This window comes from Plodia interpunctella, chromosome 28 (genome assembly GCF_027563975.2).
Source record: "Plodia interpunctella isolate USDA-ARS_2022_Savannah chromosome 28, ilPloInte3.2, whole genome shotgun sequence".
Lineage (NCBI taxonomy): Eukaryota > Metazoa > Arthropoda > Insecta > Lepidoptera > Pyralidae > Plodia > Plodia interpunctella.
In genome coordinates this window covers 236,235-691,857 of record NC_071321.1, presented here as the reverse complement: position 1 = coordinate 691,857, position 455,623 = coordinate 236,235, and the positions used below count along the sequence as shown (strand labels likewise).

Here is a 455,623-nt window from a genome sequence, read left to right as displayed (position 1 = left end):
ACACATCTCGTGAGAGTTTTCTTTCTTTCTTTCTTTCTTTCTTTCTTTCTTTCTTTCTTTCCTTTGTATAATGTTTTCTTGTCTGTGGAGTTATTTCCATCTCTCTCTATCTCCCTGTTGACTTGCTCTCTCTGTCTGGTCCATAGGAGTATATTTTTAGTTTTCCTTTACTTCTTTTCGCAACTATTTCCCCTTATAATTGACGACCTCGGCGGCGCAGTGGTATAGTTCTTGCCACTGAACCGAGAGGTCTCGGGTTCGATCCCCGGTCGGGTATCCCACAACACAAGTGAAGGATTTAGGGCAAAAGAAACCAGGATTGATAATATTGATAATATCAACAAGTCTCGAACTAACTTTGGGGCTATCTCAATCTGTGTGAATCAAATCAAAATCAAATCATTTATTCAGAAATTAGGCCTTCACAGGCACTTTTTCACGTCATATTCTAAATTAAATTATGTTTACCAAAGCTACAAACTACTAGCACTTCGGAACGACCACTGCTGAGAAGAAATGCCGAAAGAAACTCATTCAAACAGTGTTGGTCCCTATTATGCCAGCTTACCATTTTTTAAATATAAATTTATGTATAATTTTTTATCAGTAATATAACAATGAAGTACACAATAAAGTACATGGTCAAAAGGTATATTGAAACATATTATGATTGTGATCAAGTGCTGATGAAAGGAAAATATATATACCTATATATATATATGTATAATTAACCAAACAAAAAAAGCTATGTTACTTTCGGACACTTGAAGATCACAAATCACGTATATCTTTTACAAGTAAATGTCAAAATATATGTAATAAACATGTCACGAAAATATATAAATAATAATAAAAAAGTAAGATCAAGTGTGAGAGGTGGAAGTTTTAGGAAGGGTCCAAGGTTTTTTATCATTTAAATAGTCGCTAATTGTGTAATAAGCATTAGCCATTAAAGCATTTTTAATATATGATTTAAATTTTGGCATTGGCAAGTTAATAGCCTCTACAGGGAGTTTATTGAACAATTTTACACTTTGACCCACGAAAGACCGCCTAACCTTTTTAAGTCGGAATCTGTTCATACAAAGTTTATGCCTATTACGAGTGACTACACTGTTAACATCGCTCAATGTTTTATACAGGTGTGAGTTAGATTTAACAAAAATAAGTACGTCGAAGATGTACTGAGATGCAACAGTCATAATATTTATCGATTTGAATAATTCTCGCAAGGAATCCCGTGGCTTAAGCCCATAAATAAAACGAATTGCTCGTTTCTGTAAAACAATTTTTTTTCCTATATCAGCTGCATTACCCCATAACAATAATCCGTAAGATATTATGCTATGGAAGTAGCTGTAATACACGAGCCTAGCTGTTTCGATGTTTGTACACTGTCTGATCCTTCTCACTGCAAAAGCTGCCGAACTAAGTTTTTTGGCCGTGATTTCAATATGTGATTTGTCCCAATATATTTATATTAATATTATTAGGTTTTTAAGACTTATCATATCGTATTTAACAGATGGAGTCGACGAAATTCAAAGATAGATCGGAAGACGCGAAGACGCGCAACGTTCTCATATCGGAGGCATTTCTACGATTCTTTGTGGACGTGCTCGGCGACTTCTGGAAGTATTTCAGCGTTGGAGAAGTTGGGGAAGGCATGCTGGGGAAGAACGGGGTCGTTTTTGATGTAAGTATATAACCAAACTGGCTTTTTACCGTGGCATCGTAAATTACTTCGTGAATTAGACACGATTTTCATACAATATTTCACCCCCCATTTAGGGCGCAAAATGTTCTCAAAATGTCCTGTTCTCAAAATGTCCTGTTCTCAAAATGTCCTGTTCTCAAAATGTCCTGTTCTCAAAATGTCCTGTTCTCAAAATGTCCTGTTCTCAAAACGTCCTGTTCTCAAAATGTCATGTTCTCAAAATGTCCTGTTCTCAAAACGTCCTGTTCTCAAAACGTCCTTTTCTCAAAATGTCCTTTTCTCAAAATGTCCTTTTTTCAAAATGTCATTTTCTCAAAATGTCCTTTTCTCAAAATGTCCTGTTCTCAAAATGTCCTTTTCTCAAAATGTCCTTTTCTCAAAATGTCCTTTTCTCAAAATGTCCTTTTCTCAAATTGTCCTGTTCTCAAAATGTCCTTTTCTCAAAATGTCCTTTTCTCAAAATGTCCTGTTCTCAAAATGTCCTTTTCTCAAAATGTCCAACACCATATGTGCAACCTCTGTAAACACATGATTTTCAATAAATGATTTGAGTTTGAGTCGTATTATATTCATTCATATTATAATAATAATATCTTTATTTCAGACAACATACAGTCAATTTTTTGTTAGTAACAATCTATATATAAAAAACTCTTGCGTGAACTGACAGACTGACTGACAGACAACGCAGAGCCGAAACTATTGGGCGTAGAAAGCTGAAATTTGGTGTGTAGGTTCCTAGGACAGTGTAGGGGAGCACTAAGAAGGGATTTCACCAGAAAGTTCCACGGGAAACGGATATTTACATACGATGTTATGGGCAAAAGCCCAAAAGTGTTTACTTAAAAACTAAGTATATCTTATCTAATAGGTGGTAACAACTAACAGTAACCAAGAAAAAAAGTAACAAATATTTTCTTCACTTCACAGAAAGAGATGTTCATCAAAAACGCAAGTTCGAAACAAAACCAATACTTCTTGGAGTGGTTCACGGAGACCGCTATGTTCACACACTTCATACAAAACATGGCGCTGTGTTACCAACCCAAAAACACGCCCATAGACTACACAAGCATAGAGCTGGTCGACACCCCCCTCCCGGACTTTTACCGACTGTTCGAGGAGAGGGTGCGTTGTCGACACAAAAGTGACGTGAAAAGTGGCGAGAAGAATTACAAAAGCGCGGTAAATAAAAAAGTTAGATTGCTGAAGAGTAAACTGAGGGATCTTATAACGTAATTTGTGGTTTTTTTTCAATGGAAAATTATCTTTATTGCGACGTAGTAAGGTTGAGATTTTGTCTTAATGACAATAATGTACATCGATCAATCAATTGATTTGTCAATTGCATGGACAAACAAATGATGGCAAAGAATTAAGTAATATAAAATTCCGGGATATAATTTGTTTGACGCTCGATCACAGTCATAACATGGATTTTATATACTTTTTGATATGTACATATTTTATAATACTAGATGTCGCCCGGGGCTTCGCTCCCGTGGTAATTTTGAGATAAAATATATCCTATAGCAATCTCGGATAATGTACCTTTCTAGTGGTGATAGAATTTTTGAAATCGGTTGCCCGCCTCAAACATACAAACACACAAACGCTTACCTCTCTATAATAAGAGTATAGATTGTTAATGACAATAATGTGAACTAAATTTAGTTTTTTCCTACAAGTGTTATTGTGTAAACAATCGCACCATGCCTTTTTTTTTATAGATTCACAGCAATAATTAAAATTGACGTTTTAGGAAATTACTTTCGTGGCAATTAAATGTTTTACTTTAGAATGTACAGGTTTGTTACTGATATTCGATTTGTTTTCAATGAAATTCAGCAATCAGTACTGTGATGATTCTTTACACGTTAAGACTCGTAAGACTAGAGTGTGTGTATGTTATTAAAAATAACATATTTAAATTGAATATATGATTTTCTGTTTCTGGATACTTACCTGCATAGATTTTGTAATAGTACATTCCTTTTATATTAAAATAATTCATAGAATCTCATGGAAGGAAACCGTGTCAAATAGTTTTGTCATTAATCCTTATAATAGGTTTTTTATGATGTAAAAATACATCTTGATATCCGTAATGCACGAACTGTGTCCAAATTTAAACTATTTATCAAGTCACATTATCATTCCAGTATCTCCTAACTTGTACCTACTTTTTCTTATTTATTTGTATGTTTAGGTATTTTTTTTACAAATTTGCATACATATTTATATGTTATAATGTGTTAGTTTATTTTATTTACTGCGCCAACGCCTCTCTCCATAATCGTTTCCTCCCACCTCAAGGTTCACTGGAAGAGATCGCTTTAGCGATAAGTCCGCCTTTGTGACTTTTTATTTAATTTTTGTATTGTTCTTTTTTTTTTGTTAATTTCGCTTTTGGTGCAATAAAGTGTATTGTTATTGTATTGTATTCTTGTGTGTTTCCCAGTGAGTTTCCACCGCTGCGGTCATTACGATCCGTCAATTTTCTCGAGGCCTTACTCGAGAAATTCCTTAAACATTCCCAAATCAATGATCCCTTAATCATTCACAAAACCAGTAATTCATAAAATTAATATTACCGCAGTACAGATTGATTCAAAGTCAGATAGTAACTTTGTAGGTACTCCGTGAGTACTAATTCCATGGGTAGAACTAATTCTTGAATTTATTTAATATTTGAAATAATCGTAATGATATCACGTCGAAACGCTCTGAGTAACACCAATATGTGTTTGTACGTCATAAAAAATATTTTTAACAACAAAACACGACAATTTAATGTCATTAAATTAATAATTTAATGGCGAGTGGCCTCAGTGGCGCAGTGGTAAAGTACTTGCCACTGAACCGAGAGGTCCCGGGTTCGATCCCCGGTCGGGTCATGATGGAAAATGATCTTTTTCCTATTGGCCCGGGTCTTGGACGTTTATCTATATATGTATATGTTATAAAATATAGTATCGTTGAGTTAGTATCCCATAACACAAGTCTCGAACTTACTTTGGGGGCTAGCTCAATCTGTGTGATTTGTCCCGATATATTTATTTATTTTAATTTATCAGTTGTATTATAATAAAGTTCGATTTTAGCCTGTCATATATCAGTACCGGCTTTGCTCGTGTGAAACCGTAATAACCTAAACCGTCCTCAAAAAACATACCTAGTAACTACGTAATTTAGAAGATCTAAGCATACAAATAGACTGACAGGGGGCAGCGACTATTATACTATGTAGTGATTAAACTATCAAAGGGAACATGTAAGTTTTATTTTTTTTTACACTAACGCCGTGTTTCGTTGTGTCACCTTAGCCCTGCCGGCTGTGACCGGAATCATGCGAGGATGAGACATAACACAAGTGCGAAAACAATACATCGAAACTGTTTTCGATGTATTGTGTTCGCATTTACACACTTAACACAATTGCGAAATATAATATGTATCGCAGTTTCGATGTATCGTATTCGCACTTGTGTCATAGCAATGATATTACTAATACGGTTCGTAATTTTTTGTCAAATTACGAACCGTATAATACTTTGATAAATTGCCATTGTAGCCACTATCACAATTATATTATATAATTTACTTGTTTTATCTTTAATTTATAGGGATATTGTAAATTGTGATTATGTCACCTGTTATATTAACCCTATCTCATTCATACTTCAACTGCGTGTTAAATGTTTTTTAGCAAAAATGTGTTTTGTCCCTTTCTTGCAATGTCAAATATTTAAAAGTGAGTTACGGACAAAATATATTTCAACTAAAATTGGCTATATTCTGTCGAATATCTTTTATATGAATATATACTTAAATATTTCGAATAAAATAGTTTTAATAATTAATAGGAAAATACATGAGGCCTTTCAGTAAGTACCTGAGACCTTTCTAACCACTAAGCCACGGAGGCTTTTAAATTAGCCATCACATCACACAGATAGACTGACAGATATTAATTAACATTAGAAATTTTCGATTGAAATCGTTAGATCGAAAGTACGGAACATCGAAGGATACATCGAAAAAATGTTCTAGCATTCGCCCGTAGTTTCTCATGTGTGTACAATAAATATTTTATCAAATATTATATAATATGAGAAAATATGAGAATTGTTATCCTTAAAAAAAATACATTTTTCTTCACGCAGGTGAAAGCGCGAGTGAAAGCTAGATTAACATATATTTACGATCCCGAAAGCAGGTACTTAATAATATTTCTTTGGTTTATCCTTCAGGTAATGAGTTTAGTATTCTGCAAATAATTTTTGAGTAAGAAATATATATTTATTTAGAAGCGGTAATATCCGTGTAGTATTTTCATAGACCACTTGATTTTGGTGAAAGAAAACGTAAATAAACATAAACATTTGTAATTAAACATGTGTGATACAATTCAGTTCACTTGTGTATATGCGATTATTGCCACTATATGTTGGTAATCCCAAATAGCCAGATGTCTTCAGGCGACACGAATAGAATATTAATAATTATGTAATAACAGATAATGAATTTGTGAGTGTTATTCTTACATCAAATTTTCGGTCGAAAAATCAATATGGCTATATATTTCTTTTTCGATGTAACGTTCTTCGTTATTTAGTACTTTCGACCTAACGTGCTCAAGGTATTACACTAAATAAGTTAAGAAAACTGACATTCTGTATTTATTTGTGATATAAAGTATCGATAGTTTTCTTTTTATGATAAGTTTTAGTTTAAGTTTCTGGTATGTACTGTCGAATAAACATTTGTACATTAAAAAGATTATATTTTTGTATAGTTTGTCATTAACACAAATCCTTTATTGCAACAATAGACATCTGTTGAGCGTAGCCACAGAGATAGAACACACAAATCTTTCCGCGCTGTACTAAACTACGGAATAAACTTCCCTCAACGGTGTTCCCTAATAGTTTCGACGTTGGAGGAATCATGAAAAGTGTCAATCGCTTTCTCAATAAGTCGGCAACGCACCGGTGACTCGTATTCTGTTGCCGGTGTCCCTGGGCGGTATTTGCTTACCATCAGACAACACAAATGTGTCCACTATACTAGAAAAATATACAAAGGAGAATGCTAAAAACAAGTTTTGTCTGGGTTTCCATACCTTGATGTGCATTCTCCTTTTACGCGTGAGGGTTAAAAGATACAAGTGTTCTGTGCCATTTATTGTATGAGCGAAATGGAAGATCACTATGTTTTACACACTATGTCTACAGTTTTCTCTGTCTACTACAGGAATTTAAAAAAAAACGCAAGTATTTCCTGAATACATTAAACAATGAGATGTTTTTCCACAAAATATAACTGAAGGCCTACCACGAAACATGCAAACACGTGCCACGTTACTAACGTCCACGTGCTGTCTCTTTTCCCCATATCGTGTGCGCATCGTGTAAAAAAAAGAACGTGTGGACGCAATGACGTGTTTTGGGTGAATTTCTCGACTGTTTGAACGCGGCGTGTAGCGTTTCATTAGTGTCTCATATATTTTTTTAAATAAAGAATCATTTTTTAAAATTAAACATTTATAAAATCAACATTGTACCAGTACTTTACTTATTTATGAAATAGGATAATTAAATTGATTACCGTGTATGGTACAATTTAATTAAACACTAATGACAGCCCGCGGCGGAGTTCAAAGCGCTCGTGAAATTCACCAATTTGTTATTTATTAATTAAGCATTTTGTCCATAAGATTATGTGCCTGTAAAATAAATTGATTTTAACATAAGTTTATTATGAATGCAATAAAATTATCATCTTTTAATATTAACTCTTTTATTTCAACAACAACAATATGTGAAACTAAATGTGAAATTTTGTTTATAACCTCTTCACGCTTTCAAATGTGCAACCTATGTAATCATAATTATATGATTTGAGTTTGAGTATTTATTCATTCATATTATAATAAGAATCATCAATCAAAGACAAATACATATATAGATAAACATCCAAGACCCGGGCCAATCAGAAAAAGATCATTTTCCATCATGACCCGACCGGGGATCGAACCCGGGACCTCTCGGTTCAGAGGCAAGCACTTTACCACTGCGCCACCGAGATTGTCCTCGGTCCTACTAGATGTTGCCCGGGGCCTCGCTCTCGTGGGTCTTTTGAGATAAAATATAGCCTATAGCAATCTTGGATAATGTACCTTTCTAATGGTGAAAGAATTTTTGACATCAGTTCGGTAGTTACGGAGATTACCCGCCTCAAACATACAAACTCACAAACGCTTACCTCTTTATAATAATAGTATAGATGTATGTTTGTTTGTTACTCTTTCACGCAAAATCTACTGGACCGGATTGTCATGAAATTATACGTATAGAGTAGAATATAACATTGTATAACTCATAGGGTTTTTTTATCGAGAGGAGCCTCTGGGCGCAGCTAGTGTATAGATATGTATAGATTTTATATCTCCTGTGTACAGACATAGCCCACTTAAAGTTTTATTATATTAATAGATAAATTTAACGATTATATCAAAACCTTCTTGGCGCAAAATATCCTTTTCTCACAATGTCTTTTCTCACAATGTCCTTTCTCAGAATGTCCTGTACTTTTAATCAAAAAACTGTTTTAATCAGTTGCTTATCTAAATTATCATCAAAAACACACAAGGACATTTTGAGAACTGGACATTAGAAAAGGACATTTTGCTCCAAGACGATCAAAACCAATCGGACAAACGTCGTTTTTTATCATTGCTTCAAGTCCTGCGAAGTGGATGGTGTTTTAAAAATAACCGTATTTAATCTATACTATTATTATAAAGAGGTAAGTAAGCGTTTGTGAGTTTGTATGTTTGAGGCGGGAAATCTCCGAAACTACCAAAACGATTTCAAAAATTCTTTCACCATTAGAAAGGTACGTTATCCAAGATTGCTATAGGCTATAATTTATTTCGATTTGATATATTTTCCTTTCATCAGCACTTGATCACAATGATAATATGTTTCAGTATACCTTTTGACCATGTACTTTATTGTGTACTTACATTGTTATATTACTGATAAAAAATTATACATAAATTTATATTTAAAAATGGTAAGCCCTTCTGGCATGATAGGGACCAACACTGTTTGAATGAGTTTCTTTCGGCATTTCTTCTCAGCGATGGTCGTTCCGAAATGCTAGTAGTTTGTAGCTTTGGTAAACATAATTTAATTTAGAATATGACGTGAAAAAGTGCCTGTGAAGGCCTAATTTCTGAATAAATGATTTGATTTTGATTTCGAAATTTCCCCGGGGAGCAAGTAATATAGTATAATTCGATGGACTAACCTTATATATAAGTATTAGTGGGTTATTAACACACATCCGAGTGACACTATAACTACCTATTTCCCATCTCATTTAACTATTTTTGTACTAATTAGGTACAATCAAGACGCTAGACAATCGTAATACACAATAGGTAATTAAAATCTTTAATTGGTCTGATTGTATTGACGGATGTCTGTTTAGCTACTACCCATTCAGCGGTGTAGCGTGCCTTGGACGTGCCCTGTGTCAACACTAGGCTGTGGTGCCCACTACTATTAAGCGGTAGGCCCCACAGCCTGCGACACCAGGGTGTGTCACAGGCGCGTTGCCTACTTTGTGCCCAAGGATCTTTTGCCCTGTAACACCACCTCTCTCACCCTTCAAATCGGAACCCAATGCTAGCACTGATGAATGATTATTTATTGTTTACTAGCTTTCGTCCGCGTCTTTTTCTCTGCGAATGCGGAACAGACATGATTTAAATACAAATTTTCAACCCCCATTGCAGACATTTAAGTGTTGATTCTTGAAAAAAAAAAGTAAAACTATAAGTTTGATCGTGGCTCTTTAACTATATACATAACAAATTTTATGAAAATCGGTACTGGGACACAGGCTATCGTATTTATTTTATTAGAATTGGATAAGTCATCATTTCCTCCCAGAAATTGAGCTAGCCAAACAATTCCAAATTAATATACATGTATTTTGTTATATAATAAACAACATCAAAACTCTCCAAAGGTCCTGTACGTGTTGGATCCATATCCCCACGCAAGCCTCAAGCCTCTCAAAGGACCGGACTATGTGCCGTGAATCCCAAAAGGATATACAACTAATAATTAAAACCGTTTATTTATAGGAAACACACACTATACAGCTCAAACCACAGAGAACCACATAAAATAAAAATAATAAAAAAAAAAACAAAACAAGATAAACAGACACACAATAAGTTAAATACTCATTATATGTATGTGAGTACTGTTGTCGCCACTTTCGGTCAAATTGTGAAACGTCAACAAACGTCAACGGTCAAATTGTAAAACGTCACCGTTCCGCTCCTGCGAGGCTACGACGTCTGCTGCACTTCGCTTCATCATTCGACTACCTCAGAGTAAAAACGTGTTCTTTTTATATTCCTTAATTTTGTGAAGTGAAATAATTTAGTGTTCAGATTTTTGTGGATAGTTAACGAGTGAATTATAGAGTTGTTCCAGTATTTTAAATAATTATCTAATCTTATTAACTGCAGTAATTGTTCACCAATATGTTTTCTAATAGTTTAATTAAAGTTGTGCTAATATATTCTCGTGTTTATTAGTACACACATTACATAAATTAGGTGTCGTCCTACAAATACGTGACGTCTCAGAATTATGTCTCATTATTATATCTGAAGTAAACATGTTAAATTGTAAATTAATAATGAATATTCCCAATCCTATTCAAGTATGTAGTTTTTTAATAGAATTTTTTGGATAACACGTTGGGGGGCCCCTGTATCCCTGTAGCCCGCATCATCGATACGGCTGACACGGCGATAGCTACGCCGCTATACCCAATACTCATAACAAGTTGTTCTTGATAATCTAATTACCTTATGTCAGTTTTATAAATTATATTGTCCTGTCGCGAATTCGATTGTTCTTTGCGTTGTTATTGCGTGATCGAGTCTAGTTCAGCCAAGTTAGATATTATCACTGCGTGCTGATGGCACAGATAAATCTATATATATGTTACTGTAAAAGTCCGTAGTATACAGGTAAATCTTAGTTTTTTTCATAAAATCTTAGCATTTACCGGTATGGGTTGGTAAATGTAAGGATTTTTAAATAATTGATGATTTTTTTCGGGCTTTTGCCATTGGAATTTAGCATATGCTAGGTTTTGCTACTGACTGCTGGTAAATGTTGGTTTTGGGAATAAAACAATGATTCATTCTTATTAATAATTTATTTTTCAGTCAAACCCTTACATATTTTTATGTAGGTATCATAATTATGAGAGTAATTAATTAACTAAGTAATTAGTCAAATCCTTACCTATTTCAAATTATTTTCATTTGGTAAGTATTTGTTATTTATAAATGTTTTTAACTTTTAAATAATATACTTTAAAGGTAAGGTATAACCTTTAAAATACTTCTTAAATAGTAAAAAAATAACAAAAGTAAAATTATTTTCTCAACATTTACCGTGCCTTCGATGTAAATCTTAAGCTTTACCAAGTGAATGGTGGTAAAAGTTCGTATCGCAAAATTGTTCGGACTTTTACCATTAAGAGTTGGTAAATCTTAGCTTTTACTGGAATATCTTAGGATTTACGGTAGTTCGTGCTTTTACAGTTACATATGTAATATAAAACTCTTGCGTTACTGAGTGACTGACTGACTGACAGACAACGTACAGCCGAAACTACTGGGCGTAGGAAGCTGAAATTTGGCATGTAGGTTCCCTGGGGAGGGTAGGTGAGCACTAAGAGAGGTTTTTTGAAAATTCCACCCCGAAGGGGGTGAAAGTGGTTAACCTGGGACTTTTCGATCCACAGGCGGGCGTCTTTACCATAACACCACCACCGCTTCGGCACCGTGGACAATGGCTGTACTGAAACGACCTCATAAATATATAATGATTGGATGGAACGTACAGTCGCGTGGAATAGTGGTGTCGAATATATGCATAACTAGATGTTGCCCGGGGCTTCGCTCCCGTGGGAATTTTGAGATAAAATATAGCTTATAGCAATCTTGGATAATGTATCTTTCTCATGGTGAAAGATTTTTTTAAATCGGTTCGGTAGTTTCGGAGATTACCCGCCTCAAACATACAAATTCACAAACGCTTACCTCTGTAATAATAGTAGAGTAATAGTACAATTTTGTAAAATTTTAATTTTAACTTGCTACACCCTCACTGTACATTAACTGCATAATATTTTGTAATTCTTATACTGTACTGTATATGTTTGCAAATAAATAAATATATTAGGACAAATCACACAGATTGAGCTAGCCCCAAAGTAAGTTCGAGACTTGTGTTATGGATACTCATACGATATAATATGGAACTCAACGATACTATATTTTTATAACAAATACATATATAGATAAACATCCAAGACCCGGACCAATCAGAAAAAGATCATTTTCCATCATGACCCGACCGGGGATCGAACCCGGGACCTCTCGGTTCAGTGGCAAGAACTTTACCACTGCGCCACTGAGGTCGTCAACTAATATAAATTAATTATGTGCCTGTTACCTGAACAGCGCCGAGCCAACTAACATCTCTTAATGCGATCTAGTTCGACCTAAACTGATCTGCGTCGCAAATTCGTACCAACAAGTTAATCTTTAATACTAAAGCGATTAATTTCTAGTTCCTAAATATAGAAATGTGCTGCATTTGAATTATACCTTAAAAGTTAATAGTTAGGCATGCACATAGAGAAACACAATATTATCATCCTAAACACGTTGACTCACATTCATCAATCTCACATAACTGCAAACAATTCCTGACAAGCGTCTTCCATCCATCCACGAACACATCACACTCAGGTTATGCGTTATTTTTGATTTCATGATTTAAACTAAAAATGGTGACTAAAATGTACGGTGTAGGTACTTATGTATGTATTATCCTTGAGTCTGGGGTTGCACCACGCGATTGGCAAAAGTTCAGACGTAATAAGACCACCTTACAACAAATATAACATTACATATAAAAAACCTCCGATCCTTTTAATCAAAATTTAAATTTTTCTATTATAAGTTTGGGCCCTGAAATTTTAAACTATCGTTATTGAATGGTTATAATAATACTTACATAATTAGCATGAGGAATAGATCTACCATAGTTTACTGTTAAAGTATGTCACACACAACCTTCCCCAACTCTTGGCTTCGTGTGGGGAGGAGGACTTGTTGCTTGCCCTTATATACCGCGGGGTCCCCATGGCTGCCGCTCAGGATTCTGTTTTGCTGTTTGTTCCAACGCGATAAACTCAAAAACTACCGGACGGATTTTTGTATGGTTTTCACTAATAGATAGAGTGATTCCAGAGGAAGACTGTGTAGGTGTATCATTTAATATGGTTTCACCCGAGCGAAGCTGGGACGGGCCACTAGTGTAATGATAAATGTAGTTGATTACACTCAAGTATGGTTCTATATTGTGATTTGATGTAAATATTAATATGTATTTATATCTATTTTATGTATATTTTTTGTTATTGTTATATATATTTATGTATTTAGATTTTACTCTTCCCATGTACACCAGTTTATTTTCTTACAATTTATAGTCTTCTCTGTTCATGTTGTGCGTTATTACGTCTGCCTGGCCTGCTACTGTGTCCACGTCCTCTCGACCTATCGCCCGTTGACTGTAAGAGATCCCTACATGGGATGAGTCCGCCGTTGTACAATGTATCTTACTTGTATTAATTTTGTTTTGAAAGTACTTATTTTCGTGTAAAACAAACAAACGAACGAACGAACGAACGAACGAACGAACGAACAAACAAATATTCTGTTACAATTTTGCTATCGATTGTACAAAAAAATATACTGCTTAAATATATTAATCCATCAACTGTTATGGTCCTAAATGGTAATAAAGATTTGAATTTATTATAATGGAATAATTTTACATAAGATTATTTTGATAGATGACTGCTAGAATTGATAAAGATCCGAGTCTTTATTTCTTACGGGGTGTACAGAGGCTGAGCCCTAGAACAATCCTACTCACATTATACGAAAGTTTGAAGAATATATGTATTTGAGTGTGTCTGTGTGTAGTTTGTTACTCTTTCTACTGGACGGATTGTTATGAAATTTGGTACACGGGTAGAATATAACCTGTAATAACACATAAGGTACTTTTTATCCCATAATTCCCACGGGAGCGAAGCCGCGGGGCGCAGCTAGTCATATATAAATAATATCTTGCATTATTTTAATGAAAATCATTTTGTGGTATGAAAATTTGACATGAAAAATTCCCTGCGAATGTGTACTTTTAGAAATAAGTTGTTCTTTTTCTTATTTAAGAGCTATGCTCTTGTCGGTGGAGTATACGCCACGCCTCTCTATCCTCGGCTTTGCTTTCAAGGTCTCGATACGACACAACGCCTGCCTTCTCTTTCAGTTGCTCGCGTAGCTCTTCCTCGCTCTCCCTGGACCTCTTCTTCCATTCACCATTCCTTCAAAAATAGTTTTAAACAAGGCGTCGTGTTGAATCAAGTGACCAATTTAAAAAAAATAATTAAAAGTGGCTATTTAATTATTTATTTATTTTAGTAATAAATACTTTGAATTAATATTGGAATTCGATAATTCAGTGTGAGGATGTATGGTACTCAATCACGCAATGGTGGAATAAAATCTGGATGAACACATCCACTATATTTTCATAAATTTACGACGCTCTGTTCCGACTCAAAAAGGGCATTTTATAAAAAATAATTTTTCGCTAACCTCCCATTTATACCAGTGATTATTTGATTTGTTATCTCGGGTTTCACGGCGTCACAACCCCGAATGTAACAGGAATGAGAGGATGAGAGAGGTAGACAGGTTTTGTTATTCTCCTTGGGGTGTCAACAAGAACTCTAAAGGATTTCCCGAAGTTCCCATACAGAAATCCGAAAAATGATGAATTTTTTCACGCATAGGTACGAATACTTATAAGATTACAAGTCACTCATAAACATAATTTACTTCACATAATAAATAATATAAGATGGTTATCTACTTAGGGCATTGAACTCCCTTTTTTTAACAATAGCTTTTGCACGTGTGTGTATTTTCTTATCAGATTTACTGTATTCATATTCATACATAAAATAAAACTGTAAGTGAGCTACGTCTGTACATAGGTTATTTAAAAACTTTATACAAATCGTTGGAATAAAACATCGTACTATTAAAATAGCGACATAAGGTGTTCAATATAATAAAAATCACAGTATTAAGCTTCGAACACACATAGGGAACCTAATAGAAGAACCAAAACATTTATTTTTTAATTTTCGTCAGTCTGTAAACATTTGACACTTCGTCCAAATTCATAAATGTAACCTTGTAACGGAGGGCGTACAATATTTATTGTTACAAAATCAGAACTACAAAAATAAGGGAAGGGGTTTATCCAAAATCTTTGATATTAATAATACTAAACTAAAGAAGACATTTTTTGACAATTCTAGCTACAGGCTGACAGATGTCAAATGTGACATATTAAATTGGTCCTACTTGAGTTAAGTCACAGATTACATAATACCCCAGTAGTTAAGTATATTTTTGCGCATCATACGCACACGCAGACTACTAAATGGAATTTGATGCGGTCTTCGCTGTTGCATAGCGGATTTAATAATTTAATAAAAAATGTCGATGTCGTGAGTAATCCCTTAACAGGACCCTAGTTGCTCAGATTAGTTCTAAAAGGCACAATGGATTGAATTTCACTATTATGTGAAAGAAAGAAAGAAATCATTTATTCGGCAAACACATAAAATCCAAACATACAAAAGAGTAACGAATATCGATCGAATACAATATGTAAGCCGAAATGGCGACCAGCTCAGCATGGTGCCATGGTATCGAGCCAAGGCGCTGATTTTCAGCTGGAACCAAGTACAAAAGTAGGTATGGTGGCAAAATAAACAAGTTAATATGTACGGAAACAGAAACACACAACAGCAAACAATAGGATTAAACATTTACTGACTTAGGAAAAAATGTAAAAAAAGGAATAAAGATAAATTACATGGAAGCTATATATAAAGTATAAAAATGAAACTATTGGCGCCATTTTTTTTATAAGTCGCGCTTAAATATATTATTTGTTAACAGTGTTACATAATATATTGACTCAGTAATCCAATAAGCTGGCCATATATGAACAACGATTAGTTTGTTTTTAAGATTTCGACTGTATGATGTCAGTGGATACCTATATTTCTCGAGCGCGGCATTGCTCAAGTATCTTGAAAGTTTTTGATCGCCATTCTTATTGGGGACTAGCTTTCGCCAGCGGCTTCGCCCGCGTGAATTTCCTATTTATTTTTCCCGTATGACAGGTACCTTTCATGTTCTTCTCCATACTTCAAACGAGACTCCATACTCCAAGAGTTGAGCGATAGTGTGGAGCGTACATAAGGTTGATATATCTAAACATAGGCCCTCTTTTAAATTTTAAAGACTGTGTTTTCTTAAACCGCTTCCTGAAGTCAACGCTCCTTGGGAATGCCGTTGACAATGATGTGCTACGACGCCCCGATTGATTATACTTTAATGAAAACAAAAAATAGCGACACACGTAATTAAGAAAAGTGATCAATCAAATTGATATTTGATTAATGTTTGGTTATAAGTATTATAAACAGTTTTTATATTTCTGTTTTTACCCAATCATGTAGTAAAGTTTTTCGTCCATAATACGCTACTGGAATTCCCATAGACAAGTATAAACTTTTTTTACACCGGCTATTTGTTTTTATGCCATTTGTTTGTATATGTAAATTAGGCCAAACCGCGTCCGCCCCGAACGGTGGGCTTATGAGAAATCCCACACTATAAAATGTATTCATTTTAGACCTTGTGCGGACTGAATCATCACAATATTTGGTATTTCGTAGTGCAGTTCTGTACAACCGGATTTAGGTACATTTTTAACATTGATTTCTAGCGGTTACAATCTATCTTCTTGAAATTTTGCATAAGTACCTATATGTAGTTTTATTTAAGTGCGTAGAAGGATATCGACGGACCTTTCGTCTCGGAAAAATAACTGTCCCCGTGGGAAATCACGCGGGCGAAGCCGCGGGCATATGATAAATTTCAATATGTTGAAATTTCCGCACGCCTGGGCGATGTCTCCGCGGACACAAGGGCTGGTGACTATTTAGGCCAACGTTTGAGTTTGGCCATACAAAGAGCAAATGTCGCCAGCCTTCTGGGAACTTTACCGCGCGGCGACGGCGATTAAGGAGATTTTTTTTATTTAAACTAATTTAATATTTAGTTTTAATTTTAGGTCAATTCAGTTGTTCTATAATTGTGTACTTTCTAATTAGTTTAAGTTTAGTTATAGTTTAGTTTAGTTTTTAGTTTGACGACCTCGGTGTCGCAGTGGTAAAGTTCTTGCCACTGAACCGAGAGGTCCCGGGTTCGATCCCCGGTCGGGTCATGATGGAAAATGATCTTTTTCTGATTGGCCCGGGTCTTGGATGTTTATCTATATATGTATATGTTATAAAAATATAGTATCGTTGAGTTAGTATCCCATAACACAAGTCTCGAACTTACTTTGGGGCTAGCTCAATCTGTGTGATTTGTCCTAATATATTTATTTATTTAATAAAAAAATTGTAACACTATTTTTATGTTAAAATGTCACAAGGCATGTTGTTTGAGGCGACAATAGCAATCCCAAGGATGATGTCATGCCACAGCTCGTAAGATCACAGCTGAATATTTTTACGCTGACCTTCGGCTTCGTGGCTCCACAGCCCTGAACATAACCTCATGCGGAGATGAGAGAAACAAGTAAGAGAATCTCCCACTTCTGTTATTCAGTCAGATATTTGTCCGCGTTATTATGTTACACAAAACAAAGTACTTATTCGTGTCCATCCGACCCGCGATAATTAGAATGTTGAGATAAAACATAGACTATAGCAATCTTGGATAATGTACCTTTCTAATGGTGATAGAATTTTGGAAATCGGTTCGGGAAATCACCGAAGATTACTCTCCTCAAAACATACAAACTCACAAACCTCTATAATAATAATATAGAAGTAATTAATTATAAATGTTTTTACGTATTTAATTCTGGCATTTGACCTATGTGCCTGACCTCAACAATCGATTTTAAATTATGTATTTAGTCCGTCATTATCCCAATAACTATATTAACATATATAATTCGCTATTATTGTATCATAATCCTTGTGTTATATGTTTGCTAATTAACAAAAATAGTTTTTAACCCCCGACGCAAAAAGAGGAGTGTTATAAGTTTGACCGCTAAGTGCGTCTGTCTGTCTGTGTACGTGGCACCGAAGCTCATTAACGGGTGAACCGATTTGGATGCGGTTTTTTTTATTTGATAGCGAATTTTCATGCGGTGGTTCTTAGATATGTTTGATCAAAATCGGTTCAGCCGTTCGAAAGTTATAGTGAAATAAATATTGAAAGTCGGGGATTTATAATATATAATTTATCTAACAAATAAACTTGTAAGATATTTAGATGGAGATTTAACTGGTCTTCCTTTTTTCGAGTATGTCGCCTAAAGGTATCTGACATGACTTTTACGTTTACCTACCGCGTGTAGTGGCAAGTAATCGCGTGAACTTAAATTGTCAACCAGTGTGCAGGTTTCCTCACGATGTTTTCCTTCGCCGGAAGCAAGAGTATCTGAAAGCTATACAAAAATACAAACTCGTGTAGGGCTAGTAGGATCCGAACCTGGGACCTTTCGATCACAGGCGGATACAATGTCGAAATTTACAAATCATACTAATCACATCATATTCAGAACTTGAGATACCTATTGACAAAAGTTTTATGGGTGGACGCCCGAAAGAAACGTTAGCGCTGACGCGAACTGTAGGGTATAGTTTATAAAATTAGTTGAGATTAATGTTGAATGATGTCTTGTTGGATATGATAATTGATTATCAAAGTGACATAATTTCCTGTATATTTTGAAATAAATCGAGCCCTAGGCCCTTAAACTTTGAGATAACCTTTGTGTAATATGTGCCTTGTGTCAATTAGGAAAGCTGTTTTTATATTGCCAACTATAGAAAGTTTTATAAAATATTACCTAAATTTGGGTCAGTAGACTGTTAAGTTATTAAACTTGTAAGTAATAAAACAAACTCACACGCCGCGTCTGTCTGTATCTTAAGTCCAAAATCGTTCGCCGCGAACTTTGACATCGCGAACACAATATTTTTTTTTTTACAAAATTGTGAATATTTAAAAAACGACCGAACCGATTTTGATGCCGCACGAACTTAAAAATTCTATTGACACATCCTACATACGTTTTAAATTTCGTCAAAATTAGACCAACGTTTCAAAAGTTATTGCGTTGCAAACATTCAAACATACGTATAAAATAAGGTATTTGTGCTCCAAGTTGATTAACAAAAAACAATTTATCTTTAATCCGCTCTAGGGATTTTAATGCTGTTTTCACAGTTATTTAGACAATTTATTAACTAAAGTTTATACACACAAAACAGCCTATTAGACCAATCGAAGTCGAGTCGGGTAGCTTGTTCATTATGCTTTTTTAATTTATGTTTGAATTAACGTCTACGTGCGTTCTATTTTTATCTGTAGCTTTTTTTACAGCAATGAAAAACCGGCAATGTACGGCGACACCAGCAAATTTGGCGAATTTGTGTGGAGCCGGCATTAAATCGATGTGTTGTCCCACGCTGGTGTGTGGTTCCGGCTCGATGTTCCCACGATAATAGATCCACTCCACCTATATCTCGTGGTACAATGAAGCTGTGGTGATCTGTATCATTTTCACATTGATATGTATCTTTAATATTTATCTATATTTATATTAAAGAGGTCAGCGTTTGTGAGTTTGTATGTTTGAGGCGAGCACAGACCATTTAACCTTATGCTCTGTGGAGGCGGATAATCTTCGAAACCGATTTCAAAAATTCTTTCACCATTAGAAAGATACATTATCCAAGATCGCTATAGGGTATATTCTATATCTCAAAATTCTCACGGGAGAAACATCTACTCTATTATATGTATATGTTATAGAATATGGTATCGTTGAGTTAGTATCCCGTATCACAAGTCTCGAACTTACTTTGGGGCTAGCGCTGGATCTGTGTGAGTTGATATATTTATATTTATAAAGGTCAGCTACCCCAAAAGGGGTAAAGAAGATATGCAATTATTTGTTCCCCTCAAGGCTCAACATACAATCTGTTTTTGGACAACAATAGCGGGCAAACCGTGGGTGGAAATACCATACAATGTAATCATACAAATTTCATAATATTTCACACATTTTCAATCACATCGGTACACATTTGTTTAGGCCGTTACCATTTAACGTTTTGCCTCAAAAGTCGACGCAATTTATGTCCTACTATTATTATAAATGCGAAAGTTTGTGACGATGTTTGTCACTCTTTCACGCAAAATCTACTGGACGGATTGTTATGAAATTTGGTACACGGGTAGAATATAACCTGGAATAACACATACAATACCTTTTATTCTTGACGACCTCGGTGGCGCAGTGGTAAAGTGCTTGCCTCTGAACCGAGAGGTCCCGGGTTCGATCCCCGTTCGGGTCATGATGGAAAATTATCTTTTTCTGATTGGCCCGGGTCTTGGATGTTTATCTATATATGTATATATTATAAAATATAGTATCGTTGAGTTAGTATCCCATGACACAAGTCTCGAACTTACTTTGGGGCTAGCTCAATTTGTCCTAATATATTTATTTATTTATTCTGAAATTCCCACGGGGGCGAAGCCCCGGGACGCAGCTAGTATTTCACCGCGGAACAAAAAAAACCAATGGAAGAGTGATAAGAAAAATCAATGCTTTTTGATGCTTAGTAACAGGTGATAATTAATCAATTAATGGCTATAATAAAATCTGTCTGAGTTCAGTCACTCTATGAGACACAGGATGTCGTAACATCGCCGTTATTTTAAACTTGGTTATCCCCACTTTTTTATCCAAAAGACATACCTATACCTATGAGTTATCAGAAGTAGCATAGATTGTTTTTAGTTGTCCATATTTAAATTCCATTCACAATAAAGACTTGCTATATATAATTCACAACAAGGTTTGTCATTTTGAAATAGTATAATTGCTATATATAATTCACAACAAGGTTTGTCATTTTGAAATAGTATAATGCTAACTGCATATCCTGGCTTCCCTTGGGTAAAAATATACTAAATTACACACCTATTAAACCTTCCTCATCAGGATCTATTGATGGAAATCTCATGAAAATCCGTGCAGCAGTTTTTTTTAGTTTATTGCGAACAGACAAACAGACGCGGCAGAGAACTTTGTTTAATAACTAATTCGAGTAAAAACATAATTAAACCTTCCTCAGGAATCACACAATATATTGGTGAAAGTGGCATGGAAATTCATGTAATACCTTTTGAGTTTATCGCAAACAGACAGCAAATAACTTTGTTTTATAAAATATAGTAAAAACTAGGTTTACAACTAAGACAATGTAGGAATGTTCCTTACTTATAACGTCATAATTTATATTTAAACAAAAATTTAAGAAATGATTGAAAATTGTCACGTAATTATGACGTGAATTAATTAAAGCACATTCGTCAGAAATCGCTTTGCACTGCTCAGGAATCGAACCTCGGCCTGAGGTTGAAAAACGACTCCATATTACTCACAAGGCCGTGAGGTCTTTGAAAAAAATAATAACGTGAATTAATTAAAGCACATTCGTCAGAAATCGCTTTGCACTGCTCAGGAATCGAACCTCGGCCTGAGGTCTGTAAACGTTTCCATATTACTCACAAGGCCGTGACGTCTTTGAAAAAAATAATATGTTTATAAAATTTTCGCGTTGCGAAATCCATTAGTATAATCGGATTCTTATTCGATGGCCGTGATTGCTTTCTGTGGATATTATTGTTAACCTTTATAACATTACTAGATGTTTACCCGCGGCTTCGCCCGTTTAAATTCCCCCGGGAACGGATTTATCTTCGTATTAAAATGGGATTGGTGTAGTTTAATTCAAAATATCCATAGCGCAATACACGCAGCGCCATCTAGTGTTTTTATATTTGGCGCCATCTATAAATAATAAAACAGGTTTTCGCAATTGTTTTTCTGGGTTGAAAGATACCCTATGTCTATTTATATACTCTTAATGGACCGAGCCAGGGAAGCAAACGTGGTCTACAATTCTACTTGGGGCAAAAATACATTTTTTGTATGTATGCATGTTTGTAACGCGATAACTTTCGAGAACCGTTGGTCTGAATTTGATGAAATTTAAAAGGTATGTAGGATCTGTCAATAGAGTTTTTAAGTTTATGGGGTATCAGAATCGGTTAAGTCGTTTTTGAAATATTCACAATTTTGTAAAAAAAAAACTCATCAAATAATTATTGTGTTCGGGAGGTCTAAGTTCCAAAGGCGAACAACGAGAGGTGTATGCGGAATTTCAAGAAGATTGTTTGAGTAAATAAAAAAAGGTAACGAACATACTTTAGCATGTATAATATTAATTGAGATTGGGATGACACTAAAATGTTGGAACTGTAACTTGGACTAAAGTTTCCCTAGCCCATACTCATACACATTTAATACTTCTTAAATTCATAGCATTTCACGTGAAATTTTATCCAACTAATATTATAAATGCGAAAGTTTGTGAGGTATGAACGTGTGTGTGTTTTTTTACTCTTTCACGCGAAATCTACTGGACGGATTGTTATGAAATTCGGTACAGGGGTAGAATATAACCTGGAATAACACATAGGGTACTTTTTATTCCGAAATTCCCACGGGAGCGAAGCCTCGAGGCGCTCTCTAGCGCTTTCTCTTTATAATGTCAGTATGGATAGTGTAGATAGGTGCTATTTTTGAAACGGGACTTCTGTTGGCTAATATTTGGTCACTTGACCTCAGGTCACCATTTTTCTCTTATTAATAAAATAAATTAAAAAAGTAACACTCAATGGAATGCGACTCTGATGAAACATTTTGAATAATTAATAGAATTAGATTTACAAATTAATTAATGGCTTAATTTCAATTAATTAATATGGAGACAACATGATTTAATGGGTCGATTAAGTATATAGTATGTTGCGTTATATTCTCTGTTTCATTCGCAGCTTTGACGCCCTGAAGCGTGCAGTCTGTTAAATTTTTTATTTGTTTATTGATATAACAACTGTTACTAAACAAAATAACATATACAAATCGAGAATTTAAAACCAGGTTGCATTCCACAAAGATTTGTGAACATGAAAATTATATCATAGAGTTATCTAAACTAATAAATAAATAAATAAATATATTAGGACAAATCACACAGATTGAGCTAGTCCCAAAGTAAGTTCGAGACTTGTGTTATGGGATACTAACTTAACGATACTATATTTTATAACAAATACATGTATAGATGAACATCCAAGAGCCGGGCCAATCAGAAAAAGATCATTTTCCATCATGACAAGTAAACATCAAAACAAGCAACTTTTATTCTACGACTTTTCGTGATTCGTAGTTTTTTTTATATAAAAAAAATACTATCTAATTTGCGATTCTACACATGTTAACTGTATGTAATAGCCGAGCAACGTGAGACAGTACACGAGCGTTGTGTAGCGGAATCGAACATAGAGTTAACGTTTTATAGAAACGACATTAAAACTAAAAAAATGTTTTTTTTTTCTGTATTTATTACGTTTAGACAAAAGTCGTAGAACAGAAGATGTTAGTCTCTATGTACCTTATGCGCCTTTGGAAGGTTATGCGTTAGATACCAGTAACCCTGTATATGTAACCTAACCTAATAAATAACCATAAAATTTGAAGATTCAGCTGTGATTGTGTTTGCCTTTTTTATTAACACCTTGTTAGGAATGCTGTTGTTGCCTATCAGCTGTCAAGGCTATTTATCCCTTAATCGCCTTGTAATAAGTCCCCGGGAAGATATGGTATGGTCACGCCACGCTTTTACAAGTCTACATCTCATAGCAATATTATAAATGCAAATATTTGTGAACATTGTATGGTTGTATGTTTGTTACTCTTTCACGCAAAATCTACTGGACAGATTGTTATGAATTTTGGTACACGCGTAGAATATAACCTGGAATAACACATATACGGTACTTTTTACCCCGAAATTCCCACGGGAGCGAAGGCCCGAGGCGCAGCTAGTATTTCATATACTTCTATACTTTCATTATAAAGAAGAAAGCGTGTGTGACTTTGTATGTTTGAGGCGGGTAATCTCCGAAACTAAGGAACCGATTTCAAAAATTCTTTCACCATTAGAAAGATACATTATTCAAGATTGCTATAAGCTATATTTTATTTCAAAATTCCAACGGGAGCAAAGCCCCGGACAACATCTAGTTTTACATATAAGGTAGTATAATTAAAATGCGTCCTTACTAGCAATCAAGACTTTGTTTCCAATGACTCATTTTGAGGCCGTGAAGCAAGCATAACCTTTAAAAATTATTGTCTATGATTTCATCTTGCACCTGTGGAGTTGACAGTCATAGTGTATCAAGGATTTTAGTTTATGTGTGAATCACTTTCGATTTCTCTTGTCTCCTGACATTGCATTCTGGAATGTGCAGGGGCGGATCCAGCGTAGGGACCAACACTGTTTGAATGAGTATCTTTCGGCATTTCCTCTCAGCAGTGGTCGTTTCGAAATGCTAGTAGTTTGTAGCTTTGGTAAATATCATTTAATTTAGAATATGACGTGAAAAAGTGCCTGTGAAGGCCTAATTTCTGAATAAATGATTTGATTTTGGTGCCAGGGGGTCACAAATTCGTAGTCAAATCACAAGCTCCCTTTTTATTAATAACAACTTTATTCTCTGATTAGCCTCGGAATAATTATTCTTTGTATTGTCTTGTTCTTTCAATGTCAAATACTCAATAGAGAAAGGGACAAAACAAGATAAACTACTCCCAAGCCTAATCAGAGAATTAAATGTTTGTTAATAAAGCGGATAAAGTTATAATTTAATTTTGACAATAATAGATACAATTTTGAGTCCCAAAAGCTGGACAAAAGCCTGCCCTAACTTCTTCCAAGCATTCCAATCCTTTGTGTTCTCTTGGCATTCATTGTCTTGGCAACTTTGTGATGTCGTCCGACCATCTCGTCCTAGGCTTTCTTCGAGCGTCCTCTTTCCTGTATCCGTCAGTTGGAATCCATGAGGTCAATCTCTACGTGCATCTCACCGGATGCAGGCAGCACCGTGGGACTCAAACGGCTGTAAAAAAAAGATACAATTTTAATTATAGTCCATAGGTCTACCTAGACCCATTTTAGAAGGGTCATGACCTCCACGATCCCCCTGGATCTGAAGCACGCACATTACAAAGAAAACCCCGACTCCGAAGTTGCTGGTATTCTCTCACGTCTTGGCGCAAAATGTCTTTTTCTTACAATGTCCAAATTAAAATTCAAATTCAAATCATTTATTCAGAAATTAGACCTTCACAGGCACTTTTTCTCGTCAATCTTTATATTTATAGTTATTTCTCACAAGCTACAAACTACTGGCATTTCGGAACGACCACTGCTGAGAAGAAATGCCGAAAGAAACTAATTTGAACAGTGTTGGTCCCTATCATGCCAGATCGGCTTACCATTATTGTTTCTTACAATGTTTTTTTCTTTCTAATAATATATAAAAGTACATAATGTACATAGTCAAAAGGTATATCAAAACAGGTTATGATTGTGATCCGAGTGCTGATTATAATATATATATATATCGATTGTCCTTTCTCATAATGTCCTTTTAATAAAAACTGTTTTAATCAGTTGCTTATCTAAATTATCATCAAAAACACACAAGGACATTTTGAGAAAAGGACATTTTGCGCCAAGACGTTCTCTCATAAGCTAGGAAAGAGCTAATGACTAACGGTTTCCAAACACGCTGAACGCACATTTCCAAACATAGCTACGAACTCGATTAATTTTTTAAATAAAAAAGAACTAGATCAAAATCGGTTCAGCCCTTTGGTTGCTACGATGCCACGGACAGACATACAAATACAAAGAACACAGGTGTTAAACCTAAAACTCCTTCTATCGTCGGGCGTTGAAAATATAAATAAATACTTATATATAGACAAATCACACACATCGAGTTGGCCCCAAACCAAAGTAAGTTCGAGACTTGTGTTATGGGATACTAACTCAACGATACTATATTCTATAACATATATAGATAAACATCTAAAACCCAGGTCAATCTGAAAAGATAATTTTCCATGTTGAGCTGACCGGGGATCGAACCCACGACCTCCAGTGTAGCAGTCCAGCGTGACGACCATTAGGCCACGGAGCTCGTCAAATAAAATACATATTGACATTACAATTCAACCTTTTTAATTTTTGTTGATCTATACGCCAACTTCATATCAAGATATTTTTATCGGCATTTAAAACAAAGCGTTTGTTGGTCAAACTATGATCATTGCTAAACTATTTGATCTATAACTTAAAGTCGAGGTCATATTCTTTGTTGTATGTGACCTTTTACCGTAAAAATTGAAGAATATCGGCCTAATTTTATTTATGACATGATTATTGGACATCCGTGTTGCGAGCGAGTCAACGACGACTTGCGTAGACTGATTTTGAAAATAATAAAAGAACTTTAAGATAAAAGACTCTTTGTCTAATATGTCTTCTAGAGGTCGCGGATTCGATCCCCGGTCTGGTAGTAATGGAAAATAATCTATTTCAGAATGACCTGGGCCTTGGATGTTTATATATGAATTATAATTTGCTGTTTAAGATAATGTGACCGTTTATAGATTGTATACTTACTAGCACCACACTACAGTTCTACTTTATTGAAAATTTAGTACAGACATGATATCATGTCTGTACTAAATTTCCATACAAACTTTCACACCCCACTATAATCATTTGAGGGTTGAATTTTGAAAAAAGTAGCCTATGTTTTTACGGGAGTCTTTAATTATATGCATACCAAATGTCATCAAAATCGGTCTAGCGGTTTAGCCGTGAAAGCGGAACAGGCAGACAGGTAATATACCTCCCTCAGGCATAACATTTTCTATTGGTGAAAACCATATAAAAAATCCGTTTGGTAAGTTTTTTAGTTTATCGTATTTACAGACAGACAGACAGACATACAGACGGTTCAGTGGTTGTTCAAATGTTAAATTGTGAGGTACATACTTAAAACAGGCGTTTTAAATACTTACATCAATTATCGATATATTTTTTTAAATTCTGACCGATAAAGTTTTTAAATAAGTAATATAAAAGTAAAAAAAAAACAGGTATCAAATCAAATATATATCTTTAACATATCTACATATATGTACATCAAAATGAATGTACTGCTATATTCATATTAGTACATTTAAATTTAGGCGGCAATCTTCGAAATAACACAAGCGATATCCAAAATTCTTTCACCGCTTGCAAGATACATAATACCCGTATATTTTTATCCCAATAGACCCATGCGAGCGAAGCCCCGGGACGCAGCTAGTAACGATAATTTAGCAAAGAAGCTTATCATTCCAACTAAATACATAGTGTTGTTGTTACTTGCCACTAGATGGCCCTGTTCCAAGTTAAAACGCGCTATGGTTTCGCGACACGTGTCATTCAAATACTTTTTCCGAATTTTGGTATGTTAGATCATTTCCGGTTTCTAAAGAATATTATTTGTTAATTAGTTTGTAAGGACAGGAAATAATTGTAATTTAATTACAATCAAACCAGTTTTTGAAATCATAGTCGCCGCGTGATATTTTTTGTAAGTCGACTATGATAGAAATCCTCAAAGAGAATCCTGACCGATTTAGGTCTAAAAATGACGGGGTCAGAAAATTTTAAAATTTATAGACTGATAGACTTAAAAACAACTTTTATTAAGAAGTTATCCCCATAATACGCTGTAAGGTAGCTGTCGAAAGTAGTTTTTTTTTCGCTCAATCGTGACGTCAATTTGGAGTATCATTTAATATGGAGCGTTTGGAGTCCAATTCCCTTGTAATAAATGAAAGCTCATACAAGCAATGTAGCGGGCATAATGTTGGCTACATAAAAAAAATATAAAAAAAGCCTCTTTATTCCAAAATGATAATAAATACAAATACTTGCTTAACAAATACAAATATTTTCATTATTAGGAATTACATATTTGGATGTTTTATTTTAAATACTAGATGTTGTCTGGGGCTTCGCTCCCGTGGGAATTATGAGAGAAAATATCCTATAGCAATTTTGGATAATGTACCTTTCTAATGGTGAAATAATTTTTGAAATCAGTTCGGTTGTTGTTGAGATTACCCTCCTCAAACATACAAACTCACAAATGCTTACCTCTTTATAATAATATATAGATTTGCTTAAATAATAATATGTTGGCTACATACTATTGCCGCCGATTCGAGTGAATGAACATTGCGTGATTTGTGTGAGAGCTTTTATTTAACGCAATGAAAAACCAGCAATGTATACCTAATCCGCGAACTGTATGGTCGGCATCAGGACATCAGGATCAGGGTAGAAGAAACGATGGCAGGCGGAGTACAGCTGATACCACAGAAATGGAAGGAGCGCAGGACATCCGGCATCTGGATGGGTCGATGATGTAAAGGAAATTGCTGGCAACAACCGAATGGGGTTGACCCAGGACAGAGATGGTTGGCGGAGACGGAGGAAGGCCTATACCCAGGAGTGGGTCACTGAGGGCTGCGACGACGTTTCAATAATAGGCTGGACTGGATAAATAATAAAATATGTAGGTATATAAAGGCATATAGAAATCCAACACGATAATTAAGCGTTACTTTGATTTGTCAGTTTTAGTAATTGGCTATATGTTGGTTACTCGACGATCTAGGTGGCGCAGTAGTTAGGTTCTTGCCACTGAACCGAGAGGTCCTAGGTTCGAACCCCGGTCGGGTCACGATGGAAAATGATATTTTTCTGATAGATCCGCTTCTTGGATGTTTATATATGTATTTGTTATAAAATATAGTATCGTTGAGTTAGTATCCCATAACACAAGTCTTGAACTTACTTTGGGGCTTGCTCGATCTGTGTGATTTGTCCTAATATATTTATATTATTTATTTACTTTCAAACCAGTTAAATATATATATAAAAAGCTCTTGCGTTACTGACTGACTGACTGACTGACAACGCACAGCCGAAACTACTGGGCGTAGAAAGCTGAAATTTGGTGTGTAGGCTCCTAGGACAGTGTAGGGGAGCACTAAGAAGGGATTCCTGAAATTCCCGCGGGAAACGGATTTTTACTCGCATACGAAGTTGAAAGAAGTATTTTCTAATGTGAAAAACAAAATTTTATACCAAGTTTGCGTGACAGTGGTGTACTGTGACGTCACGGATTCAGGAGTCAAAAGCATTTCTTATTAAATCACGTAAATAATAAAACAGATCAGTTAAAGTGTCATTTAATTGAATCGTGTATTCATTACAAACAAAAAAAAAATTCTCTTCATAATATTAGTATGGAAGTATGGTTTAAGTTAAATTTTCGACTTTACATAACATGCCATATCAGCAAAACATTTTAGCTCTTTTTACAAGTTTCTTTGTATGCTGCTGTAAACTTTATTTATTGCTGTAATCCTATTTGCAAGAAAAATAAGTGAAAAATCCTTGCAAGATGATTCACAGTAGTTCCGCACCTCCCCGCTAGATGTCACCCAAAAGATGTTTCATCAACCTTCCATATATAAGCGCGCGCGCAGCCTCTTCATCTTTTGTTGTATCGATCGAACGCCGCAGATTTTAAAAGTGACGTCATAAAAACTTTTTAAATATTGAATTTCGAAACGAAAGACTATTTAGTGTGTTTCAGTGCCTATTGTGGAGTGCCCGTTTTTAAAAAGTGAGTCTCTTTTTTTTTAATTCCGCGTGCCTTTGGCCTGGATGCATAAAATTTGCGTATATTAATTATATACATTTTTGAGTTACGAATTCGAAGTTTGAAAATTTTATTAATTTTTAATATATCTATAGAAATGTACGTACGTACATACGATAATATTAAGTCATAATTATTTTTATGTGGTTTTAATCATGGAATTAGTAGGTGCTCGTACGAAGTACTTACTGAATCCATGGTTTTAATATATTGTTATAAACTTTGACTTTACAAGGTATAAAATTAAAATAATTTGAAATACCTGATTCTTTGTCATAAATAAATAGTTTCATTCATAAAAAAATATTAAATAGAAAATTTGAAACATACAGAAATTTTATCATAAAATAAACAAAATTTTATATTTCAACAATTTAAAAAAAAAAAAACTATAATACTATTAATATAATTAGTTAATATTAATTTAATTAGTTAACTTAATGATAACTTATTTATCAATCAGCTTATGGAAGTTTCGGGATAAGTAGATATTACTATTCATAAATTCATAAAAGAATATGTAAGTATTTCAACAAATTATAACTATTGTGACAGTAGCAAATACAGATTATACGAATCATAAACAAATATTTTATACATCTTCTTCACAGCCGTATTCCTCATGGCTGAGGGTCGTGGTTATTACGTGGAATGAAACACACACAACAACTTGGCATTATTAATGGATTGCCTTCTACACTTCACACACAAGTTAATAATAATCAATTAGTGTGCAGATTTCCTCACGATGTTTTCCTTCACCGGAAGCAAGTGGTGGTCGATGAAAACTACTATACATGAGTCAGATTGGTATAGAAACTCATGTGGCACGAGTAGGATTCGAACCTGGGACCTTTCGATCCACAGGCGGACATCTTAACCATTACACCACCGCCGCTTCGCTTCATTTCATTTTATACATAGGTAATTGTATAAATATTGTAAGTTGTACACGATTGTTTTGTTATAGACGTAAACTTTCCTCAGGAACCACACTATCTATTGGTGAAAACCGCATGAAAAAATCCGTGCAGTTAGTTTTAGAGTTTATCGCGAACAGACAGACGGACAGACGCGGCAGGGGACTTTGTTTTATATTATGTAAGGTTATAGTTGTAAGGAAAGGAAGATTTTTATATGATTAGATTCGATTAAGTTATACTTAACTGTTATTTGAACCTAGGTACATAGTAACTTTTATATATAGCTAAATGATATCTCATATCTGTGAAAACAAAAGTTCCGAATACTTACGTATTATAATAATTATGACACGATAACAATGGCTTTTTGACAAATTCAATTTTTTTTTTCATTCAATGTAACGGGGTTTTCACTAATAGGACCACAAAGTTGGAGCTGACCGTATGGTCAAATGGTTAAATAATAAAAAAAAACCACTTTTGCATTCACCACTTGCTTTATAAGAACAGTAAGTAGATTCTTTTAATGTCTTTTTTTACATAAAATAAAAGAAATTACATAAAATGTATTATAAACGTCAGTCACATTAAGTTTAAGTGATTTTTTTTTGACGAGCTCGGTGACGCAGTGGTAAAGTGCTTGCCTCTGAATCGAGAGGTTCTGGGTTCGAGCCCCGGTCGGGTCATGACGGAAAATGATCTTTTTCTGATTGGCCCGGGTCTTGGATGTTTATCTATATGTGTATTTGTTATAAAATATAGTATCGTTGAGTTCGTATCCCATAACACAAGTCTCGAACTCACTTTGGGGCCAGCTCAATCTGTGTGATTTGTCCTAATATATTGTCCTAATATATTTTTTTTATATCAGTTTTTGTTCACACATGCCATAATTAATTAATGAGATGATTGGTTTTTTTAATATAAATTTCCATCATAAACTCCTTTTTCTGAACCGTCGAGTTGTCGGCGATGTAAAGGACAGGCTTATAGGTGCTTACCATATGTTATCGTAAACACGTAAGCTGGGGGGTCACTTAAAAGTTTAGGCTACATGGCCGACAATACTCCATGAGGGGTTTTTTATACTCGCCTCGCTTGTAATCCTTGTTAATGAATGAATGAGTATAAGGAATGAATGAATGAATGAATGGATGGATGAATGAGTATAAGAAAGGAATGAATGTATGAATGGCTGAATGAACGAATGAATCAAATAAATGAATGAATGAATGAATGAATGGATGGATGAATGAGTATAAGAAAGGAATGAATGTATGAATGGCTGAATGAATGAATGAATAAAATAAATGAATGAATGAATGAACATTTATTGCCAAAAATTAAGTGGTGTGGTAACTAGCTTTTATTTACTTGTACAAGTAAATACAAACTACTGAACGAGCGCTGAACTAATTCATAATTGAATTAGTGTCAAAACGTTCACGTTTTGAGCGCCTCAAATATCCAATTAAAAAGCTAGACGTGTGATTGAATGGCGTTGTTCAGTCAAAGGGCTAGCTGTTTGATTGAACGGCTATAATAACCAGTTGACTGCGACATATATATGTACAAGTACACAACATTTCTGCAGTGTTAAAAATATATCCTGTATAAAGTCGACTAATTAAATTTAGATAATATCAGCGGTAAGTCAATCTAAAAATGAACCGTATTACACCGTAGTACACGATAAGTTACAATTTACTTCGATACCTATGGCTTTTACTTCGATAGCAAGCCTTCTGTACTTAGGTATAGTAAATACTTAATCTATGAACACAGTAAATACTAATGAATTCAAGATCTTCATATAAATTTACATATGAATATTCGATTGCGTAATCGAATAGTAAACTTCAACCTTACTGTTAACAGAATAATATACGTTTTTAAATAAAAATCAGTTATTTTACATTGAGAATAAGAATAATGTTAATTATTTAGTGGTTTTGCCTAAAATGTATTGGGTTTTTCGCGATTTTTTTAATAACAATATGATTGTCCCAATCTCTGATATACATGATTAATAATTCTTGATATTTGATATCTACAAAGATATTACACAATATGTTATAATAACCTGTTTCCATAAAAAAAACATTATTGTCTGTCTATATATAGAGTGGAACATAAAATGAAGGCGCTGTCTCCTGTTGGCTGGTAACACTGGGTGTTTATCAAACTATCTTGATCATAGACCATGACCATTTGGTGTTGCAATGGCAAAAAATATAATTCGTTTTAAATCCGTTTTCTACTTTTTTTAAACAGATTTTTTTAAAATTAAAATTGATACTTGTATTTATTATGACTGTACGTATATACAGTCAACAGAAATAATATTTTAAGAGCATACCTCATAGTCATTTATTTGCCCTTTTTAATTTTTAAAACAAACTATTTCTTTTTCTTTTCCGTTAGTTGATTTTTTTAAAAAGCAACACAATTTACAAAAACTTATGTAAGCAGAAATTAAACCGAAAGATTTCATTAGATAAAATTGTAATTTTTTTCTTGTACACATTTTTGTAGGTATATCTTCTGTAACATACGTGTAACATCAAAATAAAAGTGACTTTTCCAAATCAAATCATTTATTCAGAAATTAAACCTTAACAGGCACTTTTTCACGTAAAATTTTATATTACACAGTAATTTCTCAAAAAGCTACTAGTTACTGGCATTTTCAGACGACCACAGCATTCCGAAATGCTAGTAGTTTGTACAGTTATCAATCAATCAACTAGTCATTTAAATTACTAGGGTGGACGTATACCTTACGGATGTATAAAGAGTTTGGGTCATGACTAATCACGCGGGCCCATTGCGGATTGGCGGGTGTTAACGACTGTAAATGCATCCAAGACCAACAGCTTAACGTGCCTTCCGAAGCACGGAGAAGCTCAAGATAATTTTGGTCACCCATCCAATGACCGACCATTGTGAGAGTGTCTTAATCGCTACTATCACAGGCCGAGAACTCCTCCGCTGGTGGTATACAATAAAACTAGTTGAAACCACAAACAAAACCTGATGGCATCATTTATAAGCTACTGTTTGCTTTTATCAAAGCTGTTTAATCTGTCAGTCACGATTTTCGACTACTCTGCTCGAAACCGGTCAAGAGCGAGTCGGATTTACCGAAATACTCTTTAAACTAATTCTAAACTTTCGTGTTTCATGTTAGCTTGCCTGTTTTTAACACTAGTACCGATTACTTCCACTTGACAGCTGTCAATTGTCAGTTTGTTGACGATTCCTTCACTGCCATTCATTCATTACCTCAATTTTAAAAAAGTTACTGAGTACGCCGGCCGGCACATAATATTATCGGTTATCGGGATCCCTTTTTTTCGCATAAATGTTTTATCCTAATTTAATTTAGCATAACGAGTTAGGCATATATTTGTTTGTATTTTACTATAATTTTGATTTGCATAAAGCAATAGTGTAGGTTAGGTTACCATAAGCCGCCAATATGCTTTAGAATATTATGCTTAAAATTGTTCTGCTTGTGGTAGCTATGCGTAAAATATTGTGCCTAAAACATTATGTCAAATCAATATTGTGCGTAACTATTATTATGATTAGTAAAAGTATGCCATGTTAAATTATGACATAAAATTAATTGTATGCATAAAAATAGGGATCCAATATTATCTGTGTACAAGCGAGACGCCAATTTTTACGTTGTATTGTTGAAAGAGAAATAATTGTAATAAAAAAAACTAAGTAAATTACTCTGCTATTGATAATGTGATGTGAATACATGTTATTGAATGACACCGAATGGTTTTGATTTCCAATAATAATCTGATATTTTGATCCGATGATAAAATTAAAATATTTCTTTTACCTATGATCAAAATATATAATTTTTAATTCACCAAAAATTATTAATTTTTAGATCGAATTCCATTATAATTTCGTATCTAGGTTTTAACCTTATATATCCCTATGAATATAGATTAAATTATGATATTAATTATTTATTTATGCCTATAATTCTGTGAGCTTGGCATTGTTATAATTAATATAAATTTAATATTATACATGCCTACGTAATTCAACCTTGATTTTCCTCAAAATATATATTATAAACAAATATTTATATATGCAAGAATTCACATAAATTTTATGACGATCGTGGTCCGGCGTTGTCACAGACGGACAAAAGTAACAAAGCAAAGTTTAAAATAACCTCTTAGAAAATAAATTCTGTGTCACCGCTTGCTGTCTGTTTCATGAAATGGATGGAAATCAATGGTTACAATGTCTACCTATGTATGGACAAATTATATTATAGCTTTTATATTACAGACTAGCTGCACACCGGGGCTTCGCTCCCGTGGGAAAAAGTACCCTATGTGTTATTCCAGGTTATATTCTATACCAGTATATCAAATTTCATAGCAATTCGTCCAGTAGATTTTGATTTTGATACATAGCGTAACGTACATAACCTACACACACCCATACATCCTCACAAACTTTCGCAATTATAATATTAGTAGAATTTAAATGGGTTTGTCACACATGCTTATTAAATAATTTTGGTAGTAATAATGAGATGAAAAATTTCTGGAATCGAGTTGAATTTTTGCGCTCGATTTCAGAATGTTCTCATCTAATTGTTATTATCGATAACCAATATTGTTTAGAACGTATATTATACCTATGTGAATTGTTAGATTATAACTAACTTTGCATTCACAAAATAATAAAATTGAAAGTGACACATCTCGGAAATGGTATATTTAAATATTTTACAAAAAATGTGAATTTTTCTTCTTCATAGTCGTATTCCTCTTGATTGAGGGTCGTGGTGTTTACATGGAATGAAACACACGTAACAACTTTTTTGGCATTATTAATGGAGTGGTTTGCCATTGCCTTCTCCATTTCACACACAAGTTAATAATCAACCAGTGTGCAGGTTTCCTCACGATGTTTTTCCTTTCACCGGAAGCAAGTGGTGGTCTATGAAAACCACTATACATGTCAGTCAGATTGGTATACAAACTCGTGTGGCACGAGTAGGATTCCAAACTGGGACCTTTCGATCCTCAGTTCTTAATCATTACACCACCACCGCTTCGAATTGTTAGATTATAACTATGCATTCACAGAATAATAAAATTGAAAGTGACACATCTCGGAAATGGCGATATTTCATTTAAATCATTGTATCAACGGCAATAGGATACGGAGCCGGAACATTATTTCATAATCAACTAGAATTGTTCACAGACCGCGTCATTTTCCTCTATACGGCCTATTATAATGGCCATTAATTGTTTTTTCTACTAAAGGTTGTTAAGCTTCAATTAGTTCATGCCATTTAATGTGTCATAAATATTTTTTTCCTGTCTATTTAAGGGTGTAACTAGCTATGTGAAAAAGTAACTAATGTCGCTCTTTAACTTGGAACGCATCTATTATTGTTAAAAATGTGTTGCAAATGGAGCTTTGTCTATGCCCAGGTTCCGTCACCCACTCTTCACTTTAGACATTTGAGCTTGTCATTCGGTCTTAAACATATTTTATAACATTATGCTCTGTTTAACTAAAATAAAGACAGAAAACCTATTACCTACCATTATTAATTATTAATAAACATCATAAACTATCTCGACACCAAAAATAAACTCAATCCGTTGCTTCGTTTTGACGTGAAAGACCGACAAACAAACACATCTATATTAATATTATAAAGAGAAAAGTTTTGTGTTTCTTTTTTTTGGTTGGTAATGAATAAACTCAAAAATTATTAGACAGATTTTGTTGAAATTTGGCAAAACGACAGAAGAAACCTTCAACATTAACATGGCTACTTTTTTATGGTTTTACCCAAGCGAAGCAGGGACGAACCGCTAGATTATAATATTTTTATGGATTTTTTACAGTTTACTTACTTCATACGAAGACAATTTTCCGCTGTCACCACTCCCATGGATTTAGTAAGTAAGTGTACGAAGTACTTACTTACTAAATCCAAGGGCGCGTAGTACCTACCTACTAATTCCATGATTATGCCTCAGACCTATTATGCCAAAAAAAAATATACCAAAACCTTTATGTCAAAGAAGAATTAGAACAAAATAAATTGAGCGAAAAAAATTGTAATGGTTAAGATTGTAACTACTTCAGTAGCTTCATATGCTTATCAGGTCCTTGAGACCTTCATTCAGGTGATCTAAATCCGGCTCGAAGGACCAAACTGTAGGATCTTGTCTGAGTATATATTATAAATAATTATACTCGATATTTGACAAAGATTGTTTATTTAGGGCTGGTAAATCACGAGAGCAATACATTTAAAATGGTGGATGACAACAGCATTTGTTTTTAATCATCGCGCAGGCGCGAACTCGTCGTCACAGCGCATGCGCGTAGACAACTACCTATATTTTTATTATGTGCAGTAAAGGGTTACTTTATTGTATTGTTTAATTGTAATCATAATTGGTAGATAGATATCTCCTTGATAAGATGACAGAAGCTGAGATGGTCCGGTGTTTAAGACCGCTGCGAAAATTCGTCCTTAGTAACAACATAATAGAGGTCAGTGTGTAGCTTGATGTGCAGTGAGCTGTACATGGTAACTTTCAAAATTTGACCGCTTGCGAAACTGTACTGAACCGGATACGGAGGGATGGGCGTGTATCGATATACGTGTGGAATCGATTGCGTTTTCGATTTTGTAAAATTTACATAAGAAATGCAAATTTTTGAAATTCACTTATCGCATGTGCAAGTTGTGAAATGTTTTGTATTATTACGTTTATACGTTTATTTGCTTTCTCCTTGTGAAATAAAAACACATTTTTAAATCACAAAGTCACTAGAACAGGTTATAAAATAATAAACTCGCTTCCGTTGTCTGTCTTTATGCATTTAGCTTAGATCTTTAAAACTACACGAAAGATTTAGATGCATATTTTATTAATAGATGAAAAAACTGTAAGAAACAATAATGGTAAGCCCTTCTGGCATGATAGGCACCAATGACACTGTTCAAATGAGTTTCTTTCGGCATTTCTTCTCAGCAGTGGTCGTTCCGAAATGTCAGTAGTTTGTAGCTTGTGAGAAATTACTATTTAATATAAAATTTGACGTGAAAAAGTGCCTGTGCAGGTCTAATTTCTGAATAAATGATTTGATTTGATCCATTGAATTGGTGACCAGATTTATCTTAAACTCATCTGTGCTTCGGAAGGCACGTAAAGCCGTAGGTCTCTGTTGTATTTGCAGTTGTTAAAACCCGCCAATCCGCAATGGGCCCAAACTCCTTATCCATCCGTAAGGAAAGCCCACTGGCCTTCCTTACGAATACCCCAGCAGTGGGAACGTTCAAAAAGCTGTTGTTGATGATGATGAATATTTATTGTCAGCTAGACTGCTATATTATACCCGTTTCTCATAAACAATAATAAATTAGACAATAAGATGTAGAAAATATGTTAATTGACAAATATATATATAAAACTTGTTTGAAATTTGTATTTAAGATGCCTTCCTAACAATCTATCAGTGTGCCATGTTTTAAATTTTTCAATAGAAATATTCTTTTCTAGAAGAACTAATTATACATGAGTAGGATTCGAACCTGAGACTTTTCGATCACAGTCGTCATAACCGCTGATTCATTAAATACTTACTTTTATACTAATATAAACGTATCTGTCACGTTTTCACGGCTAAACCACTGGACATACTTCAATAAAATTTGAGCAAAGGCTAGTAAATAATAACACGGAACTGAAACACAAAGTTTAAAAAACAAACTGATTTAAAAATGCCATAAATCTATTTTATGATTTTATTTATATAACATAGTTGCCATTAACCTTTTAAATGTTTAACAAAAAGCGTGAATTGTGACATAAATATCGTAATTTTTACAAATTATAATTTTTAATAATACAGATTATAATTTTTTTACACTGCACAATTGTTATTTTTTTGTAGCTTTTTTAATTTTTTTCAATTGCCTTAGCTATGCTATAGGTATTTTTAATTATAGGAATAATCGGATACTAGTAAAAAATTTACGATAGTTTCAAAGTATATTTTCAGTCCATTTATGCACCTACTCGATTATCCAAAGGAATATAATAATATTTATCGTAAGTACATAAGCAAAGAAATGGACCAAACCAACGGAGCTCCCGGCAACATTCGCATTTATAATCTACAATCGCTTCACATTTTTACAAGATTTCTGTATTAAGTAAATGTTTATCAGTCAAAAACAAAAATGGCGCTAAAGTTTGACAGCTGTCAAATTTTTTTTTTCCGTTGAGTGGCCTGGCAGTGACCGCGCATGCGTGAATGTTGATCCACATAGTTTTGGTTAAGCAACACTCATCTTAGATTACGCATACATAAAATTTGAATATGTCTATAAACGGTACCTATTGGTCGGAATACCGCACCAAGGTCGGATTTTGCATAATTTTTATTTAAATCCGGGTTATACATAGTCCTAAGTCAGCGTCGTTGTGCTGCAAGACGCGATATAATGCCCAGGTGTCCCATCGACGATTTAATTGTTTGTATTTGTTGTTATATTGTTTGACGATTTTATTGTAGTGGTCGATAGAATTAGTTGATTTCACTGAAGGAAAACTTTGTGAAGGAATATGCACTATGCTGATAAAGATCGTTTTCCCTTACAAGTCTTCTTATGTAAACAATTATACTTAAGTAAATAAAACCCTATTATGATTTTACATTATTATAAATTGAAATAGACTTATTAGTAAATTACTTTCGGGGTTAATGTTTTAATTTAGAAGGGAAAGTGTTTTAAACTAATATTTGATTAATTTTCAACAAAACCAACATGAAGTACCGTGAAGATTGTTTCTCTTAAGAAAAAATAAGAATTTATGCGTGGGAGTCATAGTTTTGTCGCATTCCTAGGACGTCGCGTTAGAATACTAATGCAGTGTATATTTTTTACTGTCTCGATATTTTTTTTTTCTAATGTTAATTCTGCATCTGGCTACTCGATATTTTGACATTTTTTTTTTGCTTGCAATATTTCCAATTTAAACTACGATAGTAACAAAAACAAAATAAATTTGATTTATAAATTTAAAATAAATAAAAAAAATGTGTATGGAAAAAAAGGCGTAAGTAATTATACAAGAATTTTTTAAATTATATATTTTTAGGTTTGCATTGCAAGAAGTAGTTGATTTATAACTAGATTTTGCCCGCGGCTTGACCTGCGTAAATTTCCAACGGGAACAGTTACATTTCTTGGTCGGGCCTCTAGCCGGGTCTCTAGTTTTGTTATATAATAGACCAAAAAATCGCCTCAACCAATGCTCCGTTCTAACGACAAAGAAGGACAAACAAACACAGTTTCACATTTATAATTGATATTCGTCGTACGTAATTATTACGGAAAGTCGATATTTTATGTACCTACCTACTTCTTTCACTGTGAATATCAAAGTTCTCACAATATCAAAATATTATCGAGGATTCCGTCAACTGGGACAACGCTATAAACTAGGACCGCGGTCCCAGTCTCCGATGTGCTAAATTCGAGATAAAAAGTTCCATATGTGTTATTACAGTTTATACTTATATAAATATACCAAATTTCATAACAATCCATCAGATTTTGCGTGAAAGAGTAACAAACATACACACATACATCCCCACGAACTTTCGCATTTATAATATTAGTAGAAATAACAAGTTATACAACCACAAATCACAATCGTTAAGAATGTTTTCCTTATTTGCTTAGTGTAACCCTAATGCTAAACCGCTTCCAATGAATTCGTGGTAATTTTTAAGTGTTTATCTGTGGTAAATATTGATATACGTATGTATGAACATGATGCGGTCACCGGGTAAAAAGTTAACCGGTAAATATAAAGATATTTGTCTTGTTATTTTATTCTAGTGATAAAAAATAATTTAGTTAAATTTTTATCTATTTTATCTATACTTATAAGTATTTTATTTTATACTTTAGTACCTAGGTATATATGTGCCTAAAGGCTTTCTCCCTATTAAACTAAAATATACCTTTTTTAACCCCCGACGCAAAAATTGGTGTGTTATAAGTTTGACCGCTAAGTGTGTCTGTCTGTCTGTATACGTGGCACCGTAGCTCATCAACGGGTGAACCGATTTGAATGCGATTTTTTTATTTGATAGAATTTTTTTATGCGGTGGTTATTAGATATGTTTGATCAAAATCGGTTCCGCCGTCCAAAAGTTGTAGCGAAATGAATATTGAAAGTCGGGGGTTCTTTAATTTGTCTAACCAATATACTAGTTCATAATAAGATTGACCCACAATGATAGAAGGAAGGGAGTCATAAGTTTAACGTGTATATGTCTGTCTGTGGCATCGTAGCAGCCGAACGGCTGAACCTTTATTGATTTAATTTTTATTATTTGAAAGACAACTTGATCGAGAGTGTTCTTAGCTATGTTTGGAAAATTTGTGTTCAGTCATTATGGTCCAATACAAAGTGCCAGATTGGGCCGGGCACGAGAACACGGACAAAGATAATAAACGCTCTGTCTCGTTTCTTCTCACGTATTTCTAAAGTTTTATATGCACATCTCTTTCTTGAATTCATAATATAAGATATGATATGGTCTATAACTTTCTCTGTCGACGGATTAAACGGATTAAGACAGATTAAAATATGTTACGCAATGTCGTCGTTTTTAATACTGACCCACATAGATGTCGCCACTTTGTGTTGACCTCAGGGTCATAACCTATAACACTATCATACATATTACACATTCACAGTCGTATAAAATCCTAGATTTGGTACCAAGACCCAAATAACTATGGAAATTGGAGCTAAATCTGTTTATATTGTGTTAAATATTGATATTAATTTGAGGTTATTTTAGAATTATTGCTAATTTACGCCGCGTGGTATAATAATGTTTTATACATTATAATATTATATAAAAAGTAACTAAATTCTATTTCGTATAGGGGTGTATTATGTAAAATTAATGTTATTTTTCTCTTTTATACATATATTTTGGAGAAAAATAACTGTGTACAATTTCGTAAAGTATATATCTTTTTTGTCCTGTGTTCCCGCGAAGCTCAGCGTAAAATTATCTTTTACGCTTTTACCATAAAATTTTGAAAATTTAAGCATTTCGGCAACACGCCTTTATATTACGATATCGTTTCATTAAAATCGTTTACAATTATCATGATCTAACTTAATATTTTTGGATACAATCTTCAATGATCGAAGATCCGTTTTGGCGGTAAAAAAACTATGAGTAATGTATCTTTGTGATCTATGCTCAATGGTAATTCCGAATAAGGAGCCGGATTCCTTACGTAATTTTATGTTTACCCTGTGGTAAACCACAGACAAGTAGGCGGGAAAAATATTAAATTCGCGTTAGCAGGGCCAGGTTTAATTACATATTAATTGTCTAGTCTGTGGTCAACCACATACATATAACATGTCGGCGGGAAAAAGTGTTTTTTTTTTCAGGCAAAGCGGGATTTTGAAACCTAATGAGTAAAGTAGTGTGACTATTTAGTCAAACGCGGGACATAAAAACATGAGTATTTCGGGATAAAAGTACCCTATATGTTATTCCAGGTTATATTCTACCCGTGTACCAAATATCCAATTCATTTTGCGTGAAAGAGTAACTAACATATACACAAACTTTCGCATTTATAAGCTGCGCCCCGGGACTTCGCTCTCGTGGCAATTTCGGGATAAAAAGTACCCTATGTGTTTTTCCAGGTTATATTCTACCCGTGTACCAAATTTAATAATAATTCGTCCATTAGATTTTGTGCGAAAGGGTAACAAAAATATGTTACAAAGTTTCGCATTTATAATATTAACACGATAATTTAATATAATAATAATGCATCATTATATTATTAATAATTGATATTTATTCACGTCTTTATTTAAACAACACATGCCCAATATAGCTTACGCGTCGCGTGTGTAAACAATTTTGAAATTATCGACATTTTTGTCCAGCGTGTCGCGTCACTAGCATTGCGCAAAGGTGAGCCGGTGCATCACTATCGACCCGTTTCGGATACTGTCACACATACAGATAAACATGTGATATAATGTTATATATTTCAAGGAGATAAACTGCTTAAGTTCATACAAAACTAATGGAAATTTTAATTTTAATGTTTTGATGTACCCGAGTAGTCTTTAGGAGGTTTTGCGTTTGATGCCAGTAACCCTGTATAATATCTACATAGTATATAACAATCGCTTCCCGCTGTCAGTCCCTGTGTGTCCTTAGATCTTTAATAGTACCCACACAACGGATTTTGATGCGTTTTTTTTTAAATATAGTGTGATTTCTGAGGAAGCCGGGATGAGTCGTTATTCCTAAATTAATATTATAAATGCGAGTTTGTTTGTTACCTCTTCACGCTTTATCTACTCAAATCTTCTTAGAATTTTGCATACATATACAGTTAGAAGTATGGAGAAGGACATAGGGTACGTTTCATCCCGGAAAAATAACTGTTCCCGCGGAAAATTCGAAAAAAGCTTTGTTACCTCTATACTATCTACTCCAACAATTTACTTAAAATTCCTATCATACATTTAGTTAAGGCTACGGAAAAGGACATTTTACATGGAAAATTCACGAGTACGAAGACGCGGGTAAAATCTTGTTGCGAAAAAAATTGAATTCGTGGTGTGGTTCCAAGTTCTGAAATGAAGTTATATAATAGTGACCCTGTACCAATGTTAGTATGGATTACAATAATGTGGTGTGCCTATTGTATCACTATCACTATATACTATATAGTCGAAATAGTGAACTTTTTTTTATTGAAAATCGTATACTTTCATATTTAGGAACTAGAATTCATGTAGTTCTATAAAATCCGGTCTAGTGCGTGTTGAACTCTTATAGATTTTCCTACAATATATTGGCACTGGACTAAATTTTAGTATTTTTTCAAACCAACGCCATCTATTCATTTTTTCTTGAACTATTTAATAAATAATTGTCAATTTTCGTCTTTCCTCATGAGTGTTTCCCATAATGAGCCCTTTTTTGGCAAAAACCCTATTATTCATATCATATATAATTTATTCCGACTTTCACCAGGAAAATAAAAGAAATAAATTATTGTTGTTGAACAGTTCGCCGAGTTTTGGCCGATTCGGTGTACATTGCTCGTTTTTCATTGCGGTAAACAAAAGCGCTCATACTAACTGCGCAATGTTCGCGCATTCGCGTCGGCGTGTGTCCGAGTTCGGCGACAGCGTGGAGCTGGGATTACGTGATAGTTACAGCTTTATAATATAAATACTACTTGGCACAAAAATCATACTCATTCCTTTATTCGATAATAATATAATGAAAGCTTCTTTTACGTCAAAATGTTTTTTCGACGACCTCGGTGGCGCAGTGGTAAAGTGCTTGCCTCTGAACCGAGAGGTCCCGGGTTCGATCCCCGGTCGGGTCGTGATGGAAAATGATCTTTTTCTGATTGGCCCGGGTCTTGGATGTTTATCTATATATGTATATGTTATAAAATATATAGTATCGTTGAGTTAGTATCCCATGACACAAGTCTCGAACTTACTTTGGGGCTAGCTCAATCTGTGTGATTTGTCCTAATATATTTATTTATTTATTTTTTCTCTTGTTGACGACTCGTAAACACATCTAAGAACCACCGCATGAAAATTCGCTATCAAATAAAAAAAGCCGCATCCAAATCGGTTCACCCGTTGATGAGCTACGGTGCCACGTACACAGACAGACAGACACACTTAGCGGTCAAACTTATAACACCCCACATTTTGCGTCGGGGGGTTAAAAAAATAACTACTTTTAAATAAATAACGGTAACTAACTAAAAAAACGAAGCTTGAGAGCTTTATTTTCTGGACTCGTGGCGTAACAGACCAGAAAGCATAAAGATTAAAAAAGAAATGATAAGAGAGAGTTCGTCAGAGACTAAAAGATAATGTAATTGAAAATTTGTATATGCGCGTGCGACCGTCACCCGCCTTTTAGCTGTCGTCGCGTTCATGACTCAGAAACTGAGGTCACAAGTGGGTGTTGTTTGAACAATTAGATAATATTAGGCGTCTACATTCTTTGAACCTTGTAGACCATCGATATAGCAAGTCGTTTTGATAATTAATGCAGTTTAGGCGTTGTAAAGGGAGCTTCTGGTCACGGAGATGACAGAGTTCCGTTGGATGACGCGTATCACGCGCAACCGCGTGAGGAACCCGCGCATCCTGGGCCAGTATTCATGACAGTGATATATCACTAAGCGCTAAGACTATCTGACGATAGTATTTAGTACAATTTTTGAATATTGAACAATAAAAATAAAATCTAGCTTTATGGCCAGCATCTAATTTTAGATTAAATAGATAAATTTCAATACAGCAGCCTCAGCATTATCTCAAACGGACACGAAACAGACTATATAAAACCTCGGCAATCAATGCAATTTATTTCTGATCACATGACACGACCTCAGAAGATTACGCTCTAGATTCTTCCATCCCAGTCTTTTTCGTAACTGAGTTCTGCTATAGCAGAAAAACTAAAGGAGTGCCGCCACGTCTTAAACTCAAACTCAAATATCTTTATTGTAGTACAAGGTGTGGCACATACAATACAATAGAATCAATAGTTTATCCTTACAGGCGTGCAATATTAGCGTTATGTTACACTTATAACACATACTATGTTCTATATATGGGTACGTGCAGTACTTACAAATTAAACTGTTTGAACAACTTATAAGTAATTCGACGACCTCGGTGGCGCAGTGGTAAAGTTCTTGCCACTGAACCGAGATGTCCCGGATTCGATCCCCGGTCGGGTCATGATGGAAAATTATCTTTTCTGATGGGCCCGGGTCTTGGATGTTTATCTATATATGTATTTGTTATAAAATATAGTATCGTTGAGTTAGTCACTTATTCAAACTTAAGCTTAAGGCCTGGTTATTAGACCATGTGTTTTACAATTTGGATGAATACTATGAGCGTAATACTCATACCTTACGAGAGTAAATAGGTATGTATTCCATAAATAATTATATCGTGTGCCAAGACAAATAAATAAATAAATAAATATAAATATATTTCAGGACAAATCACACAGATTGAGCTAGCCCCAAAGTAAGTTCGAGACTTGTGTCATGGGATACTAACTCAACGATACTATACTTTATAACAAATACATATACTAGACAGGAACTAGTGAGAATGATCCGTACTGCGTAGACCGGCAAATTACGTAGGGTATAAATATCTTTGGGAAGTTGCATGCCTATCAGCTAAGACCATTAGTCGCCTCGTACAATATCCACGAGAGGATATGGAATGGCCCTATTCTAGGGCGCGGGCACACGCCTTTGGCGACCCTAATTTCGGCTTAACGTTATCAGAACCGACCCCGCGAAGCGCGAACCGGTTCCGACGAGACAAGACGACCTTGCGCACGTAATTTTTCAAAAAGAAATATTATTATAACAACAGATTTAAAATCTGGCCGTTTCGAGTAATCGCCAAAACATAAGTCTCGGATAAACGATAAATCAGACGGAATCCTCGATTGTTTCGCCCACGCCCACAAGTGGGCCTTGATGCCCACATTTGTTGTGTCTCACATTTTCTTATTATCAAACTTGTGCGATTATCAATGCAAATAAGTTACACTCATTCAAATTTCGATTGTCGATGATGTAACAAACTAAACAATTTTAAACTATTAAACTAGATTTTTAATTCCGAAATTCTTTACATTTAGGATGCAAATAAAGAATGTCGTCAGGCAAGCGGGTCCTAAAATCACAGCCAAATATAAATTGAATGATTTATATTATTCAGACCCTTGTGTTTTATATTGTTTAAAGGGGAGGCCTTTGCCCAGCAGTGGGACATATAATATAGGCTAGACAAAAATTAAGAGCTAACAACACACAGCTCAGGCGCAAAACATAATTCATAAATCAACCCCCAATGGGGGCTGAAAATGTGTATGAAAATCTGTTCCGCTTTCACAGATAAATACGCGCGGGCGAAAGTTATATAAGTAGTTTCTGAATAAATGTGATTTGATTTCGATTCTATATTTCCATGTGGTTAGTGCGTTACATTCACATTAACATTGGTTCGTTATCATTTAACGAGTTTACTGACAGTTTTAATTTGAAATTCAATTTTGAAAGAATTTCTTTGTGTTCTGATACCAGGTTAATTTAATACTCGCAACTTAAAACTTAAATCGTGTAATTCAACCTACTTTTAAATGTCATTTCGATATGAAACTTTGTATGATTTACTAATCGTAACTAGTACTGTATATATGGCTACTATCTGCGTCCCGAGGCTTCGCTCCCGTAGTAATTTTAGGATAAAACGTACCCTATGTGTTATTCCAGGTTATATTCTATCCGGATACCAAATTTCATAACAATCCGTCCAGTAGATTTCGCGTGGAAGAGTAACATACACACAATACATCCTCATAAACTTTCGCCTTTATAATATTGGTAGGATATGATTAATATGATAGTAACTGCAGTAAATTTTTGAAACAGTGATGAAATATAACCTAATTTGATTATATTATAATAAAACAAATAGCGACCCTTACGGGCGAATCAATTGAAGACGGCCTGACATCCGTAAATACTTAATATTGATGATATAGAGTGGTATTTATGGCCGAACCACATACAACTGGTATAAAACATCTGTTTTATATTTGTATGGTATTCTTCGTACCCACAGACACTTGTACCGAATACAAAAAAAAAATTGTTTACAATTCAAGGTTTTACATAATATTAACATATTGTAGAATAACAGAATGTAAATATACATTATGCATTTCGATTCTAAATAATTTTGACTCACGACAATTTTTGAGTACTTTTTAGAGATGAACATTGAACGAAACGGTTACAGGTTCGAATCGAAAACTACTGGACCTGTATTGATCAAATTTAGCACAGAGATGAACTACTAATATGCCAATGATATATTTTGAAAATTTATTATTTTTTTTTTTTGATAATATTAGTATGATTTAATTCGTATTTTTGCCTTTTGCTAATAAAACACTGGTGTTTAAAAAACATTTTTTTTTGTTTGCACTAAATGACTTAGGTATAGGTACCATCCTTACATATTACAAAAAGAAGTCTTCCTTGTCGCGTCTGTCTGTATGAACGCGTTCAACTCAAAAACTACCGGACGGATTTTTGTGATAGATTATGCGTTTTTGATTTGAAGCGAGCAGGTTCAAAGGTTGAATGAGAACACTAAAATGTATTCAACAAACAAATGAACAGTAATTAAAACTGAATCGATTTTTATGTATTTATATAGGTGTAAAAGAATGGAAAAAAAACTAAGAAAATGGTATTGAAAATTCCAATTTAAACTATATTGTCCTTAGTCATACGACATAAAAATATTTTGCCATTGAAATTTAAAATCCTAATTAATTTATATTCATCCTGTCATTCCTAAGTTATAAAAAGATACCCGTCAAATGTGAAACGGACCCGCGCGCGATAGGTTCCATAAAATGTAATTTTTTTTTTGTTATGTACTTATTTATTAAACAAATAAACTAACATATTTACGGTTTTAGGATTTTTCCTTTATTTATGTAATCCCTTAATTCTTAATTTGATTTTTTCATAGTTTTAAAATACCATAGAGACATGAATATCACTGAATTTGTATAAAAAATCCGTCATCCGCCTATCTATTTTTTGGCTGTTTTCTTTTAAACTACTCAACGGATTTGGATGCAGTTTTAACTGTTATTTAAACAATTTATTTCTGAAGGTTTATACTTACATAAATGACCCTGTGAGAAGCCAGTTCGCTTCTTCATCTTCATAGTCGTATTCCTCATGGCTGAGGGTCGTGGTCATTACGTGGAATTAAACACACACAACAACTTTCTTGGCATTAGTAATGGAGTGGTTTGCCATTGCCTTAATTTCTCCACACACAAGTTAATAAATATAATAGTTCGCTAGTTTGATATAAATATTTGTTTTTTAAATTGTTTTTTTTTTTCTAATGAATTTCAAATTAAATTTTCTATTGACATAAAAATTAAAAATATATTTATTACTAATTCAACTGTACCTTTACGCATTCTTAAAGAAAAGGTTCTTGACAGACTGACGACAAGTTGGATCCTACCTATTCGAGTTCCGCATTACCTTTTAAGAAAAGGAACCCTAAAAATAAGCTTGCAAGGTGGCTTCCTAAATTGACTTGACATTTAAATACTCAGCTCTGTGTTGTCTGTGCGAAGTTAATTTTTTTTTTTTTTAATTTGGTTAACGTCCCTGTATTTCATTGAAAATTAGTAATTAGTAAATCGAATAAAATATATTTACCTTATTATTTAGCCAATACACAATAAATAAATAAATAAATAACAAAACATATAAAAAGAATTATTCTTACTAATATTATAAATGCGATGGTCTGTTCACAGACACGCTCACAGTTAAACCGATGAACCGATTTTTACGAAATTTGGTATGCATCCTTACATATTACAAAACATCCCTAATAAAAAGTACCTATGAAGTAGTATAAAAAGTACCCTATGTGTTATTCCAGGTTATGTTCTACCCGTGTACCAAATTTCATAACAATCCGTCCAGTAGATTTCGCGTGAAAGAGTGACAAACATTCTCGATTATCCTTTACCGCGTCTATCTGTCTGTTCGGGACAAACTCAAAAACTACTGTACGGATTTTGATGCGGTTTTCACCCATCGATAGGAATCACCCAGATAGAGTGATTCCTTAGGAAGGTTTAGTGGTATTTATTATGTTTTATTTACATGTTGTCAGACCGTTGTCACGCATATCATGCATGACATCAAGCCTTCTTGGATCAATAGACGAAAAATTCAATAAAACAGACACGCAAATAGCTTTTATTATCAAATAATATATGACAAATGAATGAAGATCTATAAACTGACGGATTTCTAGTTTTTTTTTTTACTTCCTGCGCATATTGTAATGTGACGTCTAGTAAAGGTGACGGTAAAGGTCGCTGGTTCGATTCCCACAGAGCGAATAGAAAAATTCATAGTATAGCTTTTGATGTGAAAATAAAAATATTACAGAAGTATATCTTATTTTTAAATGGATTTGTTATACATGTCACACATGCTTTTATAGTTGTTTTTGAAAATAATGACAAGAAAAAAATGGTTGCCTGTAAAGTCGGTTTTACGGGCGAAGATTTTACGTGACAACGTCTATTTACGCGCGCGGCAGACCGATCATAGTTGAGTGGGAGAGAGACGCAAGGCATTCGGCGGGCCTCTCTCTCGTTCGGTGACTCATCGTAACGTTACCGGGCGTTACACTTTTTCATAAGTGACTCCCAGCCGCAACCTAATTTAAGACGTTGTCACGTCAAAAATCTTATTTTATTTAAGTTGTGTGGTAAAAATTAATTAAAACCTGGATCTTCGTATCGTCTCATTGTGTTCGATTCGTACCAACATTCCAAGATCTTTTCTCGTATAGGGGACCGTATCTGGATATATTTTCTTAATTCACCTTGAAATCTATCCTAAAAATATATGGGTAAATACGAAAGTAAGTTTTTTTGTTTGTAAGTTACCTCTGCACTACTTAATTACTCGAATCAAAATTCTCATATACATATAGTTAAGTATACGAAGAAAGGCATGTATTGCCTTTCATTTCGGGAAAAAGCCGTGTTCCGGTGGGAATTTCTCGCGGGCGAATACGCGGCCAAGAGCTATTATCTTTATATTTATAAAAAGAAAAGTGTGTATTCTGTAACATTTATATTTTACGTCCTAGGTGGCATTGTATGTGTTGAAGATTGATTTGTTTGCATTTATAGTATCTTCATTAAATTTAAGGGTCATTTGAATGTTAATATCGTGTAATGGGGTTACTTACATGTTAAGAATGTGATTAGGAAACATTTTGTTGTTGTGTTCTTTAAAAATTGTTTTTTAAATCGAATATACATTTATTTTTTATAAGCTTCTGCAAGCGGCGAAAAATACTTTTCTAGAGTGTGGTGTCAGATTGCATTAAAGTTACCTAAAGGAATCTGATATGACTTTTACGACTGCCTACCGCGTTTAGTGGCAAAAATAAATTTCGATTTGGAACACTTTCATATTGATATATAAATTATACTGAATTAATTCTGAAATAAGAATCCTTCGATAAATTACCCATAAACACTTATACAATTTATCTAATACAAAAAATATTTTTGTTCCAGAATAATGAAGCCACTACTTAGTGTGGTGGCATTATGCCTTCTGTCCGTCACCGCCTTACCAGAGAGCATAGAGGACGTCAAACAACTACCACAGAGTAAGGAGCCAATCGTAGAAGCAGAAGAAAGCGAGACCCAGACAAGGACAGAAAGATGTAGCACTTGCACTGCTAAACTGAACATCAAAAGTCCCAATGATGTTTTAGCAGCTATTCAAGCACTACCGGGAGCAGTGGGCGAAGTACACACTCAACAGTCTTTTGAAGGCTGCTCCAGTGACAAAGGCTGCGCTGGTCTCAAAGTAAAAGACGGTAAAGTCGTGGAAAGATTCGGCAATGTTGACGCTTTCAGGGCAGCCGCAGCCGCTGACGCAGGAAACGAATTCACCTTCCATGCTGCCGGCACTTTAGGCAGCAACGCCTTCGGAGCAGGCCAAGCGCCTTTCTGGTGGATGAACCAAGATTCCCCGTTCAAAAATGGCGGTGGAAACTTCGAGAAATTCGAAAAATCTAGCTCCAGCTTCTCGAGCAGCGGAAGTACGGGTGCCGGTGGAGATTTGGCTGCGAACGCCTTTTTGGCGGGAGGTTTAGCTGGAGCGCAAGGACAGGGTGTTGCTGGCAAGCCTGGAGCGACATACCAGTCATCCTCTTTCGAATCTTCGTCTTTTAGCAGCAGCAAAGACGGAGAGGTCGATATTGCGAATAACCCCTTCTTGAACGGAGGCATTAAGTTCGGACAAGGGGGTTTCCAGGCGCAAGGATCTTTTGGCGCTTCTGGACAGGGATCTAACCAGTTTTCTGGAGCACAAGGGGCTGGATTTAGTGCCCAAGGCGGCGCTATCGGCGCTGGACAGAACAAATACAGCGGAAGCAGTCAGAATACGGCATTTAGTGCTGGAAGTAGCCAAAGCGCTTTTGGCGCTCAGGGTGGCCAAGGATTTGGAAACCAAGCTAATTCTGGACAGGGTGCATTCGGCACTGGCTCTCAAAGCTTCGGAGCTCAGGGCACCTTCAGTGCTTCTTCGCAACAAAACGGACAATACCAGGGATCAGGCTCCAAGTTTGGAAACAGCGGGATTTCAGCTCAAGGCAACGGTTTCGGCAACAGTGCTTTCCAGGCAAGCAACTCAGCTTCTGCCAACAAATTCTCAGCTGGATTCTCCGGGTCTTCGCCCAGGCCTTTCGCGGCGTCCACAGCGGCTGGATCTAACGTGAATTTGATCCAGAACAGCCAGAAAACAAGTGAATTTGATTACGAACAGCAGCAACAGCAGAACATCGATGATGCCTTCCAAAGTACGGGGAACGTGAACAGCCAAGGGTCGTTGCACAGCGGAGGGGAGCTGCAGCAGACGTGCGCTGGCCAAGGCTACGTGTGCGTGCACAAGGCTCAATGTAACAACGGAGTTGTAAATACAAATGGTCAATCGATTCTGCAGGCGAAAACTTCGGTAAGTGTTTTTTTTTTTGTAACTAAAAAAACGTATCGATTTATTTTTTTATAAGAAATTGGTCACAAGGTTTTATTTGAATACTTATTAAAAGTATTTTTAATTAACTTTGTCGCGGCAAATTACTCAAAGTAAACAAAAAATTGCCAATATTTTAACATTTTTCCACAGTCGAACTTAATGATAAGAAATTTAAAGAATTCAATAAAAAACGTGGTAATCAACATAAATACACAATATATAAAATGTTACACATTTAACTCCAATGCATAATATTAAAAAGTAACCTCAAAAACATAAATTTATTTTTCTATTCATGGATCACAAAACAGTAAGGATGTAGAACAGGCAATAAAATTAAAAAAAAAAAGACTATCCCAATAATAAAAAATATAGCTTTGCAATACATAATATGGAATGAACAGGAAAGTTAGCAATCATTATACGAACGAAAAGAAATAAAGTGAAAAAAATTTGCAATGAAGATTGTCCTTTCTTAGTAAAAGTGGTTGGGTGAGATTCCATATCCTGGTTGAGGTATAGTTGGCAAAAACATTGTGTTAATTTGCCTTCTTGCCAAACCTTTTTGGACAGACTTTTTGAAATTTTTATTTTCACAGCTTACATTATATGGCAACCCAATTCGTTAGCGTAAAATAATATATAACATAAAATAAAACTCTTATAAAAACATTATGATTAGATGTAAGCTTCCTAAAATTAGATTTTTCACTTCTCATCCTCCTAAAGTTTGACATTATGGGTGGATATACACTGGCCCAAATTTATATTTTACAAATAGAAATAATAGAAATAAATTTATTCATGACATACTAATATACATAACAGAAAATGAACAAAAAATATGCTACAAAAGGGTACCACTCAGCTTGTGCCATGACGCTGATTTTCAGTGATACCAAACAAGATGGCGCTACCATAAAAGACTTTGCTAGATAAATCCGCGAAACATATGTCGAGATGGATGAACATTATTAATGACTGGGAGGAAAATACAACAATATTAACTAAAACAGCTTTAAAAAATGAAAGATGAAACGAATGAAAATAATAATATACTTATCTATTTGGACATTATCACAGTACAGCACGACTGTATGTATCTGATTGAACATTTATTAAACACATTTAAGATTTGACTAAGTGAAGTGACAGATTTAAGCTCTAGATCTGAAAGTTATTACTTTCTCTCTCTCTCTCTCTCTCTCTAATCTTCGTCTAATCCACATGTTTTTATATCTGTGGTATAAGCATATAAGTGGCCAGCAATTTTATTGGCCAAGATAAACAAGCGACTAAGCCTACATCAACAGATATTGAAATGCTTATTTAAGTTCGCGATTAACTAAAAAACTACTGCACGGATTTTCATGCGGTATTCGCCGACAAATAGTGTGGTTCCTGAGGTAGGTTTATGTGTATGATTTATTATGTTTTTACCCGAGCGAAGCCGGGATGGGTCGCTAGTTTATAATATTGTTGCCAATTTCCTCGCAAATGAAGTGACAAGCAGTGTATTACCTCGACAGTAGAGACATTTTGGAAAATGCTTCGCTTTACTATCGACGACCTCGGTGGCGCAGTGGTAAAGTCCTTGCCTCTGAACCGAGAGGTCCCGGGTTCGATCCCCGGTCGGGTCATGATGGAAAATGATCTTTTCCTGATTGGCCCGGGTCTTGGATGTTTATCTATATATGTATGCGTTATAAAATATAATATCTTTGAGTTAGTATCCCATAACACAAGTCTAAAACTTACTTTGGGTCTAGCTCAATCTGTGTGATTTGTCATAATATATTTATTTATTATTATTTATTTACTCTGTTTGTGTGTAAATCTACTATTTTTACTTAAGAGCGTAAAATAAAATCGATACTACCTACCCACCTACTATAATCATTTCGATTTGATAAATAAGCAATTAAATAAGTTGAACACATTTAAAATAGACATTTACATATTTAGCAAGCAAAACATTTTATTTTCCACGTGTAACTTCTGCAATTGCTCAAGTACATTGTGCACATTAATTAATTTATTTTGCGAACTGTACTTGTGGTTGCCTTGACATTACAATACTCAATGTTGCTATTACAATAAAAATATTTTTGAAAATTCCTCGAAAAGATGACCCTTGCAACGACCTTTGAATTTTTATTAATTGTTCGCAGCTGCGTCCGTATTTATTTCACGATCTTATTATTGTCTATAACTCGAGTACTAAGCCACGTATCGTGATGAAACTAGATACAAAGTTAGACCATCTACATCCAATTCTATCCAATGGTTTAAGCGTAAGATAGATAGGTATAGCGCGCGAATAGACAGACATACAGAAATTGTTCTGGATTCTATTAGTCCCGTAAAGACCCTTATAATTAATAGATAAATAATTTAATATATCCACTTATAGTTTTATTATATGTATAAAAAATTGTTTTGGAAACTAATAAGTTTCAATAAATAAATAAAAAATATATTAGGACAAATCACACAGATTGAGCCAGCCCTAAAGTAAGTTCGAGACTTGTGTTATGGGATACTAACTCAACGATACTATATTTTAACACAAATATATATATATATATAGATAAACATCCAAGACCCGGGCCAATCAGAAAAAGATCATTCTCCATCATGACCCGACCAGGGATCGATCCCGGGACCTCTCAGTTCAGAGGCAAGCACTTTACCAATGAGGTCGACCACCACCACCGAGGTCGCCAGTTAAGTTTTTATTTGTTATTAATTATATTACCCTTGTTTAAAAGTATATTCACTTATCAAATTTAATACGCTCAATATGTGAGGAATAAACAGAGAAAGCGCCAGTTTAGAAAGAGATAGTTAATGCAATGTTTAAATAATGTTTTACACGTATTTATGATATGATCTCATAAAGTTTCAAAGGCTTGTCATTGTACCATCAATATATATAAACTGCACAACCTTGACCGGTTAGAAATAGCCTGGAGACGCGAACAAAGAAATAGGATCTCATTAGTATAATAACATAAACGAATGCATTACCGTATGTCGTGATTTTATTTGTTTTAACATAGTTTAATGCGGTTATTAGTGATGAATACAGTAAAGACTTATGATGTTGTAATTATGGGATTATGTATTACTGGATGGGCCCTGAGGCTTCGCTCCCGTGGGAATTTCGGGATAAAAAGTATCCTATGTGTTATTCCAGGTTATGTTCTACCCGTGTACCAAATTTCATAACAATCCGTCCAGTAGATTTCGCGTGAAACAGTGACAAACATTCTCGATTATAATATTAGTAGGATAAAATTTGACGTGAAATGCAATGAATTTGAGAAGTATTAAATGTGTCCAGTCGATTTGGCGTGAAAGTGTAACAAACATACATACATCCTAGTATAAGTAGGATTTAGTAGGATATCTGAATCTGAATACATAATATAGGTATGGCTATTGTTATATTCGTACTAACCTTCACGCTAATAGCGCAGTAATAGATATTATAACCAAATGACTCATAATTTTCCCATAAACAAAACCAAACATGTCCAAAATCCAAGGTTAAAACGTCACAATTTTAAATAGTATTAACAAATGTAATCCTTTTAAAGCACAAAGGTTATATACAATCAAATGTCAGCCATCGTTTAGATATTATCTGTGGTTGTAGATAAGAATATGTGACAGTTGCGTAGACGCAACCCGGACTTGGAATGCGGATGGCTCATTGCTTATGATTTATAATATAGGTCATGGGTTCAAATCTCGATTAGATATACAGGGTGACTTTTTATACATTGGCAATATTTTGTCTACATGCTCAGTCCATGATTCTGAACAGCTTTTAGTATGGGAGTAACTCCGAAATCGCGGAAAAAAATCAGCTGTTCTATATAAAATTAAGTACCTAACTTGTGGAAAAAGTATGGATCAGCTGATTTCGACTGAGCATGTAGATAAAATAACGCCAATGTATAAGAAATCATCCTGTATAGGTGAATTATTTTTGTTTGAAGACCTTTTTCAACCGTTTTCGTTAATAAAACTTTCTGACAGTTTACCTATTTCTCTCTCTCAACTCTGTATGTTCCGGGTTGCGTTCGGGGTTGTGAAGCCTCGAAGCCGCGAAGCCGGATTTAAAATTATTCAAAATTTTTAAATAACACACAATTTTATCACTCCCCCATGGCCACCCATCCTAACACGGCCGTGTGTAACAAGCACTTAACCTGCATCATCAGGTCGCGTGTTTAGGCGGTGTTGCAAGTACAGTAAACATTGAAAGGACATCGAGATTCTATGTACCGTCAGCAAAAAAGGTACTTTCATTTTTTAATAAAACATAAATATACCTACTTCCGCTTGCCTTACAGAGTTGAAATTTTCCACGTCGCTTCAGTTTCCATGACAGCGCATTATTATAATAATCATGCTCTGATAGTGCACCCACGATCGGCTCCCAACGAGGGAACTACTTAACTGCACGAACATATTTTTTTTTGGCACGCGTTGAATGCAACAAAATACCTCAAGAGAATCAATGTTTTTAATAAAAATAACAGTGTAACTATAAAACACAAAACTATGTACAGTCAGCCCCGCATGAACCTCTATGTCGCGGCAATAGCGGCGAGTTTGCAATGAGTTTGGGTAGGTTGATGTGCTGTTGACTGTACACAACCTCTTCTTCTTGTACACGCCAGAGTTTTCTTTTTATTAATTTTTCTGTCGCGGCTCTACTGGAAGAAACTTCTATAGAAATAAGTAGTCATTTTGTACTTAGTTACCTATTTGGAAGTTATATATTTACACTGTTATAAATATATAGGTACTAATAAAGAATTTTCAAAGAAAAACTTATTAGTAATGAGTAAAAATTTTTATTTTTTTTTTTCACAATTTTTCTGCTAACCGTACTATCAAACACTCGTTAATATTTTCACGTCTGTTGCCTCACAACATCTCAACAACTCGACACCCTTATCTATATGTGCATAAAGTTCAATTCTCACGTTGTGTGTACAGTGAATATCATTACTGAGATTGTTTTACATAATTCCTTCACAAGTGCGTTTGTGAGAGTTGTTGTTCTATGGTCATAAAATATATTCAATAATAGATATCCAATCCCACAGTCGACTAACATATTAACTTTAAAGAAAAACTGATAATTAATTAAGTTTATTAGTGATAATAGAACCAGCACATTACAGACAGAGCAGCGCGGGAAGAGAGACGCAAAAGGCGGGAAAAAAATACACGATTTGACGTTTATCTATTGTCAGAATAGGGTGCGTTCTTAATTTCAACATCCTCCCATAGACGCACGGAGACCCATCTTCAGACTGCAGTGTTGTAGCTTAGGCTGTGGTGTACCCTTTGTCAACACATCAGCTACCATGTCACCAGTGCTCACATACTGAATGACGATCCTCCCAGACTGCACCTTGTCTCTAACGAAGTGATGACGGATGTCAATAGTTTACTGCGGTGCCTGTAACTAATAGATTCTGTGAGTTTGATTGCACTTTGATTGTCACAGAAAATCTAACCTTTGTTCAGTTGGACATTTAACGGCTGAGGAAGAAACCAATAAAACGATCAGATGAGAGAGAGAGAGAGAGAGTTGAATGCTTGAAATGGATATAGAAGAATGCAAACCGCAGAGCTATATGGAATCCCATTAGTACAATGAATGCGAAAATTTATGATGATGTATGTGTGTATGTTTGTTACTCTTCCACGCAAAATCTACAGGACGGATTGTTGTGAAATTTGGTACACGTATAGAATATGACCTGGAATAACTTACTACTACTTTTTACCCTGAAATTCCGACGGGAGCGAAGCCCCGGGACGTAGCTAGTTTTACTATAATTGTTCTTATACTACACTGATAATATGAGTGTACACTGTTGGTATATTAATAACTATAATTAAACATAATAATGATATCAATAATTGAATAATTTGACGACCTCGGTGGCGCAGTGGTAAAGTGAGTGCCCCTGAACCGAGAGGTCCCGGGTTCAATCCCCTGTCGGGTCACGATGGAAAATGATCTTTTTCTGATTGGCCCGGGTCTTGGATGTTTATCTATATATGTATTTGTTATAAAATATAGTATCGTTGAGTTAGTATCCCATAACACAAGTCTCGAACTTACTTTGGGGCCAGCTCAATCTGTGTGATTTGTTTATTTATTATTTATTTATATCAAACTAAACTTATAATAATCACTACATAGTACAGTGAACCATCTGAGAACCGAAAGGCCCCAGGTTCGAATCCTACTCGTGCCATACGAGTTTGTATACCAATCTGACTCGTGTATAGTAGAAGTTGCTTCCGATGAAGGAAAACTTCGTGAGGAAATCTGCACCGCGGTTGATTGACAACCTTTGTATGTAATGGAGAAGGCAATGGCAAAACAACCCATTAATAGTGCCAAGAAAATAGTTGTGCGTGTTTCATTCTACGTAACGACCCACAGCCATGAGGGACACGTCTATGAAGAGATACGTAATATTGAATAATGTTGCCTCCCGCTGTCTATCTGTCAATATGCTTAGATCTTTAAAACTACTCAGCGGATTTTGATGCTGGTTAATAGCACGCATAATACAAATTTATTATAAAATATGAACCCACATAGTCAAAACAAATTATTTAAATCCGTCATTAACATAGGTCAACCACTACGAACTAATGATACCCATTTATTAGTCACATAATTCAATGTAATTATCGATATTACGATGTAATTATACATTATATACTAATCTGTGATACACTGCTTATTTTTTATTACATACTAGATGTTGCCCGGGGCTTCGCTCCCGTGGGAATTTTGACATAAATTATAGCCTATAGCAATCTTGGATAATGTACCTTTCTAATGGTGAAATAATTTTTGAAATCGGTTCGGTAGTTTCGGAGATTACCCGCCAAAAACATTACAAACTCACAATCGCTTACCTCTTTATAATAATAGTATAGATTTTAAAAAGACTGTATGAACGCGGTTAACTCAAAAACTATCCGTCGGATTTTTGTACGGTTTTCACCAATAGATAGTGTGGTTCCTGAGGAAGGTTTAGGGGTATAATTTTTTATGGTTTTACCCGAGCGAAGCCGGGAGTGGCCGTTAGTAGACTATATATTACAAAATGACGTGTGTGAGGTTTGATACGCAATCATCAAAAATGTGTTTTGATGAGATTTGGTACATAATATTAAAACTTAGAATTAATTATTTTACGGTTAATAGATCTAAACAGTATATTTTAATTTACATTATCTTTCTACATATAAAATGCCTTATAGTTTAAAAATTAAACTTATATAAAAGCATATAATAACATAGGGTATTTATTACGAAAATTATTACCAAAATCGGTGAGCAAATAGTAAAGTAAATAAATAAATATATAAGGACAAATCACATAGATTGAGCTAGCCCCAAAGTAAGTTCGAGACTTGTGTTACGGGATACTAACTCAACGATACTATATTTTATAATAAATACATATATAGATAAACATCCAAGACCCGGGCCAATCAGAAAAAGATCATTTTCATTATGACCCGACCAGGGAATGAACCCGGGACCTCGGTTCAGAGGCAGAGTCTACTTTACCACTCTACCTAACCTACACTCTATTTTGCGCACCGAGACCCGGGCCAATCACAAAAAGATCATTTTCCATCATCGAACACGGGACCTCTCGGTTCAGAGGCAAGCACTTTACCACTGCGCCACCGAGGTCAAGTAAAGTAAATTTGGATATTACTCTGTAACAATTTAGGGCTAAACTATTCGCAGATAAATGAAAAAAAAAATTAACCGGAAATAGTCTATGACACGTGACGTTATAATAATGAATAAAAACGCCATTTAAAATACAATAGACAATGGAGTGATACAATGTGATTCTCATGTTTTTAAAAAAAAATTAATCATCCAATCATTGCTAGGTTATATTATGTTCTTTTCTTGTTAACATGAAAAACGACGAGAATTCTATTTACTAGTATGGTAATATATTTGCTATAATTAAAAAATATAATAGGTTAAACGATTTTTTTTATATTCATTTTGCATATCTAGTTAAATTCGTGTTAAAATCAAACACAATTTATTTTATTTACCACTGAGCAAGAAAACGGGCATGCGGTCCAACTGATGGCAAGTGGTTACCGCAGCCTATGGACGCCTGCAACTAGTTTTAATAACAAGTTAATTTGTTAGACATATTAAAAAAACACCCTTCAGTATTTACTTCGCTACAACTTTTGAACGGCTGTACCGATTTTAATCAAACATATCTAAGAACCACCGCATAAAAATTGAAAAAGCTGTCAGACAAAAATAACCGCTATCGAAAAAGGTTCACACGTTGATGAGCTACGGTGCCACGTACACAGACAGACAGACAGACCCACTTAGCGGTCAAACTCAGAACACCCCTCTTTTTGCGTCGGGGTTTAAAAATAGGGTATAATTTGCGTGGCTAAAAAAATGTATGTAAGAAGCGGTGGTGGTGTAATGGTTAAGACGCCCGCCTGTGGATCGTATCCTACTCGTGCCACATGAGTTTGTACACCAATCTGACTCATGTGTAATAGTTTTCATCGACCACCACTTGCTTCCGGTGAAGGAAAACATCGTGAGGAAACCTGCACACCGGTTGATTATTAACTTGTTTGTGAAATGGAGAAGGCAATGGCGCAAACCACCCCAATACTAATGACAGGAAAGTTACAACACACTTAACGTGTGTTTAATTCCACGTAATGACCACGAGCCTCAGCCATGAGGAATACCTACCACTATGAAGAATAAGAACATTGCAATAATGTCAGTGAGAATTACATGGAGTAGGTATAAAAATTGAAAACTTTTGAAATGTCAATTTCTTGTCAAACTTGACAATTTTATAGCCTGTTAGTCTGTAGCTATCGCTGCATACATAATATTATGACTCATACATCACACATCCTACACAAATTATCATACATATTACCTAACCTGTTTTACCCATTTTACGAATTGGTCACCATTATAAAGTTGTTGCTAGGTTAGGTATTTCACATTTTGGCGGGAATGGCACAGCTGCTTGCGCCATTGCGTCATTCCAATGTTCTTTTTTTAAATCACAGTGGATTAATGCTTATAACCTATAATTTAAAGTGTCAGTGTCATTTTGTTTTTTTTTTCTATGGAATGGCTACCGAGACTCAACTGTTGTATTTTATCATATTTTTTTTTCTAATACTTTTTTAAATGTTGCGAGATTTTTAATGAACGGCACGCGTAAAACGTTTTAAACATGTTATATGATAAATAGACATTCTATCAATTTACTGTCAAATAACTTTTAGCGGCAGTCCTTAAAAATATTCCCAATGGGAACATATCATAATTTTTGTTGCAATTATTGTTTATTTATATACTTAGATTTATTGTTTGTTCCTTATATTAATTATTTCAAGTCTCAGCAATATCTTATCTCTGCATAATTGTACTGTACAAATAAATAACTATTTTATAATTTCATATTCCGTGATTATATCACACTAAATGACGAGCAAATCAGTTTTTTTTTTATATTTAATTCTCTTAGTAATTAATCGGTTTCCTCTGTAGCGGTCATTGTGTTGGTTTTAATCATGTTTTAATTGTTATTAATCCATTTTGAGAACGTCACGGCGGCCTGAGAAACGTTGTTATTGTGTTGCTGACATGGAATATACATTCAGTAATACATATAGGTATTTAACTAGCTTTTGCTTGAAGCTTCGACCGCTTCAGTTTCCACTGAACCAGTTATTTTTCCGAGATCATCATCATATCGGTTGTTTTATTGCTAACACTGTTGTCAGATTTTATTCAAGTCGCCTAAAGGCACCTGACATGACTTTTACGGCTTTCTACCGCCATCTACTGGCAGTCGCATATACACTAGCGATTTAAAATGTCCACACCAATGTGCAGGTTTCCTCACGATGTTTTTCTATATACATACTTATAAGTCAGATTTTCCGGGATGAAATGTACCCCGTGTCTTTCTCTATATTTCATACCAAATGTAACAAACAAATACAACTATGCAGCTGATAGGTAACAATAGTATTCCCAGAGAGTTGAATCTTCAGAGTTGTAGGGTTTATTTCTTACGGTGCCCCTGGCTTCACGGTGTTGCAACCACAAACTCGTTTGGATGAGAGAATTTCAATACAAGATCTTTCATTAATAAAACACAGTTCCTCCCATACTAAAAGTTGTTCAGAATCATGGACTGAGCGTGTAGACAAAATATTGTAATTGTATAAAAAGTCACCCTGTAAGTATATATTTTCTATAAAAGGCTCGTTTGCCTTTTGATAGAAATCTCATAAAGCCGCATAAATTATTTGGAATATAATAAGATATTTTGTTATCTAACGTGACTTTCGAAATTGTCATTAAGCGATATTTGCTTGCGGCCTTGACGGTATTTGTCACATGTGCCAGTGAATATTGCAAGTTTGGACAAGACTCGTGACGTAACTCAGTCAGTTTTAAGCCTAATTGTTAAAATATTACAGCGAATATAAACGGTTATTTTTATTCAAAGCAACATTTTTTAACAAATACTTAAGTGACATAAATAAGTTTTGTACAAAAACGTCATGTCTGACACAAGCTTTTATTGATGTCAGAGAGATGTAATTCCATTCAGATAGTATATTTACATACTCTTATATTTTAGATTACACACTGAACCGTGTTTCATATATCATTATAACATATTATATTCCGTGTCAATCTCAATCTTGACGTTGGCATTATAATCGTTTTGGCGAACGATGGAGCTATAAAATTAAAAAATATATATATATCTTGTCCGTGCTGTAAACCGTTTTCTAAACGACTGTGATTAGTGGCCAGCAAACGTGAAAAATTGAGCGGCCGATTTCATAATTGGAACACAAATATTGTAGTAATAAATAAGTATGTGTAAATCGATTCGTTTATTCGTTCAGTGACATAACGATTAATCGGTATGTTTGTTTTTTTCTTAAGTATAATTATATTAGAAATGAGAAATTAAGAGATAAACTACCTACATCCTGTTATTGTATTTTTGTTTGTTATCAAAAAACTCTAAAACGATTGCACCGATTTCGTTGTAAATTTAAAATTATAAATACGTATGTGAGGATGTGTGTATGTTGTGTACATATTATGTCTGTTAACTCTTTCACGCACTATCTACTGGACGGATTGTTATGAAATTTTGTACACGGGCAGAATATAACCTGGAATAAGACACAGGGTACTTTTTATCCCGAAATCACCACTGAAGCGACGCCCCGGAGCGCACCAAGTGAATTATTATAATAAGCAGCGAGTCATACCGACGTTGATAATAAATGCCTAATCATAAAAAAAAAACAAATTGCAACTTGTAATGTAATATGTTAAGGTAATATGTCTTCCCAAGATATATATCTACATCAAAAGTAGTATTATAAATACATTTCTTACCGCTTGTATGTTTATCAGAAGGCGCCATTTATTTTGTTACGTCATATGTCAAAAGGCGCCATATTTATGCATCTGTCAGACACAGCCAACAGACCAAGAAAACTATATAGGTAGATGAGGGACGAGTGCAAAGAACATATCACTCTTCCGTTACTGAGTGACTGACTGACAGACAACGTACAGCCGAAACTACTGGGCGTAGGAAGCTGAAATTTGGCATGTAGGTTCCCTGGGGAGTGTAGGTTAGCACTAAGAGAGGATTTATGGCAATTCTACCCCGAAGGGGGGAAAGAGGTGAAAAAGTTTTATATGAAAGTTTTACACCGTTGAAGTTAGTGACTTGAAAATTTGGATTTTGGTTGTTTACAACAAATTAATGAATACTTGTTTCATATTTTTCTGAAAATTAATTCTCAACCCATTCAAAAGGGGGGGGGTGAGAAATTGTATGGAATATAGTACAAATTACAAAATAAAAAGCTTTTCAAAATAAAATTAATAAAAATCGCGTTTCTATTGTGTGAATGCATTTATACATATTGAGGTGATTATTTTTTATTTACATGTATTTATCAATATTACAAATAGAAGGGGATGAAAAGTCGCCCACTACTTAATCCCCTACATAGCATTTTATTAATTTATTTGACGACCTCGGTGGCGCAGTGGTAAAGTTCTTGCCACTGAACCGAGAGGTCCCGGGATCGATTCATGATCATACACCGGTCGGGTCATGATGGAAAACGATCTTTTTATGATTGTTGTCTGAATTTTGTTTGTATTTCTAACGAATGAACTTAAAAACCACTAGATCGATTTTGATGATTTTTGGCACGGATATAAACTAGACCTTCTAGAGTATATCTCTCTCTTTCCCTTACCTGATCTTTCTAAATCAACCACCAAAATTTGTCTGAAAGTAGTTTTTTTACAAATATCAAAATTTCGATATACAGCCCAGTACCCTCTTAAAGTCAGATATGATTAATTCGAAACCTCATTGAATCGTTCACGAGTGATTGAGAAACAGACATACCAACATTAATAGCATGCACAGTAGCTCCATCTTATCTCGAAACACAAAACCCCGCCTTGAGCAGTCGGTAAATACTACATGTAGTTTGCTATTGGAATTTGAGCTTTAAGTGTGTTTACTAAAGCTCAAATTTGTGTGGAGATTATATGATAAGATGCTTCGTTGACACACATTTCATTTAACATTGTGTGAGTACTGTTAACAACAAAAGTGAAAATTATTTTTACAAGCTGTACTTCCATTTGTCCTAAAGAATTGAAATATATTCCACGTGGCTTCAGTTTCCACAAGAATACATTATTATGGCTGATAGTGCACCCGGGATTGGCCACCCAATGATAGAGCTCCTTGACGATTTTTGTCATGTCTTGAATGTAACAATCTGACGATGAATATTGTTGCGAAAATGTTCCTTTGTAAAAATAGATTTATGAAATTGCTTGCTTGATACATTGTACCTTTTTTTTTACTAAAAAAGATTTGAATATATTTCCTATTCCGACTGTAGTTATCTTTGGTTGTGACATCAAGAACACATTATCTGCGATTGCACGACTAGTTGTGAATACCAGTTGGTCTATGAGGAAAACGTGAAATAAAATGCATATCTGTCAATATAATAGTAAATTAATTCTGATATTAGTATTTTGTAGTGATCAAACTAAACTAGATTCGTAATTAAGTGTTTTATTTTCAAACATTAAGAAACAATTCTTTTAAATTTTTATTCGCCGTCGTAAATGTGACTGGTTGCAAATACAGTTTCAGATTTCGAATATATTCAAATATCTTTTTGTTTTATAAACATTTTTTTTTATTTCGGTTAGAACCATTCTTTTTTTTATGTTTATTACAAATTCGACTGTTAATTTTGTCAGATTTCACGAGTCCATGCTTCGACTTCACGATATAACTGTCGATGATTATAGATTGACGTCTGCACGTGAATTTTTTGACGAAAATAACGTCACGATAATACCTAATAATGTAGTAGAAGCCTTCCTTTTTTCTCAAATGTCTCTGTTATGTAGCGACTCTTTCGATTCCGCTGGATGTTTTTTTGAGCAAGTAATAGATTTTAAGTTCCAACTAAGAAGTTCGACATTTAGGGCCTTTAAGAAAAGAGTCGGAAAACGCACCCGTTTCGGTTGCTGGTGTCCATGGACTGTGATGTTTACTTCAGCCAACACGCAAGCTCGTCTACGAACGAGTCTATAAAAAAAAATACATAAAATAAAATAAAAAATACAAAAAAAAAACCACATATTAAACAATTTTTCGCTCAACACTTGTGGCAGCGACTGTACTGTTGAGTGATGAGTGTAACGTGACCCGAATGTACTTGCACGGGTCGCAGGTTCGTAACCCGGCCTACGCACTTTTGTTATTAACGCCATTGATTTGATTGTCAGTGATTACAATAATAGTATACGACTTATTGATATTTTCATTATAATATACTGGCTTTCACCCGCGACTATGCCCGCGTGAATTTCTCACAGGAACAGTTATTTTTCCTGGATGATAGGTATATCCTTCAGAACCTTCTCCGTTTAAACTACATGTATGCAAAGCTTCAAGAAGATTGGTTGAATAGATAAAGCGTTAAGAGGGGACGTACAAACTATTTGCAACTATAGTATTTTATTGAAACAATTGTGCCAAAACTTAATGAGTACAACCATATTAACAATATTCCAATAATTAATTGTGCCCACTCCACATGAGTGGGATAAGGTCAAGAAGAAGAAGATTCCAATAATTAAATAAATATATAATTTAAAAAATATATATTTGAATTGAATAATTTCTAACTCAATTTAATTGCACAATTACGTTACATTTCATTTCATTCATAAAAATGTTAAAGTATATTTTAAGCTAAAATATGTTTTGTCTCATTTTGTCAATGCAAAATATTTTAAATGCAGCTTAGCTTTAAAATACGCTGACAATGCCCTTTTTACGAACAATTTCAATTATGATTTAAAATTTTCTCTTTTCCTGCATCTCATTGCCAAAACCTTTTTAAAAGTTTTCACTTTTCGCCACGACTGTACCCATGATTTTATTGTCTAATCTCAACCATCATTAATAATGACAATTACTGTCAATACAGACTGTATGTAACAATAAATCATATTGCATCAAAAATATTAAATGGCATTGTTGTATCTGATTTTACATGACAATGTATTTGTGGGCCTCAACTCTCTCTCTCTCTCTCTTCTGCCGCAAAGCCGTAAGGTCAGCATCAGGAATATTAAAACCGGCCGCTTGTCTATCGTCAACCCTCCTTGGGAATAGAATAGAATCTGTTTAGACGTATTTTCAGCTTTGCCTATCGTGTCTATGCCTTTAAAACGACAAAATTTGCATGTACCTACCTATACAGGGTTACTGGTATCAAACACAAAACCTCCTAAAGACTACTTGGGACACTATCTAACGCATAACCTTCCAAAAGCGCATAAGGTACATAGAGACGAACATCTTTTGTTCTACGACTTTTGTCTAAACGTAATAAATACATAAAAAATCTTTTTTTTAGTTTCAATGTCGTTTCTATAAAACGTTAACTCTATATTCGATTCCGCTACTGTACTGTCTCGTGTTGCTATTACATAGAGTAAAGATGTGTAGAATCGCAAATTAGATTGTATTTTTTTATATGAAAAAAAAAACTACGAAACACGAAAAGTCGTAGAATAAAAGTTGCTTGTTTTGATGTACCCTAGTATTCTTTAGTAACCCTCTATAGCTTTCTTGGTCTTTGGTAAATGGCTGTATTGGCTCAGATCCCATTGCCAGAAAATGGTGTTTAATAATTCGATTTCCGAACATATCTTCAGGAGCTTGACATTCTCTTCCCGCCATTAAATTCACACATCTCCTATTTTGTCTGTGACAAAATTTGCATGCGTGTACGTAGACGCGTGGTATTATAAATCTAAGCTACATTGGTGACATTTGAAATATAATTATGTAGCCCTTATAAGCTACGTAATTTAATCGCTTAAATCACCTTTGGAACAGCCGGATCTTTATATAGGGTTGTCACTATAAAAAAATTTCAATAAATAGTGGGAATTTTAATATTAGTAGGAATGTATACCTATTTATGCATTATAAAACGTAAAATTTATATAAATTTGACTCAATACTAGAATACTATACTTTTGACGACCTCTGTGGCGCAGTGGTAAAGTGCTTGCCCCTAAACCGAGAGGTCCCGGGTTCGATCCCCGGTCGGATCGTGATGGAAAATGATCTTTTTCTGATTGGCCCGGGTCTTGAATGTTTATCTATATATGTATTTGTTATAAAATTTAGTACCGTTGATTTAGCTTTCCATAACACAAGTCTCGAACTTACTTTGGGGCTAGCTCAATCTGTGTGATTTGTCCTAATATATTTATTTTATTTTTATTAATAGGTACGTATAATACAGACTTACTCGCAAAAAAATACCATTTCTAAAAGATATTTAACGTACAGACATATTATAAATGCATGCATGTATGTTTAAATGTCTGTGGTTTGGGTTTAACGCAAGTGATTGAATGATCTTCATAATGAAAATATTATCAAAAATCATCTAATATAGATGGCGCCATAGATATACCGCTATTAATTAAATTTTTAGGTACGAGGTATTTGTTAATTCCGACTATACACCACGGGTAGATAAGTAATTCGCCAAACTTGCCAGATTCCGATATACATTGCTGGTTTTTCGTCATTCAAAAGTAAGTCTTGGACTCCGACGCTTAACGGCTTAGGAGGAACGGTCAGATGGAAGAGAGGTGATTTGTAACTGTTAAAAAAATCGTTAGTAGTCGTATTTGACAGGGTGATCGATGAGTAACACATATTATGTGATTGAAATATCGTGTACAACCCTGTATAATACGATGCGATAGAAATCGATTCCAATAAAATGCCCACGCTTAAGATATCTGCATATTTTCATCATCTGTACATTGCAAAATTTAATAAATACAATTTAGCATTGATAATTCTCAATATTACAATTTCAATCAATATAATAATAATATGTAGGTATGGACAAATCACACACATGAAGTTGGCCCCAAAGTAAGTTTGAGACTTGTGTTATGGGTTACCAATAATCAACTCAACGATTCTGTATTTTATAACATATATAAATATATTGATAAAAATCCAAGACCCGGGCCAATCAGAAAAAGTTCATTTTTCATTTTGACCTGACCGGGGATCGAACCCGGGACCTCCAGTGTAGCAGTCCGGCATGATTACCATTATGCCACGCGCGGAGGTCGTCAAAATTATCGAAAAAAGTAACGAAAACTATCAATATATTTCTCATATTGTTTCAGAAACAATACTGCAACGTGAAGACTGAAATTTGCTGCAGAATTGAGCTCTCCAACCTAGCTGGTGCAGCAGGACAAGAATCTCTAGGAGTAGGCCTTGCTACGTACCAGGGCAATGGCGGGCTTTTCGCGTCCAGCTCCGGCCAATCAGGACAAGGCTCCTCCAGCTCTGGCCAATCAGGGCAAAGCGCGTTCGGCTCTAACCAATCAGGACAAAGCGCTTTCGGCTCCAGCCAATCAGGGCAAAGCGCCTTCGGCTCCAACCAATCAGGACAGTCCGGACAATCTGGCGCCGGATTCAATGGCCAAGCTGGAACGTCAACGTCATCTTTCGAGGCATCAAGCTTCAACAAAAATACTTTTACGTCTTCCGGACAAAATGGCGGCAACTTCGGAGCTTCAGGACAAAATGGTGTTGGATCCTACGGTGCAACAGGACAGGTCGGTTTGGGAACTAAATCTGGAACTAATCAATTCGGAGTTGGAACAAACACCAACAAATTCGGTTCAAGCTCAGGACAGTTTGGATCGTCATCATCTTTTGGGTCAATTTCTAATGCAAACTCTGGATCCGTTAACAGAGAAACGACAGCTTCCGGCTTCGGAAGCCAAGGAGGTTTCGCCAGCACCAATAAATACAATGGTAACGGTTTTGCCAGTTCCACTCCTGCACCAAACCGTTTCGGCTCCACCGGCGGTTACAACGAAGTTTTCAAAACGACCAGCCAATCTAACTTCATCGAAACAGACTCATTCTCAGCTGGAAGCGAAAACACTGGAGTATTCAGACCTGGAGCCAGCGGAACTGGCCTTAAACCTGGCATTCCTTATCTACCCCCAGTAGATTCGAACACCCAAGCGTCTGTTTTAGTAACATCAACAGTTAGACCCAGGCCGACGACAGTCAAGCCCACATATTTACCTCCCTCGACCAGCGCTCCAGGATATTTGCCCCCTGATCAATATAATGAGGGATCCTTGCTTCTGGACGTCACGAGGACGTCTCCGAGACCGCCCGCGCCACCACCGCAGCCAAGTAAGTGTTACCAAATGTCACATTTTCAAAAGAAAAGTTTAATTTGGCAAAAAAACAAGTTATAGGTAACAATATGATGAAATAACAGTATGAGAAAGTTTACGAAATGGTTACCAACTCAGCTTTATGTTGTGGCATAAACCACAGCGCTGATTTTCAGCTGCGTCTGGAAATAAAACAAAAAAAAACCCTACTAATCCTATCCTAGTAATATTATAAATGCGAAAGTTTGTGACGATGTATGTGTGTATGTTTAGTACTCTTTCACGCAAAATCCACTGGACAGATTTGTTATGATTTTTGTTACACGGGTATAATATAACCTGGAATAACACATGGGGTACTCTTTATCCCTAAATTCCCACGGGAGCGAAGCCCCAGGGCGCAGCTAGTAAAACATATAATAAAATAAAATAGAGAAAAAAATAAGTTTAAATTATGATACGGCTACAATATTTTATTTACAATGTTTGTTTACAGTTATTTACTTTGTTTTGGTTCTGTCGATTTAGGTAATTAATCTAGATGATTAGTAAATAGGTTATAATTAATACAGCAGTACTAATATTAGACCACATCGGAATATAATCGAAAAAGGATATAATTCTTAGCAAAAATATTGGCAGAGTCAACACGCCAAGTAGAAGCAAACATATTCTTAATAATAATTGTATCGTTTTTTGTGTAAAAGTTAAAATCTAATTCCATTCTTTTGGAATTTTCATTAAATTCCAAGCATAATTTCATAGAATTTCAAGAAGTGGGCCCTCAGACCACACGCACATACTAACGCTTCCGAAGACATAACGTAGGAACTGATGCACATGCGGAAAAATGGGACGTATCAAGGTTTATTATTATAGTGTCCCTTCAAATAGCTATCTTTAAAAACGTACAATTTGATTTATTTTCAGTCGCGCAGTATATGATATTCGCAAAACATCGTAAGAGCAAGAGATTACATTCTCAAAATAGCGAATTTTTGCAATATGATAAATAAATAAATACATTAGGTCAAATCACACAGATTGAGCTAGCCCCAAAGTAAGTTCGAGACTCGTGTTATGGGATACTAACTCAACGATACTATATATTATAACAAATACATATATAGATAAACATCCAAGACCCGGGTCAATCAGAACAAGATCATTTTCCATCATGACCCGACCGGGGATCGAACCGGAGACTTCACGGTTTAGAGGCAAGCATTTTCCCACTGTGCCACCGAGGTCGTCAAAAAAATTAATTATATAAAATTATATTCTCAATAGAATATAATAAAAATACCACATTCTTCATAGCATTTCTCCCAACAGATGACCAGATACCAGCTGGGTGCGCGGCAGCTCTGAAGTGTACTCCCATTGAGTACTGCACCGCTGAGGGAGTGATGTCCAATACTACTGTCGTGCTCACCAGGGATCAGGAAGCCTATAGGGTCCCCCTTACTGTATGTATTCCTCTGGTATTTCATTCACACACTAGCCGTCGGCTTCACTCCGATAAAACCATATTAAATCAACTTGAAAGAGGGTTTTTGAGTTTATCAACTAACGAGACACACAGATGTTTATAATTAAATTTATAAATAAATACATATATTAGGACAAACAGACAGATTGAGCTAGCCCCAAAGTAAGTTCGAGACTTGTGTTATGGGATACTAACTCAACGATACTATATTTTATAACAAGTACATATATAGATAAACATCCAAGACCCGGGCCAATCAGAAAGAGATCATTTTCATTATGACCAGACCAGGGAATGAACCCGGGACCTCGGTTCAGAGGCAGAGTCTATTTGTCTATTTTGCGCAACGAGGTTTTTATTCCTTTTATCATGGATCGACAAAAAGAAAAGAATGCTCTTGTGAATAAGTTGTAATTCGGGATATATTGTCAAGATATTTGACCGAAGATTTATTCAACGTATGATTAATATTTTTACTATAAAACGAATTAAAAAAATAAGGCTTCCATTTTTCAATTTTTTGGGCACGGAACCTTAAAAATGAACTATTAAACAAAAGAAAAAGAATCTATCTAAAATGATTCTCATTCTATACAGGACTGCAAAGACCTGGAGACTGGTCGCATAGGGAAATGCTGCAGAGATCCGAACTACTCAGATCCGTGGCCGACTAACCTGATCGGCAAGTGGGTGAACGGGGTCTTCGGAGGAGACGATGGCAAATACAACCCGACGAAGGACAGGCAGGTGACGGCACAGCCTCCCGTCAATGGTGGTCTCACGCAGACCACATTCGGCAGGTGCGTTTTTTAAATAAAATTTCATTTTACAACCACCTGTATGACCTGTTAGTGCACCCAGGATCGGCTCCCGACGGTAGAACGGTTAAAGGTTACACGAACGTGGTGTTGCAACAATGGCATTCTCAAAAGGTTGATGCTAGGCAAGCGGTTTTTAAGTTTAATGGTTTATTTTTGACGACGATCCCGAGATTCGCGGTGTCACAGCCCCGAATGCAAGGAGAATAATGAGATGAGAAACAGAAATGAAGGCATCGAACATGTTTTTTTTTAAGTTGTTGTTATTTTATACGTATTTTCAAGGCATGAATTGGCATTATTTGAGCTTGCGTGCAACATCTGAGACATCATCTCCGCTTCTCATCAGTCTATATTGAGGTCAAACGTACTTCGTCATTGTATGTTTCTCAGAGCGTTTCGAGCGCTGCGCTCGCGCTGTCATTACAATTTTTCAAATTTTAACAAAGACAAGAATTAGTTTTACTAGATATCCGATTTTAAAATAATTAATCTGTATTGTACTAATGTCAATTTTATGAATGACTAGATGTTGCCCGGGGCTTCGCTCCCGTTGGAATTTTGAGATAAAATATAGCCTATAGCAATCTTGCATAATGTACCTTTCTAATGGTGAAAGAATTTATGAAATCGGTTCGGTAGTTTCGGAGATTACTCGCCTCAAACGTACAAACTCACAATCGCTTACCTCTTTATAATAATAGTATAACAGATTGATTTTGGAAATGATTCCTTGCTCGAGAAAATTGACGGAACGTAATGACAGCGCGGCCGCAATGGCCGCAACGCTATGCGAACCAGTGTTATAGAAATTCGTTGGCAATTTCTTAAATTTCCATTTTGTCCCTAGCTCCCCAAGGCCAGGCGTGGGCAAAATCAATCAGAACCAATTTGGAGTAGCTTCTCAGGCCCAGACGGGACAGTTTGGCTTCGGGACCCAACAAACTCAAGGTCAGTCTTACGATAGATTTTTTCTTAATACCTATAAAATGTTCCCTTATTTTCGCATAAATTATTTTGTCGTTTCCTTTGACACATCGGTTTTGGCATAATAGATCAATGGCGATTTTTGGCATATGGGTAAATGTGGCATAATTAACTTTTAGGTTAGGGTTAGTTAATCTTCGAATAGTTATTCCTAAGACCGTTATGCTTAAAAATCATTATGCCATAATACAATAAAACTATGTTACATTATACGGGTTAAATTTTTATGCTTATAAACAGAGATCCAGCAACAACATACCCAACAACTGTTGGGCAAAAGCATCCCCACTCTTTTTCCATGTATCCTTATATCTGGTATTTTCCGTTGATCTCTAGTCAAAATCTCTGGTTTTCAACGTAAACATGCTCAATACTTGACTTTAAAGGTCACAAACATTCATAAACTTTATAGGCTAATTTCTCAAATCAACATACAATAAAACTGTTGAGAATTAGCGATAAGCCGATGAAATTTGCACCAACAGATATGTTTACATATAGCATGTATGAAGGAAGCTTGTTTATAGAAAAGAGCTGACGGCTTCCAAACGGGTAAACACATATTCTTCCAATCATAGCTAAGAAAAATCTCGATTAAATTATCTTTTAAATAAAAAAACTAGGGCAAAGTCGGTTGAGCCGTTTAGCTTCTATAACACACACATGTTATATATCAAAGAAAATAAAATAAAAATAAAATGTTAAACTTATACCCTCTTCGGGAGTTAAAAATACATTTCTGTAAAAAAAAAATATTTCTCCCAGGATCCCAAATATCAGCCACTACAACCCAGTTCAACCAGAACAAGAAGATTGGAGAGGCTGCGATCACGGGTCAAGGTCAGGGGGTCAGCTTCGGTCAAGGTCAGGGGGTCAGCTTCGGTCAAGGTCAGGGCGTCAGTCAAGGTCAGGGAGCCATCGGCATCAGAGGCGGCGGTCAACGAATCAATGAATTTTCTAGTCAAGTAAGTAATACATTTTATGGATTGTGTAGTCTAGATTTTTTTACGTTTACTTTGTGTCCCACTGTTGGACAAAAGCCCCACCTTTCTGCTTCCTTTGTGGTCTAAATTAAAATTTAATATTCTTTATAATACACATTAAAAATTCAAAATTCTTTATTCAATATAGGATGATATACATCACTTATTGACGTCAAAAAATACTTAACAAAGCGCTGGTGAAGAAGAAGCGGCGCAACAAACTTCACCGCAGCCTTTTCTCCAAGGACGTCAATAATCAATCAACAAATTAACTATTATTTCCTATAGGTATTAATATATTCTCTCATTTTTCCATTTGATACAAAAAAAGGGAAAAGTTATCTAAAAATATGAATGAAAGGATTGGTCAATGACGAGGCCAAGAACCAAGCAGGTCAGAGTTCCAACAATGTCCAAGAGTACCGCCTTCTTATTTATGCCTTAGTCGCCTTGTACGACATCTACGAGAAGATTACGAAATGTTCCTATTATAGGGCAGAACCACACGCCACATTTTATTGAAACCTATCATTCTATTTATCATTTTTGTCTACACAGAATACGAAAGAAGTTGCATTCACGGGACAGCAACAGGGTCAAGGTTTTGCCCAAGGTCAGGGTCAAGGGTTCATCCAAGGTCAAGGTCAAGGGTCGTACCAAGGTCAAGGAGCTATCACCACTCAAACTGGTGGTCAAAGATACAACGAATTCTCTAGTCAAGTAAGTATATTGCGTTTTAAATATGAGAAATTGTTGTCTTGTAACTTTCATTCTGTGTTCACGTAATTGTTTTCTCATTGTAAAGACTTATTTTTAACGTCGATTTTAATATGTCGTTGATATAATTTTGTTATTTTTAATGATTTTTGTCTCCAAAATTGTGACGTTACATACAAACTCCTTAAAAAATTTTGTTTTTGGCATTCGAAATAAACATCACAGTTTTCTGGTCATATTTAATAGCAGACATTTGGTTAAATCAAAAATTTGATTGAAAGGCTATTTCATTTTATAACACTCAATGACGTTCAGCCAAATCGTTGAACGTTTCATTCAACAACAACGCTAATTGTCCTTCATTCATTCAATTGAATCCCGGCGATTAATGCGCGGGATAACCTTCCAATTAAATGGTTGATTTAACCAGACATTTGGTAAATAAAGAAAATATGACTAAATAATAATGTTATGTCTCTTAACTACTTGAGAAAGACTTGAGTTTATTTACAGTCATTTTTTCCCTCAACAGTCAAACCAGGTCAATAGCTTCCAAAGTCAATCGAAACAAAACCAAATCGGTCAACAGAGCCAGAAGAACGGTTTCCAAGTCGGAGTAGGCCAAGGTGTACTGACAGGAGTCGGGCAGGGGGTGATTCAGGGTGGTGGCTCCATAGTCACCCAAGGTTCGAGATACGATGTGGAAAGCCAAAGCCAGTATTCAGAAAATATATACAGGGTGTTCCTGCAGCAGTATCAAGCAGGAGGCACGTGTGGAGTTTTGAATGTAAGTATTTTATTTTTACATGCTTTTATATTTATCTTGCGACCTTGGCTCGGCTGCGCAGGTCTGTGTGCTGCGAGGACAATACTAGCTTTTGCCCGCGGCGTCGCCCGCGTTACTTATGCGCTCATCTCATAAATTATTTCTGTCGATATCTCGTATCAATAGCAATGTATCGCGATGATACCTGTGCCAGATTTTAACTTAGACCATCCGCTATATAACTGTGAACCGCATCAAATTCTATGTAGTAGTTTTTGCGTGATTCGCGACCAAGATAAACAGACAGACAAAAATTCAAAATACTAGCTTCAGAGCTTCATAAAAAATAAAATTAAAGTCTTAAACTTCCATTCTTCGATTGGCCAATAAAAGAACCAATAAAAGGGCTATAAAAAGAGGAACAGGGAAGTAACTTCTGCATTTATGATCTCATGCAAAGTATTACACATGTCATATGAAGATATAAGGTTACACATATAAATCGAATATTTTATACGGCACTTTAAAACACATAAAATTTTGTAGCCTTGTTGATAATCAAGGTTCATGATCACGGCTTTAAATTACGTAGGGAACAAATGTCTCTGTCTATGCCGCTCCCGCCCGGCCCTGACAGAAGGCAAACCCAAGAAGTGCTGGCTTGATGTCGTCAAGGATGATATGCACGACAATGGTCTGACAACTAGAGATGTCGATAATCGTGGAAAGTTGAGGAGAAAAAGCGAATGGGCCCTGGGCTCCGTCGCTCAACAACAGCTGAAGAACAGGAAAAACTCATTACTCTTTTTCGAATAATAAAGTGGGATAGATTTTTTGAAAAACGTAAGAGTAACAGGAGGATAGGAAAACGCGGACATACTTTTTTCGGGCCAGAGATTGCTTCGGTTTCATAACCAAAATATCATATATAGAATTTTGTAAAGAATAAAAATTGTGCCAGAGTGTTTCAAAGGCGTTCCTTTTTACGACATATTTAAAATCCAGCAAATATTTTTTGGAAAAACTACAAACTATTGGACATTTAGGAACGACCACTGCTGAGAAGAAATGCCTATAGAAACTCATTTAAACAGTTTTGATCCCTATCATGCCAGAAGGGCTTACCATTGTGTTGTGTATCTTCTGTTTTTTATATATGAATCTAATAAACATACTAGATTTATTTTATAGCAATTATCTTATATTCATCTATGTCATAAAAAGCATTGTGCACTCAAGTCAATCAAATAATAAACTTAATTATGTAAATCAATTCAGTTTTTAATTAACACTTGATATTAAAATGATAATTTTGTAGTCTGGAGATTATGTTTTATGGATCTTATTACACAACAAAGTATATATATATAGATGTTTAATGTTATTTCAATGATTTATCATTGGAATTTATTTATACTAGTTACAAAATATATAATATATACGAAGTAGTTGAAATATGGTACCCTGGGTATGCGAAGTTTCAAATTTATATTAACACCAGATGTTGCCTGGTGCTTCACTACAGTGGGAATTTTGAGATCAAATAAAAATAACCTATAGCAATTTTGGATAATGTAACTTTCTAATGGGGAAAGAATTTTTGAAATCGGTTTGGTAGTTTCGGAGTTTACCCGTCTCAAACATACAAACTTACAAACGCTTAGGTACCTCTTTATAATGATAGAAGTAATTAATTATTGCAATAAAGATTTGATTAAGCTCAAAACAGTTTATGATTGGCGTTTCATCATATTTAAGGTCGTTTTTGCATTGAAAATAAAGCAGTAATCTTTAGAATATACGATTAGTTTCAAATTTATCTTGTAGACTTTAAATGTCAAGTGTCAAGTGCTTCTGGTATTGAGCGAAATTCAAATTTAATTACGGCAAACAAATTTAACCGTCCGCCATCTTTAATTGCGCTGGCTTTGAGTAATGATATTGATAGTTATTAAACGACCGTGTGTCTGAGTTGCGATCCAGTTTATGACAATGGTTACACGATAATTTTGGCGTCAGTTCAGTACAACATTGTGGTAAGAATTAGAGAATTATTTGTCAGTCGAGGTTACACAATTATTCTCTTGTCATTTTTCATTCTTCTTCAGTAATTCTAGCGTGTCTATGGCTAGTCTATTATCGTGTCCCAACTGCCTAGCGTCTTGCACGATGGAGGACCTAAAAGAGGCCAAAATGCGCCTTAACCGCAGTTATATATTGGTCTAATATTGTACATAGCCTTTCCGAATTACGATAACGATAGATTAGCGATATAATACTATGGTTAGATCCTTTTTAACCCCCGACGCAAAAAGAGGGGTGTTATAAGTTTAAGTTTGACCGCTAAGTGTCAGACATACTTAGCGTCTGTCTGTGTGCTTGGCACCGTAGCTCATCAACGGGTGAACCGATTTGGATGCGGTTTTTTTTAAGTTGGATACTATGATAATGAAGTATTTAGTACAGGCTTTAGCTCGCGCTTTCCCCGCGTGAATTTTCCACAGGAACATTTATTTTCCGGGATGAAAGGTACCCTATTTGATTATCCGTACTTCAAACTACATGTATGCAAAATTTCGAGAAAATTGCTTAAGTAGATTTAACGTGAATAGGTAATAAAACAAATTTACATTCTCTTCTAGGATTTAAAGTGACATCATTTATTTATTCAAAGTTATAATCACATAATACACTAATACATAAATATAAATGTTTATTTGTAACTGTTACACACAATTTATGGGAATTACAGAAAAAGCAATAGGTACACATAAAAAAATATATATATACATTAAAATTAAACGTAATTAATGCAATAGAATTGTCAGTTTACACAATTTTGAATCAACATTCTCTCCCACCCAGCCTCAAAACCCATACGGCAACCGGAACGAGTTGGAGGTAGACTTCGCAGAGATCCCCTGGCAAGCCATGGTGCTGCTGCAGACAAACAAGAGTTTGCTGTGTGGAGGTGTTATCACCAGACCCGATGTAGTTGTCACCTCTGCTGCTTGTGTCGATGGGTAAGTTGTGTGCTGAGATCACTTTTTATCGCATAGATAATTTTTTTATCCTAATTTAATTTAGCATAACGAGTTGGGCATATATTTTGACTCCTAAACGGATTAGTTAGGTTATAGATAATTTTGTCCCGAGTGTTCTTAGCCATGTTTCATGAAAATCTGTTCAGCCGTTCAAAAGTTGTTTCGAAATGAATATTGAAAGTCGGGGGGTTTTTAATTTGTCTAACAAATAAACTTGTGTACGTACGTCCAGTCGTGGCACAAAGCCAAACTAATAGTTTTCGGCGTAGATCCCTAGTTTGTAAACGAATTTAAAAACTGTTAATTTTTTTTGCCGAATATTTTTCATAGTCGGTATTCCTCACGGCTGAAAGTCGTGGTATTTACGTGGCATGAAACGCACACAGCAACTTTCTTGGCACTATTAATGGAGTGGTTTTCCATCGCTATTATATTGTTTGTTGTTTGTTCGTTCGTTCTTTCGTTCGTTCGTTCGTTCGTTCGTTCGTTCGTTCGTTCTTTCGTTCGTTCGTTCGTTCGTACGTTCGTTCGTTCCTCCGTTCGTTCGTTCATTCGTTCGTTCGTTCGTTCGTTCGTTCGTTCGTTTGTTTGTAATAACTTTATTGCACGAAAATAACCACATTAATCTAAATTAATACAAGAAAGATACATTGTACAACGGCGGACTTATCCCATGTAGGGATCTCTTACAGTCAACCAGCAATTATATGTGCTTCTTCTTCTTCTTCTTGACCATATCCCACTCATGTGGGGTCGGCACAGTATGTAAGTTCCTTCCATTTCGTTCTGTCATTCGACATATCCATTGATACTCCTTTCCTGTTCATACTATCCTTGACACACTCCATCCATTTCTTCTTAGATCTTCCTCTATTCCTGGAACCCTTTACTTCCATCTTTAATGCCCTTTGAGTGCATTGCCATTTTATGTGCATTCACACACATATAAATAATCAACCAATGTGCATTTTTCCTCACGATGTTCTCCTTCACCGGTAGCAAGTGATCTACGAAAACTACTATACATGAGTCAGATTGGTATACAAACTCATTTTCGAACCTGAGACCTTTCGATCTCACTGGCGCGCGTAACCATTACACCACCATCCATTATTGCCCGAATAAATTGTTAATTTCTTTCTTTGTTTTCAGCTTAACCGCTAACGTGCTCAAAGTAAAAGGGGGCGAATGGAAACTAGGAATTGACGATGAGCCATTACCCTTCCAAATCGTCGGTGTGAAGCATATTCTACGCCATCCGTTCTACAAACGCGGAAGCCTTGAATATGACGCCGCCATCTTGGTGTTGGACGAGAATCTGCGTTTAGCCAACAACATATATCCTATTTGTTTGCCTGGTGCGAGGGACACTGTGGACGCCTTCTATAACGGTGCAGGGGAGTGCATTGTGACGGGCTGGGGCAAGCAAGTGCTGCAGGGTGAGTATATAAATAAATAAATAAATAAATTAGGATATATAGGATAAATCACACAGATTGAGCTAGCCCCAAAGTAAGTTCTATACTTGTGTTATGGGAGTATCCCATATACAACAAGTATAGACTATATTTTATAACATATACATACATAGATAAACATACAAGACCTGGGCCAATCAGGAAAAGATCATTTCCCATCATGACCCGACCGGGGATCGAACCCGGGAGACCCCTCGGTTTAGAGGCAAGCACTTTACTACTGCGCCACCGAGGTCGCCAGATTTTCATACGGTTTTCTCCGATAGACAAGTCGGGACGGGCGGACAGTAATCTGTAATTGTCTTATTATAATATTTCGATTTTGATACAACGATGTTAAATAATCATCGCATTGGTGATCGATTCATCAATCATTTTTTCCCGAGGCTGTGACCTCGGTTGACCTCTGTCAGGTCACTAGTACCATTAGTGGAACTACTAGCATACCTACACCTCAAATTTTTAGGGTTCCACACCCAAAAGGTAAATCGGTATACTATTACTGATACCAGCTCCATATACTGTCGTCGAACAGTTTTGCCAGATTTAGCGGATTCTGTATACATTGCTGGTTTTCCATTGCGGTAAACAAAACCGCTCATACTAACTGCGCAATGTTCGCGCATTCGCGTCGGCGTGTGTCCGAGTTCGGCGACAGCGTGGAGCTAGGATAAGACGCCACTGTCCCGGGCATAGCTTGTTTGATGATTTTTTTTATATAGGCATAGTTAATAATTTTTTATGCTAATTTTCACCACTTTCCTACAATTTATATAAGGCGTTCCAATAGAAATTAATATTTTAGAAAAAATTTCAACGTTTATATGACTATTACTATTACTAAAACAAGTTAATTTGTTAGACAGACAAACCCCCGACTTTCAATATTCATTTCGCTACAACTTTTGAACGGCTGAACAGATTTTGATCAAACATTATCCAAACATATTACGAATCACCGCATCGAAATCAGCTAAGAAATAAATAATATGTTAGGACAAATCACACAGATTGAGCTAGCCCCAAAGTAAGTTCGAGACTTGTGTTATGGGATACTAACTCAACGATACTATATTTTATAACATATACATATATAGATAAACATCCAAGACCCGGGCCAATCAGAAAAAGATCATTTTCCAACATGACCCGACCGGGGATCGAACCCGGAGGCAAGCACTTTACCACTTCGCCACCGAGCTATCAAATGAAATATACCACATCAAAATCGGTTCAGCCGTTGATGAGCTACGGTGCCACGTACACAGACAGACAGACACACTTAGCAGTCAAAGTTATAACACCCGTCTTTTTGCGTCAGAGATTAAAAATTGGAGGTAAGATTAAGAAATCTGTTAATTTCTTACTAATGCGATGAACCGATAAATGACATTCTAACTGCGCCCCGGGGCTTCGCTCCCGTGGGAATTTCGGGATAAAAAATACCATATGTGTTATTCCAGGTTATATTCTAACCGTGTACCATTTATAATATTAGTAGAATTCGTAGAAAAGGTCATATGTCGTAAACTTACATCACTTTTCACAAGTTCGACATTTTCAAAAACTTGACTTAGTATTTTGTAATGAAAACATCGAGCGTCGTCAAGTTTGTGGTTTATTGACGACTAGCTTTCGCCCACAGCTATGCACACATTTTTTACAGACAGACAGATGATAATTCAAAAAAAAAAAAGTTATATAATAGGCTTTCGTTAGTCCCGTAAAGAAAAAATATTTTTCTTTAATATCTCCTTCGTACAGATATAGCCCACTTGCAGTTTTATTAAATGTTGCCCGGAGCTTCGCTCCTAGGGGAATTTTGAGATAAAATATAATCTATAACAATCTTGGATAATGTACCTTTCTAATGGTGAAAGAATTTTTGAAATCGGTTCAGTAGTTTCGGGGATTATAAGCTTCAAACATACAAACTCACAAACGCTTACCTCTTTATAATAATAGTATAGATTGAATGATGTTCTCTGATCTCAAGTATAATTATCTCCGTAAATAAATATTACAACATATTTTGGCATACATAACCGTTGCATGTCCAATTGAATCATATGTTTCGCGTGTAAGTCAGGCTTAACCGTCCAAATATAGACAAGTCGATTTTTTAATGATAATCCTATAGATTTATGATTTTAATCCAATTATATTCGGGTATACGTTTGAGTAACTGCAGTTAAGTAACTGTTTGTTACTTTTAACTTCGGGTCCTATCAAGTATGGACAAAATGGCGTGCTTTTCTGTGCAATTAACGGTTAAAATTAACGTCAAAGTTGACTGGTGCAACTCTACCAGTATTTTTTGATAAAAAATAAAATGAGAAAAAGTGAAGTTTTGTGGTTTACCTTTTTTTTTATTTCAAACTTTGCCCGCGGCTCTGTCCGCGTGAATTTTCCACGAAATCAGTTATTTTTTCCGGAATGATTGATTATCATCTCCGTAGCGTATTGCGTAATAAATCTCGTCTACTATTCGGAGGTCCTGGGGTTCGATTCCTAGCGCGATCGCCAGCGATATTTGAACTTGTGATCACAAATATTTGTCTGTGGCTTTTGCTAGGGTGTGCTGTAGGGTGTTGTCCAGTTTTTATTTATTTATTTAACTACATGTATGCAATTTCAGGTAGATTGCTTGAGTAGATAAAGCGTGATGGTGTAACAAATAAACAAACTTACTTTCACATATACATTATTACTTATTTTCACAGCTGTATATAGTCTAACTTATATAATATACTACTATAACGCGGATTTATGTGTCTTACACCAATATATAGCGTGATTCATTAGGAAGCTATAGATGTATATAGTTTATTATGTTTGTACACGAATGAAGCCGGGATGGGCCGCTAGTTTAAGTATAATTATTAACTTGGTATCAATGATACAAACAAATTTAGTTCATTAAAAAATACATTATTAACTAAGCATTGATAGATTCATAATATTTTTAGCACACGTTTCGAAAAATCTCAAAATCTCATCGATTGACAAGTTTCATATCACGTTACCGCAACGGCACATTTGGAAAATCATACATACATCTAATTTGTTCACATAACCATTCAAATTTCACTCGACGGTATGATAAAAATAGGTATTAATTTCGTTTGTCACTAAGTCTCAATTTTCTAATGTGCGTGTTAAGATATAGCCGTTATCATAGTGATGACTGCGGCGACGTGCGGTTAACTTTATTTAATTACCGTACCTAATTAACTTGCTTAAACTGTCAAAAAAATACCACAAATTATAGAACTTCGACCTTTGTGGTCGAGAGTCGTTTATTTAATATTTAATAATAAAAGTCATTGGTTATTAGTATTTGCATATTTCGTTTTCCTTGGTTACGTCATGTTTAATCTCTTGAGATCTATGTTTTAAATCAAGATAAGAACAGAAACTACATACAGACAGTCAGATAGTCCGTCTCTCTATTAGCATGTTCCTGTTTGCGGTCGGGGCTGTGTAGTCGCGAAACCCGTAGTCAGTGTAAAAGATAACACAACACATTTTGAAGATTGAGCTGTGTTTACAATCTGCCGCCTGCCCTCCTTGAGAATGCTTTTGTTGCCTTTTAGCTGCCTAGGCTATAAGTCTCTTAGTCTATTTTTCCCATATAGGAAGCATCAAGTTACGTGGTTTATGTCTCACGGTAAAGAAAGAAAGAAAATATTTATTTAATTAATAGAACTACCTAGTATAGGTATGCAAATATAAATAAATAAAGAGGAGCATGCTATCCACTACAAATAACAAAACAAAAAAAGAATTATAATGTACTTATACTAGCCCTAAATTCTATCCGAGTCTATCATTAAAGAAATCATTTAAAGTATAATAACATTTATCAGTTAATAAAGACTTGAGGTGCTTTTTAAATAGTTTTAAATTTAAGCTTTTATATTGATTTGGAATTTTGTTGTAAATTTTCGGTGCCATACATACTATGCTATTACCGAGTAAAGCAGTTCGCTTGTTATCATATCATATAAGTGAAAAAAATGGAAAGTTACAAACGTAAGTATGTCATTGTCGATTTTGCTACGAAACGCATGTGATATTTTTGACCACCGAAGACAGAAAGCTAGGAGTTATAAGGTTTAACGTGTCTGTGTATCTGTATGTCTGTCTGTGGCATCGTGGCAGCCAAACGATTTTGAGACCTATAGTATATATTTCCGAGAACAGGAGGCTTAACATTATCTCTTAATGCGATTCAGTTCAGGACCTAAATTGATCTGCGTCGCTAATTCGTACCATTAACTTAATGTTTTGTATGAATGCGATTCATTTTAGGCTCCCTAAATTGAACTGAGTTGCATTGGAATCGTTCTGTATAAGTTGATGCTACTAGGTCTGCAGTTATTTCTCCGGGATGAAAACTACCCTATGGCCATTTCCGTACTCCAAATTATATATTCTATTATGATTGCTTGAGTAGATAAAGCGAGAAGAGTTAACAAACAACTGTTAAAATCACAATAAATTATACAAATAAACTTTCCTCAGGAATCACATATATTGTCGACCCACACGTTTTGACGACCTCGGTGGCGCGGTGGTAAAGTGCTTGCCTCTGAACCGAGAGGTCCCGGTTTCGAGCCCCGGTCGGGTCATGATGGAAAATGATCTTTTTCTGATTGGCCCGGGTCTTGGACGTTTATCTATATATGTATTTGTTATAAAATATAGTATCGTTGAGTTAGTATGCCATAACACAAGTCTTGAACTTACTTTGGGGCTAGCTCAAGCTAGGCTAGCTCAACTCTGTGTGATTTGTCCTGATATATTTATTTATTATTTATATGTATTTCTTTTATATATGGGAATCACATTATATTAAAAACCCCGCATCAAAATCCGTTGCGTAATTTTAAAAATCTAAGTATACATACGGACAGACATATAGTGGTAAGCGACTTTGTTTTATACTATGTGGGGTTAGGAGAAGATAAATATAATAAATGTGTGATATGTTTATCTGTAATCATTAGTGTCCGTCCATACATCTATATATATATATATATATATATATATAAAAGAACAAGCGTTTTACTAATCAACAGCCAGCCTAAACCATAAAAGCTATAAACGCGAAATTTGGGCTTTAGCACAGATGTAAAAATAGTAAAAACACTAAAGGTGTAAAAATTGGGGGTAAAGTTTATATGAAAAATAACGAAAATCTTTACTAATCTACTTGAAACTTGGCACAAATGCTATGCAACAAAAATATGATATTAATATAATAATGAATATAGGATTTCTTAAAATTTTACCTTTAGGGTAGTTAAATGGGGGTGAAAAAAATAACGAATAATCCCATTAAAAATATGAGTAGACAGCTCAGCGGTAAACATTGATATATCTTGATGGAAATTAATAATTCAATCTGATTATCTATATAGGGTGATTTATGAGAAAGTTTTATTATGGTTTTACCAATGGTTTCAACCGAGCGAAGCCGGGACGGGCTGTTAGTTAGCAAATATATTACTGCTTTATACACGTTAAAATATTTATAGAAACATAAGAGTTAATCGTATTTAAACACGTCACGTGAAGGCCACAACTGGTAAACCACAAAAAGTTTCATCAATCCATCAGCATCATCAATGAGACCTTTCGACATTGGCCAGTGACATTTCGGCTGATAGAAATTAATTTGTCATTGACATTCCCCTGTGATCAAGTGTTTAAGATCGTCAGCCTGTGATCTGAAAGACCCAGTTGTTTCGTATCCCACACGTGCCACATAAGTTTGTGTACAGATCGCACAGGTGAAGGAAAACATCTTGAGGAAACCTGCACACTGGTTGAGTTTAAATTCACTAGTGTACGTGTAGTGAAAGTCATGTCAAATGCCTTTAAGAGATTTGAATAAAATCGGCCACCAGTTTTAACTATTAACACACTCGAAAGGACGAAAGGAATTAGATTTGAGCTCCACTTAGCGTCGGTTAAATTCTAAAAGGATATGTGTATATATATATATATATATATATATATATATAATTCTACCGTGGGAGTTTCGGGATAAAAAGAACCCTATGTGTTATTCCAGGTTATATTCTACCCGTGTACCAAATTTCATAACAATCTGTCCAGTAAATTTTGCGTGAAAAAGTAACCAACACACAAACATGTATAATATTAGTAGGATACTAGATTTAGCGGCTTCGTCCCCGTGAGCTTCTCTGCGCAAGCGGAACAGACGATTTTCATACAAATTTTCACCCCCTAGTATAGTCATTTGGGGGTTGATTTTAAAAAAAGTAGCTAGTAACTACATGTAGGTTCTTTGACTACATGCTTACCGAATTTCATCAAAATTTGTCCAGCGGTACAGCCGTGAAAGCGGAACAGACAGACAAATAGACAAACCGACTTTCGCATTTATAATATTAGTAATGTAATGTAACCTATTTTTGTCCACTGCGCCGTTGAGCTCCTCATACGTACAAATACATGTCGTAAAAATAGATATAATTCCGTTATTTTGTATAAATTTCGCGTAATATATATAATACTTAACTATTATTAACTGAAAATAAATACCGTGTAATTTGTTATCAATTATTTCGCATATAAAACATAAATGGTCAAGCGATAGTCGGAGTCGAATACAATGGTTCCGTACAATATTCGCATTAAAGTATTTAACCATAAACAATGCTTTTAGACAATGATATAGTGACCTACGTTACTCCGAATACAAAATACAAAATACAAAATTCATTTCCATACAAATTACGTTTAGAAAAAAGTGATTTAACACATAGTGGAATGGAGTTTCTTTCTGTCAATTTCAAATATTATAAAGTAACATATTTTTAGCTTTGTGTGTTTTAACTTTTTTGTGAATAATAGGAATAGAGTTTACACAGAGCGCTCCTATTTAATTTATTCCATTACAATACGATGAGTTTTTTAACATGTCTCATAAACTAGAGATGATTATAAAGAAGACAGATGTATTAGTGATATTGCCCGATCGATTCACACACTTAAATTATCATAATTTTTTTAAGAAAAATATATTCAGAAATGAATATTTGTCGAATCTTATTAGATTACTAGATGTTGCCCGGGGCTTCGCTCCCGTGGGAATTTTGAGATAAAATATAGCCTATACCAATCTTGGATAATGTACCTTTCTAATGTTGAAAGAATTTTTGAAATCGGTTCGGTAGTTTCGGAATTTACCCGCCTCAAACATGCGAGCTCACAAACGCTTACCTCTTTATAATAGTATACTTAGTATTATATGTATTAGTTCAAATAATCATAATAATTTGATTATGGACGTAATTTTTTTAAGAAAAATTGATTGAGAAATGTATAGTTGTCGAATTTTATTAGATTAAATTGTAGTCTTGTAGTTGTAGTCACTACAATCGAGTTTGTAAGAATCATTACATTTTATCGTGTGCCAAGTTCACTGCCGACATTCACGGCAGCTCTTCAGCTCATTCAAGCTCTTCAGTAACGATCTAATATTTGTTACCTGTAAATAGTTTTTTTTTTGTGCCGAATAAAGCTTTTCTTTCTTTCTATCAATATATATATATATATATATATATATATATATAAAACTCTTCCGTTACTGAGTGACTGATTGGCAGACAACGTGCAACCGAAACTACTAGGCGAAATTTGGCATGTAGGTTCCCTGGGGAGTGTATTCTCCCTTTCTCTCGTGAGTGTGTTCTTTGTTGTTAGTTTGTTTGTTGTTTAGGGTGAGCACTAAGAGAGAAAGGGAGAACACTGTAAAAGTTAGTGACTTGAAAATTTGGATTTTATTTGTTTACAACAAATTAAAAAATACGTGTTTCAGATTTTATTTTTTTTGTTTTAAATAAAATCTGAAACACTTATTTCTTAATTTGTTAACCCTCAACCTTTTCAAAAGGGGCGTGAAAGATTGTATGGGACTTAATACATTTTTCAAAATAAAATTCTTTAAAGAATGACCGATATTTTACTAGGAAATTCACGCGGGCGAAGCCGTGGGCAAAAACTAGTCCATTATATTTTCTTGTCACGCATTGAATCAAACAAGATCAGCTGTCTGACAACAATATTTTTTTTTTGTCTATATTTTTAATTCTGTTAAGTTTACTGCGCCCTCTTGTTCCTCTTTCCATCCAAAGGTTGGCTGGAAGAAATTGCATTAGCGATAAGTCCGCCTTTGCACTCATTATGTTTGAATATCTTGTTGTAACTTATAACTCCTTTGTGAATGGTGCAATAAAGAGTTTATCTATCTATCTATCAATAAAAGTTAGTGACAAAAATTACGTTTTTGCAAAGAAATAATATTGATTCTTGACCGCGTGATTGGTTTGCTTTTGACCGCGTGAATTTCCCACGGGAATTGTTCGAGTGGTGTTCTGGGACGAAAGTTACTATTGATTCAAACTACATGTATTCTAAATTTCACGAAGATTGATTGAGTAGATAGGGCGTGAAGAGGTGACCAATAAACAAACTTACATTCGCATTATTAATATTAGTCGGGATTAGGATATATTCACACTTAACATGACAATGTAGTTTTTTTTTTTTTTTTCTTTTAAAGCAAAATTTTGTATTTTATTAATGGGTCAAGAATGTATGTCAGTCTGCCCAATACAGATAATGCAGACTTCGGCAAAATAACTGTTGCATAACGCGCATGCGCAGTGGAGACCGGTCTTTGAGTGTTAAAAAAATTTCACTTTTGATGTGGAACCCATGGTTCTGATACTCGCTAGTTAATGCACGAAACTTGTTTTCATTTATACTTAACTAGCGACCCGGCCTGGCTTTGCTCGGGTAAATCCGTATCAATTATTCACCTAAACCTTGCTCACTCTATTAAAAAAACTCGCATCAAAATCCGTTGCGTAGTTTTAAAGATCTAAAATTGGTGTGAATCAATTTTCACAGTTGTAAAGCGTATGATTTAACTTAAAATTTGATATAGGTTTCATCACGATAAGTTTCTTAGAACCGGAGATATTGAAAATAATAATTTATGACGCGGGACGCACGAAATAAACGCGAACGAAGCCGCGGGCAAAATCTAGTTTATGATATTAGTGGGTTATTATTATTAATGTAAATTCGTCCTCCTAATTTTATAAGACCTATATTTGTTAATTGACGTCCTTGGAGAAAAGGCTGCGGTGAAGTTTGTTGCGCCGCTTCTTCTTCACCTGCGCTTTGGAAGCCGGCAGTAGACTTAGTTTAAGTAATTGTTTTACGTCAATAAGTGATGTATATGTATCCTAAATTGAATCAAGAATTTTGAATTTGAATTCGTGGGTCGGTTCGGGAGGTTCCCTCGTGGTTGAGCTTCGCGATGGCTGACTCACGCGTCAACTCGTGAACGGGTGCTGCCGGGGGTAACTGGTCAGCTCGATATTTTATTAAAAGTTTTTTGTTCTATTTAAATGATTTGATTCTGATTAGATTTAGTACTTATCATGGAATTAGTAAGTACACGGCTGTACGAAGTACTTATTAATTCCAAGAGACGAGAAAAGTTTTTTTAGGCGCACACTAGCGCCTCGAATAATAAAAAAAAATATATTTTGACTTATGACACTACATAAAGAATTTTATTTATATTTATATATATTTTATATAATTAGTTTCCCATTAAAAATGTGTAAATCGACAACGGTGGCCACAAAAATTAGTTTATTATCAGATTAATGTGTTTAGCAAGTGTAACACAATGTTTTTATTAAAACGTCTCCATTTAATTACCTAATACGTTTTAGTATAGTTTTCTTTGATATTAAAACACACCTTTTGTCCTCGGATAAATACAAATATTAATATTCGCGTCTACAATGTTAAATCGTATTTAAATAATAATGTACAAAATAAATATAGCGATTTATACAATACTTAAGGCGCCGTTTCATAGCGCATCCACTTTTTCAAATTAGTATATGATAACCCACTGCTGGGTAAAAGCATTCCAAATAAAAGAAAGTAAATTACTTCTATCAGCGATTAAGTATTTATTTAATTAACCAAAAAAAAATATGGTATAATAGGTATTCAGTTTCGTTATTATTAAAATTTATTGTTCATTCAAGTTTTAACATGCACTTTGTTCAAGTTAAATCTATACATAGAATCTACACATACAATAAAAACGGAGCTAAATGAAATTGAAAATATACTTTATAGACTTTTTTTTTTTATATATTAGGATAAATCACACAGATTGAGCTAGCCCCAAAGTAAGTTCGAGACTTGTGTTATGGGATACTAACTCAACGATACTATTATATTTTATAACATATACATATATAGATAAACATCCAAGACCCGGGCCAATCAGAAAAAGATCATTTTCCATCATGACCCGACCGGGGATCGAACCCGGGACCTCTCGGTTCAGAGGCAAGCACTTTACCACTGCGCCACCGAGGTCGTCTAAATTATTACTAGCAGCATTATAATACGTACATTGCAATTTGTTAATGTATTTTTACATATTTCATTTTTATTAGTAACAATATTCGTTTATCGAATAACCCCAACAACGCCCGGGTAAGACTTTAAAAAACCTTCCTCTTGATTCACTTTATCTTTTAAAAAAACCGCATCAAAATCCGTTGTGTAGTTTTAAAGATCTAAGCAAAGCATACATAAGGACAGACAGCGCGAAGCGACTTTCATTTAAACTATATAGTGATACTAACCACTAATATTATAAATGCGAAAGTTTGTGAGAATGTGTGTATGTATGTTAACTCTTTCACACACGGTTTACACGTCACACGGGTAATAACCTGGAATAACACATAGGGTACCTTTTATCCCGAAATACCCACGGGAGCGAAGGCTTGAGACGTGCCGTCGTTTTTGAGTTTATCGCGAACAGGTAGACAGACAGACAGACACGGCGGAGGACTTTGTTTCATAATATGTAATGATTCTGGACACTGCTACACTGGAGGTCCCGGGTTCGATCCCCGGTCAGGTCAACATGGAAAATGGTATTTTTCAGATTGACCTTGGTCTTGGATGTTTATCTATATATGTATATGTTATAAAATATAGTATCGTTGAGTTTGTATCCCATAACACAAGTCTCGAACTTACTTTGGGGCTAGCTCAATCTGTGTGATTTGTCCCTATATATTTATTTATTTATTCGTTTCCGTACGCAGCAACGAAATGGCGCCTTAAAGATCTGTTTATTTAACAATAGCCTAAAGTTCACGGTTACACGGGACGTTGAAAAAAAAAATTACGCAACTCATACAATATTTTTGTTTACTAATCACATACTTGTTTTGTTAGTTTTATGCTAACGGCAAACAGTGCGCTGAATTTTCGCGTTTACGACATACATTTCTGGGTTTCCTTGCGGTAAGAAAATAGCTCGCGTACAAACCACGCAATGTATGCGTCAGTATAGTGTATATATATTACAATATTCACAGCTCAACGAATCCATATACTAATATCATATTATAAATGCGAAAGTCAGTCTCTCTGTTCTGTTTTCACGGCTAAACCGCTGGACGGAATTTGATAAAATTTTGTATGCTTGTAGTTAAAAACCCCCGTTCAAACATAGGCTATTATTTTTTTCAAAAATCACCCCGTAAATTACTATAATGGGGGGTGACAATACACCGCGGGTATAGCCGCGGGGAAAAGCTGGTTTTGTTATTATTTGCATGTCAAAATCTTAGTAATCGGGATTCCTTTTCTTTATTTGTTTTATTCGATTTGTAGTTACTCGGTCGACGCGTGGTTCCGCCCTAAAATCGAGTTACACCTGGCTCTGACTTCAAGCCAATAGTGTCCCAATGCTGGACAAGGGCCTCCATGAATTCTTTCCAATGGCCGTCCAGTCCTGTGCTGTATTTGTCCATTTTTTTCGGATTATATATAAATAAGAAACTATACTTATATAAATATGAAAGTATGTTTGTTTCTCCTTCTTTCACGTCTAAGCGAAGCGTTCAATTGTGGTAATTTTTAATCTAGATAGTGAGATGAGCTTTTTTTAACCACGGTTAAAGCCGCAGGCAACGGCTAGCGTTATGCCAAAATATTCTTTACGTTAGTTGTATAACCTAAATACCAATATGATCGTTTCATTAACAAGTATATAATATGTTCGTGACCTCAAGATATGACATAACACGCTGCTGCGTCGCGCTTCAGTCCTATGACCTCCCAAGTATATAAAAAACTATGTAAATAACATATCATTGGTATATAATGTTCCGCGTTCCGGGTCATATTATTTTAATAAGCTTTTATTGAACTTGCAATGCAAATATACAGGGTTACTGGTATCAAACGCATAACCTCCTAAAGACAAACTTGGGTACATCAGAATAAGCAACTTTTATTCTACGTGATTCGAAGTTTTTTTTTCGTATATATAAAAAATACAATCTAATTAGCGATTTTTCACATCTTAAGTTTCTCTAAGAGTAACGTTATGTAGCGGAATCGATCATAGAGGTAACGTTTTATAGAAACGACATTAAAACTATAAAAAGGAAAAATTTTGTATTTATTACGTTTAGACAAAAGTCGTTAGAACAAAAGATGTTAGTCTCTATGTACCTTATGCGCCTTTGGAAGGTTATGCGTTAGATACCAGTAACCCTGTGTATGTCCCTATGTCTCAGGTGGAATCTTGCAACTCGGCTATCTTCAACCGATTGAACTAAAATTTCGTACACACGTTTAGCATGGATGATAATGCATTATTACAATAAGCACGCCTTGTCAGTGCATCCAGGAACGGCTCCATAACGGTTAACAGCACTGGCACGATATATTTTTTTAATTTTATGACGCCAAAATGATAATAAATAATAATAATAAATATATTAACACAAATCACACAGATCGAGCTAGCCCCAAAGTAAGTTCGAGACTTGTGTTATGGGATACTAACTCAACGATACTATATTTTATAACATATACATATATACATAAACATCCAAGACCCGGGCCAATCAAAAAAGATCATTTTCCGTCATGACCCGACCGGGGTTCGAACCCGGGACCTCTCGGTTCAGTGGCAAGAACCTTACCACTGCGCCACCGAGGTCGTCAACACGATGATTTTGCCAACGTCAAGGTTGAGATTGACACGGAATATAATATGTTATAATGATATATGAAACACGGTTCACTGTGTAACCTACAATATAAGAGTATATAAATATATTATCTGAATGGAATTACATCTCTCTGACATCAATAAAAGCTTGTGTCAAACATGACGTTTTTGTAAAAAACTTATTTATGTCACTTAAGTATTTGTTAAAAAATGTTGCTTTGAATAAAAATAACCGTTTATATTCGCTGTAATATTTTAACAATTAGACTTAAAACTAACCGAGTTACGTCACGAGTCTTGTCCAAACTTGCAATATTCACTGGCACAAGTGACAAATACCGTCAAGGCCGCAAGCAAATATCGCTTAATGACTTCAATTTCGAAAGTCACGTTAGATAACAAAATATCTTATTATATTCCAAATAATTTATGCGGCTTTATGAGATTTCTATCAAAAGGCAAACGAGTCTTTGATAGAAAATATATACTTACAGGGTGACTTTTTATACAATTACAATATTTTGTCTACACGCTCTGTCCATGATTCTGAACAACTTTTAGTATGGGTGTAACTCCGAAATCGCGAAAAAAAAATCAGCTGTTCTATACAAAATTAAACACCTAACTTGTGGGAAATGTATGGATCAGCTGACTTTTTCGCGATTTCAAGGTCGCTTCCATACGAAAAGTTGTTTAGTACCATCTGACTGAGCGTGTAGATAGAATAATGCCAATGTATAAGAAATCACCTGTATAAAGTAATTTTCTTTCTTATAGCTAATTTGTACGGCATATAAAATATCTTTTATCTTTTTACTGGGTAGACCTGGATACAAAAATCGTCGGCATGAGCACCTCACTCTCATTCTACTAATATTAAATTCACTCTGTCGTCGAACAGTTCGCCAAATTTTGGCGTATTCAGTACACAATGCCGGTTTTTCATTGCGGTAAATAAAAGCGCTCATACTAACTGCGCAATGTTCACGCATTCGCGTCGGCGTGTGTCCGAGTTCGGCGACAGCGTGGAGCTGGCGATATACGTGCAAAAGTTTGTGAGGTCTATTTAGGTTATTAGTTAGTCCGCGCTTTCTGACACTAGATGGCGATGACCATAAAATCCGTAACAGATGCCTTTAGACGGCTTGTGTAAAACCTGACACCAGTGTTAGTGAGAACACTCAAAAGGATTTCTATAAGTAGTTCCTTAAAATAGTTCGTTTGGTCGTAAATTGAAATCTGACACAAAATTTGTATGTAAAAGCGTATCGATAAAGGTTATCACAATTTTGTAACCCTGTAAAGATGATATTTTATTTAACGTTTCTCAAACCTATGTAAACTAGTACTGTTTAGATAGGTTTGCGAAAAGTCGTGATATTTCGCTTTATGCTACGTTTAATACCGGTTATTATGTACTTCAACAGTCATCCATTGGCGTAGATAAGTATCAAAATTCACTGAGTTAAATTAGCAATTATTAATCTAAATTTATAACCAAAAATATTAGAATCAGTTAACGATTTACAAAATTAGTAATTACAAATTTAAAACTCTTATAAAACAGTAAAATTGGAATAGTTATATGCGTTTTTGATTACCATATTAACGTGTTGTAAAGCTGTTTCGAAAATGGCGATGTGCTGTTTTAGTGTTTTATGAAATTAACTTGAAACTAAACTAAAAATATTATTTTTACCAAGATTTGCTAAAGATACTCAACCGATTTAAACATCAGCAAGTATAGATATTAAGATAGATGCTCTTGTATAGCTCAGCTTAGTTTTAACACCAATTGGCAATAGATTAAACTTCTCAGTGCTTGCAAGTATATTTTTCTGCTGAAAAATATAACTTACATAATGTAACAAGTAAGACTTGTGTTATGGGATACTAACTCAACGGTACTATATTTTTATAACAAATACACATATAGATAAACGTCCAAGACTCGGGCCAATCAGAAAAAGATCATTTTCCATCATGACACGACCGGGGATCGAACCCGGGCCGGGTTTCGGATCTCGATATATATTTTGATGATGTGATTATTTATCTAATGATTCAAGAATTGTGTGAATCTTCCAATAAACCAAAATCTAGTCCATTCGCTTACTATGTTAGTGCTTATCAGTCAAGTTAACACAAACACTTACTCCGCGTAAACGACACACGAGCAAAACTTGGATTCTTTATCTAATTGCACTGCGCGGCGCCGCGTTCAACAAGATGATATTCTAATGGTGTTTGGGTTACGAAATTATTATAATTTTGTCAGCGAACGCTTCGCTTTATGGAAATTTTGATACATACTTAGCATGTTGAATCATCATAGCGATTTTTGTAATTTTTCCACTTAAGTACAACTGTGTATATTAAGTTTTAATTACAAATTTTTGCGCCGCTTCTTATTCACTTGCGCTTTGAAGATGAATTAGAATTAGCTTCCTTGCTTATCTATACGTATCAACAAAGTCTTCTGCCGCGTGTGTCTGTCTGCACGGATTTTCATCGGTTTTCACCCATAGATAGTGTGATTCCTAAGGAAGGTTTCGGTGTATAATTTAACATGTTTTTACCCGATCGAGCAAGGACGGGTCGCTAATAAAGTATATTTTTGTTAATCGAGCTCTCAAACTCTCTTCACACCAAAAATCCTAATGCTCCGTTGTGACGTGAAAGACGGACAAACAAACATACTTACACCATTACATTTATAACATTAGCCATTAAATTCGTTTTTTCCGGCATTTCATCTCGGCAGTGGTCGTTCCGAAATGCCAGTACTTAGTTAGTTAGTTAATTAGGTATAATTAAAAATTTGACGTGAAAAAATGCCTGTGAAGGACTAATTTCCGAATAAATCAATACGTCTTTGATTTTATAGACGAACTGACAACACTGCCCGATCACACACTTCATCTTAATCTATATTTAACTTAACAGAAAATCCATGAAAATTGCGATTCCCGCCAAATATGGATTTAAAAATTTGAAAAATACATTATAAATAAATTTTCGAAAGTAAGGTACCTATCCGTGTACCTAGTTATAAAATCGATCTTTTCACAATTCTGTCCTCAGAACCAATGTAGCTGTGAATTAGTAAACATTATTTGGAATTCGGCCTTGCTGACATAACCTCAAAAACGTAGACGTCACCCGTCCTCAATAATAAGTATTCGATGATTTCTGAGACCTAGCTATCACACCGGATTTTATACAGAAATTTTGGATTTTCTAAATTATTTTTGTAATTTTTTAACTTAATTATGTATCTGGTGTCAGAATTTTTTATGCGATGAAGTTGGCGATTTCAATGTAAATTGGGTTTTACCTTGCGGTAAAAAAAACTTATATACTAACAACGCAATGTATGTTCATTCGCGCCGGCATCCGGACGCGTAAGAGCCGATAAAATAACAGATATAGCTAACGCCATCTAGTGGCGAAAAGCCGAACTAAGACTTTCTGAACGGTCACCACAGCGCGATTTATTTTCACGAATCACGAAGTGGTGGTTGATTGTCTTGAAAATATTTTATTAATTACTAGCTTTTGTCCGCGGCTTCACCTGCGTAAATTTCCTTCTTGTCCTTCCTGTACATGTCCTTCTCCATACTTCAAATTACATGTAAAGAAAAATTCAAGAATATTGGTCCAGTTATAAAGAGTGGTAACAAACAAAGAAATAAACAAACAAACAAACTTACTTTCGCATTTATAATATTAGTTAGGATAGGATTAGGATTTTGAAATAAAAGCTACTTCAACAATAATATTCGTATCAATACTAAATAATTCCCCAAACAACGCTAATGATTTAAAAATGTTATTTTCGTTTTTGTATGTATATTGTTTATTTACGAACGTGTGTACAAATCGACATTGTTGCTTATATATTGACTAATTTAAGCCTCGAGTTTTTAGCCTCTAATCTTTACACAGATTAAACAAATCCATGCCAGTGTTGACCTTCGACTTAGAGACGTTATAAAAAAAATTACATAACCTCAAACAAATATTCTTCATTACGAGTTGAATGCAATTTAAGTTTGAAGAAAAATATTACTTAATTATTTAATTGTGTATAGACTTACTTAATTATTCTTTGTTCCGATTTTAGTATTGTTTTTGAGTAGCCCTAGTTTTTGCCTGTTTGAGACAAAATTTATCAAAATTCGTTGAGGCTGTGGATAAACATTTTAATAAGCTTTATTATTTTTTGGCGTCATACGAATACAGCCTAAGTAATCTGTACATAGGAGAATTACATTTTACATCGTATTAATTTTCATCTCGAATATCCTAACATACCTTTCATATTATAAAAAAGTCCCATTGTTGCGTCTGGCTTTTACGAACGCGATAAACTTAAACTACCGGACGGATTTTTGTATGGTTTTCACTAATAGTGATTTCTGAGAAAGCTTTAAATGTTTTATTATAGATTTTACCGAGCGAAGCTAGGACGCCCGTCCTGGCTTCGCTCGGAAGGACGAATCCTTTCTTCATGAAATTGTGTAATCTGTAGTTAGCTCCAAAATCAATGTCTGTCTAGCTCCTCTGTCGCTAGCATGTAATATATTATACCTACATGGTAGTCGCGTAGTCCCCGCTGGTATATATAGGTTCCCGCTGGATATTCTAAAAAGACTACGTGGATTCTACGTGGATATCCGTTGGATATTCAGCTTGCATTCTTAAAACTAGATTTAAGAATGCAAGCTGTTGGTTCTCCTTGAACATGTTAAAATAAAATAAAATATCAATTTTATTGTAACTCAATCTGTAATTGATTTTTAACCGCAATTTCATTCACAAATTATATACTATATTTCTGGTTCCAGCTCACTTAGCCGGCAGCATTATGCACAGCGTCAACGTCTCCCTCATCAACCCTGGAGAATGTCAAGCCAAGCTGTCCCAAGACTACCCTCATTTACTGGAGCAATACAACCAAGACAGCTGCGTGTGCGGGCAACCCACCAACCCCACTAATAACATCTGCAGAGTGAGTAATAACACAGCAGATTATATTATACTTCCAGTAGTTATGACATATTGATTAAAGTGGTATATAAGTAACTCAATAGTCGGTTCGATAAACGTTATCGGTAAAACAGCGCTTTAGTGTGTAATACAACTTTTCGGCGCTAGATGGCGCAACTAGTTTCGTAATTCTGCCCATAGATATCAATAGTAATAACTATGTATCGCAAAACAACAGTATATAACAGTAGAAATATTATGTTTAAGATAGTTCATTAACAGGCATACTATGAATGGATTCCTCTGGTCTACTCTACTCACTTCTGTTTTTTTTCTCTTATCCGGCAAATACAAATTGGAATATATTTTATTTTCACTTCTACTAATTATTATCTGCCAGAACGAGATCATAAGGTAACCTCTTTACAGTATCTGTCCTGGTTCTCGTCATGTATTCAATAAAAAGAACAATTTTTTTTATAAACTGATGAATGTTTTGTTCTTCGTTCCAGGTTGACGTCGGCAGTGCTCTAGCCTGCACCACTGGAAACGGTCACTTCGTGCTGAGAGGAGTGTACTCTTGGGATTCTGGTTAGTACCTAACTTTATTATCATCATCATCGCTAAAACAAGTCAAATCAAGACACAACTTACCCCTCTTCAGAATTATATATTAGATTCAGAATTATAGATTATTCTTTTATATATATAATCATTAAATACTTGTGTACTTAATGATTATAAAAGAAAGTATAAAACTGTAATTACACAAATTGAAATAAAGGGAAGTCAAATATTGTTAAGATAAGAAGAGGTGAGAAAAGGTGGTTTTGTTTACCTAAAGATGTAAGCTCTTCTCATATCTTCTTAAAATATGTCCATTGCCATTTTAATTTGTTATTTTTCATGACAATGCATAAAATATACTGTACATGTAAGCGATTGCGAATGAAAAAATTAATTAAAGATCATATTTTTTTATGAACAAATGTTTAATCCAATAATTATTATTTTGTAAACAAAATAATCTCTTTACAGGCTGCCAACTCGGCAACCAGCTGGCCGCTTTCTACAAATTCGACTTGGAATGGTACGAATGGGCCATCGGCCTCATAGAGAGCGCTCGCTTCGCTCAGTTCGCAAACGGAGCCACCAACAACCGCTTCTCGGGCCAACTCAACTCTGGCATCAAATCATCTGGCCAAATCAACTCGGGCATCAAAGGATCTTCTGGCGTCAAAGGAAGCTTCAGCAACAAATACACAAGTGGCCAAGTTATTTTACCAAGCAACACAGCTGGTAAAGGTCAAGGACAAACAAACGAAGGGAACGGACAATTTACCAGCGGATTTTCCAGCGGCTTCAGCCAATTCGGATCAAGCAAGTACACGCAAGGATCTAGCGCTGGATCGTCTGGCGTTACATTCTCTTCGGCGCCAATTTCTAACAGCTTCTCTGCTACGTATTCGGAGAAGAAGGTCTTCAAATCTGAGCCTCAAATTATTACATACACAACGAAACCCGAAATTGTAACCTTCACCACGCCTCCAAAATATTTCACTTATACAACTAAACCTGAAATCATTACGTACACGACTAAACCGCAGATTATAACCTATGAAACGTCAGGCAGTGACACGAATTCTCAGTACGCTGTAGCGCCTAACGTTTCGTTCAACCCCTCTTTTACAGACGCGGTTAAAGGGCACACGCACAACGCACAGTGTAAGTGCTTGGAAAATGGCAAAAAGTGAATATAGGTTAGGAAATTTTGCAAAAAAAAAGTTTTAAAATTAAATGAATGGACAAACCGACTGCCAGAAACAAAATTGTATTTTTTTTTTAATTTCGGCATGCTTGCCCATTTAAATTAATATTGTTGTTTTATGTACAAATTTATCAAATGTGAAGAGGTAAGGTCAAATGATTATTATTGCAAGTATTATTTTATCAATTAATTGTGATTAGATGCAGTCGGGTAAAAGAATTTGGTTGGAATTACAATTTAGGTTACATTCTGTGCCATACAAATTTTATTTAAAAAAAAAACAGTAAAGATCAGAAACAGTTCCTAAATTTTCTGATGTTATTTCGAAAAATACCTACTGGAAATCTCCGAAATATAATATTAAAATCCGTATATCTATTTATAATTATTTTTTGTAAATAGATCAAGATTGTATTCGACATCAATTTTTTTAACGATAATGTAATTCTTGATTTGTTAGTTTTTTTTTTTAACTGCCAATTATCGATTTTACTTTTTTTTATGTATTCGTGTATTTATGTTTATTTTTTAAAGAATAGTTGAATATAATGTTAGGATACGAAAAATAATGAAAAATATTTATTAGATATTTGACCGTATTGGTACGTTAAACCAAGATGGTCGACTCTCTAATTCCGATCGGACTAGTTTAAAGAAATTAATTTTAAGATTTTTTTATTATGTATTAAACGAAAAAATTGATTGAATAGTATTTAGTCAATATATTTGTATCAATTATACGTATAATTTGTTACAATAAGTATTATAATTGAAATTAAATGGAGGTATAATAATAAAAAACATATATTTTATTTATCATAGGCCCGCGGCTTCACACGCTGTAAAATGTAGCCAATGACACTCTCCTATTTCCACACCAACAATTACCTTAATCTGTTGCTCCGTTTTGACGTGAAAAACGGACAAACAAACACATTTTCACATTTATAATATTTGCTATTGCACCTGTCTGTATGAACGCGATTAACTCAAAAATTACCGGACTGATCTGTGAAAGATAATGTCATTGTTGAGAAAGCTTATATATAGCTACAGTTTTACCCGAGCGAAGCCGGTATAAACCGGTATTCCTTATAAACAAAAACGATAGTTAAATATAACATTTTTTAAGATCAGTTAAGTATATGAATTGTTTTGGTTCTCATTTAAGCATTTTTAACCCCAAATTTTGACTTCATAGGATATCATTGATGTAATTTTACTATCATCGAAATATTATTACATAATAAAAACAAGTTATCTGATTTGAAGGCTTTTTATCAAATGATTGTAAAAAAAATAAACTAGTAGCGACATCTGCTAGCGAATAGTTTACAAACATTACCATGTACAGTACAAGCAGACAGAGTGACATCTATCGGATAGTAGCAAAACTAAAAACCACAAATAAAATATACGTTTTACGCAAGATGGCGCTATTTTCACAGATGAAAATATATTTTCTTTTAACCTATCCTGATTTGTAAAAGTTAACCTTTTGTCCAACAGTGGGATACTGATAGAAGCAAGATTAAATGTAATAATATAAATATGTTCATATCACAGAATAAATGCCGTTTAAGCGCAGAATAGTAATGTCATCATGTTTTAAAATTAACTTTTTGTGATTTTTTCCAAGATCTACAACCAGTTGCTGAAAAAATAACACCACAGTCTGTCACTCAAAATTATCCGTCAAAACATAGCACACAGAAGGGAAACCAGCCCATTTTTCATCAAACATAATACGCTACAACAGTCGCATTTCCATAAAAGAATACAAAATGGCTACGGAAAAAATTCAATCGGTGACGAAGACAGACCGAAAAAAGAATGAAAAAAGACCAAATAAATACAATCCCACAATCAATTCTAAGCCCAAGGTGCATGTATATACAGGTAAAACGTGCTTTTGTCTGTCTGTTTAACCTTCCAGCTCAGAAACTAAACCGATTTAGTTGAAATTTTATACACATAACCTATTTACGTACTGTCTCGGCCAAAGACACGAAAGTGACAGAAATAAATTAGTTTGTACAAAATATAAAGTTTCGCAAAATATATTTCGTGACATCAATTGAAAAGACTTGTGTTTGATGATCTCGAATATGTTTTGCCGCTTATTTGACGACCTCGGTGGCGAAGTGGTAAAGTGCTTGCCTCTGAACCGAGAGGTCCCGGGTTTGATCCCCGGTCGGGTCATATATGTATATGTTATTGATTGACGACCTCGGTGGCGCAGTGGTAAAGTTCTTGCCACTGAACCGAGAGGTCCCGGGTTCGATCCCCGGTCGGGTCATGATGGAAAACGATCTTTTTCTGATTGGCCCGGGTCTTGGATGTTTATCTATATATGTATTTGTTATAAAATATAGTATCGTTGAGTTAGTATCCCATAACACAAGTCTCGAACTTACTTTGGGGCTAGCTCAATATGTGTGGTTTGTCCTCATTTATTTATTTATTTATTTATTTATGTTATAAAATATGGTATCGTTGAGTTTGTATCCCATAACACAAGTATAGAACTTACTTTGGGGCTAGCTCAATCTGTGTGATTTGTCCTAATATATTTATTTTTACTTATAATAATATATATTAATACATTCGGGGGTTAATTTTTGGAAATGCATACCAAAATTCATCAAAATTGGTCGAGCGGTTTAGCCATGAAAGCGAAACAGGCACACAGACAGACTTATTTGCATTGAGAGAGAGAGAGAGAGAGAGAGATCTATGACTTGGTGTTTCGTTCTAACAGACACCTCATCCAGCAGCGAAGACTCACAGATAATGGGCCACCAGGAGCACGCCAGGGTGCGGCTACGAGATGGTTCCATCTCCTCATCTACTTCCACCACGTACTCTGGGACTTCCATCACGTCTTCCTTGACTAAGTTAGTAGATACCGTTACAGTTAAAAATCTTTTAGAACATATTTTTGAACGTACGTTCGTATTTCGTGACCAAGATAGTAGGTATATACCATAGACAAAGAAATCTATAGACCCCGTAGCTATCTTCTATTCCATTTCGCTCATATATAAGAAAGAGATGTGCGTATAAATACATAACACGTGATCGCACTCATCCCGAAAGCCTAACGTCAGGTGTCAGATTTTATTCAAGACTCCTCAAGGACTGATATGACTTTAACTTTTTTGTAATAACTCGATCCTTATTTGTCTATACTATTATTATAAAGAGGTAAGCGTTTGTGTGTTTGTATGTTTGAGGTGGGTAATCTCAGAAACTACCGAACCGATTTCAAAAATTATTTCACCATTAGAAAGGTGCATTATCCAAGATTACTGCAGGCTATATTTTATCTTAAAATTCCCACGGGAACGAAGCCCCGGGCGACATCTAGTCATTAATAAATGTCACACAGATTCCGCGGCGACTTCGAAGACCTGAAATGCAAGATGATCATCTTCGGAGAGTCACTCAACCTGTGCAATTGTATAGCTGAGGACTTCAACAACAAGCTGAGCATCATGGAGAAACGACTGGAGATTTTGGAGAAAAAACATAGGCTTCATAGAGTAAGATCTGATGCTCTTTTAGTATAACGACCTCGGTGGCGCAGTGGTAAAGTACCTCTGAACCGATGAGGTTCCGGGTTCGATCCCCGGCCGGGTCACGTTGAGTTAGTATCCCATAACACAAGTCTCGAACTTACTTACACTCAATCTGTGTCATTTATCCTATTATATTTATTAATTTTATTTATTTATAGAGTACAAACTCACACCTAAGCGTTTTCCCGATTTCTTTCGCAGCCATTGAGTCTTACGTTAGTCCAGAGTTTCCTACGTTTTCCCCTCCACTTCGCACGGTCGTCAGCAACCCTAGTTGTCAGACCATTGTCACGCATATCATCCTCGACGACATCAAGCCAGCACTTCTTGGGTTTGCCTTCTGCCAGGGCCGGGCGGGAGCGGCATAGCCAGACATTTGTTCCCTACGTAATTTGCCGGTCCTGCTTGATAAAATGGCAGAAACTTGGAGATACGCGAAATCTAATATGATGTTATCTTATCTGCTCATAGTTTGATATGATAGTGAAGAGCATTTACACAGGTAGGAAGGCAATGATCTAAGTAGGTATACTTAGATCATTGCCCCGATCCTACTAAATAATAATGAGTTAATTTCAACGGGCAGGAACCATGCGCTTAACAAAATTTATTTTTGTTTTTCAGAACGAAAGCAACTACTCGGCGATTATACAGAAAAACAAAAAACTTTCAAACAAAACCCTGCAAGATGCGAAGGTAGATATCCATATAATATGTATCAATAAGATAGATAGATAAACTCTTTATTGCACCATTCACAAAGCAGTACAGTTACAACAAGATATTCAAACATAATGAGTGCAAAGGCGGACTTATCGCTAACGCAATTTCTTCAGCCAACCTTTGGATGGAAAGAGACACAGGTAAACTAAGAGGGTGCAGTAAACTTAACAGTATTGAATAATTAGACAAAAAAAATATTAAAATAAAAAGATATAGAAGAAATATATAAACATACAGACAAGCGTAAATGTTGTTATAGAACAATAAATAAATATATATTAGATTAAAGAAGACTAATAAAATGAGACTTTACAAGAATTAACAATAAGATGCGTGGTACTATTATAAATTCGACATTATCTGTCAGTCATGCTTTTCTCGGCAAAACCGTGTGGACGATTTCGGAATTGATATAGTAAGTGCGAATTTGCTATTCGTTATCGACCAAATCACATTGCGATTGGTTGTCGTTGCGTCGATGGCGCACTGTGATTGGTTAGCTGCGCCTCACTGCGAATCGACTCGATAGTAGGGAATAGCTAAGTGAGGAAGTGAAGTGAAAGCGTGAAACGAGAGGGCTGATATGTTTCATCATCATTCATCACGTACCCGGCGCAATCTGCTAATTTGTATGAGATTAGCCGGAATACGCCAGGAATTTGTATGGAAATCTTCTATCTCATTTGGTTACACTCGTTGTGGTCTATAGTTTTCTTGGTCTTTGGTTTAAAATGGGCCACAACGGACACTGCTTTAATATAACCTCAAACACTCACTGATTCTTTTAAAAATATGTCAAAAATAGACGTTTGTTTTAGGTATTTATGTATGTACCTACTATAAATAAAATACCATTCATTAATATTAATCATTTCAGACAAAAAGACAGTGTTTCGCGTATGAATTTAATCATGGACACAAAATTATTAAAAGTTTTACATTGTGCAATATTGGGATTTTACTGTTTCGTACCCAAAGGGTAAAACTGGCCATTTGTACTAAGACTCCACTGCCCGTCTGTCTGTCTGTCTGTCACCAGTCTATTTTATGTATAGAGTGGAATGAATACATAAATGAATATTTGTGTTGTTGTGGTGGTATGATAACGATTCGGGCGGGAATACAAATTATTAAAATTCTCCCAATTTTCAGGGAAAATTTACAAGACCGTGAACTGCCATGATTTTAATTATAATTTCAGTACATAAAAAAATACTAGCAACACTTAATTCTTAAACAAATAGAATGTCATGTTTATCATATCACATTATTTTATGCGGCTGATATAAAGGATGTATATATATTATTTAATCTCATTAGTGTTACTATCTTTTGTGTATCTTTTTACGCAAACGTCAATATTTTGATTGCTGTCACGAATATCGTAAGTATATCTCGTTCCTTTTATAAAAGTAATAGTGCTAATAGGAGTGTATTTTCTGTGTTGTTTTTAATACAGAAATTTGCTAAATTTCGGAATGAAAATTACCATAATATCTGCTATTTAGATGAGATAAATTCATTAATTTTTTTCGCAGTCACACACATTCAAAAGATTCATATAAAATGAGAAACATTAAAAAGTTATAATATTCTAACGTTATGGAAGCAGAATCGAGGCCTTTGTCGTGACGTTCGATGAGAAATATTATATTCTAGGAAAAAAATTATATAGTTACCAATTTTTTATAAGAATTTTTGTGTGAAGCCCGAACAAACAGACCGATAGACAAAACAATCTAACAGTTTTCTATTTAAAGACAAAGTCTACTTACAATGCCCACACGCTGTGAGCCAAGGTACTTAAGCTAGACAAAAACAGCACAAAATACTAATAAAACATCTTCTCTTCAGACTTACTCAACCAAATTTTGGTGTAGGCCTCCAATTTTTAAGTTCCCGCCAATTTTTAAACCCTGACGCAAAAAGAGGGGTGTTATAAGTTTGACCGCTAAGTGTGTCTGTCTGTCTGTATACGTGGCACCGTTGCTCATCAACGGGTGAACCAATTTGGATTAGTTTTTTTATTTTATTTTATAGCTAATTTTTATGCGGTAGTTCTTAGATATTTTTGATCAAAATCGGTTCAGCCATTAAAGAGTTGTAGCGAAAAATATATATTGAAATTCGGGGGATTTTTAATTTGTCTAACAAATAAAATTGTCTAATTCAATAATAAACTAATTAACCTATTATAAAAAATGGTAACATTGTCAGTTGAGCAAGCAAGGCGTATATTTGTATAGATGTTATGCATTACGAGTATAATACTTATTTGTAGGATAAAATTTACTTCGAAAGTAAACCTGCATGGGTTTCGTTAAACATTCCATAATTTCGCTGTAACGTAACTTTCTTTTTGTATGAAAAAATCAATAGGTACGCGACGGCAAACTAGATTCCTAGGTATACTTAGCTTCGGTAAAGCATGGCTAATTGTTATGTTTTCACGTGTCAAGGTTATTTTTTTATTAATACGAACTCCATGTTCTAGATTTCGATCAAGACAACGTGACGTAAGAAAACAAGCTGTGCAGAAAAATCGTTTTTATTATAAGTTTTCGTCGTTTGCCTGTGAAGTTCAATATAATCTACAAGACGTGAAATTTATGCCTGTGTGTGATTGAAGAACTGTGAATCTATTTCCTCCCACTTTGTACAGAGTTGAAATCATTATAATAAGCAAAACATAATGGTGTACCTTGAGCATGATATGTTTGTCACGAGTTAAATGCTTGCTTGCGGAATCTCCCTGGCGACGAAATTATTATTTTTTTAAATACATCTCAACTTTTTTTTAACTCGAATGATTTCTCTAGTTCTCTACTTGCGTTACTGAAGCCTGGACTACGATGTGTTTTTTTATCATCAGATAACACACAAGTTCCATATGCTTACCTACGTAGTAAGTACGTACTGTGCAATAAATTAACACAACCTACTAAGGGCAAGCTTTATAAAAGCTTGTAAAAAATACTTAATTCTACAAAAAGTATGAGCTAAAGTCGTAAAAAACTTACTATAACCATTCCATAACTTCTATTTTGTAAGTAAATTGATATTTTTTTAATAGCCCGCATTTATACGCATACACAGCAAGATATTGATAAAATAAAACGTGACCAAACATGAATAATTTAACGAATATCTCAATGAATATTCACAATTACTTGCATATCGGTCTCAAGTCCATACATAACTTACAATGTTTGACTACAACTCAACCAGCTTTTTTTTAATAATCAAAAACAATATTTTTTAAAGAACTTGTATTCGACAGTGATGTCTGAGTAACGTCATTTATTTTCAGAGTAAAAAAGCAATGACATTTTTATGCGTATAAACGATTCTAATTAAAAATGTTAAATTAAACTGAAATATTTTGTTATTTACGTTATTATTAGACACCATTAATCGAATCATTTATAATTGTCGCTTCTAGCCGTCTGTCTGTCCTTAAGTACCTATCTAATGCATTCTTTAAAACTAAACAACAGTATGATTCGAGGCGAGATGAAGTGTTAGGTGTATAATTTATTATAGTTTTACTCGAGCGAAGCCAATATATAATAAACATTCAAGCGAAGCGTTTACAACTGTCACTAGTATTGGCAAAATAGGCAACGCAGACAGATAATTTAGTTATCACAATAGATACTTAGTAGTTATCCATTTTCAGCAGATAAAAAGCATTGTTACATAACCTTGAGGAAAAACCGAACTATATTCGTGTTGCTTTTCTTTTTTAGATTGGAAATATGTGAATTTCGGGATAAAATGTAGGAAGTACCTACCTAGTACGAAACCCGTAACACTATGACGTATAATCCGGATCCCATATCTATTAATCTACCCGAGTATTAACTTTCATAATAATCGGTTCAGTGGATTTTGCGTGAGAGTAACAAACATACCTACACACATAAATCCTCATAAACTTTCGTATTAATAATAATAGTGGATAATATACTAACGAGAAATAAGAAAAATAAAATAAAAATACCTAGTTATATGTGTAAATTTTATTTATTTATCTTAAAACATGAATTTACACACAAAATACCTACCTATTAGCGTTGTAAATAAACATAAATAGCCATTAAATTTTATTATACACAGAAACATACGTATAAGTTTTCTTATCTACTGTATCAGAAAACCAGTCGTCATTAATTCATGTTATTATACATCATATGCCAGCTCCACACTGTCGTGGAACAGTTCGCCAAACTTTGCGCGGATTCGGTGTCATTACGGTAAATAAAAGCGCTCATACTAACTGCGCAATGTTACATTTTGAAATACTAATTAAATAGGTATTTTTAATTACTGATCTGTGTAGGAATTTTTTCATATTTATCTGATGACGGTATTTATGATGCACGAGTAAATATGTGTCTAGCAGATAAAATGATAGTCAAACACGCTTATAAGGTTGTGTGCTACTGTTTCAATTCTACATATACAATAGGTAACATTTCATAAATAAACGTTAACAATAAACAAATGTAAACAAGCTGTTTACTAGTAATTTAATCTATGAAACATAATCGAGCCCACATGATCAACAAAACAATCTAAATCTTTGATAATTCTAGAAAATATATATTTTCACATTGATTTATAAAAAATACAAGCTTAACAAACGTAGATAATGACAATCTGTTTTGCTCTTGGTAGTTATCTAACAAGAGTAATCTATGCTGTTTTGTTTACATTGGTCTACCTATATGTTCTATTTGACGTTGATTTTTGCATATTAACCTAATTATTTGAGTGAATTACAGTGTCATTGGTCTAAACCAAAAGTATCGTACTTTTGAATATGGTCGCGTTATCTGACACGTTCAACAAGGAAGGATTATCTTCATGCGATTTCGTATCGGCTCGTGCAAAATCGGATCTTTTGTCTCTGTCACTCAGCATGAATTATCGAATGCGCTGGCCTATCGAATTTCTGTTCGCTGTGGACGTCACTCGAACGAGAATCAGCAGTACATAATTTTTATTTACAGTGTGCAGTCGTGTCATAAGCGATTTTTGTACGCAGCGGTGTGTTTTTATAACTCATTTGTTAAAAACAAACACATTTTGAGTTAACATTAGTGTGATTGTATATATATTAAATGGCCAAGGTAATAAATAACACATCTAACTTAATTATAAGAGAGTGCAACAAGGAAATATTTTTTTCTTCTTTGAGTTGTATCGTCTGGATTGTGCAGCACTGTAGTGACGTATGGTTAAAAGATAACTATTTGTTTTCCTTTGATGACTACTACAATAGGTATTTATTTAGATTTATCTACGTCACTTCAAAATTAACTTTAAAAATATAAAAATAGTTAAATATTTTTAAATAGGCTAATTTATCGTGTCTATTTTCACTACTTATATGGAAAATATAAATAATAAATTATTTTACAATGTGCTATAATTCCTATTCTTTGCCACTGTTTTAAATTCAGTATTTTCTCCTTCATTTATTAGGTTCATTACTCATTTGGGTTATGTGTGCGCAGTTAATACAAAAAGTCGGGCGTGCAAGGCTACATCTAATTAAACCGCGAATACCTACTAAAATTAAATACGCCAATGATACTGTAAAACAAAACTAAAGACATTTTTACTTTGGAAATAGGACTTTAGTTTTTCCCTAAAATCTGTTTTGTTACGTAAAAAATGTCTCCAAACATAAACAGTACACTAAAATAGTAAACAACCAAATAACTTTGCACAGTACCAAAAATATATTATCCTAAATCGGGAAATGTTTTCTTAATAACAGGCAACACTTGTCAAAAAAAATATCAATAAATTTCCGAAAAAGTAAACTGTCAAAAATCAAATGTCAATGTGTTCGTAATTTTTCACCTGATGTTATATATGAACGGCGCACATCGTATTTGGCGATTTTAATGTCTTTTTCAATTAGAAACCTTTTGTTACAAGCTCGCCATAGTTATAAAAGATTGGTGGAAATGAATCGAAACAATTGTTGGGTGAGTTTCCGCTATTTTACTCACATTACCACAGGATATAAGTGAACACTATCTTTCGGCTGAAATTATTTAAATTATCGTATAATTATCTATAGCAATGCCTGGGTAACTTCTGTAATGTTAAAAGCAACCTTTTATTTATATAATTAACAATGTAAAACATTAGTTAATGTGTGTTTTGTTAATTAAATATGAACAATATAATGATGTAAGTTTTCAAATTCTGACTATTGTGAGTGTGGTATTTTCCACCAAGTAGGTAATTAATCTTATAAGGCGTGAACATGAACCTTCATTCGTAACGTTTCTTTACACGCCTTGCTTGTATCATGTAACTGAAATGAAACTCATAATATCAAAAAGTATAGAAAAACTTTTTGAAATAGATTTGGTTTTAAGCATTTGTCTTTTGTGACTGTAAGCTACCTATTTATGTACATTTAACTTAAAGTTAATATACATAGTCTAAGTCGGGAGTGTTTATTCAGAAATTAGACCATCACAAGCACTTTTTCAGATCAAATTTTAAATGAAATAGGCTCTTTCTAAACTGGGTACAGGCATTTTAGAATGACCACTGCTGAGAAGAAATGTGGAAAGAAACTCATTTTAACATGTCCCTATTATGCCAGAAGGGATTACAGTTTCTTGTTATTGACGTGGTATTTCTCACATAGATATTGTTACATTTGATTATAAAATTCTTTTCATGTTTCTTTACATGTACATGTTTAAATTTAACTTAAAAATTTAACACCTCAAATATTTGTAACCACTCAGTAACCGCTTACCATCTATGAAGTTTATGCCTATCCCCCAATTTTTATGGTCTTTAAAACTTATTGATGTAAACTTCAATTGTCAACTTTCAACACTGACTGATATACCTGCAAAAGGTTGCTTGGGTATTATTCAATAAATAAACTAGGATAATCAATAGCCGACAACCAATGCTTAAGGGCTGAGGAAGAAACCAGGTGAACACTCAGATGAGAGAGAAACTGACTTACTGAATATATATACCATGTTTTTCTGTTATCCTAACTAATATTAAAAATGCGAAAGTAAGTTTGTTATCTCTTCAAGCTCTATCTACTCAACCAATCTTCTTGAAATTTTGCATACATGTACCTTTCATCCCAGGACATAACTGTTCCGGGAAATTCGCGCGGGCGAAGCCGTGGGCAAAAGATAAATGTCACATTTCAGATGAAAGATTAAAATCTCGTATTGTCTGCTTGTTTAACAATTAATTCCAATCAACTTACATTGGTGTAGTATTGCAATTAATTAATTGTAATTACAAGCACTAAGCTTGTACCACGGGTCTGACTGACACAAACACAGAAACGGGCACAATACACACAGAACTGCAGACAGATATTTGTGACCGGTACAAATATTCGCCCGATCGATGGAGGCCTTCAAGATTATATCTGCGATTCCTATGAATTAAATTAATATAATTGAAGTTACTCTATAAAGCGAACTGTTTATAGAACTTTCAACGCTACCTGATATAGATATACATAGACACATCAGCTACAGAAGCTACCTGTCTATTATTCAATTTATCTGTACTATTATTATAAAGAGGTAAGCGTTTGTGAGTTTGTATGTTTGAGGTGGCTAATCTCCGAAACTACCGAACCAATTTCATAAATTCTTTCACCATTAGAAAGGTACATTATCCAAGATTGCTATAGGCTATGTTTTATCTCAAAATTCCAACAGGGGCGAAGTCCCGGGCAATGTCTAGTTGTTCAATGAATAAAAAAAGCAACAAACCCGTTCCAGAAATTACAAATGTGCGGCACTGAGGAGGAGATGAGGGAAGTAGCAGCCAGGATATGCCGCAACTACCTGTACGGAGCGTGGAAGACTGTGGATCCTGAGCAGCTGGACTTCAGAAAGATGAGGTAGATTCATAATAAATAAATATATCAGGACAAATCACACAGATTGAGCTAGCCCCAAAGTAAGTTCGAGACTTGTGCTATGGGATACTAACTCAACGATACTATATTTTATAACAAATACATATATAGATAAACATCCAAGACCTGGACCAATCAGAAAAAGATCTTTTTTCATCATGACCCGACCGGGGATCGAACCCGGGGCCTCTCGGTTCCACTGCGCCACCGAGATCGCCACTAAATATTATAAATGCGAAAGTTTGCGCGAGGATGTTTGTTTGTATGTATGTATGTTTGTTTGTTTGTTACTCTTTTCTTGAAGCGGTGGTGGTGTAATGACTTTAGTTAAGACTCCTGTGGATCGAAAGGTCTCAGGTTCGTATCCTACTTGTGCCATATGAGTTTGTATACCAATCTGATTCATATGAAGTAGTTTTCATTGACCACCACATGCTTCCGGCGAAGGAAAACAGAAAATATCGTGAGTAAAACTGGACACTGGTGGATAGTTTAGTTCACTAGTGTGTATGCGACTACCTGCCATTAGATGGCATCACACGCCGCGTCGTGTCTGTTTTTACAACCTTTTACTGTTTGAACGTTGTGTTGTGTGTGTTTCATTACCACGTAATGACCACGACCCTCAGCCATGAGGAAATACGACTAAGAAATGATTTTATTGTTAACCAGCGGCTCAGGTTAAACCATGATGAAATGTAACCTCCTGAAGGTTTCGCCTATCTCAGTGCCAAATTTCGTCAAAATCGCCCCGGTAGTTCTCCAAGTTTTTTTCATTACAAACAAAAATATTAATCATTTTTCTTTGTAATATTAGTATGAATAATTATTTTTCTTTTAATATGTTTCGATTTGAAGTAATATGTGTATTTGATTTATGTCTGTGAAGATAGTTTATACTGGACAAAACCTGTTCGAAGTCCCTCTCCCACTCCAATGAATGAAAGCATTGGTACACTAATTATTTTATAACATTATGATAATATTAATCGTATATTTTCTTGTCATTGCTTATAGATAGATAAATTCATTGATTGTTTGAGTAATTTTGTAATCGGTTTTATCTGGTTTCGGCCAGATAAAGGAAACCGTTGACGAATTCCAATGGAATTTAATTGATTATGCAATAAATCGACACTGATATTATAAATGCGAATGTCAGTCTGTCCGTCTATCTGCATTTAGTAAGACCCTCTTTTAGAATAGAATAGTATAATTTATTTGCAAGGTTTACATAGATCTGAAGTCAACTGTAACCAGCCTGCACGCAGCCGCGCAAATATTAATAATAAATAATACATTAATTTAAAACAATACTATAGCAATAAAATATTTATATAAGTTCAATGTTTATCGTTCGTATACTCTTTAATACTATAAAGGATGATTCGCAGAGCGCTTCGACCGCTGCGTTCGCGCTGCACAACAACATTTATAAGAAAAATGCATACCACATGTGCATACATAATTGACACCTCGGTGGCGCAGTGGTAAAGTGCCAAGGGCGGACCCTGAACCGAGAGGTCCCGGGTTCGATCCCCGGTCGGGTCATGATGGAAAATGATCTTTTTCTGATTGGCCCGGGTCTTGGATGTCTCGAACTTACTTTGGGGCTAGCTCAATCTGTGTGATTTGTCCTAATATATTTATTTAATTTCTATGCTAAAGTGGAAGTTCTAGCTACATATCTGCTATAGTTTTGAGTTTATCCTTAACAAACAAAATAACAAAATTTTCTAGGACGAAGCCACATTTTTTCCGTCCGTCAGTCAGAGTTCCGTCAAAAGGTAAAAACGGAACTCTTATAGGATCACTTTGTTGTCCGACTGTCAAAGCACTTTTTCTCAGGAATGCGTACACGTACAAAGTTGAGATTTAACATGAAATGTCCAGGACGATGGCCCCTTGAAGCTGTGAAAAAACAAAACTTGCATGTCAACGCGATCAAAATACATATGATGTTTGAAAATTTGCAATTTCACAGGAAACTAGAAACCTATCACGTTCCAATTTATGTTAAGTGCCCGGCCACGCCGCAGACGATACAAAAAAAATGAAAATAAAGTTATCTGGCCTTGGATTATGGCCATTTGTATGTGTTTGTATGGCGTAATATCACAGGAGACAGCGGGAAATTGAATTGTTCAAATTAAAGTCTTATCATTTTTCAAAACTGTTTTATATTGAGTAATAACGTTAAATAAAAAGCTTTATTTTCTCACTAGCTGTTTATCCGCGGCTACGCCCGCTTGAACTAATACAAGACCTACCTACCTCGGGAACAATTTTTCTTCCTATTAAAATGGGATTGGGATAGCTGAATTAAAATATCCATACCGCATTTAAAATACACACAGCGCCATCTAGTGATTTTACATTTGCCGCCACCTATCATAGAATACAGGTTTACACCAAACACAACGCTTATCTTTATCATACTAGTGAGCATTACATGAAATAGTGTTTACCGATATTGAACTTTCCGCTTACATCTTAAAACTTGGACCACAAAGATAATCAACAAGTCACAAAAACCTTATCAAATAACGTCCATTATATTCACACAAATTGGCATGGATTTTTGCAAAAACATTGTCGTTTTCTTCAGAATCGAATCTAATTCTTTTGACGTGGTAAAAAGTTAATCTTTTGTTACATAAGTTGTGTTTTTGTTTGATGTTTACGTTTTTTGGGGTCCCTCGTGTGATGGTACGAAACTCGCATCAGTTTCCGGTTGTATTCTCGGCTACGTCGCTTTATTTATTTATTTCATAAGGTGTGCAAAACAGCTAACAGCCATTACATTACACAAAACAAAACATTATAATTAAGAACTGGGTGGTAGCCCAAAATATACACTCGGAAAGTTTATAAATTAGAAACGGAAACAAAGAAAATACAATATTAAGAAGCAACAGATATTAAAACAAACGACAAGAATGCAAAGCATACATTTACACTAAAAACGCTAAACACGCTTCTTCTTCATGTGCCTATTCGTGACTGCTGGCCGTATCATATTCAGTCCATACACTATTTTTAATGTTTTTGCCATATAATTTATAAGCAAGAGTTGAAATAGGCTACCCAGAGCTATCAGACTTTTGTTTTATTTTGGATTTACGAACCTTGTTTGTCTCGTGCGGTTGTTAGCTTGTGAAACACGCCTGGCGTGTTGGTATGTGTAGCACGCTAGGCGTGTTTTTATATAAATAAATATGTTTTGTTTGTAATATATTTATTGTACAAAGAACATATGTTAAAAGTATATAAAAATAAGAATAAATATAAATAAATATATCAGGACAAATCACACAGATTGAACTAACCCCAAAGTAAGTTCAAGACATGTGTTATGGGATAGGTACTAACTCAACGATACTATATTTTATAACATATACATATATAGATAAACATCCAAGACCCGGGCCAATCAGAAAAAGATCATTTTCCATCATGACCCGACCGGGGATCGAACCCGGGACCTCTCGGCTCAGTGGCAGGAACTTTACCACTGCGCCACCGAGGTCGTCAAAGAAGAAGTTAAATATTCAATATTTTATTTATCTCATTACCATTAAGTAATTATCGATCTACATTAATGTATCGAATTGTTTATTAGTCAGTTTAGATGACAATGCAATATTAAAAAAATATATATATATCACCTTTTCTTCACTTGCACTTTGTACGAGTCAGTAAATATTATGTGTGTAAACACTGATTAATACGCTTAATATTTATTCCATAGTTTTAACCATAAAACAGAATAATTCGATTTGAAGGACTATCATAATGGCGGGTGAATGGAATGTATAGAGACAAAAGCATAGATTAGTGATTACTTTATGGGTGCAATAAAGATATTGACTATGTGCAATAATATGCATACTGCCGATTAGTGATGTTAACAATTGGCTTAAGATTTTATAACTAGCTCTATTATTTACATCGTGATTCATTGAGAATAATGTGTTTTTTTTGTCTATGACTGTTTAAATTGTGGTTTTATGTGAACGAAAATCCATAATTCAGTCTTGTCACGCGTCACGCTTACAAATAGTTATTGTATGGTGATTTCTAAAGAAAAAATATGTTTTCCTTATGGCCAATGGCGATGCGCAAAAACTGTGGCGTTAAAAAAATATTTTTTTTTTTCCTTACTTGAACATTTTTATAGTTATTTATATTAAACAGAAAAGTTTTCCAGAATAAATGCTGCAAAAAACTCATTTAAACCGTATTGGTCATGCCGGAAGGAATTAGATATTAGGTTTCTTCAGGTTCTGTACCCCACCCACTTCATATCCTCCCGTGGATGTCGTACGAGGCGACTAAGGGACACACAGCCTAGGCGGCTGAAGAGCAACAATAGCATTCCCAAGGAGGGTTGACGTCAGCTGGTTTTAAAATCACAGCCGAGTGTTTTTTAAAATGTTTCTTGTTGAAATTCAATGGTCCCGCGGCTTCACAACTCCGAAATTGCGTACGGAATATGCAGAGATGAGAGAAATTAGTAGGAGATTGATATGAATACCAATTGTCCCAACTACTATTCGTACTCGCCCCGGGGCGCAGCTAGTCTTGTATAAAATGTTATTTATGTAAAACTAGCTGCGCCCAGGGTTTCGCTTCCGTGGGAATCTCGGGATAAAAAGACCACTCCATGTGTTAGTCCAGGTTATTTTCTACCCGTGTGCCAAATTTCACAACAATTGGTCCTGTAGATGATGCGTGAAGAGGGGTAACAAACACACAGTCGCATTTATAATATTAGTTGGGATATCATGGAATCGTCGATGAAGAGCTTGTTAAACAATGACAATGGTGTTATCAATCTATTTATAGCATTATCGCCCTTAAACAATCAGTACGATACATTAATGTAGGTCGAAGGAAAATTACTTAACGGTAATTATGTGATAAAAATATTTAATGGTCAATAAAGTAAACACCGCTTTTCAATGATATATTAGTCAACCTTTATCCGGTTGGTTTTGGCAACTTTACGATCGCTATTTTGAGATGTTGTTATAGCCTATATTACAAAACAAAGCCCCCTATGCCGCGTCTGTCTGTCTGTTCGCGATAAACTCAAAAATCACTACACAGATTTTCATGCGATTCAATAATAGATAGTATGATTCCTGAGGAAGGTTTAGGTATATTATTTATTACGTTTTCTGTACATATGATTTTGATTTGAATATCTTTTATCGAGTGGGCTATTTAGTAACACCAGTGTGAGAATTTATTCATGTCACCTAATGGCACCTTACAAGACTACCGAATACCGATTCTGAATTATGTTCGATAGTTTTCATCGTGACTATTTAGTTTACTACTAACGCTCCCACTAGATGGTGGTATCACTGCAATATCAGACCGAGACGAAACAGTGCAGAAGTGGTATTATTACACTCAATTTTTTTTTTATTGCTTTTCTTAATTTTAGCGGCGGTCTATCAAACTTCCTGTACTATGTGGCGTTACCCGACGACCTCACGAAGCTGGGACGGTATAAGGGGCGGGAGAACTCGCCGGAGAGCGAGAAGAAGCCCATGGCAAGAGTCAGCTCGTTCAATTTTGAAGAGCCCAGGAGGGTAAGACAATAAATACCAATATTACCAACTTTTTTTATATCCTTTTTATCATATTGTGCTATTCTCAGCAATAACGTTGGCAAAATCATCGGTTGGCGAACGATGGAGCCATAACATAAAAAAAAAACACTACGTTCTCATATTCAGTTACATTTGGAGCTGTCCCGAAGTCCAAGGTTCGTGTAAAAAATTTACCATTTTTTGAGAATTCGGTTGCAATTTTACAACCGCCCACCGCCTGCCTAATGTCAACCCTGCTCGCAATGCTATTGCAATCTGTAAAAGATAATTTTCCATGTTGCCCTGATTGGGGATCGAATCCGGGACCTCCAGTGTAGCAGTTCGGCGTGGTGACCCCGTGGTCACAGGTTGTCAAAGGATTTCATTGAATTGATGAGAATTTCTTAAGAAAATTTCCAGATTTTTTTATGGGAAGGTTTTATTCTTAGGTGCTGTTAAGAATATACGGCCAGGTGCATGGCGAGCGGGCGATGGACGCGATAGTGACAGAATCTGTTATATTCACATTGCTGTCAGAGAGGAGGTTGGGACCAAAATTGTATGGCGTATTCTCTGGAGGGAGGATAGAAGAGTTTATACCCGTAAGTACTTTATTTCAGTTTAAAATCAGCATATTTTTTTAATGTTTACAAAATGCACCGGGCGTGATCGGGCTTACACGCTAGGCGTACATAAATACGCCTGGCGTGTTATTTTCATTTCACAAAACTATAAAAGCCAAATTATCTTGAAACATGATTTTTTTTTGCGTACGTACTTTATGTGAATCCTTAGATATTATAAAAAGCCCTCTACCGCGTGTATCTGATCGCGATAAACTCAAAAACTACTGCACGGATTTTCATACGGTTTTCACCAATGGATAGAGTGATTCCTGAATGAAGCTGGGACGGGCCGCTAGTAAATTATAAAGTACGGTAAGATTATTAGACTAATCTAGTCCAGAAATTCGAATGAAAACGAAAATTCAATATATACTCTTTTCTAATGTGAAAAACAAAATTTTATATGGAGCTTGTATAACAGTGATGTATTGTGACGTCACGATTTTTACAGTCGAACCCGGGACCTCTCGGTTCAGTGGCAAGAACTTTACCACTGCGCCACCGAGGTCGTCAAAATTTAGAGGTCGTTTAAATTTAGTTATTTCAATACCTAAATTAAAATAAAAACATCATATTTCATTTATTCACGAATTAGGCCTTCCTTCACAGGCACTGTTTCACGTCATATTCCAAATTAAATAATATTCAGCAAAGCTACAAACTACTGGCATTTCGGTATTACCACTGCTGAGAAGAAATGCCGAAAAAACTCATTCAAACAGTGTTGGTCCCCATCATGCCACAAGGTCTTACCATTTTTTTTTTTAATATAAATAATTTGTATATGCATTTTATTTTAACCCAATCAAATAGCCAATTGAAGTATTCACATCGTAAACATTTGTCCAGGCTCGTCCCTTAGTTAACAAGGAGTTGGGGGAACCCGCGATTTCAATGAAGATCGCGGAAAAAATGGCCGCTATACATTCTATGGACGTGCCGCTGTCAAAGGTAATTCTACTTCCTATAATAATTTCATTAGTTTAAATCCTAATACTAACTAATATTATACATGCGAAAGTACGTTTGTTTGTTTGCTCTCCACGCTGTAATACACATAATAACCTTAATTTTACTTATTTTTTGTGTTCCTAACCTTTTACCCAATTTTCACTGTATCAACTACTTACCTACATATCATGAAAAAAGAAATTGATAATTACCCACATAATCATAAATATATTTTAATTACTTTACCTCTAGTGGCAACATCACTGCTAAATGGAACTTGTTAAGCGGATAAAAACGCTGTGGGTTGCACAATTATTATTATTATTACAACTATGTATATTATACTGAAGCTCAATTATGTAACTGTTTGTTTTTTCCGAAATGAAATGAAATAAATAATTGCTCATCCAATCTTTTTTAATTTTGCATACATGTAGTTTGAAGTATGGAGAAGGACATAGGGTAACTTTAATCCCGGAAAAATAACGGTTCCCGTGGGAAATTAACGCGGGTAAAGCCGCGGGTAAAAGATAAGTGTAGTAATAAAAGATGAGAAATATGAGAAAAATTATGAGTTTTGGCTCTTTCTGTCAATTCCAAATTTATAAAATACTATAATGAAAAAACATATTTTAGCTTAATTATATGTTTTAACTTGTTACTCACCCTTTTATTTATAAAAAAGTTAAATTTATTATTTAAGTTAGTGATTAGTTAAGCTATAATAAACTCAAAAAAGACTATACGTATGAAGTCAAATTCAATAAGGTTGGCCATAAAGTCCATTGACACCTGCGTACTGTGTTTTCCCAATTTCAAAAACGACAGTTTCGGAATATATGAAATGTATCGCAAAATTGTGTAAACTCGGTAACTTGGTATAGGGTTATACAAGTTCACAGTAGAAATCGTCAACATTTATTTAAAAGTACACGATATTAATTCTATCTTCCTAACTGTGTTGGTTTGTTACTCTTTACGTTTTAACTGCTGTAGTCTTGGCTTTTCCACATTAGAGGGCCGGGTTGTGGTTCCATTTCAAACAAAAAAATTAACAAAGAAAACAAATTTCAAATAAATATATTGTGCGGCTGTCAAACAAAATGGCAGCCGAATGTTGTCAATCTCTGTCATCGGTAAGTGGGTGCAATGGACTTTATGGGGCCGTTCTATATAAACAATACTTTAGTCAAAATGAGTTTATTCGTTGCAAATATGAACAATTTGTTTCAGGGGGCCAATTGGCTGTGGAAGACGACAGGGAAGTGGTGGAAGACAACTAAAGAAGAACGGTGGCCGAATTTACATGGCAAGGTGATATAGATTCCCTTTCTTCTTCATAGTCGTATTCCTCATGGCTGAGGGTCGTGGTCGTTACGTAGAATAAAACACACACAACAACTTTCTTGGCATTATTAATGGAATGGTTTGCCATTATCTTCTCCATTTCACACACAAGTTAATAATCAACCAGTGTGCAGGTTTCCTCACGATGTTTTCCTTCACCGGAAGCAAGTGGTGGTCGATGAAAACTACTATACACGAGTCAGATCGGTATACAAACTCATGTGGCACGAGTAGAATTCGAACCTGGGACCTTTCGATCCACAGGCGGGCGTCTTTACCATTACACACCACCACCGCTTCCCTTTAACTCTACGTAAAATGTTATTTTTCATTACGTATGTTATTCTAAACGGTTTTGTTTACATACCATACATGCTTTTTAACTAAGTTTATATACAGGGTTACTGGTATCTAACGCATAACCTTCCAAAGGCGCATAAGGTACATAGAGACTAACATCTTTTGTTCTACGACTTTTGTCTAAACGTAATAAATACGAAAATTTTCCTTGTTTTAGTTTTAATGTCGTTTCTGTAAAACGTTAACTCTATGTTCGATTCCGCTACATAACGCTACTGTACTGTCTCGTGTTGCTCGGCTATTACATATAATTAACATGTGTAGAATCGCAAATTAAATTGTTTTTTTTTTATATGAATTCTAACAAAAAAAATGTATGTTAAAAAAAATGAAATGTTGTCAATTGCTGACGATGGTGTCGAATTTTATTCAAGTCGCCTAAAGGCACTTTTTACCACTACCGCTTTTGGAGATTAGTCAGTTATTTATTTTTTATAATAATTTTTAATTATTCATAATTATTCTACTTGATGCGTGTTGAATAAAGAAGAGCGCGCAAAATGCGCCTGGCGTGTTGCTTACATAATGCGCCTGGCGTGTTGCTTACATAATGCGCCTGGCGTGTTGCTTACATAATGAACCTGGCGTGTAGAAATACACCAGTAATTTTAAGATATTGCGTTCGATTGTGTGATTACGTAAAAGCACGCCATGCGCGATATTTTTGCATGTAACTTCATATTTTTATTTCAGACTGAAGAAGAGAAACGTATACTAAAAATACTGAAAGCTGTAGATTTTGATAAAGAGATTGAATGGCTGAAGAAATTGACCGCTACAGTCGAGTCGCCCATTGTTTTCTGCCACAATGACATGCAGGAGGGTCAGTATATTTCTTGTTTCATTCTAATATTATAAATGCGAAAGTAAGTTTGTTTGTTACCTCTTCACGCTCTATCCACTCAACCAATTTTATTGAAATTTTGCATACATGTAATTTGAAATACGGAGTGGGTACCTTTCATCCCGGAAAAATATCTGTTCCCGTGGGAAGGTTTAAGGCGGGCGAAGCCGAGTGTAAAAGCTAGTGAAGGAACATTTTTTGTTCAACAGGCAACATTCTATATTTAGAAGACTCCGTAACAAACTCTGAGGAAGAAGAATTCGCGCCATTCTCAGACGCCAAGGACAAGGAGGGACGTAGTTCCAATTTCGAGGCGATATTCGACGAAAGCAACAACTCCGACGACAGAGTCAGTTACACATCGGACAACGGCGAGCCGAGATTGGTTTTAATCGATTTCGAATATTGCGCCTATAATTATAGAGCTTTCGACATCGCGAATCACTTCCAAGAATGGGCATACGAATACACGAATACCGAGTTCCCGTTCTATTTCGAGAACCAAGACAACGTACCCAGTTTGGAGCAGAAGGTGAGTTGTTTTTTTTTTTTTTTTGTTTATTTGCGGACTGACTTTTCAAAGTTATCAAAAAAGTTTTAAAAAGATCGTTAAATTCTTGAAACTATAGTATGTCTGTGAATACGGACGGTCGAAGAGGTCAGTGACCCGCTATGGCTTTTTTTTTTTTTCTCTGTCACTTATTTGTCCCTTTGTTTTCTGTTCAAAAAAAAATTAGTAGCGCGACAGCGGGACGAATATATTTCAGTAATAAAAAAAATGCCGTTTTCGAATTTGAAAGAATCGATTGGTTCTTTTTTTGGCGTATGTTAAATTTTTCAATGTTGCTTACGAAGTTTAGTAAGTTCTATATTATATAGCAAATACAAAAATATTACGACAAATAAAAATGCTATTCTGCTTGTGAACACATAAACATGCAGTACAAAATTATATTAGCACGTACATTTTTCAATAATATTTAGTTGTAAGATCATTGAACTATGACGAGAAATTTTGTCAGTGAAATACCATTTTTATTTTGTTTGTTTAATTTTTATCGTCTATATTTACGTTAAAATCTTTCAATTAATGCAATTAACATTATAATGTGTATTTCTGATTATTCCATTATAAAAAATATATTTATCCCCGCCCCCCCCCCTTTTTTTTTTTCGAAAACCGTTTTAAACAAAATTTCTCGTCGCCCCGCATTCATCATGTTCTTGAAGTTGCAGCAGTTACACGGAACTGTACCGTATTCCGTACGAGATAAGGTTCGTAATTCATTATCACCAAATGGCTTTTATAAACCTCTCTTAAGATGTTTTTTTTTTAGTTTTTTTTTTTTTTTTTAATATAAACGTCTTCGATATATTGACAGATAAAATTGTTTGGTTTAAATTTACATTGAACATGTAAATGTATTATATACTTACTTATGTTACAAATAAATTTATTTCTATTGTATTTGTAATTTAATTAAAAGTAAATTAATTTCTGTAGAGCGACATAAATTCAATTTAGACTATTTTATTTGCAATTTGTTGCTCCGAAACTACTGAACAGATAGACTTATTCTCATTTAAATATATAAATAATTTGTTGACATATATCATCCAAATATATATATGTATATAATTTTAAAATTCATTAATTCATAGCGTACATTTAAGAGAGGTTTTGTGTTTTAAAACTTTCATAACACACGTAAAGCTAAATAATATTTGAAGTGGTTTATGGCAACACCAGATTATATTAGCATCAAGTAATATTACCATTTTTTGTTATGCTTTGTAATATTTTTTATATAACCAAAAAAATATCAAATATGTGAAAATGAAACACTTAATTTTCTATAATCTTAACAATTTTTATCGAAGATATATTTATTGTTCTATTATATTTTATTCTATAATTCATAATTTCTTGAAATATAATTTGTTCTTAGTATAAAAAAATATTCGTAATATGTTGCCATAAACATGTAGTTATCGTGAAGAGGTATCGGGTAACACTGTCTGCCAATACGCAGCTTTTGTTTGTTATGCTTGGTTTTTAGCCCCAGCGACCATAGACCGTAGACCACGGCCGACCACGGGATTTTGTCTATGTCCAATGATGGCGGGCTAATGGCAGCGCGCAACAAAAAGTATACCGAATATAAGAGTTTAAAGTTTTTTTTTTTATTGAAAAAAAATAAATTGGTTTGTCAGATTTTATTTTATTTTTTAAGGCAATATTATATATTTTTTTTATTTAAAAAAAATATTTAAAAGTGGAATATATTAATATGCTATGTAAAATCTGACCAATCAAAATAAGTTTTTTGCGTAAAAACATTTTGTCAACCATTTTATTTTTATTTTTTTTTTATTCTGCCCTTAACCTTTTTTGATAAATTCCACATTTAAAATGTTTGACGATGTAAATACGCAAAAAATTAAATTTATATTCTATAGCAAATTAAAAGTACTTACTATATTTTCACAAGTTACAACAGGAAAATGTGTAAAATAGCTTATTCGCTAATATTTTTTTTTTTTATATTTTTCATTACAATATAATTTCGAATTAATAACGCAAATTTCTTTGACATTCTTCAAGCTTTTTTTATAACACTTTAACTTTTGTTATTAATATTCTTAAGTATGACTTCGTACATTGAATGTTCAATATATAGAAAAGATTTATAGTTAATTCTTATTGTTATTCTTCTGGGATATAGCTCCAATGTAAATAGTATTTTAATGCTTTTTTTTTTTCAATTGTGTCATTTATTTCATCAAAATTCAAATTATATATTGTGTGACAAAACTTTACAAATATATTATTTAACTGGAATTAACACAAATTATTCACTATATATAATTTAATTACATAATATTGTGTTACTTCCAACCTCGATAATACAAGTTTTTATATCTTGTATATAAAATTGTATGTAATATGTATTATTATTAACTAGCAGCGCCCCGGGGCTTCGCTCCCCTGGGAATTTCGGGATAAAAAATACTCTATGTGTTATTCCAGGTTATATTCTACCAAATTTCATAATAATCCGTCCAGTAGATGTTGCGTGAGAGAGTAACATGCATATACACATACAATATCATAAACTTTGGCATTTATAACATTAGTAGGATATACATACTGCACATCTTTATGGAAAATAGGCGTGAATATGTATACGTGTGTTTACGTAACGTATTTTCCGTTTTTTCCTAAAAATAATCTTAAAAATCACAAAATCAGCTGAAAATAACCAAAAACTAATGCGGAAATTCAGCTCAATCGGACGCCACGATGTGGAGTCACGTTTAAATTTCCATATTTTGATCAATTTGTGTCAAAAAATTACTTACTGTTTTTCACAAATTTAATTTGATCTTTTCAAAATTTCAAATTAATTCATGTAAATTATATAATCTAATTCAAACATTGAGGAACCCAAGTATATATATATATATATATATATATATATATAACTTTCCGGCTAACTCAGTATTGTAATATACACAAAATTATTTACCCTGCAATCGCTCCGGTCGCCTTCCAGGAGATATTCATAAAGGAATATCTGAAGCACTCCCACGCAAACCTGGACAAGGAGCCGCCAACGATAGACGATATTAACCAGCTGTTCACCGAGGTGGAGGCATTCGAGCTCGCCTCCCATCTGTTCTGGTGCCTCTGGACCACTAACTCCAGCACAAGTCAGATACCTTTCGGTTATTGGGTGAGTTTTTAATTATTACCACGGACCAACAACAGTGAGGACCCGGCATACGATACCCTCTTCATGGTCGTATTCCTCATGGCTGAGGGTCGTGGTCATTACGTGGATTCAAACACACACACAACAACTCTCTTGGCATTAGTAATGGACTGGTTTGCCATTGCCTTCTCCATTTCACACACAAGTTAATAATCACCCAGTGTGCAGGTTTCCTCACAATGTTTTCCTTCACAGGAAGCAAGTGGTGGTCGAAAAACTACTATACATGAGTCAGATTGGTATACAAACTCATGTGGCGCGAGTAGGATTCGAACCTGGGACCTTTCGAACCACAGGCGGGCGTCTTAACCATTACACCACCACCGCTTCTATGCGCATACGATATGATCTCTAACAAAATTTGTGTCACGATAAGGGGAAACTTAAACTCTGACAAAACTGGTAATAATTAAAACAGGTGGGGTGTGAATCACCACGGTGGCTCCGTCCCTCTTGTATAGCTTTCTCTTTCTAATTAATACAATTATCAACTACATCTATCAACAAGTAGCAGAACTAAGATGGAATTTATTAAATTCAAATTCAAAATTCTTTATTCAATTTAGGATGATATACATCACTTATTGACGTCAAAAATTACTTAAACTAAATCTACTGCCGGCTTCCAAAGCGCAGGTGAAGAAGAAGCGGCGCAACAAACTTCACCGCAGCCTTTTCTCCAAGGACGTCAATTAACAAATATAGGTCTTATACATACATATATTAAATAATGGTATCTATACTATTATTATAAAGAGGTTAGCGTTTGTGAGTTTGTATGTTTGACAATCTCAAAAACTACCGAACCGATTTCAAAAATTCTTTCACCGTTAGAAAGATACATTATCCAAGATTGCTTTGCTATAGGCTATATTTTATCTCAAAATTCCAAGACCCGGGCCAATCAGAAAAAGATCATTTTCCATCATGACCCGACCGGGGATCGAATCCGGGACCTCTCGGTTCAAAGGCAAGCACTTCACCACTGCGCCACCGAGGCCGTCAAATACCCGCTGTACACAATATGTATCAATCAAGTATTTGTAAAGAAACAATAGGCACGTACAATTTCTTGGAAAACTATTCAAAAATAATAACGATTATCCTAAACATTACGTTTATTTAATGCTATTTTTGTCGTAGCAATACGCCATGTCACGCTACGACAGATATCGTCAGCTGAAACAGGAAGTGATAAAAAAGGACAAAATGGGTTTACCACAAAAGAGAAAAATCTGCGAAGTGGACATCTGAGAGGGATGCTCGGCTATGACGTTGTAAAGATGGCGGCACGGACGTTATGCCCTCGCGTCGGTCGAGACTCGCGACTCGATTTAGCGCGCGAAATAATGAAAAATAAAAGACAAACACAAAAATATTATCAATTTTGTACATAAATCTCGATAGGATGTTTTATAAATGTGATGGGAATCAATCAACGTCTATATTTGCTATTTAAAAAAAAAGGTTCTCACTAGTTCCATCGGTATTTTTTTTCCATTGACGCTTCCAAGTCAATAGAACTACTGAGAAAAAAAAATAACATTTTTTTTTCTAAAAACGAATTCATTTGTGAATATGTCAGTATATAATTACATTATAAAACTTGCAAAAACAAGAAGAACAATTATTGTTATAAAATTAAATTATTTTATCCAAGTTTCAGATTTTGGAATTGACGTGTCACATGGATCTTGTAATGTTTTTTTTTATATTAAGGTAATTCATTAGGTAAATTAAGAGTACAAATTATATACACTACGCTAAGGATCGAGTCTGAGCAGAGTTGACGTTGAGGCAATCAGATTTCCAATCTCAAATTGCAAGATATTTTAACGATATATGTAAAGTTTGACAAAATTAATATTTTCAGTACATGCACAAGTTGTATAACTTAAAAACAAATACGTATATAAACGTAAAAGGTAAATATTTTGACGAAAATGAAAAGTTTAATTAAAAAATTATAATTTTATCAAATTATACAATTTATATAAATTGTTTTAGAAAGGTGCTGTTGTGGTGTGATATATGCATATATTATCAAATAATTTTGTTAAACTTTACATATATTTATTATGCATAAGTTAATATTTCGCACGCAGAGATGGAATACTTAATTTACCACGTTTTCCCAAGCACGCGAGCTATGGGGTGGCTTCCAAAAAAGTTACAGTACCAATATACGTAATATCATTCCATAATAATGAAAAAATAAAAACCAAAACGTGCGTCTTATTTACTTATGCAACTGTATATACCCCTCAGTGACATATAGCAACTTTTTTTTATTTATTTGTATATGTAAATTAAAGCTACATTATATTAATTATTTATAAATTCTCCAAGAAATGCACAAAAATCAAATTAAGCTAAAATATGTTAACGGATTTTAAAAATAGATATATTATGTATATATTATAAAAGACTAAAAATGTACTTATTTCTTTTTTTTTTGTAATGCGTAATTAAAAAAATTATTGCTAGCAAGCTTTGTATTAAATAAAAACATTATTTTCGCATAGCCTTTCGGAAAGAAAAAGGTCTACTATATGTAAGTTTCAGGGGGCGGTTCGCAGAGCGTTTCGAGCGCTGCGCCTGCGCGGTCATTACAATCCGTCAATTTTCTTGAGGAAGGAATCATTTCCAAAATCAATCATTCATAAAATTGACATTACTACAGTACAGAGTAATTAATATAAAGCCATATAGTAAAACTCATTCGTATTTGTTAAAATTTTAAAAATTTTAATGACAGCGCGAACGCAACGGTCGAAGCGCTCTGCGAACCACCCCAGGAAATTTTTATCTATACCAGGTTTCCAAGAAGTGGGGTGTGCGTACCACAGGGGTATATCACTATTGTCATAGGGGGGTACGTGATAATTACAATTATACAGGGTTACTGGTATCAAACGCAAAACCTCCTAAAGGCTACTTGGGTACATCAAAACGAGCAACTTTTATTCTAAGACTTTTCGTAGTATTTTTTTTTTCATGTAAAAAAAATACAATCTAATTTGCGATTCTACACATCTTATTCTTTATGTAATAGCCACGAGACAGTACAGTAGCGTTATGTAACGGAATCGAACATAGAGTTAACGTTTTATAGAAACGACATTAAAACTAAAATATTTTTAAAAATATTTAAAAATATTTTTTGTATTTATTACGTTTAGACAAAAGTCGTAGAACAAAAGATGTTAGTCTCTATGTACCTTATGCGCCTTTGGAAGGTTATGCGTTAGATACCAGTGACCCTGTATATGGGGGTACGTGGAATAACAGGCAATAAACCCTGGTCTAAATTTTTTTATTTTGGTAAAAAAGGTAAAAAACATATTTACAAAAGTATACATGAATTTTAACAAATTGTGTCCTTTTCGTGTATAATATGATTTATTTATTTACTGTGACTCGCGCAATATGTGAAATCTGGCATTTTAATTATATCATATTATATAAATTTAATCGAAATATAATTAACGCTTGTTATTTGAAAGTATTGTTCATCTGGCCAGATTAAAAAGAATGTGACATTCCATTTTATTTAAAAAATATTTTATTGCATTTTCATTTTTGTACTCTAGCTATAGATTAGAGTATGGAAAATTGGGCAGACTGCAAGCAGTGGACTGTTTAAATTTAAAAAAAAAGTCATTATATCAGTACTTACAGATTACTTAATATTTTAATTATTCCGCTGCTGAATGCCGCAACTTTTTTTATACATATTTTTTAAATATATTCACGATCGTATATATTATAATACCATGTATAAATTATATTTAGAAATTGTGATTTAGTTTTAAGAAACGTTACTCTAGCTAGGAATTGATTCAGGATTGTTAATAAAAATCGTAAAATTTATACAAAAAAAAATGTAAGCTCAAAATAAATGACGTGGTCCTTATTCGCCTTTTAATTTACAACATTATAACATATTTTTAATTACATCAGATTTAAAAATACCCTCCTCAAAATGACAGGTGTTATAAGTTTGACCGCTAAGTGCGTCTGTCTTTTTACGTGGCACCGTACCTCATCAACGGGTGAACCGATTTGGATGCGTTTTTTTTTTATTTGATAGCTAATTTTTATGCGGTGGTTCTTGATATTTGTGATCAAAATCGGTTCAGCCGTTTCGGAAGTTGTAGCGAAATGAATATTGAATTTGTATAACGAATAAACTTGTTTATTACGAATCCAAACACTTAACAGAAATAAACATAATGAAACAAGTGGATACTTGTACAACCAGCAATAATATTCCCAAATTACTTAAAATATATACCTACTAGAGATGTTGTCACGCAAAACAAATGTAACACACACTTTACGTAGAAAAGTAGATATAAAATCATGTTAATACAAATTGACGTGAATAAATATAAAAACTAAACTTGCAAAAACCCTATCACCCGTGCCTGTGGTCCGTAGTTAGATCGACTGGTAGAACTCGATGGTCCTACATCTGGCTATTTTGTGTCCTATTTATATATCCACAAAAGTGGATGGAAACATGTGTGTTTAGTTTATTACTCTTTAAGAATACAGGATATTTCCAATTACGATGATTTTTTGTACAGGGTACATTTTATTCCCTAAATGCCCACAGAAGTTCTGAAACATAACTAGTAAATACTTGGTGATGCTATAGCTTTTATTCATGTTTCCCAACTCGTTTGTCGAATTCTATACGGTCGTTTTGCTATGGATGGAACTCGATAAAAGAACTTCAGTAGATTTGAAAGTGAATTATGGCAACAATTGAAATATAATCGTTATGAATGTCAATCGATACAATCTGTCACTGTCAAAAACAGCAGCCTTGTGTTTTCATTTTTCAAGTGAATTTTATTTTGGTAACAAATTATTGCAAAAATAGCAAATATGTATACAGAAGTTGATGTTTTTGTTAGTAATTATACACTAATTGATCCTGAGATCTACCAGCTTTGGATTGAAGGATGTTCCTGTAAGTTGTTATGAATTTATCTTTTCTTAAAATATGAGATTACAATCGTGGAAATAAATCTTATAGGATATCCACAATAGGCAACTTTTGTAGATTCATCACGTTAAATAGACAGACATATTATTAACAATTTAATTTAGAAATAGGACCTCCACAGGCAGACCTCTTACAAAAATGTTGAATAAACATCTTGTCAAACCATTTTATCAGAAATTAGAACTTCACAGGCACTTTATCGCCTGTACTTTTAATTTGCGTAATATTCGTCAACGTTACAAGCTACTAGCACTATGTAACGATCATTACTGAGAACAATTACCGAAAGAAACTCATTTAAACACTGAATAAAGGTCTTCAAAAATGTGATATCTTTTAGCCAGCGAAGCTGTGTCCACACTTAACCAACGAGCTATCGCTAAGCAGACGGGTGCTTCAGTGGAGCTGATTGCTAGCGATGTATTGGACCACTACAGGTAATGTTAATCCCACTAATAAAAGAAACATATTTTTTTTTGTAAAAAAAAAGGAGTCACCTTATTGCATCTTCTCGCAACAAAAGTTCTGTGACAGTATGCCGGCCGGAGCTCACGAGTAGGGTACATGGATCCGGCCCTACATCTAGTCCATTGTAAATGGTGAACGCAAATTCATTAAATCCACTTATTGACAGCTGAGGAAATAACCCAGGAAACTCTCAGATAACAGAGATTGGATCTGTATATCTTACAGAACATTTGCGCTGCTGGAGCGCCTGCTCACGGTGCCGTCCAAGCTATCGGAGCAGATGATCTTCCAGATTGACGAGCCCACCAAACAGATGCTCATTGAGAAGTTAGTATTGTTTATAATCTTTGCAAAGGAAACCTTAGCAAAGTAAACCTATCTAATTTTCTATATTTTTTTATATATTTGAGCTAGCCCCAAAGTAAGCTGAGACTTGTGTTATGGGATACTAACTCAACAATACAATATTTTATAACAAATACACATTTAGATAAACATCCAAGATCCAGGTCAATCTCGACGACCTCGGTGGCGCATTGGTAAAGTGCTTGCCGCTGAACCAAGAGGTCCCGGGTTCGATCCCTGGTCGGGTCATGATGGAAAATGATCTTTTTCTGATTGGCCCAGGTCTTGGATGTTTATCTCTATGTGTATTTGTTATAAAATATAGTATCGTTAAGTTGGTATCCCATGACACAAGTCTCAAACTTTCTTTGGGGCTAGCTCAATCTGTGTGATTTGTCCTAATATATTTATTTATTAATCTGAAAAAGTTCACTTTTCATCATGACCTGATCGGGGATCGAACTCGGGACCTACAGTGTGACAGTCCGGTATGATGACCATTAGGTCACGGAGGTCGTCTAAAATGAATATACATATAAAATTAACTTTTCAGATACTATGAGTTAGACGACACGGTTATTCGGGAACTTTTGGGGAGAAAGCTTTCATCGAGACATAGGAAGGATTTGGACGAAGTAAGTATACATTTTTTAAAACATTATGTTCTAGAACTCTTCTGCAGATTATAAAATTAATAAAAAAATATATTTAAACTGGATATTATCGTGAAACACGATAGGTTAGCAACTGTATAAATGCGAAAGTTAATTTGTTTGTTTTTTGTTACCTCTTCACGCTCTATCTGCTCAACCAATCTTCTTGAAATTTTGCATACATGTAGTTTGAAGTATGGAGAAGGACATAGGGTACCTTTCCTCATCCCGGAAAAATTACTCATCAGGTGTCAGGGAATAAGAGTGATAATTAATTTTATACTTGTAATGTGACTATAATTATGTATTTGTATACCTTTAGTGATAATTTGATTTTTATTATAAGAATTATTAGATATTTAGGATGTTGCCCGGGGCTTCGCTCCCGTGCGAGTTTTGAGATAAAATATAGCCTATAGCAATCTTGGATAATGTACCTTTCTCATAGTGAAATATTTTTTGAAATCGGTTCGATAGTTTCGGAGATTACCCGCCTCAAAAATACAAACTCAAACGGTTACCTCTTTATAATATTATAGCAACATTGGTTGAGTAGATAGCTTGAAGAGGTAACTTTTATCATCGCGGAAAAATAACTGTCCCCGTTAAATTAAAGCTAGTGATATATATAGAATTTATATTATAAGGACTAATATTAGTAAAACTTGGGGAGGTCTACACCATAGAGACGACTTCCAATTAACGGATTCAATATTGAGTTAAAAGTGAATATTATTCATATGTAACTAGTATTTTATTTGGTAGAATAAAGACTTTATTATTAATATTATTATTTGTATCTCCTTTTGGGATTCACGGCACATAGTCCGGTCCTTTGAGAGGCTTGCGTGGGGATATGGATCCAACACGTGCAGGACCTTTGGAGAATTATGATGTTGTGTAGGTCTCCCGCCAAGACCCGCTCCCGGATATACCAATGAAATGATATGCCCATGAGCAGGTCTCGGCGGGAGTGCGAACTATTGCAGAATAATGGATAGAAGTACTGGTCTATAGAATGAAATTTGGATGGACTGAGAATGGGCTATTGCAGAAAGTTCGTTCACCTGCCATAATCATGATAACTGACTATTCAGTGGCAGGTGGTGACTCGCCGCTCACTGGATGGGCCCCTCAAATCAGTCGCCGCGATTGGCAAAGGGGCAACATTGAGAAGAGTCTGCGGGGCGCGAAATCGTGGTGACCCAGTCAGACGCCCCCGGCGTTATGACATTTTACACTTCCACCCTTCGAGCATATAGCTCTCGCGACTCCACTCTGGCCGGCCGATGAAGGCAAGCCAGAGGTTTCCACTCCGACCTTGGGGGAGGAAGGCGGAGGTGAGGAACAGGGGCCTCCCCTGGGAGCACTCAGGTCCGTGGGGTCGCTGCTCCCCAACAGCTCGCCACAAGCTGCCCTGCGGGATTTTTATTATTATTATTTAGTTGGGATAAAGAATTTCCCGTGACATTTGGTTGACAGGTGTCAGAGAGGTCGGGGGCGCCTCTCCGCTGCTGTCGCCGCCAGTTCGACAACGTCCGGCGTGTGTTTAAGACGGTGGAAGAAATGCCGGGAAATGTGGTCGCTAACATCAGAAGCACCTTCTTGCTGTCCGAACCATTGGCCAAGTTGGTATTTCTCTTCATTATTATCATATTAGCTGCCCGTCCCTCGTGTATAACATAGTAATAAATTATACGTCTAAATCTTGCTCTGGAATCACACTATTCATTGATGAAAACCGCGTGAAAATTCGTGCTTCGCTGCCGTGTTTATTCGCGGTAAATTTAAAAACTACTCGGCAGAGGACGTTTTATAATGTGTATGGATAATGTGGTCACGGTTGACTGCACAGATTTTGGTGACTACCGTTTTCGTTTTAGCCAATTTTAAAAATAAAAATATATTTTTTCCCGCTCGATTCCAGTATTTTTTCATGTCATTATTATTTTCAAAAATGAGTTAATAAGCATGTGTGACACGTATAACAGATCCATTTATATAATTTTATAGTTTTAGGTTTTTATAGTGTGCTAACGATTGCCCACGGCTTCGCCCGCGTTAATTTTCCCGAATGAAAGGTACCCTATGTCCTTCTCCATACTTCAAACTACATGTATGCAAAATTTCAAGAAGATTGGTCGAGCAGATAGAGCGTGAAGAGGCGACAAAGTTAGTTTTAGTATTAAAAAAACAATATTTTGTTTTAGAAAATACGGCGCTGTGGTTTTCATAGCGTGCATGCGTTTCGAGACCGCCAAGAGGAAACTCCAATATCTATCGTTCAACGACTTCTACCATTGTGCTCAGGTGAATAGGTTATTTTTTCTAAATACCATAGACCATAAAGAGATGACATAAAATGAGGACGCTAAATTCTTCGTAACTGTCACATTTTTGACGTAAAATGCTGAAGTATGGCAACAAACAATTTGACGACCTCGGTGGCGCAGTGGTAAAGTGCTTGCCTCTGAACCGAGAGGTCCCGGGTTCGATCCCCGGTCGGGTCATGATGGAAAATGATCTTTTTCTGATTGGCCCGGGTCTTGGATGTTTATCTATATATGTATATGTTATAAAATATAGTATCGTTGAGTTAGTATCCCATAACACAAGTCTCGAACTTACTTTGGGGCTAGCTCAATCTGTGTGATTTGTCCGTATATATATTTATTTATTTAACTTGTATGGAAAATTTTTAGTTCCACTTAATTTCTACTATTTATGGTCAAGCTATAGATACCCTTATACCTTGACGTATAAACGACTTATATTTTCTTAGGAGCGCGTAGAGATATTTTTGAGTGAAATCCGAAAACAAAAAAGAAAAAAACGATTTTTTAAAAAAATCATACAAATACGATAAATTTTTGACCAAACAAGTAATACCGGAATGCGTATTGTCGATTCCCGACCAATGTTAATTTTTTTAACACGACGAATATTTATTTTTACTATTCTCTCAACTTCGCTTTTCCGGGTGGTTTAATTCAGAGCTGTGACGCCCCAAAGCCCAGGGTTAGTGTAAAAAAAAATTGCCATTAAATTTGAAAGATTTGGCTATGATTTTTACAACCGGCCGCCCTGAAGACAACCAGTCTTTGGGAATGCTATTGTTGCCTATCAGCTGTATTACTGCTGTATTTTGGGTCCTTTAATCGCGTCGTACGACATCCACGGGTGGATGTCGAGTGGTGCTATTATATAAAACACATTTTTAAATTTATTTTGATCGTCCCGCAGGCTATAATGGGCAGTTGGACTTATAGTTGTACTGGACCGGAGTATTACGACACAGAGATGGACCGAGAGTTCCTACTGGAGCTGAGGGAACTCAGGATCCTGTTGGACAAGGAGAAGGAGCACAAACAGTGAGATTTTAGCGCCATTTTTAACCCGCGACTCAAATATGAGCGGTGTTATAAGTTTGACCGCTACTTGTGTCTGTGTACTGTGTGCTGAGCCGATTTGGATGCGGTTTTTTTTATTTTTATTTGATAGCTGATTTTTATGCGGTGGCTCTTGGATGCGTTTGATCAAAATCGGTCCGGCCGTTCGTAAGTTGTAGCGAAATTTGTATTGAAAGTCGTTGGTTTTTTTAATTTGTCTAACAAATTGACTTGTAAGTCTTTATAGAACACTAATTTATTTATTACACAAGAACATTTGAATAATATTTACAAAAAGAATATTTTACGAATGCTGGTCTTGGAGTGAAATGTTTTTCACCAGCATTCGTAAAACTGTCAAAGTTCTTATCCTCTTTATCATCTGAGCATATTCCCTGTTGCTTCCGCGGCTGTTGAGCGTCGGAGCCCAGCGTCCACTTTCCTACATATTCGTCTGCACTTCGCGCGGTCGTCGACATCGCTCGTTGTCAGACCGTTGTCACGCGTATCATCCTCGACGACATTTGCTTAATAACGAAAATTATGACAACAAAATGGCTGACAATGATATTATTACTTTTCAGTTTGATATGTATGCGACTAAAGCCGAAATTACTTGAAAAATCTTATCAAGAGCTTGAACTTAATTTTAGGTAAGCGTTTTTTACTATTTATTTCGATTGTTATCTCAAAAGTTTATCATTATATGCATAGTATAAATTTTAAGCTTAAATTTAAATCTATTTAAAAAGCACCTCAAGTCTTTATTAACTGATAAATGTTATTATACTTTTAAATGATTTCTTTAATGATAGACTCGGATAGAATTTAGGGCTAGTATAAGTACATTATAATTCTTTTTTTGTTTTGTTATTTGTAGTGGATAGCATGCTCCTCTTTATTTATTTATATTTGCATACCTATATTCGGTAAAACATGTAGGTTTAATTCATTTTGACATCAATTTGTATATTTGTACTCATGTTTTTGGCAAATAAATGTTTCCTTTCTTTCTTTAAGGTCATTTAATAGCTTTTATCTAAATTGCGCTGTATGTTCGGGTTTACAGAACGGACATGAAATTTTTTTTTTTGTTCACGCGTCGATATCAATAACGACGGTAAAAGCTTGCTGTGGCAAAAATGTCTTTTTTTTTTTTAATAATATTCTTTACAGATTATACACAAGGGCTTTGGTCGGATTGGCTTGTAATTTACACAGAGGGAGGGAACTGAGATCTTTGTTTATAGATCTACTTGAAAGGTACAATTATTGTTGTAATTAATAATCATTAACTAGCTCTTGCCCGCGCCTTCGTCTGCTACAGTACACCTATATGTGATGTTATGTGTATTTATTTATTTTATTTATGTAGCTTGTTTTAGGTTATTTAATTATTATTGCAATTATAATTATTATTATATACAGGGTTACTGGTATCAAACGCTAATATAGGGTTTAACGACGACCTCGGTGGCGCAGTGGTAAAGCGCTTGCCTCTGAACCGAGAGGTTCCGGGTTCGATCCCCGGTCGGGTCATGATGGAAAATGATCTTTTTCTGATTGGCCCGGGTCTTGGATGTTTATCTATATATGTATTTGTTATAAAATATAGTATCGTTGAGTTAGCATCCCATAACACAAGTCTCGAACTTACTTTGGGGCTAGCTCAATCTGTGTGATTTGTCCTAATATATTTATTTATTTATTTATTTATTTATTTATTTAACATAGATAGGGTTTAACATTTTAGCAAAAACCTCCCAAAGACAACTTGGGTACATCAGAACAAGCAACTTTTATTCTACGACTTTTCGTGATTCGTATTTTTTTTTTCATATTAAAAAAAATACAATCTAATTTGTGATTCTACACATATTATTCTCTATGTAACAGCCGAGCAACGCGAGACAGTACACGAGCGTTATGTAGCGGAATCGAACATCGAGTTAACGTTTTATAGAAACGACATTAAAACTAAAAAAAGGTTGTTTTTTGTATTTGTTACGTTTAGACAAAAGTCGTAGAACAAAATATGTTAGTCCCTATGTACCTTATGCGCCTTTGGAAGGTTATGCGTTAGATACCAGTGACCCTGCATATGTAAGCATGTTTATTATGTTAATTTTTTGCGCCGCACATTTTTTTTATCTGTTTGTGTAATCCCAACTAATATTATAAATGCGAAAGTAAGTCTGTTTGTTACCACTTCACTCATTATCTACTAGACCGATTATTATGAAATTTGGTACACGGGTACAATGTAACCTGGAATAACACATAAGGTACTATTTATCCCGAAATTCCCAAAATTTGAAAATTTTAGTTCAACTAGCTTTTGCCCGCGGCTTCGCCCGCGTTATGTCCTTCTCCATACTTCAAACTATATTATAGTATGCAAAATTTCAAGAAGATTGGTTGAGTAGATAGATCGTGAAGTGGTAACAAACACACTTACTTTCGCATTTGTAATATCAGTTAGGATGGTAACCCTATGTACGTATATCATACAGATGTATTGAGCCGTTGCGATTGGGCGGTTGGCCGCGCACGGATCTAGCGCAGTTTCTCACTGCGTACGAGCAATGCGCTTTGCAAATGGACGTGCTCAGGTAGCTAACTGTTTTTTGTTATTATCAAAATCAATATTCTTTATTCAATACTAGATGTTGCCCGGGGCTTCGCTCCCGTGGGAATTTTGAGATAAAATATAGCCTATAGCAATATATGATAATGTACCTTTCTAACGGTGAAAGAATTTTTGAAATCTGTCCGGTAGTTTCGGAGATTATCTGTCTCAAACATACAAACTCACAAACGCTTACCTCTTTATAATAATAGTATAGATATAGTTTGTATGTTTGAGGCGGGTAATCTGTGAAACTACGGAACCGATTTCAAAAATTCTTTCACCATTGGAAAGATACATTATCCAAGATTGCTATAGGCTATATTTTATTTTAAAAAAACCCCGCTCGCTTCGCTCCCGTGAGCGAAGCCCCGGGCAACATCTAGCGATTGATATGGATAAGATGTACCGAATTCTAAACATGTGTTGCAACCCTTATTTTCTTGCTTACAGAGAAGCCGACTTGAAAAGTGTATGGGAACGGTACATGCGCGTGATTGGACAATGTCTTATAACTATGTATCATTGCTAAATACATATATGTATAACGTCACTAAACACAATTTTATACCTATTTTATGACTTCGATCGATAACTAACAATATGGAAGCTAAGAAAAAACAATAATATTATAATAAATTAAGCGCTGTTGTGATAGCGGTGGTGGTGTAATGGTTAAGACGCCCGCCTGTGGATCGAAAGGTCCCAGGTTCGAATCCTACTCGTGCCACATGAGTTTTTATACCAATCTGATTCATGTATAGTAGTTTTAATAGACCACCACTTGCTTCCGGTGAAGAAAAACATCGTGAGGAAACCTGCACACTGGTTGATTATTATTAACTTGTGTGTGAAATGGAGAAGGCAATGGTAAACCGCTCCATTAATAATGCCAAGAAAGTTGTTGTGTGTGTTTAATTCCACGTAATGACCACGACCCTCAGCCATGAGGAATACGACTATGAAGAAGAAGAATTGTGATAGGCTAGTTGACAAATTTTTCTTTTAACGACTATTCGAAGGCCCTTATACCATTAGAAACACCAGTGAAGAAAATACTGTGACAATGACTATACTTTCAAAGATATGACAAAAATAAAATCACACATTTTTGGACTCGTCCAAACGCGCTCCGTACTAGACGACACGAACGTGTGACGTCACAACGTGCGAAAACGTTCGCTAAGGAAGATATGTTTGTTCGACAGCTGCATTAAATATTACGTTTACGGTGATGACTTCTTAATGAAAGTTGTTAAAAAATTTTAGTTTTTTTATGATGGCTGAGTTTTTTTTTTATAATTTCACACTTAAAAAAAATGGAATTACCAACCAACTTTGAATCTTCGTATATCCAGCTGCATTAATACAGTCTATGAATTATCACAATGATCTAAATATGTTTATTAAACCTATATTATACATTTTTTTTAATTTCTCTGACCTTGTCAACTACCCTTATATGAACAGGGCCTAAAACTTACACAAACAGAAATACACACACACACATATATACACACTAATCTTGACACTATTTGGTAATTCCATGCAATGATATTTTTATTTCAAATATGTTTCGCGTATTTTTCTTCCGCCTATAGATTGTTGAATTTATATTATCAGTTTTTATTTCAATTAGTAAATTTTTATTATAATAATATTTTCGGAAATGTATCGAAAATTAAACAAAGTTTGCTATAAGTATTCATATTAATGTAATAGATAATAATTTTATGAAATATAATAATGTTATATAAATATTTTGTTTTATTTATTTCCGAGATTTTGTGTTGAGTGCTTAATACGAGTCTAAAACGGTTCTCCGACAATTGCTTCATCTACGAACGATTCGCCGACAGAATGTCTCCTCTCTGTCGGCGAATCATTCGTAGATGAAGGGTTCTGCCGTTCAAACGTCACATTCTGTCGACGAAACGTCCGTAGACGAAGCAATTGTCGGAGAACAGTTTTAGACTCGCTTAACATGCTTCTACTCAGAAGATAGGGTTCAACATTTTAGCAAAAATATTTTTATATTGATTTCATACTCTTTCTCAATAATTTGTGATATGATTATTATTTGTCAGGGCTTTGACATAGTTAAGTAATTTACTTATGTTGATATTGTCAGAGTGGTGGCATAGAAACTGTGAACGGACGAAAACGCGTGTTAACAATTAGTATTCATATATAAGTTACTCCACTAAAAAAAAAATATTTGAATGAAAATGTTGATTGAATCTTTCTTACTCTGTGACGCTAAAGCTACTGAACAAATTTCGATGAAATTTGGTACACACACGGATAGTGAGCCTGTACGCAAACTGGACTAACACAGGATACTATAGAATTGTCGAATTGCGTAAGCGACATAAAAATAAATATTTCCAAATCAATTTACTACCATTCAACGTGGCAATGCTGTCAACCTTCTGGGCACGCTACCTCAAGCTAACGAATTGCAGGGACTGGCATTTTTGTAAATATATAATATAAATAATTCTTTTTTTTTATTTTACTAATTTGTTTTTATTAGTTTTATTATCTTTTGTTATACAATTGTAAACATTTTCATGATAAATATAGTGTACAGTCAACCGCATGTCAAGTTACTATTCATTGACCACAATGTCCCTTTAATAAAGGCCAATTTGCAAATGAGTTTGGGTTGATGCGCTGTCTGACTGTACATAAATGATTGAGGATAAAAAAATAAAGGAGACAAATATTTTTTAAATGGTTTTTGCATAGTTATTTATGTTGTTGAGATAAATTGAACCTTGACAATAACCATAAGACAGATATTAATGATAACCTCTGGCAATTTCCATCGTTTCCATCAGTATTTTATCTGGTGTTGTTTCAGTGTCCAGGGTTATTACATTTTGGTATGTACATCATCATTGACCGAGCGAGCGAGGTTTAACATTCTACTTGGCGCAAAAATACATTTTTTGTATGTATGTAGGTATGTAAGTATGAATGTTTGTAACGCGATAACTTTCGAACCGTTGTTGGTCCAATTTTGATGAAATTAAGGTTCGTGGGGCAACAAAATCGGCTAAGTCGTTATCTAAATATTTACAATTTTGTAAAATCTCATCAAAATTTATTGTGTTCGCGAGGTCTGCGTTCGCGGCGAACAACTAGTCATGTCGAGTGTGTTATTGTTAACACTGGTGTCAGATTTTATTCAAATCACCTAAACCCGTCTGACGTGTCCTTTACGACTACTTACCGCCATCTAGTGACAGGAAGTGGCGTACACGCTACTGAACTAAACTGTCCACCAGTGTTCACGATGTTTTCCTTCACCAGAAGCAAGTGGTGGTCTATGAAATACTATATATGAGTCAGATTGGTATACAAACTCATGTGGCACGAGTAGGATACGAACCTGGGACCTTTCGATCCACAGGCGGGCGTCTTAACCACTACACCACCACTGCTTCAATACTTCTACTTGTTTTTGTTTACGATTCAAAAGCGATACTTTTTTTTAAGGTGATGCGTTTCATTTTTAAACACCGACGCAAAAACAAGTTTATTTGTCTAAACAAATTTAAAAAACCCTGACTTTCAACATTCATTTCGCTACAACTTTTCAACGGCTGAACCGATTTTGACCAAACATATCTGAGAACCATCTAATAAAAACTAGCTACGTCAAATAATAAAGCCGCATCCAAATCGGTTCACCCATTGATTAGCTACGGTGCCACGTACACAGACAGAGACACTTGGCGGTCAAACTTATAACACCACTCTTTTTGCGTCGGGGGTTAAAAAGATGTGTGTAGATGGATTAATATCGAGAATCACCCTGTTGGATGGTGTTGTATCAGTAAATTCGTTTCGTAATTTATCTTGGTACATACACACTAACGGTGTGACCCTATAATTATTAATGTGTTATAACTAAGTACATATATCATACCATAACATAATTTATCATATGGCTGTTGCCTGTTAGACACGCGGTTTTGTGTAGTGTTACTGAATTTATTTAATAGTTAATCATGGCTACGAAAAAATTTGCCGGTCCGTCTCCTTACACCATGAAGACGACATATCCACCAGAAGATTATTTGCATGCAGAGTAAGTACCTCGCTTGTCTACTATTTTGATTGCCCGTGGTATAAAGTAGCTTATAGGTATCACTCTACAACTCTCGAATTATCTCCACACCAAAAAATCACCACGATCCAACGCAAATCAAATCATTTATTCAGAAATTAGACATTCACAGGCACTTTTTATCCTAATCCAAATTATTTAATATTCAACACTACTAAATGCGAAAGTAAGTTTCAACTCAACTCAGCAAACTTGAAATTTTGCATACATAAGTACATGTATGTTTGAAAAGCTAGTGGTATTATTTAGTAATTTTTTACGCTTCTTTTCGGTATAATGTTTAGCCGATTTTAATAAAAATAAAGATAAAGAAAAGACAAATCAAACTTTGTTGCATATCCAAAATCTTTACATTAATTGTAGTGTACGCGCGCATGCGTCAGACACGTCATTCGGCCATTGAGCGTACTTATCCGACATTGAATGAAAGAAAACATATTTATTTGGTATCTACATGCATAAAAATAAAACTTTACAATAATGTTTAAGAAAAAATCATTGTGTGTACCTACATTACCTGTGTATGTGGCATTGTAAAACTTATTTTATTAATAGTGCATATTACGCAAAGCTCAGCGCAGATGGCGCTACTGGTACAACTAAGGTAAGGTTGCAGATTTACGACCAAAAATACTTTCTACGCAATCGTGGTGCGAGTTTAAAGGAAAAAGGAAAGATTAAGTGGGTTATCTTGAAAATAATAATACTATTTTAGGTTATGTTCTGCATTATTTGGTCAACTGTGGTCATAAATACCTGTATGAAGTCCATATTTTAATAATATATAAAAGTCTACATATAAGTCTTAATATAATCTAAATAATACATAAAAGTCTTCACGTGTGAAGTGTTCTGAGCTTCTTTTCGATCGTTTAGTGGCTCGAGAGGTTTACAGCGTGAGGCGTAGGTATAGGAAGTTTTTTAATGGAAAACGATTTTTCCCAATATTTCGGCACCCGAATATGCTACATTGTTGTATATTTTCACAAACGAATGCTTACACAATGAAAGGGTTAATAAAGTACTCTAAAATAAACGTTTTAATCGGCAAAGCTTTTGTGTACCTAACATACAATGCTGTACTTTGCCGGGATAAATGTGCAGTAATATTCCCTATCTCTGAGCCCTATAATTACGTATGTTTTTTTTTTTAATAGGTACCTAAACTTCAGCACAATGAATCATGGTGCGAAGTCCGATGCCACACCAGTAATAGCCGCTTTATTCGGCCTCGGCAAAGCTGGCTCCATCCATATGTCCAACATCGTCGGGAACTCTCGCATCATATTGAAATATATAGTCGACGACCGCGTCGAGATATTTGACGATATCAGAAAATACTGGAATTTGGGCAATGACGTGGTTTTAATCACGTCGGCAGACGCGAAAAGGGTGTATGAGGACAAAAGGTGAGTTGTGTGATCTTACCCATAGGCCGCTAAGAGACACATATTTGATTTTTAGCTTCACGTTTAGTAGCTCTTTGTCGCCTTTGTGTACACTTTGAAGACTTCAGTTTTAGACGATAAGAAAACGGAAGGGCGGTTAACTGGTCCTGAAATAAAATAAATAATAATAACAACATTTTAGGTTATGTTCAGCATTATTCGGTCACTTGTGTTAATAAACAAATCAAGTTTATTTGTTTGTACTGAAAGCCTTACCTGTATGAAGTACATATTTTCATAAGTCATCAGGTGTGAAGTGTTCCGAGCATATTTTTGACCGAAAATTTTGCAGCGTGTGGCGGTTGCCCATAGTTTTCGAAGTTTTTTATCTTTTGGTAAACGATGTTTCCCAATATTTCGGCACCCGAATATGCAACACTATTTTATATTTTCACAAACGAATGCTTACAAAATGAAAATATGAATAAGTGCTTACTCTAAAATAAACATTTTCATCAACTTAGCAAAAGGCGGCAATGCTTTTGTTTACCAATCATACAGTGCTGCACTCTGGCGGGATAAATGCGCAGTAATACCCCGCATTATCTGACCTTGTCAACTACCCTATTAAATATATCTATGACTACTAGATGTTGCCCGGGGCTTCGCTCCCGTGGGAATTTTGAGATAAAATATAGCCTATAGCAATCTTGGATAATGTACCTTTGTAATGGTGAAATAATTTTTGAAATCGGTTCGGTAGTTTCGGTAGCCTCAAACATACAAACTCACAAACTCTTACCTCTTTATAATAAAAAAAATAATACTAATAACAGTTTTTTTTTATACGTCCATTATAATAAATCACTTTATTGCTACGCTTAGTATTACCATACTTTAACACATTATAATATTTATTATAGTTTTATTTTAATAACAAGGTGACAAAGGAATGTCTCAACTTCTGTTAACAATAATTTGTTGGAGACACAACGCTGATTTTCAGACATCGCTGTCCTTGAGATTTTGTGCGGGAGTTAATGTGTAAAGAGGGCAAAAAAATGTAACAAAAAGCCTAGACTTATTGACTAATATGCCTTATAAAGAAGCCCGAGACAGCCAAACTTTTTTCTGAAACTATAAGAACCTTATTTAAATACCTTTATTTAAAACACCCTCCTCACAGTAGGTTATAGGTGTACCTATGTATTAGGAACTAAATTTAAATCGAATTAACCTTGTCGAAATGAAGTGTGTCGTTGAAAAGTCTATTCGATATTCATTTCGTCGACTATCAGTCCAATCGAGCACCAGCGTATCGATTTACAATTATTTCGGTATTCAGTTCATTGCCTTACTTAGTACTTATAAAAATAAAAATTTTAAAAAATATAGATTATAATTCCCCTGAGTGAATTCACAGGTATATCATTTATTTTAATTTGTTATATAGGTTGTAAAGTTATTTATGTAAGCTACACTATCGATTGGGTTAGCCTGTAAGGTATATAAATAAATATATATTTTACAGTGTAAACATAGTACTGATTGCGTCTCCCACTTGGACCCACGGGGATATTGTTGTCAATTCTATCAGCAATAACAAAGATGTATTTTGCGAGAAACCTATAACGGAGAGCATTGAGAAAACTTCTCAATGTTACGAGGCAGCGAGAGCCAGAGGGCGCAAGTTGTATACGGCTTTCAATAGAAGGTAATAATATATTTTTTTACACACTTGGATTTTATTTAACTACCCACTAATTGTTCTAGATTTATATCAACTTTTAATAATTGGCATAAAATTTGCGATTTAGATATATTTCATGATACGCCTGAAATGATGAAGAACAAAATTTTACAAAATTGAAACTATACCTACTTACTTAAAAATAAAAATCTAAAATTTAATCACAAAAGTTGTTAAATCGTTGATTTTATTGATTATACTAGATATCTAAATAATAATAATAATTTGACGACCTCGGTGGCGCAGCGGTAAAGTTCTTGCCACTGAACCGAGAGGTCCCGGGTTCGATCCCCGGTCGGGTCATGATGGAAAATGATCTTTTTCTGATTGGCCCAGGTCTTGGATGTCTATTTATATATGTATCTATTTATAAAATATAGTATCGTTGAGTTAGTTTCCCATAACACAAGTCTCGAACTTACTTTGGGGCTAGCTCAATCTGTGTGATTTGTCCTAATATATTTATTTATTTATTTATTTATTATCTAAATAGGTATACTAGGTATATATTTTATTGCATGTGAAAGTACCAACGCAATCAAAGTAGTAGTGAATGCCGTGCACGTCTGTAAAGGATGTAAACATTAGAACTAGACTTAAGATTTAATGTAAAAATGTAATGCATATGTTTATATTGTTGATGTGCCAATAAATAAATAAATAAATTGTTAATTATTTGAAGCGGTGGTGGTGTAATGGTTAAGACTGTGCCTGTGGATCGAAAGGTCTCAGGTTCGTATCCTACTCGTGCCACATGAGTTTGTATACCAATCTGACTCATATATAGTAGTTTTCATAGACCATCACTTGCGCCCGGTGAAAGAAAACATCGTGAGGGAACCTGTACACTGGTCTTAGTCTTGACTTGATGCTCAGTCGATGGTACTGAACAACTTTTCGTAAAAAAAAAATAAGCCGATCCATACATTTTCCACAACTTAGGTACTTATTTAATTTTGTATAGAACATCTGATTTTTTTCGCAAATTTGGAGTTATACTCACTTACTAATAGCGATGCAACCCTCCAAAGCTTTGCAAGGGTACAATATTATGTATGTTACATATATTTAAACCTTCCTTTGGAATCACTCTATCTATTTAAAAAACCCGCATCAAAATCCGTTGCGTAGTTTCAAAGATCAGAGTCAGACAGCGGGAAGCGACTTTGTCTTATACTATGTAGTGATGATAAACTACTTAACAATATTGTATTTTTGGTTGAAGGTTTGACCCGGCCTACAGGGCTCTTAAGGAAAGGGTGAGGAAGGGAGAAGTGGGCCATGTACAGATATTAAAAGTGGTGGCGAGAGACTCGCCTATCCCTTCTATCGACTATTTGAAAGTTTCAGGTAAGGTTTTGAATGTTTATATCGCCGCACTATCTTTTATAGACTATTCAAATCAAATTCATCTGTTTAGGGCGCTTCCTTCTCACTGCCGTCGTCATATTTTTATTAATCTCTTTCAATTAATCGCCAAAACTTAAATGCCATCAAAAACATGTTGTAAAACATACCAAATCTCAGTTTTTCTACCGTAAAAAGTTGTGAGATCCATGTACTCGTGGGTATTACGAGTCGGTTAATTTATTTAGTCCCTACTTTAGGTAGCTTCTGTCTTAAGTTATTACGTACCGTAAAACGGGGCTATTTAAAATTCATGGGGCTAATTGAAATTATAAAAATAAAATATTTGGAACCTCATAACATTTTATTTTTCTACTAATTGGATATTTTGTTTTCGTCTGGCAACACTCACTCTAAAGCTGTCACCACGCAATGAAATTTTGAGGTTAGAAATGACATGTGTGTGCTGCAAAAGGGGCTTGCAAAAAATATTAAAAATATTGCTTAATTTATGGCTCTCATACTTTTATTTGGTAACTAGTTATTTTTTGAGGTAAGTTGAACATGATATTTGTATTATATCTTATGTTTCCTTGTGATTTTAATGGATTCTATAGGCTTTTTCTAACTACGTTGATTCGCCATATTTGTTTTGATTTATCAAACGGGGCTTTTTGGTACAGTTTTGGGGCTATTTAAAACATAATTCCAAATAGCCCCCTCTATGTCCGATGACAGATTTGTATACGATTTAAGGTGATGTGCCAAATAGCCCCAAACGTAACTTTCGAGTAATTAAGGCGAAGTTCTTCTGTTTTGTTCCAGTGCAATTGATCATGGTGCGTACATATACTAGGAAGTATACAAATTCCAGAAATGGCAAATCTTTTTTACCTTACCAAAATTACTCAGCGGAAAATTTACAAGTAGCAATAGAGAGTGTAAAAGAAGGAAGAATGAGTCTTACCGATGCCGCAGACACTTTTGGTGTGCCAAAGAGTACCTTAAGTAGAAAGACAAGAAATATTAACTGTACGCAAGAGACAGCAGGCCATCCAACATTATTTACGCCTGAAGAAGAGAAAGTCTTCATTAAATTTGTTTTAATAGTAGGGGAATGGGGGTTTCCGTTTGATACCACAGATCTTCGTGTATTTGCCAAGAAATATCTCGACAGACTTGGAAAAAATGTGTATAATCTAAAAGATAATATGCCAGGTTATGATTGGGCCAGAAACTTTCTTCAAAGACATAGATTACAAATTTCAAACCGTAAATCTGCACATATTTCCAGTGACCGAGCCAGATTTAGGTCAGATGATATTGATGCCTTTTTTGAGAATTATGTTAATACGGTTGAGGGTGTTCCTGCAGCGCACATCATTAACTATGATGAAACGAATTTAACAGATGATCCCGGCAATAAAAAATATATTTATAAAAGAGGATGCAAGTATCCAGAGCGGATCATAAATAGCTCGAAAACGGCAATTTCGCTCATGTTTTCGGGCACTGCATCAGGACATCTCTTACCTATTTACGTTGTCTACAAATCGGAAAATCTTTGGGATACGTGGATGGAGGGAGGACCAGAAGGGACGAGATATAATCGTTCCAAGAGCGGATGGTTTGATTCAACCTGCTTCGAAGATTGGTTTCATACCATTATAGTTCCCTATTTTCGTAATAAGCCTGGACGGAAGGTGTTGATAGGTGATAATTTATCATCACACTTTTCGGAAAGTGTAATAAAAACTTGTGAGACATTGAATTGTATGTCTGCCACCTAAAACAACACATTTATTACAACCTCTGGACGTCGCGTTTTTTGCTCCTTTGAAGGTATACTGGAGAGATATTCTTACCAAATGGAAAATTACCGAGGGAAGACATCACAAAACCTTAATTAAGAGTGCATTTCCTAAATTGTTGAAAAAACTTAAAAATAAATTAATCGAAAATGATGCCGAATCCAGAAATTTAATAGCAGGTTTTAATAAATCCGGACTTTACCCTGTTGATCCTAATCGTCCCAAATCTCGATTACCCCAATCTCATGTTCCAAGGTCCGAGGAAGAAATAGAGACAAGTAGTACTTCAGTTATAAAGGATATGTTGATGGAATTGCGATGTCCCGATGAGCCGACGGGAATGAGACGGAAAAAGAGATTTGTGGTTGAACCGGGAAAGAGCGTATCTTCCGACGATTTAGTACAAAATCAGTCAAAAACAAGTGCAAGATTAAAGGTGTCCGGAAAAAGAAAAGAATTAAAGAAGTCTACTTCAAACATCCTATCAGACCCATTTATTGATTCAGTTCCAGGTCCTTCTGGACTACATCAAATAAGGAGCAATAAAAATCATGATAGTGATAATTCCGATGATCAAATTGCGTCTGTTCTTATGCCTAAGTCAAAACTAACATCCTACAAGGGCATGGGAAAAGGGATCGGTAAAAAACAAAACCTTGTAAAATATTGATTAATAAGAAGCAACAAAGTGAGAATGTAACAGAAACAGCTCTAAATGATACATTAGTTAACTCTGGTTCATTATTACAGTCATCTCTCCAAAATCCCGAAAGCCTCAAAAATTTATGTATCAGATGGGTCAATACTCACTTAATTCAAAACAATGAACTATCCGGACAAAGATCATTTATTCAAAATTTGTACGAAACCAAAAACTATGAAGCTAACGTGCCATTTATAGGTGAATTACCAGAATGCCTACTAAATAGCAGACCCACTACTAGATCTAAACCTATAATTACATCAGAAGTTATTTTTGAAGCAGGATCTTCCCAAAATATTCGTAATCGTAAGAAAATAAACGCTATACTACAAAAAGAAAATGTTGAAATTACGCAGTTTGCTTTAAATATGAAATTAAATATAGAAAATAAAGAACAAGTAACTGAAAAAAGAAAAGTCGTAGAAGAAATTACACAAGAAAGTAAAGAATTAAAAGAAATAATAGATAATGTGAAACCTAAGAAAAAAATAAAAAGTGAGACAGCTACTAAAGTGAAAAAAAGGACGCAGAAACACATTTCTCGAAAACAAAAATGGAGGAGATCTAGTAGTGATTCCAGCTCATCTGAGATTATAATGTGTATGGCTGATTCTGATGATTCAGAATATGAAACAATGGATGATTTAATCACGGAATTTTACGAAGAAGAACAAGAAAATATAGAACCATCAATTCCCTTTGGCTTTTCTGAAATTGAATTTTTTACAGAGGATAATAATACATTAAAAATTGATTCCTGGATTTTAGCAAAATTTGCTACAAAAAAGAGCGTTAAACATTTCGTAGGAAAGATAATATTAATAAAAAACAACATTCCTGATGTCAAATTTGTGAGAAAAGTAAAGGAATCAAAATTTAATAGAGGATCGGTGTTTACTTATCCTACAGTAGATGACATTTGTACCATGAGACATTTGGATGATATTGTTCTAGTATTACCAGAGCCCAACATCTCTCGGCGAGGACAAATCATATTTGATATTGATTTGAGTAATTACAACGTACAATAGGTTTAACTGTTTTGACTTATGGTATTTTAAATTTTATTTTCGAAGTCTTTAGACTGACTATGATTAAGACTGATTTAATGTTATGATTATAATTAAGGAAGTATCAATGCCAAATATTGTGCCTTATTTTTTGTTAAATGTTTACCTACCGCAATGACATTCACCTTCTTACAAACTTTGATGAGAACTTTGATAGTTGATTAAGTATTTGTTTATGTTTGAATTAGACCGCTGATGTCTAGAAAATATTGTTGTTTTAATACATATTATAGTTACCGAGAGACCTGATTAGATAAATAAGTACAGACATTTGATACATATTTTTGAAAGTTTTAATTATATTACCTGGGTTAACTTTATTATCAGAATTCCTACCTACTGAATTTTTAATATGGTAAACTTCCAGTTCCAATGTTCTTATTTGTTTTTTTATGTACATTTTGGAATTTTGAGAATTGGTTTATTTTTGTAATGTTTATTTTAGTGATTGTTGTTGAGTTCTCAACATTGGTTCCATAGTATAATTAAGTTGTTTGAAATAATTGGGTGAGTTGCCCTTTTGCGACTGTGATTTTAGTTATTTTACACGTTGTTTAATAATATGCGTGCCTTATTACTAGTATAGTAAAAGTTAAATTGTTTTTAAATTGCTCAGACTGTTGATGATGATGAGTGAACTGATTAGATAAATAAGTACAGTTATTTGATACTTATGAAAGTTTAAGTGTTATTAACCGGGTCAATTTTATTATTAAAGTTCCTACCTACTTAATTAATATGGTAAACTTCCAGTGTTCTTATTTGATGTTTCTTTTTTGTATCACATTTTTCATTTAAATAAACATACTTAAAGTACATTCAACAATTTCATTTAAATAATGACTTCCCCTTAAATTGTTCCAAATATATCCTACATTCTCTCCTTTAGTCCAACTGATTAATCATCGTACTTCCAAATAACCCCAATATAGTGGCACTATAGTTTTATAGTGCAAGATTTTACAACAAAATTGAACAAGAGCACTATAGACATATAGCCAGGTACACACTATCAATGTTCTGATTATCGCCAAACTGATTCAAATTAAAACTGGCCTACATTTTACTGAAATATTAAACATTTTGTGTCGATTTCCAGATAGCCCCAAAATTGCAAAAATTGGAACAGCGCTTATAAAACAGGCTATCTTCGGAATTTTAATCAATATACGTTTGAAAATAATAGTTACGGAAACGCCACTTCAAAATCTGTCCAAATTAATCATCAAAACAGGATTATTTAAACATAAAGTCGTTAAAAAAATTGTTTTTTACCAAATCTTGTACCAAATAGCCCCATTTAACGGTAAGTTATTATCATATCAATATTTAAAATCTTTTGGGTTTTAAATAAATAGATTGACTTGTTTACAGTTTTATGATCGTCGCGCTGTGGCGTAGTTACAGGGCGTTGTGGTCACCACTACCACGCCTGCCCTCCTTCTGGTGGTTCTGAAGGCCTACCACGAAACATGCAAACACGTATCACGTTACTAACGTCTACTTTTTCCCATATCGTGTGCGCATCGTGTAAAAAAAAAGAAAACGCGTGGACCCAATGACGCGCCCATATTAGCCCGAATGTGTCAGTTTTCGCGCCATATTCGGAATTGAATATTTACCAAAACTACATAATTACTACTAGCGTTTCGGAACGACCACCGCTGAGCAGAAATGCCGAAGGAAACACGTTTAATCAGTGTTTATTTATCATTATCATGCCAGAAAATCCATTCCATTTTAGAAATCATTTATTCATAACATACCTTCTAATAAAGGTACCTACATGACAGAAAATTAACAAAATTTTAATATTACAAAGGCACTTACCATGTATTATATGCTACAAAAGGGTACCACTCTTGATTCTTCCCTTCGTCTTGGCGCAAAATGTCCTTTTCTCACAATGTCCTTTCACAAAATGTTATTTTAATAAACAAGGGTTTTGAGAAAAGGACATTTTTGTATCACCATTAATTAAGTAATATAGATCTACAACAAAGCATTTTCTTTTTCTTTTTGCTAATAATTAATTCTTCCTTCCATCCAGGGGGTTTCTGTCGAGACTCCTTAGTCCACGACATCGACATCACCTGCTGGGTGTTGGGAGAGCTACCCATTCGCGTCCAGGCTACTGCCTCAGCGCTCATCCCCGAAGTAAAGGCTATAGGGGACGTCGATACTGTGGCCTATATGTTTACTTTCCCGTCTGGAGCTGTGTCCTTGGGTGATAACAGCAGATATTCCGCGTATGGATACGATCAAAGACTTGAGGTGTTTGGTAATAAAGGTGAGTAGTCCAGTAAACCTGGGCTCCGACGCTCAACGGCCGGGGAAACAACAAGGAAAGTATGAATTCTCGAGTATTTTGATCGCCATTGCCATCCTTCAATATAAATAACCTTTTTTTTAAACTTAAAAATCAAATATTGATAAAATGTTACACTTCCCCCAATTTGAGGATGTGTGACTGGATTGATTGTTATATTTGATACACGGGTAGAATATAACCTGGAATAACACATAGGGTACTTTTTATCCCGAAGTTCCCACGGGAGTGAAGCCAACATCTAGTTATTCAAAAATTAGGGTACTAAAAAGGTAGTAATTCTTTTTATTGTTTTTGACGACTTCGGTGGCGCAGTGATAAAGTGCTTGCCACTGAACCGACAGGTCCCGGGATCTTTTTCTGATTGGCCCGGGTCTTGGATGTTTATCTATATATGTATTTGTTATAAAATATAGTATCGTTGAGTTAGTATCCCATTACACAAGTCTCGAACTTTGGGGCTAGCTCAATCTGTGTGATTTGTCCTAATATAACTATATATTTATTTATTTATATGTTGAAATTTGAAGGTCAAAATGACGGTGATCAAAATGCTCAAAGATCAAAAGCTCAGATGAGAGAAAGTTCTGTAACCAGACCCATTTTCGCGTATTCCTGGTTGCAATAAAGGCTGTGACGCCGCGAATCCTGGTGTTAAATGAACCTTGATAAATAAATTATATTTTTACGACTTTTTTTTAAAGATTTTATCTTTATTTATGTACTTACCCACTTACACGACAATCTTAATATGTTTTTACATTCAACTACAACAAAAAGAAAACAATACCAAATATATATTTAATATATATTATCGAAATATATTAAATATATATTTCGATATTTTTTCTTTTATATGTAGTGTCTTTGTCGAGTATTTGTAGTGTCTCTAATATTATTTGTAGTGCAAATAATATTATAACTAAAATTAAAACTTATTCAATATACAAATATATTTTATTTTTTAATAAAAATAAAATTTATGATGTCAGCTACCTATCTACCTACTTAGTCATGCAAGATCGATAGTATTTAAAAAAAACCTGTATATTTTATTGTATTTGAAGCGGTGGTGGTGTAATAGTTAAGACGCCCGCCTTTGGATCGAAAGGTCTTAAGTTCGTATCTTACTCGTGCCACATGAGTTTGTATACCAATCTGACTCATGTATAGTAGTTTTCATCGACCTCCACTTGCTTCCGGTAAAGGAAAACAGCGTGAGCAAAACCTGCACACCGGTTGACAGTTTAGCTCACTAGTGTGTATGCGATTACCTGCCAATAGATGGCGGTAAGTAGTCGTAAAAAAAGTCAGATGGCTTTAGGCGACTTGAATAAAATCTGACACCAGTGTTAGCGATAACACACTCGATATGATGATGATTGTATTTCAACCATAAATTTAACATAACTGAATCTAGATTTGTAAAATATCTTGTTTTTCGTTTCAGGCATGATAAAAGTTGAAAACGAAAGGCCGTGCCACTCGACGGAGGCTTATATAGGCCAAGATGGCGTCAAATTGACTCCGATATTCCATTGCTTCCCTTCACGATTCCGACTGGCTTACAAATACGAGTTGGAACATTTCCTGGATGTCGTTCAACGTTAGTTGTTTTCACAATATTTTATTTAACTTTAAGCGGTGGTGAGTGGTTAAAGATCGTCTGTGAGTGTCACAGGTTCGAATATTACTCGTGACACGTGAGTTTGGATTAAATAAAATATAGTATCGATGAGTTATATAACATAATAACACAAGTCTCGAACTTTGGGGCTAACTTTGCGTGTCGATGGCAAATCTACAACGCTCTATCGAGTGCTAAATATATTCATGCCAGAACCGAGCCACTTTGACGGCTCCAAAATCAAATCATTCAGAAATTAGGCCTTCACAGGCAATTTTTCACGTCTTATTCTAAATTAAATGATATTTACCAAACCTAGTCAGTGATGTCGGGTGGCCTGTCGATACACCATACCATCGATATAGAAACCTGTCGGTGTAGCGATCATCGACATGGCGCGCTTTCGATGGTGTGTTATCGATGTAGCGACAATCGATGTACTGATTGGCGATGTTATGCACTAGACCCATTATTAGTAGTTAATTTTCCCGCGGCTTCGCAGGCGTAAATTTTCCGGCATGAAAGGTAGAAAGGTACCCTATGTCCTTATTACGTTGTTCGCCGCAAACTTTGACCTCGAGTAGGTACACAATACTTACATTTTTACAAAATTGTGAATATTTCAAAAACAACTGCACCGATTTTGATGCCCCGCGAACTTAAAAATCCTATTGACATATCCTAAATACCTTTTAAATTTCATCAAAATCTGACCAACGCAACGGTTCGAAAGTTATCGCGTTACAAACACACAATACAAAAAATGTACGTTTCCCCAAGTAAGTAGAATGTTAAGACACATTACAATTATTATTTAATTAACAGACGATGTGCCCATGGACGTGACCAGCTGGCAGTCGTACGCTGTCCACAAGATATCAGCTGCCACAGCAGAAGCCGCTAAGACTGGACAAGCAGTCGACATTGACTGGTCCAAAGACAACATTCCCGCAGTTTACTCATAAATTGTATTCAAAATTAAGTAGTTGATTCCTAAAGCTTGTATATTTTAAAAAATTCGCCTGATTCGCCGGTCGTTTTGTTCGCACGTTCCGGCTTAAATAAATCCGGTTCCGGATAAAAGTCATAACAAATTATTAAATACCTAAACCTTTCTCGGGGATCTCACCGCGTGTTGTTTTTGAGTTTATCACGAAACATAAAACTTGTAGTTAGCACGTTATTGTGTCCACATCCAATCATTCGTTCGTCCTCCTAATTTTTAATATATGTATAAGACCTATATTTGTTAATTGACGTCCTTGGAGAAAAGGCTGCGGTGAAGTTTGTTGCGCCGCTTCTTCTTCACCTGCGCTTTGGAAGCCGGCAGTAGACTTAGTTTAAGTAATTTTTGACGTCAATAAGTGATGTATGTCATCCTAAATTGAATAAAGAATTTTGAATTTGAATTTTTAACCCCCGACGCAAAGAGGGGTGTTATTTTAGTTTGACAGCTAAATGTGTCTGTGTACGTGGCACCGTAGCACAACAACGTGTGAACCGATTTGGATGCGTTTTTTTTTATTTGATAGAAAATTTTTATGCGGTGGTTCTTAGATATATTTGATCAAAATCGGTTCAGCCGTTCAAAAGTTGTAGCGAAATGAATATTGAAAGTCGGGGGGTTTTTATTTGTCTAACAAATAAACGATCAGTACACTATATGGGCAAGAGGCAGCGTGTGGACGTTACGTCACGTGCTACGTGTGTACATTTGTTTCGTGGTAGGCCTTCGGTAAAGGACTTAAACTACTACATATTTTTTAAAACAAAGACGCTTGCTGACTCTCAAATGGATTTCGAAAATAAATGTTTCTGATTATTATTCTTGTGGTTTCATTTATCTAATTTTCTAAACTCTGTTTTTATCTTTAAAATCGTGTCTCTTTATGATAATACAGCAATATAGATTACTAGCTGCGCCCCGGGGCTTCGCCCCCGTGGGAATTTCGGGATAAAAAGTACCCTATCTGGCTATGTGTTATTCCAGGTCATTTTCTACACGTTTACCAAATTTCATTAACAATAGTTCCAGTAAATAATGAGTGAAAGGGTAATAGTAAACTTACTTTCATATTTATATTATTAGATGGTATTGGGATAATATACTTTTTAGGAATTTACTCTCGTGGTTAAACGTTTTAGTTTAAATTGTATTTTTTTAGGTTTAAACTATAACATTACATTTATTTTCAACAAAATTCGACAATAAGTATTGTCTACGCCAGTACACCACAACACTAGGCGCGTCCCGCCCGCGACCCCTCGCGCGGCAGCCAATGGCTATCGAACACGACTATTTCAATTTTATTCCTGCGCGCGCGCACTACAAATCTAGTTTTTTCTATTGTTTTGTTTCCTGTCATTCGATTCGATTTCTGTTTTTCATTATATCAATTTGTAAGAACTAAGAAAAATATAATTATCTAATTCTTAGCTCCAAGTATTTTATTTTAACTACCTATTAGTTCCGTAACGAACAAGTATTATGAAGATTGTTTAATCTCCTGTATTTCTTAGTTTTTGTCCTAAATTTAATAAAATAAAACAAAAGTGAATACATACCTTTGTTTTATTTCATTTTCAATCTAATTATTTTTAATTAGACGTTGCCCGGGGCTTCGCTCTCGTGGGAATTTTGAGACAAAATATAGGCTATAGCATAGCATCTTGGATCTTTTTAATAGTGAAGGAATTTTCGGTTCGCTAGTTTCGCAGAGATTAGGTACATACATCAAACATACAACCTCACAAGTATTACTAGTATAGATTATAACAGATAAACGAAGACGAAAAATCAAATCAAACATTTTTATTACATATATTATACAATTTAACTTTTGAATCCATATCTTTAAGTAAATAATACTTCAGTTAAGAAACCAGATTCTATACAACAAAAGCAATAACTTATTTTATAATTACACAAATAAACTTAATTTGCTAAAATGGTGGTTTTACAAAAATTTTACAAGAATTATATATTTTTTGCTAAAACCGTTATTTTTGTTTGTGTATACCAATTATTAATAAATAGTAGCAATATATATTTCTTCTTTATATAGGACACTTCAAAAAAAATTCACTATACGTTATGTATGCAAAAAAATGGTGACTAATTCGTTCAATAATTAGTTTAAGGCCATTTAAAATCATGATAAATAATTGCCTAAAATTGAACTGTTTAAATAACGTGAAAAACAAATCACACACATATGTTTCTCCCACGTTAACGGGTGCATAAATCTTATAATTAATATGAGGGCCTGTTTCACATATAGTTTACGTTACGTTTCATATCGTTTATAGAGCGTTAAAAATTGCGATTCACAAGTGTTGGAAAGGGCGTAGCTAACTAATCACATCCGTCAGATTTATCTAGCAGTTAGTTTATCTGTCACATTACAAAATGATTTTTTTATCTGAAAGTGGTTAAATTAGGCCTTAAGTGTACCAAAATGTCCAAATCCCAACAGAGAAACTTGATAAAAGACAAATTAATTCCCCACAAAGCGACCAATAAAAACTTCACTTTTATACACAACTTCTCAATGGTTTAAATGTCAGTATATATATATTTTTTTTATCTATTGAATTTGCGTGCGTTATATAAAACTTGTTAATTGTTATTTTCATCTTACAATATTATGAAAAGTCCAAAGATTCTCTGCTGACAGTGTTCATATTAGTTTCATGTTTCAACGATTCAATTTTACTCTCACTCACAACAACTACTGTATCTGTTACATAATTTTTATGATATCTCTTCATATGTTTATTCAATAGATAACTTCTCACACCTGTGTAATCACAATAATTACATTTAAACGGTTTAGCTCCAGTGTGTATCGTCTCGTGGCATAAAAGACTCTCTTTTCTAGTCGCTTTGTAATCACAATATTGGCATTTTAATCCGTTACCCATATGGGTTATCAAGTAATGTTTCTGCAATTCGTATTTACGCTTACAAGAGTAATCACAATCGGAACACTTGTTTTCATAATGCCGTTTCTGGTGTATCACATATTGACATTTATATGTTGTCGTGTATTCGCATAAAGTGCAATTTAAATTTATGTCCGATTTGCTTCTGCGGTTGTGCAAGGAAATTTTGTCTTTGGTTTTCGTTGAGAAACCACAGTGGATGCATTCGTATGGTCTGTTTTGTGTGCCGGTGTGGTGACGTTGATAATGTCTTTTCACTGCAGCTTTATAACGAGACATGTACGAACACATCAAACATTGAAAAGGCCTTTCTTTATCGTCCGATTCTAATACTTTGATATTTTTCCAATCGATGCAATTCGGATCAGTTATATATTCCTTTTGTCTATTTGTTTGTTGGTCGTCCATATAGCTATCAGTGTCATGAACCTCAGAGCTGAACAAGCCTGTAGTTGCATCAATTTGAGAGTTATGCGTGTCCATAGAATAATTATCTTTACTTTTCTGCGCGTATATGACATCGTAATGGGTTGCTTTATGCTTTTTACTCTCGCACATAAAGTACGTTTCAAAATCACAGTATGTACATGGCAATATGTTGTCTTGTTTACTTCTAGCTTTGTGAATGTTGAGCCTCCATTTGACTCTTGTGGAAAAATCACACAATTCACATTGGTGCGCTGTATCGGTGACCTCATTGTGTATTTTCGCCAAATGTCTGGTTATATGCCCCTCATATTTAGTTACAAACGGACATTTGTCACACTTGTAAAACGAAAACGGCTTGTCTTTGGACACGTGCGTTCTGCTGTGTTTCAAAAAATTATGCCTATACGCCGTTGCAAAATCACAGTGCTCGCATTTAAATTGCTTCTCAACGTTGTGTTTCCGCTTGTGAGCTTTTAAATTCCATTTAAAATGTGCCGTGTATTCGCATTCGTCGCATTTGTATACCTTCGTTGGTTCATTAGATTGCCCGCCAATGGTTTGGTGTTCTATTCTGATATGTCTAGTCAATGCGTTCCGATATTTAGACTTGTAATTGCATTCGGAACAGCAATATTTCTTCTCTGTGGTGTGTCCAATCATATGCATAATTAAGCCCGTTTTATATACGGTAGTGTAGTCACACACTTGGCATTTTAGTACTTTGGTTGGACATTTCCTTGGTTTCTTGTCGTTGGTCTGTACTTTTTGTTTTTTCTGTCTCTTTCTCTTCGCGTGCGACGGTTCGTAGTTTCTGAAATAGATAAGAGTAAATGAGAAATGTGACTTTTTTATTGGTGGTTTTGAGTAACTATATTACCAACACTTTGGTATCAGATTATTAACAGGACTAGATGTTGCCCAGGGCTTTGTTCCCTATGGAATTTTTAAAATATAGCCTATACCAATCTTAGATAATGTAACTTTCTAATGGTGAAAAAAATTTGGAAATCGGTTCGGTAGTTTCGGAGATTACTCGCTCAAACATTCAAACTCACAAAGTCGCAAATGCTTACCTCTTTATAATAATAGTATAGATTGTATAACTTCATAAAAACTATTTGTAATTCATGTTGACCTATGTTTTTTATCTCTCTCCCTGTCTGTCTATGTGCGCTTTCATGGCTAAACCGGACTAAACTGGACCTTTTTAATGGACTTTGCAATAGATAAAACAAATATTAAAAATTAATATCTCTCTATTGATTTATTTTAAAAATAAAAAAAAAAACAAAAGTATTTATTGCAATATTTGTGTACACTTTTGAACTCTATTGCCCTCGGCTCCGCTCGCGGCAGAAAGAGTCGTATGTATGTATAGTCGTTTTACACAAAAGTAATTTACACTACTTCAGGAATAATAATTAAGTCAATATTTGAATTTGAGTCTTGAGTCAACTTTTTCTGTTTTCAAATCGGTTTAGCCGTGAAAGCGTAACAGATTTTCGCATTTATAATATTATCACAGCTGACCTATAATCGAATTTTGAACGCCTCCACGCAGGGCAATCGTGGGGGCCTGGTAGATGGGCGCTCCCAAGGCGCACATAGCGCGTCACGTAGATGATTAAATTTTTATTTTTTATTTTTTTCTTTTATTGGACAAACAATATTACATAATTTTAACGTATAAAATGTAAGACAATAGTGCGAATTAAACGTAAAACCAGGCACGTTAACCACAGGCTAAATAAAGAATAAGCTGATAGAGTACAAACAAGTAAAATGAAATAAGTTTAAAGAATTACAAACATTGTTTAAGAATCACTAATAAGAGTGTAAATATCACAACATAATTTTGAATTAGTTTTTTTGACATTTTCGACAACACATTTTTTTAAAGCACCTATGCCCAGCCAAAATATATCTAAGCGGTTAAAATATTTATTGTACATGTCAAGCACTCAGAGGAGCGCGTTTGCCTGCTTTAGTGGGATATGTTTTAGTTGCAAATTTTTTTCAAATTTTGGAATTAAATTAAATATAGTATCATGTTTTTCATTTGTGACAACCCTGACAGCATCGTCGCCGCTGGCGGCTGTCTCGCCTTTACAGTAGTGTGAATCTCGATAAACTGTGATCTGGATACGTACATGTCATTAGCATCGTCTTCCGGCTCATCATTTTCGTCATCCATTTCAACCTTGACCCACACACTCGCGAACATATTGTTCATTGCATTGTCCTCTGCGTTTTTCTCATTTGAGCTACGTAAGTTATTTCTAGATGGCTCCTTTAACGCTGCTTGATCTAGAATAGAATATAATCAATGCAAATTTCCAGTGTTTAGTTCCCAATACATATTCTCCTGTGTATAGGCAACATATTTCCCTAGAGGTTTGATGTAAGGCAGATGATAATCAAATTGCAGTCGAACTTTCAAAATTAAAAATTTATTTCTTTTAAACGGCAATGTTTAATGTCGAACTTAATATATATCTAAATCAATGATAAATCATATGTTCTCCCTTTGATCAATTAAATAAAAATTAAATATATAAATTGCAAAATACCTGAATTTACAATAGACTCACCATTTTGACCCGATTCTGGTACGAAATTACTTGATACCTCATTTTGCTGGCATGCTTCTTGAGTGGAATGATTTGTTTCATCATTAACATTATTTGATTCTCTTGAGTTTTCTGATTCTACATCAGAGTGATCATCTCCCTCTTTTGATTCAGATTCTGATTGACTTTCATGATCTGATTCATCCATTGTGATAAGCTGAAATACAAAGTAGTATAATATATTATTTTATTATAAATTATTATAATTACTTAGGTATTTAAGATGTTGACAACATGAAGTAAAATACATGATTATCCAGCAAAAAATGCTGTTGCGAAAATATGAGAATCAGATTGGCTGTTCCTCTCTCTAGTGCTAACAAGAATATTAAAAAAAATAAAATATTTTTTTAACAAGAATATTAAAAAAAAAAAAAATTTTTTAATATTCTTGGCAGGCAGTGCCTATGGATTTATAATTTAAAAAAAACATGGGTCTAGTAATCTAGATAGTAATAGATTGAACTTAACAAAACGGTAAGGTTTTTCATTGCAGTTGTAGTTTTCCTTTATTTCCTTCTTTTACTTATGAGATATATTCAATACATTCTTCAACTGTTATTTTTTTTTCACAAAAAAATACCAATAACGTCACAAAATTGCATAGGTACAAAGATTCCTTCTACTTCTTCAATTTACACATCTGTTGACCATATTTAGACGAATAAAACTACTTACTATTATTTAACGATAGATGAATACTGCTTACGTTTCAAAATCCTGATACACAAACTGTTATACACGGAAAAATTACTGATAAAGAAAAAAGTGACGCCAATGCATTTTTTGTGAGCGGAAGGTTATTTTTGGTAAACAAATAACTACGTATTGCACTAATTGGCTTTGTTATATGAAAAACATACTTTTATATTTTGCACTTATCACTAAAATTAATTTCACAGATATAATTAATTTATGATCAAATATGATAAGGTACGAAAACACCACTGACAGAGCTATTGATTGACAACTTACTTTGATTGATTTGATAATATTTTGACAAGAGAGACAGAGTGTTACCTAATAATAATTAAATTTTGCTTAGTAATTTTTTTATCGATTAAAGAAATTGATTGAATCATTACTAACGTATTATGTAGTTTTAGTTTATTTTGAGTAAGTTTTGAGTTTAAAAAAAACCAAACCAACATTAATTTGTTTGGAAATAAAGATCTAGAGAAGAAAAGGGGAAAATCCTATTTAAAAAAGGCTGTCAAAAATGGGAACGTTCCGTATATAAAGTAAACTATTTTTTTCTGTTATGTTTTTTCCTTTTTCAACTAAAGTAAACTAAACATGCTTACATTTTATTTGAATAGCTAAAAAAGTAACAGTTTTAAATTTTAGATATAATTTGATATTCGTATGATATAAAAAAATAAATAAAACAAAAAGTAAAAAATAGAAAAAAGGAACATTTTATTTTTTTCTGTTTTTTATCTGTCAGATTGTCTCATTGATTTTTTCCTGCATTGAACAAAAAAAAATTGTTTATCTGGTGAATTTTTTATAAATAAATGCGTAAGTATACGGTTGTATTATATTTTCCCTTAGTCTACTGATACTCACAAAAACATATATTTCTTTATCAACTGTGTTATTTATCGACAGAACTTTTTAAAGACCAAGAATAGAATTGGGTATACAAAAAACAATACCAGTATCAAAATTACTTTATCAGTAGTTTTTTATCCGCTTTTTACTTTACAATTGATTGCATTAAAATGTTTTAAAAGTAAGCCGGCAAAATTATTAAACTCTTGAAAAACTTTATGATATTGTTCTTATGCTTTGTGTTTTTCAAAATTTGGACAATTTTAGATTGATTCGGTACATGTATAGTTTATTTATTTTATCATATGTCGTCTTTTTCATAGTACATGCTAACGCCTCTTTTATTTTTCTATTGTACTTAGGTTCCTATTAGTGAGTTTTATATTTCCACTGATATGTTGTGTACATAAATAAATAAAACATTATGATAATTTAATTTCATCTTTTGAAGCAGGCTTTTTTAATCATTATTATATTTAGTTATAACCTCACTGGTTATGCAAGTGGTGGTACATGAAAACTACTATACATGAGTCAGATTGATATACAAACTCATGTGGCACGAGTAGGATTCGAACCTGGGTCAAGGGCCTTAACATTACACCACCACACCTTCAAGTTTCTGTGTACATTTGCATAATGATCACTCAGACTCACTCTAGAAGATTCAAAGCTTTCACAATCTCTTCAGTAGTCCTTCTGAAATGCTAGTAGTTTGTAGCTTCAATAAAAATACATTAAAATTTGATATAAACAACTTATTATGTGATTATTTCTGTTTCTAGTCAATGATATTATTTCACACTTAAAACTTTTAAAATAAAATAACATTATTTCAGTATCCAACAATGACGGAGCAAACAGAACCCGATGCTGCGATGGCCGAAGCTGATTTTGATGACTCAATCAACTCCACAAAGAACTCTGACTCCAATTCCGATGATAATATGGAAGAATCTGCAACATCAAAACAACCACAGTATTCCAATCACGATTTAGATTTAAAACCAGATTCGAACAATTCAAATCTGGAGAAAATGGAAAATGTTGATTCGAAAAAGGGATCAATTGATTTAAATTCTGTATCAAATTTGAAAGAAGAGTCGAGTGTGAAATACGGTTTGCGTAATTTGAAACAGGAATCTGGAGAGCAAGGACATAATTTAAATGCAAAGATTGGTGTCAGAGACGATGATATGAATATGTTTGCAAGTGTTTGGGTTAAGGTGGAGGTTGAGGAAGAAGGAGGTGTGCAGCCAGATGACTTGACTGATGTGTGAGTATATTAATAAAATAGTAGACAACACTCAATGGCCCACACTAAGCACTGTAATTTTTTTTTTACTACTGAGGAAGCAAACAGTCAAGTGGCCCACCTGATGGGAAGTCACTGCTATGAACGCAACTCAATACGCCTTTTAATAAATCCTTTCACTCATAAATCTATGTATCATTATCATATCATCATACACAGGTCCTATGGATATTGTTTTTATTTAATATAGTTGCAGGGCCCAGAACCAGTAAGTTAGTCTTGGAACGATTTAGTTTAGTTTTGTCTATAACTATTTTGTCTTTGGTTTGATTCTCTCTCTCTCTCTCTGTGCTTCCATCTTGGTGAATACACTTACTTTCAACACCACCAGACCTTTTTTATTTGTTAGTCATTAGTTCTATTTACTATAGAGTAAATACAGTTCCACTAATATTTCGTACATTAACATGGTCCTTCGAGCCGGATATGGAACAGCGACCTATGGATTTATTATTATTTCTTACATTAACAGTTAGAATTCTTCTGTACAGAGGTTTGTAAGGATTGTAGACAACAAATGCCTGGATATGTCGTTTATGCCTGGCGTTGGCAGAAGATGAAACGTGAAGTGCTGGTTTGATGTCGTCAAGGATTATATGCGTGATGGGACAAAGAAAGCTGAAAGCGGAAATGTTCAGATGGGAGAGAGAGATTTGTAAGACTTGTAATATAATATAAATCTTTGGGTATAGTAATTAGAACTGGCATTTTGTATTAAAAGTATGTAGTGAAAAGTAAATAATTCCCAATTTGTGTATCAGTATAGAATATTTTATAAATCCGTGTTCCTAATTATACAATTACAGAAACTACGTACCGCCCAGCGAGAGAAAGCACCGTCCGCGGCGGCGGAGAGACAAGAAACCCAGACCTCGACCCACGAAAGTCCTAAAATGCCAACTTTGCAACTACACCACTGTGTACAAAACGGGACTAGTCATGCATATGATTGGACACACAACGGAAAAGCCTCACTGCTGCACCGAGTGTGACTATAAATCGAAATACCGCAACTCTCTTACACGCCACGTCAAGATTCAACATCAAAAAGACGACACACCTGAAACAGAGTCGGTCGAAGTGTTTACGTGCGACCAGTGCAACTACAAAACTCATTTCAAATGGAATCTCCGGGCTCATAACCGAAAACACAATTTGGTTAAGCAGTTCAAGTGTGTACATTGCGAATATGAAACGGCGTACAGACACAACTATTTGAAACACAGCAGGACACATGAAAACAAAGAGAAAACGCCAGTCTTTTATAAATGTGATAAGTGTACTTTTGTGACTAAATTTGAAGGGCATATCGCAAGGCATTTAGCAAAGATACACAATGAGGTTACAGACACGGCATATAAATGTGAAATGTGTGATTTTTCGACTAGAGTTAGATGGAGATTGAACATACATAGAACAAGGAGTAGACAAGAGAATATTTTAATGTGTGCATATTGTAGTTTTCAAACTTACTTTATGTGCGAGAGTAAAAAGCATAAAGTTGTTCACTATGACGTCATGTATGGGCATAAAAGTCATGATATTAGCAGCGAATCAGTTCATAATTCTCAAATTGATGCCACAACGGGTTTACCTACAACAAATGAGACAAAAGACAAACGCAGTGCAATAAGTAATGAATATATAGACAATTATATGGATCAAGATAGCATGAGAAATCAGAAGAAATATTTATTAGATCCGAATTGTATAGATTGGAATAACATACAAGTTTTGGAGTCTGATGATAAGGACAGGCCATTCCAATGCCATATGTGTACATACATGTCTCGTTTCAAAGCATCTGTGCAACGACATTTCCAACGACACCACACGGGCAGTCAAAACAGACCATATAAATGTGTCAACTGTGATTTCTCGACTAAAACCAAAGACCAAATCGCTTTGCACAACAAACGGAGCAAATCTGATGTTAATTTATACTGTGCCGTATGCAAGTTCACAACAAATTTCAAATGCCAGTATGTGATGCATCAAAAAAGACATTATGAGAACCGTTGCTCCGAATGTGAATATTCTTGCAAACACAAATACGAGTTACAGAAACATTACATGGCAATACATATGGGTAATGGTCACAAATGTCAATACTGTGATTACATAGCAGCTAGGAAGGAAAGTTTACTATGTCACGAGACAATTCATACTGGAATTAAGCCATATAAATGTAGTCACTGTGAATATATGTCTGTGCGGAGGTCATTGTTGAACAATCACGTTAGGAGATATCATAGTAATTTGTTAACGGACGTCGTTGTTGTGAGTGACAGTAAGATTGCTTCGTTGAAGCACGTTGGTAGTATTGATGAGGTCAACCAAGAAGTAGATTATGCATAAATGCTGGTTATTTAATAAAGTGTCATATGTAAAGAGTGTTGTTTGATTTGAAATTTGTGGGCTCATGACCTAGTTTATATATTTTTTTAATAAGAACGTTATTAATTCGTGTCCTTATATGAGCTAAGTAATCGATATCTCTTTGTATGTTGGTCATTTTCTTAGATTCCATTTCGTTTATACGCCAGTTTCGATAAATCGATAGTTTTAGGTACACTAAAATATCGATATAAATTTTCAATCGACTAAAGAACAATGCTTATTTGTAAAAACACACATATAGTAACAGCAGTGGTTCTAGAATAGGACTACCCCATCCTCCCATGGATGTCGCACGAGGCGAGTAAAGGACAATATAAATCCCAAGTGTTAGTTTTTACCTAGGAGCAATGCCATGTTGCAACAAGGCACGTTGCAGCTCTGTTGTTTTCTATAAATTTACGTTAATCGACACTCCATACAATGTCTGCGTTGATCCGTCATCGCGGCGGAGGTCGACGGAGCGCAACGGAGCAGTGGAGCATAGCTTAGGCTTCACGGCGACGCAGGAACGCGCAGATGAGAAAAAGAAGACAACATATTTTTTAATTTTTTTAAATTTAAATTCAAAATTATTCAATTTAGGATGATATAGTTACACATGTAATTAGTAGATACTCGTTAAAAATGACTACAGTCAAAGCGCAGGTGAAGAAGCGGCGCAACAATTCCGATAGATGGCGTTGTTCAATATTAAAACTCGCTATGGTTTGTCGCAATTTTTCCATTTATTGTTTTGTGTTTGTTTTGTTTTCATCGAAATAGTAATCCTTTATAATTATAGAGTAATTATAATTATAATATTATAGATTTTTTGTACCTCCCGACTGTAGCGATACAGTTTAGGGAGGAATCTTAATTTTGTCACAGACACAAGAACATTACATTTAAATGTTCTTATAATAGTAATAGAATTAGTAGGTACTTCGTACAAAGTACCTACAAACTCCATGATATTTGTATACCTTGTCAAACTTTCGTTTTTGTCTTTTTTTTTCAAAGTTGGCATTATATTATACTTTGTAGACATGATTTTAAGACTTTTATCTTTTTAGTCTGTAGTCGCCAAACTCAAGAAAAATAGGTTTTGTGAATCAAATAATGATATAAAAGGTTGGATCCCCACGCAAGCCTTTCAAAGGACCGGCCTAGGTGCCGTGTTAAGCAGAAAAATAAAAATAGTTTTTTTTCCTTCACAAAATAATTTGTTTATAACTAACTTTCATATATTATTAGAAAAAAAACATTGCAAGAAACAATAATGGTAAGCCGATCTGGCATGATAGGGACCAACACTGTTCAAATGAGTTTCTTTCGGCATTTCTTCTCAGCAGTGGTCGTTCCGAAATGCCAGTAGTTTGTAGCTTGTGTAAAATACCTATAAATATAAAAATTGACGAGAAAAAGTGCCTGTGAAGGTCTAATTTCAGAATAAATAATTTGAATTTAAGAAGTTTCAATGATGTATTGTTGAAGCTAGATGTGATTTTGCAAACGATACTGTATTGTTTGAATTTTTGACAAAATTCATAGATTCTGTTCATCTTCGTATTCGTGTATAAATTATGTCTCACAACATCCAGCATAATAGGTAACCATGGCATTCCCAAAAAGGGTTGACGTCAGTTGGCCAACGGTTGTAAAATCACAGGCGAATCTTCAAAATCGACGTTCTTAATCTAACCCCGAGCTTCGGGGCGTCACAGCCGCGAAATCAAAAAGAGAATGAAGAATGAGATACAGAAGAATAATAATAAAACTGCACTGTAAAGGACAAATACCTTTTATTTGAATTTCATTGTGCATATTTCTGTAGATATAAAAAAATATGGCAAAAAAAAAAAAAAAACAAACAGCGTGCGCCCTCAATCAATCGCACCGAACATAATAGTGGCTAAATAACAACATTATCATACATTTATTGACAAAAATAGTCTCAATCGTACTCTATATCAGAATAGAACGCCGCCGTCGTACGGAAAAATAGCGCAACTGACATTTCTTTGAAAATTATTTGCACGTCATAGACAATGTGACACAATTGACTTAATGCTCGCACATTATGAATGACAAGTTAATTAATATTTAAATTAATAATTAATAATTATTTCTTATTTATCATATTGCCTCGACATTATGAATGTTGTCATGCGGTTGACGGGCAAACTATGTGTTTTGGTTTATATTGGCTGTCGTTCACGCATCGCACCCTAATCTATCTAGCTTCTGTTAAACATTATCACTGAATATTAAAAAAAAAAAAATTAAATTGCCCTGTTAATATTTTTTATACTTACTTTGCCCAACAATCAAACCGCGCGGGCATTTTCTTGAGTGCCCTCTGATCCACGATACGTGAATATGTGGGAATCGGCAAAAACCATTTCGAAAATTAAAAAATGTCATTTTCATCGTTTTTCCGTATGACGATACAATAGGTGTACTATGCTATGAGATTTGAAACTTGTCATTTCCACACTTCATATTCGCTTGCAATAAATAAATATATATATTTACAAAAAGAAATTAACTGTTTACCTAAATATTTCAGGCGATCGAAAACAATTTTGGCTTTTTATTACTAGTAAGCGCAATATGGAGCATTCTTAAGACAAAAATACTGCTTAAAAGCGTCAATCTCGCGCATAGTACAGCCTCAAGCTGTATAATAGCATTTTTCGCTCATATAAAGAGTAAACTATACGAAATGCCTCAAGCTTAATCCTTATTCCGTGTAGAGGATTATTTTTACACCTATGGAGACGGAAGCAGTTCGACTAGAATAGGGACAACCGCCCAGCGCTTTATAGCCACAAAAACTTTATTTTTTTTACTTGTCCTATTTTTGTACTGTTCTGAGATAGCATCTTATGCGGACATTTTCACGATTTTTTAACAAATTTCTGATTAACTATATATGTATATGTTTGTAAACAATTATATTCGAAATCAAAATTACATTTTAAAACAATTATTTAAAAATTTAAAAAATGTGACAACTTTGTAGTGATTTTAATACTGAAAGAAAACACTGGCAACTTCCAAAATAAAGCCGAAACCAGACAAGTAAAAAAAAAAACAATGCCGCAGCTCCGCAGTTTTTTTATACAGCCTTTGGCGTTGATGTGGACGCGGTAAAAGCTTTTTTTTTACAACGCCCATATGTCAGCCCCGACAAAATGGCGGCACGTCAGACTCTCATTACATCCGTAACCGTAATACTTAAATCTATTCCGTGTACTATTAGAACTGCGAAGATTTCAAATGACACTTTACTCAATATCTAATAGTACACAGACTTTTGTATAATATTTTAATAATTAAACAAATTACATACAATTTTCTATATTCTACGTAGCGAGACTAGAATTTATGGCGCCTACGTAACGTATGTATATATATATATTATATATAATTGTTATATTATACATTTTTATAGACCAATCAAAACTTTGTTACGTTGCTAATGAAATTAATGCTCATCTATAATTATTATCTTAGAATATTATATACCCAAAGTTTAACAGCTATTACGACAGATCATGATAATAAAACATATTTGACATTCTCAAGTTTAAAAAAAAATTAAATTTAATTCTCAATAACAACGTAACAAAGCGTTTAAACTTTATTAATTTTTAATTTGTAAGTGCAACATTCAGATACGCGAAATTTAAAAAATATAAGTCTATCAAGAAAACGCCACAATTTTTATGTGATTATCACATCGAGAGAAAAAATAAACGTGATGTTTTTTTGTTAGACCATACAGGATAAACCTTCGGAAATTAATTCATATTTTTCCCCAATACTGCCCCTAGACTTATTTTTATTATATCAAAAAATGTCTTTGTGAAAAACGTGTTAAATTAAAAAAAAAACATTTGTTTCCTCAACAATATTACAAAATTAATTCTCAGACAAAATAAGACCAGAATAAATACAAGCAATAAATTTATAAGAATATACTTCTAGAAGCAGTTTTTTTTTTCTCAAATTTCTTTCCAGTAATTCACATTTTCAAAAGATGAAAAATACAATCTTCGCGTTTGTGACGAACTTTACCGCTGTACAATATTTATATAATTCACAATTTAATATTACAACATTTTACCAATAAAATCAATTTGAAATTGTGACTCCTTGAAGAATGAAAAACTAATTTGTGACTTATAAAACCACTAAAACTAATATTGACGATCAATTTTCCGACGGACCTGAGAAAAGAGGACGAATGCCTCGAAACTAAGTCATTTTCCAAGCACAAGGATAATAAATTTATAACAATTATCTTCTTTATTAAATAAATAATACTAATCAACAAAAATTACCATTGGAATTGATGTGTATATAAATTCCAGTATTGTTTCAATGTTAAAAAGCAATACACAGTCACTTTGTGACCAAGAAATAAATAAATTTGTAAACACAGTCAAACTGTTGCCACTGTTTTTTTTTTTATTAGTAAAATGTCATACGTTTGACGAAAAACTTTAACACAACATTAGTTTTTAAAATAAATAATTTTGTACATTTTTCTCGTATATTTTAGTATAATTAAGTATATATAAATCGCCAACACAATATATTATTTGAAAATAAATAAAATGTATTATTATATAAATTAAGAGAATCGCCGTTGGTCGAAACAATATTTAAAGCGCTATCTATTACCACATGCCTCCTGTATATTATACGTTATGTATAACATTAATATTGCGTATATAAAAGCAAAGTCATAAAATTATTTTCGTCAAATGCATTTAGATTATATAAGTGATTTCCACAAGATATATATTTTTTAATAATTCCCTAAACGGAAAATGCTTTTTTATATTATGCAAATCACTTTAATATATAATTATTATAGTAAAATTAATGAGCAGGTAAATATCAGATCGTATATATTCGTCTACTATGATCAGAAATAATAATGTATTATAATTAAAGCGTATTTTTCATCATTTGTTACTAAGAAATGTTAAATATTGACTCAGAAATAAAATTAAAAATATCATTTAAACATAATTATGTACCTAAAATTTTAAATATTAGACATGAGCACCTTTTAATACAATAATTAGTTTTTAATTTAAAAAACACAGTAGACGAACACGTTGGTTAAAAAGGATAATAAATTTAAAAACATCCATCCCTGTATGAACAGCGAAACCGTATCGAAAATGGCTTAGCATTGAATTGCATTATTGTCGGGCAGCAATACTCAGTTACTCAAAACGTCATATTTATTCAAAGAACACAATTTTTAATTTATTTTATTATATTTATTACAAGCTTTTGCCCACAACCTCGTATGTGAGTAAAAATCAGGAAATCCCTTCTTAGTGCTCCCCTACACTGTCCTAGGAAGCTACACACCAAATTTCAGCTTTCTGCTCCCAGTAGTTTCGGCTGTGCGCTGTCTGTCAGTCACTCAGTAACGGACGAGTGTTATATATATACATATATATATATATATATATATATATATATATATATATATATATAACTCTTCACTACACAAGTACAGTATGTCTATTAAAAATAGATACGAATTTTTAACGAACTAAATTTTTTGCCATTGCAACATTAATTTCTATACAAGATCTATTCAAGGTTGATAAACACCCAATATTGCCAGCTCAGAGGACACAGCGCCCTGATTTATTTTCCATTTCTATACTAACTGTATGAATAAGCGTAGTAGAATTATATAGAGCATTGGTTTGGGGCGATTTTTGGTGTGGAGATGAATTGGAAAGTGCATATGCTACTATAGGACAATAAATAATAATTAAATATATTTGGACAAATCACACAGATCGAGCTAGCCCCAAAGTAGGTTCGAGACTTGTGTTATGGGATACTAACTCAACGATACTATATTTTATAACATATACATATATAGATAAACATCCAAGACCCGGGCCAATCAGAAAAAGATCATTTTCCATCATGACCCGAGCGGGGATCGAACCCGGGACCTCGCGGTTCAGTGGCAAGAACTTTACCACTGCGCCACCGAGGTCGTCAGACAATTGTAGGACTGATGAGAAATTTAGATCGCTAAATGTAGTCACCGTGTTCATAAACAGTCAATTTTATTTTGTCATAAATATGATTGCTGCGAGAAAGACAAGGAAGACAAGGATACGTTTTGAATGTCCACACGTGAGCGAAGTCGAATTTAAAATTTGGTCGTTGAGTGTTGTCCATTTTATTTTATAAAAAAAAAATACGAAAAGGCAGGCGTTCGCCCAGCAATGGGACACATTAATAGGTTAAAGAAAAAAAATACTTGTGACATTTGATAAACTGAGTATTGCAACCCTATACGTCTAAAAAAAGCCGAAAGCCTATCTAAAGAGATCTAGACATTATTGAGGACCTTAACACGTCGACTTAAGGTGCAAAATGATATAGAGTATGTACTAGTCATGACACAGTACAATATGGACAGATTATTTGACTATCATGGACAGATCTCACAAAAATATTAAAATATATATAAATATATTTGGACAAATCACACAGATTGAGCTAGCCCCAAAGTAAGTTCGAGACTTGTGTTATGGGATACTAACTCAACGATACTATATTTTATAACAAATACACATATAGATAAACATCCAAGACCCGGGCCAATCAGAAAAAGATCATTTTCCATCATGACCCGACCGGGGTCGAACCCGGGACCTCTCGGTTCAGTGGCAAGAACTTTACCACTGCGCCACAATCGTCAAAATTAAATATATATTTTTTTTTATTTGTTATAATTGATTTCAAAAAGTTGAAAAATGTTTTTTTTTTCTGTGGATCATCTAATGTATAGACTAAGGTAATGATTTTGCAAAAAAAAAACATTCTGAGTTAACCCCAAAGTAAGTTAAACAAGAAATAAACATACAACATCCAAATCAATCTCAAAAATACTATTTTCCATCATGACTTGACCGGGGATCGAACCCGGTACCTATGGTGTAGCAGTCCGGCGTAATGACCATTATGCCACAGGGGTCGATAAAAGAAAAAAAAAAATATGATTTTTTTTTATTTATGAATTTTTAACCGATTTTTTGTTTAACTCAGATAAGCTTTGAAACCTGAAATATTAACACTAATATTAATAGCAAATTCCACGCGTACAAAGTCGCGGGTAATAGCCAGGTCAGGATGTTTTAAATGATTCTTTAGTCAAATTTTTTGTTCATATTGTGATTTAACAATGTCATTTCAAGTACCTTTTGTATCATACAACGCTATGAGCATTCTTATTGATAGCACAATAAGAACTAGAATAGCTTAACATATCCGTTTTTAACAACAAGGGGACACAAATATATTACAAACACATATTTATTCCGAAACTTGAAATACTTCTGTATTTTTTAAGTTAAATAAAGAAATTCTAACAAACAAAATTTTTTTCTTTTAAATTTATTTTAGTTACTTTAATTAATTAATCGATATATTTGCACCGTATATCATACTTGAAAAAAAAAACATGTATGTGGTTCTAATATATTTTTGCCTCAATAAAAATTCTATATAATATATGAATTTATAAGTAAGCGTGCGTTTGACTATATTTCGTTACAATATGTACATATTTCGAGTCCTAAAATCACACCGTTCATTATTATATTATTTGATTTGTACCACAGTCACAGAACATAATTAAAATATATATAGATATATATTACTGTCCCTTTCGAGTAAGAAATCGGCTGTAGAAATTATAATTTACTAGCTACGCCTCGCGGCTTCGCGATAAGGAAATGAATGAGTGACAAACATACATTTTCACAAACTTTTGGATTTATATTAAGTAGAATTATGAAATTAAAAAAGGTATAAACGATTTTTTTTATTTTTACTATAAGTTTAAAAGTTTGTATTAAATGCGACCCAAAACAATCGTTAGCTCTCAGACTAGTGTACAAAACAATTTGACACTTAGATATGTTTGTTCTGTGGTAGTAAATTGATAAATTCATACGTTATATAGTTAAGTAAGGCGAAGAATTAAATACTACTCATCAGATTGGTTTGAAAGCTGCGCCGGCGGCTCCTGTGGACAAAATAATATTTAAAATAATTCACTAGTAAATTTGTTTTCGCTCAGGAGACAGGGGATGAATTATGTTTCTATTATGTCGGAAGTCCTAATCAGATGTTTGCCAATCTTTGTCCCAGATTATATTCAATCCTTTAACCATTGTTTACGATTTTAGAACACATAGTTTTAACTCTATAATGACGTCGATAATATTTCACAAAAATATCCAGCCATAGCCACCTTAGATTCTAAATACTTCGCTAAAAGTATTATAATATTAAAATTAATCCCTTAATATTTCTTCAATCCCTTAACCATTATTTATGATTTTTTTGTAAACACTTGTTTGAATCCTATAGAACAAGACGCCATTAATATTTTCAAAAAATATCAAACACACACAGACCTATGGCAACATTAATCCATTTGTATCTTCTCAATCATTGAACGTTTTACATCGAATTTTCATACAGAAGTAATATCAACCCCATAGAACAAGACGCCATTAATATTTTCAAAAAATATCAAACAGATCTATGGCAAAATTAATCCATTTATATCCCCTCAATCTTGTACTTTTTAAAATCAAACTTTTTCACACAAATAACCTAGAATCTATAGAACAAGATGGCATTGATATTTTAAAAAAATACGAAACCCACACGCACCTACGGCGCAATCTCGACGGGGCGGAAGCGTCGCGCGCGCGCCGCGTTGGCGGGCTGCAGCGCGGCGGGCGCGGGCGGCGCGGCGGGTGCGGCGGGTGCGGCGGGTGCGGCGGCTGCGGCGGCTGCGGCGGGCGGCGGGGAGCCCGACGACGAGGACGAGCACGGCGGCGACGACAGCAGCAGCGCCGGGACGCCGCGCGAACCGCTCCTGACACAACGGAGATCACTTTTTTACACTGTGTCCTGCATACTTCAATCAAGAAGATTGGTTGAGTATATAGAGCGTGAAGAGGTAACAAACAAACAAACAAACAAACAAACAAACAAACAAACAAACAAACAAACAAACAAACAAACTTTCGTATTTATAACATCAGTTAGGATTCGATTTTATTTATATCTATACTTCTTTGCGTGTCGATGGCAAATCAACGCTCTATTGTGTGCTACCTAAATATATTCCTGCCAGAACCGAGCCACTTCGACGGCTTCATCGGAAGCTGCCATCAAGTCAGCGCGAGCCATCGATTGTGGGGAGAAGCCACAATCGCACATGTTCTGAGACTGGTCAAGCATACCCCATCTAACCAGATTGTCATTGCACCGGCCCACTTGAGTGCGCAATCTGTACTATATATAAACTGTATATCTATACGATTATATAAAGAGGTAAGCAATTGTGAGTTTGTATGTTTGAGGTGGTTAATCTCTGAAACTACCGAACCGATTTAAAAAAATATTTCACCATTAGAAAGGTACATTATTCAAGATTACTGTAGGCTATATTTTATTTCAAAATTCCCACGGGAGCGAAGCCCCGGGCAACATCTATTTATATTTAAAAAAATGGCAAGACCTGTCATGATAGGGACCGACGCTGTTTAAACGAGTTTCTTTCGGCATTTCTTCTCAGCGGTGGTCGTTCCGAAATGCAACTAGTTCGTAGTATTGGTAAATATTATTTATTTTTGAATATTAAGTAAAAAAGCGCCTGTGAAGATCTAGATTCTGAATAAATAATTTAATTCGAAATTAAAATATAGTAGACTAGATGTTGCCCGGGCTTCGCTATCGTGCGAATTTTGAGATAAAATATAGCCTATAGCAATCTTGGATAATGTACCTTTGTAATGGTGAACAAATTTTTGAAATCGGTTCGGTAGTTTCGGATGTTACCCGCCTCAAACATACAAAGTCACAAACTCACAAACGCTTATCTCTTTATAATAATAGTATAGATTATATATTTTAGATTTGGCATAAAGTAAAGTTTTTTTTTTTTTAAGAAATAGAATGCAAACGTGCATAGCTAAACATGCCGCGGACGCTATTCGCTAATTCGATTCCCGTGTCGGATACATGAAATATTTTACTGGAATATTATGTGGGTAGTCTTATATAAGGTTCAAGCTACGCGAATGCGAGAATTCGTAAAAGACGGTCAAAGGATTGAATAGATATCAACGGATTAATTTTAACAAAAAAAAAAAAAAGAGGAGAGTGTTTCTTTATAGAAAATAGAATACAAACCTCGAGTGATGTTGTGGCGGTTGCCGATGCCGCGGCCGCGCGAATCGCAGGTTCAGTTCCCGTGCCGGGTCCATTGAATATTTCTCGTTAGCGTTTTGACGACGGCGACGGAGCGCTGGAGACGAGATAATAGTAGAAGATACGTCAAAAATATATTTTTATTACATGCTAGCTGCGCCCCGGGGCTTCGCTCCCGTGGGAATTTGTGGTAAACAAATAGTACCCTATGTGCTATTCCAGGTTATATTCTACCCGTGTACCAATTTTCGTAATAATCCGTCCAGTAGATTTGGAGTGAAAGGGCACAAACATACACATATACATATACATCAACACAAACTTTCGCATTTATAATATTAATAGGATATTTACAAAATCGTGACGCCATAGAGTATGACCACTCCTTATCATAACGCAGACGTCGTACGAGGCGACTAAAGGACACGCAACAACAGCATTCCTAAAATGAGTTGACGTCGGACAGGCGATAATAAAATCAGAGCCGAATATTCGAAAGTGGAATATCTTCTCTTCCCTGGCTTCGGGAACACGCGGATACTAGAGAGAGAGAGAGAGATGCAGACAGAGAGAAAGAGACAGAAAACGTAGTCACCTGGCGTGAGGTCCTGCTCAGTAGACAAGGGCCCGTCTCCACTCCAAGACAAGCATTTAGCTAGCCGCGACTCTCCCAATGCCACAGGAATACGAGAGGTACTTGTGGACGACCTCTGTAATATAAATAAAAAAAAACAATTTCACAGTTTTTTGTTTTTCAAACGGTATTACGTTTCGATTATTTTTTAACCGCCGACGCAAAATGAGGGGTGTTATAAGTTTGACCGCTAAGTGTGTCTGTCTGTCTGTGTGCGTGGCACCGTAGCTCATCAACGGGTGAACCGATTTGGTAGCGGTTTTTTTTTTATTCGATAGCTAATTTTTATGCGGTGATTCAATGCCGATTTTGATCAAACATATCTAAATATGTTTGATCAAAATCGGCTCGGCCGTTCAAAAGTTGTACCGAAATGAATATTGAAAATCGGGACTTTTTTAATTTGTATAATAAATAAACTTGTTACTTAATGTAGCAATCATACACTCATTCTTTTCGAGTGTGTTAAATGCTATATAACTTACATCTCGTAAACTTTGTGATCCGTCGCCGGCGCCTGCGCCTGCGCCGCTGACCGGCTCCCGTTTCACCACAGCGGCACTGCTGCAAAAAAAAAAACATAACATGAATTTACAACAGTGTCAAAATTCACCTGTCCCAATGTTTGTCTGTCTGTAATCAAATCTTGCAAGTTAAATTTCACCTTGTCGTATAGAGTTGAAATTTCCCAAATCGCTTCGGTTTCCATGACTATGATAATAATGAAGATAGCGCACTAAAGATTGACTCCCGTCGAAAGAACTCCTCAAACGGTTTACAGCTCGCGGACAAAATCTCTCGACAAGACGACAATAAAAACTTGTGGCAAAAATTATTATATTTTTTTTAAAAATACCGAACACTAACCTGTCTGGGATGGCGTCTAGCCTCGTTTTGTCCACGGCTGGACTTTGACTTTTGTCACCACCACTGCGGGTCGATGACCTGACAACAAACAGACACACATACATGTATAGTTATACTGGAAAAGGTTTATTTGTGTCGTGTAAACGTTAAAATATAGTGCTGCAGACACTGTAACACTGAAACCACCTAACCATTCACTCTTGATAATGGAACGAATGAATGAGTAAAATTTACCGTACGCCTCTTCGGTGCTACAGACATTGTAATACACTTAAACGTCTTCAATCTGTCTAGTAACTTATTACGTAATTGAACGAATGAGTGAATGAATGTTACCGTTTGTCACTTCGATGGAATTTCTATTCTGTCTAGTAATTTATTGTATCAATTCGTGAGTGAATGAGACTTACCGCTTGCCGCTTCGATGCTACAGACATAAAACACTTAAACACTTAAACAACAAACATTATATCTAGTAATTTATTTTATTTATAATTGAACGAATGAGTGAATGAAACTCACCGTTTGTCCCTTTGGTGCTCCGTCGCGTCGTAATAAACCGACGTCTCCTCATTCAGTCTCACTGGCTCGCCCCCGCTCACAACCGAATGGATTTTCACTGGAAAACACATTATTTTGTCAGTTATTGATCCCGAACTAGCTTTTATTAACCTGTGACTTCGTACGCGTAAATCCCCCACGGATACAGTTGTATTTCCGGGATGAAAGGTAGCCTATGTCCTTCCTCATATTTTAATCTACATGTATGCAAAATTTCAAGAAGATTAGTTGAGTAGATAGAGCGCGAAGACGCAACAAACTTATTTTCGCATCCTAACTAATATTATAAATGCGAAAGTAATTTTTTATGTTTCTTGAAATTTTGCTGCATACATACAGTTTGAAGTACGGAGAAGGACATAGGGCACCTTTCGTCCCGGAAAAACAAAGGGTTCCGTGGGAAATCACGCGGGCTAAGCCGCGGTTAAACAGCTAGGAAACCATAACATATAATGGTACATAAGTATAGTCACCAGAATGTCCCTGTGAAGCGCTATCCGGCAGCCGCACGCGGATCTCCAGTCGGCTGGACACCGTGGCCTCCGGGGGCGCCGGGGGCGCCGGGGGCGCGCGCGCCGGGGGCGCCCGCCGCCCGGACGACGACGATATGCTCTGGGAGCAAACCGTCGCTTTTGTATTTGCAAAGAATTTATACAAATATTATGCCAGCTCCACACTGTCGCGTGAACATTGCGTAGTTAGTAATGAGAGCTTTTAATTGCCGCAATTTAAAATCAGCAATGTATACTGAATCAGCCAAAGTTTGGCGAACTGTTCGACGACATTGTGGAGCTGGACAAATCACACTGAGTAGAACCAAAGAAAAAGGTCTTTTTCCATCTTGCCCTGACCGGGCATCGAATATCATTCGCCGCGTCTTTATGATGAAGGCAAGCAATGTTTAAACAATAATATGTTAGTAATCTCATATTCACTTTATTTATATTTGACGATATCGCGTCTACCCACCCACGCGCGTGGTTGAGCTACATCTTCTACGACGCTTCTATCGGCTACGACAATGCTACGAGATCTGGGGGCCTACCATCAACTATTACAAAACGATTCAATTGTAGGGCAGTTCAGTTTAGGAACCTAAAATGAATCGCGTTATTTGATACCACCAATTAATCTTAACAAAGTCGCATTTGAATCGTAAGGAGTGAAGGAAATCAATTAAAAAAATAAAAATTGTCTCTGAATCGTAAACCCCAGTGACAGCAGCCAAATGTAAGAAAGAGATAACGCTATACGATGTCGATATATTTTATCTCATGTCAAGAGTTGCATTCCGATATCAAATTCTTAACATTTTGAGCAAACAATACGCACTTTTTTGTTACTTAAAATTAAAATGTATATTATTATCTTGCTGCTACATGATTATAGTAAATACAAAACACAAAAAAATAAAATATTTAAATTAAAATAAATGCAATATTATGCAGACTAAAAATTTGTCGGTCATAACATCTAAACACAAAGTTCGGAACATAAAAACCACGAAAGAGTTTCCGTGGTAAAATTAGGAACTATCAATAACAGATAGACCACATCGTTGTTTTCAGCGACACTAGCGCCACGTCTGTGGGACTTCTATCGTGGAAACCTATCTGAAATAGTAACTTTTTTTGAATCGCCAATTTTGACAGCTAAGCGATCCAGTTTACATCCTCAATGCACATCATGGTACGGAATTGTAAGCAAAATGAGTGAATGAAATCGAATTGGCGTATTGTTTTGGTGACTACCTATAATGGATCGTTATATCATCTTGATGGTACGAATTAGCGACGCAGATCAGTTTAGGTCCTGGATTGAATCGTATTAAGAGATGATGGTAAGCCCCCTGCGCTACGAGATCTGCGCTACGATAAGATTTCTATCGTCTACGACCGGGCTATAGGAGCTACGAGTTTTATGCGTGTAGTATAATCGCGTATAATGCTACGACTTTTATATCGGCTACGAACATACCATATACTACAAGTTTTATGTGTCGAGTGTGATCTGACAGCTACAACATTTAAATCGGCAACGGATATACAGTGAAACCTTAATATAACGTACCTCAATATAACGACTTCTTTGATTTAACAAATTCTTTGTAATCCCCTTGAATTGTCCATAAGAGTTAATGTAAAATATTACCTTTACATTACAAACACTTTTTGCGAACAACCACTTTATAACGAATTTTTAACTATCAAGAAAAAGTATAAATACCACTAATTAACGAATTTCTTCAACCCAAAACCTTTATATAAAGTTGCAACCAATGTATGATTCTTAATCTCATTGTATGTGATTCATGTCGCGACAGGTTTCGACATGCTTTTGTTCGTGAAACAATCATTGTTGTTCGATGGAAATTAATGTAAACACTGCTGCTGCTAAGTACGTAAACTTTTTACCTCTTTATAACGAATTCTAGACCAACCTAACCTCAACATAACGAACCTCAGTTCAACGAATTACATGATATAAATTTATTTGTTCCCTTCCGATTTGTTATATCGAAGTTGCACTGTATTATATGCTACGAGTTTTATGTGTCAAGTGTGATCTGACTGCGACGACATTTATATCGGCTACGAACATATCAAATCATTTATTCAGAAATTAGACCTTCACAGGCACTTTTTCTCGTCATTTTTTATATTTATAGTTATTTCCCACGAGCTACAAACTACTGGCATTTCGGAACGACCGCTGCTGAGAAGAAATGCCGAAAGAAACTCATATTATAAGCTACGAGTTTTATGCGTGTAATATAATCTAACTGATCACACTTATATCCGCTACGAACTTATTATATGCCAAGAGTTTTATGCGTCAAGTGTGATCTGACTACTCCATTTAAAATTCTTCATACATTGACTACGGACACATTATAAGCACACACACACACTGTCACACATAAGCTACGACTTTTCTCTGTATCGGCTAAGTTAGTACAGTCAACAGCACATCAAGTTCATGTATTAAAGGCATCATCAACCTCTATGTATTAAAGGCGAATTTGCAATGAATTTGGATTGGTTGATTTGCTGTTGACTGTACGTGTTGTACAACCACATACTTTTGAGACATTTTATTACGCACTTATGATAAACGCAACGATTTCTTTGACCCTTTTATGTATATAAATTAATATTAGCTTGACGATATCGTCTGTCACGTAATACACAGTACCTCATATTGCGAATATTATATAAAATAACTCACAGGCAAGCTATTAGCACGCGTTGGTTTCTCGTTACTCTTGTTGTCCTCCACCACGGCCCTGGCAGCCACTCCTCGCATGACGTCCACCCTGTACCGCAGACTGCCGCCCGCGTGGTCGAAAGACGCCTGTTGGAGAAGCGGCGGACGGAGATTGCGGACGTGGGAGCCTAGAGAGAGAGAGAGGGAGGGAGTTTGTACACTTCGTATCTCGAGCGTTATTGCTAACACTCATGTCAGATTTTATACAAGTCGCCTAAATTTTAAGTCATCCCACTTCTGACACAGTGTTTTATTATATACTAGCTGCGCACCGGGGCCCAATTTACCTGTAACCAAATTTCATAACAATCGGTCCATTAGATAATGCGTGAAGAAGTATCAAACAAACAAACGTACTTACGCATTTATAATATCATACTTGACATTTTCAATTAAACACGTTCAAAATTCACTATATTATGTTATTTTATTAGAATCACATGTCGTATTGTAAAAGTGAAGTCCAGCCTAACATAGAACATCCATAGACTCTACAAACCTTATACCGTAACACATCTGACATAACTTAAGTCTGCCTACCGCCATCTAGTGGCCAGTGGTCGTGAAATTATACAAAATAATCAACCAGTGTGCATGTCTCGTGCACGCCTGCATACTGTAACATAGCTATTAAGTTATTTGAATAAAGATTTAATTAATTAATTTATTTAAAACATTTATTTTTTCCTCACGATGCTTGTTGATTAAATATTTATTTTTTGATATATACACATACAAGTATTCTATAAATGGCAAGTGAGATATTAGCCGAACGTAATATATTAGTTGAGAACATAAAAAGATTAGTTTGGACTAGATTTGTTTTTCAAAATATATCTCGTCATAATAACCCCCCGTTTTTATTATTTCAGTGTATAGATACGTCCAAGGGACAGCAAATTTTGCATGGAACACCTTTTCAGGAAGTCATCCCTTAAGCACTTTTTACTTTCGTACATGTTACCATTTCAATATGAGTAATTAGCTTCCTGAATATGTAAACACTTTTCCTGTGCTAATAAAATTATAATTGTACATTCAACAGCACATCAAGTTACCCCGCATGAACCTCTATGACGTGTTAATAGCGCCAAGTTTGCAATGAGTTTGGATAGATCGATGTTCTGTTGACTGCACATGAAATTATAATTATTTCAACATAAAACGATACTCACCGATAGCGGGCAGCGTCCAACACCTGGGCAACGTAGGTCTGAGCTCGGGATAAGCCTCTATTCCTGGGATGTAGAGGCACTGAGTGCGCCGCGCGCTACGCCCGCCCCCCGCCGCGGGCGCCGCGGGGGGCGAGGGCGGGGTGGGGGGAGAGGGGGCAGAGGGCGGCGAGGGGGGAGAGGGGGCCGCGGCCGCGGGCGACGCGCCCGGCGACTGGAAAGGTAACACGTATTTTAAACGCTCATGTTTCTTGAGATTTTTAACGTGCTAGCTGTTGGCCGCGGTATCACTCGCGCGAATTCTTGTACGAAAGCTGAACAGACATTACTTTCATACAAACTTCCACAGCCACAATAATTTTGGGGAATGATTTTTGAAAAATGCAACCCATGTTTGAACAGGGGGTGCATGCATGTATCAAATTGTATATAAGATACATATTAAATCTTCTTTAATATATTATTTACGCAATCGTACCATAAGAATGATAAAGATAGCTGAATATAAAAACCAATTTCTCTCTTTGTCCCGCGGGAATTTTGTTATAAAATATAGCCTATAGCAATCTCGATCGATTTAACTTTCTAACTATGAAATAATTTTTGAAATCGGTTCGATAGTTTCCGAGATTACCCGCCTCAAACATAAAAACTCACAAACGCTCACCTCTTTATAAAAATAGTACCTATAGATTTACGTAATATTAATATTAGTACCGTCAGGATAATTAAGAAAATTGATTACAAAAACCAATTTGATCAAAATATTAAAAAGACACCTGTTGTTAACCTGTTTTTACATAATTTTTTTTTAATCACTACATTATTAGGATTATAGCAACGACAATTTAAATTCACAAAGTTTTTTATTTACAGAAGAACGTATATATTTTATAATATCACAAATATAACACAGTTTTAGGACCATCAAGAAACATCAAGAAATTTCAATTTTATTAGGTACGAGGGCTGTTATTTATGTATCCGGAACTGGCCAATAATTCTAGAATATTTAAAAAGTAATTACAACATTTGAAAATAGAACTCTTCGGCTAGAGAATAAATATTTTTCATGTCCCTGTCATTTGTTTTTTTCAATTGGCGCCAATTTTGAAAATAGCTTGTCTTCATTGCCATGGATTTAACTCGTGAACATTTTCGCGCGATGATTTATTATGATTTTCGGCGTGGATTAACTCAAAAACAGTGCATCGAACAACTGATTTTAACTTTTGGAGATGAAGCACCATCGAAAACCACTGTGTATTATTGGTTTAAGGAATTTCAACGTGGACGGTCTATGCTCACGGATGAAATTAAGGAGGGTCGTCCTAAATCGGTAGTGGTATAACAAAATATTGATGCTGTGCGACAATTAGTAATGCAAGATCGTCATGTTACATACCGCGAGATAGAGGCGTCTCTGGGCATTAGTATGACGAGTATACACGCGATAGTACACGAACATTTAATTGTTAAAAAAATTTGTTCGCGTTGGATTCCGCACAACTTGAGCGTAGATCAAAAACAGGCTCGTGTCGACTGGTGTAAGAAAATGATAAAAAAATACAACCGTGGCACGTCAAAAACTGTTTATAATATCTACACAGGTGACGAAACGTGGATCTATGCTTATGACCCTGAAACTAAACAGCAGTCAACGGTGTGGGTCTTTCAAGATGAACCGAATCCAACAAAAGTTGTTCGTGCGAGAAGCACTTTAAAGCAAATGGTCGCTTGTTTTTTTGGTATCAACGGACATGTAGCTACAGTGCCACTAGAGAATAGTAGGACGGTTAATTCTGAATGGTACACCACCATTTGTTTGCCAGAAGTCTTTGAAAAAATACGAAAGAACAACCCACAACGCAGAATCATACTTCATCACGACAATGCTAGCTGCCACAAGTCGGCTGAAACAAATAATTTTTTGGAGGGTCAAAAGATTGAATTGACGGGTCATCCGCCGTACAGCCCCGACCTGGCACCCAATGATTTTTATTTATTTCCAAACATTAAAAATAAATTACGTGGTCAACGTTTTTCGAGCCGCGAAGAGGCCGTTGATGCGTTCAAAACACACGTTTTGGACATACCTCAATCAGAATGGAAAAAGTGCTTTGAAAATTGGTTTCATCGTATGCAGAAGTGCATAGATCATCGCGGAGAATACTTCGAGAAACAATAAAACCATATGTAATAATATATGTTTGTTTAATTTTGTTATTCCGGATACATAAATAGTAGCCCTCGTAATATATTAAAATAATTAAGTTAAGTTGTTTTGTAAACTTTTTAGTGGTTATGGTGAGACAATAAAGAATTATTATTATTATTATTATTGAAAACAAGTTAATCGCAAAATCTATAAGACATACCTGTTGTTTAATCACTTTGGTGTCATTCTGTGCAATCTGTGTGTTGGCTAGCTGTGTTCGCGGCGCGTGCGAACAGCTGGACACTGCCGACTGGCCTGTTTGCGGGTTGCGGCTGCAGCGGTGTTCTGGAGACTGGACCAATATTAAATAAATATATTAGGGCAAATCACACAGATCGAGCTAGCCCCAAAGTAAGTTCGAGACTTGTGTTACGGGATACTAACTCAACGATACTATATTCTATAACAAATACGTATATAGATAAACATCCAAGACCCGGGCCAATCAGAAAAAGATCATTTTCCATCATGACCCGACCGGGGATCGAACCCGGGACCTCTCGGTTCAGAGGCAAGCACTTTACCACTGCGCCACCGAGCACGTCGAAAAAAACATCAATTCACATTTTTTTTCTTCAATAGACGATGTGAAAGTACACCGATCGTACGCTAATACATCAATATAAAGGTAAGAATTTAAATTTATTAAAAAAGCACCTCAGGTCCCTTTTTTTTTAATCTAGCCTGTAGGTGTTGTGTCCCACTGCTGGGCAAAGGCGTCCCCCTCATTTTTGCACTCATCTCCATGGCAAGTTCTGGTCATCCAGGTAGAAATTAGTCAACGTCGTCCCGCCATCTCAAATTCGTACATTTTATTGCATTTCATAACATTACAGATAATTAATACAATTGTGGGTAAAAACATTTTACAGTGTAATATTATGGGCCTAGTATAGGCACAATCCCGTTCTGGTTCGGCCACTTCCTCTGCGGCCATCTGGTGTCCAGAAGGTAGCCAGTTCCTTACTGATTGATTACGGACCTCAGGTCCTTAGTGATTGATAAATGTTATTATAATTTAAACGATGTTTTTAATAACAGACTCGGATAAAAAATTATTCGATTTTGTTTTGTGGGACGATAGCATGCTCTCCATTTAAATTTGCATACCCGCGGACGGTGAAACATGTAGGATTAAGTTTTTCTTTTAACACCACAATTTGTGAAAATATGTAAACACATGTTTTTGCAAATACATAATCTTTCGTGTCTCGGTCGCTCATCTGAAAGTTGTAGCAAAATTACCTGTAATTGTTCCTGTTTCCACTCGTTGTCTGTGGTCTCCTCGGAATCGTCAAACTGCGACTTCCACAATGAGACCAGCGTCAGAGCACCGCCCTTCGTCACCTGAAAATAAATTAACCCATTCAACCAATCTTCTTAATATTTTTCATACATATAGTTTGAAGTGTGGAGAAGGACATACGGGTACAGTCAACAGCACATCGAGTTATCCTGCATGAACATCTATAACGCGATAATAGCGGCGAGTTTGCAATGAATTTAATTTGATGTTTGGGATTTTTAATTTGGGTAGGTTGATGAGGTGATGATGAAGCGGCGGTGGTGTAATGGTTAAGACGCCCGCCTGTGAATCGAAAGGTCCCAGGTTCGTATCTCATGCCACATGAGTTTGTATACCAATCTGACTCATGTATCCATCGACCACCACTTGCTTCCGGTGAAGGAAAACATCGTGAGGAAACCTGCACACTGGTTGATTATAAACTTGTGTGTGAAATAGAGAAAGCAATGCTAACCACTACATTAATAATGCCAAGGACCACGACCCTCAGCCGTGAGGAATACGACTATGAAGAAGAAGGTTGATGTGCTGTAGAGCTCGTGTCGTATAGGCAGGTGAAAACGATGGCCGAAGACAGAATCAGATGGAAAATGCTCCACCGACAAGAACAAAGTTGTTAAATTAATTGTTGATGTGCTGTTGACTGTACCTTTCTGTAGGGTTCACTTATTTATTTCACCAAACTTAACCTACCATTACAGAAAACATATTCTAATACGACAGGTTAACCTTTTACATTATCTATGTATAATGATATGATATTAACTAATAAATGTATAATAATAATAAGTTTCTCCAAATTGACGAAAACGGACAGACTGACCTATCAGGAACATAAAATAGATAAAATCTTATCATTTACTTGGTTTACGCCCGTAAATGATATGATAATACCAGCTCATGCTGAGAAAAAGAAACAAAAAAATAATAATAATAAGACAGGTGACCGAACTCTCTGCAATAGCCCATTCTCAGTCCATCCAAATTTCATTCTATAGACCAGTACTTCTATCCATTATTCTGCAATAGTTCGCACTCCCACCGAGAACTGCTCATGGGCATATCATTTCATTGGTATATCCGGGAGCGGGTCTTGGCGGGAGACCTACACAACATCAAAATTCTCCAAAGGGCCTCTATGTGTTGGATCCATATCCCCACGCAAGCCTCTCAAAGGACCGGACTATGTGCCGTGAATCCCAAAAGGAGATACAAATAATAATAATATATTAACTAACTCTTATTTAATAAACAGTCAACTTCCAATCTCGTTGTGTCATCGACGCTCCACTTTAATTTCGGAACAATAACTGTTCCCGTAGAAAATTTTGAAGTCTAATAAAACTTTATTAATATATTTCTTTTCGAGCGTGTTAAACTTGTCAAGTAGCATACTACTGTGTTAGTTGCAATGGAATTCGAATACAAAATGACATAGTTAAAGTATAAACGAATGAGAGAAAAACACTATTGGGTGAATTTCACGAGCGTTTTGACCTCCGCCGCGGATTCTCATTAGTGTTTATCAAATTGTACCATACAAAGTGATCAATTTAATCATATCCCATTTTGGTACAATGTTGATTTTATAAAGGTTTAATTTTAAAAAAAATATGATGACACTAATGAAACTCTTCACGCCGCGTTCAAACAGTCGTGTGATTCCCCCCCTGTCCTAGTGTGTCAGACCTGCTGCAGCGCGGACACGTTCTCGTCGTCGCAGACCGCGAACTGAGTGTAGCTCTGGTCTGCGCGCGCGCGGCCGCGGCGGCCGGCTGCGCAAGCGGAGATAAAATAACTTATTAAAAAAAAAAAAACTGCCAAGTGCGAGTCGGACTCGCCCATGAAGGGTTCCATAGCAGCAAATAACATAAAATTGCCATTTACGATTTATGACGTGTAAAAAAAATATCATTTCTACCTATCTATATATATATATATTATAATCAGCACTCGGACCACAATCATAACCTGTTTTGATATACCTTTTGACTATGTACATTATGTACTTTTATATATTATTATTAGAAAAAAACATTGTAAGAAACAATAATGGTAAGCCGATCTGGCATGATAGGGACAAGAACACTGTTCAAATGAGTTTCTTTCGGCATTTCTTCTCAGCAGTGGTCGTTCCGAAATGCCAGTAGTTTGTAGCTCGTGAGAAATAACTATAAATATAAAAATTGACGAGAAAAAGTGCCTGTGAAGGTCTAATTACTGAATAAATGATTTGAATTTGAATTTTGAAGACCTATGCATAGACATCAATACACATAGTATTTTTCATTATATAATGTACTACATTACTTAGTCATAAATTGTTTAAATAAATACGTAAAGGTTAAATAAAGGAAGGCGCAAGAATGATGTCGGACAGAGAGGTCAAAACAATGGCTGTGGACAGAGAGAGATGGAAGCAAATCCATCGAAAAGAACAATTTAAATGTATTTGTTATACATGTCACTTGCTTTTTAACTTAGGTTAGCGATGTGCGGGCACTTCTCACCAATCGCTTCGACACGAGACACAGGGAACCAATGACACTGAGCCATTGTGACGCAACGACAGCCACACCGCAATGTGATTGGTTCGCTGCGTCTCACTAACCCTTCTCGCACGGTCTCGATAGCTCAGTGGTCACGTGCACTGTTCCGGATAGACGGGGGGCGAGGGTTCAATTCCCGCTCGATAACAGAACTTTTTGATTAATAATAATTATTATCAAAGACAAGAACGATGTTCTAAAATATTTAACGAATTAACCAAGACATTTTACCTCTTTTGAAATGCGTGTCTGAATGTACGCTGTCTACGTCGGCCACTATCCGCGGACTCACGGCTTCGCCTGTATGGGGAAATGAAACGAGATTTGAGACAAATTTGTAGAAGGATTAGCTGCCCGCGGCTTCGCCCGCGTTAATATTTCCACGGGAACAGTTTTTTTTTTTTTGAGACGAATGGTACCCTATGTCCTTCTCCATATTTCCAAATACATGTATGTAAAATTTCAAGAAGATTGGTTGAGTAGATAGAGCGTGAAGAGGTAACAAACAAACACACTCACGCCTTTATAATATTATAGTTAGGTTAAATAGTTTTGAAGACTATTCAAAGGCGATAACAGAAACACCAGTGAAAAAATACTATCACATTAACAATGTTTTCAACATATGACAAAAATAAAATTACATTTTTGAACCTTAGTTATTAACAATGAGTTATGAGCGGGCGAAGTCGCAGGCAGAGGCCAGTCCATACTAATATTATAAAGAAAAATAATATATATATTTTTTTGTTTGATGTAATTTGGCACCAAGGTAGACGAAACCTTCACGAGTGACATAGGCGATGCCGGGGCCGGCGGCTAGTATTTATCCCAACTACTATTATAAATGTGAAAGTAAGTTTGTTTGTTTGTTACCTCTTCACGCGTTATCTTCTCAAGCAATCAATCTTGAAATTTCGCATATAATTAAGAGTATGGAAGAAGGACATAGGGTACCTTTCAACCAGGAAAAAATATTGTTCCCGTGGGATTTGCGAAAACCTGTATTCTATCACAGGTGTCGCCAAATAAAAAAACACTAGATGGCGCTGCGTGCATTTTTAGATGGCGCTAAATGCTGATAAAAAAAACTTTGCAATAAAAACACTAGATGGCGCTATGGACATTTTAATTCAACTATCCCAATGCTTTATTTGCTTATGCAAACAATTAGTGCACACATTACATTACACATTTATATGTGATTACATCAGTTGTCACATCATATTGTCCATAGCACAATCCCATTTTAATACCAAGAAAGACTTGTTCCCGAGCGAGTTTAAGCGGATAAACGGTTAGTTGAACATATAACCTGGTGTGGCGGGTGCGGCGGCCGCCAGGTCCTGCACACACGTGGGCGGCGCCGTGACCACGCGCAGCCGCGCCAGCGTGGCTCCGCCGCCTGACACAACACAACACAACGCAACACATACAACGCATTGTTCACAGAGACCTAAGTCGCAGATTCTAAAGCCGCTGTCCGCTGAGACATGTTCTGAACATCTGAACATTGTTCACAAACATAATTTTGTCGTCGTAAAACACGTTCGGCCACGCCCCTATGTTTTTGAACAATAACGTGAAAAGGGCCTTGGCCGGACGTGTTTCATCGAGCAAAATACACGCGAACTTGTTCGCCGGAGTTTGTGGGAAACGTCCCCAGCGTCTGCGGGCGGGGAATCGTTCAGTTGATGTATGTTTTTTGTCACAGGAAGAACTTTCGCACGGAATAATTGATAGTGTTTTAAATTTTTAAATCTGTTTCGATGTGACTACGTGACCCAAGTAGTCGATGGAGCGCATTGTGGAATGGAATATAGAGACAGCACTGGAATTAATCGTGTTGATACGTGAAATTCGTTCGCGGAAGTTTAAATTTAAAAAAAGTATTAATTTTTTTTAAAACCAAATTTGTCTTGCAATTTGTAATTCTTGATATACATCGAAAGTGCATTGCTTCAAATAAGGTAGACCTCACTTATACGAAATCTGTTTCTTTTTCTTCTTCCAAAACATTGTTCTTGAGCATAGTTGATTGCATGTTCAAAACATTTCCCGTCCGCTGCAACCTAGCAATGTTCAGTAAATAAAGTATATTTTGTAAAAAAGACTTCACATTTGCAAAAATGTGCAGTGACGAGGATGATAAATAAACCTTTATTACTTTTGCAAGTTTTCCTGTTATAGTGGGTTATAGGTAAAATAAGAAAATCACATATATATAAATAACTAGTGTTACACATACAAATTATTTTATGTAAATATCTTGAATCCATAAAGTATTTATTTTACTCATTTATTATGAACAAAAACGAATTTGTTACAATTACTTTTTCGATATTTTTGAAATATACAATTTAATACATACAGATACAATATAACTTCTTTTTTCATTATGGAGTAGACAGAACCAAGAGTTGCGAAATACGAAAGCCATGTTTAGCTGTATGGCGTGCTTCTGGTTGTTTCAGCTGTGGTAAATAGAAAAAGTAACAGACTTCGTGTCAGAACTTACTTGAAGCAACGCACTTTGAACATATATCTAGAAGTAGAAATTGAAGACAGATTTGGCTTAAAAGGTTTTTTTAAACATCAAAACAGATAAAAAGCGAAAGTTCTTCTTGTGTTAAGTGTTTATCGAACAAAACACTCCAAACCTTTTATGTTTTTGAACAATGTTCTGTTCAAAACATGGCGCAGCGGGCACGGCTTTAACGAGGTTGTATGCAAGAGACGAGGGATAAAGGAAACTGACCCTTATGACTAGGAGAAAGATATGAGTCTTGTCTTTATAGATATTGTTAATTTCGTCAGATTGTTGCGTGGAGAGGTGGCGAAGCGGGGAAATGCACGCCTGCTGTTCCAAAGTCCCCAGGTTCGAATCACACCGGTTGTAAGAATTTTAACCTTTCTTAAAATTTTAAATTACGTAGGTATTTACAATATGTTAATTTGGTATTGTATTGTATAGGAGACTAATTTGTAATAAGGGGGGTACATTATTCATCGAGAAATGAAAGTCTCATACATTTAAACTATGTTGAGCCCCCGAGACGTTAGTCGAGGGTTTGCGGACATAACGAGTTGTGAACGTACTTTTTTCGGTAAATTTATCATTATACAATGATTTATATACTCAGTTGATGGTACTGAACAACTTTTCGTATGGAAGCAACTTTGAAATCGCGAAAAAAAAATCTGATAATCTATACATTTTTCATAATTTTGTATGGAACAGCTGATATTTTTTTCGCTATTTCGGGAGAGTTGTTCAGAATCATGGACTAAGCGTGTAGACAAAATATTGCGAATGTATTAAAAGTAATCCTGTATGTTACTTTACAGTAACCCAGGGTCACTGGTATCTAACGCATAACCTTCCAAAGGCGCATAAGGTACATAGAGACTAACATCTTTTGTTCTACGACTTTTGTTTAAACGTAATCAATACAAAAATCTTCCTTTTGACGTGACAACGTCTTAAATTAGGTTGCGGCTGGGAGTCACTTATGAAAAAGTGTAACGCCCGGTAACGTTACGATGAGTCACCGAACGAGAGAGAGGCCCGCCGAATGCCTTGCGTCTCTCTCCCACTCAACTATGATCGGTCTGCCGCGCGCGTAAAAAGACGTTGTCACGTAAAATCTTCGCCCGTAAAACCGACTTTACAGGCAACCATTTTTTTTTAAGTTTTAATGTCATTTCTAGAAAACGTTAACTTTACGCTACGGTACTTCTCAAGCAGTCTTTAGGAGGTTTAGCGTGAGATGTGAGTAAGTATGTATGACGTGCACGTACCCGAGTGCGGCTGCGGAGCGCGCGCGCGCGCCGGCGGCACGCTCTGCCGCGCCGCCGCCGGCTCCTGATCGTCACGGTACAAGCAATTCATCGGTTCACAAATATGTATATTAGGACAATAAAATATTTTATATATTATTAGAAAGAACAAAAAAAAAACATTGTAAGAAACAATAATGATAAGCCGATCTGGCATGATAGGGACCGACACTGTTCAAATGAGTTTCTTTCGGCATTTCTTCTCAGCAGTGGTCGTTCCGAAATGCCAGTAGTTTGTAGCTTGTGAGAAATAACTATAAATATAAAGATTGACGAGAAAAAGTGCCTGTGAAGGTTTAATTTCTGAATAAATGATTTGAATTTGAATTTGAACAAATCACACAGATCGAGCTAGCCCCAAAGTAACTTCGAAACTTGTGTTATGGGATACTAACTCGACGATGTTTTATAACAAATACATATATAGATAAACATCCACATTCAAGACCCGGATCGATCAGGAAAAGATCATTTTCCATCATGACCCGACCGGGAATCGAACCCGGGCCCTCTCGGTTCAGAGGCGAACACTAAACCACTGCGCCACAAAGGTCGCCAAAATTTGAGACAGGTTAACAAGGTCAAATCAGTCATTACAAAAAATATGTATAATTTAAATAAAACATGCTATAATAATGTAGCTGAAATACGAAGATAGACGATTCAAATTTGGTTGGAAAGTCCTTATGAAAACAACAGTCCTTACAAACTCAACCGTCATAAAAAAAAAACTAAAATTTTGTATACAACTGTTGTTCAGAAATCATTGCTTTAGTTGACGAGTTCCACGATCGTGACCCGAGCCTGGGTACACCATCAGGTCAGGCAGGAAAAACCCCAAATATATATATATATATATATATATATATATATGTCGGAGTGATAATCATATGGACGCTGCAAACCCCAAGTAATACGTATTGCTAAAGATACGTGTTGCTTAGCAGAGTATCGATGAAACAGGAAAGCTTCAGTCACCATTCAAGGCGAGCTTGGATAGACTGATAAACTGCTGTTTTCGTGGTGTTCAGATTGTGTAGTTATTTAATGATAAATTAGATTTGTAACAGATAGACTTAGTATAGAACTAAAGAACAATTTATGTGTTAGTAGTAATAACGTGTAGTGTACGACAATATTTGTGATTTTACTTAACAATTCAACTTATAATTATGGCAAATGAACAAAATCGGCGTCTTGATCCGACATATATATATATATTGTGTTTAACACACGAAAAAGTATCTAATTTGATTTGATGACAACTATCCTATTATATAAACTAACCTTCGCGTGTCTGTCGGGAGAGGGCGCTGGCGTCGTTCTAGCTTCAGTGTCCTTTTCCGTCGTAGGCTTGTCTGTTGTTGACTGCAACAATGAAATAATTGCTAGTACTTTATTTGTACCACTTTAAGAAACATGTAACTATACTGTTGTCGACTGTAATAATGAAATAATTGCTAGTAGTTTGTACAATTTTAAGAAACATGTAATTATATATATACAATCGTATAAATATGAGAAAGCGTCTGGAAAGGCCAATATCTAGATATATGGTTTGTTGACAGATGATAGATATTTTTTTTCTACATTTCCTTTTTCATTTTACACTTTTTTCTTATTCATGACCTTTATAAGGCTTTCCCAATTCTCCCTAAACACAAATACGGTTTCCAAATACATATCTAATAAGCTGGTGTGTGTGTTTCGTTTCAGCGGGCGCGTGGCACACGCGGCGTGATCGCTGTGACCGCTGTGTTCGCTTCAGTGTCCACGTAACGCCGGCTGTACGTTGTCACTAATATGGTAACATATCCATTATATTGCTGCATGTTTTTTACTTCAGCGTTGGTGAAACGCGGACGCGGTCGCTGTGGTCGCTGTGTTCGCTTCGCTAATATGGTATATACTTACATATCCATTATGCTGCTGCGTGTGTCTAACTTCAGCGGGGGTGGGCCTCACGCGGCGGGCGTCGGAGACGGGGAGGGCGGGCGCGGGCGCGGTCGCTGTGGCCGCAGTGGCCGCTGTGTTCGCTTCCGTGTCCAAGCGGCGACGGCTCTGGGGGACAAGTGTGGTTTACTAGCTGCGCCCCGGAGCTACGCTCGCGTGGAAATTTCGGGATAAAAAGTACCAGGTTATATTCTACCCGTGTACAAAATTTCACAACAATCTACCTGGTAGATTTTGTGAAAGACTAACAAACATACATCCTCACAAAATTTATAATATTAGTAGTGTGTTATAGTAGATTGGGTTTATGAATTCTATAATATATATATATCACTCAATATATATATATATATCACTTTAATCGATCAGTTTTAGTATTTATGTGATTTACTATATTTTTTATCCCGATGAAAGAATATTAGGGATGCTTTTTAACTCCACAATTGTGTTGTCACAGAACATCACTGTCATACAAGATCCATCAAAATTTTGTTTGTAACACTTATAAAAAAAAGTATTCGATTTGACTAGTTGAAAAGTAGCCTGTTGTCGTATGGAGCATTCTGCGATTCCTCTATGCTTGTTACTCTTTCCACGCGTCAACTCGTGAACGGATGCTGCCGGTTATATTACTGATCAAAAATGATACATAAATTTATATTTAAAAAATGGTAAGCCCTTCTGGCATAATAGGGACCAACACTGTTTGAATGAGTTTCTTTCGGCATTTCTTCTCAGCAGTGGTCGTTCCGAAATGCTAGTAGTTTGTAGCTTTGGTAAATATTATTTAATTTAGATAGTGACGTGAAAAAGTGCCTGTGAAGGCCTAATTTCTGAATAAACCTCTCTCTTAGTCTACTTGTTTCTCTTTCCATCCAAAGGTTGTCTGGAAGAAATTGCATTAGCGATAAGTCCGCCTTTGCACTCATTATGTTTGAATATCTTGTTGTAACTTATAACTCCTTTGTGAATGGTGCAATAAAGAGTTTATCTATCTATCTATCTAAACTATTTGATTTTGAATTACGGTAAGATTTAAAAAAAAATCTAGACTTTTTCGTCGAGTCGACGGTTCTAATTGCAAATTGCAACATTACATATGTTGCTTGAATTTCAATTATTTAACTTCTATACTATATATGATAAACTTACATTGTCAGGCTGTGTGTCTGTGGGCAGCGCGTGCTCCGGAACCGGATGCACCGAGGCGCGCGTGCGCGACACCACCGCCTGTGGGCAATATTTTTGTGTTTAAGACCGCATGAGTAAGCCCCCAAAGTAAGTTCGAGACTTGTATTATGCGATACAAACTCAATGACGCTATATTTCATAACATATAGATATACAGATAAAAATCTAAGATCCAGGTCAATCTGAAAAAGATTTCTATCTTGATCTGACAGGGGATCGATCCCAGTGTTATAGTCAGGCATGATTACCATTAGTCTATAAAGGTCAGATTACATAAATATAACTAGCTATATTAACTAGCGGTCCGTCCCGGCTTCGCCCGAGTAAAACCATTAAAATTATATAAATAAACCTTCTTCAGGAATCACACCATCCATTAAAAAAATCGCATCAAAATCCGTTGCGTACTTTTAAAGATCTTAATGCTTTTACATCTTTCATTTCAAGTGAAAATGAAAGACATCAACCAGCTCGTCATCAGCTAAACGTGCCTTTCGAGTTTCGCAAATCTTGGCTCTGTCTACCCCGTAAGGGGGGGGGGGGGGGGGTACAGACGTGATATTGTATCCGTATTACTATTATAATTGATCGTGTAGGGGCCACACGATCAATTATATTGAGCAATATGAATGAACTAAAAGGATATCTGGCCCGGTGATAGGGTCAGTGTATCTGTGTAAGTTCGACAAGAAAAAAGTATTTTTCAATTTTGACACATATACTTGTCATTCGTTCATGTTGCACAATATAATTGAAGTATCCGTAGACGATTTAAATATCAAAAAAACCCTTTTCCATACTACACTTCGATTAAAAAATAAAAAAAAAAACCTTTACCATAATATAAAACCAAAACAAAATACAAACAGACAGACACAAAGACAACACAAAACAATGATTTTACATCCCGAAATGTCTATGGTCTATTATACAAAATGTGACATATATAAAAAAAAACCAAATCCACCCGACAAAAGTTCTCTCACCAAAATATAAATATGCTGTTGCCATAATTTTAATAGATATACGCCTGAAAACCATTTTAATTTATTAATTTTCATACAGATTATATATTTCCAATTTATATGTATATTTCCATATATTTTTTTAATATACGAACTCTACTATATATATATATATATATATATATATATATATATATCCGCAACACGCTTCATCAAAAAAATCAACCAACATTAAATTATCACTATTTATATATTTCTACCTACTCATTTATATTATACATTTTCTTTTACATTGCACAAATTTTGAGATCAGACACTGGTGACGAATCCGGCTCAATATCGACAGAGATCGATGTCAAAAAATTTGGTCTCCCATACATTGGCTGATCAGCTGATCGGACCTAGTATGAAGAATCTTATATCACTATTTCTTATGGATCGTGTATGTAATTTGTGCAGTGAATAAAAAAATACCCTGTATAAGTTAGTATACGTATCGCCACACACGAAAAAAAGACAATTGTGGTTGACTTTGTTACCTATATGTATAGAATCCATAGATTCATTCGTCTTTGTAGTCAATATGGCTTTGAGCCAACCGTCTCATATTGTATTAAATTTTGATTTCTAAAATTACAAAAATAAATGTAATTATTTACGAATGCAGACACATTGGAAATGAGTACTGTCCCTTTCTCTCCCTCTATTTGTACTAATTAGAGAAGGACATCAGACTCAAGGCTTTCTCAATTTCCCCACTTCCCTATCATTTGAAAATGAATCTTATTTATTGTAAACTTAAGGTTGGTTTTTATTTTAAGTAGTTCGGTGTTAAATTACCTGTGAATATAGAGGCTAAGCTTTGGAAAATAGCGTAAAGGATACAAGCATATTCGGCATATTATATTCCAGCTGCTTGTATATTCTAGGAAATAACATTTTTGGCCTCTGTGTAATATATAGGTGGTGTTACCTTCTTTTATTTTGAAATTTGTTTTTTTCCTACATTTTCTTAACCAAATTCTACAATATTTTGTTTACAAATTATTCTCATCTTCTATACAATCCATTAAAGAACATTTATCCATTGATAATACATAATTATTACTAGTGGATAGATAACATACCTAATTCTTCTAATGATTAGCGGGGGGGTAATGCTTATAGCATAATTCGCCATTTGTTTATTAAGTATATTTTACTTGGAAGATTCAAGTTTAATAAATATTTTAAAGAAAGGAAAATATTTCTTATAGTCCGGTGTTGGGGTTCGTTTTATGTTCCCTCTACCTAATATCTCTCTGGAATTCATATTTTGGAGTTTGTAACAATTCAACTTCAGTGGAATTCAACATGTGGTAAATACAACATTCGTGGAATCAAACATTTCTGGAATTCAACATTTCTGGTCCGGATGCGGGGATTCGAACCTGGGGACTTCCGAACAGCAGGCGTGCGTTTACCCGCCGCACCAATTCCGGATACACTACGCTGACGAAATTAACAATATCTATAATCTAAGACATAACAATAGTACATATGTATACAAAACTCACATCTTTCTCCCAGTCTCTATACAATCCATTAAAGAACATTTATCCATTGATATACATAATTATACTATTATTATATACTAGTGATAACATACCTAAATTCTTCTGTTGTTCTAATGATTAGCGCGGGAGGCAATGCTTATAGCATAATTCGCCATTTGTTTATTAAGTATATTTTACTTGGAAGATTCAAGTTTAATAAATATTTTAAAGAAAGGAAAATATTTCTTATAGTCGGTGTTGGGTACGTTTTATGTTCCCTAATATCTCTAGAATTCATATTTTGGAAGTTTGTGACAATTCAACTTTAGTGGAATTCAACATGTGGTAAATACAACATTCGTGGAATCAAACATTTCTGGAATTCAACATTTCTGGGTCCGGATGCGGGGATTCGAACCTGGGGACCTTCCGAACAGCAGGCGTGCGTTTTCCCGCCGCGCCAATTCCGGATACACTTAGCTGACGAAATTAACAATAGCTATAATCTAAGACATAACAATACTACGTATGTATACAAAACTCACATCTTTCTCCCAGTCATAAGGGTCAGTATCCCTTATCCCTCGTCTCTTGCAGCATCTCTCGAGTAGAGACGCCAGCATGGAGTAGTCAGGCGTGTCGGCGTACTCCAGCTGCTGGACATGCTCCAAGAACTGTCGTAGTTCTGAAGGCAGGTGTTTGAGGAGCAGGCGATGGTCATATTTCTCCTTCATTAGTCCGACCTGGGGATTGAACATATACATTTTTGTTTGTTATACTACACTAAGAAAATACAAGTTTATTTGTTGGACAAATTAAAAAAAAAACCGAGACTTGCAATATTCATTTACTAGTTACAGCTTTTGAACGGTTAAACAGATTTTGATCAAACAGCGCCATCAAATAAAAAAAAACGCATCCAAATCGGTCCACCCGTTGATGAGCTAAGGTGCCACGTACACAGACAGACAGACAGACAATTGCGGCGTGGCTATCGTCGCGTCACAATGGCGCACTGTGATTGGATAGCTGCGTCTCGCTGTAAATCTATTCTGTGGTGAGATGTAGACTCCATATCACGAAAGAAGTCCCGCAAACGTGGCGCTACTGTCGCTGTAAAGATCAATGCGGCCTATATGTTAATTATAGTTCCTAAAATTGCCACGGGCCTTATTTCTTTCACACAAGTTAATGGATCGTTATAATAAAAATAAGTACAATAAAATACTATTGTATTATATTATTATGAAGTACTAGCTGCGCTCCGGGGCTTCGCTCCCGTGGGAATTTCGGCATAAAAAGTACTCTATGTGTTATCCGAGGTTACATTCTACCCGTGTACCAAATTTCATAACAATCGGTCCAGTAGATTTTGCGTTAAAGATCAAACATACATCCTCACAAACTTTCGCATTTATAATATTAATGGGACACAACTAATATTATAAACGCGAAAGTAAGTTTGTTACCTCTTTTTGAAATTTGGTACACAGGTAGAATATAACCTGGAATAACACATAGGGTATTTACACTTTTTATCCCAAAATTCCCACAGGAGTGAAGCCCCGGGGCGCAGCTAGTAGGACATAAATTCACCTGTTCCTTGTCTTTAATCTTCCTCCACGGCAGCTGTCCGTTGACAAACTCCACCAGCATGTAGAACAACGACCAGAGATCGTCGTGGCGACCCATCTCTTTGTTTTTGTGGGCGTTGATCGATGCGTAGCGGACGGTACCTGTTGAGAATGGCTTTACAATAAAACCCGTTTCCGTACCATCCATCAGTGTACAAGATTTGAGCTCAATCGGTTGAAGATATCTGCTTCAAAAAATTCATTAAATACCTAAATGGGATCCTTTGGATACCAAAAAATTGTTGCGGTTTCCACAGATATTATTCATTAAATACCTAAATGGGATCCTTTGGATACCAAAATTTGACCCTTTGGATACCTAAATGGAATCCTTAAGATACCCAAGTGGGACCCTTTTAATACTAAAATTTGACCCTTTGGATACCTAAACGGGACCCTTGACATACCCAAGTGGGACCCTTTTAATACTAAAATTTGACCCTTTGGATACCTAAACGGGACCCTTGACATACCCAAGTGGGACCCTTTGGATACCTAAACGGGACCTTTTGGACACCTAAAGGGGACCCTGACATACCCCGGAAGCCGGCGGCAGCTCTGGGCGGCCGCACTTGCCCGTTGCTGGTGGTGTACTGCCGAGCCAATCCGAAGTCCAACATGTATACTTTACGACAATTCGACGGATGGCGGCCTATGCTAAAGTTGCTCTGAAAAAGATAAAGCGAAACATAACAACACAACCCATATTAATATTATAAATGCTTACACGGCTAAATCGCTGGACCGATTTTGATGAAATTTATAATGCGCGTAGATCTCCCGCTCAAACATAGGGTGTACTTCTTTTTCCATAAATCAACCACCAAAGGACTATAATGGGGGTTGAATGTATGTATGAACGGAATGGAACTTGGGCGAAAGCTGGTACAGACAGTATCACATCTCCATATGTCACGGTGTAGACAGAGCCTAGAGCCGCGAAAATTTAAAGCCACGTGTAGCCGGACGGGCGTATGCTAGGCTGGATAATTCTTAAGTATTTTAAAAGTCCCTCCCCATACCCTGTCGCGTCTGTCTGTATGAAAGGGATAAACTCAATAACTATCGGACGGATTTTTGTACGATTTTCACCAATAGATAGTGTGTATCCTGAGGAAAGTGTGTATTATGGGTTTACCCGAGCGTAAGCGTGATTAATTTGTATACCCATACATAAATTACATCATTTTAGTACTAATAGTTTTTGACCTAGACCGGACGGACATAGTGAAACTATTATAACTAATGGAATACATTGCTGGTGACAAATTGATTCTACAGTATTAATGAATATCTTAGTTTTTAGTTTTGACATGTAGCGCCCACAAATAATAATTTTTCAAATAGTTTTTCATTATGATGCAGGTACCTATTTAAATTTTAGCTATCGACATACATCTATCATTTTATTTAAATTTTGTTTCATTAAGCTTATAATATTTTGTAATTATTACTACAAGCACGGACTCTGAATATTTGCATGCCGATTGTTGGCGCAACACGCTTGGTCAATTCAAACAGACATTTTGTCCGAATATGTATTTTTACCGTGCAAATAAATGTATTTCATTTCACAAGGGTTCCTTGTCTATAGGACTATGGAACCCTAAAAAGACGAATTGCAAACAAACATCAAAGACCCAGGTCAATCTGAAAAAGATTATCACAACTATGTATTGTAAAAACTTACAGGTTTAATATCTCTATGAAGGAAGCCGACAGAGTGTATCGAGTCTATGGCTTTGAGTATCTGTAGTCCCAGTCTGAAACAAAAAAAAACAAACAAAAAATAAATATCTAGACTTAATAATCTTGTTATATTCTAATTACAGTCTATAAATAGAAGAAATGAAAAGACAGCAACACTGGGTGTTCATAAACTAATCTTGACCGTTATATATAATATATAGACCGTAGAATATTAAATCATTTATTCCAAAGAATATGGTTATATAAATAGGTGACAACAATCAAAAGTACAACATATTCTGAAAAGTATAACTGTAAAGTATTAATAAAATATTAATAATCCTAAAGGAAAGTCCCGTGTAAACATTTCAATTATAAATGACTCCGGAACAATTCCTAAATTTCATAAAAACATTTATTTAAGAGCCAGTTGAATAATTTACTTTTGGATTTAATAAATTTTTGTGTTTCTCTTATACGTGTTTCTCTACTGGGAGCGCATTATACAATTTAATCGCCATGCAGAAATGTCGCATTGTCAATCATATATATATATATATATATATATATATATATATATATATATATATATATCTTTTTTTTTTGGAATTTCTGCTATGACTTTTTTTTGTCATGTAAAGGAAGAGGTCTGGATATTTTCTGACAAATAGGCATATCTCAAATATGTAAAGGGAGAATCTTTGATCTTTGAAATAATTGCTTGCAATAATAAAGATAGTTTGCTCCGTGTAACACTCTTTTTTCAGTATGAATATGCTCTCGTCAAATATTAGTTCGTTAAAAAATAGTTTTCTTCACTTTCTGTACAGACTGTACCTGATCAAGATAACCAACGAAACTCTATGGATAAGAATAAATGACGAATTAGGTGCAAATGGATACCTAACTGAATGGGACCCAATGGAAATGTGTCCCTTATGGACGCCTAATTGAGATTATAGATAACTGTGACTTTTATAATGAGCTGAATTGAAAACTAAATTGGCTCTGACAAAATGGAACCCAATATCTATGATGAACATTGGCTGCCAATCTAGGTTCCCAACTATATAGGACCTAATGACCTCTAACGGCTACCTAGATAGATAACGGTAATGATAGGGGCCCAAAAGGTCTCATGTAGTGACATGGGACCCAATGGACACCTATGATGATCTCAACGGACCCTATACACATGCATGACCCTATACATAGCATGGGGCCTATGGAACCCTATGGGACCCAATGGGTACCTTAGCGTAGTGGAAAGTGAGAAGGCGCCCCTCGGCTGCGCGCGCCTCAGCTCCGCCAGATTCCTGCCCTGCAGCTGCATCACGACGTAGTTGAAGCGTGCGTTGCGACCACAGCCGATGAAGCGACATACGTGTTCTTTGCCTACAAATAAAAAACATAATCACTATCCAACCAGCAATGTATACCGAATCCGTCAAAGTTTTAATAGGATTGCATGCTAGGTTAAAGTACCTACCTCAGAATGTTTAAGATAATGTTTACATAAAACCTGTTGGTAATCCATTAATAAATAAATAAATTAATAAAGTTTGGCAAACTTTTCGACGACAGTGTGGATGCAGTAGACTAAAAACAAAGTACGCACTAACGCACTGGAAATGTGACCTCCGTGGTCTAAATGGTCATCACGCCGGCCTGCTACACTGGAGCACGAGTTTCCTCACGATGTCTTCCTTCGCCGGAAGCAAGTGGTGGTCTATGAAAACTACTATATGGGTGAATTTCACGACCGTTTGAACGCGGCGTGTAGAGTTTCATTAGTGTCGCAACTTTTTTATTTTAATACAGAATCTTTTTTTTTTTATTAAACATTTATAAAATTGAGTTTCTACCAGTACTTTACTTTTTTATAAAATAGGATAATTACATTGATTACTCAATTTAATAAACACTCATGACAGCCCGCGGAGGAGTTTAAAACGCTCGTGAAATTCAGCCATATACGAGTCAGATTGATATACAAACTCATGTGGCGCGAGTAGGATTCGAACCTGAGACCTTTCGATCTACAGGCGGGCGTCTTAACCATTACACCACCACCGCTTCTATCACTACATAATATAGAACAAAGAGGCTTCCCGTTGTCAGTCTGTAAGCTTAGATCTTCTTAGATTTTCGACGCGAGTTTTTTATGTGATTCCTGAAGGTATAATATATTTACCTGAACCAAGAGGTCCCGGGTTCGATCCCCGGTCGGGTCATGATGGAAAATGATCTTTTTCTGATTGGCCCAGGTATTGGATGTTTATCTATATATGTATTATGTTATAAAATATAGTATCGTTGAGTTAGTATCCCATAACACAAGTCTCGAACTTACTTTGGGGCTAGCTCGATCTGTGTGATTTGTCCTAATACTTATATTTGGATTGTTGATATCTTCGATGAAAACAACTATGTTTAGCTCTATTTGTTATGCCATGGCTATAAGAATTTTCAATAATTCACCACGAGACATGAAAAATTTATCAAATTTCAAATTATTTAAAACAACTTCGTACAGTTTGTTGGTAAGTAAATGCTATTATAGTTTCAAGGAATATTTGAGAAAATGACTTGGTATTTTTAATTTGTTAATGATAATTTAATTTCAATTCTTTTTTTAATATAATTATGACATTGTCTGTCGCACGTCCAGAAATGATTAAATTTGTGAAACACTACTGATTTCTTCCACCCATTGAACCTAATACATTTTATGTAATAAAAAAATATTTTATTTTATTCATAAGGCACACAAACACAATACAGACAAAAGAAGAACATAATTACAATTCAAATTATAAGCTGTACAGAGTATGAAGTGCTCTATCAAAATTTTATTAATCTAGAAATTATACATACACATGTATATAAAAATAAGATATATATATATATATATATATATATATATATATTAAGTGAGATATATTTATATATATACTAATATTACAACATTTTATATTTAGATATTAAGTTCATCAAGAATGGATATAACAATAAGTTTGAATTGGGACAAGTTGGAATTAAAAATGACCAGATCAGCGCCACGGTGTGTCTCAGTTCTTCGAAATCTCGACACATTCTAACGATCGGATCGAATGTGTGTTGTTTTTATAAACATTTAAACGGAAAAGGCGCTGAGGCGGGAAAATTATTCATTCATATATCTACCACAGCGAATCCGGCACGGGACGCTAGTAAAAAACAACAACAACAACAACAACAACAACAAATGTTTAACAAACCTTGTAACTTCTTGAGCACGGCCACCTCCATCTTAAGCACCTGCTTGGGCTGCCGCGAGGACTCCACCTTGAGCGCCACCTGCTCCTGCGTCACGAGGTCCAGGCCCTCGTATATCTCCCCGAACCCGCCGCCGCCTATCTTCTTCACCACCTGGTGGTGAACATGTGGTTGGTGCACTGATTTATTTTTATTATTATTTAGTTTTTATCACTTTAAGCTCTCAGCCGAGGCTGGCATTCTAATGATAGACACGGGCCATGACCAAGTGGCTATCATTTTTAGGGTAGATTAAGGGGGTCAGTCCGTGTGTCGTTGGTATTTATGTTGTAGGTGTCAGTGTCTGTAGAGTCCATAAACTTCCTAACTATTCGACAGGTATTAAGAATTGCTGCTTTCTGCATATTAATATATGTAAGGGGTTTGAGATTGAGTAGCTTGAGGGAATTATGCAAATGCTTGGGAATGACACCAGTTGTGGACAATACAATGGGAACTATGAAAACTTTATCTTGATTCCATATCCTATATATTTCATCTTTTAGGTCTGTGTATTTGTGATTTTTTTCTGTAATAGTTTTTGTGAGATTATGCGTATTCGGTTATTATTATTATGACATTAAGTGTAATGGCTGTGTGTACAGCTCAATCAGTCATCTATTATTGATAGATGACCGATTGATGGAATTTGGTACACGTGGATTATTTATCCCGAGTAGATTGGTACCCAAGGGCTGGAAGGCATGAAAAAAGTTGGGAATAGAAAATTCTTAATTTTGTTTGAATATTGTTTGTTTTTGGGATTTTTTTTTATAATTACGCGCTAATTAGTAAAAAACAATTCTTGTAATGCCGGTTTTTCTTTCTGCTTACCTCTTCAATTGCACACTCGAACTATAGCTAGCTCGGGCTGCAGTGATGCCCTACAGCCCTTGGCTACTAATGTAGTAATGATGGTATACCTTCCATCGCTCCTTGACGACGTGTCCGGGCTGCAGCAGGTCCTCGCTGGCCATGGTGATGTGGTGCAGGCGGCGCGAGGTGTCGCAGCGGGAGCCCGAGCGCGAGCGACGCCCGCCGAAGTTGGGGAGCGTGCGGGATCTGATCGGATTGCAATTTGTTATACACATTATGGAGCATTTAGAATTCATATATCGCATTAGGTATCTTGTATTGGTAGGGGTTGAAAGTTTGTATGAAAATCGGGTGTGTTCCTATCTACTATCCGTATGTGTAGATAAATACACGCGGGCGAAGCCGCGGGCAAGAGCTAGTGAATATTAAAAGTGTATTATTTACCTTAAAAGAGGGTTAGTTTGGACCCTCGGAGCACTGGCGGCTTTCTCTCGCCTCTCTTCTCTCTGTAAATAAGAATATGGCGTGAATTGTCTTTCTAGATAATCCATACATAACATTGTAAATGCAAAGGCTGTCTGTGCCGTATGTCTGTCTGTCTGTTCCACTTTCACGGCTAAACCGCTGGACCAATTTTGATGAAATTTATGTATGCATATAGTTAAATACCCACATGTAAACATAGTATACTTTTTTTAAAATCACTAATAAGGATGAAAGTTTGTATAAAATCCATTTTAATCTCATAAATGTAAAAAAAAATCATAGAGGCAGTTAATATACATAAGTTTTAAACATATTTGGCTTGCTGTACTGTTATATTACAAAACTGAAAGGGCAATCTGATGTGACGCTACCCGCACTTTAATGGTAATCATCACTCATACTAACTGCGCAATGTTCACGCATTCGCGTCGGCACATGTCCGAGTTCGGCGACAGCGTGGAGCTGGTATAAGATTCGTGTTAAAATAAATAATAATATATTACGACAAATAGCCCCAAAGTAAGTTCGAGCCTTGTGTTATGGGACACTAACTCAACGATACTATATTTTATAACAAATACATATATAGATAAACATCCAAGCCCCGGGCCATTCAGAAAAAGATCATTTTCCATTACGACCCGATCGGGGATCGAACCCGGGACCTCTCGGTTCAGAGGCAAGCACTTTACCACTGCGCCACCGAGATCGTCAAAAAACTCAACTTACAACGGAAAGACACTGCATAATCTGCAACACAGTTTGCTCCATCGATTTCATTCCACACAAAAACATCAAGGTCACACGGTTTCACAACTTACTGAGTTTTTGCACACACACACTTCCACACAATACAACAAAACATGTATACTATTTTAAGACTAACCAAAATAAAATTAAAAGTGGCAATTTCAAAGTAAGTAAAGTCACAATGGTATATTGTTAAACTTAAACTTTGAATATTAAAACATAATATTAACATGCTCACTTGAACTATTGGGGGGAACTATTCATTATTAGGGTCCCATAAATGAAAAGTTATAATTAAATAAATTGTGTTTATTTGAAATTAAATTGTAAAATGAATTATGGTTGACATAATGTAATCTTGGAAATTAACAATTTTAGAGTTTAATTGATATTTGTGTACCTACATTTGCATGCCATTGTTTGGCAAAATATGAGATACTATTTAATTTTAACATCTTTCTGTGCCATATTTTGTGCCAATAAATGATTCTTGATTCTAAAAAATAGCTTGTAATAGGATTACTTCGTGGTCTGTCAAGACCTTTTGGTCTAGACAGACCACGAAAAATCACAGGAACATGGTCGAGGAGTTGATTTAGAATTGACATCAAACTAGCGGCCCGTCCCGACTTCGCTTCGGTAAAAACATTATAAATTATACCCTTAAACCTTCCTCAACAATGACTCAATATATTGGTGAAAACTGCAAGAAAATCCGTGTTTTTTTTAGTTTTGAGTTTATCGCGAACAGACAGACAGACAGACGCGGTAGATGACTTTGTTTTATAATATGTAAGGATAAGGGTAGTTAGATCTCTTTTGAGCTATGAAAAAACAATCTTGCAAGTTAACACGGTCACAAGATATGGCCATTTATTGCGAATTCACATGAGAATCACAACCTTACTGTACTTGTGTATACTTTCCGTTGACCTAGAATCATAAAAGTTATCACCAAAGTTTTTACAACACATGTTAGGAACGAATCTGAAAACCGTAATATATAAATAACAATAAATAAATAAATATATTAGGACACGTCACACAGATTGAGCTAGCCCCAAAGTAAGTTCGAGACTTGTGTTATGGGATACTAACTCAACGATACTATATTTTATAATAAATACATATATAGATAAACATCCAAGACAGAAGGCAGAAAAAGATTATTTTCCATCATGACCCGACCGGGGATCGAACCCGGGACCTCTCGGTTCAGTGGCAAGAATCTTACCACTGCGCCACCGAGGTCGTCAAATAACAATAAAAGCGAAAATTACGGAACCCTCAGCGCGCGGGTCCGACTCGCACTTGGCCGGTTTTTTGTTGTTTTAAATGGATATAGTTTTTGTAAATGCTATAAACAGTAATGCATATTTGGTATTGTTATATTGCGCTAATAAGAGTGACAACGTCTGTCATACCGTGTACACACTGTCGCCGAACTCGGACAGATGAATGAAGTGAATGAATAAACATTGCGCAGTTAGTATGAGTGCTTTTATTTACCGCAATGAAAAACCAGCAATGTATACCGAACACGGTAGACTGTGTCTCGATAATGTATCAGTTATCATGTACCAAGATCTATCTATGATAATAATATGAAATGGAATATTTTGTTTTTTTATTTTTTTTTTACAAGTCTTATTATGTAAACAATGTTACCGTGTTTTTTTTAAAATGATTTTTACAGCAATGTAAATCGAAATAGACTTTTCAGGAAAATCTTTTCAGAAAAATAATAAAAAAAAATTTCAGGAAATCACTTTCGCTACCTAATAAGGAAACAAGTCTTTTATTTTATACAGGGTGACTGACTGACTGACTGACTGACTGACTGACAACGTACAGCCGAAAGTACTGGCCGTAGGAAGCTGAAATTTGGCATGTAGGTTCCCTGGGGAGTGTAGGGGAGCTCTATGAAGGGATTTTCTGAAATTCTACGGGAAACGGATTTTTACTCACATACGAAGTTTTATACACATACATACATACATACAGGGTTTTATACCAGTAACCCTGTATACATAACTCGCTTTTGCCCACAACTTCGTATGTGAGTAAAAATCCAGTACTTTCAGCTGTACGCTGTCTGTCAGTCAGGCAGTCAATCAGTCAGTCAGTCAGTCACTCAGTAACGGAAGTTTTATATACCTAATCCTAGTCTAGCCATAAATATTGTAAAAAAAAAAAGAAAAAAAATATTGTAACAGCATTTATGGCCAGACAAAAGTATATAGATTGATTTCCTGTTTTGTCTATAGGCAGTGGGGTGGGGGTGCTACCTGGGGCTCATGTCTCCTCGGCCGCGGCGCCGGGACGGCAGAGCCGGAGCCCTGCGACGCGGTATCCGCCGACGATGTCGACGATTCTGGAAACAGACAAACACACACACTTTAGTATTGTAATAGCTTTTGTTAGTAAACTGTATTTGTGTGTGTGTTTGTGTGTGTGTGTGTGTGTGTGTGTGTGTGTGTGTGTGTGTGTGTGTGTGTGTGTGTGTGTGTGTGTGTGTGTGTGTGTGTGTGTGTGTAATTAAGCCTATTCTGTTGTATTACAATTGTGATATAGGATGTTTAATAAGGTAAGGTTTAACATGAAGCATGAACATATGAAGCGGTGGTCGGTGTAATGGTTAAGACACTCGCCCCAAAAGGTCCCAGGTTCTAATCTTACTCGTGCCACATGAGTTTGTATACTAATCTGACTAGTGTATACTAGTCTTCATCAACCACCGCTTGCTTACGGTGAAGGAAAACATCGTGAGGAAACCTGCACACCGCTTGATAATAATCAATCTATCAAGTTAATAAACCACTCCATGAACAGTGCCAAGAAAGTTGTGTGTGTTTAATTTCACGACCACAACCGTCAGCCATGAGGAATACGACTATGAAGAGAAGGACATGAAGAATTGAAACAAGTTTTGTTAGACAAATTAAAAATAAACCCGACTTTCAATATTCATTTCGCTACAACTTTTGAACGGCCGAACCGATTTTCATGAAACATGGCTAAGAACACTCGCGATAAAATTATCTATGACACAAAAAAAAACTAAACGAAAACCGGCTCACCCGTTTGGGAGCTACGATGCCACAGACAGATACACAGACAGACAAGTTAAAATTATAACACTTTTTCCGTCGGGGTTTAAAAATATTTTTGATCCATATGCTAGACACTTGGTAATGACCTGATCTGTTGGACTGGTGTGGCGCCTGCTGCTCGAACGGCGACTCCCGTTCACACTTCGTCTCCTGTTTCCTGCAACAATACAAAGAGGTAAGTTTTGTTTTCTTTGTAATGGATAAACTCAAAAACTAATGGGTCAATTTTTATGAAACTCGGCACAGAGATAGGCGAAACCATCGGGAGTAACATAGGCTATGGTTTTTATTATGGTTTTACCCGAGCGTCAGTTTGACGGGAAGTTTGTTGCACCGCCCAGTCTGCTGTAAATTTAGTTTTAAATAAATTTTTGACGTCAATAAGCGATGTCCATCATAACTAATTCGAAAGTAAGTTTGTTACGTCTTCTTGAAATTTTGCATATAGTTTAAAGCACGGAGAAGGACATAGGATACCCTTCGTCCCGGAAAAATCACAGCTCCCGTGGGAAATCACGCGTGCGAAGCCGCGGGCGTAAGCTAGTAACAGTATAATCTTCGTCTAATTAATAGGTGAATGATAAATTAATTTCCGCGGCACACTTAGATAAAACTACATTGACAGATAATAGGATAATAGCTATCACGTTTTATGCATAAATAACGGGAGACATGATTTATTGGGTGTTATGGATATCAGAGTACCTACTCACTCTCCTATCAATGACCCTACTCAGGTAGGTCGTCAAATCAAAATCAAAATCAAATCATTTATTCAGAAATTAGGCCTTCACAGGCACTTTTTCACGTCATATTCTAAATTAAATGATGTTTACAAAAGCTACATACTACTAGCATTTCGGAACGACCATTGCTGAGAAGAAATGCCGAAAGAAACTCATTCAAACAGTGTTGGTCCCTATTATGCCGGAAGGGCTTACCATTTATTAAATATAAATTTTATATTATAATCGTAAACCATAAATATAGATATGTACTCTTTATTATTTACTAGTGGCCCGTCCGCTCGGATATAAACGTGACAAATTTTACACATTACCTTCCACAGGAACGACACTATTTATAGCATAAACTGTTTTGTCCTATTGTTCTTTGACATAACGATTTTGGCATAATAAGGTCTAAGCATAATTGATTTTTGGCATACGGGTAAATGTGGCATAATTAACTTTTAGGTTGGCTTTGGGGCTAACTCAATCTGTGTGATTTGTCCCTCTATATTTATTTACTAGATGTGGTCCGGGGCTTCGTTCCCGTGGGAATTTTGAGAGAAAATGTAGCCTATAACAATCTCGTATAATGTACCATTACAATGGCGAAAGAATTTTTTAAATCGGTTCGGTAGTTTCGGAGATTACCCGCCTCAAACACACAAACTCACAAACGCTTACCTCTTTACTATAATATAATAGTAGATTATGGCATGTCTCACTGCCATATCGCGGCCCTATGTTACTCCCCTACTTACAAATTAACATATTATAACTTATCGATTTTCTTGAGTTTTGTAACTAAGTAAACGCTTTGATTTTTATTTCATAGTCAATCTTATTTGCGGGCATTGCCCCGTACTATTATTCAGTGTCGTATTATCACGGCAAACGATTTGGGCATAATTTCTTCAGTGCCCCTATTTTGTTACTTTAGGGGGCATGTTTTGCAATCTACTTCGTGTATTGACACGATGTAGATTGCACTGTAGACATTGGTCTACAAAGTAAAGAGAGAATTTACTATTTAGTGAGAAATTATATTATATAAAAATTGACGTGAAAAAGTGCCTGTGAAGGTCTAATTTCTGAATAAATGATTTGATTTGATTCTGAAAACTAGAACGAAATAAGACCGACAAGCTATGGTAATCACGCGGCAGCCTGCTTTTAAAAAATACTTTCGTTTTTATTTTCATGCACAGTAGCGCCACAGATTTTATGAAACGCCATTGTCTATCAGACTTTTTTATCAGACAAAATCGTACGTGAATTGCGAACTTCGTGCATAAAAAGTACTCATTTCAATTTCCTAGAACTCCTATTTATCCTGGTGTCCGTGCGCTGCGGTGTTTGCTTACCATCCGGCAACCCGTATGCTTGTTTGCCCACTATACTAATAAAAAAATAAGTATTTTGCAGTTATACGTCCTGAATGTGTTAATTCATTCAAAGTATTACCTAAATGTCATAGTGGCATTTACAGGGGCACAAAGTAAGTCTATTCGAGCAACACAAATAATAATGAGGTCATGCATGTAACAATATATGGAAGATATAGTTGTCTATTGGTTAAATTATGATCTCCCACTTGCGATAGGAAGGTATCTTAAATAAATATCTATACACAAATCACACAGACTGAGTTTTTCATTATAATTATATTACATTTCCAAAGTAGTTTTCATATTTATTGAGTAATAGACAGGCAGCTTCAGCAGCTGATGTGTCTATATCAAATATTAAAATTTAAAAAAGGTTTTGGGGAAGCGAGTGAATTGATCCCAGAATCTAAGGACCTGCGGTGCTTGCACTGGCGTCCTCAACGAGGAAATAATAAAAACTTGCATACTTTGCGTTATGAGATACACAACAAGCTTCTTCATAGTCATATTCCTCATGGCCGAGGGTCGTGGTGGTGGTATTACGTGGAATGAAACATACACAACAACTTCCTTAGCATTATTAATGGAGTGGTTGGCCATTGCCTTCTCCATTTCACACACAAGTTAATAAGAATCAACCAGTGTGCAGGTTTCCTCACGATGTTTTCCTTCATCGGAAACAAGTGGTGGTCGATGAAAACTACTATACATGAGTCAGATTAGTATACAAACTCATATGGCACGAGTAGGTTTCGAACCTGGGACCTTTCGATCCACAGATGGGTGTCTTAACCATTACAACAACACCGCTTCAACACCGCAATACACAACAATACTATATTTTATAACATAAATAAAGTCACACACTGAAACCTTCCTCAAGTACTAACTATAAAAAAAACCCACATCAAAATCTGTTGCGTACTTTAAAAGATCTAAGCATACATAGGGACAGACAGCGGGAAACAACATAGTTTTATACCACGTAGTGAATTTCCATTTTGACCTGACTGGGGACTGACATTAGTAGGCTATAGAGGTCATCTTATACCAAAGCCACATGAGTTTGTTACCAATCTGATTCATGTGAAGTAGTTTTCATAGCCATTGTTTCTGCTGTCCCATTCGTCAACTTGTGAACGGGTGCTGCCAGAGGGAACTGGTCATCTCGTTTCTCATATATTTTCATGTAAGTTAATTGTGTTTCACATCGATATATATATATATTATAATCAGCACTCGGATCACAATCATAACCTGTTATGATATACCTTTTGACTATGTACATTATGTACTTTTATATATTAGAAAGAAAAAAAAAACAATAATGGTAAGCCAATCTGGCATGATAGGGACCAACACTGTTCAAATGAGTTTCTTTCGGCATTTCTTCTCAGTAGTGGTCGTTCCGAAATGCCAGTAGTTTGTACCTTGTGAGAAATAACTATAAATATAAAGATTGACGAGAAAAAGTGCCTGTGAAGGTCTAATTTCTGAACAAATGATTTGAATTTGAATTTGGTGAAGGAAAATATTGTGAAGAGACTTGCACATTGGTAGACTGTTTAATTTGCACTAGTGAAAGGAATAGTCAACTAGTGTGTTGGTTTTTCCACAATGTTTTCCAGGGACTGCTGCTACTACAGCATTCCCATGGAGGGTTGCAGCCATATCTGCGAAACTTTAGCTTTGTAGCTTCAGCTAAATGCATCAGGGTTCATGCAAAATGGAATGATATGTATATAACATATTAAAAGTGGGTTTAGGAGTTAGAAGTTTGAAATATGATTTTTTTTTATTAAAAACAAATCATTGAAATTTTATTCCCTCAGGCACTTTTTTACATTTATATTCTAAATTAAATCTTTTAGCAAAAAAATATTTAATTAATTAAAAATATCTAAGCAAACTACTAGCCACATTAGACTGTATCCCCTGTTTGGAACACTGATGTGATAACAATAATTACTGTAATGTTGTCCATTGTATGTATTCTATAGATTGTAGTAAACAGATGTTACCTACATTTGTATAATAAAGAAATGACTATTTTAAAATAAGAATGAGATAAAAAAACATAAGATTGTTCATTAAAAAATATTCGCAAAAATGTATTGATTTAATATCACATAAGTAACGATATAATTACAATTCAATCAAAACAAGTAATGGTTACGTGAAATCAAGAATTTAACGATGAATATTTTTACATGTTATCCCAATAAGATTCTATTTAGAAAATTATCAAATAAACCCGAAAAAAAATTACAAAATCAAAAGACATTAACGCTAAAAAGAGACACAGAGAGTTAACCGACTTTATTAAAATACACTACGACACGATGCGGCAACCCGTTGTTGCGTCACTACACAACGCTGTCGGGTTATAAAATCGCGAGACGGCTATATATCTCGGCAACCCACCCACCTAGAATCGATTTTCAACTATTCATAAGCTGAATTCTACCATTATTTTCTACTTTACAAGTAATAAAACACAAGGGACATCTCTTTCCGGGCACACCTACAACAAAATCACAATGAGAAAAAGATAAACTCACCAAGAAAAATTTCAAATGTCGACACGGGTGACAGGGAATAAATTTAGATGTGCTGCAAACTCACAGAAAAAACACTAAACTAGCGAACTTTTACACTTTATATAATTATTAAATTCTAAAGAACGCGAAATCGACGTCACAAACCGCATAGCGCCACATATTTTTTATGTTTTCACGAAGTTAAAAGCGGAGATCAAAAGCATCGATCGCGCAGCCATGACAGGTATATTTTTTACTGAGCGAAGTTAGCAGAGCTCGCAGCTCGCTCAGCTGACGGTCGAGTTTTTTTTTCCGGTTTCTCAGAGTGAAGTTGCATGCAACCTAACCGCGAGGTCGACAACCTTTGTTAAAAGCTTTTAAAAGTTAAAACAATATAATTTAATTTATTTTTATCATATTTTAGGCACTTTAAGAACATATTGCACTAAATACCTTACTTTTTTCAATAATATTTATTAGTGTGCATTACACTTTACCCTTTATTACTCTTAGACTTTTAATGGTTTAACCAACTAATAAAAAGGTGAGCTTTGGGCATTCGACAGACATTGGGTGGAGAAGACCAAAGAAAGGGATACGTGGAAAGCGAGTGGGGAGGCTTTTGCGCAGCAGTGGGACATGCTATAGCTAAGAAGAAAAAAAAAGGTAAAACTACTTGTGTTTGAATCATAGATTTAGAAGGGCCTATTTATTTTACAAAATTGAAAATTGATATGGATTTTATTAACCAGTCTAGAGTATAGTCAGCCTTAAGACCGCCTATTTTAGTCCTATTTCAGGGTTCTTAGATATTCAATGACCTAAAAAGTCAACTGGACCTTGATTGAAGTTCATCCTACCTACTTATAAATTAGATAAACATCAATTTAAGGCTTGTAATACAAGCTGTGCATACAGTAGTCCTGTGTATATGTGATTTCCTAGAAGCCGTGATGCCGTGAGGCAAGACCTTTATCTCTCATTCTGGCGTGTTCGGTACATTCGGAGCTGGACGCCCCAAAGCCAGTAAAAGGATCCTCGCGTATTCGGTACGGTCATCGATGGAGCATAAATCGAAATAAAATCATGAAATATGTTAACTATTTACAGCGCCATCTGTTATTTTAATGAAAGAGTTCTCAATCTTTAGTTTTAGCTATTCACTGCTAGGTGTCGCTAGTAGACACGTCCGTTGTAGTTTGTGGAGGAAATAAGGCAAAACTAAAAATGTCTGACGCCATTCCGGCTATAAGTACATAGGCGAAATAGTTCGCCAAACTTTGGCGGATTCGCCACACATGCCCGGTTTATCACTGCAGTAAATAAAAGCACTCATACCAACTGCGCGATGTTTCTGCATTCTCGTCAGCATCGTCAAAGTGCGGCGATAGTAATATAACTTATTAATACCTATATATGATTTTTAAATATATGATAAGTAAATTTTATTTTATTATTTTGATTGAAGACAAAATTGACCTTGAAATAACAGCAATGTATACCGACCGGATCTGACAAAGTTTGCTGTGAAGCTGGTATTAAATTTCTAATAGACTTACCATGGTATAGAATGGGCCCAGTCCAACTGGACCCGTCTTGGGGCGACTAAAGACATCCCTCTCGCTCGCACACACTGCTCAATATAGCCCTGTCTCTTTCGATATTCGTTAGCTCAGGCGTTTGAATTTGAATCGTACCCCCATTTATATTATTGGTTCTTCGGTTGATTTTTTTAATCAAAATCTAGTTATTGCGAGTTGTTTTTTGATTTTATTGTTGTCTGGACCTGAAACAAAGGAAAACTGATATGAATACCACAATTTTTGTTTGTTTATTTTGGGGCTTTTTTCTGGCGAATTAACACAATTGCTGACACAGTAAACAATTCAAATTTTGCCGCCCTTTTTTATCTTGGGGAGTTGTCGTTTCAGCATCGAAATATGCCTTCACAAATACGTAGTATTTAAAAGCTTTATATTCCTCAATTTCACGGGTTAAGTCGTACCTACTTACCTAAAATTAATGACATGAATTGCTCGAAACATTTAATAAGTATCAACCACTTCATATCCTCCCCTGTACGAGTATGTTATACAGAGCGACTAAAGAACAATAGCATTTGACGTGACCTTATGTAAGGTTGGCGTCAGTTAAAATCATAACCGAATCTGCAATATTTTAAGGTTACTTCTTACGTTGTCTCCAGACTTCATGGCGCCACAAGCCACAGCCGCGGACACCAAATTTCTCAATTTTGTAGTTTGTGGCTAAAACAAAGACTATTAGCGCAAACTATTAATATGTATTGTTAATGTTTAACTCTGCGTGGGAGTCACCTGGACATGTGAAAATAGATCGTCCCGAATTTTCAGTTTACACACGCCCCAGAAAGCGAACTGGTTCTCATTTCCGTTGTTTTTTTTATTAAATTTCATGTATGTTTGTATAAATAAGAAGAAATATGGATTAAAAATAGAGATTTAAACCTGTTATTCATAAAGTTTCGTGAAGGCCTACAAGTTATAGTAGGCCTATGGGGCTCCCCCGCACTTTCAGGACAGTGGACTCCCTTCCATAAATAGTGACGGACGTATGCTAAATTAGAAATTATTTCCTTGTGATAAATCATTAAATATTTGCTAGTACTTCTAAGACTATTTTATTGTTAACACAGAAAGTTCAAGCATGTTTTATTTATTTATTTATTTATTTATTTATTAGGTACACAAAACAGTTTTACAACAAAAGTTAATATAAAAATAGAAACAATAGAAACATGGCCAGTTTCTTTCTCAGTTTTGTTTCTTTCTGTCAATTTCTAATACTATAAAGTGCGATGTTGAAAAACTCACTTTATGCTTGCTTTAACCCTTTCTATACCTATCTTTCTCGAGTGGTCCCAGTTACATTCGGCGCTATGGCTGTGGCCTTGTAGCCTGGGAGCCTATAATAGGAGCGAAATAAACCATTAGCTCCCGTGGGAATTTCAGGATAAAAAGTACCCTATGTGTTATTCCAGGTTATATTCTACCCGTGTACAAAATGTCATAAAATTCCGTCCGGTAGAGTTTGCGCGAAAGTATAACACACATCCTCACAAACTTTCTCCTTTATAAAATTAGTAGGATTTCAATGTTTTGATGTAACTTCTAGTGGTATTTATTGTCAAACTTTCCTTAAAATAGTTTAGATAAAAAAACCTGTCATTATTCAGTGTAGTAAAAAGTTATTTTAAAATATTATCTTTGGCAATCCTTCAACATTCCAAAAGGAAAGGCAAACAATTCGTACATCATTCAATTTTATTGACTTACACCGATCAATGTTGTTCATTGTTGTTTGTTTACTCTGTTACACTTAGATCTTTCCTGTTGGCTAGAGCTTTTGTCTTAAAATACCAGCTTTTACTCGTAAACAAAACGAAATAACATTTTCAGCGTGATTTCAGCTCATTAGCAGTGTTGGTGTAATGATTAAGACGCTCGCCTGTAGATCTAAAGGTCTCAGGTTCATATCCTACTCGTGCCACATGAGTTTGTATACTAGTTTGTATAGTAGTTTTCATAGACCACCACTTGCTTCCGGTGAAGGAAAACATCGTGAGGAAACCTGCACACTGGTGGACAGTTTAGTTCACTAGTGTGTATGCGACTACTTGTCACTAGATGGCGGTAAGTAGTCGTAAAAGTCCTGACAGATGCCTTTAGGCGACTTGAATAAAATCTGACACTAGTGTCAGCAATAACACACTCGATATAATGATGATGACCTCATTAGCTAAGTACTTATTTAATATTCCAAAAAGACTGGTCGAGGTATCTCGTGACCTAAGGCACGGGACAACTCGCTTGTTGGGCTATATAATTTGTAATATATATCTCTCTCTCTCTCTTATCTGACCGTGTTCTCGGTTACTTCCTCAACCGTTGAGCGTCGGAGCCCAGGTGGCTTACCATCATCTCTTGACGCGATCCACTAAACTAAACTGCATCGCAAAATCGTACCATCGTCTTATTTTTAGTATGAATGCGATTCATTTTAGCTTCCTAAATTGAACTGAGTTGCATTCGAATCGTTCTGAAAAAGTTGATAGGCCTAGTGATCCAATTGTTATTAAATTTGTCATTGAGGTAGCTAATACCTTTTTGCGGTGAGGTGCTGATTAACTGTCCTATGGGAATCATTTACTTTTGGGATAAAAAGTACGCCCTTTGTGTTATTCCAGGTCATATTCGTGACGTGTACCAAATTTCAAAATACTACCACTAGATTTTACGTGAAAGATTAACAAACAAACGTACACACATGCATCCTCACAAACTTTCGCATTTATAATATTAACAGCACCCAGGGGTTTCGCTTCCGTAGGAATTCTGATATGTGTTATTCCAGGTTATTATCTACCCGTGTACCAAATTTCATAACAATCCGTCCAGTAGATTTTGCGTGAACGAGTAACAAACATACACACACACACATACATCCACACAAACTTTCGCATTTATAATATTAATAGTAAATATGGATTGTCAAAAAAATACCAAATATTCGATAGTGTAGTATTAAGATAAGACGAGTGTTGTTAAATGAGACACGAATATTTTTTAATCTGTGTCAAATGGATCGTTAATTCGGAGAGGAATTTAAGATGGCCGTTACGCTTCAGTAGGTATAGCTAGCTCGAAACAAGTAGAAGTGTAGAATTAAATTCTATTATAATGTGCAAGGTGTGCTTGTGTTTCGAAACTATTTTTATACTGGCAACCCATAAATAAATACGCAGTTTTCAATGAAGAAGCGCTCTCAAGAAATTGTAAAGATTTAGGTATATATTGTTAACTGAAATGTTTACTAATAATGATATTATTATAAATAAAATAATTAATAAGAAATAATGTATGTATTTCCAAAATGAAAAGAAATCCTATTTTATTTATTGAAAACTAGACCGATTTGCGTTATATATATATATATATAAATCAAAACAAATTATAGACGACAATTACATCTTTGAACTCAACCGGCGGCCGTTCAATCAAACAAATTGACGTAGACGGACGGACATGTAGACCATTTGTTCTTTATAAATAGAGAAATATTTTTACGAATGCACATCACATGTGATAGTACATTCAACTTTCACGTTTATTCACCTTGCAGAATGACGATTATATGCATAAATACTTACTTTTTGAACAATTGGAAAGCAGCGCATTTCATAAGGCAGTTCAGGTTTGTTTATTAAACTTTCAGATTTGAACTTTAAAAATTTGTTTTTTTGCTATTGTTTACTAAAAGGCGTTAGTTTACGTAAATTTCAATAATGCCAGCTCCACACTGTCGCCAAATAGTTTGCTGTACATTGCTGCTTTTTCAGTGCGGTAAATAAAAGCACTCGTACTAACTACGGAATGTTCACGCATTCGCGTCGACATGTGTATATTGGGACTAATCACACAGATTGAGATAGCCCCGATACTATATTTTATAACAAATACATATATATATAAACATCCAAGACTCGGGAATCAGAAAAATACCATTTTCCATCATGAAACCGAACCCGGGACCTCTCGGTTCAGTGGCAAGAACCACTGCGCCACCGAGGTCGTCAAATGTGTCGAGTTCTGCGACAGTATGGAGCTGGGATTACTTACATCGCCGATTATTCATTGCGGTAAATAAAATCGTAAATACAACCCGTGTGTCCAGTTTTAATATTACCACAAGTTTGCAAAATTAAATTCTTGCCCGTTAGATCACGTTGACAAATTGTACTAGAATAGTTTTTGCTAAACGCAATTTATCAACATTCCTCTTCCTATGAAATGTATTTAGGTACACTAGGACAGTTACACAAAGCCAACGGATATTTTTGATAAATATTTAATAAATAAAAGATTTAATTTATAGTTAACGATTGGTAATAAGTATTTTACTTTATTGAAGTGTTAAATTATTGATTATATTTTGTAAAACTACATACTTATCCAATTCTATTATCTTACTGTCAATTAGAGTTTCTTATAGTAATAACTAGTGGCTCGTCCCGGCTTCGCTCGGGTAAAACCATCATAAATTATACACCTAAACCTTCCTCAGGAATCGCACTATCTATTAAAAAAACCGGCATCAAAATCCGTTGCGTACTTTTAAAGATCAGAGTCGGACAGCGGGAAGCGACTTTGTTTTATACTATGTAAATGTATGTGTATGGTGCGAACATCGAATGTTTACAGTCATTACTTGTAACTAACCACAGACCATTTAAATAACTAACACTTGTGTCAGGTTTTATTCAAGTTGTCTAAAAGCATCTGACGTGACTTTTACGATTACCTACCGCCATCTAGTGGCAAGTAGTGCACATTAGTGAACTAAAATGCCTAATGCCCGCCAATGTGCAGGTTCCGCAAAATTTTCAAAATGCGATTATTGAAATGTCTGTGACGTAACCACATTGCATTATAGAAAACTATAATACAAAGTGGTTAGTACATAGTTTAGTAAATAATCTCACGTGTGTACCGCCTTAATATATCTAAAAATACATTGGTTGTTTGGTTTTTTGGCCTATTAGTCTGAAACGTAAACACTGAGCAAGGACGCGTTGCTAAGGAGTAATTTATTTGTTATTCTGTTGTAGGAAGTGAAAGATGAAAGATTTTACTCCATTTGTTAGAATGATTTCTGAGTAGTTATTCAATCAATCAATCATTCATTCATTAAGCAATTTACAATTGTGTTTGAATATAAAATACATAATAGAAATATTAAAACTTAAAATACATTAAATTTGCCATATTTATAATACCTAGTGATTCCCGATAAATGCAATAAACTATTTATGCACGGAAGAAATCTTCAAGTTATACCTACTAATATTATAAGGAGAAAAGATTGTCTTTTTATTCGTAACTAGCGGCCCGTCCCCGCTTCGCTCGGCTAAAACCATAATAAATTACACATATAAACCTTCCTCAGGAATTACGCTAGGTTAGGTACCTATTTAAAAAATCCGCATAAAAATCTGTTGCGTAGTTTTAAATATCTAAGCATACACAGGGACAGACAGCGGGAAGCGACTTTGTTTTTATACTATGTATTATAGTAATAGTGAAGTGATGAATAAACTCACAGATTTTGACACACAGACGAAACCTTCGGGAGTAACAGATTTTTTATTATGGTTTTATCACAAGTTTTTTGAGTAGAGTTTTTTCCAACTTAACGTGCTGATTTCCGCTTCTTGATTTGATTTCATGACTTATGACTTGAAAATCAAAATCAAAATCAAATCCAAAATTCAGAAATTAGGCCTTCACAGGCACTTTTTCACGTCATAATCTAAATTAAATGATGTTTACCAAAGCTACAAACTACTAGCATTTGGGAACGACCACTGCTGAGAAGAAATTGATTTACACACTATCACCGAAGTCAGACAGATGACAGCGCCAATACATGACCATTGCCGTTGATGGATTTTATTTGCCAAAATAAAAAACATGCAATATATGTCGAATCCGTAAGGGACTACCTGCTTATCAACCTCAAACGAAGAACTAGCTATTCTGAGCTGAGAACAAAACGAAACAAGATATATTTGCAAAATTTCGCGTTCCGCTAACGCTGCCTGAAAACCATTTGGGTATTAAAGCAATAGTTATTAAATGATAATAGATAGTTCCCACTTGCATATTCTTTATTTCGATCCGTTTGGCGTTTTGGACACCCGCCAGGGAGTCTGCTTCTTTTAAATCATTGAATCTTGTCATAAGTGGATCATATTATGCTATAGTCAGACATAAACCAAGGTATGAAACATTCTTAAGTAGTGAAGGGAGGTCTGTTAGTACAGACTGCGACCTGTTCACACTCCAGACTCAAGGGCATAGTTCGCTGCCCAAATGATGTTGTCAATTAGGTATAAACCTACATATTGTGTCCGTATCCTTGTGAGAAGTTAATAAACAAATTTATTATTTAGACGAACTCGGTGGCGCAGTGGTAAAGTGCTTGACTCTGAACCGAGAGCTCCCGGGTTCGATCCCCGGTCGGGTCATGATGGAAAATGGTCTTTTTCTGATTGGCCCGGGTCTTGGATGTTTATCTATATATCTATTTGTTATAAAATATAGTACCGTTGAGTTAGTATCCCATAACACAAGTCTCGAACTTACTTTGGGGATAGCTCAATATGTGCTCAATATTTTAATTATTTATTTATTATATAAAATAAAACTATTCTATAGTGTACGGATAATGATGACGAAATCTTATTATAATCACATTTTATTATTATTACTATTACTAGCTGTTTCTCACAGCGACGCCCGTGTCAGGTATGCGCTGTCACAATTTTTTAAATCGTGATACCGTGACAGACAGTAGGACAGACAGATTTTCGCATTTTATAGTATGAAGGATATATAACTATTCTTATCATGACGGTGTAGAAGCTGAAGGTGTAGGTGATGATTTCAAGAAAAAACAAAAACCTCGCGAAATAGTGAGATATTGCATAAACCCATGCACTTATAAGCCGGGTAATTTAGATACGCAGTTATTACTTCCAAACGAACCACTTTAGATAGTGCAATTCAATTTGTCAGCATTTAAAAGCCGTATGAGACTGTTATTGATACAATAACATTATTTAATGTCAGAGTTGAAGTTCATTGCTGTGTAATTATATTTTGTTGCATTATTTGAATATAACTTTAAGTACTTATAGTTTACCAAACTAAGGATGGATTTTGTGCCCTAGTGTCTTTTGCCATGCCAATAAAAAAAATATAATTCTCATATCTTGATGCCAGCAACTTCGGAGGGGGGCTTCTTAAATTTTTAATTTAGTTTTTATATCAGACAGTTTTTATATCGGACAAAGCCTTAATGTTGCCAGTTTTCAGGTAAGTAAGTATATACCTACTTAGTAGTTTTGCAACAAATAACCATAAAGTTTTCGCACGTTGGCGACTCCGTGAACACGTGCTGCGTGACGTACGGAATATTATTATTAGATAGTGAAAATGTTTTGTCTGTCTGTCGTTGTGTGACAAGAGACTTATTTTTTCATGATTTCACGATCTATTTGTTTTAGGTAGGCAATAAGCAAAGTTTGCAATGCGTTTTCCTAATTTTCATATTCAATGCTGTTATGTATGTATTTCTCAAATTAAAATAGGTAGTGCTATATTATACTAACACAGATATCAAAAAGTAAATGTGCTCTAAAGTGACGACAAAATTAACTGTTATTTAGCCGAGCAAATGAGACGAGCTCCGCCTATTTTCAGTGAAGCAATAAGGAATCCCACTCAAAATAATATACGACAACAGTCAAGTGATGCTAGTGAAATTCACTACAAAATCACGAAATCACATGAGCCAAAAGTCATCGTTTTCGCGCCAAATTGTGAAACGCTTGTCTACCAAGCAAACATTTATTTTTATCCTCAAAATAAACACTGAAGATTTTACATTGCACTGCTTGTGTATAAATCAAGATGTTGGATTTTAAATTCATTATCACTATTTGCGGATTCACAGAGATTTTTTTGACATTGAACTTCTCTTTTCCGCCATTTTGGTTTCTAAGAATACGCGCGAACGCGATTTTAATTTGGAGGTTATCTAATTGGAATGCTGTTTAAAGATATTTCCTAAAGACTTTAGCAACCGGTAAGATAGGGTAGGTAGCTTCCAAAATTGACATCTTTCTTATATCTGAGTGTTTTCCGGTTACTTTCTCCATCATTTAACGTCTGAATCCAGGGTCAGCTTTCCTACATTTTCTAAGTACTTCACTTCGCACGCTCTGTGACATTCTTAGTTGTTAGACTTTTGGACACGCATGTCATCCTTGTCGACATCAAGCCAACATTGTCTTTCCCCTTCTGTCAGGACCAGACGGAACCGCCGGACATTTGTTATTGTGATGATGGCGGCACTCCGATGAGTTTATATTGTCACATGCTTAAATACTGCATTGAATTCTTCAATTATTCAGTGGACAATCAATGAATAAGATATCTAGGCAAATTCTTTTAAAACATATAGCAAGTCATTGTGTCCACACGATCTGTTTTTTACACGATGTGTACACGATATGGGAAAAGAGACAGAATGGCGACGTTAGTGACGTGTTACGTGTTACTAACTTCTGAAATAATATACATAGGTACAATGCAATTTCCTTATTAATTTAAGTGGATCAATTGAAATAAAACTATGTAAGTAATGAACGTCTAGTAAATTCAGTTTATTTCATAGGTTTTCTATTTGGCTTAAATGTTTATGACAAAAGCCAGAGTAATATTAAAAATTAGATATTTTAATGAGAGCTCACGTGAGTGACTTCGCCGTTCTAGAGCATTGGTAGTCACCAATGCTCTAGAACGGCGTAGTCAACTAGTCATTTGACTACTGGTAACTAAGGAAAAAAATGGTAAGTCGTATTTAAAAAAACTTTTATTAAATACATTTCTAGAAAATATAAATACAGTCTTATGGCTTATTTCACAAGGATTTCATTAATATAACTTGTGATACTAGTGTTCATACAAAAGTTTTGAGATATCCGATAATTTCTGCCTCGCGGAATACCCGAAAAAATTTCCGGGAGCCATCGGACAGATGTCGGGGAACGCAAAAAAATGTAAAAAAACGACTGGACTGGATAAGGGATATAGGAAAGGGACATACAGCGGGAAACTAGTTTGTTTTATTCAATGTAGTGATGCTGATCCCACGCCCCACTGTCCCGAATGCAACACACGATAGAGAGAGAACTTACAAGGAAAATAAACACATAAACATCTTTTATTTTCTTCCCAAAATATTTTCGCTAAAAACACATTTCAAAATAAACATTTTTCAATTTCTCGTTACTCGTTAATGATTTTAAATCTGACACATTTCAGCAGGTAGGTACCCAATTTCCAGGTCATTGACACCAAATACAAGGAAATGACAAGCGTGAATCAGGAAATCTGAAATTTCGAAGAAACAAAAGACAATAGGTAGTCCAGAAATTCAGAAACAAAGAAAATAAAAAACTTTGCTTGTATTACTTTACATATATATATATATATATATATATATACTTTTTCTTTATTTATATATTTTTTTAAAACACAGACGTTCAACAAAAAAAAATTTTTTTGGCACAACGCAGAGGCAATATGTTTTTCGTCCAAAAACTTTAACATTGCCTATATTTGGTAACATAAAAAAATATATAAACCTGATATGCATTTCGTTTCTCACTATCGAATAGATTCGAAGTGAGTCGCAACGAACGTCGCACACACATTGTTTTGTCGTGTCGTCACAATGGCGCACTGTGATTGGTTAGATGCGTCCACAGATAATAGAACATGTTTGCGTCTCACTGCGAATCGACTCAATGGTGAGATGTATATAACAAACCCGCACTTCGCCTTCAGCTTATTATTTTCTGGTTTGGGACACCGCCGCAAGCGACAGACAAGTAAATGGCCCTCTTGATCTGGGACCAAAGAAAGGGTTCCGAATTGAGATCAAATCACACATTTCCACGGCAAATCATTTACCCAATCTGTCTCTTTCACATCCCTCGCGTGTTCCCGTTTACATTCAGAGCTGCGACGCCCCAAAACCCAGGAGGTGCGTACAAAATCAACCAATAAATTTTAAGACTGGCTATGCTTTTACAACCTAACGTATGGCCTTCTTTAGGGATACTATTATTGTTCTAAGGTATCGATATCTGTCCCTTAATCGCCTCGTACGACATCCGCGGGAGGATTTCGAAAGGTCCTATTCTAGGGCCACCAAATAGGACATCTGCAAGGCGAATCATTTTCCCGATCGGTCATAACTTCGAATTGACGTTTGACCTACAAAATGTCCTAATTATAAAATCTATTTCAGGCCGGCCGTCGACCTATCGGCAATCGACGCCAAACAAACATGGCGTTATGTCGAAGTAACGTAACACCTCAAGGTCTAAGGATAGTGTAGCTTATACAACAGTATAATATTTTAGTAAAAACATGTTTTTTACAAAAATGACATTTTTTTTCCCACAAGCTTTCATTTGTTGTCAGAGAGATCTTATGGCAATTGACGGTTGACAAAAAAGAATCATGTCCGTGGTGTAAACGGTTGAGGAGTTCCCACGTTTGGAGCCGATCCGGGGTGCTTATCATAACAATGCATTGTCATTGAAACTGAAGGGGCCCGGGGAAATTCCAACTCTGTAGGTCAACTGGAGTTTCAGAGATTTGATTACAAACACACAACGGGACAGGTGAAACTACATAAAATCTTGTAAAAATTGATTTACCGAATATAATATACTCTATATATGTCTACCATTAAAGTATCTCGACTTCGACGACCTCGGTGGCGCAGTGGTAAAGTGCTTGCTGAACCGAGTTCAACCGAGAGGTTCCGGGTTCGATCGCCGGTCGGGTCATGATGGAAAATGATATTCTTCTGATTGATACTGATCTATACATGTATTTGTTATAAAATATAGTATCGTTGAGTTAGTATCCCATAACACAAGTCTAGAACTTACTTTGGGGCCAGCTCAATCTGTGTGTTTTGTCCTAATATATACCTAATTCTAATTATCTAGTTATTCTACGAACTTGTTTTCTTTGGTCATATCCGTCGCTTTAGTTGCCAAGCGCATGCGCAGGTCAGATGACAGACAATGGAGGTCGAAGTCCCGGAAAATGGTAGATCTAGGTCATTTCCTAATTACCTAGATGTACAGTTTGTCCGGAAACGAATGTGCGAACTGTATCCTGGATATACATCTTATTCAGCCTGATCTAGAAAATACCTAGCGTATATTAAATAAACCGTACAAAAATCCATCCGATTCTTTTTGAGTTTATCGCATTCATACAAACTTGCGCGACTTCTTTTTAATAACTGAACACTAGCGCCACTATCACATTTTTACCGGATTCTTTTGTTTAAAAGCGAAAACTAAAAAATCCTCTTTCCAAATTATACTACACTAGACAAAGAAATTTATGTCAAAGTATTATAATTTTCCATTACACAATGTAGTCACAGTCCACTATGAAGATTTTGGTGGCCACCGTTTTCGGATTATCTTGTTCACATGGAATTAGTACGTACTCCGTCGAAGTACTTACTAAATCCATGCTTGTTCGTTCTATTTGGTGTTGCAATGACAAAAAATTTATTTCGTCAAAAATCAGTTTTCTTCTCTCTCTTGACAGACTGGCGGTACTATAGGGAGTATTACTGCACATTTATCCCGCCAGAGTACAGCACTCTATGTTAGGTATACACAAAAGCTTTGCCGCCTTTTGCTATGTCGATTAAAACGTTTATTTTAGAGTACTTTATTAATCCTTTCATTATGTAAGCACACGTTTGTGAAAATCTACAACAATGTAGTATATTCGGGTGCCGATATATTGGGAAAAATCGTTTTCCATAAGATAAAAAACTTCGAAAACCATGGGATACGCCTCACGCTGTGAAATTTTCGAGCCAGTAAACGGTCGAAAAGAAGCTCGGAACACTTCACACGTGAAGACTTATTAAAATATGGGCTTCATACAGGTGAGATCTTCAGTCAAAATCAAGTTCATATCAGTTTATGACCACAGTTGACCAAATAATGCAGAACAAAACCTAAAATAGTGTTATTGTTTTCGGGATAATCCACTAAATCCTTCCTTTTTCCTTTAAACTCGCACCACGATTGCGTAGAAGGTATTTTTGGTCGTAAATCTGTAACAATATTGAAAATTGGCGCTTTTCGCCCCCATTGGCAATGTTTGTGTACCTTAGTTGTACCAGTAGCGCCATCTGCGCTGAGCTTTGCGTAATATTAGTCGGTACTCCGGTTGTACAAAGTACTTAAGTACAAAATCCAAGGTTTTCTTCACTCTCTTAACAGACTGTAGGTACTATTGTAACGACATCGACTCTGAAGCCAAAACAAAAAAAAAACGGCCATCACGCCAAACAGTCAAGGCGCCCTTTCGATTTAAACTGATGACAGACACACAGATCCATTAGATTAGATGCCAAATATGTTTAAAAATGTCTATTAATGCTATTTTTAATTACAGTAATAGCCATAGGGTTATTATTATTACCGTGCCGAACGTTATAAGCAAGCGGCGAAACAAAATTTATGAAATCTTTATTTTTGAAAAAAGCAAGGTTATGCAAGATCATCGTAATATTTTCATGTCAAAACAAATAACTGTGAAATATTAACAGAAATGCCAGAACACAGTTGCAATCCATATAATATACAATGCGCATGCGCAATAACAAAACATTTATATGAAAACTACTACACACGACTAAGATTGATATATAAACTCATGTGGCACACCAGTAGGATTCGAAACTGGGACCTTTCGGTTTACAGGACCACCACCGCTTCGCGTATTAGCAATAACACAAGAGGTTTTCTTTGGTCACGTTCTGGCTGTTAGTATCTAGTTATTTGTTTAAAAATAAAAGAAATTTGAATTGATATATTTGACGGAGAAGAGAAAAAGCAGTGTGCGTTTTTTTGCTATATTTTACTCACAATCGATTCTTATAATCTCACCATCGATTCGACTCGCAGTGAGACGCAGCTAACCAATCACACTGCGCCATTGTGACGCAACGACAATCACACCGCAATGTGATTGGTTCGCTGCGTCTCACTATGAATCAATTCGATAGTGAGAAATTAAACGCAAAACAAACGACACTTCGTGAAGGAGGAATCCATTCTTATGTTTATGAAGTGAATTACCTTTAAAATACTACTGATCTGATCTGAACTGAACTGATCTGAAAGCGGAACAGACAGACAGACTTTCGCATCTATAATACTAGTATGGATTTCACCTACAAAAGAAGTTCAGACTAACAAAATTGTAAGATACTACTACTTCAACAACGTCAACATCTCCCAGAATAAACTCCGTTGATGGGTGTGTGGGCGTTGCATTTTACACAATCAGATTTAAAATGGCGGTTTTGCAGACAATAAACTTGCATAGGAATTCGTCTGGTTAACAAGATACGAGAATTTAAATGGTTTATTTTAAGTACTAGCTGCGCCCCGGGGCTTCGCTCCCGTGGGATTTTCGAGATAAAAAGTACCCTATGTGCTATTCTAGGTTATATTCTAGGCATGTACCAAATTTCATAACAATAGATCCAGTAGATATTGCGTAAAAGAGCAAACAAACATACATACACTCATAAAATTTCGCATTTATAATATTAGAAGGATAATACTTATAACAGCTATGCCCAGGATAATATAATCCCATTTTCGTCGGGCCTTGGCAGAAGGCAAACCCAAGAAGTGCTGGCTTGATGTCGTCAAGGATGATATGCGTGACAATGGTCTGACAAATAGGGATGTCGACGACTGTGTGGAGGCGAATAAGTAGGTAAGCGATCCCTGGGCTCCGACGCTCAATGACTGGGAAGAAACCGTTAATAACGTCCATTTGCTTTCTCCAATTCACGTCCTTTCCTAACTAATATTATTAATGCGAAAGTAAGTTTGTTTGTTTGTTGCCTCTTCACGCTTTACCTGCTCAACCAATCTTCTTGAAATTTTGCATACACGTTTGAAGTAGGTAGAAGGGCATAGGGTACTTTTTGTATGGCACCTAAATATTAAAACGAAATTTCCACAACAATATAAACATCACAATTTAAATTTATTTAAAAAGCACCTCAGGCCTATACTGATTGATAAATGTTATTATAATTTGAACGACTTTTTTAATGATAGACTCAGATAAAAATTTAATTAATTTAATTACTTTTATTTATTCGATTTTGTTTTGTGGGATGATAGCATGCTCTCCATTTAAATTTGCATACCCGCGGACGGTGAAACATGTAGGATTAAGTTTTTCTTTTAACACCACATTGTGAAAATATGTAAACTCATGTTTTTGCAAATAAATAATCTTTGTCTTTGCCCCGAAATTCCCACGGGAGCGAAGCCCCGGGGCGCAGCTAGTTTCCAAAATCGTGTGCGCATCGTATAAAGAAAGAGAGAATGTGTTTTATATTTCATGCACAGAATTGATAATAGTCATGGTACTTAGTTCAGAAACGAAAGTATAATATAATTCTATAAATAATATTCCCTATCAGATGGTGTTTTTGCCAGAACACCGGTGTTGCTATTAATCTTAATTGTTTTTGATGTGTGTTTCGTTTTGATTTATCATTGTGTCCGTCCCAACCCAAGGGAGTTACAGATTTATTTCACACTTCAGTTTTTCTCACTGCGTATAATTTTTGTTCATGGATTAATACTTATTACTAATATGTACTAATTCCATGTTTGTGTTACATTAACTCGCGGCCCGTCCGGGCTTCGCTCTTGTAAAACCATAATAAATTATACTCCTAAACCTTCCTCAGGAATCATACTATCTAATAAAATAAAACGCACCAAAATCCGTTGCGTAGTTTTAAAGATCTTAGCATACATAGGGACAGACAGCGGGAAGCGACTTTGTTTTATACTACCTAAGTATGTTGTGATAGTGACTGCGCCAAATTGCGTGTGGTTCCCGACCTAGAATAGGACTACTCCATAACATTGGAAGTCATACGAGGCGATTAAGAGACGCTTAGATTTGGCATCTGATACGCATCAATACAATTCTTAATTAATAATATTAATAGGTACCTATTTATTCAAAATTCTCGCTGCCCTTCAATTTGCGGCGTCACAGCATCGAATGTGTTCACGTCACAATAATAACAGTATCTATATAGAAAATAAGTATTTTCTAACTAAAAAATAATTTGCATATTACTTCTTCTTCTTCATAGTTTTATACCTCATGGCTGAGGGTCGTGGTTATTACATGGAATGAAACACACATAACAACTTTCTTGGCATTATTAATGGAGTGGTTTCCCATTGCCTTCTCCGTTTCACACACAAGTTAATAATCAATCAGTGTGCAGGTTTCCCCACGATGTTTTCCTTCACCGGAAGCAAGTGAAGACGTTGATGGTCGATGAAAACGACTATATACGAGTCAGATTGGTATACAAACTCATGTGGCACGAGTAGGATTCGAACCTGGGACCTTACGATCCTCAGGCGGGCGTCTTAACCACAACACCACCACCGCTTCATTACTTAACTATGTAAAATTGTTGTGAAATAAAAACACAAATATTTATAAATGAAATAAATAAACTAACAATATATAAAGCTATAATAAGGTTTTGAAAACAATTTAAGTCTTTTTTTCTAGGTACATAACATTTCTTCATAGAAAAAGCTAATAAAAAATTAAAATAAACAAAATTTTCATTACTAAATTGCACCAATAAAAAGAAAATACAACATTTACTTAAAAACCAGTACAAATAAATGCACGTGTTCCTCTATTATAGGAACGAACAACTAAAAAACAAACAACTCATGTAGAACGCCTATAGAAATCTAGAAATAGATATAGAATCTAGGTTAAGGTCTAGACTATTAGCTGAGAGCTGACAAATGAGATTTAACATAGATGTTTACCAGAAAACGTTACATTATTTGCAAGCCAACCGCCTATGAGAAGGAGCTCCAGTTTTTCGCCCTTTCCCTTGATTTACATCCACAATCCAATGCGCGGGAGAAGCAGCTGTATATTACATTATGTGTCTTTTCTTACGCTCGATGACCAGCATGGAATATTATAAAAGTTAAAATGTTTGTTTGTAGCGATATGGATCCTTGTCATGGAGCTCAGTCGGTCCCTTGTGTACCTTTGTAAAATTATTGTGTTCAAATTTATGATTTTATGCTATGTATAAATTTATTTCTATTTCAAATTGTACCTACAGCTAATAATATAGAAAACTAATCTAAACTAAACGAAAGCCGATCTTACCTTTGCAGTTTCAAGGCACAAGAATGACCAGCAAAAGTGGACGGGTCAATGCATTCACACGGACTGAAATTGGCAAACAAAATGTTTGTTCGTTGCTTATATGAATTAACCCTTTTGCCGCGACACTATATAGGGCGAAGTGCACGCTTGCATTTTGTACTTCTCTGAATCCAATCACATTTCTGTTATTTTTCACAATATTATATCCTAAATGATATTTTTGCTGATTGGCTCGGATCTTGTATGTTTATCTATACAATAAAATATAATATCGTTGAGTTAGTATCCCATAACACAAGTCTCGAACTTACTTTGGTGCAAGCTCAATCTGTGAGATTTGTCCCAATATATTTTATTTATATATTTATACAATTTTAAATCAGATTTATTTCATTTATTCACATATAATTATTGCTTTATTTTTCAGGGGGGGGGCTACTATGATACATAAATTACGTCCACACGTTTTCTCATTGTTTTACACGATGCGTACACGATATGGGAAAAAGGGACGTCTTGTGGAAGTTACAGTAACGTGCTACATCTTTGTATGTTTCGTGGTAGGCACTAAGTGACCATGTTTATCATAATTCATTGTCGTAGAAACTGAAGCGACGTGCAAACTTATTTTGCCAACCAACTGCCTTAGCCTCGTACGTCTACCACATGAGAATATAGACTTATCAACAGCCAGCGCGAAGCATACTGAATCGAAAAGAAATACCTACCTATAACAAACAATGTGTTAACAATGTGTAACACTTTGCAGTGCAATACACTACAAATTCAAATTCAAATTCAAAAATTCAAATCATTTATTCAGAAATTAGACCTTCACAGGCACTTTTTCTCGTCAATCTTTAAATTTATAGTTATTTCTCACAAGCTACAAACTACTGGCATTTCGGAACGACCACTGCTGAGAAGAAATGCCGAAAGAAACTCATTTGAACAGTGTTGGTCCCTATCATATATATCAAAACAGGTTATGATTGTGATCCGAGTGCTGATTATAATATATATATATATATCGATGTGAAACACAATTAACTTACATGAAAATATATGAGGAACGAGATGACCAGTTCCCTCTGGCAGCACCCGATCACGAGTTGACGCATGGGACAGCCATCGCGTAGCTCAACCATAATAGAGGGAACAGTGATTTTTGGTCGAATGTAACGTTTCTCGCGTAATGAGCACGAAAATTTTTGTCGGAATAATCCGACGTACGCAGTGAGAGTGTTAAAGAGGTTACGTGGTATAAACAGATTGTTAGGGATCTCATTTTATGGGGGGCATTGCCTTATAATCTTAGCTGGCCCGAAGCCGTAGACATAAATGACAAGAAAGTGTGTATTGGTTATAAATTTTAACAACGGTTGCACCGGTATAATTGTTTTGCTTTCCCAGACCAACGGACTGATCAGCTGATCAATGGCTAGTCTCAAGATTGGTGGTCAATAATGTGTTGTGTCGAACTCCTTCATGCTTCGGAAGGCGCGTTAAGTCACCAATCAATCCACATACTTTTACATACATATAGGGGCCGGGTGGTAGGTTATGGACCAACTTCCTTATAAGGAACACCAGCAGATTAAGAGTGAGGTCATTTCAATGACTATGATAATGTTACAAATAGTATCACGTTTTTAAACCTCACGGGGTAGACAGAGCCAAGAGTTGCGAAACTTGGATGGCACATTCAAATTGACTTTTACAAGTTGCGCGGGAAACAAAGCCGCTGACACATTCTACAGGGTGACTTTTTATACATTCGCAATATTTTGTCTACACGCTCAGTCCATGATTCTGAACAACTTTTAGTATGTAGTAACCCGACAAACTCCGAAATCGCGACAATAAAAAATAAATTACTTGTTCTATACAAAATTAAATACCTAACATGTGGAAAATGTACGGAAAAGCTGATCTTTTTTTCGCGATTTCAAGGTTGCTTCCATACGAAAAGTTGTTCAGTACCATCGACTGAGTATGTAGATAAAATAATGCCAATTTATAAGAAATCATTCTGTATATTCTTTCGCTTCAGACTGGCATAGATAAATTATGATGTGGTGAAAAGTACGGCTTGGTCCACACAGGAAACCTACGATAAAAGTAAATTTTAATGGTGGCAAAATTATTCAATGAGACGGCAAAAATAAACTGTTTTTAGACAGGTAAGTACCTAGGTTATGCGCTGGCCGAAACTCTCGATAGGTAGTCATTATCGTATAGTTTTAAAAACAACATATACATAATATTAAACTACTATATATGTATGTTGTCTTATCCAACAAATCCATTTTGTTCCAATTAGTTACTGATCAGCTTTAAATAAAATACAAATATAATATAATACTCGCGAATTAAATTCACATCCTACAAAATAAGATCAAAATTTCACACGGCACCAAAAATAAAGAAATATTCACTTACCCATACAAAATCATCACATCTCACATAAACAACACTGCACAAAAAATCCACCGAGCACAAAAATCATGGAGTTTGTATTTCGCGCTATTTTTAAATACAAAATGGCGGCCGGCCACGTCCTACCCGCGCTCCGACCGATGTACATCTGCCAGATTTATCCCAAGTTATTATTGCTTCGGGAAATATAAAATTACTGGTGCCGAACTGGACTAGAGATGGGAAAAACATTTATCGAGAAATCTATTATTCTCCTCCTAAAATTTATGAGTTTCAAATCTATGTACTCAAATATGTACCTAGTCCTTTGAAAACGTACAGATAGAAGAAAAAGAAGCCTTAGTCGACAAAGAACCTTTGAAAATAAAAAAGTCTTTTAGTACATTCTTCGCCAACTCGACATTTCAAATTCGCCGGTATTTTTATGGGAATAACCTAGGCAGGTAAGGTTGATAGATAAGATTGTTAATGATGAGATTTTTTAACACAATTGTGTTGTGTGTCTTGAAGATTGGAAATTAATCTAATGCACTTAATTAGATCTTAAGAATATTGACTGAAGGTGCAGTGACGATATTCTCACTACAGCGCTGCGCATTGGAATTCGAGACTTAGATTTAAGTAAACGTTTGACGTCTGTGATGTATAGGTATCATCCCAAGTTGAAAGAGTTTTGAATTTGAATCTTATGAATTTGTTTCAGCCTTTGCCGAAATAATAATTTAATAAAATACACAATTTTGATCATCATTAATATTAAATTCAACTGTTTATCGATAAACGAATCCCCCATCACTATGTTCTTCACCTGACGGTAACTCTTTCCAAGAATCTATTGTTTATTTTCGTGTTCAGATCAGTCTGTTTGTTGACCTCTGGCACAGTAATCGATTCTGCTTGGTAAGACCTAGTGACTGGTCAAATTTTGTCTATTCTTCCTCCTTCTGAGTTCGGTGCTGTGTTTAGGATAGCCGGGAACGTGACAACGTGACAAAATTTAAAGGTTAGGTTTAAAGATTAGGCATATTTGAAATTGTCAAATATTCCCGCGTTACAGAAGTGAAATATACTTACGTAGATTTACTTGAATTTTCTAATAACAAGTGTTATGTAATGAATAAGCGTGATGATAAACAATTATTAATTATAATAGAGATAAATTAAATAATAAAACGTACTTACATGTCAACAGCGTTAGACTCCTCTCTTTTTTAAACTTATAGAGGACTGATCGCTCACAAAAATAGCGGCTAAATGTATCACCGGTCATAACAACTACTTTAAAATATAATTACACGCCGATCAGTCCGAATAATCACATACAATATTATTAATTTATTTATTTATGTATTAATACAATATTTATTTATTGTTTCTAACATGTGGCACCGCAAAGTTTGAAGTGAACGCAAAATAATAGAAAGAAAGAAAAGCTTTATTCGGCGCAACAACATAAGCTATATGCAGTGATTTTATAACCGCCTGCCTGACGTTGGAGTGCCTTGTTGCCAAGGTTATGGTGTCCATAAGTCGCTTCGTACGATATCCTCAGGAGGATACGGAGTGCTCCTATTTTAGGGCCTATTTCCAAAATATTTGTTCTTCATAGTAGATAATTTTTACCTTTCTACTGCAATTTGAATTTATATAATTTAAATTTATATTTAAAAAATGCCCTTCTGGCATAATAGGGACCAACACTGTTTGAATGAGTTTCTTTCGGCATTTCTTCTCAGCAGTGGTCGTTTCGAAATGCTAGTAGATACTTTGTAGCTTTGGTAAACATCATTTAATTTAGAATATGACGTGAAAAAGTGACTGTGAAGGCCTAATTTCTGAATAAATTATTTGATTTTGATTGATTTTGCAATGGGTGGGATACTTAACCTCAAAATGTAAAATATCAACACGTAAATATGTCAACACCGTTTAATAAACAATTTAATATCTCAAGGAAACATAACACCATTGATGTACAAACACGAATAAGTAGTTCAAAATGTCAACAGTCAACATTGGCAACAAATCAGCTAATAAATAACTTAGAACATAAAAGCCATATTTGTCCAACAATGCATAATTACAATTTTTGAATAAATCAACGTTGAAAATAATCAACAATTTTGTATTTAACAATTTTGAAAAAAATGACAAGGAATAAAGTTTCAACATGACTAGGTATGTTTAGTATGTATAAAAATGTTGCTTGTCTACGAAGACATGTCTATCTCGCTCCCTCTGTCTATTCTGAGCGTTTTCTCGATTTCATCCGCAGCCATTGAGCGTCGGAGCTCAAGGTCCGCTATCCTACTTTTTCGTCTCCACATTGAGCCAGACATTTGTCCGCTATGTAATCTGTCACACGATGAAAAAGTCTTCCCGGAGAAAACTAGGACAAAAGGAGATTGTACATGCAGCGTCCGTGATTCAAACTTTTTGATGGATTTCTTGGACAAACTTTCGTGGATAAACTCTTAATGAATATAAAAATATATTTATTCACGTCAGGTTCATAAACTTAGGTAATATTTTATTCCTGCTCAATATAATTCTGTATTGTATGTAGTACTATTACCTAAGAACAGTGGTACATTCCATTTGAATTGTTATTAATGTCAATTGTTGATTGACATTCATAAATCTTTCTATCAATCTACGGTTCACAAGTTGAACCAAAATGGCGATCGTCAGCGCAGGTATACCTAATCAATATAACTCTTCCGTTACTGAGTGACTGACTGACTGATTGACTGACAGGCAACGTACAGCCGAAACTACTCGGCATAGAAAGCTGAAATTTGGTGTGTAGGCTTATAGGACAGTGTAGGGAAGCACTAAGAAGGGATTTCCTGAAATTTCCACGAGAAACGGATTTTAACACACCAAATAGTTAGATATATGATAACACAACCAGATTTAGGCAGGAATTATTTAAAATCCAAATAAAACGGCAGCAATTCCATAACAATCGGAGTTTATTCACTTTAACAATCTGTTCGAGAATGACTCAAAAATTATATCAACGCTCGCTTTTATGCTTGCGACGGTGGTGGGGCAACAATATTACCGGTATTTTATCATATTTTGAATTCAAACATCTTTCAATTAAATCAAGTTTGTAAATACATATTTTATGGTATAAAAATAAAGGTATATTACTTCATTTAATTAAAAAATCTATTTTATAAAAAATTAAAACGAAAACAATTGAGTGATTGTCACTATCAAATCAAATTCAAAAATACCTAATATCTTAAAATGTAAATATTTAAATTAAACAGTTTATTTGTAAATCATGTTTAGTATTTTAGGATACTTCTATATAACAATAATCAAAAGATAAATTACTACAATCAACTTGACAACCGTTAATGTTTGAACATTAAATGGTTGTCAAAAGCAAGTGTAAACAAATCACTATAGTTAGATTCTAACATATAAAAGCGTTATTTATGGGATTTTTCGTGGTTACCCGCGAAATTCATAATACTCGTATATTTTTTCATACATAATAACCACTAAAAATCCTTTCTAATACTTTCATCTGTAATTAAGCCTGCGCTGACGGCCGCCATTTTGGTTTCAACTTATGTAGGTACCGGGGATTGTTCCTAATTTTTCCTTGTCTCGTGACGTGGCTGCAGGCCTTAAATGACAGATATACATTTTATAGGGAAACAAGACAAAAAAAAACTTTATTTTTCTAGCTTTTTATAACGTCTGCAGTATTTTACAAGCCTTTATTATTGACAAGCCTTGCAATATTGACAAAAACTATGTCTCTGGTGGAATCTTGCAAAACTATCTCCAACCGATTGAGCTGAAATTTTGTACACACGTTTAGTTTGGATGACATTGCATTATTATGATACTGATGGTGCGCCCAGGAACGGTTCCCGACGTGGGAACTCAACGGATTACTGCACGGACATGATTTGTTTTGTCACGCATTGATTGCAGTAAGGTCTTTCCGACAACAATAAAAGTTTGTCTCAAAAAAAATATATTTTTGGTAAAAAAAAACTTCTTTTGTGTATATACTTAAGTCTTAAATTTTTAGATTTAAATCAATCTATTTATAACTTCAATTTCATAAAGCACTTAGATATGATATTTATGTAGACAACAAGATTTATCTTATCCTGAAATCTACTTATCAATAAGATTATAAATTATACCTATTACCTAAGTACTTACCTAAGACACACACAAAAGAAGTTTAGTTGTTAAAACGTCTGTAGACCTAGTGTCCTGCGATGGGTTAAATCGTAGGTATTGTCATGTTTGGTACTTACCTCAATAGGTAAAAACGAAATCTATGTCGGATTTATAATATCGTGGAACATTTCGGGAATATGTGTCATTCGGCATACATTGCTGGGTTTTCATTGCGGTATATAAAAGCTCTCATACATATTACGCAATGTTCAAGCATTCGCGTCGGAATGTGTCCGAGTTCGGCGATAGAGTTATCCCACCTGCACGCTGTCGCGGAACTCGGACACACGCCGACGCGAATGCGTGAACATTGCGCAGTTAGTATGAGCGCTTTTATTTATCGCAATGGAAACCCAGCAATGTATACCGAATCCGACAATTTCTACGACTAGTAGAATATTATTTTCTCTTTCTCTTTTTATAGTTACAAAAAATAATTAACTTGGAGTAAACGTAAACTGCAATCAATTTTCTTTCAGCTATACGTTAACTATGTTAAGTTAAATCATTAAAATAAATACCTACTTCCAATATAAATAAAATATATATAAGGTAAATACTCGGTTACGGTGTGTGTGTGCGTGTGTGTGTGTGTGTGTGTGTGTGTATTCAAGTAGCCATAACCATTTTGTATGAGGATTTGCGTGTGTCCAATCTCATACGTCGTGCGGCTAAATTTGCTGAGGTGCTGGGGCACTGGTAACTTACAACTAATTATTGAATATAGAATATTAATATATAAAACGCCGCCACTTGGCTCTGTCTACCTCGTAAGGGATAAAGTCGTGATATTTTATGTATGAAAGAAGCTGTAGACCCGTGTATTTTATATAAACTTGTGATGGATAGACGGACAAACAAGTGAACATAAATAGAGTCCCGTTTTCAACAACAACTTTTTTTTTAGAAATCTGCTGACATATACAGGGTTACTGGTATCTAACGCATAACCTTCCAAAGGCGCATAAGGTACATAGAGACTAACATCTTTTGTTCTACGACTTTTGTCTAAACGTAATAAATACAAACAATATCTTTTTTAGTTTTAATATCGTTTCTATAAAACGTTAACTCTATGTTTGATTCTGCTACACGACTGACTCGTGTTGCTTGGCTATTACATAGAGTTAAGATGTGTAGAATCGCAAATTAGATTTCAAATCAAATATATCATCATTTGCCAACAATTTCTACAAAAGAACAACTACTAACATTAGTAACATTTATCATTTAGTTGTAAAATTATGCGTCGTCCCGTCACCAACAGGAAGTCCACCTCCGAATTAGATATAATCTGTATCTCAGACGATGGAGATTGTATATTTTTTATAGGTATGAAAAAAAAAACTACGAATCACGAAAAGTCGTAGAACAAAAGTTGCTTGTTTTGATGTCCCAATAGGTTTTGCATTTGATACCAGTAACCATGTAAGAATATCCATTCCCAATAAGTACAGTAAAAAATAAAATAACCCAACATTTGGGTTAAAAATTATATGAGATTCCAGAAATTCTCGATTAAAAAAAAAAAAAAAACGTGGGTACCATGGAACCACACGATATCATGCATATCAATTACCACAATGGATCATATTGCAGTCTTCAAACACTTTATTACAATGTCTTAAAGATTATTTTGGAACATCAAAATTGTAACATACTATAATAAATTGTGTGTCGAAGATATTATATACTAAGATAAGAATCTTAGTCACCGACCTATTCAAATCTGCATTAGTAGTGTGTTTGTGTCCGGCGTCTTGTTATAAAAACAGTAAAATATGTGAGTTTTTTATTGTCATTACATAGTAATTAATAGGTACTAGGTATGTGGCTTTGTGTATTGAGAAATCTTTTTTAATTTACTTAGATTACCGTAAATAATAATTTTATGCGATCATGAAAATTGTACGGAACGAGTTAAAATGTATTTATTGTTCGCGGGTTCGCGGGATATCTTTATGATTTACAGAAAAATCAATATGTATGTATGTAGTGATCGATCTATATTTCATTATTATTTTTCCTTCGATCCTGGATATAGTATAAAAACAATTGCACGAAAATAGGATCGCAATCAGATCGGGCCGCGCGATAATTGATAGATTATTTTGTAATTGTTTTTTTGTTATAAACTTTGCAGTAAGTAGGTATATCTCAGGCGCCATTGTTACCTAACTTTAATACATTTATTGATTGTAAAACTTTACCATTTATTGAAATAAAGAAATGATTATTATTATTATTTATGTATTAAAAAACAATGACGCCCATCGCGTCTGTATGTTTTTAACGGATTTTGATGCAGTTTTCACTGTTATTAATCGATATTTTAAATTTATTCCCGATGGTTTTTAGACTTCATGCGAGGCCGGGCCGGGTCGCTAGCTGTTAATATAACCTAGTTAATAGGTATACCTAACATATACGACGACCTCGGTGGCGCAGTGGTAAAGTGCTTGCCGCTGAACCGAGAGGTCCCGGGTTCGATCCCCGGTCGGTCATGATGGAAAATGATCTTTTTCTGATTGACCCGGGTCTTGGATGTTTATCTATATATGTATTTGTTATAAAATATAGTATCGTTGAGTTAGTATCCCGTAACACAAGTCTCGAACTTACTTTGGGGCTAGCTCAATCTGTGTGATTTGTCCTAATTTATATTTATATATTTATATATATACGAAGCGATGAGGGATTCCAGAATGTAGGTGTGTAAAGCCGTACCGTAGGCCCGTACCGGCTTTGTTCGGATAAAACATTATAAATTGTATATGAACACCCAACAATCTGTGCTCTATATTTTGAGTTTATCGCGCGCAGACAGACTAACGCGGCAAGAACACTTTTATAATATGTAAGATGTTTTTATTATTTCAGACAAATAAGTACCATAACAAAAAAATACACAAATTTATATTAACCACAGATTAAATAATACCCCAGTATATTAACTAAACTAAAAACTATCTAATTTACAAAATCTTAGCTAATATTATAAATGCGGAAGTAAGTTTGTTTGTTACCTCTTCACATTTTAGGTGCTGCTGCTCAACCAATCTGCTTGAAATTTTGCATACACGTAGTTTGAAGTACGGAGAAGAACATAGGGTACTTTTTGTCCCGAAATTCTCACGGGAGTGAAGCCCCGGGGCTCAGCTAGTAACTTATATTTATAAGTATTTACATATAAATTAAAAATATCTAAATTAATACAAAAAGGAAGGATATACAGGGTACTTATTTCAAATATTCACAGTAAAATCAACAATGCCGTGGAAGAGACCAGACAGTGTTCCGACGGGGCAAGTGTGGAGTCGCTTCAAGGGGAGAGAGAGAGAAGGAAAACCAGCTAAAATGTGAGTAGAATGCACCATTTAACCTATTCCTAACTAATATTATAAATAAAAGTAAGTTTGTTATCTTTTCACGCTCTATCTAGACAACAATCAAAACAATCTTCTTGAAATTTTGCATACATGTAGTTTATAGTATGGAGAATTCATCCGGAAAAATAACTGATCCCATGGAAAATTTACGCGGGCGAAGACGAGGGCAACAGCTAGTTTGACATATCTATTGAAAGGGCTTGTGAATTTTGCGATACTTGGTATAAATATTCTAATTTACAGCAATGCAGTTGCCTAATCTAAGTTTTTTATAACTCAAGGTACCAGGTACGAGACCTGGACCCGAAGTACGAAGACCAGTGTCTGGAGCTGATGGTGGAAACCTTCCTTCGAGACGAGCCCCTCTGCAGGGTATTAGGTGAGCATAATTCATTATCACGCAGTTTTTCCCGCCTTTATTTCGCGCGTCCGCACATAACTTATTATCAATATTCTCAGTTTCTAAGCGACGTATCGCGATGAAATCTATACCAGATTTTAAGTTAGACAACTGTGAAAACCCACATCAAATTCCATCGAGTAGATTTTGCGTGTTGCGCGCCCAAAAATACATACAGTCATACCGACACAAATTATTTAAAAAATTGTTTAGGCCATTATTATAAATTTGTCTTCGTATCTCCTATATGTAATGGCATAGTCCTCTTGCAGTTTTATTATTAATATTTTTTTTATTAATTTCCAGGCATCCGATCGGATCCCACATCCATAAAGTCGATTAGGGCCAACTGGGAAGAGTTCATTGGTGAAAACATTAGTCTGGCATGCTTCACAGAGGAGGATGGACAGCCTGACGAGCTGGTGGGGTTCAATATCATCGTAATGAGGTGCAGGGAGGACGGGGAGGAATCTTTTGAACATGTAAGCAAACAAGATTTTTTGTCAAAAATATCTTTTGCCACAAGTTTTGTCGTTATTGAGATCTTGATGCATTCAAACGCGTGGCAAAAGCATTGTTGTGCATACTGAAGCGACGTGGGAAGCTATTTTATAAACCAACTGACTTAGTCGCCTCGTACCGACATTCACAGGAGAATAATGAATTGTGGAACCACACGCCACAAACATAAATCGATCCTTTGACAAAATTCCTTTTTCAGACAAGAGTTTCTGTGTTCTGAAGCCCTCCCGAATATGACGTTTCACGAGAAAACTATTATAACTATGGAGATATATCGCTTCACGTGTTCATTTCTATATTAGCTTATATTAGTTTTCGCTCGCGTGAATTTCCCACGGGATATATGACTTTTCCCAGAGTGAAGTATAGTCTGTGTCCCTTCTCCATACTGTTAACTATAAATATGAGAAATTTCAAGAAGATTGGTTTAGTAGTTAAAGCGTTAAGAGTGAACAAAACAAACTCACTTTGAATTTCGCATTCATGGGATGCGCATAGAATAAATTATTCGCCAGTAAATCATAAACATAACAACAAATTACACTGTTTTCTTAAAATTTAGTTTTAATTTTAACTTATAGTAAATATGTTGTAAATACTTTTATTCTTTTAGTAAGTATATATCGTTGTTTCTAATATCTGTCAAGTAGTTTGTATGTTGCTTTTCTTTAAAATAATATAGATTTAATAATAAAATAGAATAAATAAATAAATATATTAGGACAAATCATACACAAATTGAGCTAGCCCCAAGGTAAGTTCTAGACTTGTGTTATGTGATACTAACTCAACGGTACTATATTTTATAACAAATACAATCAGAAAAAAATCATTTTCCATCGTGACCCGACCGGGGATTGAACCCGGGACCTCTCGGTTCAGAGGTATAGTAGAATAGTTGGTGAATCAGGTCTCCGCTCATATGCCTTGAAGTATGAAATCGATACACCATGCCGCTGGTATGGACTGGTACCTACAATGCATTTACTAGAAGTATGGTTTGGTAACGTCGCATGCAACTGTCCTTCTTATGGAGCTCTTCACAAAATCTATTCCAGACAGAGGGAGAACCTTGGAAGAAGTTAGTCAAGATCCTGGACACGGCAGAGAGGCTCGTCAACGTCTTCGACCTCTACGGGGTGGACAGGTACTTGTCTTCAAGCGGCCTGACTGTGTTGCCAGCTCATCGGGGACAGAATATCGGCGCGAGGATGTTTGCAGCCAGGTATACTAAGATAATGAGTGATACCCAATATAAAATTACTAGTTTACGGTTAATTTTCCAGTAGTTTCGGCTTTACGTTATTACTGGTTAATATTTAACTCTTGCGTTACTGTTAACCAGTAATAATAACCGGAATATATATATTTCAAAATCAAATCATTTATTCAGAAATTAGGCCCTCACAGGCACTTTTTCACGTCATTTTAAAAATTAAAGTATATTTACCAAAGCTACAAACTACTAGCATTTCGGAACGACCACTTCTGAGAAGAAAGTCGAATGACTTTCTTTCTCTTTAGTGTTGTTTCCATTCCTAAATATACTTGTGTTATGAGATACTAACTCAAATTAATTATCGTAGCTCAAAGATAATTAATGAATATCATACTTACACTACACATACATCAAAAACCCAGATCAATTGCGTGACCTTTAGCAGTCCGCCATGATGGCTACAGAGGCCAAAAACCCATAAATATATGTTTCTTCTTTCAGAGAGCCCCTATGCAAAGCCCTAGGTGTCGAAGCGGTATGTACAGTATTCACAGCAACCACATCACAGGTTTTAGCAGCTAAGTGTGGCTACAAGACCTTGGCAGAACTTGAGTATAAAGACATGATGAAGTTTGGTATCGATTTGAGGGACGCGGAGTGCGTCCGAGCTAAGGTTATGGGTATCAAGTTTGATTTTTAATTGCTGTTTTCAATGTCTCCACTGTTTGGACACTATTATTTATTGATTTAGTAGCGGCCTTTGTTAGAAATGAAAGATTTGTGGACTTAGGTAGGTACAACAGCGTTTATTATCGTACAATGAGGAGCCTTAACACTTTACAATCGCGGAACATTTATCTTAGCACACACGACTGTTACAAGACGAACGACGACACAGACTGACTTGAGAGCGGGCGCGGGAAGCGGGAACGCGTGATGCTATCAACGGACTATAGCGACTGCGAGCGCCAATCACGATCGAGGACCGCGAACATTACCAAATAAGGCGTGTTATTTGCGCGTGTCCCAGTATAGTAAAAGCATACGCATTGCCGCCAGCCCACAGTATAAATTAATGCAGGGAACGACTTATGTATCGGTAACAGTCTTTCTAGTATTACAAAACAGAGTCCACTGCTGCGTCTGTCTGTGAATAAATAAAAATATTAGTGGGACTGTTTATTATATTGCGCTAATGAATTTATAAAAGTCCCGAAGGTGTTGAAATAGACGTGTGTGTATTCGTCCAGAAAGATGGAGGCTCAGAGAGAGAGAGAGAGAGAGAGAGAGAGAGAGAGAGAGAGAAAGAGAGAGAGAGAGCGCGGGAAATAAAACCAAAGACAAACGTCAAAGACAAAACTAAAATGTTGCTATTTCCAACATTGTCCATTCGCGGTAAACTCAAAAACTGACTGATTTTCATGCGGTTTCCACTAATAGATAGTGTGATTCCAGAGGTACTTATGTGTATAGTTTATTATGTTTTAACACGTGCAAATGCCCGCTTTTATTATAAACCTAACCATTCCTTAGGAATAACTAAAATATTGGTGAAAACCGTATAAAAATTCCGACAGACATACGTGACTCGACATGTTTTATATGTAAGGTATCTAATCCTTATGATTAGCACAAGCAAAAAAACTATAACATTCTCTGCCAGTAAAATCATGGGACCAAACCGATAGAGGCAAAAGGGTAGTGCTTTATAAATTAAAATGATACATAGAAAAGAAAAGAAAAGAAAAATATTTTATTTGACATCACAAACTTAAGTATTTATATACAGGATTTCACAATTTGTGCGCATTTGTGTATACCAAAAAGGCTTCCTCTCAGCATAATGTTGCGGTGATAACCACAACGCTGCTCTTCCGAGGACACCTTTACAAAATTAAAATTATATAACTACTTAAAAGTTTAAAACAAAAATATAAAACAAGCACACTAGGGAGGCGCTACACTGTGTCTAAGTACTTAATGCAATAAATACAAAATTTCACCTTCCGTTCAGTAGTTTCGCAGAAATTCTAACTTTATCTACCTAGGTCAAACAGACACCAATCCACGAAAAGGAAAAAATCCTAACCTAAAGTTTATAGTCAAGGTACGGAATCCTTCCTAAACTCAACTGGCACTTGACCGATTTTTTACAAGGTATATTTATGAAAATAATTATGAGATTTCTCTGGAATCGAGCGGGAATTGAACCCGCGACCGTTTATCCGAGACAGTGCTCTTAACCACTGAACTATCGACCACACCAGTTCAAATTCAAAATTCTCTAAATATAGGATGATATACATCATTTATTGACATCAAAAAACTACTTAAACTAAGTCTAGTGCCGGCTTCCAAAGCGCAGGTGAAGAAGAAGCGGCGCAACAAACTTCACCGCAGCCTTTTCTCCAAGGACGTCAATTAACAAATATAGGTATTTATTTTATGTAGTTCGGCGGATTCTCTCATTATTATTTAAAAAAAATAAGTTAAAAAGCGACATGTATAACGAATCCATTTAAAAAGGTATTTTTATAGTCCATCAAGTAAGTACCTACAAATTCATGTGATAAGATTTTTATATACTTAAGTGAACATTAATACTATTTATTATGGTTGAATAAATAAACGCTTTTTCTTCTTTCTTAAAATGTACAAAATGAAACATTTTTATGTTTATCAAGTCTTTTATTTGTCTTTTTACATTTTATATAATAAATGCTATGAAAAAAATCACTGTAAATACAAATTTTCAGAAAAATAAACTATAAATGCATCATAAGATTGTTTTTATTCACTTAACATATTTTCCGAACACTCTCTTTGTAGTAAATCAAAATACAATAACAAAAAATATTTCGTCTTATATCTATATCTAACAAACAGAATACGACATGTATGATCCACAGATATAAACGAATTACATTGTTCATATACCTGTGGTCTGATCTGAATTTCCAAACAGTTTTCTCAAATCGTGGTTGTGCTTTTTTTCTCAAATTAAACTTCATATTTTGTCGAGTGTGTTGCTAACACTGGTGTTAGATATTATTCAAATCGCCTTAAGTTGCACGCAGCTCCGCCTGCGGTAGCCTAAGTTTGACCTTGGATCATTGACTATATCTATGCCAAAAATTTTAAACATATCTATGTAATCAGACGCTTAAAAATTTTAAACATATCTATGTAAGACATAATTGAATAAATAAAAATTTATCAAAATCGGACCAGCTGTTTAGCCGTGAAGGCGTGGCAGATTTTCGCATTTATAATATATATTGCTATCGCATTCAAACATAGTGTTAGAGCGAGACAATAATAATTAACATTACAACAGACAAAATATACTAGTTCGATATTATTAGACACAGCACAATACAAAAAGCATTCTATATTTTTATTAATATTTTACCACACGGCCGCACGGGCGTTTAAAAAGCTACCGACAACGGCGTATTTTTATCGGTTTCGACACCAAAGGCAAATAAAACTACAGGCAACGAGCTAGCGTAGCCAAATGAGATAAAACATTTCCATACAACTTCTCGGGATTATTTCATACAAAGCGACAAGATATTAATGTTTTGTCCCGTTTCTTTTCGTGTACCTATTTCTAATAGGCGTCTCTTTTTTTGTGCGAAACGAAAAATATGACGACGATGCCTACAGTTCTATTTCTACGCATTCAACACTCAACCAACGAACAGCGTAATAATGTGATAAAAGAATCATCGCGTTAAAAATACACCCCTATTGTCAAAAGACTCAAACTGAAGCCATGAATACACTACGGAACATTTGACGCGACATATCGTTCTTTCCTTTTCATTACGATTTGTATGAGTGAGATCGACTATGTGCTATTTAATATGTTGCGCGTCAAATGTTGCCTAGTGTATTCGTAGCTTCTTTTACAACGTTTTTATTACGCGCGTTGAAAAAGCGCCCGTGGGGGCTAGGAGTTTACAATACTCTTTTGCTAACCACGTGTTTGCCGATTTTTTTACATTTCTTAAGAAATCTACAAAAATATCTCAAAATATACAAATAGTATATAAACTCTTATATTATATACATAAATTAATATAAGCTTTGGTGAAGTTTATTTGACGTTACACAAAGTTACAACTTCAATAATATTTTAAATTATAATGTTGTGGTAATTTTTCGAAATGGCTGGCAAGACGTAAAGTTTTTATCAATTTATTTATATATTATTTTATTTCTTTCAATTTGTACTTAAATTTATTTTTAAAACAGTTTTTTTTAGGTTAAGGTACATTTTTCATACAATTAGATTAACAATGACAGATGTACAGACGTCACGGTATACCTCCAAACTGCGTAAAAGTTAACGAATACTTTAAACATACCTATTTTTTAAAATAAAATTATTAGGTTCCTCTTTCTATTGCGAAGTGCTAAAATCTGAAATTCTCTCGCCGCTTCGATATTTCCCGAATCCTATAATTAATTATATATAACTAGCTCTTGCCCGTGGCTTCGCTCGCGTGAATTTATCTGCGAAAGCGGAACAAGACGATTTTCATACAAACTTTCACCTCCCATTATTGACGTTTGGGGCTTGATTTAAAAAGCAGCCTATATTTGGGGTCTTTAACTACATGCATACCAAATTTTATCAAAATTGGTCCAGCAGTTTAGCCGTGAATGCGGAACAGACAGACAGACAAACAGACTTATAATATATAACACATTTATAATATTAGTATGGATTTATTATTACAATTTAAAGATCAATAATCCCAGCTCCACGCTGTCGCCGAACTCGGACACACGCCGACGCGAATGCGTGAACATTGCGCAGTTAGTATGAGCGCTTTTGTTTACCGCAATGAAAAACCAGCAATGTATACAGAATCCGCCAAAGTTTGGCGAACTGTTTGGCCACGTTGTAAAGCAGGTTTTGATAGTGAGTAAATAAGTATTTTTTGAGCTCGTAATATTCTCATTACTGGTTCTCATCGTGTTAGATTTAGGTCAAACACGCTCAAATTAATTATAACTACTCAGTTCTCGCGCGGCCCGATAGGAATGCGATTCTGTTGTTCATTTGTCTTTATTATCCCCTGGCTCGATGAGTATACACCGCTCTTATGTCAAAATATACAAAAGAGAGAGAGACACACAATTTATACAGTGTAATTTCTTATACATTGGCATTATTCTATCTACACGCTCAGTCGATGGCACTGAACAACTTTTCGTATGGAAGCGACCTTGAAATTAGCTGATCCATACATTTTCCACAATTTAGGTATTTAATTTTGTATAGAAGTACAGTTACTCCCATACTAAAATTTGTCCAGAATCATGGACTGAGCGTGTAGGCAAAATATTGCCATTGTATAAAAAGTCACACTGTAATATTAAATTAAAATATACTATACATATTGACTCATTCTCTTCTCCTCAAACAGGTTTAAAGTTATCGTTAACTTCATAAATGTCTAAATAAGGGTCTATATGTAAAATGTTTACAAAATTTTCACTTTCGCAAAAATAAAGTATACGCAATCGGCCATATTCCTCACCACAGTAGCGCCCTCTGTTTACTTCCGCAGCTTCTCGTTGAGCCAGTCGTCTGTCAGTTCGTCTATCTCCCTCACTTCCAACATTTTCCCGCCAATTTCATTTGCTAAGGCGCGTTGCGTGCCCGCATACATTACCTGGAAATTTTCGTATTAATTAATGGTTGCTTAACTCATAAAAAAAATAGGTAAAGGTTTAGTGATCTATCTATACTATTATTATAAAGAGGTAAGCATTTGTGAGTTTGTATGTTTGAGGCGGGTAATCTCCGAAACTACTGAACCGATTTCAAAAATTCTTTCACCATATTAGAAAGGTACATTATCCAAGATTGCTATAGGCTATATTTTATCTCAAAATTCCCACGGGAGCGAAACCCCAGGCAACATCTATTGAGCAATAAAGAAAGAGTATAGTGATAATAGTTTCTTCCGCAGCCATTGAGTGTTGGGAGCCCAGGGCACGCTTTCCTACTTTTTTCCATCCACTTCACACAGTCATCTGCTCCAGTTGTCAGACCATTGTCACGCATATCGTCCTTGACGACACCAAGCCAGCACTCCTTGGGTTTGCCTTCTGCCAGGGTCTGAGGCCTTCCTTATGGTTAGATAAACAGATTGAGCCACGACCCACCACACGAGCCCATTGCGGATTGGCGGGTGTTAAGTACTTATGTGCCTTCAGAAGCACAATTTAATGTTATTGGATAATTTTTTTTTTACCAAATTTAGTTCTGGCTGTATAGTTTAAATTTTACATTAATTTTCGTATTAAACAAAATAAGTCATTTAACCTGTAACTCCATATGGGCATCCCGAGGAGTGTAGTAGATGAAGCAGAGAGGAAATGATGTCCGTCCGTCACTGTGTTCCATTTTGTAGCTGCAAACATATCAAAACATCATATGTATAAGCTAAACTATGTTTTGTCTCGTCTATTGGAGTTTCTGCCACGGTTAGTGTGTTTTAGATAAAACCGAATGCCCACCTATACGCGATGAACCGTGGCTGGTGTGACGGCAACACATCCTGCAGCTCCTCCAGCTGCACATCCTCCAGCTCCTCGTCCACCTCCAGCATCTGTTTTTCTCTGTTCACCTGGAACATCAATCGAGGAGTCCGTAATTTGAATAGATTACCCTGAACACGTGTGAGGTGATTGGAAACTAACTACTGTTTAATAAAGTTATTTACCACCAAAGTTAATGGCAAAGTGGGGAAAGCAGCGGGTGCCGGATGGTAAGTAAAACAGTAAACACCTTAACATATTGACAAACAAGCTAGGGTTCACTGATGCGCTGCTGCAGATTATTTTCAAGTCAAAACAATTTAAAATAAGGTAAACTTGGTAGTAATATATGTAAATTAGCACGTAATGCAGCGAGCTAGGAAACGTCATGCATACAGAAGTGATAATCATTCAATTTCCATGAATCAACACAAATATAAATTGATAATGATGATTCACTTAAAATGCAAATGATATCACATTTAAATTAAAAACTACAGATTTTAATATGGAATACACTAAATCTAAAATTCATGATTAATAATGAATTAGAAATAAAGATAGTTTTATTCATTCAAATAACCCATTTACCTTTAGTATCAGGGCACGGTTCGATGTGTGTTTTTGGAAACGAAATTTCTTCAATGTCTCCTTTACTGTTTCCCCGATATCACAGACATTAACATTTTGTGCGGCCATTATATTATAAGATTTATAATTTCAGTAATAAAAATTATTCACGAATTCACAAATAGGTACAAAATATTTATACAAAAGTAAAAAAAACAAGCAATGAAAATGAAGCCAACAAGAGTACGTAAACTAAATTGACGTTGACAGCTATGATAATGTTGCTATATCAAAAAAAGTGCGTGTATAACTTGTTGCAGTGCAGGATGCCGGCGGCGGCACTGTCGTCACTTCGTGACCGGAGAATTGATTCTGTACGCCAACGCCAAGTTAAGGATTTCATTACATATTTTTTGTTGTAGCCAGCTCCACCATCGCTGTTGCCGTACCGCGCCACCGCGCCGATGCCTCCGCCGCCGCCGTCACCGTTTGGTGCTTATTTCTTGTTTCCTGAAATTTCTGATTATCAATTGAAATCTATACGTCCAAGAAAGGTCTTTCTCTTTATTGATTTTTAATTTTTATAATAGGTTAGGCAAAAATCATCTTGCGCGTTGGCCTAATGCCCGTGCATCCTGCACTCTGCCCGGGCTTCTGCTCGGTCCTTAATGAAATCAAACAAAAGTTTGTAAACAAAAACAAAACGCAAGCTGTCAGTGTTATCAACACGTCAAAAACTTTGGCATGTGACATTTATGTTATGAAAAATTTGCACACCAATGAATGTTGAATGCGATACCTTTGTATTGGATTCCATTTAAATTTCCGCGAATTAGTCACTTGTGTTTAGAAAAAAACAAATAGTTACAACGTCGTAATGTTTCCCATTGTTATGCCGTGACTTGTGGAGAATGTGATAGACATTTTCTTGTGTAATTTCTTATAGAAAGTTGTGGCCCTGATTCCTGTTATTCTTTTATCTCCTATCGGTTTGTTAAATGAGAATGTTTAGGTGTCCTATATAAAGGTTATTAGCATATGGAGTGTCCAGATTAGTTGTAAGTATCACAATTAATTGATAAACTTAATAGTCACGTCAGTCTATCAATGCATGATATTGATGTATATTTAATTGTAATGATGAATCCACATCTCATCAATGACTAATTGAAAGCCTACAACAACAAACAAATTCAGTATAACTGTTTTACAACGATTATTTCATTGAAAACTGCTTCTGACATGATTATTAACACCCAATTTCTTTATTGCTATGTTAATAAATACAACTGATAAATGTGTCGATAGGGGCGTATTGATCAATATATATATATATATATATAATAAATTATATTTGTTAATCTCTTGTGATGTTGTCTATATTTATGTATAGCATAAAATATTTAAAATATAAATCGTTTTTAAATATATTGTTTACTCTTGTTTTTGTATTCTACTGTTCATTCAACTTAGCATGATCTCATTGACTTAAAAAAATTACTTAAAACTAAGTCTACAACTGACTTCCAAAGCACAGGTGTTGAAGAAGAAGAATTATGATTGAGTAACAAACTTCTTCACACATCCAAGTTGACCAATTTGTAGTATTAATAGGATTAAAAAGTGTGACTTCAAATATCGAAAAATTTGTTGCTCAAAACATTTTTATTAATAATTTTGAGTGCGCTTGACCTCAATCGAGCCAGTCTAGCGAGCAAAGATTAGGTCTAGGGTGTTACATGCAAAGTTCAAAAAATGCCTATTCACTCTCACATTGAAGATCCCTAAATTGTAAGATTTGGAAATAAAATTTTAATTCAAACTTCCATATTAGTCTGTAGGTAGTAGCCAGTAGTTTTGTTTTAGAAATTATTTAATATAAAATTTGATGTGAAAATGTGCCCGTGAAGGTCTAATATCCAAACAAATCTTTGACACTTGATATATCTACTTTAGTTATCAATACAATTCAATCTCATTAGTTATCATTATAATTCAATGGTTAATCAAAGTCATTAATCTATTTATATGCAACATAGAATTAATAATAATAATGCAAATGGAAGTCCAATCTGCTGTTTTATATGAAAATTAGCAGCACTTTTGAATAACCATAATAAATTACACACCTAAAATTATTACAACCTTAGTGATCACACTATCTATTGGTGAAAACTGCACAAAAATCCGTCCAATAGTTTTTGAGATTATTGCGTTCATACAGACAGACATGACAGGTGGACTACCCGTTATAATATAGGGTATTTGCAGTGACAAAGAAGCTTAAAATATTTGAAAATTCAAATTTTGAATGAATCCAATCCTTCTTGCCTTATTGTGTTCTTTCTCTCTCTCTCTCTCATCTTCACATAATAATCTTTTGCATTCTGGATTGTGAAGTTACATATCCTTATAATTTTGAAGTTGACGTCAATCCTACTTAGGAATACTATTATCGCCTATTTTCTGCTAAGGTTGTGTGTCGCCTTGTAAGCCAGAGAATATTGTAATAACTCTTCATATTCTTCAGTCTAGCTAGGGCAGAAACGTCACATTTATTTTATTTTAGCTAACATTAATGTAAGAATTTATGAGCACAAAAATTCAAACTAATAAGAAGTTTAAAGAATATTTTTTAAGCTATAGTATGTTTTGTCACTATCACACTTTACAAAATTTGGTATTTCCAGAAAGTGTCAAAAAACATAGTTTAGCTTTTTTTTATGAATAACAGGGAATGACGCTTCTGTCTTCTACCTACCTCTTTCTTTTATGCAATTCTAGGTCAGGTCTCAACAATAAAAAAAAATTACAGCAAGTACATAATGGCTTTCAAGTCTCAACCATGTGTGCCACTTCTGTGTGTGTTATAATATTCTAAATTCAAATTGAAATCTTATCATACAGATTACATAATTAAAGTCATATCTCAAGACACTGGCTAGCAACAGTTTTGTGTACAGGTAGCCTAATATTATGAAAACAAATTTTAGTCTGTCCATTGTTAGGTTATAAAGAGAATGTTGTCAATGAATTTTGAACTGTATTGCGTTGGTTGTAGGGTCCTATTTTGTAGAGATCAGGTTAATTGCATTGTATACTAATACAGATAATAATAGAGTAACTATGACTCTAGGCTTTGGTCTTGAAGGAATTTTAGGCAAGTACTTCTTTATATTTACATATAGTCCTGCTAGGTGTGTGGTTCCCGCCTCATAAACCAAAATAGTCTATTCTAGGTTGTGGTGGTTCCTACAAAGTTTCCTACCAAGTTCCTACCAAGTTATTAATCCATGTGGATTTATTTTAAAGCGACTAAGGGATATAAAGGTTGTGAGAGGCAACAACTGTATTCCCATAGACGGTTGACGTCAGGTAGGCGGCCGGTCATAAATCAGAGGCGTATCTTCAAAATTGAACGGTTCTTTTTTTTATGCAAATTAATAATTCGATAACGCAAAAACGTCACTCGAAAAGACAAGAGTTATTTTTATCGGGATTTTTTTTTAAAGATAACATTTCCTCGCAGGTTCAACGACCTGATAATGAAGCAGACAGACTGATATATTTAAGAAAAATCGAAATGATAAATACAGAGGCCACGCCAGTTGGTAAGTGTTTCAAATTTTCTCTATGATTTTATATGTTTGTATGTATTTAGTTTCATGTCTATAGTTAAATCATGCAAGTTAAACTTTTCCCTATTCTGCAGCAATAGTGGCACTATTGCTGCAAAGTTGAAAATTCACGTCGCTTCAGTATCTATGACAATGCATTATTATGATAGATATGAACCAATGGTAAAGTGCTTGCCACTGAACCGAGAGGTCCCGGGTTCGATCCCCGGTCGGGTCATGATGGAAAATGATCTTTTTCTGATTGGCCCGGGTCTTGGATGTTTATCTATATATGTATATGTTTTAAAAATATAGTATCGTTGAGTTAGTATCCCATAACACAAGTCTCGAACTTACTTTGGGGCTAGCTCAATCTGTGTGATTTGTCCTAATATATTTATATTTAATGGTGGCGCCCAGGATCTGCTCCCGATGAGGGAACTCCTCAACGATTTTCAGCATGGGCATGGTTTTTTTTTCTCACGCGTTAAATGGAACGTGATCTCTTTGACGACAATAAATGTTTGTGTGGCAAAAAAGACATTTTTGTAAAAAAAAAACTTGTTTTTTAAAATGTATTTACAATCTAATTTTTTTTTTCAGAGGAAAGTACAGAAATGGTGGAGCAAAACAAGTAAGTTCCTATCTTTTTTGTAAATATGAAGCTCTAGCTGCGCCCCGGGGCTTCGCTCGCATGGAAATTTCGGGACAAAAATTACTCTATATGTTATTCCAGGTTATATTCTACCCGTGTACCAAATTTCATAACAATCGATAGGTTTTGCGTGAAAGAGTAACAAACACACACGCACACATACACACATCCTCATTTACAATATTAAATAGGAATCATATGATCTTAAAATCATATCTTTCATTTATTAATTCACAATCGCTTACATTTCAGTATACAGGGTCACTAATATCTAACCCATAACCTTCCAAAGGCGCATAAGGTACATAGAGACTAACATCTTTTGTTCTACGACTTTTGTCTACAAATTTTTTCCTTTTTTTAGTTTCAATGTCGTTTCTATAAAACGTTAACTCTATGTTCGATTTCGTTACTGTACTGTCTCGTGTTCGTGTTGCTTGGCTATTACAAAGAGTTAAGATGTGTAGAATCGCAAATTAGATTGTGTTTTTATATGAAAAAAAAAACTACGAACCAGGAAAAGTCGTAGAATAAAAGTTGCTTGTTTTGATGTACCCAAGTAGTCTTTCCACCGTCCTTCACCATCCGGTGAACGAAAAACCTCGTGAGGAAATCTGCACACTGGTTGTATTAACTTGTGTGTGTGAAATGGAGAAGGCAATGGCAAACCACTCCATTAATAATGCCAAGAAAGTTGTTGTGTGCGTTTAATTCCGCGTAATAACCACGACCCTCAGCCATGAGGAATACGACTATGAAGAAGAAATAGTTTTTAGGAGGTTTTGTTTGATACCACAAACCCTATATATGTATAAATAGATATCTACAAAATTTAAATCCGGTATATGAACCGTAGTCGGGTATTGCGTAAACAATAGTAATATGGTAGTAGAAAGTTGATGAAATAAATAAATAAAACTTGTTGACTATCACATCCCAGGAGCCGTTATACATATAGGTGTACAGTCATAACCTACGTCGCGGTGATAGAGGCGAGTTTGCAATTAATTTGGCTAGTTTTGACGTGGTGTTGACTGTAGGCCTACCGTCAACTTTTTCAGAACGATTCGAATGCAACTCAGTACAATTTAGGCACCTAAAATGAATCGCATTCATACAAAAAATTAAGTCGATGGTACGAATTTGCGATGCAGTTCAGTTTAGGTCGTAAAGTGGATCGCGTTAAGAGATGATGGTAAACACTTGATTTATTATACAAATAATCGAAAATAATCCTTACATATTATAAAACAAAGTCCTCTGCTGCGTTTGTCAGTCTGTTCGCGATAAACTTCAAAAGGACGGCACGGATTTCGGTGTGGTTTTCACCAAGAACTGAAGAAGGTTTAGATGTATAATTATTTATTATATTATTACTCGAGCGAAGCCGGCACGGGACGCTAGTAATATTTATAAATGTAATCTTCAATTAATGATTAAAATAATATCGTCATCTGATAATATCTCATCTGGTAGAGAATACAAACATTTGCACATATTTCTTTGAGCGCGATAAAGGTTTTAAATAAATATTAATGTATTTTTTTAAATCTCCTATTTTTGATTTGAACTAGACTCTCAGACTACTGATATCTACTGTTTTGTATGTTTTGTAACTACATCTTATCCAGATTTCGTCAAAATCGATATAGTGGTTTAGCCGTGAAAGCGTGACAGACAGACATTTTTTAACAATAAAAGTATAGAAGTATGGATTTTAAATGACAGCTTACGAGAATTGTCTGAAAGAAAACTAGGAATGTCGACTAAGTGGAGACAAAAATGTAGGAAAGCGAATCCTGGGTTCCAACGCTCAAAGGCTGTGGAAGTAATCGGGAAAACACATGAGAGAGAGAGAGAAAAGGTATAGCTTCCATTGTCTTACCTGATGGTTTTCTATATTATGTAGTAATGCAAAACATTGCTCTTTAATTTTGTTAGGCGTTATAAAAAAATCTTATGCCCTATTGCGATGTTTGAAAAAGTTCGCCAGTCTTTAGCAGATTCGTATATATTGCTGGTTTTTCATTGTGGCAAATATAATCTCTCTGTATGAGAGAGAGCTATTCTTGTATGAATCTTTAAATTAAGCTTATATATGAAGTGTCTAGCCTGTGATCGGCTTATACGACATTGCTTAAAGCCCTTTTACGTCTAAGGGGAAACAATTTAATGCAAAAATTGTTTTCATATTAGGTACCAATGAAATGTCTTGAAATACCTATCCTTATCTTTTGTTTATCAATCAATTGCAGTTCTTATTTACTTACTCTTAAGATTGTTATTTGTTTGTCTGACTAATAGCGCGGTAAGTGATCAATCTGGGCCGTAATCTTGTTAGGGATGTTATTGTGTCGATAAAATATTGTCGATACAGTCCGAAAGTATTTTAATTTTGAAATCCAAAAATTCCGTTCCAGCCGTTTCGCCGTGAAAGCACAGGCTGACAGAGTGATTATCGCATTTATAATACTAACTGCGCCCTGGAGCTTCGTTCCCGTGTGAATTTCGGCATAAAAAGTACCCTATGTGTTATTTCAGGTTATATTACCCGTGTAACTAATTTTATAACAATCGGTCCAGTAGACTTTGCGTGAAAGAGTAGGTTTTGGTCGTCTTGTCACTAACTTTGGCATTCACAATATTAGTAGGATTTGTATCCAGGTGAGGTCTGATCCAAGTGGAACGGGGTTAGTTTATGTATTCTTTTTCCTTATTATTCATTACTAGATGTTGCCCGGGGCTTTGCTCCCGTTGGAATTTAGAAATAAAATAGTCTATAGCAATCTTGGATAATGTACCTTTCTAATGGTGAAAGAATTTTTGAAATCGGTTCGGTAGTTTCGGAGATTACCCGCCTGAAACATACAAACTCACAAACTAACAGACGTTTACCTCTTTATAATATTAGTATAGATATTTCCTATTTATTTGTACTTTTCCTACATCAAGAATTGGATACATTTTTGTTTGATATTTGTAGACATGCAGTCATTTAAAAATTAAACTAAATAAAAGCGGCTAATCGATGAAACGTCAGATAGAGAACCTGCTCTTTTTTGAAGTCGATTAAAAAGGGTTCTTGCTAAGTCCGGTTAAAATATATGTTCAAATAAGTAGCTAAATTTAGTAGAAGTACTCAATTTCGCTTGTGTTAGTAAAAACGAAAGTTTATCTCCGGTATCGATATCGACGTTGCACATCACTATTTCCTTCATTGCCCACCTCCGTTCTAGAGCCAGTCACCGCGTGTTATTTCGACATTGCCAACGTGCCGCGCTTTTGAAAGTTGAATTTCGAACTCGCGTTCCAAAAGTTTTGCGGTAAACGTCATTCGTAATACAAAATCATTTTTAATTTGAATTGAATAGAATTTTGTTGGTTTATTTTTTAATTGTGGCCAGTGTTGTGTTGTGCGACATTCTATGTTATCTGTTTAATATGTTTGTATATGACACGCTCATTTAGTATATGTATACACAGAGTGAGTGAGATAGCGTACAAGGATATTATTATATCTATTCTTAATCAAAACCAATGACTTTTAGACCATTTTATTAGCTACTAGATGTTGCCCGGGGCTTCGCTCTCGTGGGAATTTTGATGAATTTTTAAAGAAATAAAATATAGCCTATAGCAATCTTGGATAATGTACCTTTCTAATGCTGAAAGAATTTTTGAAATCGGTTTGGTAGTTTCGGAGATTACTCGCCTCAAACACACAAATGTACTTTACTCTTTATAATAATAGTATCGATATACTATAGATGAGTTTGTAAACTGTAGGTATATTTTATTTATTTTCGCAAACTTCAAACCAAGAGATTTATTCATGGGATAATTCCGCCATTTTCCTTTTTTACTATGTGCTAGCTGTCGCCCGTAACACCGCTCGCGGTGATGTTTAACATAGGGTCATGACTATATCTGTATACAAAATTTCATCAATATCGGCCCAGCGGTTTAAACGTGAAATCGTGACAGACTGACTTTCGCTTTTATAATGTTATTATGATGGATGTAATTTTTAGATATTATAAAGAGAAAATATTTGTATTTTTGTTTATGTAATGAATAACTCAAAATTACTGGACAGATTTTGATGAAATCTGTCATAGAGATAGACTAAACGTTCAATAGCAACATGTACAACGTACTCGGGAATATAACCTGAATTAACACATACGGTACTTTTTATCCCGAAATTCCCACAAGAGCGAAGCCCCGGGGCGCAGCTAGTTTACAATATCAATAGGATTAAGATTAGAAGGCGTAATTGGTGTCCGACTCGCACTTGGCCGGTTTATCTATCTTGAAAGTCACTCATAAAACATGACTGTCCTTTTTTGTCATCGTGTAAACATCTAACGATATTTTCAATTAGGGTTATTGACCGTTTATATAATAATTATTGTGACCTAAATACCAATATTTATTGTGATACAGCTGTTAAAACTCAAATCAAATCAAAAATCAAATCATCTATTCAGAAATTAGGCCTTCACAGGCACTTTTTCACGTCATATTCTAAATTAAATGATGTTTTTTACCAAAGCTACAAACCACTCGCATTTCGGAACGACCACTGCTGAGAAGAAATGCCGAAAGAAACTCATTCAAACAGTGTCGGTCCCTATCATGACAGAAGGGCTTACCATTTTTTAAATATAAATTTATGTATAATTTTTATCAGTAATGTAACAATATAAGTATATCACAATTGGTCATATTGCTAATGATACATCGTGTGGTTCCGCCCTAAAAGGACTACTCCATATCCTCCTGCGATTGTCGTATGAGACACAGCCTTGGCACTCATTATAATAACAATAGTATATAACCCTAGGAGAGACAGGCGGTCGGTCGTTTGTTAAATCGCAGAGGAAACTTCAAAATTTAAATTTCAAAGTTTATTTTTCACGCTGATCCCGGGCTTCACGGCGTCACAACCCCAAATGAAACCGGGGACATTCGGAATAGGATAAGATATACATATATAGATATATATAGTACCTATACTACAGTCTTGTTATAATGTAAAGATCAATCGCTATTTTATTATAAAACAAAGTCCCTTCCCGCTTCCCGTCTGTCCCTATAGGTATTCGAGGTCCCTATACTCGTGAACGGGTGCTGCCAGAGGGAACTGGTCATCTCGTTTCTCATATATTTTCATGTAAGTTAATTGTTCTTTCACATCGATATATATATATTATAATCAGCACTCGGATCACAATCATAACCTGTTTTGATATACCTTTTGACTATGTACATTATGTACTTTTATATATTATTAGAAAGAAAAAAAACATTGTAAGAAACAATAATGGTAAGCCGATCTGGCATGATAGGGACCAACACTGTTCAAATGAGTTTCTTTCGGCATTTCTTCTCAGCAGTGGTCGTTCCGAAATGCCAGTAGTTTGTGGCTTGTGAGAAATAACTATAATTATAAAGATTGACGAGAAAAAGTGCCTGTGAAGGTTTAATTTCTGAATAAATGATTTGAATTTGAATTTGAATTTATTATATCTTTGAAACTACGCAACAGATGACGATTTGTTTAATAAGTGTTAATAATTTTAGTGTGATTATTGTAGAAGGATGGAATATAATTTATTATGGTACCGAACGAAGCAGAGACGGGCCCCTAGTTAGAAATATACGAGGAGAAACGAGACAAAGCGCCCAATCTGTCACTTTGTATATTGATATAAATATAATATATTGAATAAGAACAATAAGATATTTAATCTTGGATAATGTACCTTTCTAATGGTGAAAGAATTTTTGAAATCGGTTCGGTAGTTTCCGTGATTACCCGCCTCAAACATACAAATTAACAAACGGTTACCTCTTTATAATATTAGTATAGATTAGCCTTTTGAATGATTAGGGATTTGTATGGAGATATTGTATCTCACTCGTCCATTGTATATATACATAGTTTTCTTCGTCTTAATAGTTTTAGGTTTTCCTCAAAGATCGTTTGAAGAATACTACAAAACAAGTTTTTTGTTGCGATTGAGGAAAATACTAGCAAAACAAAAATCTTTTTGTTTCAAATGTCGTTATTTCTTTTAGGAGCGGTGGTGCGAGGTTCGAGTCCTACTCGCGCCACATGAGTTTGTATATCAATCTGACTCATGTATAGTAGTTTTCATAGACCACCACTTGCTTCCGGTGAAGGAAAACATCGTGAGGAAACCTGCACTCTGGGTGATAATATAATTTATCATCTAATCCCCTTGAGAATTCTGTTCATGAGACTACTCCTCACGGAATTAAATGAATTTACGGACGGACACACTCAACGGCCCACACTAAGCAGTAAGCATGTATCGCGGCACCGACGAACACAAACACAGAATCTACCCCGATACACTCAAAACCGCAGAGAAATATTTCTGATCATAGTTACAAATATTTGTCCGGCCGGGATTCGAAGTTGGAACATTCGGTGAATAATAATTGACGTATCTATACTATCATTATAAAGAGGTAAGCGTTTGTGAGTTTGTATATTTGAGGCGGGTAATCTCCGAAACTACCGAACCGATTACAAAAATTCTTTCACCATTCGAAAGGTTGCTATAGGCTATGGCGGTATTCTATCTCAAAATTCCGACGGGAGCGAGGCCCCGGTCAACTTCTATATATATATATATATATATATATATATTCCTTTCATCAGCACTTGATCACAATCATAATATGTTTCAGTATACCTTTTGACCATGTACTTTATTGTGTAAGTACACAATAAAGTACAATGTTATATTACTGATAAAAAATTATACATAAATTTATATTTAAAAAATGGTAAGCCCTTCTGGCATAATAGGGACCAACACTGTTTGAATGAGTTTCTTTCGGCATTTCTTCTCAGCAGTGGTCGTTCCGAAATGCTAGTAGTTTGTAGGTTTGGTAAACATCATTTAATTTAGAATATGACGTGAAAAAGTGCCTGTGAAGGCCTAATTTCTGAATAAATGATTTGATTTTGATTTTGATTTTCTAGTGTATTGACATAGCGGTAGAAATATAATTTAGTTTATGTCCGTGAGGTTGATACAATTGTTGTTTTTCAATGATTAACTGATCACAATTAAAATATTTAATAAACATTATTGTAACACCGTTTGGAAGACCGACTTAGTTTTGTTTTGATATTGTAACGCTTGTTTTTGTAAAAATATTTTGATCGATCGTATCGTATATCCTTCTTTTGTTTTTTTTTGTACGTTTGAAAGCCCTTTGTTGTTAATCTATGGTCGTGCCTGTTGACAACGTCAGCTGTCAAGTATATCTGTCATTGTGACGTCCAATGGTCATGTTACCCTACGGGCGGTTTCCGAACTCAACGAAAAACAAAAGAAGGAACTCATTCGATCGATCGAAATATTTAAAAACAAAACAAGCGTTAAAGCAATATATATATATATAGGTATATATTTCGAAAACGTGCATGTCATTGGTTCAATTCTGTGATACAGATATTTATACAAATATCTATACAAAAGTTGCTGCTGATATGAAGTAACATACAAACTTTCGCGTTGTTAATGTTAGAAGGATTATTGATAACTAGCTTTTGTCCGCGGCTTCGCCCGCGTTAATTTTCCGTAATGAAAGGTATGTTCTTCTCCATACTTCAAACTATGTGTATGCAGAATTTCAAGAAGATTGGTCGAGTAGATAGAGCTTGAAGAGTAAACGTTTAAGAGAAACAAACTTACCTTCGCACATATAATATTAGTTAGAAATTAAACAGACTGAATTAAATATTAGATATTAGACAAACAAACTTACTTTCGCATTTGTAATATTAGCAAGGAGTAGCTTGTGCCCGCGACTTGGCCCGCGTGATTTTCCAATTTTCCCCTGTCATACTCTCCTTTTCTTATATTAGTTAAGATATATTTATTTTACTATCGGTTGACTGGGAGAAATCCCTTCATGGGATAATTCCGCCTTAATTATATATCATTCTGTATTCTGTCTTATGTACTCATATATCCTTACATAAAATAAAGTTCTCTTCCGCGTCTGTCTGTTCGCGATAAACTCAAAAACTACTGCACGGTTTTTCATGCGGTTACCACCAAACGATAGTGTGGTTCGTGGGGAAGGTTTAAGTGTGTAATTTATTATGTTTTTACCCGAGCGAAGCCGGGAGGGGCGGGTAGTTTTCTATATTCATCAAAGTTTAACTAAAAAATCTCTTCAAAAGTTGGTCAAACTCGAAGACGTAAGGTCGTACAGAAAACTGTATCGAATTGCGAAAGTGCTATTTTCCATCCTTTTCTCGCCCTTGCTGTCTCTCTCACACACTTTCTCTGTTACGGAGCAGTTGCGTTGTGAATAACGTAATGTAACGTTTCTGTTATGTTTACAAATATGTAGGTAGATACATAGACAAGGTAGGTATGTATTATTAAATGAAGTCCCCTGTCCCGACTGTCTGTCTTTATTAACGCGGCAAACTAAAAAAAACAATACTTTTACGATTTTTCACTAAGTGATAATATGATTTCTGAGGAAGGTTCATGTGTTAAATTTATTATTGTTTAACACGGGCGCAGCCGGAACGGGTCACTAGTTAAAATCAAATTAGTTACTATAATTACTAAACGACTAATTCGTTTTTGAAATGAATATTTCATCCTTATGCTAGCTTACATATTATAAAACAACGTTTGCTGCCTCGTCTGTCTGTCTGTACGCGACAAACTCAAAAACTATTGCACGGATTTTCATGAGGTTTTCGCCAATGGATAGTGTGGTTCCTGAGCAAGGTTAGGTGTATAATTGATTATGTTTTTACCCGAGCGAAGCCGGGACGGGCCGCTAGTAAGCGATAAAAGAATGGCTGAGATTTCAGTTTGATTATTTTCAAGGAAATAAATTCACGCGAGAGGTTCCAATGCAGACTATATAAAGCCTTTATTTTGATGGCTATATGTAAATTTAACTCACCCATTTATCGCCAAAATGAGGCGCTTGAGAGACGGTACAAAGTGTGTGTGATCACAATTTTCGAAACATTATATTAATTATGAAAAATCGTTAAGAAGATAATCATTTAAAAAATTGAACAACTTTTAGTGAGACACTAAACTCTTACACACAATTACAACGAGCACAACACAAAACCAACAATCATAAATTAGACATTCACACGCACTTAACGCCAATAAAGCTACAAACTACTATCATTGCAAATGACTGCCGAAATAAAATAATTTAACACTATTAAATTCTTAACCTGACAGATAATTTTAAATTCTATTTTATACGTCGCACAGGGAGTCAAACCCAATTTCCAAATGCTAAATCATATGATCACTATACCACAAGTATTATCCAATTAGCGTAGATTATATATATACATATATATATATTTTGCGCACATCTCCTTTGCACCCGGCCCCACTACGTAACATTATGTATGAAAATCATAGTATGTGTGAGTGGTTTTGTTAGCTCTTAACGTGATTTCTCTTCGATAGTAATAATATATTGTCAGTTTTAATACTAATATATTGACAAATATTATAAATAGTCGATATATAGGTTAAATATATATATAAAAAATGTTTTTTTGAATTGTGATAGTGGTCGTTTATGACATACGTGAAATATATAATAAAATTAGGAAAAAGCATTGTCTCGATTCGTCTAAAGCGTTTTTTTTTAGCTTTTTTTAAATTATATTTCTGTTTTTGTTAATAAATATCAGTGATTTAAATGATAAATTTCGCAAAAAAAAACAGTTCAGAAATCTAAACAGATATACTATACAAGATTAGTAGAATGAGACAGTGTTAGTGTTTAGTGTGTGAGTGAAAGAGACAACATGATTTCGAGGGGGGTGAAGTACCAGCGGCTCGACGACCTGGAGATTGGGTAAGGATATTATTATGATATAATATGTATTGTATTGGATGTTTATCTATATATGTATTTGTTATAAAATATAGTATCGTTGAGTTAGCATCCCATAACACAAGTCTCGAACTTACTTTGGGGCTAGCTCAATCTGTGTGATTTGTCCTAATATAAAATTTAAAAAAATTCTTAAATTCTTAAATTTAATATTAAATTCAGGAGAAAATGTTGCAAAGCTAAATTACGTTTATTTTTTATTTTTTGATACGTTAACATTTTACATAGGCAGGTATTGATTAGTTTATCCTTATAAGAGGAATAATAAAACCAAATAAATAAAATTAAAACTAATTACATTAAGGTTGGCTGGAAGAAATTGCATTAGCGATAAGTCCGCCTTTGCACTCATTATGTTTGAATATCTTGTTGCAACTGTACTCCTTTGTGAATGGTGCAATAAAGAGTTTATCTATCTATCTATCTAAATACTAACAAATTAAATATTTACAAAAAATGCAACTTTTAACTGTGCTATAATTTAGTATTTTAAAATATTTTCTGTGGATAAATTATATAAATTAGCGGCCCCGATGTATAATGAAAATACATTTCTGAAAAAGAATATGTATCCCACTAATACTATAAATGCTAAAATTGTTTGTGTACTCTTTCACGCAAAATCTACTGGACGTATTATAATGAAATTTAGTACACGTGCAGAATATAACCTGGAATAACAAATAGGGTACTTTTTGTCCCGAAATTCCCACAATGTCTGTGTGAAAGAAATTAGGAGATACCTTTGCCCAGCAGTGGAAAGCTTTTAATATGGGCTACTATGTTTGTTCGCGCAAAACGTAAAAACTACTGGTTGGAATTTGATGTGGTTTTAACAGTTGTGTAGCGGATGGTCTAACTTAAAATCTGGTATATAGGTTTCATCGCGACACGTTGCTTAGAACTCGAGTTATTTTGTTACGAGTATGTGCAAAAGCTAGTTACGTTACATAGTATAAAACATAGACGCTTCCAGCTGTTTGTCTCTATGTATGCTTAGATCTTTAAAACCACATTTGTTTGAAATAGATACTGTGATTCTTGAGGAAGTATTACGCGTATATTTTTTATGGTTTTACCCGTGTGAAGCCGGGACGCGCATCTAGTTAAATAATAAAGATTTCGTTCGCCAGGACCTCGCTTAAATATTCCTACTAGAACATATTATAACAAATATGATATTATTTATCTATACTACATAGATAACGACATATCGGCATCTCTTATCTATTGACAGGGCTCTGATAATTCGCCATCTCTTTCATTCACATGGAAACGACAAGGCACATTATATATATATGTAGTGGATGATTACAAAAGTGTTTATACCGTTAAAGTCGTCGTTGTTGAATCATAAAATATTAGCTTTTGCCTGCGGCTTCGCCCGTGTGAATTTCATAGTAAAGTCTCATCTCATTCCTTAGGGAAAATGATGAAGAGTATGTTTACCAATTTTCAGCTTTTTATCTTGAAAAAATGTATTAAGTCCCATATAATCTTTCATCCCCCTTTTGAAGGGGTTGAGGGTTAATTTTCCGAAAAATTGATCAATTCATTATTTTGTCGTAAACAACTATAAGATCCAAATATTTCAAGTCACTAACTTCCGATGTAGAACTTTCATATAAAAGTTTTTCACCCCTTTCACCCCCTTCGGGGTAGAATTTCCAAAAATCCCCTCTTAGTGCTCCACTTACACTCCTCAGGGAACCCACATGCCAAATTTCAGCTTCCTACGCCCAGTAGTTTCGGCTGTACGTTGTCTGTCAGTCAGTAACGGAAGAGCTTTATGTATATTGATGAATATCAAATCTTATCTATCGCGGTCACTGTAAATATTTGATTTTGAAAAAAATATAACCTTACAACCATACTAATATTATAAATGTGAAAGTCTGTCTGTCTGGTTAAACCGCTGGACCGATTTTGATGAAATTTGGTATGCATGCAGTTGAAGCACCCAGTTCAAACATAGGTTACTTATTTTTTCAACGATCTACCCCCCAAGTGACTATAATGGTGGTGAAACTTTGTATGAAAATTGTGTCTGTTCCCCTTTTGCAGAGAAATTCACACGGTACCGCTACCGCTAGTATTTTATAAAGATGTCCCCCATCGCGTTTGCCTGTAACGCGATAAACTCTATCTTAAACATTCTTATCTCAAAAGAACTGTGTAACTGTGTATCTGTCTGTGACATCGTAGCTACAAAACGGATAAACCGATTTTCGTTTAGTTTTTTTTTTGTGTCATAGATAATTTTGTAAATAAATAAATAAATAACATCCTTAATAAATGAATGAATGAATGAATGAATGAATGAATGAATGAATGAATGAATGAATGAATAAATAAATAAATAAATAAATAAATTTTGTCCCTAGTGTGCTTAGCCATGTTTCATGAAAATCAGTTCGGCCGTTCAAAAGTTGTAGCGAAATGAATATTAAAAGTCGGGGATTTTTAATTTGTGTAACAAATAAACTTGTTGCACAATATGCTAAACGCGTACGTACCTTATACTTATGTCTTTTAAATAGGGTTTGGTTTACAAAGGATTCTTTATACAGGGTTGCTGGTATCAAACACAAAGCCCCCTAAAGAATACTCGGGTTCATCAAAACTAGCAACTTTTATTCTACGACTTCTCGTGATTCATTGTTTATTTTTTTCATATAAAAACAAAAACAATCTAATTTGCGATTCTACACAATGCCTAATATATGTAATAGCCGAGCAACACGAGACAGTACAGTAGCGTTATGTAGCGGAATCGAATAGAGTTTTATAGAAACGACATAACTAAAAAAGAGGTCTCTATGTACCTTATGCGCCTTTGGAAGGTTATGCGTTAGATACCAGTGACCCTGTATAAGTGCTTCTAAAATAAGATCTTTTGAAACGGGTGCACCAAGACGAATGCCACTAAGATCGCGATGTCTTAATGAAAAATTCCTGTCATATTGAATGTGGGCGTGACTCGATAAAACCATGGATTCCTTCCGAGCTTAAGATGCCAGCTCCACGCAGTCGCCGAACTCGGACACGTGCCGACGTAAATGCGTGAACATTGCGTAGTTAATATGAGAGCTTTTATTTACCGCAGTGAAGAATCAGTAATGTATACCGAACCGCCAAAGTTTGGCGAACTGTTTGGCGACAATTTGGAGCTAGTGTGAGATATTGGCACAAACAATATTGTAATAGTTCGGTGTGGTGTCTCCATAATAAATAATTTAAATCTAGCTAGCCCCAAAGTAAGTTCGAGACTTGTGTTATTTGATACTAACTCAACGATGTATTGAAAAAAAAAATGCAAATAAAATTTTATTTCGCAAAAGTAGCTTTTCACCCGACTGCAAGGTTTCTTGTATGTAATAATCTTTATTGAAATTCAAATCATTTATTCAGAAATTAGACCTTCACAGGCACTTTTTCTCGTCAATTTTTATATTTATAGTTATTTCTTACAAGCTACAAACTACTGGCATTTCGGAACGACCACTGCTGAGAAGAATCATATCAATCATACCCTATCATGCCAGATCGGCTTACCATTATTGTTTCTTACAATGTTTTTTTTTTCTAATAATATATCAAAGTACATAATGTATATAGTCAAAAGTAGTAGTAGTATTATATTAAGTTATATATATATATATATGAATATATGTATATGTGTAGCGTTAGTAGGTGACGTTAAAACAAACATGGCGACATTGGACTTGGTGAAAATCTTTTTTTTTTCGTATACTACAATGTGGGAATCAAATTAAAGGGCTCATCGCAAGGAGTCCGGAGCAGGCAAGCTTTTTTTTTAATTTTGTTGTAATATTCCTTCAAATTTGACGTGAAAAAATGCCTGTGAAAATCTAAATTCTGAATAATTGACTTTAGAAAGAGCTATGATTTACAACAGCAGAAAACCACCGAAAATTGCTGTGCCCGTACCTACACATTCAATCCACCATGTAACCGATTCATTAAATCCCAAAACGTGACAACACTTCCGTTTTTCTTTCGTATCGTAAACAAAGCATTTGTTTTATAAACATTCCAAGATGGCTGCTCAATTGAGTTTTCTCGTGGGCTTATTATTGCGCGATTTACTAAAATAGATTTACTGACGATCTCGGTGGCGCAGTGGTAAAGCGTTTGCCTCTGAACCGAGAGGTCCCGGGTTCGATCCCCGGTCGGGTCATGACGGAAAATGATCTTTTTCTGATTGGCCCGGGTCTCGGATGTTTATCTATATATATATTTTTCATAAAATATAGTAGTTTTATGAAAAATATATATAGTATAGTATCCCATAGTGTAGTATCCCATAACACAAGTCGCGAACATACTTTGTAGCTAACTCAATCTGTGTGATTTGTCCTAATATCCTAATATATTTATTTAATGTTCGTTTTCACTTTACCAAATGAATCTCCATGTAGAGTGTGACTACACTGTGTAGTGGAAAACTGTAATACTTTACAATAAATTCCTTTATCTAGTGTAGAATAAATTGGAAACAGGATTTTTTAGTTTTCGCTGATAAACAAAAGCAATTGGCACAAATGTGATGGTGGCGCTAGTGTGCAGTCATGTATCAGCTTAAGGCGCACACTAGCGCCGCCATGACATTTTTACCAATTTATTTTGTACATTAACGAGAAATAAAAAAGATTTTAACAGATTTTGCCACACTATATACAAAATATCAGTAGAAACAATTACAGTTTTCTATAATACAATGTGATCACAGTTGACTAAACGGATTTTGGCGGACACCGTTTCCGATTCAGTCGACTGTGACTACGTTGTGTAATGGATAACTGTAATACTTTCTAGTAAAATTCTTAGTGTGTACAGACATAGATACTCCACGCCTTATGATATTCCTCGAAAGAGCCACGAGAGCGAGCATGGCGTGTAGGTTCTCTGTAGGGGTGTGTAGGGGAGCACTAAGAAGGGATTTCCCGAAATACCCACACGAAACGGATTTGTACACACATACGAAGTTGCGGGCAAAAGCTAGTATTACAACGCACATTTTTTATCTAATCTAATAGATTTTTCTGCACTTTTATAATTTAGCCCTGTAATTGTTAGCTAAAATTGTTTTAGACTCTCTATTGTAAGACATCCTAAAATCGTTTGGAATTTATTTCTTTAGACTTAACAGCAAACTAGTTTAATAATATTTGAGACAATATTCTCATATCAAATGTATGTATGTAATAATAATTTCGAAATGTACACACAACAACAGGTTAAAAACTCAAGCCGGTCAGGGGTTGCAGGGGGGCGGCAGCCCCCCGCAATAAAAAAACATTTAGATAACAAACCTAGCTGTGTCGGTTAGGTTAGGTTAGTATTGTGAACACACCAAGCGAAGCGAGCGGAGCTTCAAACTATGCCGACATAAGATACGATGGTTAGGTTTGGATATGTGTCCAAAAAGTTAGGTTAGGTTGGGAAGAGCCTATACTTATGCATGATGGCAGTTAAATAAATATCATTGCACAATAATTGACGACCTCGGTGGCGAAGTGGTAAAGTGCTTGCCTCTGAACCGAGAGGTCCCGGGTTCGATCCCCGGTCGGGTCATGATGGAAAATGATCTTTTTCTGATTGGCCCGGGTCTTGGATGTTTATCTATATATGTATTTGTTATAAAATATAGTATCGTTGAGTTAGTATCCCGTAACACAAGTCTCGAACTTACTTTGGGGCTAGCTCAATCGGTGTGATTTGTCTTAATATATTTATTTATTTATTATTTATTTATTTAATAAATATTAGGCGTTGTTATTTTTGTACTTAATTGTTTATTGAGAAACATAATTAAACCATTATGAATATTAGAAGTAATACGTTATTTTGGACTACTGACTAATTTGGGAAGTAAATGAACAGCGGTAAAATGTTAGGGGAATCAAAAACTGGCTGTACTAAATTAAGAATAATGAAAATATACGAAAAAATTTGAAGCAAAAAGTTTGTGTACCAACCTAGATTAGTGATACAAAAAATTAGAGGAACCAATAGAGACCCTAATACATATCTATACTATTGTTATAAAGAGGTAAGCATTTGTGAGTTCGGATGTTTGAGGCGGGTAATCTCGGAAATCACCGAAATGATTTCAAAAATTGAACGAATGAATGTTCATTGTCCTAGATTCCTATATTTTATCTCAAAATTCCCACGGGAACGACAACATCTAGTGTATTAAATACTTTATCACGATAAGGAAACTCAGTAGACGTTGCACTGCATTGACGCAAATAAAGGGGTGTTTTAAGTTTGACCGCTAAGTGTGTCTGCCTGTCTGTGTACGTGGCACCGTAGCTCATCAACGGGTGAGCCGATTTGGCTGCGGTTTTTTTTATTTGATAGCTAATTTTTATGCGGTGATTCTTAGATATGTTTGATCAAAATCTGTTCAGCCGTTCAATAGCTGTAGCGAAGTGAATATTGATAGTCAGGAATTTGTCTAACAAATAAACTTGTATAATCTATTTAGCGGTATACTTTCCCGAATCTTAAAATTTATGGATACGGTAGACAATGTCAATATGTCAAATAATGTGTCAGACAGAATAATAGGTATATGGAACACTAGCTGCGCCCCGGGGCTTCGCTCCCGTGGAAATTTCGAGATAAAATGTACCCTATATTATGTTATACCAGGTTACCTATATTCTATCCGTGTTACCAAATTTCACAACAATCCGTCAAGTAAATTTGGAGTGAAAGAGTAACAAACATACACACATCCTCACGCATTTATAGTATTAGTTGGATTGTCTACAAATTTGTGCTACCTAAACGAATGAAGTTGGGCGCTAATACATCTTTGACAAGAACATATCAACAAGTTAAATTGTTGATAAAAAACACGAGGTTACTCAAGGTCATTGCAATTTAACCTTTATCACCACCACATAGAGTTGGCGTTGTAACTTGACCATATCACTTAATTGCTCTGATAATGGTGGACACAGCACAAGGTCATTGCTTTCGCTTTTAAGCTCATTAAAAGCTCGCCATACAAGAAGTTACAAAGTACGGTGAGAAGTTGAAAAGAAATCCTGTAAAACAAGTTTATTTGTTAGAAAATTAAAAAATCCCTGACTATCAATATTCACTTCGCTACAACTTTTGTACACAGGAAGAAAAGGAAAATTCGCGCAGGAATAAAATTTAAATTGTCGTGTTCGATAGCCATTGGCTGCCGCGCGAGGGGTCGCGGGCGTGACGCGCCTAGTGTTGTGGTGTACTGGCGTAGACACCACTCATTTTAAAAAAATAAAAATTAGACTACTAAACTCTGGCTTCTCACCCACGGTGAAAAATAGTCACGGTAAAAATCGAGCTGATATCGCTACATTAGCATTTTACGGTAAAAATTTAGTTAATATTCATATTTAACCCTTTAAACGCTGGTATTAACCCTTTAAATACGTTAGGAAAGCTTACAATTTCAGAAGTCCTTGGCGTTTCGTGATTGTTTCCGACGGACACATTAGTTTAATTTTTACCGTGGGAAATTATCTTATTGTAAAAGGTACAATGTTTAGAGGCAAGTATAGTTGACTCATGGTGCATATGATAAGGATTCATGCGTGTCTGTTATAATTATCTATACTATAAGTCTATGGACATCGTCATATATCATCCAATGCCATAAAATGTAGCCATGCCATCATCCAATGCCATTAGATGTTGATAGAGTGGATTGTTTGAACAAATAAAGATTATTATTATTGTTGGAGCCTAGGTGTCTTGCGATCAGGTTAATAATGAAAAATATAACTTGCATACAGTACTTGAGATTTAATGTTTTACTAGATACAAATATATATATATAAGTGTTCTTCTTCTTATATATATATATATATAAATATATATATTTTATATATATATATATATATATATATATATATATATATATATATATATATATATATATATATAAACACTTATATATATATAAGTGTTCACCAAGTTTAGTTATGAGAAGAGAGAGAGGGTAATCGCGCGCGAGCTTATATACAACACTCGCGGGGATGTATGAAGCGGGGGGCGGCATCTCGGGGATAGTTAACTGGACGGCGCGAACAATTATTACGAGTATTATATTATAATTGCCTTTTTAATGGACAAAGATACTCGCAGGAGCTGATTAATTCATTAAGAATCGTTTGATATCCCATGTACCTACTTTCAAAATTCGAACCGACTGTGATCGAAAGGTCCCAGGTTCGAATCCTACTAGCATGTGGCAACATGAGTTTGTATATCAATTTAACTTATGTATAATTGTTTTCGTAGTGTTCACGATGGAAAACGTCGTGAGGAAACCGGCATACTGGTTGTACAGTTTCCACTCTAGTGTTTATGCGATCGTTTGACACTAGATGGCGATAGGTACTCGTAAAAGTTATGTCAGAAGAGTTACGACTTGAATAAATTCAAATTCAAATCATTTATTCAGAAATTAGACCTTCACAGGCACTTTTTCTCACAAGCTACAAACTATTGGCATTTCGGAACGACCACTGCTGAGAAGAAATGCCGAAAGAAACTCATTTAAACAGTGTCGGTCCCTATCATGCCAGATCGGCTTAAATCGGCGGAATAAAATCTGACACCAGTGTCAGTAATTAACCAATTAACAAATTTCAACAGTTCTTTTCGGAAACAGATGCAACGTGCTCTAATAAAGAATCTTATAATAAGGACATAAACGAAGCTATATCAGACATTGCGAAATGGCTGAAAGCTAATAATCTTAAGGTTAATACATCTAAAACGAAGTATCTGCAATTCCATAATAGAGGTGGTAAAGGACAAACTTTAACTTTGACTATTAATAATGAAGCAATTGACGAAGTAGATCATGCAGTATTTCTCGGGATAACTATGGACAAGTGTTGTACATGGAAACAGCACATAGATAAAATTTGCTTAAAATTAAATCGTTTTGTGTATGTCTTAAGACGTCTTACTATGATAACTGACCAAAAAACAGCACTGCATGCCTACCACGGATATGTTGCTTCCAATCTACGATATGGAATTCTGTTGTGGGGTAATTCGGTAGATATACAGAGGCTCTTTCTTATCCAGAGGAAGTGTGTTAGAGCAATTTGTAACGTTCCTCCTCTCACCAGTTGCAAAACACTCTTTAAAGAACTTAAACTTCTGACTCTTTCTGGCCTATATATCTATGAAACTTGCGTCTTTGTTAAAAACAATATGCACCTGTTCAGGAAACGAGGCGATCATTGTAATAATAACTGCAGATATCCGAACCGCTTATTGTTGCCCGCTAGTAGATCTATGATATGTTCTAGAGGTTGTTATGCTATGTGTGCTAAAATATACAATAACGTTCCTGATGAACTTAAAGAACTACCTCTAAGATTGTTTAAAAGAAAATTCCAGGATTGGCTAATAGAAAAAAGTTTTTATAACATTAATGAATTCCTAGAACCAAATTACAATTAGTCATTCAATTTATTCAAATAATATAATTTAATTTTGCTGTTTGTATTGATTATTGACATTTATATATTTTTTTTTGTTTGACATATGTTACGCTTAGACATCAGTTCTACATCCTGAAAAATTAAAATCATATTTAAATTGACTTTGTAATTGTAAGTAATAACTTTGACTCATGTAATGCATATAAATAATTTTACTTTTTGCATGCCAGAAACGGCTAAGTGTGCGAACTAAAATTTATGTATTTCACCTCATGTACCACATTTAAGCAAATAAATTTCATTCATTCATTCATTCATTCAACGGAAGTCAGTAATCGGTGGGCGAAGTGCGGGTTAACATTTCACTTCTCACCATCGAATCGATTCGAAGTGAGACGCGGCGAACCAATCACATTGCGTCATTGTGACGCAGCGACAACCACACTGCGATGTGATTGGTTCGCTACCTCACACCGAGGTCGTTAAATTCAATCAATAAATTAACGCGCAATGCCGCGGACTAAAAGATGTTATGCGGGTGTAGAATTATATAGATTGTTTTGAAGCTACCTTAGTAATAACATGTGAGTATTATAAGACATTACACAATACGTACAAGTTAAACAAACATCAATGTTATTGTAAAATATTGTAATGTTGTATAATCTAAGCAGTTTTTGAAAACACCGCCGCCATTTTGAAAGAGGGCGGCCATTTGAATGTGTGGAGATTTGAATTTAGAATAGTTGAGCGCGGTTCGCCTGCCAGTACTTTCGAATTTTAATTTCTTCGTGTAAGTATTTTTTTTTATTATTATTTTTTCATTATCTTTAGGAATAGTTTTTGGTGGTGAAGTTTAGTTATTATTTACTTTGAATAATTTTGAACTAAACACGATTGGTCCATTCGACAAAATGTCTGAAAGTTTTGGAAGGGATTAAAAAATATATCAATTAAAAAAATTTGGCACAAGGTCGCCTGAAGAAATCGCTGATAAATTTATTGTCCGTGATAATTTTAATTATTTATTTTTATTAATTCTTCGTTGCGTGTCGATGGCATTAGAAATAAAGTCAGATCATATCATCCCAAAAATGGGATAGTTAAATGGCGTCCTTTGTGGTTGCCGTCAGCTCAAGTGTTTGGGCAATCAGGACAAACGAACACAATAGTCATTTTTGGGGAGACATCACATTATGAACTTCATAATGAGTTATGTCTGTTGCATGCACCTAATAGAAGCCTTTTACAGAGCAATTGTCAACCACGAAAACTGTTCGCAACACCTCATACACGCACTGTATCCCATGCACAGTCTCCGCTGTGCCGCATGCGAGCGGATCTCAACGCATTCCTGAACCAGGAACCCGAGTGTGATGTGTTCGTGGATGGATGGAAGACGCTTGTCAGGAATTGTTTGAAGTTTTGTGAGATTGAGATTGACGAATGCGAGTCAACGTGTTTAGGATGATAATATTGTGTTTCTCTAAGAAATTATTGTAAGTGCCTATTTTTTCTTATTAAATACTTTAAAAGGATACATATTTGTGTACCGTTGTATATAGATAATAATATATAAAATAAATAGAATATGGTAGTTGCCATAAACTCAAATCAAATACTTTTTTTTCGTGGGCTTGTATGATTATTTCTTTTTTTTTTTGTAAATTTTCGCTTTTGGTGCAATAAAGAGTATTGTATTGTATTGTGTATGACAGTGGCCACAAGTAACGTCATAAATGTTAGAGTCAAAAAGCGATCTAATTACCTAAAGATCGGATTTTTTATTCCAATATGTACTTTTATGAGAACAAAAAATATATATTTATTAATAAATATAAATATATATTTATTTTTTTGTTCTCATAAAAGTACAAATAAAATTGATCGTGACGTTTGATTATCGTGTTTCATTGTGTGAATGCATTTTATACATTTTATTTTAACACAATACAACTATATGGCATTTAAAACAAGTTTATTTGTTAGATAAATTGAAAAACTCCCGACTTTCAATATTCATTTCGCTACAACTTTTGAACGGGTTTACCGATTTTGATCATACATATCTAAGAACCACCGCATAAAAATTATCTATCAAATAAAAAATACCGCATCCAAATCAGTTGACCCGTTGATGAGCTGCTGAGGGTCATGGTTATTACGTTTAATGAAACACACACAACAACTTTCTTGGCATTATTAATGAAGTGGTTTGCCATTGCCTTCTCCATTTCACACACAAATTAATAAGAATCAACCAGTGTGCAGGTTTCCTCACGATGTTTTCCTTCACCGGAAGCAAGTGGTGGTCGATGAAAACTACTATGCATGAGTCAGATTGGTATACAAACTCATGTGGCACGAGTAGGATTCGAACCTGGGACCTTTCGATCCACAGGCGGGCGTCTTAACCATTACACCACCACCGCTTTAAACACTGCCTGTGTTTAAAAATAAGTTTGACTATAACCATATTGCATTGTAAAAAAATAACAGGATAGAATTTGCATTATTTAGTTCTGTTGTAAAAAGTGATGTCATTATTATATAGTTCTTTCCATGACTAATTATAAACATAAAACCATAGCGCTTCACACGACACCATAGTTTATGAAGGCCTTATACAGCGGCTAAAGCGCTTAAAGAATTTTAATTTTTTACTTATATTAGTGGCCAGTATTGGCATTTATTTAGAAATAAGATTATTACAAGCACATTTTCTTGTTTGAATTGACCACATGACTGGGTAAAAAAAAGTACATATAAACGTATTTAAATGAACAAAAACAGTAATTAAATGTCACGTTTAATTGATCAATTTTATTAATTGCGTAACCCTAATTTACTATTTTTTTTATATTTTTGATTGACTGGTTAACTACACTGGTAGAGAATGCCACATAGCGTTAATTCCAACTGTTGTTCATAAAATTTGTAATTTGATGTAATAAAGTTTATAAATGAATTAGTTTGAAAGTAGCCAATTTTATTTATATTTATATCATGTTTTTAAAAACTACAAGTATTACTGTTTCTGTCGACATTTCTTCTCAGCAGTTATCGTTCTGAATTGCTAGTAGTTTGTAGCATTTTGAGAAATACTATATATTTTAAAAGTTCACATGAAAAAGTCCGCCGCTGCTGAATAGAATGGAATCATTCGTATCAAATATGGTATAAAGTTGTTTCTGTCACAATTTCTGTGTTTTGCACTGGTGCGTAATTTAGTTTCGAAAGTAATTGTTCGATTAATGAAGAGTCGAGTTTCGAGAGAGAACTTTTGTTCGAATTAGATTTTTTACGAAACAATCTTTCGCCGTCTATTTATCGAACACTTATTAATCGACGGAGTGCTCTTTTGAACAAGTTTTTCTTCGAGAACAATATAATGTACGAGATAACTACCACATTATTAAGGTTTACATATAAACGCAGATTTCTAATATGTGTAATTATATTATACCAAACAAACTAAATAAAAAGCGATGCAGCGGCTAAAAGCGACAACAATTTGCACTCCGCGCGCATCGTGTCCTTTCGTCAAGTGCATCATTGTTTCTATGTAATAAAGCGAAGACAGCGCTGCATTTCATTATAATATTGATAGTCGTTTGCACACAGCTCGCGTTGTGGTTACGTGATAGGGAACGCGGAACGCTATTTGAATATGGAACTTGTGTGTGGTATGCCTTTCTGGTATTTGTAAAAATATTCCGTGATAGTTTTTTTTTGTGTTTTATCGAGTGCCAGTTTTAAAGTTCTTTTTATTATTTTTCGAATGTAAAAGTGTGTTAAATGTTTTACGAAATATATTTGAACTTTTGAAAAGGTGTGCATGGTTTTTCTTATTTTTTTATTATATGCCAGTTTAATTTATAGGCGTAAAATAACTAAATTTTTTTATATGTGTAATTCTTTGTTTGAATTTAACTTAAAAAGTTAACAATACGTAAGTGGACTTCTGCAAGTATTTGTTTTACAAGTGTTTATTTTTTGTATTTAAATTTTTTGAGCGCTGCTATATCACTGTCTGCATTTATTTCATTTAATAATAAATTTATCATAATTTCGTCTTTTTATAAAGTTAGTTATGAGTAAAGTAAGGTTAGAAAAAATAGATATTTTTTTTCATTTGGAATATAAAATAAAATAAATCTTAGTTAATGACTAGTCATTTACCAATTTTTCCGCTTAACCGTTAAATTGGCTACTGCGAGCCAATTCAAGGTTTTGTTAGCAAAAAATTAGAATAGATAAGATAACGTTCTACGTAGAAGCACTATGGTTTTAAGTTCTTTTTTAGGTTTTAAGTTTGGAAAAATCTGGTAGTTTCATATTTTCAAAGTCTGTTTTTATATTATTAGGCCGATATTAATCGATGACGGCACAATCATTCTTACTCTATACCTATTTATTCTGTTTTACTTGTGTACATACGAACGATTGTTGGAGAAAATAAATGATTTTTTCACTTTTTTAAAATTAAGTTATTTTTATTTTGGTTTGTTCCGCATCTGTTGAGCGGCCGAGCTCAGATTCGGCTCTCCTGCTTTCAATGGTATCTACGCATATCTAAACGTAGTTTCCTATTGTCCACAGAGAGCCAGCGTCGGAGCTGGTGGCAGCAAGAGTGCCGATCAATGGCATGACATGTCAGTCCTGCGTGCGCAGCATAGAGGGCTCCGTGTCAGAGTTGCCTGGTGTTGAACACGTTAAGGTTTTCAATTTTATTTTCGTACGGTCTATTCAGTAGACCGTGATGGTTTTCTTAGTAGACCGTCGTGAAAATTGAAGTTTTTGTAGTGAAATTAATAGAACCAAATAGTTTTGGGTACAATTACTTAATTTTGGTAAGGTCTACTAAGTAGACCGAGATGATCTTCTGAAAATTGAAGATTTTGAAGTGCGACGATGAGAATATATTATTTATGGGTAGAATTACTCTAATTTCTGTACGGTCTACTCAACAGATTAAAGGTCTTCTAATTAGTAATTTATTTATGTTGAGTCTTTGTTTGGTATCTTGAGAGAGATTTTTGTGGTCTACTCCGTATACTAAGTAGTCCAGTTGACCAAGGGGAAATTTGGTTTTAAATGGCATAACATGCCAGTTCTGCTTGCTTTAATAGGTTAAATACAATTTCTGCTTTGTCTATGGCAAGGAAAATATAAGACGAATTGAAATAAATCAAACGTAAAATATTTCTTTTTACAGGTGGAGCTATCAGAAAACGCGGGTTACTTCAGATATGACCCGCGCGTGTCCTCGCTTGAGGCTATCCGCTCCCACATAGAGGATATGGGGTTCGAAGCCGCGTCCGAACAAGACGAGACTAAGTATGCTTAGCCCCCCCCCATGTTATACTATTATACTAAGTTGATATTTTCAGTACTTCTTCAGCAAGCGCTAACTTAACGTTTATTTTGTAGAAAATTCTTTTAAGATGACCACAAAATTCTTATTTTTTCTATATATTACTTATTTGCTGTGTTGAGTTATCAACATTTTAATCGTATCTACTCAGGTTCATACTTGTACAGTCAACAGCACGTCGACCTACCCAAATTCATTGTAAACTCGCCGCTATTACCGCGCCATAAAGGTTTATATCCTGTACAAACCTTTGCGCGGTAATAGCGGTGATATACTTAATCTTCTGTTGACTGTACTAAAGTTGTACTATACTAAATTGTAAACTTCAACTACCTAAGTATTATGTTTCATTTTTTTCCCAGACAACTACTTCCAAAAGAGATACCGACCGAGCTGCTGATAGACATGTCTGGCGGGGAGACGACCGAGGTGCTGCTGTCAGTCGTAGGGATGACATGTCAGTCCTGCGTCAACACTATACAGGGTAAGTTGTCCTCATCATTTTTGGCCTACTGCTTTTTACTCTTCCCACTCCATTTTCATTGTAATATAGGTCCATCAAGCAAATATGATTAATTTTATGCATTTTCATGTTGGTCTAGTTAGCAGACCAATGGTCTTCTGAGTAGACCTATGGTCTTCTGAGTAGACCTATGGTCTTCTGAGTAGACCAATGGTCTTCTGAAACCAATAAGTATTTTTATGATCTGAATAGTCAAGCATATTCCCAAGCACTTTTACTCTGGTCTACTGAATAGACCAAGTAATGTTCTGATAGAATGACAGTATATGTCACAGGTGCCAATGGAGCTATTATTAAACATATCTAGAGGGGAGAATACCGAATTGATGATGTCAGTCGTAGTCATGACGTGTCATGTCATGCGTCGACAATATACGTGGTTATTATTTTTAAATAAAAAAAGGACTTTATCAAATTGTTGCTATAATCTAAACAGTGTAGAATATTTCAACACCTTTTTGCTTTTACCAACTTAGTAGACTATAGTATTTGGTTGGTCTGATGATTTGATTGATTGATAGACTTATCAGTCTATCAATCAAATCATCAGACCAACCAAATCAAATCAGATCAGGCCAAAGGCGTGAGTAGATCAATAAAAAAATGTAAGACCTACAAGAAATTTTAAAACATTACTACTATTAAAAAATCACACAAAATCTATTTGGTTTGGCTTGGTTAATTTTAATACGGGCCTCTGAAGACTCTATGGGAATGCTGTAGCTGATTTTTTCCTTCTCAGATGCTTTAAGAGAACTACCGGGTGTGATAGAACCTGTGGTGGACCTGGCCCACGGCACGGCGACCGTGACGATATCGCGGTCGTTACACGCTGAGCAAGTCGCGGACACCATACACGACCTCGGCTTCGATGTCAGAATATTGTCCAAGGGTGACACAGGTAATTTATTTGTTACCAGCTTCGCCCGCGGCTTCGCCCGCGTTAATTTCTCTGCAAAATCGAAACAGACACGATTATCATACAAACTTTCACTCCCCATTATAGTAATTTATTGACTTTTGAAAAATTTACAGTAGACTATGTTTGAACTGGTTTCACTAACTACATGCATACCAATTTTCACCAAAATCGGTCCAGCGGTTTAACCGTGAAAGCGGAATAGACAGACTTTCGCATTTATAATTATTAGCGTGTACTCATGTATAGTAGTTTTCATCGACCACCACTTGCTTCCGGTGAAGGAAAACATCGTGAGGAAACCTGCACACTGGTTGATTATCAACTTGTGTGTGAAATGGAGAAGGCAATGGAAAACCACTCCATTAAGTGCCAAGAAATTTGTTATGTGTGTTCCATCCCACGTAATGACCACGACCCTTAGCCATGAGGAAATACGACTATGAAGAAGATATGAAAATATGTTTTGTTTCAGAAAACTCATCGCCGAGTAGAAGCGATCAAGGGTCAGGGGATGGTATCAAACCACCTACCCCTGCCAAGAGTAAAACTCAAGTTAATGTAAGTACCTTTCTCTCTCTTTCTCACTACTACACTACTAGATTACTACACTACTAGACTACTACACTACTACACTACTACACTACTACACTACTACACTACTACACTACTACACTACTACACTACTACACTACTACACTACTACACTACTACACTACTACACTACTAGACTACTACACTACTAGACTACTACACTACTAGACTACTAGACTACTACACTACTAGACTACTACACTACTACACTACTAGACTACTACACTACTACACTACTACACTACTACACTACTAGACTACTACACTACTAGACTACTACACTACTACACTACTAGACTACTACACTACTACACTACTACACCACTACACCACTACACCACTACACCACTACACCACTACACCACTACATCACTACACCACTACACCACTACACCACTACACCACTACACCACTACACCACTACACCACTACACCCATACACCACTACACCACTACACCACTATACCACTACACCCGTACACCACTACACCACTACACCACTACACCACTACACCACTACACCACTACACCACTACACCACTACACTACTACACAACTATCATTACAGGAAATCTTATGCGATAGTGAAGTCTTAAAAACGACTCTTATTAATTTTATTTAAAAATGCTCATTGTCCGACTTCAGTCAGTTCTTGACCAATGTATATTGCTCTCCGCCGCCAGGGGGTGACGTCACCTCCGGCCGCTCAGGACCAGATGTCGCGCTGCACGCTGGAGGTGAAGGGGATGACGTGCGCGTCCTGCGTGGCCGCAATTGAGAAACACTGCGCCAAGTTGTATGGTGAGAAACTTATGGCGGACTGCGCCGTCTGTTATCTCCTATAGGTCTACTAGATGTTGCCCGCGTATTTTCCACGGGAATAGTTATTTTCCTGAATGAAAGGTGCTCTATGTCCTTCTCCGTACTTCAAACTACGTGTATGCAAAATTTCAAGAAGATTGGTTGAGTAGATAGAGCGTGAAGGTCACCTCTTCACGCTGTGCCGTGGGCCTTAACAAACAAACTTACGCATTTATAATATTAGTTAGCATTAATTTGGTTGTAAATTGTTAAAATAACAGTGAAAACTTCATCAAAATGTGTTGCGTGGTTTTAAAGAAGAACGTTTAAAGTATTGTTCACGTAGAATGGCCATAAAGTTCATTGCTCCCACTTACCGATGACAGAGATTGACAACATTCGGCTGCCATTTTGTTTGACAGCCGCACAATATATTTATTTGAAATTTGTTTTCTTTGTTAATTTCTTTGTTTGAAATGGAACCACAACCCGGCCCTCTAATGTGGAAAAGCCAAGACTACAGCAGTTAAAACGTAAAGAGTAACAAACCAACACAGTTAGGAAGATAGAATTAATATCGTGTACTTTTAAATAAATGTTGACGATTTCTACTGTGAACTTGTATGACCCTATACCAAGTTACCGAGTTTACACAATTTTGCGATACATTTCATATATTCCGAAACTGTCGTTTTTGAAATTGGGAAAACGCAGTACGCAGGTGTCAATGGACTTTATGGCCAACCTTATTGAATTTGACTTTAGAAACAAACGTAACGTTTGTTATATAATCAAAGTCGCCTCCCGTCGTCTGTCCCCATGTATACCCATGTATCTTCAAAATTGAACGGATTTTGATACCAGATATTAATCATTATAGTTTTATCCCAGCGTAGCCTGGACGGGCGGACGGGTGGACGGACTAGTAAACAATATTATGATTAGTTGAAAAGAATTATAAGTGCGAAAAATCTGTGTAAAAAAAAACGTGTTGCACTCCGGGAGCGCCGGCTGAAGTGAAAACTTGAATATTAACGTTGTGCATTGTTGACGTGTTACGAATTTTCGATCAGGGTCACGTGTCCTGACGCGAGATCAACATTTTTTTTTTACCCATCAGAAAAAGTGCACGACGCCGCTGAAGAAGTATACCTGTATCACATCAAACATTTCTTTTTCAGGTGTCCACGAAATAAACATAGGATTATTAGCTGCAAAAGCGGAAGTCAGTTACAACCCGCGCAAGATATCCGCTGCGGATATCGCTAGGAGTATCACGGAGCTCGGGTTCCCGAGCGAGGTCGTTAGTGAGGACGACACTGGCGAGAGGGAGCTACTTGTCAAGGTTAGCGTTGAAATAAATTATAATAAATATGTATAGACCAATCACACAGATTGAGCTAGCCCCAAATTAAGTTCGAGACTTGTGTTGTGGGATACTAATTCAATGATATTATATTTTGTAACATATATAGATAAACATCCAAGACCCAGGTCAATCCGAACAAGATCATTTTCCATGTTGAGCTGATCGGGGATCGAACCCGGTGCCGCCAGTGTATCAGGCCGGCGTGACGACCACGGAGCTCGTCAAATGAGAATGGTTGAAAAAGGGTGGAGAAAAAATTATAGCATTTTTTTTTAAACATCTGTGAGGCCGGAGGGGGGCTGGCTTGTTTATAATAATTATTATTATTTATTTCTGACATAATTCATAAATAGCAATGTTATTAAGACGATGTTACTATATTGAAGTTTACCTTTGAAAAGTGGTAAAAAATTTTTTTGAATAATTTTTTAGATCCGTGTTGTTGACGCCGGAGAAGTGGAGCTACTTGTTAAGGTTAACGTTGAAAAATGGTAGAAAAAGAAATTATAGCATTTTCATTAACATCTGAGAGGCCGGCGCGAGAGAGCTGCTTGTCAAAGTTAACTTTTAATGGAAGAAAGTTTTTTAAAGCAATTATTATATACCTATGTCCGTAGTTACAAATTTCACACGAGTCTTTTCATACTACATTTAAAAAAAAAAGTTTTTTTTATTTCCCCAATAGGATATTTTGTAAAGTGAGTTACAGGATAGTTATTAAACTATGTTAGTCCATTACGATCCATTAATCTCGTGATGTGTTTTTAGTATTATTTTTGTCTTCATTCGGGGCTACGACGCCGCGAAGCCCAGCGTTAAGATAAACCTTAAAATTTTAAAGATTTGGCTATGATTTTACAACGGCCTGACGTTAACCCTCCTTGGGAATCATTTGTTGCCTATCAGTTGTGAAGGCTGTGTGTCCCTTAGTCGCTTCGTACGACATCCACGGGAGTATATGGGAGTGGTCCTATTCTAGAGCGGGACCGATAATATAAATAATTATCTTTTATCTTTGTCGACAGATATCGGGCATGACGTGCGCGTCGTGTGTCAACAAAATAGAGAAGAGTTTGCTTAAGCTCAGCGGGGTGTCGTCCTGTGCGGTCGCGTTACTCACTTCCAGGTTAGTTGGTCGTGTTTCTCGGCTGGTTTCTCGATTTCTCGCCGGGTTTCACCAGGTTTTGTGCACGTTTTCCTGACCGGGTTTCCAATATTTTCGGACTGCTATGTCACTTGATTTCTCACCTGGTTTCTCACTTGGATTTTCAAATTTACATATTGTACTCTCTCTCAGTCATACTATAAAACTATGTCTGACCTTTTTCATTATCATGTGTGACGTTTTCCAATCCTAAAAAGCGACAAGATCTCTCTGACAAAAATAAAAAAAAGACATTTTTGTAATAATACTTATTCTCGACGTCTGCCAAGGAGTTTTGGACTAAAATTTAATCGATAAAATTCGTTTCAGAGGTAAAATTAAATATGACGCAGAGGTGGTCGGTCCGAGGACAATATGTGAGAGTATCAACAAGCTGGGCTTCGAAGCGAGCGTCGTAAACAGCAATAAAGGGAGCACCGACTATTTGGAACACAAGTATGTTGGCACTCGTTGATCCTTCAATATTTTGCACATTATATATATATATATATATATATATATATATATATATATATATATATATATATATATATATATATATATATATATATATATATATAAATCAGCCATATGTTTGCATATATATAAGTAATGTGAAAAGTATGTATGGATAAAACGCGACAATGTTACTATTTCACCCCTGAACCGTAGAGGGGTGAATTTCACGAGCGTTTTGTTCATTAGTGTTTATTAAATTGTACCATACAAAGTGATCAATTTAATTATCCTATTTTATGAATAAGTAAAGTGCTGGTGCAATGTTAATTTCATAAACGTTTAATTTTAAAAATATGATTGTTTATTCGAAACAATGTGCGGCATTAATGAAACGCGTCACGCCGCGTTCAAACAGTCGTGAAATTCACCCAGAGAAAGAAAGTTATAGACATTATATTGTCTCAATGTAAGCAATAGATGCTTCTAATGCTTCTAAAAGCGACAATTCTTCCTTCTTTAATCTACAATTTTTCAAATTTTAACAAAGAGAAGAGTTTGTTTTTAATCTGTACTGTGATAATGTTTTGAACGGAAGCGTAGGATATCCGGCAGTTAGATGTGTCGACGATGTAAAGGAAATTGATGGCAACAACTGCATAAAGATGGCCCAGGACAGAGATGGTTGGCGGAGACGGAAGGAGGCCTATACCCAGCAGTGGGTCACGGAGGGCTGCAGATGATGATGTGATAATGTTTAATGAATGATTGATTTTGGAAATGATTCATGTCGAAACACTCTGAGATCCACCCAATAACATTATTAAAAAATCGTTATATCTTTCGTTTAACTAACGCACAAGAACACGGAAAAGTAACGACACATTGCGTTTATATCTTGTCCCTCATACTCTGTATTACAATTTTTTTTTTGTATGAGATGGACCGGAAAGTTGTATGGTATTGTTCTGTCTCATTTGGCTATGCTTGCTAATTTTTATGCGGTGTTTCTTAGATATGTTTGATCAAAATCGGTTCAGCCGTTCAGAAGTTGTAGCGAAATGAATATTGAAAGTCGGGAGTTTTCTAATTTGTGTCACAAATAAATTTGTATTTATACGCTTTACGTGTTTTTCGGACAAAATTATTCTAGAACTTTACCGCACGCACGACAACGGCGTTTTTGTATGTTTTTTTATTGTACATTTGTTTATCATGAAAATATATACAATTATATAACACAAGAAATTAAAACTAATAAAAATAAATTATTAAAATTAAAAAAAAAACACATAATTATTTGTAATATATATTTACAAAAATGCCAGGTCGTGCAATTCGTTATCTTGAGGAAGAATTAATTTTATTTAAATTAATTTAGTAGATATTTATAATAAACATAACAATTACGTTTTAACTTTTAATTTAATTTCTGTTTTTTTTTTAATTATCACAATTACTTCTAAGAGAATTTAATGAAACTTATTAGAGAATTAAGTGAATCTATGGGTCATTTGTCCACAGAGAAGAAATAAGAAAGTGGCGTAACACGTTTTTAATATCCTTGGTGTTCGGCGCGCCGTGCATGGCCGCAATGATATACTTCATGAGCCTGATGTCCCACCAACACAGCGCCAAAGACATGTGTTGCGTCGTGCCGGGACTGAGCGCGGAGAATCTTGTCATGTTCCTACTGTCTACTCCTGTACAGGTAAGTTTTTCGTTAGTTTGTGGGTTAGTTTGTGGCGCAGTGGCAAAGTGCTTGCCTCTGAACCGAGAGGGTTCGATCCCCGGTCGCGGTCGGGTCATGATGGAAAATGATCTTTTTCTGATTGGCCCGGGTCTTGGATGTTTATCTATATATGTATTTGTTATAGAATATAGTATCGTTACTATTTGGTCACCCATCTTGGAGCTGAACATAATTTAGGGTACTTAACTTAGAATTTTCTCATGTTATCAAGTTTAAAACAGAACAGAAAGTAACATTGCGGTCTGCTATGAGTTTTAATTGATGATGACAGTTCGGTCACCCATCATGACTATGGACATCATTGGGGGTAGTTAACTTTAGACTATTTTGTTATATACTTTTGTAAGGGTAGATAGATACCATGTACCCACCAATTGAAAAAGAAATACTTTACATTGAATTTTGGTAAAGTTTGAAAAAATTCTTTTCTGTATTTTTGTATTGCCAGAAATTAAAAAAAAAATCATTGTTACAGTTTATAGGTGGCTGGCATTTCTACAAGCAAGCGTACAAGGCTCTAAGACACGGGACAGCCAATATGGACGTTTTGATATCAATGACCACTACTATCAGGTAACTATAATTACGTTGCTTTACGTTGCTTTACGTTGCTTTACGTTGCTTTACGTTGCTTGACGTTGCTTGACGTTGCTTGACGTTGCTTTACGTTGCTTTACGTTGCTTTACGTTGCTTTACGTTGCTTTACGTTGCTTTACGTTGCTTTACGTTGCTTTACGTTGCTTTACGTTGCTTTACGTTGCTTTACGTTGCTTTACGTTGCTTTACGTTGCTTTACGTTGCTTTACGTTGCTTTACGTTGCTTGACGTTGCTTGACGTTGCTTGACGTTGCTTGACGTTGCTTGACGTTGCTTGACGTTGCTTTACGTTGCTTTACGTTGCTTTACGTTGCTTTACGTTGCTTTACGTTGCTTTACGTTGCTTTACGTTGCTTTACGTTGCTTTACGTTGCTTTACGTTGCTTTACGTTGCTTTACGTTGCTTTACGTTGCTTTACGTTGCTTGACGTTGCTTTACGTTGCTTTACGTTGCTTTACGTTGCTTGACGTTGCTTGACGTTGCTTGACGTTGCTTGACGTTGCTTTACGTTGCTTTACGTTGCTTTACGTTGCTTTACGTTGCTTTACGTTGCTTTACGTTGCTTTACGTTGCTTTACGTTGCTTTACGTTGCTTTACGTTGCTTGACGTTGCTTTACGTTGCTTTACGTTGCTCGACGTTGCTTTACGTTGCTTTACGTTGCTTTACGTTGCTTTACGTTGCTTTACGTTGCTTTACGTTGCTTGACGTTGCTTTACGTTGCTTTACGTTGCTTTACGTTGCTCGACGTTGCTTTACGTTGCTTTACGTTGCTTTACGTTGCTTTACGTTGCTTTACGTTGCTTTACGTTGCTTTACGTTGCTTTACGTTGCTTTACGTTGCTTTACGTTGCTTTACGTTGCTTTACGTTGCTTTACGTTGCTTTACGTTGCTTTACGTTGCTTTACGTTGCTTTACGTTACTTTAAGTTACTTTACGTTCCTTTACGTTACTATAATTACGTCATGTTAATTTCAGTTACGCGTATTCTTTAGCCGTGGTGATAGCATCGATGGCGATGCAGCAAGACACCAGTCCAATGACATTCTTCGACACCCCTCCTATGTTACTGGTTTTCGTCTCCTTGGGGAGATGGCTGGAACACATAGCTAAGGTAACCGCTTTCCATCAGTTTTCCCGTAAGTATCCATCATCGTTAACATGTCCTTTATTCAAAAGTCCACAATATAATGTCCTTAATAATATAGTTATAATAAGTGACTAATGAAATGTGATGGCTGCGGTAACCACTTTCCATCTGGTTGAATCATTTAAAATTACGCTACAGGTACTAGGACATCAGTAATCATTAGATGCATCGTGTTTCTCATATTTATGTCGTGAGAAACTTAGGCAGTGCCTATGAAAAGTACTATGACATTATAACTAACGTGGTGTGTGTGTGTGGTAACACCACACCAGTTGTTTCATAGCCATCGATGTTAATCGATGACTATAAAACAAGACACCAGTCCAATGACATTGTTCGACATTCTCCTCTATGTTTCTGGTATTCGTCTCCTTGGGAAGATGGCTGGAACACATAGCTAAGGTAACCGCTATCTATCAGGTTTTGAATTATAGCTACTAGTAAATATGCCCTTAGGTTACGATAATGTTACATTAGCTGTATGTAATTGGCTATGGTAACCGCTTGCCATTAGATAAAATACTGTGAATCTATAAATTAGGTACCAGGGTATTATATAGTTACTAGAACTAATATCATATTTTGGTGGGTTTCAGCATTTATGTATGTTTGGGTTATATATGGTAAGTTATGGTTGCGGTAACCGCTTTTCATCAGATGAATTTGATGAAAACTAGACTGGAGGGTACTAGGATATCATAAGTCATTAGATGTGTCATGTTTCTCGTATTTTATGTTGTGACTAATGATGCAGAGCAATCAGGTACGAACCTGCGTATCTATGAATATTTGAATGAGATGATTAGCTTGATTTTTTTTTCAATATCTCTGATTCTAAGCAACGTATCGCAATGAAACCTATACCAAATTTTAAGTTAGTCCATCTGCTATTCAACTGTGAAAACCGCATCAAATTCCATCCAGTAGTTTTCACGTGAAGCGCGATCAAACAACAAGACACAAAAATTATTAAAAAAATGTTTTGGCTTCTGTTTCCTATAAAGACCCCCACGATTGTCTCCTATGTACAGACATAGCCCAGTTACAGTTTTATTATATGTATAGATATAGATTTTTTTCGTGTTGTTCTCCTTCTTATATTAGTATTCTTCTCCAGGGCAAAACCTCCGAAGCTCTATCGAAGCTGCTATCACTAAAGCCGACGGAAGCGACACTAGTGACCTTGGACAAAGACCTGAATGTAGTCAACGAAGAGAACATACCTGTTGACTTGGTCGAGAGAGGAGATGCGCTGAAGGTATGTCTGTTTCACTCATTCTTCAGTACAGGTCGATGGAAACGCGCCTTGGGAACTAATTCAAAGTCTTTATTGTGAACACACACATACACATATAGAACTTAGGTACTAGATGCGTGTACTCTTCACAATGTCAATGAAAAACTTCCCTCAGACAATTTTTTTGATAGGGACAACTCACACCGATTGAGCTAGCCCGAAAGTAAGTTCGAGACTTGTGTTATGGGATGCTAACTCAACGATACTATATTTTATATAAAACATACATATATAGATAAATATAGAAGACCCAGGCTAATTCAAAAAAGATCATTTTCCATGAATAGTTCTTTCACTCGTCTTGGCGCAAAATGTCCTTTTCTCACAATGTCCTTTCTCATAATGTCCTTTCTCATAATGTCCTTTCTCATAATGTCCTTTCTCATAATGTCCTTTCTCATAATGTATTTTTCTAGAAATGTCCTTTCTCAGAATGTCCTTTCTCAAAATGTCCTTTTCTCATAATGTTCTTTTAATTAAAAAAAAACTGTTTCAAACATTTGCATATCTAACTTATCATCAAAAAACACACAAGGACATTTTGAGAAAAAGACATTATGAGAAAGAACATTGGTTGGACCAATAGGTTTTATTTAGTTCTTTATACATAATAAATTTATATAATATGAAAACTTCCCGTAAGTTTGAACTAGCGCTTTCTTTCGGGCATTATAAACGGAGGTAGTGAACCTCCTTGATATTCTTGGTGGCTAGTAGTTCCCATAGACTGTAAGGGGCAAATGTCACCAGTGTTTTTTTTTTGTTTTGCGACTGCCACGTGTTCTCTAATACGCAGTTCATATTTTTGGAGTTTTTCGTCTTGCCTCTATAAGAAAACCGTCTTAGTTTTTTCTAAGTTATTGGAGACTCTTGTCAATAAGTGCAGTGGTTTGTTTGCGACTCGCATTCAAGTAAAAATCGCTTCCGATAAAAAACGAACCAACCTAAGCACACGAGTACCTGGACATCAGGATCTGCTGGGTGCTGGGGGTGATAGTGGGTAAGTGCCTTCTTTATATTGTTTTGTAAGCAGTGCGGTTTTGACTTGCGGAAGTTTTCATATACAGAAGGTGGAGACATAAAAAAATATCATAATTTATTCGGTCTGAACTCGTAAACCTGAAGTTATCATCCCCGCTTGGAAGGCCTATTTACACGGCCAACCAGACAAGAGAAAGGACATTTCGAGAAAAGGCCATTATGAGAAAGTACATTGTGAGAAAAGGACATTTTGCGCGTAGACGCTTTCACTACAGCAATACACGCACACAAACTCAAGGCTCGCAGCTGACGATCGCGCGAGAGTAGTCATTGACACGAGTCGTAATGTTCCCTGTACATTAATTTTGATTATTTATTATAATAGTTATTTATATCGATTTTTTTTCCCGTCATATTTTTACTTTGAAGTAACTTCAATAGAACCATATGCATTACCTAAGGGCTATATCGGAGGTCTTATAAAACCTACGTTTGTTAATTGACGTCTTTGGAGAAAAGGCTGCGGTGAAGTTTGTTGCGCCGCTTCTTCTTCACCTGCGCTTTGGAAGTCGGCAGTAGACTTAGTTTAAGTAGTTTTTCGACGTCAATAAGTGATGTATATCATCCTATATTGAATAGAGAATTTATTTGACCTTGTGTATATGTTTTTACTGTAGGTGGTCCCAGGTGCAAAGATACCGGTGGACGGGCGTGTGATATCCGGACAGAGCACGTGTGACGAATCCCTTATTACTGGCGAGTCCATGCCCGTACCGAAGAACAAAGGTCAGTCAACTCTTAGACAAGTTTATTTGTTAGACAAATTAAAAAACCAACCGACATTCAATATTCATTTCACTACAAATTTTGAACAGCTTATCAATAGCTCAAACATATCTGAGAACTGCCGCATAAAAATTTGCTATCAAATAAAAAAAAACGCATCCAAATCGGTCCAGCCGTTGATGAGCTACGGTGCCACGTACACAGACAGACACACTTAGCGGTCAAACTTAAAACACCCCTCTTTTTGCGTCGGGCGATAAAAATAAGTTCTTTTTTTATCATAGGTTTCTGTCTTGGTTTGTTTGTGATATGAAAGATTGTTCACAATTTACCATTTAACTTCTAAACTAATATTTTATTAGATAGATGGCACTGTGACTATTCTTCAATTAGTTAAACTCGGTCAAATTCAGATACATTTTGCTAATGCCAAAAACAAAATTTTATATGGAGCTTGTGTAACTGTCTGTCAAATTCCCAATCCCGCTCGTCCCACAGAGTTGAAATTTCCCAAATCGCTTCAGTTTCCATGACTTTACATTATTATCATAAGCATCACCTGTTGCTCTTAGGATCGGCTCCTAACGAGGGAACTCCTCGACGGTTTACAGCATGGACGTGGGTTTTTTTTTTGTCACGCGTTGAATGCAACAAATTATCTCTGAGGACGATAAAAGCTTGCCGCAAAAATGAAATTTTTGTAAAATGTTTTGTTCCAGACTCGCTTGTAATAGGGGGAAGCATAAATCAACATGGCGCCCTATTGGTCCGAGCCACGCATACGGGCGAAGCGAGTACTTTGGCCCAAATAGTGCGATTGGTCGAAACTGCACAGAGCAGCAAGGCGCCCGTGCAACGATTGGCTGACACTATCGCTGGGTAAGTTTATCTTTTGACCCACTATTGGGTAAAATACAAAATAGTTTGGAAATAGGTAACCGCTTTCCTTCAATATACCTTGGAAACCTTTAAGATTTAGTCGAGGTAACCGCTTAAATAATTTACATTTAGTCGAGGTAACCGCTTATCGAGGTAATCTTTAAGATTGGCCGAAACAGCACAGATCAACAAGACGATTGGCTGATACTATCGCTGGGTAAGTTTATCTTTTGACCCACTAATGGGCAAAATACAAAAAGTAAAAGAAAGTGGTAATATAAAAAAGGTGCGGTAACCACTTTCCTTTAGTATCTAACTAAAACATTCGAGATCAGCAAGTCGAAGCAGCAAAATTTTGGTTGGGGTAACCGCTTCCCATCGGGTAGGTTGGTATGATATAGATATAAGATACCAGGATAACATATTCTTCAGAAGATGTTTTTAGAAATTACTTAAGGTAAACTGTGTTGTGTGGTGGAAAAAGTACTAGGCTGACATAAATTAGTAGGCAGTATATAGCACAGCTTCTAATTACGGATTGTCATAATATAAAGCGGGTTTCTCATAGCTTGCCGTAGAAGTTCTAAAGAAAGGGATGCACGTATTTAATAGAAAAGGACCAGCGTCCTCCTTCTCTTTCTTTTGTATATCTGCATCCCTTTATGATATCCCTAATCTAATCTTCTATTGTTTGTCGAAAGAACCATTATGTGCGAACGAAGATTTTTTTTTCATAAATAAAGTTTTATTATTTTTGACATTGGTGTCAGATTTTATTCAAGTCGCCTAAAGGCATCTGATATACCTTTTACGATTACCTACCGACATCTAGTAGCAAGTAGTCGCATACACACTAGTGAAGTAAACTGTCAACCGGTGTGCAGGTTTCCTCACGATGTTTTCCTTCACCGGAAGCTAGTGGTAGTATATACCTAAGTATGATTGAAGGAATATATAGGATTCGAACCTGGGTCTTAACCACTTTAGATGAGTCAGATTGCTATACGAACTCATGTGGCACGAGTAGGATTCGAACCTGGGACCTGTACAGGCAAAAATCACAGATAAAAAAGTACTAGGATCACATGACACAGTAGGAGGTAACACAAATCTTGTCCGCTTTGAAGGTACTTCGTCCCGTTGGTAGTGTTCCTGTCAGTCCTCACTCTCATCTGCTGGATCGTGACGGGAGCTATCAACGGGGACATTATCTTGCAGATTACACCCGTAAGTATACATTTTACAGTAAAAAACAAAAGTACCTATATTTGAAATTATACAAGAACCTTACAAAAGAATATTTTTCATAGTCGTATGCCTCATGGCTGAGGGTGGTGGTCATTACGTGGAATGAAACGTACACACACACAAGTTGATAATCAACCAGTGTGCAGGTTTCCTCACGATGTTTTCCTTCGCCGGAAGCAAGTGGTCGTTGATGAATTAGTAGTTACTAACACATGAGTCAAATTGGCATCAAACTCATTTGGCACGAGTAGGATTCGAATCTTGGACCGTTCGGTTCACTGGTGGGCGTCTTAACCATTACACCACCACCGCTACGAAAGAATTTAACGTAAGATTTTACATTATTAGTTCAAATATATTTTGTAATATTAATGAATTCGCTAAATAAATGTATTTGTTATTCATGATTTTTAACTTAATTTTGAAAATCGTATCAACCGAGAATCGCGCTCGATACTAGAATATTTTCATCTCAATTATTATTTAGAAATATATGTGAAATATTTGTTGATATATTGTACCGCTTCTTCACCTGCGCTTTGGATGTCGGCAGTAGTCTTAAAACTAAGTCTACGTTTAAAACAATTTTTTGACGTCAACAACTGATGTTTATAAATTTGATTGACGTCAAAATTTTGTTTATTATTAGCAAGTAATATCCCATTTAAATGCGTGTTTGTCACCACTTCACTCTTTATATAATGTATTTTTATTTACATTGCACATGAAAAAGAAATCGAAAAACATGACAAAAGTTTTTTGGCTAATCAATAGACTTCGTATAGAGAATCATAAATTTTGGTTCCTAATTAACTGTTTATTTTTGTTTTCGATGCTTTTGTATGCCATGTACTGAGTTTTATCAAAATTTTTGCAGTGTAACCAATCTTGAAATTTGTATAGGTTAAGACTAAGAATAAAATAAAGTTTTAATCTGTCGTCTAAAAAATTTACACGAGGTAATCCGAGGCCAAATAGATAATTAACACTTTTTAACCCCCGACGCAAAAAGAGGGTGTTATAAGTTTAACGTGTCTGGCTGTGTATCTGTCTGTGGCATCGTAGCTCCCAAACGGATGAACCGATTTTCGTTTAATTTGTTTTGTGTCATAGATAATTTTATCCCGAGTGTTCTTAGCCATGTTTCATGAAAATCGGTTCAGCCGTTCAAAAGTTGTAGCGAAATGAATATTGAAAGTAGTTTTTTTTTATTTGTCTAACAAATAAAGTTGTTTTTCAGGAAATCTTCCGCAACGCAGGTTACTCCAAATGGGAGTTGATAGTCCAAACTGCCTTTCACTTCGCCCTCTCAGTGTTAGCTATTGCCTGCCCCTGTGCCCTGGGGCTGGCTACCCCCACGGCGGTCATGGTGGCTAGCGGGGTGGGGGCGGAATTGGGGTTGTTAGTGAAAGGGGCGGAACCACTGGAAAACGCGCATAAAGTGAGTTTTTAGCCACGGTAACCTCTTGCCATCAAAATATCGTAGTGGTGATCGCTCATATTTTTTAATATAAAGGGTACTGAGCATAATATAAGGTCAGTTTTTGGTTACGGTAACCGCTTGCCATCAAATATGGTGATTACTTTAGTTTAAACGTACAAAAGTACTGGGATATCATAATCTTTGAAAGGTAGTCACTAATTTAAGTTATAAGATTTTAAAACTGTATAGGGTATGACGATTGTCTTAAAAAGTACTGGGCTAACATAAATTTGTAAGAGGTTTTAATTTTGCACTTTCATAACAGCAATTGTTTTTAAGCACGCTTTACCTGTTATAATATTTTCTTGTAATCTATAAATATAATAATCTATATCTATACATCTATCTATACATATAATAAAACTGTAAGTGGGCTACGTTTGTTCGCGCAAAACATAAAAACTACTTGATGGAATTTGATGAAGTTTACTCAGTTGTGTAACGGATGGTCTAACTTAAAATCTAGTATAGGTTTCATCGCCCCGTCATATTGACATTAATAAGTTATGCGCGGACGCACGATTTAAACGCGGGCGAAGGCGCGGGCAAATTTTAGTATGTATATAATATTTTCTATAATATATTCTTTATATAGCGTAGATTGTATCTAGTTTTACAAATATAAATCAATCTTACTTCTCAGGTGAAAACAGTGATATTCGACAAGACAGGCACGATCACACGCGGCCGGACAAGCGTGGCCAAATGTTCGCTGCTGACCGGCGACCCCAACATGTTGGCCGATGTGCTCGCCAGCATATTGGCAGCTGAGATCAACTCCGAGCATCCCGTCGCTTCAGGTAATTTATCCATGTTTACATGGTTTTGTTGCTCCGTATTTCCAGATTTTTTTTTATTTTATTATTAGTTTCAACATTTTTATATTTATTGTAGTGTACGGCATTGGTTTGTGCCTATCATTCGCACGTAACTGTACATCACAACCAAATCACTGATGTTCCACCTTATTCTTAATGGTTAGAACTGTGACTGTGTAGTGGGAAGGATGACGTGACATCACAAATTTATGCGTACATTACAGTTACGTAGACATAGATAATTATAGACATCGTCATATATAACAAGAAAGGGAAACAAAACAGTAGTTTGTAGCTTTTTTGCGAAATTACTGTATGGTATAAAAATTAACGCGAAAAAGCTGTGAGAACATCACAGCCACTTTTTCGCGTTAATTTAACCTTGTATGATCTACTAGCTTTTTTCTGCGGAAATTTCGCACGGGAACAATTACTATTCCGGCATGAAAGGTAACCTATGTCCTTCTCCACACTTCAAACTACATTGCAAAATTTCAAGAATATTAGTTGAGCAGATAGAGCGTGAAGAGGCAACAAACAAATACTTCTGCATTTCTAACGGTACATTTACACTCGGCCGCTGCCGGAAATATTTCCCTAAATACTTCTGCGGCGATAACGACGCGAGTGAGCGTTCACATTCAGCATTCATATTCTTATTCTCTCTGTCTCTCTTCTTCATTTATCAACTCGCAAAAATGACTGACGTCGATCTCGTCGAGGTTGCTGGTTCGACAGCATTATGTCTGATCATTACAAGCAATCCTATATTACCCGCTCATAAAGTTCTAAAAATATAATTGTTTTTTTCATTACTCCACTACTGTGTGCGCCGGACAACGGCAGTGACACGAGCAGTGACAGCGCGAGTGATCTATTTACATACTCGTGCTATCCACTTGGTGCTCACTTCCCTGCCCAATAGGGCTGAGTGTCAATGTGACATAATATTAGGATTTCAAATTGTCATTGCAAACGTTTATTCCACCGAGAAGCCATAGTCCGCTGGTGCACGTCAGTGCTGGGCGAGGCGGCGGGCGGCCGGTATCAGTGCGCGGAGTTCAGCGCAGTGCCGGGCTGCGGGCTCCGCGCCAAGCTGCGGCCCGCGCGCCCGCCGCTGTCTGCTGCGCTGGCGGCCAAGGGGAACCTTAAGGGGTGAGTTGTGTCTTCACGCTTACAAATGAGTAACTGTCGATTAAGTTCCTCGGTAGTTTCTCGCGGTTTCTCGGTAGATGGATATATGGGTAATTCGTTTCTTTGATTTGCCACACACACGTCTTATAATAAATAAGCATAAAATTAAACAAATTGGTATGCTTTCATCAAGGCAAAAAGGCCATAACTCAGCGAAACTTTCGGCACCTTAGTACAGTATTACCGATTTTCAGTTATGGCCAGCATTGTAGGTGCGAGTGCTTATCTTAAACTTAACAAGAAGATGTTATTGCGAGTTTGTAAAGTGAAAAGTAAAAATGTCTTAAACTAATAACTTACAAAATTAACATAGCCATAAGTAATCACCACTTAACTCTAGAACAATATCGTGCAGTAATTCCAAGGGGAAATCTACTACAGCTAACGCTTTGAAATACCAATTTTGTGTTTTTGCAGCAGAGACGATTTTAAATGAGATTTAAATGTGTACAGGGAACTTAGCTGCCTTATTGGCGGTGGTACGTCATTCCAACATTTCGTATGAGAACTATCAACTAATTCAGTCGTTTCTCGATAGTTTCTCGCTAGTTTATTGCCGTTTCGTGGTAGTTTCTCGCACAATATTTTTGCCATTTTTGCTTTAGCTATGTCGAGCGTGTGCAGACCACTCTGTCACTATAATTCTGAGTCTAAATATAGTGAATGACTCGAGGTCAAACATAGGCTACCGCGCACGCATCTGCACGCAACAGCCAGTTTAAAATATAATATTTCTCTCAAACCTACAAACTACTAGAGATAAAAAAGGTTTCCTCACGACGTTATCCTTCACCGGAAGCAAGTGGTGGTCGATGAAAACTACTGTACATGAGTCAGATTGGTATACAAACACATGTGACGCGAGTAGGATTCGAACCTGGGACGTTTCGGTACACCAGGCTTAACCATTACACCGTTTTAAACCTACTACCTGTTCAACAGAGTTGAAATTTACCTAGACACTTTAGTTCCCATGATAATATATATGTATTTATGTACTTTACAAAGACAAAGATTATTTATTAGCTAAAACATGAGTTTACATATTTTCACAATGTGGTGTTAAAAGAAAAACTTAATCCTACATGTTTCACCGTCCGCGGGTATGCAAATTTAAATGGAGAGCATGCTATCATCCCACAAAACAAAATCGAATAAATAAAAGTAACTAAATTTTATCTGAGTCTATCATTAAAAAAAAACTTTCAAATTATAATAACATTTATATAGCAAGGACCTGAGGTACTTTTTAAATATATTTAAATTCTGATCTTTAACTTGTTGTTCGCGTCTTTATTATGATAAGGCGTCTTTATTTGACGACCTCGGTGGCGCAGTGGTAAGGTTCTTGCCACTGAACCGAGAGGTCCCGGGTTCGATCCCCGGTCGGGTCATGATGGAAAATGATCTTTTTCTGATTGGCCCGGGTCTTGGATGTTTATCTATATATGTATTTGTTATAAAATATAGTATCGTTGAGTTAGCATCCCATAACACAAGTCTCGAACTTACTTTGGGGCTAGCTCAATCTGTGTGATTTGTCCTAATATATTTATATTTATATTTTATATTATTTATATTATAAGGAAACTCAACGGGATCCACAGCCGGTGTGTCAATGATTCGTTTGCACGCAGGGCTGGGGGTACGCTGCAGCTGTCGGGGGTGCCGGTGGAGCTGGTGGCGGGGGACGGGGACGCGGCGCTCAGCTCCGCGCAGGCCGCCAACCGGCTCAGCTGTCTCATTCCCACTGAGGGAGAGGTAAGCTTGTGTGTTAAGAATCTTGACTAATATTATTAATGTAAAAGTAATTTTATTTGTTACTTCTTCGACCTTTATCTACTCAACCAATCTTCTTGAAATTTAGCATTCATATAGTTTGAAGTAGGGAGAAGGATAGGAAAGATATTTAGGTTACCTTTCATCCCAGAAAAATAGCTGTTCCCGTGGAAAATGTACGCGGTAAAAGCTAGTCATACTAATATTACAAATGCGAAAGTTTGTGAGGATGTGTGTATGTGTATGTTACTGTATCACGTAAAATCTACTGGACACAGACATAAACTGGAATAACACATAGGGTACTTTTTATACCGAAATTCCCACGGGAGCGAAGCCCCGGGGCGCAGCTAGTTATACATATATATCATCATCATATCGAGTGTGTTATTGCTAACACTGATATCAGATTTAATTCAAGTCGCCTAAAGCCATCTGACATGACTTTTACGACTACTTACCGCCATCTAGTGGCAGGTAGTCGCATACACACTAGTGAACTAAACTGTCCACCTGTGTGCAGGTTTCCTCACGATGTTTTCCTTCACCGGAAGCAAGTGGTGGTCGATGAAAACTACTATATTTTGATTGATGATAGATTGATATACAAATTCATAAGGCACGAGTAAGATACGAACCTGAGACCTTTCGATCCACAGGCGGGCCAGTCTTAACCATTACACCACCACCGCTTCATATAGATAAAATTGTAAGATGTCTAACTCGTTTACAGGACGGGCAACAAATAGTTTTAATAGGTAACAGGGAATGGATGAACAGAAACGGTGTGACAGTGCCGAGGAGAGTCCTGGACACGCTGCAACAAGACGAGGAGTTGGGGAGGACCGCCGTCATAGCCGCTATTAATGGTAAGTGGTTATATTATAAAAGCTGTTGTTTAATCCTTTATATTTGTAATATGTATAAAATATATGCATCTCTGGAAGAGCCATACATATTTACGCCTTTTGCTGTAGAGACCCTGGGACCTTGGGGTGCGAATGCAAAAACCCTTTCCAAAGAAATTTCCACACGCCTGGTCGATGTCTCCGGGGACCCAAGGGCTGGTGACTATTTAGGCCAACGTTTGAGTTTGGCCATACAAAGAGCAAATGTCGCCAGCCTTCTGGGAACTTTACCGCGCGACGACGGCGATTTAGTGTCATTTTTTTTTAATTTAAATTAATTACAAGACAAGGACAAGGGTCGATGCTTGTTGTGACTTGCGTCAGCACGTTCGCCCCGTCACACCTTCGGGGTAGTGTAAGAGCCGCTGGGTCAGGCTGGCTGCCGCCAAACAAAAACACGTTAAGTATGCCTGCCTTAAACCGGCCTATATTTTTGTGCCGGTTGCATTGGAGAGCACGGGTGCCTGGGTTACTGAGGTCCAAACTTTCATTGGGGAGTTGGGTCGTCGTATTGCTGAGTCGAATAAGGACATCTGCTCAGTGTTGTATTTGGCTCAAAGGATTTCTGTAGCAATCCAAAGGGGAAACTCTGCAAGCATAATGGGTACCTTTGCATTTGGTACGATACGGGGTGGACTTGTGGATGTGTGAATGGGTATGTGTTTATTGATTTATTCATGTTTATTTACCTTTTAAACGAAGCTTGTTGTGGATGTATTGTATAAGTTAAATTAATTTTGTGAACACAGTGATTTAAATATTTAAATTAATTTAGTATTTATTATTTTAGTTTTAATTTTTATTTTTAATTTATAGTACGTATATAGGAAATACTTTTATTATTTCAGTATATAATACCGTTGCTTCTAAGGTGTAATATAATGTATTAATAATATATTAACATATATTACTTTTTATTGATTAAATATATTATTTTTATTGCTGAATCTATTTCTTCAAAACCTGATAGTAATAAAAAAACGAATGTGAAAACGCGTATGTATTTTTGTTCTTTCACGTGATGTTTATACAACCGAAAGTTGACAAACTCTTAATCTTGTTTCAGACCAACTGGTGTGCACTCTGGGTATATCAGACGAAGTGAAACCGGAAGCCCATTTAGCAGTGTACTGCCTCAAGAAGATGGGTCTCCAAGTGTGCCTGCTGACGGGAGACAACAGGAAAACCGCTGTGGCCATAGCTAGACAGGTAGCCATTTTTTTCATTGTCCATGAGACCGCGGGAACGACGTCATATTACAAAGAGAAGATCTTCCAGTCAGGCTAACTGTGAGCCTGGGGTATCTCTACTCCAACGGCGTCATGTCTAAGGTTATATATATATGTTGCATATGCAACTAATCGTAAACACACTGCCTGCGCGTTTTAGGCTTGTTCTTTTCTACCGTGACTCGACCGAAGCGCCATCTATCCGTGGTATTGTGGATCAGCTGTGCCGGTACCGGTACCGGTGTACCGTAGTCGTGTCTATTCGGCTTTTGTGTCTGCGGAGTTGTGCATGTGGCGTGGTAGATTTCGCCACAATACCGACGTGACCCTGCTCCTAAACGTAACTGTACATCACAGCCAGACTTCGATGTTCCACCGTATTAACTTTACCCGTTCGGGCATTGAGCACAACTATTTGTTTTTCTCCTCTCAGTTATCTATTACCTCTAGTTGGGACACACGTGGGGGGACTGAGAGCGGCCAAGTGAGCAATATATTCTTAATTTATCAGAAATTTACTTTCCGCTGGTGTTGTATGGTGCTCTAGAGTAGAACCATGATATCTTCCTATGAACGTCGGTGTCTAAGGCCTGCCACATAGCCTTGACAGCTGATAGGTAACAATAACATTCCAAGGGGTTGACAAATGACAGGCGAGCGCTGTTAAGATAACTATTTACGTTATCCCCGGACTTAGCGGTGTCATAGTCCCGAACGTAACCGCACGCGAATTTGAGAAAGAGAGAATTTTCAAATTCAAATTCAAATCATTTATTCAGAAGTTAGACCTTCACAGGCACTTTTTCTCGTCAATTTTTATATTTATAGTTATTTCTCACAAGCTACAAACTACTGGCATTTCGGAACGGCCACTGCTGAGAAGAAATGCCGAAAGAAACTCATTTGGACAGTGTTGGTCCCTATCATGCCAGATCGGTTTACCATTATTGTTTCTTACAATGTTTTTTTTCTAATAATATATAAAAGTACATAAGTCAAAAGGTATATCAAAACAGGTTATGATTGTGATCCGAGTGCTGATTATAATATATATATATATATCGATGTGAAACACAATTAACTTACATAAAAATATATGAGAAACAAGATGGCAGCACCCGTTCACGAGTTGACGCATGGGACAGCCATCGCGTAGCTCAACCATAATAGAGGGAACCTCACGACCCGAACGGAATATAATTACGATTCATTTTTGCACGTGTAGGTGGGGATAAATAAAGTGTACGCAGAAGTGCTGCCCTCGCACAAGGTGGCAAAAATACAGAAACTGCAGGAACAAGGACAGAAGGTTGCTATGGTGAGTACTGAGTATAATAGAAACTCTTCTGTGTAATTTTTGACCTTGTAGTCGCCGTGGTGGTGGTGTAGTGGTTAAGACGCCCGCCTGTGGATCGAAAGGTCCCAGGTTCGAATCCTACTCGTGCCACATGAGTTTGTATACCAATCTGACTCGTGTATAGTAGTTTTCATCGACCACCACTTGCTTCCGGTGAAGGAAAACCTCGTGAGGAAACCTGCACACTGGTTGATTATTATTAACTTGTGTGTGAAATGGAGAAGGCAATGGTAAACCACTCCATTACTAATGCCAAAAAAGTTGTTGTGTGTGTTTAATTCCACGTAATGACCACGACCCTCAGCCATGAGGAATACGACTATGAAGTCGCCGTGGTCGCAGCCAGACCGGCCTGAGCTTTTTCTGAGCTGAGCTTGTGGCTACAAGTTTGTTGAAATGTCAGCAACATTAAATAAAATTATGTAGTCATGTGTTCAAAGCGCGAAAGTTTAAAAAACACTAAATTTCATTCCACTTACATTATGAAAGTACCTGATAATTTCTCGAAGGAAAACATCTTGGACTTTCAATTTTTTAATATATTCAATATGTAAAAAACAAACCCCGATTTCAATATGTAAAATTGCCATACAAATTTATCAAACAAGCAAGCCTCCATAGAACAAACACAGATTGCACATTTGAAGTCGTAATTGTGGTCGTTTATCACGTTTTTTCAAGGTTGGCGATGGGGTGAACGATTCGCCTGCGCTTGCGCAAGCGGACGTGGGCATCGCTATAGCGAGCGGCACCGATGTCGCAGTCGAAGCTGCGGACTTAGTTTTAATGAGGGTGAGTTGTACTAATTCAATCCTACTAATATTATATAAATGCGAAAGTTTGTGTGTATGTTTGTTACTCTTTCACGCAAAATCTACTGGACCGATTGTTAGGAAATTTGGTACACGGGTAGAATATAACCTGGAATAACACATAGGGTACTTTTTATCCCGGAATTCCCACGAAAGCAAAGCCCCGGTGCGCAGCTAGTAATAAGTATAATACGCTAGCTATTTCACGCGGCTTCGCCCGCGTTAATTTACTTTCCAAAACAAGAATCGAAGTTAAATATCGAAGTCAAACGTTTAACCCCTATTTCAACTCTTTAGGGCTAGAATTTCCAAAAGTCAGTTAGCAAACATATCCTAGTCACAATCTTCAATCACCACTTTACCTTCCTGACAAATTTCATTATTATTCGCTTAGTAGTTTTCGAGATTTCGTGGAGAGTGAGCGTCGTATTATAAATGCCAAAGTAAGTTTGTTTTTTGTTTGTCACCTCTTCACGTTCTATCTGCTCAACCAATCTTGTTGAAATTTTGCGTACTATAATGTAGTTTGAAGTATGGAGAAGGACATAGGGTCTTTCCTTTCATCTCAGAAAAAATGCTCCCTTGGGAAATTACGTGGGCGAAGCCGCGGGCTAAGCTAGTAAATAACTAAATGTATGTACCACCTACACTCTGTAACGACACAAATAAATATAAAAATAAATATATTACACAGATTGAGCTAGCCCCAAAGTAAGTTCGAGACTTGTGTCATGGGATACTAACTCAACGATACTATATTATATAACAAATACATATATAGATAAACATCCAAGACCCGGGCCAATCAGAAAAAGATAATTTTCCATCATGACCCGACCGGGGATCGAACCCGGGACCTCTCGGTTCAGTGGCGAACACTTTACCACTGCGCCACCGATATCGTCATAAATACACAAACATATAATATTTTCTAGTTTTGAGTTTTAAAATGTTTTGTCAACAGAACGATCTGCTGGACGTGGTTGCGTGTTTGGAACTGTCTAGAACGACTGTGCGTCGCGTCCGCCTAAACTTTCTGTTTGCGTCTGTATATAACTTGCTTGGTATCCCGTTGGCGAGCGGCGCGTTTGCCATCTTTGGACTGCAGTTACAGGTAATAAAATAAGCTTGTTACCAAATGTTTTGATGACTATTCGAATACCCTTTTACTACAGGATTTCATGGTATTCATGTTATTATTGGAACTTTATTTTCATTAATCTGCCGCCATTTAAACTTTCGCTTTGCTAAAAATCATCATTTCAGCAGCTTGAAATTTCAAATTAAAATTTCTCTATTCAATTTAGGATGATATACATCAATTATTGACGTTAAAAAATTACTTAAACTAAGTCTACTGCCGGCTTCCAAAGCGCAGGTGAAGAAGAAGCGGCGCAACAAACTTCACCGCAGCCTTTTCTCCAAGGACGTCAATTAACAAATATAGGTCTTATACATATATTAAAAGTTAGGAGGACGAATTTACCTCATTATCATTATTATTATAGCTTAATATTGATTTTTTGTAGATCTAGTTTGATTTTTCCTTTATATTTTCATATATTGATGAAGAAATTAATTATATTATTATACCATTAGAAACACCAGTGAAAAAAATACTGTCACAATGACAATACTATCAAAGATATGGCAAAAATAAAATCACACATTTTTGGACTCGTCCAAACGCTCCGTACTAGAGGACGTGTAGGTGTGACGTCACAACGTGCGAAAATGTTCGCTAAGGAAGATATGCTTGTTCGACAGCTGCATTAAATATTACGTTTACGGTGATGACTTCTTAATAAAAGTGGTTACAAAATGTTTGTTATTTCTGATGGTTAAATTAATTTCTATAATTTGATATTTTTTAAAAATGGACTTTTTCCAACCAACTTTAAATCTTTGTATTCAGATCCAGCCGCATTGTTACAGTATATGAATTATCATATTGATCCTAAATATCCTAAATATATATATATTTTTTATCTAGATTATATATATGTAGGATACGAACCTGAGACCTTTCGATCCACAGGCGGGCGACTAATCATTACACCACCACCGCTTCACATATCAATAGTACAATGACCCATACGTCAGTAAAGTTTCCACAATTAATTAACTCTAATCTAGTGAGGTGGTAAACATTTTTTGTTTTATTATAATTTTATTTTAGCCGTGGATGGCGTCCGCTGCGATGGCAATGAGTTCGGTGTCGGTTGTGTGCTCAAGCTTGTTGCTCAAAACGTAAGTATTCTCTCTCTCTCTCTGTCTCTCTCTCTCTCCAATCCTTACATATTACACAAAGACTGGCAGACAGACAGACAGAAAGACAGACAGACAACGAAGTGATCCTATAAGTGTTCCGTTTTTACCTTTTGAGGTACGGAACCCTAAAAACGGATATGGATTATTGTTTATTTTCACCGATAGATAGTGTGGTTCCTGAGGAAAGTTCAGATGTATAATTTTATACAGTTTTATATTTACATACATTGTTATGTACTGTTGTGGTGCGACGACGCGTGACCTTAATAAATGTCAACCAAATGAATAGAATACCAAATGAATTCACTTCATTACATTGAGAACAATAATCTAGATCACGTACGACCTGGATAGCCTCCCACCATTATAAATAAATAAATAAATATATTAACACAAATCACACAGATTGAGCTAGCCCCAAAGTAAGTTCTAGACTTGTGTTATGGGATACTAACTCAACGATACTATACATACTTTGTTCTATTTGGATATGCATATAAACTATGTTTAATCAATAATAAAGAACAGTTAACAGTTACAGTTTATCATTTGACGACCTCGGTGGCGAAGTGGTAAAGTGCTTGCCTCTGAACCGAGAGGTCCCGGGTTCGATCCCCGGTCGGGTCATGATGGAAAATGATCTTTTTCTGATTGGCCCGGGTCTTGGATGTTTATCTATATATGTATATGTTATAAAATATAGTATCGTTGAGTTAGTATCCCATAACACAAGTCTCGAACTTACTTTGGGGCTAGCTCAATCTGTGTGATTTGTCCTAATATATTTGTCATCGAACCTATTACCAATTAGTATATTTATTGCGAACACCCTCGTATCACATAACAGTGTACATAAATAATAAATAAAATTATATTTGCAGCTTCAAGAAAGCAACTCCGGAACAATTGCGGACGCCGGAGTACCTCCAGTCCGTTCATCTGGAGAGGCTCGACAGCATATCGGTGCACAGGGCGCTGGACGACAGTGTTCCTGTCTCCGGCAACGCGTCTCCCCTTGCCAAGTATGTATATATGTCTCTTTCTTTCTCTATGTAATCTAACGGGATGGATGAAAATCGTAAACGAAATTTCGATCGCCTTTAAAATCAGATTAGATATTCATAAAATGTATATAAAGAACTGTCTATAAAACTGATTTTTAACTAAATTTTGAAGCGGTGGTGGTGTAATGGTTAAGACGCCCGCCTGTGGATCGAAAGGTCTCAGGTTCGTACCCTACTCGTGCCACATGAGTTTGTATACCAATCTGACTCATATTATAGTAGTTTTCATCGTCCACCACTTGCTTCCGGTGAAGGGAAACATCGTGAGGAAACCTGCACACTGGTGGACAGTTTAGTTCACTAGTGTGTATGCGACTACCCGTCACTAGATGGCGGTGAGTAGTCGTAATGTCATGTCAGATGCTTTGAATAAAATCTGACACCAGTGTTAGCGATAACACACTCGATATGATGAACAACATTATTCGCTATTGCAACACCGATAACAATTGTCAAGTTTGGATGCGAAAAACCACGTGTTTCCAGTTATTTTGTACTTGAAGTCGATAAGTGATGTATATCATCCTAAATTGAATAAAGAATTCTGAATTTGAATTATAGACTACTATATACGCTGTCTACGCGCATGCGCTGTGACGACGAGATCGCGCATGCGCGATGTTTTTTTTTCTAAAAAAAAAAAACAAATTCTGTCATCCACCATTTTTAGCTGTTGTTACTTTAAAATGAACAATCTTTGTCGAATACCGAGTATAATTATTTATAATATATACTCAGATAAGATCCCACAATACTCTTCATAGACCACAGTCCACAGTTTACAAAATAACTCTTCAACGAAAACGCGTTTCGTAGAAAAATTTTTTTTTGGTTTCTCGAAATCTAGATAAGGTTGAATTAAAATTATCGGCACGTTCAGTTCTGCTTGATATAATTAGGTTAGGTGAGAACATGATAATAAAGTTTAAGTAACTTTGTTAGGATCTTGTTTAATTCCAAAGACTGCTGTATAATAAAATGTATTTTATTTTTATATTAATTGGGACACACATATGACAAATTTCGTAGCCGAAAATTTTCTTTTTAGAACAAGGAACCTTGTAAAAAAAAAATCTACTTGTGTTGCCAGCAACAACTTATGAAAAGAAAAAAAAATCATTGAAACGTGCTTTCGATTTCGAGAGTGATTCTGTGAACTGTGGACACCCCTTCTAGATCGGTGTATGTAGTACCTAAAGTTATTATATATAAAATCGTTAAATAAAATTAATTGCAGCCTTTGTTAAAATTTGAAGGATGATTCTAAAACTAGTGACTTGATGTCATCATCCGAGCTGCCACTTGTAGTAAGAAGCGAACCGCTGAGTCGGGGCTCGGTTGATACGGACGGGTGAATTGAGTGCGGTGGAACATCAGTAATGTGGTTGCGATATACAGTTACGTGCGAGGATGGGGCACTTAACCTTGCCATACATTAATGTTCATATGAAAGAGTGCTATTGTATCACTATAATTATAATGACGGCATAGTAATCTAGCTAGAGACATTACAGCATAAGTATATTAGAATTTATTTTGCTAAACAACATTTCATTGTCGTTCGCAGGGGCATAATTTTTTTACGTTTTGTACACACATTTTGTAAAACCGCGTTGGGGAATTTCATCTTTGTCCTCATACAAATAAAGCTTGATATTGATTAAGCCCGTGCGAACCGTTATTGGTTAATTTAGCATTTATTTTGATATAATATAATTCGTACTCTTTTCGTGTGTTATATGCATTTCGTTTTTGTAGTATAAATATTTCGTATATGTAGTAGTATTTGTAAACATGTATACAATATAGATGTATTTATACATAAATTTTTATTTACTTAAAAATCACTGCACATTTATATATTCTCACAGCACTTTTATACATTCTAGCAAGAAGAGGGATTCGTGGAAGTCGGCTCTAATCAAGGTTTAGTTTTAATTGGTGTGTAGTTTGAGTATTTTTTTTTAGTTACGTGTGGAGGAGGGGAGGTAAAGGTTTTGTTGCGTAGACAGAGAAAATTATAGACCTCGTAATTATCTTTCCTTTTGCTCATAATATAAGAAAGAGAAATCCTTATACGTGTATCTACACGTGAAGAAACGGAAAGAGAATAGATATATTTTGTCTGTTATCATGTGTCCAGTTTAACAACGCCTATTTTGGCACTATGTAAGAAATATGCCGGGATATTGTATGGAAATCGTCTCATTTATTTACACGAGATCGTTGTCTATAGTTTTCCGTGTCTTTGTTTTTTTGTTTCTTTGTTTCTTTGTTTGAAAAAAAAAACATGTTATAATTATATAATTAAAACATTAATAGCCTTAGATGACTAGATCATTAGCATCATAAACAACAATGTTTGTTTTACTAGTTGGAGTGGTAGATTTACGTTTTACATTCATACCAAAAACTCCTCCGAGATTGGTTGATGTTTTACAAGTTACCCCTTTGACGATTGAAATAAAAAACATGTTTTTTTTGTTTGTAATGTTTGAGAGTGATTTTGTGTTTTCTTTATTTTGAGTTGTTTACTTATGCGTTTTGGTTGCTTTTACGAATATAATGTTATGGTTTCAAAAACTGGAGACTGGTGCCGCTTAAAATTTGAAAAGTCCTACTCCAGCAGTGGGCTTCAGGACTTGAAAATACTGCAAACGTTGGGATACAGAATTTTTACTTTTATTTTTGTTTCGCTTCAAAGCTTAATTTTGTGTGTAGTTATTAGAATTGCCTGCGTGGATTTTGCTCTCATGGAATATAGAGATAAAAAGAACTCTATGTCCTTCAGGAAAAATGTAATTTCCTATTTGTGAAAGAATTTTGTTATGAATGCCGAAAGAAACTCATTTGACAATGTTACATTTCAAAATATGTAATATTATAATCCGCTATACTATATATATAATAAAGCTCTACTATCGTCTTCTAATATTTCACTGCCATTTTTATTTATTTCACATATAGTGTATGTCTAAATGAATAACGTTTTACCTATTACTACGCTATATATCGGGGCTGGCTAAGCCAACGGACTGTTATTAGTCCTGTCTATTGTGACAATGTCATGTGAATATTCACTAATTAGTATAATAGTTACTCAATGTAGTGGAACATCAGTAAGTCTGGCTGTGACATACAGTTACGCACGGAGGATGGGCACCAACCTTTGTCGTACACTACATGACTGAAGCCGCGTCGCCGGGCGCACGCGTCCCGCGCGCCGCGCACCTTCCCTGAGCTGCGTTCAGTTTTGAGTTTGACACGCCGCGACATACACAATATAATGTAATTTTTTGCGTGTAGTTCCGCCCCGGAATAGGACCACTAAAGGACACCTTCAGTTGACAGCTGATAGGCAACAACCGCATTCCCAAAGAGGGTTGACATCAGGCATGCGGCCGGTCATAAAATCAGAGCAAAATGTTCTAATTTTAAAGGTTAATTTTTTACACCATGCAATCGGAAACACGACCATAGATAATATAACTTAAGAAATAATTGTAATCTATGAATTTTCATATTCAATAAAGTTGTATTAAATAAAAATATATATTTACAACTAGCTCTTGCACGCGGATTCGTCCGCGTGAATTTATCTGCGAAAGCGGAACAGACACGATTTTCATACAAACTTTCACCCCCCCAATTATAGTCATTTGGAGGGTTGATTTTTGGAAAAGATATTACATAGATAGCCTGTGTTTGAACGGAGATCTTTAACTACATGCATACCAGGTTTCATCAAAATCGGTCCAGCGGTTTAGCCGTGAAAGTGGAACAGACAGACAGACTTTCGCATCTATAATATTAGTATGGATAATCAGTTCAATTTTATTGTATTACAAGCTTTTGCCCACAACCTCGTATGTGAGTAAAAATCCGTTTCCCGCGGGAATTTCAGGAAATCCCTTCTTAGTGCTCCCCTACACTGTCCTACGAGTCTACACACCAAATTTCAGCTTTCTACGCCTAGTAGTTTCGGCTGTGCGTTGTCTGTCAGTCGGTCACTCAGTAACGCAAGAGTTTTGTATATATATATATATATATATATATAGATTGTTATTTATTACAGATTATTTCATAGAAGCAAACCTAACGACGCGTGTCTACTTCAAGATGAGGACGATCTTATCAACGTGTCATTCATACCGAAGCGGCCGCTCAGATCCGCGCCCAGCATCAACGGTTGACCGGTAAAGGTTAATTTTAACGTTATTAAGCCCACAAGGGCCATGCTTCATTGCTCAGTTGCGCCCCGTTGCGACGCAGCGTGTTGTAGCTCCGTTGTTTCTCATTGTGACACTGACGTGCGTTGACGTACGTCGAAAAACGCACAATTACTGGTATCACACGTGAAACACCTCCCATAAACTACTTGGGTATGTCAAAACAAGCAACTTTTATTCTACGACTTTTCGTGATTCGTAGTTTTTGTTTTCATAATAAAAAAAAACAATTAATTTGCGATTCTACACATGTTAACTGTATGTAATAGCCGAGCAACGCGAGACAGTACACGAGGAATCGAACATAGAGTTAACGTTTTATAGAAACGACATTAAAACTAAAAAAAAAGATTTTTTGTATTTACTACGTGTAGACAAAAGTCGTAGAACAAAAGATGTTAGTCTCTATGTACCTTATGCGCCTTTGGAAGGTTATGCGTTAGATACCAGTGACCCTGTATACATGAAGGAGGACGACGCGCCGCGACTCAGCAATGAGGCATGGCTCTAAAGGTCAATTTTACTGTTTCTAAGCCCACTTGCGTCAACGGTTAACGGTTAAAACTTAATATACGCTTATTAAGCCTAACAAGGTTACAGGAAAAACTTATCTGGTTGAAGTGTCGACTGTTTTAAATGGAATTTCCCTCCCAAAAAATAATTATTGTAATTATTTTATCAATTCAATGTTAATTGTACAGTTATTACAGTTGAAGATTTTGAAGTAATAATTTGCTGAACTATGCGAATTATCCAAAAATATATTTCAGTTACTATCTGAATTATAACAATGTTACAAACATTTCATAACAAATATGAAAATGTTACGTTTCATAGTTTTCAACTGATGTCACAAACTCGAATATGGATATAATATATTGCACAACTTTTGTGATATTAGAAAGGAGGAACGACAATTTTCTAACGCATAGCAAAAGTCGGAAAAATGTATTTTAGGTCTCCAATAATAGTGCGAGCATACGTATGTGTATAGGATGTTTCGACCGCAGCGGGCGCGCTGTCATTATAATTTTTCAAATTTTAACAAAGAAAATAACAACTTATTGTTACTGTCAGACTTTAAAATAATTAATCTCTACTGTGGTAATGTCAATTTTATGAATGACTAGATGTTGCCCGAGGCTTCGCACCCGTTGGAATTTTGAGTTAAAATATAGCCTATAGCAATCTTGGATAATGTACCTTTCTAATGGTGAAAGAATTTTTGAAATCGGTTCCGCAGTTTCGGAGATTACCCCCACAAACATACGAACTCACAAACGATTAATAATAGTATAGATTGATTTTGGAAATTATTCCTTGCTCAAGAAAATTGAAGGATCGTAATGACAGCGCGGCCGCAGCGGTCGAACCACTCTGAGATCCACCCACAATTCGATTTTGGTCGAAAGGTCACAATAAGATGCAGACGACTGCGCGCGGGCCAACCGCTCTGCTAAAGGAACATTTTGCAAAAGTAACATTGTGAGAAAGGGACGCTTTGGGAAAGGAAGATTCTGCGAGACATTCAGCGACGAAGCGGTATTTTTGGTGGCTCGGCGCCAAATGAAGTGCGTTCAGGAACTTATGAGGCGGCCTATGGGTTCCTTTTGCAAAATGTCCCTTTTATATATAGGCAATTTACGAAATTCGCGATCAAGCGGTTTTTTGTTATATCTTGGTATATACTTCGATCAGTTATATATTTTTTACTGAAGGTTTTATAATTAAAGAGATTCTTCAAAGTAAAATGTTATATGTCTTATAATATTGCTGTCTCGTTCGTGATAGTATGTGAAACGAAAGAGATGGCAATAGTATTGGACCAAGAATTTGAATACTTACGCATTAGCAATTGCTGTAAGACTTTTGTTTGGATGAGAAAAAATATGAATGATTATGTCTATATTTGCATAGTGTTGCCACATATCTCAGAAATGTTATCGTAACTTGCCAATAGTGTATAATTAACTTATATAAAGTATGTATTTTTCGTTAAAAAAAAAACAAATTCGTCCCGCTGTTAATTAACGTATAATAAGAAGCGTTGGTTCAGTGGTTAAGACGCCTGTAATAAAAAAAAAACTATTGCCTGGTGACAGACGGACAGCGGAGTCTTAGTAGGTAATAGGGTCCCGTTTTACCCTTAAAAGCGCAAAAAATCACCCTTAACTTTACCACAAATCGATTCATCTCAAGATATTGGTTTTCAATTTAAATTTCGCGAAGAAATACAGACAGACAGGTACATTTTCCTTTATAATTAATGGCTTTCTGTCTTTGATTTCCCGAATTGAAATGAATCTTATTATAGTAAGCATAGGGCTTTGACGACCTCGGTGGCGCAGTGGTAAAGTTCTTGCCACTGAACCGAGGGTTCGATCCCCGGTCGGGTCATGATGGAAAATGATCATTTTCTGATTGGCCCAGGTCTTGGATGTTTATCTATATATGTATATGTTATAAAATATAGTATCGTTATGTTAGTGTCCCATAACACAAGTCTAGAACTTACTTTGGGGCTAGCTCGATCTGTGTGATTTGTATTAATATATTTATTTATTTATTTATAAGGCTGGTTTTTATTTCCGCTTTTATAAAGTTTTTTCAAGTAAATACTTAGGTTATACTGTAAACATAAACGGTTAACATAACAACAACATTTTTAACTGAACAGACATTAAACATGATGCGGATTATATTTTAGAGAATTAAGAGCGGAACGAATTTTTTGAGGTTAAGTTTCTTTTTAATCGTGTTGCAAAAGACGACATTTTTTTTTTTTTTTTTAATATTTTTCGTCTGCCAAAAATCATATTTGGTAGAATAAATAACAATACAAGACTATTATATTTTACCAAAAATAATTAATATTCGTTTTGTCAGTTGTCAAAGATTATATAATTATGTTTGTACAGTATGAAAACTAACCCTAATTTTGGTACATGTCGAATATCAATATACTTATGATAAAAAAAACATTAATTTTAAATGTTTTACCTACTTTTTAGCAAGGTTGTTCGACCAACGTGTAGATAGATTTGTATTACATGTTTTACGCGTTAGCAATCTAAGTTTGCTAGCTTTATATTAAATTTGTTAATTTGCTTATTTTTTTGTCATATTATTGTAATTTATACTCTGTATTTTGTAAAATATTTTGTAGTATTTTTCGTCAGAGAAACATTGTTTCGCGACGTGAAAGAAGAAGTCATTGAAATAGTGTCATGTTTTTTAATATTTTTATCAGTTCTTCCTTTACAATTAATTAAATGCTAAATATACTTAACATTTTTCATTTATTGAAATATTTCTCTTAATTCTTCCATTTCATACATTTCCATTACGGGATAAATTACAAATCTGGGAAGTGGATTTCGGATTAAACTTTTTTTTCCAATGGTTATTTTCCCGTAATGACAACGGTTTCTCGTGGCAACTTTATTTTATATAATGTTGCCAGTGTAAATAATTTTTATGGCACATTTTTGCCAACTTAATTACTACGGAAAGAACTGAATTATATACTGAAATATAAAATTTAATTTTAAAATGTTACACCAGTGTTGATTGCCACGCATAATGTTGTGTGTGTGTGTGTGTATACCAACTTTGCTTATAGCCTAGTTAGTAATCATGTATCATACGGTTTAGATATCATGTATTAAATCATTTAGATATATACGAAACACGTGTACCTTTATTTTTTTAACTGAATAAATTATGTAAATTTTGATAATTTGTTTTATTTTTCTCCAAAATGTCCCTCGGCTTAAAATGTCCCTTTCTCATGATCAAAACCCAAGTCTCATTGTTGGTGACGTCTTAGAGGATCAAAATATCACAAAATATACATTTATCAATCTTCCCCTTGGAAAGGGAGATTCTGCGGACCTCAATACAAAAACTGAAAATCAAATTGATATGATAAGTGTTGTTGTCAGCACACAAGATATTCAACATATGCTGCTCATTGTTTCGTAATATGAGAAGTCAGGGTTCACAATTCCCTCCTAGACTCCTTCATATGTGAATCCGTCTCGCACCATATCATGCTATGTACTAAATATATGAGAAGTCAGGATTTTCAAAATTCCCTCTTAGGGGAATGCATATGTGAAACCGACTCGCACCTGACCAGTCTATCACAAAAAATACTAATTGAAAAGAAATCTCAGATTTGAACATCGTATTACATGTTTTATTTCAATATTCTCAACTGTGTTGGATGGCGAAGTGGACGAGGTATTTGCCCAACAGTGGGACACCATAAAAAAAAAAAAAAAAACAATTAAGAATTGTATGTATACGCCTTACCCACGCACTTATCTTGTATTTCCCGAATAATACCATCTTTGACGGTTTGAAATTTTTTCAAAAACGTTTGTATGTCTAGCTTCGTCTCCCTGGACAGTATGCCTATTAGCTGTATGAACTGCACCAAGCCGATCGGTTCCTTATTCGGACATAACCTTAAAATATTTTAATTTCGTGGTCTGAATGCTAAATTGGTAAACGAGCATGCGTGTTGTCTGATGGTAAGCAAACACCGCAAACCATGGACACCGGTAACCCGATACGGCTCACTGGTGTGTTGCCGACTTTTTGAGAAAGCTGAAATTCTGGTATGATAGGAAATTCAATCAGTGTCTATCTATATAGACACTGATTGAATTTCTTTCGGCATTTCTTAGCAGTGGTCAAAAATTCTAATAGGTAGTTTGTAGCTTTGAATATTTAATTTACAACATGACGCGAAAAGTGCCTGTGAAGGTCTAATTTCTGAATGAATTATTTGATTTCGATAGTCTCTTTTCTTGAAAAGCAACAATGTTGAATTAGGGAACAACGCTGAGGGAAGTTTATTCCATACTTTTAGCACAGGAACAAGTTACGTGAAGACTGTGCCTTGTTGAGCTCAACCGTCAAAATGATGAGGGTGGAATTCCTCCTTGCGGCGAGTGGTGCGGCGGTGAAAGAAAAGCAGCTGGTATATTGTATGTCTTCCTTCTTTCCGTGACCAAAACGAAGGATTAAAACAAGTTTTTTTCAAAAATGTTTTTTTTTTGTCACAAGCTTTCATTCTTTAGAGAGATCTTATGGCATTTAACGCCTGACAAAAAAACAACGTCCGTGCTGTAAACCGTTGAGTTCCCCTCATTTGGAGCCGATCCGGGCTGCACCATCAGATCATGCTCCTCATAATAATGCATTGTCATGGAAACTGAAGCGACGTAGGAAATTTCATCTTTGTAGGACAACTGGAGGTAGGAGTAATCTAATTTGTAATATTTGATTACAGACAACGGGACTGGTGGAACTAAATACCAGCTTGTAAAAAAGCTTGTCTTAAGCTGGGTCCGCAGCGCCGTGTTTGCTACCAAAAACCTAACCTAACCTGTGTTTACTAACCGATTACGGGCGTGCCCTAACATTTATGTTAGAAAAACAACAAATGTTTTCCAAATCGAATGGATTACATCCACCGCGTTCGCCTGCGGGGAGGGGAAGTGACTCATTTTGTGTTAGCGCTCACTGAAGAAAGACGTAGGGCAGCACAGCGCAATATGGAGACACAAACATAACAACAATAGGCGCAGCGGACGGCCGGTATTTCTAACTTGTTTTTATAACATGTTTTGTTAGAAAATTGGCGCTGCGGATCCGGCTTTGTAAATATTACCCACCTCAAATAACTGTGCTCAAATAACACGTCTCCTATGATTTTCCCATCAATAATGCCACACTCACGAAACCATTTCTGAACTATATCATACCGCGCCGCGTCCCTCTCGCTCGCTCCCCGTAGTACTTGATACATCTCCTCTAAATCCATTGGTTTCATAAACTATTCTATAGGACAACTATCAAAATGTCCGTACCTAGTACTTAGTGTTAATACGAAATAATATTACCTAAATCTAGTTGGTTACGATTATTAGACGATTTGGAAGGCCAAAGGCCGAGTGAAGTGGGGAAAAAGTACGAAAATCAACTCTGGGCTTTGTCGTTTAACGGCTTAGTAAAACACCTTACTTATTGGCCAAATAATTTAATATAACAAAGAATAGAAAAATCATTTTTTTGTTAGTACTTCTTGTGCTGCGCTGGCGCCAGCCGCCAACGCTTCTAGAATCTTGGGTCCTTGCGCAGCTAAATTACTGAAGAACGTGTCGACGGTTTTTTTCTGCTCCTCTGCGAGTTTGTTAACCGCTTTCCTGAAGCTCTCCAGCTCCACAGCCTGTTTGTTAGCCTCGTTTTCGAAAAGAGCGCGAAGTTTTTCGTCATTTGCTTTTGTGTCTTCAACTAGTTTCGCTGGAACAACGAGTACAAGATAATAATAATAATAATTCTTTATTTGTCAGACCATAAAATCCATAAATTGTTAGGAGAATTCTTAACCTATGTTAGTAAGCAACAGTCCATGAATTGAGTCACTGTATCGAGATTCATGTGCGTGGCACATGAATCTCGATCCAGCATCTCATTATTGGACAGTCAACCCTGTCAGACAACACATATAGAATGCCATTGGTGCTGTTCCGAATGCGTTGCATCAACGAAGCCACTCTTTTCCTAATGATTGCATGAAAGCCATCAGAAATTATATGGATCACAAGAAACGGAAGATTAAAAATCATTTTTATTAGCATATGCAAAATAATACCATGTTAACCATAAATTTTCCTACGTTTATTTCTTCATGGCTTCTTTGAAAGCCGTGGCGGCAGCGCTGGCCGCGCCCAACACCTTTTCCCCCTTGTTTTTTAAGTCCGCCAGAGATTTGCTGAATTCGTCCAAAGTTTTGTTCTGTTCCTGGGCGACCTTCGTTAAAACAGGTTTGAATTTCTCAAGCTCAATACTGTTCTTATTTGCCGCGTCTTTGAACAAATCTTTGACCTTTTGCTCTGTGACCTTCACCCCGTCGATTATTTTTGCTGGAAAAATTTAAAACATGTCAGTGCCGGATCTAAATATGATTGGTTCCAAAAATCTATTGATAATACTAGAGCCGGCACACGCTTTTTGATATTGCTATCTCGTTCATCTGTAGTCTGACCTCACTTTCTTATACTGTATAATCAAAATTTTGGTCAATAACATTTGGTAAGCAGAGTTCAACAGCTCCATTCCGTGTTCCGTTGGGTCGATATAAAAGTAGAACACCCAGGATCGGTTGTCAATTGAGGAACAGTCACCACAGCCTATAAGTTGACTAACTGACCAATTAGCTATTCGGCTGACCAAAATATTATTCTGCTTGTCAAAATGATATAAATTACAAATTTAAAACTATTTGTTGACCAATTTGCTATTTTAGTTGACCAAATTATATAATATTTTGACGAGCTCGGTGGCGCAGTGGTAAAGTTCTTGCCACTGAACCGAGAGGTCCCGGGTTCGATCCCCGGTCGCGTCATGATGGAAAACGATCTTTTTCTAATTGGCCCGGGTCTTGGATGTTTATCTATATATGTATTTGTTATAAAATATAGTATCGTTGAGTTAGTATCCCATAACACAAGTCTCGAACTTACTTTGGGGCCAGCTCAATCTGTGTGATTTGTCCTCATTTATTTATTGAAATATATTTTCTAGCTCGCCATAATACAAATACAGTACCTAAGAATATGATTTGTAATTATGAAGTCAGTGAGTGAGTTGTAATTAGTGGCGTCGTGGGCCGGGTCGTTAGGTTCCCTCTTATGGTTGAACTACGCGATGGTTAACCGTCAACTCGTGAACGGGTGCTGCCAGAGGGAACTGGTCATCTCTTTCTCATATATTTTTATGTAAGTTTATTATGTTTATGTTTACCTTTTGACTATGTACATTATGTACTTTTATATATTATTAGAAAAAAACATTGTAAGAAACCCTTCTGGCATGATAGGGACCAACACTGTTCAAATTACTTTCTTTCGGCATTTCTCCTCAGCAGTGGTCGTTCCGAAATGCCAGTAGTTTGTAGCTTGTGAGAAATAACTATAAATATAAAAATTGACGAGAAAAAGTGCCTGTGAAGGTCTAATTTCTGAATAAATGATTTGAATTTGAATATATTGCTAATGCGTTTAGATAACACCGGTAAAGTTATACGTATCACGGCGTAGGAAGGAGAGGTCGGGCTACAGATGAAAGAGAAAGAAATAAATGTAATTTGGATCAAACAGTTCGTGGGAGTACTGACCCCAGTGTTACATAAAGCTTCATAGTTTTGTGTGTTTAGTCGTTCAAATCGAATTTTAGAAAATTGAAGTTTACGTTCATATCTAGTAGGCCGTCGACTGCACATTTTTTTTGTTTTTGCCAGCTCCCTAGACCCGTGACTGAAACCACAGGATAACAGAACAAAAGCTTAACGACCAATCCATCTATGTTGCCCTATTTAAATTATTTACGCTAAAAAATATAAAAAAATGTTGGGTCCATTCTAATATATACAACCCAGCTGCCAGTCTCGGCTTCGATCGGGTAAAACCATAATAAATTTTACTCCTAAACTTTCCTCTTGAATCACTATTTATTTTAAAAAATCCGCATCCAAAATTCGTTGCACAGTTTTAAACATTATGATGCGAAAGGAAGTTTTTTTGTTTGTTGCCTCTTCACGCTCTACCTACTCAACCAATCTTCTTGAAATTTTGCATAGGTACATGGGTGAATTTCACGAGCGTTTTGAACGCCGCCGTGGGCTTTCATTAGTGTTTGTACCAACACAGTAATCAGTTTAATTATCCTATTTTATAAATAAGTACCTAAAGTACTGGTACAATGTAAATTTTATAAATGTTTAATTAAAAAATAATGATTATTAAAAAATATATGCGACACTAATGAAACGCTACACGCCTTTCACCCGCACATAGTTTGAATTACGGATAAGGACATAGGGTACCTTACCTCCCGGAAAAATAACTGCTCCCGTGAGAAATTCGAGAGGAGCCGCGAGAAATAACCAGTAAAATGAATTCTTACAATCCTTCATCCACTTCACCAGACTGTCCACGTCATTCTTCCCCTCTTTCTTCATCTTCTCAAATGCTTCATCCATGATTGGTTTGTTATATTGTGTATTTTTTCTAACAGTTTATTGATATTTAGACTTGTGTGATATCAAAAATTTTACGTATTACATAATGTAAATAAATAAGATATTATACGTAAAATTATTTGACAATTATAAAATAGGATGCGATGACTTCAGGCTTTTTTTTAATCTAATGCATTTTCAACAAAGAAATCAACGACAATATTTTATAAACAAAAAGTATGAATATAATATGCATGGATTTAATAAGCACTTACTAATTCCGTAATAATATGTATTGGACAAAAATACCACAGACTAGAAGATTTAATTTATCTTTATTTATGTGAAAAATAATTTTTCGCGATAAATTAAATCTCAGCTGTGATGCTTCAATGCCCAAAGGCCACTTGAGAAAACCTTGTTGTGAAAATTTGTATGTGTTTTTACGATCGGCCGCCTGCCTGACGAGTGACGACAAAACTCTTTGGAAATTATGTTTTTTACGCCTATTTTATCACTTTCACCTAAATAGGATATGGAGGCGGTCAGTAATAATATTTTAAGGTTATTTCTTAAGCTGACTCTGGGCTCCGCGGCGTCACAACCGCGAACGAAACCTGGAACATGCGGATATGAGAGAAAAGACAAAAGCGAAAATTGTATTGTAGTCAACTGTATAACACACTGAACTGTGTTTCATATATCATTATAACATATTATATTACGTGTCAATCCCGACCTTGACGTTGGCAAAATCGTCGTTTTGGCGAACGATGGAGCCATGAAATTAAAAAAAAAAACAGTATAACATAACTGTATTTAATTATTTTTATATAGTATATATATAACAGAGAATATGATGCATAAGTAAACTACCATTATTCGACATTTGTCTCATGGACAAGACTCCGGAGGGTGACGCAAAATGTTAAACGCCATTTTATGCCTTCGCCCGGATTCGGCTGAACTACTCACAGGAACTGTCTATGATTTTATTGACATTGTTATAATAAAGGATTTTAAAACATAGAAATGTAAGTATCAACATAATTGGACAAATACTTTAACAACATATAATTTAACATTCATCTGGAGTATGTGCAGTACACGGAAAAATAAACTTTATCAATCCGTGGTGCAGAAAGTCTTTTCCCTCAACGTTGTCACAGACGTCCCGATATTGGCGGGACGTCTCGAATTTTGACTACAGAATTTGGTGTCCCGCTTTTTTGGATTAGCGTCTTCATATCGCCGTTAAAACATTCCATCCATCTCTTTTTAGGACTTCCTCTCCCCTTATATGCATCAACGTTCAAGGCGCTATGCTTACCATAACATATTTATCTTAATTTTTTCATTACTCAGCGAAAAATACAATATTTTAACTGATTATGCTACAAATACTTTTAGCAGAAAGTTTTATAGTTTTCTTTGTCTATTTATAATAACAACGTGTCTGTCAAAAAAATTATGAACAATAAATAAGGATGCTGTCTCCTGTTGGCTGGGTGTGTGACCTTGGTTTTTTTTTATCTGGTGTATCGTGCACGTAGTTTTATTTCAATATAATTCTTTTTATATTATCACAAAGCTTGTGTTATTTAGTAATGTTTTTCTTGAAAATAATCTCAATTTGTTTCAGTTTAGCCGTCGACGTTCTCAGAATGTATCGATCCGCTTCTCTCACATATCCGTGCGCATCGACACATCTGTCTGTAATATGGAAGAGCGTCGTAAAATGCCCAGCCGATAAACAATCGTTAGAATTATTAACGTGTCAAATGTAATACAATTTTCGGGTTACAAATAAATCTGGAATCCAGAATACAATCATTCTAAAAAGATTTTTAAGGAACTTAATTTTTTTTGTCATTGCAATACCAGAGTGGTCAAGATTGTTTGATAAACAGCCAGTGTTTCCAGCTAAAAGGACAGAGCGCCTTCATTCATGAGACCGCCAACTTGCACACTAGCGTTAATTTCTGTTAATTATTTCTATTACACATTTTTTAAAAAGATATGCTACTAGATAATGTTACGGGATACTAACTCAACGATACTATATTTTATAACAAATACATAAATAGATAAACATCCTAGACCCGAGCTCAATCAGAAAAAGATCATTTTCCATCATGACCCGACCGGGGATTGAAACCGGGACCTATCAAAATCAAATCATTTATTCAGAAATTAGGCCTTCACAGGCACTTTTTCACGTCATATTCTAAATTAAATGATGTTTACCAAAGCTACGAACTCTCGGTCCACTTTACCACTGCGCCATCGAGGTCGTCAAATATGTGTAATGTCCTATACCGCGTTTGTCTGTCACTTTTAAATTATCAGTTTTCTATTGGATACCGTTGCCACAATTTACAAAACAGAAAACGGTGGCCACTAAAATGCATGTCGTAAATTGTTTATATCGTACTAGATGTTGCCCGGGGCTACACTCCCGTGGGAATTTTGAGATAAAATATAGCCTATAGCAATCTTGAATAATGTACCTTTCTAATGCTGAAAGATTTTTTGAAATCGGTTCGGTAGTTATTTATTTATCATAGAATCACGAGCACTTGAACAAAAATTACATTTTATCTTACAGGGTTAAACTTAATGCCAATTACAAATTCTTGTTTTGTAAATTAAAAAGTTATAAACAGCTTAGAACAGAAAGAAAAGAAAACAATAGACAAACATGCATGTTGCCTAGTGTGGGACCAATTGTATAAGCAATGTAGCAAAGTTTTTATTTATTTAATAAATTTCATTTCATTTTATTTCAAACAGGGACGCATCACGTTGTGTGTAATGGGGTTTACTAATCAATTAGACCAATGAAATTATCTGTTACGTAGGATGGAAGAAATAAGTTTTTTAAATGCCGCTTTGCAATGAAAGGAAATGTCAACAGACGATGATATATTATCATAATTATCAAGTCTCAAAGTCTAAAAGTAGTTTTGGAGATTACCCGCCTCAAACATACAAACTCACAAACGCTTACCTCAGAATACTATATACTAATAAAATCCTTGTGCCTTAGAACATTTCCTCTCACGAAGAAAGAAAAAATGGTTATCAAAACAAGGGTTTAATTAAAAAAACGTTTATGTAATATAATGGCCTTTTAATATATATATCTATAAGCTATAAAACAATGGTAAGTACATAATTAATTTATAAATACCGGGCGAATACTGCGATAGATGTGATGTCAAACTTTACAATCATAATAATAATATATTGCATTAAAAAAATTTACAAACATCGGAAAGTGGGAAACTGGACACCCACGAACAACGGGACAAAGTTAAATAGGTATATATATATTTTTTGTTATAAGTTGGAACAGAGTAATATAATATTGTAATGTTTATTAAAGCTGTATTGGTGCAAGTATATGGATTTTTGGGCTGTTTACTGAAATATATACATTCAAAAATCAACACAAACAATACACATTATTATGTAAATTACATAATAAAGCGTATATTTCAGTAAAAGACGTAATACGATTATTTAAATACCTAATCTTATTGATTTTCATTAAAATCATTTCAATATAATTATATAAACCAGCGGTCCTCAAAGTGTACTAAAAAATATTAGTCTTAAAAAAGTATAAAAAGAAGTAAGTACTAAAAAAAAAACATTTTTAATAATGATTTAATTTTGCAAATTCATTGTATATAAAATCAAATTTTAATTTTACATGTTCAAATTCAGATGCAAACGGGTTCCATTTACAGAACAGTTTGAGAACCGCTGATATAATCTATAATTATATTTAAATGGTTTTGTTATACACATCACACATAATTTTCAAACTAAATATTGTTGTTCATCCCACAACCCCCCACTCCGCTTAAATAGCCCAAATTTTTTTTATTATGACAAAAATGATGCAACTTATAACAAAAAAAAGCGTTTATATAAATTACTACATTATCTATTATCAGACATCTCGGTAAATATGTAGATATACTTTTAAATATTTATCTTTTGTACACTTCACGAATTGGTTTGTGAGGAATCAACAAATATATAAATTATGTAATTAATTTAAGCTTTACATTCTATATACATTTAATTATGCTGTTGTGTGGTGGTATATTTATATAAATTAATTATGGAATATTTAAAAAACTAATCAGAAATATTTCACACATAAAATATTGACAAAATATTCATAAAATATCATTTTTTTTATAATATTTTTTTTTATCGTATAATGTATATAACTTTGTTATGATTTTATTAAAAATTCGATCTTATATAGCAAAGCAATTATAGATTACAATTAGTTCAAACAACAAAATTAATATTGCATTAAAGTGATGTAGCATTCGGCAAAAATAGGATTTATCAAATATATATTATATGCAATATGCAATGAATTTAATTTTTATGATGGTGGCCACGTGCAAAATATAACACCACACGACACAGGACGAATTCTTTACCATCGCCCCATTCCCTATTTTATACTATATATATATATATATATATATATATATATATATATATATATATATATATATATATATATATATATATCATATATCATATATAATTTTCTGTATATCGAGTCATTAGATAATATTATTTAAGAGCTCGCCGCCGTGGACTGAGAATGGCGACAAAACCTTCATTGCAATAAGCTTATTTTAAATATATTAAAAATAAATAATTTTGTTTTATTTAAAACACGATAATTTAAGATTTATGAGAAAAAAATTCAGGAGAAAGTTTTTTTTTTTTTTTGTGTGTGTAACACCGAAATTTATAAATGCATTCGTTTCAATCTGGCCGTCGCGATTATGTAAAACGTTGTAAGTATAATTTGAACACTACATAAGCTTACTGCAATGTGTTATTTAACAACTAAATAACAATAACATTATTTTTAATTATATATTAATTTGTTCACTCCATAATTTAATTAATTCTACTAAATTAGTTGCTCCTTCGTGTTTATCGATTGAATTATTAATATCATGTTTCAGCACGTGTCACAACACAAGCGCTAACTAGAATCGGTGCGAGTGAAAAAAAAAATCTTTTGTTTTAAAAAAATCTCAACTTTTTTACATTTGTGAATAAAAATAATTTACGATTTAAATTCAAGCAAGAATCCTAGTAACTTCGTATTATTGCATACGATTGCTAGCATTCAGAACTGTTTGCTTGCGCTCGCGATATAATAAAAATATATCATAGTTTAAGATTATTCCCAATTGTTTTTCAAATGTTTCACAAAAGTCCCAAAGTCTGAAAATGTGACAAATAGGTAGAATTTACATTTTGATTGATTGATTTTCTTGAACTTTGTGATTTTCTTGAAATTTCTATAAAATTCTGCTTTATTTAACCAAGTTGATAGTTTCTATCGTATATATAAGATGGTAGATCTAGTTTGACATAAAAAAACATAACATATTTTTGGTAACACTATTATAATACCCATAAATGCCATACTTTCTCAATTCCACTCAATAAACACGAATTTAAAAATGGCGCAGGCAAGAAGGCTTATATACTAAACACCCTTGCTATCTAGTGTCCCTTTCTGTCGCCCCATGTGCAAAAGAGAAAGGTGTAATTGTAAGTATCATTTTCTGAACACCGCTTGCCCACATCGAAAAAAATTAAGCTGGATTTTTACATGAATACAAATTTAAGTAAACGAATTAATAAATAGGTTAGACAACTTTTATAGTTTTTATTTCATAACAAAAAAAAAAATTACTTGTTTTTTCCACAATATTTAGATGTGTTTGCGTGGAAATTGAAAAAGTCTAAAAGGAAATACCGCAAGCTAAACAAATCTTCAAAAAACAATCAATTTGACAAATCAATCTTACGCTACTCCAGTTTCCTGTTACACGTTTCCGTCCCATTTTCCAAATAACTTCCACAGATTACGGCATGCTTTAGACAATCCTTTTTTCATACCACAATAAATAATTTTTTGAAGATAAATATATTTACTAGATTAACTATATTTTATAGAAAAATATATTTACTAGATTTTTATTATTAGTTGCGATGCGCGAGCGATGTTAACAAAACGATAAGGTAACTCACGCAGCATACACCTTCATTATAATTAATAATAATTTAATAAATAACTCGCGTTTACAACAACTGTATTAAAATTTCATTCATTTTTAAAACAAATATGAAATTTAACGAACAAGTGGAGAATCGGTCCGCTTTGCGCTCTTTAAAAATTTTTAACATTTTATTTGAAAAAGTATCCAAATGAAATGTTAAAAATTTGAGTGTTGAAAGATTCGTACAAAATTTCAACCCCTTTTCATTCACGTAAACTTTTTTCATAAATTACAATAAGCATAAAATAATGGTCGAATGCTAAGATTATAACGTTTAGGTCATACAGAGATGACGTATGAGTGCAGCTAAAGATATATTTTGCCAATACTACAACCTCTTAAGGGTCGAATTTGTTATAATACCCCCTTAGTGGTCCCCTTCACCACCCAAGGAACCTACACACCCATTTTCAGCTTTTTACGGTCATATCCTGTCAGTTACAGAAAAGGTGTTTATATTTTGATTTTTACTTTTAAATATGTGTAGATTCGAATACAATTTTTTATTGAAAACCAAGTCAATTTGTCTTTCTAGATATGAACATTTATTTTGTTAAAAAAGCTAATTTATTAGGGGTAAAAATTAAGGGAAAGTGGACCGATGTCCCAATTAAATTTATTTATATATCCCAAAATAGTACTTGGTCATTGAAACTCCAAAGTACGTGACTAGATCTCCATTACCAATTCTTTAAAACGAAATCTCGAGTGAAATAATAAATTTAAATTGCACTTTAAAAAAAAAAAACAATTATTGCACGGGTAAGTTCGAAACTTTGATCTTAGTTTTAGCCAAAATCTTTTTAAAACTGGCAATTCCAAAGTATTGTATATAAAAGTATATGGGATATGTGGATGTATATAAAAATATTTTTATGAACACACGAAATTTGGCAAATTATTCTATCTATTGTTCACCTTGTAACAAAGCAAAAAACGTAATATTTTAATGAACGTGCGAAAGTGCCTTTTATATTCATTATTTTTCTCCAAAAATCTTCGCTTTAGACGAGGCAACATCGTCATTTATAAAAACAAATTGGTGTAAATTTTTAAATGGTTCGATTATTAATGATTTTGACACCAAATATTTAGCCAAATTTTGGCTTAGATCATTCATAAAATATTTAGCCTAGCACTTGGTTTTTATCCAAATTTGACAAGTTTTTGCTGATGTTATATTTTTTAATGTGAGATGATGCCTGGTCGTTAGTAAAATGAACAATGTATTAAACTCAATAAAATAATATTATAATACAATATTTTACAAACAAATTGATCACGACCAAATAATATTCAGAGATTTGCATAAAAAGAAATATATTAATTATTATTAATGAAATAAATAACCGCCATTCTGTACAGATCCTGAAAAGAAAAAAATGAATCGTTTACAAATTTGGCTTTATTTTTGGTATTATTTATTTCTTTTATAATTAATTATATACCAGTATGAAAAGGGAAGACTTCAAACTTTTTAAATGTGACCTATTGCTCATTTAGGCCTAAATTCATGGCTCATGCAAATATTTGAATTTCTAGTTGGGATTTCGTCTTTCTGATTATACTAATGACAAGTGAGAAAATTTAACCAGAAAGCATACAATATTTTGAAATTTTGGCCAATGTGAGCCTAACTTCATGTGGTTACGTCAAATTTCTCATTATGGTTATGATATTACGAAACGGGGAAATCTTCGCCAGAGCGTAGCAAATGTTGGCCTATTTTCTAATTCATATAAATTGCCTTCCTCATTTTATTAGTGTGCACAGTAAAAATCAATAAACAGCAGAGGTAATTTTATTCAAAATTTGGGCCTCCCTCTCTCATCTTGGAAGCCCCAAAGGCTTTTGGGCTTCATAGCCGGCATACGCCTTAGAACATAAAATTTTACAAGATTCTATACTCTATAAGTACAGTACTCTAATTTACAGTCCCTAGGACCACACGCCACTCTATAATTTGAGCTAATTTGAGCCTAATCTCACGTCACTCACCTAGTTCAATTCCACTCGCTACGAATGCGAGGTCCGCTGCAGCTCATAAAACAGCATATAGGCTTCCGACGACACCACGTTGCGGGCCGCTATGGGGGACACTCTGCGGAAGAGCATCACTCATCACTCATCACTGCATCACGGTTTTTTTTTTTTGCAAAAATCAACATATTTAACTCTAAGTTTACACTGTTTGTTAAAATATTAAAAAGCATATTATATCGCGCTCACGCGTCTGGCATGGATGCGAACGCGATACTTAGTAAAAAGTAATATTGAAAACCCCAAATTTTTGTTAATTCTTAGTTATTAAGATATCTGTCATGTCATGTCTGTTTATTATTATATACTTATGTTCTTTCTTAGTCTATCAAACTCCTTTGTACCTAATATTCTCTGTAAGCACATGTCTGGATTACAGCCTGTTTTCTTTGTATTTATCTTTATGAATATTTTATAATTGATGTAATCTGTTTTGTGCGTGAATAAATAAATAAATAAAAATGACATTCCTGACAACCTTTTATTGTCGTCAGAGAGATCTTGTTGCATCCTACTCGTGACAAATGATCCATGTCCGTGCTTTAAACCGTTGAGTTCTAGTGGGTGCACCATCATGTCTTTCTAATCATAACAACATGACGACCTCGGTGGCGCAGTGGTGAAGTGCTTGCCTCTGAACCGAGAGGTCCCGGGTTCGATCCCCGGTCGGGTCATGATGGAAAATGATCTTTTTCTGATCGGCCCGGGTCTTGGATGTTTATCTATATATGTATTTGTTATAAAATATAGTATCGTCGAGTTAGTATCCCATAACACAAGTCTCGAACTTACTTTGGGGCTAGCTCAATCTGTGTGATTTGTCCGTATATATTTATATATTTATAATGTATTGCCATCGGGACAGCTAAATAATTACGGAGGGTTTTTATGGAACTAATAGAAGCCAAAACATTTTTTTTTTTAAATTTTTGTCTATCTGTCTGTATGTGTGATCGCGCATAATGCAAACTTGTTGGAATTTGATGTGGTTCTCACACTTGTATAGCGGAAGGTCAACTTAAAAACTGGCATAGATTTAATCGCGATACGTTGCTTAGAACCCGAGATATTATGTATGTATGTTTGTTACTCTTTCATCCAAAATCTACTGGATTGTTATGTCATTTAGTACAAGGGTAGAATATAAAACACATTGTACACTTTTTATAGTTAAATTCCCACGGGAGCCGGAAGGACCGGACTATGTGCCGTGAATCCCAAAAGGAGATACAAATCCCAATAATAATAATAATAAATATATCAGGACGAATCACACAGATTGCGCTAGCCCCAAACTAAGTTCGAGACTTGTGTTATGGGATACTAACTCAACGATACTATATTTTTATAACAAATACATATATAGATAAACATCCAAGCCCCAATCGGTTCAGCGACAAGCCCTGTACCACTGCGACACTGAGCTCGTCAAATATAAAACATATATAACGCGTACCGAGAGTCGTTATACTCGTGCCAATCTCCTGTGTACGGATGTTTGCAGTACGCGGTGTAGTGTCCCGAATATGTTGTACCTGGAACATACATTAAACATTACACTGGGTCCAGAATGAAATACTAAACTAAATATCACTTTAATTCATCAAATACTAAACTAAATATCACTTTAATTCATCAAATACTAAACTAAATATCCAATATATATAATATAATTTTATTAATTGAATTTCCAGCTAGTCAAATCAGATTTTTTAATGTCAAAAATAAAATATGTTTTTCCCAGTCTTACAATGCATATGTGCATGAACACATGCAATACTTGTTATATATGACAGGGCTAATATATTTATGACAGGGCACTTTTGAAGTGCGGCGTCCCGCAGGGATGTATTTTGGGACCTCCAGATTTCTCGGACGCTGTGGTTGTGTAATGGTTAAGACCGTGCGAACAGAATCCTACACGCGCCACACGGGTTTGTATACCAATCTAATACATGTATAGTTTTCATAGACCGTCTGCATCCGGTGAAGGAAAACATCGCGAGGAAACTGGCACTCTAGTTACAATTAATTTTTCACGTCAAATTTTATATTACGTAGTAATCTCACAAGCTGCTGGAGAACGCTAAAACGGCCACTGCTGAGAAGAAATGCCGAAAGAAACTCATTTGAACAGTGTTGGTCCCTATCATGCCAGATCGGCTTACCATTATTGTTTCTTACAATGTTTTTTTCTAATAATAATATATAAAAGTACATAATGTACATAGTCAAAAGATATATCAAAACAGGTTATGATTGTGATTCGAGTGCTGATATGACGGTTGGTTAGGTTAGGCTTATAACATGAGACTTGGGGTATATTTATTACTAAATGTTGCCTGGGGCTTCGCTCCCGTGGGAATTTTGAGATAAAATATAGCCTATAGCAATCTTGAATAACGTACCTTTCTAGTGGTTAAAGATTTTTAAAATCGATTCGGTAGCTTCAGAGATTATCCGACTCAAACATACAAACTCTATTTTTATATCAATACTTTATAATAATAGTATTGATATAAAACTAAGACCTATTAGACTAAAAGAGCTCCACAGTTTCCTCACCAGAATGGTTGCTGACGGCGTAGAGGTTGTACACGGCGTTCTGTCTGTTGGCCGCGTAGGGGCCCATGTCCAGGTTGCTGAGCGGGAACTCCACCAGCACGTTCAGTTTGCCGCGGAACCGCTCCGTCGGGGAGAAGCTACATGTAATTAAATAAATAAATATCATATATATACGGATAAATCACACAAATTGAGCTAGCCCCAAAGTGAGTTCGAGACTTGTGTTATGTGATACTAACTCAACGATACTATATTTTATAACAAATACATATATAGATAAACATCCAAGCCCCGGGCCGATCAGAAAAAGATAATTTTCCATGTTGAGCTGAGCGGGGCTCGAGCGGGGCCGGCGGGACGACATTGGCACACGACACACATATTACAGTATCACGAGATTGCTTGTGTAACGCAGTGGACTTGTAACGTTAGAGAACGGATTTTGGTGCGGGCTTTTTTATTAGTTTGTGTGATTCCTGGGGAAATTTAGATGTGTAATTTAGCCACTAGTTTTCTATGTTACGATTTAGTAATGTTTCAAACACAACGCAAAAAATGTTCACGAATAATTTAATATATATTTAATTATTCGGGAATATTTTTTTATATTGTGTTTGAAATGTTACTAAATCCGGTGCGTAGTTTTAATGTCAGTAGATAAAATAATATATAATTAATAAATTCGAATTCAAATCATTTATCCAGAAATTAAGTCCTTCGCGGGCATTTTTTAATTTTTATATTAAATAGAGAAATAATCTCACAAGCTACAAACTACAGGCATTACGGAGCGGCATAATAAACTTCAATATAAAATGTATAACCGTTAAGTTCATTTAAAATTGTTATAAACTAAATAATATATTTTTTGCACTTGCTTCCAATGAAGGAGAACATCGCGAGGAAACATGCACACTGGTTGATTATCAACTTGTGTGTGAAATGGAGAAGGCAATGGTAAACCACTCCATTAATATTGCCAAGAAAGTCATTACTGTGTGTTTCATTCCACGTAATGACCACGACCCTCAGCCATGAGGAATACGACTATGAAGATTCTTATAACTACATATACAGGGTCACTGGTGTCTAACGCATAACCTTCCAAAGGCGCATAAGGTACATAGAGACTAACATCTTCTGTTCTACGACTTTTGTCTAAACGTAATAAATACAAAAAAATTCCTTCTTTTAGTTTTAATGTCGTTTCTGTAAAACGTTAACTCTATGTTCGATTCCGCTACATAACGCTACTGTACTGTCTCGCGTTGCTTGGCTGTTACATAGAGTTGGAGACGTATAGAATCGCAAATCAGATTGTTTTTTATATGAAAAAAAAAAAACTACGAAACACGAAAACTTGTAGAATAAAAGTTGCTTGTTTTGATGTACCCAAGGAGGTTTTCCGTTTGATACCAGCAACCCTGTATATTGCAGACTAATACAGGTTGATATGCCGCGAACGGAGCCGCGGACAACAGTCGGTGAACAACAAACTCACCGCTTGAGGTGTATGACCAGTATCTGCGGGAACTTCTGCACAGTGAACCACTTGAGGCACTTGCGCCGGACTCCGCACTTTGAACACGTCTGCGGAGTTGCGTTTAATTTCAAATTATTTCTTATTTCAGAGTTATTTTCACAATGACATTAACACAAATAGTTTTCATGATTATTAACACAATGGATTCATATTCAAATTCAAAATTCGTTTATTTTGTGAACATAGCTCTAACACAGATTGACATGGTATTGTGAATGTGTATATGTTCCGCCATTGGGCATACAAAATTAATTAAAATAACATATAGTTGAATGTAGACACGTATGCATTAACAAATTCTATTATGTCATATATTAAAAATAATTTATATTAATGTCAAATTGTATGAATTGAATAAATAACTACATATTGAATAAATAACTGCGCATAAAATTCCATTATTTATTGTCAATTTGACTGACAATAAATAATGAACTTTTATGTGCAAAGTTACAGTTAGTTAATATTGTGTTATAAGAAATTCGTTGATTGAATAGAAGGCTTTTCCTATAAGTAAATCTAACAATTATTTTCTTGAATATTTTAAAAACATGCAATATTTCTTATATCAATTAGGCAAAGAGTTAATATTATTTAGGTGCCATTGCAAATACACTTTTATGTAGAAAAGTAGCGGCCACTACTGTTTACTTGTTCAAACAGGTGAATATTATGTTTGACAAACAACTACTTCGTAGATGTACAGCGACGGTAGAGTTAATATTTTCAGTTCTTGGAAATGGCTCGTGTGCATTTCTTATGTATTCGTATGTACTGTCCGAAAATAAATATTTTTATTTAATTTTTTTATTTTTTATTGAAATATAATATGGACCAACAAGAGTCTGAAGAATGTGAAAAAAAAAATACAGTACAATATATATATAAATAAATAAATAAATATATGTGGGACGGAGGCTCAGAGTAAAAGTCCAATTGGGCAGCACGTTTTATTCAAAAATGTCCACACCGAAAAATTGGGTCCGAGCGCTTCCGCCCGAAATCCGCTATCATGCTATTTCTACTTCCGTCCCTTTCCCTCCTACATCCCTCTCTTTCACTCACTGCGTTCCATTTCCCACGTAAATATAAAGGGACAAATCACACAGATTGAGTTACTGCGGAGTTACGTTTCATTTCAACTTGTTTTTTTGATGTTTTTGACATCAATTGTTTATTTATAGCACATTTAAAATACACACAGCGCCATCTAGTGTTTTCGTTGCAAAGTTTGTTTTGTTAGCATTTAGCGCCACTTATAAGGGGGTGACTTTTTATACATTGACAATATTTTGTCTACACGCTCAGTCCATGATTCTGAACAACTTTTAGTATGGGGGTAACTCCGAAATCGCGAAAAAAAAATCAGCTGTTCCATACAAAATTAAATTAACTAACTTGTGGAAAATGTATGGATCTGCAGCTGATTTCGTTTTTCGCGATTTCAAGGTCGCTTCCATACGAAAAGTTGTTCAGTGCCATCGACTGAGCGTGTACATATTCTATGTATGCCAATGTATAAGAAATCACCTTGTACAGGTGACAAACCACACAGATCGAGTCAGCCCATCTAGAAATATGTGCGTTTAAAATAAACAAAGTTAATTTGATTAGCATTCAGCGCCATCTATATATACTTTTCGCAAATCCCAACAGAACAACACTTTGAACTTTTTATATGAGATTAAGAGCTTAGTGTGGGTTTGTATTTCACATCTCCCCATCGCGCCGACCGATCACATTACGCCATTGTGACGCAACGACAACCACACTGCAATGTTATTAGTTCGCTGCGTCTCACTTCGAATCGATTCGATGGTGATCGAAGCGGTGGTGGAACAATGGTTAAGACGCCCGCCTGTGGATCGTAAGGTCTCAGATTCGTATAATACTCGTGCCATATCAGTTTGTATACCAATCTGACTCATGTATAGTAGTTTTTCATCGTCCACCACTTGCTTCCGGCGAAGGGAAAACATCGTGAGGAAACCTGCACACTGCTGGACAGTTTAGTTCACTAGTGTGTATGCGACTACCCGTCACTAGATGGCGGTGAGTAGTCGTAATGTCATGTCAGATGCTTTGAATAAAATCTGACACCAGTGTTAGCAATAACACACCCGATATGATGATGATGAGAAGTGAATTGCAAACCCTGTTAGAAAAGTTATTGGCAATCTATATATATATAGAACTCTTGCGTTACTGAGTGACTGACTGACAGACAACGCAGAGCCGAAACTATTGGGCGTAGAAAGCTGAAATTTGGTGTGTAGCTTCCTAGGACAGTGTAGGGGAGCACTAAGAAGGGATTTCCTGAAATTCCCACGGGAAACGGATTTTTATACACCAAGTTGTGGGCAAAAGCTAGTCTAAAATAAAATAAACTAGTTGCTCGCTGCGATCTTAGACATCACGAACACAATAAATTTTTACAAAATTGTGAAAATTTCAAAAACGACTGAACCGATTTTGATGCCCCACGAACTTATATCTAATACGTTTTCGCTTACAATGAAAATATAATAATCTTGTGCAATCTCGGCCGATGTTTCATATATCACCAATTACTTTTCAATCAAATCATTTATTCAGAAATTAGGCCTTCACAGACACTTTTTCACGTCATATTCTAAATTAAATGATGTTTACCAAAGCTACAAACTACTAGCATTTCGGAACGACCACTGCTGAGAAGAAATGCCGAAAGAAACTCATTCAAACAGTGTTGGTCCCTATCATGGCAGAAGGGCTTACCATTTTTTAAATATAAATTTATGTATAATTTTTAATCAGTAATATAACAATGCAAGTACACCGCTTGTGTACTCACAGTATGTTATAGCATTCACTGACCGGTTTCTCGTCTCCGTCGAGCTCCTCCTGTTTGGTGAAGTGCTGCAGACACTGCTGCAGCTTCAGATTGCCCGTGCGCGACGGGATCGGCAAACTGCAACCAACATACAACCTGACTAGCTTTTGTCAGAGGCTCCGCCCGCGTTGTTTCCCACGGGAGCAGTATTTTTCCGGGACAAAAGGTACCCTATGTCCTTCTCCGTACTTCAAAATACATGTATGCAAAATTTCAAGAAGATTGGTCGAGTAGATAGAGCGGGGAGAGGTAACAAACTTACTTTCGCATTTATAATATTAGTAAAGATAAAAAACTGGTTATTCCCCGAAGATTCACCCCCGTAGCCTGTTTGATCGCGCGACAAATTTCATCAAAATCGGCCCAGTAGTCTTGAAAGCGTGACAGACACTGACCTTCGCATTTATGTGTATGGAAGTATGGATTTTTGAGACTATTATAAGATAATCTATTAGGGAATACGGTTACAATGGGCAAAAATTAACTTATTAAAAATACCTGATTTCATTCCAACATATATATTTATTTCCTTTTTTTTTGTACTTTTGAAAAACAATGTCCTATATAAAGTACAAACGATTTTCATGTCACACTCACCTGAGATCCCAAAAGGACGCTGTCGTATTTCCAATTCAACTCAAAGTGGACTTGAGTTGTCCCACGAGTATGTCCCCCACAAAAGACTGATCCATTTTAAATATTGCACAAACTGATTTATTAACAAGATTGCATATAAGCAAGTTAAAAAACACTAATCAGTACGATTCGCCAATGTGAAAACAATGTCCTATATATAGGACAAAATGTTTACAGTTCACTCACCTGAGGTCCCAGAAGGGGTCGAATGTGACACTGTCGTGGTTGCAGTGAGTGCAGCGCAGCGTGGACTTGAGCTGCCCCACGAATATGTCCCCCACGAGGGACTCCTCCACGCGCAAGTAGCGGGACCACGCTTCGTTCGCCTTCGCGGAGTCGCTGCGGACAAAACGTTCTACGTAAAGTACAAATTATTAAAAAGCATGTGTGTCATGTATAACAAATCCAATTAAATTGAAATCATCGGTCATCCGAATAAGATAATTAGTTGGTAGTTTGTAGCTTTTGAGAAATTAGCTATATAATATAAAATTTGACTTGGAAAAAGTGCCTGTGAAGGTTCTTCTGAATAAATGATTTAATTTTGTTTTTAGGTTGTAAATATAATGTTCACACACAAGGACAACAGATAGAACGAAATAAATCTCACCTCAGATTGTCGTCGATCTCTGTTAGTATCGGCTTTGGTTTCACTGTGACGCGGTTCACGTCCTCATGCAGACCTTCCAAAAGGTACCGGAGGAATTCCTGCAAACATTATCATGAAACTTAATCAGCGTTCGGGGCTGTGAAGCCCCGGGGACATCGTAGAAAATAACAAAAAAAATTTAGAGAAGTAGTTGCATACACACTGGGGCCACTTTTTATCGCATAAACTATTTTGTCCTATTGTTCTTTGGCATAATAGGTCTAAGGCATATTTGATTTTTGGCATACGGGTAAATGTGGTGGCATAATTAACTTTTATGTTGGGTTAGGTTAGTTATGGTTCAAATTGTTATGCGTATGAACGTTATGCTTAAAAGATGAAAAATGATTTTTAAGCATAACGTTCATACAAAAATTTAAGCCATAATGTTACTATACTATTATAGTTACACTATGGCTTAAATTTTTATGCTTAGAGAACCCCTTAATCTGTCAACCAGTGTGCAGGTTTCCTCACCATGTTTTCCATCACCGAAAGCAAGTGGTGGTCTATGAAAACTATTATATACAAACTCATATTGCATGACTAGGATTCGAACCTGGGACCTTTTGATCACAGCTTGACCACCACCGCCTCAGTGTATAACTTATTACTAACTAGCTAAGCCCGCAACTTTGTTGCGTGTATTTTATGTTTCCCGTGGAATTAACCAGCCTCTATTATCCTTCACAACGGACCACAACAAAGCTCGTTTGCCCACATTTCTTCAATGTAATCTGTAAATCCCACTGCGCCCAGCAGTGGCCTCTAAAGGCCTCCTCTGATTTGACGCCAGCGCCCTTCGGGAACCAAAGCCGTGGTAATCCGTGCCCGACTAGCTGACGGCCTTTAATGTCTACCTATGGTAACTCGTGTCGTGGTCGTTGAAACTGACCTGAGCATCCTGCTGGCTGTAGCCCATGAATCTGGGCGCGAACCTCTGCACCTGGGACTTGAGGCTGGTGGTGTTCACCACAGAGTCCTTCTCGCCGCTACGCCACAGCTCCTTGATCACGCTCGCGAACGCTGGAAGAGAAGGTCAAAGCTATACCGCACAATATCTTGCAAAATGGAGAAGAATGTTGAGTGTGTTTGAATTTTGCAATCAATCATCATCATCATGGGGTGCCATCTTCGAATTGAAGTTTGGAGGTCAGCATACGGAACCTCCTCGCGGCTTTGGGCCGCTATTTGCAGTTGGTTGTATCAAGTCCGGTCCAATGCTTTATGTCCTCGAATCACATTCGTCGAGGGCGGCCAGGAGGTCTTTTGCCAGGGATTTTGCCTTCAAGAACCAGTCATAGAAATTCAAACTAGGGTCCCCTTTGTATGTAGCCAAAGAAACCAACTTAACTTATTATAAATTTTGCAATAAACATTGTATAATACACTGTATAGCCCGGGTCGATTGCTCCGTCGTGTTGACTCCCGTCGACGGACAATGTACGTTCGACGTACGTCGACGTACGTCAATGCCAAAACCTATGGGAAAAAAAACGGAGCGCCATCGCGCTACGTCGACGCAATGGATCAGGGCCCTTACATGGGCTGACTTGATGGCAGTTTCTAACGAAGCCATGGAAGTGGCTCGGTTCTGGTGGTAAAAAAGGATTTAGTATCCAAGCGTGTAGCGTTTTTGCCATGAACACTTAAAGATCATTAACACCGTTTTCACACAAATCACTACAATAAGTACTACAAAAAATACAAAATTACTATTAAGATCATATTTCTAAATTAGCACTATAAAAAGTACAAATTATTATGTACTATAAAAAGTACAAAATATTATGTACTACAAAAAGGATAAATTACTAAATGTGTCCTATAAAAAGGACAAAATCTCACCCTTGATAAGCGCACCCTTCATACAAGACAGCGTGGTGTTGATCTCGCCCTGGTACTTCTCGTCCGAGAGGTACTCTAGGAGGGGTCTCGTGTTGGACAGACATTGTATCACGCTGTTCATAAAGCACGTGTTACCGATGTTACGGAGGCCATTCAAACCTATAATTGGAGAAAAAAATATTTATTTTCCTTAAATACCTTATGGTACTAATTCGACACGTCTGCCCGCCATTTTCAGGTCAAATCAAAATTTTAAATGATTTCTTTGCTTGATTTGTCTGGGATCGATTCCCAGCACGGGCAAATATTTGAACCTGTTTCCACAGATATTTGTCTATGGTTCTCGGAGTTAGACCTCGAGAACCGTTATCTGCTAAGTAGTGGTAATAAAACACTAAGCTTGTGTCGAGGACTCGCGACACAAGCTTAGCGCCGGCCGTGAATCAACAAAGATAAATGTCACAAAAATGGAAAGTATTTTGAAAATATAATAATAAAACTACATTAAGTTATTATTAATATAACAAAAAACAATCTAATGTCAATAAAATAAAAATACTAAAACAAATTAATGAACTGTCGCTATTAAAACTAGTAACAGACGACACAGTTCGAACGAGACGAAAACCGAAAGAAAAGGATGCAAGTATACAAGAGAAAGAGTTATTGTTAGTGATACTTGTTGTCCCTTTCTGTCGGCCTCGGGCAAATCGGAACGTCTCATCTAGTATAAATGAATACATTTACCGCGACGCTCCCCCTCGGCTAGATGACGTTAATTCAAAAGTGAGCTTTAAAACGCCCACTGTAGACATATTTTGCATTGACAACAAAATATCGAACTGCTCGCTGTCAGCTCTCGTCTTGTCAATATAAAATATGCCTACAGAGGACGCATTAAAACTCACTTTCCAATGAACGTCATCACGTCGGGTGGGGGAGATAATGCGTTTTTCTGAAATGGAAGATATGTCTATCTCTAGTTTTCTGTCTAAAGTTTATGTTAGCTAATTATCTTGCGTGAACATTGCCTATTTATCACATGAAGAGTATAATATGATAAAATCAAAGTATATACAAAAAGTACTTTAATATTTTGTATAACCTGAAGTGGCAGAAGGCTTGACAACGATAGCCTTGTTCGAATCTATACGAAGGTGGTGTAGAGTCGCTCTATAGCCATGCAGGTCTGTAACCAGGAGATGGTGTTCAGAACAGGCTGAGCAATAGACAAATCTGTCTACAATTTCTACAATATTTACAACCACAGATAGAATTGTCACTAAATAAATTGTATAGGACCCAGAATAGGTCCTTGTGGAACTCCGTTGAGTCAAGCTACTAGAATTGATTGTTATATCTCCTAGGCGCTTTATTGGTTTCTTCCTTAGACGTTAAGACCAGGGGATAATGACCTACTCTTTCTCCGTCTTTTCTAGTTGTCAGAACATTGGCACGCATATCATCCTTGACGACTTCAAGCCAGCAGTTTTTCAGGTTCAGTCCTTCTGCGAGGTCCATATTCATTACAGGGATGGGATTGTTTTGTGTATAAAAAACTTCATGGTCAAGACAACAGGGTACTGACGACAACGGGGTAAGAAAAAAAGGGGAAAAGCGAACGAAAGCGGAAGTAAACGGGAAAACGATCACATGTTACATTTATTATCATTAAAAGACTTTTTATTTGCATCACGCGGGGAAATCTAGTGTCTCCAACAAACATAATCTATAATTAGACAATCCACTTCTCATTTCACTGAAATATGAACTTTATACCCCAGTCGTAGATTTCAAATTGTAGCATCTTTCGAAAAAGATCTCCATCTCGCAAATTACCATCGAAATCTAAATCTTATACGCCTAGCAATAAAGTTCAAATTAGAAATATACGTACCACTAGTCTGGCTCTGTTGTTTCTCGACCCTGGGCTCTGATTCCGATCTCTCCGCGCTCCTTCTGATACCGCTTGGCCCACTCTTACCACCGGCCAGCTCCTGAAACCGGTTTGCACTGGTTATAATTGGTTTCAAGCAGTTTCAAGCGGTTTTCTAGTAACATTTTCTTTATTTTTGAACTTCGTAGAGTAAATTCGATGCGTCTCATCTTTCTCTAGTAATCATAGGTACACAACTTTTACTAATATCAGTTATTTGTATGACATTTACTAAAAAAACATAAATTTTTGATCGCAAACGTCGGAGTTTAGTCTATCGAAAAAAAAAATCATAAACTAAAATTCTGTTGTAAAGACAGAAAAGGACTTAATCTTGCATATATAAGACCCACGTTAAATTAGGAGACTTGCATCATTAAAAAATACCACTTAATTAAAAATATACGTCATTCTAGTAGGTATATCGTTACAAAACGTCGTGTGAATATCATAAAAATATTTTCTTAACGCAAGTCGCCCTTATACAATAAAATAAAAAAATGCATGCAAAATTAAACGTGACATGCGACAAATAAAACATAAGTCACAACACAGACAAGGCGACTGAAGCGCGACTGAACGGCAACTTTGTCGTACTTCAGTCGCCTTTGAAACTCACCAATGTTCACTCTGGCAACTATATATCTGGATGGGAAATCAGGTATCAAAAACAAAACAATAGAAGTAAGAATTCAGTTTTGTTAACAATCAAAACAACTAAAGACCAACTTTAAAATTATATCTTGCAATCACAATCGTCCAATACTACTTCATAGGAGTTTTGTCCTCATAGGAATCCCAATCAAACCCTGTTATTCATAAAAAGGTTAAAACATACTCTAAGCTAAAATATGTTTTGTCCCTTTCTATCAATTTCAAATACTATAAAATGCGATGGTGACAAAACATATTTTAGCTTAAGAATACTTTTAAATTTTTTATGAAAACAGGGTAAATCATTTAACCCTGAATAAGATTACAGTATCTAATCTCAATATACCATACATATCTACCTTTATTGACGTCGCAATTAAATTAAACGTACACATTAGAGATTGATTACATAAAACTGACGATTATAAAACCGACATTAACAATCACAAACTATTCATCCAAAACATCGTCTCAAGCCACACGATTACCATCCGCGCTAATGTCACCGCAGCCAGCGCGACAGCGAAGCGACTGTGCTCGCGCCCGGCGACGACGACGCGACGCGACAAGCGACTAGTCGCGGCGTTTTGCCGCGCAGTTTGCGCGCGGCCTAACGGGTTTCAAACGTGGAATTTATTTTTCTTTGGTTTTTTTTTAATAGATAATTTTTTTTATATGTTTGTCTTAGTAGGATATGGTCAATGTGTAGGAGGAAGTACATATAATGTACTAGATTAGAGAGATATATGAAGCAGTGATGGTGTAATGGTTAAAACGCCCGCCTGTGGATCTAAAGGTCCAAGGTTCGAATCCTACTCGTGCCATGTGAGTTTGTAACACCACTTCGACTCATATTTTCATAGACCACCTGTTTCCGGTGATGGTAATCATCGTGAGGAAACTTGCACACTGGTTGATTGTCGAGTGTGAAATGGAGAAGACAAGACAAGAGTTTTTGTGTAATGGAGCACGAATCTCAGCCATGAGGAAATACAACTATAATGCTTAAGGTGTTAACTACATAAAGATCAATAATATGATCATAATCAGTATATATCAGCGTAGTATTCGAGTGTAACCTCATAACCAAGCTAGGTTAAACAAAGCTTTAAAAAGGCTAAACTCTACTCTAAGATACGTTCAATTTAAGCTAAAACAGATATTTTTTTTTATAAAAAAGGCTAAAATCTACCACATTTACGAAAGATATTAACCTGATACGTATTGACGCCATACGTTCTTGCGACTGGCAGCCGTTGGGATCTCCGCTGAGGCAAGCGCGGCTCCAACCTCGTCTGAGGGGGCCGGGGTTCGAAACAGCGTCGACAGCCGCACCTCATGCCTTAGGGCCGCTAGCAAACTCGTAGTCACGCATAGTATAACCAACGCTTCGTAGTAAGTCAGCATTAGCCGGCTCGAGCCGGTTATTTCGTCGAATGCGGGCCTCGTTACGGTAAACCCCGGTAGTACTTAAGCTTTGTTTGGTTTTTGGCGGGATTCTGTTTTGCTATTTGTTTTGCGGATTTCGCTTTTGGTGATTGGAAATTGGAGTTTGGAACTCGGGATGTGGAAAAAGTATCTGGAAAAAGCTATTGTCTATTTAACACCGAAATTGTTTTGAACAGCACAACTCGAGGTCTCTTCTAACAGTTTACATTGCGACCTCTTTTACACAATTCAATTTCTCAATTATTTTAGCATCTTGAGGTCAACACTAGCGCAAAGGTCACAATTTAAAACACTGGCACAAAATAACACTGATGACGAAAGCTGGTTGTGTCACTGTCAAAATGACAGCTGAACGCGCGGGAATTTCCAAGATGGCAGCTAAGTAATTCCAGCCGGTAACATTCCGCTTTATTTACCGATTTTGACGGGAATTTGGTCTCAAAAACTATATTTCAAACAAATCTAAATGAAAAAGCGAAGATTTCGCGTGAAAGTTGGCTGAAAATTGTAAAAATTGAGGACCCGTCACTTGGTAAAGAACTTTCTAGAGGGTTCTCAATGGAACCAGGGCCTGTGACGTCACGGTGTGTACAAATCGAGCTCGTAACTAGTACTGGCCTAGCGCCGGACTCTGCCGGCGACATTGCCAAATTACACAATAGGTTATGAAGGTATGTGATTGGGCGTGACCTAAATCAGCCATGTGCGTTTGTTGGTAAACGCCGGTGCATTGACAAGGTAGGAGTCTCCAACTTTTCACTATAGATATCTTTTCGCAATGAGACGAAGACGACAACCACACCGCAAAGTTATTGGTCTCTGCAAAGATTCGATAGTGAAACGTGAATTGCATACAAGCATTAATAATTCACGGTACAGCGCGAGTTTTTGTAATGAAACATATAGATTAATGCCAATTTTTTTACGAAATCGAAGCAATTCTCCACTACTACTTGGCGTTGCTGAATCCTGAAAGACCACAAAGCCCGAGAGGGCCTTGTGCTATGACAGAGAAATTGATCGAAAAAAAAAATTCACTTGTTTTCAACTAGATGGCGTTGTTTCGATTCCTGTCTGGAGTTAGAGGCGTCACATACAAAAATATGACTGTTAAATCGCGAGGAGAAAGAGAGGTATATACAGATGTGTAATTTTTCTTACTCACATTGGCGAATTCGCTAGAGGTAATGTTGATATCCGAAACACGACATTCCAGATTGGTATAGGAGAAATTTTTGGGTTTTCTGATGTAACTCAGGTTATGTAACATATCACCAACTTTACGCACTGCACCAAAAACTATTGATAGCAAAAATATCAAGTTCGCAAAGTTTATATCACTTAATATTACTTTTTTTAAAGAATCTGCAAATAAACTGTACATAATATTCTCACTTGTACAATTTAGAGTCACTTCTGTTACCTTACGTTTACAAAAATTATAAAACACAATATTTTTTTAGAATTTTATAAAGTGCCCTAAGTACAAAAAAAAAGTTTAAAATCACTTGCTGTTCTCGCGAAAAATGCCTTTTTACAATCAAACACAAAACATGTAATTCAATAAGGCGGCATTCAACAAGGTTTTTTTTCAAATTTTCACAAAATCTATTACCACCGTGTTTCACATTTTGCGAGACAGTCGGCTCGCGTCATATTGCTCATGAAAATATGCCTGGACTGCTAGATAAGGTGGATGTTATCTAATTAATCTGATAGTATTATCAACAGCTTCCAAACGATAAAAAACAGCTGATTTTCGTCACCACCCACTCACGGATACGTGAACTAAGGGAAAAAATCTATAGTTTTTCTAAACATAATACTAATATTAGAAATGTTAAAGTAGAATTTTTAACACTATAATCACACGTCGAAATAACACTAAATGCCATTTGGCCCTACCTACAACAGCTATGACATTCACAGAATGTGTGGAGCTTCATAGCTTACGAGTGAAGAAGTTAAATATAAAAAAAAAAACATGTTATCTTTACCAACATTAAGAGGAAACAAAAATTGTATGTGACGAATATACACAAAAACTACTGGACCGATTTTGATGGAAATGGCACAGAGATAAGATTAGAACTTCATATGTGTGGGCAATGATTTTCACTCGGACGAAGGTGCTTGTAATGTTATAAATGCTATTATTTTTGAAATTTCGCATACGTATAGTTATGAATACAAAACATAACATTAAAATATACTGTTCCCGTAAAATCTCACGAGGGCAAAGCCGCGAGCAGAAACTATAAACTACATACATAGTACATTTACTTTTCTGTGTATAGTTAAGCAATAAAGAAACGCGACTTGCACTTTCAAAATTAACCTACGGAAAAACGCGCGGGGGAAGCCGCGGGCAACGCTAGTTCGGCAAACAAGCAAAAAAAAAAAGGAAAACCTCGAAACACAACCAGCTTTCTCCGAATTGAAGATGTAGACATAAACGGATGTTGGTTTTTTTTTCCAAAAAAATAATAACGTAATTTCAAAACTTCACTAAAATTATTTCGAAAATTATTGACAGCCCATTGACACGCGGAATTTCGAATGCGCGCCAACGTCAAAAAAATCTTAAGTGCCAGTATTTTGGAGAATCGAAAAAAGTCTCAGACCTTTTCTTTGAATATTATACAGCCTAGCAAATTAAGTGAGATGGATCGCCATCCATATATGATGATTATAATTATATTTTAGGTCCTGAACGTCCGCCTGAAAACCGTGTTTCAATATTTATTTGTTCCGACCCTAGACGTGATGTGTTAGAGGAAATAAAATAATTTATTGTCAGACCTATTTTAATGTAACGTTGTGTCAGCACATATGAGAAGAATCGCCAGTTTTGAGCCCATGAATAGCTTTTACACTCTGCGCGGGAGAAGTAACTGGTGTGTTTTTTCGCTTCCAGACTAGCATGAAAGACGAAAAAGAGAACTAAAAGAAAATTTAAAAGCGTAAACACAAGAATCATCATTCATTATTGTGATTTTTTTGACCGAATATTTCTTTTATAACATTCTATTATTAAATAAATAGATATACTAAGCATTAAGCAGTACTTTTATAGATTTAACATACGTTATGCCAGTTTTGTTGAAATTTATTTGATGAAAATCCAACGCGAGTGAGAATTCTCCCATATTTTTTGTCTGATCCACTCTAATTACCTATATGGAAGGATTTGTATTTTTCTAGAATATTCTTTTTAAAATATGTTGAATCATCAGAATGATTCAAAACTCTCACGCTCTATTTAGAACGACCTCACTTTTCTCTATGAACACACGTTCTATTTTTAAATGCCCTTCCCGAACAATTCCTTTTTCAAACAACCAAAGACAATCCCGCCAAAACTCAAACGACTTACGCTCAAGCACGCGGTGAAAATCAAAATGGCGGACGGGTTTCGTGAAAAATTCGCACGTGGCGGCAAATTTTTTTAGATAGGTGCGTTTCTCTTGCTATTTTAACTGTAGCCGTCACATTTAGGCTGGTTATTTTTAGTCCGCTGACGAGACTCGCTCGAGCATTGTCTCTGCCCGCTAATCTATGGAATGCTGTGACATTTTCTTTTTTTTCTAGTGGTCTTTGATCTCATTTATTCGCAAGCTTATGCATAAAAAAATATAACGCTTATTTCAGTTAAAATATTAATGAGATATCGATCTCACTTTAAAATGTTTATCATTTAAAGAAATGAATCATATATTTTTTTATTAGGTTTTAGAAGTTTTTTCATTTATTTTTTATATATTTCATTCTTAATTCGCGACGGCGATAATGAAACAATATTGATGGGAATAAATTACAAATAAAAAATATTTAATTTTTAGGGGAAATAAATCATGTGTGTTGGTCAACCACATTCATTTTGGATTTTAGCGTTTTTCTAGGAAACTAGCCACATCCTTTCCGATTTATCACTGTAGACAGACAGAAGCACCGGGCGCGTTTGGTCAAATCGTTAAATATTGTATTAGTTTGGTTGACAATGCATTATTATGATATGCATGACATGTTGCACCCAGGATCGGCTCCCAACGCGGGAGTTCCCTCGTATATCCCTCAAAGGCTTACTGCGCATGACTTTTTTATTTAACACGTTGTATTCAACAATATCTCGATCGATAACAATATATCGATAAAAGCTTGTATCAAAAATGTATTTTTTGTAAAAAACTTATTTTTAAATAAACCTTTGAATCTATGATCTTTCGCCCACTATACTAAATACACACACAAATACATGACCCAAATACTATAATGCCAACGAACTTCTGTTCGTATGCGCATACGCAAGTTTTTGGACTTATCTAGATATAGATTCGACTATTTTTAGAACATTTTTCATTGAAAATCTTCGAGATCGTGTTAATGACCGTCTGGGAGTCAAACTCTGTTCAAATAGTTAGGTTTCAGCTATTAGGGCGGCAGGGGTCTTCGATCGAGGATGAGAAATACTCGCTATATAGTACACAAAGAAAACTACACGTCCCGGCTTTGCTCGGGTAAAAAAAAACAATTGTACACCTAAACCTTCCCCTGGAATCACACTATCTATTGGTGAAAGCCGTACAAAAATTCACCTGGTATTTTTTGAGTTTTTTTTGCGTTCATACAGACAGACTCGACAGGGGGACTTTTTTTAAAACAATAAGTATGTACAGTAAAAAAGTAAACGTAAATTATATAATATATTATTATCTGTGTTCAGTGGTTACCTATCTTAAAACCGATATTCTATATTATAGTACGAATTTTGTCATACCGAAAAACGCTTCCTCGCGATGTTTTCCATCACCGGAAGCAAGTGGTCGTCAATGGAAACTAGACATGACTCAGATTGGTGTACAAACTCATGTGGTACGTGTTGTGAACCTGGGACCTTAAAGGACACAGGTGTTTTAACCATTGGATCACTATAGCTCGGCTGCTTTGGTTTGCAAACACACAAGCATATTATTTTTAACAAGTTTAGCACTCTCACCTACATCGACAGAAATCTCACAGAGTTAGAACCTATTTTTCTTTGTTTATTTCTGTGTTAACGTATGCAAAGCAAAGCAAATAAACGCCAAAATCTTCTACGTCTATGTTTGCAATTGCAAGATATAAAAGTAGGTCATTCCATTTATCGAATTTCTTTGATCAAGTATAACTGTATCTATTGTTTTATAAGAAAAAAATATTGTCCCAAATCTAAACCTTAACCAAAACTAAATTTTAAGGTCGAAACCTAAGCCGAATATCCAATACTATAATTTAAAAAAATCTACAAATTAAATAAACACGATAAGACGCCAAGAAATCAGGAATAATATTGCGTGAAACAAATTCACAACACAACACAGTTTGATCAATACAGCAGTGAACAAAATATAACCTCAAAACGGAACAAAAACGGTGCTAAAGAGCCAATAATGAGGTGCTTCTAAACCTGATACACTATCGATAGGCTGTGACACAGATGTAGACAAAAGTGCGGATACAATTAAGAATATTTTTTCGAAAGTTCTGGAAATAGGGATACATTGATACATCGTCTAAATAAGCTTTACAGCGAATGTAAGCGAATCATCAAATACAATTTTAATGACATTAAATCTGTTGCATTAATATTTTAATAGAAACTGGTAGATATTGCGACGTACTATGCGTTTCAAAAATATACAGCGAGAAATATATACAACGTCATATGTTTCGTTTCGCAGTACAGAAAAACGAAATGGTTATTAAAATATACGAGAAGAAACGGGACAGAGAGCCAAATATATTTTGATTTTGTCCCAGCGTAGCGTGTGCGTAGTTTACAAAGACAAACGAACGCGACCGGTCGGATTCTATCTCATTTACTCTTAACTCCGCATATATAATTTTTTTGTCTTTCGTATTTAATAAAAACACAAATTATACGGTTAATACGACTGCGATAAATATTGCAGTATATTCACAAACCACAGCAAAGTAGATGTTTTTTATATCAACACTTTTATCTACACTATCAAAACCCTTAATCAAAGGTACTCACCAATTTTATATCATCGTAGTCTTTAGTGTCCAAGACTCTTCGTCTAGCCGAAGGTGTTTCAGGACTGGAATCTTCTGTCGCTTCACTAAATGTACTTTCTGTGCTAGTTTCCATGGATTTAACGCCATCATCTTGCACTTTCTCCCCTTCAGATTTTTCAATGCGTTTCTTCAAAAAATTCTCATGTTCAAACGTTTTATTCTCAAAACCTGTGCCACTAGGAGATTCTATATCATTATCTAGAACTAAACTATCTTCCGCCGAATCTATATATTTAAGTTTTACTTTAGTTTTCCTCTCATCATTCTCTTCTCTTTTCGGAGTTGAAGTCCCCGTAGCTATTGGCTGTGAGATCTGTATATAAGAAGCGAAGTTAGATGTGTGTTTTGGTGTTTTAACTTGCTTTTCTATGTCAGTTTTGAGATCCTTTTTCGGTGTGATGTCTCGTTTATCTATATCACCGTTTTCTACTTGAATGACCGTGGATTTTTCTAGAATCTTTCCAATGGGGTTGTTAGGATCCAGCTGGCTCTTTATGCTGGCTAAGCGATCGGATGGCAGTTTAGTTGTTAGTGATGTTGACATGGAATTAGCTTTTTCGACTACAGGCTTGGATAGTGAAACTGGTTCAGATATAGTTTTGCTGATTGAGAGGTCTGAATTAGAATTCGATCGAGAACTCGAGGAGCCTAGTTCCCATTTATGATTGTAACCATTTTTGTCAGCATAAGGCATGTGTACCGGAACAGGTTTTTCGTCTTTCGCCAAGAGCTTCGTGTAGCCAACGGTACCATTTTCACAATCTTTCAATTGATTCAGATATTGTTCTACGGACGGCTTCGTATATCTAGTGTCGTTTGTTGGTAGTTTTGTCACTGTCATTTTACTATCGAATCTCTTTCTGATTTCTGATACCGATGGCACCTCATTGCCATTTGTGTCTTTAGAGCCATTTGTCATAGAGTTCCTTTTGCTATTATAACTCGGCGTCGGAGAACTGTCCTTGTGCGATCTTCTGCCTTCCGGTTTCTGGTGTTGTTGAAAATTCAAACTTATTCTCAATGGATTATGGATCAAGATGGGTAAAATTGCGACTTGTGGTTGTGTGTGTTAGTTTTACAGTCACGTATAACATCTACACCTATGGGTGTACATGCCTGTGTAAATGTCTGTTACTAATGCAATCACATGAAAGGCGTTGCCTCATTCTTGAAATATACAATTGAGACATGAAACCAAACTTAAAAACAGATAATATTCGCTAATAATATCAGAACAGTGCTAGGTGATTTTAAATTTTCGTAAATCAGAACTCAATGAATTTGTTATCAGACGTTTGACGCGAAAAGTTACCTGATGGAGGTAAGTCGCTAAGACGTTTTACTTGCTCTTTTTTATTATATCGAGTATATTAAATATACAAATATACATACATAGGAACAAATCACACAGATGCAGTTAGCCCCGAAGTAAGTTCGAAACTTATGTTATGGGATACCAACTCAACCATGCTATATTCTATTACATATACATATATAGATAAACATCCAAGACCCAGGTCAATCTGAAAAAGATCATTTTCCATGCTGAGCTGACCGGGGTTCGAACCCGGGACCTCCAGTGTGGCAGTCCGGCATGATGACCATTAGGCCACGGAGATCGTCAATTATAGACTAGATGTTGCCCGGGGGTTCACTCCCGTGGGAATTTTGAGATAAAATATAGCCTATAGCAATCTTGGATAACCTTTCTCATGGTGAAATAATTTTTGAAATCGGTAATACGTCGTAAGCGACTCCGCTCCATAAGAACCTTTCCTCGTGGAACGTCACGTGACGTTACATCACGTTAATCATTATAATTTTTTTGTTGTGATAAGAGAATATAACCAATGGAGATTCAAAATTGTGTATTAACTACATTGGTTAAAAGATCACTGCGTCCAAGTTTGGTTTCACAAGGTCATAGCCGACACCGCTTCCACCCACCTAAATCAGGTTCATTCTAATCTGAGCTTTAGAGAGTCCGCACAGGACATTCTTTACATTGACAAGTCAGCAAGATAGTATTGTCAATGAAAAGTATGCGTACAGAGGGTTCATTAGGCAACTGGGACCACAATAAACTGGGACCGCGGTCGCAATCTGCGGGCGCAATTTCTGAATTGGTCACTTTGGGATTTTGTTTCACCCGTGGTCCCAATCTACCCTGTCCAATAATACGTCGGCAACTGGGACCACTCCAACAACAGCGGTTTAAAGAAACCCATTCAAATACCTATAAAATAATAATAGGCTACCATGAAAACACGTTCTCTATTTTTTCACATGACGCGTGCACGTTATGGGAAATGGAAACAACATATGTACGTTAGTAACGCGCTACGAGTTTGTATGTTTCGTAGTAGGCGTTAACGGGACCGCGGTCCCAGTTTATTGTGGTCCCAGCCCGACGACCCCTACAGGGGACTCTTTAAAGTTCCTTAAAGTGTCAGGAGCGTCCTGCAAGTCAGCTAAAACCTATAGTCAGCTAGTTAAAGAGGGTCAGCCTCTCAAGCGATACTAACATGGCTGATTGGCTCTTAGTGCGATGTTATTGTAAGTACTTACACACACACTCACACGCACACAATAAATAAATAAATAAATAAATAAATAAATACGCGAGCATCTGCGAAATAATTCTGTTTATTTGATGTGTGTGTATTGTAATTAAAAAGAAAAAAGAAAGAAACTATGTCAGACCCGATTCCAATATTCAATATTCAAGATTTTTTCCCAATGGTACATCATTTATAGGCAACTATGGTAGGTAACTGATGAACACAATACATACAAAAGAACACCAGAGGTTCCCTCTATTATAGTTGACCTACGCGATGGCTGACCCATGCGTGAACTCGTGAACGAGTGCTGTCAGCGAACTGGTTTGCCCGATTGTTATATATTTTATTTGGTTTAGTGTTTTATATCTTTTATGTTTTTCCCATCAGCAATCGATCATAACAACTTGTTATACTATTAGGGAAAAAATATGTAAGAAACAATAATGGTAAGCCCTTCTGGCGTGATAACCTACACTGTTTAAGTGAGTTCTTTCAGAAGTTTTAAAAAATACTATATTATGAATTAAAATTTAACGTGAAAGTGTCTGTGAAGGTCTAATTACTAAAAAAAAAAAATTTATTAAATCTGCATACTTCTTTTTCGGTCTCTCGTGAGATAGCAATAGTATTGTATAACGACAGTTACAATAACTTGTCAGCTTACGTAGACGTCATCTTGTCTATGGTTAAAAAATTGAGCATGTGTCACGTTACAACAACGGTCATAGCAAATTCACCGTTATCTCAATGGCATAGGGGTCTATGTAGGGTAAAGTGACACGCGGTTGGCTGTATGAACTCACAATGCCTGCGTCACGGACCACTGAGCTGTTTAATGGATAATTGTATATCAAGGTCACAGAGAATTAGCGTACGAGATATTGCTATATTTTTTTTTAGATTTCGAATTGGGTTATACGATTTTACAGTTACGTTTTTTTTTTGTTTGATTTTATTTGTGCTATTTTTTTATTTGTATTTTCGACTGGCTCCGCTCGAGACATGTCTATGTTTAACTTTAGGTAACTGTACCAATCTAATCGAAATTTCATCAAAATCGCGCCAGCGGTTTGCGAGATATACATTCCCATTTAAAATATTAGTTTGAACGTTCCTGAAATACATGGCTATTGTGAGATTTTGTTAAGTAAGAGGCGTAAAGTAATGTTTTTTTTTTTATTAAATTTCTCTTTTTTATTTCCACGTAAAACTACACCCTGGGCACTGTCTCATAAAAATTACGCAATGCCTAACTTGACTATGAGTGTAAATAGTATTTAAATATATAATATATATATATGAAGAGGAACCTTTGAACCTTTGGAATTTACATATCTGAGATAAATAATTACCCAGACAACATCTATTTCGCAGACGCTCAATTAAAATATAAACGACCAAGTAAAAAGACTTATATGAAGTGGAAATATAATCATAATTCACACTCACTGACACGTTTGTGTTTAGACATATATACACATATATTTGTCAATCAGTGTATATTCCAGCTTCATTGAGCCTAATTCATTGGTCCACGATTTCCGAATAAAAAAAAAAACACAATTACCTCTGATATTGTTGCCGCGGAATTCCTCGCTTTTCTCAGTCTAGACGGATCAGCCGCTGGAGGTCGACCAATATCATTAGATATGGATTTGGACCTAGATATTTCGCCATAATTGTTCTGCTGTTCTTTAATTCTTTGTGTTAACGGCACGTAGTTCGCTGGACTATATTTATTGTACAATTCCGCTGTGGACATCGCCAGCGCAGCAGAACTTAATACATTACGCTTATTCCTCTGCACTGGTTCATTTGAAGTCTTACTACTCTCGCTTCTAGTTGTAGATATGTCCCTCGATCGCGACTCACTTCTTTCTGACCTATATCTAGTTGAAATTCCACTATCGCTGTCGGTTACACTTGGCGCCCTAGATGTTCTAGAGTATTCCACTAAAGATGTCTTCCGTTCTCTTTTACCGTCTACGTCTGAGTATTTGGATCTGTATTCTGTGGTTCTGTCGCCATAAGTGCTTCTTAGTGTTGAAGTGACGTAAGTTCCGCTACTGGTTCTGTAGTATGGTTTATCTAAACTCGAAGAAGATGTCAGAGTTGACCGATAAGATCCGGTCAGGCTTGAAGAGGAAGTATTGTAACGTGAAGGCGAAACGACAGGCATGTTTAATGTTGTTTAAGATCTATATCATAGTTTTACGCTTAATGTTATGATTAGTTAAATGTGGCTTTTTAGTCTGGACGGCCGACGCTTCCTTTGCATCTTTTTAGTCTGTAACAAAGAAAACATTATTAAGTTACATTGCAAGATTAGTTACATGTCAATTAATTAAAATGTCTGTTGTGGTACTAAAATAGGATCACTCCATATCCTTTCGTGGATGTCGTACGAGGAGGCCAATAAATGACACATATCCTTGGCAGCTAATAGATAACAACAGTATTCGCAAGTAGGATTAACATCAGACAGGCGGTTGGTTGAAAAATCACAGCAGAATTAAAAAAAAATACTTTTTACGACATTGCTTTCTCCGTTTCACTTTCTTCACCGGAACCAAGTGGTGGACGATGAAAACTGTCACATTGATTACAAACTCATGTGACACGAATAGGATTCGAACCTAGGTCTTTCGGTGCACAGGCATTAAGACAACAATAGGCTCAAAAATAAACCATTGCACAAAATTAATGCCTGTGATTAATCAATTTATTTATTTATTTTATTTATGTGGCGGAAAAGCAGCCCCTTGAAACTGTATCATATCATACATAATCCACGTGAAATTCCACAGTGACGTAATGCGCCCTTGACTGCATACTCTAATTGAATTTGTCAGTATAGGACTGTCACGCTTCGTTTGACCAATAGTAGATACCTAATACCAGCACACTATATTCACAAATCTTGGCGAATACAAGTGACCCGTAACCGTAGACCCATACGGTTAAATGAGTTTTTCCATCGCCCATCAAATGGAACTACGGAAAAGAAGGCAATTATACATACATTGCTGGCTACCATGAAACATAAAACACGTTGCGTCCAGACCTTATCTATTTCCTTTAAACGATGCGCACACGATATGGGATATAGAGACAGCACGTGGACGTTAGTGACGTGTTAAGCGTTTGCATGTTTCGTGGTAGGCCTTCTGGGTTTTCGTTACGGTAAATAAAAGCTATCATACAAAGTAAGCTATGTTCATTCATTCGCGTCGGCATACATCTGACTTCGGCGATATTTGGCAGTCGCCATTATATTTAAGGAGCCACACGCACTAGCGCTATCACACTGTTATTAATATGTTGTATTTTTTAAAGAAAAACTAAAAAAAAAATCATCTTGACAAATTGCGCAATACATTAAATAATATTAAACCGAAAATGGTGGCCACCAAAATCTGTGTAGTCAATTTGTCTTCATTGCGTAGTGGAAAAGTATAATACTTTCTAATAAAGTAAGTAACTAGTATGCATTATTTACTTTTTATTATTAAATAAATAAAATTGAGAAAAAAGTGTGGGCGGGCCTTGAGATATTTTTATTTGAGAACATTCCGACATTAAACTAATATTAAAAGTTATAAACATTATTTCCAAGTTGCTCCGATTTCATTTTCATTTACCCGCTTAAAAAATAACATGATGGTAAGCGGTCACTGCAGCCTATCAACACCGGCCACACCAGGTGTGTCACACGCGCGTTGTATACTCTGTGGCCTAGGATCTTTCGCTACAGTACCCTGTAACACTGCCTTTCTCGCCCTTCAAACTGAACACAACAATGCAAGCGCTGCTGTGTGGCGGTTGGAATGGGTGAGGTACCGAAGCAGAAGACCTCTATACTAAAGTCTGCCTCTGGTAAATACAGCTTAATTGCATCATAATACAGGAAAATTATGTGAGGTTATACTAGTTAAAATAAAGTGTTTGTTGTCGTGCAAATCAAAAAATAACAAATTTTCCACATTGTTTCAGTTTTCGTGACAATGCATTATTATGGTAAGCTTGACCTGATAGTGCAGCATCAGGTCACAACATGGGAACTCCACAATGGTTTATAGCATGGATATGATTTTTTGTCATGCGTTTAATGAAGACAAGATATATTTTTAATGACAACAAAAGCTTGTGTTAAAAGTGAAAAAAACTCTTAATTTATGTAATTCAGATTGGGTCGTCGATGCTCCCTTACATATTATAAAAAGTAGTCTCTCTGTTGTCGCTGTCTATCTGTATGAACACAAACTCAAAAGCAACCAGACAGATTTTTGTATGGTTTTCATCAACACATAGAGTGATTCCATAGAAGTTTGGGTGTATAAATTTTTATGGTTTTATCTGAGTGAAGCCAGGACAAGCCGCTAATTTCTATATGTTGTAAGTTATAAAATACATATAGTATTGTGTATAGTTAGTATCCCATAACACAAGTCTCGAACTTACTTTGGGGCTAACCCTGTGTGATTTAAATAAATATATTATATATATTTATTTAACTTTTCAGGTTTTTAAACATAATGCTAATGATGCTTGACCTAGACCATATGATAACAATGTTCTTTTATAAACACTTAAAGATGGTGCTACTTGCAAATAGGAAAAACACAAAACTGGCTCTTGTAAAAAAAGGCTTTACATATCCGCACGTTTTAGTGGCCAAAACGGGAACTAAGATAAGACACTGCGTATTTCAACAAAACAAAGATAGTGGCGCCATCAAAAACGAATAAACTGTGGCATTGGTGCAATAAGGTTGTGTTTCCAGTAACAGTCAAGGTCACTGAAGCCTTATTAGGAATTGAAATAAAAATGAAATTTTTCACAACACAGATGACGAATTGGCGGCAAAATTTGCGAGTCAGTCGGGCAGACTACGATAAGCTAACAATGTAACATGATACCATAGAAAAATTGATTCGCGCTTCAAGGCCAAACTATACGTACGATTTTCTCGTCACAAAAAAGGCGCAAATTTCACTTTCACACACTCATCGAGGCTGACACAAGAGGAATCACGAATTTTAACGCCGAAAATACACATTACGTGTATTTTTAGAACGTAACATCGAATATCGCAGTGCACTCACCCACCACTAATTAAATTCAATTTTTATAACGTAACATCACGTGTTGGTCTACGCTTACTTAATAAATCGATAGGGAAACACAAATACGACATAAATATGAGCAATACTCACAAAACGTACAAATTACTGGTAGTAACCAAGACGATGAAACAATATCACAAATTATGGCACTCTTTATAGGTTGAATTATTTTGTATCAATTATATTCACTCGCGTCGTACACGAATATCGTCACTTTCGTGTTTTAATTCGAAGAAAATGAAGCGTATACGGAGAAATAATAATTTGTTCTATTCTGTAATTTTAGATGCTCCATCTCCACTCCATCCATTGGTTGTGTGACGTCACTCAAGTTGTTGGCAATCCTATTTTTATGCCACTTCCTTACAAACGATAAAATGTCTTATTAACTGGAAAATTCCAATAATTGTAATCCTTCTCCACTTGCAATAAAGTTTATATTCGAATTGCTACAAGGATTTATAAAACCTGTGATTGAATTTAGCAGGTCAGTGTTGCTGTATCGAAAATATCAACATTAGTCATCATTGTATTATTTGTTCGTTTTTGCTTTTTGAAATAAATGTTTTTCTGGCGTTGGTTTATTTACTATTTGCATGTGTTATCTAATTTCATTGGTATTTTATTATTTTACTAAGATTCAGTAAAACAATTTGTTATTATGTATTTTTTTATAATATTATATCAATGTAGCTCACCGCTAGATGTCACTGTTTACAAGAAAAAAAAACCTTGCTTTTTTGGTTTTACTATTAGACAATAGATGGCGGACTGAACTTATCATTTCTAGATCTTGAAAATTTTCTTGTGATTTAGTATTTCTTATTTAACTTAGGTTTATTTGTGCTGCATCGCATAGAGGATATGTTATCGATGATCGAGAATCACCACCGTAATGTCGGCTACACTGCACAAATCATTTCGTAGTTTATATGAGAGCTTTTGTTTATTAGATATATAGTGTGTAACAAAGTCGCTTACCGCTGTCTGTAACCCGCATCAATATCCGTTGCGTAGTTTTAATGATGTGTGTGTATTTAGATACACAAAGAAGAATATACACATCGGAATACAAAACTATATAGTTCGGTGTACCACAGGGTGGAGTACTTTAATATTCCTCATTTATATAAATGAGTTCCCTAAAATTCTAAATCATCAGATGTCATTATATGCTGATGACAGTGCTGTAATATATAATAATTTAAATCTGAATAAAATTGAAAATTACATAAATTATAGTTTAATCTTAATCATAGAATGGCTCAATAATAATAATTTAAAAATAAATCTTAACATAAAACAATGACAATTAACTTTCAGCTTAGACAAAAGTACAATAATCTTTTACGTATAAACTATATGGATCAAACTATTAAAGAAACAAAGGAAACTAAATTTTTAAGGCTGTTTATCAATAACGACATGACTTGGAAAACCCATCTTGACCATGTTAGTAAAAATCCTAAACAATTTTCATTTGCTTTGTTCATGTTAGGTAAATTAGCAAACCAAAATGCCCTTCTTACGGCTTATCATGGATATGCTGCCTCCACCCTAAGATACGGTATTATTTTCCGGGGAAATGCCTCTAAAATTCAGGACGTTTTCCTAGCTCAAAAGAACTGTCTTCGAGCTATATGTAGTCTCAAACAGTCCTCTGACAGTTGCAAAATACACTTTCAGGAACTCAAAATATTAACTCTACAATCGTTATACATTTATGAAACAGTTTTATTTGTAAAAAATAATATTAACTTGTTTCGTCGAGTAGAGAGTCAACGTCGCTCAAACTACATTTATTGCCAAAGAACACTGTATTTCTCCATAAAAGTGTGTATGCAATGGCTCCTAAACTGTTGAATAAATTGCCTGGAAATCTTAATATAACTTACACACCTTTAAGAGATAACTATCAAAGCTACTTATCAAAAAAGCTTATTATTCTGTTACTGAATATCTAAATGACAATTTCAATTAATTTAATTAAGTATTTGATCTTTTAATGTATACCTACCTGACAATTAGATTAATTATGTAGACACTTTATAGAATAAATTATTGTATAAATATTATGTAACTTCAGTTTGTAAAACCTATGACAAAAATTTCGTATGCCTTATGGCGGGACATAGAGAAGCTCATTCCAATGTATTATACCTATGTAACCTGTGTTCACGAAATAAACGAATTGAATTGAATTAAAAAAAAAAATTTTAATAATAATAGATAACTATGGTTTCACCCGAGCGAACCCAGGACGGGTCGTTAGTGTATTAAATAGATATTTCTTTTTTGAGACGACTGAGTGCTGTCCAGTCAATGGTTGACTTACTATCGAACGCTAACGGTCCCATCAACCAACGAATTGAAGAGAATACAGGTACCTAGTTATTTTCATAGACCATCTCTTGCTTCCGGCGAAGGAAAACATCGTGAGGAAACCTGCACATTGGTTGACAATTTAGTTCACTAGTGTGTATGCGACTACAAACAACTAAACTTACAAAGAATCTGTCTGTTAAAAAAACCCGTATTGTATTTTTTAAAAAGCGGGAAATTTAACCCACTGTTTCCTTTTGTGAACTGTTGGGGTTAAAAAGTATGCTATTAACCAGGTGTGCGATCGATTGGCGAAACTACAAAAAAACGTATAGGTACCCCAAAATTTGCACCCTTTTGTAAAGAGTTTTGTTCAAAATTGCATTTTTTGCGCAAAAAATCGTACATTTTCGACATAAAAGAACAGAATTGTAGTCATTGTGTGTTTTTCAACTATTTTTTTTTGTATCCGGATAATGTGAAGGGTTTTAAAAATAGGGTTTCGACATCGATTTTGTAAAATAATCAATACATTGTTGAATTTCTCAAAGTATGGTGTTATTGCACGTTTGTTTCTTACACTCTGGTTCACGGACGAAATAGTAATTGTTATTTCAATGCACTAGGGGGCTACCATGAAAAATTAAACACGTATCACGTCACTGCGTCCACAATTTCTCTAGTTTTTTACACGATGTTCACACGATATGGGAAAAAGAGACAGTATGTGGACGTTAGTAACTTGCTACGGCTATTTCGAATGAAGTGCTGGCTTGATGTCGTCGAGGATGATATGCGTGACGATGGTCTGACAACTAGCGATGCTGACAACCGTGCGCAGTGGAGACGAAATAGTAGGAAAGTGGGCCCTGGGCTCCGACGCCCAATGGCGGACATTAAAACAGCTATTCTTGTGTATTGCAACTTTCTTAACATTCTGTACGGACGACAGTTTGGATAAACAGAAGTATAATCGATAAAAAAATTATTAAGTAAAGAGTTATTTATGCACTAAAGCCAAGAGATTTCTATTCGAAAACTTTTCAAATCTAAATATTAAATATACATTTAAATACTTCATAATTTGAAATCCCATCGAATATTATAAGTCAATCTACTCAACCAATCACTATTCCAGTGGAAAAATTACGCTTTCGAAGCCACGGGCAACAGTTTGTTAACAATAAGTGGGTATTATATTAGGACTTATGGTAAGTATCTACATAACTTTATTTATACTTTTTGTATGTATAATAAACATTTTAGATCGGTCCTCAAACTTTGATGGAGACTGAAAATCACATTGACGGGGCCCTAAATTAAAACTTGTAAAATCAAAAACTTATTTAGACATGAACATTAGATTGTCATTAAAGTATATATTATATTTTATAGTTTTAAATAATTAACTATTTACTTTGAACAATTATTTAATCGTCAAAGTATATAAATCATTTCTCCCAGGCATTATTTTATTTTGACTAGAATATAGCTACTTTTTAAGGTTCTGTACCCAAATGGTAAGCGATCCTATTACTAAGACTATATTGTCCGTTTGTCTGTCTGTCACACCAGGCTGTAATGAATCATGTGAGTTACAAAGTATAAAAATCGTACATGGGCAATTCTATTTAAAAAAAAGAAAAAAGTATGACAAATATTCTCATGGAATGCGGACTAACGCTTTGCGGAGCTGCTCCAGGGCTCCTCGGAGTACAGTTTGAGAACCGCTGTTATAGAGAGCTGCATAAAGTAGTTTAGATAAGTGGGTACGGGTAATTAATAAAAACACCAAGATTTTTAACAAAAATTTAATTTCATAAAACATGTAGGTCTGGGTATATTAACAAAATATATAAACCTAATTCTTGTTTTGACAATTGTATATTATATAACACTGGATTATATTTTCCAAATTGTAATAATTTTTGTTAAGTAGACATGTATTTGGATGATTTATTTTTCTTATCGCTTTATTGTAGCTGGTTGCAATGCCAATCAACACTAAATCTTTGCTTTTCTAGAGCTCCTAACGGCCTCTGACGATATATCATTACGATTAAGCATTACTTTTGATGTTATTTTTTTGATCAGATTAGATATTTCGCAAACAATAATCACTATCACATCGAATAGTTATAAAAAAGTCTAAGCTTAATTAAATTTTATTTGATTATCGACGTCGTTTTTGATTCATCCAGAAGATTGTTTCTGTAGACCTGTAAATAGAATAAATATGCACATATTGACAGAAAACTCGTCTTTATGTCATAGTCCGAATTGATTAATCTTGTGAAATAAAATGTAGACTAATTATAGACATAATAATTTTGACATTTTAAGTTATATATATATATATATATATATATATATATATATATATATATATATATATATATATATATATATATATATATATATATATATATATATATACACAGTTGAGACGGAACGCGCTTGATATATTTTTTTTATCAAAGGAGTAGATTTGTCTTCTTAACGTACTTAAATAAGCAATAACATAGTATACAATTTAATGGAATATAATACGAATTATATTCCATGAAATTACCTTACAAAATCACTTCTAAAATAAAGATATCGTGAGATGGCCCTCCAGGTAAGGCGTCCATCTTGTCTTCTTCTTTGAAATTTCATATTTATAGGATGTAACGCGTAAGACTTACATCCCCCAATATTAAATTATTAATCTATGATTAGTCTATATTTTATTTAATAAATGTAATGAAATCTGAGCTCAAGAGGACTATAGGGTTTATTCCCAAAGTACCCCATTCTATTGTTTCGAAAAAAATAATATTCCATACATTAATTCCCAAAATACTCCACAGAATTATTATTATATTTAAACATAACATTACGATTACAAATTGCCAAGGGTCAATTTCACAACTCTCCGATAAAAATTTATCACAACCGCGAAAGAATACTGCATGAATTGTTCGACCATTTTAGCCATGTAACTTGTAAAACAAAATTTTTAACTGTAGCTATACTAGATATATAATATAATATATGCTGAAGCTAGTAGAAGATATTAACGTAAAGACTGTCTGATACTTTAAAAGAAAGCAGTGAATATGGACCTAAATGGACTGAATGGGAAATTACAATGAAATCTTCGTTGTTCTCTCTTCGTGTCTGTCTGTGGTCGTGCCGCCGACAAGGAAAGTTAGCAGGGTGTACAGTTGCTCCTAAACGGTGTAATACAGTACTATACAACCTACTACCTCACCACGTCGACGGCTTTGTGATTGCTTCTGTTCTTCTCTTCTCTTCTTGTTCTTGGAGGTTAACTTTAACATAATACAGCATCCGCATTAGCGGCTAAGTCCTTGGGGCTATGGTATTTTCATAAATCTATGCGTTTAAGAAAAAAAAAACACCCAATGTTAATTTTTACCGATTTTTTTTTATTGATAATTAAATTCACGTTTGTAATCTCTCTCTCTCTCTCTCATTTGAGCGTGTTTCTGAGGAAGCCGTTGAGCTTCAGAGCTCAGGGTATACTTTCCTACATTTTCGTCTCCACTTCGCATGTAATATCCCGGCAAATCCACATTTATAGTTTATATAAGTACATTAAAATACAATGAATTAAAAAACAACTACTTAAAAATAATTTATATTATTATTAATAGTTTAAAAGGGTTAAATTACATAATATTATGTAATATTACACTTTTTTTCAAGTGTTTTTTAGAATTAGTTTAAAAAAGATTTAGTTAAACACATTATTTATTATGAACCTAATAATACTGACTAACACATTATAATCACATTATTAACCGAAACGGGGTGGACAGAGCCAAGATTCGGCAGGCTTAAACAAGACTATAATTACGATTTAAAAACATATTTAAAATTAAAATTATATAGAGGTTTCATACATATGTTTACAAGCGATTTTGCCCAGTAGGTACCTAGTGGTAGGATATATATCGATCACATAAAACCCACACGTTGACTAAACACATAATTAACTAGAAACGTGTTATGTAATAATATAAAAACTTAACTAAATGGTTATAAGGCTATTAAAACAACGCAGAAAACTTAACTGTAAATTATGTCATAATCTTGAATATATAACAAAAAATGTCCACTTAAAAGCAATCATATTAAAACACATTGAAAGGAAATACTATGTCAAAAAATATATATTATATGAAATGAGAATAAAATGGAACGTATAAAAAATATGCCAGAAAGAAACGCATTATAATATGTCCATATTTCACTTAACGAATATTGAAAATTTTTTTAAAAAATTGCAGTATTTTTGTTACTTAGTTTATTTATTTAACTGATGACAATTGTAATAAATATGTTTCTATAAACAAATATATATTTAGAAGTAGAAAACAATATTTATTGTACTGTAAATATTCATGGTGTCCGGAATAAAACGTTTAACAAACAATAATGATGACCTCGGTGGCGCAGTGGTAAAGTTCTTGCCGCTGAACCGAGAGGTCCCGGGTTCGATCCACGGTCGGGTCATGACGGAAAATGATCTTTTTCTGATTGCCCCGGGACTTGGATGTTTATCTATATATGTATATGTTATAAAATATAGTATCGTTGAGTTAGTATCCCATAACACAAGTCTCGAACTTACTTTGGGGCTGGCTCAATCTGTGTGATTTGTCCTAATATATAATGAAGTACAAAGAAATACGTAATACCTGTCTATGTTTACCATTTATTATTTTATTCTATTTAACCATAGAATATTTCGCATACGGAGCGTTCCTTTTCAAAATCTACGTACGACATTGTATCTATTGTTCAGCCATTTTTATGCCAAGTTTAATAAACATATTTGGATAGTGAAAGTAATTCGAACGCGTGAAATATGGACAGCTCCAAAATTAAAACCGATTTACATGTAGACATACACAGAAATAAAAAAAAGTAGAAGGGAAAAAAACGGAGACGTTGACTTCCCGCCAAAACTGCGCCCGCGTATCACCAAACTTGTGTGGGGGTCGCACGCGAAAAATCTGTCGCATACGACAATTTTATCGCACAAAAACGCTAAGTTTATACTTATTTTTTTGAGGTTATGTTTGTTTTTAAAATATTTGTTGTATTTTAGTCACAGAAAAAAAAGTTATAACCTCTATTTATAAATAGACTTTATCAAATTTATGAAAAATTTAATTGATCAAATGAAATATATAACATTCTAATATCATTCTCTATGATCAACTTCAACAAATCTTTATTCTAGATTAATCCTTCATTTGAAGCAAAATGTGGTTGAATGAAATATCACAATGAGTCAGATTGGTCTACAAACTCAACGGCGGCCTGATTAGAACCTGTATTCGTTGCTGGCGTCTCAACCACTGCTCCAGAAGTCGAATGTTGTTTAAACAGTAAAAATCGCATGTGCATCACAAAAGTCGCAAGTACGACAGAAAAGTCGCAAATCGCGCCCCCAACGTCAAAATGCGCACAAGTTCGGATCTACGGGTTTCAGTTCAAGCGGCGAATTGCTGGAAGATTAAAATGGAGTTACCGAAGAAAAAAAATAAGAAATTGAAAAATAACAAAATCAGTGAAACGAAACGTACACAATAAAAAAGTTGAGTTGAAAAAATTATTAAAAGTATTACAAATTATAAATGCCTATATTTTTATATCAATGGTGTCTTAAATAATATCCTTACGTATTATAAAAAGTGTCTGTCTGTATGAACGTGAAAGCCAAAAACTACCGGACGGATTTAGGTGTGTAATTTGTTGTTTTTACACGAGCGAAGCCGGGTCAAAACATAAATTAATAACAATAGAAAAATACAGGCGATCAATAACAAAAATATCAAAATAATATCACATATCAAACCCGAAATTTAAAAGAAATCTTAACTTATGTAAATTATATAGTATCTACAATAAAAAAAATGTCGATTGTCGAAATAATAGGTACCTATTTTTTTGTAATATATATATTATAAACAATATTATAAACAATATTATAAACAATATATAAACTTAAAAATAAAGATCAAAAATAGAATTTAATGAAAAAACATATGCTTTTTGATCTTTATTTACAGTAAATTACATTTTAGATCTTTATATTTAAGTAATATAACTTTCCACAGATGGGCAAAATCATACCATACCTAAGAGGTTTTGCCCATCTCAATTGAAGGTATCATCTCATAGAAAATATTACATTTTTTATAATTTTGTGCCAAACTTTTTTACACATTTGATCCAAAATCTAAATAAATTATATAACAGATTAAAAAAAATAGTACACTTGAAGGGCATACAACACGAATATACAAAAAATCTGTCTTTAAAATTGAGAAAACAGATGTTTTTCTCATACCAAAGATGTACCCTTTTTTGTTATTGCAACATCAAATCGAATGATCATGATTGGTTCATAAACACCCGGTGTTGCCAGCCATAGAGGACACAGCGCCCTCACTTATTTACCCTTATAGACAAACCATCTCATTAATAAAAACATAAAACATGCTAAGGTTACGTCTCGTTCTGTTAATGTTTAATTTTGTAAAGTGCGATAAATAAAAATAAAATAAAATTTATTTATTAAATTCTTACACGATAACTATTAACACAAAATCACAAAATCACTAAATCAATCTACTGATATCAGTCGATTAACCCAATAAGTTGAAATTAAGCAGCTAAATAAGAAAAACAAGTATTTTACAAGAATGTAATTTCTGCGACAAGATTTTATCGTCGTCAGAGAGATCTTATGGCATTTGACGCCTGACAAAAACCCTATGCCCGTCCTGTAAACGGTTAAGGAGTGCGTGGAGGAGAAGTTTGAAGCACCAACAGGTCGTGCTTATAATGATAATGCATTGTCATGGAAACTGAAGCGACGACGTGGGAAATTTCAACTCTGTAGGTGAACTGGACGTAGGAGTAATCTAACTTTCAAGATTTGCTTGCAAGAGCTTGTATATACTATTATTATAAAGAGATAAGCGTTTGTGAGTTTGCATGTTTGAGGCGGGTAATCTCCGAAACTACCGAACCGATTTCAAAAATTCTTATACCATTAGAAAGGTACATTATCCAAGATTGCTATAGGTTATATTTTATCTCAAAATTCTCACGGGAGCGAAGCTCCGGGCAACATCTAGTAAAATATAAAATTAGGCTGTGTTCGGTCGAGCGTTATTCTTTTGTCGCTTTTGATCTTTTAATATTTCAATTTTGTTCTTATATTATATTATACACAATGTTATAAAGCTCAAAATAAAGAAGCGAATTTAATTCGGCATTGCTCATTATCTCTAAAATATATAAAAATAAAATTAATAATATTTATTAACATTAGCATTAACTTATCAGAAATGATATCTAAAAGCCAAAAGCCAAAGCGTTACATGACGGCCCTGCCCAGCTGTAGCACATGCAGAACGTTTCTGTATAGACGATCTCGTTGATAGTATCACCATGCCCAGTAGTGGAGATAAACTTGGAAAGTTTGTCTCCACCAATGGCCATTGGTTCAAAACGAGTTTCTTCCTTGGCCATTTTCTTCGTGGCGTGTTGATGCCATTCCTAAGATCTAGTTATTTACATTTTCTGAAAAGTTCTGCTATTTTTATCTGAGGTCCACGCCAGGTCATCCTGGGTGAAGGTGTTAAGGCATAATGGCAAGACAACATTTTTGGGAGAGACACAACACTCACATGCATTTTACGAGTGAAATATCCCCCATTTAGTGAGCCTGTCCTTACATTAACACTCTAGGTTTCGCAGCCTATTTGAGCATCATTCACTTATTTTTTATCATTTACAGTTCACTTCCTACATCCAATTAGATAAGCTGTTCAACTGCTTCAACATCTCCACTACTACCAGTGGTTAGATTGATCCTATTTTGTATACTACCAATCAGGCAAGGCACCCACCTGATAACCACCGCAGCTTATGGACGCTGCAACACCAGTGATGTTACAAGCAACGTCGACTTTCGGAGTCTTAAGGCCTTTTGCCACAGTACCCAGTAATCACACCGCCTCTCTCACCTATCAAACTGGACACACAACAATGCAAGCACTGCTGTTTGGTTAGATAAGAATTGGGTACCCATGCAGATGATTTTTATACGAAGCTCTACTTAAGGTAAACTTGCTATGTCAATAAGTACGCGTACAATACGAATATCAGAATAGATTAATATAGAACCACACGTCTCAAACCAGGATTATTCCATGTCGATATTTTCGTATGAAAAACTCTTTGAGGCACAAGGCACTCAAGCCTGGGCCTTTCAACCGCCGCCGGCACAGTGTGAACGTATGTACTATACACTAGACTGATAGGGTAACTAGATTTTTTCGTCCTTGTCGACTGAGTTTTGACAAGAATATTTCCCGTTTCCACCATCGTTATTAGTTGTCATCAGGCTCAGTATGTTTTCTGGCATGGGACGGTAAATGAGCAAGTGGTTCACCTGATGGTAAGTGATCACCGCTGTCCAGAAACATCTGTAATATCAGGCGCATCGCAGATGTGATATCATATAATCAATAGCAGTATTTAGCAATTCCTCACTTTCATCATCCGACCGACGTGACTTTCGTGGCCGGGGTCGAACCCGGGACCACATCATGCCGGACTGCCACACTGGTGGTCCCGGGTTCGACCTCGGCCAGCTTGATCGACAATGATTTCTTTCAGATTGACCTGGCTCTTGGGTGTTTATCTATAAATGTATGTGTATATAATAATATAGTATTGGGTCTTCAATGTTTATCTATAAATGTATATATTATTTTGGGGCAAATATATCCATGTAGTTTGTCCCTATATGTTCATTTATCATCCCCCCGCAGGGTTCTTTAGTATCGTGTCATTATCTCCCACTGTAATCAAGTCACCAAAAGCATCTAATATGATTAAAGTTCCATCTACACCAATCTCTGTTCTGAGCGTTTACAATCTAACAGTCATATTATTTTCAGGTCTATTGCATATTATATTATGTTCTGTGTTCCCTTAAATATTAATATCCATCTCAAAACATTTTCTTCGTCATCTATTGCTAGACAAATTTGTTTCAAAGCATTTCCAAAATGATTGGTTGGAGGACCGCGAAGCATTCTCTTCTTGGCGTGGGCTTGTTAATGCCATATCATTGATTTATTTAAATTTTCTTTTCCAACAAATATGTATAATTCCTTTTCATCCCAGCATTACTTTCCGTCTCTGTGTTTGTCTTTTGAACTGAATCTGAATCTTTCTCATCTAAGCGATTTAGGTTTTTTTCCTCAGCCCCGTAAAGTTACCAGTATCCGCTTTTCTGTAGAAAATTTTAGTGGGTCGATAATTTTTGTTAAAAAAACCAAAGATAACTAATGCTTGATGATGAAATTCGTGCCATTAAAAACCTAGGTGTAAAGGAACTCGTTTCATACTTTACCGGGCTTCCATGAAACATAAAACACGTAGCACGTATTTGCTATCCACATGTTATCTCTTTTCTTTAAACGATGCGTACGCAATACCAAAGAGACAGCCCGTGGACGTTAGTAACGTGGTACGTGTTTTCATGTTTCTTGGTAGGCCTTCTGGTTGCAACCTCAGGCAAAAAGCGTGGGAGCCCACGGTCTGATTTCCAACTGTTTCTACTCCACTTCACATGGTCTTCAACAATCAGCTTCTATCTATCACATCTAAGTGTTTACCCGGTTCTTCCTCAGCCGTTAAGCGTAGGATCCCAGGGTTCGCATTATTAATTGTTTCTTCGCCACTTAGTTCGGCCATGGGCAACACTTTCAGACAATAAGCACGCACATCCTCTTTGGAAATTGGCTTCTATTTCTGCAATATATCTATTCTTTAATCTTCTAAGTTCGAAGACGCAGTGAGCCCGCGTGGTGGATCATGGCATCCTCCGTATTCGTATCGGTCTGTGATAGTGATGGTTAAGACACACTCACAATGGTCGGTCATTGGATGGGTGACCAAAAATGTATTACCTTGAGCTCCCCCGTGCTTCGGAAGGCACGGAGGAGCTCAAGGTAATACATTTTTGCTGCTGCAAGGTAATACATAAAGCTGTCGGTCCCGGTTATATTTGCAATCGTTAAAACCCGCCAATCCGCAATAGGAACTCGTGGTGGGTAGACTATACTTCCTTATCCATCCATAAGGAAGGCCTGTGTCTCAGCATTTAAATGGCTGTTGATGATGATTTCAGTTACTAGGCTGGTGGTTTATTGAAATTTTCTAAATTCTTTCTCGGTTTGATTGGTTCCCTTATTCAGTTCCAGCTCGCTTAACCATTTGTTCTGTTTTATTGATTAGAGTTAAAGTCATGGCATATTAACAACTCTTTTCATTAGTTAATGAGACATTTAGAAAAATATATCATTGCTGTTGTCTATTACAGAACTTTCTCATCCCTTTTCGTCTGGAACACCCTGGAAAGATAGACAAATTATATTACTATTGGTTTGTATGATACTAAACTGTTAAAGTTATTTTTTTTTAAGCGGTGGTGGTGTAATGATTAAGCCCGTGGATCGAAAGGTCTCAGGTTCGTATCCTACTCTTGCCATATGAGTTTGTATACCAGTCTGATTCATATGTAGTTAGTAGTTTTCATAGACAACCACTTGCTTCAGGTGAAGGAAAATATCGTGAGGAAACCTGCACACAGTTGGACAGTTTAGTTTCTTAGTGTGTATGTGACTACCTGCCACTAGAAGGAGGTAAGTAGTCGTGTAAGTCATGTCAGATGCCTTTAGGCGACTTGAATAAAATCTGACAGTCTGACAGTGTTAACAATAACACACTCGATATGGAAACGAAAGGGACCAACACTGTTTGAATGAGTTTCTTTCCGCATTCCATCTCAGCAGTGGTCGTTCTGAAATGCCATAGTTTGTGTGTTTTTTGAGAAATCACTATAACTATAATATAAAATTTTGACGTGAAAATATGCCTGTGAAATCCAATTCAAAAAGTACATATATTTAAATTTGTAATTAATTTCAATCACTGGTCAGAATTGAATTGAGAATAAAATTTCGCGACTCTCTGTTCAGTGCTCTGTCTAGCCCGTCGTCAAGAAGACCTGACAGTGTATATATAATTGGGTAGATTAAAAAAAGCATGACAATGCCAAGACTGCTGGCTGCACCTCCTCTTAACAATACAGTTTGTAATTTGATAAATAGTATTTTTTTAAGTCTTTGATCAAACATTTTTGAACACATTCAAGAAAAAAATATAATCCCGCTTTAAGAATAAAAAATAAAAAAGATTGTCACCTTAACAATAGAAAAAAAAGCTAAGATTCGTTAATGTCAGGGGGTGATTTTTTTTTCACCGATGACGTAAATGAAATGTCGTTGCCATTTTTTCGAAAATCGATTGATAATCTGGGAACGAAGAAATAACATAGAATATCCCATCTGCGTTTCATCCCGTGTATACTGTAAAAGTCTATCAAGGGAAAGGGTTATACAAGTATATTATTCAAATAAAAGCTCCATACTCGTATTTGTAAATGCGAAAGTGTGTCTGTCTGTTCCACTTTCTCGGCCAAACCGCTGGACCGATTTTGATGAAATTTAGTAGGCATATAGTTAAAGATCCCGTTCAAACATAGGCTACGTTTTCAATCATTAATCAAACCCCAAAATATATTGGGAGGTGAAAGTTTGTATGAAAATCATGTTGAAAAGACGACTTAATTCGCACAAAAATCTAGTAACCTGTTAACAAAAAATATAATTATGCTGCAATTATTCTACGCTGACGAAGTCGCGGGTAAACAGCTAGTGAACTAAAACACATGAACTTTTGCCAATCCGTAACTATAACGTCTGTCTGACAAAAGTGTCTTAAACTCTACTTATTGTAACACTCTGAATAAAAACGAAGTATTGTATACAATTCCATATGAATAGTTTAACTATAAAACATTGCAAAAAAAAACCGTAAAAAATCGTATCTCCCAACTTCCTTTACGCGAAATTGATAGAATACAGTTATGTCCGTGAGAACTGAGAGCAGGCAGATGCGTTGGCAAAAAGCGCGCCAAAACGGTTAACAAAAAATAACTTCGATTTAACGACATCCGATTTTTTATAGTGTGATGTTGAGTTACTTTTTTAAACGCATTATGGCTGGTGCAGACCTCACGGTTGCTTTCGGCTGTGACGTCGTGAAATAAATAAATAAATACTGACAAATCACACAGATTGAGCTAGCCTCAAAGTAAGTTCGAAACTTGTGTTATGGGATACTAACTCAACGATACTATATTTTATAACAAATACAACATCCAAGACCCGAGCCAATCAGAAAAAGATCATTTTCCATCATGACCCGACCGGGGTTCGAACCCAGGACCTCCAGTGTGGCAGTCCGGCATGATGACCATTAGGCCACGGAGATCGTCAATTATAGACTAGATGTTGCTCTGAACCGAGAGGTTCAGAGGCCAAGCACTTTACCACTGCACCACCAAAGTCGTCAAATTCGTGAAGTTCGGAATCAGTGAAAAAAATAACCTTATTTTGTAAATGTAAGTTGCGATTTTACAATCGGCCGCCGTCTGGCGTCAATCCTGCTTGGGAATGCTATTGTTACTTTTTAGCTGCCGAGGCTGTTGTGTCCCTTACTTGCCTCGTACGACATCCATGGGATATGGACTGGTCCTTATCTAGGGGAATAATCTCAAAAAATTTGCCCTACAGGTATAAGAGGGACAAATAAAATAAATCTTATCATTGGTATATTACAAAACAAAGTCGCTTCCCGCTGTCTGTCGCTATGTCTGCTTAGATCTTTAAAATCACGCAACGGATTTGATTCGGGTTTCCTTAATAACATATCCGATTCCCAATGAAGGCGTAAAATATATAAAAAATATGTTTTATTTGCAAAAATAGGTATAAATAAATTGGGCTTACCATAGACTAGTGTGCTAAGTCACCGTTATAAATACTTAAGTAAAGAAAAAGAAAAAAAACAATTTACCAAATTAATATTTATATTTTATACTTTATGATTTTACCCGAGCGACATGCCGGGACGTGCATTTAATAAAAAATATATTATAAGTAAATCGCACAGATCGATTTAGCCCTAAAGATTGAAAGACTAATTTTATGGGATTTTCTTTATGGGATTGAGTGGGATACTAGTTCAACTAGATTCATTGTAACATGAGACAAAACGTTTGTTAACGAGATAAAATAAAAGATATAGTATCGACTACGCAGACGTCTCACCTATCCCTGGCAACATAGTCGATCAGCTGTCTAGACCTACCCCCTTACCCCCCTCACCCCCACAGGGGTTGGGGGCAATCCCCCCGTCGTCTAGACAGCAAGTAGACCGGTTATTTTTGGTTAATAGCAGGTAAGAATTAATCGTCGATATTTTATATGTGAATAGAATGAGACAGTGTTAGCATTTTCTCGAATCTATTGTTTATAATTACTAGCTTTTGTCCGCGGCGTCGCCCGCGTGAATTTCCCTAGGGATGAAAGTAAATTCTCAGTAATTTTATTACGTATACTAGCTACGTCCGCGACATAACAAATTATTGTCAATATCTCCGGTTCTAAGGAACGTATCGCGATTAAACCTATACCAGATTATGAGTTAGACCATCCGCTACACAACTGTAAAGACCGCAAATGCCATCTAGTAGTTTAACAGACACAATTTATAAAAAAATAAATAGTCTGATTGTAAAGACCCCCATGCTTACATCTTTAAATAACTCTATTCTATATCCAATCAAGATTGTGTACACTTTTCTATATTATTATAATAAATAAATAAATATATTAGGACACATCACACAGATTGAGCTAGCCCCAAAGTAAGTTCGAGACTTGTGTTATGGGATACTAACTCAACGATACTATATTCTATAACAAATACATATATAGATAAACATCCAAGACCCGGGCCAATCAGAAAAAGATCATTTTCCATCATGACCCGACCGGGGATCGAACCCGGGACCTCTCGGTTCAGTGGCAAAAAACTTACCACTGCGCCACCGAGGTCGTCAAATTAATTAATGTTAGGTAACATTAAATATACCTACTTCTTCTAATTTTGTATCTATAACGCATATATGGCTGTTGGTCTTCCAAATAAAAAGGTATCGTTGCACCGATTGGCACGGAACCCTAAAAATCGTCAACATTTGACGTCAATCAATCGTAACATTGCGGACACACCTACCGGATGTGGCCGAGACGGGACCAACAGACACTCTAACATTGGTTAGATAACACGCGAATGTGTAGTTCCGCTTGTGACTATCGATTCGAAACTATGTAGTAGATTTAGCGTGAGTTGCACCGGTCAACTTTGACATTGACTTTAACCCGTTCGCCGCCGACGTTTAGACAAGATGGCGTACTTTACTTGTGTCTGCTCAGGTTAAAGTTATCGTGAAAGTTAACTGGTGCAACATCCGTGAATGAATAAAATGGTTTATTTGCTAAATATGTGTAAAGATAAAGTCTCAAATTACCATAAATAACTTACATCTAAACATATAACCGTGGCGTGTGGTTTTCACCCCAGAATCTATCTTTTCGTGTGTAATTGTTAATACTGGTGTCCGATTTTTTAAAGTTGCCTAAAGGCTTCTGACATGACTTTGACAATAAGTTAAACAAAGAATACGATGATTTATCCACCCGTGGATACGGTATACGTACTACAGCTGATAACCAATAATACCATTCCCAAGGAAAATTGACGTCAGACAGGTGGCAAGTCGTAAAATCACAGTATCACGTCATTATTATAGTACTCACTATTGCTACCTTTCATATCTGTAAATCTTATATTGTAAGTTAATTGTTTTTTATTATTGGCTCAAAAAAGAAAAAAGCTCACCATACTAAACGTGGTCTATAGTTTTGTTTATACGTTATCAAATTCAAGTTTTGACAATAGCAGGGTGTAATCGTTAGAGCCATGAGGAATAAATTAAAATTACTAAGAACTTATTTTACGATTAGGACATTGTAGGCGTCACAAAACTTCATTATAACAGCTTTATGCAAGCATCAATCGTCATGCGATGATTGTGTAATAATATTAGTATATCTCTGTTTCTCTCTCTCTCTCTTTCACTCTCTCACTCACACACTCATCTTCACGTGTTTCCCGGTTTCATTCGGGGCTATGACGCCACGAAGCCCCCGGAATAGCGTAAAAATAAATCTCAACAAAATTTTGAAAATTTGCTATGATTTTATAACCGGTCGGCCTGCCTGACGTTAAGCATCTTTAGGAATGATATTGTTGCCTATCAGTGGTGAAGGCTTTGTGACCCATAGTCGTTTCGTACGACATCCAAGGGAGGATATAAGCACACGCCACTTAAAGGCCTGTTTCAACGCTTTATGTTCTTTTTCTCTCACTTTCTCGTGTGTTTTCCCGGTCTACCTCAGCCATTGAGCATCGGAGCCCAGGGTCAGCTTTCCTACTATTTCGTCTTCATGTCGCACGGTCGTTGGCATCCCAAGTCGTCAGACCATTGTCACGCATATCATCCTTGACGACATCAAGCCAGCACTTCTTGGGTTTGCCTTCTGTCAGGGCCGGGCGGGAGCGGCATAGCCAGACATTTGTTCCCTACGTAATTTGTCGGTCTACACAAAAAGCTGGATATTTGTACGCCATTATTGCCGTTGTTTTGTATTCGAAAGACCTAAGTGCCAGCTGCCATAAGGCCCCTTTTGATTTGGACGTCCACGTTTGCCAGAAACGTGTCGCTTCGATCACTTCAAGCCTGGTTTCATCAGTTCATCATAAACAAGCAGTTGATTCTGGATTCTGGGCAGCGGTGATCACTTATCATCTAGTAAGTGATCTGCTTGCATCTTCCATAAAAAAACTAACAATGTTTCAAGTGAATAAACATTTCATTAATACGAGGACAATCAAATACCTGTCCAATGTGTGGATCAAAGGAAAAAAGGTCTCGTGTTGGGTTCTATTTATTGTCACCCCATAGATAAGATAATGTTTTTAATATCACTTATTGACTTTTATGATACGAGCTGGTCATATATAGACGCGAAATCTAAAAATAAAACTTGAGTACATAGTACATACATATATATATATTATAAACATGTTTATCATACATGTTTCTTGAGGCGACATTGGTTTTATAAGCGAAACTTGACGAAAGATGGTGGCTTTTTTTTTTTTGGAGAATTTATTTGGTTTTTTAATCGAATTTTTAAAAATGACAAAAGTTTAGCACAGTATCAAATCGGAAAAATGCAGTAACAGGATTTTTTTCAAAAATGTCATTTGTAACCACAGATATAAGAAATGTTCTTTTATATCTTTGTTTCTAAAACAAGCTTTTTTATTGTCGTCAGGGAGATATTGTTATATTCAAAACGTGACAAAAAAATTATGTGCGTAGATAACCGTCGGGGAATTCCCTAGTTGAGGAGTCGATCGTGGATTGTTTGCCTTGTTATCCAAACTGAAAGTGTGTACAAAATTTCAACTCAACCGGTTGAAGACATCAGACATGGGTACTAAAATTTAAACCTTGTATAAATTAATTTTGCTCAGCCATTTAACAGAACCCTACTCCCACACGCGTTTATATACCAATCTGACTCATGTATAGTATTCTCCTCAGAATACCACTTGCTTCCGGCGAAGGAAAACATCGTGAGGAAACCTGCAAACTGGTTGATAGTTTAAGTTAATCGCGTTAGGTAATCGTAGTCACAAATATATATCACGTCAATCGCGTTAGGTAATCGTAGTCACATATATCACGTCAGATTTCTATAGGCGACTAAAAGGTGACATACATTGTTATCAACACACTTGAAAAGAAAGAAGCGGGAACCGATAAACGTAGCGGGAAATGGGAAAGACAAACAAGAGACGATTTATATGGGGTATCAATTTATAAGGCATAATTTCTTCACAGCAGTTGTCGTTCCGAAATGTCAGTAGTTTGTAGCTTGTGAGAAATTACCATTTAATATAGAAATTGACGTGAAAAGTGCCTGTGAAGGCTAATTTCTGAATAAATGATTTGAATTTGAATAAGGCTGTCTCTAGATGGTGCCACCTGTCAGTTAGATTGCGCTACGGTTTCGCTCGTAGATTATCTATTGAACGTTATTAGATAAATTAGTACAGATACTTCCAATACTTAATATTTCTATTTAATTATGTAGTGCGCGTTTTATTTTTAGACCCAATAGGAATGGAAGAAGATGTCCAGGGAGAACGAGGAAGAGTTATGCGAGCAACTGCAAGAGAAGGCAGGCGTTGTCAAAATCAAAATCAAATCATTTATTCAGAAATTAGGCCTTCACAGGCACTTTTTCACGTCATATTCTAAATTAAATGATGTTTACCAAAGCTACAAACCACTCGCATTTCGGAACGACCACTGCTGAGAAGAAATGCCGAAAGAAACTCATTCAAACAGTGTCGGTCCCTATCATGCCAGAAGGGCTTACCATTTTTTAAATATAAATTTATGTATAATTAATTTTTGGTGCGAATTCAAGAACCACTTAAACCAAACACACACACATATATTATGCAAATATTATAGTGACGGTAGTGAGCAGGCAGTGCAGTCTCATTTAAGGTAAAGCCAGGTGTGAGCACAAGCGAGCTCTGTCGACCGAGCGCCAGACGGTTGTCAGACATTTTTTTTATTGGCGCTGTCGTGACCAACCGGATCTTGAGACGGGGTCCGGTCATAGCCACAAGCTGTAGCGGTGCTACCCTTACATATTTTACTAGCGGCCCGCGCCGGCTTCGCTCGAGAAAAAATATAATAAATTATACCCATAAACCTTCCTCAGGAATCACTGTATTTATCGGTGAAAAGCGCATGAAAATCCGTGCAGTAGTTTTTGAGTTTATTGCAAACAGACAGACAGTCGCGGTAGAGGACTTCGTTTTATAATAAGTAAGGAAAAGAAGTCCCCCTGTCGCGTCTGTTTATATGAACGCAATAAACTCAACTACCAAATGCATTTCTGTACGTTTTTCACCCTTACATAAATTCCCCAGGAAGGTTCATTCATTTTGGTTTAAAAAAATAAAAATAAAAAAATATTTTTTATCAGATTTGTATCCAATGTTTTAATTGCAAGTTAAATAAAAGCTTTTAAAAAGTAATCTATGTGACTTCTGAAGGTTCCGTTTTTCTCTGTTCCAAATTTCATCACATTTAAGTTTATTGATAACAAACAAGAAACAAAAATACAAATCTTTTCTCTTTTTAATATTAGTAAGTATGTAAAATAGCATTTGTAATGTATTGTATTGTATTTATTAATATAAACCCGCTTCCGCTCATGACTCACAACGTAACCGCACAACTTGCAGACTGGCTCCTTGTTAAATTGCACTAGTTGCGCCCGACTGGTTCGTCTGTCAAGTTAACGTTGCTTTTCACCCGGACGTGGCATATCTATCTCCCATCTTTTACGGTTTCGGAGCTGCAATGCCCAAAAGCCCAGGGTATGTGTAATAAAATTACCGTTTAATTTTGAAGATTTGGCCGCTATGATTTTTATTAACGGCCTATTATATTCGTGCTATTATTGTCTATCACCTACAAAAGCTATCAGTTCCTTTTCTTAGTCACCTAGTACAATATTCTTGGGAGGAATTGGAATGGATTTGTCACTCTTTCACGCAAAATCTACTGAACGGATTGCTATGCAATTTGGTACACTGGTAGAGTATTGTTTATGTAAGTAAATTTATGTATATTTATCATTATATTCATTGTATTTGCCGGTTGCTGCGCCCACTCCCTGCTAATATGTTCCTCTTCTCGACCCAAAGGTTCGCTGGAAGAGATTGCTGAGCAATAAGTCCGCCTTTGCTCCATATGTACCTCCTAATCTCTGTTCTTTGTGTACCTAATGTGTTTATGGGCAATAACGTTCATTTGTTATTATTAGAATATAACCTGGAATAACAAACAGTACATCATTATCGTCATCTCCTTTCTGTCCACTGCTGGGAATAGTCGTCTCTTTTCCTTCTATATACGTCATTATGTGTCACCTATTGTTATAAGATTTTTTTACAAAAGAAACATTATATTATGTCCTACTAACGCTAATATCCCACTTCCTCCTATTGATATTATAAACGCGAAAGTTTGTGAGGGTGTTTGTTATTCTTTCACGCCAAATCTACATGAAGGATTGTTACGCAATTTGGTATACGGGTAGAATATAACCTGGAATAATGCATAGGGCACTTTTTATGCCGAAATTCCCACGGGAGCGAAGCCCCGGGGCGCAGCTAGTGGGTTACTTAAAACACGACACGGTTTACATGATTATATATATATATTTCCTTTATAAATAATCGTGTAAACAATCTTCATAGTCGTATTCCTCGGAAAAGTACTTTCTCTGTGTCCAGCTCATTCATCTGATTCTGGTCGACATCCATTTTTTTTAATATATTTTTTTATTTATTAAGATACACATAACAAATTGTCACCAAAAAGATACAATGTATACTAAACTAAATATTATAGCTAGGCAACAACTCAACAAATGCGTATACAACAAGTTTGAATATAAAAACAAATATAACTTAAGAGCTAAAAAAAAAAAAGCTATGTATCCGAACTAAATCTATGTATGTAACAAAGCAAAGCAATTTAATAATAACATCTGATTACTTTCTCGACTGTGACGCCTCAAAGTCTCTGAGCGCTGAATCTATGCATATAATAAAACTGTGTACGTTTTTAGTATTTTTGCCTGTCTGTGTAGAATTTTTGTCTGTCCGTATGTTCGCGCATCACGCGAAATCCACTGGATGGAATTTGGTGTGTCTTTACAGTTGTATAGCGGTAGGTCTAACTTTAAATCTGGTACCATAGGTTTCATCGCGATACTTTGCTTAGAACCGGAGGAGATATTGAGTATAATAAGTTATGACGCGGACGCACGCTACAAACGCGGACGAAGCCGCGGTCTAAAGCTAGTTAACATTAAACTTTTTAAAAATTCGATTGCGATACAAACATTGCAAACGTTGCTTTACCACAATTATCGCTCCTCAGACTTTACCAAACTCGAAAAGTAAATATTTTAATAGTTGAATTTATATATAAAAAACTGACACACGGTGTCACACCATACGGAGCCCATGTCGATTTGTTCCACTGTGCAAAAGAGGGGTTCGTTTTTTATTCGATAAAAAATCGATGTAAGAGTAATGTGGATACGGCGTATAGAACTTAGCTTTTACATATTTATTTGTGTTCACAACATAACAATGCTACTAATATTAATATATGCGAAAGTTTGTGAGGATGTTTGTTACTCTTTCACGCAAAATCTACTGAACCGATTGTTACGAAATTTGTTACACGGGTACAATATAACCTGGAATAACACGTAGGTTACTTTATATCCCGAAATTCCCACGGGAGCGAAGCCCCGGGGTGCAGTTAATGAAGACATAAATTTTACAAATAGGAAACTATGTACAAAGGTTATTTTTATATAAATTTCTTCCAGGAGACCCGCGAAACAAAAAATATTTTTTGGGAGAAGAAAGTCGTCTTTGTTCTCGTTTCGACCGCTGCGGCCGCGCTGTCAGTACGATCCGTCAATTTTCTTGAGGAAGGAATGATTTTCAACATCAAAATTGTTATTGAAGACAAAATATTGTGCAAGATAATCCAGCGCATATCTATAATGAATATTCATCCCTTATACGATGGGCCAGCTGTCTTACAGCTAAACGTGGCCTTTCGTATCTCTCCTCTGTCTACACCGTAAGGTATAAAGACGTATCTGCTATTATATATATTGTTAGGCGAGAAAATCGCAATATGTGTCCCATCTCTACGGGTTGGTATCAGCACTAATGCCGTGCTGTGATTGGTCGCCGGCTCGCGGCATTCCGTGGAGTAATTCAAGAGCCGACATGATTTTCTATTGCTCTTGTTAATAAGATTTATTATTAGACACTGTATTATATCCAAATATATATATTAATTGAGATAAAGTCCCAGTTTCATAAGCTCTCTAATAATATAGTATAGATATTAATTTAAAATTGATATATCCATACAACACCTTTCGTACCAAAGTGCAAAACCGAATGAGTAAAAAACTTTAAAAGCTATAAAAAATTACTCATTGTGGAAGCATCCCTTTCACCTTCCACAAAAAAAACCCTTTGTACTTACGAAACACAACTTACTCTCCCTTATATCAAAAGGTATAAGGTTTCAAATTGATCGATTTTAAACTTTTAAAACGCAGCTGATGCGTTTTCGCGAATACCAAGTTTTTTACTATCAACGTGAAATGTACTTAGGTGTTATTTTAAAGGTAATATGTCTGAAACTCGCGTGGTTATATCAGGGGCTATGCTATGAGGCGTAAAAAATAAACTGCGCAAATTTATGTATATATGTTATAAAATATAGTATCGTTGAGTTAGTATCCCATAACACAAGTCTCGAACTTACTTTGAGGCCAGCTCAATCTGTGTGATTTGTCCTAATATTATTTATTTTATTTATTTAATACCCTGACACCCTAAAAAGGGAATCAAAGGGAAGCAATCTTACTTCTGTACAAAACAATCGTAGTTACCATTCGCCCAGTCACGGCATGTGTATTGATTTTACTGATTCGTCCCATTGTTGAATTCAAAGGGTATTTGGTTCGATTCCGTCAAATTATTACCAAAGGGTGGTACAAAAAACTATAAAAAAAAATTAGGGATTGTTCATTTTTTTTTAAATCCGTTGGATTTGTTACAGACGACGGGGTTTTCATATTTTTTTACACGTAAAAAGCTTTATTTCGCACTAGTTTTACCCGCGGATCCGCCCGCGTGAATTTTCCACGGAAGCAGTTGTTTTTCTGAGATGAAAAGTACCCTATGTCCTTTTTCCGTACTTCAAACAATACATATGCAAAATTTCAAGAAGATTGCTTGAGATATATTGAGCGTGAAGAGGTAACAAACAAACTTAATTTGTCATTTATTATATTAATTAGAATTAAATCTACTAAGTAAATGTTCCAGAGTGGCCACACCAGTAAACTCATTTAAAAAGTTATTGGTTCAGTGCCTATCATGAGGAGCCAGAGGAGCTAATAATTACTATTTCTCTAGTAATATAGAATCGGTGGTGGTGTAATGGTTAAGACGCCCGTCTGTAGATCGAAAGGTCCCAGGTTCAAATCCTACTCGTGCCACATGAGTTTGTATACCAATATGACTCATATATAGTAGTTTTCATAGACCACCACTTTGCTTCCGGTGAAGAAAAACATCGTGAGGAAACCAGGAGGGGAAGTGCAGGTTTCCATTTCACTTCTCACTATCGAATCTATTCGAAGTGAGAATCAGCGAACCAATCACATCGCGGTGTGGTTGCCGTTGCGTCACAATGGCGCACTGTGATTGGTTAACTGCGTCTCACTGCGAAACGACTCGATAGTGACACGTAAGCGCAAAGTCGCACTACGCCAAGGAGAATATTGTATTCTCCTTGCACTACGCACACTGCACGCTGGTTAATTACTAACTTGTGCGTGCAAAACTAGTTTATTATAAATACAAATACTTAGTAAACATACTAAAGGTGGACTTAATGCTAAAAGCATTATCTAACTGTCAACTATTGAGTCATACAGATAATGATATTTGGGTGCAAAAATATATAGACTTAGGTATATAAATAACTGTATTATATACTAGATCTTGCCCAGGGCTTCGCTTCTGTGGGAATTTTGAGATAAAATATGGCTTATAGCAATCTTGGATAATGAACCTTTCTAATGGTGAAAGAATTTTTGAAATCGGTTCGGTAGTTTCGGCGATTACCCGCCTCATAACATACAAACTAACAAACGCTTACCTCCTTATAATAATAGTATAGATGTATAAGCAGCTAATGAAATAAATCACCTAAGACTTCGACAAGTAAATTTTGCAGACAAGTTTTAAAATTGCCACGACTCTGCATTCTTCCGATATTTTCAGGAATCCACAGCTCCACACTGTCGCCGAACTCGGACACACGCCGACGCGAATGCTTGAACATTGCGCAGTTGGTATGAGCGCTTTTATTCACCGCAGTGAAAAACCAGCAATGTATACCGAATCCGCTAAATTTTGGCAATCTGTTCGACGACAGTGTGGAACAGGCTAACCGCAGTGACAGTAAATGAATGAGAAAGGAAATCGGTAAGGTGAGAAGGAGTCGCAAGGATCAAATTATCAGTTGAAAATTAGTCGCAATACTAACTGAATAGATTGCGAAAGTAAGTTTGTTTGTTACATCTTCACGCTCTTTCTACTCGAGTAATCTTCTTGAAATTTTGCATACATGTAGTTTGAAGTACGGTGAAGGACAGAGGGTGCCTTTCATCGCGGAAAAATAACTGTTCCCGTGGGAAATTTCCCGCAGGCGCAGGCCGTTGGAAAAAAATGTAGGCTATTTAGTGGATTTTCTGTTTTTCGACCTTTTCTAAGTATAATATCAATAAAATGTACCTATATCAGTTTTACTTTCTGCTTATATTTTTCTTTTTCCGTGTTCTATTGTAAAGTTGTTTTGTCGCGCACAGAGTTTAATCAATAGGATCGTTTGTTGGTTTAAAATTACAAATGCATGTCTGTACGTGCCTGTGTGAATATCTTGTATCTGAATTGACTCAAATTGCATTCCATTTTACTTTGTGATTATTTATCTCAAGTGAAAACTTCTTTAGCGGCGCTGTACACTTTTTATGATGGGAAAAAAAATGTTAAACTCGCGTCAGGACACGTGACCAGAAAATTAGAAAATTCGTAATACGTCAAAAATGCACAACGTTAATATCATAAGTATTCACTTACGCAAACGCATAGGGGAGGTCTTTGTCCAACAGTGGGAGATATAATTAGAATGCTTATACAAAAAACTTATTAAGTATATCTAGACATTTTTCAAAATAACCAATTTATGTTTATGTCGAGCTTATTTTTATTAAGTTTGTTAAGTAGATATTTTAACTACCCGTTTCGGCAGATTTTCTAAACTTTTGAACTGATCAATCAAAATGTTAAAACTGATAAAGCGATAAAAATATTCAATAAACAAATACATACAAAAAAGATTACGTGCCATTCCCATGGTTCTTCACAAAAGTACTTACACATATCAAATCACACACAAACAAAGAAAATAATCACATACACAAAATTCACAACTAATACACGCAAAGAGGTTAGGAATTTTCGCGCCAATTCCAAAATGCGGCACGATCATCCCGCGTCAAAATTCGGGACAGACTAAATAAAAATAATTGGCGAACGCGAATCGAGCATGCCAACATGCCAGTATCAACAATAACTCCCAAAGGAATTAAGACTTTATTACATGAATTAAAAGGTTGACATTTGAACGCATGTTGTGAGTATTATTTTAGGAGTAATTTTTTTAGGTTTTTCAGTACGTTGACGCAGATAATATCGGAATTCTAGACAATAACCCAGGTAGGTATATGGTCGATAATAGGTCAGGTAGACATACTTATTGTTTGTTGTCGAATAACTTATCTATATTTTAAAGAAGCAAGCTTCTTTATCTATATAAATAAATACCAATATTATAAAGAGAAAAGGTTTGAATTTTTGTTTGTAATGCATAAACTCAAAAACTACTGGGCCGATATCGATGAAATTTGTCACAGAGATAGAAGAAACCTCCTGGAGTGACATAAGCATTCATTACTTTTTTATTATGTTTTTACCCGAACGAAGCCGGAACAGACATCCTAGTATACGATACAAATAGACTTTTGACATTACGCCATATTGGGGAGTGTTTACATGAAGCAAATCGACTTAAATCGTTCATTATTTACCTGAAATAATTATTATATTGCTATTAGTCGATTTCAAATGTCTACAGACGAATTTAAAGCAAAAAAAAGTCTTCAAATACCTGCTAAGAAATGAACTAGATGATATTTAAGCCGTTTGTCATTTCAATTTAGCTCTTCCTTCTAATTCTGAAACAAATGAAAGAAAAAACTCTAAGAATAAAAAATTATGATAAAAAATACATTTGTATTTATTTTATAGTTTACTAGCTGCCCCGGCTTTGGGTATAATAAATCATGTACACCGAAACCTCCCTTAGGGATTACACTATCTATTGGTGAAAACCGTACAAAAATCCGTCCGGTAGTTTATGAGTTTATCGCATTAATACAGACGGCGACAGGACTTCTTTATACTAGCTGCACTCCGGGGCTTCGCTCCCGTGGAAATTTCGAAACAAAAAGTACCCTATATGTTATTCTGGGTTATATTCTACCGGTTTTAATTTCACAACAATCGGTCCAGTAGATTTTGCGTGAAAGACTAACAAACACACAGATCCTCACAAACTTTCGCATTTATAATGTCTAGTAGGGTGTATGGATGGTTTACATTCCAATAAGATTTATCCAAAGTAATTCCGCCTCAAATTTCGGAATGAACAAACATTGTAAACATTAATTTTCTATCGGTGACTGTATTTACTGACAACTAGAATTCACCCGCGGCGTTGTTCGCGTGAAATTTCCATGGAAAATGTACTATTTTCCCGGAATAAAAAGTACCCCATGTACTCTTAACTAAACGTATGAGAAATTTCAAGAACTTTGGTTGAGAAGATAAATCGTAACAAATAAACTTACATTAGAATATTATTTGGGATTGATATATGGCAATCATAGAAATAGTGACTCCTTACAGCAATTATACCTAGGTGTTAATACCTAGGTGTTCGCTTTATTATCTAATCGTTAAAACATATGCGTGCCAACGTGTATTTCTTTTATCGACGACCGTGCGAAGTGGAGATGAAATAGTAAGAAACCGGACCCTGGGCTCCGACGCTCAACGGCTGAAGAAGAAACCGGGTATCGGAAGAGAGAGATAATTTTATTTCTAGTCAACCCGGTAAATCACTCGAGCTAGTGGATAAACTGAAATTCAAATTAGAAATATTATAAAATCCAAACTAATCCGCCTTTCTTATTAGATTAGTAGCTTTGGCCAAGCTGGCTTCGCCCGTTTAAATATCCAAAACAACAGTTAGGCGTTTTTCCGGGATGAAAGGTACCCTATGTCCTTTACCGTATTTCAAACTAGATATACGCAAAATTACAAGAAGCTTGGTTGAGTCGGTTTCAAAATCCCTCTTTGTCCAATAAAAATGTCTGGCCACACTGTACACAAGTTAGCTTCAGGCCAGTAAGCCAGTTCGATCCGGCCCAGTGCCCCAGACATCACGCTCGACCTACCCCAACCGCCTACGTCTGTCCTAGGTCATGTCCGTAGATACAGAACTTTAAGACTGCCCGTGCAAAACCATAATAAAAAAGCAGCCAATATTACACCTGAAAGGTTTCGTCTATCTCAGTGCCAAATTTCATCGAAATCACCCGAGTACTTTTTGAGTTATTCATTAAAAACAGAAATACAAATGTTATCTTTTTATTATATTAGTGTGTACAAGAAAAGTTATCTTATTGAGGGAAATATGTGTCATTTGCTCAAATGAATTTGATTAAATACTTCTAGTCCCGGCTTCGCTCGGGTACAACCATAATAAATTATACACTTAAACCTTCCTCAGAAATCACACTATCTATTGGTGAAAACCGTGCAAAAATCCGTCTGGTGGTTTTTGAGTTTATCGCGTTTATACAGACAGACGCGATAGGGGCTCTTTTTCTTATGTGAGGATAAGGATAACTGAGCATAATACGTCAGAACAGCCCTCCGTCTCATGGACCTTCATAAAGAAAAGCATCACTATAGGAAATGATAGAAACTCCGAAATTAAAATTGGTCTGAAAATCTTATTTATAAATTAAAAAATAATAATTAATTAATCAAGGATTAATTAAAACTTCGTAGCTCAAAAATCGACATAAAGATACTAAAGTAAAAATATTACGGAAAATATATTTTTCTTTTTCAGTTTATTTGTGGACTTTCAATAGCTCCCTATGTCTAAAATATCCCTCAAAGTTAAAAACTGGTTTACGACAGACCGTCTAGACGATTGTGTTAAGTTTTCCATTGTTTAATGGTTTGTACCCTAGTTTAATAAATCCCAGAAGGAATGTATCGTAAATGAAACTATACACTTCATTTGTAGACCATTCAATTTTATAGTTTTAATTTTAGGTTAATTTAGTTGTCAATAATTGTATGTTTTTTCACGATAAATAGAATTTGCTTGGTTTGTGGTGTAATGGTTAGGACGCTCGCTTGTGGGTCGAAAGGTCCCAGGTTCGAATCCTACTCGTGCCTCGTCAAATCGTCTCAAGAATTTTGCCGTGACTTTTACGACTAACTATTCCAAATTTGCAGCTGTTTAGCCGTGTCGTAGTTTTTAAGATGCTTCTCGGAATGATATGTACCTAAATTGCTTAAGAGTAACTTTAAAGCTACAAACTACTAGCGTCTGCGAGACTTTCCAAAACTTGCACAGCATCCCTCTCTCATCTTAGCGATCTGAATTTTGCGATGCGCCGGGCATTGACCCCTTGAAGACTGTGTGTGTGTGTGTGTAAGCCGGCGACTGTGGCGTAACTGACAAAGGATAAGACGGTATCGTGCGCAGGGCACCCTTAGCTCACGGTGCCCTGACTATTTATCTTTGCTCATCCTTATCCTTACATTATATAAAACAAAATCCTCTGCCGCGTCTGTATGTTCGCGATAAACACAAAAACTACTGCACGGATTTTCATGCGGTTATTGGTGAAAACCGCATGAAAATCCGTGCAGTAGTTTTTGTGTTTATCGTGTGATTCCTGAGGTAGGTGTAGGTATATTATTTATTGTGTTTTTACCCGAGCGAAGTCAGAACGGGTCGCTAGTCATTTCATAACCATTCATTGTTGCGTGTTTCAATTTGTTAAACAATCTATATATTGGATATTATATCATTGGATGTTTATCTATATATAACACAACACAACACAACACACCATAACACAAGTCTCGAACTGGGGCTAGCTCAATCTGTGTGATTTGTCCTAATATATTATGTTATTACTATATATATTCTTTCGTACATGTCGTACGAGACGACTAAGATACACATAGCCTTGGCAGCTGTTAAGATATAATAGCATTCCCAGGGAGAGTTAATGTTTAAATCAATTAATAAATAAATTTAATAATGAATCTTTGAAAATTAAATGTTTATTATTTGCTCTGAGTGTTCTGCGCGTTATTGCAGCCTTGTAACTGTAATACAACCATCATTAGACGGTTAGAGTTAGAGAGTTGGGTCATCTTCTTTCACTGGTGTCAGATTTTATTCAAGTCGCCTAAAGGCATTTGACATGACTTTTACGACTACTTGAATCTAGTGTTTTCACTATCTATCTAGTGTTTTAGTTTTTCACAATGATTTCTTTCATTGGAAGCAAGTGGTGGTCTATGAAAACTATTATATATGAGTCAGATTGGTATACAAACTCATATGGCACGATAATTTCTGGTACGAGTAGGATTGAGTTTCTAGTCTAAATAGCAGACAAATTATATCATAATTTATATCATGAAGTAGTAGAGTTGGAATGGGGCAACCAAATCTAATTTGGCACAGGGCCTGTGTTCCATTAGTTACGCCACTGGCTGACGGTGTGCGTGTGAGCCAGACGGCCGGAGCTTGTGTGAGTGATGCACAGGGTGTTCACAAAGCTATTTCGTTGTTATATAGACAAAAAGCTTTTATTGATCGTGTTACATTGACTACTAGCGACCCGCCACGGCTTCGCTCGTGTAAAACCATAGTAAATTAAACACCTAAACCTGAGAAATCACACTATCTATTGGTGAAAACCGTAACCCGCGAAGTAATTGAGTTGTCGCGAATAGACAGATAGATAGACACGGCAGAGGAATATGTTTTATTATATGTAAGAACTAGCGGCTGGTACCGGCTTCGCTCGGGTAAAAACATGATAAAAAAGTAGCCTACGTTACTTAAGATCTCGTTCATCACTTTACCAAATTTAATCAACGGCTCAGGGATGAATTTCACGAGCGATTAGTGTTTATTAAATTGTATACCATACACAGTAATCAAGTTCAAACGTTCGCGAAATTCATTCTCAGTAGGCTTCGCGTTTTTTCATTACATTACAAAAAAAAAAAGCAAAAATACATATCTATTCTCTTTATAATATTTGTCTGGAGAAAGATTTAATATTGTTGAAGCGAAAACTTCTTTAGCGGCGTCGTGCACTTTTTCTGATGGGTAAAAAAATGTTGATCTCGCGTCAGGACACGTGACCCTGATCGAAAATTCGTAAGACGTCAACAATGCACAACGATAATATTCAAGTTTTCACTTCAGCCCGGCGCTCCCGGAGTGCAACACGTTTTTTTATTATTATTTTTAGCATCAGAATATTGTATTCGTAAGATTTTCTGTAAAATCTTTTCATCCAGGAAGTGGCCACGCGTACGAGCGCAATTTAACATAACATATTATATCCCAACTAATATTGCAAATGCCAAAGTAAGTTTGTTTGTTTGTTACCTCTTCACGCATTATCTTCAAGACCGATTGTTATGAAACTTGATACATGGGTAGAAAATAACCTAGAAAAATTCCCACGGGAGCGAAGCCCCGGGGCGCAGCTAGTTATAATATAATCTAATTCGTATAATCAGTAGTGGAAGTAAGAAGTAGTTTTTTTTTAACTATTAATAGATAGTGATGGCCAATAAAGATGAAGAAATAAAAATAAATCAATCAATACTGAAAATAAATCAATACTGAATCACGGAAACGCAGGAGAAGCGGTTAACAAAAGTTTACCATATCTCTTCTAATCAATCGATCAAAATACTTAAAATCGTTTCTCGTTACTAAATCATCAATATATATATAATTCTTCCGTTACTGAGTGACTGACAGTCAACGTACAGCCGAAACTACTGAGTTTAGAAAATTGAAATTTAGTGTGTAGCTTCCTAGGACAGTGTAGGGCAGCACTAAGAAGGGATTTCCTGAAATTCCCGCGGGAAACTGATTTTTACTCACATACGAAGTTGTGGGCAAACGCTAGTGTTATTATAATGTCCTGTCTGAACTTTTTTAAAGACAAATGCAATTAAATTCTTTGATTTCCCCACCGAATAAGATTCAGATTCATTTATTGCAATGTCACAAGTGGTAATGTTAGATGTTACATAGATGACGACCTCGGTGGCGCAGTGGTAAAGTTCTTGCCACTGAACCGAGAGGTCCCGGGTTCGATCCCCGGTCGGGTCATGATGGAAAATGATCTTTTTCTGATTGGCCCGGGTCTTGGATGTTTATCTATATATGTATATGTTATAAAAATATAGTATCGTTGAGTTAGTATCCCATAACACAAGTCTCGAACTTACTTTGGGGCTGGCTCAATCTGTGTGATTTGTCCTAATATATTTATTTATTTATTTATAGATAATAAGTAAGTACAGGTGACGCCCTGCGAGGGCGCAGCAAACATTGGGGCAGCTAGATGCCATTTACTTAAATATTTAACATTGTTTGTTAATTGTCATGCATTAAATCATTAAATTATTAAAAATTATTGAAATTATTAAAATTGAAGTCGGTGAAAAATGAAGGGGAGTCGAAGGTATCACCGGTCGATTTGATCTTCAAAGAACTCTGCGATACTGTAATAACATTTGTCCAAAAGAAAAACCTTGAGACGGTTGGTAAATATATGTGTTTTTTTAATATTTTTTATTTCATTTGGAATATGGTTAAACATTTTATAAGTGGGATTAATAATAATGTAATCTGATGTGTAATTAAATTAAATTTATAAGCAAAATAGGCGTCTAGTTGCCCTCAACATTTGCTGTGCCCTTGCTTAGTTATAACTTGTAACTTGCAATACAATCTGAATCTGAACACGTTCGCTTATTCTGTTCCCTTATAAATTTGAATTCATCATCCTGTGAACAACATAGATGTGTGCGTGTAAGTCGTTGTAACAGCGACCGTCTGGACGAGCGAGTGTGCGTGAGAGCAGAAAATCTGCCAGTATCGTAATATAATTTTGACCGATCGTGGACACACAGATAACCATATTTCATTAGATTTCCTAACTATCCCAATTCTTCTTCTTCATAGTCGTATTCCTCATGACTGAGGGTCGTGGCCATTACATGGAATGAAACACAAGTACTTGGCATTATTAATGGAGTGGTTTGCAATTGCCTTCTCCATTTCACACACAAGATAATAATCAACAAGTGTGCAGGTTTCCTCACGATGTTTAACCTTCACCGGAAGCAAGTGGTGGTCTATGAAAACTATACATGGTATACAAACTCATGTGGCACGAGTAGGATTAGAACCTGGGACCTTTCGATCCTTAACGGGGGTCTTAACCATTACACCACCACCGCTACTTGATCTCCATCCTAATACCAATACTATAAAAAGAAAGTAAGTTTGTTACCTCTTCCCGCTCTATCTACTCGACCAATCTTCTTGAAATTTTGCATACGTGTAGTTTGAAGTATGGAAAAGGACATAGGGTACCTTTCATCCCGGAAAATTAACGCGGTCGAAGCCGCGGGCAAAACATTATTTTCGCATTTGTAATATGTATCTTATCCATTCATATTCATACGCTAGCCTAACGCATATCAGAAATCAGAACAGAGGGATATCAAAAAAATGTTTTTCTTATACAATACATTATATCAAACAATAGCAATTATGATGAGCTGAGTATATACTTAATTTGAAAATACATAGGAAACGTAATGGCAGCGTGTGGCTCGCGCCCTATAATAGACCCACTCCTTACCGTCTCGTGGATGCCGTCCGAGCGGACATTTGCCGAAGCTTGACAGACAATAAGCGACAGCATTCCCAAAGAGGGTTGACATCACGCAGGTGGCCGTAGTCGTAAAATTACAACTGAATCTTTGAAATTTTAAAGTTCACTGGTTACACGGACTTTGTAGTTTGTACTACGGGGCGTCATAGCCGAGAATTAAACCAGCGAGGATAAAAGAGAACAGTGGTTCCAATAAGAATACTTTCTGTTAAAGTTACACTAGATTTCCGAGTCGAATTGGACAAAAATATTTGGTTTTCTTCCTTCACGCATAACTTTACTGTCTTATTAAAACAAAAGCAAACATTTATTTAACTTGCAATGTAACAATATAATTAATAAATATATTTATATAGGGTCATACATATATGATCCTATATAAATATATTTATTAAATATATTCGACCCTATATAAAATGATAAAATCATGGATTTAGATAGATTGGGACTTTAATTTTGTAAGTAAATATTAATAATTAAATTAAATGCTTTGATGGTCGGTTCAGTAAGAAAGTAGAATTTTATCTAAATTAAAAATGTTTTTGGTATAATGTATATCGCGAATACGCTTATCAAATTCATGGGTCCTTAGTAAGCCATATTAAAATTCAAAATCCTTTATTCAATTTAGGATGATATACATCACTTATTGACGTCAAAAAAAATATTTAAACTAAGTCTACTGCCGACTGTCAAAGCGCAGGTGAAGCGGCGCAACAAACTTCACCGTAAGACGTCAATTCACATAAATGTGGGTCTTATATTACAATATATAAATATCACATTTGCAGTGTTTGTTTGAACCATTTATTTAACTGAGCTTAAATAATTTTATTTTTTTTAACTTTATTGTACAACATTAAAGTACAAAAGCGTGTTCCCATTCCTGAGTTCCGCTGCGACGTCATCCGTAGATGGACCAACGTAAAAGAACTTAGTAATTGTATGAAGTTTCGACGTACGTCAACACATATGTGTCAGTGTGAAACCCTAAGACACAACGGAGCTGCAACGAGCTGGTTCGTCGCAACGGAGCACGACTGAACAATGGGAACACGCTCTATTAGCCAACCATTTGTATGTGTACATATTTATTTTTATATAAAAAAGTATCTTATATAGTAAATAATTTCTCAGCTAAAGCGGAAGAGCCACGGTTTTCATACAAAGTTTCATCCCCTTTATAGTCATTTGGGGGTTAATTTTTGAAAAAAATTGTAATCTATATTTGAACGGGTATCTTTAACTATATACATACCAAATTGCATGACAAACATTCATAATATTAATATGGATCTTTTAATTAAACTAAACTACATAGAGAAATACAGAAATAATATTAATAAGCATTGATTTTTAATGTCTTACATTGCGCACAATGAGATGAAAATGTCGGGAACAATGGAAAAAGAAATGGAAAAAATCTCGCCATCACGCGGGTGATAATTTCACCCTATCGATTTGCCCTCAGTTTCACCCCTCGGTAGGTGGGGTCTCACCGACCAATCCGATAAGGGTTAGCTTAAGCAAGAATGGGTCATTGATTTTTCCTGACTTTTAAAATCTAACCCCCGTTTAATATTTGGTTTCAAAAGTGTTAATTTATTCACGAACAATATGTGGTTTCTTTGTCACTAGTAGTGATTTTAAAAACATTTTTTTTCATCTTTAGATCGACCGTTATCATCATGGGGTGCCGTCTTCGATTGAAGTTTGGAGGTCAGCATACTCCAAACTTTAGATCGATGTCAAACATTCATTCAAAACTAAGTCTACCGCCGACTTCCAAAGCGCAGGTGAAGATTTATGATATAGTTTTCGAAAATTTTTGTCAGTAGTTTGTAGATTTCTTCCGGAAAATGGTGAGAAAAAATGTCTGCAAATTTCTAGTTTCTGGATAATTAAAATATTTTGTTTAATACGTTAATACGTATTAAACAAAATATTTTAATTATCCAGAAACTATGTGTACATATTTATGTATTAACATAAAGATAATTATTATTTTTTATTTACCTTAACGCTGCGAAGAATTAAAGTGACATCTGATATTAATTAATTTAAATAAAGATATACGGACAAATCACGCAGATTGAGTTAGCCCCAAGGTAAATTCGAGACTTGTGTTATGGGATGCTAAATCAACGCTACTATATTTTATAACAAATACATATATAAATAAACATCCAAGACCCGGGACAATCAGAAAAAGATCATTTTCCATCATGACCCGACCGGGGGTCGAACCCGGGTCCTCTCGGTTCAGTGGCAAGAACCTTACCACTGCGCCACCGAGGTCGTCGAATTATACATTTACTTATTTGTGTTTTGCTTTCCAATTATTAAATTAGGTTAGCTTTACTTTTAATATTTTTTATTTGATTCTCGTTTTCTCGTGATACTTAAATTTAAATTTTAGTAAAAATGTAGTCGCAAAAGCATAAAAAAATATATGTTTTTAAAAACAGTATTTTTTTTTAAAGTATATTTAAAATACACGAACACATGATAATATAGAGTATAGCAAAAAATTGCGTATTTCTCATAAGATTTGAATCCAAAAGTTAAAGATTTTGCCACGGTCAAGGAGGCAATGAGAGCGCTTTCTCAAGAAAAACTTAAACAAAAGACATCAACGGGAGCTTTTACAAAAAGCTGGCATCTTTTATAGTTGACAAAGTTTTTTTTTATTTTTTTGTTCGTTAACTTTTCTCTCCAACCAAAAATTATCTGGAAGAAATTGCTTTTACGATAATTCCAATTCTGCGTGTCATTTATGTCCAGTTATAACTTGTGAGTCTTCTATAAATAATCTATACGTACGTACATATAGTAAAACTTAGTTGGCTATGTCTGTACATAGGAGATATTAAAGAAAAAGAATTATGGGGGATCTTTATAGATTTTTGGGCGAAGCCGCGGGCAAATGTTAATAGATAGAGATATACAGGGTGATTTCTTATACATTGGCATTATTCTATGTACACGCTCAGTCGATGGCACTGAACAACTTTTCGTATGGAAGCGACCTTGAAATCAGCTGATCCATACATTTTCCACAAGTTAGGTGTTTAATTTTGTATAGAACAGCAGATTTTTTTTTCGCGATTTCGGAGTTACTCCCATACTAAAAGTTGTACAGAATCATGAACTGAGCATGTATAGGGAAAATATTGCCAATGTATAAAAAGTCACCCTGTATAAGGACAAATCACACAAATTGAGTTGGTCGGTGGTCATTAGGTGGAATGAAGCACACATAACGACTTTCTTGACACTAAGACACCTTCCTTAGGAATTACAATGACTATTGGTGAAAAGTACGCGAACAGACAGACGCGGCAGAGAGCTTTGTTTTATAATATAAGAAAACGCACAGCTTCCCTGATTCACCGAGTGCGGAGCAGCACCAACATTCTGGTGGCTGGTGGTGGGTGACGGTGGCGGCTAGACTGGACGTGGACAGTGCTATTATGAAACACTGGACTCGCGTTCATCTAGCCAAAGACACTACACCGTCAAAAAACTTTAATGTAGATTTACTAACATAGTTATAAGTTCCTCTGTTACTAACACTAGATGGGCTATGCCTGCAATAAATTATTTTTATTTTTATTTAATATGTAATATTTATCGAATCAAATTTCGACCCTGACATTAGCAACAGTCTGTAATCTGTCTGTTTGTGACTCATTACGTATGAAACAACTGATTGAGTCAATAAAATTCAAATTGAACATCAATAAAATTACTGCTAAATTATTGTTATCTATTCTACGGGTTTTACGATGACCTCGGTGGTGTAGTGGTCATCCCGCCAGCTAACGCCGAGGTCTGATTCTCGGCGCGGGCAAATATTTGTCTGCGGTTCTGGGTGTGTTGTGCCCGTTTCTTGTTGTTTGTGTCCATCGGACCCGCGATACTAGCTGAGTGCTTGCTTAGTGTGGACCGTTGAGTGTTGTAGCTCCTTCTAAAACCTTCTAAAACTACACTGGAGGTCCCGGGTTCGATACCCGGTCAGGTCAACATGGAAAATGTTCTTTTTTAGGTTGACCTGGGTCTTGGATGTTTATCTATATATGTATTTGTTATAAAATATAGTATCGTTGAGTTAGTATCCCATAACACAAGTCTCGAACTTACTTTGGGGCTAGCTCAATCTGTGTCATCTGTGCCAAATCCCAATATATTTTATTTATTTATTTAACTATCTATAATGCAAAAATCATCTTAACATCCGTAATCAGTGTCCGTGTGTCAGTGTATCCATGTAAAGAATAAAAAAAGAATAAATAAACGATCGGCCAGCTAAGCTAACCCTTAGTCACCTCGTACGACATCCACGAAGGACTTTTGCGCTGTCGTCGGTCTGCGCCGGCCATTATTGTGAAACACGCGAGACAGTTTCAAAATTCGCGCCGAAGTGCACACGTGCCTTAATATATTCACACACATTACGTAGGAACCGCTCAAATTATGCAAAGTCTAAACTTGACCTAGATTATGATTCAGTAACATTTCTAGACTGAATTTTTTATTCCAGTTAACTAGTTTTTTCCCGCGACTTCGCCCGCGTACATACTTTTTATTGATTCTTTCTTTGATTGGTTGATTTGATTTGAAGTCTACTTCTCCCACGGGAACAGTTATTTTTTACGGATGAAATGTACCCTATATCCTTCTCCGTACTTCAAACTACATGTATGCAATATATCAAGAAGATTGATTGAATAGATAGAGTTCTTCACGCTCTATCTACTCAACCAATCTTCTTGAAAATATTAAGAAACAAACAAACAGACTGTCACATTTATAATATTAGTTAGGATGGCTTCATCTGCGTGCTATCGTGTGGCCAATGATTGTTACGACGAGCTGTTGTTATCTCTTTAACTTGTAATGAAAACGAAAGGATAGGCGACAGGAATACCACTAACTATTGGTGAAAATCGTATAAAAATCGTAGTTTTTGAGTTTATCGCGTTCATACAGACATACGGGACAGGTGGACTTCTTTTTAAAATATGTCAGAATAAGAATGTTAGATTTCAAAGTTCATTTCATAATTTTGTTCCCTGAGGTTTTTAGCACATTTACAAACGAAACAGTTCGATCAGTCAATGCATTCGCACGATCATATTGAGATCACGTTGATTTTTAAGATTATTAACATTGTTAATTTCAGAATGAAAAGTGTTAAACCTCGGAGAAAACTTACGCACAAAAGTTGAACCAAAATGACGAGCGTCAACACAGGTTTAATTAGAGATAAAGGCCTAATTTTTCGTGGTTACCCGCGAAATTCAAGATACTCGTATATATTTTCATAAATAGTAACCACTAAAAATCCTTTCTAATACTTTCATCTCTAATTAAACCTGCGCTGACGGCCGCCATTTTGTAAATTTCTAATTGTAGTAAATTTCGATTGCGTGAGAATCGAGACCCCAGGTACTAAGTAATAATGAACTTCAAAAGAAAAGAGATTTATAAGACTATAAGGATTCGCCTCCCGATTCACAGCGACCGGTCCGTCGGCTACCGCGCTACGCGGCGTGTGTCCACTGTCGCACACGACACGAGAATCTTCAACTCATCATCGAGTGTGTTATTGCTAACACTGGTGTCAGTTTTATTCAAGTCGCCTAAAGCCATCTGACATGACTTTTACGACTACTTACCGCCATCTAGTGGCAGGTAGTCGCATACATACTAGGGAACTAAACTGTCCACCAATGTGCAGGTTTCCTCACAATGTTTTCCTTCACCGGAAGCAAGTGGTGTTCGATGAAAACTACTATCTATATATTAGTCACATTGACATACAAACTCATATGGTACGAGTAGGATATGAACCTGAGACCTTTCGGTTTTGAGTTAGTGGTGGTGTAATGGTTAAGACGCCCGCCTGTGGATCGAAAGGTCCCTGGTTCGAATCCTACTCGTGCCACATGAGTTTGTATACCAATCTGACTCATGTATAGTTGTTTTCATCGTCCACCACTTGCTTCCGGTGAAAGAAAACATCGTGAGGAAACCTGCACACTGGTTGATTATTATTAACTTGTGTGTGAAATGGGGAACGCAACGGCAAACCACTCCGTTAATAATGCCAAGAAAGTTGTTGTGTGTGTTTCATCCACGTAATGACCACGACCGTCAGCCATGAAGAATACGACTATGAAGAGAAAAGTACCTAACAAAGACAACAACAATTTAGCATGAAGATAATGTTGACTGAAGAAGATATTAATTAAGAAAATAAAATAAAAAAATGATAAGAAGACATCAATAGAAGAAATAAAATTAGAAAAAGAAAGTAGGTACCTAACTATGAGAGTAAAGAAGAAAAAAAACAATGCTATCTCTGTTTAGTCTTATGGTTGACTGGTGTGAGAGAATGCCGTGAATGGCGTTACGTCCACAATTTGTAAATATTATTTATTTATTTACACTTTATTGCACAACATAAAAGTTAACAAATGGTTGACTTAATGCCAGTGCCAGTGACTGCCAGTGACACCTGATGCCGGCTCCACACTGTCGTCGAACAGTTCGCCAAACTTTGGTGGATTCGGTGTACATTGCTGGTTTTTCATTGCGGTAGATAAAAGCACCCATACTAACTACGCAATGTTCACGCATTCGCGTCGGCATGTGTTTGATTTCGTCGACAGTGTGTAATTGGGCAATAAAGTTTTTAAATAAATAAAACCTATGGTCAAGGATACGAATGAACAGATTACAAAAAGTAATCGGTGACAGTCCGATTTCCAGCAAACAATTTTCCCCATAAAAGATTTGGAAAGACGCAACTTCCAAGAATCGTTTTTTTTTTTTACTTTTTTAATAGTAGGACAAGGTAACAAACTGCAAAGGCGGGCGTTTCCATAGAATAAAACCACTAAGCTAAAATAACAACAGCCGCTCCAAGAGGGTTACCATCAGGCAGGCGGCCGGTCATAAATTTATAAAGTCGGCAACGCGCCTATATCACCCCTGGTGTCACAGATATCCATAAGCTGCGATAGCCGGACAAATTGGGCCTGTTTTCAGCTTGGTAGTGTAAATACAAATTCTCGTATCGTCCTCGTGCAATGGAAACGCGCCAGGAGACAATGACACCGGCCGAGTGTGTGGCGCAGTGAAGGCCGTCTGTGTACAGTCGGCTACACAAACTGGTAATATCTGACGGTCCACGAGAAAAGGTACGTTATGAAGGTTTATTTTTAACTCCTGACACAAAACAAGGGGTGTTATAAGTTTGACCGCTAAGTGTGTCTGTCTGTGTACGTGGCACCGTAGCTCATCAACGGGTAAATCGATCTGGATGCGGTTTTTTTTATTTGATGGCAAATTTTTATGCGGTGGTTCTTAGATATGTTCGATCAAAATCGGTTCAGACGTTCAGAAGTTGTAGCGAAATGAATATTGAAAGTCGGGGTTTTTTTAATTTTCTCCAAGGACGTAAATTAACAAATATAGGTCTTATACATATATCAAAAATTAGGAGGACGAATTTACATCATTATTAAAAATGTCAAAATTTGAATGAATAAATAAAATAAAAGTTGTATTTCCAATAAAATTATTGAAAATTGTCACACAAAAAAAATATAAAAATAAAAAGCTAAATGTGCAAAACGTACGTAATAATGTCATAAATCAATTACATATGTTATGAGGATACTGCACCACGCTTGGGCCAGACATTATTGTCGTTCACATAATCATCAGACTTGTAATATGCCTTTTTACAAAGTAATTTTTGTCCGGCAAATCAAGAATCCATTTAGGCAATTTGTTATAAAAACGGATACAGTTCCCAACAAAAGACGTTCTAACTTTGGCCAACGAATGCCCGGTTCATTAGAAATTAATATTAAGTATAATAATTTCTAATATACAGTGATGTGGCACTAGTGTGCCAGGTTCAATCGCATGATGTCTCATTCTGTTTTCTGTCGCCAATTATTCTTATCGACTGTACTTATAGGCACGTGTGAGTTTATGCCAGACAAGGTTACCAGACGTTTTGACATGACAAATCCTGACCGGACAATACTGGACATGTCAGGATCTCGTCAAATTTAACTTAGTTACACGCATAGATAAGTTTTAGGATGTTAATCATTTTGGTCAGTTAATCGGCCATGAACAAGTTCATTATTAAGATTAAAAAAATAATAATTTGTAAATTTAATATTGAAAACCATATTATTATTGATTAATTATAATGAAAAAATAAAAAATCAAATAAAAGTAAACATTATATATAAAAACTAGCTAAACTAACTTTAACGTTAAATTTAGAAATCAGAAAGAAGAAAAGATTGAATAAAAGAGAAGGAAAATGTGAGTAAATAAAAAAAATATCATGACGCTCGTGTTTGACATTCTCATTAATCTAAAATTTTAAAAATACTATATATAATACTTAAATATTCATTTTTCTGCTATCTGTACCGTTTTGTCATGACTTTATTAACACTAATGTGTGCAAAAGTCTATCAGCCAATACACAGACCTTGGTATCGTAGTTTCACTAAATTATTTTAGTATTAACTAGCTTTAGACCACGGCTTCGTTCGCGTTTATTTCGTGCGTCCGCGTCACAAAGTATTATTGACAATATCTCGGGTTCTGAGCAACGTATCGCGATGAAACCTATACCAGATTATAAGTTAGACCATCCGCTATACGACTGTAAAGGTCGCGTCAAATTCCATCCAGTAGTATTTGCGTGACGCGCGATTAAACATATAGACAGACAAACAAAAATTCTTAAAAAAAAATAAATGATTAAGGTATAACATATTTGTAATAACTTACCAATTATTTAGTTAACAGGAGTTTCTATAAGCAATCTGTGGACAAAACAAACATATTATTATTTTCATATAAGTGAATTCTTTTTTAATTTTTTCATTATTTTATATCAAAATATCAACATTGTACCACTCTGGAAGGAAGCATTAAAACGATTGACTTTCAGAATAGGTTTTAGGAACCTTAATACCGAATCTGAAACATTGATGATTTTTCCTTGCGGCAATAAAAAGCCCACGTACAAACTGCGCAATGTATTCATTCGCGTCGGCGTATCAGAGCCAGCCATACGGAAATCTGCTACGAATAAAATGTAGGTGACTTTTTGCTATACTCTACAATCGTGCTACGGATCTACGACAATGCTACAAGAAACTACGATCTTTACCAATTTAATTATATTAGATTTTATTTGTATAACCTATCTATATAATATTATTTGTATGCCCACAACTTCGTATGCAAGTAAAAATCCGTTTCCCGTGGGAATTTGAGGAAATTCCATCTTAGTGCTCCCCTACACTGTCCTAGGAACCTACACGCCAAATTTCAGCTTTCTACGCCCAGTAGTTTCGGCTGTGCGTTGTCTGTCACACAGTTTCATATATATAGAGTTATAGTGTCCCGGGAAATATCGACTAATGAACTAAAACTTTACGACCTTCTTTCCTTATCCATATTTTAAAGAAATTCAAAATTCTCTATTCAGTTAGGATGATATACATCACTTATTGACGTAAAAAATTTACTTAAAGCCATACTTATCTAACGCCGACTTCCAAAGCGCAGGTGAAGAAGAAGTGGCGCAACAAACTTCACCGCGGCGTTTTCTCCAAAGACGTCAATTGACAAATAAAGTACTGCACAAATTCACATTATTTATAATGTCATAATTTAAATGTAAAAAAAAGTAAGCATATTTAATAATTTATTGAAAATTGTCAAAAACAATATATACAAGGTAAAGGCCAAATAATGTAAGATATACGACACAATCTTTACATATTATAAAACGAAGTCCTCTACCGCGTATGTCCGCGATTTTCTCTAAAACTGCTGCACGGATTTTCATGCGGTTTTCACCAATATATAGTGTGATTCCTAAGCAAGGTTTAGGTGTTTAATTATTATGTTTATACCCGAACAAAGCCGTCACAGGACTAGTTGTTAACTGGAACAGGATTTAATTATGAATCAGAGTTGAACATTGTGACGTCATAGTATGCTTTCGTTCAATATGATCCGTATTATGATTAGATAACTATATGTATTTAATTTTACCTAACTACAGCAAAGCGAAAAGGTTATGATTTTGACCGATATCATATATTTAGTTTAATATTATTATTTAAAAAATTTAAAACAATAATAGTAAGCCCCTCTGGCATGATATGGACAGACACTTCACCGAGTTTCTTCCGACATTTCTTTTCACCAGTGTTTGTTCAGAAATGATGGTAGTTTGTAGCTTTTTGAGAAATCCTACTAATATTTATAAATGTGTGTAAGTTTGTTACTCTTTCACGCGAAATCTACTGGACGGATTGTTATGAAATTTGGTACACGGGTAGAATATAACCTGGAATAACACATAGGGTACTTTTTATCCCGAAATCACCACGGGCGCGAAGCCTCGGGGCGCAGCTAGTTATATAATTGTTGTCTACCCTGATAATAACCACTTTCACTTTATGTTAAATGACTGGATATAAAATTATTGATAAAAATACTTGATTTTATCGATATAGGCCACATTTTTGTATTAGTATGGACGTAGGCCAATTTTTTCCTGTTTTTCTATTTGGACAACGAGGTTAGCAATATTGGAAACCACTTAATAAGTAATTTATATTATATTTAAATTAATTATTGTTTTTTAAATGTGTATCAATTTAATTAATTTTATATGGATCTTTGGTTTGACAATTAATTATTTATTAATATTATATAACCTTCAAATACAACGCGTGGACCTGTCATTCAAAATAATTTCATTACAAAAATTTTTAAGCCTATTATGTGTCTGACTGTTAGGCTCCCTTTTCAGCTTACATAAATACAATAATTATATAAATGCACACAAAATTGGCTTTAAACAATTTGATGTAAGTAGGTTTTTAATAAAATGAAAAACTACCATTTGGTGATTCAAAACATGGCAATCAATTTGGGCACCAAAAATAATGGTACTTACAAACATAAAAGGTAAAAAACGATATAATTTTTTTTCGTAGATTCATTGTTGTGAGAATAAATCAAAATTAGAACGTTTGTCTGAAAAAAGATTTTTTTTTAAATTTTTTTATAACTAAATTGCCTCGAGAGTTGAAAAACGGGCGCAGTTATTTATACTTTTTAAAATACTTATTAAAAGGGGCCGTTAAGGGTTATATTTTTAGTAAAGTAAGTAAATAAAACATTTAAGTAACTAAGTAAAACTTTGTATTAGACTGTTTAAAATATTACGATTTTGTGTAAAAATTTATAGCAAAACATTTGTTTGAAAAATTAACAGACAGGAGACAGGTCATAGAAATTCTCCAAATTAAATTGTCGTTGTCAAACTTATGTCAAAATTATTACCAAAAAAAAGTTACCAAAATTAAAAAAAAAAACAATTTTTTTTTATTCACCGATTCCGGCCATTTCTGCATGCACTGTGGGTTTAGGTAGGTTGTCAGGTTATTTTTGTCTCGTGCAATCACAACGTGGCACCTCTTCTTGACCTAAAAATATATAGGTACCTATACTTACAGATATCTCCAGACGCCTAGGAGAATCTGAAGTCGTATTTCGTTATGGACTAGAAATAAGTATAATGTAGATATAGGATATAATTATATTATAATATTATATTATTTCCTTTCCAAATATAACGGCCTTGAGAATTTGTTTCACGTTTTTAGATATAGGCATACCCAGATCTTAAATAATAGTAAAGACATGAATCATTAACTAGTAATTAGAGAAATATATTATAGGTTTAGTTTGGTTTCAATTAAGTAGCTTTTTAACTTTCTTGTGATTTTTTTTTCTTTCAAAGTTGAAATAGCATTAAAAACACACTTATATCACTAGCTGGTAACAGATAAGTCTCCACGAAATCTAGACTTGGGCGAGCCAGGTTCTAGGTCACGACAATAACCTAGATTTAGCGAGAATCGTGTTAGACAATCTAGAAATCCAGTCTGGGCCGAGACGATTTCTCGGTCTAGGCCTAATTGTAGACTTACCCGTATCCACACTTTCCCCAACGAAATACTCACTGCACCAAAAAAGACCTTTAACTGTCAAAAAAAAAGAATAAAACAGATCGATTTCCAAAAGTTCGAATTAACGTGTCACCACAAACAAGGACCGGTGTTCGAAATTTAAAACAGAGATCATTTCAAATTTACGTTCAGTTTGAAACGCGTTACGTCGTTTCGTTTCTGTTCAACATATTTCGAGCGTTCGTCGCGAGTTCAATGTACCGGCCTCTTACGTGGGCGCGGGCGACGGCTGCAGCTGTCTCTTTCAAACGTCATCCAAACTCCCACGAGAGAGAAAGACGCATATCACGCGCCCCGCGGTCCACTTTTTGCTCCAAACTTGAATTTCGATCGTTGTACCGCGACACGCTTAGTCTTGGTACTTGAATATTTTTTTGTTTTTTTTTTTTTTCAATTCAGTCGCTTCAATAACTTAGAGTGAAATGTGGGGTCATTATTGTTTGTTTTTTTTAATATGTCCGCTTAAAGGGTCCGTTTCGAACATGTTTTGAAGTGAATTGCTCGTTAATTTAATTTAAAGATTCACTGTGTTCACTTAATAACATCACTGGGGTATTTGTCAACGTTATTTACATAAATAAACCTCTAAATTGTGACCTGTGTTGTGTCACAAAATGCATAGTTTTAAAAGTAACCTTAAAATGGTGATATCCAAGCAAATAATAACTTAGCTTAATCTACACATAAACTGAGCTAAATATAAAAACAATTACGTACAACTTTGGAAATTCAAGAGAACTGATATAATATATCTATGACGTAATCAACTGGTTATATAAATATTCGTTAGGCTTCGAACCTCACAGAAAGAATTTATAGTACTTTATAGTTACTATTCATAAGGAGGGTTGCCCTTCAAACATTTTCAAAATTATTTCGCGACGTTACAGCCCTGAACGCAACCGAGAAATGTGAAGGTAAGAGAGGTTTGACCTTCGATTAACATCCAAGTCTCAGCCCCACCTGGTGGCCATTATATAAACTAAATCATACATATTATTACTATCATGCAAGTTTCTACGACTTAGAGCCATGCCCCATTGCTCAGTCGTGCTCCGTTGCGACAACGCAGCACGTTGTGACAACATAAATACAATACTAGGGGCAAAACTTTAGCATTACCGGACTTCTAAAAAGTTGTGAAATACAACATGGAAAAGCTCAAAGGTTACCTTTTATTATGAAATAACCACGTAGGTGAGATATTGATATTAACTGCATCTCGATATTTATTCTGTAAAAGATGACAATCGAATGACTTCCAGCAACCTTCATACTAAACTTCACTTGGCAACAGCGCAGGCTATTTTCAGCCATCTATTAATAGAGCTAACCAGTCAATTAACAGACCCGCCTTGTAAAAAAAGGCATGCAAGTGTATAACAATTAAATTATGCCAAGTAAACATCCAGTGGGAATTTTTTAATTGATCTGATGGACGACCATGTTTTTTATTTATTAAAAATGATTTAATTGTAACTTCAAACACATTAATGACACAAAGCTGCATTATCACATTTGAAAAAAAAATTGTGTATATTAATTACGAAATGCTTTTTTATTAGCCTATAGTATCCGAATGCTGCGTAAAAATTGCGTTAGATAGCCATGTTGGAAAAACAAAATCCTTTAAATAATAAAATAAAATTTTACAAATATCAAATTCATGAAAACAAATATTCAAAAATTAATTATGCACATGCCAACTTACAGTTAATTTATTAAGATTATTTTTTTGTAAAAGTGGAAATGTTCAAATATTTAATAAAATATATTTGTACACGTATGTTTTAGTGAAGAATTTTCATTATCGAGAGTTTAATCTCAATTAGTGTAATTAGACTATATTTATCGTGGAAAGTTCTGCTTATCATAATACCTTGAAATATAAATCTTATTACACCACAAATTAAGTTGAAATTCCAAGCATGCATTTATAAAACGCTGTTGCAGCCATATTCTATTTTAAGAAGGCACGTAGCTTGCACTTCTGTTGCCATGGAGACGATAATTTATGAATGAACATTGTCTGTATCGTCTGTCTCATTCAGTGGGAATATTATTATTGAAATTTAAATTAGAGATGTGGCATTATTTTGACTTAGTTAGTCGTAATCACAATATTTGCTTAATTTATGTATATTTTTGATTAATTGACATGCAATAATGTCAGGAAAAAAGAATGTAAAATTTTGTATTGTCAGTTCGATTTATGCAATAATTACTTTCATTGATATATAATAATATTTAATACTTAATAAGGGTTATTTCAGTTAAGTCGTCATACATTTCATAGAGTCAATACAAAGATGAAGAATTAAATAAATTAATATTGAGGCATTCGCGATTTCCATGCAGGAGCATCCTAGCTGCATGTCTCAGTCACAAATCGTATGTGCGAAAGAATTGAAATGAAACTGTTGCTGATCACCTATTTCTGTCACACGCAATATTTGTAAAAGAGATGGGTAGAACCCACTACGTGCACCCGTTCAACTCTGCGGACGCGCTGAATAAAACCAGTACACACCGACTGAGAAACTCATGCGGCGTGTGCTTTTCTTGTATAGAATTATAACGCACACGTCTACGCAGCCAGATACAATCCCATACAAAAAAGTGCACACTTACACAGATACAACGAAATGAAGATCATTTATGATTAAATAGACTTATAATTAGAATATTAAATTTTCTTGTAGTAACAATACTACACTTATAAAGAGTATAAAAAGGATTTATAACGAACAAAATTTTTCGCCATTGCAACACTAGATCTAATCATCAAGATTGGTCGATAAACACTCAGTGTTGCCAGCCAAGTGGATACGGTACCCTAATTCATTTTCTACTCTTTATATAATATATAGATAGACAGTAAAAGGCATGCAATTTCATATATTCCATTGCAAATGTTACATTATGTAAGCACTGAGCCGGAAAAACAAAAGGTATGACTTTAACACGTGTTTTTTTAAGGTTATGCATTGTATTCAAGTTTTCTTGTTGGAAATTTAGTATTTATCATAAATTGACTAGATCATAAAATGTCTGTATATCTAATAAGAGACTGCAAAGGAAATAAAGACACTTAACAAACAAACTTTCTGTAAATTTTGAAATTTAGGCACAATTGTGAACAGCGCCATCTATTGATGATAACAAATAACTACCGAACGGAGTTGATAACAAATAACAATGATGTTTATCCAGTTAGTTGTGAGGGTTGTGAGCTACTTCATATAAAAAGTTTTTTAACAGAATCATTTTAAACTAAGTAAGATGCTGCTAATCCATATTTTTATGCCTATTATAAAAAAGTTCAAGTCTGTATGTACTTATGGACCACTTAACCATATGGTTTAGATTAAATCTGGTATGTTTTAATAGAGATACAAGATATTCCGTGTCTATGATTTGATATTTCCAGATCAACCCGCAAAGGCCGTAATAGGTACCCCCATTAATATTTGTCGAACATCACAGAAGATGCTTTAAGCTGCCATAGAGAGGGGAGCCGCTGGCATAGGGTATCTAATCTAAGTATAATATCTAAAGTTTAGCATATCTCATTGCACATCACGCTGTGCCACGCATACAAATGTAAACGTCACGAGAGAAGCCGAATGTAGTAACTACTTTAAAATCTGTTAGCATAATACCTCCTTGGTGACTTCATTATTATCACGGCCACGCTTACGTCAGATTTAGCTAACTTTCTCGGACGAAACTAACTACATAAAAATTCTTAATACTTTTACGAGTGGCTATAAAACTCCTGCAATAACCTTTTGTTAATACTGGCGTTGGATTACGTGTACATTAAATTTTTGCAACATTATCATCTCAAATATAACCTACTTATTGTGAGAAAGCTACTTATATGTAGGTTTTGTACAATTCTGAAGGCCAACTGATAACGCTCGTTAAATAAGTCGAAATCTGTACCACTGATTAAAGTAAAATAGAGCAGAGATGTGTGAAGTCATCGAAAAAGAGATATTTGAATTATTTTATGGAATCGTTTTTTCTTTTTTTATTATTTTATCGAATATTCGAATTATTTATTGTAAAAAATGTGCCAGACATAGTATCAAAATTTTTGGTCGTCAAAAGTTCGCGCCCGTCTCTGGGGGAGTGAGGTAGGCGTGTATGTGCGACAGAGAGGTAAATAGTTTTGTATAATCCGCCTTGTAAAGTAACGGTGCGCGAGCGCCGAACGACCTCGCTAAAGAGTTTTCCAAGCAAATTTTTAATGAAAATTTAATGCTTTTTACTTTTTTCTCTTGCAAATATGGTGCCCAGTGATTATTATGTATGTCTGATGCTTGCAGCATGCACTAAAACCATTACTATATTACAACAACACCAGATATTAACAATAGGAAAGGGTTTTAGGGTGTTTTAAAAGTTCTTTTGAACCTTTCACGCCCTATACAAAGAAAATTCCAGACTTATTCAAAGAAATAGAGGTTATATTTTAATTTTCGTAGCATGCAATGTTCGATTTACGAATAAATAGGACGCCATTGTGCATGACAGATATTACATCATCGATATAAATGAAAAATATACAAAATTTTATTGATTCTTGAATAGCTTTTTATATATTTCATAAATATAATTATAAAATAACACCCAGAAATACTTTTCTTATATAAAACATTAAATCAAAGTGAGTTTTGCTAGGAAATTCATTGTTAAATTTGAATTGCACTTTTCGATTTAAATTATTTAGTATTTTTGGGAAAAATATCTTAATTATGTAAGAGCACAATGGTGTTTATTCCAAATAATGCTTATTTTAATTTTTTCTAGTGAAATATATTTTTTAAAGGATCAAAACTTTTTGTGTCATACTCGTGCAACTTCTGATGCATAAAAAATATCGTAAATTAAAAAAATAATTCAAAATTCCTTTTATTTTGGGGAATTCAATAAACGTTTTGTGATATTTGAAAATAATTTTATCAAATTTCATTTTAAAACTATTTTTGATAGCACTATGAAAATGTTAATGGAGAATGCGAGCATCAATATTTATTCTTTCTATTTTAATTATAATAACAGCATTTCAAATAATATTTTAAATCTGCTTGATTAGAAACATGTTTATTCATTTTAACAAACAATTTTGAGCACACGTTTATAATTTATTTTTAACGTGACCCTAAATGATTTTACAAAATATTTACCACAAAATATATGCCAATTCAATGTATGAAATTGATTTCTGTATTAAAAATACAATATATTGTGAAGTTGATTATATTTTTTAGGGTCACCTATCAGCTTTATTTGAAATATTTCCGCTGAAACGACATTCCGTTTTTGCAAAATTTATAAAAAAAAATAATACAAAACCGATTATTAAAAGACAAATGAAAACAATTAATGCTTATATTTAACATGTAATTCTAATGCTTAAAGAAATACTACCTACCTTATATACAAACTTGTCGATTTTTTTGCGACGGTATAAATATATTTCTGTAGGCGATATATATTATATAATAAGGAAACAATAAACACATATAATACTAGTACCAAAGTATTATTTGAGTAAATAATTACGATTCAAATGTTTCAGACAGGAATATCCTTTATCCACTAAATCGATTTATCCCAAAGATAAATAATGTTGATTTTTTTAAAGAAAAATACGATTATGATTATTTACAATCCCATCTAATATTATAAGTGCGAACCTTTGTGAGTATGTGTGTTTGTTACTCTTTCACGCGAAATCTATTGGACGGATTGCTATGAAATTTGGTACACGGGTAGAATATAACCTGGAATAACATATAGCGTAATTTTTATCCTGAAACTCTCACCGGAGCGGAGCCCTGGGGCGTAGCTAGTAATAAATATAATAAGTGCTACATTTACTGAAGAATATAGATCATTTTCCAGGACGGAACCACGCTCCAATAGGCATATAGTGTTCGTATCATTTTTTTTTATATCAGCAGTCGATCACAATCACAACATATATTTTTTTATATTTTATGACCATGTACTTTGTTATATTTAAAAAAAAACTGTAAGAAACAATAATGGTGAGCCCTTCTGGCATGATAGGGACCAACACTATTCAAAGGAGTTTCTTTAGGCATTTCTTCTCAGCAGTGGTCGTTCCGAAATGCCAGTAGATCGTAACTTTTTGAGAAATTACTATCGATAATAATATTAGAAATAGAAAAGATTTGTATTTTTTCTCTTTCTAATATTAATAATTTCTAATATTGGTTTTTCTCTTTCTAATATTTAATGACTGTTTGATGCCAAAATAAAGAGAGAAAAACATGTTTGTTTGTAATAAACAAACTAAAAAAACTACTGGGTCGATTTCGATGAAATTTGGCACAGAGATAGACGAAATTTTCTGGTTTCACCCGAGCGAAGACCGGGACGGACCGACGCTGGTATATAAAGTTTGACGTGAAAAGTGCCCGTGAAGGTGTAAATCTGAATAATTATTTGATATTTAGCATATAACGCAATGAACTTGGCATTGTCTCGATTAGATATTGTAATTACATAGGCGTGTGACGTCATCGAATGATATTCAACGCTTAGATTGTAATATCTAAACAGTTATTTTACCTATAAATATATTAACACAAATCACACAGATTGAGCTAGCCCCAAAGTAAGTTCCAGACTTGTGTTATGGGATACTAACTCAACGATACTATATTTTATAACATATACATATATAGATAAACATCCAAGATCCGGGCCAATCAAAAAAAGATCATTTTCCATCATGTCCCGACCGGGGATCGAACCCGGGACCTCTCGGTTCAGAGGCAAGCACTTTACCACTGCGCCACCGAGATCGTCTAAAGTCTATTAAGTCTAATCTAGAAATTTTAAATTACAAAGTACTAGCTGCGCCCCGGGGCTTCGCTCCCGTGGGAATTTCGGGATAAAACATACCCTATGTGTTATTCCTGGTTATATTCTACCTGTGTACCCAATTTTCATAACGATACGTCCAGTAGATTTTGTGTGAAAGAGAAACAAACATACACACAAACGTCCACTCAAACTTACGCATTAATAACATTAATAGCTGCGCCCCGGGGCTTCGCTCCCGTGGGAATTTCTGGACAAAAAGTACCCTATGTCCTTCTCCGTACATCAAACTACATGTATGCAAAATTTCAAGAAGATTGGTTGAGTAGATAGAGCGTGGAGAGGTAACAAACAGACATATTTTCGCATTTATAATATTAGTTAGGATTAAGATATTAATAGGATTAATTTTATGAAAGACTTAAAAACAAAAACTTACCCAACCTGCTCCCTGAGGTCCGTATAAAACCTGTAAAAAATATATATATAATAATTTAAAAAAAAACAACATATTCTTATTAACAACAAAAACAACTGATTATTTTTCGTCATAGGATTTTAAAATATAATTTATTGTTTTTAAAATTAAACAATAATAAAGCTGATTAAAACCTAATTAATTAATTTCACCTACTTCTTTCCAATTGGTCAACTTTTTTGTCTAAAACTACATTGAAATGTGACGTCACAATTTTGGAGTCATTCCCAAGTCAACTTCAACAAGTCTACTTTAATCATAACAAAAATAATAAAAGTTATTAATAAAAGTAACATTTAATTATTGTATTTTGTTAAATAAAATACCTACCATTATTTTATTGGTAGGTATGAATTTTATTTTTTACTCAGTCAAGTAACTAATAATTACGAAGATCCGGTAGTTTTTTTAATTTATCGCCTTCATTCATACAGACAGATAGATTGATGCGACATGCCAAATCTTTTTTTTATAATTTAACTAGAGCCTCGCCCCCGCTTCGCTCGGGTAAAACCATAATAAAAACAGCCTATGTCACTACTGATGGTTTCACCTATAATTGTATCAAATTTCATCAAAATTGGCCTGGTAGTTTTTGAGTTTATTCATAACAAACAAAAATACAAATTCTTTATAATATTAGTATGGAGTATATGATAGTCTGACAAAAAGAGATTCTGAACACTGCCAAGTATTGGGAGAAAGTTGGAAAACGGGAACCTGGGCTCCGACACTCTATGGATGAGGAAGGCCTCTCAGACGAGAGAGATTTTTCGTCGCCGTAGCTTGCCGACGAATGACTCAGCGTCAGTTGTCCAGTGACCACGAACCTTTGTAACAAGGTCCAAAACGTCTGGGAAATAAAAAAGGTATACGTGCGGGTATTTAATACCTGTTGTTTACTATATAAGATATGATCTATCCTGTTTTGGTTGTCAAATGCACACGCACAGAAGAAAATAATATAGGAAGCCAAAGTTTGGACTTGAAGGAGGATATGGAGGTGTTTATTTCTCAATTATGCAAAAACTACTGGAAAGATTTCCATGAAACATGGAACATAGATAGAATATATCGTAGAATAGCGAATATTATAGTTTTTTTGCGAAATTAGGCATTATAGGGGGGCAGCTAGTATTACTGTAAATGTCGAAGTAGATGAAGAATTTAATCACTACTTCACGTCAAATATACCGGACAGTTTTTGATGAAACTTGGTACACAAGTAGATTAATATCTGGAAAAACACGTGTATTATTTTTTTTATTAAAATTCTCACAATACGTGAAATTCCAGGACGCCTAGTCCATACTTTAATACCGACACTATTATTATAAGCATATGTGAATATGTTTATATTTCTTTTACGTCAATACTGAGCATTGTATTGAGGTGATTTTTGGTGTGGAGATATTTGGAGAACTGAAGAGTAATATAGGCTAATTTTAGACCACAAACGAAGCCGCGTGCAACATCTAGTATTATTACAAACGCGGAAGTTGTTGATACAGATAATTATTCCTTCTTGCTAAAATACACTTGACGGATTTCGATGAATTTTTGCACACAAGCAGGAGATAACCTTGGAAATCGTATAAGATATTTTTAGAATTGAATTTCCCATTAGAACGGAGACGCGGAGCGTTTGCTAGTGCGTGCAAAAACGAAAATGATGACGTGTTGCCAAGGCCGTCTCCGAGCGCAGAGTTCGTTGACTCGGCTCCCCGCACGTCCGTATTATATGTATGTATAGCAACCTGGCAACAAGAATACACCGCTCATTTGTTCCGGTATCTCTCTCTCCCTCTCTCTTCCACGCTTGGTTACATTCACGGCTGCGAAGTCGCGAAGTCTGTAAAAATAAACCTTACATTTTGAAGATCCGGCTGTTATGTTACAAATTACAACTGGACCTCTTTGGGAATGAAATTGTTGCCTATCAGCCAGGTTATATGCTCTTTAGTCGCCTCTTGAGGTTCTGAGTTCCACTTATGGTATATTTTAGGGCGGGAGCCACCGAAACAGGGTCTGGGTATATCGTGCTTAATATGTATCATCTTACTTAACTAGCCTATACCTCCCGTGGGAATTTCGGAATGAAAAGTTGAATGAAAGTGTGTCAAATTTCACCGAAATCTGTTCAGCCGTTTTGGCATAATATAGTGACAAAAAGACATCGAATGTAATAACATCTCATGACAACAATAAAAGATTGTGTTATAAAAATGTAATTTTTGTAAAAAAAAACTTATTTGTTACAGAACTTCTGTGACTCAGTTTTCGTGGAACAAAATATCCTAGTATATAGTATACTAGATGTTGCCCGGGGCTTCGCTCCTGTGGGAATTTTGAGATAAAATATAGCCTATAGCAATCTTGGATAATGTACCTTTTTTAGGGTGAAATAATTATTATTGAAATACCTCAAACATACAAACTCACAAAGTCACTAACGCTTACCTGTTTATAATAATAGTATAGATTTTAGGTAGGTATTAGGTAGGTGTTTTTACGGGGTTGTATGCTTAGTCGCCCCGTACGGGCCATGCCTCACTGCTGAGTCGTGCTCCGTTGCGACGATGCAGCACGTTGCCTCTCCGACGTTTTCCGTTGTTTTCTATAGGTTTTAACACTTAGGTGCGTTGACATGTACGTCGATACTTCATACAATTTCTGCCTCGTACTGCGTTGTCTATCGGTGGACGTCAAAATGAGCGTGACTGAGTAATGAGGCATGGCCCTACGGATGTTTCTCAGAGCGTCATTATAACTTTGCTTATTTCAAGAATGTCAAGAATTAGTTTTTCTATCTGACTTCTATAAAATAATTGATCTGACGAAAAATTAATTTGACGACCTCGTTGACGCAGTGGTAAAGTGATTGAAAATGATATTTTTCTCATTGGCCCGGGTCTTGGATGTTTATCTATATATGTATTTGTTATAAAATATAGTATCGTTGAGTTAGTATCACATAACACAAGTCTCGAACTTACTTTGGGGCTAGCTCAATCTGTGTGATTTGTCTTAACATTTATTTATTTATTTATCTGTACTATAGTAATGTCAATGTAGGTACTGTAATAAATTGTAAGCCCTTCTGGCATAATCCGGAGTATGAGTTTCTTTCGGCATTTCTTCTCAGCAGTGGTCGTTCCGAAATGCTAGTAGTTTGTAGCTTCGGTAAACATCATTTAATTTAGAATATTACGTGAAAAAGTGCCTGTGAAGGCCTAATTTCTGAATAAATGATTTGATTTGATTAATTTGCGCGAACCACACATCTTACGTTTGAAGTGTAGACATGAAAAAATTACACATTAATTACATGACATTTCTGGCACAAACTTTTATTTATATGTCATCAGAGTGATCCTGTTGTATACAACACGTGATACTAAAACCATGCTGTAAACCTATTAGGAGGTCCCTTGTCGCAAGCCAATTCTGGGTGCACCATTATACATGATTATAATAATAATGCATTGTTGTGAACACTGAAGCGCTGTGAAAAATTTCAACTCTATACAGTCCGGAAGTAGGTGAAATTCAATTTGCAAGACTTGATTACAGACAGACAAACATTGGGACAGATGAAAATAAATAAAAGCTTGTAAAACGAATCATATAACCATTAAGGGTGGGTTGCACCGTCAACATTGACGTTAACTTTTACGTGCCCAGAAAAACGCAAAGTTTTGTCTAACGTCAATGGCGCGTCGGTTAAAATCCACGTGAAATTTGACGGTGCAATTCCATGGACTCGAAAATCTTGTTCATCTAACTTTATGGTTTGAAGCATAGATTTATAAGAAGTATACATAACTAATTATTTTCAAGATTACATATTACAGGAAAAGTCATCTACTTAGTGTGAGTTCTATCTGTCAACTTTGACGTTGACATTGACGTGCGCGCCTATTTTTAGACGTAATGGCGTCCATTACATTTTTCTGCGCCGTTTAAAGTTAACACCAATGTTAACTGGTGAAACCCAATCTTAGATAATCGTTGCCAGTTAAAAAAGTGTTACACAATCAGATGATATATTATCAGATGATAGCATTTGAGATTGATCGCTTTTGAATTTGAATTAAATATGTTTCATAAAAACAGGTACTGATTTCCTAGTAAGTATGTTGGCGCCATTCAGGCGCCAGTTCACGTCCTCTGGTGTATACTATCTTGGACACTTCTAGGGTTCCGTGTGTTGAAAAAAACCCAGAACTATATATAGGAACTGAGTCAGCCGCCGAGTGACCACGGACCTTTGTAACAAACTGTGGTGTGTGCGCGTTAATTTGTCGTGTTTAATATAAGGTTACTGGTGTCTAACGCATAACCTTCCAAAGGCGCATAAGGTACATTGAGACTAACATCTTTCGTTCTACGATTTTTGTCTAAACGTAGTAAATACAAAAAATCCTTTTTTACTTTTAATGTCGTTTCTATAAAACGTTAACTCTATGTTCGATTCCGCTACACAACGCTACTGTACTGTCTCATGTTGCTCGGCTATTACATAGAGTTAAGATGTATACATCTTCACAAGAATCACAAGTTAGATTGTTATATATATATATATATATATATATGAAAAATAAATCACGAAAAGTCGTGGAATAAAAGTTTCTTGTTTTGATGTACCCAAGTAGTCTTTAGGATAGGTTTTGCGTTTGATACCACCTTACCTTACCTTACCACATGAACCCTTTATATCAGAAACCCAAATACGACTGGATATTGTGGAGTCTGATCATCTTCGAGAGTCGAAATGTATGAAATTATCATTAAAATTACACACCTGATTTTGTCGTCGGGTTTTTTTAATTGATAGTGTGAATCCTGAAGATTTAAGTCATTATTTCATTTATTTATGGTTTAGGTGTTATCTATAAGCCTAACTATAACTAATGCGGAAGTAAGTTTGTTTGTTTGTTACCTGTTCACGCTCCATATACACAACCAAACTTCTTGAAATTTTGCATACATGTAGTTTGAAGTATGTAGAAAGACACAGGGTACTTTCGTCCCGAAAAAATTGTCATTACAATTTTTCAAATTTTAACAAAGACAAGAATGAGTTTTACTATATGACTTTACATTAATTACTCTGTACTGTAGTAATGTCAATTTTATGAATGATTGATTTTGGAAATACGGCGCAACGGTCGAAATGCTTTGCGAACCACCCTCCCGTGGGAAATCACGCGGGCGAAGCCGCGGGCAAAGCTAGTTTATTATGGTTCTAAACGAGTAAATCCGGGAAGGGTGCTAGTAGCATACAAATCTAAAGTCAGCGTTAACAATTAGCATATTCGAAAATCTATACTATTATTATAAAGAGGTAAGCGTTTGTGAGTTTGTATTGACTTCAACTTGTTTGAGGCGGGTAATCTCGGAAACTACCGAACCGATTTCAAAAATTCTTTCACCATTAGAAAGGTACATTATCCAAAATTGCTATAGGCTATATTTTATCTCAACGAAGCGACGAGCGAAACCCCGGGCAACATCTAGTAAAGAATAAAGTCAGAATAGTATAAAATCTTTAACGTTGCCTTCGAGTTAAGCAATTCTGGGCTCTGTCTACCAAGTAAGAGTTAAGACGTGATACTGTATCTGTATTAACCTTTATTGTACAACTAGCTGCGCCCTAGGGCTTAGTTCCCATGGGAATTTTGGAATAAAAACTAACCTACGTGTTATTCCTGGTAATATTCTACCCGTCCAAATTTCATAACAATCCGTCCTGTAGATTTTACGTGAAAGAGTAAAAAAACGTACACACATACTACCTCACAATCTTTCGCATTTATAATATTAGTAACGGTTCGTTTCAACTAATTATATTCATATTAATTATATTAGAGGATCATCGCTCCAAGAACAGTGTGGTTCGAATTATATTTACTATCGATAGCGTTGCGGTGCGATATGAATTCACTCGTGAGACTTAAATTGTAAAGGTTAGGCAATAAACCTGTTTAAAATTGCTGACACTAGTTTTAATGTCTTCTTTGCAGACTCCTCTAAGGAAATCCTGTACAGGACTTAATGCTATGCTACATACAAGCAGTATCTACCTTACGGTCAACCTTAGGGTCATAAAGATGTAATGTTATGTCGGTGAAAAAATAATAATACTTCTCAGATGCACGATTAATCAAAATTCAAATAATTTATTCAGAAATTAGACCTTCACAGACACTCTTTCTCGTCTATTTTTATATTTACAGTTATTTCTCACAAGCTACAAACTATTGGCATATCGGAACGACCACTGCTGAGAAGAAATGCCGAAAGAAACTCATTTGAACAGTGTTGGTCCCTATCATGCCAGATCGGCTTACCATTATTGTTTCTTATAATGTTTTTTTCTAATAATATACAAAAGTACATAATGTACATAGTCAAAAGGTATATCAAAACAGGTTACGATTGTGATCCGAGTGCTGAATATATATATATATCGATGTGAAACACTACCTGATTATTATATTTACACTGAATAAGATTTTATTTTTACAAAAATTTCATTTTTGACACAAGATTTTATTGTTGTCAAAGAGATCTTATTGAATGTCATCAAATCATGTCCGTGCTGTAAACCGGTATGGAGTTTCCACATCCGGAGCCGTTCCTGGGTGTACCATCAGGTCATGCTCATTGTGAACAATAATAACAACATAACAACAATATAACATACAATAATACATATAATAACATACAAACTAAACGTGTTTACAAAATTTCAGCTCAATCGGTTGAAGATATCTGCTTCAAACTTGAGTTGCAAGATTCCACCCGAGACACAGGGACATAGCGACATACATTGCAAGTTTAATAAAAGCTTGTAATAAAACATCAATAAATAAATAAATTTATAATAAACAAATATTTTAGGACAAATCACACAGATTGAGCTAGCCTCAAAGTAAGTTCGAGACTTGTGTTATGGGACACTAACTCAACGATACTATATTTTATAACATATACATATACAAGACCCGGGCCAATCAGAATAAGATCATTTTCCATCATGACCCGACCGGGGATCGAGCCCGGGACCTCTCGGTTCAGAGGCTTTACCACAAACACACACACACCGAGGTCGTCAATATTTTATATAAATCAATGTTCATTCACACAATACATATAACATATATTTGTATTGTGTGGATGAATAATAAAATAATATATTCCTGCACTAGGATTGTCAAGAGTTATAGTTTTAGTCAGGTGGGAGAGAAATCATTTAGCATTAAGTTCGCCATTTTTATACAATATGTTTAGACTTACACTTAATAAAACTTACAATAGAAATAATTTATAATACGAAAGTTAATATTTTTTTTACATACAATACGGATAAAATGGTTCGTTCAAACTAGCAAATCATTTCAAAAAGAAAAAAAAAAAACATTTTTTTCATCACAGTTATCAAGAAAAATCGAATCAAATACAAACCAATTTGCATAAATTAGGACACGATTTTAATAAATTTAACACCAGAAGCCGTATTGAGAAATTCAAATATAATATCGAATATAATTATCATAACGTCACATGAGAAGGGCCAAGCGATGTTGCCGTCCCGTGCGAAGGGTGGGAGACTCACGCGCACCTCATTGGCCCGTTTAAAATTCGAACGCATCTGTTGCAGTCAAAATGCGCCCGAATCATAGAACACACTATTGGTCTATTCAAATTTGGAACATGATGTTGCCATTGGCTCTTTAGGGCGCTCTATGGTTGGGTGCAACCATTTTTTATGGCACAGGAATAGTCGTTATAAAGTTTTTTATACGGGTAATTTTTTTTTTATTTAAGTAGAGGTGTGGTTGGTTGGCTACTAGCATTTTTTGTGTGTGTCCTTTCGACCAGGTAGCTATTTGGGCGGGGTCAGTTGTGTTTTACATAATTTTTTTTTGACATTTTTCTAGGAATTGTTGCCCTACTTTTAGTTGTTTGGTTCACTATTGGTCTTTTAGTAAATTATATATTTTTATATACGTCGACCACTCACCACGCCTGCGCGCTATCTGGAGGTCCTAAGTTCGATTTCCCTGGCGGGTAAATGTCTGTAAAACCTGTGTGACCACGAATATTTATCTGCGGTTTTGAGTGTGTTGTGGCCGTTTCTGTGTTTGTGTCCGCGATAGCTTAGCGCTTAGTGTGGGCCGTTGAGTATTGTACATCCATACAAACATAATAAAACATAGTAAATAAAATGAATAAAATAAAATGCGTTTATTTAAAGTCCTCTGCCGCGCCTTTATCTCGGTCTGTTCGTAATAAACTCAAAAACGACTGCACGGGTTTTCATACAATTTTCACCAATAAGTAGATAGTATGATTCCTGAGGAAGGTTTAGGTTATAATTTATTGTGGTTTATGGTTTTATTCAAGCTAAGCCGGACTGATATCATATTAAATAAAAAAAATCACAAGCAAAAATAATTAGTTTAAATCTTTTAAAATTATTGAAAACCTTATATACAAAAACCCGTCAGGTAAGTAGTTTTTGGGTTTATCGCGTTCATACAGACAGACAGAGGCACTTCTTTTTATAATACTTATATAAGAATGTGTAACAAAAACTTCGTATGTAATACGTGCACAAGTATTTGTAACACTCTATAGGCATTATATGTTGCCATACTAATATTATAAAGAGTAAAGATATGTATTCTTGTTTATAATGAATAAACTCAAAAACTACTGGGCCAATTTTAATGAAATTTGGCACATAGGCGAAACCTTCAGGAGAGATATAGGCAAATTTTTATTATGATTTTACGGGGCGAGACGCTTGTCTCTCATAAAGCTGTCACAAGTCGTACACGTCATACTAACACAGTATAGGAGTCGCATGTCCGATTGTCCACTATTAACGACCCGACTGTTATCAATGCAATACACTGCAACAAGATAACAGATCGATGACCGCGCTCATATGGCTATAATGTGCACCAATTGCGTTTGTCCTTCCTATTGTATTTACCAGAGACCTTGGTGTAAAGGTCATCTGCATACCTCTCATTATTTCAGCCAAACAGCAACAGAAGTGGTGGTGTAATGGTTAAGACGCCCGCCTGTGGATCTAAAGGTCTCAGGTTCGTATCTTACTCGTGCCACATGAGTTTGTATACCAATCATATATAATAGTTTTCATAGACCACCACTTGCTTCCGGTGAAGGAACACATTGCGAGGAAACCTCTGCACACTGGTTAACAGTTTAGTTCACTAGTGTGTATGCGAGACTACCTGCCACTAGATGGCGATGAGTAGTCGTAAAATCATGTCAGATGCCTTTAGGCGACTTGAACAAAATCTGACACCAGTATTAGCAATAACACACTCGATATGATCATGATGAGCCAAACAGCAGCGCTTGCGTTGTTGTGTTCAGGTTTGAGGGTGAGAGAGAGGCGGTGTTACTACAGGGTTACTGTGGCAAAAGATTCTAGGACACAGAGAGTAGACGCGTGTGACGAGTGACAACCTCAGACCGAAACATTGTTCGCCGAAAGCACGTTTCGGCGAATAACTTTTTTTCATATCTCAACTAGAGGCGCGTCCCGGCTTCGCTCGGCTAAAAATATAATAAATTATACCCCTAAACCTTCCTTAGGAATCACACTATCTATTGACGAAAACCGCATGAAAATCTGTGCAGTAGTTTTTGAGTTTACCGCGAACAGACAGACGGACGCGGCAGAGGACTATGTTTTATTATATTTAAGGATAAACGTGTTCATGTGCGTGTGGTCTGAGGGCCCACTTCTTGAAATTCTATGAAATATGCTTGGGATTTAGTGAACATTCCGAAAGAATTGTGAAAATTGGAATTAGATTTTGTGAAAGACAAATGAGCGAGATACGATGTTTTACGAATGGCCCTCAGTCCTCACAGTGTGGTCTGAGGGCTCACCAGCATCTCATAAATTATACATGCTAACAGATAAAGTTTTTCAAAACTGAATTTACCGATAATAATCCAAGCGTATCTAGAATTTGAGAAACCAAACAAAAAAGTCGAGGAAACTTGCTGTCGGTTGTGTATCTGTGAACATAAAATAAAATATATAAGGGTACCTATACAAGGTACCCTTATATATACCTTATGTTTATACCTTAGTGAGTAGGTATACTAAATTAAAGGTACTGACAGCTGATACATTTTTGCATCAATCTTGCGTGCTCTCGATTACATTGGTAGCTATGACGCCACAAAGCCCGGAGTCGACAGCGTAAAAAAACAAAACCTAACAATTTTACTATCGGCCGCCTACCTGATTATTGTCTCAGCTGACAAAAATTTTAGGACACATGATACGACACGATTCTTTGGATATATTATAGAAGGAAAGGTAGAAAGAAGAAGAGGCAGAGGAAGACCAAGAGAGAGAGAGAGAGCAGACCTACTTCTGACAAATAAAAGAAAAAGTGAGCGTATCAACAAGTGAAACATTTAGCGATGGAGAAAGTACAATGGAAGGAGCTCCATCGACAAGAGCCTCGCTCATAAATTACATATTGTTGATGAACTAGCCTCCAAAGCTATGTCTGGCAGGTCATCATCAACATCGATTGGAAATCAGGCTACTTATTGGAAACACTAATCCTACAAATATTATACTTAAATGCGAAAGTTGTGAGTATCCCTATGTATGTTTGTTACACTTTCACGCAAAATCTACAGGACCGATTGTTGTGAAATTTGGTACACGGGTAGAATATAACCTGGAACAATAAATAGGGTACTTTCTATTCCGAAATTCCCATACGGGAGCGAGACCCGAGGCGCAGCTAGTTCATTTACAAATTAGACTTTTAAAAGTCTAATTAATATTTCTCAACCGTTTCATACTATTTTATGTCGTCTGTGTTAACATCAGGTTTTATTAAAGTCACCTAAAGGCATCCGACATGACTTTTACGACTACCTATCCCGCCATGTAATAGCAGATATTCGGATACACACTAGTGAACTAAACTGTCAACCGGTGTGCAGGTTTCCTCACGATGTTTTCCTTCACCGGAAGCAAATGGTGATCTATGAAAACTGCTATATATGAGTCAGATTGGTATACGATCTCATGTGGCACGAGTAGGATTCGAACCTGGGACCTTTCGATCCACAGGCGTCTTAACCATTACACCACCACTTTCTTGATCAACTTTACGTTTTGCAATTTTCTTGGTCATATTAGGAAAGCTTTATGAATCCAAAATCGAGACGTTATAACATACCTATCACTGTCATACAAGCTCCAAAATTAGATGATTTTGTTATGGAAATTAAAAAAAAAAACAGATTTGACTTGATCTCGACTTCGAGTATTCCCGGTTACAATTAGAGCTGTGACGCCCTAAAACCGAGAGTTAGCCATATATGTTATTGTTTTTACCCAAGCAAAGCCGGGACGAGCCACTAACATTATACGAAGTACCAGCCAGAAAGAGGCCAGATCTCTTTCAACATCGCGTGTTCAAGGTTGAATTAGGGGCTGTGACGACACGAATCCTTGAGCTGAATAAGAAATAAAGTTTCGAATTTTCGAGGTACCGCTGTAATTTTGCGACCGATAGCCGGCCTGATGTAAACCCAATTTGGTAATGCCATAGTTTCGTATCAGCAGCTAAGGCTCGCCTTGTGTGACATCCTGGATATGGAGTGGTCCTATTCTAAGACGGGAACCACACCCCAAAAGCTCCCATCAACAAATATGCCTATAAAAATCACGATTCTTGCTTGAAGAGATACTAAAAAGCCCATAAAGTTGAATATAAACCGTAGATAATTCTAGAATTTCTTGCCTACATTCCTTAAATATTCAGGTAGATAAATCGATAGAGCCTTGGACTGCAAGGAAGAAAAGGGGAGGGGGGAGGGTAGAGACGCCCATTTTCAAAATGGCGCTCGTGACGTAATAATTAAAATAACAATGTAATATTAAAAACGTCATATTTTCTCTAAGGAAGTGAAGCAGCTGTTCCAATATAAAATATAGGTTAGGTCTATATGTCACTTTACATTGTCAAATGTGTGCATTGTTAAAGATTCGAATGCACTTAATTATTGATTTTATTATATATTTAGTTACACGTATGTTTTGTGAAGTTTAATTGCCAGGCTGAAAAATAATGTAGCTTTAGTTTATAAAATTTCAAGTCAGAAAAACCGCTCATTGCAATAATGATTACTGTCTTATGCTCTATTAGAGAAAAAAAAGAAAAATGACAGATAACTGAACACGGACAAATTAAAATGTGGAACGACGAAAAAAAAAATTAAAAAGAAATTGGAAAGCGCTCACCTTGCATTCTCGAAATACGGATCCAATATGGCGTCGGACAAAGGAACGTTCGAAAACTGAAATCCTTTTTCGAAAATATATATATTTTTTACAGCGTCATTTCGAACGTAACGCGTTCAGGCACAGGTAACGCTTTTAAATTACAAATTCGAATTGATTTTTTCTTTTTTTTTTTGCGTGGCGGAGTGCGCGCGGCGCATCCAGCCAGATGCACTGAAGTACTGACCTAGGGTTGGTCGGTGCAACGGCGCAGGGCATACAACACAAGCGCAAAACGCACACATACATCAATTGCATACACTACATGCAAGCCGGTTCGTTCAATACCCTAGCAACACAAGACGTTCATATAGGTATACCGATTTCGAAAAGAAAGTACCGATGTCGTTGCGAGTTTTTAAGCTAGCTTATTTAGCTCTCAATGTGGTTTAAATTATTGGACAGTCACCGAGCGTGTCACCTGATGGTAAGTGGTCACCGGTGCCCGGGAAATCTTACAGAATCGTTGCCATTTATGAATTCTTAGACCAATTTCTTGAAGGTTCCAAATGTCGTTTTGGTTTTAGATAATGTCGTTATTCAGCAGTCACATTATGTAGTGATAAACCACGCCAAAGATTTGCTGTAGTTTCATAAATAGCGGCCCTTGGGCTCCGACGCTAGACGCCTGAGGGAGCAACCGAAAAAGCTCTTACTTAGGTCATTCAAAATCTGTGTTCCCGGTTGCGTTCGGGGTTGGGAAGCCGCGAAGCCGGGGTCAGCGTAAAAGAAAACTCATAAAATTTTGAACATTCGGCTGTGATTTTACAACCGGCCGGCTGCCTGACGTCAACCCTCCGTGGGAATGCTATCCTATCAGCTGTCCAGGCTGTATGCCCCTTAGTCGCCTCCTACGACATCCACGGGAGGATATGGAGTGGTCCTATTCCAGGGCGGAACCACAAGCCACTTGAAGGCCTGTGTCGCTCGCTGATAAATCCAGCTTGCTGATAAATTATCAGTTTATATGTTACATGCCATGAAATAAAGTTAAAAATCGTGTTTCACAAGGATCGCGTTAACTTGCCAATCACACCAGGCAGATTTATCTAGAAGATAGTTTATCTGTCAGATTATAATGTTATAAGTTAGTGAGGATGTTTGTGTGTATGTTGGTTACTACCAAACATCCTCAATCAATCTCTTTTCAATATATAATTAGACGATTGAACGCAGTTTCAATCGTCTAAGAACTATTGATCGTCTGTCTCCTTGACGGTCCAAATTTCCCGCGGTTGCAATCACATAATAACGAATCGATTTTGTCTTTTGGCATTTGTTTTGAAAAATGCAAAGATTTCGGTTCGAAATAACTACATCTTATCTTATTGATATATAAACAAAAGTTATCAACGGGACTTAACACTAACATTCTTACAAGATTTTATTTAGTTTCGCATAACGCGTTTGTCTGTAATCAAATATTGCAAGTTAAATTTCAATCAATCCCGCTTGTGCTACAGAATTTTCCAGAATTTTCCGTAACAATCCATTGTTGTGATAAGCGTGACCCGATGGTGCCAGGATCGGCTCTGGACGCGGAGCTCCTCAACGGTTTGCGCGGACGACTGAAAATACATTCAAATATGCAAAGCTATAAATCTGAATAATAACAGTTTATTTTTACGACCCGTGCTTCGTGGCGTCACAGCTCCGATGGCAACCGGAACTCTCAAAGAAAAGAGAGAGAGAGTTGTAGAGACTTTCCTTCTACAAGAGTGCCGAAATAGGGTTCTTTAATTCAATTCAATATAATTCTATCATTTATAGTAATTCAATTCTATTTCGGAGTCCATTCTTTCATATTTCGTGAGTCATTGCTAACACTGGCGATAGATTTTACGTCGCCTAAAGCCATCTGACATGACTTTTACGAGTACCGCCATGTAGTGCTAAGAAAAATGTAATTCAAATTTATAGTGAAACCAGCTTTTGCCCACAACTTCGTATGTGAGCAAAAATCCGTTTGCCGTGGAAATTTCAGGAAATTCCATCTTAGTGCTCCCCTACACTGTCCTAGGAGCCTACACACCAAATTTCAGCTTTCTACGCCTAGTAGTTTCGGCTGTGCGTTGTCTGTCACTCAGTTACTTAGTAACGTAAGAGTTTTATATATATATATATAGATTAGTCGCCCGAGGCTCCGGCCGCGTGAATTTCTGAGCGAAAGTGGAACAGACATGATTATCATACAAATGTTCATCCCTCATTATAGTTGTTTGGGCTTGATTAAAAAAAAAGTAGCCGATGTTTGAACATGGCTCTTAAACTATATGCATACGAAATTTCATCAAAATCGGTCCAATGGTTTCACCGTGAAAGCGGAACAGACATATAGACTTTCGCATTTATAATATTAGTACTGGAAGTATAATTTAATCTGTGTTTTTAGTATGGATCTATACTGTAATAGAGGCACGTAGTCGCATACTTAATGTCTACACACTAGTAAACTAAACTGTTAACCAGTGTGCAGGTTTCCTCACGATGTTTTCCTTCACCGGAAGCAAGTGGTGGTCTATAAAAACATACATGAGTCAGATTGATATAACATAGAGCTTTTGGATCATAGGCTGTGACCTTTTTTTATGTAATACTAGCTGCGCCCCGGCGCTTCGCTCCCGTGGAAATTTCGGGATAAAAAGTACCCTATGTGTTATTCCTAGGTTATATTCTACCTGTGTACCAAATTTCATAACAATCGGTTTCAATTTCGTCAAATTCGCATTTATTAGTAGAATTAGTAGAAAATTTGTAGTAGTTTTAAGAGATTGTCACATTAGATACGGTGGCTACCAAAATTTGTTTAGTGAACTGTGACCAACAACATTGTATATTATAGAAAACTATACACTATTTACTAAAATATTCTATCAGTTATGACAATCTCATAAAACCTACTTTTAATGTTCAAATTCAAATCATTTATTCAGAAACTAGACCTTCACAGGCACTTTTTCTCGTCAATTTTTATATTTATAGTTATTTCTCACAAGCTACAAACTACTGGCATTTCGGAACGACCACTGCTGAGAAGAAATGCCGAAAGAAACTCATTTGAACAGTGTTGGTCCCTATCATGCCAGATCGGAATGAATAAAATAAATTGATAAAAATGTTTTGGTGGCGCTAGTGTGCAGCTTGTTCTCAATGCAACTTGAGTATGCACCGTCTGCAGTAAGGTCACAAGTTATCACACCGCTGATAACTACGTAACTGTGCGATAAGATATCAGGTACTTCAGTATATTATACACTGTTGATAGGCAGCGGTTACTGTGTAGGTGCGCAGTATTCTAGTTTCCTCTTCTTCAGCGCTATTAGCTGTCAGGTGCCTTTAGGTGATTTAAAATATGACACTAGTGTTACAGCTGTACAATAATGGATCCAGTAATATGAAACCTATTTTCGGAAACTCATGTAGATATGCATTGTTTTAATCTCTCTCTTTTTAACCCCCGACGCAAAAAGAGGGGTGTTATAAGTTTGACCGCGAAGTGTGTCTGTCTGTGTACGTGGCACCGTAGCTCATCAACAGATTTGGATTCGGTTTTTTTATTTGATAGCAAATGTTTATGCGGTGATTCTTAGATATGTTTGATCAAAATCGGTTCAGCCATTCAAAAGTTGTAGCGAAATGAATATTGAAAGTAAGGGGTTTTTTAATTTGTCTAACAAACTTGTCTATGATGCAGTGACATTAGGCTATAGTCATACAAAAAAGACATAGGCTGCACAACCTTTTATCCTAGAAAAAAAAACTATACTCTCTCGCTCTCATCTTTGCAATGTTCTCGGTTGCGTTCGGGGTTGTGAAGCCGGTAAGCCCGGGGCCAGCGTAAAAACAAAACCTAAAAATTTTAAAGATTCGGCTGTGATTTTACAACTGTCTGCCTGATGTCCTGCCCTCCTTAGGAATGACATTGTTGCCTATCAGCCGCCTTGTGAACCTTAGTCGCCTCGTACTACATCCACGGGAGGATGTGGAGTGGTTCTGTTCTAGGGCGGAACCACACGCCACAAAATACTACTGGTCCTGTGAAAAGTTCACGTGGATGAAACCGCGGGAATAACATTATTAATTTGAACACTTAATTGCGCAAAACAACAAGGAAATATGTGCAAATGAAGGACCTGACTCCCGCATTATCTATCAGTCAACCACAATACTAAACAGAGGTAGCAAGTTGGTACCATAAATAATATGCATTTAAAAAAAGACTCTTGATAGTAACAACAACTAGAAATAAAAAATATTACTCATGCTACGCTCAATAAGAAAAAATATATGAATTACTGCATATGGTACTTCGATTTGCGTTATAATTTGAAATGCACCGCGGTCTAGATCTCCTTTTACAAAAATTGACGCAAAGAATGAAGTCTGGTTTTAGAATAAACATTCCTTTATCTCATCGAATAAAAAGTCTTATTATACAACCTGTCTATAAAAAGTCACCCTTTCGCATACTAATCTCAAACACCCTGGTTTAATTGACACACAAATGTCATCCCTAAATATCAAGGTCGGATACACAAAGGACCTAGGACTGAACCTTGAGGAACACCGAGCAAAAAACAACCAAAAATTTCGCGTCGCTTACTTAACATTTATACACCAGCCGGTTTTTACTTGTAAGTGAAATAAGTAATCAATGCTGAGCGATTTTAAGCCTTATGTGTATAAGTTTTTAAGTATAATAGTGTGATAGAGAGTATCGAAGGTCTTAGTAAAGTAAAACAAAAGGGTGTAGTAGAAGTTATGCTGTTGCCATGTGCTAGCTGAGAGGTTGCAAATGGGATGTTTATACATTCTTGATAATAAATTATTTTGTCACGCTGTTTCTCAACGATGAAATATAATGGAGCATAGAAACATAACGTGGAATAAATTTTGTGAGGTAAGGAGTTGGTTATTGAATGTAATGTTTATAAATAAATAAATATGTTAGGACAAATCACACAGATTGAGCTAGCCCCAAAGTAAGTTCGAGACTTGTGTTATGGGATACTAACTCAACGATACTATATTTTATAACAAATACATATATAGATAAACATCCAAGACCCGGGCCAATCAGAAAAAGATCATTTTCCATCATGACCCGACCGGGGATCGAACCCGGGACCTCTCGGTTCAGAGGCAAGCACTTTGCCACCGAGGTCGTCGTTATTAACATATATACTCTGATTCATTCTTCCATACTAATTAATTAACAGTTCATACTAATAATAGCATTTGGTTCCGCTCTAGAATAGGATCACTCCATATCCTCCCGTGGATGTCGCACGAGGCGATTAAGGGACACACATAGCCTAGGCAGCTGTATAGGAAACAACAGCGTTCCCAAATCGTCACATCTTTTAACGCAACCGGAAACATATTGAGATGTGAGACTAATAGTGAATACTAAAGTCTGTCACGATTTCGCGGTCAAACCGCTAGACCGCCTTTGATAAAATTTGTAATTGATATACTTAATGACCCGATATCATACGCGAGCGAAGCGCGGGCAATAAGTAATAAGAACTATGAAAGAAAAAAAACATGAAGAGTCAATTGAAGCAAAAATTATAGTTCTTAATGATGTAAATGGATACGCGTTATCAATCACAATATACCGAAGGAAATTTGATTTGATTTCGTGGCATCACAGCCCCGAATACAAGAGAACATGCAAGGATTAAAGATAGAGAGGGAGATTGATTTACAAGAAGAGAAGAAATTTATAAGTTGTATTATATCTATGTAACTAACTGAAATTACTACGAACAAAGTAAATAAATATATAACTATGGACATATCCAAGCCCTGAAATAAGTTCGACACTTGTGTTATGGGATACTAACTCAACGATACTATTTTCTATAACATTCAAAACCCAGGTTATAAGCAAAATCAAAGTCAGATCTTTTCGATTCAGATTGATCAGAAATTTATTCAGAAAAATATTTATTTGAAAAAGATAATTTTCCATGTTGATCTGACCGAGGTCGAAACCCGGAACCACCAGCATTAGCAGTCCGGCGTGATGACCATTAAGTTACATAATCATCCGAATAAAAATGGTTTTATTTATTTTCTTGGAAAAGTTGAGCTATCCCGAATTTCCCACAGAAGCGAAGCCTCAAAGCACAGCTTGTCTGTCTCAAAACGCGACAAATTTCGGTCCGAGGCTGCCTTGCGGAAGTACAGGCTTCACGGGGGCAATGACCGAAGTCGGAGCTTACTCCGGCGGCGTGGGGTGCGGTGCGAGTGACTGGCGCTTGAGCGGGAGCGGAAAGCGGGTTATGTCTTACTCCCAATTAGCGGCAAGTTGTCGTAGACTCCGCTGTTTCAGTCACACATATATTTTATACACACAGTGGGCAAACGAATAGCGGCTTGAAAACAGTTGGCGGATCTTTGCCCAACAGTAGGACGGAACAGGTTAAAAAAATAAAAATTGACCGAACGAGCACGCGGCCTGATATTAAGCGAATGTCGAATGACCGTGGTGAAGAGGTGACGTTACCTCTAGAAAGATGGAGTTCTCAAGGATCTACAGAGCTTTAGAGTTGACGAATCGCGAGAGCTGGTACAAGATCACAAGAAATTGTGTAATATATAATCTATAAAATCTAAAGTGGATTTTAATTTAATGCTCAAAGTGGACCTTTGAGGAGCTCATTGGGAGCCATCCTTGTCCACCTTCAGGTCTTTCTTATTACAATAAAGCATTTGTCTTTGAAACTACACTAAAATAAAACATAGATATTTTATAATAATGATTGTCTCCTATGTGTAGCTTCATTGGAAGAGACTTAGATGAAGCAGCGGGGCTGAGCTAGTGAAAGAATATAAATCAATGACAAAATTTTGCAATGCCACATAAGGTCATCGGCAAAGTAGGTTGACAACAATACGTCATCCACACACCAGCAGCTGAAAATTTTGAAAAATACGTCGCTCATAACAGCTGTATCAACAGAAGTACACATGCTCAATAAACAAGTTCATAGTATTTGGATTTTAAATGTGAATGAACAAAAATACGTCTTTCTACTTTCCATACTAATATTATAGAGAGGTAAGCGTTTGAGTATTGAGTATGTGTGCTTGTATGTTTAATAAATAAATATTAGGACAAATCACACAGATTGAGTTAGTCCCAAAGTAAGTTCTAGACTTGTGTTATGGGATACTAACATAACGATACCATATTTTATAACAAATACATCCAAGACCCGGGCCAATCAGGAAAAAATCATATTCCATCATGACCCGACCGGGGATCGAACCCGAGACCTCTCGGTTCAGGGGCAAACACTTTACCACTGCGCCATCGGTGGCGCACACACCATAATACCTCGGGGTGTTTGAGGCGAGTAATCTCAGAAACTACTGAACCGATTTCAATTATTTCAGCATTAGAAAGGTACATTATCCAAGATTGCTATAGGCTATATTTTATCTCCAAATCCCCACGGGAGCGAAGTCCCGGGCAACATCTAGTCGTTAAGAAAGGTCGTTATTTTTCTGAGTGATTCAAAGAAGTAATATTAAAATTTTAGATTAATAAGAAATTGTAACCATAAAGACACGAGTCTACGATTTCTTGAAAGCCCCCTGGCCCCATTGCAATAATTCCTGAGCACCGGTGATCACTTCCGATCATGTCACCCACTGAATCAGTTGAAACTATTGTTCAAAAAACATTAAAAAGTACTTTATTACACACACATTTTATTTTTACACCTAAAGTTTATTTTAACAACATAAAGCGGATTTAAAGCGGTTTTATTTACAAGTCAACCGACAGAGGCGGGAAAAAGTTTTATTTCGATAAGTTTTCGGAACTCTACAATGCTTTGATACATAGGGAAACACAGGCTGCCCCTACTGACCTATCAACCTATATGTTAACTGAACGAATGTTTTGTCGCGGCGTGTAGTCAATTGTATAGAAAGGATTACAGCAAGTATATGAGAATAAACTAGTAAACATTGAATTTTTAATATTGACTGTGAATTTATGACCGTCCTCTTGCCGTCAGCCCTTTTTTCTATCAGCTATTAATTTATCCCATAGTCACTTCGTGCGGTACGGGTCAATTGACTTTATATTTTAAGAAAAATATAGAAAATATTAAAGATAAATCGCTGCAACTGGCACCACACCCATACTCTAGACAGGCTCATTTGGCGGAAGGCATCGCCCCCCCCTGCCCCCCTCTCCGTAGTGCTATCTCGCTCGCACAACAAGTAATGGAGAAATTCGTCTGTCGAGCTTTGTTACTAGCTGCGTCCCGGGAGTTTGTTCGCGTGAGAATTTTAGATAAGTTTTTGACAAAAAGCTTTTATTGTCGTCAGAGAGATCTTGTCGAATTCAAACAAACAAAATAACTACCGTTCCCTCGTCTGTAGCCGATTCTAGGTGCACCATCTGGTCATGTTTAACATAGTAATGCATTATCGTGGTAAATGAAGCGACGACGTGGGAAATTGCATTTCAACTCTGTACGAAAAGCGGAAATAGGTGAAATTTTACTTGCAAAATTTGATTACAGACAGACATCGGGACACGTGAAACTAAATAAAAACTTGTATCCCTATTGCTATGTGCAGTTGTGCAGGTTTTACTCTATCTATATACCAAATTTCATTAAAATCTGTATAGTAGACATGAAATAAAACATCCCTGTAGATATTTTTTAGATTTTTAGTTCGTTTAGTTTTAGTCTATTCACATTTACTTCTCTTTTTTGTCATAAATATGTAGCGTGTGGTTCCCGCCCTAGAACAGGACCACTCTATAAATATCCTCCAGTGGATGTCGTACGAGGCGAAGAAGCGAAGGCTAAGGGACACATAGCCTTGGGAGCTTATAGGCCAAAATGATATTCCCTCCTTATGTCTTAAGCTTTTTTGTCTTCCGAGGTCTTGTTGCATGACACAAGAAAATGGTACCGTTCATGAGTTCCCTGATCGGGATCCGATCCTGGGTGCATTATCAGTTAATGCTTTTCATAATAATGCATTGTCATCCAAACTAAATGTATACTTAAAATTACAGCTAAATCGATTGACTGTTTCAAAATTGAGTTATGGGACTTGGGTGTAGTCCCAAACATACGTAGTTACTAAATACATCGCAAGTTAAATAAAAGTTTGTATATATATATTTACTACCACAAAATAAGATTTTAAGATGGGGCCCATAACCTAAACATTATAACCTAAAACTAAATATTCGCAACAACTATTTAAAAAAAGAATTCAATTGACAGATTCACAGATAACACAAGACTTGCGTTTAGTAATTACTTAAAACAGTAAATCCTTAGATACGAGATATGGTTATAATATTAGATACACGGACTGACAATTTACATACTAACACACTGTAGCTAATAAAAAACCTGTTATGTATAAAATAGACAAGACCCCAAGGGCCTTCCTATTGGTAGTTACTATGTTTGAATAGGGAGGCCCACCAACCTATCCTAGTTATAGATAAGGGCCGACCCATAGACGATAACGAACACATATTTATTTTTTTATCAATGTCTATTTTATTTGGGGACTTTTTGTGGGAAGTTCCCTTTTGTTGTTGTAATTTATTGTTCTAATAAACTTGTTTGTGTTATAGTTTAATGTGCTAGAAATATTTAATTTTAAAATATAGACTTATGTAATTCGCTACGAAAATACGAAATTAAAAATATGTCTCACTCTCATCTGAGTGGTCTCCCGGCTTCTTCCTCAGTCGTCGATTGTCGGAGCCCAGCAGCTTTCCTACTGTTTCGTCTCCAATTCGCACGGTCGTCGGCATCCCTAGTTGTCAGACCATTATTGGCAGGCATAACCTTGACGACATTAAGGATATGCGTTCTTGAGCTTGAAATTAAAAATATATATAATTACTCATAGATTCCATGCCCAAGAGATTAGTATCATTATCAAAATTAATTGAAAATAAACCATATATAATATACCGAAAGTAAAAAAATATCAAAAATGTTACAGCTATACTTATTTGAAGCAATCCATTTATTTTTATCCCATACCCTATCACCCCAATCATTTAAACAAATGCCTAAATTATCGAGTCGTGCGTGGGTGCCAGCCCTAGTTCCCTCCAAAAACTGACCAATGGGCGAGCGGCCATTTTGATTTATTTTTGACATTTCGTTACTTTGTTTTTTGTCTATGGATTGGGGTGACGAGACTGTTTACAATACCTCTTTGGTTTCTATTTACATCGCGATATATTGTTACGTGAAACGAATTTGTTAATTTCATATTAGTATTAACAATAGATGCTTATATTTTTTTATTTGGTAAAAAAATAGTGTAAGAATAAATTCTTGTACCAATATGGTCTTCACTCAAAACTATTTTGAATTTGAATTTTTGAATTTGAATATGAAACTCTTCTCACTCCTCTACGTTAATTTCACCTAAGTACTTCTCATTCTCCTCTACCGGCCATCAAAATCCTACTATGAATAACATGCAGACTGACAAACATACTTCGGGATTCTTCTCAAATAATACTTCTTGACAATATAGCACAGAACTCAATGGCATTTTATATATAGACTAGATGTTGCCCGGGGCTTCGCTCCCGTGGGAATTTTAAGACAAAATGTAGCCTATAGCAATCTTGGATAATGTACTTGTCTAATGGTGGAATCGGGTCAGTAGTTTCGGAGATTACCCGCCCCAAACATAAGTCACAAACGCTTACCTCTTTATAATAATAGTATAGATTTTGTTTCTAGCTTTTAAATACTTGTTATTTTGCCATAATTGCTTTTGTGTAATAATATATGCCTATATTAAGTTAAAAATATAATTACATATTGTTCTCTACAAATACAGGCGTCGATACACAGGTACATTACATTGCATTGGCGTCGTTCCGAAACGCTAGTAGTTTGTAGCTTTGGTATTTTGGTATTATCATTTAATTTTGAATATGACGTGAAAAAGTGCCTGTGAATGCCTAATTTCTGAATAAATGATTTGATTTTTTATTTTACTGTAGTAATACAGGTTCTGCCTTCGTCAGACACCAGTCTCACAAAAAATAAATACTTTTTTAATTTTTTTACTTATGGATAATGTCTATGGATGGTCATAAAATATGGATTTAAAATTGTAGTCACCCTCGATCAAGCCACATTTTAAACTAATATATTTTGTAGATAAAAATTCTCATCATTGGGTTGGTAGCTATGATATGATACCAAAGACATACATACAAACATACATTATAAGTATCATAGATAAAAAAATACTATAAACAATAACAAATTAATTGTACTGAAGTGAATGATTTTGATATAAACAGGCTGTGAAAAACCTGTAGTAATTTTTTGTTATCGCTATTACCTAAGAAAAATGTCATGGTATGGCATGGCGCTAGTCTGCGGGACACAGTCTAAAAACAAACAAAGAAATCATAAAACAAAACATCTACAAAGTCGGTTAAATAAGTTATAACCTGACCTGCGAATGTGACTCGGCGTAGACAGTACGTCACACGTCAACGACCGACCACAGGCGATCAAGGCAAAGCGCCCAACTGAATTGGTCCTTTTCGATGTTCCGTTTTTTCAGCTGTCGGTATGGTCACACAGTTATGTTCACAAGTGTGACGCGGTACATCGTAAAAGTCATGCCAGATACCTTTAGGCAACATAAATTAAATCTGACAGCAGTGTTAGGAATTAACACATTCGTAAAAGAATCAGACTCTCTCTCATCTCGACTGCGTTTGGGGAGGTCACGTCAGCGTAAAAAATTACCAACCAACGGTCAACCCTCCATGGGAATGATTTTGTTGCCTATCACAAAGGCTGTGTGCTATCATGTGTCCTTTAATCGCCTTCTAAGACAGTCACTGGAGGATATGGATTGGATTCTATGCAATGATATTATATAAAACAAGATGTTTGTAATTATTGATTCTAGGGGGAAACCACATGCCCCACTATTTTTATATAATATTAGTTAGGATATACATTATCTATACATACAATAAAATTGTAAGTGAATTATGTCTGTACATAGGAGATATTAAAGGTCTTTGATGACACTATAATACTGAACTTTTGTCTCTGTCTGTTTTGTTCTTGTTCACGCGTCACGCAAAAATTTCTGGATAGAATATTCATAGTTGTATAGCGGATGATCTAACTTAAAATCTGGTATACATTTCATCACGATGCGTTGCTTAGAACACGAGATATTGACAATAATAAGGACGGGCGAAATTAATGCGCACGACAAAAGATAGTACTTACGGTAATGAATAGACGTTTTGAAAATGTCCAGATCGTGTCCACGTTTGGTAGACACGATATTTTGTGCCAGACTTAGCATAGGTATTTATCTTTCATAACAGTTAGGTAGGTCAGTATACATTGTTACATTAGTACTGTACTAAATAAATATATAAAACATTATATATTAACACAAATCACACAGATTGAGCTAGCCCCAAAGTAAGTTCGAGACTTGTTTTTTTGGATACTAACTCAACGATACTGTATTTTATAACATATACATATATAGATAAACATCCAAGACCCGGGCCAATCAGAAAAATATCATTTTCCATCATGACCCGACCGGGGATCGAGCCCGGGACCTCTCGGTTCAGAGGCAAGCACTTTACCACTGCGTCACAGAGGTCGCCAAACTATAAGGTTTAGCCCATGTAGTTTATCGTTTTACTAAATCCAAGTGCAATATCACGTATTGAGTCAAAAATGTACTCAAAACTAAATGTACTGCCGACTTCCAAAGCGAAGGTGAAGAAGCGACGCAACAAACTTCACCGCGGCCTTTTCTCCAAAGACGTCAATTAACAAATGCGCTAAAATTACTTGAGGATTATAAATCGAAGTTTATTATTTACCAGCGGCCAGTCCCGATTAAACTTGGGTTAAACCATGATAAATCATACGTGTAAACCTTCCTCAGGAACTATACTTTATATCGATCATATAAAGTATAGTTTCGTCTCCGCCAACCATCTCTGTCTTGGGCCATCCCCATCCAGTTGTTGCCAGCAATTTCCTTTACATCGTCGACCCATCTAACTGCCGGATGTCCTACACTCCGTTTTCCAATTCTGGGGTACCACTCAGTTACAGCTTTACACCACCTTCCATCATTCCTTCTAGCCAGGTGCCCAGCCCAATTCCATTTTAATGTCGCGACTCTGGAGACCACGTCTTGAACTTTCGTTCGACGACGTATCTCCAGGTTGCGAACTCGATCTTGTAATTTGATGCCGAGCATGGCTCGTTCCATGGCCCTTTATTATATTGGTGAAAACCGAACCAAAATCCGTTTGGTAGTTTTTGAGTTTATCGCACTCATACACATGACGCGACAGGGGGACTTCTTAATAAGTAGACATATAAATATTCAGTTCTTTGTCTCGCAACACAAAGAAGAATAGACCATGCTGGATGAGCAGGTCACAGATAATAAATAAAGGACATGAGATAACCCCTTTAAGTGTAGGAAATGATAAGCGGCTGATAGCTTATCTGATAGATAGGGGGCGCCAGGGTGTCTCCGCCTGACATTGCTACTAGCAACTTCGCTAATATTTTATCCAAACGAAGAAAACTAAACGTACAGAAATGACACTATTAACACAAGCTTTTATTGTTGTCTGTGAGATATTATTGCATTAAATTCTTGACAAAAAATCATGTGCAATAAACCGTTTAAGAGTTCCCACGTCGGGAGCCGTTCCTATGTGCGCCATCAGGTCATGTTTATCATAATATAAATTGTCATCCAAACTAAACGTGTATACAAAATTTCAGCTCAATCGGATATCTGCTTTGAAATCGACATACAAGATTCCACCTGAATATCCATACATACATACATACATTGCAAGTTAAATAAGAGCTTGTCAAAAGCTAACGTAGTCAAATGAGATTTTTCTAACAATTCCATACAATTTCCCAGCTCTACTATCTCATAAAAATCGGCAAGATAAGTGCTTTAAAACCTGGCACACGATGAGGGACAAAAGTCGCTCTGTCCCGTTTCTCTTCATGTATTTCCACGCGTATCTCTTTCCTGCATTTGCAAAATATAATGTGGACTTGTCTATAGCTGTCTCTATCGAATCATCTTAATCTGTTTCGCTAATTTTTCGGTCGTTTTCAGTTGTGAGTCATCAGGAAATCAGGAATCCACTTTTGCGTGTCGCTGTACGCGGGCTTCGCGACGTGACAGCCGCGAATGAAACCGGGAACGGAGTTGAGAAATAGAATGATCAAAATCTGAAACTCAACTATACACTAGTTTATTACCGCGGCTCGCCTTGAATACCAATTAGAGGCGAGACGCCGCAGTGTCTACTATGCCATGACGTCATAATATATTGTGACTATGACACAAACAGACGAGTCACATCGTGTTTTACTTTTATTGATAATACCAGCTTTTCCCCCCAGCTTCGCCCGCGTGAATTTCATAGTAAAATCTATATGATGAAAGAGTATGTTTACCAATTTTCAGCGTTTTATTTTGAAATTTTTAATAAGTCTCATACAATTTTTCACCCCCCTTTTGAAGGGGTTGAGGGTTAATTTTTAGAAAAATCTGAAACACGTATTCATTGATTTGTTGTAAACAACCAAAATTCAAAATTTCAAGTCACTAACTTCACCAGTGTCGAACTTTCATATAAAAGTTGTTCACCCCTTTCACCCAATTCGGGGTGGAATTTCCAAAAATCCTCTTTTAGTGCTCACCTACACTCCCCAGGGAATCTACATGACAAATTTCAACTCTCTATGCCCAGTAGTTTTGGCTGTACGTTGTCTGTCAATCAGTCAGTAACGGTAGAGTTTTATATTATATAGGAGATCAATAATAGCGATCACAATAAATTAAATTTAAAAAACCCACGCCTTCTGAAGATCACAACTGACCTGCGATGGTTGTTTGCATCCTCTCATCTCATAGATAAGAGCTGACGATTTCCAAGCGTCTGAACACATTTTTTATAAAACTAAGAACACTCTTTACTTTAAAAATAAAAATAAAAGGTATGTGCGCGTTTAATACCTGTTCTTTAGTATATAGTAACACTTATATACTAAACAATTAAATTCTCTTTCTAATAAAAAAAACGACATCAAAATCGGTTCAGCCGACTGGCTGCTTTAAACTTGGTTGGTCAGCCTTTTTGCATAAACATAGTACAAACGGCAGCATCAAGATTTTCACTAATATTTTTAGTTAAACTTGACGCGCTTGCTTGGACTATATTTTTGACATCGGACGATAAGCCGACCAATCAGATCACAGACATTTCATATCAGTAGACGCTGAAAAAATGTCTATTAGGTGATGATAAATGATAATAGACATTTTTTTTTGTAATTTGCATGTGTGTAACTATACCAAGGTCGCCGGATATAAATTTTGGGATATAAACGCGAACCTTTATGGAGTTTAGATTCGTCGTGTCTGTCTGTCGGTCAGTGTGTCACACTCCAAACAACAAAAAAACGAGAATCGATTTAAACGAAATAACTTTAAAGTATTTTTTTAAGAAGACATTAGCCACATTTTTAAAATTAAGCAGAGCTATTTAATTAGATACAGAAACCATTTCTTAAACCATTTCTTTTGTAGTTCAATAATCCGTCTGCTATTTAGAGGTTCTGAGTTCGATGCCGCGGGCGGTAAGCCCTTCTGGCATGACAGGGACCAACACTGTTTAAATAAGTTTATTTCGACGGCGTTTCATCATCATTCCAAAATGCCAGTAACTTTTTGAGAAATTACCTATATAATATACCATTTGACGTGAAAATGTGCCTTTGAAGGTCTTAATTCTGAATAAATTATTTGAATTATTGAATTTGAACAACAAAAACAAGTTACGTTACTATACCTATGCAATTCGGTTCGCACTTGACCGGTTATAAACCATTAGAAATTGTTGACAAGTTAAATTCATTCCTTAGAAAATATAAAGAACAGGTCCTACCCCTATCCTTGATACTACCCTTGATTTCTCACCCTGAAGGTCACTCCCATGGCAAAACAGGTAATATTTATCATATAAATTAAGGGTGAATTTCATTTATAAAAATTGGTATAAAATGTTGACAGTCATTGGACTAGTTTTAACTAGGGTACTTATTAAGGTGTGTCTATGAATAGATATTTCTATATATTGTGTCTATTAGGATATAGATAGCATAGGGAGTGCCCTTAGATATAGGGGAGATAAGACAGACCTATATTTGTTAATTGACATCCTTGAGAAAAGGCTGCGGTGAAGTTTGTGGCGCCGCTTCTTCTTCACCTGCGCTTTGGAAGCCGGCAGTAGACTTAGTTTAAGTAATTTTTTGACGTCAATAAGTGATGTATATCATCCTAAATTGAATAAATGAATTTTAATTTGGAGTGTAATTTTTGCTTTGATGATCATCATGGGGTGCCACCTTCGAATTGAATTCGTTTGGAGGTCAGCATACGGAAACCCTCGCTTTGATAGCTCGTGTTTTACTCTCGGCCACTATAGCGTAGATCATTGTGACTATTCGAAGGTAATAATATTATTAGAAACACCAGTGAATTACTGTGATAATGTCATTATCACAGTTGTTGTCATGTTTTCAAAGACATGAAGAAAATAAAATCACACTATTGTACGTCCAAATGAACGATACTCTAACGTGACGTCACGATATAGATATGCACAGGCATTGTAATATCTTACCGACACTTACGTTTGTTCGACAGCTACGTTGATTATTACGTTTATGGTGATGACTTCTTAATAAAAGTTGATTCAAAATTTTAGTTTTTTAAAATGATGGTTGCATTTTTTTATAGTGTTTTTATTTTGGTCTGAACTTTTCAACCAAACTTTAAATGTTGGTATAATCCTGCAGCATTGTTAGTTACAAATCAATAATCAAAATCAAATCATTTATTCAGAAATTAGGCCTTCACATGCACTTTTTCACGTCATATTCTAAATTAAATTATTAAAGCTACAAACTATTAGCACATCGGAACGACCACTGCTGAGAAGAAATGCCGAAAGAAACTCATTCAAACAGTGTTGGTCCCTATCATGCCAGAAGGGCTTACCATTTTTTTAATATAAATTTATGTATAATTTTTTATTAGTAATATAACATACTTACATTGTTATATTAAATACTCGTAAATAAAGTATATGGTCAGCTTACAATCTATAAATTAACACAATATATCTATTAAAACTAGAGCATACTTATTTTTTATCCTATTGTACCCACAGATTTAAATAAAATTGTATGAGGATGACTTTTTTAAATCTATACGTATATGTATATACGTATGTTACGCAAAATCTACTGGACCGATTGTTATGGAATTTGGTACACGGGTAGAATTTATATTCTCGAATAGTGTTATTCGATAAGGTACTTTTTATCCCAAAATTCCCACGGGAGCGAAGCCCCCGGGCGCAGCTAGTAATATAAATGCGAAGGTTTGTAAACATTTATGTGTGTATGTTTGTTATCTACTGGACCGATTGTTATGAAATTTGTACACGAGTAGAATACAGCCTAGAATAAGACAAGGGACTTTATATTCCGAAATTTCTAAGGGAGCGAAGCCCCGGGGCGCAGCTATCATCCTATACTAGTGTGTAAACATTTTTTGGCAAACTGTTAAAAACAAATTATATTAAACTAGGACTTAATACTCATGGTGAGTGCAATAGGAACGAATTAGCTCAGACAAAACCGTGTGACCTTTAATTTTAGTCGGCCCCGCAGAAGGGGCAAACCTAAAGAAGCACTGGCTTGATGTCATCAGGAAGGACATGACAAGGATGTCGAAAACCGTGCGGTGTGAAGAAGACAAAATACGTGGTACAACGAACCTTGGTCTCCGACACTTAACGGCTGAGGTAAAACCCATAAAAATGTTCAGATGTGAGAGAGTCATAGAATATACACATTACAATAGAGAAATGAATCTAAATTTATTCACACGTCAAGGTCACTCAACGCTCCTAAGCTGATAATATAACTGCACACTAGCGCCACTATCACGATTTTACAAATTGCTTTTGTTTAAAAGCGAAAACTAAAAAATCCTCTTTCCAATTTATTCTACACTAGATAAAGGAATTTATTGCAAAGTATTACAATTTTCCACTACACAATGTAGTCACTATGAAGATTTTTGGTGGCCATCGTTTTCGGTTTAGTAGACTGTGAATACGTTGATTTAGTAATGAGAAAAAAAAGATATTTTTACTACTTTGCAATAAATTCCTTTATTACCAAATTTTTGTCATTTCGTTCATAAGTAAATACGCTTTGATTAATATTAGAATAACATTAGTGACATCCTATAAAAAAAAACAGTCATTATGTTTATATTGACGACCTCGGTGGCGCAGTGGTAAAGTGCTTGCCTCTGAACCGAGAGGTCCCGGATTCGATCCCCGGTCGGGTCATGATGGAAAATGATCTTTTTTTGATTGGCCCGGGTCTTGGATGTTTATCTATATATGTATTTGTTATAACACATGGTATCGTTGAGTTAGTATTCCATAACACAAGTCTCGAACTTACTTTGGGGCTAGTTCAATCTGTGTGATTTGTTCTAATATATTTATTATTTATTTATTTATTGTATATTGTATTATGTGTAAAAACGTGTATGAAAACTATAATACTTTGCAATATAAATTCCTTTATCTAGTGTAGAATAATTTGGAAACAGGATTTTTTAGTTTACGCTGATAAACAAAAGCAATTGGTACAAATGGTATGGTGGCGCTAGTGTGCAATCATCTATCAGCTTAAGTATAATTTATCATTTACACTCATCAGTGAATTTTATTATCTGCATTACCCATTAAAAAAATAAAGCATTCATAACTAGAACTATTTTTATAGGTGTGTTTACAAATAATTATTTTTTTCCATTCATTATATATTCACTAATATTATAAAGGTGAAAGTTTGTCAGTATGTTTGTTACTGTTTTATGCTCAAACTTATTTTATGATATCTTTTTTATGATAGGTATTTGGTAAGCTGATACTTTGGGTACTATTTATCCTAAAACGACACGACTCCCGTGGGATTTGATCGAAGTCTGGTAGTCAATGGCGCTTTATAAAGTAGATGGCGTTACTGTGCATAAAAACGTAAGTATTTTTTAAAATATAATATGATAGCTTATATATAGTTATATAGCTTCTGACCACAGTGTATGACTGAGTCCGATGATTTGTCATATTATATGTTTATGTTTTTGTTTGTCAATAAAATATTTCAATAATAACATCATGTGATTGAAATATTACTGATACTGATTTTGAAAGGGTAGGACATAAATTTTGGATATAGGTATCCTACAAATATTATAAATACAAAAGTATATGAGGATGTATATGTATGTGTGTTTGTTATTCTTTCACGCGAAATCTACTGGACGGATAGTTATGAAATTTGGTACACGGGTAGAATATAACCTGGAATGACACATAGGGTGTTTTTTATCACGAAATTCCTACGGGAGCGAATCCCCAGGGTACAGTTATAGTATATTATATTTAAATGGTTTTAATATTTTTAATGTTTTAAGATTTTTAACTAATTTTAAAATAATAATGAGATGAAAATACAAATTATATAATACAGGTACTGAATAGGTACTTAATATTTATGGCGTATGGTTCCGCCCTAAAATAGGACCACTAGTTTTGGCTGCTGATAGGCAACAATAACATTCCTAAAGAGGATGGACACTTAAAGCTTTTGTCACTTGGTAAAAACTGCATGAGAATCCGTGCAATTGTTTTTCAGTCAAACTGACACGGCATATGACTTTATTTTATAATCTGTAATAAATAAATAATAAATAATAAATAAATATATATTAGGACAAATCACACAGATTGAGCTAGCCCCAAAGTAAGCTCGAGACTTGTGTTATGGGATACTGACTCAACGATACCATATTTTATAACAAATACATATATAGATAAACATCCAAGACCCAGGCCAATCAGAAAAAGATCATTTTCCATCATGACCCGACAGGGGATCGAACTCGGGACCTCTCGGTTCAGTGGCAAGCACTTTACCACTGCGCCACCGAGGTCGTCACAAAAGCATCTATGGTTTAGTGTAGATTGCAAATGTTACACCACTAATGTACCAAATTATATCTAAATCGGCACAGCAATTTAGGTATGATTGTAGAACAAATTAAATCTATCTATTTTTTTTATATTTATGACATCCTTCGTAAAGTAATGTAATATAAATGAGAAAATGTTAAGTAAACATTAATTGATGTTAACTCGATAGCAATTATTTACATTTTCTCTGTAATCGCATCAAAATCAGTTCAGTCGTTTTGGGATTATCGTATAGCTAGTCTATCATTGCTATTTAGTCTAACTATCACAACTATCGTATACTAATTTGCTCGCGGCTTCGCCCGCGAGAATTTCCCGCGGAGGCTGTCATTTTTCCGGGGTTAAAGTTACCCTATGCCCTTTTCCATGGCTATGTATGCAAAAATTCAAGATCATTGGTTGGGCAGAGGTAACAAACAAATATACTTTCGCTCTAAAATATTAGTTTTTTATTAGGCCGAACAAATTTTTGACTTTTCCTTCATTTTAGACGCTTTGGTTTACATTAGAGTAATATTAGTGACATTTTATATTAAAAAAACAGTAATTAGGCTTTTATTAATCGTATTTTTAATTGTAATCTAGGTTTACTGTAGATTTTTAGATATGATGTTAAATACTTAAATGGATTTGTTATATACACGTCACACATGGTTTTTGTAATATTTTTAATTATTATATTATATTAAAAATTGATAATATTTAAAAGACTTTGTGGAATTTCAAACCATCTAACAATATCTTTTGTGTATTTTGCATAATTTAAATAAAAATGAATTAAGTAGAATTTAAAATACATATTTCAGTCAAAAACAAATTTTAATAAAATCATACATTCCATTTATGCCTGACCTGACCAAAAAAATTTTTTAATTAGCTAAATGCTAAATTTATTATTAAGCAATCATTTGTTTCAAAAAAAACATTACAAGTATTTTGTACACAATATAAAAATTTGACTGTTATAGCTATATTCTATATCTATACTATTAAGTATATAAAGAGGTAAGCGTTTGTGAGTTTGTATGTTTGAGGCGAGTAATATCCGAAACTACCAAACCGATGTCAAAAATTCTTTCATCATTAGAAAGGTACATTATCCGAGATTTCTATAGATTATATTTTATTTCAAAATTCCCACGGGAGCGAAGCCCCGGGCAACATCTAGTTTTTAATAAATATGTTCTTCAAACAAGGCTATTATTGGTATAAATAACTCAAATAATTATTTTTTAGGTTATAACATTAGTAAGTATAACACAATACATATAGTAACGTCAGTGATATTATAAATATATATATATTATGGATACTTAAGACGTTTCCTAATTACTGTCTGTCTCTATGTATGCTTAGATCTTTAAAACTACGCAACAGATTTTGATGCGGATATTTTAATAGATCGTGTGATTCCTGAGGGAGGTTTATGTGTGCAATTCATTATGGTTTTAACCGAGCAAATCCGGGATTGGACGCTAGTTAAATATAATAATAAACTATAAAAACTTTATAGTTTTAGTAAATTAAACATCTCAAATAAAAGTTAAATCATATTTTTAAAGCTAAAGTATGTTCTGTCACTAGGTATCGCACTTTACAATACTTGACGTTGACAGACCGAGACAAAACATACTTTTGCTAGTTTTGACAAGCGAAGCCTGGTCTGGCTGCTATAGCATGTTTATATAATGTTTTGGCATAGTTTAAGATCAAGCTTGCAGTTTGAATAAAGGCCCACATAATAAAAACCAAATTGTCTATTCTCAAAGCGGCAAAACTAGAATATATAATTATTTCATTTCACACAGTGTGATCTAGTCAGCAAAGCCAACTTAAAATGTATCTACATTAAAATATATAGTTTTTTATACAGATAATGAACATACGAATACCAAATACTTATGTAGGTACTTTATGAATAATATAAAAACAATGTTGATTATTGTCCAAAAAACAAACACAATTTTAAATGAAATTATTTTTCCAGAACAAAATATTATAGAATTGTTTATGTGTTAGAAAAAATATTATACAACATTTTTTTTTTAATTTTATACATATAAAAAAATAATGAGGGTCGTAAACAGTTAGCTATAATAAATATGATCGTATTTCGAAATTGGCGGAACTCGGCAAATTAGTTTTTTTCCTTACGGGGTAGTCAAGAGGGGCTAAACTCGAAAGAAACATTTATATGGAATACTATATTTATATTACAAATACGTAAAACATTGTGATTTGTAAGTTTGCCGGTGTTTTTTTGATACAATTACATTTTATTGAATATATGCAATACATTGTTATGTATTAATAATTATTTAAGCGTCATAATTTTTAGTTACTGAAATGGGATGCAATAAGGGTCAAATTATTAAAATTAACCACATACTGAATTTGTTAGATATACCGCTGAAAGTAATTAAATATTACAAATTAGTTTCTTACAGTTTGACTGATAAAAAAATCTATAATTGTTTAAAATACTTAGGTGACTATAATAATAAAAACTGAATCGCTCAATATATCTTGTATATACTTACTTTTAAATATAAAATAGATGGAAATATTAACCTTTTCTGAGACATTTTCTTGTAAATAAAAAAAAAGTTTTTCACTAAACCTACTGTCAAGTATTTCACGATGATTTTCAAGCTACAAACTACTAGCAATGGTATGAACACTGCTCGTAAGAAATGCCTAAGGAAACGCATTTATTAGTCATAATTTCAATTTATATAATTAAATTAAATACCATTTTTGGTTTTCTCTTATTCGTATAATCTGTATTTTAAAAAAAATACTAAAATACCTAGTATCAATTTTATTAATCAGTTCGATAAATACTCGTGGGTAGTGAATTATTTTATTTAAAACAATTTTTAATGAATGAAAATTGACAAAATGTCCATTATACTACGAAACTATGTTTAATTTTAAATAAAAAGAATATCAAGCTTTAATATTTTACATAACACATTTTCAATCACTACTTTTAAGCAGAATATTTAGTAAGAAATTGAAACCGAAAGATTTACATTTAATGTGTAATCAGTTTAACTTACTTCACCTTAAAATATTTAAATAATAGTTAAACAAGAAGAGGTACCTATGAATGAGCTAGCTTATCATTCATTTCATTAAAGTTATTTTAAAATAGGTATAAAATCAATAAATTTATTAGATGATTAATGATAAATTTAATATAATTCTAATATAATTATTTACTTTCATATATATTTACCAATAACAATTACGTAAAACTAATATTATGAAAAATTAACCTTTTCTTCGTGGGTAATAAAGTAATTTATGTATTACAATTATAACGAAGATTTCAATGAATTTTTAGCTCTTAATAACTATATAAATTATAAGACTAAATACATCAGCAATACATTTTTTATTTCTACATGATAATAATGAAAGGTATTGCGCACTCAAAAAAATTATAATGCAATCATTGTCATAAAAATATATTTTTTTAAAGGAAAAAATACTAAATTTAGACTGATTTTGTTGTTTTTAAAAAAAACTGAGTTTAATATTTCATAGAATGTTACATTTGAATTAAAAATTAAGGTAAAATCAAAAATATGCTCTAAAAGAAACGTGAGTACAATTCGGAACAGCGAATTTTTACTCAGAAAGTAAGTAGGTACATTTTGGATTAGAATTTTTCGAAAATAAAAGCTTAAAACGTTATTTTGTCTTTAAAACATGTTGAATTGATATCATTGTGGACATCACAGTTGGTTTTCTTTTTATTATATTTAGGCAAAGTTTAAGCCTACAGGGACTACCTATTTGCAAATCGAAATTTTTGCTAATTTTCGCGAGCTAGACTTTAGGTATATATTTGCTTGTAAATACCTATTTATTATCATTGGTAAACTGAAATCTACATGAAGATTGTTGTAATCGACTTTATAAAATGTTTATTTTGTTACATATTCATGTTTAATGTAATTTTTCGTCACTAGAGTCGGTATTTATCCGTCTTTTGAGTTTTTAAGCATCAGTTATGTATTTTTAAGAAATATTAAAGAATTTATACTGGTTCAAGAGAGAACTGTTTTATTTCAAAAAAATAAGTATTTTATTATTTAAAAGTGTTTCATTTATTAAATTTTACGAGGAATACAATGCTTTACATTAATGAGAACTTCGATTGCGGGAATGTTAAAGTCAGCATTAGAGGCCAAACTTTGGGCTTTAATTATGAGTCCATAAAATGACTCAAATGATTTATATTATATTTTAAAATAATACTAATGACATGTACATTATGAATTATCTAAATATACATCAGAAAATAACAACAATTACTAAGAAAATAAAATTGATCGCCACGCGTCTTCGGCGAACGCTCTGAGATTTTAAAGTTCTTAAAAAGTAATAATTTTGTTTAGTGAGCTAAATATATATTAATATTCATATAAAATACATTGTGGACTTACCATTTTGATGAAAACATCCCGAAAAATCCATACACAGAAAATTCCAGAGCACTTTTTGAAAGTCATTTCGGTCCTTTCACAGTCACTTCACAAAATCGTTTAGGAAATAATGTTTTACACCGACTTTTGACGGAAATCCGTTTTCTACTGAAACTTTAAGGTCCACTGGGGGGAAATCAACAGTCTTCTAAATAGGCCTATAAGAATCTTATTGGAATTTTTTGGCTTGGATTTGTGCAAAAATTTCGCGCGACCGACGCACCGCGGGCGATTTAGGCCTAAAATTGACGCGCGCGCACAGCCCACCACAAACTAATATTTAGCACTGTATTTAGATAAAACTACACGACCGATAGTAATGGATGACGGCCCTGATAAGGGCTTCAGATATTTGAAATAAACTCTTCAGAGTTCATCGCGGAAATAAGTAAGATTACAGCGGATTTTAAGAAAAAAATATTGTAAAAATATAAAAAGAAGGGTTGTGGAAGCGAGAGGGTTTTATGGGGTTGGTGCGGAGTGGGAAAGAGAGGGATTTCTAACCCTACGGAAAGTGCGAAGTGATACAAAGTGGTGGCGCGCGGACGACTTACTATGGTAGAATGGCGGACGGAGCTAGCTGAGGCGATCCACGAATGATGTTATGCCTAGCGACGCCGTAGGTATACCTACACACGAAAGGGTCCAGGCATGGCATGGAAAAAACAATAAAAAACCTGTAAAACAAAAAAACGACAGGGATATTTTTTCGAGTGTTTTCTCACTTTATTTTTGAAAAATAGTTACATATGCACACGTATTTTTGATCATTGTTAAAAACAGAGAAAGTTCCAGAACATATTATCAACGACGTTGGAAATCATTCAAAATTTCATTTCATTATTTTTTTTTAATTAACCAATTAAAAGGAGATAGATAAATATACAGAAAAAGATTTAAATTAAGATAATCTAATTAAAATGAATATTGGTTGAGTTTCATGATAATATTAAATAACGCAAAATAAATATTAAATCAAAGAAAACCTGGTAGAAAGTTTTAGATAGAAATAAAAATATTTCAAGTACTTCATATCTTATTAGTTATTCGTGTGCCCAAATTGCGGTCTACCAAAGCAAATTTTAAACCCTTAAAGAAGTCTAGGAAAAATTACCCAAAATAGTATATTGCAAATAATAACTAGATTATTGTTTTTTTAATAAGTCCCCGTATTAAGTGTAAAATTAAAAATGAAAAAAGGCGGTAAATTAGAATGGATGGGCACTTAAATCAATACCTATATTTATATTATAGTTAGTATATACATTTTTATGAATCTAAAAGTCTTTTAAATTTTAGATTCACAAAAATAAAAAACTTAGTCATGTAAAAATAAAATTTACCAAAGACCTACCTAATTCTTCGTTCCCAAAAAAATTTAACTGACTTCCAAAACACAAAATCGTGGAATAGTAAATTAGAAGAATTTGGTGCCTAGTTCTGTGTTATGTATAAAACTAAATAGATCTAAAATTAGGTAGGTATTTTAATTATACTGTCTTACTATGATTATGTATCTAGGCTGTTGGTATTTTATTGGAAAGCTAATGATCTATGGATCCTATTAAGGTAATAATTCATTCATAAAAAATATGTACAAGTTCCTAAATGCATTTTTATTAGAGTGCTAAGTATTAAAATATCTCAGGAGTCAGATTCAATAATGAACTTCAAAATGATGAGATGTGTTTTGTCCACTGTTTTTAGTTTCTTATCGACATAGGTACTCATTGTAAAATTAAATTCTTCCAACACACAATTTAAAATGGAATGTGATTCCAAAAATACACATTATAAATACCTAAATTGAATTTAAGACTTTTAAATATTCTACAGTATATCCCCATTTTGTAATAGGGCAAGTATTTACGGTAAGTATTCCTAAAAATATACATAAATAATTGAATTTTCTTTCTAAACACTTATACAGGAGTAATTACAAAACGGAAAAGTTTTAATTTATTTTTAAATAATAAACTTTTAAAGATACTACAGCCTAACTTCACTTTTGCAAATAAATTTCTTTCAATGCCATATATACTTGTGTCATAAGGATTATTTTATTTCATTTTTTGTTTTGGTATTATTTTATTATCACTACATAGTATTATAACAAATTAGCTACCCGCTGTGTGTCTGTCACTAATGTATGCCTAGATCTGTGGATTTTGATGCAATTGTCACCATTATTCAGATAATTTATTCCCGAAGGTTTACACATATATAAACGACCCCATGTGAAACTGGGCCACTTCGCTATTTCATAATAAATTATGATTCTATAATAGAATATATAACTACTTACATAAAATTAATAAATAAATATATTAGGACAAATCACACAAATTAAGCTAGCCCCAAAGTAAGTTCGAGACTTGTGTTATGGGATACTAACTCAACGATACTATATTTTATAACAAATACACATATAGATAAACATCCAAGACCCGAGCTCAATCAGAAAAATATCATTTTCCATCATGACCCGACCGGGGATCGAACCCGGGACCTCTCGGTTCAGTGGCAAGCACTTTACCACTGCGCCACCGAGCTCGTCAAGTCAGCAGGACTATTTGCTCATTTACTATTATTGCTCACTAAAAAATTGTAATTTTTTAAATATAATTATGTATATGCATTGAAAAATACAGATAATATTTTGTTTATCAGGAAATAACATGACAATATTAATAATTAATCAAATTCGCAGTGTCTCATACATACTCCACACTCATCCAACATACGCAATACAATAACTTCAAAAATAGGTCACACGTTGTGTTAAATTCAAATTAAAAAATAAAGACTTTATAGGTGAATAGTTATCCTATATTAATATAGGGCAGGGTGATTATATATCAAGTTTATATATTTCTATTTAAAAAATGCATAATATATTTTATATCAATATAATAATTTCTTTTAATAAATGTTAAAGGGACATTGTTGAAAATAATTATATATATTACGATTATTTTTAAATCAAACATTGTTTTTGATACTATCACCCAGATGATGTTAACTTCTCACTATGACATAGAAATAAAAAAATCAAAACAGATTGTATTTCTAATACTCAAATATTTCAATAACTGATTAAGTATATCGTCATAAGAATTTGATTAAAATTATTAAAATAAATAGTTGAATACCTAACCTATAGCTATAGATAACAGGGTTAGAAAATTTAAAAAAAACATGTGTGCTCTAGATAAAATACATACATTTAAGATCATTGTTATAATTAATAGACCAACATTCATTTAAAGTTTTAAGCAAATACCATTTCAAAAAAATAATTAAATTATAAAAAAACTTTCAACCGTCTTTAAAAAACTAAAAATTTCAAAACAACTTAAAAGTAGATATAATAAAAGTAGCTGTCGGATAAATTAGCTTTTTTCGCTAAGATATTACAATATCGTGACGTCACGTTAGAGTATCATATAGTACGGAGCGTTTGGACGAGTCCAAAAATGTGTGATTTTATTTATTGTCATATCTTTGAAAGTATTTCCATTATCACAGTAATTTCTTCATTTTTGATTTTAATAATATAATAACCTTCAAATTCAAATCATTTATTCGGAAATTAGACCTTCACAGGTTATTTCTCACAAGCTACAAACTACTGGCATTTCGGAACGACCACTGTTGAGAAGAAATGCCGAAAGAAACTCATTTGAACAGTGTTTGTCCCTATCATGCCAAAAGGGCTTACCATTATTGTTTCTTACAATTATTGTTTCTTCGAATAGACACCAAAATAAAAATCAGTAATCTACCCTACTAAATCTATTTTATCTACCCTATTAAATCTAAAGGAGTTTTTTAAAGTCTAGGTCACTAGGTACATACATCACCTTTTCTATATATTTCCACTCTATCTAATCTATACTATTATTATAAAGAAATAAGCTTTTGTGAGTTTGTATGTTTGAGGCTGATAATCTCCGAAACTACCGACCGAAAACTTCTTTCACCATTAGAAAGGTACATCATCCAAGATTGCTATAGGCTAAATTTTATGTCAATATTCCTACGGGAGCGAAGCCCCGGGCAACATCTAATCATTAATACATAGCTGCCTCTTATTGTTTTTGGCAATATTATATGTTTTACTATCATTACTTTTACTTATTTCTTCTATAATTATTATATTCGTTGTACTAAACTATGGAATAAACTTCCCTCAACGGTGTTCCCTAATAGTTTCGACGTTGGGGCTTGCAAGAAAAGAGTCTATTATTCTGAAAAGTATTCTAAAAGTATTCTGAAAAGTATTCTAAAATGTATTCTGAAAAGTATTCTAAAAAGTATTCTGAAAAGTATTCTAAAAAGTATTCTAAAAAGTATTCTGAAAAGTATTCTGAAAAGTATTCTAAAAAGTATTCTGAAAAGTATTCTAAAAAGTATTCTAAAAAGTATTCTGAAAAGTATTCTAAAAAGTATTCTGAAAAGTATTCTAAAAAGTATTCTGAAAAGTATTCTAAAAAGTATTCTGAAAAGTATTCTAAAAAGTATTCTAAAAAGTATTCTAAAAAGTATTCTAAAAAGTATTCTAAAAAGTATTCTAAAAAGTATTCTAAAAGTATTCTGAAAAGTATTCTGCAAAGTATTCTGAAAAGTCGGCAACGCATCGGTGACCTGTGCCGGATTGCCGGTGTCCATGGGCTGCGGTGTTTGCTTACCATCAGACAACACGCATTCTCGTTTGTCCACTTTACTATACAAAAATCATACCAATACATAGTTATATTTGGGGTATTTCATATAAAGAGTATATTAAACTATTTTTATTTGATATATTTAACAAAAAAAGATTTTTTAGTCGTCGCTCTCTCTCTCTCATCTCTGCGTTTCCCCGGGTTTGTGAAGCCGCGAAACCCGTGATGAGCAAAAAGAAACCTTAAAATTTTGAATATTCAGCTATGATTTTACAACCGGCCGCCTGTCGGCTGCCCTCCTTGGGGATACTATTGTAGCCTAACAGCTGCCTATGCTGTGTCCCTTAGTCGCGGCATCTACAGGAGTATATGGGTTTTTGGCGGTCTCTATTTAATTGGATAAATATAGTTTTTATTATTTTATACAGCTACATATTTTTTTGTGTCATAATTAATATTTTTTATATAAACGCTATATTTATATGGCTAGTATAAAAAGAATTTCTTACTTTACCTAATTACATACCTAAGTTTTGTTTTGTCATCAGTTTGACGATCTAAACCTTCTAAGCATAATAGTATAACAAATGTTATGTCACCGTTTTACAGTTTACTTGTACATCCTAATACTTAGCAACGACAATAAAATATCTGTATATATTTGTGTATTCTTAGCTCATTACCAATTGACTATGGCAACAACTTGAAATATTAGTAACTAGCGACCCGTCCCGACTTCGCTCGGTTGAAACCGCAATAAATTAACTAACACCTAAAACTTTGCCGGGAATCACACTATCTATTAATGAAAACCGTACAAAAATCCGTCCGGCAGTTTTTTAGTTTATCGCATTCATACAGATTGACTATTTACCCAATTATCAGTGCAATGCTGCCAGCCTTTTGGGTGCCACAAGGCAACAAATTGCCGTGACGGTATTTTTCTAAATATTTATATGTAAGTATGTTTTTTTTTTATTGAAACTTTATTTACCAATATGGCGGAGGGTAAACTTCATGCTAAAAGCATTCTCTGCCAGACAACCTTCGGGAAAACTGATAGATTATT

The 455,623-nt window shown here is 35.3% G+C and overlaps 14 protein-coding genes and 2 long non-coding RNA genes across 53 annotated transcripts in view; 9 read left to right on the top strand and 7 right to left on the bottom strand.

Annotated features, from left to right (window-relative positions):
• Positions 1–6,508, top strand: part of LOC128681722 (uncharacterized) — a 61,699-nt gene extending 55,191 nt beyond the window's left edge. Inside the window, exons 11-12 of the mRNA XM_053765846.1 lie at positions 1,526–1,696; positions 2,648–6,508. Of these exons, the coding sequence (XP_053621821.1) occupies positions 1,526–1,696; positions 2,648–2,956 (480 nt within the window). The 3' untranslated portion in view covers positions 2,957–6,508. The remainder of the gene's footprint in view (positions 1–1,525; positions 1,697–2,647) is intronic.
• Positions 6,509–29,570: 23,062 nt separating this feature from the next.
• On the top strand, positions 29,571–101,364 carry LOC128681721 (mucin-19-like). Its single transcript, XM_053765845.1, has 14 exons — positions 29,571–29,711; positions 50,993–52,439; positions 69,382–70,414; positions 71,734–71,867; positions 72,488–72,690; positions 73,559–73,659; positions 74,461–74,660; positions 75,237–75,398; positions 75,928–76,182; positions 79,027–79,184; positions 80,358–80,644; positions 98,654–98,817; positions 99,308–99,386; positions 99,834–101,364. Exons 2-14 carry the CDS (start codon positions 50,997–50,999, stop codon positions 100,547–100,549), a joined length of 4,935 nt encoding a protein of 1,644 aa, XP_053621820.1. The 5' UTR covers positions 29,571–29,711; positions 50,993–50,996; the 3' UTR covers positions 100,550–101,364.
• Positions 101,365–102,332: 968 nt separating this feature from the next.
• On the top strand, positions 102,333–130,229 carry LOC128681728 (uncharacterized protein). 5 transcript variants are annotated; one of them, XR_008406052.1, is made up of 14 exons: positions 102,333–102,462; positions 103,325–103,460; positions 103,955–104,108; positions 104,769–104,840; positions 112,667–112,788; positions 118,262–118,409; positions 118,859–119,011; positions 119,885–119,986; positions 121,220–121,300; positions 122,387–122,516; positions 122,747–123,069; positions 123,774–123,812; positions 124,598–124,687; positions 126,095–126,234. XR_008406052.1 is itself a non-coding variant. In XM_053765858.1 (13 exons), the coding sequence occupies exons 1-13, from the start codon at positions 102,348–102,350 to the stop codon at positions 127,565–127,567; spliced, it is 1,827 nt and encodes a 608-aa protein (XP_053621833.1). In that variant the 5' UTR covers positions 102,333–102,347; the 3' UTR covers positions 127,568–130,229. The 5 variants fall into 5 exon arrangements, 2 of the variants coding, with proteins under 2 accessions (XP_053621833.1, XP_053621834.1); XR_008406053.1 differs by lacking the exon at positions 123,774–123,812; XR_008406051.1 differs by having other exon boundaries at positions 123,774–124,687; positions 126,095–126,154.
• LOC128681741 (uncharacterized) lies at positions 105,695–107,668 on the top strand. 2 transcript variants are annotated; one of them, XR_008406055.1, is made up of 3 exons: positions 105,695–105,846; positions 106,020–106,251; positions 107,362–107,668. It is a non-coding gene; the product is annotated as an uncharacterized LOC128681741 (long non-coding RNA). The 2 variants fall into 2 exon arrangements; XR_008406054.1 differs by having other exon boundaries at positions 105,695–106,251.
• An 893-nt stretch (positions 130,230–131,122) lies between the features above and the next one.
• Positions 131,123–140,572, top strand: Fibp (fibp). Of its 2 annotated transcripts, XM_053765866.2 has the most exons (11): positions 131,123–131,294; positions 131,671–131,767; positions 132,024–132,125; positions 132,697–132,778; positions 134,279–134,424; positions 135,007–135,106; positions 136,040–136,167; positions 136,770–136,838; positions 137,362–137,448; positions 138,699–138,797; positions 139,268–140,572. In XM_053765866.2, exons 1-11 carry the CDS (start codon positions 131,210–131,212, stop codon positions 139,344–139,346), a joined length of 1,074 nt encoding a protein of 357 aa, XP_053621841.1. In that variant the 5' UTR covers positions 131,123–131,209; the 3' UTR covers positions 139,347–140,572. The 2 variants fall into 2 exon arrangements, with proteins under 2 accessions (XP_053621841.1, XP_053621842.1); XM_053765867.2 differs by lacking the exon at positions 137,362–137,448.
• A 2,067-nt stretch (positions 140,573–142,639) lies between these two features.
• On the top strand, positions 142,640–156,802 carry LOC128681733 (uncharacterized oxidoreductase YrbE-like). The gene is made up of 7 exons (XM_053765863.2): positions 142,640–142,913; positions 144,110–144,361; positions 145,872–146,054; positions 147,316–147,440; positions 153,072–153,311; positions 154,801–154,956; positions 155,803–156,802. Exons 1-7 carry the CDS (start codon positions 142,834–142,836, stop codon positions 155,940–155,942), a joined length of 1,176 nt encoding a protein of 391 aa, XP_053621838.1. The 5' UTR covers positions 142,640–142,833; the 3' UTR covers positions 155,943–156,802.
• A 972-nt stretch (positions 156,803–157,774) lies between these two features.
• On the bottom strand, positions 157,775–162,956 carry LOC128681726 (zinc finger protein 845-like). Of its 2 annotated transcripts, none has more exons than XM_053765856.2 (4): positions 162,691–162,956; positions 161,943–162,138; positions 161,502–161,658; positions 157,775–160,162 (listed from the first exon to the last, which is right to left on the bottom strand). In XM_053765856.2, exons 2-4 carry the CDS (start codon positions 162,127–162,129, stop codon positions 158,623–158,625), a joined length of 1,884 nt encoding a protein of 627 aa, XP_053621831.1. In that variant the 5' UTR covers positions 162,130–162,138; positions 162,691–162,956; the 3' UTR covers positions 157,775–158,622. The 2 variants fall into 2 exon arrangements, with proteins under 2 accessions (XP_053621831.1, XP_053621830.1); XM_053765855.2 differs by having other exon boundaries at positions 162,660–162,949.
• Positions 162,957–163,374: 418 nt separating this feature from the next.
• Positions 163,375–167,244, top strand: LOC128681725 (zinc finger protein 761-like). 3 transcript variants are annotated; one of them, XM_053765851.1, is made up of 3 exons: positions 163,375–163,502; positions 164,375–164,811; positions 165,657–167,244. In XM_053765851.1, exons 2-3 carry the CDS (start codon positions 164,384–164,386, stop codon positions 167,206–167,208), a joined length of 1,980 nt encoding a protein of 659 aa, XP_053621826.1. In that variant the 5' UTR covers positions 163,375–163,502; positions 164,375–164,383; the 3' UTR covers positions 167,209–167,244. The 3 variants fall into 3 exon arrangements, with proteins under 3 accessions (XP_053621826.1, XP_053621827.1, XP_053621828.1); XM_053765852.2 differs by lacking the exon at positions 163,375–163,502 and adding an exon at positions 163,534–163,716; XM_053765853.2 differs by lacking the exon at positions 163,375–163,502 and adding an exon at positions 163,534–163,811.
• Positions 167,245–169,014: 1,770 nt separating this feature from the next.
• Asator (asator) lies at positions 169,015–236,538 on the bottom strand. 4 transcript variants are annotated; one of them, XM_053765848.1, is made up of 31 exons: positions 236,385–236,538; positions 217,581–217,807; positions 211,452–211,522; positions 210,541–210,626; positions 207,461–207,522; positions 207,124–207,262; positions 206,164–206,314; positions 204,157–204,298; positions 202,905–202,977; positions 201,753–201,882; positions 201,177–201,316; positions 200,126–200,323; positions 197,042–197,119; positions 195,851–195,997; positions 195,224–195,304; positions 193,898–193,961; positions 191,412–191,501; positions 190,328–190,396; positions 189,237–189,322; positions 187,487–187,588; positions 186,402–186,533; positions 184,027–184,237; positions 182,813–182,979; positions 180,058–180,196; positions 179,546–179,642; positions 179,024–179,101; positions 178,642–178,720; positions 178,118–178,232; positions 177,505–177,619; positions 175,969–176,182; positions 169,015–175,318 (listed from the first exon to the last, which is right to left on the bottom strand). In XM_053765848.1, exons 2-30 carry the CDS (start codon positions 217,634–217,636, stop codon positions 175,975–175,977), a joined length of 3,306 nt encoding a protein of 1,101 aa, XP_053621823.1. In that variant the 5' UTR covers positions 217,637–217,807; positions 236,385–236,538; the 3' UTR covers positions 169,015–175,318; positions 175,969–175,974. The 4 variants fall into 4 exon arrangements, with proteins under 4 accessions (XP_053621823.1, XP_053621822.1, XP_053621824.1 ...); XM_053765847.1 differs by having other exon boundaries at positions 175,975–176,182; XM_053765849.1 differs by having other exon boundaries at positions 175,975–176,182; positions 178,642–178,717.
• On the top strand, positions 224,742–247,707 carry LOC128681737 (uncharacterized). 2 transcript variants are annotated; one of them, XM_053765870.2, is made up of 6 exons: positions 224,742–224,936; positions 243,859–243,958; positions 244,270–244,367; positions 244,695–244,870; positions 245,969–246,135; positions 246,631–247,707. In XM_053765870.2, the coding sequence occupies exons 2-6, from the start codon at positions 243,870–243,872 to the stop codon at positions 246,827–246,829; spliced, it is 729 nt and encodes a 242-aa protein (XP_053621845.1). In that variant the 5' UTR covers positions 224,742–224,936; positions 243,859–243,869; the 3' UTR covers positions 246,830–247,707. The 2 variants fall into 2 exon arrangements, with proteins under 2 accessions (XP_053621845.1, XP_053621844.1); XM_053765869.1 differs by lacking the exon at positions 224,742–224,936 and adding an exon at positions 242,287–242,382.
• Positions 247,708–248,796: 1,089 nt separating this feature from the next.
• On the bottom strand, positions 248,797–253,517 carry GMF (Glia maturation factor). The gene is made up of 4 exons (XM_053765872.1): positions 253,282–253,517; positions 252,670–252,779; positions 252,476–252,563; positions 248,797–251,819 (listed from the first exon to the last, which is right to left on the bottom strand). The coding sequence occupies exons 1-4, from the start codon at positions 253,387–253,389 to the stop codon at positions 251,703–251,705; spliced, it is 423 nt and encodes a 140-aa protein (XP_053621847.1). The 5' UTR covers positions 253,390–253,517; the 3' UTR covers positions 248,797–251,702.
• Positions 253,518–254,022: 505 nt separating this feature from the next.
• ATP7 lies at positions 254,023–317,724 on the top strand. Of its 8 annotated transcripts, none has more exons than XM_053765775.1 (32): positions 254,023–254,318; positions 256,790–256,871; positions 257,481–257,511; positions 281,571–281,688; positions 282,187–282,308; positions 282,708–282,829; positions 283,611–283,769; positions 284,263–284,348; positions 285,065–285,182; positions 286,364–286,527; positions 287,577–287,677; positions 288,026–288,151; positions 289,676–289,862; positions 290,380–290,477; positions 291,482–291,617; positions 292,771–292,911; positions 294,609–294,717; positions 295,437–295,596; positions 296,724–296,823; positions 298,085–298,285; positions 298,971–299,127; positions 300,141–300,300; positions 301,977–302,100; positions 302,852–302,987; positions 304,093–304,235; positions 305,481–305,573; positions 306,294–306,404; positions 307,389–307,538; positions 308,604–308,674; positions 309,577–309,717; positions 311,649–311,685; positions 313,835–317,724. In XM_053765775.1, exons 2-32 carry the CDS (start codon positions 256,844–256,846, stop codon positions 313,844–313,846), a joined length of 3,642 nt encoding a protein of 1,213 aa, XP_053621750.1. In that variant the 5' UTR covers positions 254,023–254,318; positions 256,790–256,843; the 3' UTR covers positions 313,847–317,724. The 8 variants fall into 8 exon arrangements, with proteins under 8 accessions (XP_053621750.1, XP_053621751.1, XP_053621745.1 ...); XM_053765776.1 differs by having other exon boundaries at positions 311,649–311,700; XM_053765770.2 differs by lacking the exon at positions 311,649–311,685 and having other exon boundaries at positions 254,024–254,318.
• LOC128681680 (uncharacterized) lies at positions 316,753–319,869 on the bottom strand. The gene is made up of 3 exons (XM_053765779.1): positions 319,676–319,869; positions 318,306–318,460; positions 316,753–317,895 (listed from the first exon to the last, which is right to left on the bottom strand). The coding sequence occupies exons 1-3, from the start codon at positions 319,831–319,833 to the stop codon at positions 317,822–317,824; spliced, it is 387 nt and encodes a 128-aa protein (XP_053621754.1). The 5' UTR covers positions 319,834–319,869; the 3' UTR covers positions 316,753–317,821.
• Positions 319,870–320,024: 155 nt separating this feature from the next.
• Positions 320,025–323,224, bottom strand: LOC128681903 (uncharacterized). Of its 5 annotated transcripts, none has more exons than XM_053766210.2 (3): positions 322,893–323,222; positions 320,656–320,926; positions 320,164–320,303 (listed from the first exon to the last, which is right to left on the bottom strand). In XM_053766210.2, the coding sequence occupies exons 1-2, from the start codon at positions 323,041–323,043 to the stop codon at positions 320,682–320,684; spliced, it is 396 nt and encodes a 131-aa protein (XP_053622185.1). In that variant the 5' UTR covers positions 323,044–323,222; the 3' UTR covers positions 320,164–320,303; positions 320,656–320,681. The 5 variants fall into 5 exon arrangements, with proteins under 5 accessions (XP_053622188.1, XP_053622185.1, XP_053622184.1 ...); XM_053766209.2 differs by having other exon boundaries at positions 320,680–320,926; positions 322,893–323,220; XM_064436901.1 differs by having other exon boundaries at positions 320,680–320,926; positions 322,968–323,216.
• A 2,910-nt stretch (positions 323,225–326,134) lies between these two features.
• LOC128681697 (ubiquitin carboxyl-terminal hydrolase 2-like) lies at positions 326,135–359,442 on the bottom strand. 5 transcript variants are annotated; one of them, XM_053765804.2, is made up of 15 exons: positions 359,195–359,442; positions 355,546–356,265; positions 351,374–352,402; positions 343,195–343,294; positions 342,403–342,486; positions 341,298–341,456; positions 340,345–340,475; positions 339,411–339,508; positions 338,987–339,139; positions 338,149–338,242; positions 335,251–335,339; positions 333,750–333,886; positions 332,641–332,719; positions 331,143–331,245; positions 326,135–330,512 (listed from the first exon to the last, which is right to left on the bottom strand). In XM_053765804.2, the coding sequence occupies exons 2-14, from the start codon at positions 356,155–356,157 to the stop codon at positions 331,161–331,163; spliced, it is 2,850 nt and encodes a 949-aa protein (XP_053621779.1). In that variant the 5' UTR covers positions 356,158–356,265; positions 359,195–359,442; the 3' UTR covers positions 326,135–330,512; positions 331,143–331,160. The 5 variants fall into 5 exon arrangements, with proteins under 5 accessions (XP_053621779.1, XP_064292958.1, XP_053621780.1 ...); XM_064436888.1 differs by having other exon boundaries at positions 351,374–351,727; XM_053765805.2 differs by lacking the exon at positions 359,195–359,442 and adding an exon at positions 358,941–359,106.
• Positions 359,443–363,221: 3,779 nt separating this feature from the next.
• LOC128681682 (uncharacterized) lies at positions 363,222–450,460 on the bottom strand. 10 transcript variants are annotated; one of them, XR_008406042.2, is made up of 7 exons: positions 425,150–425,437; positions 412,783–412,812; positions 402,211–402,245; positions 371,513–371,883; positions 369,912–371,370; positions 369,367–369,491; positions 363,222–363,645 (listed from the first exon to the last, which is right to left on the bottom strand). It is a non-coding gene; the product is annotated as an uncharacterized LOC128681682 (long non-coding RNA). The 10 variants fall into 10 exon arrangements; XR_008406046.2 differs by lacking the exon at positions 369,367–369,491; XR_008406045.1 differs by lacking the exons at positions 363,222–363,645; positions 369,367–369,491; positions 425,150–425,437 and adding exons at positions 386,448–386,514; positions 449,849–450,460 and having other exon boundaries at positions 369,498–371,370.
• Positions 450,461–455,623: the final 5,163 nt, after the last annotated feature.

Coding starts and splice junctions, on each gene's coding strand:
- LOC128681733 (XM_053765863.2), top strand. CDS start 142,834: ATGGCTACGAAAAAATTTGCCGGTCCGTCTCCTTACACCATGAAGACG. Junction 142,914..144,109: donor GAAGATTATTTGCATGCAGA/GTAAGTACCTCG, acceptor TTTTTTTAATAG/GTACCTAAACTTCAGCACAA. Junction 144,362..145,871: donor AGGGTGTATGAGGACAAAAG/GTGAGTTGTGTG, acceptor TATATTTTACAG/TGTAAACATAGTACTGATTG.
- LOC128681680 (XM_053765779.1), bottom strand. CDS start 319,833: ATGAAACCAATGGATTTAGAGGAGATGTATCAAGTACTACGGGGAGCG. Junction 318,461..319,675: donor TTTGAGCACAGTTATTTGAG/GTGGGTAATATT, acceptor AAATATTTTAAG/GTTATGTCCGAATAAGGAAC. Junction 317,896..318,305: donor AATACAAGATAAGTGCGTGG/GTAAGGCGTATA, acceptor TTTGATTTTCAG/TTTTTGTATTGAGGTCCGCA.
- LOC128681728 (XM_053765858.1), top strand. CDS start 102,348: ATGGCTACGGAAAAAATTCAATCGGTGACGAAGACAGACCGAAAAAAG. Junction 104,841..112,666: donor AAACCCTGCAAGATGCGAAG/GTAGATATCCAT, acceptor AACCCGTTCCAG/AAATTACAAATGTGCGGCAC. Junction 123,070..126,094: donor TACCCAGTTTGGAGCAGAAG/GTGAGTTGTTTT, acceptor GTCGCCTTCCAG/GAGATATTCATAAAGGAATA.
- Asator (XM_053765848.1), bottom strand. CDS start 217,636: ATGTCTTTAGTCGCCCCAAGACGGGTCCAGTTGGACTGGGCCCATTCT. Junction 195,305..195,850: donor CGCAGCAGCATAATGGATAT/GTAAGTATATAC, acceptor TCATTGTTGCAG/TCAACAACAGACAAGCCTAC. Junction 179,102..179,545: donor GAGCACCAAAGGGACAAACG/GTGAGTTTCATT, acceptor GTTTGTTGTCAG/GTCATCGACCCGCAGTGGTG.
- GMF (XM_053765872.1), bottom strand. CDS start 253,389: ATGGCCGCACAAAATGTTAATGTCTGTGATATCGGGGAAACAGTAAAG. Junction 252,780..253,281: donor ACCGTGCCCTGATACTAAAG/GTAAATGGGTTA, acceptor TTGATGTTCCAG/GTGAACAGAGAAAAACAGAT. Junction 252,564..252,669: donor CCACGGTTCATCGCGTATAG/GTGGGCATTCGG, acceptor ATATGTTTGCAG/CTACAAAATGGAACACAGTG.
- LOC128681725 (XM_053765851.1), top strand. CDS start 164,384: ATGACGGAGCAAACAGAACCCGATGCTGCGATGGCCGAAGCTGATTTT. Junction 164,812..165,656: donor CCAGATGACTTGACTGATGT/GTGAGTATATTA, acceptor ATACAATTACAG/AAACTACGTACCGCCCAGCG.
- LOC128681726 (XM_053765856.2), bottom strand. CDS start 162,129: ATGGATGAATCAGATCATGAAAGTCAATCAGAATCTGAATCAAAAGAG. Junction 161,659..161,942: donor ACCAGAATCGGGTCAAAATG/GTGAGTCTATTG, acceptor ATTCTATTCTAG/ATCAAGCAGCGTTAAAGGAG. Junction 160,163..161,501: donor GAAGACGATGCTAATGACAT/GTACGTATCCAG, acceptor TATCTATTTCAG/AAACTACGAACCGTCGCACG.
- Fibp (XM_053765866.2), top strand. CDS start 131,210: ATGTATACAGAAGTTGATGTTTTTGTTAGTAATTATACACTAATTGAT. Junction 135,107..136,039: donor ACTTCTACCATTGTGCTCAG/GTGAATAGGTTA, acceptor ATCGTCCCGCAG/GCTATAATGGGCAGTTGGAC. Junction 137,449..138,698: donor TTTATAGATCTACTTGAAAG/GTACAATTATTG, acceptor TATATCATACAG/ATGTATTGAGCCGTTGCGAT.
- LOC128681721 (XM_053765845.1), top strand. CDS start 50,997: ATGAAGCCACTACTTAGTGTGGTGGCATTATGCCTTCTGTCCGTCACC. Junction 80,645..98,653: donor GGGCAAGCAAGTGCTGCAGG/GTGAGTATATAA, acceptor TTCTGGTTCCAG/CTCACTTAGCCGGCAGCATT. Junction 98,818..99,307: donor CCACTAATAACATCTGCAGA/GTGAGTAATAAC, acceptor TCTTCGTTCCAG/GTTGACGTCGGCAGTGCTCT.
- LOC128681903 (XM_053766211.2), bottom strand. CDS start 323,043: ATGGATGAAGCATTTGAGAAGATGAAGAAAGAGGGGAAGAATGACGTG. Junction 320,927..322,892: donor AGCAGTTATTTTTCCGGGAG/GTAAGGTACCCT, acceptor AAATTTTTCCAG/CAAAAATAATCGACGGGGTG.
- LOC128681737 (XM_053765870.2), top strand. CDS start 243,870: ATGCCGTGGAAGAGACCAGACAGTGTTCCGACGGGGCAAGTGTGGAGT. Junction 243,959..244,269: donor GAAGGAAAACCAGCTAAAAT/GTGAGTAGAATG, acceptor TTATAACTCAAG/GTACCAGGTACGAGACCTGG. Junction 246,136..246,630: donor GCGAGGATGTTTGCAGCCAG/GTATACTAAGAT, acceptor TTCTTCTTTCAG/AGAGCCCCTATGCAAAGCCC.
- LOC128681697 (XM_053765804.2), bottom strand. CDS start 356,157: ATGCCTGTCGTTTCGCCTTCACGTTACAATACTTCCTCTTCAAGCCTG. Junction 343,295..351,373: donor ACTACGATGATATAAAATTG/GTGAGTACCTTT, acceptor AACCGGTTTCAG/GAGCTGGCCGGTGGTAAGAG. Junction 335,340..338,148: donor TCGACGGAGACGAGAAACCG/GTCAGTGAATGC, acceptor GCAACTCCGCAG/ACGTGTTCAAAGTGCGGAGT.
- ATP7 (XM_053765770.2), top strand. CDS start 256,844: ATGATAAATACAGAGGCCACGCCAGTTG. Junction 296,824..298,084: donor TTATCTTGCAGATTACACCC/GTAAGTATACAT, acceptor GTTGTTTTTCAG/GAAATCTTCCGCAACGCAGG. Junction 306,405..307,388: donor CGGACTTAGTTTTAATGAGG/GTGAGTTGTACT, acceptor TTTTGTCAACAG/AACGATCTGCTGGACGTGGT.